We start from the raw sequence: 576,716 nt of genomic DNA on the forward strand, positions 1-576,716 counted from the left end.
ACACAGTCACTTCAAAGGAAAAGCTGCGGGAAGAGCAGGGGACCAGAGGTGGCACCTTGGCTACAACGACCAGGAGAATTGTGCTTTATGACCCAAGGATACCAGATAGTCTCTAACCATGATCCAGAGACTATCAGAAGCTGTTAAAGGAACTATAATTTATGATCAAGGACTGTTAACTGGACTTTGCTTCATGACTTGTATTGGGAACCCTGATGTATAAAGGTCCACACTTCTTGTGTTCAGAGAGAACTTTGACATCCGCTTTCAAGGGGTCAGGTTCTCCCGCAAGCTTGTGAGAATAAAGCCTGACTGTATTTTGACTCATACCAGCCTCAAGAGGTATATTTACCGACTTCAAGCAGGCAAGGTCAAGTTACACATTTCAGAAAAACCATTGAGCATCGATTCCATTTCCAAGGGGAGAATCAGTAATCTGGTCCAACCCAAATATGGCAGCCGACAAAAGATGATGTGAAAATGGTTTAATTTATTGGTCAGTAGAGTAGTGTTTACAGCGGCGTTTCATTAGGTTCTGACTGACATGATTGGCTACAAAAATAGACTCCAGAAGGAGCACCTTTACTGACTAAAACCATTTGAAAGTATGAAAATATTTCCTCAATGTATACTATACTAGGTAAAACAATTACAGCAGCCACCAGGAACTAAATTATACATATATATTAAATATCACTAAATGTTCTGTAATTTAAAAATTATTTCTACATTTTCACTTCCATTCAAAGTTTGAGATCTCCCTTAGAAATATCTAAAACCATATAAAAACCAGACAGTGGTATAAAGTTCCCCTATTAAAACTATTTGCACCCAGGCAGTTATTTAATTAAAATCCATCACATTCAGTGACTGTGCAAAGAGACAGAAAAAAGAAATGAGGAAAATATTCCATGGAAGGATTGAAGCAGGACAATAGTGAGTTAGGCACTAAACAAGCTGGCATCTTCCCAAATCACCGTGTGTCTCATGGAGCTGCCCTCCTCCAACAGTAGGACATGTAGTGTTATGGCACAAAGCACATTGGAGTGCTCCCATTAGCATCTGTCACCGTCAATCTGTGTACAAGAAAGAGCAACACATTCAAAGACAAACACTTTCACAATAAAAATTCCTTCATAATTCAGTTAATGGTAATGCTAATGAGATACAGCAACTGCATTCACCAAACTAACTGAACGGGAAAGAGGTTGGCAGATTCCTGAAATTTGCCCCCTCTCAGACGGGAATGCTCTGGTGGGATTCCTCCTCCCCCAAAATCCTGAGCAGAGTTTGATGGCTCTGGGAGGAGAGAGAGAGGGAGTAACCTCTGTGTGGGTGGACGAGTGGAAATGGAAATTTGGATTACAATTTACAAATGTCCGAGGACCTGACTGAAAAATAAAACCCATTCTGTAAAATGAGATAGTTATTTCATAGCCACAAGTTTGCCAGAAGGTGAGTTACTGCTAATTCCTAAAGGTCTTGGAGAACTGTTTAACCCTGGACTAACATTTTATTTCTTCACAATTACAAGTTTTGTGTCCCAAAGCATGACTTTCTAACTGTACCCACCTCCGTTAATCATCCTTTGCCTTGGAGGCTGTACCCCAGCCACATTCTTCGAATTTCTATCCAAGTGTCCAAAACTCCTGCAACAGAAAGTCATATTGAGTATCAAACTCTGGGTTACCCAACAGTGTGAAAATCAGAAGCCCATCCCCATATAGGAAGCTGCAAATATCACAGGCCTTAATCACACTATGTTCCACCCCAGACCTTCCAGCACCTCTCACCCTCCTTTGCTGCCAACGGTGCAACTTCACTCTCATCTTTCAATTCTACCCCACCTTCTTCTCCCCTACCTCTTTTCCTCCCCTTAGCATTCTCCTCACACCCACGCTTCTCTACTCCCTTCCCCTTATCCCGACACTCCCCCCTCGTCCTCCCCACTTCTCTCCCAGCAGCAATACTTACAATCTGTCAGCTACAGCTGATTCAGACTCAAGTGTGCTTTGAATTTCCAGTAAGACTCCTGAAAAAACAGACATTATGCAGTTAGAATACAAACTCACATACTAACCCTCATTCCATTTCATTCAAGACATGTACACACCTACACAAAGGCACTCATAGACCAGAAACACCAGCAGACATGGAAAACCTCAGTGACTTTACTTACTCTCATCATTAAGCAGTGCATGTTCCATGATCTCCACCACTTTCCTTCCTGTTGAAGAAATTATAGATTAATCTAAGACCTTACTGACAACTGGGTCTATCACCCAATATTTTATATCATATATTTAGTGGTATGGAGGTCTTGTGGCACAGTGATGGCGTACTTACCTCTGAGCCAGAAGCATTGGGTTCAAGTCCCAGTTCAGTACTTGATGGCCATGCCATGTCATGTTCATAAAGTGGCCAAACAGGTCGTTTATCTGCCTGCAAATCCTTCCAATACCACTTGACGGAAGGTGCAAGAGTGAAAGAATATCTGGGCCAGGCATGCTGCAGAAGGCAATGGCAAACCACTGGAGTAGTTTGCCAAGCATAATCGTAAATCAATTCCCAGTGGAAGTCCATGGTCACCACAGTACCAGGAGGCCGAGGATTTAATGATACACATACCCAGTAGTATCCAATGTATGCATTCAAAAGCAACTAAATTATATTCAAATATCAAATTGCTCCCTCTTGATTATTTGTTTTGCAATTTCTCAGAAATCAAACCAAGATAATTGCTGCCCCGGTATCACAGATTCGAGGGAATTAGCAAAGTCAGCGACAGTTAGCAGGAGTTACTTTGAGGCCTGTCCCTTCAATGAAAGTGAGCCTGTGTGAACCACCCAACTTTACGAACATTACAGAAGTCAAAATGCCATATAGCGTGTGGCTTTGAGTGACATTTGATGCCTGTAATAGACACCCAGGTCTGAGACAAGAGTTTATAGGTCAGAATCAGCCCAATCATTGCAATGGCATGGCCTGCATTCAGTGAATGACCCGAGAACCAAAGCTTTGCGATGTCCTGTGCTGAGCAGTTATGGATGTTGAAGTGCATGTTACAAATAGCCAAGACTAGGGAAAAAGATCAGGTCGGATCACTATCCAGGCAGAGCCAGAGGCTGAGCATGCTCAATAGGAAACTTGTGTGAACATGCTAGAAAAAGCAAAGAAGACAGGATTTGAGCAAGAACCAGTAATGTTAGCATTGCAATTTGTGTGGATCAGTCCAATGCCAATGGGGATATCAGGAAGAAATTCTCCCCTGGAATCTGAAGTGTGTTTGCAGACACATTCTCTTTCTAGCATATCAGGGTTTTTGTCCTCTGTCCAGATCCCATTGTTAACAATATTCTCAGTATAGGTTGACTTTATCAGATTGACTTACCATCACCTTCACTCCCGCTCAACCCAGGCGTCAATGAATCCACCGTTTCCCTGTGAATCAACAGTAATCAACAGTGTCTTAAAGGGCAATTGTGTCTCCAAGTAAAGTATTATTGACAGATTCAACAGAAATGGCTCGGAACTCACTAAACAGATCAGCACATAGAAAGGAGTTACTTGGCTGCAGGTAATACAGGTCCTTGGAACAATTCAAACAAACACAATAAAGGTGTAGACCGAAACCAGAATAGCTTGTGCCTTCAGTACATTGCACAGAACTTCAGAGCCAATTATTTTGAAATGTTATCTAGATCAACACAGTAGCTTATTAGAAACATGACTTTCTGCCGAGGTCAGACTTTTGTGCTTTGTCAGTTTTTAGCAATACCAAGTTCCAGGGAGGAGCAAATGGTCCAAGCCCTACTTTCAGCATGAAAACAGATCCAGATGATGCAAACATTTACACTGCCTCAAACACTGACAACAATGACTGCAGTAAATCACTAGACTAGACGTCTCAAGTCAGTAGACAGCAAATAGCACCATTGCAACCACGTGAGAAACCAAGGTACGCTCCATTGGACAAACAACCCTATACATCACCCAACAATCATGCACTCCTGGAGTACGAGCATGACATCCAAGGAATAGGAGGCAGCTATTTAGCTTGTTCTGCCATTCAATGAGATCATGGCTGATTTGCAAACTAATTTCATAGAGCTACCTTTATATCCCTTGGAACCTTTTGATTCATCTCCAATTTAAAATTAATAACTGATCTAGTGTCAATTGCAGTTTGAAGTCCTTCCCCTGGAGACAGGAACATCACTGATTTATTTGATCCCACTGGCCGACATTCAGGAAGTCACTATGACTTTTAGCTCCTGATCCACTCCACTGGAGTGAGTGGCTGGGTTGTGGCTTACCTGGTGTTGGCTTTTGTGACAGCTCCATCTTGCACTGCTCTCTGTTGGGACGTCCTAGTTACGACGCCCTCTTCAATGTCAATGATGCATCTGGGTTCCACCACCCACTTTGATGAAACCGAGAATCTCTCAAACTCAGAGGGAGAAATGAGGTAAAAACCTGAAATTGGAGAAACAGATATTGCAGGATTAGCCAGCGATGTTCCAGTTGACATGAAGGTCCTCCAAGTACTGGCTGCAGGACAGTCTGCCAGACACTTGCAGGCAGTTGGGATGGAACCTGAGGTGGGTGCTCAAAGACACTAGCACTGAACTTTTGTGATAAGAAATACAAATGCTTCTTGGCCACTTCAGGTGGGTGGAATTAGACTTTAAGGGGATAGAAATATTAGTTTTCCCCTTGTTTATTTTCTATTACCATCAAGACTGTGAACCAATACATATGTACAAAATCACCAAAGTGACTTCAGCATTCAGTGCTGCTTGGTTTTATTCTTTCACGGGATGTGGGCATTGCTGGCAAGGCCAGCATGTTTATTGCCCACCCCTACCCACTCGAGGTGGTGGTGGTGAATCGCTGTCTTGAACTCCTGCAGTCCATGTGGTGTAGGTACACCCACAATGCTGTTAGGAAAGGAGTTCCAGGATTTTGACCCAGTGACAGTGAAGGCAGGATGGCTTGGAGAAAACTGGCAGGTGGTGATGTTCCCATGTATTTGCTGCCCTTGTCCTTTTAGATGGTATACGGATCACAGGTTTGGAAGGTGTTGTCAAAGGAGCCTTTGTGAGTTGCTGTAGTGCACTTTGTAAATGGTACACATGGCTGACACTGCATTAATACTGGAGGGAGTGGATGTTTCAGGTGGCAGTGTTCAAGAAGGCTACATAAGAAAATCTGTAGGATTTAGGGCAGAGGTTGGGAGGATACAGACTAAGAATGTTCATTCTAAGGATTAAGATAATACATGACAAATTGGGAACTTTGTTTTAAAATAAGGTGGTTATTGTTGGACAGATTTGTCCTTCCACAGGTGATTCACTTCTGCTCCCTTGAAAAAAAGACCTGCAGTCTGAGCTTGGCTAGGTTCAGTATTCTGATTGTATCAGAAAGCTGATACAAGTTACTTGTTTAGAAATTTTCCAATTAGTGCAGGTTTTGCCAGTGGGTGGATTCCTCTTTTATGGCACAGGGCAGCACCATGAAACCCTTACCTTGCCCAGACTTTGTGAAGACGCAAGATGCAATTCCACTGACATCTTCTTTCCTGATGCACTCATAACGAACTTGAGTTCGAAGCACAGGGAGAGAAATGACCTGGATGTCACCAAGGTTTGTCAGCACCAGAAGCCCATTCTCACTGTAATCCTCCACTCGATTGCTACTGAAACTGGCTGCTGACACTTTCCGCACCCGGGACCCTTCCAGTGCCGTAAGCTTCAGTTTGGTTTTTGTGCTGACTTTTGGTAGCGTAAATATCTGTCAATAGAGTGGAGCATAATCAGAGCACTTCACAGTTGCACCAACCTCAACTGCCCATTGTAGAGGGCAGATTTGTGGGGTGGTTGGACAGCAGCAGACTATAAGGTTTCTGAGTGGCCAGATTTATCAACAAGGTAAACCAAAAATCCAACTGGAAACAGTGTCTGATCTGGAATGTTTTAATTTAATTGAAGATCTCTGACAATTTTTTTTTAAACAATAAGCTTCAAGACTGAAAGCTAGAGTGATGTGTGTTCAGTAACAGTGCAAGATTGAAAGACAGAGGTCAGACAGAGCAATTTTCCCATCCCGTTGTGCTAATTTTTTAGTGCAGTCGGCCGGGAGAATCCCATGGTGGCCGATTTGTGGGGTTTGCATGAGCATTCGTGTCCGCTTGCGTCTCCCAGCGCCGGATTTTTGGCGGCATCTACTCTCAATAAGAAGTCTCACAACACCAGGAGGTTGGACTTTAACCTGGTGTTGTGAGACTTCTTACTGTGATTACCCCAGTCCAACGCCGGCATCTCCACATCATGACTGGCATCTACTCTGCCAGTAATCAAAGAGGAGACGCAAAGACCATTTAAATGTCATTTGAATGTTATTTGAATATGATTAGCAGGCCTGGGACTAAAGTATTAGTAGAGGAAAAGTAGAGGAAAATCGAGGCTGGGCCTGGAAATGGCCAGGGCGGCCACCGATCGAACTGGCCAGCAATCAGGAGGCCATTAGTGCATGTGCAGATCTCAGCACTGACAGATCGGCGCATGCACAGTGACCCATTCAGCGTGCTGATTTCACCCTCTCCAGTGGGAATAGGTCCCGCCTCCTGAAATGTAATGATATTTATGCTGGTGGCCTCTGCAATGCACAGTGTGGGAGATTGTTGTCTGAACTCCCACTTAAAAACCAGCGTTAATTACTTAAGGTTTCACGCAAATTCAACACTTTGAATTTTTTTGGGAGAATTCCGCCCACAGTCTCTGAACCAATTACCTTGAACTGCTCCTCAGATATGACCAGCAGCATGTGGTTCCCATGCATATCTGGACTCTTGGAAAGGTCATGTGCTGCTTCTAGTGGTTCAGGGAGGAGAATCCCTCGGCCATCCAGTATAAAGATACCAACCACAGGGGCTCTGTGCATTAACTGGATTTCCTTTGCTGCAAAGATAATGGAATAACGATGTGTCAGGAAACAATTCCGGAGTTTCATCCACCAATTTCTGCATAGATTTTGCAATGGTCAAACAATTAATTAATAAATACCATTCGAACGAAAGCATTTCTATCTCAAAATTTAAAGGTATGAAGCTGTTATTTTTATATTACATGTAATACAGTAAAAACACATACTGCTCTCCATTGCCTCTCTCTCCTCAGTATTCACTCCCTTGCTTTCAGTCTCTTTCTTCTTTCCCCAAAGTTAGTTTTGTAACGTCTGCCTGACCATGAGATAAGGATTTGTGCTGTGTCCATTAGCAGAAATGATAAGCGAGACACCACAGTCTGGGTGAGGAGCTATGAAATGGATAAACTGGGCCAAACAAATTTTTAAAATTGGTTTACTTCAAAAATGCAGATGAAGGAGCTATACCGCTAAGGTGCTGATCTCCATCACTTATTATACACATGCTGGATAACAATGAATGTATTTGTTTTGTGGCTGGCACCAGGTAGGTTATTCTCTATGTACTGTGACAGGCACAGACTGTGGACAGTATAGGCGTAGCAAATCCTGTACGGTTTCCCTGATGTTCAAAGGGGTTTTAGCTCTTTCATTGAAGTAGGAGGGCTTGTGAGTGACAAAGAACTAGTTCTATTGCAAGTGCTTTGACTGGATGAACTAAAACCCATTTGGCTCACATACAACATTACTTTGCCCTACAGCAGACTGACTTCATCACAAACAAAGGGAGGAGGAATTCTGTGTTTAATTATATTGATGCACAAAGCATTCATTGATTTGTTTACAATTTTATTTGATAAAAGAAAGCAACATCAAAAAGTGAAGGAGAACATTCGAGACACCCACGAGTATTGTTTCTGATAAATTCAGAGGTGTGATGAGAGTTCAGATATAGCGAGGGACAAGCTGGTTTCCTCAGGAAATTTGTATATGGTGGAGAAAGCACATTTCATAATCAATATAAAGATGAATATCACATACTGAAGGTAACTAACCCATTACAGAATGGTATACATTCAGTAATTGGCACTTGCTTGGGTTTTTAGGGTAATTTGTAAATAAAGTGATTTTAAATGGCCACATTTTTAGATCAGTGCAGTGCGATAGACGAGATCTAATTAATATGGGGGCTTTGCAGTATTAATCCAACAGAACCTTGAACTAGCTGTTCCCCTTGGTAAACTCAGACTCTGTGTTAGGTTGACTCACTATTCAGTGCATCACAACAGCCAAGTTCTGTTCTAACATCCACATGCAGTACTGAGTGGACACCACGGGATAGGGATCAGAAACAGGAGCCTTGGGTGATTTTTCTTCACTCACTGGTAGCACTCTATTGCGAGAACAGCCAGTTCAACAAGGAATGAATGAGCTGTGCCCATGACACAGCACCAAAGCACATGACAGGTTCACTGCTTGAGCTGTGCGGTGGGAAAGTTGCACAAACGGACAGTCATCTAAACAACTCAAAAGGAACAGAACAATGGACAAAACACAGAAGGAACCACGGCATGGCCCAAAACACACCCCACCCACTCCCTACAAGGACTGGAAAAAACAAAATCACTCCCCCAGAACCCCAAACGAGGACGGAGGATATCACTGCACAATGGTCTCTCCATGAGGTGGTGGGGAATCACTCACCCTGAGCTGCAGTGACGGGCTCCTCCATCCTCCTCTCCACAGGCGGAATGTGAATAGTGTATGCAAATATGGTCCCACCATTGGTGCCAGCCCACAGTGACGGCCCATGGTAGGATCCTGCAAAGAAACAAATGTTAGTAAAGCAGCTTCAAGACACAAAGTCCAGCTTAAAATGGAGTCCAGTACAAACTGAATCTAATCACCCTCCCACATTATCTCAATCTATCTCCAGAAGGCATCTAATAAGGTTCGGCGCAAGTAATAAAAAAAAACTAAGTGCACAGAATTGGGGGTAATCTTGTGACATAGGCTGGAAACTGGTTGGGAGATAAGATGTGGAGATGCCGGCGTTGGACTGGGGTAAACACAGTAAGGAGTCTAACAACACCAGGTTAAAGTCCAACAGGTTTATTTGGTAGCAAACGCCACCAGCTTTCGGAGTGCTGCTCCTTAGTCAGGTAAGTGGGAGTTCTGTTCACAAACAGGGCATATAAAGACACAAACTCAATTTACAGAATAATGAATTATTCTGTAAATTGAGTTTGTGTCTTCATATGCCCCATTTGTGAACAGAACTCCCACTTACCTGACGAAGGAGCAGCACTCCGAAAGCTGGTGGCGTTTGCTACCAAATAAACCTGTTGGACTTTAACCTGGTGTTGTTAGACTCCTTACTGGGAGATAAGAGGCAGAGTGTGACAAAACCAATATACTGCAGATGCTGGAAATCGGAAATAAAAAATGTTGGAAATACTCAGCAGATCATTAATATAAAACGTTAACTCTGTTTTTCTCTCTCCACAGAAACTACCAGACCTGCTGAGTTTTTCCAGCGTTTTTGGTTTTTATTTTGGAGAGTATGGAGTTTTCTCCGACTGGCAGTATGTGACAACTGGGTGTGCTCCAGGAATCTGTTCTGGGATTTGGTTAGGACTGTCAACCCTCCAGGATTGGCCTGTCTTGAGGAATTGAAGATTCATCTCCAGTTCATTGTTTTGTGCAGCCTTGGAGAAAAATGATCAGGATTTTTTGTCATTTTATTTGAACGTCTCTTTATCAGGTATCAAAAAGGCTGTTAGTTGACAGTAAATCATCAAATTGGATAATTAATTAGTTTTTGTTATCCTATTGGAATAGGAAGGCAATGCATTGCAAGGGTGAATATTGGCCAACAAATGGCTGGAGTGTGGGAGTAAGTCAGGTGATGAAACCTCTAGGATTACATCAGATCACAGGTGGCCAATTACGTGTGGCCATTACCCTCCCGCAGAAGCATACGTGCTTAAGGTTCACCCTTTGTGCTGAACCTTCAACAGAAACTGGCCTTGCCTGGTTCAGCATGGAGTGTTTTGTTGATGTTTTCTGTGCACTGAAAATTCCTTAGAACAGTGTAATCTGGTATCAGCTGATGGTTAGAAGCGGTTTAAAGGGGGGGGGGGGGGGGGGGGTTGTCTCCCTAAGATGATGACTCATGAGGTATTTGCACTTCATTGAAACACTGAGTAAGATTTAGATTAAACCAGCTCTGCTTGGTCACTAATCACTAGCTCAATCAGTATAATCTCTCACCGTCTTTTACAAAAGAATCTGCAAAATAAAGTGACCGGACAAATCCAGTAAACGAGTCATCGGCAGAACGGGCCTCAATCCTGCGCTGCACAGGTGCTAGCTCCATCTCATTCAATATTTCCCGGTCCATTCTGGCATTGGCCTCTTGCACCTAGAGAGAGAGAGAGAGAGACTGGTGATAGCACACACACTCGATAGACTGCAAACTCATCACACAAAGGTACAAGGGCATAAGAAATAGGAATAGGCCATTCAGCCCATTGAGCCTGCTCTACCATTCAACAAGATTGTGACTGATTGGATTGTGCCCTTAACTCAATTTTCCTGTCTGTTCCCCATAACCCTCAACTCCCTCGTCAATGAAAAATCTGTCTAGCTTGCATTTGAATATATTTAATGCCCAAGCCTCCATTGCTCTCTGTGAAAGAGAATTCCAAAGACTAATGACCCTCTGAGAGGACACTGCTCCCCATCTTAGTCTTAAATAGAGGATCCCTTATTTTTAAATTGTGTCCCCTAATTCTAGTTTCACCCATGAGAGGAAACATCCTCCTAGCATCTACCTTGTCAAGCCCTTGCAGGAATCTAAAATGTTCAATAAAATCACCTCTCACTCTTCCAAATTCCAATGAATATAGGCTCAATCTTTCATCACAAGACATTTCCTTCATCTCAGGAATCAGAACCTCCTCTGAACTGCTTCCAATACAAGTATATCCTTCCCCAAGTAAGGAGACCAAAATTGTACACGGTATTCCAGATGTGGTCTCACCAATACCCTGTACAGTTGCAGCAAGACTTCCCTACTTTTATACTCCATCCCTCTTGCAACAAATGACAAATACCAATTGCCTACCTGATTCCTTGCTGTTACTACATGCTAACTGTTTGCGGTGTGTACAAGGGCATCCAGATCCCTTTGCATCATAGCAGTCTTTCTCCAGTTAAAATATTCTGCTTTTCTATTCTTTGCGCCAAAATGGATAACTTCACATTTTCCCATATCATATGCCATCTGCCAAATTTTGCCCACTCACTCAACCTATTTACAGCCCTTTACAGACATGTTTTATTCTCCCAACTTGCTTTTCTACCTATCTTTGCATCATCAGAAAATTTGGCTACAATACAGTTGGTTCCTTCATTCAAGCCTCCATTTGACCCCCTTGTTGGTGTCTAGATTGTCCAAGGTTGACTAAGGAGGTTTCAGTAACTTCTGGTAATAATGGGAAAAGCACTGAGACTATGTGGGTACTGGGAGTGCAATATACCAATTAACCCAAAATTGAGACAATAACCTTTATTTACCACCAGCCTTTTGACTATTCCATACAGCTTTGCTGGTTTACAAAGAAGCAAGCTTCAAATTCTTATCCAGCAACTGTTGGGCACCATCTGCTGGAGCTTTATACAAATGTTGAACAAGGTGGATATTTTATACACAATATTGGCAGCTTATGAAAACAATGACATTTTCAGACTTTTTAAAAGAACTTTCACCATCTAACTGTTCACATTCTGCTCAAAATAAATCTCAAATTCACAGTACAAAAACACACATCCACCGTTAACCTTTGCTTCCTGTCTCTGGCTACTTTTGGATCCAATTGGTCACCCTTCCTTGGATCCCATGGGCTCTTACCTTTCTGATCAGCCTGCTATACGGGACCATGTTAAAAGCCTTGCTAAAATTCATGTGATCTACTTCAAGTACAATATCCTCATGACCCTCCTTGTTAACTCCCCAAAGGATTTAATCCAGTTAGTAAGATATGATGTTCCAAACACAAATCAAGATTGATCATCCTTGATTAAACCTTTTGCTCTTTATGCATTTATACAACATCTTTGGATTCTCCTTGATTTTACTTGCCAATATTCTTTCATTCCCCCATTTCGTTTAACCAATTTCCTTTTTAAATTTCACCCCTACACTCCTCTAAACTTTGAAGTAGGAATGCCTGGCATTGGACATACGCTTCCCTTTTTTGCTTTATTCTACCCCTCTATACACTTGTGGGAACAGCAAGTTGAATCCACAGCTGGAACAGAATTATCAAATACTCCAAGCACAGATACAGCATGAGGTTACATACAGAGTAAAGCTCCTTATATACTGTCTCCATCAAACACTCCCAGAGTAGGTACATCAGAGGTCAGATATGGAGTGCTAACTTCAATGGGGTAAGAATGGATCTGAGCCAAATAACGTAGAGTCAAAGGTTGGGAGAAAAGTATTAGCTGACCAGTGGACTGCCTTTGGGTACGGTTAAGGTATATTCCCTCCAAAAAGAAAGACTGGGTAAAAGTTCAGAGCTCCCTGATGACAAAAGAGTTAGAAATTAAGATAAAGATGATAAAAGTGTGCTTATGATAAGTTTGGAAGGTTCAGAGGGGAGGTGAGAAAGTAAATAAAAGAAGCAAAGCAGGAGTATGGAGAGAGATTGGCAGCTATATAGGCTGTCAGTAGTAAAAGGAGTAGGGCCAATTAGGGACCAAAAGGGGGATTTACACATGAACGCAGAGGGTATAGCTGAGGTTATAAATCAAAACCTTCCATCCGTTTTTACCAAGGAAGATTAAGCTACCTCAGCCCTGGCAAAATAATTCAGCGACTTGAAGGTTTAAAATTGATAAGGAGATGGTATTGGATTGGTTGCTTGTACTTTATAGTTGAAGAGGCACCTGGGCCAGATGAGATGCATCCAAGATACAAAGGGAAGTATGGAAATTGCAGAGGCACTGGCCATAATTTTTCAGTCTTAGACTTAGGGCTGGTGCGAAAGGACTGGAGAATAGCAAACATTACACCCTCGTTCAAAAAAAAAGGATGCAAAGATAAGCCCATCAACTACAGGCCAATTTAACTTTGGTGGAAACTTCAGTAAACAATAGTTTTTTGAAGAGTATCAGCGAAGGTTGATGAGGGTGATGTGACTTCCTCTTGGAAGTCCATGTGGTACACATGGACTTCCAAGAGGAGCTTAATGCAATTCCACACAACAGACTTGTGAACAAAGTTACAGGTCACAGAATAAGAGGGTCAGTAGCAACAAAAGAAGCAAAAAAGTGACACAAGGAAAAACATTTTTCACGCATGAAGTGTTTAAGGTTTGGAATACATGGCCTGAGAACATGATGGAGGCAGTTTCAATGATGCATTCAGAAGGGAATTAAATAGTTATCTAAAAAGGAAGAATGTGTAGTGTTAGAGGGAAAAGGCAGGAGAATTACACTAAAGGAATTTGATTACTGCTGGAAATAGTCTTTTTTGTTGAGGTTTTTCATCTTGCACTCATCAGGACATTCGCAAGAATACAACATTGATAAGTTGATAGTGCGTGTAGAAACAGGTACAATTCACGCACACACGCACGCACACACCTTGCGCAGACAATGGTCCAAATAACCTCCTGCGCTGTAACATTCCTGTGTTCGAGTAAAGCTGCCTCTGCATGTCGCCATCAAACACTCCTGGGGCAGGTATAGAGTATCAGCTGTCTAAAAGCACCATTTTCCATCTTATCAGAATGCAACATTATCCACTAGCAGGTGAATAAAACAGGACCATGATCATTTCCCCACCAATTTCACTCAAATATTTCTCCACACTCTCCCATATCTTCCTACCCACTCACATGCAATCACTCTTGTCAACTTTCCCCTTCAGATTTGCACTACACCACCCTTCACATTTTACCTTAGCAGCATTGTTTCCAGGTACTGCTCGCTTCCTCCCAGATGCTCTGCTCCCCCGGATCCGACGGAATGAATGTCGCAATGATTTCTTAATCGACTTTACTCTCGAGAGGGGCCCCTCGAGGGCTAGCTGGTCACTGGGGTGCAGTGTACACCTACAGAGGTAGAATAAAACAAGCTCATAAGATTCTCAAATAAACACGCTTTAGCCAAATGCACATCAGTTACAGAGGGAAGACCAAGCAAGCGTCTCCCAGTACTGTTCCAGAGTATTTAATGGGACAGTGTCAAGGGAGCTTTATTCCGCATCTAAACCTGCCATGGGAATGTTTGATGGGACAGTGTAAAGGGAACTTGACTTGCCATCTAACTCCATGATGCATCTGCCCACGAATGTTTACTGGTGATACTGCATTCTGGTCCCTGTAGTAATCTATTCCAAATGCATATCCGTCTAAAACTCTGTCTGTAGATAATTTCTTCAGAGTATTGAACAACAATTGACATTTCCTCTCGATGCAGGATGTGTTTGCATCTTGTAGGGTGGTGGTCCCTCCTGATCAGAAATATTACTCTACTTGGCTCGGTCATAGAAGACAGAGGGTAGCAGTGGAAGGGTGCATTTCTGAATGGAGGGCTGTGACAAGTGGCGTTCCTCAGGGATCAGTGCTGGGACCTTTGCTGTTTGTAATATATATATATTAGTAAGTTTGCGGACGACACAAAGGTTGGTGGATTTGCGGATAGCGATGAGGACCATCAGAGGATACAGCAGGATATAGATCGGTTGGAGGCTTGGGCGGAGAGATGGCAGATGGAGTTTAATCCGGACAAATGTGAAGTAATGCATTCTGGAAGGTCTAATACTGATAGGAAATATACAGTAAATAGCAGAACCGTTAAGAGTATTGATAGGCAGAAGGATCTGGGTGTAAGGTACACAGGTCACTGGAAGTGGCAACCCAGGTGGAGAAGGTAGTCAAGAAGGCATACAGCATGCTTGCTTTCATCGGCCGGGGCATCACGCTTAAAAATTGTCAAGTCATGTTGCAGCTTTACGGAACCTTAGGCCGCACTTGGAATATGGTGTTCAATTCTGGTCACCACACTACCAGAAAGATGGAGACTTTGGAGAGGGTACAGAAAGGATTTACCAGGATGTTGCCTGGTATGGAGGGCATTAGCTATGAGGAGAGGTTGGAGAAATTTGGCTTGTTCTCACTGGAATGATGGAGGTTGAGGGGCAACCTGAAAGAAGTCTACAAGATTATGAAGGGCATGGACAGAGTGGATTGTCAGAAGCTTTTTCCCAGGGTGGAAGAGTCAATTACTAGTGGGCACAGGTTTAAAGGAGATGTACGAGCCAAGTATTTTACACAGAGGATGGTGGGTGCCTGGAGCTCGTTGCCAGGGGAGGTAGTGGAAGCAGATACGAGTGAGTTTTAAGGGGCGTCAGGACAAATACATGAATAGGATGGGAATAGAGGGATATGGTTCCCAGAAGGTTTTAGTTCAGTCGGACAACATAGTCAGTGCAGGCTTGGAGGGCCAAAGGGTCTGTTCCTGTGCTGTAACTTTCTTTGTCTATTTCAACCTCAGTCTGGTGTCCAAAGCCAAAATCAGTCCAAAGATGTGCGGGTTAGGTTGATAGGCCATGTTAAATTGATCCTAGTGTCGGGGGATTAGCAGGGTTAAATGAGGGTTACGGGAATAGGGCCTGTGTGGGATCGTGGTCAGTACAGACTTGATGGGCCGAACAGCCTCTTTTGTATTGTAGGAATTCTATGATAATGACAGTGGGTAATGATGTCCTCAAATGGTCCAAAAGATAAATGAGCCATGGAGAGGAGATGGTCTCAGGATGACAGCCTGCTCAATATAAGTGCTCGAAGATAAAAACAAATCTTCACAGTACTAGATTCCTTTTTTTTTATACGGAAGGTGTATTATGTTAGAATTTCCCTGCCGGTGGTTTGAGAGAGTCCTTTGTTATGGAATTCTAAAATGTGGGACAGAGGCCCAGAGAGACCCTGTCCCACTTTCCAGTCCCTCTTGGATTCCATGTCCCATTTTCGACAAGTTTGAGAGAAATTATAGAATAAGTGGATAAAACTCACCAATTCTGCCCACAGAAATCGTTAGCAGAGTTCCAATGATTAGATTATGAGGAGAGATTACAGGAATTAGGCATGCTTTCCCTTGAGTAAAGAAGGTTAAGGAGTTACTTGACAGAAGTTTTGAGGATTTTGAAAGGAGCGTATAGGATAAATAGAGTGAATTATTTACCCATTGGCAGGGAGCATGGGAGACAGAAACAATATCTTAAAAATCAGAGCCAGGCCATTCAGCAGAGAAGTTAGAAAACACTTCATTAAAAGGTGGCAGAAGTGTGGAACTCTCTCCCACGGCAAAAAAAAATTAAGATGTTTTAAATTTATTTACGATTTACATAGATGATTTGGAGTTGGGGACCAAGTGTAGTGTGTCAAAATTCGCAGATGACACTAAGATGAGTGGCAGAGCGAAGTATGCAGAGGACGCTGAAAGTCTGCAAAGGGACATAGATAATCTAAGTGAGTGGGCGAGGGTCTGGCAGATGGAGTACAATGTTGGCAAATGTGAGGTCATCCATTTTGGTAGGAACAACAGCAAAATGGACTACTATTTAAATGGTAAAACATTGCAGCATGCTGCTGTGCAGAGGGACCTGGGTGTCCTTGTGCAGGAATCTCAAGGAGTTGGTTTGCAGATGCAGCAGGTAATTAAGGCGGCAAATGAAATTTTGTCCTTCATTGCTAGAGGGATGGAGTTTAAAAACAGCAAGGTTATGTTGCAGCTGTATAAGGTGCTGGTGAGGCCACACCTGGAGTACTGTGTAGAGTTTTGGTCTCCTTACTTGAGAAAGGATATACTGGCACTGGAGGGGGTGCAGAGAAGATCCACTAGGTTGATTCTGGAGTTGAGAGGGTTGGCTTATGAAGAGAGGCGGAATAGACTGGGGCTTTACTCATTGGAATTCAGAAGAATGAGGGGAAATCTTATCGAAACATATAAGATTATGAAGAGAATAGATAAGATAGAAGCAGGGAAGTTGTTTCCACTGGCGGGTGAAACTAGAACTAGGGGGCATAATCTCAAAATAAGGGGAAGCAGATATAGGACTGAGTTGAGGAGGAACTTCTTCACACAAAGGGTTGTGAATCTGTAGAATTCTCTGCCCAGTGAAGCAGTTGAGGTTACCTCATTGAATGTTTTTAAGGCAAGGATAGATAAATTTTTGAACAGTAAAGGAATTAAGGGTTATGGTGAGCGGGCGGGTAAGTGGAGCTGAGTCCACAAAAAGATCAGCCATGATCTTATCGAATGGTGGAGCAGGCTCGAGGGGCCAGATGGCCTACTCCTGCTCCTAGTTCTTATGTTCTTAAATATTGGGTCGCTACAGTTGTGTTAGACAGGGATATAAAAAGATGTGGAACCAAGAACGGTGGATTGAGTCAAGATATAGATCAGCCTCACTGAATGGCTGCCTCCTGCATATTTTCCCAAATACCATGCTCAACTTTCTATGGTGAGTTTAATAGGCAGTCAAGGCACAGGTTAGACGTGGAGACATTCCATTTATGGTGAGACCAAACTCGGGGTCATAAAAAAAAAGGCAATCACAAACAAATCCAATTGGGAGTTCAGGAGCAACTTCTTTACCCAGATGGCAGTGAGAATGTGGAACTCACTATCATAGCAAGTGACTGAAGTGAATAGCATAGAACATTTAAGGAAAAGTTAGATATGAACAAAGGAGAAAAGAATATAAATATTTATTGATGGGTGAGACAAGGCTTGTGTAGAGGTATGGATCAGTTTAGTAGAATGACCTCTTTCTGAGCTGTGGACAATGAAACTGTAATCTTAGAGTGTATCTCAGAGTGCAACACAGAGAAGCTCATGTGGGGAAATTGCTGCAGATGCCTAGAACTGGCTTGAAAAACTCTGACCGAGAATCTGAACTTGCACACATCAGAAGTTAGACTGAATGAACAATCCCTGAACTGACAAGACTGGACCTGACCACAACCAATTGGACAATCTCTTAACTGACCTCACCACGACAGTGCGTTTTTGCTGGTAGTCATAGAGCCCGAAGCCGTGACTTGTGCCAAAAGTCACCAGTTTCCACTCCGAATGCAAGGCAAGTGATGTGACGACAGCAGGGGGCTGACACTGCACCAGGACAAAGGGCTGGAAGCCTGCGGGGAAATGGACGGGCTCCTCACGCGGATTCAGACGCTCATGGCCTTTCCACTTAAACGTATCCTGATCCTGCAAGATGTCAACCAGCGTGCAGGCCACTTCCTGGTCAGCAGGCTCATCATTCAGCTCCAGCACCAAAACCTGCCATGGAGAGACAAGCGATCAATAACACAGACACAGGGAGCTCAGTGGACAAACAAGGGAACCACTTTCCCAAAACCTGATCTAACGCCACAAACAGGATATTGACTGATGCGACATTCCTGCTGCTATGCCTGAATAGTAAGATACTCTTCCTAGATTCACTGGGCAAATGGAGCAGGTCCCAGTATTGTACAAAATCATTAGAATTTTATAACAACCTCTTAACAGTGTTTGTTAAATTACATAATTCACTTTTTCTGTTAGAGCATGGTTTCTCTTTGTCTAATACAGTACTATCAAAACATAGCTGTCCCTGGGGAGGGTACTTGTAATTCACAGGGGACCCTAATAGGGGCCTTTATGTTCAGGGCTCCTCACCGAAAGGTTTCAAAGCACAATGTTCCAGAACTTACCTGTCCTGCAGTGCCAGCCACTGTCAAATGACTGCTATATTTGCACAAGTGAATCTTCTGAATTCCTAACCTGGGGTCATCACTGTACGGATCAAAAGAGCCCACCTGTAGGAATACAATGTGAAAAGGAAAGCATTTTATAAAAGTCCCATTGCAGAGTGGAACCAGTACAAACCCTCCATTGATCGGCTGTGGACCAGTCTTGGTTTAGACTCCCAGTGAGAGCCCTCTCTCTCAGTGCAGGTACCATTCAGTCTGAAATACTGCCATTTAATTGGGGGAAAGAAATTTAATTTGCCATTTCATAGAATCCTGCAGTGCAGAAGGAGGCCATTCGGCCCATCGAGTCTGCACCAACCACAATTCCACCCAGGCTCTATCCCCATACATTTACCCCAGCTGTCCCCCTGACACTAAGGGGCAATTTAGCCAATTGGCCAATCCACCTAACCCACACATCTTTGGACCATCACAAGAACTGGAAACTGTTGACTAGAACTCTGGGTCTAACATTAAAATTAGAAGTATAGATTGAACTTTAAAAATATTTCAGTGACCAGTGATAGCAGATTTAATTGAAATGCTGACCGTAAAACTAATGCACAGTAATTGGAAACTTGTTGACACTCAAATCATCAGATTACAGATGTGTGAAACATCCTCCATCCAGGTCTGCTAACAATGGCATTTACTCCCAAAACAAACTGGACAAATATCTTGTTAAGAATTCAATCGAAGATCATGCATCCTTAAACTTGGTGGAGCGAATTTGTTGGTTAAGACACTGGGAGAATGCTGTTTTTACAATAATGGCAGGAGTGGGCAGATTGGGCTTTGAATTAACACCCCATTCAAATATAGCAGTTCAGACACTACAGCATTTCCTCAGCACTGCACTGGTGGCACTTGCCTGAATTACATGTTTTAAGAGTGAGGCACGAAAGCTCAACCTCTGACAGGACTGTTCAAAAGACTTCACAATTTTTAAAAACAGAATTGAGTGGGTGAGAATTTCTGCATCGCCACTATTTCCTTATTCACCTCGTCTTCCCGCTTTCTCGTCAAGCTTCTGAATCTTGCCTCCCAGATGCAGACAGCACCATGCTCGACAAAATACCTGATATTTGCTACAGATACACACAAAACAAATGGGACAGTACAAATACACTCCAGTCCCAGGGGTATAGCGAATTTCAGATTGCCAGGTTGTGTTCTGGGTCTCCTCTCTGCGACATCCCCAGCCCCCGCACAAGTAGAACATAGAACATAGAACATTACAGCGCAGAACAGGCCCTTCGGCCCACGATGTTGCACCGACCAGTTAAAAAAAAACTGTGACCCTCCAACCTAAACCAATTTCTTTTCGTCCATGAACCTATCTACGGATCTCTTAAACGCCCCCAAACTAGGCGCATTTACTACTGATGCTGGCAGGGCATTCCAATCCCTCACCACCCTCTGGGTAAAGAACCTACCCCTGACATCGGTTCTATAACTACCCCCCCTCAATTTAAAGCCATGCCCCCTCGTGCTGGATTTCTCCATCAGAGGAAAAAGGCTATCACTATCCACCCTATCTAAACCTCTAATCATCTTATATGTTTCAATAAGATCCCCTCTTAGCCGCCGCCTTTCCAGCGAAAACAATCCCAAATCCCTCAGCCTCTCCTCATAGGATCTCCCCTCCATACCAGGCAACATCCTGGTAAACCTCCTCTGCACCCTCTCCAAAGCCTCCACATCCTTCCTGTAATGTGGGGACCAGAACTGCACACAGTACTCCAAGTGCGGCCGCACCAGAGTTGTGTACAGTTGCAACATAACGCTACGACTCCTAAATTCAATCCCCCTACCAATAAACGCCAAGACACCATATGCCTTCTTAACAACCTTATCTACTTGATTCCCAACTTTCAGGGATCTATGCACACATACACCTAGATCCCTCTGCTCCTCCACACTATTCAAAGTCCTCCCGTTAGCCCTATACTCAACACATCTGTTATTCCTACCAAAGTGAATTACCTCACACTTCTCCGCATTAAACTCCATCCGCCACCTCTCGGCCCAACTTTGCAACCTGTCTAAGTCTTCCTGCAAACTACGACACCCTTCCTCACTGTCTACCACACCACCGACTTTGGTGTCATCAGCAAATTTGCTAATCCACCCAACTATACCCTCATCCAGATCATTAATAAATATTACAAACAGCAGTGGCCCCAAAACAGATCCCTGAGGTACACCACTTGTAACCGCACTCCATGATGAATATTTACTATCAACCACCACCCTCTGTTTCCTATCCGCTAGCCAATTCCTGATCCAATTTCCTAGATCACCCCCAATCCCATACATCTGCATTTTCTGCAGAAGCCTACCATGGTGAACCTTATCAAACGCCTTACTAAAATCCATATATACCACGTCCACTGCCTTGCCCCCATCCACCTCCTTGGTCACTTTCTCAAAAAACTCAATAAGGTTAGTAAGGCACGACCTACCTGCCACAAAACCATGCTGACTATCACCTATCAATTCATTACTCTCCAAATAACTATAAATCCTATCCCTTATAATTTTTTCCAACATCTTGCCGACAACAGAAGTGAGACTCACCGGTCTATAATTCCCGGGGAAGTCTCTGTTCCCCTTCTTAAACAATGGGACAACATTCGCTAACCTCCAATCTTCTGGTACTATACCAGAGGCCAACGACGACCTGAAGATCAGAGCCAGAGGCTCTGCAATCACTTCTCTTGCCTCCCAGAGAATCCTTGGATAAATCCCATCCGGACCAGGGGATTTATCTATTTTCAGACCCTCCAGAATATCCTGCACATCCTCCTTATCAACTGTAATACTGTCTATTCTACTCCCTTGCAACCCAGTGTCCTCCTCAGCTATATTCATGTCCCCTTGCGTGAACACCGAAGAGAAATATTGGTTCAATGCTTCACCAATCTCCTCCGGTTCCACACATAACTTCCCTCTGCCATCTATAACTGGCCCTAAACTTGCCCTAACCAACCTTCTGTTCTTGACATACCTATAGAACGCCTTAGGATTCTCTTTAACCCTATCCGCCAAAGTCTTCTCATGTCCCCTTTTAGCCCTTCTAAGCTCGCTCTTCAACTCCCTCTTAGCCAATCTAAAGCTTTCTAGTGCACTACCCGAGTGCTCACGTCTCATCCGAACATAAGCCTCCTTTTTCTTTTTAACCAACAAAGAAACTTTTTTGGTGCACCACGGTTCCCTAGCCCTACCAATTCCTCCTTGCCTGACAGGGACATACCTATCACAGACTCGCAGTAGCTGCTCCTTGAAAAAACTCCACATGTCGGACGTTCCCAGTCCCTGTAATCTCCTAGTCCAACCTATGTTTCCTAATTCTCTCCTAATAGCCTCATAATTACCCTTCCCCCAGCTAAAACCACTGGCCCGAGGTTCATGCCTATCCCTTTCCATCACTAAGGTGAACGTAACCGAATTGTGGTCACTATCACCAAAATGCACACCAACTTAGGTCTTTGCAGCAGTGCTGCCAATCACCACTTATGCAAACTGTGCGTTCGTGTTGTCGTGTTACAGCTTCTTACCTTTCGCAGGGGAGGCCACTCATCCTCCCCAGACTGATTCAGATTGTCATTGTGATCGGCATCTGTGACAAACACATTGACTGTGCTTAGTTTGTAAAGAGGCTTCAGACACACTCCAGATGCATCCCAGAAACGGACTGTCCCATCTTCATGCCTGCCCAGAAGAGACAGAAAGGAAGTCAGAAGCTGTGAGCTGAGATCACTGAGGGAAACCCACACTGCTCTTTGCTGTGGAACTGGAAACGCATTGAAAAGGTTACAACTCGAACTCAAACCCATCAGCTGTCACCATCAGCAAGATTTGTGCCATCCATCTCAGGGCCATCTCCAGAGCAGAGTTTCAGATCTCTACTCCTCTAGCTAGTAGAACCAAGGCTATCTTAGCATCTATAGAGCTAGTGACAACAGTAGGAGTTGGGAATCTCTCTTCATATGCTCGCAAATACAAGTGCCTTCACTCAGTAATTGTGCAGGAGGTCATTGTGTTGTGTAGTGAGTGCGGGCATACCCAATTACCAAAACCTCTCATCCCACCCAATCTCCTCCACCCCCTGCTCCCACCCAAATGCATGTACGTACCAGTCAGCCCTCTCTCCCAGTGTCACTCTCCTGCAATTTCAGTCTCAGCATTACCTCTGTCTCACTTTTGGTTTCGTACCCTCTTCCCTTAAGGTGGGATTTGAGTCAGCGTTTAGTGATAATGCTGGATTGAAACCTGTATGCCCCTCCCTGCAGACTCTGGACCCCATTCTCTCCTCTGCGGCTCACAAAAAAAAAAATTGAAGTTTCAAATGTCAGTTTCTCATTCCTCTCTCATCCAGTCACTCCCCTCACTTGCTCTTTGGGATCTTGCTGTGCATATGCTGGCTGTTGTGTTTGTTTACACGACAATCACGGAGCTTTGGAGTAATTCACTACGCACAGCTGTCCAATTTCACCAGTGTCTACCACAGTCTTGATTATAAATGGAGTACCTGTCACCAGGCTGAAGCTGTGATTTGTAAAGACTGAGTGTCCTTACCCAGTGAGGAGCAGATCTCTCTGTAGGGGCTCAGGGGCGGTGCTGTACCCTCCATCGATAGGCCACGGCTGTGGAGATAACATATTTCCGGTCACTTCAAAACACAAATTATAAGCAATTGTCTAATTCAAAGCTGCTAGTACCAGGCTGTATGTAGAGACAAAGAACTGTGCCTTTCACCCGTATGCAGTGCCTTCCCTTACCAGCAGAGGCCTCTTTGCTTGGGTTTACTGGCAACTAAATCTTCTCTTCTGCACCTGCTAATGTCCTGAAGCGGTTTGGGGACGGGCAGGACAGGGCGTTCAGTGCCAGACAGTCCTTCAGGATCCAACAGATTAGAATCAGCCATGGAACGATGGCAGCTGAACACACTCCTGCACCCCCCCCCTTCTCCCCACTCCACCAGGATCCTCTGCAGAGAGTTCAGCATCAGCAATATTGCCGATTCTTTCTAAACACCACAATGACATCCCCCCCCAACCCCTGCCCACCCTCCTCCATAACTAAACCCCACCTGCATCCGCACATGTCCAAGGAACACAACTCGCTGAGTTATGACAGCTGTCAGATTTTTCCTTGCATGTTTATTAACTTTTGGGAAATCCCATCCATACTACTGCTCGAGGTTACAACACTCACCACAAAACTAAAGAATGCTGAGTGAGGAGGCAGGTTACAGACACCACAATGGTGTAAAGAAGGAGGCATTACACTGTAACACTCCAGCATCTGTTGCCTTTGCCCACATATTCACCCAAATTCTGGCCTCTTGTGCAACCCAATCTTTTGAAATTCTCTCCCTAAACCGCTCTCCCTCTCTCTCCTCATTTAAGAAGCTCTCTCTGAGTAAACTGTCGGACATATGTAAATATCCAATACTTCCTCATGTGGGTGGATGTCAAATGTCTGACTATACACCTGTGAAATGCCTTGCTATGAAATGAGCTGCTGCTCCGGATTGTGAAACATGACCAAGTGTTAGAGACTGGATAAAACCAAATTACTGCGGATGCTAGAATCTGAAACCAAAAGAGAAAACGCTGGAAAATCTCAGCAGGTCTGGCAGCATCTGTAAGGAGAGAAAAGAACTGATGTTTCGAGTCCGACGACCCTTTGTCAAAGCTAAAAGGCACAGAAAGTGGGTGAGGGAATGAAAGATGAGTCATAGCCATTGAAACCAGGGAAAAAGACTGCTAATGACTGTCCACAGAGAGAATAAAGGGTGTGAATGGCCAAACGGCAGAGAAGCTGGAAGCTGTGACAGATGAAGATGTTGGGGGTGGGGGGATGGGGAAAGAAAAGGGAAGGGAAGAGTGGGGGTGGAGGGGAAAGCGAAAAATGAAGACCGACCATAAAGAAATAAAAAGGTAGAGAACAATAAAAAAAATTAAATAAAACAGAATGTAAACAAAGGGGACCGAGGTGGGGTAGAGCAAATCATCTGAAGTTGTTGAATTCTATGTTGAGACCGGAAGGCTGTAGAGTGCCGAGCAGGAAGACGAGATACTGTTCCTCAGTTTGCGTTGGGCTTCACTGGAATTACCTGCCCTGTATCTTTTCATTGGGAAATGAAAATGTCGTTGGGACATTGGCCGTCTCAATTTTTCCACCCCCTCACCCATTCCAACCTCTCTCCTTCCTAACTTTCCACCCTTTGCTCCCTCAGGTCCAACCCTGACAGTGTCATCAAACCTGCCGACAAAGGGGGTGCTGTTGTCATCTGGCGTATTGACCTCTACCTCGCAGAGGCTGAGCGCCAACTCTCAGATACTTCCTCTTGGACCATGACCACACCACTGAACATCAAGCCATTATCTCCAACACTGTCACCGACCTCATTTCCTCTGGATGCCCTCCCCCCACAGCTTCCAACCTCAGTCTCCCAAACCTGGACAGTCCGCTTCTACCTACTTCCCAAAATCCACAAAAAGGACTGTCCTGGTAGGCCCATTGTGTCAGCATGCACCTGCCCCACTGAACTTATTTCCTCTTACCTTGACTCCATCCTCACTGCCCTCTTCCATTCCCTCCCCACCTACATCCGGGATTCCTCTGATGCCCTGCGTCATATTGACAGCTTCCAATTCGCAGGCCCGAACCGCCTCCTGTTCACCATGGATGTGCAATCTCTCTACACCTCCATCCCACACCAGGACGGCCCTAGAGCTCTTCGCTTCTTTCTTGAAAAGAGGCCTGAACAATTCCCATCCACCACCACCCACCTCCACCTGGCTGAACTCATTCTCGCTCAACAACTTCTCCTTTAACTCAGCCCACTTTCTCCAAATCAAAGGAGTAGCAATGGGTACCTGTGTGGGTCCTAGCTATGGGGTATGGGTCCTAGCTATGGGGTATGCGGAACATTCCTTGTTCCAGGCCTACCCGGGTCCTTTCCCACAACTCCTTTACCAGTACATCGATGACTATTTTGGTGCCACTTCGTGCACTCGTCCAAACCTCGAAAAATTCATCAACTTTGCTTTCAGTTTCCATTCCTCCATCGCCTTCACCTGGTCCATCTCAGACACTTCCCTTCCCTTCCTTGACCTTTCTGTCTCCATTTCCGGCAATAGACTATTTACCAATATCCAGTACAAGCCCACTGACTCCCACAGCTATCTGGGCTACAGCTCTTCACACCCCATATCCTGCAAGGACTCCATCCCTTTCTCTCAACTCCTTCTCCTCCGTCACATTTGTTCCGATGATGCCACTTTCCAAAGGAATGCTTCTAATATGTGCCCCTTTTTCCTCAACTGTGGATTCCCATCTACAGTTGTTGACAGGGCCCTCAAAAGCGTGCAGTCCATCTCCCGCACCACAGCCTTCACCCCCTTCCAGAACAGGGACAGAGTCCCCCTTGTTCTCACATTTCACCCCGCCAGCCTCCGCATGCAAAGCATAATCCTTCGCCATTTTCACCAACTCCAGTGTGATGCCACCACCAAACACATCTTCCCTTCACTCCCTCTGTCAGCATTCCGCAGAGACCGTTCCCTCCGGGATAACCTAGTCCACTCCTCCACTCTACCCAACACCTCTCCCGTCACTCATGGCACCTTCCCATGCAATCGCAGAAGGTGTAACACCTGTCCCTGTACTTCTTCTATGCTCACCATCCAAGGTCTAAAACATTCATTCCAGGTTAAGCAGCGTTTCACTTGCACCTCTTTCAATTTGGTCTATTGCATTCGCTGCTCCCAATGTGGTCTCCTCTATAGCGGAGAGACGAAGCGTAGACTGGGTGATCGCTTTGCTGAGCACCTTTGGTCTATGCGCAATCAGGACCCTGACCTTCCGGTTGCTTGCCATTTTAACACACGATCCTGCTCCCATGCCCACATGTCTGTCCTTGGCCTGCTGCAATGTTCCAGTGAAGCCCAACGCAAACTGGAGGAACAGCATCTCATCTTCTGGCTAGGCACTTTACAATCCTCTGGTCTTGACATAGAATTCAAAAACTTCAGATGATTTGCTCTATCCCACCTCAGCCCCCTTTGTTTTCATTCTATTTAATTTTACTGTTCTCTACCTTTTATTTCTTTATGGTCTTTCTTCATTTTTCTTCCCCCCCCACTCTTTCCTTCTCCCTATTTCATCTCCCTTCCCTTTTCTCCATTCTACCTCTATGCCATTTCCCCCTTCTCCGACATCTCCATCTGTCACAGCTTACAGCTTCTCTGTCGTTTGGCCATTCATACCCTTTATTCGCTCTGTGGACAGCCATTAGCAGTCTTTTCCCCTGGTTTCTATGGCTATGTCTCATCTTTCATTCCCTCCCCCTGCAGTATAAATATCTCCCACTTTCTATGCCTTTTAGCTTTGACAAAGGGATTTCTGGACTCAAAACGTCAGCTCTTTTCTCTCCCTACAGATGCTGCCAGACCTACTGAGATTTTCTAGCGTTTTCTCTTTTGGGGACCAAAAGTTAGAGACTGCCTATAACACCCATTCAAAGCATCTTGTAATTTTAGCTAGGGTCTTCACTTAAATAGTTTGTATTGTTCTTTACTTAAGTGCAATCGTCCACTCCCCAGAGACTGTTTTGGAGCTGTACCTTGGTGGAGTAGTGAGTGGTCTGCTTGTTACCAGCAGCAATGATTCTCTCCCATAGTTTGATGGGGATGTTGGAGACATGGTGGGAGCAGGTGATTGCAGAGCAATGGAGAGGTATCAGATATGGAGACTGGATCACTGGCCACAAAGGGGACTTCAAATCTATGGCTACCAGCTCCTCCTCTGCTAGAACCAGCAGTGCACTTGGCTCATTGCAATCTAGGAAAAACAAAAGGAAAGTCATTCAGGAGAGTGCAAGTGCAGAACATTACTCCAAAAATAGCATTGCGACCAAAGAAGCATCACTTCCTTCATGTTGAATGCCCTGACATTCAATGGCATTATCATCATTAACTCCTATGGGGTGGCACAGTAGCACAGTGGTAGCACTGCTGCTTCACAGCTCCAGGGTCCCGGGTTCGATTCCCGCCTTGGGTCACTGTCTGTGTGGAGTTTGCACATTCTCCTCGTGTCTGCGTGGGTTTCCTCCGGGTGCTCCGGTTTCCTCCCACAGTCCAAAGATGTGCGGGTTAGGTTGATTGGCCATGCTAAAGTTGCCCCTTAGTGTCCTGCGATGCGTAGGTTAGAGGGATTAGCGGGTAAATATGTAGGGATAAGGGGGTAGGGCCTGGGTGGGATTGTGGTCGGTGCAGACTCGATGGGCCAAATGGCCTCTTTCTGCACTGTAGGGTTTCTATGATTCCTCCCACTATCAACATCCTAGGGTTACCATTGACCAGAAACTGAATTAGATGAGCCATACAAATACTGTGGCTGCAAAGGCTGGGAATTTTGCAGAGAACAATTCACCTCCTGACTTTTTTTCTATTCATTCGTGGGACATGGGCGTTGCTGGCTGGCCAGCATTTATTGCCCATCCCTAGTTGCCTTCGAGAAGGTGGTGGTGAGCTGCCTTCTTGAATTGTTGCAGTCCATGTTCTGTGGGTTGACCCACAATGCCATTAGGGAGGGAACTCCAGGATTGTGACCCAGTGACTGGGAAGGAACGGTGACATCTTTCCAAGTTGGGATGGTGAGTGGCTTGGAGGGGAACTTGCAGGTGGTGTGGTTCCCATTTATCTGCTGCCCTTGTCCTTCTAGATGGAAGTGGTCGTGGGGTTTGGAAGGTGCTGTCTAATGATCTTTGGTGAATTGTTGCAGTGCATCTTGTAGATGGTACACACTGCTGCTACTGAGCGTCAATGGTGGAGGGATTGAATGTTTGTAGATATAGTGTCAATCAAGCGGGCTGCTTTGTCCTTTATGGAGTCAAGCTTCTTGAGTGTTGTTGGAGCTGCACCCATCCAGGCAAGTGGGGAGTATTCCATCACACTCCTGACTTGTGTCTTGTAGATGGTGGATAGGCTTTGGGGAGTCAGGAGGTGAGTTACTCACTGCAGTATTCCTAGCCTCTGACCTGCTCTTGTAGCCATTGTGTTTATGAGGCGAGTCCAGTTGAGTTTCTGGTCACTGGTAACCCCAAGGATGTTACAGTGGGGGATGCAGTGATGGTTACACCATTGAATGTCAAGGGGCAGTGGTTAGATTATGTCTTATCCTGATTCCCCAAAGCCTGTACAAGGCACATGGCAGCAGTGTGATAGAATTCTCTCCACTTGCCTGGATGAGTGCAGCTCCAACTACACTCGAGAAGTTCATCATCACCCAGGACAGAGCAGTTTACTGGATTAACAATCCATTCGCCATCTTAAACATTCACTCCCTCTGCCACTGATACACAGTGTGTGTCATCCACGAGATGCATTGCGGTAACTTGCCAAGACTCCTTCAATAGTACCTTCCAAAACCACAACCTCAACCAAGTAGAAGTGCAAGGGCAGCAGATGTATGGGAACACCATTACCTAATCTGCAAGTTCCCCTCCAGACTACATATCACCCTGACTTGGAACTACATCAAAGTTCTTTCACTGTGGTTGGGTCAAAATCTTGGAACTCCCTTCACAACAGCACTTTGGGTGTACCTACACCACATACAGACTGTGTAACAGTTCACAAAGGTGGCTTGGCACAACCTTCTCAAGGGTAATTAGGGATGGGCATTATACCTTACTCTGCATTGCTGAATTATTATATATTTGGTCCGCAGGGATTAATTGCCCGCACGACATCTGGATGGGGGTTTATTTCGCTGAAATTATCTGGCACCGAGCCATCAAACCACCTCCTTAAATTCCAAACATCAGTGACTGACATGAAAGAGCAGTGATTTTAAATAATATCTGTCTTAGAGATAAAGGCACAAAACCTGGCCCTTGTACCTGGTTCTTGGTGGCCTTTCTGATTTCCTTATATGAACTGCAGCGTCCCATTAGATTTACACAATATCCTCCGTCTCAGTTTTGTTAATGAAATCATTCATCCCAGCGTTATGAAGAAACCACTGCTCTTATCATCATGAATATCCTTGCACAGGATTACTTACAGCCCCTTTGACTCAGACTCAACCCAAAACATTATACATGACAAATCAATAATTAACTAGCCAAACGGAACATGTACGGTGAATTTTAAATCGCAGGAAGTATGAGGGTTAACTACAGGGCGATAAGAGTAAACAATTTCCTGTGAGGAAGTGCTAATAGCACAAATGTCAAACTAATTTTAGGCTTTTGAGTATTATAAAAGTAGGAACATTTATGACAACACAAACTGCCAACATTTGGTTGTGAGGCTTATAATTAGTTGAGCACGTACTTAGTTTAATCTTAAAGCCAATTATACCAATGTCATCAAATGGCAACATCAAACATTCCCAAGGCAGGCACAGACAACATGGGTTAGATACAGAGTAAAACTCCCTCTACACTGTCCCCATCAAACACTCCCAGGTACAGGAACACAGTTATGAAGATTTGAGTTCTTGTTGGAAATTGTGTAGGGAGCCTGATCCTTATGATTCAGTTACTCAAATACTGTCTATTCATAGGCTGCTGTTGAGAAACCATTTAATAAACAGGAATAAGCAGCAAACCAACGACAGTGCAAAGACAGATTAATCACATTATGGACTAATTTAGTGGACAAACATCACCCCCCCAAAGTGCATGTATAAAAAGGGACAGAGAACACCGTTTACCTGACTCAGAATCGTCCTCATCAACAACAAAGAAATCAATCACTCGGGAGGTGAAGTCAAACGCAATCTGCTTGGAGCCATGTAGGACAGAGATACAATGCCGGTCACCATAGCTGGCACGAGGCATTCCTCCTTTGAAGATAATGAACGGAGTCCTGCAAAAAGAGCATTCCCACACCTGGTGTGAATACAGTCTGATTCCACAAACACAGTTTGAAGACACCAAGGCAGTCCCAAAGATCAGTTTCACGGCAAAACCCAACACACAAAACCACCAAACTAGCTCTTCACCCTCCCCATCCCTTCTCTTTGCATTCTGTCCCATGACCAATTTTGTACCCAAACTACTAATGTCCCTTTAGTCTGGGCTTCAATTTTGCTAACAAGTCTATTAAGTGCTACTTTGCCAAATACCTTTTGAAAGTCTACATACACAATATTAAATTTAAATGCCCTTTGTATTTTTTTATATTCAGCTTAGTTCTCTGCTGTATTCTGTGCCTAACAATGGTCTTAGCCCCCTTTTTGTCTCATGTTGATTTCCAAATCTTTCACCTGCCTAGGAATGTGTATAATTTTTACCAGAACTCTCTTTTAAGGCCTTCCATAGTTCAGTTACTGTTTTGTTAACCAATATTTGATTCTAATCCATCTGGAATAAATGCCTCTTCAGCTCAATGAAGTTAGCCCTTCTCCAATGAAATGCTTTCGGGCTACACTGTCCCTTGTCCTTTTCCATAATTATTCTGAATATTGTGATTACTGTTCCCCAAATGCTCCCCACTGAAACATGAACCAGATCCAACACAGTTTCCTTCCAGTGAGGCTGGAAACACTGATCGAGAAAGTTCTCTTGCATACATTCAGGAATTCCTCCCCTCTATCTTTTACCATTACTATCCCATTGTCTATAGAATAAGTGAAGACCCCATTATCATCATTTCAGTTCTTGTAACTTTGTAATTTGCTCCTTCATCTCTTTCCCCCATTTGGTGGCCCAAAGTAAATACCCAGCCAGTATTCCTAGATTATTCCTTAATTTTAGCCAAAGAGATTCTGTCTTTGATCCTTCACATGTCACCCAATCCAATCTTACAACAATTTGACTAATATTGTCAACTCCCATTTTTTTTCTGGAATATCTTGCAGTCAGGAATATGACGTTTACAATCTTCCCTTTCTTGGATGCAGATCTCTACTGCCACAATATCACAGCCCCATGTGTCTGCAACTTACTTATTTAATGACACTCTTGCCATACGTTAATGCATTAATGTACACGCACACCAAACTGTCCTAGATAGTCTTGTATTCCTGCCCCTCACTTCAACCCCCCCAGCTGATCCTTCCTATTCTAAACTATTGGCCTTTCCCAGTCATCTGCGCACACGCACGCACACACAGTTATTCACTGCAAGAAGGCTGATCAACAGCAGCAGAGTGACCTACCTTTGCTTGGTTGTGAGCCAAAGAATCTTTGGAATTGCTTTGCATGGGAAGGGACCTGTGGATAAGGAGGTAGAAAGGAGCTTAGTAACAGAGATCTGAAGTCCAGAGATCACATGGAGCTCAATATCATTTTCTGCTCCTGTACATCCGAAAGCCAGATACTGTTTATGAAATTAGTTCTAATGTCTTATTCATGCTCATTTCCAGCAGTGACAAAGCAATTCTTCTAGTTGTTTGTGCTTCCTCCGTGTCTCATCCTCTAGCATCTGCCCCAGTCTGTGCTTAGTCAGCAGATTGAAGCCAGCTGGTCATGATTTAGACAAGTTATTCCTTAAAAAGTGAGGTTCAAAGTGCCCAGAGCATGCAGCAAGTTTGTTCACCTTCAGGGATCCTGCACGTTAAGCTTTCCAATTCACATTTTTAGAAACAGTCTCCCTGTCGGCCTTTCAGTGCAAGTGACATTGTTTTGCAGGATCATACTGACCATAAGGCACTTTGTTTTCTAGAGGCTGTGGCAATCGGTCATCATTTGATACAGGCCATTGGCAGTAACTGCCATCACTGTGAGAGCTGATGATCTGCCGCCCATCCCTCTGCCAGGTCACACTCTCCAATTGCTATAAACAAAAACAGACATGGCTTAACAATGCGTTTAAAGGGCTCCCCAGTGACATCCACATCCCACCGAATGGATTAAAAAGACTGTACCAGATCTCCCAGAAAGTGGTGTGTTGCTTGGTTGGCCTGCAAATCCCACAATATGATAAGGCCTCTGCTATATCCAATCAGAATCTGATGGGGGTTTCTTGGGTTCTCCTGCAGGGCCTCCACAGATCCCAGTGAGCGTCGACTTCTATAATCATCAGGCACTCTGAGGGAAGAATAGAAATACTCATTCCAAATTTGCTCTCGCTTCTCACCACACCCCATTCAATTTATCCCTGGACTGTAATCACAGTTTGTCAATGAAAAGAAGGAAGGTGGAGGCAAAGACAGACAAACCAAGAGGGAACTGAAGGGAGAACTGGAAGAGGACCTATAAAGAATGGTGGGGCATATGTGAGACATCTAAACTACTCAAAGGATTCTGGGCAGGTACATCACTGACTATTAGGGAAGACTCTACAACCAGCATGTGCAACAAGGTGGTAATTAACATCTCTTCCAATGCTATCAATTCATCAAACTTCTGTGTTCTGATGCTAAAAACATGTCGAGGTTCAGTCCAGATACAACTACTCAGTAACCTCAACAACCTTCAATACCAGGGTGCTGACAGTTATCAATACAACTTCCCAACTGATCCAGTGGAAACCCATTTGAAAATAGATTTATCCCACTTATCACAGATGATGTTAAACCAAGCTGGGGACGGGGGGGACGGAGTAAAGGTCACCACAGATTTAGAAGGTGACAGCATGTTCAAAACCCCGAGAAGAAAGGGATGTTGTAGATGGGGTGTAGTTTGCAAGGGCAGAGGCATTAAGGGTGAGGTTTTTTAAAAAACAAAGTTGGTGATGATTGCAAACTCGAGGCGGAGGGGGGGGGGGGGTGGAGAAACGGGGTCAATAATTTAATGGGAATAGGGTTGAGGAAGCTGGTGACGACTCAAGGACTTAATGAGGTCAGAGACTTATGGGGAAATAGGAGAGAAATGAGAGAATGACGAGAGTTGAGATAGATTGGAGTAGCTGGGGTTTTTCTCCTTTAAACAGTGTTAATGTTGAAAATGCTGTGACATTTGAGGTCATGCTCTGGTTATGATCAAGAGGAACTGATACTAATTGGGGAAAGGTTAGGGCACATGTAGAAGAGCCAGTTTCCATCTGTGGGAGGGGTGGTGAGAGGAGAAACTATGTAGAAGAGGAAAATAGCATGCACTTTGGTTTATTTACAAAAATCAGCACAACATATGATAAAGACAGACTACCTCCAGTTTCCTCCTTTGTCAGAGAAACACAGAGAAGGACAGTGGAGATTTCATAGAGGTATTTGTTATAAAGGATTTAGATAAGGGTAACTAGAGAGAAGCTTGGTTTCCTGTGGCTGGAAGGATCAATAACAGATTTAAAGATGATTGGCAAAAGAATCAGAGGCTCCCTGAGGAAAACGTGGTTTGGATTTGGAAAGCATTGATAGAGAGGTGAATACAGATTGAAAACAAATATTGGATAAATACTTGAAAAGGGGAAAAACTGAAGCACAGATGTGAGATAAGGAAAGAGAAAGATTGGAAACCTCAAATTATATCTTGGCAAAAATCACGTGGCAGACACTGGGATCAAACTTCACCCCAGCATCAACATCCTTCAATTATTCATAAAGAAAAGCAGTAGCAATAAATAAGGAAGTGCAGTAATGAATACCAGCTGTTCCTGTCCTATACCATCTCTATAAAGATCATTTATAGAAATAGTAAAGCAGGTGGGAGTGACAGGCTCAGGTGATGATCAGAACCCTTACTTCTGTAGAACAGCTTCCTGGCTGATGGTTTTCTCTTCCTGCTCTCTGAAGGTTGGCTGTTCCACCACAAACACACAGCCACCTTCTGTCCCCAGAAACAACACATCACCAGGCGACTGAGGGAGGACCACAGTTATAGTCGTGACACTTGGAGGAGCACTGTAAACAGGAAACAGACAGGTCACAGAGGGCATCAGCTGAATCAAGAAACCAGAACTCAGTAAATTCAGTGCATGGTGCAGAGTTAAATAAATCACAATTATACAATGCACAGTCGCCCTGCTTAGGTAGCTCTACACGGCCTCCTGAGCATACGCATAGTAGGGGATTTTCACAGTAACTTCAGTGCAGTGTTAATGTAAGCCTACTTGTGACACTAATAACAATAAACTTTAAACTATCCCCTGTTGGGATGCAGAATCAACATCGGCCCCCTGCTCCTGACAACCAAGGGTATTCAGTGTCGACAGCAAGACCAGTTGCTTTGCACTTGATAGCAGAGTCTATAACGGATTCCACTTTGTACTGTATGACTTCACGAGATCGGACAACAGTGGGATGCCAACTTGTTCATTCTCAATCTGAACTTTGCTGGATTGCAACATTCTGAAACCTATTAAACTCGCTGGGCCATCAACCAGAGTCACAGCAATTTTTAACAATCTCAACATTTGATGTTGTTCAGTGCCCTGTGAACCCTTATGACTGAAATGCTCTATAGTCCAATGTTCTACTATTCTATTTAGTTATAGTTGTAATCTGCCCTGGTTGGATAGTGAATAAACACTGACCATGTGGCAGCCTGCAAATCAAAGGAAAAACAAACTTCGGTGGTCAGTATGGCACACTTTGTTTATTTCCAGAAAAAAATCTCAAAGGCTCACTCACTCACTAAACCTAAACCACCATATAGTGCACAGCGCACACTCACTCAGGTGGAATCGGTAGAGGGTTAAATGCCCCTGTCTACATCAATGGGGATGAAGTGGAAATGGTCCAGAGCTTCAAGTTTCTAGATGTCTAGATCACCAAGAAACTGTCCTGATCCCTCCATGCTGATGCTATAAGATAAGAAAGCCCACCAACGCCTCTACTTTCTCAGGAGGCTAAGGAAATTCACTGTGACTCTCACCAGTTTTTACAGATGCACTACAGAAAGCATCCTTTCTGGATGCTTCACAGCTTGGTATGCCTCCTGCTCGGACCAAGACAAGAAACTACAAAGGGTTGTAAATGTAGCCCAGACCATCACACAAACCAACCTCCCATCCATTGACTCGGTCTATACTTCCCGCTGCCTCAGAAAATCAGCCAGCATAATTAAGGACCCCATGTACCCCCGGACATACTCTCTTCTACCTTCTTCCATCGGGAAGATGATACAAAAGTCTGAGAACACATACCAACCGATTCAAGAACAGCTTCTTCCCGTCTGCCATCAGATCAGATTTTTGAATGGACCTACGTTGATCTGAGTTGATCTTTCTCTGCACCCTAGCTACGAGTGTAACACTATATTCTGCACCCTCTCCTTTCCTTTTTTCCTATGTACTCTATGAACTGTAAGCTGGTCTGTATAGTGCAATAAACAATGCTTTTCACTGTATCCTAATGCAAGTGATAATAATAAATCAAAATCAGTTTAAACTCTTACCCGGGCTGCCCACGTAGATCGAAGCGAGACTCCTCCTTGAGGAGGCTCAGTCCATCTGGGCTTTTCTTCAGCTTCCATAAATGCAGACTGTTGTCATCCAAGAGCGTCACCAGTTGACCCTGCAGAGATACCCCACATTCCAGTTCATTAGAACATGTTCATACAGAATCAACCAGCTCAAACAGTAAGTGCAATCTGCTGCTTTCCTTCCACCAGACTCCTGAGCCACCGAAGCTCAGCAGAAGCACGAGGACCAGCACAATTTTCAGTTAAACACTTTACAACCTCAAATTCAATCATTTTAGATCACAGCGTTTGCTCGAATTTTTATCTCCAGATTATTAGGAAAAGCAGAATTCGTGCTATTCACATTGCCTCTTTACTATCTTCTACTATCACCTCACACCTGATCAAAGACCTTCATATTTATTCTTTTCTTGCCCTTTCACTACCTCTATGCCTGCTTAAAACTTGCTACATCGCTAACTCCTCCAATTCCCCAGCCTAAAATGTGAACTTTGTTTCTCTCTCCAACAACTCTGCCTGATCAGGGTATTTCTAGCATTTTGTTTTTATTCCCGAGTTTTCAAGGCCTGTTCCACTTTGCCAGATTTGTCTTAAAGTAAGCCAACTTAACCAGGCTCGAGTTAGTGAGTTTATTACTAAATTACTTAACCAGGCTTTCGAGTTAAATAGTAAGCTTATTACTAAATGCATGCGTCAGAGGGTCTACAGCACAGAAACGGCCTTACAACCCATTGTGTAAACAGAGGTCAAAAACAAACACCCAAACTATTCTAATCCCATTTTCCAGCACTTAACCCATAGCCTTTTATGCCTTGGCATCACAAGTGCACATCTAATTACTTAAATGTTACGAGAGTCTCTATCTCCATCACCTTTTCAGGCAGTGAGTTCCAGAACCCCGCCCCCCCCACCATTTGGCTGAAAAGAATTTTTCTCACATCCCCTCTAAACCTCCTGCCCCCTTATCTTAAATCTATGCCCCCTAGACATTGACCTTTCCACCAAGGGGAAAAGTTTCTTCCTGTCTACTCTATGTGCTTCATAATTTCATATATCTCAATCATACATCACCCTCAGTCTCCTCTGCTCCAATGAAAACAACCCCAGTCTATCCAATCTTCATAAATTCTCCAGCTCAGGTAACATCCTGGTAAATCGCCTCTGCACCCTTTCCAATTCTATCAAATCCTTCGATAATGTGGATTGCAGAACTGTACACAATGCTCTAGTTGCTCTTAAAACTTTATGGACGGAATTTTCCCGTCCTGCCCACCATGGGAATTGTAGTGGGTGAGACACGGACCATACAAAAGTCTGTTGACCTTGGGCAGGATTTTCTGACCTTGGGGTGAGCGCGGCTGGAAAATCCTGCTCTATGCCTCAGCTAATATAGGGAAGTATATCACATGGCTTCTTAACCACTTTAGACATCTGTCCTGCCACCTTAAGAGACCGGTGTACATGCACACAAAGATCCCTCTGATCCTCGGTGCTTCCCAGGGTTCTGCCTTTCATCAGGTATTCACTTGTCCTGTTTGTTCTGCCCAAGTGCAATACCTCACACTTATCCAGATTGAAAACCTTTGCCACTGATCAGCCTCTGTCCAGCCTGTCTATATTCTCCATTAACCTAAGGTTATCCTCCTTACCATGTTCCACCCTACCAATTTTCCTATAATCCGCCAATTTACTGATCAACCCTCCTACATTCAAGTCCAAATCATTTATATAAGCCATAAATAGCAAGGACCTCAACACTGATCCCTGCAGGACCCCACGGGACACAGTCTTCCTATCAGAAAAACACCCTTTGACCATTACCATGTGCTTCCTGCCAGTCAGCCAATTCTGGATCCAATTTGTCAAATTTCCTTGGATTCCGTTGGCTCTTACCTTCACTATTGGTTTCCCATGTGGGACTTTGTCCGAGTAAACTACATCAAATGCATTGCCTTCATCTGCACACCTGGTCACCTCTTTGAAAAATTGAATCAAGCTGGTCAGACATGACCTCCCCTTAGCAAAACCACGCCGACTGGTCTTAATCCCTGCCTCTGCAAATGCAGATTAATTCTGTTTTTCAGAATAGTTTCCCCAACACTGAGGTTAGACTGACTGGCCTGTAGTTTCCTGGTTTATCCCTTCCTCCCTTCTTTTGAATAATGGTATCACATTGGCTGTCCTCCAGCATCTCCCTGTGGCCAGAGAGGAATTGAAAATTATTGCGAGTGCCCCTGTTATTTTCTCCCTTACCTCACTCAACAGCCTGGGATACATTTCATCTGGTCCTGGATATTTATCTACTTTTAAGCCTGCCAGACCACTCAAAACCTCCTCACTGTCTATGTTAATTTCTTTAATTATATCACAGTCCTCCCCGATTTCTATCCTCGCATTGTCTCTCATTAGTGAGCACCGACAAAGTATTTGTTTAGAACTCTACCTATGTCCTCTGGCTCCACACACAAATTACCATTGTGGTCATGAATGGGTCCTACTCTTTCCTCAGCTATCCTTTTCATCCTTAATGCACTTTAAAGGAAAATCCTTTCATGTCTCCTTTTGCTCTCCCAATTTCCTTTTTAAGTTCCCTCTTGTACATCCTATACTCCTCCACAGCTTCTGCTGTTTTGAGCTCTTGATGTCAGCCATAAACTTCCCTTTTTCTCTTTATCCAATACTGTACATCCCTCAATATCCAGGGTTCACTGGATTTGTCGGTGCCACTCTTTCTTTATTGGAACATGGCTGGCCCTGTATTCTCCCTACTTCCCTCTTGAATGCATCCCACTGTTCTGTCACAGATTTACCCAAATGTCTGCTCTTAGTCCAGTCTGGCCAAATCATATCTGATCTAATTAAAATCGGCCCTCCCCAGTTTGGAATTTGGATTTCTGGCCCATTCTGGTTCTTTTCCATAACCATCTTGAATCTATCAGAGTTATGATCACCGTCTGCAAAATGCTCCTCCGCTGATATTTCAAACATTTGCCTGCTTTGTTATCTAAAATTAAATCCAGGACCGCCCCCTTTCTTGTAGGACCTTCTACATACTGGCTTAAAATGTTCTCCTGGACACATTCGAAAAGTTCCGCTCCCTCTAAATCTTTCACACAATGACCTCTCCAATTAATATTGGGGAAGTTGAAATCCCCCGATATCAGTACTCTATTACTTTTACTCTTCTGAAATTTGCCTACATGTCTGCTCTTCTATTTCATCCGGACTGTTAGGGGGCCTACAGAACACTGAACAATGAGATTGCTCCTTTTTAAGTTCTAACGATATGGCTTCATTACAAGTGCCTTCTAAGATGTCGCCCGTCCTTACTGCTGTCATTGATTCCCTGATCAAAATTGCAACACCCCTTCCATTTTTATTTTCTTCCCTGTCTCACCTGAACATCCTGGAATATTGAGCTGCCAATCCTGCCTCTCTCTCAACCACGTCTCAGAGGTAGCAATGACATCATATGTGTTTTGTGCCCTCGACTCATCTACCTTGTTTGTCAGACTCCTTACATTAAAATAAATACCATCCAATCTTGCCAAATTCCTTTGTGCTTTAACTGGCCAACAACTTCTATGCCTCCCTGACTCATTTCGTGTCTCTTCTAATTTTGGTAGGGCATCTCCCCCTACTGAACCTTCTCTCAGGACCCCACACCCCTGCCAAGTTAGTTTGGTTTAAACCCTCCTCAACAGCACTAGCACTCCCTGCAAGGATGCCATCCCATTTTGGTTTAGGTGTGACCAGTCTGCCTTGTACAGGTCCTACCGTTCCCAAAAATGGTCCCAATGTCCCAGAAATCGAATCCTCTGTCCTTTCCCCATTGCCCACCAGGTTCAAAAACTTCAGACCATAATCTCGGCCCCCACTTTGTTTCCTCCATCTTTGCAGGATTTGATTTTACTAATTTTTGCTTTCTATCTAACACTATCAGCATAACCTTGCATTCCTACACCCTCATCTACTCCTTGTGGTAGCAAGTATCACATTCTCAGCAGTGTCTGGGTTCTGCATGGATTAACCAAGGTTCTTTAACATCTGCTTTTCAATTCTATCCCTCCAGAAATAAACCTTGGTTTGCTCACATTTTATGGCCTTGTTAATCTTGTGATGTATGTATCTGTATCCAGAGATCTCTCTGCCCCTCTACTCTGTTTAGACTGTTATTTTTCAAAAGAGTTTGTGACCTCCTTATTCATCCTATTAACATGTAATACCTCACCCTTGACTATATTGATGTTAATTTACTTTTCGCATGCCTGCTCTTCAAATTTATTAACTTCTTGCATATCGTCACAAGTCTTCTTCAATATTTACTCTTTTCTCCCAAATTGGTGTCACCCACAAATTTTGAAATACTTCCAATCCCAGAGTCTATTTATGTAACTGGGCAATAGTAGCACCAGCACCAATCCTTGTGGAACATCACTTCCTATCATTTGTCAGTCTGAGTAAACTCCTTTATCTACTACTTTGTTTTGTTGCCAGTTTGCTATTTCTATTACTATCCGTTTCAGGACTCCACAATTATTGACCTTGGTTGTGAACTTTTGAAAATCCAAGATTATATTCACTGCATTTACTCCCACCAAAAATGTATTTTCAATTCAAACAATCAAATCCATAATTTTGACAGTAAATCCATGTGTCCATTACGGTTAGTAAAAGTACAATTAAAAATTGACAAAACCTGATGATACATTTGAGAAATGTCGATTTAATGTGACCATGAAAGCGGCTAATTCCTGCATCACTCACAGCTGTTTATTACTTCATTCACTAGGTGCCAAATGTGTGCAGGCCATGCTGAGAATTCAAGTGTTGCAGAATGTGATGACATACAAGCATTGTGAATGTACAACATAAATGAACAAAGACCCTAGGTTTCTGTCACAGAGTGGGCGCTATGAAATTTATTGTTCATTGTCACATTGTGTTGATGGGAAGGACAAAATTTAGAAAATCCCAGAAAGCACGCAGGGGTTACAACAAATTATATTTATATGACATCTTTAACGCCATGAAACATCCCAAGGTACTTTACAGGAGCATTATAAAACAAAGCACGATACTGAGCCACACAAGTTGAGATTTGATCAGACGGCCAAAAGCTTTGCCAAGAGGTAAGTTTAAAGGAGTGTCTTAAAGGAGGAAAGCAAGGCAGAGATACACAGAGGTGTAGGGAGGGAACTCTAAAGGTTGGGGCCTAGGCAATTGAAGGCATGGCCACCTATGCTGCAGCAATTATAATTTCCATAGTAGTCGGGCCTGTTCCCTGCTGCAACTTCAGCCCAAGTGTGGGGTCATTTTTCTGGTCAAGTTATGATGATTAGGGTTGCCAATTCAGGCTGGACGTATTCCAGCAAATATCAACAGAAGTAACATCATTGGTCCACTCCGCTTGCCATGGCCGTTCTCCCAATCTGTTTTCTTTACATTTATTTGTCTGTTTCTCCTTTCCCTCCCCCACAACCACCACTTTGGAGATGTTTAAAGTTTAATTGTGTTCATGCCCCAAGATTAATTAGAGCAACACATTCACTATTAACTCAGTCACGCAGTTAAAGAATCCCCTAAAGTGCAGAAGGAGGCTATTTGACCCATCAAGTCTGCACCGACTCTCCGATAGAACATCTTACCCAGGCCCTATCCCCATAACTCCACACTTATCTCCCTAACCTATACATCTTAAGACACTAAGAGGCAATTTAGCACGGCCAATCCACCTAACCTGCACATCTTTGGAATGTGGAAGGAAATTGGAGCACCTGGAGGAAACCCACACAGACACAGGGAGAATGCGCAAACTCCACACAGCCTGTCACCATGGCCAGAATTGAACCCTGGTCCCTGGCGCTGTGAGGCAGCACTGTGCCACCGTGTTACAGTGTATCAAATTTGGTTACAACTGCAACTGACCAGAGACCATAGTCAAAATTAGAGCCAGACCTTACAGGAGTGAAATTAGAAAACACTTCCATGTACAAAAGCATAGAGACATTTGAAACTCTTCCATAAATGGCAATGAATGCTAGTTCAATTGTTAACTTTAAAACTGAAATTGATAAGTCTTTATTATCCACAAGTATTAAAAAATATGGAACAGAGGTGGTATATGAAGTTAGATTGCAGATCAACCATGTGCTCATTAATGGCAGAACAAGCTAGAGGGGGCGAATGGCTGATTCCCGTCCCCATTACTGGCTTGTTGCACTTGTCACTTCCTCTACCCCTTCAAATTACAATTATACAATGAATTGCAAACTGAAAGGTTTGCGATTTCCAGTGAGCTCTGGTTTAAAGTGTACACCACAGAGTGGAGCAGAATGCCAGTTAATTCTTGCCTGTAATGTCCTGTAAAACTGTTCCACTTGGACCCGAGTTGAAATGGATGCCATTTCAATTCTACTAAGCCTTGGAATTAGTGCAATCAGGAAAGAGCGGAGACAAGAAATAACAACATGTGAAAATGAAGTGACAAAAAAAGAGAGAATAACACATTACCTGTTCTGGTAGGAAGTGAATCTGGGTAACAGCTGCATTCTCATCATGCAAGCCCATGACCTCCACCTCTGGTGCTCCATAGCTACAGCCACAGGTTAAGAACCTCAACATACATTGTATAATATTTAAACTCAAGTCCACAAGTATTTCATTACTTTCTTCAGACCTGGCTTAAGTTGACTCCACATTTCTGAAACCATGGGGTCAATTGGAAAATGACATCACTGGAACATTGCTAATAAATACAGCTCATTGTTCATTCCTGGATAATGCCCAGGAAGCTGATGTCAAGCCTCAGTCCCACTGGACTACAGAGATGATGGGGCTCAGGTGCAAAGTGTCTGAACAGTGTTGTTAAATTGTCCCGAAGCCTTAGAGATTATGTCTCCATAATGTGTCCAAATGGAATTTTAGCTTAAAACCACACTTTACAAAATGAGCACCATAAGGTTATGCTGACAGTATTAAAAGGAAGTGGAGTTTGAGGAGTGTCTTGTAGGTATTTATGCTCCACATGAACCTGCTAGACCAAATAGCCCATTTCTGTGCTGTGAACCGAACGTTACGACAACACACAAAGATCAATACAATTCATTATGCAGGGTGATCGTGGAAGTTCCCAGGCAAACAAACAGCAGTAACCACAGCAAATTCAGTCCTCACCATTAGACCTTTTCTACTCCAACACGGGGCAGTGAGGCTGCCACACAAGTGCAGTCAGATTTAATACTAGTGACAGCCAAATATTTTCCCCAAATTTGAAAGTACTTAAGTAATTCCTCAGGGAAACCGCCAAAATAGGAAGCGAGGGATTCACTGTTCATCCCAGCTCAGTGGACTAGGGCTAAAGGGCCTAGTTAATTTGTCACAGATTTACTGGAACAATCAATTTTCAGAGTCTCTGAAGCCTGCAACTAGGCCAAGATACAAAGCTAATGACAATAGTGAAAAATCAAAGTTATAAGTTGTTTCAGCAGACTGTGTGACGCTTTCATAACAAGATAGACAAATTAATGGCACAATAAGACATAAATGTGATTTATCTATGCGACTGCATGATGACTAAGACTAGGAACTAAATATTCCAGGGTACTCCTGTATCGAGAAGACAGACAAAATGGAGAAGATGGGCGTAGCCCTGATAACAAAAAGTTTAACATATGGACAGGAGTGAGGAATGATCTTGGCTTAGAAGAGCAGGAAGTATAATCAGTCAAGGTGGAAACAAGAAATAACAAGGGTCAAAGAACACGGGTGCGTTCATTTCATGAACCCCCGACCGATAATATTTTGTCTAACAGTATAGCTAATGAAGAAATTGGAGAAGCTGGAACAAACAATAGTGGGGGGGCCGGGGGGTTACATCCTCAAACAATTTGAGCAAATTTGTCAAACATGATTTACCTTTCATAAAAACATGTTGACTAGATTTGCGGAATCTAGCGAGTTATGAAAAATTTCAACCAATGGGTTAACTATCTCTGCAGCCACTTCCAATAAAACCCAAGCATGCAGTTCACCAGGTTCTGGCAACTTGCCCGCCTTTAGCCCATTGAGTTTTTCTAATACAAAAATCCCAATCACATGGGATAGGGTAAGTTCTACCATGTTGTTATTTGAAATCAGCCCATCCAATACCTTCAGGATATTTGCAATGTCTTCCATGGTGAAGACTGATGCAAAATAAGTTACTTAGCATATCCGCTATTTCTTTGTTTGCTGTTACCAATTCACCAGCCCCGTTCAGTAGAGGTTCCACATTTACCTTATCCGCCTACTTCTTATTTATATATTCATAGAAACTCTTACTGTTTGCTTTTAATGCTGGATGCAAGTTCTCTCTCAAAATTCATTTTCTCCCTTCTGAGCTTTTTAGTCTTTTGCTGCTGGATCCTAAAATCTTCCCAGTCCTTTGGTCTGCCACTATCCCTTGCTACTTGGATATCTTGCTTTTCAATTTAACATTATCTTAGACCTCTTTTGATAACCATGGATTTTGCCTCTTTCTCATGGAATCCCTCTTTTTGATTGGGATAAACTCCAGCTGAGCATTTTGGATCAGTTGTTTGAATATCTGCCACTGTGTATCTACTGACCTGTATCTTAGCTCGTTTACCCAGTTCACCCAGGGTCAGTTAATGTAATGCACAGGGAAGAGGCTCAGAAGATGGTTTTATTAGTAGAGCTGAAGTTGGACAGTGTCAGGGTAGGAAGGGGCTAGGAGAAGAAGAAGAGCGATGGATGTTTGGGGAAAGGTCGAGTGACCTTCAAGTAGGCCAATGACTAGACAAGGAAGAAAGAGTGACAGTTGGTCAGAAACGAGAGCCAATCCTAGTGCAGCTCACCAGATACCAACATATCTCCCACTCACTCTGCTCCCTCAAACATCAGGAAGCGATTATAGCCTCCACGTTTCACATCACCCATGATGGTACAGACCAGGAACTGAAGTTGGGGGATCCTTGTTGGTCTGTGGAGCTCAGTGCTACATTGGACTGCACTGTGTATAAAGGCAATATGCACGCTTTTTTAAACAATCATAAAACGTACAGGAAATTCCAATCAAGTTAATTGAAAAAAAATACTAAACAGGCCCTGCGATGTGCAAAGTGGAGTACAATAATAATGGTTATGGGATTGTGAAACAAATAACCACAAGATAATTTTAAACAACAAACAAACAAAAGTGCACACACCCACTCATCCCTAACAATGAGCCTTCTTGAGCATAGACTGCAGATTCCATCAATTCTCAGCAATTAATAAACACATCCTTATTACTATGGCTCACTCACCTTGCATAACATTCCTACATCGGGTAAAATCAGCAGAGTAGACAAGGAACCAAGAGCTTGGAGATTATGGGTATTAATGACTAGGTAACAATAGAGAAAATAATTAATGTTGAAGGCATTGGGTGGAATTTTCTGCCCCCGCGGCACATTTTCCAGCAGCTGAGGTGGCTTGCCATTGGCTGCCGGTAGGATCTCTTGCCCTGCTGATATTTATGGCATTTTGCGTGGTTTGCCCATCTCACCACCAGGGAACTCGACGTGGGAGGCTGCCTTCCGTGGGACCAGAAGATCTTGCTGGCAGGAGGGGCCAGAACATCCAAGCTATTATATGTGAATGCAAGAAGCAATTGTATCCAAATAGATAATTCAATATTACACACAGAAATGAGCAAGTTTTATCTAATGGTCATTAGAGATGAGATTCCAGTGTGATCAAAGGTTGAAAATGAAATATTTCTGGATAATTAGTCTTTAGAAAAGAAATGGGAAAAATGGAAGAGGGGCCAGCCTGGATAGGATCTAGTTCATATGGGGGGGGGGGGGGGGGGGGGGGGGAGAGAGAGAGAGAGAGAGAGAGAGAGAGGGAGAGAGAGAGAAAAGAGAGAGAGAGAGAGAGAGAGATGTAGAATCTCTTCGGGTAGACCTAAAAAGTACACAAAAAGGGCAATAAAATTTGCACTCAGAGTGGAGATAAAAGCTTTCAAAGTAGTTTTCTTTTTGTTGATTCCTTTAGATACCAATCTAAGTTATAAGTTTAGATCTAAGTTAGTGCAATGAGACGGGATAACTTTGAAACTTGTTATGAAGGAGTCACTGGGCAAGTGATCACAGAGTCAAAATTGATTTTTTATTAAGTCCAAAACTAGGACTTTAAATCAGAGCAAAGTAAACATGAGTATGAGATGCACAGATTGGGAAGCTAGAGATATGACAGTAGCCAGCCAATGGCAAACTTTTTTTTAAAAAAGGGTAATTTGCAACGATTACGCATTCCCTCCTCTGGAAACCTCCTTCTCCAAAGTGAATGCATTGGTTAACATTCTGACAGACCTTCCTGTTGTCTTCCTATCGTTATCCTCAGGTCTATTGCACTTGCTAGAAAGATTCAGTTTCTGTGCATTTTCATTATATGGCTTTTCCTTATTCTATACATTATTAGTCTCTTTACCAATCCTGTTCTGATCCTGCATCTCTCACCCGAGTGTGACACTGCAACTGATGGAGTCAATGTAGTAGTATATTTGAAATTTCAGTAACTATTAAATAAGATGGTACCCTAGAGGTTATGGCACAAAATTAGGCATCACGGGATTGGGCTCATTTCAAATAGAATGGGTCATTCAGATACAAATCCACTAGCTGTCTCAAACTCTCAAGGTGTGAAATCCACTGCACACGATGCATAATTGACCTAACCACCCACTTATTTGGAAAATGACTTTGGACTTGGGAAAAAGTCACATGATGAGACAGCCATATTTTGCTGGTTTTTAAAACCAGCCATAAGTTGTTCTACAGTGACAGAGTTGCATCCAAAAGTCAAACTAGCTGCAAGTCATTATTAACGATACCTTGAAAGTCGAAGGTATTTTTGTATCAACAACAAATTTAGAAACATAGAAACTAAAGCAGGAGAAGGCCATTGGGCCCTTCATGCCTGCTCCGCCATTCATCTTGATCATCGAATTCAATATCCTGATCCCCCCTGCCTCCCCTATCGCTTGATCCCTTTAATCCCAAGAGTTATATCAAATTTCTTCTTGAATTCAGACAACGTTTTGGCCTCAGCTATATCCGACTATTTGGTCCCTTCAAAGTCATTAATACAGACTGCAAATAGCTGAGGCCCTAATATTGATCCTCCATGACAGTGTTTACACTCTGCCAACTTGAAAATGCCACTTATCCCTACTCTTTGCTTCCTGTCCATCAACCAATCCTTCATCCGTGCTAATATATCACCCATAACTCAATCAAACCATTTGTGTGGCAACTTAGAGTGCGCTTTGGAAATCCATCAACAATTGCTGCTTGTAATGGAGTGTTTGTGTAATTTGTGCATAGTATGGGGCTAGTAGAGTCTCCAGCTGCAGACCATAAGCATATGTTCCAGTTCCTGGAATCCACCTGGGCAAACTTCAGTGGAAACTTCCAAGTGAAGTGGACTTTGTGACAAAGATCCGAGACAAATTGTGGTTCAATGCAGAGCAGTAAAACCTCAAGAGGGAAGGTACATTGGCCCCGATCAATATCAAGTTGCATATCCCCACTTCTGTTTTCAGCTTTTTTAGTAGAGTATCGAGAGTTATAAAGAGCTCAAAGTCATGTGTTGTACAAATGTCTCAGTGATTCCTAGGGTTACACTGCAACATCAGGTGGGAAGAAAAAAAAAGGAAAGAAAATGGAGCTTAAGGCAGTTAATAAAAAGAAGCGGTCACCACTAAGACTCACCATTTTATAGTATAGGAAACCAATTTAGCCCATGAGACCCATGTTGTTTTCTCCGAAAAGGCTATCCGCTTAATCCCATTTCCCCAAAACTCATCTAAATATTTATTTTTCAAGACTATTTGACTTTTGCTTGTTTTGGTCAGAGATTCCATACACTAACAAAATTCTCTGAAACTCTCCCTCCAATGTGTGTTGCCCAGGACTCAACTGCTTCAGAATGTGAGCAGATGGCCAAAGATCTTGATGGCTTACACTCTTAACATATCAAATAAGGATAAGCAGAGGATGGTGAGGCTTCACTTCATCATTACTCCCACAGCACCAACACACTTGGAAGACCATGTGCATCTTCTTGCTGATTTCAGTCAAGGGTAAAACAAAATATCTACTCCCTCGTGACTGCGACGACTCAGTGAAAATGTTCCTGTGCTTGGAGTAACAACGTTTTTAAAAAGAATTTGTTCAAGTACTGTCCCTCTTGTTCTTCACCACATGTAGTTCAACTCTCAGGGTAGCACAGAGACAAAGTGACTACCAATAAGTTTAATATTGTTGGGCTTGAAGAAATGGGCGGCACGGTAGCACAGTGGTTAGCACGGCTGCCTCACAGCACCAGGGACCCGGGTTCGATTCCTGGCTTGAGTCACTGTCTGTGTGGAGTTTGTACATTCTCCCCATGTCTGCGTGGGTTTCCTCCGGGTGCTCCAGTTTCCTCCCACATTCTGAAAGACATTCTGGTTAGGTGCATTGACTTGAACAGGCACCGGACAGTGGCAACTAGGGAAATTTCACAGTAACTTCATTGTAGTGTTAATATAAGTGTTAATATGTGACTAATAAATAAACAAAGCTTTAGAAATCGTGCTCAAGTGTGGAAACTTGTGGCCTTGGAGCCTTGTTATTCACTGTTACATTTAGTATCTATTGGGTCAATCAGAAGTAACCCCATGAGTATCTGTGGCTGCTTGGAGTCCAGGACCTGCAGTAATGAGATTCACCTCCTTTACATACAATGCATCATTAACAGATAGCAGCGCTTAGTCTGGTAACAGCCCATGATCATGGGAGGAATTAACTGAAGCAACTGGAATTGAAGGTTTGGCAGTTCTTCCCATGTTATAATGGTGGGGAAAAAAATATCCAACTACATCACCATCCAGCAAGCTGGAGGTCAATGAAATCCCAAAGCAAACATATTTAAATTGCATGTGAAAAGATACATCTTGAAGGCTCCTGATCGACTTCCAATGGCCATGAGCTGAAGACTCGAACAGTATGCCAACGCACTAGGCTGATGCGGAAATCCATGTTCCACAGTCTGTGGGAAGGAAAGGAAAACCACTTTGTAATAACTACACAGTCAGCATAGAATGTTTGAGAACCTTGTCTATACAACTTTGGTGAGTGACAACCTGAGCAAATGTCAGCCCCTGCACAAGTCAAATATCAGTATTCAATTCAACATGTTACCATTCACACAGTTGACATGGTACCGTGCAAAAAGATTGTCCAATTTAAGAAATCTGTATTTTTGTGGAATTGAAAAACAAGAAACTTCCATTTCACCTACTGATATCCAATTGAAACACTGCTTCTTGGATCATGTACAAATTCCACTACTAGGATTCCAACATGAACATACATATAAACATATCAATTAGGAGGAGTAGGCCACTCGGCCCCTCAAGCCTGCTCCATCATTCAATAAGATCATAGTTGATCACATTGGAACCTCAACCCCACATTCATGACTATGACTGATTCGTTCATCAAGAATCTTGGCATGATTGGAAGACTCAACCCTCAGAAAAAAAATTCTCCTCATCTCAATCTTAAATGGGCAACACATTTTTTAATTAGTGACCCTTAGTTTTAGATGCACTCACAAGGGAAAACATCCATCCTGTCAAGGCCCCTCAGGATCTTATATAGTTCAATCAAGTCAAGGCAACCTGCCCATTCCAGGTATTAGTCTAGTAAACCTTCTCTAAACTGCTTCCAACGCACATATAATTTTCCTTAAATAAGGAGACCAAAACTATACACAGTACTCTAGATGTGGTTGCACTACACAACTGAAGCATAACCTCCCTACTTTTGGATTCTGTTCCCCTCACGATAAACAATAATTTCCTAATTATTGCTGTACTTGCATGGCAATCTTTTGCAATTTGTGCTTTAAGCCTGGACTTGTAAGAAATATACTGTAATAATTGGGGGTGATTTTAATCTTCGTATAGATTGGATGAACCAAATTGGCAAAAGCAGCCTTAAATGTTCACAGAATGTATTAGGGACAGCTTCTTAGAACAATACATTCTGGAATGAACGAGGGTGTGTAATGACACAGGATTCATTAATGATCTCACAGTAAAGTATTATTTAGGTAAGGGTGATCATAACACGAAAGAAATTCACATTCAGTTTGAGGGTGAGAAATTTGAGCTTAAAACTAGTGTCTTAAACTTAAATTAAGGTAATTAGAAGGATATGAAGACAGAGTTGGCAAGTCAAATGATAAATGATATAGGGCGGCACAGTAGCACAGTGGTTAGCACTGTTGCTTCACAGCGCCCGGGCCCCAAGTTCGATTTCTGGCTTGGGTCACTGTCTGTGTGGAGTTTGCACATTCTCCCAGTGTCTGCATGGGTTTTCTCTGGGTGCTCCGGTTTACTCCCACATTCTGAAAGACATGCTGGTTAGGTGGATTGACCTGAACAGGCGCCGGATTCTGGTGACTAGGGGAATTTCACAGTAACTTCATTGCAGTGTTAATGTAAGCCTTACTTGTGATTAATAAACAAAACTTTAGTAGAGAAGCAGTGGCAGATGTTTAAGCAGATATTTCAGTCTCAACTAAGAGGTATCCCACTTTGGAAGATACTATGAAAAAGATACACCGTCTACGATTAACTAAAGGAACTTAAGGATGGTATCTAATTGAGAACAAAAATGTACCATAAAGAAAAGATTAGCGGTAGGCCAAAAAATTGGAAACATTTCAGAAACTGGCAAAGGATGACAAAAACATAAAAATGGAAAATTAGAGCAGGAGATAAAACTAGCAGGAAATATAAAAGTAGATGGTAAAGCTTCAAGTATAAAAAAAGAGAATAGCTAAAGTAAGTGTTGGTCCCTTAGAGGGCAAGACTGGGGAATTAATAACATGCAACAAGGAAATAGCAGGGACTTTGAACAAATATTTTGCAGCTATCTTCACAATAGAAGACAGAAAGCATCTCAAGAAAAATGGAAAAGCAAAAAGAAAAAAAGTGGGGGGGGGGGAAGAGAACCTTAGTGATTTTTCCTCTCATGATTGTTTTAAGAAAACTAATGGCACTAAAGGCTGACAAGTCCTCTGGTCCCAAATGCCTGAATCCTTCTTAAAACAAATGGCTGCAGATATAGAAGAGACATTTGCTGTAATCTTCCAAAATTCCCATGATTCTGGAAAGGTCTCAGTGGGCAGCATGGTGGCCCAGTGGTTGGCACTGTTGCCTCACAGCACCGAGGACCATGGGTTCAATTCCAGCTTTGGGTGACTGTGTGGAGTTTGAATATTCTTCTGTGTCTGCGTGGGTTTCCTCTGGGTGCTCCGGTTTCCTCCCACAGTCCAACGATATGCAGGTTAAGTGGTTTGGCCATGCTAAATTGCCCCTTAATGCCCCAAGATGTGTAGGTTACAGGGATGGGATGGGCCTGGGTAAGATGCCCTGTCAATGAGTCCGTGCAGTCTCTATAGGCCGAATGGCCTCCTGCACTATGATTCTATGATTGGAAAGCCGCAAATTTGACATCACTATTTAAGAAAAGGATGGAAATAGAAAGCAGGAAACTATGGGCCAGTTTGACCAACAGCAGTCATTAGAAATAAAAATCGATTAATAAGGAGGCAGTAGCAGGACATTTAGGAATCATAATACAATCAGGCAGAGTCAAATGGGTTTGTAAAAAGAGAAATGTGTCGGACAGTTTTTTGAGGATGTAGCAAGCTTGTTGAATAAAAGGGGAACCAATGGATGTAGCATATTTGAATTTCCAAAGGCATTCGGTAAAATGCCACTTTCTATTTCCACTGACAGGACATCTTAACCAAGCCCATCCCATCCCATCCCAAGTAACCCCACTAATCCCCCTAACCTACACATCTTGGGGACACTAAGAGGCAATTTACTGCACAAAGTAAGAGCTCATGGTGTTGGGGGTGATAGATTAGCATGAATAGGGGATAGAGTCACCAACAGAATTGGGATAAATGGGTCATTTTCAACTCGGCAAATAGTAACTAGATGAGTACTCCAGGAATCATTGCTGGGGCCTCAACTATTTGCAATCTATATTAAGGACTTGGATAAGGGATTGAGTTCAAGTTTATTTATTAGTCACAAGTAGGCTTACATTAACACTGCAATGAAGTTACTGTGAAAATCCCCTAGTCGCCACACTCCAGCGTCTGTTTGGGTACACTGAGGGAGAATTTAGCATGGCCAATGCACCTAACCAGCACATCTTTGGACTGTGGGAGGAAACCGGAGCACCCGGAGGAAACCAATGCACACAGGGAGAACGTGCAAACACCACACAGACAGTGTCTTCAAGCCAGGAATCGAACCCGGATCTCTGGTGCTGCGAGGCAGCAGTGCTAACCACTGCCACTATGCCACAAGTGTATTGTAACTAAATTTGCTGATGAAATAAAGAAAGGTAGGAAATGGAGTTGTGAGGATACAAAGAGTCTGCAAAGATATATAGATCAGTTAAGTGAGTGGACAAAAAGTTGGCAGATAAGAGTATAATGTGGGAAAATGTGAGGCACATTAGTAAGAAGAATCAAAATGCTGAATATTATAACTTAAATAAAGAGAGACAGCAGAATGCTGCAGTAGAGGGATCTGGGTATTCTTGCACATCACAAAAAGTGAGCATGCAAGCAAATGGAATGTTGGTCTTCACTAAGAAGGATGCTGTCTAAAAGTAGGGAATTCTTGCTACAGCTGCATTAGTGAGACTTCACCTCGAGTACTTGTACAACTTTGTTCTTCCTACTTAAAAAAATAATATACTTGCATTCGAATCTGTTCAAAGAACGTTCATTAGGCTGATTTCTGGGTTGAAGGAGTTTGCTTTATGAGGAACTGTCGAGCCTATACCTATTGGAGTTTAGAAGACTGAATGAACTTTATTGAAACATATAAGATTCCAATGGAGCTTGACAGGGTAGATGCTGGGAGGCGGTTTCATCTCCTGGGGGAATCTAGAACTAAGGGACACAGTTTCAAAATAAAGGATCTCCCATTTAAGGTGGAGATGAAAACAATTATCAAGGGTTCTTCATCTTTGCTCTCTGTGGAAGAGAGTTGCAGTGGAGGTTTGGTCACTGAATATATTCAAGGCTGATCAGATAGATTTTTGATTGACACGGGAGTCAAAGTGGAGATAAGGTCACAATCAGATCGGCCATATTATCAAATAACAGACCAGGTTTGATGGACTAAATGGTCTACTCCTGTTCTTATTTGTTATGACCGAGCTCATGCTGTGGTATACAAAATTTATTAAACATATCCAGTTTGCTTTCCTCATCATGTGCACCTGCCTGACTGCCTTTATTCAAAAGACTCCAGACAATGTGAAATAAACAATTCAGTTTGTAAATACTATAACTCAATAAAAAGTGACTCAAGACCAAATAGATTCTAAATCTTGATCAAACGTATTCCATAAGATGTTTGTATTTGAAATCAAGCATCTTTGAGGGAGAGATGGTGGTGTAGTGATAACGCCATTGAACTAGTAATCCAGAGGGCCAGGCTAGTGTAGGGACATGGGTTGAAATCTATCATTGCAGGTGATCAGATTTAATTTCAATTAATAATTCTGGAATATTAGAAGTTAATTGCAGTAACTGTGATGTGGCGATGCCGACTTTAGACTGGAATGGGCACAGTAAGAAGTCTCACAACACCAGGTTAAAGTCCAACAGGTTTATTTGGAAACACGAGCTTTCGGAGCGCTGCTTCTTCATCAGGCGAGTAGAGGTTAGTTCATAAACACAGCATATATAGTCAGAGACACAATTGCAAGATAATTACAGATTGGAATGTGAAAAGACTGGAGAGAGGGATAATGACTGGTTAAAGAGGTGTGAATTGTCTCAAGCCAGGACAGTTGAGACCTGGATCTTGGGTTCATGTCACACTACTTGTAACTCCCACCATACTGCCTGGGCTTGCAAAATCCTATTAAATGTCCTGGCTTGAGATAATTCACACCTCTTTAACCTATTATCCCCTTTACTGTTTATACAGTAAAGACTTGATTACCTGTAAAGACTTGCATTCCAACCATTCTTCACATTCCAATCTGTAATTATCTAGCAGTTGTGTCTTCGCCTACATATGCTGTGTTTGTGAACTAACCTGATGAAGGAGCAGTGCTCCAAAAGCTCGTGATTCCAAATAAACCTGTTGCACTTTAACCTGTTGTTGAGAGACTTCTTACTGTGCAGTAACTGTGACCATGAAACTATCATGAACCCATCTGATTCACTATCATCCTTGAGGGAAGGAAATCTATCATCCTTATCCAGTTTGGTCTACATGCGACTCCAGGCCCACAACAATCTAGTTGATTCATAACCACCCGCTGAAATGTTCAGTTCAAGGGCAATTAGGGAAGACAACAATTGCGGGCTTAAGGCAGTGACACTCATCCCATGAAAAAAATAAAGAAAAGGTCTTGGCCTCCGTCTTGGTGTCAGGCATTAGCAACTATTACAAGTGGGAAAACGATTGAAGTGAAACTGTTTTAACGCCTTCTGCCACAGTAAAGAATGACGGGAGCAGATATTAGATCAAATCTGACACTGAAAGGGTCCACAGAACATTCTAGTATTGTGGAATCCAACCATCTACCCAGACGTGGAAGGGGATCTATGCCACACCTTTGAACAAGAGAAGTCATGGTTAGTTGTGTGGTAGGAAACTTCCATGGGTTGGGGAAAAAAAAAAAGAGGAAGATCACTTCAGTCTGTGCTAGCAGTCAACCTGCAACAGTCAACAGGACTCAATTGGAGTGCAACAACAACAGCTCAAGAAGCTCTGTCCTAACTAATTTTTAAAAAAATCCTTTCTGGTTCATGGAAAGTTACTTGGACTCATGCCACAGATTTCCGTTCTAGCCCTAGATTTGAACACCATCTCAGATGACTCTTCAGTGCCATACTGAGCACAAAGAAATGTATCTTTTGAATGCAATGTTGAATCCATTCAAGTGGATCCTAAAAAATTTCAAGGCATTATCTGAAAGCAGCAAGCGCTCCAGGTGTCTTGATCAATATTTCTCTCTCAACCAGCACCAAAACAGAAAATCTGGCCATTCACCTCACAGCTGTTTGTGGGACTTTGTTCTCCAGAAGAAGGCTGTTCCATTTCCCCATCTATAGACAGCCACTAGAATGTGTTTACAGGACACCAGAAATGGGTTTAGCTCTGATATCTGAGAATTATAGCCTGCTAACAGGCTAGGCTGAAAGAAATAACAGTTGGTTAGGCAGGATAACAGCAAAATGCCAGAATCAACAGAACTGTACTCAGCGAGATCAGTTCATTCAGGGGAGGTGGGGAAGCTGACTGACCTTGTTAAACTGGAACAAGTCCTGTTTGATGCGTTCTCGGTGTAGCTCATGTCCGTGTCTTCGGAATCTCTTCATTGTTCCAGTTTAGTGGAGCTTCAGCACAACTATCAATTGTTTAGTTCCTATAGAAAAAAAATTATATGGATGGTTAGTTAGTTCACAGTCAGAGATACCTTTCTCTCTAGTTCTCGGTGCCCCTAGTGACAGGTACTCTCATCTGCACCAAGCCCTGCCCAGATGCCGATCATCCAACAACACGCTCTTTGTAAAGCTCAGGCTACTGAGGTGACATCATTCCCAGCTGGCTGGCACTCGGAGTCAGCAATAATTAACCCAACTCAATGTTTACAGAAGCACATTTCAAACACAGCACTCCTACTACCCTCCGCTCGTGTCTAACATCTGATGTTCAAATATAGATCATTAGCAACATTTCCTTATTTACCAAATTGTTTTTCCAGATGTGCTGTTCCCCTCTCTTACGAGCCCCCCCGCCCCCCCCCCCCTCTCCTGAAGGTGCTGAGTCTGGGTGGGCTCAGGGTCCAGGCACTAGTGCTGACCCAAAGATTATTTTTTAAATGTTAACCTCAGCCACAGTGAGGACTGGACCCTGGTCGGTGTAGTTCAGCCATAATCAGTAGAACTTCACAAAAACGTATTACATGCAGAGTTAGGGCTAATTCCTCAAACTCTACCGAATTACTGCTCTCCTTTCCTGGAGCGAAACTGCTGCATATGGGTTTTAGCTCCACATGCAACAGTTTCCTTCCAGCGGATCATCCAAACAATCTTTCTTCACATAGCTGTAGCCTGAAAGACAATATGAGCAGAATCCTGGGCAATCTGGGGCATCGAAATCCAGCACCAATTCATTCACGCTAAATAACTACATACCCGCTTTCCAGCAGTGTCACAAACAGAATGAGAAATGAAAATACAGATTTCCTCCCAAGAACGTCCAGGGGCAAGGCCTGTTGCAAGGGTCCATTCCCTATCCCAACAGAGAACTACTCACTCAATCCAGGAAGCAAGCATGGCGCTCTGCTGGCCTGTGTTATTCAATAATTCACTGTCTTACATCTTAGCTGACCTACCTCAGAGACCTTTCAAACCCCAAACACCCAGCAAATTGATTGCCACCCAGAAAAATAAAGAAAGCATTTAGCAAGGGAGGGGAGAATAGCAGAATGACACACACACAAAACAAGATGAATTGGAGTCATCATCAACTCATGCAGTGCTGCTGGGAATGTGAGTATTCAGCCAGGAATGAGGCCACAAATGCACCTTCGATAAGGTGAACAAGTCCTGAAACCACCAATTCCTGCCACCATCCACAAATGTGGCACAAACAGTTGCAAATGTGCACTTGACCCACACTGCCTCTGTCAGTGCATGTCCAATTGTTCCCGACACTGGTGGTAGGAGCGAACTTCTCTAAATCCAAATTACCATACAAAATCCGATTTTGTAAAGCTGCCCATTTATATCATTGAATGCATGTTGGGGCTGTGATTGGCAGTGGATGTATTATTAAAACTCTGCAATGATAAATGTAGAGAAATGGCTGCATCTACAGAGGAACCTTATTCCCCACACTGATCGTCAATTAACTTGCCATAATAAATAAGACCATGGAAGTAAACAAAATAAATAATTTAAATGCTATTTTTTCACCTAGTGTGTGAAGGCTTTATGTATATAGACCTTCATAACCCAGATGCCTCAGTTGGATGATAATCAGATTCCTAATCTCAGGGGCATTGTTTCAACTCCTACATGTGGCCATTAAAGTTAAGCGTTTTAAATAAAACGCTTTTTATTGATTAAGAAAACAATTGCAATCAATTCTCCATTGTCAGAGCTCTTTGCAAGTTAGGAATCTTGTATATGGAAATGTTCTGATAATTGTACAGAGATAACAGACTAATGATGTAAAGCTTTGTGTCCCTTTGCATATAATTTAAAGGGACACAAGAACTTTCATAGAATCCCTACAGTGCAGAAGGAGGCCATTCAGCCCATCGAGTCTGCATCAACCACAATCCTATTCCCGTTACCCTACATATTTACCCTGCTAATCCCCCTGACACTAGGGTGAATTTAGCATGGCCAAACCTAACCTGCACATATTTGGACTGTGGGAGGAAACTGGAGCATCCTGAGGAAACCTACACAGACATGGGGAGAATGTGCAAACTCCACACAGTGACCCAAGGCCGGAATTGAACCTGGATCCCTGGCGCTGTGAGGTAGCAGTGCTAACCACTGTGCCACCGTGCTGCCCAACTTTATATCGTTAGTCTGTGTCAAGCCAGCATTTGTTTTAATGCAGCAACTGAGGCCGTCATGCTCACTGTCTCATGTTGTACACAAAGAAACTCAGCCTGGGAAATACAGGCACTAGTAGTAACTCCTTTTGAGATACATCATCACAGGTGAATGAACCATTGAAATAGTCCATGACCTCAACACAATGGAAGATTTTGTGATCATTTTACAGAGTATACAGGAACACTAAATAATTCACAATAAAACAAAAGCCTTGACCCCTTTTGTTCGTGATGGCAGTGAGCTGTGTGTAGGATAACCCACACTGCCTGTTTTATATAACATACTGTACACTTTGACGCATGATGGTTTGCTTTTGTTAAGCTGGAAGCAACAGCCTCACATTCTGACATATCAACACAAAAGCAACAACCCGACCAACTGTTGGAAGCCAGTGGAAAGCAGAAGCTCCCATTCATTACAAGAATAGGAACCATTCAAACTCTGGGAGGAAGAGGAGACAAGTACTTGCAGGTCAGAGCAGAGCTTTGACTATATCGGTACCCCATCCCAATCAATATGCCTTGGATCATGAGTTTTTAAACTGGACAGCAGGTGGCCTCAGAGGTCAATGTCTAAACATGTAGCACCAGCACAACTCTTCCTGCTTTAGGCCAGTGGCACCACCATTTCTCTTTAGGAAAGACAGGTGTGGGGCTCTTCAGTAGCGAGCTGATGTTTGCACCCAGCACCAAGAACTCCAAAGAGAGCCTGCAAAGATGGCTCTGAAACCCAGAGCCCAAGATCAGACTTTAACCCCTCTTGTAGGAAGTATTTATTTATTGATTGATGTAACTTTTCAGTTCATTGGCTCAGTCATACACACAGGTTAAAGGTCTAAGGAGTGGCAGGAGGCAGTACCATATTAGAAGTAGCCCTGTTACCCTCACCACCAGGGATCAATGGGAGATGGTAACAGAGCTCTAATTATGGGTGACGTGAATAGATATATTGGGGTAGGACAAACACATGCTGTTGGAAATGGGGAGGAATTACAAAGAAATACAAAATATAAAACAGATATTTCAACCCTCCCACACAAGTAATATCCCTAACATAGGAGTTGTAATCTCTGGGTCCTTTGTATTTGTATTCACTCAAACCAGGTAGCATTGTACTGAATCAGTGCTATACGCTTCTGAGTCTCCACATCTTCAGCCAAGATCAGTGGGATAAAAGATCAAAATCATTGGTTGGAAAAATACACAAGGATGTGTTGATTCTGATGCAGGTTGTGTACATTTTAGTTGGGATCAAAAATGTTGGAAGGTATCCATGGTCAAGATTAGTGCAAAAATTAAATTTATGAAATGCATTTGATAAAGAAGAAAACAGAAATAGGGGGACTTGAAGAAAAGGCAGATGAGGAGTGGTAAGGGGGAAGGTGGGATGGGGAATGAAGGAAAAATCTAGCCTTGACTGAACTTAGCACCAAACAAAGTCCTACAAAGAGTAAATTAATGAATAATGGCCAGTTAATCTGTTACTACTGGTGTTGGTTGGGAAAAGGGGTGAGGATAGCAGTATTCCCTTCCCCTCTTCAAAGGGTGCCATGGAATCTTTTACATCTGCCATAGCACTGTTCAATACTGCATAATGTGAGCCTACCATGTGTGAAGATACGAGATCTGAACCCATAATGTTCAAAAGTACAGCCACTGACAAAATAAGGAGAGATTTAAATCAGAGAGTCTGTTCCACTGGTTATGAAGCTTTAACAGTCAGGTATTAACTAAATGTTGGGTTCCATCAACATGGAACAGAAATCCAACATTACTTATTTTTCAAAACTTTAACCTTATTGCTATTTCTCATTTTTAAACTGGACCGCCTTGCTGAACAAAGACAATTAAGATGGTGACCTTCTGTCTGCGAGTTATCCTCAGCAAACTCCAGAACAAAGAATTATCCTCTCAGTTTCAGGAGTATCACATCTCATTATGCCCAAAGAGCAACTAACAGACAACCTGGGATTGGTCAGACCAATTTCAAGGGAGCTACAGGAAGGCAATTTGCATTTCATAAGCCAATTTTGCTCGCAGAGTCAGTCCACTGAAGACAATGGCTTCCAAATGCCAGAGCCTCAATATAAAATAGCACCCTTTCAACCCGTAACATCAGTCCTGAAAACAAAGCTGTTGTCAGACATTGGATAAACATCTCCTTTTAAATCACTGAGAAGGAAGGTCGCATGACCCACGACTCTGGCTTTTTGATGAGTTAAATATTACCTTTGAGCTGCACCAGTTTGCCAATTTAGCATCCAAATGGCAAGTCACAAAAAAGCTCGTTCTATCCAGACAGGCCAACTTGACCATCTAACTAGATAAAATAAACCTGTTGGACTTTAACCTGGTGTTGTTAAAACTCTTACTGCAAGATTTCACACCATCGCCTGCAGAACCAATCTAGTTCACCTTGTGACATTGACACTACCTGAAAAGCAAATCTTATGACCTCAGTCACTAGCCAACCAAACTCAAAATGCCTACATGAAAGAATTTCTCATTGGATTCGGACTTCGGGACTCTGGAACTTGCATAAACCACTTCAGTTTTTCAGTGGTCCACGTACTGTAAAGCTCCTTTTCTTTACCTTCCCTTTTACAGTGCGAATGTGGATGTTGCGGACATTCCTGAATGTGAGAAATAAACTAATCTTCTGTGTTTGCTTTGAACTATTAGTAAAGTTGGAACACACAAAAATCGAAGGACTGGGAAATCTGCCACTGCTTAAGTAAACTAATTCAAAACAACATCTGTTTACAGATAGATGGTAAGAGGAAAATCAGTGCTGTCCAGCCCACCTTCTGTCCGTAACAGAAAGAACGTTGGAATGTGTACATACAGAGGGTTATGAAAAGGTGACATGCTTTATTATAAGTGGCTACTGAGGCAGAGACGTGATCATTTAAAAAAAAGTTAATATATATTTGAAAAATAAAGAATATGGGGAAAGAATAGGGACATGTGATGGCAGTATATAGTTCTAGTTGAAAAGCAAACATCAGCACAGGTGCAAGGGGCTGAAGGGGTCTCCTCTTCTGTTCTAACTTCTTAGGTCTATTTCAAGGAGACCTTTGACTTAGGTGCATATTCCAGGTTCACAGGAAGACAATATCATTTCCCCATAAATCGCTGTCTTGTATTAAATATTTGCAGAATCATACTGCCCTCAAGCATAGCCCACAAATGCCCAGCAAGAAAATAAATCACTGATCGTTTGGAAAAATAAAAGGCTGCGTTTATTTGTGCTGCAACACTAGGGGAGCACCTCCTGCACAGGCTCTGGAGGTGCTGTCAATCACAGTGATACTTTTCAGTGCATCTGGTGCTGTATAACTCAACTGATCATTTACAAATGGACAGACAAAAAGTTGAGATGCAAATTGAAACTAGTTATGGGGTAAATGAAAACAGAATCATTTTAGGATTGTCAGTCATTATTAAAATTCTCAAACAACTTGTGGCATTGCATTAATAGAACTTTTCGTCAATGGTCACAGGAAAAGATTCAAACGTATGAGCTTACTCCATTTTGCATTATTTAAATAACATTTACATTCATTTGTGGAAAATAGTACTCCCAGTAGCTGGGGTCTCCAGAGAAGCCTCTATTTACTCTAATTCCTGTACCTGAGACAAGGGCCTTTTATTAAACACAACTCTTTCTTTACGTTACAAAATTTTAAAAAGCATATGAAAATGTTTAATTTTCAAAATCTTCATTAAATGTGGGGCTTAGACTGTGCAGGAGTTGGGATTTGCAAATAAAAAGTTCACCCAGGACTTCTGCTGCTGCTTGCTGCACAGTGACTCACTCACACAGGAGAATACATCCGATGTGGAAGCCTTGATGTATGACCTCATGACAATATATTTAGCAGTTAACAGACACAATCACAGCTTATCAGTAAGAACCAGGTATTAAAAAGGTATTGAGTTTCAGGTGCCTGTATAACTGGGTTACCTGGAGAGCTGATTCCCCGTTCTCTTTGTGGAGATGTACAATGATGGGAGGTCAAGGCTGATGTTAAGCAAAGTTCAATGGCACAGTAGAAATGATTGGATACACTAGTCAGTCAGAACCGGAGGACAGATGGAGAATACTCAAGTACAGTGGAACTCCATGCTCTTACTCACCCAGCATGTTTCTATCTTTTTAGGTTTGTTTTTTCTTCAGGCTTTGATGTTCTGCTTTTTTTAAAAAAAAGCAAGGCAGTGTTCAGGGAGGTACTAGTTGCTGAGCAGTTAGTTAAAACCGCATGGCAGAGTGGTTCCCACAAATAGAGACCAAAACACAACAGTAAACAGCGACCACTAGAGCTACAACACTGGCATCTATCCAGCAATGTGGAAAACTGCCCAGCTATGTCCTGTACACAACAAACAGTATATATCCAAACCGGTCAGTTAGCACCCTATCAGCCTACTCTTGATCATGGGTAACATGGAAGGAGTCATCAACAGTGCTATCAAGCAACATTTGCTCAGCAATTACCTGCTCAAGGATGCTGAGTTTGAGTTCCGCCAGGATCACTCAGCTGCTGACCTCATTACAACCTTGGTTGAGACATGGAAAAAAAGAGCTGAAGGCCAGAGGTGAGGGTGACTGCTCTTGACACCCAAGGAAACATTTGAGCAAGTATAGTATCAAGGAACCCTAACAAAACTAGAATCAACCGGAATCAGGGGAAACCCTCCACTGGTTGGAGTCATATCTGGCACAAAGAAAGATGGTTGTGGTGATTGGAGGTCAATCATCTCAGTTCCTGGACATTAGTGAAATCAGTGAAGGAATTCCTCGGGGCAGTGTCCAAGGCCCAACCATTTTCAGCTGCTGTATTAAGGACCTTCCTCCGTAAGGTTGGAAGTGAGGATGTTTGCTAATGACTGCACAACGATCACCACTATTTACGACTCCTCAGATACTGAAGCAGTCCATGTCTAAATGCAGCAAGACCTGAACAATATTCAGGTTTAAACTGACAAGTTGCAAGTAACATTCGCACCACACAAGTGCCAGGCAATGACCACTTTCAACAAGAGAGGATCTAATCATCGCCCCATGACATTCATTAGCATTACCATCACTGAATCCCCAACCATCAACATCCAAGGAGTTACCATTGACCAGAAACTGAACTGGACTGGTCATACAAATACCATAGCTACCAGAACAGGTCAAAGGCTAGGAATCCTGTGGTGAGTAGCTTGTCTCCTGATTCCCCAAAGCTTGTCCACCATCCACAAGGCACAATCAGGAGTGTAATGGAATACTCTTCACTTGCCTGGATGAGTGCAGCTCCAACAACGCTCAAGAAGTTTGACACCATCCAGGACAAAGCAGCCACTTGATTACTGTCCCTTCCATAAACATTCAATCCTTCCACCACCGACAAAGAGTGGCAGCCATGTGTACCATCGACAAGATGCACTGCAGGAACTCACCAATGTTCCTTAGGCAGCATCTTCCTAAATCCATGACCACTACCATCTAGAAGGACAAGAGCAGCAGATCCCTGGGAACACTACCACTTGGAGGTTCCCCTCCAAGTCACTCATCATCCCAAACTTGGAAATATATCACCGTTCCTTCACTATTGCTGGGTCAGAATCCTGGGACTCCCTCTCAAACAGTTGTGTACCTACACCTCAGGAACAGCAGTGGTCCAAGAAGGCAGCTCACCACCACCTTCTCAAGGACAACTAGAAATGGGCAATAAATGCTAGTCTAACCAGTGACACCCACATCCCAATGATTTTTTTTTTTAAAAATCAATATATTTACATAGAACAAATCCTAATTCAGGTCTTTGAGATTGTCAATTAGCTGTTCACATACTTTGCCAAGTTCTACCTGCTTGTTTTGTATACGTTCTACTGTAAGCTATCTTGTATTCAGATAGAAGCAGTGACTAACCTGGTTTCCATACTCAGCAATTCTGGGATGGCAAAGGGCAGACGATGATTAATGAACAATTCTCACACTAGTGTATCACTCCTAACCAGGTCCTTCCCCACAGAACAGCATTTTATACTCATGTGCCAGATTTTCTTTTTGCAATTCCCCAGAACAGAGAGGAGGAAGCCATACAGCCTCTTCTGCCAAAGATCATAAGATAACAAACAAGAGTAGACCATTCAACCACTTGAGCCTACTCCACTGCAAGACGATCATGGCTGATCGGATTGTGGCCACAACTTCACTTTCCTGCTTGTGCCCGAGAGCAGGAGCGTGGTGGAAGGTGTGAAAAACAGTGCTGGAGGAACAGAGTGAGCAAGAGGAAGGAGAAAGTCATCAAGGAATGGTGGGAGAAGGCCATGGGGAAATCTGAAGTAAACACACAGCTAGTTGACACACCATGACAGCAGATCTCCCGGTAGAAGTAGCTATAGGCAGCAGCATAACTGGCTAAATGGAGCTCGAATAGGGAGCAGTGGGGGAGAGGCAAGGACATAGATTGCTGTGTTTTGGATGAACTGACCAGTTAATAGGAGGAGACTACCTTGGATAGAGTTAGGCAAAATCAGCAGGAACTAGACTTTAAACAGCGGAAAGGGAAAAAAGGGGCAGAGACTGATAACACTGCAGGGATGAAAGAAAGCAAATTTTATCAACAGAGCAGGTATAGGGAAGGAAGCCAAGATCTAGTGATTATTTTGGTTTTTCTGATATTAGAAGATTTGATTCACCCAGTTCTCCATCAGAAAACAAATTTTAAGAGATCAGCAACAAGCTTTGGGTTACTCTCTGGCTTCAGGCTGAACGGCTATTTTCACCCAGTCAGCAATATCAGTCAATGTTTTTCAAATAAATTAGATATAATGTTTACAGCAAGTTCTCTTCACGGCCACCTTCAGCCCACAGCCAAATATGCCTCAATCCAGACTAAAGCTAATGAAACAATTATACACCAAAAACTCAGAGTCCCTACCATGCAGAAGGAGGCCATACAGCCCATTGACTCTGCACTGACTTGCCAACAGCGCATCTTACCCAGGCCCAAACCCACGCTTTTACCCCACTAATCCCCCTGATCTACATATCTTGGGACACCAAGGGGCAACTTAACATGCCCAATCCACCTAACCTGCACATCTTTGGACTGTCGGAGGAAACCGGAGCACCTGGAGGAAACCCGTGCAGACATGGGGAGAACGGGCAAACTCCACATAGACAGTGACCCGAGACCGGAATTGAATCAGGTCTCTGGTGCTGTGAGGCAGCAGAGCTAACTACTGTGCCACCTTGATAAATAATTTCCAGATCAGCCAAATATACTCAACATCAGGCAGTATTTAAAAAACAAACAAACCTAGAAGCAAAAGAAAATTCATAATATCCATGCATGCCTAGGTTCACTATAGTCCCACAGGGTTTGGCCTGGTTGAATGCAAAAGGCACATTGCACTGAACAATCAATAATTTAAAAAGAAAATTGGATGGTCATTTGAAGGAAATACCTGCAGGACTATGGGGATAGAGCAGGCGAGGAGACTGACTCTCCTCAGGAACTGGTATGGACTCAATGGGCCAAATGATCTCCTCCTGTGCTGTAAATGTCTGGGACACTAAACCATAGCCAGTTCCCTCATGAGCACATTTGCTGCTTTCAAGTCAGACTGGACAGAAAATGAATTAAATGGAAGCTAATTAATTGGGCAGGACTTTGAGAAGCAGATTACTTGTTTTCAGCGCAAGGAGATTTGCTGGAGTCACCTTTTTGAAAGAGATCCTCAACCTCCTTGTGGCACTAAGTATTGGTATTTTGAGTTAACAACTGTTCTGTATCCTAGAAATTTGACAGACATTAATGTCTTCAGTGAAGACAGCTGATAAACCATCAGCCACTCCAGCTAAACACAAAATCGTACCCCCCTAGTGACAAACACCTTGCTCCCAGAGACTATTGTCTTTGTAGGAAACTTGAGCTTTATCATACTCTTGATTTTCTCTGTAAATTCACTGCTACAGTTTGGAAGTACAATTCCCACAAAACTAGAGGCACAACCCAATGTTCCACGTTCCTCTATTTTGTATTTCATTCCAGCTTTTCAAATTTTTGTAGGGTTTACCACAGCAAATATGGACAGTCCCATGAAGCACCATCCTAACCTGCAGCTAAAACAGTGCCTCCAATGAACAAAGTGTATACATACAAAGGTAGGAGTCAGAAATCCTCAAATACCATGATATTTGAGTGACCCAGTTTGAAATGTATGCATAACACAACAAGCTGAACAAATGCATGGAATGCCACTTCAAGACAGGGACTGGCAGCTCAAGACCATCTTAGTTGCTTGAGCAATACAGCCAAATACTTGGCATTCTTTTTAGAAAAGGCTACTGAAGATAAATAGAGAGATTTAGGGAGAGAATCCCAGGGCTTAGGGCCCAGGCAGCTGAAGACACAGTCACAGTGTGGCTATGTAAGGAATTGGAAAAGCACAGATAGCTTAAAGGGTTGTCGGCTTTTAGAGATTACAGAGATGGGAAGGGGCAAAGCAATGGAGGGATTTGAAAACAAGTATTTTAAAATCAATACGTTTCTTAAGTGGAGCCAATGTAGGTCAATGAGTGCAGGGTTGATGGGTGAATGGGACTTGCTGCGAATTAAGACATGAGCAGCAAGGTTTTAGAGTTATATTTACAGAGGGTGGAAGATTGATGGTCTATCCTCCTCATTATCAACAACGCCACCAATTTTCATCTCACCTACAAACTTACTAATTATATCTTCTACATTCACATCCAAGTCATTAATGTATATAACAAACAACAAGGTCCCATCAAGGTACACCGATGATCGCAAAAGCAACCCTCCACCGTCACCCTTTGCCTTCTATTAACAAGCTAATTTGCTTTGCATCCCATGGGCTCTAACCTTTTGGACTAGCCTTCCGAGTGGAACCTTGTCAAAGGCCTTACTGAAGTTCATGTAAACCACGTCAACTGCACTAACCTGATCAATATATTTAGTTACTTTAAAAAAAACTCAATTAAATTAGTTAGAGACAGGATCTCCCACCAACAATTCTGTGCTGACTATCCCTGCCTTTCCAAGTATTGATTAATCCTGTCCCTCAGAGGTTTTTCCAATAATTTCCCCACCAACTGACTTGTAATTACCTGGCTTATCCCTGCCGCCCTTCTTGAATAGGGGTACATTAGCTATCCTCCAGTCACTTCACCAGTGGCCAGCGAAGATTTAAATATCTCTGTTAGGGCGCCTGCAGTCTCCTCCCTTGCCTCCCATTGCCTGGGATACGTCTGATCAGTCCCTGGGATTTATGCATCTTTATGCCCACTAAAACATCTAATATTTCCTCCTTATTAATCTTAGCATGCTCTAGAACTTCACTGTCCCACCTGGAAGCTGAAATGTCTTTCTCCTTAATGAATACAGATGAAAAATATTAATTTAAGACTTCGCCCACATCCTCTTTGATCTCTAATGGGCCTCACTCTTTCTCTGGTCATCCTCTTGCTCTTAAAATACCTTGGGGTTTTTCCTTAGTCATATCTGTCAATGATATTTTGTTGTTCCTCTTTGCCTTTTTGAGCACCCTCCTACACATACTCCTGAAGGGCCTCTCCCATTTTCAGTGCTCTACACCTATGTTTTCTTTTTAAAAATAAAATCAAACTCTCAATATCCCTTGACATCCAGGGTTCCCTGGACTTGCTACCCTTGCATTCACTCAGAGTAACACGTCAGCCCTGAACTCTCACTATTTCACTTCAACTCCCACTTTCCAAATGTAGGTTTACCTGCAAGAAGCTACTCCCAGTTTACATTTGCTAGATCTTGAAATCGGTTTTCCTTCAATTCAGATACAATATCTGTACCATCCTTATCCCTTTCCATAACGACTTTCAAACTTAGAATTCTGGTCACTGAGCCCAAAATGCTCACCTACTGACACTATTTGCCCGGCCTTATTCCCTAGGATTAGGCCCAACACTGCCCCATCCCTCATAGGCCTATCTACGTACTGGCACACAAAGCTCCCCTCAATACACTTTAAAAATTCCACCCAGTTTAATCATTTTACACTAAGGTAATTCCACTTAACATTGGTGAAGTTGAAATCTCTTACTACTAGAACCATATTCTTCTTGCACCTCTGATTTGCCTACATATCTGCTCCTATATCTCCTGAGGCCTGGAGCATAATTCCAGCAGAATGATCACCCCTTTAATTCTAAGCTCCACCCGTATGGCCTCATTTGAAGAACCTAAGACATCCTCTCTAATGAGTGCAGTGATGGTCTATTTTATCAATAATGTAATGCCCCCTCCTCACCAAAAACCTCTTTACCCTGGAATGTTGAGTTGCCAGTCCTGCCTTTCTTTCAACCACGTCTCAGTGATTGCAACAATATCATATTTCCACGTGCTGATCAATGCTCCAAGTTCATCTGCCTTACCAGAAAGGCTCCTTGCATTAACATAGATGCCATTTAGCCTTGAAATCCCCCCCCCCCCCCCCATGTACCTGATCATGCCCATGTCTTCTCTGCCTGCACTTCCAGGTAACAAATTCCAGACCCGAACCACTTGTTCATTTCTCATTCTTGGTACAATTCTTGTAAACATCTTCCCCCAACGTATTCAAATCCTTCCTATATAGTGAGGCACCCAGCACTGCACCCAATACTTTAGCTGAAGTCTAACTACTGTCTTATACAAGTTCAGCATAACCTCCTTATTCTTGTACTTAAATAAAGCCAAGGATATGGTAGGTATGCTTTATTAATTGCTCTTGCCACCTGCCCTGCCACCTTCAGTGATCTTTGCACATACACACTCAGATCCCTCTGCTCCTGCACTAAGAATTGTTCCCCTCATTTTTAATTGTCTCTCGATTTTCTTCGTAGCAATATGTATCACCTCACTTCTTCACATTGAATTACGTCTGCCACCTATCTATCCACTTCACCAACTTGCCTCCGTCCTCTTAAAAGTTCCTTTCACAGTTTACAATGGTTTCAAGTTCTGCGTCATCTGCAGACTTTGAAATTGTCCCCTGTACACCAAAACCAAGATCACTCACATACGTCAGGAAAACCAATATCAACTCCTGGGGAACTTCACTACAAACCTTCCTCCAGCCTAGAAAATATTGCATATCTAGGCTTGTCACAAACTCAGTACTGTCTGATTTTACACAGTCAAATTCACTAGACCTTAATTTTAATGGAAGCCTGTGGGCAGTATTTGGACTGGAGCTGCAGTCAGCTGCATTGTTCACTGCTTCTGATGAAGGTCTTTCCTCTTCTTAAAGTGCTGCTTGTAATTAATATTTGTGGTTCAACTATGTTTTCTGACTTAGACTTAAAAATGTGTCAAGTGCAAATTAAGTAGAGTTAGGAATGTGCATAGTTAAGATGAATAGGTGGCGAGCTGTGGAAATCTAATGAGGATCTGGAGAAAAGGCTGTGTCCCCTCAGTGATACGTCATTTATGTAGCCAGGGAAAGCAATGTCTAGCAGACCAGACTTGGCACCCATACCTCCAAATACTTTGATTCCATTTGGATAAGGTATTATTTGCCCAAAGGACAGTATTTTCTTGGTTGAACTGGTGCCACGAGTGTTTGGGTCGGAAGAAAAAGCTCACAGCAGCTGGGCTTGATCATCCACATTGCCCTTATTTAGCCGATTTCTGATCTAACTAAATTTTATTTAAAATCCTCATTTTCCAACATGTGACAATTTTCTCATTTTTCACTGCTTTCCTCCCTCAGCCTCTGCCACGAGGAGTGATTTCTCGTAATTCGTTGCCCTCTCGGAACGTTCCTTACAAATGAACCCCCCCACACTGTATTAACAGTCACCGACTTAACTTTGCCATTCACAAGGTCTCCCAAGTCCCATCCTATCGATCACAGCTAAGGCCATCCCTGATCACTTCCTTGTTTCACTTTCCAGCCCAACTCCACTGCTTTCTGTGTCTGGTCCCTGGGAAAAAAAAAGTTCTTCTAATTCACTTAACAGCTGTACTCTCAAAATCCAAACCGTCCATCCTTCAACCCTCCCTTCACAGCAACATTTGTGCAGTTATCAATCTGCTCAAATCACACCTTCATCTTTAATGCTTTGGCCCCAATTACTTTCCATCATCCTAATCATTCACCAGGATGGCCTTCATCTCCACTCCCTCCAGTCCAAGGATGCAGAGTTGAATATTTATGACAGATGGTTAGTTTAGCCATTCATCACTCTATGCTCAGTCCAGCTAGATTTCAACCCAGGAGTCACCATTTCAGAAATTGCACTCCACTTACTTTGCAAATGTCACGTTGGCATGAAATACTCTTCATTTTAATGGTGCTTCAGTTACTATACAGTTGATTTATTTATTATTGTCACATGTAGGCTTACAACAACACGGCGCTGAAGGTACCGCGAAAATCCCCTAGTCACCACACTCCGGCACCTGTTCGGGTACACTGCGGGAGAATTTAACAAGGCCAATGCACCTAACCAGCACATCTTTTGGACTGTGGGAGGAAACCCACGCAGACACGGGGAGAACATGCAAACGCCACACAGAGTAGCCCAAGCTAGGAATCGAGCCCGGATCCCTGGCACTGAGGCAGCAGTGCTAGCCACTGTGCCACCGTACAGAGCTCTGGGCTTACTGAGTAGCACCCCTGTCAGTCTCAGAAGTTTATAGGTTCAGTACTCGCTTCAGAGATCTCAGTACATAGACTGACACTTGAAGTGCAGTACTGAGGGAGTGCTGCATTTTCAGAGCTGTGGTCATTCAGACAAGACATTTAAACCAGGTCTGGCACTCAGCTTGATGTTAATGACACAATTTCAAAGCAGGAGCTGGGGGAAAACCTGCTCCATATCACATCCTTGAACACAGAATAACTGGTCGTTTGCTGCTGCACTTCCCTACGTTGCAACATTCTACTTCGCACGCTGGCTGTGAAGCATGCCGGGACACCCCAAGGGAATGGAAGACCTTATAGAAACTGGAGCTCTCTCGACATGCAACAACTCGTGTTTATATTTAAAAACATCCCAAGGCGCTTCTCAGGAGCGTTATCAGACAAAAGCCTGAAACTGTGCATCAGGGTGGGACTGGACACTCAATTGAACCAAGAGGAGAATTTCACACTGCTTACAAAATTGTACTCTGCACACAATTCATATTCCAAGTTTATCACCAATGCAAAGTGATTTCCACTTCATTCTAGTGCTAAACCCAAAGCATGACTGGGCTATCAGAAACACTAGAACAGGAGTCGATAGTTCAGAGAGAATTACACCCAGAAATGAGGTTGCTGCTCAGGCAGATACACGCAGCACTCAAACTGAAACAAATCTCAATAGTCAGACTCACCCCAGTTCAAACATCAAGGTCGATAAGTGTATCCAAATCAGTCAGAGGATATGAAAAGCAATTTCTTTTGGTGTATATACTTAAGGGGTTTTGATAAGAATTGGCAGGAAGATCAGTAACTAGGACACACAGATTTAAGATAACTGGCAAAATAACTTGAGGGGTACAGCGGAGAGGTTTTGTTTTTGCCTGTGTGTTATGATAATCTGGAATGCGCCATTTAAAAGTGTTAAGATTCAATAATCACTTTCAAAAGGGAATTGGATTTATATTTGAAAAAGGAAGAAATTGCAGGTTATGGGGAACAAGAAGAGAATGAAACTAATTAGAAAGCTCTTTCAGAATGCCAATATAGAAAACAGAGGTTAAATAGTCTCCTTTCTGCAATGAGATTATAGAATTTCTCCTTCAGCGAACTAAACACTGTCACCTCATGGTTTAATGGTTGCCCTAATAGCTTGAATATATTAATATAATCAGCGAAAGCCAGTTGAGATACAGAGCTTCCTTCTTTCGCTGGTTTCTTTTCTGGGCAGGGGTCCAAATATTTTCTCCTTTGTTACCCTGTTATTGATTTTTTCGTGGGTTGTTGTTTTTTTTTAAAAAAGGAGCTTGAGGGGGCGGGAAAAAAGTGTCGGCTGCCTCCTGTACTTTGAACCCGCTTCTGGGAATCTCAGGTTTCCGTGATTTCTAAGAAACCATTTTAAAAGGAAGTCATAAAATGCTGGTCAGAAGTGCTTGTGGAGATTAATACTGGTAAAATAATGATACAAATAATTTGTGATCATAGAATAAAACAACTGGAGGGGTACAGTGGAGATGAGAAATTTTGTTTTTGTCTGTGTGTTATGATACTCTGGAATGCGCCATTTGAAAAAGTGTTAAGATTCAATAATCACTTTCAAAAAGGGAATTGGATTTATATTTGAAAAGGAAGAAATTGCAGGTTTCGTGGAACAAACAGAGAAGTGAAACTAATTAGAAAGCTCTTTCAGAACGCTGGTATAGAAAACGGAGGCTAAATAGTCTCCTTTCTGCAATGAGATTATAGAATTTCTCCGTCTATTATCAGACACACACATTTAGAGCTGGAACAGTTTCTGGCAAGATACCAATGAATCCCCACGAGAGAATATGCACAGTTAAATCAGTGCTTGACCCAGCTAAACCAAATTACAGGGCCTGTGCATGTCACTTTTCAGTTGTAACCTAGAGTTGATTTGCAGCACTTGCTTTGAAATTAGAATGACATCAGTTACCTGACTGGAAAGTCGGTCAGGGATCAGATCAGGATTTTCAGCAGCAGCAAAAGTTAACTTTAGTCTGAGCTACTTTTATCAAAAAAATCCCAGGCCATCAACAGGGCAGTTCCTTCTCCGCAAACCACTCACACTGGGATATCAAGTCAGATCTCAGTTCATTGTGAACAGGTCCCACGAGCTAACAAGTGTTCAACCACCATGTGTTAGGCAGTGAGCCCTGAACGAACCTCATCTGGTGTTTTATACATTGAACACACTTTCTAGTCAAGTAAAAGGCAGGGAAGAAAAGGTGTAATTTAATAGAAATCAGGGGAGGAAACCTGAACTGATAGTCCCATGCCCTGAGCACCACGATTACCACTGTGGAATTAGAATCCAGACTGATGTCTGTTATCTCTATTGATTGCAAACCTGTCTCTTCAACAAGCTTAGACCTCTTGTTAGTGTAAAGATTACCGCACTGTTCACAATGCAAAATATGCATGGGATAAGTATAGAGGTCTGATAACAACCAGACAGAATTGCAGCAAAAGAACAACTGGTCCACATGAAACACAGCAAGTGAAAGAGGCTTGGGAGGAACAAGTGATTTTTGTCCCAAACACTCCACCATTGGGGCTTTTCTCATCTTGTCCTGGTCTGCAATAGACAAACTATAGAGCATAGGAAGCCAGTCAGTCCATCATGTCTGCCAGCTCTTGAAAATTGATGACTATGATTAGACAACAACTCCATCACTGTTGTATCATGTGACTAACCAGGATGGTAGAAAGTGAACCCAAGTCTTTTTACGTTAACAATTCTGGTGTCCCTATTAAATGTCCATTGTGTTCTGTTTTTATCAATTAACAGGAGGAAGAACAATGGAACTCTCACCATCTTGACTCCCTTTTTTGCCAACCCCCTGCTACCAGGGCCATCTGCCACTTAATCTTAAATTTTGTTTTCAGGGTTGGCTAACTTTTGTTCTGTTATCTTACCTTTACACAAGTATCAGCAACTTATTTAGCCTTCAACACTATCATGAACACTCTTTGTCTTGTGCCCATAACATCTGTCAAATGTCTCCTAGTTCCCATCTATCCCTCACCTCTGACTCTGTTCTGCCGCCTATTAAAACAACACAAAACCCATCAGTTTGCTCCCTCTCTTTATCATACAGACTTAAAATGTTAACTCTGTTTCTCTCTCCACAGACACTGCCAGACCTGCTGAGTTTTTCTCGCACTTTGTAACAGAGAAAGTTTATTCTGTCTCCCCTACACCTGGACCAACACATTTCCATAGGGAAGTTAGGTCAGTAGCCCTGAAAAAAGGTTGACGACCATAAAATAACGTGCCCAATAAGTGCTTTCACTCGATTAATGTTTGACTAAAAAAACTGATTCAAAATAACTGAAGATCTGATCCTTCAAATTTCAACTGTTCTTTAAAAAAAGTTTTCAAATGTTGTTGCCAATAATTGTAATAAAGCCTTAAAAGTGCTGCAAGTCTGTTTAATGCTCAAATAATTGGGAACATTTTGCTGTCTACAGAGAAAGGAAACAGCTGGCAGGGGTGAAACCGTGATCAGGCAGGGGTCAAGGCTAGCCCATTACACTGGGGGGGTGCTGACTTCTGCAATTGTGGTTTGCCTGAGCTAAAGTAGAGTGAAGAATCAGGGTAATCAATGAGGTTAAACTGAGGCTTTATCTGGTGCAATTTTTCAAAGCCATCTCGGCCTTTTGGCTAAGGTGAAATATTAAATCAAGCCAGGGACTGGGTGCAATGCTTCATCCTGTTAGCTTGGATCTTGTTTCATTGAGTTTATAATGGGATGCAATGTCTTGTCAGCCTGGATTTTGTTTGTCCCTTACTTGGGGACCATGGTTGGATTTAATTTGATTGATTTGGCTTTTATTTTGGAATAAAAGTACCGAAAAGGTACCAAAAATAAAATGAACATAAATGGCTCCAAGTCGAAGTGGCATAAACCGAAGAGCAGGGCTGAAAAACTTGAGCAGATTCCCAAATATGGAGATGTTACAATTTCAGGCTACAGAACCGAACCCAAGGACTAGGCCAGTGGTTCCCAAAGGGTGCGGCGCGCCACACTGGTGCGGCGAGAGAGGATGGCAAGTGTGGCGGGAAGATTCAAGGACAATCAAAGAAACATTTATACATGGATAGATATTTTTCCAAAGTGAGAGCAAGAGCATCAAGTGATGCATTGTTTTATACTTTCCGGGTGTCCCATGATCATATTATAAAGTAGTTGCGTTCTATGTTATGAATCAAGCACTGCTAGGAGTTTTTTTTTGTTTTTGAGTGTATTTCTTATCAATAAAAAATTTGGTGTGGCGCGAGCAAATTTTTATTCCGAAAGTGCGGCCCAGTGAAAAAAGTTTGGGAACCACTGGACTAGGCAATAGAATTTCTATCATCAGTCTGGCTACATCAGCACCAGCTGTGCTATTCAATAAGTGTTGGATACACTTCACCTAGCACCTGCAATTCACTAAAGGACATGACTTAAAAGAAACCCACATCTCAAAACCATCCAGACCAAAACATCAAAAAGATTCAACTTCTCTGGCCTGGCTGTAATTTCCCTCGTCCCAACATGGGTCAAGGAGGGAGAAATGGTTCCTTGATGGAGAGTACATGACTGTGCTGACAAGTTGATAGAATCAAGCTGACAGGCTCACATTGTGTACCCCATGCAGCTCTACACAAACTGTATTAGAGGGCTGATTTGGTGCCTACCTGCCCACCTCCACCACAGAATACTGGAGATGCCAGACCCTACGTCTGCATCCCTACACGATGCAGAATCTTCTGGGCAGGAGGGAGGAAAGTGGTGTAGGTGCTTATGGTTTCTCACAACCAAAGAAAGACACTTCTCACATTGCTGCGTTTTATTGTCTCTGTGCTGAATCAGCTTCTATCAAACGCAACAAAGATAAACTATCCCTCCTTGTCCCTCTCAACCTGCCTGCAGCCTTAGTTCTGGTTGTTCACACTACCCTCCTCCAACACCTCGCCACTGTAGCCCAGCTTGGTGGGAATGCATTTGCCTGGTTCCATTTTTACTTATCTAAACGTAGCAGGTCTATCATCTGCAATGGTTTTCCTTCCCACACTTACCTCTGGTGTCCCTGAAGGAGCCACCTTTGGACCCTTCCTATTCCTCATCTATATGCTGCCTCTCAGCGACATCATCTGAAAGCAAAGTGTCAGTTTCCACATGTACGAAGATGATACTCAGCTCCACACCTCTCTCAACTTCCCCCATTCTCCAAAGTCTAAACCATCAACCTGCCTATCCAAGGCCCAGTACTGGATGAGCAGAAAATTTCTTCAGAAAAAATCAAAGCCATTGTCATCAGTGCCTGCCACAAACTCTGTTCCTTACTCTATCCCTCTCCCTGGCAAGAGGTTGAAACAAACTGTAACCTTGATGTTATGTTTGCCAGAGATAAGTTTCAGATCACATATCGCTACAACTGCCTATGCCTATTTCTACCACCGTCAGATCATCTGACTCTACTCCATCTGCTGTTGGAATCTGTTAAGAAATGGGAATTTACCTGGTCCTGGGTGGAGGCCAAGGACTCCATCTCACAGCAAGCCTAGGAGCCCCAAGGCATGAGTGGAGCACAGCAGGAGGGAGACAGGCTGTGCATGCTCCATTCCGGTTTTTGCTTTTTTTAAAAATAAAACCAGTTAAAGGTTTTGGACATCCCGGACATGAGAACTGCACCAGTGTGCACAAAAACAATGGTCACGAGATCCAGGGGTTGGTACCATAACAAGGGGACTCTCAGAAAAGAGAAAAAGAACTTGGGAAAGTGGAAAGTCAACGACTCTTGTATTGGAGACCTTTGGAGCAAAGGTAGTCCTTTGGAGTTTTGCTCAGCGTGGCTGAAGAGCTGGTGTTGTGTCTGAGAGTCAGTGCTGGAGTACAGCCACAGGGAGCCAGTGGAATGTATTCTCAGAAGAGATTAAACCATCAAGAGGTGAGCAGTTGTTGAAACAGTCCCCAGTCGGAGTGACATTTGGAGAGAATTCAGAGTCTATACCTTCGAAAAGGAAGGTGTAAAATGCCTCATGAAGGAGACATAGTTTTAACGAGATTGTGGAATCCAGTGGACACTGAAGATTAGGTGAGTTGCTAAGGAATCAGTGAATCTGCTTGTCATTTGGTGTAGAGCGTAATGTGTTCAAACAGTTTGCTTGTTCATTCACATGTACCTCGTGTTACGTCTGACTGTTAGAGTAAAACAATTTACAAGTCTACCTTGTACAATACAAAGTCAGAAAAGTACATTATATTTTGGTTGGTTTAAAACCAAGGAATCTGGCTGTGTGTTGGTACTTACATTGGATCTCATACTTTGTCTAATTAAAAGTTACTGTTCCCTAACGAGATCATAATAAACCTCATCATCAACTACAGCTCAGCCTCCAACACCACTATTCCTACAAAAGTCATCTCCAAACTCCGCAGTCTAGTGCTTGGTTCCTCCCTCTGCGACTGGATCCTAGACTTCCTAAATCAGTAAGGATAGGCAACGACAACGCCTCCATGATTATCCTCAACAGCAGTGCCCCACAAGGCTGTGTCCTCAGCCCCTTACACACCAATGACTGTGTGGCCAAATTCCCCGCCAACTCAATTTTTAAGTTTGCTGATGACACCACTGTAGTGGGTCAGATCTCAAACATTGATGAGACAGAGTACAAGAAAAAGAATCAGGTGAATTGGTGCGATGACAATAATCTCTCCCTCAATGTCAACAAAACAAAGGAGATAGTCATCGACTTCAGGAAGCATAGTGGAAGACATGCCTGTCTACATCAATGGGGACAAAGTGGAAATGGTCAAGAGCTTCAAGTTTCTAGATATCCAGATCACCGACAAACTGTCCTGGTCCCTCCACACCAACACTATATTTAAAGAAAGCCCATCTACGTGTCTACTTTCTCAGGAGGATAAGAAAATTCAGCATGTCTGCTAGGACTCTAACTTTTACAGATGCACCATAGAAAGCATCCTTTCTGAATGTATCACAGCTTGGTATGGCTCCTGCCGTGACCAAGACTGCAAGAAACTGCAAAAGGTTGTGAACATAGCCCAGTCCATTATGCAAACCAGCCTTCTATTCATTGACTCCGTCTACACTTCCTGATGCCTCGGAAAAGCAGCCAGCATAATTACAGACCCCACGCATCCCGGACATACTCTCTTCCACCTTCTTCCATCGGGAAAAAAGATACAAAAAAGTCTGAGATCACGTATCAAATGACTCAAGAACAGCTTCTTCCCATCTGCCGTCAGACTTTTGAACGGTCCTACCTCGCATTAAGTTGAACCTTCTCTACACCCACGTTCTGCCTGTAACACTACATTCTGCACCCGCTACATTCCTTCTCCCCTATGTACTTTATGAACGGTATGTTTTGTCTGTATAGCATGCAAGGAACAATGCTTTTCACTGTATACCAATACATGTGACAATAATAAATCAAATCAAAGCCTTTGTTATCTCTGGTAGTGACTATTATAACACTTCCCTGGCCAGCCTCCCGTGTTCTACCCTCTGAACTGGAGGGCTTCCAAATCTCTAGTGCCCACATCCTAATTTGCAAAAGCCCCATCCACCTGGTTTCACAACACCAAAATTTTAAAACTGATTTTCAAATCCCTTCATGGCATTGCCTCTCCCCATTTGTAAACTTCTCCAACTCAGATATCTAAGTTTCTCTAATTTGACTTGAGCATCCTTGATTTTAATTGCTCCACAATCAACAGTCATACCGTAGGTTTCTAAGGGTCTGAGTTTTGGAATTTTCTCCCTAAACCTCTCTTTCCTCCTTTAAGATGCTCCTTAAAATCTACCTCATTGACCACGCATTTGGTCACCTGCCAAATATTCTCTTTTGGCTTAGTGCCAAAATGTGTTTTATAATGCTCATGTGAAACACCTTGTGATAAAGGACCTAAATAAATACAAATTGTCGTTGTTATTCTGGTAAAGTAAAGAAATTGTCGACTGACTGTGATATACAATAAAGAGCTGCATGTACAAGAAAGGGCAAAAGCGACAGCTTGAAAAAAGCAAAATACTGCAGATGTTGGAAATCTGAAAAACAGAAAATGCTGGGAAACCTCAGCGGGTCTGGCAGCAGCTGCAGAGAGAGAAACAAGAGTAAATTGTACAATTTGTATGACTCTTGATCAGAGAAAAACTAAACTCGATTTATAACGTGCCTTGAATATCAAAATGCTCCCTAACCTAGCAGGCAATTAAATACTTGTGACGTATAATCATTGTAATGTGGGGAAACACAGCAGCCAATTTGCACATAGTAAGAACAAAGAACAAAGAACAGTACAGCACAGGAAACAGGCCCTTCGGCCCTCCAAGCCTGTGCCGCTCCTTGGTCCAACTAGACCAATCGTTTGTATCCCTCCATTCCCAGGCTGCTCATGTGACTATCCAGGTAAGTCTTAAACTATGTCAGCGTGCCTGCCTCCACCACCCCACTTGGCAGCGCATTCCAGGCCCCCACCACCCACTGTGTAAAAAACATCCCTCTGATATCTGAGTTATACCTCGCCCCTCTCACCTTGAGCCCGTGAACCCTTGTGATCGTCACCTCCGACCTGGGAAAAAGCTTCTCACTGTTCACCCTATCTATCCCCTTCATAATCTTGTACACCTCTATTAGATCTCCCCTCATTCTCCGTCTTTCCAGGGAGAACAACCCCAGTTTACCCAATCTCTCCTCATAGCTAAGACCCTCCATACCAGGCAACATCCTGGTAAACCTTCTCTGCACTCTCTCTAACGCCTCCACGTCCTTCTGGTAGTGCGGCGACCAGAACTGGACGCAGTACTCCAAATGTGGCCTAACCAGCATTCTATACAGCTGCATCATCAGACTCCAGCTTTTATACTCTATACCCCATCCTATAAAGGCAAGCATACCATATGCCTTCTTCACCACCTTCTCCACCTGTGTTGCCACCTTCAAGGATTTGTGGACTTGCACACCTCGGTCCCTGTGTTTCTATACTCCTGATGACTCTGCCATTTATTGTATAACTCCTCCCTACATTATTTCTTCCAAAATGCATCACTTCGCATTTATCCGGATTAAACTCCATCTGCCACCTCTCCGCCCAATTTTCCAGCCTATCTATATCCTGCTGTATTGCCCGACAATGCTCTTCGCTATCCGCAAGTCCAGCCATCTTCGTGTCATCCGCAAACTTGCTGATTACACCAGTTACACCTTCTTCCAAATCATTTATATATATCACAAATAGCAGAGGTCCCAGTACAGAGCCCTGCGGAACACCACTGGTCACAGACCTCCAGCCAGAAAAAGACCCTTCGACCACTAACCTCTGTCTCCTATGGCCAAGCCAGTTCTCCACCCATCTAGCCACTTCTCCTTGTATCCCATGAGCCTTAACCTTCTTAACCAACCTGCCATGTGGGACTTTGTCAAATGCCTTACTGAAATCCATATAGACGACATCCACGGCCCTTCCTTCATCAACCGTTTTTGTCACTTCCTCAAAAAACTCCACCAAATTTGTAAGGCACGACCTCCCTCTTACAAAACCATGCTGTCTGTCACTAATGAGATTGTTCCACAAGGTTCCACAAACTGAGCTAACAACTAGATACAATCATCTATTTCAAAGAGGTTTGTCTGGAATTCTCTCCCCAGTACTGTTCTACAACACTCAATGCTTTTCTCTTTTAGAAGGCATGCCCTATAACCTGCCATCATAACAAAGCTATTGGTCACCTGACCCAGTGTCAGAAAGTGGTGGCCCGCAGGAATTAGACTTCAATGTGAGTTTATTGGTTCATGAAAACTCCGAAGGCTGAAGCTGCTTGGGGCCTGAATTGAACGAGTCCCCACAGCCGCCAGTGCAGTCCAGCTCTGGTGTAGGAAGCCACAGACCCTTTTTTACAACACCAGCTGCCATAAGCGGCTAAGTTTATAGGGCCCAGTGAAATCTACAGGCCAGGTAAGGTAAGCATCCGAGGTAAGTGGATGGAATTTGCAGGGGGGGGGGCACTGACAGTTAGGGAGTCCTGTGCAGGGTTTAGTTAGGGTCCTTACAATAGGGTTAGCCAGAAGTTTCACTTCTGACATTATTGGAGTAAACTACTAGTGTAACCTTATTGGAACCGTTCAAAGTTAACGATTTAAATTTTCAGCTGGTTCCCAGTGCAGCACAATTGTCCAAAGAAAGTTAGCACTTTGGGGCAATTGCTGCCCCAGAGTTCCCAGAGGGATCCCCCAGCATATCTTTGGTGTATTCCCCAAATCTGACAACTGGGAGCTCAGGAATAGGTGTCTTACTTGGCTTCCAAAGACACCTGTGACGCATTTGGGACTGTTTTGCAAATGTTAAAGTTGTTACATAATACATAATCGTTGATGTTTGCTGCAGGATCAATGCTCGTCTGGACTGGAAGAAGATGCCAGTATTATATCCGCTGAACAAAATAAAGATTGATTATACAATCCCTTCAGCACAGGAGGAGGCCATCTGGCCCATCGAGTCTGCACCGACCGCAATCCCACCCAGGCCCTATTCCTGTAACCCCACTCATTTACCCTGCTAATCCCCCTGACTCTAGGGTCAATTTAGCATGACCAATCCACCTAGGCCACACAACTTTGGATTGATGTGGCTTTCAGTCTAGGGTAGGAATATACAGTTTGACATATTGGAGGAGGGGCGGTAGAGAGAACAAAGAACACACAGTGAAAATTGAAACGACAGTCTCAAGGGCGAGCTGCTCATGGGAGAGAGGAATAAGCAGATGGGACAACAATGGTGAAGCAGGAAAGGCAGAGAGTCCTTTGTTAGAGGGATGAATGCCTGAGACATCTCAGATGCTCCCAAGTGGGGATGAATGAAAAAGTAATAGAGGGCAGCAGGGATAGAGGCAGTGATCAGCTGTGGCATGGGGTGGGACAAATCGGGGAGAAGAGGGATGTACGATATGGCCAGGATATAGTTGCCAAAGTCTTAGGTGAATCACTGATGGATGGATAGGTTAGTATGCAGCAGTTCACAATAAACGAAACTCTACTACCCCAACAGTATAGCTCACTAAACCAGTTCTGGAAACTGAACTGTTGCCAAAGTACATAGAGGGTCATGTTACAGAAAGAACGAATGCTTCACTTCCCCGCCCACCATCCTCAACTGGCAAATATTCAGCCGTAAGGATTTAGCCCAAAGAGACCAGTCCTGTACAACACACAGATGGAGTACTGCTTGGGACAGGTTGGTCACTATTCAGTACTGGTGGGTACACATCTGTCACTGCATAACACTGGGGTACAGGTCTATAATTTCAAGTGTGTTACAAATTGACTTTGCATTTTTCTCCCCATAATGGAACATTACCAATAAATATACTAAATAAACCGAGTGTACTAGAGAGAAGAAACCATTGGGATTCTGTTCCATTAGTTTGTTTAAACTGCAAACACGTTCAGAGAGCTCTCATGAACATCACTCATTACAACAGACAAAAATAAAAGGGAGGGTTCGAGGCTGGCACAGTACAACGTTACATTTAAACAGAGATCACACTCCCCTTGCTTTGTATAAACATGGACAGTGAAACTCCCCAAACAAACACAGGTTCAAATAACCTTTATACCAAAAAAAAGTGCTTTAATGTTGCTTGTGCCATTGACTCAGTATGTTCACCAGCAGACCCACCCTTCAACCACAGCCTCCCTCCACCATTCCCTTCGATTAATACTCTGTCAGAGGGTTCTTTATTCTATATTTAACTTGGGCGATTCCTGCCTCCAGATTGTTTGATGGGACATCACAGGGTGACCTTTACTCTGTGTCCAACCCTTGCTGTCACTGCCTCAAGAGGGTTTAGTGGTGCTGCAGGATCCTGGAAATGGTAACTCTTCCATTCCAAGCGAGAACATCCCTCACTTATGACTGCAGGAAGCCCGAGCAAAATAAAACCCAGTTTTCAGCAATTTAACACAACCATACAGGCCCCAGAAAAGTAAAACCGCTGGCACATGGAACTTCCAAATTGAAATAACAGAGAAGATTGAACTGACCAACAGGTAGCAGGATAACAGTTTAGTGAGAAGAAACAAAATGTAGAGGATGCAGAGAGAGGTCAAGAATTCAAACATAGGAGGGATCAGTCAGGCAGCAAAACGTGAAACCGTCCTTGTAATGAACTTGTGGTAAATAAGGTAGTTGAGCTGCAGGCACAAGGAGCCACTTGGGACTATGATAGACTGATGACAACAGGGGCCTGGCTCAAAGGTAGGAAGGCTTGGGAACTGAATGCCTTTGTAGTCAAAAGGAATATTAAAAAAGATGTGGAAGACAAAAAGGGTTAGCAATATTGATCAAAGAAACTATTACAGTATCATAGAATCATACAGTGCAGAAGGAAGCCATTTGGCCCATCGAGTCTGCACCAAACACAATCCCATCCAGGTCCTATCCCCATAACCCTACTTACTTCCCCTACCAATCCCCTGACACCAAGGGGCAATTTAGCATGGTCAATCAACCTAACCCACATCTTTGGACCGTGGGAGGAAACCGGAGCACCTGGAAGAAACCCACGCAGACATGGGGAAAATATGCAAACTCCACACAGACAGTCACCCAAGCTGGGATTCGAACCCAGGTCTCTGGCGCTGTGAGGCAGCAATGCCAACCACTGTGCCGACCCTGGAGGAAGACAATGCAGTTGAAGAGCCAAAGACAGTCTATGGTTAAAATTAGGGTATGATACTGAAGCTATTATAATGACTAAGTGTACATGGGCCAGCAAAAAAGTGGGAGGAGGTAGAAAGTCTGCAGGTAAATTACAGAGAGAAGAATGTTAATGGGGGATTTCAATCATAATATAGAATGGAATCAGTGTAAAAGAAAAAAAAAAGAGGGGGAGGAATTTCTTAAGTGTATAAAAGAGAACTTTCTTGATCAGCAAATGCTTTTGGAGATAAATAAAAATTCATCCATGGAATGTGGGCATCACTAACTGGCACAGCATTTACTGCCCATCCCTAAATACCCTTGAGAAATGGTGGTAAGCCATCTTGAATCACTGCAGCCTGCGTGGCTTAGGTACACCCAGAGTTATGGTTTTGAGGCAAAACTTGAAACGCCCCAGTGATGAAGGAACAACATATTTCCAAGTCAAGATGTTGTGTGATGGGGCGAACTGGGGACAGACTTGGAGTTCGTAGTGTTCCTACACCCTTGCGCTTTTAATAGAGGTCATGAGTTTGCAAAGTGCTTTCGTCAGACCCTTGGCAAGTTGCTACTGTGCATCTTGCAGATCGCACACACTGCTGTCACTGTACATCAATGGAAGAACTCACCAAGGTCCCTCAGACAGCATTTGGCGAACCCACACCATCGAGAAGAAAAAGGGCAGCAGACACACAGGAACAGCACCACCTGGAATTTCCCCTCCAATCACTCATCATCCTGATTTGGAACTATATCACCATTCATTCACTGTCACTGGGTCAAAATCCTGTACCTAGATCACATGGACTGCAGCAGTTTAAGAAAGCAGCTTGCCACAATCTTGCTGAGCACAATTAGACATGGGCAATAAATGTCGGCCTGGTCAGTGATGCTCACATCTTGTGAATGAATAAAAAACATTTGGACTTGAGTATACAGAGTGAATTTCAGGAGTTTGGAGATGATACAAAACTCAGAACTGTAGTAAATAACGAGGATAAAAGACTGGCAAAAATCGGCAGACACATGGCAGATGAATTTTAACAGAAGTCTGAAGTGGTGTGCTTTGGTGGAAAAGAGCAGGAGGAGCTAAAGAACCTAATGGTACAATTTTGAAGGAATGGCAGGAGCAGAGAGACATGTGGGTGCATATACATAAATTTTAAAAGATGGCAGAAGTGGAGAAATGGGATCTTCGGCTTTATTAGTACAGACATTCTAAGATGTTATCATGATCTTGGAGAGGCTGCAGCAGAGATGTATTAGAATGAATTCCCTCATTCCAGAGACCTGTTTCCTGGATTGACTGAAGAAACAGAGAGAAGGTTAACAGGAGAAATTATTAATCCGAGCACACAGATTTAAAGTGATTAGCAAAAGAATCAGATGACACAAAGAAATTTTTTTTTAAAAAAAAGCACAAGTTTACTGTGATCTGGAATGCACTACTTGGCAAAGGTAATGAAAGCAGATTCAATAGCAACATAAATTTTTAAAAATTGAATGGTATGACAAAAAAAGGGAGGGGGGGAAAAGAGAGAAAGAGAGTGGAATTAAACTCCACATAAGAGCCAGCACAAGCATAATGGGTCAAATGGCCTTCTATGTCGTTTGATTGTATGACAGCGATGGTAGACTCATATCCAACCTACAAGTAAGCGTCTTTGGCGGGTCATCTCAAAGAGTCCATTGCAGGATCAGCATGGATGTCCACAGAACTGGTAGTTCATGTCATCATTGTTGGTGCTTGGGGAAGCCATGAAACTGCACCACTGGCTTTCCTCAAGGCACATCAAATATTGCCAGTTTGACATAGACGATCCTTGAAGCATGCCAAAGCAAATTTCATCGCTTGCCTCCACATTGTCTAGATGACTTTAGTGTTTTCCCAAGAGAGGTGGTCAGCCAGGCAGAAGTTTGCAAGTTTCTTAAGGGTGGCTTTATGTAGATTGTACTAACCTGGATACCATTTGGAATGCAAGGAAAGTAGAAAGAAACTTCAGCAAGGAGTAAGGAGGGCTAAAAGGGGTCACAAAAAATCATTGGCCAGCAGGATTAAGGAAAACCCCACGGCTTTTTATACATATATAAAGAGCAAGAGGGTAGCCAGGGAGAGGGTTGGCCCACTCGAGGGCAGGGGAGGGAATCTATGCGTGGAGCCAGAGGAAATGGGTGAGGTATTAAATGAGTACTTTGCGTCAGTATTCACCAAAAAGAAGGACTTGGTGGATGATGAATCTGGGAAAGGGTGTGTAGATAGTTTGAGTCATGTTGAGATCAAAAAGGAGGTGGTATTGGGGTTCTTGAGAAACATCAAGGTAGACAAGTCCCCAGGGCCTGAAAGGATATATCCCAAAATACTGAGAGAGGCAAGGGAGGAAATTGCTGGGGCCTTGAAAGAAATCTTTGTATCCTCACTGGCTACAGGGGAGGTCCCAGAGGATTGGAGAATAGCCAATATTGTTCCTTTGTTTAAGAAGGGTAGTAAGAATAATCCAATTAATTACAGGGCGTGAACCTTGTGTCAGTGGTAGGGAAATTATTGGAGAGGATTCTTCGAGACAGGATTTACTCCCACTTGGAAATAAGTGGACGTATTAACGAGAGGCAACATGGTTTTGTGAAGTGGAGGACATGTCTCACTAACTTGATCGAGTTTTTCGAGGAAGTGACGAAGATGATTGATGAGGGTAGGGCAGTGGATGTTGTCTACATGGACTTCAGTAAGGCCTTTGACAAGGTCCCTCATGGCAGACTGGTGTAAAAGATGAAGTCGCATGGGATCAGATGTGAGCTGGCAAGGTGCATACAGAACTGGCTCGGTCATAGAAGACAGAAGATAGCAGTGAAAGGGTGTGTTTCTGAATGGAGAGCTGTGACAAGTGGTGTTCCTCAGGGATTAGTGCTGGGACCTTTGCTGTTTGTAATATATATATATAAATGATTGGGAGGATAATGTAACTGGTTTGATTAGTAAGTTTGTGGATGACACAAAGGTTGGTGGATTTGCAGATAGTGATGAGGACCAGAGGATACAGCAGGATATAGATCGGTTGGAGGCTTGGGCAGAGAGATAGCAGATTAAACTCCATCTGGACAAATGTGATGTAATGCATTTTGGAAGGTCTAATAAAGATAGAAAATATACAGTAAATGGCAGAACCCTCAAGAGTATTGATAGGCAGAGGGATCTGGGTGTACAGGTACACAAGTCACTGAAAGTGGCAACGCAGGTGAAGAAGGCATACGGCATGCTTGCCTTCATCGGCCGGGGTATTGAGTTTTAAAATTGTCAAGTCATGTTGCAGCTTTATAGAACTTTAGTTAGGCTGCACTAGGAATATAGTGTTCAATTCTGGTCGCCACACTACCACAACGATGTGGAGGCTTTGGAGAGGGCACAGAAAAGATTTACCAGGATGTTGCCTGGCATGGAGGGCATTAGCTATGAGGAGAGGTTGGAGAAACTTGGTTTGTTCTCACTGGAACGACGGAGGTTAAGGAACGACCTCATAGAAGTCTACAAGATTATGAGGGGCATGGACAGAGTGGATAGTCAGGAGCTTTTTCCCCAGGGTGGAAGAGTCAATTACTAGAGGGCATAGATTTAAAGTGCGAGGGGCAAGGTTTAAAGGAGATGTACGTGGCAAGTTTTTTTTTTACACAGAGGGTGGTGGGTGCCTGGAACTCGCTGCTGGGGGAGGTAGTGGAAGCAGATACGATAGTGAGTTTTAAGGGGTGTCTAAACAAATACATGAATAGAATGGGAATAGAGGGATATGGTTCCCGGAAGGTTAGGGAGTTTTAGTTCAGGTCGGAAAACATGGTCGGTGCAGGCTTGGAGGGCCGAAGGGCCTGTTCCTGTGCTGTAATTTTCTTTGTTCTTATTTGCATTACAATGGCTCCCCACAGAAGATCTGCCTGGGAATCCAGTGTTTATCCATGGAAGAGACATGACCCGCCTATCAAAATTGGATTTTCTGGAGGGTTGCATGCACACTGTTGAGCCCAGTAACATGAGAAAAACAAGGTAATCGGGAAGAGTCAGCATAGTTTTGTGAAAGGGAAATGATGTTTAACCAATTATTGGCGTTCTTTGAAGAAATAACATGCACTGTGAATCAAGAGGAACCTATAGAAATACTGTACTTGGCTTTCTGGAATCTATTTGATAAAGGTACGTAAAAGCTCAAGGTGTAGGGAGAACCACATTAACATGGATAGAAGTTTAGCTGGCTGGCAGACAGAAAACAGAGTATAGACAAATGGGTATTTTCTGAATGACAGGATTTGACAGGAGTCCAGTGCTAGGGTCTCAATTTATATCAACTTAGATGAGGGGAGCTGAAGGCATGGTGGCTACATTTGCAGATAATAAATAGGTAGGTAAGAAAGGATGCTATGAAGAGGACATAAGGAGATTACAGATGGATATACTTTGAGCGAGTGGACAAAACTTTGGCAGATGGAACAGCTCCAGAATTCAGAGGGATCTAGCCGTGCTTGTGCATGAGTCACAAAATACTAGTGTGCAGGCACAGTGAGTAAAGAAACAAAGAACAATACAGCACAGGAACAGGCCCTTCGGCCCTCCAAGCCCGCGCCGATCATGTGTTCCTAACTAGACCATCCGTTTGTATCCCTCTATTCCCAGTCTGTTCATGTGGCTATCTAGATAAGTCTTAAATGATCCTAGCGTGTCTGCCTCAACCACCTTGCTTGGTAGTGCATTCCAGGCCCCCACCACCTTCTGTGTAAAATACGTCCCCTGCATACGTCTCATTTACCTTGAACATGTGACCCCTTGTGTTTGTCATTTCTAACCTGGGGAAAAGCTTCCAACTGTTCACCCTATCTATGTCCTTCATAATTTTATAAACTTCTATTAGGTCGCCCCTCAAGCTCCGTCTTTCCAGGGAGAACAATCCTAGTTTACTCAATCTCTCCTCATAGCTAATACCCACCATACCAGGCAACATCCTGGCATACCTTTTCTGCACGCTCTCCAAAGCCTCCACGTCCTTCTGGTAGTGTGGCGACCAGAACTGGACGCAGTACTCCAAATGTTGCCTAACCAACGTTCTATATAACTGCAACATCATATGCCAACTTTTATACTCTAGGCCCCGTCCAATAAAGGCAAGCATGCCATATGCCTTCTTCACCACCTTTTCCACCTGTGCTGCCAGCTTTAAGGATCTGTGGACTTGCACACCCAGACCCTCCATGTGTCTATACTCCTGATGGTTCTGCCATTTATTGTATAGCTCCCCCCTGCATTAGATCTACCAAAATGCATCACTTCGCATTTATCTGGATTAAATTCCATCTGCCATTTGTCCACCCAATTTTCCAACCTATCTATATCCTGCTGTATTCTCTGACAATGTTCATCACTATCCGCAACTCCAGCAATCTTTGTGTCGTCCGCAAACTTACTAATCAGACCAGCTACATCTACTTCCAAATCATTTATATCACAAACAGCAGAGGTCCCAGTAGAGCCCTGCGGAACACCACCAGTCACAGTCCTCCAATCAGAAAAAGACCCCTCCACTGCTACCCTCTGTCTTCTATAGCCAAGCCAGTTCTGTACCCATCTAGCTAGTTCACCTTTGATCCCGTGAGTTTTAACCTTTTGCACCAGCCTGCCATGAGGGACCTTGTCAAATGCTTTACTAAAATTCATGCACACGACATCCACAGCCCTTCCCTCAATCATTTTTGTCACCTCCTCAAAAAACTCAACCAAATTTGTGAGGCATGACCTCCCTTGTACAAAACCATGTTGTCTATCGCAAATGAGATTATTCAGTTTTAAATGTCTATCTCCAAGAACCTTCTCCAACAATTTCCCTACCACGGACATCAAGCTCACCGGCCTATAATTACCCGGGTTATCCTTGTTACCCTTCTTAAATAATGGGACCACATTTGCTATCCTCCAATCCTCTGGGACCTCACCTGTGTCCAATGAAGAAACAAAGATTTCTGTTAGAGGCCCAGCAATTTTATCTCTTGTCTCTCTGTAATCGAGGACAGATGCCATCTGGCCCTAGGGATTTGTCTACCTTAATGCTTCCTAAAACACCCAACACTTCCTCCCTTGTAATTGCGATTTGTTCCAACAGGTCTACATATCCCTCTGAGACACTACCAATCAACGTGTCCCTCTCCTTTGTGAATACTGATGCAAAGTATTCATTTAGGATCTCACCTACTTCCTTGGGTTCCAAGCATAATTCCCCTCCTTTGTTCTTGAGAGGTCCGACTCTCTCTCTGACAACCCTCTTGTTCCTAACGCATGTATAAAATGCCTTGGGATTCTCCTTAATCCTGTCTGCCAAGGACATTTCGTGACCTCTTTTTGCCCTTCTAACTCCCTGTTTGAGTTCTCTTCTACTTTCTATGTATTCCTCCAGTGCTTCATCTGTTTTTAGCTGCCTGGACCTTATGTATGCCTCTTTTTTTCTTTGACCCACAATTTCTCTGGTTATCCAGGTAATTAAGAATGCTAACTGAATGCCATTCTTTATTACAACAAGAATTGAACACAAGAGTAAGGATGTTATGCTTCAGCTATACAGGGCATTGGCGAGACCACATTGAATTCTATATGCAGTTTTGGTCTTGTTATTTGAGAATGTAAATGCATTGAAAGCAGTTCACTAGATTGATACCTGGAATGAACGGGTTGTCTTATGAGAAAGGTAAGATAGACTGGGTTTGTTTCTACTGGAGTTTAGAAGAGTGAGGGGGTAACTTAATTGAAACATACAAGTTCAGAGTGGTCTGAATAAGATGGAAGTGGGAAAGATATTTTCTCTTGTGGTCAGGACTGGGAAGCGGGGGGGGGGGTTTGCTCTTTTAAGATGGAGATGGGGACAAATTTCTTCTGAAGGTTGTGCGATTTTGGAACTCACTGCCTCAGAAGGCGGTGGAGACAGGGTACTTGAATATTTAAAAGGTGGAGGTAGGTATATTCTTTTTCAGCAAGGGAATCAAAATGTTAATCGGGGGTGGGTAGGTGGAAAATGTAGAACTTGAACACAAAAACAGATCAGCCATGATCTTATTTAATGGTGGAGCAGGATTGAAGGACCAAATTGCCTATTTCTGCTTCCATTTCATAAGTGTGTTCATATGAAGGGCCACACTGTTTGTGATCTTTTCTCCTGCCATTAAATTTTCATGATAGGCCACAGTCTTTGGTGGAAGAGCTTGGATGTGAAACCTATAGCAGATCAGGATTTTGCACCATATAGCAGGATGGCAAGGACAAAGCCTAGTAGAGCTTGATTTTAGTCCTCAGCCCAATGCCTTACTGCTTCCAGACATGATCATGCAGTCAGTCATAGGCAGAACTTGCATTCTGGTTGAGTGCATGGCTATCTTCATCATAGACGCATCATCAGAGAGCACACAATTAAAGTATCAGACATTTTCTACAACCTTGAGATGGTTGCCATTACTGATTATATCTGGTGTTCCTGGATGAAACATAACCTTGGTCTTGGGAGACACTCAATTGGAGATAAACGGTTTTTGGCAGCACTCAACATTTTTTTTGCCATAATCTGGATGTCTTCCTTGTTGTGCACAGCCAGGGAACAGTCAGCTGCATACTGAAGCTCTCTGATTACTGCCTATGAGACTATGTTGGAGTCACACATTCAGGAAAGATTGAAGACCTTCGCTGAATCAAACCCAATGTTGATCCCTGCAGGTATGTCGCTGATGGCTTTCTTTTTTCCTGCAGCAAAGAGGAGACTGAAGAGCTGAACTTGCTCTCCAAGCTAGGATGTTTGAACAAGTGCCATAGACTAGATCGACTCCCTGTCAAAAGCTTTAGTTAGGTCTATGAACAGCAAATATAGTCCCAGTGTACTGTTTTTAGTTGGCTTACTGCAAACACAACAATCAGCTGTCCAACAGTTAGCCCCAAACCAGTGATTCTAGGGGACATTCTGGGTTAATAGAATCCTTGTGAGAATCTTTTCTGCAACCTATTCTTTGATCCTTGCTGCATACATTTTATTCCTCAAAATTGTTACTATCCAATTAGCAGTAAACAAAAAGCAATCAGACTCACTGCAAACAGCCCTGGTGTGTGACTAGACTCCTTCCCCATTCTTGTACATAAATATGCACATAACATTAATCTCAGAACTTCTGCAACACTTCACCATGTGGAACATCAAGACATTGTTATGCTGTGACACTGCAGAAAGGCATCACTGAGCTAGTGTATAAAGGTAATTAGGTGTGTTAACTGAGAATTGCATAATAGAACCAAATCTCAGATCATGCCTGGGCAAGCCTGTTAAATTTACACAGATCACATTAATTATTTATACAACAGGAACACAACAGGCCGCACTAATACAAGACTCTGAACGTCATAACCCAGGTTGCAACTCCCCTTGTCCACTGCTTTTAGTTTGCCAGGACAATTGAATTGATACAGCTGCATTGATTAAAAGGGCAGGGAACTTGCTCCGAAATCTACTGTACTTCATTATCTCGAGGGTCATAGATACAGTCAGGAATCGTAGAGATACTCAACTTTAGAGAAAAGTATGAATGTGTGACAGTTTCCTGTGGACCAGGGTTCCAGCGTCCAGTCAGTTCCCCAGGAGAGGAAAGTGCATCTATAGCAGATGCTTTCCAACGACAAATTTCATAGACTCTGCGAGACGAGCGACTTGAATCAGCTTACAGGGGCTTAGCGTTTTTTCTACTAGATTACCAAATCTATCACACACCCAGTCATGACCCCCATTGTATTTCCTTCTTAAATATATTCAGTGACATGGACTCCACAAGCTTTAGTGGTCGAGAATTTCAAAGGTTCCTCGCCCTCTTAGGTGAAGAAATTACTCCTCGTCTCGGTCCCAAATGGCCGACCTCATATCCAAGACTGAGACCTATTGTTTTGACACACACACGACCCACAAGAAACATCACCCCTGCACCCAGTCTGTCCAGCCCATCAAAACATCATGGGAGCGATTCTCCCAAAAACATTCTATGGGTTGAATTTGCAGTAAATCGCACTGGTTGTTTCGGTGGAGTTCAGAGAAGAATCTCCCACACTGCACTGCTGAGTGCACCAGAGTGAATCACGTTTAAAAAAAGACAGTGGGTGGGGCCTATCCCCATGGAAGAGACCGGCAGCATAGCGCCGAACGGGCCACTGCGCTTGCACCAGTCAGTGCCGAGATCGGCGCATGCATAGTGGCCTGCACTGCCAGCCTCCAGATTGCTGGTCAGCCCGATCGCTGGCCCCAAGCTTCCCCGGGCCCAGCATCGATCCCCCCCAAATCAGCCACCCCGCCCAACACCCTGGGGGCCCTGATTGTGTTCCCCCCCCCCCCCCTTCACTCCAGCAGAGTCGGGCCACCAGCTCCCCGCAAATGGGAGTGCTATTAGTGGGCCCGGAGACTTCAGCCCTGGGCCCACTAATAGCATTTAAAGTATATGGAAAATTACCATGTGCATACATGAAGCAGCTCCACGCCCATTTCTGGCACGGAGCTGATGGCGCCAGAAAATGTGCTCGGGGCCAGACACCCAGCGCGGATCCGCTGGAGCTGGAATCTCCCAACCCACTGTGCTAATAAAATCCCCCTTTGTGTTTCAATGAGATCCCCTCTCCTTTTAAATTCCAGCAAATACAGGACTGGTCCACCCAATCGCTCCTCATACAGCAACCCTGCCATTCCAAGGATCAGTTTGGTGAACCTTCACTGCATCCCCTCCTTGGCAAGCATATTCACTCAGGCAAGGGGACCAAAACTGCACACATTGCTCCAGATGGGGTCTCACCAAGGCCCTGTACAGATGCATAAAGACACCCTTGCCCCAGTGCAAGCCGCCTTGCAACGAAAGCCAACATACAATTTGCCTTCTGAACTGCTATTATGCTTGCCTTCAGTGACTGATGTAAGAAGACCCCAGGTCCCTTTGCACATCAACATTTCAATAATACACTACCATTCTGCTTTTCCAACGAACTGGCTAACTTCACACTTATCCCTGTTTTACTGCATCTGCCATGTATTTGCCCACTCACTCATCTGGCCCCAATCACCTCAAAGCTACATTTGGTTCCCTCATCCAAATCTTTGATGTATATTGTGAATACCGGGGGCCCCAAGCACCAACACCTTCCGTAACCCCCCTAGTCACCATTTCAATAAAGACCTATTTATTTCTACTCCTGTCTGCTAACCAGTTCTCATCCATGTCAATAAATTACCACCAATCCCATGTTCTTTAATTCTACACACTAACCTCTGTGGGATTTTATCAAAAGCTGAAAATCCAAATGGACCACATCTACTCGTTCTCCTTTATTTATTCTGTTAGTTATGTCCTCAAAGAAAAACCCAGGAGGCTTACCAAACATGATTTCCCTTTCATAAATCCATGTGGACTTTGTCTAATCCTATTAAGGGCAGCACAGTAGTTAGCCCTGCTGCTTCACAGCTCCAGGGAGCTCGGTTCGATTCCTGGCTTGGGTCACTGTCTGTGTGGAGTTTGCACATTCATAGAAATCATAGAAACCCTACAGTACAGAAAGAGGCCATTCGGCCCATCAAGTCTGCACCGACCACAATCCCACCCAGGCCCTACCCCCATATCCCTACATATTTTACCCACTAATCTACACATCCCAGGACACTAGGGGCAATTTTAGCATGGCCAATCAACCTAACCTGCACATCTTTGGACTGTGGGGGGAAACCGGAGCACCCGGAGGAAACCCACGCAGACACGAGGAGAATGTGCAAACTCCACACAGACAGTGACCCAAGCCGGGAATTGAACCCAGGTCCCTGGAGCTGTGAAGCAGCAGTGCTAATCACTGTGCTACCATGCCGCCCTCTCCTCGTGTCTGCGTGGGTTTCCTCCAGATGCTCCGGTTTCCTCCCACAGTCCAAAGATGTGCGGGTTAGGTTGATTGGCTGTGCTAAAAATTGCCCTTAGTGTCCTGAGATGCGTAGGTTAGAGGGATTAGTGGGTAAATATGTAGGGATATGGGGGTAGGGCCTGGATGGGATTGTGGTCAGTGCAGACTCGATGGGCCGAATGGCCTCTTTGTGCTGTAGGGTTTCTATGATTCTATTGATATTTTCTAAGTGTCCTATTATCACATCCTTTATAATAGACTATAGTTTTCCCTATTACTGATATTAGACTAACCGATCCATAATTCTCCGTTTCTTCCCTCCCTTTTAAATAGTGGGGTTACGTTTGCCACCCTCCAATCTGCCAGGATCTACAGAATTTTAGAAGATGACAATCAATGCATCCACTATTTCCCAGGGCCACGTCCTTTCGTACCCTGGGATGTAGATCAGCAGGGCCTGTGGATTTATCGGCCTTCAGTCCCATTAGTTTCTCCAGCACTTTTCTTTAAGCCAATACCAATTTCCTTAAATTCCTCCTTCCCACTAGATATTTGATTCCCTAGCATTTCTGGGAAGTTACTTGCATCTTCCTCTGCAATTTTCTTATTCTCCAACTTATCCTGTTTCAAACTGCAAAGGAACTACATTTGTCTTTACCAATCTTTTTTCTTTTTACATACTTAGAAGCTTTTACGGTCTATGTTTATGTTCCTTGCAAGTTTACTCTCGCACTCTACTTTTCCCTCTCAATTAAATTTCTCAGTCCTCCTTTGCCGAATTCAAAACTGCTCCCAATCCTCGGGCTTGCTACTTTTTCAAGCAACCTTACATGATAGCAGCCAGTCTACACACAGCGAGATTCCATAATTAGTATTGACATCGAAGAGCAGATGGAGGATATGATACCAGACATTTCAGGAAAACAAATAAATGAATCAGGCCATTAAAGTTAGCATAAACAAGAACACAGTATAAAAACAAATAGGGAGGGCACTCAGTAAAGTGTATACCTCTCCCATGCAATGTTCACTCAACATTATAATTGCACAGCTCTTCCTTGAAGCTTTGTCATGCAATACAAAGCATAGATTTTTGTTAAAAGCTTCCATTTCGCCAAGGAGGCAGACGACCAATCTGCATCCAACAGCCTGCTCTGAAAACTCTGCTCACGTTATGACAGCTGTGACAAGTTCAGCACAGCAGCTGACATAAGATTCTATAAAAAATGCAAATTTGCCTTATCTTGCAATTTTAACAGATCCTTACAAAAAAAAAATCCAGGATCCAGAACTATATCTTCAGCAAAAGCACACCAGTTCTTCCTTGGGCCATATCTAATGTATCAGCTTTTACAGAAATCCATCCATTAGCTTTTGAGATATATTGGTTACAGCCAGAATAATTAACAAAAGTATTACTTTTGCCCACCTTCAGTGATTGAGAATACATTAATGACACTAAAGACTGACAGATTTCCAGGGTCTCATGCGCTTCTCCACAAGTGAAAACCCTCTCTCTATCCATTCTATCAAACTCTTTCCTAATTTATCAAATTATTTTCTAATTTTCAAGACTCTCATTAAGTCATTCCTTAGCCTTCTTTTTTCAAGAGACAAGAGATCCAGTACATCCATCTTTCATTGATGAATATGACCTCAGTTCTGGTGTTAGTCAGACATTTGCGCCGTCTCCAATGCCTCTACATCCTGTTTATAATATAGCAACCAGAACTCCATAATGATTTGTCTATTTAAAATCATAAATCCTGTTCCTCCTCTTGTTCAGTTAAATTCTTGTTTTCCCATGTGAAGTTAGATTTTCTTACTAAAATATATAACTTAACCTCATTTGTATTGGAATTCATTTGCCAATTATATGCAAAGTTTTGCATGTTTATTAATGCTTCTTATAGTTTGTTGCACTCTTCGTCAGCAGTATTGTTCATCAACCCCAACACCCCCTCACATTTTGATGTTGCATGCCAAAGGAGAATTATGCTCTTGATTGCAAATTTTATTTTAAATACAGCTATATCATTTTTACTGTCTTCTGATTTTGTGTCCTGATCTGTCTCCTTGGCAAAGACTGAATCAAAAGAATATTTCTGCCATTTTGTTATCACAATCCTGACCATAATTCCCTCCCAATTTTCCTTTTAGTGCCTGTGGAATATTTTACCCAATGAATGGTAGAAAAGTGAATGGCCTCCTCCTGTTCTAACCCATCCTTGGGGGTGCTGGTCAAGAGAAGCAATAATCAAATCAAGGAACCAGGGGAGCTACTTGTTTTTCTACCAGGGGAGCTACTTGTTTTTCTACCAAGTGTGCCACCGGTTTCGCCAGCTCAGCACGAAGTTGGGAACTCTCTTTAATGTAGGGTTCAAAAATTAGGTAGGCACTGAATCCAGTTTACCCTTCTCTCACAGCATACCAGTAAGTGTCCCCCTCTCCGCCATCACTATCTAAACTCTTCTGCCAAAACAAAGTTTGGAACAAGAAGTGGACAAATGGTCCATCAAGTTCCACCCCTTTCACCGCCCATACATTACTAACTCAACCATCAATTCCCCACCCTCTCTCACCAAGAGCAACACTGCTGTTAGATTCCTGCCAAGTGAGAATAAATTTGTTCTGGGCATGGGAAAACAGCCATGGATTGCATAGTGGAAAATTCCTAACATAGTAACATGACTTGCTCAGGTAGAAGAATGCATTGCAATGAAATGATTAGCCAACTGGGATTAGAATTGAATTACAGGAAAATACTCACTCAAAGCCAACCGTTGATCAATTTTCAGAGTTAAATTGAATCAGTCTGCACCATGGTCACTGCAGATGAAAAAACAAAGATTAATAATTTACCTGATTTCTCAATGAGTAGTTCACAAGCTTAGGGAGCAGTCAGACATTGGGAAGTGCACTTCCTGCACAGAAAATAGTAATAACGTCTAGGCTTCTCATGAACTATGGCGCATACAGAAAAGGGAGCAGTGTTTTTGATTGGTACAACAACACCCCAATCGTGTGTGTTATGAGACTATCTCCCCAACAGAGCAATGAATTTCAGATTATGTCAACATGAAACAAAAACTAAAACGAAAACGACATCAGGTTAAACAGCATCTGGCAATATTACAGGACTGCGCCCCACACCATCAGCCAGTGCTCGCTACAGGGGCTATAAGCCATTTTCTCCTTCCCCAACACTGACAAATACAGCAGAGTCCAGATGACCAAGTCAATTTATGCCTTTAAGTCCAAGGAGTATCAAGGCCAATTGTAGCTGCTAACCAACAGAAGTTACCTTATACCAAACTCATCCACCCAACATCCACACAGACTATTCCCTGAAGGAATGTCCCCATCACTGACTATTTGTCACAAAGTTCAGCAACTAAGCCAGCCTCTTCCTGGGAACTTCAAATCAATTCAAACCCCGGCTGGGATATAAAATACCTTTGGCATGTGTCATGATTTGTCCAGGAGGTGGATTTCTCATGTCCCACATGGAGGAACACAGCAGCAGCAGTTAGCAGTCCTGGACATTGCAGGTACACATCTCAAAAACTGAACTCTGCAACAACTGCATGCATAATATTGCTCACACAGAGTCTCTGGAGTAACTTCATTCAAAAATAAAATTCCCCTTCAGCTTGTATTCAACTCACCATATTTTTAAGACAATTCTATTGGGCTTGTGAGTGAAGCTAAAGAGAAGTAGAAGTTGTTGTTTGAGCGTTCCAAATTACACAGTTCCCAAGAATAACTGGCAGATCAATTCCCAAAGTTAAAGCAGGTACTTTCCAAAGCTCTCGATACCAGTAAGTCAGACTCAAATATCTCACCAACCATACTGCACAGGTCCAAACATGCCTTAATGACAAGGTACCAGCATTTCACATGTGGATGGTTAGGCAACGCTTACAGGTACTAAACAGTGAGAGAGGCTCATTGACCCCCACATACCCAGATATTCTCAGTGAATTTACACCCATGTCAACTGAACAAGGGCACTTGGACCTCAAGGAATATGTATGGTGGGCAGATGAAATAGTTATATTGCATCTGCTTAAATACTACAAACCATCAAGCAGAACCATAACTGGGTGTGGGAATAAATTTAAAAAGGTGAAAAAAGATTACACAGCAGGGCTAGAGCATAACTAAAAAGCTGACACTTCAAACCAATACTGAGGGAGTGTTGCACTGAGAGAAAAGTGTTGCCTTTTAGACAAGATGTCCACTCAAATGCAGAGAAAAACAGGTTGACTTAAAGACCCTTTGGCACTATTTCAAAAAAAAGAGCAAAAAGGAGTTGTCGTCAGTGCCTGGCCAGTTTTGAATCTTTCACTTAAAACAGATTATCTGGTCATAATATATGATGTTTGAGTGAGGTTGCCCGAGCACAAATTAGTTGCTATGTTTCTTACATTATAACAGTAACTACACTCCAAAAATACTTGCAGACATCCCGAGTAGGTGAAAGGCACTGTATAAGTACAAGTTTTATTTTTAAATGGGCTTCTGGCCTAGTGTCCTTGTGATCACAGAAAAGTCGACTCTGGGAGTTCAGCTGCTTGCACTCCCAACCCTATCCATTGCCAGAACATTTAAACTACATTTTTTTGTTCCCTCCACATTCAACTTCTCCAATAAACTCCAGGCCAACTTCCTATCTTGCACCTCATGCATTGCGATTCATCCAAATCTCTGCTGCCCCTCATCACATCCTGTTTTGTCATCAATCGTAATTTTGATCCAAAAGTATAATGTCTCAAATTAAAATCATCCGAGTCTTCAAATCCCTCTCCCAATCAATTTTTAGTTATTTCATGGGGTGTGGTGGTGAGGTTCCCATTTATGTGCTGCTCGTCGTTCTAGGTGGGAGTGGTCTTGGGCTTGGAAGGTGCTTTCCAAGAAGCCTTGGCGAGTTCCAGCAGTGCATCTTGTAGATTGCTACCACTGTGCATCGGTGGTGGAGAAAATGAATGTTTGTGGATGGGGTGCCAATCAAGCTGGTTGCTTTATCCTGAATAGTGCTGAGCTTCGAGTGTTATTGGAGTTGCACTCATTTCGGGCAAATGGGGTGTATTCTATCATACTCCTGACTTGTGCCTTGTAGATAGTGTACTGTCTTTGGGGTGTCAGGAGGTGAGTTACTCGTCACAAGATTCCTAGCCTCAGACCTGGTCTTGCAGCCAAAATATTTTAATGGTTAGTCCAGTTTAGTTTCTAGTCAAATGGAACACCCAGATGTTGAGAGTGGGGAATTCAGCAACAATAATGTCAAGAGGCGATGGTTAGATTCTCTCTGGTTGGAGATGGTCATTGCCTGGCTCGTGGCATGAACGTTACTTGCCATTGTCAGCCCAAATCTGGATATAGTACTGGTCTTGCTGCATTTGAACGTGCTTCAGTATCTAAGGAGTCATGCATAGTAAAAATTGTGCAATCCGCAGCAAACATCCCCACTTCTGACCTTATGTTGGAAATAAGGTCATTAATGAAAACAGCTGGAGATGGTTGGGCCTAGATCACTACCCTGAGGAAATCATGCAGTGATATCCTGGAACTGAGATGGTTGACCTCCAATCACACAACCATCTTCCTTTATGCTAGCTATGACTCAAATTAATAGACAGTCCTCCCCCCCTCGTTTGATCAAATGCTGCCTGGATGTCAAGGACAGTCACTCTCATCTCCGAAGTTCAGCTGTCTATGCTTGAACCAAGGCTACAATGAGATCAGGAACTTCGTGATCCTGGCAGAACCGAAACTGTCAGTAAGCAGGTTATTTTTAAGTGCCACCTTATATCGCTGATGATCATGACTAGACTGATGGGGCTGAGTTGGATTCGTCATACAGGACATAGCATGTCAACTTTTCCACATTACTGCATAGATGTGTTTGCCGGGGCCCATAGCATTTGCAGCATCTGGTGCCTTCAGCCACTTCTTGATATCACATGGAGTGAGTCAAATTGGCTGAAGACTGGCATCTATGATGCTGGGACCTCAGGAGGAGGCAGGGATGGATCAACCATCCAACACTTCTGTTTGAAGATGGTTACAAATGCTTCAGCCTTAGCTTTTGCACTGATGTTCTGGGCTCCAAAATGAGGTTGGGAATATATCACTGAGCTCTGTCTATTACTTGCTGTTTATACTATTTGACATGCAAGTGATCCTGTGTTGTAGCTTCACCAGGTTGACATCTCATTTTTAGGTATGACTGGTGCTGCTTCTGGCATACCCTCTTCATAGTAATGGTGGAGTGGAAGATCTGCCAAGCTATGAGGTTACAGATTGCAGTCGAGTAGAATTCTGCTGCTGTCAATGGTCCAGGGTGCCTGATGGATGCCCATTCTGGAATTGCTAGATCAATTTGAAATTTATCCCATTTCGCATATTGGTAGCACCACACAATACAATGGATGATATTGTAGAATCCCTACAGTGCAGAAGGAGGCCATTTGGCCCATTGAGCTTGCACCGACAACAATCCCAGGCACGCCACATATTTATCCTGCTAGTCCTCCTGACACTAAGCGTTATTTTACCATGGCCAATCCACCTAACCTACACATCTTTGGACTGTGGGAGGAAACACACACAGACAATCACCCAAAGCCAGAATTGAAACCAGGTCTTTGGCTCTGTGAGAAAGCAGTGCTAACCACTGTGCCACCCCGTATCCTCAATGTAAAGTGGAGACTTCATCTCCACAAGGACTGTGCGGTGGTCACTTCTACCAGTACTGTCATGAACAGATGCACTTGTGACAGGTAGATTGGGGAGGACGAGGTGAAATGTTGGTTCCTTCACCACCTGCCACAAGCCCAGCGGCTATGTCTTTTAGTGCTCAGTCTGTAATGGTGATACAGAGTTACTTTTGGTGATGGACATTGAAGACTCCAAAGTTCATTCTGTGCCTTTGCCGTGCTTGGTGCTTCCTCCAAGTGGTTTTCAACATGGAGTACTGTTTCATCAGCATGAGGTTTTCTTGTCCATGTTTGACCTGATATCATGAGACTTCATGGGGTTCAAAGTTGATGTTGAGGACTCCATGCCATCTGTATACCAGCGTGCCGTCACTCTGCTGGGTCTGTTCTGCCAGTGGGACAGGACACAGAGGAATGACGATGTTGGTGTCTGGGACATTATCTGTAAGCATAACTATGTCAGGCTGGACTTGTCCTACTTTTTATGTATAGGACATATCCAAGCAAATTTCCATATTGCTGGATGAATGCCGGTATTTATAATCCTGTGTCCTTCTCCAACCCTCTTCCATCTCTCCATTCCTGGACTCCAGCCTCTTGTGCAATCTTCACTCCACCTTTGGCAGCCACACCTTCAGTTGTCCAGGCCCCACTTTCGAGAACTTTCTGTTGAAACCCCTTCATCTTCTTCAAATCCACATACTTAGCAAAGTTTCCTTTGCAATCCCATTTAGCTGGAGCTCCTCAGGACATTCTCTAACACTGAAGATGCTAAATAAATGCAAGTTGCTGTACATACTGCTAACTGACAATACTAAGGAACTGGAATCATTGATATCACTCAAATTTATAGCCAGCAACCAACAGCAAATTGATAATGCAGCTTCAAGCAAAGACTGAAGAACTTCGTATCTGATCATGCTGACAAGACAGCCAAAAACCCTTCATATCCAACAAATTGAGCGGCATGGTGGCAGTGGTTAGCACTGCTGCCTCACAGTGCCAGGGACCCGGATTCAATTCCAGCCTCAGGTCACTGTCTGTGTGGAGTTTGCACGTTCTCCCTGTGTCTGCGTGGGTTTCCTCCGAGTGCTCCAGTGTCCTCCCACAGTCTGAAAGACGTGATGGTTAAGTGCATTGACCTGAACAGGTGCATAAGTGTGGCGACTGGGGGAATTTCACAGTAATTTCATTGCAGTGTTAATGTAAGCCTTACTTGCGACTAATAGGTAAATAAACATTTTTACTTTTAAGTGCAATCACTTAAGGTAGACAATGTGATACTCAGTTTTGCACAGCAAGATCCCATAAACAGTTAATTTGTGCAGCTGATGGTGTTACTTGAAGGGTGAACATTGGAAGGGCATGGTGAAAACACCCTACTTTCTTTGAATGGTACTGTGGGGTGGGGATGGAGATTGGGAGGTCTTGCCTGTCCTCTCCACAGCCTACATGACTCCTTCAATGATGCACTGCATAGTGTCAGACTAGATTCTGTGCTCAGGTCCTGGCATGGGACATGAACATACAACCTCCTGATCCTTACCACTGATTTAAACTGTTTCTAAGGTTAATTCAACAATATCTTTGTGAGCTCCTGCTCCCCAATGTCCCCTCATAAGCTTCTGAAGCTGTGAAGCCCAGAGCTACACGCATCAAGTTTGATCCACGATATGGGCTGGGAACTAATCTCTCATCAGGATGGCAGTGGGGTCATTGCAGTTGGCTCCGGGATGTTGAGAACATTCCCAAGCCTCTAACTCCAGAATATTTACTGATATCTGGGCCTCACTTCCGAGCCTGCCAGGACCCAATCTAGCGATATAGACTAGGCTGCACTACAGCACAGTTGCAACATGATGAAGCTACTGTCAAGTTCTAGCCAGAGGTCAGGTGCACAATTACTGCTCAAACAAATTCCAGACATGTCAGCAATTATAAGCTGCAATATTTTCTTCTCATGCTTGGATCAAAAAAAAAAGCATCTGCCCCCGTCTAAAACCTCCAAATGCCTCCTGAATCTGGAGTGTTTGGTACAGACTGCTCTCCAAATTTGAAACAGTATGTAATTGTGTTAGCACTTTGGAGAAGGTTCACATCTCATTCCTGGGATGAAGGGTTTATTTAGAAGATTGACAGGTGATCTTATTAAAAGATACAAGATCCTGAGGGGACTTAACAGGGTGGATGCTGGAGGATGTTTTGACTGGCCGGGAGGAAGGGGGGGGGGGGAAGAAGAGAGACGACGACAAAGTTTTGAGTCTCCCTTTTAAGACAGAGATGAGGATTTTTTTTTCCTCTCAGAAGTTCATGAGTATGTAGAATTCTCTTCCTGAGAGAGCAGTGGAGGCTGGGTCATTGAATTTATTCAACACCAAGTCGGATATATTTTTGATAGACAAGTACGTACAAAGTTATGGGGAATGGGGAAGCAGACAGGAGAGTGGAGTTGAGGTCACCACCAAATCAGTCATGATCTTATTGAATGGTGGAGCAGGCTCAAAGGGCCGAATGGCCTACTCCCAAGTCCTATGTTCCTATATACCCTTCACCAAAACTTCCAAATACCATCCTAAATCCCTCAGGGATAACCAATTGGTTTCACATTTTGGCTACAAGAAGAATGGAACACATGACAAGGAGTCTACGGTCCTTTCTCTGCAGATCTTGTCTCAGAAAATCATTCTTTCCCTCGTTTCTCTTAAACAACACAATCTGATTGATCTGCACAAAGTAATGTTGGGAAAGATGTGTTGTTTAAAACCCTCATCAGACACCATATGTAGATATAAATGCAAGTTCTGATGAAAGGTCACAAACTGAAACATCAACTGTTTCTCTCTCCACAGATGCTCCCCGACTTGCCGAGTATTCCCTGTTTCCCTTTCCTCAGATGCTGCCTGACCTGCTGAGTATTCCCTGTTTTTATTATATTTATGAATATGTAAAGTTATTGCTGTTTGAAGCCATTTCCATGAGTTCAGGGCGCTTCCGCATACTTTCCCGCTCACACTCTTCATATAAGCCTGGGCATGTGCAAATATAAATATATCTCAATCACACATGGCTGGGTGTTGTCATTTAACAATGAGTAGTTTTACAAATCTGTACATGATGCTGTGTGCGTACAGGATCCAACTTTAGCAGCAGATTTATGGAGGAAAGGATCAACCAGATCCCTCCTGGGGGACTGCCATTATCCCTATCCACAGTTCCGCATCACCACCAGTGGTGACAAGACAAACCCAAACCATTTGCAGTGGCAACAAATCCAATTGCTACAGAAACGGACAACTCTTACTCTTGGGTCACTCATCTCCTCAGGCAAAAACAAATTTCAATTACATTTCACATACATCTGCCAGATGGTTGTAAGGGTAACAGATTTCATCACTTGCAAACTTACATCACTACAAACCAGTCGAGCGCAGCACACTACATTTCACGATCTGTGTGTTTATCCTGTCAAACCTCTTCAGAATCTAATATCTTTCAATGAAATCATCTAATTCTTCAAAGCTCCAGATAGCAGAGATCCAATTTATTCAACTTCTCATTATAGGACATCCCTCTCATCCCAGGAACTGATCTATTGAACATTTACTGTACCACCTCCAAAACAAGTACACTGCTTAAATATGGAGACCAATATTGGACACAGTCTTCCAGGCCTGGTCTCACCAAAGCCCAGTACAATTGCAGCAATACTTTCTTACTCTTGTATTGCGCTCCCCTTGCAATAAAAGGCCAACATACCATTTGTTTTCCTAATGCTGTAATTACACACTAACTTTCAGTGTTACTTACATAAGCACACCCAAGTTTCTTTGAACATTGGTTGCAAGAATAGAAAATCTTGTCAGTGTCAATAAACTCCCACTTCCCCACATTGTAGTCCATCTATCTCATTAAAAGCAAATTACTGCAGATGCTGGAATCTGAAACCAAAAGAGAAAATGCTGGAAAATCTCAGCAGGTCTGGCAGCATCTGTAAGGAGAGAAAAGAGCTGACGTTTCGAATCCAGACGACCCTTTGTCAAAGCTTTTTTTCCAGCATTTTCTCTTTTGGTTGCCATCTATCTCCTTGTTGCCCACTCACTTAATCTGTCTATATCTCTTTGATGCCGCTCTGTGCCCTCCTCACAGACACATATTCCCACCCATGATCAGCAAACTTTGATACATTCCTCTCAAGTTTGTCTTTCCAATAATTAGAGGAAACCTTTGCTCATCCAATACTGGATGTCAGATGAACATTCTAATAATTTAAAAAGAGACAGCGGAGTGGTGGTGAGGTAGAGCTGAGCATCAGCATCATACATAAGGAAAGTGATGCTGTGTTTTTGAATGACATCAGCAAGGGGCAGCATGTAGAGGAGGAATAGGAAGGAAGCCCAAGGTTAGATCATTGGGGACACCAGAGGTAATGGTGCAGGAGTGGATAGAGAAGTAAATCAGTATCTGGTTATAAATGGATAGATGAGAAGGTAACCAGGAGAAAGCAGTCCCCCACACCTCTACCTGGATGACAGTAGAGCAGCACTGGAGCAGAATTAAATGGTCAGCTTTTTCCAAAGAGATTCAGGCAGGTTAAAACAGGACAATTTATCTTGTCATACAGGTTGCGACTCTAAATTTCCATTCCAGAATGGAGGCGGGGGCAGAAACTTGTTTGGAGCTATTTGAACATGAAGTTCTGGGAAAGATGGGCACAGATTTGGGGTTACAGTCAGATTGCAAACATGTTAGCTCTTTGGTAACTAGCTGGTTATCAATGTTATCCAGCTGATCCCTTGCCTGGTTTATAACTCCATCGTCCAACAAATTATCTTTTACTAAACTCGCTATCAACAATTAGCAGTCTGGTCAGCACTATAACCCAGCAGATTATCTGTTACCAGATTGATGAGCAACAAGTTACCAACTGGTTAGCGGCAGTAACCCGCCTGGTTAGCAGCCATCTCCCGGTGACTGCATTAAGTTTGCCTCATTTTCCGCTCCTTGCTGTATAACTGAGCCCAAGGCCGGGCCTCTCCTCCCGGGCCAGGCCCCTTTTCCCGGGCCGAGCCGGGGCCCCCTCTCCCGGGCTGGGCCGCCAGCCTCAGGATGTCCCGGCTAGGGGGAGGGTGTGGTTGTTCCAAGATCCCCCAGCTCTCCCGATCTTACCTGGGTTCCTGGCGCGGTCTACCTGTCTGCTTCCCGAACCACTTCTCCCCAAATCCCCGCCGGATCCCAGCGCCAGGTGTGGCCGCCAGGTAAACCTCTTAAAGGGGCCGCGACGCCCTTGCACCGCGCAGCCGCGGGGCTCAGCAAACAGCGCCCCCAGCGCACCTCCCCTTTAATACAGCTCTTAAAGGCTGAGTGCCAGGATTATTCGCTGGGGCAAGCAGCAATACTGGGATCTGCCAAGATCCACATTGGAAGTAGAGTTTAGGCTGGCTATGGAAAAAGAAAAGAAACAATCCAGAGTAAAAATAAATAAGTTTAAGTTTATTTATTAGTGTTACAAGTAGGCTTATAAAGTTACTGTGAAAATTTCCTAGTCACCACACTCCGGTACCTGTTCGGGTACACCACACTCCGGTACCTGTTCGGGTACACCACACTCCGGTACCTGTTCGGGTACACTGAGTGAGAATTTAGCATGGCCAATCCATGGAGAATCTAAAAGTCTTCTGTAGTAATATAATTAGTAAAAGGGTTGTAAAGGAGGATTAGGGCCGATTAGGGACCAAAAAGAGGATTTATGCATGGAGAAAAGGGCATAGTTGAAGTATTAACTGAATACTTTGCATCTATATTTACCATGGGAGAAGATGCTGTGGAGGTTATCCCTAATTGCTGCTTTCTTAAACTGATGTACTCAATTTGATGCAAAAGACTCATAGTGCCGTTAGGGAGATAGTTCCAGGATTTTGATTCAGTTACAGTGATTTGAATTGATTTTTTTGTTGTCACATGTATTGGAATACAGTGAAAAGTATTGTTTCTTGTGTGCTGTATAGACAAACTGTACTGTTCATAGAGTATATTGGGGAGAGGAAAGGATAGAGTGTAGAATATAAAGTTGCAGTTACAAATAGGGTGAAGAGAAAGACCAGCTTAATAGATGATAGGTCCATTCAAGAATCTGATGGCAGCAGGGAAGAAGCTGTTCTTGAGTGAGGAAATGGCAATATGTTTCTAAGTCAGGATTGTGTGTGACTGGGAGGGAAACATGTAGGTGGTGTTCTTGTGTGTCTACTGCCCTTGTCTTTTAGGTATTAAAGGTCCCAGATTGGGAAAGTGCCGTCAAAGAAAGCTTGCTGAGTTGTTGCCATGCATGTTGTAGATGGTACACACTGCTGCCACTGTGCACTGATGGTAGAGGGAATTAATGTTTAAGGGGGTGGATGGGATGCCATTCAATTGGGCTTCTTTGTCTTGCTGGTGTTGAGTTTCTTCAGTGTTGTTGGAGCTGCACTCATCCAGGCAAGTGGAGAGTATTCCAACACACTCCTGGCTTGTGCCTTGTAGTTGATGGACAGGCTCTGGGAGGTCAGGAGCAAAGTCAATGACATCTTCCATCATTTTGCTGATGACTGAGAATAATTGATGGTGTGGAAATTGACTGGATTGGATTTATCCTAGTTTTTTTGAACAGGACATAACAGAGTTACTTTCCACATATTCGGGTGGATGCCAGTATTGGAGCTGTTTGGAACAGCTTGGGTAGGGGTACGCCAATTTCTGGAGCACATTCTTAGTACTGCTGCCAAAATATTGTCAGGGCTCATAGCCATTGCAGTATCCAATGTCTTCAGCCATTCCTTGAAGTCACATGGAGTGAACTGAATTGGTTGAAAGCCGGGAACTTCATGAGGAACCTGTATTTAAGGAGACTGCCCCTCAATCTCTGGCTTCAATTCACAACCAAACTACTGATCTGCAACTCATGAATATTTTGGGGGTGTGGCCAACTTGGAGGACCATCTCACGGGTCTGATTCTGGGCCTGGGCGAAATGGTTATCTCTAGGCCCACAATGTCTGACTGAGGCTGGCCTAAAAGGGTCATTGGCTGCCTGTCTTTCTTCACAATCTTTCTGTGCCTGGGTGACCACGGAGAAGGAGTGTGCTGTGCTTGCCAGGACAATCAAGACCTTCCCTGACCAGTGGCACCTATGAATGGGAATCCATGGAGGGGAAAGAAGTTTGCACTGTAATTTAGTCTGTAATGCCACCTTTATTGTTCTAATTCAATTGAACATTGCTGACACGGTATAGGGACAGCTGAGAGCTGTAGTTGGAAAGCTGCGTTTGCTGTCAACACCTTGCATGTGTGATCCAAAGATGTGCGAGTTAGGTTGATTGGCCATGGTAAATTGCCCCTTAGTGTCAGGGGGACTAGCAGGGTAAATATGTGGGTCTACGGGGATAGAGATGGGTGGGATTGTGGTCAGTGCAGACTCGATGGACCTGAATGCCTTCCTTCTGCACTGTAAGGATCCTATGAGTCTAGTGCTTCGAGCACTACATAGTTTTAAAAACTTCACTCTCTAACAACTGATGTTAAACATTTTTTATTTTATCATGACAGCATCTCCAACAAAAGTGAATGGATTCCTACTTCTACTATCATTTTACCTACTTTCACAGACATCCTAACACACATCCAGTCTGTATGCTAAAATGAAAGTACTGTAGATGCTGAGAATCTGAAATAACAGAAGATGCTGGTAAAACTCAGCAGGTCTGCAGAGACGCTGCCAGGCCTACTGAGTTTTTCCAGCATTTTCTGTATATCAGTCTGTGTGCTATATGGGTTGTATAAGGAAACCAAGCAGTATGTGTTCATTGTGAATCTCAAACATACTCTACATGAAATGTGCTGCCAGCAGCAGAACAGGGTGATGAGAGATGTTAGTGGTTCTGAGAAGAGTCTTTGGGTTGGGGTGTTTGTCACTTCGTTCTCTTACACAGTTTCTTAGTCTTTGCTGTTTTCACTTTGTGTTTGGGCTTCAAATTTAAAAAGTTCAGGGTGACGTCAGCGCGGGCCGGCGCGCATGCTCAGGCGGCCATTTTGCGTTGGCAGCAGACTGTCGGAAATGCTGAGGGCCCTTTAATGCCCTCCCCTTTAAGCCTGGGCCCTGCCCTCCCCTTTAAGCCTGGGCCCTGCCCTCCCCTTTAAGTTTAATGTGTCGGCCCAGCAGCGCCCACAATACTGTGTGGCCGGGAGTTGAGTGGGATCTGTGTGTTCCCTATGAGTTTCCCTGGAAACGGCGGCGGCCCGGGGCTGCTCCTGCTCCTCAGTGGCCTCTCCGCCGTCTACCTGCGGACTCTGTACCGCTCGGTGCCCGGGGGGGACTCGGGTCAGTGCCGGCCGTGGGGTGTGGAAGTGGTTTAGGGTGGAGGCAGTGAGTGGGCAGTGAGAGGTTGGGTTTAGGCGGGGAGTGTCATAGAATAGAATCCCTACAGTGCAGAAGGAGGCCATTCAGCCCATCGAGTCTGCACCGGCCACAATCCCACCCAGGCCCTATTCCTGTAACCCCACATATTTATCCCACTAACCCCCTGACACTAAGGGGCAATTTAGCATAGCCAGTGCACCTAACCGCACATCTTCAGACTGTGGGAGGAAACCGGGGCATCCGGAGGAAACCCATGCAGACACAGGAAGAACGTGCAAACTCCGCACAGACAGTGACCCAAGCCGGGAATCGAACCTGGGTCCCTGGAGCTGTGAGGCAGCAGTGCTAACCACTGTGCCACCGTGCTGGTTGGGGAGGGTGTGGGGAAGGTCAGGGGCAGAGTCAAAAAGAGAGGGGGAAGAAAAGGGTGTGGGGGAGATCAGGGGAGGGAGGTAAAGGGGTATGGGGAGGTTGGAGGGGGGAAGGATGGAGAGGAGGGTGTGGCTTGGGTTGAGGTTTAGTTGGGGGGGGGGAAGGCAAAGTGTGTGGGGTGAGGTTTAAGGTTGGGGGTGTGTGGGACAGAGCAGGGGGTGCAATGCTGTTTTTTCTGCTTGTTCTGCCAGTCACTGCAATGTTGTTGTTTCCACAGGGGAGCTTGTGACTGCTGCCTGCGAGCTGGGGGTGAGTGAATGGCTGCAGCTTTTGTGTTGATGAGAGATGGTGACGAGCTGGGGACTTTCCTGGCGTGCCCCAGTGGAGATCAGGATACCGAGTCAGGGGGCATGAGCGAGGGATAGGATCATGGTTTGAATAGACTAGCAAGATTTTACCAACTGGTTCAATCTGAGAAAATAGCAAGGGAGAAGAATTGGAAATGTGGAATGTCCAAAAATGTGGAATTTGACAGATTCCAGGAGTAAGAGAGGATCCCATTAGTGGTGATGCATTTTCAGTGTTTGAATGTGATTTTAAACTACTGAGAGGCAGCCCAGTAGTACTGGACACATAATGAGTGGTGACTAGGAGCGGAATGGATTAAGCTGTGGCCCAGATGTGGGGGGGGTGGGGGGGTGGGGGGGTGGGGGGGGGGGGGTGGTGGTGGTGGTGGGTAAACTATAAAGGCATTGAAGAATAGAAGGAGCACCGGAAAACCAAGAGTTTTCAACAGATGGCTTTGGAAGAGATGAGTACAGAGTTGGGAAGGTTGAGGTGACTTGTTTGATGGAGGGAAACAGTTGGTGCCTGATCAAAAGAGCCATGTAGAGAGTTGGCTGTTGTGTGAAATGGGTGAGTCTTCAGAATTTGAAGTGGGGGCTTGGGAAGTCAAGGGAGCATTAGATGGATCTCATGGAAGAGTTGTGGTAAAGAAAAGAAACTACAGAATGACAGGAGCTAGTAGCTGGGGGACTGGGGAGAGGCCAAGGTGGGGTGTAGAGGGCTGGGGCTGGGATGGAGGGAGGCTGTGGTGGTACTATTCCCTCTGCCAGCGCATTCAATAATTCACCAGATAAGTCCTTTTTTTTAAAAAAGAGTGAGTACTGTCTGGTGTGCTGGTTTCTGTAAATGAGGGGTAGTTGGGAATGTGTGGTCTATTGCATTATGGATGATGTGGGTAGTTTCATGGCCTCTTGTTTCCCTGTTTTTCAGGTGGCACATCCTCCGGGGTACCCATTGTTCACTCTTCTGGCTAGGCTGGCAATGACCATTATTCCATTGGGCTCTCCAGTTTTCAGAGTCAATGTATTGAATGCATTACTGGGGGTAACCACAGCCTCCCTGCTCTTTGAAACAGTTTGCAGGTGAGTCCAAGAGCAGGACACCGCTCTCTGCGCAGACACTCCTTGCAGACGCACAATATCTGACAACTGTAGGCCATTCAGCCCCTCTCACCTGTTCCATTATTCCATTAAATCATAGCTGATCTGTATCTTAATTACCTGTGCCTGCCTTGGTTCCATTACCCTTACCTAACAAATCCTGTCAATCTCAATTTTAAACTTTTAGTTGATTCCAGCTTCAGCGGCCTTTTTGGGGAAAGAGTCCCGCTCTCCCTTTGTATGAAGAAGTGTTTCTTGGTATCACCCCTGAGTAGTCCAGCTCGAGTTTGAAGATTGTGCCCCCTTGTTCTGGACTCCACCAACAGAGAAAATAATTCTTCCCAACCCATTAAACTCCTTTTAATCATTATGTCCAAGACTTAACCTCCCATATTTAAGCAAATATAAACTGAGTTTATATATGTGTCATGATTTAACCCTTTTATCCTTTGCGTGGTTTTGTTTGAGGTGCTTTGGATGATCTGCTTTGTTAAATCTCCTGTAAAATACAAGTGGCTGTTGCAACCCCTCCAAGGCCAATAATTTGTTCCTGAAATGGGGTGCCCAGAACTGACTGCAGTAATCCAGGCAGTGTGACCGTTTGTCCTGGATGTTCCTGTATTTGAGCCCTGTGTGTCTCTGACCAGGGTGCTGTTTGTCTTGCAATCTCTTATTTGGATTTTTTTTTGCAGATGCATGGCATGTCCCTGCGCATGCAGGTAGTCTGATCTTTCAGTCTCCAAATTGTTTGTTTTTGGAATTTGTGGAGGTACTGACTATAATCTTTCAATACTCCTTGGATTCAGGGTTAGGGTTAGAGGACTGGAGAATAGTTCCTCCGGTCTCTGTCTGTGTGGAATCTGCACCTTCACCCCGTGTCTGTGGGTTTCCTCCGGTTTCCTCCCACACTTCAAAGGTGTGCAGGTTAGGTTGATTGGCCATGCTAAATTGTCCCTTGGTGTCAGGGGGACTAGCAGCGTTAAAACCATGGGGTTACGGGGATCGGGGCTGGGTGGGATTGGGTGGTGCAGACTCAATGGCCAAATGGCCGCCTCCTGCACTGTAAGGATTCTATGAATTGTTAATTCATTCAGAATCACTACCCATCACTAAATATACTATGGCCTGTTCTCTTGCTGGGCCTCAGTAAACATTAGCCTTTGGTCCCCTTTTGAATTTAGCTAGACATTCAGCCAGAATTTCTGTTCTGGATTCATTATCCAGTGAACAGTGGCTATTCAGACAGGTTCTGAGGGTGTCTCACTTTGGGATTATATCTCGCATTGATGTCCCTTCAAGGGAAGGTGAGAAAATCAGACTGTGTTTAGTGAGTCACATAAGGGAACACATTCAAAGAGTGTACACATTGAATGAGGACAGGACTCCATTTTCTATGTCTTTTCAAAAAGTATTCCTGAAAGTCTAACTGTTACTTAGGGTGTTGTCAGGCACTGAGCGTTTCCTGCCCCACTCTCTTTCAACACTCTTTTCCCCCATCTCCCCACCCCATACCTCACCAGCCAACCAGCAAAGAATTCTTTTTAGTGGTCAAACAACGTTAATCAAACTGGACCATTATCCATGGTGTCAGGTAGTTTGGGGGGTGGACAGAGGATGGGCAGTTATCCCTAGTGCGGGGATTGGGCAGAGCGGGGTGGTTGTGTTGGATTTATGAAATTGGGTTGTTTCAACTCTCTCACTGCTGGGTGATCGATGGGTGTTAGCGATGCCTAGTTAATTTTCTTTTGCTGCAATTGAATTTTGTTAAGGTAGAGTTATAGAAAATGTAGCAAAGGAGGGATGAATAGAGTTGCAATACCAATCAGCCATTATTTACTAAAATGTTGGGACAGGTTAGATGGGCTGAGTGGCCGACCCGTGTTCCTATGCCTCTATGTCTGACGTCCCATTCCTGTGTTTCAGGTTGTCAAACTCGTACTCTGGGGGGATTCTTGCCGCTGGGCTCTTTGCTTTCTCCCGGCTGGCATGGCAGTGGTCTGTTGCAGCTGAGGTTTTCACCTTGAACAATTTCTTTGTGAGTCTCCTCATGGTCCTGACGGTTCGATTCAGCACAGCGCCAACAGCACAGGAAAGGTCAAAGGTAAAATCTGAGTGTATCCTTCCCCCAGCAACAGCAGACTGTCAGTTGAGGATGGGCAAAGACTTCCCACTGCTGAAAGGATTATGAACGCGAGGGCAAAGACTTAAAGTAATCAAAAGAAGTAAATGCGAATGAAGGAAGAGCTATTTGACACAGCAAGTAGTTAAGGCCTGGAATACACTGCCTGACAGTGTGGTGGAGGCAGGTCAATCAAGGCATTCAAAAGGAAATTTGGACTGTTTGAAGAAGAGGGATGTGTAAGAACATAGAACATACAGCACAGAACAGGCCCTTCGGCCCACGATGTTGTGCCGAGCTTTATCCGAAACCAAGATCAAGCTATCCCACTCCCTATCATCCTGGTGTGCTCCATGTGCCTATCCAATAACCGCTTAAATGTTCCTAAAGTGTCTGACTCCACGATCACTGCAGGCAGTCCATTCCACACCCCAACCACTCTGAGTAAAGAACCTACCTCGGACATCCTTCCTATATCTCCCACCATGAACCCTATAGTTATGCCCCCTTGTAATAGCTCCATCTACCCGAGGAAATAGTCTCTGAACGTTCACTCTATCTATCCCCTTCATCATTTTATAAACCTCTATTAAGTCTCCCCTCAACCTCCTGTAAGGGTTATGGACAGAAGACAGGACAGTGACATTAAGTGAATTGCTCATTCAAAGACTGAGTGTAGACATGATGGGCCGAATGGTCTCTTCCTGCACTGTATTGATTGTGATCCCATTCCAGGCTTGGCTTCGCATCCCAAACGCTGAAGCATCATTTACTGTGAAGCCCCTCAGTACATGAGGGATTGGTTGTAGTCCAGCAATGGGCTGCATTATGCAATACTGGTAGTAGTGGCCTTTGCAATGATGGCGCATCCAATGATTCACTAAAGCAAATGTAACTTTTAAGTATTCCCCTGAGCTTTATTTATATTGGTGAGATACTACAGTTATCAGTCCTAATTATGCATGATCTCATCAGTTAGATCATGTCATACTGTAGTACTTCAACTCAAACCAAGTGGTTTAGTGCAGAAGTCTGCTGTCAACAAAAGAAGATTTGTACAATAGAACAATGTCACTTCTCTTGACAATTTTAAATATACAAAAATATCATAATCTGGTCCTCATTCCATCTATCATTGCTCAATAATGAATTATCTTGAGGTTGATCAAACAAACCAGACAAATCTCAACATTAAAAACAACTGGTGATAGATAGCAAACCTACAGGTTACTAGAGGGAGATGGACTGCAGATCTATTCATCAACAGAAGACAGATTGCAGACTTATTGCACACAAGTCTCACATTGATTTGGACAGTTTCCAACGGCTGTTTGTTGGTCCACAGCAGTGAATTTCCTCATTAGCTGTCTGGGATTTGCTCATCTCACTGTCCTTTTGGTCCCAGAACTCCAATCCAGAGAAGTATAGGATGCTGATCTGCCAGGTATCAGCAATTGCCCCCCAACATAAGCTGGGCATGAATTATGTTCCTCGGTTTAAATATAAGGATTGAAAGAACGCATAATACAAACTTGTGGAAGCACTTTACACTGAAAGTTACCAGCCAACAATTTACTTTGAGAATGGCATCCTTCTTTAAGGATTGTGCATCTGTGGGCCTGGCTGGTAACCCTGAACTTCACACCCATAGATTTGGCATGTCACCCAAAGCCAGCTCCCCAAACTTCTCTTTGGCAGGAACCACCATTAGTTCAGTGAAAGTCTTTCTGAAGATGCCCACAGTTTTGCCTTGGAGAGCTCTGATGCCCATGCTGGTACTGTGATTCTTTACCCTCAAAGAAACTACCATCTCGTGAATGCTGTTCACTGTCAACTTGATGCGTCTTTCCCACATGAATATGATGTTACCTGTTGCAAACACTGTTTTTCACATCCCAGATACAAGTGAATCCTGTAGATTTCCCCCTCGTGGCAAATGTTGCTTGCAGAGATTTAAAATCATAGAATCCTTTGATTGGAAGGATAATTTGGAAGGATTCATTCATTTGAAAGTCTTGTGCTGCAATAATCTTCACTGCTATGAGATGAGCTAACACCCAGTTGTTTTCTGTGGGCCATCTTGTGACAGATAAAAGTAATGTATGCAGTTGAAGTGGAGGGAGTGAAGACAACTCCGCTGACATGTCCCAGTATGTGTGTGAGGTATATATGTATTAATTAATCCAGATCAAAAGAGTCTGATCGGTCACTAGCTGTATTTTTTTTTTTGGCCCCTCAAATTCCTCCACCATTTCAACTGAAACTTGTTGGTAACTGCGCACCTCCCTAACCCCCCCCCCCCCCCCCCCCCCCCAAACATCTAATGCCAAAGACAGCAACAAGCAGAAATAATGAACAACAAGTTGTATTACTAAAGTGGCTTTAACCTACAATTCCATGGCCGTGCACTTGGGAGGAAGAAACTGGAACATCTAGTAGTGACTGGACAAATTCAAGGGTCAAGAGCAAGAGGGAGACAAAAAATATACACTCAGTTTGAGCAGCAGAAAACATATGAAGACAATGAAAGTTGGAGAGCCATGATTGCTGACATTGCAAAACATGGCATCTGAAAAAGGGGACTGTAATAAGACATCTCAAGGCACTTCACAGGAGCGTTATAGAACAAGTCACATAAGGAGATATTGGGTCAAATGACCAAAGGATTGTCAAAAAGGGAAAGACTGTCTTTTTAAAAAAAAAAGGAAAGTGAAGTGGAGAGGCACAGGGAGGGAATTCCAGAACTTGGGATAGCACAGTGGTTAGCACTGCTGCCTCACAGCACCAGGGACTCGGGTTCGATTCCTGGCTTGGGTCACTGTCTGTGCGGAGTCTGCACATTCTCCCTGTGTCTGCGTGGGTTTCCTCCGGGTGCTCCAGTTTCCTCCCATGGTCCGAAAGATGTGTTAGTTATATGCATTAGCTATGCTATTTTCTCCCTCAGTGTACCCGAACAGGCGCTGGAGTGTGGCGACTAGGGGATTTTCAAAGTAACTTCATTTCAGTGTCAATGTAAGCCTACTTGTGACACTAATAAATAAACTTTAAACTGAAGGTGTGGCCACCAATGGTGGAGGAATTAAAATCAGGGGTTGAACAGAAGACCAGAATTAGTTGAGCATAGACACTTGGAAAGGTTGTGGACTAGAGCAGATTACAGCGATAGGGAGGAGCGAGGTTGTGGAGGGATTTGAAAGCAAGGACGAGGATTTTATAATTGACATTACTTGATCAGGAGCTGATGAAGGTCAGCGAACACCAAAATGATAAGTGAATGGGTTTTGGATGATGTTGAGGGAAATCAAGAGGACTACCCTGAGGTGAGTGTGACTGCCGTTGATTTCAAAGCAGCATTTGCCCAAAAGTGGTATCAAAGAGCCTTAGCAAAACTGCTGTCGATAGGAATCGGGGAATAAACTTTCTGTTGGTTGGAGTCAAACCTGGCACAAAGAAAGATGGTTGTGGTTGTTGGAGATTAATCTGCTCAGTTCCAGGACATCACTGCAGGAGTTCCTAAGCCCAATCAGCTTCAGCTGCTTTATCAATGACCTTCCTTCCATCATGGGGTCAGCAGTGGGGATGTTTGCTAATGACTGAACAATGTTCAGTACCATTCATAACGACTCAGATACAGAAGCAGTCTATGTCCAAATGCAGCAATACCTGGATAATATCCAGACTTGAACTGACAAGTAACATTAGCGCCACACTAGTGCTAGGCAATGAGCACTTCCAATAAGAGAATTTCACCATCGCCCCATGACATTCAATGTCATTACCATCACTGAATTCCCCCACTATCAACGTGCTGGGGTTACCATTGACCAGAAACTGAACTGGACTAGCCATATAAATACTGTGGCTAAAAGAGCAGGCTAGAAGCTAGGAATCCTGCCCACCATCTACAAGGTTGCTTCACTTCCTTTGTCCCAGCAACTCTTAGCATGTTCACCGGTGTGTTTGCTGCTGCTCCAGTCAACACTTTTTCACTCCTTCATTTGCTGCTGATGGACTCACTCGTCTGTCTATCAGAAGCGGAAGTGACCCATGATTGGAGGAACAACTCCAAGATTAATTTTCCATTGAAACTCACTTGATTGACCAGGGTCAATGGTAATCAGAGGTTGCCTAGAGATTATTCACAGGCCATATCCGCCCCCCGGCTATACATTGGACAAACTACTTGGCTCATGTTGAAGTCTCTGAACTCTGATAAAATGTTCTTTTTATTTGTAGCTTTCTCTGCTGGGTGCATTCTGCTGTGGCCTGAGTCTCTGTAACCAGCACACCATTATTCTCTACGTGATGTACATTGTGCCCTGGGTGATGCTTAGATTACACAGAGCGAAGGTAAAATATTACCCGTGTTTTAATTTCTAATGTTCACCATTTGTTGCTCATTCTCATTGTCTGTCTCCCTGATTGCTACTCTTGTCTGACTTTCCTTCTGTCTCTTCCTCCCCATTTTCATACTTCTTCCTCTCCTGTTCCCTACACACAATTTTCTCTTCTATTTCTTTCCTTCACATTTTCTTTTCCCTCCCTCTCCCTTCGTTTTTGTGTCTCTCTCCTTTTCCACTACTCTTTAACCTCTGCTCTCTTTCCCTCTAACCTTCTCCTACACACTCCTCTAACCCCCTTGCCATCTCTCTCACTCTTTCAGTGTATTTTCTCCTCTCTAACTTCTCCCACTTTCTTTATTTCTTTTCTCCGCTCTTTTCCTCGCGCTTTTATTTCTGTCTCCCTCGCCAGACTATGTAGGCATCTCTCTCCCATGTATGGCCTGTGTTTCTATCTCTGCGCTAACTCAGCTGCGGAATCACTGTGTACCATTCTGCTTTGTTGTGCCCTAAATGTCCAGGAATTGTCCGTAAGGGTCATGCTGAGGTTAGGCCTGTGTTTCGGAGCTGGCCTCCTGCCTTATGTCTATCTGCCCATCTCATCCTACCTCAACCGAGCAAGATGGAGCTGGGGAGACCAGACCACCTTGAGAGGCTTCATCACTCACCTGCTGCGGGAGGAGTACGGCACATTCAATCTGGTAAAGTCTGACACCTTGTCACTTTTCACACTGCTTTAAGAATTGGGCTATTGAGTATTGAAACTTGGAGATATTCAGCACAGCGGATGTTTGTTCAGGAGTGCTATAAATTTTCATCTGTTCTCCCAATCTCCAGATATCCCATTTCATACATTCTTCCTCATCCCTGTATCCGACAGACTTCCCACACCACCTTCAGCTCTGATTCATTATTCCTCAAAATACAACAATGTTCACCCGACAACTGCCTTCTACGTTCTCGCTTGTTCACTCACTCGTTCACTGAGTTCCCCCAGCTTTAATATCCAAGCCACCACCTAATTTCCTTTGCCTTTTCTCAAAAACATCTCAGCCTTACTGGTACAAATGCAAAACATTGAGGATGCTGGAGATGTGAAATGAAAACATTGCTGGAAAGCTCCGAAGAGTCACGTTGGACTAGAAACGTTTACTCTGTTTCGCTCTCCACAGATGATGTCAGATCTACTGAATTTTTCCGTTTTTAAATTTCAGCCCTCCTTACATCTTGTGCCATTGCCCATTACCAGGGTAATGCCACCCGCACACAATTCGACAGGCTGTTACGACAGTTAATTAGGGGGTTAGGAGACCTAATAGAGGTATATAAGATGTTGAGAGGCATAGATCGGCTGGACTCTCAGAGGCTTTTTCCCAGGGTGGAAATGGCTGCTACGAGAGGACACAGGTTTAAGGTGCTGGGGGGTAGGTACAGGGGAAATGTTAGGGGGAAGTTTTTCACACAGAGGGTGGTGGGCGAGTGGAATCGGCTGCCGTCAGTGGTGGTGGAGGCAAACTCAATCGGGTCTTTTAAGAGACTCCTGGATGAGTACATGGGACTTAATAGGATGGAGGGTTATAGGTAGGCCTAAAAGGTAGGGGTATGTTCGGCACAACTTGTGGGGCCGAAGGGCCTGTTTTGTGCTGTAGTTTTTCTATGTTTCTTAATCAGTGGACTCGCTGTATCCAGAGATTCTCCAAGAACAGAATAATTTTTAATGTTTTTATGTTCAGACAAGTTGAAGATGTTTCCTGATCTGTTTTCTTCTAGGCCAAGTCTGAGTCTGGTTCAGGGCTGCTGCAGGTATGGAGGTGAGTGACAGCTGATACTGCCCAGTACCCTCCAAACAAAAGCTGTTATATGATTTGCTCTGTTCGTGTCCCCAGTCTCCATGCAGAGGCCTTGTTGTATCACGCTGCTCAGGTTAAAAACAGTTAAACTTATTCAGATTCTTTATAATAATAACATGAAAGAAAAAAATCACTCCAGCAAGAGTAACCAGTACCATGCTGGACTCGAATAGGTCTACAAAATAATAGTGCATTTAAAATAATTCCAAACACACAGTCAAAAACTCCCCTCTTTTTTTAAACAGAATACACTGGGAGGAAGGGATTAGACAGGGTAACACCACCCAGTGGTGTGTTGACCTTTTAAATTCAAAAACAAAGATAAATTCTATACTAATAGCAGGTGGCTTGTATTCTGACGGAGGCGGTATGGAGTGCATTCTGCTGATGATTGCCAGACAACGTATTTACATTAAAGGAGCTGTCTGAATTTAGGGAGCACATTGTGTATTGATTTACTGAGCGTATTAACTGGAGAGGAGGGGAAGGAATCTCAATGAGTTAATCATTTGCGGAGCTAATTGCTTTGCCTTTTTGTTCTCCGCAGTTTTCAGATGGCACAAATAAAGACTGAACTGTCAACAATCGGGGCAACCCTGGCACTTGCAGCCATCCCGCTGCAGGGTTTTAAAAGGTATAAACTAGAGCTCCCAACACATGCAGGTAATAAACTCTCTCTTGCCCAGCCCCCATGCCGCAAATGCATTCTCTCTCCCTCCAAATCCCCTTGCAACAAATGTACTCCACTCTAACGGGTAGATGATAGTTGCAGCTTAATTTCTTACCACCTGCATTTTGTGGTGGGATAGAATGGAAATCAGTTGGTGTGGGTGATAAATTGATCATTCTTTTTCTGCATTTTCAGGCCCTCCTATTCGTTCCCCATCTCCACCTGGCTTACTGGCTCTTTTGATGAAGATTCCAGCAAATGTGGCTGGTGGGGAGGGGCTGAGTCAGTTGAAACATGCATTACCTCTTCCCAGTCCTACAAACAACTGTAGCGCAGGCCCCTGAATTCTCACAGAGCACCAGTGATTAATACAACATGGTGCATGTTTACACTGCTGCAAGGGGCATACACAAAGGTGCCTGTGGATCCCAGAGCATGTCACTCCTAGCCTCCTGGCCTGTCAATTGGCTCTCTATATAAGGCTTCCTGTGCAACTCATACATTGGGTCGCACTGAACAACTAACAATCCGGTAAAGCTCAAAAGCAAAATACTGGAAATCTGAAATAAACATAAAATGCTGGAAATACTCCAAGTCTCTCACAGGGAGAAACAGGATTAATGTTTTCAGGTTCATAACCTTTTGTCAGAATTGGGAAATATGAGTGATATAACGAGTTTTTAAATAAATAAAGGAGGGGAGGGAGGTCTCTATAGATTGCAGGAGTGGTTAATTTACAAAAGGAATGGTGGTTTAGGAAAAGATAGATGGTAATGAGAAGATGGAATTAGAGAAAGTGTAAATAGTAATAGCAGAATCATTACCAGATGTTGCTGTCTGGAAAAAATGGCAGCAGAGGTTATGAGAGACTTCTGTTGAATCTTGAAAGCTGCAAAATGCTGAATTGAAAGATTGGGTACTCTTTCTCAAGCTTCCATTAAGTTTTGTTGAAGCACTGTAGAAGACAGAGGTCAGAGGAGGAGTGGAGCAGAGAATTAAAATGAAGGGTGACTGTAAGCTCTGGGTTATTCTTGTGGACTGAACAATAGTATTCCAAGTTGCATTTGGTCTCCCCAGTGTATGGGAGATCACATTGTGAGCAGCGAATACAGTATATCTAATTGAAAGAAGTGCAAATCAAATTGTTGTTTCACCTGGAAGGAGTATTTGGAACCTAAAACAGTGGGAATGGAAGAAGTAAAAGGGCAGGTGTTGGATCTTCTGTGCTTGAATGTGTGGGGAGTGAACAGGGCTGTCACTGAGGGAACAGCCCCTTCACAATGCTGAAGGTTGAAGGGTCGATGTGTTTGGTGGTGGTGTCTGAAGAACAGCAGTACTGTACACCTGGGAAATGGCAAGAGTGGGTTTGATTCCCTTGTCCCATAGGATCTCAGCAATCTGCAGTGCCTATGCCACTTTTTCCTCCCCACTCTGGGAAATGTAGCCTAAAAATGTAGTTGTGTCAGTAGGTTTGTGGCTGTTGCTATTGAAAGGGGGGTTATGTTGATGATTCTGTTTAATGTATATTTGCAGCAACTCCTCCCAGCGTTCGGTCTTGTGGCTCTTCATTGTGATGGTCTGCTCCTACTCCATGTTCTTCTCCTGGAGAGCAAACCTAGATCTCGGCAAACCCCTCTTTATTGGAGTGGTGAGTGTCCCATGAATTAATTGTTCTGATTTGATGATTATCAGTTTTTTTTTTATTCTTTCAATGAGCAATTCAATCCAATGAGCAGACATCTCCAGTAAATTACTGGGTTAAAGCATTATATTTTTGCACTTTGGCTTCACCCTTGGAACAGATGCAGCGATGACCCAATAAACGATCCGATGAACTGGAGAGTGTGACAGATATGCTTGTGGGAAGACAGCTGTGCTGCAGATCAGTCACAGGTCTGTCAATCAAAATGTGTGGATTCTAGCCCAGACTGAGGGAATGTAACTGTGACGCCCATGTGGGTTTTCCTTTATGGCACTGATATGTGCTGAAATTGCCTTGAGGTGATTACAAAGATTTGCACAGATGAGGAAGGCCACCATTCCTCTTGAAACCCGATTATGCTCCCTTTACTGTGTCCAACTGCTTCTTAAATAATTGTACTCCCCTACTCAGGTTGGAGGTATTTTCTCTGTGAAGAGGTTTCTGCTATTGCTAGTTTGTACTGGGTTCCCATGTCTTGCACAAGTGCTTGAAGTACTATTGTAACTCAGGATTAATCACAGTATGATGGAGATATGTTCCTTAGGCTCTCATGCCCTGCCAATATCATCTTTCAAAGCTGAAGGATCTGCATTTATCAAATGTTTCATCATAATTCAGCAATAGAAACTAGAAACAGGAGTAGGCCATTCAGCCCTTCGAGCCTACTCTGCCATTCATTTTGATCATGGCTGATCATCAAATTCAGTATCCTGATCCCCCCCACCTCCCCCCATATCCCTTGATCCTTTTAGCCCCGAGAGCTCCATCTAATTTCTTCTTGAAATCAGACAGCATTTTGGCCTCTTCTACTTTCTGTGGTAGCAGATTCCACACATTCAGCGCACTCTGGATGAAAAAAATTCTCCTCGCCTCACTCCCAAAATGTTTTCCCTTTACCCTCAAATTATGAACACTAGTTCCGGACTCCTCCACCATTGGGACATTCTTTCTAAATCTACCCTGTCTAACCCTGTTAGAATTTTATAAGTTTCTATGAGATCCCCCCTCAATCTTCTAAACTCCAGTGAATATAATCCTAACTGACTTAGTCTCTCCTCATATGACAGATCTGCCATCCCAGCAATCAGGCTGGTAAACCTTTGCTGCACTCCCTCCACAGCAGGGACAACCTTCCTCAGATAAGGACACCAAAACTGCACACAATACGCGAGATGTGGCTTCACCAACACCCTATAGTTGGTAAAGGATTGAACTAGAGCCAACCTTTACTTAAATAACTAACAGAAAATGCTGGAAAGACTCCGCGGGTCTGGTGGCAGCTGTGGAGGGATAAATAGAGTTAATGTTTTGAGTAAGTGTAACTCTTCAGTTGTTACTTAGTCTTACATTTATTTCAAGTTAAGTATTGCAAGCCTACGAGTCTGAACTTAAACACATTACAGTTTCAGTAAGTGTGTCTTTATATGTGCTAAAGTGAAACCCTAATTAATACCCTCCACCTGCATTTAATAAAAAAATTAATACTGCTCACGCTAAGAGTCATTCTCCGGATGCTTCGCTGCATCAGTCCCAGGACTCGGATGTTTACTTTAGTGACCAGACATGAATGTATTATCCAGTATTGCCTGCCTCAGGATAAATATGGACTCGCACAGATGGACAATAGAGCACAGCATTCAGCATTCTTTAATGACTGTGACGTAGAAAGTGTTGTAAAAATGTTTTGCTCCTGCCACAGTAGGCACTGTACTGATGAATAAAGTTAAGCCACAATTTTTGGGTCCGAGTTGAGAACACAGCATGTAACCAGTGCTGTTCCAAGCTGGCAGTGAAATATTGGCGCATAGTGCTAAGTTCTGTTCTCTGCCCTGTGGAATTATCTTGAGGATCTGGGTTACAAAAAAACACCGTTATGCCTACATGCTCTGGAGGAAAGGGAGGGGGATGTTGGGAATATCCAACAAAGTCTGCAAGTTTCTTTGAAGAGACTGTGCCGTTGTGTCACTGGCCTCTAATAGTGCATTTGATTATTAAGCATTTTGGGTGGGATTCTCCGGCCGCACTCGTCCCAAAACTGGAGAATCCTGCCCGAGGTCAATGGACCTGTGCGTGGTCCCCCCTGCCCACTACGATTCCTGTGGCGGGCAGGAGAATTTCCCCCCTCTATATTAAACTTCCTAGAAGAAACAGCAATACTTAATGATCACCTTCTGCGCTGTAACCTTTCTGATTCCTTTTGTGTTGCTGGACAAGGCTCTTTAACATCTACACAAACTCCAGCCACAGCAATGTGCAAATTGTTTAATTTAACAACAGTGGAAACTTGCATTTATATAGTACCTTCAATATCCCAGAAAAAATGGGTGCCCAGCCAATGATGATGTTTGGAGGGGTGATTTAAGAGCTTGATCCAAGAAGGGGATTTCTGGGACCTAGATAAAACACACCCACCATTGGGTGGGTACAGGAAGGGTAGGGCTGAACATAAGGTCAGAATCAGAGGGGGAGAATTCAGGATTGGTTTCGAGCAGATAGGGAGGTAGGGACCATTATCACAGTCACGTGGGATGCCAATTGTGACTGAGGTCTGGTTCAATGCCATAACAAGGGTGGAAACCCGATTGAAAGGATTCATACGTGGGATTGCATGAAAGAAGGGCATGGATTTGAGGGGCAATAATATGTTAATTTGGAGAGTAAAGGGAGATTGAAGTTGGGGTGATAATTCAATAGAACCTATCACTCCTCACTCTTAGAAACTTCTGGGTCTTGGCAACATTCCTCTCCACCCCTAGATTCATCACAATTGTGTTTCTGAGGACAGCTTCTGAATCATTTCATCAGACGACTGCACCAAATTAGACCTGATTTCAGCACTGCATCAACAGTGTTGATTGGTAACCAAGATTGAGATATCATTTACTTTTATTTCTATTCATTTTATTTCTGCAGGTTGAAAGGTTCTGGCTACAGAGTAATTTGGTAGTTTGCGTTCTGGCAGGCTGCGGTCTAGCTTCAGTCTGCTCTATTTTACGGAGAATAACGGGCAATAATGCACTGTGGGATTGGGCAGAGTGGCTCTCTGCCATCATCCTCATCGCTTTCCAAATCCATCAGAACTACAAGTAAGCAATAATTTTCAAATATCTGCCAATAGATGATGATGATTAATATCAGCTTGGTTCAATAGTAGCATTCTCACCTCTGGGTCAGAGTTTGTGGGTTTGAATCAACTCCAGAGACTAGAGCGCAAAATGCTGCTGAGTGCTGCAGTGTTGGAGGTGCCCTTCTTTCAGTTGAGATATTAAACTGAGGCCCTGTCTGCCCTTTCATACCCTCAGAAAAAAATGGCCCAGCAAAAGATCCTACAGCCACCATTTGAAGAAATTCTGCCGGTTTCTGCTCCCAACATTCATCTCTCAACTAACGCCACCAGAACTAATTGTTGCCATTATCTCATTGTTGTTTATGGGATCCTGCTGTGTGCAATATTCCTGCCAGGTTTTCAGATGAAAGAGGTGACTACACACTTATTTTGGGAGCACACGAAAGAATCAAATAATGCAATATGAATGCAAGTTTTTTCTTGTTTCTTTATTTTTTAGTGAGGAACCAGCACAGAGTCTAAGCTCATAGTAAAACACCAAGACAAGAATGGAGATAGTTGCAAGAGAAGATGGACAAACCAAGGTGCAGTTGTGACAGGCTGAAGTTTTAGTTTCAAAAGCCTATAGATTGTTGGAGGAGGGATAGATAGACTGAAAGAGAAGAGGTCAACCCACAGAAAGGAGTTAGGAGATGTTGAGAAGACTGGAGAGAGTTACCATGGAGAGGGATATTAGGTTGCGCATTACTATTTGCACTGAGCAAATACTTGTACCTTGGGAAGAATGTGTGTGAAGTTCAGGAAATTGTACCCAATTCCTGGGCTTTCAGTAATGTTGTATTTCATAAAATAAACCATTTCTTTATCAGAAAGAGATGTCATTTTAAAAACACATCCATCTGAAGAGCTGGCAGAGGCATAGTCATAGAATCCCTACAGTGCAGGAAGAGGCCATTCGGCCCATCAAGTCTACACTGATTCTTCATCAGAGCATCTTACTCACCCTACCCCATCCCATCCCCCGAACCTACATGCCTTGGGACACTAAGGCAATTTAGCATGGCCAATCCACTTAATGTGCACATCTTTGGACTGAGAGGAAAACGGAGCACCCGGTGGAAACCCATGTAGACATGGGGAGAATGTGCAAACTCCACACAGACAGTGACTCAAGGCTGGAATTGAACCCAGATCCCTGCCATCCCAAGTCTTGAGAAATTTATCAAAAACTAGGTACGTAACACTGATACTGGAGTGCTTAATCCTGAATGTCGGAACAGGAGATCATGGCAACAGTGCCAGTGTCTCTCACTCACTCATTCCGATAACTTTTTTGACTGGTGACTCTTGATTCTTCTGACTTGGAATTTGGACTTAACCTGTAACAAGGGGGAAAATCTTGAAACAATGAATAATAAACAGGTAAGTCTCATTGTGAAACAATATTCTGTTCATTTGTGTATTTCATATAATTGTTAGTTATCTTTGACTCACTAAATTAATATATTTCACCTTCTGAAGTAGGAGAACATGCATAGCAGTGTGTTGTAATGAATCTCGGGTCAAGTTAACATTTGATTATCTGCCATACAATAAAAGTTTTCAGATCACTGAATGCAAGCTGTGTTGAACCTGAAATTTGTAACTGGTTATTCATTGTCACGCTGTCAATGCCCTTTGCTTATTGCTGCACCATTTTACTGTCCACGTGCGCTCACTAAAGATTAATACAAAACAAGGCTGGGTCTGATTCCATTTGTAGAAATTCTTTGTGCAGCTGTTTATCAAGAGATAAACTTAATACAAACTAAAATATATTAGCCTGTGTCTAAAGTAGATTATTTTAAATCTTGTTACTGGTAAGTAAACACGAGCTAAGTTAACAGTTCAGTTTATCAACTGTGTAGGCATCTGGTCCTTGTGTTTTTGGAAAGTTCTTTATTTCTTTTATACTTTAAAGTTGGGTATTGGAAGTTGAATGTGAGACTTGTGATGTATAGAAAATACATACTGGATTTTCTGTTCTTAAACATGAACTAATTATTTCCAACTATTCAGGATCTGTGACCAGAGCAATAACAATGTTGTGGACAAGTTTGCCAGAAATATCTTGGGCAGCATGCCCTCTAATGCAACAATCCTGGTTCGAGGAGACCTCCCAGGAAACTCCCTGCGATACCTCCATTACTGTGAGGGAGAAAGGCCTGACCTCAGTCTAGTGGATCAGGAGGTAACGTAGGATATATGGCCATTCAGCCAATCTATGATTGTATTGATGTTCCTCCGTTCAACCTTCACCCATCTTTTCCAATCTAAATCTATCATCGGTGGATGCTTTTTGAGCTTCTCAATTTCTATACTATAATATTATATCATAATACTATCCCAGAGCCACAGCCTAGTGTGGAAGAGGAACAAAGGGGCTAGGCAGAGGGGTCTGAGGGGATAAGAAACATGATCGAGATCAAAAACAAAAAATGCTAGAAAGTCTCAGTAGGTCTGACGGCATCTGTGGAGAGAGAACAGAGCTAACATTTCAAGTCTGGGTGACTCTTCGTCAGAGCTCTGACAAAGCATCGTCCACACTTGAAACGTTGGCTCCATTCTTTCTCCATAGATGCTGTCAGACCTGCTGAGATTTTCCAACATTTTCTGTTTTTGTTTGAGATTCTAACTTCTGCTTACCATAGCATGGTGGCAGAGTGGTTAGCACTGCTGCCTCAGTACCAGAGGTCCGGGTTCAATTCCCAGCTTAGGTCACTGTCTGTGCGGAGTCTGCACGTTCTCCCCACATCTGCATGGTTTCCTCCCGGGTGCTCCGGTTTCCTCCCATAATCTGAAAGAGGTGCTGGTTAGGTGCCTTGGTCATACTAAATGCTCCCTCAGTGTACCCAAACAGGCGCTAGAGTGTGGCGACTCGGGGATTTTCACAGTAACTTCATTGCAGCATTAATGCAAGTCTCTTCCTGAGTAATAAATAAACTTTAACTTTTTCTGTAGTACTTTGCTTTTATGATCTAGATCAATCCTCCCAAACCAGCGGGGAGAACTGGGTGACCTATTCAGAAGCTTAAATAATTTCTAATCACATTTCCAAGTGTCTTCAGAAAGATATTATAAATTTAAATGTTAATCAGATCATTTCAGATTCAGTTTTTAACATCAGAGTTATTTGTGAGTCAGCAGTGACACACTATTTGTACTGTAACAGAACAAGGTGATATTCCTCTGGGCTCAATGAGGGCAGAATCATTGAGCTATAAACTGTTTGAATTCTTGACAAAACATTCATATAACTTACCGTAACGAGAAATTTAACTTCTTCAAATGTCTGGATTTAACAACTGGATATCAGGGGGATAAAAGATGTTTTAGTAAAATTGTCCAGACGTCGCCCTGCCTGCCTCCTCGATCTCTTGAATCCCTCTGCCCTTCCTCCTCTGACTCTTTGGGTGGGATGATCTGGAACTCAAGTCGGCCATGGGGAAGTAGGATGGGAAGAGCTAGGGTCATGGGAGGAGGGATGGAGAGAGCACGAATGTCTCTGAACTCTGTCCTCCGGAGGTGATTTGCTTCTATTGGGTGGATGTTTGATGTGGATCAGAGCTTGTGCTCATTGTATCATATCAAATATACAGGGGGCGGGGGCTGAATGATGAGAGTAAGCAGCGCGTGCCTTCCCTGGGATAAGGAAACCAAAGGCAATTAATGGTGTTTTCTGATTTTGTTTTAATTAAAAGCTGTTTCACAACTGGAGGGATCTCCGTAAAGAATGTAACCCAATGTCACTTCCTCTGCAGATGATGACATATGATTGGTATTTGCCAAAACTGGCCAAGCACTTGTCACATGTCCATTTCCCAGGACATCAGTGGAATCCCATCAACCAAGTGGATCGTGCTGGGGCTGTGACATTCAACCTACATGATTTACTCATTGCAAACAAAGAGTGAGTTTCCATACGATAACCCCAATTATTCAATGAAAGCAGAGTGAATTTTTATCTAATAACCCCAATATTGAGTTAGAACAAAGAGTGAGTTTCTAATAGACTCAGTTACTGTGTGAGAACAGTGCGAGTTTCCATATGATATCCCCAGTTAGTGCGAACAGAGAATGAGTTTTTATCTAATAGCTCCACTTGTTGAGTGGGAACAGTGAGTTTTTATATAACTCCTCCAATTAGTCGATACAAACAGATTGACTTGGTCATATCTTTGCAGGATTTGAAGACTGTGTGCTCCATAGAGTTCAAGTATCCAACTGAACTGGTTTATGTACATCTGCAAATGGCAACAAGAGTGTGTTAGTTTTACACTCACTTCTGTTCGACTTCCATATAACTTCTTGTTTTTAATGAATTTACAAATCAAACTTAACCACTGGTTTTCTATTCCTAAGAAGATACCTTCTTGACCTAAACTTCTTTAACTTGGGAAAGGACCTTGACCCATCTAGGCCTAAGTTTGCGGAAATGTTTTCTCCATCAAAGACTGATTTTAACCCTGACCTTCAATTGAATTTTCCATTTCCTCCAATTGGACTCTCAACTGGTTTCAGGCATGAATTGTACTGGAGTAACTATTGGTACTCTACTCATATCCTAAGTATCCGATTCATCAGACTTGTTTGATTCTTTCCAACTTTCTCCTCCTTTAGTGAATCTGAAGGTAAAACATGAAGCTTAACCTTTCTACTACCAAATACCTTAACTAAATATGTGTGAGGATCACACTTTCGCAACTTGTTCTGGTAGCCACTTCAGCCACTTATGATGATAATCTTTCGCCGCCTTCTAGTTCAACTTCAAACATCTTTCTCTGACTATACCTAGAACAGTTACATTTGGCCCACCCTGTCAGTACACTCTCCAAATGAGCTATTCACCTAGTTCCATTCTTCTGCCTTCTCCAGATAATCCTGCACATTCTTCTCTTCAGACAACAGTCTAATTCCCTTTCGAATGCCTAGATTGAACCTGCGTCCACCACGTTCTCCATGCAGTGAATTTAGACTTTAACCACTTGCTGCATGAAGGAGCTTTTTTTCCTATCACTTCTGCTTTCTTTGCAAATTACTTGAAATTTGTTACCTCTCATTCTTGAACCTTTCTGACGGCTTTCAGCAATCTCCAACAGCTTGGGATTGTAGTGCTGCTTAAGTTTACACAAAATGTTGTACACAATGGTTTATACAAATGGTCCAAAGATGTGCAGGTTAGGTGAATTGGCTATACTAAATACGTGGGGTTACGGGAATCGGGTGCCAGGGGTGGGGTGGTGCTACATGAAATGCTCTTTGAGAGTTGGTGCAGACTCGATGGGCCAAATGGCCTCCCTCTGCACTGTAGGGGTTCTATGTTTGACTCTGGCATGTCTTGACTTGCCAGGGCTGAGCAAATTCTTGTTTCATACACTCCTGATTCTGCATCAATAAGAAATATCACTCTTTTCCCTTTCCCCACTGCCTGATTAACAGCTAGATCATCATAATCTCTGATTTGATTAGCAGTGAAAAACATCTCTAGTCACTCCACATATGCACCAAAGGACATTCGGTCAGGGCTGTAATCTCCCAGTCACTCAATAATACCTGTTGACACATTTATCTTCAAAGGTCAGTCCACCCACATGTACAAAGATCCTTTTCTCTAAGACTGGACTTGTAAGCCTATTTCTCACCAAATAAAAAACCCTTCTGCTAGTTTGCTGGAAGCTTCTCCAACTCAGATTTGTTTGGCTTGAGAATTTGTAATTCTATCCTCATCCCCAGACTAGGTATCTTTACATGACAAAAAGAGACTATCACATGAAGTTCAAGTAGCCAACTGAATTGGTTTATTCTAGTTTTGGTTGATATACACAAATGGCCACAAGAGTGGTACTTATACTTTCTAGTGAATTTGACCAGTTCAGGCTGTCAATCCATTCCTTCAGATACATCTTTATCTGTCCAAACCCTGTCTCTTAGGAACTGTGCTTCAGTGAGATTTCATGAAATTAATTTCTCTGGTCATCGAGAGTAAAATTTGGGAGATGACCTGAGATGCATCTAGTTAATACTTTAGTCCCAAAGGTGAGAGAGCTCTGTGTACATGGTTCAACTCAGGGCCTTTCTAGTATTAAACGTAGACACTGGCTAGCATAACACCTCCTGAGACCAAAGTAAAAATCAGTTCAGATTGAGATGGAAATTTGCTGATCATAGAATCCCTACACTGCAGGAGGCGGCCATTTGGTCCATCGCATCAGCACTGACTCTCCAAAAGTGTGTCTTACCCCCTGCCCTATTCCCATAACTCCCACACGTTTATCCCACTAATCCCCCTAACCTACACACCTTTGGATTGTGGGAGGAAACCAGAATCTGCTCTGATCTTGAGAGTAGTGACACCAATGATTGGAAGAACATACAGAAACAGAGCTCCATAAAACTGCCCTTTACTCTAGATTTAAATAGAACTGAATGTGTGTGTTGAAGTGGTACCTTTTGAAGGACTGGAATGTTCTGGTTACTGAAACATGTGTTTTACAGTAGGGAGATCTTTGTGTGTATAGGACTGCATGAAGGCGACCCAAGCTGGATGCACAGTTACTCTCTCTGGCCATGGGGTGTGTGTGAGAAGCTGGTCCATTCTACCAGTCAATTCAACCCAGAAAGCTGGATCCACCATACCAAGAACATGTACAACTGGACAGAAGAGTATGGCAGGTGGGTAACAAATGCAGGGGGCTGGGAGGATGGGTGTCATGATGCTCAGGACTGGGACAGAGTTGGACATCATGATGTGGGCGGCTGGAAACAGGGTTTGTTCTATATATTGCTACTTCAATAACATAAGCAAGATTTTCAACCCAAGGTTTAGACAAATAACTTTGTTTTAGAGGGTATTTGAAGTAAAATAAAACACAAGTAAAACAGATTACATAAATTCTTGCCACATCTTTTGCTGCAAGATTCCTCAGTGTTTCTACTATTAATCAGGTTACAGTGCATCTCCTTGTCTCACTGTAACTATTGATTTGAACTATCAGGTTTATATTTGACTGTTCAGGGATTTATCAGCGCAACAGCTTTCTCAAGAATTCTCTTCATGAATGCTGTTGAACAACCTTTGCACCACAGGACATCCTCCCAACATTCTGCAGTGACATTATTCATACTAGGAGACAGTCACCTTCAAACAAATAAACATCTTTATACAAAAGCATGATACTGCAGGAAAACCTGAAACAATACAAAATGCTGGAAATACTCAGCAGATCTGGCAGCATTGCTGCAAAGAATAGCAAAGTTAACATTACAGATTATAGATGGGGATTTCCTCTCGAGGCTATGTATTTGCTCAGACTTGAGCAAAATACAAAGACTCAAAATAGTGTACTGATGTTGAAGATGTGACTTTACTTAACCAAATGATCGAATGGGAGAATGATATGAGGAAGCCTTGCACGCAAGGTATAGAATGCAGGCAGCCGGATATCAGTCTGAAGAACAATGCTCGTGAAGGCAATTATACATTCCTAAAATCATATTGCCCACCTTTCCGGTGGGCATTATCCATTAATACAAATCAGTCAATAATCATCCTGTCACCAACTCAAGCCAATAACAATACATATCATGACCTAACGGGATTTCATTTGTTATTAAATGACAGATGTTACCTCCCTTCTGTTGCCCAGCAATATGGGACGCTGGACAATGAAATGGGAGAATGATTCCCACCGAGTTGAACCCATGACTCTCGTCCAACCCCGAGAAATTCTTTGTCTGCTCACCACCTGTGTTATCTCGGAGTCGTATGACCCTATTCATAAGGCTAGCATTGGTAGCCACCTTGTTCCCAACCACTGCTGATAGTATTACTGCTTTCAATAGATTTATTGTCTCTTACCTCTCCAACCAGGGCCTGCTGTATTTTGTCACAACTGAAGTTTCACAAAATGTAACCAAAAGCAAAACACATCCATCTTGTAAATTCAAAATACATGTTTTAAATGAGAAATATTTGTTAATCATACAGAGCTGACTTCTATGGCAACAGCCTGGCTGGCTTGTTCCCATAGTACAAGATCCTTCATTCTAAAGTTAGTGTTGTGTTAAGTGTTCCTAAATGTATGGTTGTGTGTTAATTAGCCCCCCTACATCACAGATCAACAATCTTTTGTCAGACATTGGTTCTGAAGAAAAGGTCACTCAGATTCTTTCAATTTGTCCAGGGCCCAGATTTTTGTTTTCAAGTGCTTTTCCAGTAGTGCTCATTCTCAACTTCAGCAGGGTCTCAAAGCGAGCTTATGGTCAAAGCCATCATTGGCTACTGTCCAACAGAACACCAGGTCTGTATCTTTTATATACAACTCAGAAGAAAAGCCACTGAGCCCATCAAGTCTGTATCAGCTCTTCCAAAAAGCAACCCAGTTAGTCCCACTCCCTGCTATTTACACACTTCCCTGCAATATTTTCTCCTTATATTTATCCAATTAATCAAGGGCAATTAGGGATGGGCAATAAATGTTAGCCTAGCCAGCAATGCTCTCATATGGGCATTTATTTATGTAAATAACTTTTAAAATTCACAGATATCCAGAATGTGATCATACTACTTGTCTTCCCATCAGATGACAAGTTTATTTTTTGGCTTTCTTTGACAGAACAACTTCATCGTCTATAGATTGTTTTTTAAGAAGGTGGAACATATCCATTGCCCTCACCAAATATAAATGTTCGTCACTCCATCCTGCATGTTCCAGTTCGATCACTTTCACATTGGTCTCTTGTTATAAACAATATATCTTAGAGCTGTTTCTGTTATCATTTGGAGATCCTAATCTGTTTCTCTATCAGGCATTGCTGGTGTTAAGGTGAGGGGCTGGAGTTTGAACAGATGTTTCTCTCTCACAGGTTTGATCAAGCTTCTTGGGAAGCTGTAGCAAATGAAGAAATGTGGCAAGCAAGGTAACTCAGCACCTCCCAGAACTATTGTCAATGCTGTCTTCATCTTCAGTTTCACAAAGGAATGTTAATAGATGTTAATAGTTGCCCTCACCTTCTCTGCCTCTCTCATCCCTTTGTCTCTCTCCATACTTCTTACATCCCTCCCGTGTTTTCTGCTCTTACGCTCTGTCTTCCTCTCTTCTTCCCACTACATCCATCCCTTCCATGTCCCTCCTTGCTCTGTGCTCTCCTCTCGCACCCTGCTTGTTCCCCTCTGTCTCCCTTGGATTAGGAAGACAAACGGTAATGTCTTAATTAAATGGGAGTATAAGAATATGAAAGTGCTGCTGCAGTTATAAGGAGTTTTTGCATACCATGTGGTATCCTTGTTGATGGATATATTTGCCTTTAGAGGGAATGTGGCAGAAGTTCACCAATTGAAAAGCAGGACCTCTAGGGTTGTAATCTCAGGATTACTCCCTGTGCCACATGCTGGTGAGGCTAGGAATGGGAAGATAGTAGTTAAATATGTGGCTAAAGAGCTGGTATAGGAGGGAGGGCTTCAGATACGTAGGTCATTGGGATGTCTTCCAGGGCAGGTAGGACCAGTACAAGGATGGGTTGCATCTAAATTGGAGGGGCACTAATATCTTGGCAGGGAGGTTTTAGTGTCACTTGGCAGGGTTTAAAATAGTGTGACGGGATGGGAACCAGAGCAGGAGGTCAACAAATGAAATGTCTGAGGAGGAATTAGAGACTACAGCCAGTAAGGCTAAGAGAAAGACATGTGGAGATGCTGGTGTTGGACTGGGGTAAACACAGTAAGAAGTCTCACAACACCAGGTTAAAGTCCAACAGGTTTATTTGGTGGCAAAAGCCACTAGCTTTCAGAATGCTGCTCCTTCGTCAGGTAAGTGGGAGTTCTGTTCACAAACGCGGCATATAAAGACACAAACTCAATTTACAGAATAATGGTTGGAATGTGAGTCTTTACGGCTAATCAAGTCTTAAAGGTACAGACAATGTGAGGTGGAGAGAGGGTTAAGCACAAGTTAGAGATGTGTATTGTCTCCAGCCAGGACAGTTAGTGAGATTTTGCAAGCCCAGGCAAGTCATGGGGGGTTACAATTCTCCAGAATCGGTTGCATTCTTGGACACACTCATCTCCATCAAGGACAGTCACTTCAACACTTCACTGCACCGCAAGCCCACGGATAACCTCACGATGCTCCACTTCTCCAGCTTCCACCCTAAACACGTTAAAGAAGCCATCCCCTACGGACAAGCCCTCTGTATACACAGGATCTGCTCAGATGAGGAGGATCGCAACAGACACCTCCAGACGCTGAAAGATGCCCTCATAAGAACAGGATATGGCGCTCGACTCATCGATCGACAATTCCGACGCACCACAGCGAAAAACCGCACCGACCTCCTTAGAAGACAAACACGGGACACAGCGGACAGAGTACCCTTCGTCGTCCAGTACTTCCCCGGAGCGGAGAAGCTACAGCATCTCCTCCGGAGCCTTCAACATGTCATTGATGAAGACAAACATCTCCAAGGCCATCTCCACACCCCACTTCTTGCCTTCAAACAACCGCACAACCTCAAACAGACCATTGTCTGCAGCAAACTACCCAGCCTTCAGGAGAACAGTGACCACGACACCACACAACCCTGCCACAGCAACCTCTGCAAGACATGCCAGATCATCGACACGGATGCCAGCATCTCGCATGAGAACACCATCCACCAGGTACACTGTACATACTCTTGCAACTCGGCCAACGTTGTCTACCTGATACTGCAGGAAAAGATGTCCCAAGGCATGGTACATTGGGGAGACCATGCAGACGCTACGACAATGGATGAATGAACACTGCTTGACAATCACCAGGCAAGAGTGTTCTCTTCCTGTTGGGGAGCACTTCAGCGGTCACGGGCATTCGGCCTCTGATCTTCGGGTAAGCATTCTCCAAGGCAGCCTTCACAACGCAGAGTCGCTGAGCAGAGACTGATAGCCAAGTTCCGCACGTGAGGATGACCTCAACCGGGATCTTGGGTTCATGTCACACTATCTGTAACCCCCACGACTTGCCTGGACTTGCAAAATCTCACTAACTGTCCTGTCTGGAGACAATACACATCTCTTTTAACCTGTGCTTAACCGTCTCCACTCATTGTCTGTACCTTTGAGACTTGATTTCCTGTAAAGACTCGCATTCCAACCATTATTTTGTAAATTGAGTTTATGTCTTTATATGCCCTGCTTGTGAACAGAACTGCCACTTGCCTGACGAAGGAGCAGCGCTTCGAAAGCTAGTGGCTTTTGCTACCAAATAAACCTGTTGGACTTTAACCTGGTGTTGTGAGACTTCTTACTAAGAGAAAGACAGACAGGGAGAGGTTACTGAACACGGCAGGACTGGCAATCTGAAGTGTATTTGTTTTAGCGCAAAGAGTATGGCAGGTAAGGCAGATGAACTTAAGAGCTTGAATTAGTACATATAACTATGATGTAGCTATTACAAAGATTTAGTTGAGAGGGGGACAAGACTGACCGCTTAATGTTCTGGGGTTTAGATGTTTCCAGCGTGATTGAAAGGGATGGAAAAGAGTTGGGGGAGTTGGGCTACTGATTAGGGAGAATGTCACTGGGGGAGGACACCTTGGAGGGCTCATCCAGCAAGCCATATGGGTAGAGTTCAGGAATAGGAAGGGTGCAATCACTGAGGTTGTTCATTTGGAAAAACATGGACTTATTTGTGATGGGAGGCATGTCTCAAACTTGAGTTTTTTGAGGGAGTGACAAACATTGAGGACAGGGCAGTGGATGTTGTCTACGTGAACTTTAGCAAAGCCTTTGACAAGGTCCTTCATGGTCGGCTAATACAGGTGAAGTCACATGGGATCCACGGTGAGCTGGATACAGAACTGACGCGGTCATAGACAGAGGAGCAGTGGAAGAGTGTTTCTATGACTGGAGATCTGTGATCAGTGGAGGTCAGTGCTGGGACCCCTGTTTTGTTTTATATATTATAAATGATTTGGAGGAGAATGTAGATGGTCTGATTAGTAAGTTTATGGATAGAGTATAAAAATTGGTAAGTCAGGTTGCCGCTATACGGAACTTTAGTTAAGCCATATTTGGAATACTGCATACAGTTCTGATTGCCACACTACCAGAAGGCTTTGGAGAGGGATCAGAAAAGGTTTATCAGAATGTTGCTTGGTTTGGAGGGTATTAACTATGAGGAGAGATTGGACAAACTGGATTTGTTTTGACTTGAACGTCGGAGGCTGAAAGTCAACCCGATAGAAGTTTACAAAATTGAGAGGCATGGATAAAGTCTTTTTTCCCAGGGTAAAAATGTCAATTACTTGGGGACATAGGTTTGAGGTAAAAGTGGGACAGTTTAAAGGAGATGGGAGAGGCAAGTATTTTACAAAGGGTGGTAAGTGCCTGGAATGCGTGGCCAGAGGAGGTAGACACAGAAAGAAAAGCAATGCATGAGAGGCATCTTGACAGATACATGAATATGTAGAGGATATGGATCACATAGAAGTAATGTCTTTAATTTGGAAAGGCATCATGTGTTAGCACAGGTGTTGTGGGCCAAAGGGCCTGTTCCTGTGCTGTACTGTTCTTTGAAACAACGGTTTTCTTTTCAATAGAGATGGAGAGCAATGGGCTAACGTTTTACCTAGGTTAGAATGAGAGGTAATCTCAATGGAACATAAAATTCTCGGAGGTCTTGAAAGGTTGGATATTGAGTGGCTGTTCAGTTTGCAGCATCAGTCTGAGGAGAGATTTCTTCACTCAGCTGAGAGTACTCAGTTGTTGAAATATGTTCAAGGCTGAGGGCGGGATGATTTTTGGACACTAAAATAATGCAGGGGTATGGGTAAGGCAGGGAAGTGGAGTTGGTATAGAAGATTAATATGATCTTGTTGGCTGATGCCTCTCCCCATATTCCCTGAAATATAGAATTGTTGAAGTGTTTAAGGAATTTGAAAGAAACTGATGAATAGATTTAAACAAGAGGACTACACCTTAAAATCAGCCATGTCATTTAACAGCAGTTAGAATTTTGGAACTCCCTCCCACAAAAAGCTGTAAATATCACTGTTTAAAATCAAAATGGTCATGAAACCTCAGGCTTTCAGCTGGGGTTTGTCTGATTTATTTTGACGTTTTACAGGATGAAAACTCCTTTCTTCGTCTTTGAGCTGGCAGAAAATCCAGGCCAGGCAGAGGCAGTCAAAGTGCAGCTCTATACTTTTGCCTACCAAGTGAGTTCCCTGTTTTACCCATTACTGGTGTTTGATTTGTAGGCATCCAAGTGATGCCTATAAATCCATTTGCTGTGTTTAGACTAATCCTAATCTTTTTTCAGATATATAAGGAGCTGGTCACTGCAGAGAAACATCCAATCAATTGGCACAAAAACTATGCCATAGTGTGTGAGAGGATGCTATGGCCCCCTGCACATATTGCTGCTGGTGTGGACCCAGAGTCTCTTCTATCAGAAGCCATCAAACATTTCTCACTCTACGTGGCCAAAGTACCAGATGACCCTCAGAAAAGTGCCATTATCCAGGTCATTGGACATCTGAAAGGGGAGCGAGAGAGAGCAAGAGCTCAGTAGAGGAGTGAAGCTTTCAGATATTGGACTAATGGGACCGTGCTCATAAGTGACGAAGTACAAATTTGATCCAGCCAAAGAATCAACTAGTGCTGCAGGGTCACTTGGTTAATGAGTCCAGTCTGGTTAACAGTTGTCATGGAGTGGCATCTAGACTCGTGGGGTTTGGAATGGATGGCTGATCTCCTGATTCAGCTGTGGTTTAATATCCTTGGAAGCAGAATCTCACATGCATTCATGCAGTACAGGCTGGTCCTCAAGTCCAAAGGCAATGTAATGTGCATCTTTTGTACTCATTTTTGGTTATTTCTGTACTTGAAACATGAGTTGTCAAATGTTTTCATGGGTCCACAGGACGAAGTTTTTAAATTCTGGAGAAAGATGTTTTTCTGATGGAAAAGTAGATGACTAGTTTGAGGTCAATGAATATGATCTGGTTTGTAACATATTACCAAATTCAATTTGGATGATTATTCAAGGACTCCGGTCACAATTTTCCAATCCTTAAAGGCAAGTTTGGACTGAAATGGGCAAAATAGCCAAAGGGAAAAGCAGGAAACCTGAACAGCTTTGGTGCTCCAAAGCAATATCAAGATGCTTTGTCAGGATAAATATTACAGAGCATTTCCTACAACAAACTAACTGACTAGCACTTCAGAGCAGAACAGTACTTGGGGGCCAGAGGATAAAATTTCCAGTTGACTACTAATGCTCACTAGTTATCAGCCAAATACTGTTTGCTCTGACCTTTTGTTGGAAGGAAGGTCATTGATGAAGCGGCTTGGGACAAGACCCTATCCTGAGAATCCTGCAGTTGAGATGGTCAATTTCCACAATCTTCCTTTGTGCTAGTTATGATTCATCTTGAGAATTTTCCCACACCCAAGCCTTCCATTTGAGAGAATTCACTCTCACCTCAGGAATTCCATTTTTGTTCATGTTTGGATCAAAACAGATCACAGGTCAAATGGTCCTGGCAGAACCCAAACCGAGCATCCGTGCACTTGACAGTACTGGTTACTTTGCTGAAGATAGATTAATGGGGCAGTAATTGATGGGAGTAGATTCATTGTGTTTTGTGGATTAATGATGCATTCATCAAATACCAGCTGTAATTTTGAATAAAACCTTTTGCTACACTAATCTTATAGTCTCATTGGCAGCAACTGAGTTAAATATATTTTAAAATTCAAATAACCAGATACTGAAGGCTGTATCCAAATTGCACAATTCAGCTAGTGAATAATATGACCAAAATCAATACCAATTTAGATGAAGGATCGAGAGTTGATATATTGACATACTTAAGCACAACACATGGATTGAGAGAGGATAGTGTTAATATTGCTGGACAAGAACTAGCTGTTGGAATTTAAATCATAAAATCTGGAATCATTAATACTATCAATTGTATGTCCTTAAGTGAAAAGGCTGAGAGACTGATCTGGCCTGACTCCAGATGTTTTTACCGAATTCAAATTTCACCATCTGCCAATGTGTTCAAACAGAGCTTTATCCTGGATAACTAGTCCAGTGAAAATACCACTACATGAAACATCCCATTTAACCCACACCACAACTATGTGCCTTATTCTTAACTGCTATCTAAAATGGCCGAGCATGCCATCCTGTTCAAGGGCAATTTGTGATGTGCAACAAATGCTAACTTTGCTAACAGTGCCTACGTGACAAAGGAATAAATTTGAAAATTCTCGACACCTCAATAACCAATGTAAACCAATGCACACTATAACCCAGAATTAAATATATTTCTTGCATTTTTGTAAGGTTGCAACATAATCCTGGCCAGGAATTATTTTGAGCTGCCCTCGCCCACTCAGTGTGGCAGTGTTACCTGAGTAACGTTTGAACTAAGTTTCCAGTTTCTGGCCATAATAAAGCTGATTTCACAATTGTTATTGTGCAAAAGGAAGCCATTTGGTCTATCATATCTGCACCAGCTCTCCCAATGAGCAGCATGGCTGCCATTCTCCTGTACCCTCAGTATTTCTTTTCAAATAATGATAGAATGCCTCCATCGCACTTCTTGGCAGTACATCCCAGACCATTTGAGTTTTTTTCACCCTCAAGGCATTTGCTTCATTTTCAAACCACTTTAAATCTGTTCCCTCTTTCTTGGACGAACCACGAGGGAGAAGATTCGCCCTAACTACTCTGATCAGCCCTCATGATTTTGAACCCATCAAATCTCTTAACCACCTCCCCTCCCAGGGGAACAGTCCCAGCTTCTCCAATATATCAAGTTTCTGATCCCCGGAATCATTGTTGTTAACTTCTTCTGTAATCTCCCCAATGCATTCACATCTTTCCTATAGTGTGAGACCTATGAACAGCACAGTGGTTAGCACTGCTGCCTCACAGCACCAACTCAATTCCCACCTTGAGTTACTGTCTGTGCAAAGTCTGCATGTTCTCCCAGTGTCTGTGTGGGTTTCCTCCAGGAGCTCGTTTCCTCCCAGTCTGAAAGACATGCTGGTTAGGTGTATTGGCCATGCTAAATTCTCCGTCGGTGTACCCGAACAGACGCCAGAGTGTGGCAACTTGGGGATTTTCACTAACTTCATTGCAGCGTAAGCCTACTTGTGACACTACATAAACTTGAAAATAATTGTACACGATACTCCAGCTGAAGTCTAACTAGTGTAAGTTCTGCAGAACCTCCTTGCATGGAAAGTCCACGTAAACATCAACATTATCACTGACCCCTTTGCTAGCCCCTCAAAAAACCCCTAAACACTTTTCCCATCAGAAATCCATGCTGATTCTTCCTAATCTATCAACATCTTTCCACATGACTTATTAATTCTATGCTGAATAATTGTTTCTAGAAACTTCCTCACTAAAGTTAAACTGGTCTATAGCTGCTGGGCTTATCCTTACAACCGTTTTTGAACAAATGCATCATGTCTGCAATTCTCCAATCCTCTGGCACCTCCCAAGTCGAAGGAAGATTGAAAGATTATGGCCAATGCCCCTGCAAATTCCAGTTTCACTTCCTTCAAGATCCTTGAATGCATCTTCATCCAGCCCCAGTGCCTTGTCAACATTAAGTACCGACAGTTTATCCAATACTAACACCATCAATTTTGATCACTATGGTGACAAGTTTTCTTCTGTCACTACGGCATAGATAGCATCTACTTCCATGGTAGACAAATGTAAAGTATTTAATACATCAGTCATGACCGTTGCCTTCATGTGCAATTCCTTTTCGGGTTTCTCATTGGCCCTACTCCTTTTACCATCCTTTTGCTATTTACATGCCTCTAGAAGACTTTGGGATTCCACTTTATGTTGGCTAGTCTTTTCTCATAATTCTCAATTGATGTGCTTTTTCACCTGCCCTCTGAACCTTCTGTATTTCTCTTGGTTGTCAATTGTATTTTCAACCCAACACTTGTCAAAAGCACTTTTTCTTTCCTTACTTTAATTTCGATCTCCTTTTTTATCCACAGAACTCTGGATTTCCCTCAAAAAGCTCAGCCTTTTGAGGGAAAATACTTTGACTGTGCTGTAACCATTTTTTTTAAAGGTTGCCCATTGTTAAGGAAACGTTTTGTTTCAGTCTATCTGACCCAGCTCCATTCTTGCCCCATTGAAATCAGCTCTCCCCCAGTTAATTTTTACTCTGGATTGCCCATTGTCCTTTTCTACCATCATCCTAAATGTTACGATACAATGGTCACTGTCTCCTAAATCTTCCATGACACCGATCAACTTAGTCCACATTTCCAAGAACTAAGTCCTTTCTGTTGGACTGGACACACAAAATTCCATGAACACAATCTGAAAATGTTTGCAGCTCACACTAGCATTGTCCCAGTCTACATTTGGGTAATTATGCAAGTCTCCCATTATAACTACACTACAATGTTTTCATTTTGCTGTAATGTCCGTGAAGATTGGTTCCTCTATTTGCTTCCCACTAGTTGGCAGCCTATAGACCACACTTTTTCTTCCTTGGCTCTAGCCAAACTGATTCGTATGCTTAGGAACATTCTTTCCCCAGCACTACAATGCTCTCCTTAACCAATACCCCTCATCCCCTTTCATCTTTTCTGAACACTGAATACACATAGCAATATTCACCTCTAACTCCACAATATTATTCACTATATTCCATGCATTCACATACATGCAGTAACCAATTTAGGTGGCATTTCTCCTTTGCTCTAAACTTGCTATTCTGAATACTAGTGCAATATTTCTGAGTATTGTGCACCCTGATATTCCTCGAATTTTCCCTGCTGGTTCTCTGCAGTTGGCTTAAAGCCCTCCCAGTAGCACTAGCAAAACTCATATCCAGCTCAAATGTAACCCCTCCAGCTTTTCCAGGTGCCATCTTCCGCAGAGCCGGTCCCACGAATACAAAGCCCCTCACGCCTACACCATCTTTCGAGCCATATTCATCTATCTGCCTTACACTCCCATTTCTGTACTCAGTTGCTTTTTACACAAAGGGTTGTTGGTGCCTTGAACTCACTGCCAGGGCCAGCACAGTGTAGCACTGCTGCCTCAACGCCAGGGACCTGGGTTCGATTCCCAGCTTGGGTCACTGTCTGTGTGGAGTTTGCATATTCTCCCTGCGTCTGCGTGGGTTTCCTCCAGGTGCTCCGGTTTCCTCCCACAGTCCAAAGATGTGTGGATTAGGTTGATTGACCATGCTAAATTGTCCCTTAGTGTCCCAAGATGTGTAGGTTAGGGGGATTAGCATCTTAAATACAAGGGGTTGCAAGGATAGGGGCTGGGTGAGATTGTTGCTAGTGCAGGCTCAATGGGCCGAATGGCCTCCTTCTGCACTGTAGGGATTCTAGTGGAAACAGATACAATAGTGACTTTTAAGGGGTGTCTTGACAAATACATGAATAGGATGGGAATAAAGGGATGCAGTTTTTAGTTCAGTCAAGCAGCATGATTGGTGCAGGCTTGGAAGACCGAAGGGCCAGTCCCTGTGCTGCAATTTTCTTTGCACCCGACACTGGTAGTAGTCAGGAAATAACTACTCAAGATCCCTTCTTACTAATTTTCTACCTAGCTCCCTCAATTCTGACTACAGGGCCGGATCTCCATTTCAACCCAAGTCATTGGAACAATATGGACCATGATCTCTGGCTGTTCACACACTCCAGAAGAATGTCCTGCAGCATCCTTGACATTGGCACCAGACAGGCAACATACCATCCCGGAGTCACGTCTACACCCCTTGGGAGGAACCAGCACCTTCACCAGCATCCAAAATGGAAAACTGATTTGAGATCGTGGTCCCAGGAGACTCCTGCATTTCCTGCCTGGTTCTCTGAAGACTACCAAATGGTCACCCATTCCCTTTCTACCCTCAGGCTCTGAAGCTGAAGGATGACAATCTCTCTGAACGTGTTCTCCATGTAGCATTCAGCCTCGTGGTTGCACCAGTGACTCCAGCTACTTGAGCTCTGAAACCTGGTGCTCAAGGTTCTGTAGCTGGCCCTATTTTCTGCACTTATGGTCATCTAGGCATCTGTAGTGTCCATGACTTCTCACTTATTACTGGGCATGCATTCCACTCGACCAAGCTGCCCTGCTATATCTTAACTTCCCGTATGTTTTTATTTTACACAAGATTACTTATTACTTTATTATACTGGCCCAGACTTTCCCTTGTTGATGGTGTTCCACACAAATTCAAATATTGCCATTTCTTTAAAAATATTTTGTCTGCTACAAAAGTCCAATGATGTGTGGGTTAGGTGGATTGGCTATGCTAAATTGTCCCTTAGTGTAAGGGGGACTAGCTAGGGTAAATGAATGGGGTTATGGAAATAGGGCCTGGGTGGGACTATGGTGAGTGCAGACTTGATGGGCTGAATGGCCTCCTTCTGCACTGTAGGATTCTATGAAATGTCAAATAAACGGTCAGTGACCAGTTTGGCTCCCAAGTCTACCAAGAACAGTGGGACAGTCCTGAACTGTGATATCCTGGAGTCCAAATCAACTGCACTTTCACCACAGCTTCCAAACTGTTACACAAATAGCTAATAGCCCAAAAATATTTAGTAAACACTCTACATGTCTGAAATTAGCACTTTTTAAACAATATGGAGGATGAAAATAATCACACTGACAAGGCACAAAAATAATTTTGCATTATGCAAACAGATTGAAAGGGATTTGCAAAAGAAGCAAATGTGATGAGAAAAAACCGCTTTCACACAAGCAGCTCGGGTCTGGAATACACTGCCTGAAAGTGTGGTGGAGGTAGATTCAATTGAAGCATTCAGGAGGGCATTAGATGATTACAATGTGCAGGGGCACAGGGAATGGCACTCAGGCACAATGCTGGTTTGGAGAGCCAGTGCAGACGCCATGGACCAAACGGCCGCCTCCTGTGCCATAACAATTCTGTAAAACAGGCTGTGGAAACAAAAAAACCCCGGAAAATATTGGATAAACTCAGCAACTCCGGCAGCATCTGTGGAGAGAGCAAAATAGGGTTAACAGTTCGAGTCCATGGGAGCTTCGGAACGGGATATAAATGGAGCTTTCACTGAACTGCCCCGGGGAAGCTCAGAGACACTCAATGGGCCTCAAAAGGCAGAGTAATGAATCCAGATTGCTGTACAGCAAGGCACAGATACACCCTGCCCCCCCTCCCCCAGGTGGTGGATGCGGATCAGAATCGCCTCGATACTCAGTGGCGGGGCTTTGCGGCCGCCGCCTCGTCTATCTGATCCGTTCATCATCTCCGCTCCTTTCGCCCGGGACCTTTCTCGCCGCCTCCGCGCATCGCCAGCAGCTCGCGAGCGGATTCTCATCACTTCGCACCGGGGCCCGGGCCTCCCGGCCGATCAAATAAGATCAGTGTGTAGGAGGGAGCGGCCCGGTGGCACACCCGCTTCACTCGCAGCCTCTTCTCACACACAAACACTCTCACACACACTCTCTCTCTCACACATATTCTCGCGCTCTCTCTCTCTCACACACACATTCACTCTCTCTTCCTCTCCCGCCGCCGCCGCTCCCAATGGCCGCGCTGCCCGCTCACCCTCCTTTTATAGGCTCTCCGAACAACGAGCCGCCAGCAGCGGAAAGAGACGCCCATTTAGCCGCTTGACTAGTCCTCCCACGACGTGCCCCATCGCCTCCTGCGGTGTCTCGGAGGACCAGCCTCAAACATGGCTGCCCTCAAAGATTTATTGCAATAGTTAAATATGCGGATAGAAAATTCTGGAAATGCTCAGCAGGAAGCTGGATAAGAAGGGAGGGAATAGATGGTGACAAGAGTAGATTTAAATGAGTGAAGGTAGGAGGACGCAGGGGGAGCATATACACCAACATAGGTTGGTTGGGCTAAATGGCCTGTTTCTGTGCTGTAGCTTTTTCGGCACCAATCAAGTAAACGAACTCAAATTAACTTAGGGACAAAGTAAAAGGGGCGGCTCCCCAAAAGGAAGGGGGGAACAGCCCGAACCAAAATCAAAGTCGAAAGGAAACTTAAAACGTCAAACCAAAAGGTGATTATCGGGGTCGATAATACACCCCAGCCCCTGCGGCGCCCAGCGGTCGCGGAAGGCGTCAACCGCGCCCGTGGACACCGCATGCTCCCTCTCCAGAGACACCTGGCCGCGAATGTAGCCGCGGTAGAGGGGCAGACAGTCGGGATGGACGGCCCCGTCGATCGCCCGCTGCCTGGACCTATTGATGGCGCGTCTCGCCAGGCCCAGGAGCAGGTTCACGAGGAGGTCGGCATCCCGACCCGCCCCTCTCCGCACCAGGTGCCCGTAGATCAGGAGCGTGGGACTGAAGTGCAAACAAAACATCAGTAAAAGGTGTTTGAGGAAACCAAAAAGGGTGTGCAGCCTAAAACACAGAACGTAGACATGGTCCACGGACTCCACGAGGCCACAGAAAGGGCAGTCTCGGGAGCCCGTGTACCGGAAAAACCTACGGTTGTACGGCACTGCTGCGTGCAGCACCCTCCACCCCAGGTCCCCGAGATAATTGGGGGAGATCCCTCCGTAGAGGGACCTCCACTGGGGACCTCCGCCGCCCGGCGGCAACAAGGCCCGCCAAGGTGTATCCGGGCGACGGGCGAGGACGCGGTAGTGAAAGGTGTGCAGCAGCAGCCCGTACAGGAAACGCCTCCGCGCGGTGGAAAAGGGCACGCAGTGGGGCACCTGACCCGGGGGGGGAGGTCTAGGCTTCGGGCCAATGTGAAATTCCGTCCGAGCAGGGGAACGCTCGGGCGGGATCCCACCGCACGCCTGCGCCGCCTCTAGACCGCGTGCGCACTCGGGGCCGAGCACGACCGTCCTAAGGTCTTGGATGGCTTTGGCCGCGCGCCGGACGGTCACCCCCGCGCGCTCAGCCAGCACGCCGGGGCTCATCCAGCCCGCTCCTCCGCCATCCAGCACGTCCCCGATCCTGGTCACCCCGGCGTCCACGGCTCTCCTCTCCGCCAGCCACCTGAAGTCGTAAGGCTGGAGGTGCGGATTCCTGAGCAGCGGCTCTCGCACGAGAGCCGCTACTCCTGACGGGGGAGAGCTGCGTCGCGAGGCGACCGTGTTCCAGACCGTGAGGAGGTCCTCTGTGCTGTATGTCCTATGTAATCTAAGTGAATCAGGAAAGTGATTCATATTAAGCTTTAGTTAATGGGGAAAGTATGTACAGCTCACGCTCGGGAAAATATAAGTTACAGCCAGTGAAAGTGTCAGTAATCTTGCTTCAGCTGACTGAAAATTCAGGAATAGTGGTTTGTTGAACCATCACTTGCCACATATTGGGTACATACACTTGTGTGCCAAAGGATGTTTGCACCTGCACAGCTATCTACTATAGGCTATATATATATATAGGTCATGCTGACCCTGCATCCATGGGCAAAAAATCAGAATTATGGCAAAGGCTTCTATTGGTATCACTTTGCCAATACATTCTTTGATGTTCACCATACTGACTGTTGCCTCATTTTTGGTATCAATAGTTTGGCCATCCCTCAACATTCGTGCAGCTTGGTTAGACATTTCATGGATCTTGTCTTGACAATATTTGGTTGGAATACTGTACCTGTCCAGCTGTTGTTTGTAGTTTCTCATCATGTTGAACCCCTTGTTTTTGCCTTTTGCTTTCTGCATTGGCACTTCCAATGTTTTCTGTTGCCATATGCCTTGTTTACAGTGTTAAAAGCTGGGCAATTTCTTGGTACATGTATGAGACTGCGCTGCCTGCATTGCTTACCAGACTTGCCTGTACAGGCTACCATGCCAATGATGGATGAATTGCGCATTGCCTGTAGTCTCTATCTACCTTGACTGGGATTTTCCTGCCCCCCTGTGGCAGGACCTGCCACGGGGAATACGGTGGAACAGTTAAAATATTTCATTTTCAACGGAACCGAAAGATCCCAGTGGCAGGCAGGGCCGCACATTTGGCTCTAGTGGTATTGCTTTGTACTTGCATTAGCTTTGCAGTAGTGCTTCTATGGTGTAACCTTTGGGTTGGGGTAAGAGGACTTTTCAAAATGCTTTCATTGGGGTAGATGTTATCATGAGCTTGATTATTCTGTTGGCCAGCTCTGCCACCATAAAGTTGTAACAAACCTCATGTTTCTGCAACTACTTATGAATTGGTCAATGATCTCTATCGGTTGTTGCCTAAAGAGCATGAACTCCAGACATTGTATTCAGAAGCTGAACTTTACTCATAAATGATCTGCCAGTGTTGACCGTATTTTATCTGGATATTTAAAATGGTTGTCAAGCAGACCTGATGTGTTCAGCCAGTGGGAGCCTTCATTGCCTACAACAGTTTTAATTTTTATGTCTTGTTTATCTGCTTTGGAAATAATGAGGTCCAGAAAATACACGTTGTGGGAACAAAGTAAATTCAGATAGGAGATCTGGTGCTTTCCAGTTGGGTGTGGGAAATTTTGTGGCCATTTTGTAGCTTTTTGTAAGCTTATTAGGACCTCATCTGAAACAAGATAGCTATCTGGGTTTTCTTTTACAGCTCTACTAAGCATAATTCAGCTCTGGGTTGAAGTACCTTCAATGGCCAATGCCTTTGCTGATCATAGATTACCACTGGGCTGTGCTGTTGAGCTCTTTCTGCTTTTTCACGGGTTTACTGATGTTCCTTCCCTGCACAAAACAGTGTACAAATTTGTACTGCAGACTTCAAAAGTAAAATAGAACAGTGAAAAAAAGCTTTTTTTACAGGCTTATTCTGGATTTTATGAATTCTTATTGGTTGGATTCTTCTTTCCAACTCTGTCTACAGTATTTAACTTGCCCTGAAGAGACAGTAAGTAGCAGTAATGGAGTCTCTCCATGGACAGAAAAGGCTGAATGGCTTCCTTCTGCGCTGTAACAATTCTATGATTCAAAGAGTAGTGGAAATCTAGGATTCTTCCCCAAAAAGTTGTTGAGGTTGGGTTGGGGACAGGGAGTGTCACTTGGAAATCTCAAAACTGAGATTGTTAGATCTTTGTTAGCTAAGGGTACTTGGTAAGGGTTATGAAACCAAGGTGGGTGGATTGAGTTAATAACCAGATCAGCAGCTATGATCCAATTGATGATGGAAGAATAGGTTAGAAGGGCTGAATAGTCTCTCCCTGTTGTAAACAGTTTGATTCCAACAACCAGTATGGTTTACAACATACTCTGTTTATTGCATTTGATCAAGTCCAGACACACACAATGTCTTTGATCAGTAGACATACAGAGAAATTAACAATATTACTGCATTCCCTAGATTGAAATGAAACTTTACTGAACCCTACAAAAGCTTCTCATCATGCTGATTCATTTTGGTATGACAAGTGCTATTGTTCACCAAGACCCCCAGAAATGGAATCTTCTTCAAAACAAAAGATGGCAATTTGTTTATCATCTGGGATGTATTTAATCATCCTGGGTTCCATTGCCCCACTTCCTACCTCAGGGCAACTTCAGCTATCTCATTTTACAAACATAAGTAAAAACGAGAATTTTAGCAAAACTAACAGCACAGTCACTTAAATTGCATCCTGTCTCATCAAATCTGAAAGCATCCTAGCAATTAGCTTAACTATTCTACTGGTTCTAGCTATGGTATAAATCTACAAGCTATCAGCTAAAAAAAACAAAAGTTTTAATCACATGACACTTAAACCTAATCCTATGTTAATACATAAACATAACAGATATCTTACACTACTGACTGCTAATACTCACTGTTAACACTAACACAAGAATGGTCACAGATGAGGGACAGGAACAGTTACAGCATCCATGGACGTCAACCCCATTGAGAGTCATCATCGACAGGAGAGGAAGGGGTCCTGTATCCCAGTGAGAGTCAATAGCTTCAGGAGAGGGAGCGACCTGTACCCCAGTGAGAATCAATACCATAAGGGAAGGAGGGTCCTGTACCCCAGTGAGAGTCAATAGCTTCAGGAGAGGGAGCGACCTGTACCCCAGTGAGAATCAATACCATAAGGGAAGGAGGGTCCTGTACCCCAGTGAGAGTCAATAGCTTCAGGAGAGGGAGCGACCTGTACCCCACTGGGAGTCAGCACCTTAAGGAGAAGAGGCAACCTGTACCCCAGTGGGAGTCAATACCTTAAGAAGAAAGGGGGGGGAGGGGGTGCAGGGCATAATTTGTACCAGTGAGAGTCAGTTCCTACCAGAGAAAGGCAGACCTATACTTCGGCGGGAGTCACCATGTTTAGAGGAGGAGGATTTTTCTGTTGAATTTTAAGAAACTAAGCAGTGATATTTAAGAATCAGGAGAAAGTTTGCTTTTGAAAGTGTGACTGTTTATTCTTCAATTTTTAAAAATTAATTTGCCAGAAATGTTAGTTCTAACTGAAGAGTAATTAACAAAACATGTCAAAAATGCCTTGATAACATGCATCGACTCACCAAAGCCACAACATTGAAAGCAGACACCGTCACACAGTTTAGAAGTTGGGTTAAAAAAAAGTTTACTGTCATTTGGTTACTCTGGGCCTGTTCTGTTCACTTTGAGGGTATCTGCCCATCCAGGCCTGACACTCAATTCTGCTCAGCATCCTCATATTATCTAAAGCAGCCACAATCCACTCCTGCCCGATCTGATAGTCAACAATTCCTCAGATGGTTCTGACTATCAATGGGAGTCCTTTTTGCCCACTATCCTCACCCATTGCTCCTCTCCCCCACCACTCCATACCCCCATTGATACTCTTACATCTCTCTCCCCCTCCCTCATGCTGTTTTCTCTCCCTCAAGGACGGTTTTGGTGGCATGGTGGTATTGTCACTGGACTTGTAATCCAGAGACCCAGGGTAATGCTCTGGGGACCCAGGTTCCAATCCCATCACGACAGATGATGACATTTGAATTCAATACAAATTTGAAACTAAAAAGCCCATGAAACCATCGCCCATTGTTGATTGTCATAAAAACCCACCTGGTTCATTAATGCCCTATGGGGAAGAAAATCAGCTGTCCTACATGTGACTCTAGACCCACAGCAATGTAGTTGACTCTTAAATGGCCTAGCAAGCCACTCAATTGTATTAAACCGCTAAAATATCTAAGAGGAATTAAAACAGGCGGACCACCTATGACACCCGAAATGACAATTGCAGACTCAACCTTGTCAACCAAGCAAAGTCCTCCTTACTAATCTCTGGAGGCTTTTGTCAAAATTGGGATATCTGTCACACAGACTAGTCAGCCTAAGATAGTCACACTCATGGAATCATCCCCAACAGACAATGTCCCAGACACCATAATCATCATTCCTGGGTACGACCTGACCCACCGGCAGGACAGACCCAGCAGAGGTGGAGGAACAGCAGTATACAGTCAGGTAGAAGTTGCCCTGGGATCCACAACATTGACTCTATACCACGCCCCCCCTCAGCTAATGAATCAGTACTGCTTAATGTTGAACACCACGGGGGGAGCAGAATGTACTCTGGATGGGGGACGTTAATGTCCATCACCAAGAGTGGCTCAATAGAATGACTACAAACCGAGGTGGCTGGGTCCTAAAGGACATGTCTGCTAGACTGGGTCTGCAACAGGTGGGGAGGGAACAAAGAAGAGGGAAAAATATATTTGGCCTCATTCTCACCAACCTGTTTGCCACAGATGCATCTATCCATGACAGTATCAGTAAGAGTGACCACTGCATAGTCCTTGTGGAGCTGAAGTCCCATGTTCGCATAGAGGATACCACACATTGTGTTGTGTGGCACTACCAATATGCAAAATGGGATATATTTCAAATTGATCTAGCGACTCAAGAATGGGCATCCATCAGGCACTCTGGGCCATTGGCAGCAGTAGCATTGTACTCGACCACAATCTGTAACCTCATGGCCTGGCAGATCCCCCATTCTACCATCACCAAACCCTGGGATCAAATCTGGTTCAATTAAGAGTGCAGGAGGGCATGCCAAAGGCAACACCTAAAAATGAGGTGTCAACCTGGTGAAGCTACAACACAGGACTACTTGCATGTCAAACAGTATAAGCAGCAAGTAATAGACAGAGTTCAGTGATTCCACAACTAATGGATCAGATCTAAGCTCTGCAATCCTGCCTCATCTAGTCATGAATGGCAGTGGACAATTAAACAACTCACTTGAAGAGGAGCCTCCACAAATACCCCATTCTCAATTATGTGAAAAGTTGCCCAGGTATGTCCCATACATAAAAAGCAGAACAAATCCAATCCAGATAACTACCACCCCATCAGCCTACTTAGACTACATCAGGAAAGGGGTTGGAGTTATCCACAATGCTAGCAAGTGGCACTTGCTCAGCAATAAATTTGAGTTCTGCCAGGGTCACTGAGCTCCTGACCTCATTACAGCCCTGGTTCAAAGAAAAACAAAAGAGCTGACCTCCAAAGGTAAATTGAGAGTGACTGCCTTTAACGTCAAGGCAGCATTTGACCGAGTGTAGCATTAAGGAACCCGAGCAAAACTGGAGTCAGTGGGAATCAGGGAAAACCCCCTGGTTGGAGTGATATCTAGCACGAAAGAAGGTGATTGTTGTTGCTGGAGGTCTATCATATCAATTCCAGGACATCACTGCAGGAGTTCCTCAGCATAGTGTCCATGGCCCAATCATTTTCACCTGATTCATCAGTGACCTTCCTCCCATTAAAAGATCAGATGTGGGGATGTCTGCTAATGATCGCGCAATGATCAGCACCATTCTGACTCTTAAGATACTGAAGCAATCCCTGTGCAATGCAGCAAGACCTGGACAATATCCAAGCTTGCGCTAATAAATGGCAAGTAACATTCACCCCACAAGTGCCAGTCAATGACCACCTCCAACCAGAGATAATCTAACTATTGCCCCATAACATTCAATGGCATTACCATTAATGAATACTGTCAAAATCCTGGAAAAGACCATTGACCAAAAACTGAACTAGACCAGCCATATAAATACCATGGCTACAAAAGCAGGTCAGAGACCAGGAATCCTGTGTGGATTCACTCACCTCCTGACTCCCCAAAGCCATCTGTAAGGTACAAGCCAGGAGTGTGATGGAATACTTTGCATTTGCCTGGATAAGTGCAGCTCCAACAATACTCAAGAAACTTGACACCATCCAGGATAAAGCAGCCCACTTGAAAGGCACACCATTCACAAGCATTCACTGCCTCCATCGTTGACGCGCAATGGCAGCAGTGTGTACCATTTACAAGATGTCCTTCAAGAATTTACCAAGGCTCCTTAACAGCATCTTCCAAACCCATGACCACTACCATTGAGAAGAACAAGGTCAGCAGAAACATAGGAACATCATCACTTGCAAGATCCCTTCCAAGCCACCCACCATCCTGACTTGGAAATACACTGCTGGGTCAATATCCTGGAACTCTCTCCTGGGGAGAGTTCTGTGGGTGTTCCTACATCACATGGACTACAGCAGTTCAAGATGGCAGCTCTTCACAACCTTCTCAAGGGTAATTAGGGATGGGCAATAAAAGCTGGCTTAGCAGTGAGGTCTACACACCAAGAATAAATGTTTTAAAAAGCCTATGTGAACATTTAATAAAAATTACATAATTAAAATCATTTAAAATTATTATATAATTGCCTTTATCCCATGGAGAGGTGACAGAGGAGGGGGAGAGGTGGCTGGGGTAGAGAGAGGTGATGGGGGAGATGAATGAGAACAGCTAATTACAGGGGAGAAGGGGAGGGACAGGTGACATGGAGAGGTGATGGGGGAGATGTGATGGCAGGGAGGGGGAGAGGTGACCAGGGAGAGGGAGAGATGACCAGGGGCAAGGTAGTGGAGAAGGGGGAGAGGTGACGGGGAGGAAGGGAGACGACAGAAGAGGGAGAGAGGTGACAGGAGATATTGAGAGCTGATAGGGAGAGGTGATGGGGAGGAGGAGTGGTAATGGGGGAGAGATGACTGAGGAAACAGAGGTGACAGAGGAGGGAGAGAGGTGACAGGGAATGGGGAAAGGTGATGGGTAGGGGGAGTGGTCATGGGGATGAAGTGGCTGAGGAGAAAGAGAGGTGACAGAGGTTGGAGAAAGGTGACAAGAGAGGAGATGCGGTGACGGGGTGGGAGAAAGGTGACGGGGGAGGGGAAGAGATGACGGGGCAGGGGATGAGGTAACAGGGAGGGAGTGAGGTGACAGTGGAGGGAGAGAGGTGATGGGGAGAGAGTTAATGCAGAAAAGGGAGAATGCAATGGGAATTCTTACATCTTCCATGAAGTTGTCTCTTCTCCAGGATTTACAACCCTAGGCTCCAAGCAAGTCTTCACTGTCTTGATGCCCTTGGGATGAGTATATATGCAGACAGTATCTCCCTAACTGTATACCCTAGGCTGGACATTGCCATCATTCTTCTGTCATTCACTATCCTGTTGGTTTCGATGAGTTCATGTCACACACTTTTTAAGCTATTTTGGTCATTTCCAGTTTGCAGCCATGGTTTCCTTCATGAACCTTCTTGGTGTAAAAGAAGGAAAAGGTGGAAAAGTCCGGCTGTGGGGTAAGCTTGGTCCCTTTTCACCGTCAAATGAATCTTCCAGAGGGCATATCACTTCTGGGAACCCTGTTTAAAGAGGGAACATCACTGAAGGTGATTTTCTTTTTATTCAGTGAGGCTGTCCTTCCCTCCCTTCATCCCTTGCTCCCTCCCTCATTTCCTCTCCCATCCCTCCCGTCCCACCTCCCCTCCTCCATCCCTCGCTCCCTCCCTCCCTTCCTCTGTGAGATGAATTTAGTGTCTCTTTCTCAGCTGTGGATGATTCCCTTTGGTTGATATGTTTATCGTTAGTGCAGAACACAGAGTGGTGCAGACGATGATACTGATGAATATTGATTGGGGTTTTGAGGATTGGTTATCAGTTGTCAGTCTTGATGGAGTATTCCTGTCAGCTCTCTGAAATTCCCTGTCACCAGATTTTCCCGGATTGTCAGTTATTCATTTCCAGCGATTTCCAGCTGAATGCGACGTGTGATACAAAAATCCTTTTAGACTCTGGGTGGTGATTAGCTGGTGCCCGGAGCTCCAATCCTGTCTGTGTGAACTGAGTTTAGGAGGTCTTAAGCTTCCCTTTCTCCTGTTCAGTCTCAGTCTTTGTGTCTCCCCCGGCCTGCCCCTCCCTCAGCGCGGCTCTCAGAGCCATCTCCTTGTCATCCCCCTGCCTGATGATCAGCAGCCGGCAGGTGAGCAGTATCCCAAAGACCAGTGCGTGGGCGTAGCGTTTGAGTGGGTCACCCACCAGCTGGTGGAAGAAGAGCACAGCCAGCATGACTATGAGTAGCGTGAAGTTGGCCACATCCTTGGGCCTCCCGGGTACCAGTGTCATCACGATGCCACACACCAGCTCGAGCGTGCCAATCAGCTTCCGCAGCAGGACTGACGTGATGCCCATTTTCTTTAACACCGGGAGAGCCTTGGCATATTCCTTATAAGCTCTTTTCTGCAATTAAAATGATTGAAAGAAAAATGGCATTAATTGCTCAGAAAAAGCTCTGCAGTTTCATGGGAGGTTTGGTGGAACGTTACAGGCCCAGAAGGAGACAATTCAGCTCATCATGTCTGTGGTGTCTCTTTAAAAGATTGATCTAACTAGAAACCCTACAGTGCAGAAGGAGGCCATTTGGCCCATCGAGTCGGCACCGACCACAATCCCACCCAGGCCCTAGCCCCACATATTTACCCACTAATCCCTCTAACCTACGCATCTCAGGACTCTAAGGGGCAATTTTTAACCTGGCCAATCAACCTAACCCGCACATCTTTGGACTCCCCCCACAGTCCTACAGTTTTTTACTGTTTAAAATATTTATCCAATTCCCTTTGTAAATTACTATTGAATCTGCTTCCACCCCCTTTCAGGCAGCTTGTTCCAGATCACAACAACTCGCTGTGAAAAAAACTCTCCCTCATCTCTCCTTCTGGTTCTTTTGCCCCAATCCACTCTGAAAGTGCGATGGCGGGAGCCACTCATTCAAGGCTAACTAGGGATTGTCACTCTGTCTAGACCCTACACAGTGAGACAGGATGATCAGCAGTTTAGTGGGATCAGGAATTAAGGGAACAAGATAAGCTCAGAGTGGGCATGAGGGTAGATAGGAGAGAAACTAGAGAAGGACATGAGATAAGAGCTAGGATGGGGGGAACTTTGATCCTGTAGGCGAGTGGAAGAGGGGATGTGGGAGAGACAGCTGATTGGATTGTCTCAGTATTAGGAACAAAAGAATTCATGAACCATTCCAGAAGGCAGCTCGTTACTTTCTCAAGGACAATTAAGGATGGGCAACAAATTATTGCCTATCCAGTGACACCCACATCATGTGAAAGAGGTTAGTAAATATTGTTAATGATTATGTTTATTGTTATTATTGTTTTATTTCTACCCATATTAGCCCGTTCTCCTTCAAATCAGTCGTCATCACCCCTTCCCTGAAATAACTCGCCCTTGGCCATTCCTTCCTGGCAAACTACCATCTCTAACCTCCCTTTCCTCTCCAACTTCCGTAAGTTGTCACCTCCCAAATCTGTTCCCATCTTTCTCAGTATTCCATATTTGAATCCCTCTAATTGGATTTCTGACCTGCCACAGTAATGAAACAACTCTTATCAAAGTCACAGATAGCATCCTATGTGATTATGACGAAGCTAAACTTTCCCTCCTTGTCCTGTCTGCAGATTTTGACATGGTTGACCACACCATCCTCTTCCAACACCTCTCCATTGTTGTCCGGCTGGTTTGGACTGCTCCCACCTATTCCATTCTTATCTATCTAAATGCAGCCAGAGAATCACTTGCAATGGTTTCCCTTCCCTTCCTGCACCATTACCTCTGGTCCCACAGGGATCTGTCCCTTTGCTCCTCCTATTTCTGATCTACACACTGCCTCTTGGTGACATCATCTGAAAACATGACATTAGTTTCCACGTGTATGTTGATGACACACAGCTCTACCTCATCACCACCTCACGACTCCTCCACTGTTGCTAAATTATCAGACTGCTTGTCTAACATCCATTACTGGGTGAGCAGAAATTTCCTCCACTTAAATATTGGACAGGCTGAAGTTATTGTCTTTATTCCCGCCACTGATTCCATCCCTCTCCCTGGCAATTGTCTGAGGCTGAACCAGGTCGTTTGTGACCTCAATGTTATTTTGACTCTGAGATGAGCTTCCGATCACATATTTGGGCTAAGATGATCTATTTCCACCTTTGTAACATCAGCCAACCCCTTCCCTTCCTCAGCTCATTTGCTGAAATCCTCATTCAAGCCCTTGTTACCTCCAGGCCTGACTATTCCAACACACTCCAGGCTGCTCCCCCACATTCAACAGTCCATAAACTTGAGATCATCCATAACTCTGCTGTCTCCGTATCCTAACCCACAGCAAGCCCCATATCCCCCGCGGGTCCCCTAATCCCCCCCCCCCTCCCACCGCGTTCGCTGACCTACATTGGCTCCAGGTTAAGAAATTCTTCAATTTTAAAATTCTCTTCCTCGTTTTCAGATTCCTCCATGGTTTCACCCCTGTCGACCTCTGTAATCTCCTTCAGCCCCACAGCCCTCCAAGATATCAGTGCTCATCTCATTCTGGACTCTTTGTGCATCGCTGATTGTAATTGCTTCCTTCGGCTGCCTGGGCCCTAAGCTTGGGAATTCCCTCACTAAACCACCCTGTCTCTCTACCTTTAGCTCATTAAAACCTAATTCTTGGACTTCTGACCTGATATGTGCCTCAGTGTCGAAATATTCCTTAAAATGCTCCTGTGAAGCACCAATTGGGAGCTTTTATTGTGTGTAAGAAGCTGTATGAATGCAAGATGCTGTTATTAATATGTGTATTTTTGGTGAGTGAGTGTTCATTGTGTGTTCCCTGCCTATCGGAAATGAATAGTTCCTTTTGTAAAATGACCAGACTTATTGTGAGGCACTGATGTGTGACAGCTCCCATTTCTAATCTCTTGCCTGCTTTCTGAAGCTGTCTGATCCAGGCCCTGTGTCTCATTCAGATGCTGTTGTTCTGTGTGTTCAGTGTTCATTGCTGCTGTGTGTGTGTCTGTTAAGGCACTTGCCCACCCACTGCTGCTTACCATCTCGCTGTAGGCTTCTCTGCTCAGCCTCGGTGTCAGTTTGATGGTTCCCATGAAGACAAAGAATAAACCCAAGGCCACAGATAGAGTTACGATTGTGACTGTCCTGGACGACACCATCATCAGTTGAGGCCGGTCTCTTACACACACAGCACGGCACACACAGCACAGTACTGCCCAGAGACCGAGAGAATTCAGACAGCAGCTGGCACTGCCCTGTCACTCACTGCTGCAGGGTCCTAAAGACTGCCTGTTACAAGAGGCGATCACTCCAACAGACTCCCCCTCCCGCTGACAGAGACTCACACCTCCCCCTCTCCAACAAGAGACTCCCCTTCCCCAATAGTGACTCCGCCCGACAGACTCCCCCTTCCCTGACAGAGACTCCACCTGACAGACACCCCCTTCCCTGCCCGACTTCCCCTCCCCCAGGTAGCAATTCCAACCAATAGACTCCTCCCCCTCCCCCTGACAAAGCCTCCATTCCCTCTTCCAACAGAGACTACCCTTTCACCCGTCAAAGCCTCCTCCATTGCTCAACAGAGATCCCTCCCCCTGAATCTCTTCCCTCCCCCGACCAGCCATTTAAGTACTGTGGCTACAAGAGCAGGTCAGACACTGGGAATTCTGCGGTGAGTAACTCACCTCCTGAATCTCCAAAGTTAGTTGACCATCTACAAGTCGCAAGTCAGGAATGTGATGGAATATTCTCCACTGGCCTGCATGAGTGCAACTCCAACATCATTCAAGAAGCTCTACACTATCCAGGTCAAAGCAACCTGCTTGGTTGGCACCCCATCCATCGCCTTAAACTTTCACTCCCTTCACCACCAATGCACAATAGCAGCAATGTGTACTACGTACAAGATGCACTGCAGCAACTCACCAAGGCTCCTCTGACAGCAGCTTCCAAACCTGTGTTCTCTATCACCTAGAAGGACAAGGGCAGCAGACACATAGGAACAACACCGCTTGGAAGTTACCCTCCAAGCTACACACTATCCTCACTTTGACCTACATCATCGTTCCTTCACTGTTCCTGGGTCAAAATCCTGGAATACTCTCTACCAGCATTGTGGGTGTACCTACACCACATGGACTGCAGTGTTCAAGAAGGCAGCTCACCACTACCTTCTAAAGGGCAGTTGGGATGGGTAATAAATATTGGCCTAGCCATCGAAGCCCACTTCCCATGAATGATTAACGAACCACACAGTATACTGCTTACAAGTCCTAGTCCCCATAATTATAAAAAGGATATTGAGGCATTTTAGAAGCTGCAGAAAGACTTCTAAAGATGACAGGAGAACAGGAAGTTTATAGCAGCGGAATGATTGAACTGACCGGGGCTCTTTTATCTAGAAACTGGAAGGTGACTGCAGTGAAAATCTATCTAATGAACTGTAGCCTGACACAAAATCAGTTTCAGTGTGTCTGAAGGAAAAAGATTTTCAAAGATTATTTGAAAACATGCTGACTTGTTTACACAATGGATATGTTGTGAAAGACGTTTAATGCTAGATAGATCAACATAGCAACAATGGTGAGTCCAGACTGGCTCCAGGTTATTTTGAACATCTATATGTGTGAGGTTTTGGACACTGAGAAAAAAACAATCTGAATCATATTATGAATTGGATTTCTGTAGCTCTCGGTTAACAAGATTTTGAAAGCATGTTCAGCATGGAAAGAGACTTAGCTTCACGATAACTCTTCTAACCTTACCGTTTACTTGCCATTCCTCCCAGCCACCTATCCCTTCTGATCTCCTACCTCCACATCCTTTTCCACACCCATCTCACTCGCTCCCACCCATCAGACTGGGCACTTGCTCCGACCCCTCAACCACTTGCCCCGTCCCATCCCCTTACCCCACCCCGACCACACCCATCCCCCTACCCCACCCCGACCACACCCATCCCCCTACCCCACCCCGACCACACCCATCCCCCTACCCCACCCATCCCCCTACCCCACCCCGACTACACCCATCCCCCTACCCCACTCCGACCACACCCATCCCCTACCCCACCCCGACCACACCCATCCCCCTACCCCACCCCGACCACACCCATCCCCCTACCCCACCCCGACCACACCCATCCCCCTACCCCACCCCACCCCGACCACACCCATCCCCCTACCCCACCCCGACCACACCCATCCCCCTACCCCACCCCGACCACACCCATCCCCCTACCCCACCCCGACCACACCCATCCCCCTGAAACCACCTCCCCCCCGAAATCTGCTCCCTCAGTGGCATCCTCGCTTTTACTGATTTTGACACCTCAGTGTAAATTTTTACTTTGTCTGTGAAGCAGTTAATTTGGTTGCAAGAGAAACTCAGTCTGCACTATAAAACGCCTGAAATTCTCTTAGAATCATAGAAACCCTACAGTGCAGAAAGAGGCCATTTGGCCCATCGAGTCTGCACCGACCACAATCCCACTCAGGCCCTTCCCCCATATCCCTACATATTTACCCGCTAATCCCTCTAACCTACATATCTCAGGACACTAGGGGGAATTTTTTTAGCATGGCCAATCAACCTAACCCGTACATCTTTGGACTGTGGGAGGAAACCAGAGCACCCGGAGGAAAACCACACAGGCACGAGGAGAATGTGCAAACTTTACACGGATAGTGACCCAAGCCGGGAATCGAACCCAGGTCCCTGGAGCTGTGAAGCAGCAGTGCTAACCCACTGTGCTAACCACTCTTGACCAGGCCGAGCTCAACATATGATCAACATTTCACTTAGGGGAATGTCTAAGGGAAACACCGATTTCCAAAAGGTTTTGCATGTTGGGAACTCAGCTTTTGTTACATTGTTAAGTTAAATCTAAATCATATATAATCCCAAAATGTTCTAACCTCAATTTTCTATGTGTCAATAATAAATGTTTTTTTAATGAAGCCATGGTTTTGTGCCTGAGATCTCTTCAAGAAAAAGAGCCCATAAAAAAATTAAATCAGGTGTGATGGCAATGAACACATTTGGAATTAAAAGCTAATCTCAGTCATGGTGTATGACAACTATCATTGACTATTGTAAAAACCCATCTGGTTCACTAATGTGAAGATAATCTGCCATCCTTACCTAGTCTGGCCTATGTGAGACTCCAGACCCACAGCAACGTGATTGATTCTTAATTGCCCTCTGTGACCGTCCTAGCAAACTACTCAGTTCAAGGACATTTAGGCATGGGCAATAAATGTTGACCTTGCTGACGACACCCACATCCTCATGAAATAAAGAAAAAAAAATCCTATGTAATTCTGTACGTATCTCTCATCAACTGAAATCAATTGGATCAAACACAAATGTGTACTTTCCACCTTAAGATCAGAGAATTCAAACAGGAAATCATTGTTTCAGCTCTGTTCACTGTTGTGTGATACTGGAGCAAATTTTGAACTCAAGGAACACATTGTCAAAGTCACGGCTAATGCTGGAGCTTGGAATAAATAACCTCCTACAAAATCTGGTCACTCCAAGTGGGATGCTGATCTAAAAAGCCCTGGTTTCTATTTTCCACTGCTGAAAATGTTTGCCTGTTTAGGGGACACCCTGCCAATACCAAGAAATTGAATGTCCCTCTAAATGCAGCTCCTATTGTATTACTGCCTAGTTGAAACCTGTTGAGATAGATTATCTATAGTTATGGTAAAGTGATGCATCATGCTCTAAACATGTAGATTCAGTGTGAATGGAGCCCAGATTATCGGATGTTTCTCAAAGGACAACCTGAGACACTCTGCTTACCTTTGCTCTGCCATTTACACATTCTGATCTCTTAATGGGTTCCAATCAGCACTCTTCTTAGCCATCATCACTACCACTTACATTCCCTTTGTCTTGTTGTCTATGACATCTTTATCAACCCCTCCACTCTAACAATATATCATCCGATTTTCTTCAGCTCTGATGAAGGGTCAGCCAGACTCGAAACATTTGCTCTATTCTCTCTCCACTTATGTTGTCAGACCTGCTGAGATTGTCTGTTTTTGCTTTAGAATCTGGCATCCGCAGTGTTTTGCTTTTAAGAACATAAGAAATAGGAGCAGGAGTAAGCCATCTAGCCCCTCGAGCCTGCCCCGCCATTCAATAAGATCATGGCTGACCTGAAATGGATCAGTTCCACTTACCTGCCTGATCCCTATAACCCCTAATTCCCTTACCGATCAGGAATCCATCTATCCGTGATTTAAACATATTCAACGAGGTAGCCTCCACCACTTCAGTGGGCAGAGAAGTGGTATTATACTGTGTTTTTGCATGTTACTTAAGGGCAGAATTTAGATGAGGATCAGGAAGGGGCAAGGAAAGACCACTGGAGTCCCAGAGATGGGGGTCCTTGGGTCCTGGGACACCAGAGGTTACAGTGTCGGGGTGGAAAGAAAAGCCATTGCAAGAGATTCTCTGTGTAAGAGTAGATGAGAATATGGTCAGGCAGTCCACCTAACTGGACGACAGTGGAAAGGAGTTGGAGGAGGATGATGTGGTCAAACATGTCAAAGAAAGGTCGAGCAGGATGAGAAGAAGTAGTTTATCTTGATCAAATTGGATGTAACTTGTGACTTTGCTCGGATTATTTTCAATCAAAGGAAAATTATTTCCTTCTCATTCCACAATTCATTCTTCCCATCTGACACTTTTGAAATGTATTCCCTATAACCCCAAATGCTGAGCCATTTCTGGTTCCTGGGCGCTCACAACTCGATCCTGCCGCCTGTTGTCCTGGGTCAAAGTCCAGGCCTGCGTCCTTACCCGGGGCCCAGGCCTTTCTCCAGGAAACAACCACCCGGAATCATTGATCGAACTGGAAAAGGCGCCCGGAGTAGGCAGACGGACGGGCCGGAAGCGCTGCCGCCCGGAGTAGGCAGGCGGACGGACCGGAAGTACTGTGCCCGACAATAATGGAGCCTCAGAGTGGAGAGAGGGAGTGCGGAACCGCGAAGGTAAAAACCCGAGAGCGGCTCCGGACCCCGGGCCCCGGAGAGAGACTACATTTCCATTGCGCCTTTCACCACCTCAGGGTCTCTCCAAGCGCTTCACAGCCAGTGAAGTGTTTCTGAAATGAAGGAAACGCGACACTTAGTGCAGGCAAAAATCCCACAAACAACAATATAACCTGTCATCTATAATGTTTGTTGAGGGGCAAATATTGGCGAGAACACGAGCGAGAACTTTCCTGCTCGACACAAACTGTGACGGTGAGGGGACAGAGAGCCTTAGTTTAAAAGCAAAATACTGCAGATCCTGGAATCTGAAACAAAAAGACTGAATGCTGGAAAATTTCAGCAGGTCTGACAGCATCTGTGGGGAGAGAATAGACCCAGCAGCTCTGAGGAAGGGTCATCTAGACTTGAAACATTGGCTCTATTCACTCCCCACAGATGCTGTCAGACCTGCTGAAATTTTCCAGCATTTTCTGTTTTTGTTGGACAGCCACGTTGGATAGTGCGGCAATCCCTCAGTACTGACCCTCTGACTGTGCGGCACTCGCTCGGTACTGACCCTCTGACTGTGCGGGACTCGCTCGGTACTGACCCTCTGACTGTGTGGCACTCGCTCGGTACTGACCCTCTGACAGTGCAGCACTCGCTCGGTACTGACCCTCTGACTGTGCGGCACTCGCTCGGTACTGACCCTCTGACTGTGCGGCACTCGCTCAGTACTGACCCTCTGACAGTGCAGCACTCGCTCAGTACTGACCCTCTGACTGTGCGGCACTCGCTCGGTACTGACCCTCTGACTGTGCGGCACTCGCTCGGTACTGACCCTCTGACTGTGCGGCACTCGCTCGGTACTGACCCTCTGACTGTGCGGCACTCGCTCGGTACTGACCCTCTGACTGTGCGGCACTCGCTCGGTACTGACCCTCTGACTGTGCGGCACTCGCTCAGTACCGACCCTCTGACTGTGCGGCACTCGCTCAGTACTGACCCTCTGACTGTGCGGTGCTTCCTTGGTATTCACCTAGAGTTTCAGTCTATATATTGTATTCCAAACTGTAGAACAGGACCTGGATCAGTGGCTTTCTTATTCAGTAGCAAGATTACTCTTCGCTGAATGACAACTGACATTTAATACATATATATAATTTAGTTCAATGTTACCTATGGAAAGCAAATGACAAATGTTATATATTGTTTGTGGGAACTTGCTGTGGATCTAGAACAGAAGGAGGCCAGTCAGCCCATTGCATCATTGGTATTCAATGAGGTCATAACTGATCCTTCCATCACATTTCAAGGAAATCCTTGGTCCCATAATCTTCTCTTTATCTGTCAATATGCTATTAGTCTCAGCCTTGAAATATTTCCTTGACCACCAATCTCAAAAGTTTTTGTGACACTTTGGAGCAAAGAGACTGCAGATATTTTGTTTGTGTGAAGTGAGGAGCAGTGAGGTTCAAGAGTCCCTTTTCTCATCAATGTTCTTCCCCTTAGCAATATCATTCAAAAATATATCAGGTTCCATATGTACATTGACAACACCCAGTGGTACCTCATCACTCCCTTTCTTGACCCCCCTCCATAGCTTCTGATTTGTCAGGCTCATGACTGACATCTAACGTGGCTGAGCAGAAATTTCTTCCAACTAAATAAGAGGAAGACTGATGCTCTATTGTCTTTGATTCTCACCACAAACTCCCAGGCCACTGAGGCAGAACCGCTAGATGGAGAAAAACTATTTCATCTGGTAGTTGCGGGGAGGGGGGAGGCGGGCAGTGCAGAACAAAGTGGCATAACCTTAAAATTAGAATAGGCTATTCAAGAGGAATGCGGACACACTTTTTTACCCAAAGGCTATTGTACTGTGGAAAAGTCTTTGTAGGTGCAGTTGGAGTTTTCAAAATTGATGTTGGTCACTTTTTTGTCAGGAAAGGTATGAAGGGATATGGAGAGGGAGCCGGTAAATTGAGTTGATCATAATGTTCTAATGGAGTGGTGGAACAGACTTGAGGAGCTGAATGGTTGAATCCTGGTCCTTTGAGCTTACTCTTCAGATTGCTGGAAGCACAAGTGAGGTCTCTTAAGTGCCTCTGACAGTGCTGCATCCTGATGTTATTCAGCTCCAAAACCGTCACCATGTACAGTCCAAGTTGAGATGGCCATTGTGTTGAATGTCCCTCACAACTCAGCTGGAAAGAAGTAATAGATTTATCCCACCCTTCACGAGATTTCATTGGTGCCATTCCCTGGTGCAGTAGTAACTGTGTGCTACATACAATAAAGTGCTACCTTGTATTACAGCGAACACGCTCAGATGATGAGGAGGAAGAGGAGGAATACATTCCATATGTTCCTGTTAAAGAGAGGAAGCAACAGCTGGTGAGTGTTGACTGAATTTGTGTTTGTTGAGTTTGAGCAGAATGTTTTCACTAAGTTTGACTCTGCTACTGTCACGTGGTTCTGGTTGCTCTGATACTTTTTTTGGTACAGTAAGTAGTCTCACAACACCAGGTTAAATTCCAACAGGTTTATTTGGTAGCATGAGCTTTCGAAGTGCCGCTCCTTCATCAGGTGAGTGCATTTTTTTGGTGGTAGTGAGGAGATAGCAAGTTTCTATTGAAATTGGAGCATTTTGATTTGATCTTAATCATTCTGGTGAAGTGGTAGTCAATCTCAGTTTATTCTAACCTTGTTACCATTTTCAGTGTCATGTGGCTGAGAATAAGAAATAGCCAAACAGATTTAAGGGCATGTTGCAACACTCTGGAAACTTCCAGCAGAGACAGCAAGAGAGATCGCAGAATAGTTAAGGACAGAAGTAGCCCATTGCGTCCATGCCAGCTCTCCGCAAGAGGAATTCAGTTGGTTTCACGCTCCTAGCCTTTCCCTCTAGCCCTGCCAATTTTTCCTCTTCAAATAATTCAATTCTCTTCTAAAAGCTATGATTGAATCTGCCTCCATCACACTTCCAGGTCTAAACCACTCATTTCATAGAATCACAGAGCAGACCCATCACGGGTCACTGTCTGTGTGGAGTTTGCACATTCTCCTCATGTCTGCGTGGGTTTCCTCCGGGCGCTCCAGTTTCCTCCCACAGTCCAAAGATGTGCGGGTTAGGTTGATTGGCCAGGTTAAAAATTGTCCCTTAGAGTCCTGGGATGCGTAGGTTAGAGGGATTAGCGGGTAAAATATGTGGGGGTTGGGCGGCACGGTAGCACAGTGGTTAGCACTGCTGCTTCACAGCTCCAGGGTCCCGGGTTCGATTCCCGGCTCGGGTCACTGTCTGTGTGGAGTTTGCACATTCTCCTCGTGTCTGCGTGGGTTTCCTCCGGGTGCTCCGGTTTCCTCCCAAGGTCCAAAGATGTGCGGGTTAGGTTGATTGGCCAGGTTAAAAAAAATTGCCCCTTAGAGTCCTGAGATGCATAGGTTAGAGGGATTAGTGGGTAAATATGTGGGGGTAGGGCCTGGGTGGGATTGTGGTCGGTGCAGACTCGATGGGCCGAATGGCCTCCTTCTACACTGTAGGGTTTCTATGATTTCTATGAGAAGGAGGCCATTTGGCCCAATAGGGCGGCACGGTAGCACAGTGGTTAGCACTGCTGCTTCACAGCTCCAGGGTCCCGGTTCGATTCCCGGCTCGGGTCACTGTCTGTGTGGAGTTTGCACATTCTCCTCGTGTCTGCGTGGGTTTCCTCCGGGCGCTCCGGTTTCCTCCCACAGTCCAAAGATGTGCGGGTTAGGTTGATTGGCCAGGTTAAAAATTGTCCCTTAGAGTCCTGGGATGCGTAGGTTAGAGGGATTAGCGGGTAAAATATGTGGGGGTAGGGCCTGGGTGGGATTGTGGTCGGTGCAGACTCGATGGGCCGAATGGCCTCCTTCTGCACTGTAGGGTTTCTATGTTTCTGTTTCTATGAGTCTGCACCGGCCACAATCCCACCCAGGCCCTATCCAGTAATCTCTGCTAGTCCCCTGACATTAAGGGACAATTTAGCATGGTCTATCAACCTAACCCGCACATCTTTGGACTGTGGGAGGAAACCGGAGCACCCGGAGGAAACCCATGCAGGCACGGGGAGAATGTGCACACTCCACAGACAGTCACCCAAGGCCGGAATTGAACCCGGATCCCTGGTGCTGTGAGGCAGCAGTGTTAACCACTGTGCCACCTGGTCTCGTGCATAAAAAAAGTATTTTCTCATGTTGACTTTGATTCTTTGCCGCCATTTTGAATCTGTGCTCTCTGGATTTTGACCCCATATCAATGGGAACAGGTTTGCTCTCACTACTCTGCCTCAACCCCTTGTGGTTTTGAACACCTCTGTTAAATCTCCTCTCAACCCTCTCGAGGGACAAAAGCCTCAGCTTCTCCAGTGCATCCACGTGACTGAAGTTCCTCACCCTGGAACCATTCTCGTGAATCTTTTTTACATCCTCTCTGAAGCCTTCACAATCTTCCTGAAATGTGGGACTCAGAACTGGACACAATACTCCAGTTGAGGCCGAAACAGTGTACTATAAAGGTTCATCATTACTCCTTGCTTTTGAATTCTCTGCCTCTATTTATAAAAGCCCCACAATCCTGTATGTCATCTTAACCATTTTCTCAATATACCTTGTCACGTTTCAACAAAAGATGCTGAGTAAATTGGGCCTATATGGTCTGCAGTCTAAAAGAATGAGAGGTGATCTCATTGAAACATACAATATTATGAAGGGGCTCGACCGGGTAAACACGGAGGTTGTTTCCCCCTGGCCAGGGAATCTGGAAAATGAGGGCACAGTGTCAGGATAAGGAGAACAATCATTTAGGATTGAGATGAGGAGAAATGTCTTCCCTCAAAGGAGTGTGAACCTTTGGAATTCTCTACTCCAGAAGGTTTTGGATGTTCAGTTGTTGAATACATTCAAAGCTGCAGGGACCATATGATCTCTACTCATGCTGCTATTTCTTACTTTGTTGTGTTCTTGGGTTTGGTTCAGAGTGTGCAGTGTATGGAGCGAGACTTTTGTTTCTTAAAGAGCCAGTGCTGGGACTCTCAATGCCTATTGATCAATGAGTTTTTTTTTCAGACTGGGTTTTGAAGGCCGTGGTGAGGGCCTAATAATGTATAGACCTGAAATGAATGGTGCAAAAAGCTTTTGGGGAAGACAACCTCAATAACAAGAAGTTTGTGTGATTGTTTAACCCCGAGCCTTTGCTGCTGCTTGGAAACTGATTGTTTTTCTTTGTGTGGCCAGATGGAGAAGCTGGTGCGGATACGCAGGAAAGTTGCCTTGGACGATGATCAGGACAGTGACATTGACCTCAGAGAGGATGATGGAGATGGCCCACTGGGGCCACGGTCCAATATCAGCCTGCTAGACCAACACCAGCAGCTGAAGGAGAAGGCAGAAGGTGCAGCATTTCTGTCCCAGTAACCATGTCAGGCAGAGTTGGGGAACTGGCTATTCTGTTGGAGGGAGGGGCTAATGCTGTTTCAGTAAGTGACTCAACATTGAGGACTGTCCAGTCGCAGTAGTCCTTTGACAAACTGTGATGCAGAACTGTGTAATTATCCACTCCATGTGGAATATAAGGCAGTCTGATGTTCAGTGTGGGACATGGACCAATCTGATGTTCAGTGTGGGATATGCAACAGTCTGACAATCAGTGTGGAATATGGAGCGGTCTGACAGTCACTGTGGGATGTAGGCCACTCAAACCAGTACTCAACAATTCAACACTCAGTGTGGAATATTGGGCAGCCTGACACTGGGATATTGGGAAGTCTGAAACAGTTTGGGATGTGTGATATTCAGACCAACACTCACCATAGGACATTGAGCCTCGATGTGAGGTACAGGTAATTTGAAATTGTCTATGTAATATAGGACACTCTGACAATTGCTGTGGCGGAGTGGGGGCTTTGATCTGGAGCTCAGGCTGGCTGTTCAATTCAGTGTTTATTATCATGTTCCCTGCCTTTGAATCTGGATTTGTCACTGGGTCGCTCACACTTTGGTTTGTGTTTTGCAGCACGTAAAGAATCTGCTAAAGAGAAACGTCTGAAAGAAGAGGAGAAAATTCTGGAAAGTGTTGCTGAAGGCAGAGGTCAGTTTAACTGTTGTAACTATTGGACTGAGAATATTGCATTGAATCCACGGCATCGCAGGTTTGTGCTGGGGTTTATAATACACACCACCCTTCTTCCATTCTAAATATCCATTCCCAGCCTGCCCCCTCTACTCCCACCTTACCCTCCATATCTCTCTATTCAAACCCTAACCTCCATACCACTTTGTTTCAACAAAAATAGAAATCTGAATATCTTTGGGGTCCGTCAAAGCTCACGTGGTGCCCAGGTTTTCTGGTTTGAAAAAGCAATGCTCAAATGCAGTGAGGCCAAATTGCATGTGACTCACAGATCATCAGTTAGAAGAATGGAGACCTCGGGGGGGTGTTCATTTTCTCTGGTGTGAATCACATAAATTTCTGCAGGAGGATCATTTAGATCCCAAACGTTAACTCGGATCCTCTCCACAGATGTTGCCGGATCTGCTGAGTTTATTCAGTTTTTACTTTAAATCTGTGCGCTCTATTTCTCGATTCTTTTACAAGGAGGAACAATTTCTCCCTGTTTACTTCGTCCATCCCCCTCATGATTTTGAACACCTCCATCAAATCTCCTCTTCGTTTTCTCCTCTTCAAGGAAAATGGTCCTAACTTCCTCATATCTGAAGTTTCTCATTCCTGGAACCGTTCTTGTAAACCTCTTCTGCACCTCCTCCAATGTGTTCACATCCTTCCTAAAGTGTCATGCCCAGAACTGTACATAATATTCCTGCTGAGGTCTAACAAGTGTTTTATGTAAGTACAATATAACCTGCTCTGGTACTCTATGCCACTGTTAATAAAGCCCAGGATACTGAATGCTTTAATAACTGCTCCACCTTCAATGATCAATGCACATCGATGCCCAGGTCCCTTTGCTCCTTGAAAATTGCACCCCTATTTTGTAATGTCTTTCCATGTTCTTCCTACCAGTGATGTGGAGATGCCGGTGTTGGACTGGGGTAAGCACAGTAAGAAGTTTCACAACACCAGGTTAAAGTCCAACAGGTTTATTTGGTAGCACAAGCTTTCGGAGTCTCGCTCCTTCTTCAGATGAGTGAGGAGTTGTGTTCACAAACAGGGCATATACAGACTCAAACTCAATTTACAAGATAATGGTTGGAATGCGAGTCTTTACAGGTAATCAAGTCTTAAAGGTACAGACAATGTGAGTGGAGAGAGGGCCAAGCACAGGTTAAAGAGATGTGTATCATCTCCAGCCAGGACAGTTAGTGAGATTTTGCAAGCCCAGGCAAGTTGTGGGGTTTACAGATATTGTGACATGAACCCAAGATCCCGTTTGAGGCCGTCCCCACGCGTGCGGAACTTGGCTATCAGTTTCTGCTCAGCGATTCTGCGTTGTCATGTGTCGTGAATTTCGCCTTGGATCTTACCCGAAGATCAGAGGCTGAATGCCCGTGACTGCTGAAATGTTCCCCGACTGGAAGGGAACACTCCTGCCTGCTGATTGCAATCACCTGGATTGGGTCACTGTCTGTGTGGAGTTTGCACATTCTCCCCGTGTCTGCGTGGGTTTCCTCCGGGTGCTCCGGTTTCATCCCACAGTCCAAAGATGTGCGGGTTAGGTTGATTGGCCATGCTAAACTGACCCTAGTGTCAGGGGATTAGCAGGGTAAATATGTGAGATTACAGGAAAAGGGCCTTGGTGGGATTGTGGTCGGTGCAGACTCGATGGGCCGAATGGCCTCCTTCTGCTCTGTAGGGGTTCTATGATTCCATGAATTCTTGTTATCCAGAGCAAATTGTGGGCTGATATTGCTGAAAGCGAGACATTGGCAAGTTCTGGTCAAACAAATCTTTCATTTCTTTTGTAGCTCTAATGTCTGTGAAGGAGATGGCGAAGGGCATAACCTATGATGACCCAATCAAAACCAGGTCAGCTTCCTGATTTAACTATTCTGGTATTTTCTGTGTTGTAAAAGATTTGAAAAATTGGTGAAAACGTTGAAGTAACGGTGCAAATGTCTGTTTAAATTATAAATAGAATTGGTGTAAATCAGATTAATGTGATTATAATCTATGAGGAAAATGTGCCAATAAATAAAGAGTGGAGACAAATCCTAATTGTCAACATTAGAAGAGGAAGTTGAGCAAAAATTAGTTAAAGAAAAAGTGAGTTTGACAAATTTAATGGGGGTGTAGCCAATGTGTACATGGATTTTCAGAAAGCGCTGCTCATATGAATCAGTAAGTAGTCTCACAACATCAGGTTAAAGTCCAACAGGTTTATTTGGTAGCACAATTTGGTGCTACCAAATAAACCTGTTGGACTTTAGCCTGGTGTTGTGAGACTACTTACTGTGCCTACCCCAGTCCAATGTCGGCGACTCCACATCAAATGTCTCAGAGGATGATTGTCACAAACTGCCTTTGCTGCTTCGCCCCATCCCAGTTGGTCCCTCAGCCACCATCCTATTCAGCAGGTCCACTCTCCCAACCATACCCCAGCCTGCTCAACCCCTGCAGAACTGACCACAACCCCAGCCCTTGCTGCCCCTTTGGGTTTGTTCCCACTCCATTGGTTTGGCCAATGCCTGAGTGGGTATGCCCTTGCCCTATCAACTACACCCCATCCCAATGGGTATCCCCACTCCACCCTTTTACAGGCAGTATTCAGCTGCCCCAATTACAACACTTCGCTGTCAAGCCAAGGACAGGACTTTACACAATTGCTGCAGTCCATCCATTCTAACCATTTTAACACAGATGTTTTCCCTGTGTTGTTAGGATACTGAAATTATAACCAGGTGACACTGTTCACATGGAGTAATATGCAGGGGTTGAGCAGTGAAGCGTGTAGACCTGAGCATGGAGACAGCTCCTAACTTGTACCCTTTATTGTACATATGAAAATAGTTCTAATAGTTAATAAAGAGTGACAACACCAAAATTCCTCCCTTGATTCAGCATCTGTTAATGAAATGCCTTGAGATGCTTTTCTTTGCTGAAGGCATTATAGAAATTTAAGTTGTTACTGCAACCCTAAAAGGAAAATTGGAATCACACTTAAAGGAGAATATATCGAGAATTTGGTGCGTAAGTTTTATTTTGCTCTAACAGAGAGCCATACAGACAAGGGTGCCCTTTTATGCTGTAAAAGTTTGTCGTTATATTGTTCTATACAGCACATTATTGTCCTCAGAGCTTTAAATAGGTTGTGAATGTTTCAAACTGTCTGTTCCTGGTAAACTGCCTGAATTGCATATTTGTATATGAACATACGAATTAGGAGCAGGAGTAGGCCATTCAGCTCCTCGAGTGCACTCTGCCATTTAATAAGATCATGACTGATCTGATTGTCACCTCAACTCGACATTCTTGCCCATCCCTGATAATCTTTGAATCCCTTGTTAGTTAAGAATCTATATAACTCAGCCGTAAAAAATAGTCAATGACTCTGCCCCCCCCCCCCCCCCCCCAGGTATCAGTCAAGTGAAGCTTTGAAGGCATTTATATCCTTTCTTAAATAATGCTATGCATTGTACTGCAGATGTGATCTCACCAATCACACGTGGTAAAACATTCCTACTTATATACTCCATTCCCCTTGCAAGAAATGTCAACATTCCATTTGCCTTTGTAACCACTTGCTGTACCCGCGTACAAATGTTTTGTGATTCATGTACTTGGATACTCAGATCCCTCTGCACCTCAGAGTGCTATAACTTTCTCTATTTACGTAATATGCGGCTTTTCTATTCTTCTTGCCAAAGTGGACAAGTTCACATTTTCACACATACTCCATCTTTCAGATTTTTGTCCACTCACTTAACCTATCTATATCCTTTTGCAGACTCCTATGGTCTCTTCACAGTTTGCTTTCCTATCTATCTTTGCAAATTTAGCAACCATTCAATTGGTCCCTTATCCCAAGTCATTGATATAATTTGTAAATAGTTGAATTCCCAGCACTGTTTTTGTGGCACTCCACTCATAACATCTTGTCAACCAGTAAGTGGTTAATTTTGCTACTCTCTGTTTCCTGTTAATTAACAATCCTGTATCCATACTAATATGTTACCCATGGACCATGAGCTCTTAATTTGCGTAGTAACCTTTAACATGGCACCTTATCAAATACCTTCTGATAATTTAAGTGCATTACGTCCACAGATTCACCTTTATCCATATTACTTGTTACTTTTGCAAAGAATTCCAATAAATTAATTAACCATGATTTCCCTTTCACAAAATTGTGTTGACTCTATCTGATTGCATTGAAACTTTCTAAGTATTCCACTATAACCTTCTTAATAATAGATTTCAGTAATTTCCCAATGACAGATGCTAAGCTAACTAACCTGTTTCCCATTTTCTAACTTCCTCTTCTTGAATAGAGGAGCCATATTCACTCTTTCAGTCTGATGGGGCCTTTTCAGAATCGCAGGAATTTCGGAAAATTAAAACAGATGCATCTACTATCTCAGCAGCCACTTCTTTTAGGACTCTAAGATGAAGTTCATCAGGATCTAGGGTCTTGTCAGCTTTTGGTTTTAAGAATTGTCTTTGTACCCATTCCCTGATGATTGTAAGTGTTTTAAGTTCCTCCCTCCCTTTCACCCTCGATTCACAATTATTTCTGGGATGTTTTTGTATCCTCTAACATGAAGACAGACACACAACCGTGCATTTTTGTGAGGGGGTAAGGGTTTGGATGATTAAACTGTCCAACTGAAACTGTGTAACCACAAATGTGGGTGTTTCCTTGCAGTTGGCACCCACCCCGATATATACGCAACATGCCTGAAGCTCGCAATGAGCGTGTGCGGAGGAAATACCACATTCTCGTGGAGGGAGAGGGTTTGCCATGTCCTGTAAAACATTTCAAGGAAATGAAGTTTCCGGCAGGTAAGAGTGATTGAAACATGTGGGATGGAGCATAGGGCTTGGATCCTGGCAGGTGGATGGGTGGAATACACGGGTGGGGTGGGGCAAAGAGGCCAAGCCCTTGCTGCAGGCAAACAGCGGTCAAGTGGGGTTGGGGGGTGAACTCTAGTTGGGGCATTGAATAGGGGCCAAGCCTGAGGCGGGAACAGGGACTGAGCACCTCTTACGGTCAGATGCAGCAAATTAAGTACTATTGTAGTGCAGTCACTTTTGTGATGCAGGCCATGTACATAAGAACATAAAACATAAACACGTATCTGGAATATTACAATATTGAAGTTTATAACTTGTTATGTTTTATAACTGTATTTAATTTAGGATGAAAGGAAGGTATTATGTGACCTGCTCTGAAATCTGCCTGTTTAGAGATTAGTGGAGGACCAGATTGTTTTACGGAAAGAAGTTGCAAGACGTTTACATTTGGCAATAATGGCAGCAGTTTGTGTGCTGACAGTAACATAGAAACATAGAAAAAGTACAGCACAAACAGGCCCTTCAGCCCACAAGTTGTGCCGAACACATCCCTACCTTCTAGACCTACCTATAACCCTCCATCCTATTTGGTAGACTGTAGGTAGGTAGGTAGACTGTGAGTCTCCAAAGTCCCAGAAAAGTGTTGAGAATGTTGGGTTGTAAGCGGATGTGCTTTAAACTGTCCATTTAGTTCCAAGATGAAAGGGAATTACACTCTTAAGAATAGTTTATTCACCGTCTCTACCAAGATACAAGACCTATGTGATTCATGTTGCCCTGGTGATGGGCTCTGAGATGGGAAGGGTATGGAGGTTACTCGGCCAGGGTCCAGGGAGGAGAGAGAGCGAGAGAGAGCAGCTGGAGACTGAGAGTCTTTATGGTTCATCGTGCTAGAATGTGGGTGGAAACTCAACCTCGGATTAAAAAGACCAATTTAGTAAGGAATTAGAACATAGAACATAGAACATTACAGCGCAGTACAGGCCCTTCGGCCCTCGATGTTGCGCCGACCAGTGGTACCAATCTAAAGCCCCTCTAATCTACACTATTCCAATATCATCCATAAATTAATATGAAGCTGGAAGATTTGTTTAGCTTGCACTAAAGAGAGGGTCTCTCACCATGAAAGACAGTCCTTGGGCTAGAAGTTACTGCATTGGGAAAGGAAAATAACAGAAGTAGACCTTCAGGATCTAAGCATTTTTTACTGATTCCATGAAAACTGAATGTTTACTTAAAGGACAATGAATTGTATACCTATAGTGAGTTTTTAGTTCTGTTAGGTTTTTCCCATGCTTCAAAGTATAAATTACTTAGAAAGATAGTATTTATTGAATAGTACTTTTCATCTTTTGTTACACTAGACATCTTAAAACTTAAAATCTTGTCATGTTATCCTTTCAGCTATTAACTGGAAGCTCACTTTTTAAGTTATCAGTCTCTACGGGGTACAGGGATCATAACAATGAGAAAGTGCACCAAAATGTGCACAATACCCCAGATGTGCTCTCACCGATGCCCTATACAGCTGTAAATAGACTTCTCTAGGGACCCGGGTTCAAATCTCGCCCTGGCAGATGATGAAATTTGAACCTGGAAAAATCTGGGATTATAAATGTAATGATGACAATGAATTGTTGTAGAAACCCAACTGGTTCACTAATGTCCTTTAGGAAAGGAAATCTGCCATCCTTACAAGTCTGGCATATATGTGACTCCAGACTCACAGCAAAATGCCCTCTGAAATGGCCTAACAAGCCATTCAGTTCACGTGCAATTAGGGTTGGGCAATAAATGCTAGCCTAGCCAGCGATGTCCTCTTTCCATGAATGAATAAAAAGAAAAATGATACTGCTCTAGTTTGAAAAGTTTTGAGGTTTTCAGGCTGCAAATTAAATCTTGAAAAGGTTAGCTTTTTTTGATCAGTTCTTCTGCATTAGGCCGATCCTCCATCATAAGGTCAGAAATGGGAATGTTCGCCGATGATTGCACAACGTTCAGCACTATTCGCAACTCCTCAGATACTGAACAGTCCATGTTCAAATGCAACAAGATCTGGACAATATCCAGGCTTGGGCTGACAAGTAGCAAGTAACATTCGCGCCGCACAAATGCCAGGCAATGACCATCACCAGTAAGAGACACTCTAACCACCGCCCCTTGACATTCCGTGGTGTAACCATCACTGAATCCCCCACTGTCAACATTCTTGGGGTTACCATTGACCGGAAACTCAACTGGACTCACCACATAAACACAGTGGCTGCTAGAGCAGGTAAGAGGCTAGGAATACTGTGGTGAGTAACTCACCTCCTGACTCCCCACAGCCTATCCACCATCTACAAGGCACAAGTCAGGAGTTTGATGGAATACTCCCCACTTGCCTGGATGGGTGCAGCTCCCACAGCACTCAAGAAGCTTGACACCATACAGGACAAAGCAGCCCACTTGATTGGCACCACATCTACAAACATTCAATCCCTCCACCACCAATGCTCAGTAACAGCAGTGTGTACTAGCTACAAGATGTACTGCAGCAATTCACCAAAAATCCTTATGCAGCACCTTCCAAACCCACGACCACTTCCATCCAGAAGGGCAAGGGCAGTTCCTCTCCAAGCCACTCACCGTCCTAACCAGGAAATATATCGCCGTTCCTTTGCAGTCGCTGGGTCAAAATCCTGGAATTCACTCCCCAACAGCATTGTGGGTCAACCCACAGAACATGGACTGCAACAATTCAAGAAGGCAGCTCACCACCACCTTCTCAAGGGCAACTAGGGATGGGCAATAAATGCTGGCCAGCCAGCGACGCCCATGTCCCATGAATGAATTTTTTAAAAAACCCTTTGACTTATTCTACCTTTTGGTTTCCAATAGTTTTACTTAGGAATATCTGTGACATGCGACTTGAACAATCTTTTAAATGATAACTTCTGACTTTTGTTAGAACACACAAAGGAAGACTTTGTCTGTGGGACTGTTCTGTCCCTGTATCATACTGTTCGTATGAATTCTATCAAAATTGTGATGTTGCCTTTCTTTTGACTCTTGATCCTTCTGACAATGGGTACAGTTTCTCTCTCAATTTACTCTGTCTACACCCCTCGCAGACACCTCTATTAAATCTCATCTTAACCTTCTTTAAAGAGAAAATCTCCTGCTTCTCCAATCTATCCATGTAACTGAAGTATATCATCACTGAAACCAATCTTTTCTGAACCCTGTCTAAAGCCTTTATATCATCCCTAAAGTGCCCAGAATTGGACACACTGTTCCAGTTGAGGCTGCATCAGTGTATTATAAAGATTCAAAATAACTTCCTTCCTCCACGTCTTTCTTTATAAAGCACAGAACCCTGTATGCCTTTTTAACTTCACTGTGCCCTGAGGTTAAAACATCCAATCATTTGTGCACATATACTCCCAGGTCCCTCTGTTTCTGCAGCCGTTTGGAATTTTATCCTTTAGTTTATATTGCAACAAAAATGTTCTTCCAACCAAAACTTACAATTTCATCCATCTCTGCATCAAATTTCATTTGCAATGATGCACAGACTCTCCTATAGCTATGATGTGGAGATGCCGGCATTGGACTGGGGTAAACACAGTAAGAAGTCTCACAGCACCAGGTTAAAGTCCAACAGATTTATTTGGTAGCACAAGCCACTAGCTTTCGGAGCGCTGCTCCTTCATCAGGTGAGCTCCTATAGCTCACAGCTATGCATAAGAGAACGTGGACTCTAAACTGTACATTTCATGTGTGCAAACTATATATTCCTGGTAAAATTTTCACCACTTTCTTTCCAGCCATTTTGAAAGGCTTGAAGAAGAAGGGGATATTGCATCCAACGCCCATTCAGATCCAGGGAATTCCAACCGTGTGAGTACTGGAATTTTACATTGCACACCCATTTAGATCCAAGGGATTCCAGCAGAGGGAGCATTGAAACCCCTGCTGTCTGTAGATATTATTGCTGGTCATTTGTTGGTGCAAATGTTGTTGGCTGACTGAAGATACTGGTATGGAAATTCAAATTTATGCTGTTAACTTGCTTCTAAGTGTGTAAACCTCAGCAGAGGGAACCTTATACTGGGAACCTGTTCAATGATGAAATGAGCTCTCTTGGTAAATGTTTTAACTGTTAATGCTCCCACAGTCTTGGGATAGGTCCTGAAAAATAAGACAGATCCTGAGTTTCCTCCAGCAGCTCCCGTCAGGAAGGAAATGTAAATATTGGCAGCAGAGGGCATTAAGCAATGCCTCATTTTAGTACGTCATATGTAAATTAAAAGGCAAGAATTAGTCTTTGAAGATATATAATTCTGCACATTTAGAAATTGTTCTATCAACATATAATCTCATTCATAATCTTTGCGTACTGTGCGAGTCCAACCCTCTTGTTTGTATACTGGGTAGGCATGTAACAAAACCTCACCTTGCCTTCTGTACTTTGTTAGCCTTTGTGTTTAATGCTTATGGTGGTAACTGGTTCTCTGAGGTGCTCATCCATGTTTACTGTCTGATGAACAATACTCGGTATAGGGTGTTATTTGTGATTGGTAAAGGTCATATTGCAGGGGTATTTCCATGATATTGGCTGGCATAATGAATGCTGCAATTGTGCTGGAGTTTCCTTGCTCTGCAGTGTTGGATGTTCTCATATTTCCCTCTCTGTTTCAGTTTGGCCGGCAGGGATATGATCGGGATTGCATTCACTGGCTCTGGCAAGACACTGGTATTCACTTTGCCAATGATCATGTTCTGTCAGGAGCAGGAGAAAAGGCTCCCATTTTCTAAAAGAGAAGGTCCCTATGGCCTCATCATCTGCCCATCTGTAAGTACTGCTCCGCTACTCCTGAGAGCACCTTAACTCCTCTACTGGGAATCGTTTTTAGAGGATTATCAAGTGGAAGTTAGTTCACGATGGGATATATTTAACATGGTCACCAGGAGCATATGGCCATAAATTAAATGAGATTGGAATTAACTTCTCAGTGCAAAGAACGGTGATTTTGTGCAAGGAGTCAGGACTGACTGTATAGAATTATATAGAATATGAGGATCATTAAGTGGAGGTTAGTTCAGAATGGGATATATTTAACATCATCACCAGGAGGGTATAACCATAAATTAGATGAATTTGGAAGTAACTTCTCTGTGCGAAGGACGGTAAATGTGTGGAAGAAATCGGGGCTGACTGCACAGAATTAGAATATACAGCACAGAAATAGGCCATTCAGCCTAACTAATCTGTGCTAGTATTTATAACACAATGAGGGTCTCCTCCCTGTCTGTCTCCCTCAGAATCTGTTCAGAATCTGAACTCCCTCCCTGTGTCTCGCTCCGAAAGCTAGTGGCTTTTGCTACCAAATAGACCTGTTGGACTTTAACCTGGTGTTGTGGGACTTCTTACTGTGTCTCCCTCAGCTCAGTCTATCAGCATATCTTTCTATCCTCTTTTTTCTCATGTACTCGAACCTAATTGCCTCAACCTTTTCCTTTCGCAGCAAGTTCTATTTTCTAACCGCTCTCTATATAAAGAAATTACTCCTTAATTCCCTATTGGATTTATTAGTAATTATTTATTACTATCTTGTAATTATGCTCCTTGTTTTGGATTATCCATAAGTGGAAACATTCTCTCCCTATTTACCCTATCCAACCCATTCATATAAGACAGAGATTAGGAGAAACTTTTTCTCCAAAGGGTTGTTGGTGTGTGGAATTTTTTTTCTCCAGAAACCAGTGGAGACTGGCTCTTTGAATTTATTTAAGACAGAATTAGACATTTTTGTTAGTCAAGGGAATGGTTATGGGCGACAGACAGGAAAGTGGGACTGAGGCCACTAGATTCGCCATGGAAGCAATGGAACAGGCTCGAAGGGCTAAATGGCCTCTTCCTGCTCCTATGTTCATATGTCTCTTCTCAGTCTTGCCTTCTCCAAAGGCATGTTCAATCTCTGTTGATAGCTGTAATCTTTTCCGTTCCATTATCATACTAGTAAATCCCTTTAGTACTTTCTCCAGTGCTTTTACTTTATAAATATAATGATCAAAACTGCACCTACGAAGTTATGAATCAGGAGCAGGAGTGGACTACTTTGCCCCTTGAGACTGCTCTGCCATTCAATACGATCATGGCTGCTATGATTGTAACCTCAACTTCATATTCCCACCTATCCCTGATAATCTTTCACCCCCTTGGTTATCAGTAGTAGGGAAAATGCTACAGTTCATTATAAAGGATGTGACAATGGGACACTTGAAACATATTACTGGGATTAGGTAAAGTCGACATGGATTTATGAAAGGAAATCATGCTTGACAAATTTGCTGGTGTTTTTTGAGAACGTAACTAGCAGAATAGGTACGGGAGAACCAGTGGATTTGATGTATTTGATAGTAAAACAAGACCCATCGCCACCAAGAACGGAATGAGGACTGAAAGAAGAGACTTCTCTCTCCATTAGGAGCAGCTTGAATTCAAATCAAAGCCGAAACCTATTGACGTCACAGGCTGTTGCCAATGACACCATCTCATGTCTGTACCTTCCTTCCCACAGGAGCCTGGGCTGTGAAGATCAGTACATATGATTTTAATTTAGTGTTGCTCATTAGTGTTTATGCTGACATTACTGATGTGGAATTGCTGTGTTTTTTGTGCCTAGAGATGTGGTGATATAGATTTTAGGTGTGTGCAAAAAGGCTGAAGAAAATGTTGTCTTCCTTGCCATGCAGAGAGAATTAGCGAGGCAGACCCATGGGATTATTGATTATTACTGCCGCCTGCTAGAAGAGGATGGCTTTCCCCAGCTTCGCTGTGCACTCTGCATTGGTGGCATGTCCATCAAGGAGCAAATGGAGGTTGTCAAACGGTACGTGCAATATTTTAATTGCCTTCTGTTCCTGCCTTTCCCAGAAAGACAACATCAGAAGATCACTGCCTTCTGTCCCATGGTCATTCTCCACTGTGAATTGGTAGGATAAGGTAGACTGATAGATCCCTGTGAAAGAGTTCCAGAGTGGAACTCAGCTCTGCATTTTGTAGACAGCCTCTGAAGGAAACCTGGCAGCTGTTTTGCACACGGCAAGATCCCGTAAACACTAGTTAGAAAATGGCCGGATAATGTGTTTCAGTTATGTTGGTTGAGGGATGAATATTGGCCAGAAAATTGGGTGATCTGACCTCTTATTCAGAAATGTTGAATCACATTTTAAGGAGAATATATTTATTTCTTTGTCCTTTCCTTAGAGAACACTTGTGTATATTGTGAATTTTTCTTAATTCTTAAGGCCACAAATGAGAGTATAAGCATATTGCAAACAATGCAGGAGTGTTTGGAAAAGTATTTTCTGGAAGGGAAAAATGAATAATGGGTGTATAGATTGAATGTAAAGAGACTGAAAATTGTGGAGGATTGGGGACATCTCGGACAAAAAATACCTCTCAGAATAATAGCATATCAAACCATTAAAATGGAAGTAGAATTTTGGAGCTTTTACTACAGTAATTGGGTGCCAGAGTAAAAATATGTTGATCACGTTGTAGAAAGGCTTGATGAGGTCCCATTGAGAGCATTATGCATGATTTTGAGTGCCCTATTATAAATATGACAAATTCAGAGAGAGTGTACGTTCTTTAGGATAGTGCAAGGGCTAGGAACTGACAGTTGTGTGGAAATACTTAAGATATCGGGACTGTTTCCATTTGAGCAGTAATGGATAAGAGTCAATTTAGATAAAGGAGGTTTTTAAAATGATGAAGGGTGTTGATGGAGTGAATAGTGCTACGATCCCAGTTGATGTTATAAGTACGCAGGAAGATCCCAGAATTACTTTTTTTTGAGAAAATGAGGAGGAACAGAGTCAGTCAGACTGCCAATCAGCTTTTAACAGCAAGAAAAAATTCTTTATTCAACGTGAAAAGTTTGATTACAATGCAGTGCTCCTTCATTCCCGCCTAGCTTCTCAATTGTACACAGATTTCAGTGATAATACAGGTTACACAATATACCTTATGCTGTAATGTTCTCAATAAACATACAATCCCTGTAACCGAACAGGCTAACTGTGGTCAGACAACACTCCACTCTGAAACCCAGTGGCAGATACCACGCAATTGATCTTCTGTGGGTTTCTCCTCAAACACCCCCCAGATGATTGTCATGCGAGTGTTTCCAAACTCCACTCTCAAAAAGGCAGGCTTTAAGATCTTCTTTCCCTCAGCTGTTTTCATTAAGAATCCACTGCCAGATTTTCCAAATATCCTTTTAAACAAGGCTTTTTCTCAGCTGTTTTAGCAAGGATCTACCTCCAGGTTTTCCAACTCTCCTGTCAGTGTTCCTTTGTTTTGAATTCCCAAAAACATCCAAATGCCTACACAAAACACCAATACCCAGTCCCCAACCGAGTACTATTGTTCCAAAGGCTGAGAATAAGGACACCAAACTTCAGGTGTCTTACCTTACCCTAGACAATTTCACCCAGGTCTGCACTTCCAGCTTTGTCTTTATCAATGGCAGTTCCTCTTTGTTCCTTTAACTTTAAACTTCCAGGAAACTACTAGTTTCTTGAACTAACTGCCTTTTAGTTTCTCTGGAGCTTGCGTTCATGCCTATTACTCCTACTATAACTTTTCTACTTCTTGCAGAGTTGAGAGCTGTGCCCTCTCTAGCTTCCATTTCCAACAGCCAGAATGCAGTTAAACACTAAAACTCAAAAGGTCCTCTCCCACAGTTTGAAATGAAACCAAAACCTCCATACATGCAAACATCTTTGTTTAACATGAATCTAACGAGAGTTGTGCCCTTGCTTACACAAAAACACTAATTTAAACCGATTTAAATTTATACCCCGTTTCTAATATCTAACAATACAAATATAGATCACTTTATACAACCTCAGTTTCTTGCCAATAGAGAAGGATAATTTCCTTTGTTTGCAGGGTCAGTGATGAAGAATTGTCCATTTAAAGTTGTCACCACTGGAGTTGAGAGAGAGGTCTTTAAATGGCGGGTTGTTTTGATTGGAATGATTTGTCGTGGAACAGGTGAACCAGGACAATTACATCAGGATAAATATGACTAGCATTTGAAACAGACAAAAATAGCACAATGTGCTGAATGGCCTCCTGGACTATAACTTGGCATGATCCTTACTGTAAGCTGCCTCTTTTAATTCAATTGCAAAGGAGACTGGAGTTCAAATCTGTGTCTTCATCACAGCTGCTGCCTAGATGTTGGGTGGGGTAGGAGGGTAAGGGATCCTCAGTCTTAGCTAGTGATTATGGGCAAGGGTGAAATTGACTGCGTCGGGGATATCACCTATCTCAAGTGTAGAGCCAAATAGTCACTGCTGGATCACACTTCCTGCAGTGATAGTTGCAGGAAACTGACTTGTATTTTGTCCAGGGGAAGAACAAATGTCTCATTGCAAATGCCTACGGATATGATGTTTTAAAGCCAACTAACTCCCTGTCATTCTGCAGAGGTGTGCACATGATGGTCGCCACTCCTGGTCGTTTGATGGATCTTCTGCAGAAAAAGATGGTTGGTTTGGACATCTGTCGGTACCTGGCATTGGACGAAGCAGATAGGATGATTGACATGGGTTTTGAGGAGGATATTCGCACCATTTTCTCCTATTTTAAGGTGAATGTCGACTGCAGCACTTCCTCTAACTATCTTTGGGAAAAAGTGTTGTCGTACAGAGATTAGTTCAGGTTGCTTGTTGCTCACCTAGCTTCATGAAGTGAACTGGGAAAAGCCTGCAAAAATTGTAATTGAATTAAAATAGGTGCAGTGAGTTATATCTCCCCTCCCCTCCCTAGTCCTTTCCTCACTGAAATCTGGTGGTGTCAGTGAAGTATGTCCAGACTACACGCTATCCCTTCTGTCCCCAGCACCATTTCCCTCTATTTGCTTTCCCCTTCTTCCTCTCTACACCGACTGATGTTAGTTACAGTTTTCTGGACACCTTTGGACAGCCTTGGTGGATGGTGTAGGCCGAATACTTGACTGGGTGAGTGAACCACAGCAGTATTTGACCCTTCTCTCACTTAATGCTCATTAGTCATCAGGAATGGCATTTCTGATTATTACCCCTTTCGGTTATTATGTCCTCCATTACCCAGGGCCCTGGGACAGGTCCTGCTCCCCCCCTACACCCCCGCAATTGCTTGGTAGTATTGCTTTTAGTCCTGACCTCTGTGCACTCCGGACTGGGATGGATATGTGAGTGAGTTTAATTATCTAGTCTAGGGTAGCTGCCTTTTCCCCTGGGAGAGGGGAAATTAAAGGAAAAGACTCTCCACTGTCTTCCTAAAACGGACCTTATGGACATAGCAGTCATGAATATGGGCCAGGAGTGTGTCTTGAATTACAAGGCACACTCCTGAAAGGAGAAGTTGATGTTCAGTTGGAATGGGATGGGCGTTTTGATCTGTGGCCAGAAATGCAAAGCTTTGACTTTCCATTTGTCTCTGTAGTTTGATGCTTTTTTTATAGCTCATATTCACCTCATTTTACACCTTCCCACAGGGCCAACGTCAGACTCTGCTTTTCAGTGCCACCATGCCGAAAAAGATTCAGAACTTTGCCAAGAGTGCCCTCGTGAAGCCCATCACCATCAATGTGGGCCGGGCAGGAGCTGCCAGCTTAGATGTGATCCAGGTGAGATGGAAAGAGTAAATTCATCTAGATACTGTGTGATATAGTGAACCCGTGTAAAAACAAGGGTTTTAAAGGAACTCTTCAACCTAGGATTAGAAAATAGTTTCACTCTGAGCTCCATCTGATAATTTTTGATTTAACGAACATCAACAGAGTCCTTTATTCTTTTTGTACAACTCCAAATTGTATGTGTACTAGTCAAAGAAGGTTCCAGGCATTCCTGAAGCAGAATACTACACATGCTGCAAATCCGAAATAAAAACAGAAGTACTGGAACAATTCAGCAAGTCAGCAGAGGATAATCTGATGAAAGTTCCTTGACCCGAAACGTTAACTCTGTTTCTTCTCCTGATTGCTGTATGTTTTCAGTATTTTCTGTTTTAGTTCCAGAAAGTCCTCTTGTTTTGTCCTGTAATTTGAAAAAAATATTTGTTGGTTATTTGTGGCTTGGTGGAGAAGGTGTGAATGCACAACCTTTTATACTCTCTCTTGAGTCAGAAGGTCATGGGATCAAACTTCATTCCAGAGACTTAAACACAAATGTCGGAATTCTACCGGCCCACCCGCCACAGAATCGAGCAGGCAAGGGGCGGATAACGGAAATGTTCGTTGACCTCGAGCGAGAATTTCCAGTCTCGCTTGAGCGAGGTTGTAAAATCCTGCCCAAAGTCTAGACTGCCAATCTCGGTATTGTGCAGTGCTGCACTCTCCAGAGTGCTGACATATGGATAATGTATTAAACCAAGCGCAGTCTTCTCTCGGGTGATCACGAAAGATCCAATGGAAATATTCCAAAGAAGAGTCGAGGCCAAACTTTATTCCACAATCAACATAAGGATTTATAGTATTGTGTGTGAGTTCTTTGAGCAACCTGTGGTTCTGAAATATTTTACACAGTACAGGTCAGTGTTAAATAGTCCTCTTTTTAAGTTGATGGTGAGACTCAAAGATTGTTGGTGAGTTGGATGGTTTGGTGTTCATGCTGAAAACGTTAAGCAATTCTGACATCTCACCCGTTCCTTAGAGAATCTTTTAGAGTGCTGATCAACACGAATGAAATGTGAATGTCCTCTTGTGTTTAGGAGGTGGAATACGTGAAGGAAGAAGCTAAGATGGTGTACTTGCTGGAATGTCTGCAGAAGACTCCACCTCCGGTAAATGACTTCACTTCAGTCTAGTCCAGTTTTACTGTTTGGCCACTTTGTGTAATCAGACATTCATCCAGTAATTGATGGACACAATGCACAAAGTTTTCTTTTGTGCATAGTGTGAGAACTGTTGGTCATCTCTGAGGCACGTGAAGAGTATGTTGCACATACAGTATCCAACCTGTGCTTTACCTGTCCTGGGAGTAATAGAATCATAGAATCCTACAGTGCAGGAGGAGGCCATTCGGCCCATCGAGTCTGCACCAACCACGATCCCACCCGGGCCCCATCCCCATAACCCCATGCATTTACCTTAGCTAGTCTCCCTGACACTAAGGGGCAATTTAGCATGGCTAATCTACCTAACCTGCACATCTTTGGACTGTGGGAAGAAACCGGAGCACTTGGAGGAAACACACGCAGACACAGGGAGAACATGCAAACTCCACACAGACAGTGACTCAAGTCGGGAATAGAACCCAGTCCCTGGCGCTGTGGGGCAGTAGCGCTAAACACTGTGTCACCGTGCATCTCTCCTGTATTGTGCCTATCTTTGGATTGTTTGATGGGACTGTGTAGAGGAAGCTTTACTCTGTACTTAACATGTACTTCTGCACCTGCTTAAGGAGTGTTACTGACTGTTAGGAAACCCTTTGAAGGCACCAGGACATTTTGAGAGAGTGGTTAGCAAAGCACATGGTGTCTTGGACTTTATAAATAGAGGTATTGGTACAAAGTTATGCCAAATCTTTGCAAAGCTCTGTTAGGCTACATCTAGAGTCTTGCATCCAGTTTTGGTCACCAAGATGTGAAGGTTCTTGAGGGAGTGCAGAGGAGATTTATCAGAATGGTTCCAGGGATGGGGGATTTTAACTACAAGAAGCTCGAGAAGCTGGGGTTGCTCTCCTTGGAACAAAGGAAGTTGAGGGGAGATTTGGTAGAGGTATAGGAGATTGAGACTGGTTTAAATAAGGTAGACAAAGAAATGCTGTTCCCATTTGCTGATGGTACAAGGGCAGGGGACCCAGATTAAAAGTTTTGGGCAAGAGATGCTGGAGTGGGTGGAAGATTTATTTTCTTACCCAGTGAGTGGTAATAATCTGGAACTCAATGGAAGTAGAGTCAAACAATTATGTCAAAAGGAAATTGGTTGGATGCTTGAAGGAAAGAAACCTGCAGAACCATGGGGTTATAGTTGGGGAATGGGACTGACTGCTCTACAGAAACCTGGCATGGACTCAATGAGCTGCAATGCCTTTTGTTATGACTCTCTGACTCCACCCTATCAAATCCTTCGATCATCTTAAAACCATTAATTAAACACCTTAACTTAGTCTTTATTCGAGGCAATGTAAGCCTAGTCTGAATAACCTGTTCTCATAACTTAACCCTTTTAGCTTTAGCATCATTCTAGTGACTTTACTCTGCAGCTCCTCAAAATCCAGTATTCCTTCCTGAGGCACAGTGGCCAGAATTGAGCGCAGATTTCTAAATGGGTCTAACCAAAGCTTTATACAATTGCAATTATATACTGTAGGGCGTATTTCAATATAAGTAAAGTTTATTTATTAGGTACAAATGAGGCACAAAGAAGTTACTGTGAAATTCCCCTAGTCGCCACACTCCGGTGCCAGTTCGGGTCAATGCACCTAACCAGCACGTCTTTCAGAATGTGGGAGGAAACCGGAGTACCCGGAGGAAACCCACGCAGACACGGGAAGAACGTGCAAACTCCACACAGACAGTGACCCAAGCCGGAAATCGAACCCGGGTCCCTGGCGGTGTGAAGCAGCAGTGCTGACCACTGTGCTACCGTGCTGCCCTGGAGTAAGTTTTCAATGAAAATAAATAAATAGTATTTTTAGGTTTGTAGAGTGCTTCCTGTGCTTTGTGTAACCTGTGTTTAGTAGGAAAGAGTCCCTGGCCCGCAATTTGCACACATGAATGAGGTAACCATCCTGCTCTGAAACCTGCCACCTGAGGGCCACTGAGAGCAGGGGGAAGTATTTATCTCTACCCAGCCCCTCTATGCTGATCAGCCTGTGACCAGTAATTGTGCGCACGTTTGTGTTGTGCCTTCGGTTGCATGGACCAAGAGCTCTGGAATTCCCTCCCTAACCTCTCCATCTCTGTTCTTTAAGGCACTTCTTAAAACCTTTTTAAAACTCAGGTTTTTTAAAAAAAATCTCCATATATGGCTTAGTGCTAAACTTTGTTTGATAACACACCTGTGAAGCATCTTGTGATGTTCTACAATGGAAAAGGTGCTATGAAATGTCATGCATGCATGTCGGTGTATGTGTTTGTGTATATATGCGTGTTGGTTCGGTCTGTGTGCATTTCTATGTGTACACGTTGATGCATACAAGCTTATACATGCACGCATGTTTGTATTCACACTAATGCATTTGTTTATTTCTTTGTTTGTGTACCTGCATTTGTGCATACATTTTAAAAATTCATTCATTGGATGTGGGTGTTGCCTGGCTAGGCCAGCATTTATTATCAATCCCTAATTGTCCATGAGAAGATGGTGATGAGCTGCCTTCTTTTATTGCTGTAGGCCATGTGGTGTACATATATGATGCTGTTAGGGAGGGGAGTTCCAGAATTTTCACCCAGCGATGATATTTAACTCGGAGTGGAACTTGCTGGTTGGCCGTGTTCCCATGCACAAGCTGCCCTTGTCCTTCAAGGCTATAGAGGTCACAGGTTTGAAAGGTCCTAGAAGGAGGCTTAGCACGTTCTTTCAGTTCACCTTGTAGATGTGTGTATATGTATTTGTGTGCAGTTGGATGTGCATATACATGTTTCTTCTGTGTGTGCACATGAGTTTGTTTGTGTGTCCCATGTATGTGTGTTTTGCAAGGATGTTTGGATAGATGTGTGTATGTGTGCGTGGTTCTAACACCATATGAGATGTGACCATTGCCTTCTGGGACTGGAGTCAACAAGGTTTCAGATAGTGAGCGGTTCATGTATCCTAAACAGTACTCTGAGATTTTTTTTCAAAATGACAGAGGGAATATAAGAAGCCTGTTTCTGGTTAGGAAATATCTCTTTTGTTTTTAGCTGAGAATTCCAAAGAAACAGTGCCAAATGAAGGGATTTTTGTAATCTGAAAAACACCTGCAAGGTTGGTACAGATAGCAGGAGTTTAATTTAAACGCACATACAGTAGCAAAGATTTCTCCTCTCACCTTCTGTCCGTGAACAAAGATGTTTTGATTTTGATACCCTTTATAAACAGTGGTGTATTTCTCATGTCTTCAGTTTCGGTGTGATCCAATTTCTGTTAACCCCATAGCAAATTCAAGATAGTGTAAACTCAGGGGGGTAGTTTATTCGCGCACACTCATAGACGAGAGGAGGGTCGCCACGTCGCCTCCTTTTTCACTCATACAATAAAAGAGGGGGATAGAGAAAGGCAAAGACCACAGAATAAGGAATTATTGTTTCACATGCGTCCTGACTCGAAGTCCAACGGTGTATTCCTTCACAGAGATCGGCAGGTTGAATACTGATGCTGGATGATTCGCTTTTCCAAGAGCAATGACTTCCACAAAATTATATGCACATAAACATTAATTAATCTTGTAGGTGCTGCTACAAAAGTTCTAGTGGAAATAGCCAAGATTGGGGGGATGGGTGTGTTCAGGCGCTCACCTGGACTGAGTCCTTGTTTTGAGTTGCTGCTTGCTAGATTGAAGATGGCAAACTGGTAGTACAACATGACATTGCTATAGGTTCCTCCAGCTAGAGAGTCATGTTATATGCCTCCCAATACTTGGCTTTGACAAAGGATTTCTCTTTCTTCGTCTCGTTTCTGGAGATTGTTAATGGTCCAGTCATTAAAAATTTCAAAGGAGATTGCAGGGTCTTTTGTCCTAGCAGACTGGTAGACTCTGGAAGTTTATAAAACCCATGTAAATGACCTTTGTAGAATTTCCTTTGATCTTTGCAGCCAAGGGTCATTAGCGTATCAATAGAGATAACGAAGTACCAACTTCTTTGATGTTGCCAGAAAACTCCTTTTGTTCAGAATTGCAGATGTGTCTTCAGCTTTTAATAGAATCACAGAATCCCACAGTGCAGAAGGAGGCCATTTGGCCCGTCGAGTCTGCACCGACCACACTCCCACCCAGGCCGTATCCCCATAACCCCATGCATTTACCCTAGCTGGTCCCCCGACACTAAAGGACAACTTAGCATGGCCAATCCACCTAACCTGCACATCTTTGGACTGTGGGAAGAAACGTGAACACTCGGAGGAAACCCACGCAGACACGGGGAGAATGTGCAAACTCCACACAGACAGTGACCCAAGCCGGGAATTGAACCCGGGTCCCTGGTGCTGTGAGGCAGCAGTGCTAACCACTGTGCCACCGTGCTGCCTCTAAAAATAATTTATAAAATCTTTGTCCAGTTTTTAAAATTTGATGAAGTACTCATATTGATATTATATCTATGTATATTATATATATGTATAAAATATATATATATCATAAAAGTATATTGTGATGTGTTAACTCCGTGACAAATGACCAGCTTTGATATACATTTCAGGTGTTAATATTTGCAGAGAAGAAAGCTGATGTGGATGCCATCCATGAATACCTGCTCTTGAAGGGTGTGGAGGCCGTTGCCATTCACGGGGGGAAAGGTAAGTTTCAACTCAAATTATCTGTCCTCAAATTTGTACCCTGGCACCTGTCATCACCTTTGGGAGAGGAGCAGAAAGATGAATGAGGAGGTTCAGCTTATACTTCCAAATAGGAAAACAATTGACCAAGAGTGTAACATCTTGCTTAAGTAAGAGATTTCCGTCTCTGAAGTACTCGTGTGTGTGTGTGTGTGTGTGTATGCTATACAAGGATGCAAAGTTTTCATCATGTGGCAAAAATCTGACTTTTGGATAATGCAGGTGTGCCCTTTTACTATTTTTTCCAACCTCCGCCAATGTCTCCAATGGGACCTAATTACTAATGACCTCAGAGTAAAGGCACCCTGAGGTAGCAGCGCCCACAACATGATTGAACTTTGCATCCAGTTTAAACGGGTGAAGAGTGGGTCCAAACATAAATAAGGGAAACTATGTGAGCATGAAAGCTGAGCTCACTGAAGTGAACTGGAATACCAAGGTTAATCAGAAGAAAGAAATTGGAGAATGAGGGGAAGCGAGCTAGAAATGTAAAAACAGATAGCACAAGTTTCTACTGATATTTAAAAAGGAAAAGCACAAGTAAAATGAGTGTTGGTCCTCTAGAGAGTATAGTGGATAATAAGAAAATGGTGGTGAAACGAACACACATCTTGCTTCTGTTTTCACTATAGAAGATACAAAAACATTCCAGTAATAGCTGTAAATAAGGAGGTGAAAGGGAGGGAGGAACTTGGTGAAATTACAATCACTAGGGAAGTGGTACTGATCATACTGATGGAACTGCTGTCTGATACGTCTTTGAATCTTGATGGACTTGCTCCTAGGGTCTTAAAAGAGATGGTTAATGAGATACTAGATGCGTTGGTGTTAATTTTCCTGAATTTCCTTGATTCTGGAAAGGTTCCATCAGACTAGAATGTAACTAATGTAACTCCCTATTCAAGAAGGGAGAGTGGGAGAAAACAGAAAGCTACAGTCCAATTAGCTTGACATCTGTCGTGGGAAAGGTATTTGAACCAATAATTAAGGAGGTTATAGCTGGGCACTTAGAAAAAAGTCAAGGAAATCGGGAAGAGTCAGCATGGTTTTGTGACAGGGAAATCATGTTTAACCCAATTTATTCAAGTTCTGCGAAGGACTAACATGAGCTTTGGATAAAAGGAGAGCCTGCTGTACTTAGATTTCCAGAAGGTATTTGGTATGATGTTATATCAAAGATTATTGTAGAAAATAAAAGCTTATGGTGTAGGGGGTAACATATTAGCTTGGAAAAAAGATTGGCTGACTGTCAGAAAACAGAGAGCATGCATAACTGGGTCTTTTCCTGATTATCCTGATGTGACAAGTAGAGTCCCACAGGTGTTCGTGCTGAGGCCAAAACTTTTTACAATGTATATCAATGACTTAGGTGAGGGGTTCAAAGACGTGGTAATAACTGCAGTTGATACAAAAATAGGTAGGAAAGTATGCTGTGAAGAGGACATAAGGAGGTTGCAGATGGATGTACATAGGTTTAGTGCGTGGGCAGAAATCTGGCAGATGGAGTATAATGTGGGTAAATGTGAACATGTTTAATTTTGTAGGAAGAATAAAAAGCAAATTATTACTTAAAAGGAGAGTGGCTTCAGAATTCCAAGGTGCAGAGGGTTCTAGGTGTTCTGGTGTATGATTCACAAAACGTCAGTATGCAGATACAACAAATAATTAAGAAGGCTAATGAAATGCTCTCCTTTATTACCAGACAAATTGAACATAATAATTGTTATGTTTCCGTTATGTAGAGTATTGGTGAGATCACATCTTGAAGATTGTGTATGGTTTTGAACTCCTTATTTAAGGAAGGATCTGAATGTGTTGGAGGTGGTTCAAAGGAGGTTCACAAGATTGAAACCTGGAATGACTGGGTTCTCTTATGACAAAAACTTGGACAGAATGGGCTTGTTCCCACCGAAGTTTAAAAGAGTGAGAAGTGAATTGATTGAAATATATAAGATTCTGAGTGGTCTTGACAAGTTGGACATGGAAAGGATGTTTCCTCCTGTGGGTGAGTCCAGAACTAGCTGGCACTGTTTTAGAATTAGAGCTCACCCTTTTAGGGAAGAGTTGAGGAGAATTTTTTTCCCTCAGAACATTGTGCAACTCTGGATCTCTCTGCCTTAGAAAGCAGTGGAGGCGAAGTCATTGAATATTTTTAAGCCGGAGTAGATTCTTGTTAGGCAAGGAAATCAAAAGTTATCAATGGGAATGTGGAACTCGAAACACAAACAGATCATTCATGATCTTATTGAATGGCGGAGCAGACTGGAGGGGCTGAATGACCTACTTCTGATCCTATTTCGTTTGTTCGTAACAAAGATTTTTCAGAACTTTTTGTCTTCGGCTAGCCTTATCCCTGGTTATAGATATTGTACAGTTATGTTAAATTATATGGTTATATATTATAAATGTATCATCATATTATAAACAATGTATATTTATATTATAAATGTTGTAGTTATGCTATCCGCAATAGTTGTAACTTCAGAGGAAGATTGTTGGAAATTCCATTCGGACATCTATCTGGGGTTTGGTGGAAAACATTTTGTTATGCCACAGTGTTTAAAATAATGACGATGTATGGATTTTATCGATGTAGACATAAGTGGTGTGTTTGGTGTGAAGACTGAACCTATTGTTTTCTATCTCTGCCTCAAGGCGCCATTCTTTTTTTTGCTCCCTGGTCGCTATCCCGAGTCTGAACCATCCTGTTTACAATCTTGGCATTTTATTTAACCTGAGTTTAACTCCTGTAGGAGTTTTTCAGAGACCTATGTATTTTGCTGGCTTAATACAGCTCAACAAATACAAAGAACTCCCCAGAGACAGTAATTCTGGTTTGAAAACGTACTTTATTGCCCAGGCTTGGTTCTACCATGAAGGGAGAGCATTTTGAGTCAGCTCAAATTACTCTAATTATATTATCAAGATGTTCTGTAATTATACTTTTTCATAAATCATCTGCCTTCCTACTCTGTCCATCTTAATAGGATGGACCAATCATGTTAATATGGATTATTTACCATGGCCAATTACATCCTACTGTCTGGCAGCAAGAGAATTCATTGGTCCGTAGAATCCAGAAGCTCCCGCCCACTTGTCTCTTAGCAACTTTAATTACATGGGTTATAGAATTCAAAGGTACCTTTCCCACTGTCTCTCAATCACATAGGTCATAGAGTTCAAAAGTTCTCGTTCTCACTGTCTGCTGAGCATTTTTTGTCAGTAGAAATTGAATTGCTCCATTCATGTTAGTGTCTGGGAACTTGTAACCTATGCTGATACAAACTGTGCTCTGTGGCTGTATTGTTCCTAAAGAAGGTGGTTCATCTCACTTAGCTTTCATCCCATTATGCCTTATTTATTTGGCCAAGGTGTACAGACTATTTCAAAAATAGATATTTAAAATCTCTAACAGTGGTTATATGTGTTTCTATGCAACTGTACCTCCTGTATTTTCAGATACTTTATACTTTTTCTGTACTATATTTATTTCTAAATGAGTCTACCCTGATTTATTAGTCTTTTAGTATCAGGTTATCCTAATTTCCTCTTACAATCTTTGGCATTCTCTTTAAATGTGAGCTGTGTTTAACCCCATATTCCCTCAATCTCCAAGGCTCCTTACTTCCACTTATGTATTATCACCTATCTCCACTCCTGGCTCAGATTTCTGCTGCTGCAACCCTCATCCATGGCTTTGTACCTCTAGACTTGATTATTTAGATGTTTTTCTGGTCAGACTCCCATCTTCCACCCTTTGTAAACTTGTGTTAAAAAGAATCCTGCTACCCTTAACCTAACTTGCAAAGCATCCTGTTCACCCATCACTCCTGTGCTTTCTTAATTACGTTGGCTCCCATTTAAGCAACACAGATTTAACATTTTCATCTTTGTTTCAAATTCCCCCTTGACCTTGCCCATCCTTCTCTCTGTAATCTTCTACAGGTCCACAGCTCTCCGAGGTATCTGCACCCCTCTATTTCTGGACACTTGAGCATTCCCAATTTTAATTGCTCCTCCATTGGTGGCTGTCCCTCCAGCTACCGAGGCCGTTAGCTCTGCAATTCCCTCTTTAAGTTTCTTCCCTTCTCTATCCCTTTCTCCTCCTTTAATTCACTGCTTAAAAATATACCTCTTTGACCAAGCATTTGTGACTCAGTGTTCGATCTTGTTTGATAATACATCTTGGGATTTTTAAAAAAATCATTCATGGATTGTGGGTATCTCTGGCTGGACAGCATTTATTGTCCATTCCTAATGTTTTAAGTGTTACAAAAGCAAGTTGTTGTTTCTGAGTGTGAAAGCTCAGTAGAGTTCAGGGTTTGATTTATTTTTTAAAGGAAGTTTGGCTTTTGTAGGATTAAATGTATAGGTGCTTAGTGTGAGTTGATCCTAACATCACAGCTTTATACCAGCTGATTGAAGAGTTTGATTTGATTTGTTCATGTTCTTGGTTCTTTGCAGACCAGGAAGAACGGACCAAAGCCATTGAGGCTTTCCGAGAGGGAAACAAGGATGTACTTGTGGCAACTGATGTAGCGTCAAAAGGCTTGGACTTCCCAAATATTCAGCATGTTATTAACTATGATATGCCTGAGGAGATTGAGAATTATGGTAAGAAAAGCTCCTTAATCTGTAGGTGCATCAGTGAACATGAGTTACAGGCTCCTTTGAATCTGATGTTGTTTGAGTTGATTGCACCAATGTATTGTCTACAGTATCACTTGCATCTTAGGAAAAGGAAGAGGCAATTTTCCTGCCATTGCTCCATATCTCTCGATAGCCTTACCAAACAAAATCTAGTGAGCTCAGTCGGAACACTTCAATCATCCCAGTGAGAAATCGACAGAGGAAGAAAATGGAATATGAGAGTAAACTAGCTAGAAATATAAAAACAGCCTGTAAGAATCCTGCTACTCTTAACCTAACTTGCAAAGTACCCTGTTCACCCACCACTCCTGTGCTTTCTTAATTACGTTGGCTCCCATTTAAACAACAACACAGATTTAACATTTTCATCTTTATTTCAAATTCCCCCTTGACCTCGCCCATCCTTCTCTCTGTAATCTTCTACAGGTCCACAGCTCTCCGAGGTATCTGCACCCCTCTATTTCTGGACACTTGAGCATTCCCAATTTTAATTGCTCCTCCATTGGTGGCTGTCCCTCCAGCTACCGAGGCCGTTAGCTCTGCAATTCCCTCTTTAAGTTTCTTCCCTTCTCTGAAAAGGAAGAGCTTAGGAAGAGAAAATGTGAATCCTTTAAAGTCGGAGGCAGGAGAAACTAATGGGGAGCAAGAAAATGGCAGGACAATAAACAAATATTTTGCACCTGTCCGCACAATGCAGGAGACACAAATAGTGGGGGAATCAAGGGATTAATGAATGCAAGGAACTTAAATCAGTGAATATTACTGAAGAAAACGTGCTCAGTGAATATTACTGAAGAAAACGTGCTCAGTGAATATTACTGAAGAAAAGGTACTGGAGAAGTTACTGGAACTAAAAGCCGACCAATTCCTTGGACTTTTTATAAAGACTTGAGCAAAATTTCCAGGCTGACACAGTGCAGTACTCAAGGAGTGCTGTGCTATTGGAGCAGCCGCCTTTCAGATGAGACTTTATAACAAGACCTGTCTGTTCTCTCAGGTAGGCATAAAAATTCCATTGCACTGTTTCAAAGAGGTGCAGAGAGGTTTTTCCGGTGTCCTGGCCAGTCAACATCACTGAAAAAGAGATGCTCTAATCCTATTACATTGCTGTCTGTGGGAGCAAGTTAGCTGCCCTCTTTCCTATATCCAATGAACATACTTCAAAAAACATCGGCTGTGAAGTGTTTTGGGCATTATGAAGTCATAAAAGGTGTGAAGTAAATGCAAGTCTTTTTTGAGTTTAAAAGAAGTAGCTGGAGAGATGTATTGAATTTAATTGTCCAGAACTGCCCCTGTGATTCTAGAAAGGCCCTATATGGATTGGAAGGTAGCAAGCGTAAGCCCACTCTTCAAGAAAGGAGGGAGAGTGAAAACAGGGAATTATAGACCAGTTAGCTTGATATCAGTAGTAGGGAAAAAATGACAGAATCGGTTATTTGATTTGATTTGATTTATTATTGTCACATGTATTAACATACAGTGAAAAGTATTGTTTCTTGCGCGTTATACAGACAAAACATACCGTTCATAGAGAAGGAAATGAGAGAGTGCAGAATGTAGTGTTACAGTTATAGTTAGGGTGTAGAGAAAGATCAACTTAAATGCAAGATAAGTCCATTCAAAAGTCTTGATAGCAGCAAGGAAGAAGCTGTTCTTGAGTCTGTTGGTACGTGACCTCAGACTTGTATCTTTTTCCCGACGGAAGAAGGTGGAAGAGAGAATGTCTGGGGTGCGTGGGGTCTTTAATTATGCTGGCTGCTTTGCCGAGGCAGCGGGAAGTGTAGACAGAGTCAATGGATGGGAGGCTGGTTTGCGTGATGGATTGGGCTACATTCATGGCCTTGGACAGAGCAGGAGCCATACCAAGCTGTGATACAACCAGAAAGAATGCTCTCTATGGTGCATCTGTAAAAGTTGGCGAGAGTCATAGCTGACATGCCAAATTTCCTTAGTCTTCTGAGAAAGTAGAGGCGTTGGTGGGCTTTCTTAACTATAGTGTCGGCAAGGGGGGACCAGGACAGGTTGTTGGTGATCTGGACACCTAAAAACCTGAAGCTCTCGACCCTTTCTACTTCGTCCCCGTTGATGTAGAAGCTGTTCTTGAGTCGGTTGGTGCGTGTCCTCAGACTTTTGTATCTTTTTCTCGACGGAAGAAGGTGGAAGAGAGAATGTCCGGGGTGCATGGAAATAAAGGGAAACCAGTGGATTTTGTATATTTGGACATTCAGAAGGTAGTCAGTAAGTTACCACATGAGGTTTGTCATACTAATGGGATTGAGGATAATATTTAGGCATGAATTAAAGATTTGCTTAATGTCGGAAAACGAGTAGAAATTAACAAGTAATTTTCAATAAGGTAGGGTGCAATTAGTGGAGTGCCACAGGCTTGATCCTCAACAATTTGCAGTCTATAACAATGATTTAGTTGGGGGGAACCAAGTGTGATATATCCAAGTTTACTGACAATATAAAGATAGAAAGCGATGAGGAGGACACCAATAGTATCAAAGGTTAAGTGAGAGGACAAGAAGGTAACAGATGGAATATAAAGTGAAGTGTGAGTATTTCGTATAAATAAAAGCAAAACAATGTTTATGCTGGACATCTGCAGTTAGAACAGAAAGTGCTGGAAAATTCAGATCTGGCAACCTCTGTTGAGTTAAAACAGAGTTGATGTTTTGCGGTGAACATGACTCTTCTTTGGACTGTTCCAAGAGTAAGGATGTCTTGCTGCAATTACATCGGGCTTTGGTGAGACCACCCTTGGAGTAGCTTATACAGTTTGGGCTCTGTACCTTAGGAAGGGTATACTTGCCTGAGAGGAGTTGCAATGAAGGTTCGCCAGGTTGACTCCTCTGCCTAGAGAACTGTCAATGAGGGAAAGTTGAGTGGAATGGACATATTGGGGTGACTTTCTCAGAAAGAACTAAGTGCCCAATGGACGGGAAAACAGGAGATCTTCCTGCCTGTTTTTTGGGATGAATTTCCGGCATGCTGTGCTTCACAGAGTCCGCCGGGGGATTCATGCCAGTAAGGTGGGGTGGGGCCTAATCTCACCTGAGAGGTTGGCATCAGCACGCTGAGTGGGCCACAGCGCATGCACCAATCTGAAGGGAGATTGTCGTATGCACACTGCCCACCCCCCCCCAATTGCCCTCCTCCCCAATGGTCTAGGAAATTCACCACCAGCGTCCCCTGCTACAGCAGCACCCCCCCCCCCCCCCCCCCCCCAAAATACACACACACCCTGCTGACAGTTCACAGCTCGTTGCACTACTCGAGCAGTGCAGCGGATCTAGAAAATCGCATCCACAGGTTTTGGAGTTCAGGAGATTGAGTGCTGATTTCATTGAAAGATGTAAGATTCTTGGAATGGCTTGACAAGGTAGTCATGAGACTGTTTTCCCTGGCTGGGAAATCTGTAATGTGGAGTCACAATCTCAGGAAAAGGGGTCAACCATTTAGGATTAAGATGAAAGATTTCTTCTTGTGGACTTTGGAATTCTCTATCCTGGAGAATTATGGGTGATCAGTCATTGAGTATATTCATGGCTGAGAAAGAGTTTTAGACGAAAGGAATCAAGGGCTATGGTGATTGGATGGGAAAGTGGATTTGAGGTTGAAAATCAGCCACAATCCTTTTTAATACTGCTCCAAATTACCTATATTCTGAGGTCCTGGGTTTTGACTAACTTAAGTCCCATTATTTTCTACATTAATGTTTTTAAAACTTGTATTAAAATCAATAAGTTCTTCCCTTGACTTAACTTTAGATTCTCTTTTACAATCTATTTTTTTCTTAATATTTATAAAAACTTTAATGTTAGCTTTGATATCTCTTTCTTTACATTCACTTTCTGCAGTTCTTATTACTTTATTTTCTATCCCTTTTTTGTATTTTATAACTCTTTCAATCTCCTTGTTGTGAGAAAAGTCACCACTCGGAGATCAGACTTGAGATTCAACATGTAGTTTATTAAATCGAAGCTTCGGGAGGATCTCTAGGCAGAGTTCCTCAATCTGGCTTGGCGGCAGGCGCATTTATATACGTTAAAACAACGCAAACTTCGGCAGTTTCGCATCAAGCCGTAGGCGGTTACATACTTTGGCCAATTGGGCCCCTTGAAAATAGTTAGTTATCAATAACTCCCAATCACATGTACTAGTTCCCCTTTCAGGCCATCTGCCCCTGAGCTACCTAACTATTCTTGTCCTTTGCTATCTGACTATTCCTGCTTGCTTTGCACTTTTACACTAAAATGAGACATAGCTCACCCCAGCTTGTCACTAGTCAGCGCTCGAGTGTTTGTGGTTAACCACAGAGTGCAAAAGTTACATACACAACTTTTCTTGTCTTAAAAAGTTTTACATTCACAATAATGGCTTGAACAGTTTTGATTTTAAGTTTACTCCCAACATCCTAAATTTCAGTTTTTGCTTGTATCAGTGTAAACTGTCTCCTACGGTTGTTTAATCACATGCGTCAGTTTGATATTATGTCACTCACTTCCTCAAATATTTTCCAACGTCTGTATTACACGTTAACAGCTCAGCCCAGTTTACTGTTAGCAATTCATTTCGCGTGTCGCAAAGTTTGCCTCGCTTAAACTTAAGTCTTTGTTTTCTTGCTTCTCTGACACAAACTTAATGTCAACTTCAGCTGCCTCTGCTTTTTGTTCAGGAAAGTGGAAAATTGGGCAGCAGGAGATGGGTGCGTTTAATGGTGTAGGTGGAGCTTGATGCACATCTGTATGGGGTACAGCTAAACCAATCCCTCGACTAATGGACACAGATTCTATATATAATGCTCTAAATTCCAGTCTGTGAGAGACCAAATCCATGTAAATCCTTTCCTTTGCTCAGTTCACTTTCCCTGTATGATGGCTAGTCTTTGTGTCGCTGATGAATTCAGCTACTGTCAGTGTGGCTGTGTTTCTGAAAATCCCTTTAATCTGAGCACTCTCTCTATGTTCAGTTCACAGAATTGGACGTACTGGTCGATCAGGGAAAACAGGGATAGCCACAACATTCATCAACAAAGCTTGTGGTAAGTTTTTTTTTTCAATCTTCCATGGAATGTGGGCATCTCTGGCAAGGCCAGCATTTGTTGCCCATCTCTAATTTTCCTTGAGGTGGTGGTGATGAGCTGCTGCCTTGAACTGCTGAATTGCGTGTGTTGCAGGTGCACCCACAGTGTTGTTACGGAATAAATTGCAAAATTTTGATCCTGCGACAGTGAAGGAAGAGCGATACAGTTCCAAGTCAGGATGATGTGTGGCTTGGAGGGGAATTTGCAGGTGGTGGTGTTCCCTTGCATCTATTGCCCTTGTCCTTCCGTATAGTTGAGGTTGTGGTGTTGGAAGGTGCTGTTGAAGGAGCTTTGATTAGTTCTAGTAGTGTATCATGTAGATGGAGCACCTTGCTGCCACTTGCAGCATAGGAACATAAGACTTGGGAGCATGCCATTTGGCCCTTCAAACTGCTCTGCCATTCAATAACATCATGGCTGATCTGGTTGTGGTCTTGATTCCACCTTCTTGTCTCCACCCATAATCCTTGACTCCCCTGTCAATCAAAAATCTGTCTAACTCTGCCTTGAATAAATTGACCCACCCAGCTTTCACCTCTCTCTGGGGAAGAGAATTCCACAGCCTGATGACTGTCTCTACATGTACATCTTAAAAGGGCGAACTCTTATTCATAAACTGTCTCTCCCAGGTTTAGACTCCGCCACAGGTGGAAACATCCTCTTGGTATCTATCCTGTCAAATCCTCTGAGAATCTTCTATGTTTCAATAGAATAACCTTCCGTTCTTCTAAACTCCAATGGGTTCAACCTTTCTGCCTGGATAAGGATTAGTCCTTCATCCCAGGAATGAGTCAAGTGAGCCTCCTTCGTACTGCTTCTAATGCAATTGTATATTTTTTTCAAGTAAAGAGACCAAAACTATACACAGTATTCCAGATGATTCACCGAGGCCTTGTAGAGCTGCAGCAAAACTTGCCTTCTTTTATATTCCTTTGCAATAAACACCAACATTTCATTTGCCTTCCTAATCCCTGCTGTACCTGCATACTAAGTTTTTGTGATTCATGTACCAAGATACCTAGATCCCTTTGTATCACTGGGTTCTGCAATCTCTACATTTAATAATATCCTGCTTTTCTATTCTTCCTGCCTAAGTGGGCAAGTTCACATTTTCCTACATTATACTCCATCTGCCAAATTGTTGCCCAATCATTTAGCTTGTCCATTTTCCTTTGCAGACTCACCGCCTCCTCTTGACAACTTGCTTTTCTACCTATCTTGGTGTCATCAACAAACTTAGCTACTCTGCATTCCGTCCCTTCATTCAAATCATTGATATAGATTGTAAATAGTTGTGGAATCAGTGGTGCAGAAGACTGAATGTTTAAGTTGGTGGTTGGGGTGCTGATCAAGTCGACTGCTTTGTCCTGGATAGTGTTGAGCCTCTTGAATGTCTTTGAATGTTGTTGGGACTGCAGTTATCCAAACAATTGGAAACAATTCCACTACTCTCCTGACTTGTGTCTGGTAGGTAGTGGACAGGCTTTGGGGAATCAGAAGGTGGGGTACTCGCCTCAGAATTCTCAGCCTGTGACCTACTCTTGTAGCCACCATATTTATGTGGCCGTTCAGTTCAGTTTCTGATCAGTGGTAACTCCAGGAGGATAGTGGTGGATTCAGCAATGGTAATGCCATTGAATATCAAGGGGAGATGGTTAGAATTTTTGTTGTTGGATGTGGTCATTGCCTGGTACTTGTGTGACGTAAATGTTACTTGCCACTTATTAGCTCAACCTGAATACTGTCCAAGTCTTGCTGCATTTCACTGGAAGACTGTGGTCTGCCTTTGACCAATTGCTTATGGATTTACGCAATATTATAGTGACTGCGCCTTTTAGTTCCTAATTGAAACAGGGTTAGAGGAACTGTATTTGACAACAGCTACAAATCAAGATGTTGTTAATAGGGAGTTTCCTTTCTCCTTTTCCCCAGTTCTATTTCTGTGACTATCTGGGGCTGAGTTTCAGATTTACTCTGGACAATGAACACACACACTGCTGCACATGGCTCTTGGAAACCACTGAACATATTTAACTTGGCTCTCATGAAATGTTGAAGTGTGTATTTTGTCCTTCTCTCCTTTAATTGCGGTCTTCATCAGTGAATTTTCACTCTGAGCTGAGTTATCTGACCTCGATCTGGCTTGTAATTTCTATTAGGTGCAATGTCTGCAGGCTTGGGAGGGCAAAGGTTTCTACTCTGGCTCTCTGTGTCGTGCCTCACGTTGTGATGCCAGTCAGAAACATGTGGCCTGCTGGCAGTCGTATCCAGATTGATGGGAAGAATGATCAGTTGTGAAAAATGCACATTGCTGGATGATGGCCAGTTTCTGTGGAGCTGTACCGTGGCCAAGGATAACCGACTTCAGGAGTGGGTGTGAAAATAGTAAAAATGTGTGGGTAGTATGTACTAAGGCTGTACTCCATCTCTGTGAGGCTTGTTGCGTTGGACAGACTTGTATCTGTATTTGATGCTCTAAATGTAAACTATGAGAAATAAATTGCTGCACTGTTTGTGAGATTCGCTAATGCATGTTTCCTTACAGATGAGTCGGTGTTGATGGATCTGAAGGCTCTGTTACTGGAAGCTAAGCAGAAAGTCCCACCTGTTCTACAGGTCCTTCAGACAGGAGATGAGACTATGCTAGATATTGGAGGTACGTTGGCCTTTTGGTTGCAAATGGCTGTCAGCTTAACCCTTCTATTTTCAGACGTCCAACTTTGGAAAGCTGAATAAGAAGTTTGCACCGTGCCACAGCTCACATCTGTCAAAGTGTAGGGAAATACAGCAATCATTCTGTGCGTAGAAAGATTCCAAGAGGGCTGGGCTTTGGATGGTGCTCTTTTGGGCTGAAATTAAACCAGCTTATTTCCGGATGATATGTAACAATTTTGTTTTGCTGTTCAGAAGGTCTGAGTTTTTCAAAATTAAATTTCTCCCTGGCATCTGCACTTACTCCACACACCTGATAATGAGGTGTACAGGTGACTGATTGCCTAGTTTGTGTTATTGTCAGTGAAACCAGCTATGAAATGTTGCCTGTTACTTTTGTTTTCCTCTCTCCCTCCTGCAGAAATCACTTGGGCCTCTGCTCTAAGGATTTTCCTGCACCCCTCACCTAAATCCAGGCTGGGAACAATATTGTAGGGCTTCATAAATGCAGGCACGGTTTGAAACAGTGCACTGTTTATATAGAGCTTGGGTTTGATGCAATCCTCTCTACCTGTATGTTTGAAGAGTTCAATATACTCTGTCTGTACAAGGAAATTCACAGACATATCTGCTGTATAATGTTCGTTTTACTTGCTCCTATTTCTTGACCTGGTGGTCAGGAAACAAATCTGATGAAGTATTCCATAGATTTGATTTCATAAAAGTATGTTTCAACTGTGCATTTTCCCCCTGTTTGTATGATCATGTCTGCTGGATGCGCAGGAGTCTGAATTGTAGCAAGCTTTGCATCAATGAGGAACCAATGAGGATTGGCCATGCTAAATTAACCCTAGTGTCAGGGAATTAGCAGAGTAAATATGAGGGGTTACAGGAATAGGACCTGGGTAGGATTGAGGTCGGTGCAGGCTTGATGGGCCAAATGGCTTCCTTCTGCACTGTAGGGATTCTAACCTGCTTTATACACAAGGTGCAATAAATCCCTCCCACACAACCCCACCCCTCCACCTTATGTCCTCTCCAATGCCAACCCTTGCACATACTCCCAATTTCTGTACTCCCTCTTAACCGTATGCTTCAGCTCCGCTCAGGCCCACTGAACTACCCTGGGTGTTCTTCTCACACACCCACTCCCTCCCTGCGTCCTCCCCACTGCCCATCCCACCGCACACTCTGCCCCTCATCTCAGCCTAGCTGTTCATTTTGCTCGGAGCCTCAGACAGCTCAAGTGTGTTGAATAAATGCCAGCATTGCTCATTGGTGGAATTATTCAGCAAAGTGAGTAAAAGGCCTGATGGTTTAATGTAAATTTGGATTAGTTATGTTGCTAATGTCAAATATCCCTGCGAAGCAGATGTTACTGTGAAGGGTTTTGTGGTGTCGGCACCGCATAAATTTGAGGCTGCATGAACCCTGGTGGAAATGTTTGCTATTTTGTTTAATTCTGGTTCTTTGTGCAGGTGAAAGAGGCTGCACCTTTTGTGGTGGTTTGGGCCATCGTATCACAGACTGTCCGAAACTGGAGGCCATGCAGACGAAGCAGGTCAGCAACATTGGGCGCAAGGACTATCTGGCTCACAGCTCAATGGACTTCTAACCTGATACATCTCCAGTGCAACCAGCAGCTCCGGGAACAAATCTGTGCAGCACAGAGAGAGAGAGAAAGCAGGTGTGTGATTCTGTGATCAGCTCCACACATTTCCCAAAGTTCATGTTTTCTTGGCCAGTGGAAAGCAGTTACCTGCAATTTTAAAAGGCAACATTTCGTTGTTGCAGAACCCTTCAGTTTGTTGAACAGCTTGCTGCCTTCTTTGGATGTTAAGACTTCGATGAATGGCTTTTGTCAACCTGCACCTTAACAATGGACTTCAGTAAATGGGATATATCCTTTCATAATCCTCTAATTTGATGGATGTTCTTGGTTTTGTGATCTTCATTGATTTGTGAGACACTCAACTGACCAAGAATGTAACCGTATTTGTTGAAAATAAAGTCTATTATTTCTGAAATAATATATTCAGGTATTCAGTGCCCCTCTCTACCTTCTCCACTTATTAAACTACTCCCTACATCAAGATTGTCCTGGAATGCAAAGGTAAACTCAACTTCTGTACTAGCATCCATTGCACATCTATTCACATGCAGGAATCTGTCCGTTGCAGGCAAAAGGAACTTGTCCAGGCATTGTGCCATTTTTGAAATTAAAAAAACATGGGGCGAAACAATACTTCTCTGCTGCACTCTCCATGGCAGTATCTTGACCAATCAAAGTCAACTTGCCAACCAATCAGCACTCTTTCCTCATGTAGTATCAATTGTGTTTTTGAAATTTGGCATTTTTGTATCTGTTCTCATGCATGCCAGGTAAAATCTTCAACAACAACCTTTTTTCCCAGCAAGTATCATAGAGTTTAATGTAGAAAATCATTAAACTCTATGATTTTCTACATTAAACACTATGATATTTATCCAAATTCTTATCCAAATCATTTATACTAATGATTTGGATGAGAATTTAGGAGGCATGATTAGTAAATTTGCAGATGACACCAAGATTGTGGTACAGTGAAGAAGGTTATCTAGGATTGCAATGGGATCTTGATCAATTGGGCCAGTGGGCTGATGAGTGGCAGATGAGTTTAATTTAGATAAATGTGAGGTGATGCATTTTGATTGATCGAACCAGGGCAGGACTTGCTCAGTTAATGGTAGGGCGTTGGGGAGAGTTATAGAACAAAGAGATCTAAGGGTACAGGTTCATAGCTCCTTGAAAGTGGAGCTACAGGTGGACAGAGTGGTGAAGAAGGCATTCAACATGCTTGGTTTCATTGGTCAGAACATTGAATATAGGAGTCGGGACGTCTTGTTGAAGTTGTACAAGACGTTGGTAAGGCCACACTTGGAATACTGTTCTGGTCACCCTATTATAGAAAGGATATTACTAAACTAGAAAGAGTGCAGAAAGGATTTACAAGGATGCTACTGGGACTTGATTGTTTGAGTTATAAAGAGAGGCTGGATAGACTGGGACTTTTTTCTCTGGAGCATAGGAGGCTTAGGGGTGATCTTATAGAGGTCTATAAAATAATGAGGGGCATAGATCAGCTGGATAGTCAATATCTTTTCCCAAAGGTAAGGGAGTCTAAAACTGCAGGGCATAGGTTTAAGGTGAGAGGGGAGAGATACAAAAGGGTCCAGAGAGGCAATTTTTTTACAGAGGATGATGAGTGTCCGGAACAAGCTGCCAGAGGTAGTAGTAGAAGTGGTACAATTCTGTACCCACGTTTTTAAAAAACGTTTAGATAGTTCCATGGTTGAGATGGGTATCGAGGGATACGGGCCAAACGCGGGCAATTGGGATTAGCTTAGGGGTTAAAAAATGGGGTGGCATGGGCAAGTTGGGCCGAAGGGCCTGTTTCCTTGCTGTAAACTTCTATGATTCTAAGTATCAGAATTACAAAAGCAAATTAAACAGCCTGATTTGAAATCCTTGATTATTCTGTGGCGTCTTTTTTGATGAATGTCTAATTTACAGGCTGAGGATATTGATAAAATCAGAAAGCTGATACAGTATAAGGCAGAGTTGGGAGAATGGGACTGGTGTATGAAACAGTACTAAAGCAAATCTGATGAACTGGATGTTGCCCAAGAGGTTTTCTTGAGCAATAAGTGGAGGATCAGAAAAGTGTTGAAAGGGAAGCAATCATGAGATGTCGCAAAACTAGATTCAGGAACTGAAACAAATGCAAATGGATGCTGGAAACATGAAATAAAAACAGAAAATGCTGGAACTACTCTGCAGGTCTGGCAACATCTATGGAAAGAGAAGCAGAATTAACGCATCAGATCTGTGACCTTTTATCAGGACTGTGTAAAGTTAAAAATGTAATGTTCTGAGCAAGTGAAAGGAAGTGGGTGGGAAGAAGGACACAAGGGAAAGTGTATGGTAGTGTGGAGCGCAGGAGCAAAAGATTTTATGGGGCAAAAGCCAAAAGTAGAGGGAATGAGATAAGTAAAGACACAAAACATATGTCTAAAGGTGTCCAAAGCAAAGTAAAGGAAATAGAAGCAGTAAAGAAACATGAAACAAAATGGGGACAGAGGTCACAATCTAAAACTGTGAAAGTTGTAAAGTGTCTAATTGAAAGACAAGATACTGTTCCTCGAGTTTGTGTTGATCTTCAATGGAAGATTATAGGAAGGTGAGGACAGAAAAGTCAGAGTTGGGAGCAAGGACAAGAATTGAAGTGGCAGGCAACTCGAAGCTTGGGGGTTATGCTTGCGGACTGAATGGAGGCGTTTAGTGAAGCAGTCACACAGTCTCCGTTTGGTCTCCCCACACCATAAGAGAAAACTACATCATAAGCAGTGAGCACATTATAAATGCTAAATTGAATTAAGTACAAGTAAATCACTGGTCCATCTGGAAGGAGTGGACAAGAAGGGAGGTAAACAGATTGAAAGATCATTTGGAATTAATTTGGGAATAATCTTAGAATTTGTTTTGAGTTCCATCAAAGTTAATCTCAGATTAACAGAAGGATTTGTGCCAACATCAGATGTTAGCTGGAACAATGGAGTATCCTCACGGCCAGTCAGTCATTACACTATCCTAATGGGATGCCCAGGACATCTGTACCTTTTTTTATTCTTGGGAAATGGGCTTCACTGACGATGCCTAATTTCCCTTGAAAAGGTGGTAATGAGTTACCTTGCTGAACCGCTGCAATCCATGTAGTGTAGGTCGACCCACAGTGCTATAAGAGAGTTCAGGATTTTGACCCAATGATAGTGAAATAACAGTGATATACTTCCAGCTCAGGATAGTGTGTGTCTTGGAGGGGAATTTGTAGGTGGTGGTGTTCCCTTGTGATAAGCCCACTTGCAGCCAGGCCTGGACAACATTGAGGTTTGGACTGATAAGTGACATTCGTGTCACATAACTGCCAGACAATGATCATCTCCAACAAGAGAGAATCTATCTATTCTGGACAGTCAATGGTATTACTATTGTTCAAGACCCCATTATCAACATCCTGAGGGTTACCATTGACCAGAAATTGAACTGCATTAGCCATGCAAATACAGTGACTGGTTCAGTAACTGATGTTGTGAATGGTACTAACATGTGCAATCATCAGTGAACATCCCCATTTCTGATCTTCTGAAGAGTGGAAAGGGATTAATTAAGTTTGAGAAATCATAGGCAAGGATTTAAGGCAAGTGGCAAAAGAAGCAAAGGAGACATGAGGAACTTCATGCAGGTTGAGACCTGGAACATGCTGCTGGAAAGTGTGATGGAGGCAGGTTCAATCGAGGCATTAAAGAGGGAAATGATTATCTCAAAATGAAGAATGTGCAATGTTGTGGGGAGCAGAAGTCTCACAACACCAGGTTAAAGTCCAACAGATTTATTTGGAATCACGATTTGGAATCCACTCACCTGATGAAGGAACAGCGCTCCGAAAGCTCGTGATTCCAAATAAACCTGTTGGACTTTGACCTGGTGTTGTGAGACTTCTTACTGTGCCCACCCCAGTCCAATGCCGGCATCTCCACATTATGGGGAGATAGCAGAGGAATGGAACAAGGTGAGTTGTTCAGAGAGCTGGTGCAGACATGATGGGCTGAATGGCCTCCTTCTATGCTGTAATAATTCTGTGATTCTGATGGAGGTATGGTCATTGATGAAGCAGCTGAAGATGGTTAGACCGAAAAGAGACTACGCTGAGGATTGTCTGGGACTGACATGATTGGCCTCCAACAATCACAGCCATTTTGCTTTGTGCTACGTCTGACTGCAAGAGTGCAGAGATTTCCTTCTGCAGATTCCCCCAACAGTGGGAACCACCATCATTGTACCTGACACTGGGGTAGGGGTTGCTGGAGGGACATCTGCTTCCAAGGAATCCTGATTTAGAGTCTGGAATGCACAGATCTGATCAGATTAACAGCAGTGATAGTTGTATTAGCTTGTGCAAAATAAAAGGTTTCTGATGCTGGGCGGTTTTTGTGAATTAAGCTCCGGGATTGCTGCTGTGTACACAGTGTATGTTCCTCACAGCGCGTCTGAGCATGCGCGCCCATTCTGCTGATAGAATACAGTGCTTTCATTGGCGCGGTGCATTATGGGTACCCGGAGGCACCATTTCCCCTGTCACTCTTTTTGGTATAGATGGAGATTCATCGACATGGAGGAAGTTTAGTCCAACGTTCGTGGTCAACCTTGACGCAGTGGATACCACTCTCATTTCTGAATCAGGAGGGTGCGGGTTTAAATCCTACTCCATGAATTTAAGCACAAAAATTGAGGTGAACAGCCTTGTGTCGTACTTAGGGAGAGCAGTATTATCTAGGTACGCTCTTTTCAAGGAGAGGTCAAACCGAGGTCCTGTCTGCCCTCGCAGATATTATGAATTGAAGAAGAGCAGATTAATTTTCCAAATGTCCCGTCAATATTTATCCCTCAGCCATCAACACTAAAGCAGATTATCTGGAATTGACTGACTGGTTCTTTCTCCTGTTGACATCCTCTCTATGCTGAGAACTGGCCTTTTACTGCAATTCTCACTCCATCTTAATTCTATCATTACTGTGATTTGGCCGTGCACACTTTCTTCATTGGCATTGTAGCTTTCAGAATTTCTCATACGATAACTGCTGGTAAACAACAGCAGGAAGATACTAAGCCACAGGAGATCCAATCTTCAAATAACATTTACCAAGAGTGGGAAGAATAATCTGAGTGGACACCATATTATTAAATCTCAGAAACATGATCCCAAGTGAATGGATATCATTGGTCTTATGTAAATGAAAAATATTGTGTAGACAGTGAGAAGAATTGCTTGAGGCCAGGTTCAAGGAAGAAATTTACTACAAGGAGATCTGTAGGCACTGTTGAGCTGGAAAAGAAAAGTGGCAGATCTACATCTCCGTAAGTTGAGGCAATTGAATTTTAGGGCAAGAACCAGGGTACAAAAAGAAAAATTAAGAAGTCATTAAATGATAAAAAATAATCTGCTGATATCCTCACAGATAGAGGCAAAACATCGTGTCTTAGATTTTGCGGCATGGAGCCAAGTGCCACTCGCCACTGACCTTGAAGCAACAAAGATCAAGCAATCTGGGTGATGCGGAATTCACCTTTCCTGATGTAATTTTCATTCTGATGCCATGTCAAGAGGATCTCCAGCTGCCCAACAATAGTGATTTCTCAAGCAGGATAAGTAACCAATGGCATTGAAATATTCACATAGACAGCAAATAAAGAAGTAAAATGCACTAGAAACATATATAGAAAATAGAAACAGGAGTAGGCCATTGAGACCTTCGAACCTGCTCTGCCATTCATTATGATCACAGCTGATCATCAAATTTAATACCGTAATCCCGCCTCCCCCCTCCCCATCCCTTGATCCCTTTTAGCCCCAAGAGCTATATCTAATTTCTTCTTGAAATCATACAACATTTTGGCCTCAGCTACTTTATTTTGGTAGTGAATTCCACAGATTCACCACTCTCTGGGTGAAGAAATTTCTCCTCACCTCAATCCATAAACTTTTACCCTTATTCTCAAACTATTTACTCCAAGTTCTGGACTCCCCCATCATTGAGAATGTTATTTCTAAATCTACCCTGTCTAATCATGTTAGAATGGTATATGTTTTTATGAGAGCCCCTCTCACTCTTCTAAACTCCAATGAATGTAATCCAAACCAAGTCTTTGCCCATATGACAGAATTGCTATCCCAGGAATCAGCCTGGTAAACCTTTGCTACACTCCCTTTATAGCAAGAACATCATTCCTCAGATAAGGACACCAAAACTGCACACAATACTCGAGGTGTGGCCTCACTGACACCCTATACAATTGCAGTAAAACCTTCCTGTTCCAATACTCAAATTCTGGCCTTCACTTTTTACAAATTTTACAGAAAGCAAAATTAATGATTGAGACATACAAATTAGAAGCTGAAAAGCATAAACGTTAAAAATATATTAAAAATCTTAAAGTTTATATCAGCATGGAAAGAAAATGACGTTACACAAATATAAAATACATTTTCCAGGGCTGGAGAGATCATTCAGCAGGATTATAAATTAATATGCTGTCAAATAATCAATTCACATCATTACAAAGTTGCAACTTTTGGGGATTTTAACATAAGTTTTTCAATGATTGATTGAAGTCTGGTGTAACCTAAAGTTTATTTATTAGTCACAAGTAAGGCTTACATTAACATTCCAATGAAGTCACTGTGAAATTCCCCTAGTCGCCACAGTCCGGCGCCTGTTCGAGTCAATGCACCTAACCAGCACATCTTTCAGAATGTGGGAGGAAACCCACACAGACACAGGGAGAACGTGCAGACTCCATACAGACAGTGACCCAAGCCAGGAATTGAACCCGGGTCTCTGGCGCTGTGAAGCAGCAGTGCTAACCACTGTGCCACCTCAATATTGCTTTATGACAGGTGTATGATCACTAACATTAACTTCTGGATTTCCACATTTAACTGCACATATGTGGATTTCAGAGGTTGCTGACAGTGAATGCTGGCAGTATAATCGTCACTATTGCCACAAAGTCCATGTTATCATCTACAGGAAAACTCAGATCTATTATAATAAAGAAGTCTCACAACACCAGGTTAAAGTCCAACAGGTTTATTTGGAATCACGAGCTTTCGGATCGCTGCTACTTCGTTGAATACAAAATAAAATCACCTGATGAAGGAGCAGCGCTCCGAAAGCTCGTGATTCCAAATAAAACTGTTGGACTCTAACCTGGTGTTGTGAGACGTCTTACTGTGCCCACCCCAGTCCAACACCGGCATCTCCATACTATAATACATATTTATGCACAAATAATGTGATGGTATGTATTTCTGTGTCCATGCTGATACTATATCTGTACATTGTCCCTGATTTTGAAATCTCTGCCCAGCGCCTTGGGTACGTCATGTGCTCCTGCCGGCATCTGGTGACGTCGTTGCGCCGGGAACTGGTATGGCGCCTGCGCAAGACCCTTGCAGCTGCGCGCGCGTTTAAAATCCGGGTCCCGTGACCGGTAGCGCGAGCAGCAACGTCAGCAAGAACAGAGGGTGCGAGCGGGAGCGCGACACAACCGCCACCCGCCCCCTCACAACAACAACCAACACCCCCTGACTGAGAGACAGGTGAGGGGGAGCGGGGGTGAGGCGGGGGGAGCGGGGGTGAGGCGGGGGGGAGCGGGGGTGAGGCGGGGGGAGCGGGGGTGAGGCGGGGGGAGCGGGGTGAGGCGGGGGGGAGCGGGGGTGAGGCGGGGGGGGCGGGGGGGAGCGGGGGTGAGGCGGGGGGGAGCGGGGGTGAGGCGGGGGGGGCGGGGGGGAGCGGGGGTGAGGCGGGGGGGGGCGGGGGGGAGCGGGGGTGAGGCGGGGGTGAGGCGGGGGGGAGCGGGGGTGAGGCGGGGGGGGGCGGGGGGGAGCGGGGGTGAGGCGGGGGGGGGCGGGGGGGAGCGGGGGTGAGGCGGGGGGAGCGGGGGTGAGGCGGGGGGGGGCGGGGGGGAGCGGGGGGGGGGCGGGGGGGAGCGGGGGGGGGCGGGGGGGGGGCGGGGGGGAGCGGGGGTGGGGGGGAGCGGGGGTGAGGCGGGGGGGGGCGGGCGGGGGGAGCGGGGGTGAGGCGGGGGGGGCGGGGGGGGGCGGGGGGGAGCGGGGGTTGAGGCGGGGGGGGCGGGGGGGAGCGGGGGTGAGGCGGGGGGGGGCGGGGGGGAGCGGGGGTGAGGCGGGGGGGGGCGGGGGGGGAGCGGGGGTGAGGCGGGGGTGAGGCGGGGGTGAGGCGGGGGGGGGCGGGGGTGAGGCGGGGGGGGGCGGGGGTGAGGCGGGGGGGGGCGGGGGTGAGGCGGGGGGGGGCGGGGGTGAGGCGGGGGGGGCGGGGGGGAGCGGGGGGGAGCGAGAGGCCGGGGGGGTGAGGGGGGAGAGAGAGGGAGGCCGGGGGGTGAGGGGGGGGAGAGAGGGAGGCCGGGGGGGGAGAGAGAGAGAGGCCGGGGGGGTGAGGGGGGAGAGAGAGAGAGGCCGGGGGGGTGAGGGGGGAGAGAGAGAGAGGCCGGGGGGGGTGAGGGGGGAGAGAGAGAGAGGCCGGGGGGGTGAGGGGGGAGAGAGAGAGAGGCCGGGGGGGGTGAGGGGGGAGAGAGAGAGAGGCCGGGGGGGGGTGAGGGGGGAGAGAGAGAGAGGCCGGGGGGGGTGAGGGGGGAGAGAGAGAGAGGCCGGGGGGGGTGAGGGGGGAGAGAGAGAGAGGCCGGGGGGGGTGAGGGGGGAGAGAGAGAGAGGCCGGGGGGGGGTGAGGGGGGAGAGAGAGAGAGGCCGGGGGGGGTGAGGGGGGAGAGAGAGAGAGGCCGGGGGGGGTGAGGGGGGAGAGAGAGAGAGGCCGGGGGGGGTGAGGGGGGAGAGAGAGAGAGGCCGGGGGGGGTGAGGGGGGAGAGAGAGAGAGGCCGGGGGGGGTGAGGGGGGAGAGAGAGAGAGGCCGGGGGGGGTGAGGGGGGAGAGAGAGAGAGGCCGGGGGGGTGAGGGGGGAGAGAGAGAGAGGCCGGGGGGGTGAGGGGGGAGAGAGAGAGAGGCCGGGGGGGGTGAGGGGGGAGAGAGAGAGAGGCCGGGGGGGGTGAGGGGGGAGAGAGAGAGAGGCCGGGGGGGGTGAGGGGGGAGAGAGAGAGGCCGGGGGGGGTGAGGGGGAGAGAGAGAGAGGCCGGGGGGGTGAGGGGGGAGAGAGAGAGAGGCCGGGGGGGGTGAGGGGGGAGAGAGAGAGAGGCCGGGGGGGGTGAGGGGGGAGAGAGAGAGAGGCCGGGGGGGGTGAGGGGGGAGAGAGAGAGGCCGGGGGGGGTGAGGGGGGAGAGAGAGAGAGGCCGGGGGGGGTGAGGGGGGGAGAGAGAGAGAGGCCGGGGGGGGTGAGGGGGGGGGGAGAGAGAGAGAGAGGCCGGGGGGGGTGAGGAGAGAGAGAGGGGGGGGAGAGAGAGAGAGAGAGGCCGGGGGGTGAGGGGGGGGGGAGAGAGAGAGAGAGAGAGGCCGGGGGGTGAGGGGGGGGGGAGAGAGAGAGAGGCCGGGGGGTGAGGGGGGGGGGAGAGAGAGAGAGGCCGGGGGGTGAGGGGGGGGGAGAGAGAGAGAGAGAGGCCGGGGGGTGAGGGGGGGGGGAGAGAGAGAGAGAGAGAGGCCGGGGGGTGAGGGGGGGGGGAGAGAGAGAGAGAGAGAGGCCGGGGGGTGAGGGGGGGGGGAGAGAGAGAGAGAGAGAGGCCGGGGGGTGAGGGGGGGGGAGAGAGAGAGAGGCCGGGGGGTGAGGGGGGGAGAGAGAGAGAGAGAGAGAGGCCGGGGGGGGTGAGGGGGGAGAGAGAGAGAGGCCGGGGGGGTGAGGGGGGAGAGAGAGAGAGGCCGGGGGGTGAGGGGGGGGAGAGAGAGAGAGAGAGGCCGGGGGGTGAGGGGGGGGGGAGAGAGAGAGAGAGAGGCCGGGGGGTGAGGGGGGGAGAGAGAGAGAGAGAGAGGCCGGGGGGTGAGGGGGGGGAGAGAGAGAGAGGCCGGGGGGTGAGGGGGGAGAGAGAGAGAGAGAGAGAGAGAGAGGCCGGGGGGTGAGGGGGGAGAGAGAGAGAGGCCGGGGGGTGAGGGGGGAGAGAGAGAGAGAGAGAGAGGCCGGGGGGTGAGGGGGGAGAGAGAGAGAGGCCGGGGGTGAGGGGGGAGAGAGAGAGAGGCCGGGGGGTGAGGGGGGAGAGAGAGAGAGAGAGAGAGAGAGAGGCCGGGGGGGGTGAGGGGGGAGAGAGAGAGAGGCCGGGGGGGGTGAGGGGGGAGAGAGAGAGAGGCCGGGGGGGGTGAGGGGGGAGAGAGAGAGAGGCCGGGGGGGGTGAGGGGGGGAGAGAGAGAGAGGCCGGGGGGTGAGGGGGGAGAGAGAGAGAGAGAGAGGCCGGGGGGTGAGGGGGGAGAGAGAGAGAGAGAGAGGCCGGGGGGTGAGGGGGGAGAGAGAGAGAGAGAGACCGGGGGGTGAGGGGGGAGAGAGAGAGAGAGAGAGAGAGACCGGGGGGTGAGGGGGGAGAGAGAGAGAGAGAGACCGGGGGGTGAGGGGGGAGAGAGAGAGAGACCGGGGGGTGAGGGGGGAGAGAGAGAGAGAGAGAGAGAGAGAGACCGGGGGGTGAGGGGGAGAGAGAGAGAGACCGGGGGTGAGGGGGGAGAGAGAGAGAGACCGGGGGGTGAGGGGGGAGAGAGAGAGAGAGAGAGAGAGACCGGGGGGTGAGGGGGGAGAGAGAGAGAGAGAGAGAGAGAGACCGGGGGGTGAGGGGGAGAGAGAGAGAGAGAGAGAGAGACCGGGGGGTGAGGGGGAGAGAGAGAGAGAGAGAGAGAGAGACCGGGGGGTGAGGGGGGAGAGAGAGAGAGAGAGAGGGGGGTGAGGGGGGGGAGAGAGAGAGGGGGGTGAGGGGGGGGAGAGAGAGAGAGAGAGAGAGAGACCGGGGGGTGAGGGGGGGAGAGAGAGAGAGAGAGAGACCGGGGGGTGAGGGGAAGAGAGAGAGAGAGAGAGAGAGACCGGGGGGGTGAGGGGAGAGAGAGAGAGAGAGACCGGGGGGTGAGGGGGGAGAGAGAGAGAGAGAGAGAGACCGGGGGGTGAGGGGGGAGAGAGAGAGAGAGACCGGGGGGTGAGGGGGGAGAGAGAGAGAGAGAGAGACCGGGGGGTGAGGGGGGAGAGAGAGAGACCGGGGGGTGAGGGGGGAGAGAGAGAGACCGGGGGGTGAGGGGGGGAGAGAGAGAGAGAGAGACCTGGGGGTGAGGGGGGAGAGAGAGAGAGAGAGAGAGAGACCGGGGGGTGAGGGGGGAGAGAGAGAGAGAGACAGAGACCGGGGGGTGAGGGGGGAGAGAGAGAGAGAGAGAGAGACCGGGGGGTTAGGGGGGAGAGAGAGAGAGAGAGACCGGGGGGTGAGGGGGGGGAGAGAGAGAGAGAGAGAGACCGGGGGGTGAGGGGGAGAGAGAGAGAGATGCCGGGGGGTGAGGGGGGAGAGAGAGAGAGATGCCGGGGGGTGAGGGGGGAGAGAGAGAGAGAGAGAGAGGCCGGGGGGTGAGGGGGGAGAGAGAGAGAGATGCCGGGGGGTGAGGGGGGAGAGAGAGAGAGAGAGAGGCCGGGGGGGGGAGAGAGAGAGAGAGAGGCCGGGGGGGGGAGAGAGAGAGAGAGAGGCCGGGGGGGGGGAGAGAGAGAGAGAGAGAGGCCGGGGGGGGGGGGAGAGAGAGAGAGAGGCCGGGGGGAGAGAGAGAGAGAGAGAGACCGGGGGGTGAGGGGAGAGAGAGAGAGAGAGAGAGACCGGGGGGTGAGGGAGAGAGAGAGAGAGAGACCGGGGGTGAGGGGGAGAGAGAGAGAGAGAGAGAGACCGGGGGGTGAGGGGGGAGAGAGAGAGAGAGAGAGAGAGAGAGACCGGGGGGTGAGGGGGGAGAGAGAGAGAGAGAGAGGGGGTGAGGGGGGAGAGAGAGAGAGAGAGAGACCGGGGGGTGAGGGGGGGGAGAGAGAGAGAGAGAGAGACCGGGGGGTGAGGGGAGAGAGAGAGAGAGAGAGAGAGAGAGAGAGACCGGGGGGGTGAGGGGGGAGAGAGAGAGAGAGAGAGACCGGGGGGTGAGGGGGGAGAGAGAGAGAGAGACCGGGGGGTGAGGGGGGAGAGAGAGAGAGAGAGAGAGAGACCGGGGGGGTGAGGGGGGAGAGAGAGAGACCGGGGGTGAGGGGGGAGAGAGAGAGAGAGACCGGGGGGTGAGGGGGGGAGAGAGAGAGAGAGAGACCTGGGGGTGAGGGGGAGAGAGAGAGAGAGAGACCGGGGGGTGAGGGGGGAGAGAGAGAGAGAGAGAGAGAGAGACCGGGGGGTGAGGGGGGAGAGAGAGAGAGAGACCGGGGGGTGAGGGGGGGGAGAGAGAGAGAGAGAGAGAGACCGGGGGGTGAGGGGGGAGAGAGAGAGAGATGCCGGGGGGTGAGGGGGGAGAGAGAGAGAGATGCCGGGGGGTGAGGGGGGAGAGAGAGAGAGAGAGGCCGGGGGGTGAGGGGGGAGAGAGAGAGAGAGATGCCGAGGGGTGAGGGGGGAGAGAGAGAGAGAGAGAGAGGCCGGGGGGGGAGAGAGAGAGAGAGAGAGAGGCCGGGGGGGGGGAGAGAGAGAGAGAGAGGCCGGGGGGTGGGGGAGAGAGAGAGAGAGGCCGGGGGGGGGAGAGAGAGAGAGAGAGAGGCCGGGGGGAGAGAGAGAGGCCGGGGGGAGAGAGAGAGAGAGAGGCCGGGGGGAGAGAGAGAGAGAGAGAGAGAGAGGGGCCGGGGGTGAGGGGGGAGAGAGAGGGAGGGGCCGGGGGGTGAGGGGGAGAGAGAGAGGGGCCGGGGGGTGAGGGGGGAGAGAGAGAGAGAGAGGGGCCGGGGGGTGAGGGGGGTGAGAGAGAGAGGGGCCGGGGGGTGAGGGGGAGAGAGAGAGAGAGGCCGGGGGTGAGGGGAGAGAGAGAGAGGCCGTGGGGAGAGAGAGAGAGAGAGAGGCCGGGGGGTGAGGGGGGGGGGAAGAGAGAGAGAGAGAGAGGCCGGGGGGTGAGGGGGGAGAGAGAGAGAGGCCGGGGGTGAGGGGGGGGAGAGAGAGGCCGGGGGTTGAGGGGGGAGAGAGAGAGAGAGAGAGAGGCCGGGGGGTGAGGGGGGAGAGAGAGAGAGAGGCCGAGGGGTGAGGGGGGAGAGAGAGAGAGAGAGAGGCCGGGGGGTGAGGGGGGAGAGAGAGAGAGAGAGAGAGAGGCCGGGGGGTGAGGGGGGAGAGAGAGAGAGAGAGGCCAGGGGGTGAGGGGGGAGAGAGAGAGAGCGGCCGGGGGGTGAGGGGGGAGAGAGAGAGAGGCCGGGGGGTGAGGGGGGGGGAGAGAGAGAGAGAGAGAGAGAGGCCGGGGGGTGAGGGGGAAGAGAGAGAGAGAGAGGCCGGGGGGAGAGAGAGAGAGAGAGAGAAGCCGGGGGGTGAGGGGGGAGAGAGAGAGTGAGGCCGGGGGGTGCGGGGGGAGAGGCCGGTGGGTGAGGGGGGAGAGAGAGAGAGGCCGGGGGGAGAGAGAAGAGAGAGAGGCCGGAGGTGAGGGGGGAGAGAAGAGAGAGAGGCCGGGCGTGAGGGGGGGGGAAGAGAAGAGAGAGAGGCCGGGGGTGAGGGGGGGGAGAGAAGAGAGAGAGGCCGGGGTGAGGGGGGGGGGGGGGGGGGGAGAGAGAAGAGAGAGAGGCTGGGGGTGAGGGGGGGGTGGAGAGAAGAGAGAGAGGCCGGGGGTGAGGGGGGAGAGAGAGAGAGAGAGGCCGGGGGTGAGGGGGGAGAGAGAGAGAGAGGCCGGGGGTGAGGGGGGAGAGAGAGAGAGAGAGGCCGGGGGGGAGAGAGAGAGAGAGAGAGAGAGAGAGAGAGAGGCCGGGGGTGAGGGGGGAGAGAGAGAGAGAGAGGCCGGGGGGTGAGGGCGGAAGAGAGAGAGAGAGAGGCCGGGGGGGTGAGGGGGGAGAGAGAGAGAGAGAGGCCGGGGGGAGAGCGAGAGATAGAGGCCGGGGGGTGAGGGGGGAGAGAGAGAGAGAGGCCGGGGGTGAGGGGGGGGGAGAGAGAGAGAGGCCGGGGGTGAGGAGGAGAGAGAGAGAGAGGCCGGGGGTGAGAGAGAGAGAGAGAGAGAGAGAGAGGCCGGGGGTGAGGGGGGAGAGAGAGAGAGAGAGGCCGGGAGTGAGGGGGGAGAGAGAGAGAGAGAGGCCGGGGGTGAGGGGGGAGAGAGGGGGTGAGGGGGGGGAGAGAGAGAGAGGCCGGGGGTGAGGGGGGAGAGAGAGAGAGAGAGAGGCCGGGGGTGAGGGGGGGAGAGAGAGAGAGGCCGGGGGTGAGGGGGGAGAGAGAGAGAGAGGCCGGGGGTGAGGGGGGAGAGAGAGAGAGAGAGGCCGGGGGTGAGGGGGGGGAGAGAGAGAGAGAGGCCGGGGGTGAGGGGGGGGGAGAGAGAGAGAGAGAGGCCGGGGGTGAGGGGGGGGAGAGAGAGAGAGAGGCCGGGGGTGAGGGGGGGGAGAGAGAGAGAGAGGCCGGGGGTGAGGGGGGGGGGGGGGAGAGAGAGAGAGAGAGAGAGAGAGAGAGGCCGGGGGTGAGGGGGGAGAGAGAGAGGGGGGCCGGGGGTGAGGGGGGGGAGAGAGAGAGAGAGGCCGGGGGTGAGGGGGGTGAGAGAGAGGAGGGGGGGGGGGGGGCTGGGGGTGAGGGGGGGGGAGAGAGAGAGAGGCCGGGGGTGAGGGGGGGGGGGGGGAGGGAGAGAGAGAGGCCGGGGGTGAGGGGGGGGGGGGAGGGGGGAGGGAGAGAGAGAGAGAGAGAGGCCGGGGGTGAGGAGGGAGGGAGTGTGAGTGTGTGTGAGAGAGAGAGAGAGAGAGAGGCCGGGGATGAGGGGGGAGAGAGAGAGCGAGGGGGAGGGGGAGAGAGGTGAGGGGGGAGGGGGAGAGAGAGGCGAGGAGGGAGGGAGGGAGAGAGAGGGGGGGGGGTGGCAGAGGCCGGGGGTGCTATATTGTGAAATCATTGTTCCTTTGCTCAATTCAAAGATTCACTCTTGAATTGGTCAATTTTTTTCCCTTTCGCCTCTATCAGAATGTAGCACATGATGGTTCAACATTGGGCTATATTTAATTCGGACAGACCTGATCACCTTTCCCTCTCCTCGTGTTTCATATGCTCGTGGCTTCAAATACTTCTCTGAATCCGTTTTACATGCAATGGTTTCTGTTTCAACTATCATCCCGTTCTTTTCCAACACCTGACCTGGTTGATGCAAGAATAATCTGACTCAGTAAGGTTTTCCTGTTATTTATTTGTGGGATGTGGGCACACTGGATAAGCCAACATTTATTTTAGTGCCCATCCCTCATTGATTGAAGTGATACTGAGTTGCCTCCTTGAAATGTACAATCCATGTGAGGTAGGTACACCCACAATTTAGGATAGGCCTAATGGTCTTAGCACGCAACTGATAATCCAGTGTAAACCTACATGATTCAAAGACCTGAAGACAACCAATGCAACTTGAACAATGGTTGCTGTCCCTTGCTTCACACCACCAATGAGTCTCCAGAGCTATATATTGACCACTGCATCCCCCACCCCTTCCTGCTCATCTTTCCATTCTTACAATCACAACCATCTTCATTATGTAAATCTTCAATACAGTATTGCCTCCAGAAATTGAGCAAATCTTGGAAGTTATTTATGGTCAAATGTTCAATTTCTACTACATAACTCAACAGTTGGATTGGCTGAGATTCATATGAACAAGTGAATTAGGAGCAGGAGTAGGCCATCTTTAACCTTTCAAGCCTGCTTTGCCATTCAATAAGATCATGGTTTCGGATTGTAACCTCTGAGATGATTTGCCATTGGTTTCTTAAATCTGCTGTATTATGACATTTACAAGAGTCGCAAGAAATATGTATGGAAAAACTGATCCAAGTTTTCTATTCAACAGTATAGTTATCAAGATCATTGTAATTTTTAATGATGTACAAATTATTACATTTTCTTTTGGAAATGTTTGCAAATTTACTGTGATCTTTTGTTTTTTAATTAGGATACTCTCTTTTAATCCAGATTCATCATCAGATTGTTGCAAACTGCTGCTATAGGAGCTAAAAATGCCAGATGGGATTACGGAAACGGGGGAGTTGTACTCCCCATATGTGAGTATTTTTGCTAAGTTACTGGTGGTGGGGTGGGGCAAATGCAGAAATTAGTTTTGACAAAGCAGAGTTTGAACTTGGGTCCCCAGAACATTAGATGAGTTTCTGGATTAATAGTTGAGTGCTAATATCACTAGGCCTACCCTAAATTGTGGATGTACCTAGCTCACGTGGACTGTAGCAATTCAAGAAGGCAACATCGCCTCGATCAATTAGGGATGGGCACTAATATAAATGTTGGCTTATCCAGTGTGCTCACATCCCATGAATGAATAATAGGAAAACCTTCATTGAGTAAGGCGTTTGATAAGGTCCACCATGGTCGGCTTATGATGAAAGTAAGGAGGTGTGGGATAGAGGGAAAGTTGGCCGATTGGATAGGTAAGTGGCTATCTGATCGAAGACAGAGGGTGGTGGTGGATGGAAAATTTTCGGACTGGAGGCAGGTTGCTAGCGGAGTGCCACAGCGATCAGTGCTTGGTCCTCTGCTCTTTGTGATTTTTATTAATGACTTGGAGGAGGGGGCTGAAGGGTGGAACAGTAAATTTGCTGATGACACCAAGATTGGTGGAGTAGTGGATGAGGTGGAGGGCTGTTGTAGGCTGCAAAGAGACATAGATAGGATGCAAAGCTGGGCTGAAAAATGGCAAATGGAGTTTAACTCTGATAAATGTGAGGTGATTCATTTTTGGTAGGACTAATTTAAATGTGGATTACAGGGTCAAAGGTAGGGTTCTGAAGACTGTGGAGGAACAGAGAGATCTTGGGGTCCATATCCACAGATCTCTAAAGGTTGCCACTCAAGTGGATAGAGCTGTGAAGAAGGCCTATAGTGTGTTAGCTTTTGTTAACAGGGGGTTGGAGTTTAAGAGCCGTGGGGTTATGCTGCAACTGTACAGGCCCTTGGTGAGACCACATTTGGAATATTGTGTGCAGTTCTGGTCACCTCACTATAAGAAGGATATGGAAGCGCTGGAAAGAGTGCAGAGGAGATTTACCAGGATGCTGCCTGGTTTGGAGGGTAGGTCTTATGAGGAAAAGTTGAGGGAGCTAGGGCTGTTCTCTCTGGAGCGGAGGAGGCTGAGGGGAGACTTAATAGAGGTGTATAAAATGATGAAGGGGATAGATAGAGTGAACGTTCAAAGACTATTTCCTTGGGTGGATGGAGCTATTACAAGGGGGCATAACTATAGGGTTCGTGGTGGGAGATACAGGAAGGACATCAGAGGTAGGTTCTTTACGCAGAGTGGTTGGGGTGTGGAATGGACTGCCTGCAGTGATAGTGGAGTCAGACACTTTAGAAACATTTAAGCGGTTATTGGATAGGCACATGGAGCACACCAGGATGATAGGGAGTGGGATAGCTTGATCTTGGTTTCAGATAAAGCTCGGCACAACATTGTGGGCCAAAGGGCCTGTTCTGTGCTGTACTGTTCTATGAGTCAGATTATTCTTGCATTAAACAGTTCACACTTCATGTTGAAAGTACTTCATTGGCTGTGAAGATCTGAGTGAAAGGCTCCATTTGGAAAGATGGAAGAACCCCGCTGCTGTTAAATGCAAGAGATCCCAAAACCCAGAAGGGTAACTAGGAACACTAGGTCTTAGTATTGTATAATGTGAGAAAGATGTACAAACCAGAGATCAACAGTGTGATCAATTAATAAAGAATAAAAGAAAATACACGATTATAAATCTATTTACAATCCAAATGATCAAATCGAGTGTGATGGAATACTTCCCACTTGCCTGGACGGGTGCAGATCCAACAACACTCTCTAAGCTTGACACCATCCAGGACAAAGCAGCCCACTTGATTGGCACCACATCCACTCCCTCCACCACTGATGCTCAGTAGCAGCATTGTGTACTATCTACAAGAGGCACTGCAGCAATTCATCAAAGAGACAGCATCTTCCAAACCCACGGCCACGTCCATCTAGAAGGACAAGGCAGCAGATACATGGGAACACCATCACTTGCAAGTTCCCCTCCAAACCCACTCGCCATCCTGACTAGGAAATATATCGCTGTTCCTTCACAGTTGCTGGGTCAAAATCCTGGAATTCCCTCCCTAACAGTGTGGGTCAACCCACAGCGATTCAAGGCAGCAGCTCACTGCCACCTTAAGGGCAACTAGGGATGGGCAATAAATGCTGGCCAGCCAGTGATGCCCATGTCCCACAAATGAAAACAAAAATAAATACACTACAGCAGTACACCTAACTGCACTAATGACTGTACACATGCAGTATCTCATGAAGTTGCTCCTTGTTCCCAACTACCTATGTTTCCTGAACTCTATGTTCCCCAGGCAACATCCAATATAATACCAGCCCATGGGCTAAATCCAGCATGTAGTTACCATCTCGACAGGTTGTTTTGCAGGTTTGGGAAAGCTGCCTTCAGTGTTCATCGTAGAAATTCTTCTCTGCTCAAGTTGTGATTTTAAACAGCAGCCTTTCAGCAACAACTTGGTTTTGGGAGAGCCTGCTTTCTACAGCTAGGTGTGGCTTTGCTGGCAGCTGCTTCTCTACCATTTTCTCCAGTTACCTTGCCATGGATATAAAATAATTAGCAGGGGAATTTAAGATGCACATTGAACTAGAAGACAGTGGAGGTCTAGAACTCATTGTCTGAAAAAGTGATAGATGAAGAAACCCTCATCACATTTTAAAAAAATAACTTGGATATATGCTTGATGTGCTGTAACCTCCAGGCCTGCAGGAGCTTCAAGTGGCATTAGGCTGAATAACCTGTGCCTAACATGGGCTTGATAGGTCAAATGCTAATTTTCTGTGCTGTACATTTGCTGGGATTAATGAGGCTATGGATTTGCTTCCTGATGCTAATGAAATGATCCTTTGCCTTGGAATACTGCAGATTTGTCTTGGATCATTAGAGTTTATGGAATGAAAGACATTGAATTGTGATTGAATCTAATATGCTTCGCTATTGAGCTACCAGGAAATATTAAGTTGCAAATAGAATATAATGGCTCTCTAATATGTGATGTTCTTTCTGCTTCATTTGTAGGTGGGTCTTGTGTATATGTTTAATTTGATCGTTGGCACTGGTGCACTGACGATGCCACAAGCCTTTGCCGTTGCTGGCTGGGGAGTGAGCCTTGCTCTCATTATCTTCCTTGCATTTATGAGGTATTGTACACAACAGCTTAGAGGATGTTAATCTGCTCTCTTTACCTAAATAATAAAACGGAGATTATATGTTAGAAGATTTTTGAATTCTCATCTCAATTTTAGGAAAAAGTTGTGTCCAGGAATGATTTGAGCTTGTGTTCTTTGGTGTACAGGTCTTGTGCCCTTTTTTAAACAAATTAAAAGTTGCAAGGTATAACAGTAACAGATACCCTGTTTAGTCTAGTGTTTATCATCACTTTATTTCTCTTCCCCACTCTAAATAATCAGGTGGGGCATTCACATCAGTACTTAGAATGTGTTGCATGTGGAAAGTGCAATATGACTGAATCTTTGACAGTGAACTGGATTTGGGAGAAAAGAAGGCATTTAACAAAGTGAATGTTCTCTTGCATGAGGTAGGGGATCAATTGCCATTTTTTGAGTTTAGTATCCTTTCCTAAAGATGGTTGTTTGACTAAGGTGAATAAGAAAACCATGGATTTCTTATTCACCTCTGTACAACATTGCAATGACGGATTTAAAAAAGCTATAGTTAGCTTCGCCAAAATACAGATTTAGAGAGGGCGTTTGGTTTGTCTAATTGATCTCTTCATGCATCCTTCATTCTGTATGAAGTAATACTTCCCATCTCTCATTCCAAATTTATGTCCATGCAGTATTGAATGAAATCGAGAGATAAAGACATTTATCAATTGTCTCCTGCCTAAAAAGAGGGGGAGAAAACCGCATGATGATTAGCTTGTTGGTGGTGGGGAAGATGAGTCTTTAATCAAAGATATAATGCAAAACCATCTAGAAACTGATAATATAATGGTCAGCGATTATTTTAAAAATAATTTGCTTGATAACCGTCAAGTTCTTTGGCATAGTAATGGAAGGGGTAGAAGAGGAGAAAGATGTAGATGTAAAATATTTGAATCATCTGCAACAGGCACTGCATAGTAGATTAATTAACAAACCCAGAGCATGTGCAATCAAGGGCCAAGTAGCTGTTATGATATGGCAAGTGGTATTGCCAGGCTGCCCAATTCTCAAAGGGAAGCTTGTCCAAGCTTTCACAACAATTAGCATTTTATTACAAGGTGGTATGTGCACTGAAGCCAGAAGTAAAGATTTCAATGCCACTTTGAGATTTTTAATAAATCAAAACATTTATTAGCAAAGGAAAAATTACTTGCATACAAGATTGCATTTGCACAGTTAAAATTAATCTTGTAAACATTTTCCAAAAGATTTCAATTAGACTCTCTCATAAGCACTCCTTTCCAAGCAACAGTCCGTTTGGATTCTTCATCTATAAAAATTCCAGTAATGCTGCAAGACAGTGTTGCTTGAGGGGAGGTATTTCATGGAGCTCTCCTCTGCCTCGACAATGGAGATCCAACAAAGTTATAACAAAGTCCAAATCATTAATATAAACCACTAACAGTAAGGGCCCCAACACCTATCCTTACGGGATCCCACTGGACGCATACACAGATTATAAATAAGAAGTCAGTCCAAAAATAAGTATTAAAAAAAGTGCAAATCAGACTTTGACTTGTTCATGAGTAGATAGTGAAACATTGACCGTTGATTCATGATTCTGGTAACATTGACTTTAGCATTTGAATAGTTGGTTTCAGGATTCAGCATCCTGCAGTTTAGCTGGGAAGTTGTCCGGCTTCCTTTTCAGCTATAGCTTTGCTGACTTGGCTTGCTTCAGCATGTGTGTGTTACCTGCAAACCTGACCAAGTTTTGCAGCACATTCCAGGAAGGTGCAAATCCATAAACTGGTCTGGGACATTGCTTGCGTCAGCTTCTGTTATCTCCACAGGAGATGACAATTAATTTCTGTATGGCTTTTGGTCTATCTCTCTGGCAACAGTAACTTCCATTGTCTCTCTTGGTATCACCCACTGGAGCAATTCAGACAATGACAGAATTTACATCCTTCGCTATCTTTGGGATTGGAGGCCCATTTTAAAAAAACACATGTCTTTTTAAAAGTTTGACATTCTCGTACGCAATTTGGGGATTTTCTCCATCACAGAAGGTTAAACGTGTATCGATCACACTTGACAGTACTGTGATCAGTTTTTTGAATAAAAGTATAATAAACCGGAGCAGGAACAGGCCAGTCAGCCTTTCTAGCCTGCTCAGCCATTCAAGATTATCATGCCTGATCTACTTCGATTCCACCTTTCTGTCCTATTTCCACATCCCTTATTTCCCTCTGTATCCAAAATTCTGTCTCATGTCTTGGGTATACTCAACAACTGAACACCCACAGTTCTCTGGGGTTATAGAATTTAGATTCATAATCCTTTGCATGAAGACATTTTCCCTCATCTCAATCTTAAATGGAGTGGGGGGCATCCTCACAGCACCTCTCTCATTAAGCCTCTTAAGAATTTTGTTTCAAGGAGATCACCCATACTTCTAAACTCTCATTAGGCCTAGTTTACTCCGTCTCTCCAGGACAATCTCCTCATCACACGAACCAGTCTAGTTAACCTTTGGGCTACTCTGAAGGCAAGTGTATCCTTCCTTTGGTAAGTGGACAAAACTGTATCCAGTTTGCCAGGTATGGTCTTGCCACAGCCTGATACAATTACAGTAAGACTTTTTACCTCTTACACTCCTATCCCTTTGCAATAAAGATTAAGGTACTACTTGCTGTACCTGCATGGTAACTGTGTGTGCTAAGACACCTAGATTCCTCATAACATCAATCTTTTACAGTCTTTTAAAAAAAAATTGACTTGATGCAGTTGCTAACTGCCCTTGGTTATTGCATTCAATCTTATGGGCCATCATATTCTGTTTTCTTAGTGTATGGCACCTGACCTAATATTTTTAGAAAATATAAATGTACTACATCCATGGTTTTCTTTTTCACCTCATTTGTTACATTTTCAAAATGTTTAATAGCACTTGTTGAGCGATCTTGTGTGCCCAGAATTACAAAAACCACCAGTTAAGATCCAGTGAGGCTAATGAGGTCCTGATCTCTGCATTCAAAACAGATTTATCCAGGCATTAGGCCTTTTAATTGAACAAATATTTTGGGCATTGTTCCCTGCTGCATTCCCCATGGCAATTGTAGGATTATACAACCCCTGCTGATAGATAAACAAGCCCACAATTCATAAGAACATAAGAACTAGAAGCAGGAGTAGACCACCTGGCCCCTCGAGCCTGCTTTGCCATTCAATAAGATCATAGCTGATCTTTTTGTGGACTCAGCTCCACTTACCTGCCTGCTCACCATAACCCTTAATTGCTTTACTGTTCAAAAATTTATCTATCCTTGCCTTAAAAACATTCAATGAGGTAGCCTCAACTGCTTCACTGGGCAGGGAATTCCACAGATTCACAACCCTGTGTGTGAAGAAGTTCCTCCTCGACTCAGTCCTAAATCTGCTTCTCCTTATTTTGAGGCTATGCCCCCTAGTTCCAGTTTCACCTGCCAGTGGAAACAACTTCCCTGCTTCTATCTTATCTATTCCCTTCATAATGTATGTTTCTATAAGATCTCCCCTCATTCTTCTGAATTCCAATGAGCATAGCCCCAGTCTACTCGGTCTCTCCTTGTAAGCCAATCCTCTCAACTCTGGAATCAACCTAGTGAATCTCCTCTGCACCCCCTCCAGTGCCAGTGTATCCTTTCTCAAGTAAGGAGACCAAAACTGTACACAGAACTCCAGGTGTGGCCTCACCAGCACCTTATACAGCTGCAACATAACCTCCCTATTTTTAAACTCCATCCCTCTAGCAATGAAGGACAAAATTACATTTGCTGCCTTAATTATCTGCTACACCTGCAAGCCAACTCCTTGAGATTCCTGCACAAGGACACCCAGGTCTCTCTGCACAGCAGCATGTTGCAATTTTTTACCATTTAAATAATAGTCCATTTTGCTGTTATTCCTACCAAAATGGATGACCTCACATTTACCAACATTGTACTCCATCTGCCAGACCCTCGCCCACTCACTTAGATTATCTATTTTCCTTTGCAGACTTTCAGCGTCCTCTGCACACTGCTCTGTCACTCATCTTAGTGTCATCTGTGAATTTTGACACACTACACTTGGTCCCCAACTCCAAATCATCTATGTAAATCGTAAACAATTGCGGTCCCAACACTGATCCCTGAGGCACATCACTAGTCACTGATCGCCAACCAGAAAAACACCCATTTACCCCCACTCTTTGCTTTCTGTTAGTTAACCAATCCTCTATCCATGCTAATACATTACCCGTAACACTGTGCACTTTTATCTTATGTAGCAGTCTTTGGTGCGGCACCTTGTCAAATGCCTTCTGGAAATCCAGATACACCACATCCACAGGTTCCCCATTGTCCACTGCACATGTAATGTTCTCAAAGAATTCCACCAAATTAGTCAAATGTGACCTGCGCTTTATGAACCCATGCTGCGTCTTACCAATGGGACAATTTATATCCAGATGTCTCACTATTTCTTCCTTGATGATCGATTCAAGCATTTTCCCGACTACAGAAGTTAAGCTAACCGGCCTTTTGTCTACCTCCTTTTTAAAACAGTGGCGTCACATTTGCTATTTTCCAATCTGCGGGAACCATCCCAGAGTCCAGCGAATTTTGGCAAATTACCACTAGTGCATTTGCTATTTCTTCCGCCATCTCTTTTAGTACCCTGGAATGCATTCCATCAGGACCAGGAGACTTGTCTATTGTTACCCCATTAACTTGCCCAACAGTACCTCTTTCTTGATGATAGTTTCTAGGTTCTCACCTCATGTTATTTGTCTTCCACTGTGAAGACCGACACAAAATACCTGTTCAATGCCTCAGCCATTTTCTCATTTCCAGTTATTACATCCCCCTTCTCGTCCTCTAATGGACCAATGTTTACTTTTGCCACTTATTTTCATTTTATATATTTGTAGACACTTTTGCTATCTGTTTTTATATTCTGAGCTAGTTTACTCTCATAATCCATCTTGCCTTTCTTCATAGCTTTTTTTCGTGGCTTTCTGCTGACCTTTAAAGATTTCCCAATCCTCTAAGTTCCCACGAATCTTTGCCACTTTGTATGCATTTTCTTTTAATTTGATACCCTCCTTTATTTCCTTAGATATTCATGGCTGATTATCTCTTTTTCTACAGTCCTTCCTTATCACTGGGATATACTTTTGCTGAGCACTGTGAAAGATCGCTTTGAAAGTCCTCCACTGTTCCTCAATTGTCCCACCACAAAGTTTTTGCTCCCAGTCTACCTTAGCCAACTCCTCCCTCATCCCTTTGTAGTCTCCTTTGTTTAGACACTGGTATTGGGTTTTACTTTCTCACGCTCCATCTGTATTTTAAATTCAACCATACTGTGATCGCTTCTTCCAAGAGGATCCCTAACTGCAAGATCATTAATTATTCCTGTCTCATTACACAGGACCAGATCTAGGATAGCTTGCTGCTCGTAGGTTCCATTACATACTGTTCAAGGAAGCTATCGGGGATACATTCTATAAACTCCTCCTCAAGGCTGCCTTGACTGATCTGGTTTGACCAATTGATATGTAGATTAAAATCCTCCATGATGATTGCTGTACCATTTTTACATCAGTTATTTCTTTGTTTATTTCTCGCCCCACCATGATGTCATTATTTGGTGGCTTATAGACTACGCCGATCAGTGACTTTTTCTCCTTACTATTTCTAATTTCCACCCAAATGGATTGAACCTTTTTTTCCATAGAACCTATATCATCTCTCACTACCGCCCTGATATCATCCTTAAATATCAGAGCTACACCATCTCCCTTACCTTCCTGTCGGTCCCTCCGAACAGTCTGATACCCCTGGATATTTAACTCTCAGTTGTGACCATCCTGCAACCATGTCTCTGTTATGGCCACCAAATCATACTCGTTCACAATGATTTGTGCTGTCAACTCATTTACCTTGTTTTGAATGCTACAAGCATTCAGATAAAGTGCCCTTATGCTAGTTTTTGTACCTTTTTTTGAACTCTAACACTTCCATTAATAACATCTCCTGAGTTCTCCTTCCTTTTAACTTTTTTTCCTGATTTTTGATGTAGTTGGAACCTCCTCCCCACATTGTCTTTGCTCCCTCCTTCTCGGACTCCTTACATAGGTTCCCATCCCCCTTGCATATTAGTTTAAACCCTCCCCAACCGCTCTAGCAAACACTCCCCCTAGGACATCAGTCCCAGTCCTGCTCAGGTGTAACCCGTCCAATTTGTACAGGTCCCACCTCCCCCAGAACCGGTCCCAAAGCCCCAGGAATCTGAAACCCTCCCCCTGACACCATCTCTTCAGCCACGTATTTATCCGTTATATCCTCTCATTTTTACTCTGACTAGCATGTGGCACCGGTACTAATCCTGAGATCACTACCATTTGGGGTCTGATTTCTTAACTTTCTTCCTAGCTCTCTGTATTCTGCTTTTAGACCTCATCCCTTTTTTTTAAACCTATGTCGTTTGTACCAATGTGTACTATGACCACTGGCTGTTCGCCCTCCCCCTTCAGAATGTCCTGCAGCCACTCCGAGACATCCTTGACCCGAGCACCAGGGAGGCAACATACCATCCTGAAGTCACGTTTGCAGCCACAAAAACGCCTGTCTATTCCCCTTGCAATTGAATCCCCTATAACTATTGCACTGGCATACTTTTTACCCCTCCCCTCTGCAGCAGAACCAACTGTGGTGCAACAAGTTTGGCTGCTGCTGCTTTCCCTAGAGAGGTCATTCCCCTCAACAGTATCCAAAGCCATATATCTGTTCTGCAGGGGAATGATCACAGGGGATTCCTGCACTATCTGCCTATCTCTCTTGCTCTGTTTGGTGGTCACCCATTCTCTTCCTGCCTGCAGAGTCTGAGCCTGCGGTGTGACCAACTCTCTATACGTGCTATCCACGATACTCTCTGACCTGCGGATGCTCCATAGTGTCTCCAGCCGCCGCTCCAGCTCTGAAACTCGAGCTTCCAGGAGCTGCAGCTGGAGACACTTCCCGCATACATGCTGACTCAGGAGACTGGAACTGTCCCCAGCCTGCCACATGGAGCAAGAGGAACAAACCACGGCTTGGAGCTCTCCTGTCATGTCTTACCTCTTTAAATTAAACTTTTGAAAGATGCTTTGTTTCAGATATATACAATTTTCTAGGGCCCTTCTTTCCTGCTCCTTGTTACTACCGAGTATAACCTTTTCAAACTATAAACCACAGAAATTACACACACACACTATAATAGTGTACGACAACTACCATGCCAAGAGCAAAAAGAAAAAACACTTACCAATCAGCACTCTCGCTTGTAGCCTCTGCTGCCTGTTTCACCTAACTCCGTGTTCATCCAACTCCAAAAGCACTCCTCTCAGTCAGGCAGCACTCACCATGCAGGCTGAGCAGCAGTCTGTTCCTTGTTTTGCCCTTTTTTATTCTTGAATAGTGGGGTTGCACCTTGCTATATTCTAATTCATGGGAACTGTTCTCTAGTCTAGGGAATTCTAGAAGCAAAAAAATTTATTAGTTCAAGATATATAACCTTGGAAATGATGAACAGGCCAGGGCTGTTTTGAAAAGAAATGGTTGACAGCTGACCTGATGCAGATTATGAAAGATTCCACCTGTGGAGACCAAAGCCAGGGGCCGTAAGTATAAAAGTCACCAATAACTGCAATAGGGAGTTCAGGAGAAACTACATCATGGTCAGTGTGTTGCAGGTGATTTTGCCCCTCGAGTTTGGAGACTCTAATTCCGTCACCTTTAGGAGAATTTTAAACACAACCCTTTCAATTAAATTAAAGTTACTCTTCGGGAGGTCAATCGAAGGTGACCAGGTCACTTGGATGTTATTTTTGAAATCTGTCTGCTTGCTTCATTGGGACTCTTCTTGTCGACATCTATAAGACACAAGGGAGCAGAAGTAGGCCATTCAGCCCATCGATTCTGCCTTGCCGTTCAGTGAGATCATGACTGATGTAGCTGTGGTCTCAACTGCACTTTGCCATTTGTCCTCCATAACTGTCCGTCAAAATTCTGTTTAACTTGCCTTGAATGAATTCAATCACCCAGCCTCTGCTGCTCTCTGGAAAAGAGAATTCCATGTACTAGCCACCCAATAAGGAGAAATTTTCTCCTCTTCATCTTGAGCAGTGTTCCCAGATTCTAGTATCTCCCACAGGTGGAAGCAGTGCCCTTGTATCTACCTCATCAAATCCCCTCAGGATCTTCAGCATTTCAATAAGATCACTTCTCATTGTTCTAAACTTCAATGAGTATTGGTTCAACCTGTTCAAACTTTCTTCATAAGATGAGCCCCTTGTTCCAGGAATGGCTTGAATGAACTGTCTAATGCAATTGTATCTTTTTTCAAATAAGGAGACCCTTCCAGTAAGTACCAGAATTAATGTTACCCCCTTACCAAACTTAATACATTATTCCCTTACATCATACAATTTCATCTTGTATAATAACCGTTGACACCTTTTCAATTGCCTTCTGAAATCCAAGTACACCACTTACAGGTTGGCCTTTAAGGTTTATCAACCTTGCATAGAATCATACAATCATAGAAACCTTACAGTACAGAAAGAGGCCATTCGGCCCATCGAGTCTGCACCGACCACAATCCCACCCAGGCTCTACCCCCCCCATATCCCTGCAGATTTACCCACTAATCCCTCTAACCTACGCATCTCAGGACACTAAGGGCAATTTTTTTTAGCATGGCCAATCAACCTAACCCGCACATCTTTGATTTGTTTACTTCCTCAAAAAACTCTAATAAATTAGTTCAATACTGTTTCCCTTTCAAATTGACTCTGATCGTATATGATTTTCTAAGTATCCCGCTATAGCCTTCCCAGCAATTTCCCTATGACATATGTTAGACTAACAAGTTTCCTGCTTTCTGTCTCCCTCCTTTCTTGATTAAAGGTGTTACATTAGCTGTTTTCCAATCCTGGGACCATTTATCCTAGTGAGAAAGAATGAACCTTTGAAAAGGATGCAACATCCACGGCTGAATGATGCAGTTAAGGATTGTTTCTTTCTGAAAGGAACACTGTACGAATCTACAAAGATTTGCTAGGTCAGAAGATTGGTCAAATTTTAGGATCTAGCGAAGAATGGCAAAACGAAAGAGGGAGAAAGAAGAGCATGACAGAAAGCTAGCTAGTACAAACGCAATAGCAAGAGTTGACAAATATTTAAATAGGAATTTTGGAAGAGGAAACAATTCATGTACTTTCTCTGCAGCCATTACTTTTAAGACCCTAGGCATGAAGACCATCTGGTTCTCGAGATTTCTTCGTTTTTTCAGAACCTTTTTCCTGATGGTAATTAAGTTGCTCCCTCCTTTTCACCCCTTGATTTTCAAGGCAGCCACAAACTAGCTGTTCAACACCTGCGGTTTTTTTATTTTCCACTTAAATTCCCCAGGCCCACTCCAGTGGACCAGCACTAGCTTGAGTTACTCTTTTCCTATTTAAATATTTGTCAACTCTTGCTATTGCGTTTGTACTAGCTAGCTTTCTGTCATGCTCTTCTTTCTCCCTCTTTCGTTTTGCCATTCTTCGCTAGTTCCTAAAATTTGACCAATCTTCTGACCTAGCAAATCATTGTAGATTCGTACAGTGTTCCTTTCAGAAAGAAACAATCCTTAACTGCATCATTCAGCCGTGGATGTTGCATCCTTTTCAAAGATTCATTCTTTCTCACTAGGATAAATGCGATTTATTTAAATTCATCCTCAAATGTCTGCCAGTGCATCTCTAATGTACTACTTTTGAATCCACTTTTTCAGCTAGTCCTGCCACTATATCCTTGAGTTACCCTTATTCGGGAAGATTAAAGTCTCCCTTAATTATTGTGGTACCTTCCTTACATGCCCACTTATTTCTTCCTGTATATCCTATCCTACCATGCAATTACTCTAAGGTGTGTATACACTACTCCCACAAATGCCCTCTTTTTCCTTTCCTATTTCAAATCTCTACCCAAACTGATTCAATATCTTGCTCTTTTGAGCCAAAGTTATCATTTATTACAGTAGTAATGGTGACTTTATGTTGCTCCACTATCTTTTCCTAGCTTCCTTTCTCTTAAAAATGTCATACCCTGCGATATTTAAGGTCACAGCCTTGGTCACCCTGTATGTGGTCAGGAGAATGGGAAATATCCTTTGTTTCTTCTCCAAGGCATTTCCATCCTTTCTAAAGTGTGACCCCAGAATTGGATGCTACTCTAATTAGTGATCTATTAATATTTATATTGTGTTTTAATTCCTTAATTTACAGTTCTTGTGTGTTTATAAGCTTGTGCTTCAAAGCTTTTATAGCACAGCAACAACTTTTTAACCAGGAGATGGCAGTATGGTAATGAATTCTTCTGTAAAAGTACGTGTGGAGTTGGATTGTGTGTGATTTAAAGATGAGCCTTTATTTTAACTTTCTACATCTCTCTTCATGTCAAGTTAACAGAGTAGTCCCTAATTTATCTTCCAATTTGTAATCCAGTGCTTCTGGTACTGGACTAGCAGCTGAGGTCAAGAATTCCAATCCTATTTTAGCAATTTGTGAAACTCCATTCATTTAAGCAATTGGAAGTTGCTGGTTCTCATAACCCAACTGATTTTTTTTTTAGGGAAGGGAAACATTCCCTATATCTGGTCTTATCCGTGAAACATCTGTCCCACATTCCAGACAACTAGGAATGGGTGATGAGTTGTATTTGTGCCTTTAAAGTGCTTCATAGTAGCATTATAAAACAAAATGATACTGAGCCACATAAGGAGATATTGGGACAGATGACTAGCAGTTTAGTAAAGAGTTAGGTTTTTAGTTAGTGTCTTAACTGAAGAAAGTGAGGCAGAGGTTTAGAGAGGCATTCCAGAGCTTGGGGCCGAGGCAGCTGAAAGCACAACCACTAATGGTGCAGAAATGGGCTTTGGTGCCACTTAGGATAAGGGCCTTGGAGTCTTGGATGGAAATTTTTGCCAATACTGAAATACTATCTTCCTGTATTGAAAAAGTGTGTTGAATTTAATTGCCCATAACTCTGCTCGATTGCAATTATCATCCACATCTTTATGTAGTGCCTTAAGTATTACTACTTCTAGTTTAGCATCATCTGGCCAACTCTTGATGTACTTCTGAGTCCGGCTGTTTATGCAGAATTGAAAGGAGTCCGTGAACTTTGTATATTTTTATCTTCTTTCTCCCTTCCCCTTACTCTCCTCCAGTCTCAAACTGGAGTGCCGCTTTGGGGCGCATTAGAGTTCTTAAGTTGGAGTTTGACTTGAGGGACTTCGGTGCAGAGAGAACAAGGTAATCCTTTCATTTTCTACCTTCCTCAAAAAGCAGCAGCCATGTTAAGTAGGCCCTGATTATTCTACTGTTCTTAATGTTCTCTAAGCTAGAAGCAGAGGGACTTATTTAAGGGTAAGTCATGGCAGGGCAGCTATGCCTCGTGAAATGCTCCTCCTGTGATATGGGAAGACAGGATCATTTCCAATGGTCTAGGGTGATCACATGCAGGAAATGTGTCCAGCTGCAGCTACTTAAACTGTTTGAGCTGGAGTTGCAGCCACTCTGGAGCATCTGCAAGGGTGAGATTTTTATGGATAGCATGTACAGTGAGGAGTCATATAGAGGGTAGAGTGCATAGGCAAAAGGGAATGGATGAATGCCTGAGTAAAAGCCTCTGCCTGCCTTTATGCAGACTGAGAAAAAAACATTAGTTCGAGTGCCCTGGGTGCATCTTTCTCTAACAAATTTTCAATTTTGGGTACTGCAGGGGAGATGGTTTCTCAGGCGAATGCAGCCAGAACCAAGTCTGTGGCACCACAATTAATTCTGCTGCATGTGTAAAGAGAAACAAGAGTGGGAGAACAATAGTGATGGGAGTTTTCTTTCTAAGGGGAGCAGATTATAGTTTCTGTGGCTTCAGACGTGACACCAGGATAGTATGTTGCCTCCCTGCTGCCGGGATCAATGAGTGGCAGCAGGACATTCTGAAGAGGGGGGGGGAAGCTATGAAACACATTAAAAAGCAGGACCTCCAACATTGTAATCTCTGGATTACTCCCAGTGCCATGTGCTAGCGAGATCAGGAATGGGGGAGCAGACCAAGTGAATGTGTGGCTGGAGAGGTGGTGTCGGAGAATGGGATTTAGGTTCCTGAGGCATTGGGACTGATTCTGCGCAAGACGGAACCTGTACAAGCTAGATGTGCTGCATGTCAGCAGGATTGGGGTATTTGCTATTACTGTTGGGGAGTGTTTGAATGAGCGTGGCAGGGGGATGCGAACCTGAGAGACGTGCAAGAGAGAGGGAAACAAAAATATAAGTGAAAGATAAAGTAGAACGCAAAAGTGAAAGGCAGAGGAAACCAGGGTTTAGCAGCAAATAGGGTCATCGTACAAAAGTGTAAAATTGTTAAATAGACAGCTCTAAAGGCACTGCATCTGAATGCACAGACCATTTACAGTAAGGTGCACTAATAATGCAAATAGCTGTAAATGAGTACTATATGATTGTGCTTGGAGAAACATGGCTATAAGGTGACCAAAGCTGGGAACTGAATATCTAAGGGTATTTGATATTTAGAAAGAACAGGCAAAAAGGAAAAGGAGGTTGAATGGGATTGTTGGTTAAAGATAAAATCATTGCAGTAGTGAAAGGATACTGGCTCAGTTTGGGTGGAGTTAAGAAGCAACAAAGAGTGGAAACCTTTCGTGTGAGTTGTTTCTAGGCCTCCAAACAATGGTAAAGCATGGGATGGCATTAGATAGGAAATTAAAGATGCATGTAACAAGGGTGCTACAGTAATCCTGGGTGACTACAATCTACGTATAGACTAAGCAAACCAAATTAGCAATAATACTGTGGCAGATGAATTCCTGGAGTGTGCAAAGATTTAATTTTTTAGACCAGTAATTTGTGGAACCAACTAGGGACTAGTCTATTCTAAATTTGGTATTGTACACTGACAAGGGGTTAATTAATATTGTGCAGGGTCCTTCAGGGAACAGTGACCACAGTATGATTGAATTCTTCATTAGGATGGAAAATGAAGAAATCCAATCTGAAACTAAGTTCCTAAATCTAAATAAAAGAAATGTACAAAGATGAGGTGCGAGTTGGCTAAGGAAGAGTGGGAAACTTCATCAAAAGGTGTAATGGTGGATAAGCAATGGCTAATATTTTAAGGAATAAATGTATATATTGGAATAGTTATACATTCCTTTCTAGTTTAATATGGAGGAATTGAAAGAAATTAGTGTTTAAAATATATATAGTTCTGGAGAAAATAATGGGATTGAAAGCCCCAGGACCTGATCTACATTCCAGGGTACTAACTGAAGTGGCCATGGAATAGTGGAAGGGTTTGTTGCCATCTTTCAAAATTCTATAAATTTTGGTATGGTCCCGGCAGATTGGAGCCTGGTATTTAAAGGAGGGAGAAAACTAAAGTAGATGGGATCAGTACTTGATTCCCAGCATATTCACAATATGCATCAATCATTTGGATGAGGGAACCAAGGTTTGCTGATATAAAACTTGGTGGGAATATGAGGACTGAGAGGATGTTAACTTCAAGATGACATAGAAAAGAGTGGGTGGGCAAATATATAGCAGATGCAGCATAAAGTGGATAAGTGTGAAAAACTGAATGCAGAGTATTTAAACGGTGAATGATTGCAAAATGTTGATGTATGAAGGGACCTGGGTGTTCCTGAGCACCAGTTACAGAAGGCAAATGCTATGTTTGCCTTCATTGCAAGGGAGATCGAGTAAAGGAGCAAGAATGTCGGTCTTCAGCTGTACAAGGCCTTGGTGACACCTGGAGTTGTGTGCAGTTTTAGCCTCCTTAGCTGAGAGGGGATACACTTGATATTGAGGAGTGTACAAAGGTTTGCAAGATTGATTTATGGGATGGCAGGATTGTTATATGAAGGGAAATTGGGTCGACTAGGTGACCTGTATTGGAGTTTAGAAGAAAAGAGAATCACATTGAAATGCATAAAGTTTCGATGGGCTGGACAGACTGGATGCAGGGATGATGTTTCCTCTCGGTGGGGGAGGGTCATCAAGAACAAGGGGTCATTGTCTCAGGATACAAAGTAGGCCATTTAGGATCAAGATGAAGGGGACACTTCTACATTCAAGGATGGTGAACCTGTGGAATTCTCTACCACTAGGCTGTGGAGGCCAAGTTATTGAATGCATTTGAGAAGGAAATAGGTTTCTAGACTCCATAAAGGTGTCAGTGTATGTGGAGAATGTGGGAGTATGGTGTTGAGATAGAGGATCAGCTATGATCTTATTCCAAGGTGGAGCAGGCCTGAGGGGCCGAATGAGCAGCTCCTGTTTAAATTCGATATAACACAGATGGGAGTTGGCTGTGGTTTGAACACTAAAAGCTCATTTATGCTTAATGTCACTTGCGTTCTTAGTTTAACTTCCAGAACTCACCAGGGAACAGTCAATCGCTTTGCCCTTGGTAGAAAACTAAAAGTTGTAATCTATTTGGGGGAGATTTATTCAGTTTGACTGCATCTTAATTATAATTCAGTTTTTTTTATAGCTGCTTGGGTAAATTTAGTGTAGCAGTAGGTTTGTACCAGTAGATGGCATCATGATCATGGATTTTTCCTGTAGCCAGCATTTATCACATTGGGTGAGTGCAGTTAAAGACTGACCTTCATTTAACTTGCGATCATTTGTACACTGCTATATTTCATACTAAATGGTAGGTTATACGTTGCATCTGGTTCATATTTTTAAAAAATCAATGAAAGATCATATCCAATTAAAAAAGTTATGCCAGCCAGCTGTTATTTACCCAAGTTCGTGTAGCGCCCACACTTAAACTATAAAAGCACTACATTGAATTGAATAGCTGTTACAACAGAGTACAACTAGGTCTCCAAATTAGAATTCTACAAGATCTTGACCTCATGTGGCCCCACTATGCTACTGCAGTGGTATTGTCACTGGACTGATACTCAGGGTAATTCTCTGCAGATTTGGATACAAATCCTGCCATGGCAGATGATGGAATCTGAATTCAATAAAAATGATCAGCATGAAACCATTGTCGATTGTTGTAAAACCCACCCCTGGTCCTTTCGGGAAGAAAATTTGCCGTTCTAACCCAGTCTGGCCTACATGTGACTCCAGACCCACAGTAATGTGGTTGACTCTTAACTGCCCTCTGAAATGGCCAAGCGAGCCATGGGCGATAAATCCTGGCTCAGCCAGCGACGCCTACATCCCACGAATGAATAAAAAAATACTGAGGGTTTGAGCAGGCCCTATAACAAGTTTGATGTCAGATGGTAATGAAACCATTGAAATTTACAACACAGGAGAATATTCAATTCATTCTGTCCTCATAGTTTGTTAGAGCAATCAAAAATTCATCTGATTTACATTTTTTTCTCTGCATGCTCTTATGTTTCCAATACTGATTTCATCCTTTTTCAAGGCATCTGTCTCTGCTTCAATCCTTTCTGCCAACGTTCTTTTAGGCTCCACCAAGTCTCTAATTCTACTATTCCCTCAACCCTTGATTGTTTCCTCTTGGGTCCAGGGTCTGGATGAAGTTTCTTTAATTTGTCCATTACCCTAAGAATGCTGCCATTTTAGAGGCAATAAGGTTATAAAGAGTGCTTCATATTTATTAGAAAGACATCAGAAATGAGACACTGGCTCTGAAAAAAGGGCTGGTGATATTGGGACTACTTACAGTAGAGTTGAAAAGATTAACAGATTTAATGTTTAGGAATTTTTTACAATTTTGTTGAAGTGTTTTGACACAGTTGATCAGAGAAAGACTAGTTCCTTTGGTTGACAGTCAATGATGGGAACTGAAAATGATGCAGAGTAACCGGCTAAAATCGGGAGCATTTGATACTGAAGTAACTGCAACGCAATGTCATATGACTAAGAGCCAGAGATTTGATGAGAAATGAAGCTCTGTGGAATACAGGAGGGAAGATTCCTGAAATGAAAGGCTGGACATATGGGGAGTGTTTGAGGACTCTGTTAGTCATAAAAAATATTCTTGTTTATTTACAGATCTATATACACATATAAGGCTATAAGAAATAGGAGCAGAATTAGGCCATTCGGCCCATTGTCTGCTCCACCATTCGATCATAGCTGATACTTTTCTCAACCCCAGTCTCCCACATTTGCTCCATAACATTTTGATCCCCTTACCAATCAAAAACTTGTCTATTTCTGTCTTAAGTACACTCAACGAACTGGCCTCCACAGCCTTCTGTGGCAGTGAATTCCACTGATTCACCACCCTCTGGCTGAAGAAATTCCTCCTCATCTCTGTTCTAAAGAGTCATCTCTTTACTCTGAAGCTGGGCCCTTAGAACATAGAACATAGAACATTACAGCGCAGAACAGGCCCTTCGGCCCACGATGTTGCACCGACCAGTTAAAAAAAAAACTGTGACCCTCCAACCTAAACCAATTTCTTTTCGTCCATGAACCTATCTACGGATCTCTTAAACGCCCCCAAACTAGGCGCATTTACTACTGATGCTGGCAGGGCATTCCAATCCCTCACCACCCTCTGGGTAAAGAACCTACCCCTGACATCGGTTCTATAACTACCCCCCCTCAATTTAAAGCCATGCCCCCTCGTGCTGGATTTCTCCATCAGAGGAAAAAGGCTACCCCCCCCCCCCCCCATCCTTCTAAATTTCATTGACTACAGACAGAGTCCTCAAACACTCCTCATACGTCAAGCCTTTCATTTCAGGAATCTTCCATCAGTATTCCAGACAGTTTTATTTCTCATCAAATCTCTGGCTCTTAGTTATATGACATTGCGTTGCAGTTACCTCAGTATCAAATGCTCCTGATTTTAGCCGGTTACTCTGCATCACTTTCAGTTCCCATAATTGACTGTCAACCAAAGGAACTAGTCTTTCTCTGATCAACTGTGTCAAAACACTTCAACAAAATTGTAAAAAATTCCTAAACATTAAATCTGTTAATCTTTTCAGCTCCACTGTAAGTAGTCCTAATATCACCAGCCCTTTTTTCAGAGCCAGTGTCTCATTTCTGATGTCGTTCTGGTAAATATGAAGCACTCTTTATAACCTTATTGCCTCTAAAATAGGGTGTCCAGAATTGCACATTGTCTTTTTACTGTAGTTGAACCATTAGCTTGGATAAATTATCGCTTCTGTGATATTGTATTCCCTGCTTCTAGTTATACAATCCAAAAATTGCATTTTCCTTTTTAAATAATTCTTAATGTCTGATTGGTTCTGATCCTCCAAACCCTTTGGAACCTTTCTGTGGAGTTTGCACTTGCAATTCTTGATTTTCCTCCCAAAAACAACTTGCGCTTTTCCACATTAAGTTACCTCAGTCTCTTGCCTACCCATTCCACTGACCTGTTTACCAATTACAACACTCATTGTTTGCTACACACTCTAATTTTGTGCTGTCTGTAGATTTAAACATTTGAATGTTGGCTGAGAAGACAAAGCAATATCAATATTTAGTAAAAAACTGTAACCTTTTGTGGTATAGACAGAGTGCCTTCAGGTGAAGGAGAAGGATTGTAGAGGATCAGGATGACTGGACTAGGGCAAGTCAATGCAGTCATCTCCCATTGTAAAATTTGGCCTATTTTATACAACATTTTAAATGCGCAGAGGTTCAACTGCAGTGCAACCTGAGGAACTGAGATGCAAAACAGCTGCTACAGCGCTACCATTGGCAGGAGGTGTACTTGCAGCATAACCTGCTCACATGCAACTTCGCTTTGAACTGTGGACATGGCAATTTTCTGATTGTATGTTTCTGAATGCAGAAAAAGGACAGGAAGTTTTGTAAGTTGGAAACTCGTGGATATAATATTTACATTTTAAATTGAAATATCTAAATGATACTCGAGTGGACAACAGTAATGCCACCTTCCCCCCTCTAATCCAAGCAACTCCCATTTGCCCTAATTTGTTTTCTGTCCGTGCCACCTTTCTCTATTCTACTGTAATTTTTTTATTAAATGCATTAGTTTTTCTAACCAGCTGCCTTCAAAAAAATGTAACCAATAATCTTGGTTCTTCATTTTATGGAATTGGACACTTCTTCCAAATGCTCTGATAAGAGAATTGTTGCAGCTGGGTTGCCTTTAACAAGTTGTGCTGATTGTCCTTGATTTTATCCTATGCCTTTTTTCTGCATGTTTTGGGCATACGTGCACAACTGATGGACCAACTTTGTCCTCCTCCCTTCATTTCATTTACTGGACTGCCTTGTAACTGGTTAGAGAAGGAAAGTGAAAATCTCACCACTGCAAATATGAGCCTTAATTTTCCACATGAATGCTGATGTCTTTAGTTCTACCGGTCCTCCACCTCATTTGAATGCCTTTGAGTAATGCTTGAATTACAACTTTTTCCAACATTGTCTTGAACCCCCATGACAAATTTTGCTTCCTTACTCATCTCAACCCTGTCTTAAGCTGGGCCAGATGCTTGCCCATATCCTCTTCCTTTGTCCAGTGATTTGCAATGTAAATAATGCATTAAATTTAATTATGGTAATTATCTGACCTGTTCCAACCATATCTATAATACAATTGTCCAGCTGCACTACCTTGTCGCTGTGACAGTTGAGTCCTACTCTTTGGAATATCTGACCTGAACTTTTCTGCTTTCCAAATGTCCAATTTAAAGAAAAGCTGTTCCAAGCATCTCTCTTCAGCCAAGACTTTTGTCATTTCTCAAATCCTTCTTTCCATGTCTGTATGGTTTCCTTTATATACTTGGAAGCATCTTTGATTTTCTTTTTGTATATACATATTAAAGATGCTGTACAAATGGTTGGCTGCTCTTGTTTACCAATCTTAGATTGTTGAAGTATTTCAATGCACTTAATACTACAGAATTTTAGGATTGAAACCACCTTGCACAGCTTTTAGTTAAAACTTTCCAAATGCTTTTAACTTTATATTAAAGTTTTCTTTCACATTTTTGAAAGCAGTGTGCATTGTCTATCTTTTCGAGATAATCATTAGAAGTAGATGGTTGATATTGATATAGAATTTTTGTTGAGGAAGCTTGTTCTCTTTGCTTGATCATGCCTTTCCTGATTGTGCTCTCTTTATCTTGCTTTGCTTTCTCTTGTGGCTTTCCTGAGTAGCTTACTCTATTCCTTTGTGCCCTTTTCTGATTTTTGTCTTTTGTGCCAATTATATTTGTTTGTATCAATAGTCTGTTTTGATTTGTTAGCAATCCTCTACATTTCGAAGACCTTGCCTGGATCGCCATCAAATGAGAACACTTCCAACTTCCTTGTTTTGCATTGTCCAGTCATTTTGTCAACTTCAGGGATGGTGGGATTTACACAATTTTAAATTGGCCTAAGGTGTGTTCTCTGCTTTTAACTCTTGCAGGATATTGTGACCCATCCCATCATTTCCTAAGCCTCAATTATACGAAGTCTAAAGTACAATTGCAATCCCTTAAAATATAAGCAACCAGCTCATTGCGCCTATGTCGGCATTCGATGTGCTTTAAATTGAATTAATCTTGTTGTTCTCCTCTACAATCATTCCAAAGCCTCAATTCCTTCTGCCATATGAGCAGACCAAAATTGTGTGCATTACTTTAACTGGGGCCTAATCAGTATTTTAAACCAAAATAAAAGTAAAATACTGCAGATGTTGGAATCTGAAATAAACAGAAAATGCTGGAAAATCTCAGCAGGTCTGACAGCACCTGTGAAGACAAAATAAAGCCAATGTTTTGAATCAGGATGACCCGTAAACAAGGATATTTTGTCATGAATTGTTCTGCGGATATGCCCTACATCTATTTGCTTTGGTTGCAACTGTTTCAATCTGGTTGTAGACCTTTTGTAGATCTTATACTTGGGGTGTTTTCTTTGTTTGTCTTTCTGCACCATTTCTGTATTGATCTCTTATGATTCAGTCTACCCATACCCGGATGAACATAATGAGAACCAGGTACTGAACAGACACACCTATTCCACATGTGTTAATCCAGTTAACTGGAATATGATCAATGTCACCCCGTCATTTCATCTCTAAGGTGACTAATGACAATCCTATTTATTTAACACTAAATAGGCAAAAAGGAACAGTGCTCAGTGCAAGCATGATATTTTTAATAATGGCTAAAACTTATCTACTGGATGTCAAAAAAGACACCTCGTGTCTCACTGATGTTTAAATGTAGTACTGACCTTGAAATATGTTCACTTTTTTCATGGCTTTGTTTTACAATTGAGCTCTCTAACTTAGACTGACAGCTTTGCACTGATTAGGGGACTAAGCAAAGACAGCCAGCTACAGAGCTGTCTACTAGATGACAGATTATTGTGCCCCTTTCAAGCCTGACTTAAAACAACTGTATATGTCAATCACTACTAGCTGTCAGTGAATTAAACCTATCATTTTCCCAGTGTGTTTGAATTGAATGGAATGGCTTGACCAATAATCTGCTCCAGATTTGTGATTGCAGGTTAGTGCTTAGCCTGATGATTGTCAAGGTGCTGAATTATGTTAAATCTCTGCATTTAATTCCTTTTGCATTATGGACCATAACTACATATTCTCTACAGCTTGAATCTGCTATCATCATCATTTTAACTGCACACGGTGCTTGGTCATAAAATGTCCAGTAAATGATTGAACGCGCCCATTTTGAAATCCAATCAGGGTTCTGTGAAAGCCTTTGAATTATCTATATTTTGTATATGAGGTAAACTGTCAGCAGTATTTGAGTTTAGACGAATTCCTCAAAGAACAATTGATCTACTCCAGCTTGCAAGCAGCGTTTGATTTTTGTCTACAATTTTCCATCCTTTAGCCTGAGTCTAATTGAGGAGCTACCAATATAGTTTCTAATTGACTGGTAGGAATTATTGGATGAATTACTGAGAAATAAGTGTTTAGTTTTGGGTAATTTGTTCAGGCGGTTAAGCTCTAGTCTGGTGGCTTGTTTAGAATATGAACTGCAGCCAATTTGCTTTGACCCTGACATTTTTTTCCCCCTACAGTTATATGACTACAACGTTTGTCATTGAGGCCATGGCAGCAGCCAATGCACACATGCGCTGGAAAAGGAGGGAGAGGCAAAGAATAGTAAGTACTTGATTTGGCACATAAATAGTGACTGGCATTCAGGGGCAACATTAATAGGAAATGCACAATATCAAGTTGGAAAGCTTGCTTTACACTATCTGGTATCACTATTGAAATTTTAAGATGAGTGAAGTTGTTGGGCAGAGTGAAGTTCCACTCGATTCCATGTGTTTCCCAGCTGAGCAGTCCCCTGCAAGTGTTACAATACTGTTACTGGGAATTCTGTATGTTATCTGGAGTCTCTGCATCTCAGTTATGAAGCTGGGGGCTGTGTATCTTGATTCTCCTTTCTCCATGAGTGAGCACTAACTGTATCATCTCAACAGTTGAATTCTAACCATTGGACGATACATGTACATTCTAGTCATTATTAAGATCTGCTTTATTTTGTTGCAAGAAATTATTTTGTTTGTTTTTTAAATCTTGTAATAGTGATGTGTTAATGGAATAGGAGTTGCTTTCTGTGCTTGTATTCTATTCCTTCCAAAAATGGTACCATATACATCTCAATACTCAAATACATTTCACTGATCTAATATTTAAACCACTGACCATTCAAAAACCTGCAACTCCCTTCCTACAACACTGTGGGTGGTCATACAATGCATGGACTGCAGCAGTTCAAGAAGGCAGTTCACCACCCCCTTCTCGAGGGCAGTTAGGGATGGCAATAGACTCTGGCCCATCCAGCAATGCCCGTAACCCATGCATAGGGAAAAAAAATTCTGGAATTTGCTGTCTATCCACAATGAACAGGATGAACTTTAGTGAATCATGAACAAGAACACTGCTGGTCCCTTTGGACACCTGCATTTCCAACCCCTCTCCATTTTAAGAAATATTCTGCATTTCTATTTTTTCTACCAAAGCGAATTGTTGTGGAAGGAAAGGTCAGCTGGATTTTCCGTAATGCCTCCTGCGAGATGTTGATTTCTTGTCTGCTGCAGATAGTTGTTTCAAGTTAAGCCTATACATAAGCACCTAACTCCATTGGTTTTATTACAGAAACTATCTTTGAACTCCCCTTCATGTTAGTTGTCAATCTCTTGATGTAGCCCTATCTCTGATTTTCTTTTTCACTTCCTGAACTTTCCATATTCAGGCTTTTTCTCACATGCAAAATAAGCTGAACACCTGTCCCTTTTTCTGCTTTACCTTGCTCTCTTCCTCTTTTCATATGGGGAGCTTTGGCTTTGCTTCTCCTACTTTGCCAGTTTTGGGAACATACCTTGATTGGATCCAAATGATCTTTTTAAAGGCAACCCTATTATTCGGTCGCAGTTTTATCTGATTCCAGTTTACCTGGGCCAGATCTGTTTGCATCCCTGAAATTGGCTTGTGTTTGTATTACTGTCCATTGCGCCTTGTCCTTTTCCAGAATTAACCTATACCTTTTCTATGATCACTGAGTCTTAAATATTCTCCCACTGAAACTTAATAGACTTGAGCCACTTCATTCCCAGATCCAGCAATGTTTCATTCATTAGGCTGGAAATGTACTGATGTAGGAACATTTTCCTGAATACATGTCAGAAACTCATCCCCTCTCTGTCCTTTGCACTATTCACCATTGCAGTCTAATATTAAAATAATTGAAGACCCCCATTCTAATTATTGTACAGTATCTGCATCTCATCTTTGAATTTCCTTTTATATTTGCTTCTCTCTATCTTTACCACAATTTGGTGGCCTGAATCTTCTCCCACTAGTATAATTTATTTTTAAAAAAACTTTAACCAAATAGATACTTTTCTTGATTCTTCCATGATGCTCTTCCTCCGTCTCCACTCAATATTGTTACCCTTCCCCTCTTTCCTTATTTGTCCTGAACACATACGAGTATACAAGGTAAGATCAGAAATAATTCGGGCCCTTCAGCCTGCTCCACCATTCAATAACATAATGGCTAATCTGTTTTTACCAATTCCACATTCTCATCCACACCCAATGACTCTTGCCTAACCAGAATCTATCTACCTCCGCCTTAAAATATATTCAAATACTTTACAATACAAATAATTAAAAAATACTCTGGCTCCACCACCTGAGTGAGATTTCCAAAGTAGCACAACCCTCAGAAATTTTCCTCATCACTGTCCCATAACTACAACCTAATTTTAAAAGTGCTCCCTAGTTCTGAACTCACCCACAAGAGGAAACATCCTTTCCATGTCTGCCTTGTCAATACCACTCAGGATCTTGTATACTTCACGTCACCCCTCACTCTTCTAGCCTCCAATGGAAACGAGCCCAGCCTGCTCAATCTTTCGTCATAAGACAGCCCACTCATTACAAGTATCAATCTCGTCAACCACCTTAAACACATTTACATCCATCCTTAAACAAGGAGACCAAAACTGTGCACAGTATTAGAAATGTGGTCTCACTAATGCTATGTTCAGTTAAAGCATTACATCAAGTTCTTTTGTTATAAAGGTTAGTATTCTATTTGCCCTAATTATTTGTTGTACCTGCATACTAACTTTTTGTGACTTGTGTACGAGAGCACCTAGATCCCTCTGCTCCGTGGCATTTTGCAGTCAATCTCCATTTAAGTAACACTTTGCTCTTTTCTCTTCCTGCAAAAGTGAACAACTTCTCAATTGCCCACATCATACTCCATTTGCCAGATTTTTGCCCACTTGCTCGCCCTATTTGTCTCGGTCTCCAGTTTCATTGTCCTCTTCGTAACATACTTTCCTACTTTGTGCCATCTGCAAATTTACCACCATGCCGTCGCTACCCTTGCCTCAGTCACTGATGTAAAATGTTGAGGTTCCAGCATAGACCCCTGAGGGGCTAAACTTGTGACAGTTTTAACAACACCAGGTTAAAGTCCAACAGGTTTATTTGGTATTTGCTCCCAAATAAACCTGTTGGACTTTAACCTGGTGTTGTTAAAACTGTTACTGTGTTTACCCCAGTCCAACGCCGGCATCTCCACATCAGGGCTAAACTTGTCACATGCTGCTGATCAGAACAAACCCATTAATGCATACTGTTTTCTGACAGCCAACTAATCTATTGATGCTAATTTATTACCCCCTACAAGATGAACTTTTATTTTCTGCAATAACCTTTACTGTGGCACCTTATCAAATGTCTTCTGGAAATCCAAGCATGTTTTATGGGCTCCCCTTTATCCACAGCACCTGTTGGATGGCACAATGTTTCCTCCAGGTGCTCTGGTTTTCTCCCACAGTCCAAAGATGTGCAGATTAGGTTGATTGGCCATGCAAACTTGCCCCTCAGTGTCCCAGGATGCGTAGGTTTGAGGCATTCGCGGGGTAAATATGTGGAGTTGCAGGGATAGAGCCTGGGTGGGATTGTCTGTGCAGACTCGATGGGTCGAATGGCCTCCTTCTGCACTTTCGGGATTCTATGTTACTCCTTCAAGAAACTACAATACTTTGGTTAAACATGGTTTCCTTTCACAAAACCATGCTGACTCTTCCCAATTACCTTGAGTGCCCATCAGCTCTTCAATAATTGATTCTAACATCTCCTCATGACAGATGTCAAGTTAACTGGCTTATAGTTTCGTTTCCCACCCTTCTGGTGGGAGAGCCCAAAACTGTGTAAATTGAGAGAGGAAGATACTCAGTGAGACCTTGGTGCCCTCGTGCATCAATCACTGAAAGTAAGCACCCGGTTACAGCAGGCAGTAAAGAAGGCAAATGGTATGTTGGCCTTGATAATGCGAGGATTTCAGTATAGGGATAGGGATGTTTTGCTGTAATTGTGTAGGGCGTTAGTGAGGCCACACCAGAGTATTGTGTTTTTGATGTCCTTATCTGAGGAAGGATGTCCTTGCTATAGAGGGAGTACAGCGAAGGTTTACCAGGCTGATTCCTGGGATGGCAGGTCTGTCATATGAGGAGAGACTAAGTCGGTTAGAGTTATATTCATTGGAGTTTAGAAGAGTGAGAGGGGATCTCATAGAAACTTACAAAATTCTAAACCGGGTTAGACGGGTGTTATGGTTCAGGTTAGAAACTCCAAAGTGTTTTATGAAGCCCGCCTGAATCTCTCATTCTGCATCGTGAATTTGGCTAGGATAAGCATGATATGTTCCACTTCAGGTGTGATTCAAAAGACCCAATAGAGAGCTTTTATCAAACATTTTATTTAAGAACATAGTTAACATGTATAGTAAAAAAATTAGTAAGAACTTTTATCAATTACAGACAAACAAAATAACACTACAATCTATAACCCTTAAAGAAACCTAATGTGTTCCAATCCAACCAAGACCTTTGCTATAGGCAAACCCTTTAAACAGGTTCAATACAACGAAGTCTACTGCTGACGTGATAATGGAAATGGAGTCCTTTGGTTGAAGTCTGCAGTTCTCTGGATTCACTCTGAACAGTTTGAAGACAAGGCAGCTTCCCAAAGCACCAGATTCTGGTTCAGTCTCCAACAACAGCACGTTTTCGCCCTTCAAGAAAACAAAATTTTGTTTTCAGCTAACCAGAATTTTCAAAACAACAAGGAGAGAGGGAAAATACTTTTTAGCTTGCTGTCCCTTCTAAAACTCAAACTCAAACCTGCAGCTTCAAACTGAAGATGAAAAAAATCTGTCCAAAAACACACTACCTTCCTCCTAACAATGCAGTATTCTAAAGCTAATCCCAGAGTAAACACAACCCCATTTAAGACCATAGGAGCAGAATTAGGCCACTCGGCCCATCAAGCCTGTTCTGCCATTCAATCATGGCTGATATTTTCCTCATCCCAATTCTCCCATAACCTCTGATCCCGTTTATTAATCAAGAACCTATCTTTATCTGTCTTAAAGACACTCAATGACCTTGCCTCCGCAGCCTTCTGCAGCACAGATTCACCACTCTGGCTGAAGAAATTTCCCCTCATCTCTGTTTTAAAGGATCGTCCTTTTTATTCTGAGGTTGTGCCCTCTGGTTCTAGTTTTTTCAACTGGTGGAAACATCCTCTCCATGTCCACTCAATTCAGGCCTAGCAGTATCCTGTAAGTTTCAATAACCTTCATCCTTCTAAACTCCAAGTACAGACCCAGAGTCCTCGACCGTTCCTCATACGACAAGCACTTCATTCTTGTGATCCTCCTCTGGACCCTTTCCATGTCCTTCCTTCGATACGGGGTCCAAAACTGCTCACAATACTCCATATGGGGTCTGACCAGAGCCTTATACAGTTTCAGAAGTACATCCCTGCTCTTGTATTCTAGCCTTCTCGACATGAATGCTAAGGCTTAATTTAAGCCACTTGAGTAGTGATAAAAGGACATTTCCAGTCAAGCTGGCAACAATGACACCACTGAAGCTGTGAGCTGCAGAAATCATGTTTTTTAAAAAAACTTAAAGGTACACTAACATCACACAGGGTTGATTCAGAAAGAATGTTCCCAATGGTGGAGGTATTCCAGAACTAGGGGTCATAGTTTGAGGATAAGGGGTAAACTTTTTAGAACTGAGGTAAGAAGAAATTTCTTCACCTAGAGGGTGGTGAATGTGTAGAGTTCACTATCACAGATTGTAGTTGAGACCAAATTTGTCTGATTTCAAGAAGAAATTAGATATAGCTCTTGGGGCCTGACTTGGGGAGAGGGGGGAAATCGGTGGGGGGGGGGATCAGGATATTGAATTTGATGATCAGCCATACCAAAATGAATGGTGGAGCAGGCTCGAAGGGCTGACTGGTCTACTCCTGCTTCTAATTTCTATGTTTCTTGAATAGTGGTTATATTTGCTACTTTTCAGTCTGATAGAAAACTTTGTATGCAGAAATGTTTAGTACCTATTCCCTCCCTTTCCAGGTCTCTTATTGGCACAACACTTTCCCATGCACCTGTTCATACTTGCAGCACCAACCTTATTACCATATGGATTTACACATGCAACTATAAAACTAATTTTGGCATTATTGTATTCCTATTAGTCTGACCCCCATCTAATACTTTATTGTTTCATGCGCTCTACTTTTGTCTCCCAGGCTGTAGTTGGTAGGGATCCCATCAATGTGGTCGTAAGTCAATCTCAAAGATAAAGGTGATGCTGATCGCCATTGGTGCATAGAACATGTTCATCCATGAACAATGCCACAGCTGGCAGACCTGAGGAGAGCTGGCAAGCTGCAACATTCAGATTGCTGCTCTCTACCTGAGGGCCTGCATGAGGAAATCAGTGCAGGTTATACATTATTTTGCAGTGCCTGTGGAAAAGAACTGTGTGAAGGTGGAAAAGAACTGTGAAGGTGGTAAAGGCTTTGTTGTCATGAACCATCTCGTCAGTAAGTTGATTTGCCTTCCAAAGGATGTTATTGTTTGCTTAATGGTGCTTAAACTGGCAACAGGTGTGTATGGCTCTACCCTGACCAATCCTGTTGAAGTTGAGGCTAAATTCTATGTTGGCCTCCACTCTGGACTTGCAATGCTGCATGGGCTTCTATGGCAACAGCTTTCCAACTCAAAATTGAAATGTTGCAGACTGCTCCAGGAAAAGCCCCATCTTGAGCCTAATGTTCCAGACTATGACGCGGACCTGTCAGTAGTGGATAAGTTCACTTGTTGCTCTCTTGTACTCTCTCTCTAACTGTCTATATTGATGAATTATCAAAGCAAGTGTAGTCTTTGGAAGACTTCAAACATCAGTTTGAGAATGAAGAGGAGTAAGTTTATCTAACTGAATACATAGAGCAATAATCCTGCTCACTTCTCTCTACATGAGAGACTTGGATAGCGTCATGATTTTGATTTGGTTTATTATTGTCACATATATTGAGATACAGTGACAAGTATTGTTTCTTGTGTGCTATACAGACAAAGCATACAGTTCATAGAGTACATAGGGGAGGAGGAAAGGAGAGGGTGTATAATGTAGTATTATAGTCATAGCTAGGGTGCAGAGAAAGATCAACTTAATATAAGGTAGGTCAGTTCCAAAGTCTGATGGCAGCAGGGAAGAAGCTGTTCTTGAGACGATTCTAAAGTGCTCAATTCACTCCACTTTTGAGATGCTTTGGAAACTTCTGAAGATCAGATGCAGGATAGAACATAGAACAGTACAGCACAGAACAGGCCCTTCGGCCCACGATGTTGTGCCGAGCTTTATCTGAAACCAAGATCAAGCTATCCCACTCCCTATCATCCTGGTGTGCTCCATGTGCCTATCCAATAACCGCTTAAATGTTTCTAAAGTGTCTGACTCCACTATCACTGCAGGCAGTCCATTCCACACCCCAACCACTCTCTGCGTAAAGAACCTACCTCTGATATCCGTCCTGTATCTCCCACCACGAACCCTATAGTTATGCCCCCTTGTAATAGCTCCATCCACCCGAGGAAGTAGTCTTTGAACGTTCACTCTATCTATCCCCTTCATCAATTTATACACCTCTATTAAGTCTCCCCTCAGCCTCCTCCGCTCCAGAGAGAACAGCCCTAGCTCCCTCAACCTTTCCTCATATGACCTACCCTCCAAACCAGGCAGCATCCTGGTAAATCTCCTCTGCACTCTTTCCAGCGCTTCCACATCCTTCTTATAGTGAGGTGACCAGAACTGCACACAATATTCCAAATGTGGTCTCACCAAGGTCCTGTACAGTTGCAGCATAACCCCATGGCTCTTAAACTCCAACCCCCTGTTAATAAAAGCTAACACACTATAGGCCTTCTTCACAGCTTTATCCACTTGAGTGGCAACCTTTAGAGATCTGTGGATATGGACCCCAAGATCTCTCTGTTCCTCCACAGTCTTCAGAACCCTACCTTTGACCCTGTAATCCACATTTAAATTTGTCCTACCAAAATGAATCACCTCACATTTATAGGATGTAATACCAAACACTTGAGGTGCTCACCTGAGCTGCCAATATCCATACCATGTTGACACAATTACAACTGAGTTTGGCTGGTCATGTAGCCAGCATACCTGATACTTGCATACCAAAGCAGATCTTCTGTGGTAAGCTTGACTCTGAGATGCATGGTGGTTAAAAGAAGTACTACAAGGGCACTGAAGATTTCAGAAGAGTTTTATATTAACTTGGTTGCCTGCGAGAAGTTTGTGCAAGGTAGCTGTTCCTGGTGCAACCATTAAATTATGTCATCTCCAAAAGCAAGTGCAAATCAGAGGCAAAGAGAACCAACAAGGAGAAGAACTCCCATGCCAGCAGCTCATCGTCTGCAGTATCCTGTTCTGTTTGCAGTGGAATCTTCTGGGTGCAGATTGGCCTTAATCACCAAGGTACTCACTGGAGCTCTACTAAATGGCACAGATGAAGAACATGGACATTGCTGTTTGAGGTAAATGTGATCAAGAGAAGAATGTTTTTACAAACCAAAAGATTTTAGTTTACATGCCTCAAGTGCAGTTGCGGAGAGCCAGCAGCAGATTGATCTTGACTCGCCTGGAATATTTGTTGGATGTTGAGCAGTGAAAAGCTGTCTTGTTATGGTGACATTTCTGTTGAATATTTTCTGACTACCTTCATGTGCTCAACGCATTGTCTATACAACCTTAAATAAAGATTTCTAAAAATACTTTTAAATTCGAGTGCTTCAACCTCGAGGGTACTGATACAGAAATAATTGTCTGAATTGAGTATTTGATGGGAGCTGAGTGACTTTGGTCACAATGGAGATGGAGGAATCAGAGCACTTTGGTATGCATTACTTTGTGCTGCCACAAGTTTGGCCTGGATTGATTGATTGCATCTTTGAAAAGAGAGCTAGTTCTATGTACGAACTATGTACTTGGTGCATAAGGGATGGTGTTGCACAATATGAATGAATGGTTTGTTTTCCTGCAGTCCTTGCTTCATTTCTCCTGATCTATCAGCTTCTGGATCTGAAGGTAAATCCTCAAGCTGTTTGACCATTCAGTCAGAAGTGCCGTTGCGTTTTTCAATAGAGAATTTTTTTGCTGCAAAGATTTCAATGTTATGTTTAGAATCTTAAAACAAAGAATGGATAATGTTTTCATGGGAAAAATACTAGATCACTTAATAGTTTGAATGCTGAAAGTTATGCTAAAGGAAAGGAATGCTGAAATAAGGGCAGCACGGTGGCACAGTGGTTAGCACTGCTGCCTCAGTGCCAGGGACCCGGGTTCAATTCCGAGCTTGGGTTACTGTCTGTGTGGAGTTTGCACATTCTCCCCATGTCTGCGTGGGTTTCCTCCGGGTGCTCCAGTTTCCTCCCATAGTCAAATGATGTGCTGGTTAGGGTGATTGGCCATTCTAAATTGCCCCTTAGCATCAGGGGAGTTAGCTAGGGTAAATGGGGATCAGGCTTGGGTGGGATTGTGATTGGTGCAGACTTGAGGGGCCAAATGGCCTCTTGCACTGTAGGGATTCTATGAAATGGGGTGGAGAGTCCAAAGTTAGGCCACAAAGATATAAAATATTCGCAAGAAATTCAGGAAGAAGCTTATGTGATTAGAACATGCAACGTGCTACCATGTGGAGCAGTGCAGGCAAGTAGCATTGTCATTTGAATTTCTCCTGAAATGTCTTTTGTTGACCCTCATGATGTAACTGGGGTGATCAGTAAGTTTGCGGACGACACAAAATTGGCAGGACTTGCAGATAGTGAGGAGCATTGTCAGAAGGATATAGATAGGCTGGAAATTTGGGCAAAGGAATGGCAGATGGAGTTCAATCCTGATAAATGCGAAGTGATGCATTTTGGTAGAAATAATGTAGGGAGGAGCTATATGATAAATGGCAGAACCATAAAGGGTGTAGATACGCAGAGGGACCTGGGTGTGCAAGTCCACAGATCCTTGAAAGTGACGTCACAGGTGGAGAAGGCGGTGAAGGCATATGGCATGCTTGCCTTTATAGGACGGGGCATAGAGTATAAAAGTTGGGGTCTGATGTTGCAGATGTATAGAACGTTGGTTCGGCCGCATCTGGAATACTGCGTCCAGTTCTGGTCGCCACACTACCAGAAGGACGTGGAGGCTTTGGAGAGAGTACAGAGGAGGTTTACCAGGATGTTACCTGGTATGGAGGGGCTTAGTTATGAGGAGAGATTGGGTAAACTGGGGTTGTTCTCCCTGGAAAGACGGAGGATGAGGGGAGACTTAATAGAGGTGTATAAAATTATGAAAGGCATAGATAGGGTGAACGGTGCAAAGCTTTTCCCCAGGTCGGTGGTGACGTTCACGAGGGGTCATAGGTTCAAGGTGAAGGGGGGGAGGTTTAACACAGATATCAGAAGGACATATTTTACACAGAGGGTGGTGGGGGCCTGGAATGCGCTGCCAGGCAAGGTGGTGGAGGCGGACACACTGGGAACGTTTAAGATTTATCTAGACAGCCATATGAACAGAGTGGGAATGGAGGGATACAAAAGAATGGTCTAGTTTGGACCAGGGAGCGGCGCGGGCTTGGAGGGCCGAAGGGCCTGTTCCTGTGCTGTATTGTTGTTTGTTCTTTGTATACCCCTCTGCAATGGATCGCTCTGTCCTTTTTTTCCACCCCCCCCCCCCCCCCCCCCGCCCGCCCCACTTGACTGAAGGACAATGATGACCCCAATACAGCCCCATTACATCTGTAATTGCTGAGCCTGCCTAAACTACCAAACTGAAAACTAGATTGGCCTCCTCTCAATAATTTGCCTTAAATTCTGTATTCTTCTGACTTCCTATTTCTAAGTCCATCTAGTTTCATCATCATAACATCACCCACCTTTGTCCCAGCTTATGTCTCCGCTTATCTGCTGAAATCCTCATCCATGCCTGTTACCTCTCGACTCAGCTATTTCAGTCCACTCCTGCCTGGTCTTGTGCATTCCACTTGTGTAAACCTGAGGTCATCCAAAACTTTGCCTGTGTCTTAACACACTTGCCCAGTCTCATTGCCATATCACCCCAGTGCTCAATGACCTACACTTACTCCTAGTCAAGCGATGTCTTGATTTTAAAAATTCTCTTCCTTGTTTTTAAATCTCAGCTGCCCCCTTTTTTGATTCTGGCCCTCTGTGCATTCCCAATTATTTCACCACCATTGGTGTCCATGCCTCGGCCCCAGGCTGTGGGATTTCCTTCCTGCACCTCTCAGCCTGTCTAATGTCCGTTCTTCCTTTAAGGTACTACAAGCCTACCTTTTTGACCAAGCCTTTGATCATCTAACCTAAAATCTTCTTTTGTGGCTTGGTGTTGTACTTTCTTTTATAATGCTCCTCATTTCATTATGTTCAAGGCATTTTATAAATATGGTATCAATGACGCACTTCTCAAAGTCTGTTATCTGAATTGGAACTTCTGACACCAACTTGTTGCCTTGTTCGTTGCAGCCTCCTCTTATTTCCAATCACTGATGGACTTTTTCCACGTACTACATGGTGCATTAAATTTGTCTTGCAAGCCAGAGCTACCAATGCTGCTTTTCATGATTAGGATTAGTGATCTTCAGCTATTGGTTGTTAATTAAGGATGCATTTTCAGATGGATTGTTTCTTTGCCAGTGATATCCCAATTTTTATTTAAACTGGGAAACATTTTTAATGTTTCTTTCATTCTAAAATAGTCAGATTAGTTTTGAATTGTTCAAGTAAAGAGTTGGCATTCAAATGATGAGCTTAATGACTTTATCTCGTACTGTAAACCTCTCTAGTTCTACGTTGAACATTTCTGCTGTGTTCCTACTTTTAGAACTCTGCTGATTATTTCCCCTCCCAGTTTTGATGTAAATGGGTGTCCACTATAGCACAGAATTCAGTACAACATGGGTCCATCATGGACCCAAAAAATTGATCTAAATTTATCGTTTCAATGACCCATATGTTCCTGGTTCCTCTCAGTTGCATTTAGGGATTATCCCAGTGAGGTGCTGGCAAATCCCTCTAGGATGTTACCACATAAGGGTTTACCTGGCAAAGGTCCAGAAGGGCTAACTTTCCCTGGACAATTGCACTGGGCTGGGAAACATCTGACAAAGCAATTTAAATTGCTAACTTCAGATGGTTCTGCCAGTTTTACCCTGACAATTACTCTGGAAGAGTTCAAAGGGAAAAAAGCACTAGGGCTGTAAAGTGGGTGTGTCTTTCTTTGCGCTCCAGTTGCTCTGTGCCAGTGAAGCTGGTGGTGTGCTCTGCTGCTCCTGTCTCACCCAGCCTGAGGGAAAAGGTTGGGTGAGATGGGAACTTAGGAATTTCAATGAAGGTAAGTCCAACTGGAGTGGCAATCTGCTGGTGATCGCCACTCCAAGGACGTTATGGACGTATTCCAGAACATTGGCTGGTTCCGAATCATAGAATCGCTACAGTGCAGAAGGAGGCCATTTAGTCCATCAAACTTGCACCAACAAAATTCTCATCTAGGCCCTAACTCAACCCCATGTATTTACCTTGCTAGTCCCCTTGACACTAAGGGGTAATTTAGCATGGCTAATCAACCTAACCTGCGCAGCTTTGGAATGTGGGAGGAAACTGGAGCACCTGGTGGAAACCCACACAGACACGGGGAGAATATGTAAACTCCATAGACAATCGCCCAAGGCTGGAATTGAACCTGGGTCCCTATTGCTTTGAGACAGCAGTGTTAACCACTGTGCCACCATGCAGCCCACGGTTTTTCGATTATTATTTGTTTTGCTGAGGCAGTGGGAAGTATAGACAATGGATGGGAGGCTGGTTTGCATGATGAATTGGGCTATATTTATGACCTTTTTGGAGTTTCTTGCGGTCTTGGGCAGAGCAGGAGCCATACCAAGCTGTGATACAACCAGAAAGAATGCTTTCTATGGTGTATCTGTAAAAGTTAGAGAGTTGGAGCAGACATGCCAAATTTTCTTAGCCTTCTGAGAAAGTAGAGGCATTGGTGGGCTTTCTTAACTATAGTGTCGGCATGGGGGGACCAGGACAGGTTGTTGGTGATCTGGACATCTAAAAACTTGAAGCTCTCGTCCCTTTTTATTTCGTCCCCGTTGATGTAGACAGGGGCATGTTCTCCTTTACGCTTTCTGAAGTCAATGGCAATCTCCTTGGTTTTGTTGACATTGAGGGAGAGATTATTGTTGTCGCACCAGTTCACCAGATTCTCCCCCTCATTCCTGTACTCTGCATGGGTTAACAAGAGTATTTCGCAAGTTACTATCAGAGGAGAACAGTGATCTGTGGCCAAACTACAGACAACATAACATCACAGCACAGTGGTTAGCACTGCTCCTCACAGCGCCAGGGATCAGAGTGAGGTAGCTAAATGGATACAAAATTGGCTTGATGACAGAAGCCAGAGGGTGGTTGTAGAGGGATGTTTTTCAAACTGGAGGCCTGTGACCAGTGGTGTGCCTCGGGGATCAGTGTTGGGTCGACTGTTATTTGTCATTTATATTAATGATTTGGATGAGAATATAGGAGGCATGGTTAGTAAGTTTGCAGATGACGCCAAGATTGGTGGCATAGCGAACAGTGAAGGTTATCTCTGATTGTAATGGGATCTTGATCAATTGGGTCAGTGGGCTGACGAATGGCAAATGGAGTTTAATTTTGATAAATGTGAGGTGATGCATTTTGGTAGATTGAACCAGGGCAGGACTTACTCAGTTAATGGTAGGGTGTTGGGGAGAGTTGCAGAACAGAGATCTAGGGGTACAGGTTCATAGGTCCTTGAAAGTGGAGTCACAGATGGACAGAGTGATGAAGAAGGCATTCAACATGCTTGGTTTCATTGGTCAAAACATTGAATACAGGAGTTGGGACATCTTGTTGAAGTTGTACCAGACATTGGTAAGGCCACACTTGGAATACTATGTACAGTTCTGGTCACCCTATTATAGAAAGGATATTATTAAACTAGAAAGAGTGCAGAAGAGATTTACTAGGATGCTACCGGGACTTGATGGTTTGAATTATAAGGACAGGCTGAATAGACTGGGACTTTTCTCTGAAGCGTAGAAGGCTGAGGGGTGATCTTATACAAGTCTATAAAATAATGAGGGGCACAGATCAGCTAGATAGTCAATATCTTTTCCCAAAGGTAGGAGAGTCTAAAACTGGAGAGCATCGGTTTAACTCTGACAAACCTGTTAGAGTTCTTTGAAGAGATAACAAATAGGTTAGACCAAGGAGAGCCAATGGATGTTATCTATCTTGACTTCCAAAAGGCCTTTGACAAGGTGCCTCACGGGAGACTGCTGAGTAAAATAAGGGCCCATGGTATTCGAGGCAAGGTACTAACATGGATTGACGATTGGCTGTCAGACAGAAGGCAGAGAGTTGGGATAAAAGGTTCTTTCTCAGAATGGCAACCGGTGACAAGTGGTGTCCCGCAGGGTTCAGTGTTGGGGCCACAGCTGTTCTCTTTATATATTAACGATCTAGATGACGGGACTGGGAGCATTCTGGCCAAGTTTGCCGATGATACAAAGATAGGTGGAGGGGCAGGTAGTATTGAGGAGGTGGGGAGGCTGCAGAAAGATTTAGACAGTTTAGGAGAGTGGTCCAAGAAGTGGCTGATGAAATTCAACGTGGGCAAGTGCGAGGTCGTACACTTTGGAAAAAAGAATAGAGGCATGGACTATTTTCTAAACGGTGACAAAATTCATAATGCTAAAGTGCAAAGGGACTTGGGAGTCCTAGTCCAGGATTCTCTAAAGGTAAACTTGCAGGTTGAGTCCGTAATTAAGAAAGCAAATGTAATGTTGTCATTTATCTCAAGAGGCTTGGAATACAAAAGCAGGGATGTACTTCTGAGGCTTTATAAAGCACTGGTTAGGCCTCATTTGAAGTACTGTGAGCAATTTTGGGCCCCACACCTCAGGAAGGACATACTGGCACTGGAGCGGGTCCAGCGGAGATTCACACGGATGATCCCAGGAATGGTAGGCCTGACATACGATGAACGTCTGAGGATCGTGGGATTATATTCATTGGAGTTTAGGAGGTTGAGGGGAGATCTGATAGAAACTTACAAGATAATGAACGGCTTAGATAGGATGGACGTAGGGAAGTTGTTTCCATTAACAGGGGAGACTAGGACACGGGGGCACAGCCTTAGAATAAAAGGGAGTCACTTTAGAACAGAGATGAGGAGAAATTTCTTCAGCCAGAGAGTGGTGGGTCTGTGGAATTCATTGCCACAGAGGGCTGTGGAGGCCGAGACGTTGAGCGTCTTCAAGACAGAAATTGATAAATTCTTGATTTCTCAAGGAATTAAGGGCTATGGGGAGAGAGCGGGTAAATGGAGTTGAAATCAACCATGATTGAATGGTGGAGTGGACTCGATGGGCCGAATGGCCTTACTTCCGCTCCTATGTCTTATGGTCTTATGGTCTTAAGGTGAGAGGGGAGAGATACAGAAGTGTCCAGAGGAGCAATTGTTTCACACACATGGTGGTGAGTGTCTGGAACAAGCTGCCAGAGGTAGTAGCAGAGGTGGGTACAATTTTGCCTTTTAAAAAGCATTTAGACAGTTACATGGGTAAGATGGGTATAGAGGGATATGGGCCAAATGCGGGCAATTGGGACTAGCTTCAGGATTTTAAAAAAGGTCGGTATTGACAAGTTGGGCCGAAGGGCCTGTTTCCATGCTGTAAACCTCTGACTCTATGACCTGGATTAGGTTCCCGGCTTGGGTCAGTGTCTGTGTGGAATTTGCACGTTCTCCCTGTGTCTGCATGGGTTTCCTCCAGGCGCTCTGGTTTCCTCCCACAGTCCAAAGATGTGCGGTTAGGTGGATTGGTCATGCTAAATTGCCCCTTAGTATCAGGGGGACTAGCTAGGGTAAATGTATGGGGTTATGGGGATAGGGCGAGGGTGGGATTGTGGTCGGTGCAGACTCAATGGGCCAAATGGCAGCTTCCTGCACTGTATGATTCTTTGATCAATTCGCAGATGACACTAAGCAAAGTGTGCAGAGGACGCTGAAAGTCTGCAAAGGGATATGATTTAAGTGAGTGGGTGAGAGTCTGGCAGATGGAGTACAATGTTGGTAAATGTGAGGTCATCCAGTTTGGTAGGAATAACAGCAAAATGGACTACTTAAATGGTTAAAAAATTGCAGCACGCTGCTGTGCAGAGGGACCTGGGTGTCCTTGTGCAAGAATCTCAAGGAGTTGGTTTGCAGATGCAGCAGGTAATTAAGAAGGCAAATGGAATTTTGTCCTTCATTGCTAGAGGGATGGAGTTTAAAAACAGCGAGGTTATGTTGCAGCTGTATAAGATTCTGGTGAGGCCACACCTGGAGTACTGTGTACAGTTTTGGTCTCCTTACTTGAGAGGATATATTGGCACTGGAGGGGGTGCAGAGGAGATTCACTAGGTTGATTCCGGAGTTGAGGGGGTTGGCTTATGAGGATAGACTGAGTAGACTGGGGCTATACTCATTGGAACTCAGAAGAATGAGGGGAGATCTTATAGAAACATATAAGATTATGAAGGGAATAGATAAGATAGAAGCAGGGAAGTTGTTTCCACTGGCAGGTGAAACTAGAACTTGGGGGCATGGCCTCAAAATAAGGGGAAGCAGATTTAGGACTGAGTTGAGGAGGAACTTTTTCACAAAGGGTTGTGAATCTGTGGAATTCCCTGCCCAGTGAAGCAGTTGAGGCTACCTCATTGAATGTTTTTAGGGCAAGGATAGATACATTTTTGAACAGTAAAGCAATTAAAGGGCTATGGTGAGCGGAGTGGAGCTGAGTCCATGAAAAGATCAGCCATGATCTTATTGAATGGTGGAGCAGGCTTGAGGGGCCAGATGGCCTACTCCTACTTCTAGTTCTTATGTTCTTATGATACTCTAGGAAATAGGAGCAGGCATTAATGGGGGTAGGGATAGGCCATTTGGCTTATTTTAAGCCTGTTCCAGAAAACCATAGCTGATTTTTGTAGCCTTCTGCCCTCCACCCCCATAACCATCTAACTTGGCCTTGAATATGTTCAACTCAACCTCCACTGTTATCTGGGGTAGAGAATTCTGAATTATCATGATGCCTGATTATTTGTTGTCTATGTATATTAACATTTCTGTAACCAGAAAAGATAATGTAATCGCTTTTGATTTGATTGCCTTCATTATGTTCTTCCTACTGGCTTGGAGCTTTCAAGACCTTGTTGTAAAAGTGACTCACCTATAACATAGTCTCATCAATCAAGTTTAGTGGTGTCCCAATGTACAAATGTTCAGTTAAATATGTTGTCAAATACATCTGATGTGAACACTTCGGCAAGTTTCAATATACATTCTTAGGTGACTTTGAAGTAATCTGCACTTTTGCAAATACTATTGCTTAGCTTTAGCAGCCAAGAAGGACTCTTCATTTGCATCAAAAACAGAAAATAGTGAAAAAAAATCTCAGCAGGTCTGGCAGCATTTATGGAGAGAGAAAATAGAGTTAACTTTTCAAGTCCATATGACTGTTCAGAGCGAAAGAGGGAAAAGTGTTGAATTCTATACTGTGAAGGGGTGGAGCAGCTGAAACAAAATACAAGGTCAATGATTGGTGGGAGCTAGGAGAGATTGCAAAAAGATATGTAGGTCATGAGACAGGAAGCATGAATGGCTGAAACTTGCTCTGTCACTCAACAATTTCTCCTTTAACTTGTCTCACTTCCTACAAATAAAGGTGTGGCCATGGGTACCTGCATGGGCTCCAGTTATGCCCACCCCCACAACTCTCTTTTTTTCCACATCACATCAATTATTTATCGGTGCCATTTCGCGGTGCATTAACCATGGCAAATCCACTTAACCTGCACATCTTTGGGAGGAAACCAGAACACCTGGAGGAAATCTGCACAAACACGGGGAGAACTTGCAGACTCCACAAGATGCTCATGGCTGGAATTGAACCTGGGTCCCTGGTGCTGAGGCAGCAGTGCTAACCACTGTGCCACCATGCTGACCTCTTCCTCACTTTTCACCCTACTAGCCTTAGCATTCAGAAGATCATTCTCCACCATTTCTGTCAACTCCAGCATGACTGCACCGTGGAACACACATCACCCCTCCCGGTCAGCATTCTGCATGGGCTGCTACCTCCATGACACCTGGTCCACTCCTTCATTTCACCCCCGGCCCCCTCAAGGCCCCAAACACTCCTTTCATGTGAGGCAACATTTCACTTGCACTCCTTTCAATTTGGTCTACTGTATTCACTACTCCATGTGGTTGTCTGTATATTGGGGAGACTGACCAATTTGCAGAACACATCTACTCATTCCGCAAACATGATCCCAACCTACCTGTTGCCTGGCATTTCGACTCAGCTTCGTGATCTCATGCCTACAAATCCATTCTTGGCCTGCTGCAATGCTCCAGTGAAGTCCAACACAAACTCAAGGAGCATTTTGGAGCTCAGTGAAGAGTCACATTGCTGTGGGTCTGGAGTCGCGTGTAGGCCAGACTGGTAAGAATGGCTGATTTCCTTCCCTAAAGGACATTAGTGGAACCAGAACAGTTTTTACGACAATCGATAATAGTTTCATGGTCGTCATTTGACCTTTTAATTCCAGATTTTTATTGGACTCAAATTTCACCATCTATGGTGGGATTCGGACCTGGGTCTCTGGATTAGTAGTCGAGTGACAATACCACTATCTTCCCGTACATTTCCATGCAGCAGGAATCCAGTGAAAAAGTTCAGTCCTTAATAATACCACATTTTTTTCATTAGAAATTCTAATCACCCTATAATGTTGCAGCTGTCATTAGGTGTATGAATGGAAAAATCATTCAACTGTTTTGTATATAAGTATCATTGCAGACATTAAATGTTCAGAATGATATTTTGAAATTTAGAATTTTCAATATAGAAACATGAGGTTCTGAATGAGAATTGACTCTTGTCCCTAATATAACTTTTATTGATCTATTGTTCCATCAATATTTTATCAAGAGTCAATTTAAGATGGAATAAAGAATTCTAGAAGGTTTGATGGGATGAGCAGTCCCATCAAACCTGTTGCACCATTCAATAAGATCTTAGCTGATCCACCAAACTGCCCTCCCCCCACACCCCTTGATTCCCTTAATGTGCAAAAAAATCTATCAATCTGTCTTGAATATAGTTAGCTAAGCATCCCCAGCCCTCTGGGGAGAAAATTTAAAAGATTTACAACCATGAGTCAAGATATTTTCTCTTCCCCCTTGACCCTATATAGTCAGCCCCTAAACCGAGTCCATGCTCTTCTAGTTCTAGACTCGCCAGGCTGGGGGAACTGCCTCTGAGCATCCATCTTGCCAAACCTCTTAAGATTTTACATGTTGTGATGCAATAACTCTTATTCTTCTAAACTATGGTGAATATAGGTCTGTTCTACTCAGGTCCTCCTCTCTGGATCTCTCCAATACCCCAGGAATCAATTGAGTGAAACTTTGCTGCACTCCTTTAAGGCAAATATGCCCTTGAGTAAGAAAACTAAACCTGTACAGTTGGTGTATTCTCACCAAAGCCCAATTTGTGGCAAGACTCTTACCCTTTACACCAACTTGCTTGCAATAAATACCAGCATGCCATTTGCTATCCTAATATTTGTTCTACTCAAGTGAACTTTGTGATTAATGTACAGGCACACTTAAATTCCACTGCGTAACATTCATTTCCCACATTCTGCTCATCTATCAATTGTCTAAATCTTTTTGATGCCTCTTTGTGTCCCCCTCATCACTTACTTCCCCAGTTAACTTTGTGTCTTCAGCAAATTTGGATATATATTGCATTTGTTTCTCCCCCCCCCCCCCCCCCCTCTAAATCATTGATATAGATGGTAAATAACTAAGACCCAAGCACTGATCCTTGCGGCCCTCCAATAGTTGCAGTCTGCCAACCCGAAAATTACATAATGCATGAAAGCGTTCTGGCAATTACTATATAATTTTGGAAAAGTGATAGTGGAAAGTAGACTCTACACTGAGTAATACTGCAACAAATTGTAGAAGGCATTGATAAACTTGCAGAATTGGTTTATAATTAGCCTATGAATGAGAGGTGAATTTTGGGAGGAAGAATGAGGCCATATGGAATACAATGTAGGGGAATGGAGGGATTGAGAGGCACAAATTCATAAATCAGTTAATAACTTATAAAGGTCATTAAAGCAACCAAGACAAGTTTAAAGAGAGGAACAACATTACCAGTGAAATTGTTAAGCTTAAATAGGACATTGGTTCAATCGTGCATGAAGTACCATGCATAATTCTGATCTCCATTTTATATCAAAAGTTGAAGAACTTCAGGTGCCGTTTACAAGAATGGTACCAAAACTGGGGGAGGTTTTGGTCTTGATTATTCCAGTGTTCTACTGGTTTCCTAGCTTTCATCCTTGATAAATGTGTGCCTAGACCCTAAGCTTTGGAATTCCACACACCCCCACCCCCCCGCCCCATCTCTTTATCTTGCATCCATCCTTTAAAATACTTAGAACCTGTCCCTCACCAAGCTTTGTCATTTCACCTATTTTTTCCTTTTGCTTTATAATGCCTCTGAGCCTCTATGGGATCCTAAACTTCAGTGAAGGACTTGAGGACTTCACTGAGTTGGCTGCAACGATGGAGGTTAGATGTGCAGAGAGAGTGAGACTGGACTTCACTCCCAGGAGTCAGTGAGAATGCAGGGGCTAAAAGTGGAGATGGAGGGACTTCACTCAGTTGGTGAGAACAGCGGGCTTCAGTTAGAATCTGCGTTCTAAAAGAAAGCTTGACGTGCAACATCGTGAAGCTGGTAGGTCGGTGCTTGGTGAGCATCCACTGGCTTTGTTTATCTTGCAATTACCAATAAGTTAGTAGTTTTGAAAAGTTTTGTTACCTGGATACCTAACTCAAGGAAGCGCGGATACCTAACTCAAGGAGGCGCTGACAGCCCTTGGGGTAAGGTCTTCTGACTTGGTCAGTGGTCAGGGACAGGAGGGTGTGACTGAGTTAGAATGGTAAGGGGATAATGAAGGTAGAAGTGAAGGAGCCTTGGTCTTTGCAACTGTCCAAAGGGTTTGAGATTTGAGAACGGGGGCTGCAAGGTGGGTAAGTGAACTGACCGTGGTACAGGAAGCCATTCAAACAGGGAAAGTTAATAGGATGTAGGATATAGTAATAATAGGGGGCAGTATAGTTAGGGGAATTGACGCAATTCACTGCAGCCAAGAATGGGAGTACAGATGGCTGTATTGCCAGGGTTCAGGACATTTGCACTAGGTTGGAGAGAAACTTGCAATGAGAGGGGAAGAATCCGGTTGTCATGGTGCACATTGGTACCAACAACATGGGTAGAACTCGGAAGGAGGTTCTGCTGATGGTGTGGGAGCATCTAGGGGTTAAATTAAGCAGAACCTTAAAAGGTGGCAATCTCTGGATTACTACTTGTGCCATGAACAAATTGGCCTAAGGTAAAATTAGTGTTAAATGCATCTCAAAGATTGGTGTGGGAGAAATGAGTTTTTGATTCACGGGACCCTGGCACCGATATTGGCAAGTGGAAGCTGTACCACTGGGATGGTCTTCGCCTGAACCATGCGAGGGCCATTGCTCATGAATCGTTTAACTGGACTGATAGTTTTAAACTAAGTAGTGGGAGTGAGGGATAAAGTTTGAGAAAATTCTGGGAATTTGTAATGGAAAATAAAACGGTAGACAAAAAAAAACTGTTTAGGTTGTCCAAAGCAGAATCTCCCACAGAATTTTGTTCTCTTTCAACAGATGAGGAAGGGTGCGCAATATAAACAAGCTCTGAAAATGCAATATAAACAAGCTCTGAAATGGATGAGTGGCTGGAGGGAAGTTGACCTCTGACAAATGTATTCTCTAGTACTATTGAAGTTGAAACTAAAATCCAACTGTGCCCAGGGTGGAAAGCTGCTGTGGTCCTATTTTAAGGCCTCTTTCTTTTAAAGAAAAATGCACCTCATCCAGTAATGCGCAAAATACATTCACTCGATATGGTGAATAGAATTTCTGCCTCATTTATTGAAGTAGCAATTTATAAATGAAATGCATAATATTATTGATATGTACCACCATTACTCTTTTCACATTAACAGTGCAGGAAGATCAAATAATCTCATTCCCCCTCAGTTGAAATGAGTGTAATCAGTATAAATTGAATAAGCCATTTCAATCAAATCATGTGTTGAATTGTTTTCAAACTTTTCAGTAAAAATTAAATGTGACTGGGTGGAGTTTATTTTTTTGTTGGCTGATGGTAACTTGTGGTTAGTGAACATATTCTGGGATGAATTAAAGGGTGAGTGAGTGATGAGAAATTCTTAACCATGCAACTGAAGAAGCTTAATGCACAGAACAAAGATTGACTGACTCTATGCTCGAGCAACTCAGAGCCAACCTCACTGCCCCAATCTTAGTCCAATATCTTTTGCTTCCAATATTTATCCAATCTTCCCGTAATGGTTGCAATGGTTTCTCAATCGTGTCCAGTCGCAGGTGCACCTAACTCTTAGGAAATTTCTTCTCAACAATAAAAAAATTGACCTCTGTCATTGATTTCCCCAGTAAGAGTTTTAACAACACCAGGTTAAAGTCCAACAGGTTTATTTGGTAGCAAATACCAAATGTCCACTCCATCTGACGAAGGAGCAGCGCTCTGAAAGCTAATGGTATTTTCTACCAAATAAACCTGTTGGACTTTAACCTGGTGTTGTTAAAACTCTTACTGTGTTCACCCCAGTCCAATGCCGGCATCTCCACATCATTGATTTCCCCAGTCAGAGAAAATAAACTCGCATAACTTGGCTTCTAAAGCACTTGATTTAAAAAATCCATTGTGATCTCTTTGCTTTCTCTGTTCAAGGGAAACTATAGCAATATTTCCAGTTTGTGTTACATCTGTGCATGCATGTGCTCTTTTAGCAGTCTTCCCAGGTTGCCTGCCCACCCCTTAACTGTGTGTATCTTGTTGCTAGGAAAAACCTAGGACTTGGGGTGCTATGCAAGTGTGAAATTCTTCAGTAAACATTGCAGAGAATTAGCTTTGATTGAGATGCAAATGTACTAATGACATCAAACAATATTTTAAAGTTTATTTGTTAGTGTCACAATAGCTAACTAATCGGAAATATTGAGGGGGGCTTGGCCTAACTCCACATCTGCAAAATGGCAGATGCATCTTCATGTGGATAAACTGAGAATAATTATGGGTGAGTATCCAGCGGTAGATATTAAAAATGATTTGGGAGAGTTTATTGGAAAGCATTGCCTTGGAAAGCATGGTCACCATGTGGAAGCATTATCAATTGGGCAAACTGAAGGACTTTAGAGCTTAGTGGTCCACTGACAATGTGTAAATCAATAGTGTCCTGTTCTGCAGCATGACACATGGTTTTGATAAATTATATCTCAAAGAATAGTAGAATTGTTAGAGCACTGAAGTCTATTTGGCCCATTGCATCTGTGCCATTGCTCTGCAAGAGCGGTTCAGCTATTCCTGCCCCTCCACCCATTCACTGCAGTTACCTGCAAGTTAAAACTGGTTTTAATCTCAGGAGGGCTCCAGACACAAGTTGCCCATTGGAAACCCAAACTTCCCAGGCAATTACTATGCAGTGTAATTGCAATGTTGGGGGTGTCTGTTGGTGAATGTTTGGAGGAAGGATTAGGTGTCTTGGGGTACGACCTTCCAGAGATCAGAGGTTCTGAGCCTGAGTTACAAGATGGAGATGGCGATGTGATCAAAGTCAATAAAATAAAGCTACAGATAAGGTTGAAGTAAGCAAACTTAACTTGGGCACTGAAAGCAAGACTAGAGTTCACAAGTTCAGAATTTACCAACCTTGTTCAAGGACAGAAGGATTAGAAACATCACTCTCTCTTGTCTCATTAAAGATAATTGGCATGTGGAACAGACTGAGTCAACACTTCAACATTTTGACAAAAGAGCTGTAGTGATTGTATTAATGGGAGTTGATAGTTTTGTTTTCCCAGTACCATTCTTATGTAGCCAGATAGACTCTATCTGTAGAGAAAATGCTGGAAATTCTCAGCAGGTCTGGCAGCATCTGTAAGGAGATTTAAAAAAAGAGCTGACGTTTTGAGTCCAAATGACCCTTTATCAAAGCTGATGGACTTTGACAAAGGGTCATTTGGACTCAACGTCAGCTCTTTCTTTCTCTCCTTACAGATGCTGCCAGACCTGAAATTTTCCAGCATTTTCTTTCAGATTCCAGCATCCGCAGTCATTTGTTTCTATAGACTATATAAGGGGAGGCAATGGCCTAGTGGTATTATTGCTAGAATATTAATCCAGAAACTCAGCTACTGTTCTGGGGACCCAGGTTGGAATCCCACCACGGCAGATGGTGGAATTTAAATTCAATTTTTAAAAAAATCTGGAATTAAGAATCTACTAATGACCATGAAACCATTGTCGGAAAAATCCATCTGGTTCACCAATGTCCTTTAGGGAAGGAAATCTGCCGTCCTTACCTGGTCTGGTCTACATGTGACTGCAGAGCCACAGTAATTTGGTTCACTCTCAACTGCCCTTGGGGTAATTAGGGAAAGGCAATAAATGCTGGCCAGCCAGCGATGCCCATGTCGCATGAATGAATTAAAAATAAACCTATATCTGTAAACTGACCATTGGTTATTGTCCTGAGCCTAGCTAGGGTCATACAATTAACTATGGCATGAGTTCCACAACAGCCACCAGGTTTTTATGTCTCAGGAATTCAGGATGCTGTTGGGATTCAACACTGGTAGAAGGGCACCGTTTCTCTTGAACTATTTGCCTGCATAGAAACTAGAGAGCTCCTGTGTTTGGGTTGACCCTTAAGTTGCTGTGTGTGAGGCCTTGCAAAATAGTTTCGAAAGTCTATGCACTGCAAAATAAAAAGTATACATTGATCATGGGGTGCACTTCCCCTGACGTTTGGACCAACCTGAGAGTGGGTAGATGCAGGTTATCCACTTTGGTAGCAAAACAGGAAGATTATCATCTGGCTATAAATTAAGAGGGGAATGTGCAATGAGATCTGTGTTCCTTGTACACTGGTCGTTGAAGGTGCAGCATGTGGTAAAGAAGGCAAATGTTACGTTGGCCTAGATCGCGGGAGGATTTGAGTATGACAGCAGGGATGTCTTGCTATAATTATATAGGGCCTTGGAATATCGTGTGCAGGTTTGGTCTCTATCCGAGGAAGAATGCTCTTGCTATAGAGGGAGCTCAGAGCAGGTTTACCAGACTGATTCCTGGGATGGTGGGACTAAAGTATGAGGAGAGATTGAGTTGGTTAGGATTATGTTTGCTGGAGTTTAGAAGAATGAGGGGTTAATCTCATAGAAACCTACAAAATTCTAACTGGACTAGACAGGATCGATGCTGGAAGGATGTTCTGAAGGGTAGGGGTGTCCAGAGCCAGGGGTCGTAGTCTAAGGGTACAGGGTAAAACTTTTAGGACTGGGATGAGAAGAAATTTCTTCACCCAAACCCTGTGGAATTTGCTATCTCAAAGCAGTTGAGACCAAAACATTGTATGTTTTCTGTTTTCAAGGAGTTAGTTAAAGCTCTTGAGGCGAAGGGGATCATATATTATGGTGGGGGAGGGAGGGCACAGTCAGGCTATTGAATTGGCTGATTACACATAATGAATGATGGAGCAGGCTCGAATGGCTGAATGGCCTACTCCTGCACCTATTTTCTGTTTCAAATCCAAGTTTCTTTCACCCCAGTGGTAACAGTTGGACTTCCTTTCATGGAACTTGGTATTTAACCAATTTAAGAAATTGCTGGGAGACAAGTTGCTCTAAACCCAAATATAAAATTTGGAAGTTATTTAAAACTGTACCAGTGTACATGGATTGAGTCCTGCAGAAGGTTCATGTGATTCATTTGCTCCTGTTGAGCCATTGTGGGAATTGTGCTGGGGCTAATGATTTGAAAGCAGTCCCATTTTACCAGTGTGCAAATATTAACTTTGTAGAATATGGAAAGGAAGGAGTGAGTGGATTTCTGGTTAGATCCAGAATTTTCAGCTTCTCGGCCACAAATTTCCGATCATTAAGCAATGGCTGAAGGCTCTAGTTCAGAAGTAGCAAATCTCAGCCATTATATGTTTCAAAACCACGAGGGGTGCTCATCAGGCTTTTTTGCTGTTTCCAGGTGGATGATAGTGATCCCTCTTCAGATTCCTATGATGATGAAGACGATGACAAGAATACAATTGCAATACGGGATGGTTACGATCGGTCAGAGACACGACCCATTCTTTCAGTGCGTGAGTATTGGGGCAAGCTGCTTTTGTGAGCTGAATTATCTTTCAGTACTAAGCAAATTACTGAAATCTGGAAATTGTTTTTACTGGCTAATTCTTGTGGAAGCCATTTTGTCCAAAATATATAAGGATTAAGAAATTTGGGTTGCTTGAACCTGAATTCCTCCTTGGGAAAGATGAGTTGAGAGGATGCTGCACTTTCAGGGGTGATGCCTTTTGGATAAGACTTAAGCCAAGGTTTGGGTTATCAGTTAGACATAAGGATCCTGTGGCACTATTTGAAGAGCAGAGCAGTTCCTTCAGTGTTGAGACCAATATTCCTCAACCAATGCCACTAAAACATTATCTGGTTATATATCTCATTGCTACGAGTGGGAGGTTGCCTGCCACAGTACAACAGTTGATTGCAAAGCACTTGTGAAAGGTATTGTACAAATGAAGTTCTTGCGTTCTTTATGTCAGTTGGTGTGGGGGTCAGGAAGGAAAGGTCAGCTAATCAGCAGTCTAGTGCAAATTGGTTTAATGTAGCATGAGCTGGATTTCAAAGAAAATTACAGCACAGGAACAGGCCCTTCAGCTCTCCAAGCCAGCACCGATCATGCTGCCCGACTGAACTAAAACCCCCTACCCTTCCGGGGATCATATCCCTCTATTCCCATCCTATTCTTGTATTTGTCAAGACGCCCCTTAAAAATCACTACCTCCCCTGGCAACGAGTTCCAGGCGCCCACTATTGTGTAAAAAAAAAATCTGCCTCGTACATTTCCTTTAAACCTTGCCCCTTGCACCTTAAACCTGTGCCCCCTAGTAATTGACTCTTCCACCCTGGGAAAAAACTTCTGACTATCCACTTTGTCCATGACCTTCATTATCTTGTAGACTTCTTTCAGGTTGCCCCTCAACCTCCGTCATTCCAGTGAGAACAAGCCAAGTTTCTCCAACCTCTCCTCATAGCTAATGCCCTCCATACCAGGCAACATCCTGGTAAATCCTTTCTGTACCCTCTCCAAAGTCTCCATCTTTCTGGTAGTGTGGTGACCAGAATTGAACACTATATTCCAAGTGCGGCCTAAGGTTCTATAAAGCTGCAACATGACTTGACAATTTTTAAACGTGATGCTCCGGCCGAAACTCAATTTCACGGACAAGATTGAGTTTGAAGAGGGCGTGGGGCAGATAGGAGGGTGGCTCAACTCGGTAAGAAAAGGAAGAAGCGACTGGTATGAACCTCAATAGTTTACCCACCTAAGTTCTGATAAAAGTTCGCAGACCTGAAAAGTTTGCTGTTTCTCTCTTCACAGATGTCAGACCTGTGGACCATTTCCAGTGCTTTGTTTCTATTAGATTTATGTCTGCAGCATTTTGCTTCTGTGCATAATTTTTAAATATAGGCCCATGGGTATTAATTCAGGCTGAACTGCCACATCCTAGTATATTATCAGTTGCAAATTGCATCAGTATGCATTGAACTTCTGACTCCCAAGATGTTGGAAGCCATAATAGACCCATCATTGATTTTTGGAATTGTACTCTGCACAATACCTGAATTCCAGAATATTTAACTGCTGTTTTCAATGCTTCAGCTAGTTTTCTCCATTCTCTGGTTAGCTTTTGGATTTTTCACTCTAAGCATGGGTCTAGACAAACCATGTTTACAGTATACTTCAGATTTTGGAGCATTGATGAAGCTTCTAGTTTTTACAGGTTTTGTTCAGTGGTTTCAATATGCAGACCAGTTAGCTTAAACATGAGAATTTGACCATATTTTGTGATTTGACTGTTAATTCACAAGATGTTAAACTGCTCAAGATTACAACTGCCTAACCCAGTCCTTTTCCACTTATAAAAGTAAAGTGGTGGGAATGCAGCAGGTCAGGCAACTTCTATGGAGAGAGGAGCAAAGTAAGCATTTCAATTCTGACCTTTCATCTGAACAAGGAAAAGTTTCAGATATAAATTAAATATAGATTAAATTAATAGAGGCATGGAAAGTGCAAGGAAGGAAGAACAAAAGAGGAAGCCCTGTGCTAAGGCAGAAAACAGGATAACTCCAATATTGAGGGAAGATGATGGAAAGGAAAAGGGAGTGGTAATGGGACAAGTAAAGAAACAAAATGGATCTACAGGGGTAAATAGGATTAGCAGAGTCCTGTCTGAGGCAGAGAAAGGGGAGCAGAGACGATTGATGTCTTTGATGTTTGAATTTGATGTCCTTTCCACTATTTTTGAGTCTGTGCACTAACAAACGTATCGCCTGTTTTTGTGCCCAGAAAGAGCTCGTACCTACGATGCATTTGATATTGTGGAACGAATGGAAATGGGTCAGATGGCTTCTATGTTTTTCAATAAAGGTGAGCCTTTCACCATAATGCCTTCAATTTTATAAATAGTTCTTTTTTAATACATATTAAAATGATGGAACAGTTTGTACTGCATTAGCTAATGGTGGTAGTGGGCATCCTACAATTCACCTCTGCATCCAAGCCCTGAGAAGGGGAGAAATTGGCTTGTGTTGTCTCTGATCACATACTACTGACTCTCTCCATAAGTGTTTTGATTGCTATTGTTTTTTGGAATGACTCACATCTGGCTAGTATTTTGAAGGTGAGGCTCATGTGGCGAGCTGCTGATGATCATTTTCTCTTTTAATTTGTCAATAGGATTTGGGTAGTGCTGTCTAGATCAGCATTAATTGCCCTTGCAAAAGTGGTGGTGAGCATCCTTCTTGAACCACTGTAGTCCATGTGTAGGTACATCCACAGTGCTGTTGGGAGAGTTCCAGGAATTTTGCCCAGTGACAGTAAAGGAATGGTGATGTATTTCCAAGTCAGGACGGTGTTTGGCGTGGAAGGGAACTTGAGCTGGTGGTGTTCCCATACATCTGCTGCCATTGTCCTTCTAGATGGTAGTGGTTGTGGGTTTAGAAGGTGCTGTCAAAGCAGCCTTGGTGAGTTCCTGCTGTGCATCTTGTAGATGGTATACACTGCTACCACTGTGCATTAGTAATAGAGGGAGTGAATGTTAGAGGATGGGATACCAATCAAGTGAGCTGCTTTGTCCAGCATGTTGTTGGAGCTGCACTCATTCAGACAAGTAGGGAGTATTCCATCACACTCCTGACCTGTACTTTGTAGATGGTGGACAGGCTTCAGAGAGTTGGGGTGAGTTACTTGCTGCAGGATTCCGAGCCTCTTTTATAGCCAGAGCAATTGTATGGCCTGTTCAGCTCAGTTTCTGGCCGATGGTAACCCTCAGTATGTTATTGGTAAAGTGATGGTAATGCCATTGAATGTCATGGGGCAATGGTTAGATTCACTCTTGGAGATGGTGATCTTTTGTAGCCTGGCACTTGTGTGGCATGAATGTTACTTGCCACTTGTCAGCCCAAACCTGGATATTGTCCAGGTCTTGTTGCATTTAGACATGATTCCTGAGGAGTCACGAATGGTCCTGATCATTGTACAACATTCAGTGAATCCCATTTTTGATCTTGTGGTGGAAGGAAGGTCATTGATGAAGCAGCTGAAGAAGGTTGGGCCTCAGGCACTACCTTCAGAAACTACTGCAGTAATGTGCCAGAGCTGAGATTGATCCAGCAACCACCACAATTTTCCTTTGTGCTAGGTGTGACTCCAGTCAGCAGTTTTTTTTCCCCCGATTGCCATTGACTTCAGATCTGCTAAGGCTCCTTGATGCCACACACTCTTCTGCCTTGATGTCTAGGGCAGTTACCGTCGCTGCATTCAGCTCTTTTTCATTCCATGTTATAACCAAGTTTGTAATGAGGTCTGAGTAACCCTTGCAGAACTCAAACTGAGATTGTGAGCAGGTTATTGCTACACAAGTGCCACTTGATAGCACGGTTGGACTTTTTCCATCACTTGACTGCTGTAGCCTACTGAGTAGACTGGGGTGGTAATTGGCTGGTTGGATTTTTCTTGCCTTTTTGTGTACAGGACCTACATGAGCAATTTCCACATTGCTGGGTAGATGCCACTGTTGTAGCTGTACTGGAACAACTTGGCTGGGGGCATGGCAGGCTTCAGTGCTGTTGCTGGAATATTGTTAGAGCCCATAGCCTCTGCCTTATCTGTACCCCAACAGAAGCTGATGCCTTTAGGAGAAGATGAGGTGAGTGCTTACAGTGGTGGATAAAATGGATTCTGCTCTCAAACTTTTATACACCAGCTGACTCTATGACTAGGGGTGACTGGTCACTTGGCTATGACAAGCCTATGGCTACTTTGCACTTAAGGAACTTCTCCAAACAGCCCCTTTTTCATCTGCAGTTGCAAGTCAGGCACATGCTCTATGATAAAAATCATCATGCATGTGCAGAAAACTAGTCATTCAATTTGGACCCAACACACACATTGCAGAGACAATCTTTAAAACGATCATGTTTTGTAATGGTAATGATGTGGATTATTGTTTGCTGTTTGTCGCTGGGGTGATATCTCTCTGGGCAATGTCACTGCTGTGGGAACTGTTGCTGCTAATGTGTTGCCTTTGGGGAATGGTTGGCCTCTGGGGCTGATGGTTGTCCAGTTCCTTGTAGAATTGGTGCAATCCCATCTACCTCATTTGCTATATGCTGTGATGCAGCAAGTCCTCCAGTTGTGCAAGTATGTCTGGTGTGACTACGATATGGCCTGGTTGTTTGTTTTCATGGTGTGCGATCATGATGACAACTTCCCTACATGGTTCCCATAGAACCATAGAAAGCTTGGAGCACAGAAGCAATTCAGCCTGCACTGGCTGGGGGTGGGAGGGGGGAAAATAAATCTCGCTGTCTATTCTCATCTCACTTTTTAGCACTCAGTCTGCAGCCTTGCAGTTTGCAGCAATTCCGGTGCAGATTCAGATACCTTTAAGTGAGTTGAGGGTTTCTGCCTCAGCACCAATTCAGGCAGTGAACCCCACCCAGACCCCTGTCTCCAAATGGGTGAAAACATTTATTCGGATTCTCCCTTCGCATCCTTCTACCAATGCCCTAAAATCTGTGTTCCCTGGTAATTGGCATCTCTGCTAGGGTAAACAGGCCTTTTATCTAAGCTGCTTCTGTCCTAAGGAAATCAACCCCAGCCTACCCAATCTTTCCTCATAGCTGCAATTTTCAAGCCCTGGCCACATTCTCTTGTAAATCTTCCCTGTACACGCCACAGCAATTAAGCCCTACCTGTAATTTGATGACAAATTCCAGTTATGGCCTAACCAATATTTTATACAGTTCCAGCATTACATTCCTGCTTTTCTATTCAATACTTTGCCAGGTAAAACATTCCATATGCTTTCTTTACCATCTTGTCCACCTTCAGAGTGTGGTGGTCATTCACTCCAAAGGCACTCGCTTATGCTTTCATGGTGGGATCTCTTGTTCAATTCCAGATCATCTTTCAGTTGTTCAAACTCCGTGTTCAGCTGGACATCTCGATACAGTCGCATGCTGATTAAAGTTATATCCCCTCTTTCTGAGCTGTGGTGTTGAACACTTTAGTGGAGGGCTCAAAGTGGCTTCAGGATTCGCAAGTCTAGTTTTTCTGCTCAGTGAGGTTTAGGATGCTATATTGCTTGCAGCATTCTTTCTCCTCTTAAGAGTTCCTACTCTTTATTCAGGTTCAGGTTTCAATATCCTGTACAAAGTTGCAGACTGAAATTTTAATAATCTGTGTTTTTTACAACTGTGCCTATCTTGCAGTAATCAAAATTCGCTCCATTTCAGCTGCATACTCCTGACATGTTCCAAGTGGTGGATGAAATGGTTTCTGTGCTCGAGCCTTTATACACCAAGGATGAATATAGCAAGCCTATGGCCACATTGCACAAAAGGCACTTCTCCAAGCTGACAGTCATGACATATTAGAGGTGGCTATTTCCTAACCACCTTTGATTCATTTTGGCACTTGTACCTTTGATCAATCTTCATGGCTATACTTGAGGTTTAGCTGAACTTTCAGTAAAGTTCAGAAACAATCAACAAACCTTGGCTGGTAATCGATTGTCTGGACATGTAGCAAAAGGGCAATGGAATAGTAAACACACAAACATAGAAGATAGGAGCAGGAGGAGGCCATTTGGCCTTTCAAGCTGCTGTGCCATTCATTACGATCATGGCTAATTGTCTAACTCAATAGGCTAATCCTGCTTCCCCCCCCATTACCTTTGTTCTCATTCGCCCCAAGTGCTATATCTCGCTGCCTCTTGAATACATTCAATGTTTTGGCATCAACTACTACCTGTGGTAATGAATTCCACAGGCTCACCACTCTTTGGAATGTCTCCTCGCCTCCGTCCTAAATGGCCAACCCTGAATCCTCAGACTGTGACCCCTGGTTCTGGACTCCCCCACCATTGGGAACATCCTCCCTGCATCTACCCTGTCTAGTCATGTTAGAATTTTATAAGTCTTTCCGAGATCCCCTCTCATTCGTCCAAACTCCAGCGAAAACAATCCTAACCTAGTCAATCTCTCCTACATCAGTTCCGCCATCCCTGGAATCAGCCTGGTAGACCTTTGCTGCATTCCCTTGAGCAAGAACATCCTTCCTCAGAAAAGGAGATCAAAACTGCACACAATATTCTAGGTGTGGCCTTACCAAGGCCCTGTATAATTGCAAGAACAAGTAGCTGTCCAAGAGCTGGTGCTGGCTGATTGTCCTGTAAACCACTGAAGGAAATAGAACATAGATTTAAAAAACAAATTTGAGTATAGAGCTAACTTATAGCTAGTGTAAGGCTTTATTTTGGAGGTCTGATCAGATACAATGCTAAGTATCACTGCAAAACTGTTTCTCATTAATGGAAGTTATTGGGTCAGATTTTGTGGTCAGTGGTGAAGCAAGTAAGTCTTGCTGAGAGATCCAGCGATTTCTTTAGCAGAAGTTTGTTTTAATTGTTGTTCAGTGGTAATGTTCTTTCTGGAGCTGGAGTGATATCATCAGTCCAAGTATGCCAATCATATTAGAGGATTTCACAGTCCCACTGTTATTATGTCAAAATCCTGGAACTCCCTCCCTAACAGTACTGTGGGTGTTTCTACAACGCATGGACTGCAATGGTTCAAGAAGGTTGCTCGCTGCCACCACCTTGAGGGCAATAAATGCTGGCCTAGTCAGTGGCGTCAGCAGCCCATGAATGAATACAAAAACCCAGTAGCCAAAATGTTGTAAAATAAAATCATGAAAAATGTTTTGTATCATTCAAATTGAAGATTCAAACATACATGAGATGGTGTTAAGACCCAGGCCAGAAACTTCAAGGTGTATAATGAAATTAGCCTAGATTCTAAATTTTACATTTGATTTGGCATTCACTCCAGGTATGATTCGAGTGACCCACTAGGAAGCTTTTATCAAACAAAGTTTATTTAAGAACACAATTAGAATATAACAAAAACAATTAGCATAACTTTTACCAATTACAAGACTTGAATGTGACACAGTATAACACTTAACAGCTAGCTATCTTTTTTTTCCCCCCAAGGTAAAGCAACATCGCGCAGCCATACACCCTTCAGACATAGCACAAAAACAAGTAAAATGTTTTAGTCACAAGTAGGCTTACATTCACACTGCAATGAAGTTACGTGATGCTGGATTTTCAGCTTTCAAACACTTCTGCATAGAGTTCCAGGCAGTAATTTTCAGAGAAGGATATATCCTCAACCTTCGAGATAAACTTCATCTCTGGCAGCTTCCAGACTTCAGAGAGGGATAAATCCTCTCTTTTTACTCAAAAGCAACATCTAAGCTTGAATATTCTGTGAAAAAGCCCAGCTTCCCTGTCACGTGACTATACCTGTCAATCATCCCAATGAAACCTCACTCTGCAAAATCCCAGGGGAAAACAGCAGAACAGTGTGTGTTCAGATTAAAACCATATTCTAACCATTAGGAACGATTAGGCAGTTGCAGTAACAATACAACATGCCGGTGGACACTGGCTCTTGAGTGCTAAAAAAGCTTCTGCAGCAGGTCCTGCACAAGAACATGGCTCAAATACATTTCTTAAATGCACAGTATCATCAAGGTAGAAACTAAAAATTAAAATTTTACTGAAATCTCAATTTAACAGCAGATGGGTGTTGTGGTGATGACAAAGCTGATAGCTAGCATTGGAGGATGTCCACATTACAACCTGTGACAGAGCATTGCATTACAGAACACAGCTTCAGAATTTCTGTACTAATCTGCAGATGCCAAACATCCTGAAGTTGCAGTTTGTTTGAGGGGTAATGATAACATAAGCCAATGCTCTGTTCTCCACCGCCGCAAAGTGTGGGCTGTTGTCTTTTCTGTAAGTTTTAATAATGTGCAAGCACCTTCAGAGTACTTTGTGATGCCATTTGTCCTAAGGGTTGTGATGCATGAACTCATAAGTGAACTACAGATGCAGTTAAATCAATATATCACACACCAACTGGTGGTTCAAACATGAAGACAAAGGAGCCAGCAATAATAAGCCTTTGCAATTTCAAAATTCATGCAGGTGTTTTGCATATCACATCCCAATGTACTTCTATCCAGAACAGTTCCAGAAGTGATGAATGCAGGCTGACTATAGCAGACTGTGACCCAGTTTATATTCTTGTTAGAAATGTATTCCCTATTGATCAGTTTATAATGTGCTTTGTAAATTAATTTGTGCATTGCTGAACTGTTGGTATGCAACGTGGCTGAATATTTGAAACCTCCAAGCTAATTATCATTATCTAAACCGTCTAATGACACTTGCAGGGGGCCTAAAATGGCATTTTGGGTGTTTGAGACTATTTATGGAATTATTCAGGAAAATGTGTTCCAGTGAGCATTGCTTATCTGATATCCAAACCTGGATGACAGCATTTTCCAACAGTTAAAAATGGGCAGACTTGAGCTTGATGTCAAGCCTGTCCCTTGATCCACTTATCAGGGTGAACTAAACCATAGCCTTAATGTTCTATGACTCTGAGCAGTGAAAGCCAGCCATATCCTCGCTACCATCAAGACAGTGTGCTTCATTTCTATCATCGGCTGTTTCTGACTCTGCTCATCTGCTGAAAACCTCATCCATGCTTATTTTTGTTAGCTCAGACTTGACTCTTCCAGTGCTTTTCTAGCTTAACTCCCATTTTGCACCCTTGTTAAATGAGCTCATTCTAAAATCTGTATTCTGACTTGCACTGAGTCCTGGTCTTGCACCTTTCTTGTGTTGTCTGATTTGGTTCCTGATCCAACGACGCAATTTTTAAAATTCTTGTCTTTGTTCTGTTCCCTCCATGGGCCTTGCCTGTCCTTTCATCTGTAAGCTAAAGTCCTTCAAGTTCCTTACACTCCAACTCTGGTCTATTCTGTGTGCCTTTTTGTCCCCGCTATCATGCTTCAGCACAAGACTTCCTTTCCTAATCCTGTTCCCCTTGCTCCTGCTAAAACCTACCTATTGAAACTGGAAACTTGGTCAAAATCTCTTCCTAACTTAGTGCTGATTTTTGTTTGGTTACACTATGGTTTGCATGTATGCATACATAGGAGTGGTGATCTAGTGTAGAAGATAATTGGCAAAAATGGTGCAGACAACCCATAAATATGATTAAAATATTAAGGTCAGCCTAAAGTGATGTGATGAATTGGACTGGGCAACATAGGTGGCCAATCAGGTCTAATGTATCTGCAATATTATCTATATTTTCACAAAGGCTTTGTTACAGCACCACCTTGTAGTTGTGCAAGCTCAGTTGAGGAGTTGGTGAACTTATGGCAGACAATTCCATTGCTTGAGGAAGCTGCCAGCAGTCTTTACTTTTGCAAAGGAATTGTCTGGAGCATGGCTGCAGCTGTCACAGGCTGGTGAAAGACATGCTAGCCTCAAGCATCCTCATCATTCATAAATGTCACACGTCCTGTCAACAATTTCTATTCCAGCATACTCTGTCCACAATTTTAATAGAAACTGCCTATGTATGTGTGTCATGCTGTAATTGCTGCGTTTCCCCCTTCCTTTTCCACTCCCAGTGAGAGTGTGCAAGGATATCTTAAGTTTGCACAGGCAGTTTCCAGTAGACAAGGGAGTTTACAATGGAAGTACAGAAAAGACAATTTAAAATGGGGGCTAAAGTATTATCGTTTGTTATTTATCCACTAACCTCACTTCATTTGAAGGAACAACTTGTTTGTAGCCCCATTTGAGACTACATAAGGAGTCTTGGGATCACCCCCTGGAGCATTTCAAGGTTATCATCTTGATTTCTTTAATTTATTACTTGGAGTTGGGTTTGAAGTTACAGCTATGGTCCTTTAAGTTTTTTGGAAGTTAGGTGTTTCCTTGGTTCTGTGATGACATTTAAACAAAAAAAAGTGGAACTGGAGGAAAGATGACCATAGCTTTAATTCCTACTACTGTATTGGAATACAAATGTAGAAACATACTTAGCCCAACAATGATTGCTTAAATTTTCTGCAGAACAAGCTTGAGCTATTGGCCTGCTTTGATCAGGTTATGATTCCAGTTGATATCACTGAACAGGAAGATCCCAGAATGGGATCCTGGCAGAAAAGACCATAACTTTTTTTCAGAAAATGTGGAGGAACAGTCACAGGACTGCTAATTTGTTCTTAACCAAAATGTGACGAGGTTGATACGATGATACAATACTCCTTTATGACCCCTTGGCAAATATACATAGATATTAAGGTTAACGTGGGTTACAAAGTATATCTTTGGCTACAATGGTCTCAGTACTGCACAGTTCTTTTAAAAACTCAAGCTGGTTGTGTTAAGCCACACTCCACTCAACCCAAGTTAATGGCTGTAGATTTCTCCTCAAAATTCCCCCAGATTCTACTTCAACACGAATGATTTCAAATTCTGCTTTCAAAAAGACACATTCAAATCTTTTAAGGAATGCTTTCTCTCAACTGCTCCCATCAAAGTTTAGCTTTCAGGTTTCATATTTCCCTCTGGTGCCTCAGCCTTTTTCTCAGCTCTGCCTGTTCTTTACAGCCATGATCACCAGGCAGGAGTGTTCTCTTCCTGTTGGGGAACACTTCAGCAGTCACGGGCATTCAGCCGCTGATCTTTGGGTAAGCGTTCTCCAAGGCGGCCTTCACGACACATGACGATGCAGAATTGCTGAGCAGAAACTGATAGCCAAGTTCCGCACACATGAGGACGGCCTCAACCGGGATCTTGGGTTTATGTCACACTATCTGTAACCCCTACGATTTGCCTGGGCTTGCAAAATCTCACTAACTGTCCTGGCTGGAGACAATACACATCTCTTTAACCTGTGCTTAACCCTCTCTGCACTCACATTGTCTGTACCTTTAAGACTTGATTACCTGTAAAGACTCACATTCCAACCATTATCTTGTAAATTGAGTTTGTCTATGTATGCCCTGTTTGTGAACACAACTCCCACTCACCTGATGAAGGGGCAGTGCTCCGAAAGCTTGTGGCTTGTGCTTCCAAATAAACCTGTTGGACTTTAACTTGGTGTTGTGAGACTTCTTGCTGTTCTTTACAGAACACTTCCCTGTTAAAATATCCCCAGGCTGTTGCTTCATTTCTCTAGTTTCTTTAGCTAGCTGGACTTTAAATCTCTACATTTGTTTTCATAGAATCATAGAATTCCTGGAGTGCAGAAAGAGGCCATTGGGCTCATTGAGCCTGCACTGACAACAATCCCACCCAGGCCCTAAATCCATAGCCCCATGTATTTACCATGCTAAATCTCCCTGACACGAAGGGGCAACTTAGTATGGTCAATCAACCTAATCCGCACATCTTTGGACTGAGAGGAAACTGAAGCACCCAGAGGAAACCCACGCAAACACAGGGAGAATGTGCAAACTCCACACAGTCAGCTCAGGCTGGAATTAAACTCAGGTGCCTGGCACTGAGGCAGCAGAGCTTAACCACTGCCACCATGCTATCCTTTCTTAACCATTACTCCATGACATGGCTTTTCTTGTAGCAAGGATGAGAGATGTTCCCCTTCTAGCCTTCTAAACCAACTGCTAATGAATTCAGCTAAAATTAAAACTAAAAAAAAACTTTCTACGGAGCGGCACAGTGGTTAACACTGCTGCCTCACAGCGTCAGGGACCTGGGTTTGATTCCCAGCGTGGGTCACTGTCTGTGCGGAATCAGCACGTTCTCCCCATGCCTGCGTGAGTTTCCTCCCACAGTCTGAAAGACGTGCCATGCTAAATTCTCTGTGTACCCGAACAGGTGTTGGAGTGTGATGACTAGGGGATTTTCACAGTAACTTCATTGCAATATTAATGTAAGCCTACTTGTGACACTAAAAAATAAACTTTAACTTTAAACCTTAAAAGTGCCCCTAAACAACAATCTTGTGCTTCTGCCAGCTTTTATTTGCTCTTCGCTCCATAACCCCTCTCAGCACAGTTTGAATTAAAACCAAAACCGCTGCACATACAAACATCTTTATCCAGCATTAATCTAACTGTAGGTTTACCTTCCCTACACAAACACTGAATTAAACCCACTTAAAACTATATCCTATTTACCAAAACTCTCATAAATCCCTTAAAACTACCTTCGTTTTGCTAACAAAGTTGATAAATGCATTTCAAGAAAATGATTTTAATTTGAAGGAGCAAACTAATTTCCTTCCCACATTTTGCCCTAATAAAGGAATCTAGCTGGACTTAACTGATTCCTTGCCACTGCCCAAATTTACACTAACGCAGGAACCTATAGGTATATAGGAATTAGGAGCACAAGTATGCAAATTCAGTCCTTCGAGCCTGCTCTGCCATTCAATCAGATCAAGGCCAATCTCTCCCTGGACTCTAATCCACCTCCCCACCTGTTCCCCAATATCCCTCTTTCCCTTTATTTTATTAGAAATATATCTATCTCCCTCTTGAAACCATTGAATGATTCAGATTCTACCGTGCTATGAGGTAACGAGTTCTACAGACTTGCCACCCTCTGCGAGAAGTAGTTCCTCCTCATCTCAGTTTTAAATCTACTGCCCCTCAACCTATACCTGTGACCTCTTGTTCTAGATTGCCCCATTAGAGGAAACATTTGGTCTACATTTACTTTATCAATCCCTTCTAAAATTTTATATACCTCGATCAGATCCCCCCCCCCTCATCCTTCTAAACTCCAGCAAGTACAAGCCCAAACTATTTAATCTCTCCCCGTATGTCAACCCTTTCATCCTTGGAATCAATCTGGTGAACCTCCCCTGAACTGCCTCAATGCCACCACATCTTTCGTCAAATAAGGAGACCAAAACTGGACACTCTACTCCAGATATGGTCTCACTATCTTGCAACAACAATTCTCTACTTTTATACTCCAATCCCTTTGCAATAAATGTCAACATCTCATTTGCCTTTTTTTTATTGCTTGCTGCACTTGCATACTGACTTTCTGTGGTTCATGAACAGAGACCCCCAGATCTTTTCTTGGACACATTTTGAATCTGCTTTCCATTTAGATAATTTGCCTTTCTATTTTATCTGTCAAAACAGATGACCTCACACTTATCCACATTAAACTCCATCAGCCAAATTTTGGCCCATTCTCCGAACATATCTATATCCATCTGTAAAATCTTTATATCCTCTTCACTGCCTGCTTTTCCACCTATTTTAGTATCCTCTGCAAATTTTGCAATATTACACTGTCCCTGCTTGTAGATCATTTTATATAGATTGTAAACAGTTGAGGTCCGAGGGCTGACCCCTGTGACACCCCGCGAGTTGCATTTTGCCAGCCAGGGAAGGACCCATTTATCCTGACTGTCTGCTTTGTCAGTCAGCCAGTCCTCAATCCAATCAACTACTCTATCCCCAATCCCCTGTAATCTCCTTCTGGATCAGTCTTTTATGCATTCTGGAAGTCTAGATCTACCACATCCATAGGTTCCCCACTATCCACCTTGCTGGTTATGTCATCAAAGAACTCGAGCAAGTTTGTCAAGCATAACTTGCCCTTCATAAAACCATGCTGACAATGGTGGATTGAGCTTTGTCTTTCCAAATGCTCATTCATCTCCTCAATGATTGATTCCAGCAACTTTCCCATCAGAGGTCAAGCTAACCAACCTATAATTTCCTACTTTTTGTCCCTTGCCTTTTTGAATAAGGACATTGCATTAGCATGTTTCCAATCTACCAGGACCATACTGGAATCCAAGGACTTTTGAAATATCACAACCAACGCATCCACTATCTCTGCTGCCACCTCCTTTAATGCTGTAAGGTGCAGGCCATCAGATCCCGGAGGCTTATCTGCCTTTAATGCCATTAGTTTATTCAATACCTTCTCCCTAGTGATGATGCACCAAGTTGCTCTGCATTACCGACAGTTTTTGGAAAATCTTCATTATTCTCTACCGTGAAGACGGGCAAAATATTGGTTTAGTGCCTCTGCCATCTGTTCCCCATTACCTCCCTGGTATTGTCCTCAAAAGGGCCAACACTGACTAAACTATTCTCTTCCTCTATATGCCACGGAAGCTTTTGGTACCTTTGTTTTCTGCTGGTTTCCTTTCATAGTTCATCTTGGCTCTTTTGATTCTTCTATTTTTAGTAGCCTTTTGCTGAACCTTAAAGTTCTCCCAATCCTCCAGCTTAACACGGGCTTTTGCAGTTTGGTATATCCTGGTTTTTGCCTTAATGACCTCTTTGACTTCCTTATCTAGCCATGGAACTTTTTTTTCCTTTTACAATTTCTCTTCCTCTCAGGGATATGCTTCAATTGAGAGGTATTCAATATCTCCCTGAACACCTGCCGTTCTTCCTCAACTGTCCTGCCCTCAATTATTTGTACCCAGTTTTCTTGGGCCAACTCTTTCCTTAGGCCTGTATGATTACCTCTGCCCAATGCTAAAACTCTAGTATGGCACTCCGTCTTCACTCGCTCAATCTGAATCTGAAATTCTTGCACATGGTAATCATTATTTTTAACATAACTATTCATTTAGCAATATTTATTTGTATAGACCAATATTTTTAAGTTACTGGAGTTATTGCTTTTGGATTGAACTAGTGTTCACCTTGTTTTAATATACTGAATAATGAGCATGTGGAGAACAAGGAGAGATGATACTCCAGCGGAGTGCCTGTATCCTGAGGGCTGCTCGTCTGTTTCATAACATTAGCAGATTGCTAGATTTAGCACACTGTTTTGAATTGCTGTGCAGAGGTCTCTGCCTGTTGGGGTCTAATACTGATAATGGAGTTATTACCAATCCAGGTTTGTTATAAATGCCACCTTATGGTGAATGGTGACTCTTATTACTGTCTGATCTTTTCGTGGGTGTTAAATTTTCTCCATTTCTACCTGTGCAATAGTGAAAGTGGATTTGATTTATTGTTGTCACGTATTGGGAGACAGTGAAAAGTATTGTTTCTTTGGGCTATAAAGACAAAGCATACCATTCATAGAGTACATTGGGGAGAAGGAAAGAATGTAGTATTGCAGTTGCAGATGGGGTGAAGAGAAAAATCAGCCTAATACATGATGGGTCCATTCAAAAGTCTGGCAGCAGGAGGGAAGAAGCTGTTCTTAAGTCGATTGGTATGTATTCTCAGACTTTAGTTAGATGGCCTTTCATTGATCAGATCATGGATACTAATGTTACAATAGAGGTAATGGGCAACTGCCACTTATGTAATTAGTACAACGGAACTTCACTATAATCATACCCCATTTGACACATTACCTCTGCTAGCTCTTTAAAAGGACTACCTAATTATTTCTATTTCCATTTCCCTGCTCATGCCCTATAGCATTCATTTTTTTTCCCCTTTGGGTATTAATCCAATTCTCTTGAAGTTGCTATTAAATCTGCTTCAGATCATAACTCAATGTGGGGGAGGGTGGAGAATTCTCCCCCTGTTTTTTGCCAATTATTTTTAATCTCTCTCCTGATTATTGACTCTTGTTGGTTTCTCTAACTTTATCAGGACCCTCATGATTTTGAAGTCTATTCAATAAGTTTTAACCTCTGGAAAAACTGCATACCTGGATGATGGCACTGTACATTTCCCTTTAGTCTGAAACTGTTCACTGCTAGTTCTAATTAAAAATCAGATTTGAAGCATTAACTCTGTTTCTCTCTACATGGATGCTGCCAGACCTGAGTTTCCAGCATTTTCTTTAATTGATTTCTAGCATCCACGTTATTTTGCTTCGAAAGTGTTAATTACTCATTTTCTATCTCCTGATATGTTTTTTAGTACAAATGATTAGAGCAACTTGGGATCAGTTGTATGACATGTGAGCCCAGGTTCAGGCACTTGCAACTGGATAGAAGATTTTGAGTTGCAGTCCCATTCTAGGACTTGAGCACAAAGTCTAGGGCTCCAGTGCAATACTGAGGGACTGCTGCATTGTCAGTGGCATTGTCCTTCAGACAAAGCATTAAACTGAGGCATATGCTTTCCCCTTCGATGGATGCAAAACATCTCATAACATTTTTTCAAAAAAGAGCAAGTGGTTTATCCCCTGGTTAAATTATATCCCTCAATTAACATAGTTAAATCAAGGTTTTTGATCATTATCACAGTGCTGGTTGTGTGAGTTTGCTGTGTATAAATTAGCTGCTGGCTTTCCTACATTTCAGCAGTGACGACAGTTCAAAAATATTTAATTAGCTGTTAAGTGCTTTGAGACACCTGGTTATGAAGGGTGCTATATAAATGCAAGCCTATCTTTTTATCTTGGAAAATATTGACTACAAATAACGAACAGCATAGCTTTTGACTGAACAGCATTGGATTTGCTGCTAATGCTACCTGCTATTCCATCTCCCAGTTGCAAAATGGCTGGAAGTCTCTGGTAAAACACAATTCTGATTTTGTTTTTGTTGATGGGACGTTTGACCACTTGTACCTATTGGTGCAGCTTTAAAACTCCGTGCAAGAACAATTTCTCTTTCCAACACTTAAATCACTTAGCTCATAGTTCACTCTTGTTGAATGGAAGTTACTTGGATAGCAGGCAAGGAAGTGCTGAATTAGGGGAAACTTTGAAGATCTGGTCCCCATGCTTTTTGTATGCCATTTCAGCTCATCTCTGCTCAATGCTATCTCTTCCTACCTCCTGTCCAAATTTTCCTTTTGGTATTTTCATGCTCTAGTGAGAGCGATTCTTGCTCCGCTACCCTTGCATTTATACTCCTAGTTTCTCAAAGTTGCTGCTCACTTGTTATCCATCATGTTAAGTGAGCATCATTTTAGCATGGCTGTTCCACTGGAGGTGATGTGGCATTATTACTCCCCTCAGGAACCCAGTTGTGAAACATTTTGTTAATTGAGTTGGCATTGCTGTTGTTTGTTACATGGACTAGCTCTGGTTCTTTTGCATTTCAAATAAATTACTATCGAATGGTTTCCCATAGTTAAATTTCTGGCTATTCAGCTTCCTTTCCAACTATGATGCAGTTACTCTAATCTCCAGCTTCCCTCAGTGATGCTTTGCTTTCTCTTCACAGGGCCTGTGTGCCTTTCCAGTGAGATTCATCCACTTGTGTGAAAAGAAACAACTCTGGCTTTTTCCCTCCACCTTGTAACTCGTGTATTTTCGAATCATTGATAGTGGAGAAATCTGTCCTTGTAGTACACAAATGAGGAAATTTCTGTTTTAAATGAAGTGAGCTCAGAGCTTTGTAAATTGTCCTTGCACTTTGTTTTGAATTTGTCCTTTGTTGTGCAGTGCTTGTCAATGCATTCATGTTGAGACCACTGTTAAAAGGAGTAGAGAGAATTCCATGGCTTGAACTAAAAAGATTAATCAACTCTAAGGCTAAGCAATGACCTCCTTTCTCCAATGACCTTCCTGGTATTTGTTTCATTTCCATGCATCGTCCAGTATGAATCAACCCATGAAGATCTAAAAGGATGATTGAAAGTCTCATGCCTGCTATCTATCTTTTGGAACAATTGGTTTACTGGATGCCTTAGAAGTGGAACATAAATTGCAAAGATGATAGCTTGGTAATTAGTAGATCTAAAATACAACCAGCAGAAGGAGAGGTAGTTCTGTAGGACAGCAGTTAAATTAACTACTCATCTAGATAACTGTGAAGCAAGCTGTTCTGTACCAAAGTGGAGACGCTGATCAATGAAGACAGTAAAACAAGTTTACCATTCTTAATGTGGTAATTGAGGTCCAGCAGGGTTGGTTTGACATTGCTGAAACCTATAGTTGTTCATGCCACTGGGCAAAATTCATTCCTAAGAGATTTTGTTGCAATGTGCCAAAATTCTGTTGTTTACTTTACAATTAAGAAGTAATATTATATTCTATGTTCGCTGAAGTGTTGTAATTTCTCAGGCTTCAAAACACTCACTGCTAAACTCATTCTTGGTTAGTCATTCGATATACTTTTGTATAGCATTTTGGCTGGCAGTGAATCTTCTGCAGAATGACTGCTGCATAGATGTCAGCTGGCATTTTTAAATGGGAATAATGAGGCTATAAGCTCTGTTATTATGGAATAAGTTGGACAACGACTCCTGCCTGTGCGGTTGAATGCAGGAATTGGGAAGATAATGTCTGATTTCTCCTGTTCCTCAATCTTGTGTTGGTACCTCACCAAGCGATTGAACATTCACATCTGCAATAGCATGAAGTTGCAGTACTTGTCCACTGATATCCAGTAAGCATGCCAGAAAACATTAGGTCAGGTGCGTTCAGGAGTAAGTCATGGTTAAAAAATTTAAAATTACTGCCAAACAACCTCTTTGTCCCTGAAAGTTTAATTGTACAAGTGTGGAGTCTTATTCTTTCAGAACTTTAAACTTCTCTTTCCTTTGCATTATTTTTCTGTACATGATTTTACATTGAATTAAGTATTTGAATTTCATACTTCCATAATCTTGCTGTCAAGATTCTTTATTCTGTTTGAGGACACACTTTCTTGTCCTGGTTTTGTGCCACAGATCCCCAATAGAGGACATAGTTAAGTTGCCATGCAAAAGCCCACAAAATTTATGTGGGCAGCTGTAAGCATAATGGACAGCAAGCATCATTCCTTCACCGGTGACAGCAGCATTCTGATTTTGGTTTTCACTGTGTCCCCTTGTACCCTGTTTTCTCCTCTTCCTCCTCCACTTTCCCAGACTCCTTGCACCATAAGACTTACTGAAGGATGGCACATTTGACTGTACATGGGAACAAAAGTAGACCATTCAACCCTGCAAACCTGATTATTAGATCATGGCTGGATCAGTACTTGAACTCCATTTATCCATCTTTTGATCCATATCCCTTGATGCCTTTAATAAAAATGCTTAAAGTCAAAGAATTGCTCCCTGCTCCGGATTATTATTGACATCTGCAGTTACAAACTTTGATCTGCATGCCTTTAATGAATTATCCATAATTAGTCCCTGAAATATAATCAAATACTTGAGGGACAACTAATATTGACAAAGCATGCCTGTAAATGGGTAACAGGATTTTTTTTGACTCGATTGCAAAGTGCAGTTACCTATGCCCTGCCCAAGTGTGCACATGAGCTTCAACTGCAGAAGCTTACCCCTAGTCCAGATGTCTGAGTAGAAGGGGACATGAGTCAAGGCGCTGCAATGATGGTAGGCCAAAAATGTTGGCGTGTTCCGGTCTACAAAGTGGACGAGCAGGCTGGCTTTGACACCATGGTACAGGAAGTTGTGCAAGTGGGGGAACAAACAGGAATGTAGCGGTAGTCAGAGACAGTATAGCGAGGGCAATAGACACTTCTCTGTAGCAAAGAGTGAGTGCAGAAAGCTGTGGGGTTTGCCTGGTGCCAGGCTTTGGAACATCTGCTCAGGCTGGAGAGGGACCTGCAGTGGGAAGGGGTGGATCCAGTTGTGATCCAGCTACAAAGGAGGTACAAGGAAAGAGGTTTGGCATAGTCAAGAGAAGAGGCTAGGTACCAAGTTAAGCAGAACCTCAAAGATGTGAATCTCTGGATTATTATCTGAACCATATGCAAATTGGCATAGGACAAACGAGATGAACGTGTGGCTCAAAGACTGGTGAGGGAGAAGGGCGTTCTGGTTCGTGGAGGTCTTGCCCCAGTGTTGGGGTAAGTGGCATCTGTGCCATTGCAACAGTCTACACCCAAACTGTGCTCGGGCTGAGTGTTCCTGTGAAGTAGAGAGTGTTTTAAACTAAACAAAGTGAGTGAGGAATCAAACTTCAGTAGATATAACAAACCAAAGAGGAGATTCGAGGCAAGAAACCATAATAAAATGGGAAATCAGTGTCCTAGAATAGCAGGAAAGGGACAGATATAAAACCTAAGAATAACAAAGACAAAATTCAAGGTTCTGTATCTGAATGCAGTAGGATTCATAAGAAGTAAATTACTTGATAGTGCATTTTGAAGTAAACAAACAATCTGATGGCCATTTCTTTTTCCCAGGGTGGAAGAGTCAATTACTAGGGGGCATAGGTTTAAGGTTCGAGGGGCCAGGTTTAAAGATGTATGAGGCAAGTCTTTCTCTCTCGGTGGTGGGTGCCTGGAACTCGCTGCTGGGGGAGGTAGTGGACGCAGATACAATAGTGACTTTTAAGGGGTGTCTTGATAAATACATGAATAACATGGGAATAGAGGGATATAGTCCCCAGAAGGGTAAGGGGTTTTAGTTCAGACGGGTTCTGAATATTGAGGGATATTCAAGAGGAATTGTAAGTTAGATAAAGGCGGAGGGTCGTCACTGTTGATCAAGGATGGCATTGGGGCAATAGTTGATCTTGGCTCAGGAGATCGGGATGTAGGATCGATAGGAATAAGAGGTAATGAGAGTGGTCTACAGTCCCCCTTAATAGTAACCACAGCGTAAGACAAAGTATAAAAAGAAATATTAGGTGCTATTAATGGATGGCAATAGTCACAGGTGATTTAAATCTCTATATAAAGGAATAATCAGATTGTTAGTAGAAGTTTGGATGTGCAGTTCATAGAGTGCTTTTGAGACAGTTTCTTAGAGTAGCACGTTCTGAAACACATGCAAGTTATGTTAGACTTGGTATTGTGTAATGTGACAGGATTAATTAATCTCCATGAAGGCACCCTAAGGTAGTAGTGACCACAGGATGCTTAAATTTTACATTCGGTTTGATAGGGAAAAGAGTGGATTTAAAACTAGCATTTTAAAGTTTGGGAATTGTGTGGGCATTAAAGTTGAGCTAGCTGCAGTGAACTGGAACACGATGCATCAATAGAGAAGCATTGGCAGATGTTTCAGGGAATATTTCAGAAACGTCCAAGTATATTGCTACTATAAAAGAATCTAAGCAGCAAACCCACTATCCTTGGTTAACTAAGGAAGTTAAGGAAAGCATCAAACTTGCCGAAAAAGCATTTAACTGTGTAAAGGTGAGCGGTGGGTCAGATGATTGGTCAGAATATAAGGAATGGCAGAGAATGACCAAAAGGTTAATCAAGAAAAAGAAATTGGAGTACTAGAGGAAGCTGGCTAGAAATGTAAAGTAAGAAGCACCTCCTGATGGCTTGGGCATACATGTCAAGTCGAGGGCAGCGGCCTTCCGGAGGAGTCCAATTCGACTCTTTCCTCTTCGGTTGCACTGCAGATCTCTCTGTCTGCTGTTCCGGTTCATTAGCTGTCTCATTGTGTTCGCTGTTGGCCTCTTGGGGTTTGTGGAAGAACTCCCGCAGCCTCATTCGCCTGATGAATTCCTCTGTGTCCGCTGCGAGACTGATGGGGTCTATTTTGGTAGTGGGGCAAAAGTTGAGCCCTCGGCTGAGAACTTCCATTTCATCTGGCTGAAGTGTGTAGTCCGATAAGTTGACAATGGACTTTCCTGCAGTGGTACTGTTTTCTACTGTGGTACCGGGGGAGGCTTGGTTGCTGCTGGTGGTGATGCCGAGTTTCTCAAGTTTCCTGTTCTTGGTGTGCATGTAGATGGTGTAGTTCCTTGTCTCGTCTGCTTGGCAGAGTTTCGCAGTTGGTCTGCGTCCTGAGCGCAAGTTGAGAATATGGATTCGATCTTGGTTTCCAGGCAGCGGCGTCTCAATACACATCTCTTTAACCTGTGTTGAATGCTCCCTCCACCCACATTGTACCTTTAAGACCTGGCTGGCTGTAGAGATTCGCATTCTAATTAGTATTCTGTAACTTGATTTTTGTGTCTGTGCACTGTTTGAGAGCAGATATCCACTCCATCTGACGAAGGAGCAGTGCTCCGAAAGCTTATGGTATTTGCTACCAAATAAACCTGTTGGACTTTAACCTGGTGTTGTGAGACTTCTTACTGTGCTTACCCCAGTCCAACGCCGGCATCTCCACATCATGACTAGAAATGTAAAACATAGAGTTTCTACAGGTATTTAAAAAGCAAGAGTAAATAAACTAAGTATTGGCCCTCTAGACAGTGACAGTCTGGGAAAATGTGAAGTTGTTCACTTTGGCAGGAAGAATAAAAAAGCAAAATATTAAATGGACAACAGTTGCAGAATTCTGAGGGGCAGAGGGATCTTGTGCACGAGTCAAAGTTAAGATGCAGGTACAGCAAGTAATTAAGCTATTGGAATACTATCCTTAGAGGAATCAAACGCAAGGATGTTATGCTTCAGTTAGAGTTTTAACAACACCAGGTTAAAGTTCAACAGGTTTATTTGGTAGCAAATACCATTAGCTTTCGGAGCGCTGCTCCTTCGTCAGATGGAGTGGAAATGTGCTCTCAAACAGGGCACAGAGACACAATCGAGTTACAGAATACTGATTAGAATGCGAATCCCTACGGCCAACCAGATCTTTAAGAGCACATGTTTGAGAGCACATTTCCACTCCATCTGACGAAGGAGCAGCGCTCCGAAAGCTAATGGTATTTGCTACCAAATAAACCTGTTGGACTTTAACCTGGTGTTGTTAAAACTCTTACTGTGTTCACCCCAGTCCAACGCCGGCATCTCCACATCATGCTTCAGTTATACAGGGTATTTGTGAGACCACATCTCGCATATGTGTGCAGTTTTGGTTTTATTTAAGAAAGAATGTAAATGCATTGGAGGTGTTCCAGAGAAAGTTTACTAGATTGATACCTAGAATGAGTGGATTGTCTTGTGAGAAAAGGTTAGCGATAGTGGGTTTGTTTCCACTGAAGTTTAGAAGAGCAAGGAGTGACTTGATTGAAGTATATAACATTCTAAATGGTCTTGGCAAGATGGATGTGGAAAGAATGTTTGCTCTTGAGTAAGTCCAGAACTCGGGCATTATTTCAAAATTAGGGGTCACCCTCTACCAGCAGAGAAGAGGAGAAATGTTTTGAGTTTTGTGCGACTTTGGAACACTCTACCTCAAGGCTGTGGAGGGTGGGGGTCATTGGATATTTTTAACATGGAGATAGATTCTTGTTAGGCAAGGGAATCAAAGGTTATTGGGGTAGATGGAAGTGTAGAACCAAAAACATAGGTCAGTGATATTGAATGGTTAGCTTGAGAGGCAGAATGGCTGCCTCCTATTTTCTATGTTCATGATTGGTTGAGAATTAGTACTGGCAGCAGCTTTGAAATGCAAGTTTCCGTCTTCAGCTTTTCTAATGTTCTCTCCTTTAGACATCGACATGATAGAGGCCCATTCTGAGGATTCTGGCAGTCTTTTGCCACTTAGAACATAGAACATAGAAAGCCACAGCACAAACAGGCCCTTCGGCCCACAAGTTGCGCTGATCATATCCCTGCCTCTAGGCCTATCTATAGCCCTCAATCCCATTAAATCCCATGTACTCATCCAGAAGTCTCTTAAAAGACCCCAACGAGTTTGCCTCCACCACCACCGACGTCAGCCGATTCCACTCACCCACCACCCTCTGAGTGAAAAACTTACCCCTGACATCTCCTCTGTACCTACCCCCCAGCACCTTAAACCTGTGTCCTCTCGTAGCAACCATTTCAGCCCTTGGAAATAGCCTCTGAGAGTCTACCCTATCCAGACCTCTCAACATCTTGTAAACCTCTATCAGGTCACCTCTCATCCTTCGTCTCTCCAGGGAGAAGAGACCAAACTCCCTCAACCTATCCTCATAAGGCATGCCCCCCAATCCAGGCAACATCCTTGTAAATCTCCTCTGCACCCTTTCAATGGCTTCAACATCTTTCCTGTAATGAGGTGACTAGAACTGCGCGCAGTACTCCAAGTGGGGTCTAACCAGGGTCCTATAAAGCTGCAGCATTATCTCCCGACTCCTAAACTCAATCCCTCGATTAATGAAGGCTAGTACGCCGTACGCCTTCTTGACCGCATCCTCCACCTGCGAGGCCGATTTAAGAGTCCTATGGACCCGGACCCCAAGGTCCTTCTGATCCTCTACACTGCTAAGAATGGCACCCTTCATATTATACTGCTGCTTCATCCCATTGGATCTGCCAAAATGGATCACTACACACTTATCCGGGTTGAAGTCCATCTGCCACTTCTCCGCCCAGTCTTGCATTCTATCTATGTCTCGCTGCAACTTCTGACATCCCTCCAAACTATCCACAACACCACCTACCTTGGTGTCGTCAGCAAACTAACCAACCCATCCCTCCACTTCCTCATCCAGGTCATTTATGAAAATGACAAACAGCAAGGGTCCCAGAACAGATCCCTGGGGCACTCCACTGGTCACTGACCGCCATGCAGAGAAAGACCCCTCCACAGCCACTCTCTGCCTTCTGCAGGCAAGCCAGTTCTGGATCCACAAGGCAACAGCCCCTTGGATCCCATGCCCTCTCACTTTCTCAAGAAGTTCTCACTTCATTCAAATAGCATTCATTCTCTAAGATTGGTATTTGGGGGGATAATTGTAGCTCGACACCCAGATCCAACATGCAGATGGGTGCATTTTCAAGGAGTCCATCTGGAAGTTTTCCTTCAGGCCACTCTGCATTCTGACTCTCCATTCCTTTGCTGTCATTGGGCCAAAATCCTGGAACTGATTGTGCCTCCTGAACAACACTGGGTGTACCTACAGCACGTGGACTGCAGCGGTTGAAGAAGGCAGCTCACTTCCACCTTCTCGAGGGCATTTGGGAATGGGAAATAAATGCTAGCCTAGCCGATGAAGCCCATGTCCCTTGAATTAATTTTTTAAATGTCTCTTGATGAGCAGATGTGAACAGGAACACTGGTTGGCGTTTTCTTTCTGCCCTGTAGTGTTGAAGACCTGTAGTGGTCAACCGTTGTGCCTGAGATCAATTATTTCAGTTCAGATGACCAAATTTTGGACGCTTAGCTGCTGTTAATTAGACAGCACTGCTTATTCGCTTGAGGACCCCATTACCTGTGTGTGGTATACAGTGTTTTACATCCTGAAAATTCTTCATAAATGGTGTGTTTTAGTAATTCACTGAAAATATGTAGCACTGAAGGAAAGTTACCCATTTCACTTTTGACAGTTCCCATGGAGAATAATCTCTTAAATAAGTACAAAGACAAAAAGGACAGATTGCTGCACAGGTCATTCTTGGCAGCACTCGCTTCAGTATCAAATGCCAATAACTGAAAATAAAGTTGGTGGCAGAGAAGAGCATCTGTCTTTGTACAAAGGTTTGAGAACACATATGGGTTGCCGCATCTTTAATTTGTTTTGTTTGTTTCCCCCACAGTGGGAGTCAACATGTTCTACATCTGCATCATAATCTACCTCTATGGGGATCTGGCTATCTACGCAGCTGCTGTCCCATATTCCCTCACTGAAGTCGTCTGGTAAGTGCTCGATTGATGCTCTTGCCCTTCATTTAGCTGCAATGTCAGAGAGATTGCTGCTGACCTCTTGAATCTTAATTTTTTTCCAATTTTCTGATGAATGGTCATACAGTTAGTTTAAAACAAAGAAATAAGAAAGGACAAAAAAATTGATTGAGGATAAAGCAGAATATCCATTAGTATTTCATCTTATTAGTTTCCATGTGATCCCTCTAGCAGCAAAGATACTCATTTCCAGTTTGCTGGCAGCTGCTAAATTGAGATTCTAATAGTTAACTACGCTTTGGCCTCGGTGTTGTTAATTATGTCGCGAATTACAAAGAAAGGTTAAAAGTGTGCAGCTGTCATTAACCCTTGCGTTCGTAGTATTGGAAATAACGTGATCAGGTCAGGCAGACGCTCCTGTGGTGTCAGTCGACAGTCCTTGTCCCCAGTGGTTCAAAACTTACACCTTCATTCCAGCAGTGAGAGTCATGTCACAGGCCAGTGGCATTTTCTGGCCATATTCATTTCTATTTGAGAATTTTAATTACACTGCATACAGCAACAGCAGGATATCAGCAGGCAGTGTTACATTATAACCTAAATGTGGACTAATTTTTAATGGAAAAAGTATCCCATGATATTTTGGGGGGGGAAAAAAAGAATAAAATAGAAGGAAGGTAAAACACACATTCAGTCCTAGCTGGACATTTGAGGAAGGGCTTGAAGCCTTTGCAGAGAGTGGTTATAGGATAAGGGATTGTGATTGCATGTGTGGACTGGAGAAGCTAGACTTGTTCTCAGAGCAAAGAGGACCAAGAGGTGATGGAGATGTTTAAAATCGAGTTGAGATAAAGCACGTAGAGCAAAACTGTTTGTGATGGCTGAAGTGTCAATGACCACAGGGTAGAGATTAAAGGTGATTTGGGAAAAGAACCAGAAGCGCCATGATGAGCTTATTTTTATACACCAGATTGTGAATATTTGGAATGCACTGCCTGATGGAGTGTTTTGATGGATTTTTTTGGCAGTTCTCAGAAAGGAATCACATAGTTACAGCATAGGCAGAGCTTACTCGGCCTGTCGTGCCCCTGCTGACTGTCTGCAAGAGCAAATCGGCTCATCCCATTCCGCGTCACAATTTAATCTGTCTTCACCAACCCCCTCGATCAGTGAAATCATAGAAACCCTATAGTGCAGAAGGAGACCATTCGGTCCATCGAATCTGCACTGACAACAATCCCACCCAGTCCCTATCCCTGCAACCCCAAAGGTTTACTACGCATCCCAGGATACTAAGGAGCAATTTAGCATGGCCAATGCATCTTACCAGTGGATTCCCGATCTGAAGCTCTGCTCGTTGCAAAGAAAAGTTTCTCCTTGTGTCACCTTTGGTTTTTCATCCCTTCACCCTAAAGTAGTGTCCTCTGGTTCTTGATCCTTTCAATGGGAGCAGATCCTACTGTCTAAATATATTTCTATATGAGGGTGCCTTCACTGAGGTAATTAATTAACCTTATCTCATTGTGAATAACAGGTCTAGTTCAGCCTGTTCCCATAGGTTTGCCATTGGCAGGACTAGAAGGTCATGCTGGTGAGAACAACCTGATAATTCTGGCCTATGAATTTGTCAACTACGCTATCATTGGCCATCTGATTTTTTTTTTACAGTTGATCACTATATAAGATCTGGAGTTTGCTTTAATTTGTAAGACCAAGTTGGCGAGCTGATCAGAGATTTGTCAGTTAAGACTAGCTACAGACCGCACTGGGTGTCTTCACAAAGTTCACAGAATTTAAGTTTATCACAAGTATGCATTGTTACTTGGCAAAAGGCAGTGATAAGGAATTGCATTCACTATGTAATACCATTCTGGTTGACTGCAGCACTTGTCTCTTGATTGAAGTCATCTTCTCTTCTTGATGATTAATACTTTGGGGTCTTAATCAGGACTCCAAATCCTGATTTTTCAAGTGCTGGCTGTGTTCCATATTAAGTAAAATTCATTCCGTAAGTCATTCAGTTGATAATTACCTCATTGTTCTCCCAGTGCCTTATCTTTGAACTTCTTACTGTGACTTCTTACTGTGCTTACCCCAGTCCAACGCTGGCATCTCCACATCATATCTTTGAGCTGCCATGTGTTTAAAGACCATCATGGCTGATATGATTAGTGTCTGCCGGGTCTTCAGTCTCTCATTTCTTTGATACTGTTGATTTCATGCAACTCGTGCCTTTTGTCTTTCACAGCTTTTCAACCAAAATGTTTTGCACCTCTTCCTACTGCTATGGCTCCTTGGTCACTTGCCAAAAAGTAGCACTTTAAAAGGGTCAATATGTGCCGAGTCTATTTTTGCAGATCTTTACTGGAAAGGGTATATTTACAATCTTTTAGAAAGTTTCCCTGAGGCTGTTCATAGTTTAAAGCATTTCCCGTGAAGTTTTACATTAACTGAATTAACCATTTTTACATTCCTTCTTGGCATTTCATACCACTGGTACAAAGGTTTGGCTAATATTCAACTGAATTTATCCGTCATAGTTTAGCAGTTACATTATGCACAGAATACAATGTTAATAGGTATACTTGAGAGTATGACAACTAAATTCCAACAGTGCTATAATTGAACAAAAAGGAAGGTTTGTCTCACTCCAGAGACCCTTCCCTGGACACACATGCATAAAATGTAGTTCTATTTTAAATGTAACAAATGGATTTATTAAAGATTTCCCACAATGGTGTGAATTCAGCTTGAAGGAAGACATTGTGTTTTTTTGGAAATTAATCTCTTTGTTTTTGGTTTACAGAAATCTGGTTTGTCGTATTGTAGTATTAAATACCCGAGTTGGGTAGCGCAGATACTGATGTATTTATGGTGAAATCATGCAATAATGTACTAATTAAAAGGCACTGAATGATTATCTTTAATTGATCCTATCCTGTAGTATGTTAATTACTCAGTTATATAGTTCCAGACTAGCAACTCTCGGGTCTAAAGTTTAAATCTCACCATAAGGTGTGGAATTAATTTCAGTTTGCAATCTATGGCATAATCTCAGCAAACAAAAAGTAACTATGAAGCTGTCTAAGTTTTTGTGAAACCCAAATTCTGACCTGCCGCTCCTATCTGTAATGGCCTCTGTCACTGGACGATTGACTCTGAAGACAGGTCAATCATCCGTTAGCAACCACAAGCATTTATTAAGACCTGGTGTGAACTGTTCACAAGAAATGAGATACGGCAAAGAGAAGGCTCACTAATGCAGCCTTTGAGCAGGATCCGAAACTAGCTGATTATTGCCTATTAACAGTCTATAGAATCATAGAAATCTTAGTGCAGGCAAAGACCATTTGGCCCATTGAGTCTGCAATGACTGAGTATCTTACTCGGGCCTTCTCCCCTGCCCTACCCCTGTAACCCAACACATTTAGCATGGCCAATCCACTTAATCAGCAGCTCTTTGGACTGTGGGAGGAAACTGGAGCACCTGGAGGGAAAGACATGCAGACACAGGGAGAACATGCAAACTCCACACAGGTTCTATCATAGCTATTCTCTTTGGACCAGCATCACTGATCTAGCATGTGAAACTTGAGCCCCTTATGATCCAAGGAAGTGTTTTACAGCTCATTGAATTAAGCAATAGCGCCCTGGCAATTATTAACAAAGAACCCATTTAGTATATGGGACCTTGTGGAGTGATTTCTGCCAAGGCAAGATGATTAAAAAACTGGTGGGCAGGGCCAAACACTGGGACTCCCATTTCATTTTCTAATCATTTTCGCTGTCAGTTTGCCCCATATTCAAAGCATCCCCAGCTTTGGCTTCATTGTAAGGGTGGACAGATCAAATCTCTGTGCAATCTGTGGATTTTGTCCTATCTTTAAGTTGATGTGATTCACAGCCTCTGAGGCATGAGCCATGGGGAATGCTGGTTTCATGGGGGGGAACCAAAAGAAAACATTCACTGGCCCCTGGAATTAATTGATTAACAGGCTTTGAAGTATAATATTCTTTCAGTTTCAATAGTTAGATGCTGTATTGTAAAGTAGATACTTTTTTTACTGCAGTAACTGATTATAGGGCTATGACTTGCAATGGTAAGTTGACCATTTCATTCACCATTACATTCACCAGCATTATGTAAGCTTAGAGATTGTTTTTTTTATTGGAGAAAAATGTTCTTATGCATTCAAAACTGAATTTTAAAAACTGCTTGGGAGTGCGAGTGTAATGATATGAAGTGAATTAAATACCGAGAGCACATCAAAAGTGGGAAAAAAAACTTATGTCAATTAGAGAACATCATAGAATCCCAACAGTGCAGAAGGAGGCTATTCAGCCCATCAAATTTGACCCACTCTCTGACATGGCATATTGCCCATCCTGCGTATTTACTCTGCTAATACCCCTAACTTACGCATTGAGCCACTTAAGGGGCAATTTATCAATTCGCCTAACCTGCATATCTTTGGACTGTTGGGAGGTAACCGGAGCACCCAGAGGAAAACCATGCAGGCACAGGGAGAATGTGCAAACTACACCCAGACAGTCACCCAAGGCTGGAATTGAACCCAGGTCCCTGGTGCTGAGAGGAAATGGTGCTAACCACTGCTACCATGCTGTCATTGGGTGCTGCTGGAGTGCATTGATTGACAGGCCATCTGGTGTGGCTTAGAAAACCTACCCATCTGTTCTACAATTTTACTAAGCCCCAAGTTCTGGGAGCTGTAATGGATTCTTGTGACAGCTGAGCCCATTATATAAGCTCAGCTGAGTTTTGGAAGGTCCAGAACTATGTATCCCAGCAGGGGACTGTATAGACATTTTGATAATTTTAACAGGTTATTAAAGAACCAACTATCTTTGTGGTTAGTGAAATAGATGTTTGTTTCTGTAACTAATGGACCACTTAAAAGATTTTAATCTTTTGAGAATTAAGGAAAGTTTGAGTGAAACCCGGTTGTTAGTTTTTTTGTCCTGATGTCTGATCATGGATTCTGGGTGAGTGCCTATGGAAGAGGGGGGGGTTGTGGATGAGAAGGCGATGAGGGTTTAAGGGCCTGACATGGGGCCAATGTCCCAGCAGTTTCATCCTGTAGGCTGGCCATTTTTATGCCTGTACCATCTCAGGTCTGCCTCTGGAGGTGGCAGGCCCAACTCTGTCCTGACTCTGCCTCCACAGAATAAAAAACTCTGGGCAGTGGCCCTTTTATAAGAGGTGGGCTGCCAAATTTGGAAGTTCCACATTTGATGTTTCTGCTGTCTCCATGGAAACATTTTTGCGTACAGTTTTCACTGACATCTACTCATTCTATTAGTGCTCGCTCTGTATGGATTAAACTCAAATTAGCAGCCTTGTACTAACAGGCACTGTAGAAGGATCATTTAGATCCGAAGCATTAACTGAGTTTATCCAGCATTCTCTATTTTAATTTCAGTTTTTCAGCATCCGCAGTATTTTGCTTTCATGTGGCACTGAACCTTGTCTGGTTGTATATATTCAGGCCTTGACCTATAAACAGTTATGATAGGGAGATGCCAGCGTTGAACTTGGGTGGGCATAGTAAGAAGTCTCACAACAAGTTAAAGTCCAGCAAGTTTATTTGGAATCACGTGCTTTTGGAGCACTGCTCCTTCATCAGGTGAGTGGAGAGGTGGGTTCACAAACATGGCATATATAGACAGGGACCACAGTTGCAAGATACTGGTTGAAATGTGAGTATTTTCAGGTGATCAAGTCTTTACAGGCACAGACAATGTGGGAAGAGGGATAATCACAGGTTAAAGAGGGGTGAATTGTCTCAAGCCAGGACAGTTGGTGTATATGCCATGTTTGTGAACCCACCTCTCCACTCACCTGATGAAGGAGCAGCGCTCTGAAAGCCCGTGATTCCAAATAAACCTGTTCAACTTTTAAAATGGTGTTAATGACAGGAAAGCAGGACCTCTGTTTCAAAGCCTATTTCAGGCGCTCACTGTTGTCGGCAGACTTCAGGATCCACAGGGTGTTGAGGATCGATTTACTGAACGGACGACCTGAAACTGGTCCCTTCTCAAACTGGTTGTATCTAACTTGCACAGCATTAATTGAAATTTTTACCTATCTAACTTGGAAAAGAATTTGGCTATGATGTTAGATTGAGTTTTGAAAGGGTTGTCTTTCAGACAGTTAGGTGGCACATACAATCAATGATCAAACTTGCAAGTTTTCATACAACACATTCGATTTGAAGTAATGGAAAGGCATTGAAATGCTTCCACAGCAGTTTATACCCTGGGGTTACAACTGAATTTCATTTCAATCACAGTTAAAATCTTAAATGAGAAAGCATTTGGAAAAGATGTCCTTTTTTTTTATTTCAGCATATTTCAATTTTACTTGTATATTTCTGAGGATGCAGTGGCAAAGCTACACTATGTTCCCAGAATCCTCCACAATTGGTGGTAGTAAACTATTCCAACAGACTGGCATATGGAAGCACCTTCTCTGAGGAATGCTGTAAGGGAAGGCTCTTATGTGTGCTCCCTCCTGAGATGCGTACTCCATACCATCAGATTTAATCAAGACCATTCTGAATTGCTTTTGGTCTGTCACCTGACATGACAGTGATGTCAGACCTGGAGAAAATGCTCATGTTTGTCAGAGTAGCTGTGTATTTCCCACATGGAAGGGATGTCGGGATGGAATTATTCACATGAAAGGCGCTTGGGATTTTGAACACACCTTCCCCAAAAAGCTGTTGATGCTGGGAGTGAAATGAAAATGTCAAACCTGAAAGGTAGATTTTTGCGTGACAAAGTTAGTAGTGGATGAGGAACCAAGTTGGGTAGATGGAGTTAAGATGCAGGACAACTCCGATCTGGTCTGACTGAAGGCAGAACAGGCTCGAGGGAATGAATGGCTTCCTCTGTTCTATCCCCAGCTACATACAAAGGATCTGACTGGGTTTCTGTTTTGTAGGCTTGTAGATTCTGTTGAACAGGTGGCTTCTAGTTTGTTTCAGAAAGCTCACACCTCGGACCCAGATTGCCACAGTCTGCATGAGTGCCAGTGCCTTGTCCTTCCCAGTTACTGTCCTTAACACACTCAATGATGCAGTTAGGACTGGAAACATTCCAATTTTTGCAAATTCTTGGATAAATCATTGCAGCAACATAGACTAATAGAATAATGTCAGTCGGCGTGCAAGCTGAATTGACTGTAATTTTAAACTGATTCGTTTGTAATTAAATCAATAAAGTTGCATTGTTTAAAAGGTTCAATAGTCTTATTAGAATGCTTTGTGGGAAGCTGCAATGTGACACTGAATACAGTGACCTTCAGTATAAATTTCAGGCAGTGGGACCGTTTCACAACTCATGTGGATAATATTGTTTTTGAATGTTACTCTTGTGTATTGGATAAAAAACAAAATGGTTCTGACAAAGTAGAATCTGTTTTTTGCCCCAAACTATATTTTATGCTAATTATGGGACAAAAATTCACCGTCTCCCTTTTCTCATAGTGGGAATCAGTCATGCAGTGCCGACAGCAAAGTAAAGCACAATGATACAGACCCGTGCTGGGGATCAGTTAGACGCATCGATGCCTACAGGATCTTTCTGGTGAGTGGGCAAACTACAACACTGGCAGCAACTTTTAAATCAAACAAGTGATCTCTCAGATTTCATCCTATGCCTCTTGTCACATTAACTCTTTAATGACAACAGTGAAATGTGTGCCAAAACTGAGAGCAGCAGGGCTAGAATAATGGTTAGTGGGAAAGGCACTGGTGAAATGCCAGGAATGAGGAAAAAGCTTTTTTTGGGGGGGGTCTGGGGGCGTGGCTGTGGGGAGTGGGAAAGGCCAAGGGGGAGGAATGATGAAGGGGACTGGAGGGGGGGAATGGGGAGAGGGGGGTAGGTAATTAAAAATGAGTGTAAATATTGAAGGTGACTTAGGAAATGATATATGTTGGGAAAATGGCTGTTTGATGAAAGGAGGTAATGGGAGAGTTGAAATTGGGGAATGTGAAGGAAAAGTAAGGAATACAAGGAGAGAAACATGATTATGAAGGAAATTGAAAATGTGATTCAGAAAAATGGAATGAGCTGAAAGGATGGGAGTTGAGGACAAAATAAGTAATGAGTGAACTAGGATTCTGTTTGAAAAGCTGGAATGTGGAAATAGGAAATCTGCATAAAAATAACAAGTGGAAGCTCGAAGATGGAAGAAAATAGTGAATCAGGAAAATCATTAGGCAGTGAAGGCAAAGCAGGAAATATGAAGAAAAATACAGCAAATCTGTGGCAAAGATGAGCATGCTGGGGGAAAAAAAAGGGGTAAATGAGAATTTGTTCTATTTTCGGATGTGGATGCAAAGGCCCCATTTTAATGCCCATTGTAAGCTTCCCTGAGAGGCTGGCCATGGACCTTCCCTCAGCATCAGCCTGATCCTCAAGCTGATGGTGTTCAGGGTGGAATTGCAGGATGTAGCACCAATGACCACATCCATCTCAGTCAAGATAGTGTGTAACCTGAAGGAAATGTGGAATTGATAAGATTTCCGTGAGATTGCAACTCACCTTTTGGGGTGGGAAGTGGATAGAGATGAAACTATATTCAATTTCAGCTTTGTTCCTGCATACTATCACCACCTGATTCTATGATTCTGAATGAAGTTTATCTCAGTTCCTTGTGCATTTGGAGACTTGCATTATAATGTAAGAACCAGAGGAGGCTCTTTTTACCCAGAGTCCAATCCTCTATTGTATCAGATCGTAGCGGATTGGTAACAACTCCATTTACCCATCTTACTCCATGTGCCTTGATACATTTAACCTAATAAAAAAATCTGCTGGTCTCCAAATCTTGAATATTTCAACTGAGCCTGTGCTCCAGATTTCCATTATCCTTTATGTGGGTAAAGTTCCTCCTGGGATCAATATTAAATGGTCTGGCTCTAATTTTATTATGCTCTGCCAATGGTTTTACTTAATCTACCTTACTGAATTCCTCCATTTAAATGGCCTTGATTAGATCACCCCTCGTATGGAAAGTCAAGGGAATTGAAAGCCAAGTTTATGCAACCTGATCTCAATTTTACCCTTAATGCTCTGGTATCCTTTGGTGAATTAGTATTGTATTGCCTCTTAAGGCCAATAGATCTTCCTCAGTTGTTAGGAACAACTCAATGTGGCAATCTAGACTGTGTCTGACCAAGACTCTGGATAACTGAAGCATCACTTACTTTTGTATTTTATTACCAGTGAGAGAATGGTTAATATTTGGCAAAGCATTTTTGTACCAGGACACTAGCCTTTAGCCATTTGTTCATGTGAATACCTGAACCTCTTTGCTTTTTCACAGCTCCTGACTCACCATTAAGAAAATATTCCAGTTTGCAATTCTCCGATCCAAAGAACTATTTTTAATCAGCCTATTGATTTTTATGTATTGTCAGCGTTGTAGCCTTTGGTTACTAATCAGGGAGCTATGGTTCAGTTATATAGTATTTATCACTGAGCCTGACACTAAAGTAGCACTCAACTTTATCATAAAGTAACCCATTGCATAATTGAGAGACTGTAACAAAAGACCTGCCATTGCATTTAGACTCCTGAATGTCAGAAAACTAACCACTGTTATGGAGGCAAGAGTGGTCCCATAAAGAAAAACACCCAAGTAAACTTAGCTTGTTAACTGGGATTTATTTCAAAGGAGCAAACTTGGATAGTACTGAATGATACAGCATCACATCCTGATTTCTAATGACAGGTTTTGTTTTGTTGGAAGCACTTGCATGTACACGCAAAATTAGCGAGATGATGAAGTACGGGAGTTGTACTAATCCTCAGTCTGACATGAAATAGCCTGTTCAGAAAGGAAACCAGTTAACTGGCAATAATGACCGAACGAACCTCGCCCCGTTCATCGGGGGGGGGGAGTCCGATTGTGGTGAGAATGCAGAACACGGTAGTAGTTGAGGTGAATAATATGGATTTAAGATGAAGCAATTTAAGTAAATAAGGGTCAAAAGAATAGAAGGATATGCAGTTAGAGTTTGATGCAGTTGTGTGGGAAGATTCTTGTATTGAACAAAACACCAGCATAGACATGTTAGACTGACAGCTCTGTCTCCGGGCTGTAAATTTCTATGACAGAATCATAGAATAAGGCAGAAGCCAATCGCCCTTAGTGAATTTTATGAGGCGGTAAACAGAACACTAGATGTAATTTATCTGGATTTTCAAAAGATCTTTGAGATGCCCCATGTAGACTATTGAATAAGGTCAGAGAATGTGGAGTTGAGACAGGTGGCAGAATGATTGCTTGCTGGCTTCAAGACGAATCAGAGTGGGAGTGTATTCACTAAGTTAGCCTATAAAAATATGATTGAAAAAGGATTCACTGAAAGTTGCTGTGAGGACAAGCGTAAAGTCCCTAAACGAACTGACAGAAAACAGTGCTAGATTTATCTGAAAATATTTTGGCAACTGCAGCTTATTCATTCGCAGGCCAGTGTTTATTACACTTTTTCAAGATGGTGGTGATGAACTGTCTTGATAACTGGCTTGCTGGATCATTTTGAAGGGCATTTAAGAGTCTGTCATGTAACTATGGGCTGGAATCACCCCAAGGGCCAGACTGTGTGAGGACAGCAGATTTCTATCCTTAAAGGTCATTCATGAACAGATGGTTATTTACGACAAGCTGGTAATTACATCCTCACTGTTGCTGAATCTAGCTTTTAATTCCAGATTTATTTCATTAACTTAATTTAAATTCCCCAGCTGTCATTGTGGGATTTAAGCTCATGTTTTCAGATCATCAGTCCTGGTTTGTGGATTACTAGTCCAGTGACATAACCTCTACCCTACTGTTCATGCAGCACCTTTAACACACAAAAGGACTTCACAGGAGTGTTGTCCAACAAAACTTGGCACAGAACCATATAGCATATTAGGGCAGATGACCAAAAGCTTGGACAAAGGTAGCTTTTAAGGAGCCTCTTGGAGGAAGAAAAGTTTGGGAAGGAAGGAATTAGAGAGCTTGACAGCTGATGGTACAGTTGCCAATGGTGGAGTATTTAGAACAGCTAACTGTACTGAACATACTTTTGTAGATACCCAGGGAACTTTCAAATTGTACTGAGGGAAATACCTTCTATTGAGTTGAAAGAGAGCAGTATTTCATCATGTGGATTTATACTAAAACATCCCCTAGAGCCATTCCTTTTGAAAGCTGCTGAAAAGTATTATTGTGTAAGTATACAATTCTGTCATTGGCACATATGCAATTCTGAACTTCACATGGATGGACACTACTCTGAAGTGCAACCCTAGATATGTCTGAGGTTGCAGATATTGTACCTTATTTATCTTTAGTCATATTCATTAAAATAAAGTTGGGATTTTTTTATGCAGAGGATGTGGGCATTTCTGGCTAGGCCAACATTTATCGCCCATCCCTAACTGCTCTTGAGAAGGTGGTGGTGGTGAGCTGCCACCTTGAACTGCTGCAGTCCATGTTGTATAGATGTACCCACAATGAACAAAGAACAATACAGCACAGGAACAGGCCCTTCGGCCCTCCAAGCCTGCGCCGGTCCCTGGTCCCAACTAGACCATTCTTTTCTAGCCCTCCATTCCCACTGTTCATGTGGCTATCTAGATAAGTCTTAAACGTTCCCAGTGTGTCTGCCTCCACCACCTTGCCCGGCAGCGCATTCCAGGCCTCCACCACCCTCTGTGTAAAATACGTCCTTCTGATATTGTGTTTAAACCCCCCCCCCCCACACCCCATACCTTGAACCTATGACCCCTCGTGAACGTCACCACCGACCTGGGAAAAAGCTTCCCACCGTTCACCCTATCTATGCCTTTCATAATTTTATACACCTCTATTAGGTCACCCCTCATCCTCCATCTTTCCAGTGAGAACAACCCCAGTTTACCCAATCTCTCCTCATAACTAAGCCCTTCATACCAGGCAACATCCTGGTAAACCTCCTCTGCACTCTCTCTAAAGCCTCCACGTCCTTCTGGTAGTGTGACGACCAGAACTGGGCGCAGTATTCCAAATGCGGCCGAACCAACGTTCTATACAACTGCAACATTAGACCCCAACTTTTATACTCTATGCCCCGTCCTATAAAGGCAAGCATGCCATATGCCTTCTTCACTACCTTCTCCACCTGTGACGTCACCTTCAAGGATCTGTGGACTTGCACACCCAGGTCCCTCTGCGTCTCTACACCCTTTATGGTTCTGCCATTTATCGTATAGCTCCCCCCTACGTTAGTTCTACCAAAATGCATCACTTCGCATTGATCTGGATTGAACTCCATCTGCCATTTCTTTGCCCAAATTTCCAGCCTATCTATATCCTTCTGTAGCCTCTGACAATGTTCCTCACTATCTGCAAGTCCAGCCATTTTTGTGTCGTCTGCAAACTTACTGATCACCCCAGTTACACCTTCTTCCAGATCATTGGAAGAGATGCTGTTAGGAAGAGTCCTAGGATTTTGTCCCAGTGAAGTAACAGCAATATATTTCCAAGTTAGGATGGTGGGTGGCTTGGATGGGAACCTGCAGATGATGTTCCCATGTCTCTTCTGCCCTTGTTTTTCTAGGTGGTAATGGTCATGAGTTTGAAAGGTGCTGTTTAAGAAGCCTTGCATTGTTGCAATGAATCTTGTAAATGATACACATTGTTGCCACTGTGCTTGGTGGCGGAGGGAGTGAATGTTTGTGCATGTGGTGCCAATCAAGCGGGCTGCTATATCCTGAACGGTGTCAAACCTCTCGAGTGTGTTGGAGCTGCACTCATCCATCCAAGCAAGTGGAGTATTCCATCACACTCGTGATTTGTGCTTTGTGGATGGCAGGTAGGATTTGAGGAGTCAGGTGAATTACTCACCACAGGATTTCTAGCTTCTGATATGCTCTTGCAACCATAGTATTTCTATGGCTAGTCCACTTCAGTTTCCAGTGAACATCATTCTGACCTTGTGATGGAAGAAATGTCAGTGATGAAGCAACTGAAGATGGTTGGGCTAAGGACACTACACTGAGGAGCTCCAGCAGTGATGTTCTGAAACTGAGATGATTGATCTCTAACAACCACAACCATCTTCCTTTGTGCTAGGTTTGATCCCAACCAGTGGAGAGTTTTCCTCCTGATTCCCATTGACTCCAGTTTTGCTAGGGCTCTTTGATGCCACACTCTGTCAGATATTACCTTGATGTCAAGGGCAGTACTCTGACCTCACCTCCTGAGTTGCAGTGAAGGTTTACCGGACTAATTCCTGGAATGGCAGGACTGACTGGGGAGAGATTTGAGTCAGTTACGATTATATTCACGAGTTTAGAAGAGGGGGTATGGGGTGAGGGGGAGATCCCGTAGAAGAAACTATATAATTCTAGCAGTACTAGACAGGGTAAATGCAGGAAGGATGTTTTCGATGGTGGGAACCAGGCTCGCAGTCTAAGGTCGTGAGGTACACCATTTCTTCGCCGAGAGTATTGAGCCTGTGAAATTCTCTGACAGAAAGCAGTTGAAACCAAAACATTGAATGTTTTCAAAGAGGATTTAGATATGGGGCTAAAAGGATTAAAAGATATGTGGGGGTGGGGAAGTGGGAACAGGTTACTGATTTGGGCTGATCAGTCATGATGATGAATTTCTGAGCAGGCTCAAAAGGCCGAATGGTCTACTCCTGTTTATATTTTCTATGTTCCTACTCGTTCCAGAGTTCCAGCTATCAATTTTCAGGACCAAAAGTGAAATTTACATCCATTATAATTTGCTAATACCAATGGATCTCTGACTAAAAGGTCATTGACTGGATGTGTATTCTTCCTGCTGGCCTATAGATTTCCAGCATTTTTTGGTTTTATATTCAACTTCCAGCATTTATTTTGTGGATTATATTGCTTGGAATTTAGAAGGTAAAGGGTTAATTTGATTAAGGATATTAAGTTGGACAGATGGAGTAGGTAGAGAATTATTTCCACTAGTTAGAAAGCCTAAGAACAAGAGAACAGTTTAAAAATTAGAGCAAGACCTTCCTGAAGTAAAATTAGGAAACACTCCCATACTCAAAGGGTGGCAAAGTTTGGAACTCTCGTCTGTGATTGACAATTGATGCTCAGTCAAATCAAATTTGTAATCTGAAATTAACTGGTACGGGACAAAATTGGTCATATGGAGTTAGATCGCAGATTGGTCATGACCTTATTGAATGATGCAACAAGATTGAGACTAAATAGTTGCGACTGGAATAGTTCTTACAGATTGGAGGGTAACTAATGTAAGCCCGCTATTCAGAAAGGGAGGTAGAGAGAAAACAGGAAACTATCGACCGATGAGGCTAATGTCGTTACTGGGGAAGTTGCTAGAGTTTATCAAGAATTTCATAACTAGGCATTTGGAAGGCAGTGGTATAATCAGACAGTCAGCATGGATTTACAAAAGGGAAATAATGCTTGACAAATCTATTGGAATTTTTTGAGGATGTAACTAGTAGAGTTGACCGAGGAGAACCAGTGGATGTGGTTTATTTAGACTTTCAGAAGGCTTTTGACAAGGTCTCACTATGTAAAGTTAAAGCTTATGGGATTACAGGTAATGTCTTGAGATGGATAGGAAGCAATGAGTTGGCATAAATGGGTACTTTTCTGATTCAGTCAGTGACTAGTGGGATTCCGCAAGGATCTGTGCTAGGACTCCAACTGTTCCTGTTATATATTAATGATTTGGAAGAGGGAACTGAATGTATAATCTCCAAATTTGCAGATGATACAAAGTTGGGTGGGAGGGTGAACTGTGAGGAGGATGCAGAGATGCTTCAGCATGGTTTGGACAGGCTGTGTGTGGCATCTGCATGACAGATGCAGTATGATGTGGATGAATATGAGGTTATCCACTTTGCTAGGAAAACAGATTATTACTTGAATGGGTGTAAATTGAGAGGTGGATACTCAACGAGACCTTTCAGTCCTCATGCATCAGTCGCTGAAAGTAAGCACGCAGGTACAGCAGGTAGTAAAGAAGGCAAATGGTATGATGGCCTTCATAGCGAGAGGATTTGAATATAGGGACAAGGATGTTTTGTTACAATTGTATAGGGCGTTGGTGAGGCCACATCTGGAGTATTGTGTGCAGTTTTGGTGTCATTCTCTGAGGAAGGATGTCCTTGCTATAGAGGGAGTACAGCTAAGGTTTACCAGGCTGATTCCTGGGAAGGTAGGTAGTCATAGGAGGAGAGACTAAGTCGATGAGGATTATATTCACTGGAGTTTAGAAGTGAGAGGGGATCTCATAGAAACTTTTAAAATTCTAGCAGGGTTAGATAGGGTAGATCATAGAATCATAGATACCCTACAGTGCAGAAAGAGGCCATATGGCCCAACGAGTCTGCACCGACTACAATCCCACCCAGGCCCTACCCCCATATCCCTACACATTTACCCGCTAATCCCTCTAACCTACACATCCCAGGACACTAAGGGGCAATTTTAGCATGGCCAATCAACCTAACCTGCACGTTTTTGGACTGTGGGAGGAAACCGGAGCACCTGGAGGGAACCCACGCTGAAACGAGGAGAATGTGCAAACTCCACACACAGTGACCTAAGCCGGGAATTGAATCCTGGTCCCTGGAGCTGTGAAGCAGCAGTGCTAACCACTGTGCTACCGTGCTGCCTAGATTCAAAGAATGTTCCCAATGGTGGGGGGTCCAAACCTAGGGGTCATCAAGAACAAAGAACAATACAGCACAGGAACAGGCCCTTCGGCCCTCCAAGCCCGCGCCGCTCCCCGGTCCAGGATTGAATCCTGAATCCAGGATCCCCGCCCAATTTTCCAGCCTATCTACATCCTAATATCCTATCCACCGAGCTGTCCCTCACAGCTACGATGCTTTGTTCATCACAACCTATTAACTCACCCCCACCCCCCCATTCCAGACCATGTGATCTCCAGGGAGAGGCAAAAACCCAGAGTGAAAACCCCAGGGCCAATATGGGGAAAGAAAATCTGGGAAATTCCTCTCCGACCCCCTGAGGCGATCGAAACGAGTCCAGGAGATCACACTGGCCCTGATCAGAAAATGCTTCCCAACCCTATTCATTTCCACTTCTGCTTTACGAACACCATCTGAATTCCCTGCCCCCGAGACGGGTTCCCAACTGTAAAAACAATAGTTTGAGGATAAGGGGTAAATCTTTTAGAACTGAGGTGAGGAGAAATTTCTTCACCCAGAGGGATGTCAATGTGTGGAATTCGCTACCACAAAGTAGTTGAGGCCAATTCGTTGTGATTTCAAGACAAAATTAGACCTAGTTCTTGGGGCTGAAGGGATCAAGGGATATTTGGGGGGGAGGGGGTGGGTGGGATCAGGATATGGAATTTGATGATCAGCCATGATCAAAATGAATGGCGGAGCAGGCTTAAGGGGCTGAATCGCTTACTTCTGTTTCTAGTTTATGTTTTTAAATGGCCTAAAGTGTTTTGGGGCATCCTGATGTTGAAAGGTGCCATGCAAGTGGATAGATGACTGAGGAATGTAGCTGAGTGACCCTTCTAAAATCTCCTGAAAATTAAAGACGCTTAAAGGACCACCTTCAATAGATTTTTAGATATTTAGGGAATTAGGAGAATGAAGTGGTATGGGAATAATGCTTCTGTGCTCTAATCCCCTCACTATGAAGGCCAACATATACATTTGCTGCCTTCACTGCCTGTTGAACCTGCGTACTTAGTTTCAGCAACTGGTGTACAAGGACATATGGGTCTTGTCGCACATTCTCCCCTTTCAATCTATAGCCATTCAGAAAATCTGCCTTCCTGTTTTTGCTATCAAAGTGGATAACTTCACATTTGTCCACATTATACTGCATCTGTCATGCATTTGCCCACTCAACCTGTCCAAATCACACTGCCGCATTTCTGCATCCTCCTCACAGCTCACCCCCCACCCAACTTTGTATCATCTGCAAATTTGGCACAACATCGAGGGCTGAAGGGCCTGTACTGTACTGTTCTATGTTCTATATACATGTTCTATATTTAGTTCCCTCATCTAAATCACTAATGTGCATTGTGAATAGCTGGGGTCCTAGCTTGGACGTCTGTGGTATCCCACTAGTCACTGCCTGCAACTTGAAAAAAGATACATTTATTCCTCCTCTTTGTTTCCTGTCTGCCAACCAGTTTTCTATCCATCTCAATACACTACCCCAAATCATGCATTTAATTTTATGCGCTAATCTCTTGCGTGTCTCTTTTTTAAACTTTCTGAAAGTCCAAATAAACCACATCTATTGGTTTGTCAAGCATGATTTCCCTTTTGTAAATCCATGCTGACTCAGTCTAATCCTGCCACTGTTTTCCAAGTGCTCTGCTATTAAATCTTTTTTAACAGTCTTGAGCATTTTCTCCACTACTGACGTCAGGCTGACTGGTCTATAATTCCCTGTTTCCTTTCTACCTCCCTTTTTAGACAGTAGGGTTAAATTAGCTACACTCTAAACTGTTCAAGTCTATAGAATCATGGAAGGTGAACGCCAATGGGCATGTTGAAGCTGCTGCTGATCTGCTGTAGGGGTATCTCTCCTTCAAGGGTGGTGAGGCATGTACCTTCCTGGAAAATATAGTCTAAAGCAAAATATTATGACCTCTGAATTTCCATTTGTATTCTGTGCCATCTGAGAAGAGCTACAGAGTTATTTGGGATGGTCTGAGCTGGACTCCACTTTATACAGTTTATTATTCCGTGTAGATAGCTTTCAGATAGTGCTGGAAGACATGCTGAGGTGGTTTGTGAGTTGTGCTCTATGCCTAGCAAGGCTTCTTCATCATGTCTTTTATTTCAGTGTCCAAGTGCAGCCACTTTTGAATTTCCTAAATATTTTTCTACCTGACGGAAAATAGTTTTGCATTCAAACATTTTTTTGTTAATCTCCTTTAGTGACATGTTTAAAGGCAGTCATTCCCTGAGAGGCAACATTAGATTTCATATGGAGTAATGGGGAGAAGGTATCCTTGCTTTGTGATGAAATATCAGAAGATTGGATTTTTCGCATCTGCCCATGAACCAGTTCTGTTACAAGTATTGTTTCAGAAATGACTATCAAGTGCCACTAATTTACACTTTCTGCTAGAAGGAGAATAGTGCCATTTTTTTGAAATTTATTCTTTTACGGGTCTGATCATCATCTGATAGCCATGATGTGGAGATGCCGGCATTGGACTGGGGTAAACACAGTAACAAGTCTCAACACCAGGTTAAAGTCCAACAGGTTTATTTGGTAGCACAAGCCACAAGCTTTCGGAGCACTGCCCCTTCATCAGGTGAGTGTGATCACCTGATAGGCCAGTATTTATTGTTCATCTGGAATTGCCCTTAAAAAGGTTGGTGAACTTCCTCCTTGAACCACTGCAGTCCATGTAGTGTCGGTAATTGCACAGTGCTATTAGGGAGTTCCAGAATTTTGACCCAGAGACAGTGAAATAATGGCGATCTAGTTCCAAGTCAGGATACTGTGTGAATTGGAGGTGATGTTTGCATCTGCTGCCCTTGTCCTAGGTGGTAGATGTCACGGGTGTAAAGTGCTGTAGAAGGAGCCTTAGTGAGATGCTGCATTGCATCTTGTAATGGTAATCCACCTTTTTTCCCTTTTATTTTATCTGCGAAACATTGAGACAGAAAAGAACCAGAGAATCTTCATAGACCAGTTACAAATCTGACAGGTTGAAAAGATTTTTTTATTTCTCTGCTTTTTTTTTACTGTTGAGAGGCCATGTTGAATGTGTTCATTCATTGCACTCTGAAATTCCAGGGTATCAAACATTTCTGAGGAAGGGAAAAATGAAAGGAATTTGCATGGGATGGAAATGCAAATCAGCATCTTCAAACTGAAAAATAAAACAGCAGAGCTCCTGACTCCCAACTGAAGTGAAATATACAGCACGCACCGGAAGTGAAAAGGTAGCTTAATATTTTGGGTGTGATTCCAACATCTAGGAATGCAGAGTCTGAACCAAAATATTAACCCATCTCTTAGCTTTACAGATGCTGACTAAGCTGTACATTTCCCACAGTAGCTTTCTGATTTTCCAAAACCTACATTGCATTTTTTATTCATTCACAGAATATGGATGTGTCTCTCAAATCAGAATTTACTGTCTTTTCCCAAATGCCCTCTGAAATGGTGAGCCACTAGCCACCTTAAAATGTCACTGTCCAGATGATGGAGGTCCTTCCATGGTGTGCTTTGGTAGGGAATTTCAGAATTTTGACCCAGTGGTGTATTTCTAATTAGGATGGTGTGTGACTTGGAGAACTTGCAGTTAATGTTACCATCTGTCTGTTGCCCTTGTTCTTCCAGGTGGAAGAGATAAAGGGTTTTTTGTCCTTTATGCTCCCATTCCTTACCTACTACGTACCATAAATATCAGCACTCATTGAAAATCATTTGCCTATTTGACCTTGTATTTGTCTGTTTTGAAATTAATTTGCCATAGTTTTGCTGATCCACTTAATCTGTCTTTCTCTGTAATTTTACACTGCCATCTGCACTGCTTACAATACACCAGCACACTGGTCCACCACACCAGCAAATTTAGGCATGGGGCTTTCTATCCCATTATTTAAATTGGTTAATAGTGAATAGTTGAGACCCTAGTACATGCCTGCTGGACACCACTAATGGCATCCTGCCAATAGAGTGTCTGCACATTATCCCTAGCTTTCTGCTCAGTTAATTTCCTGACCTGGTCAATAATTTGCCATCAAATCTGCAGATTTCACCTTTGACTATCAGTCTCTTCTGAGAACTTTGTGGACTTCCAGGAGGCATTTGATATAAGTAAGACCCACAGACATTTCCATGTCTAATTCAGTAACCTCTATAAAAATAATCAATCATGTTCATCAGCCATGATGTGCCCTTTATGAATCTGCCTGGTTCTCTCTGATCAGCTAAAATCTTAAGGTCTTCAGACACACTATCCTTTTAATTATAGACTGTAGGAATTTTTCAATTACAGATGTTTGGCTAGCTGGTCTGTAATCCTGGTTTCTGCCTTTAATCTTTTTTAATTAGCAGAAACCATGTGCAATTCTCCAGTCCAAAGGAATGGTTCGCATGTTAGGAAATTTTTGGAAGATTATAAATAATTACAACAGAAAATGCTGGAAGTATTCAGCATGCTATGGTACCATCTGCGGTAAGAAAGAGTTGATGTTTTAGGTGTGACGTTTTTTCAGAACTGGGAACAGTTAGAAATGTGCTTTTGAGCAAGGTGTGGATGGGACAGGACAAAAGGGATGGTGTGAGATAGAGTGCAAGACTAGAGAGATTGAATATTAGAAGTGTTGATCTTCCAGGGGCAAAGGGAATGGTTTTGGGGCAGGAAAAGAAACAAAAACTAGAACAGTTGTGCTGCCAAATGCAAGCAAAAAAAAAACTAGCATGCAAAAACAAAAGGAAATAAAATGGGCTTTGAGCTTATGGTCTGGAATTTTTTAACTCCGCGTTGAGTCCTGAAGGCTGTAAAGTGCTTGAACGAAAGATGCGATGCTGTTTCTGAAGCTTGTGTTGAGCTTCACTGGTTTGGTGCAGTAGGCCAAGGGCAGAAATGTCAACGTGAGAGCAAAGTGGAGAATTAAAACGACAAGCCACCAGGAGCTTGGGGTCATGCTTGCGGACTGTGGCATTCTGCAAGATGGTCACCCATTCTGCATTTTGATCTCAACAATGTAGAGGAGACCACACTGTACTTACTGGTCAAAAGAATACACGTAATTCAGAGTCTTTGTGGCCTTGGACAGTGAGGAGAGAGTGGGGGAAAAGGGCGGGTGTTACATCTGTGTATGCATGAGAAGTGGTCCGGATGTTTAGTGGGGGAATGGAGGAGGACTGAGGTGTGAACCACTGAGAATCACGGAGGAGACGGTCCCTTTTGGAATGCTGAAATGGGAAGAGAAGATGTGTTAGGGCATCTGTAATATTGTTGTCTACTTTAAAAATTCTGGCATGAAACCCCTGGTTCTCTTGCACTTTAATTTCTCCATTACCATTATCTATCTTGTGATAATTTGATGAATGCCTGTCTTCGAATGAGGTTAATTAGGATATTCAGATCTCTTCCTCTACTGTAAATACTAAGTATTTTTTCAGTCTGTCTGCCTTTTCTTGTATTCATTGTTAACAGTTTTCCATGGGCCCATACTGCTTCTGACTGCACTCTTTCCTAATGTGCAATGGTTTAAAAAATATTGTTTTGACTTGAAGTTTGTGCTATTTAAAACTGTTAGGGCATCTTGCTTGGTTGATTGTTGCAACGTTGCAATCCAATATACAGGGCTTCTGGATTGAGTATGCAAATTGTTGAGGACTGAGGAAAGGTCCTTTTTTTTAATCAGAAAGGAGATGATAACTGGGAAACTATAGACCAGATTATCTAACGTGAGTTGTGGGAAAAATTTCTTTAGAATCCATAACTCCTGATCAAATTAGTTAGCAGTTTGAAATATTCGACTTAATCAAGGACAGCCAGCTGGGATTTGTTAAAGACAAGTTTATATTGGGTCAAACCCTCACTTTCAAAGTGGCTGATTGATAGGGTGCAGTCAATAGTTTTTTTGAAATGTCTTCAGTAAGAAGACATCAAAGCACTTTGATAAACATACAGGTAAGTATGGAATGGCTGGAGATCGGGGAACAGGGAAATGGAATTGATACTTCAGTATAATATTGTAATGTGTATTGGAATTCCTACATGAGGCGAACATAGAATTTCTTGAATTCAGACAGTAATTTTGCTCCACTTATTTTTTAAAAAGGTCAAAACGCTTAGTTTCTGAAAATGCTGGCATTGAATCTGAGAATATTGCGATTGATGTATAATTGAATAGTTAGGTCATAACCAGAGTAGGATTCTGAAGCATCAACCCACCTTATTGTCAGGATTTGTTTAATATCGCCGCTGTTTTTTATTCCCCATTCAGCCTTTAAAGGGACCATTATTTTCTTGTAGAATTTCTTGCAATCTTTTTGCTGCTTTCTTGCTTTAGTTTGTGCACATTGATTTTCTCCCTCTGGATTATTTAGTTATCCTTCACAGATTTCTCCAATCCTCAGATTTATACACTTCGCAATATCATAAGCCTCTTTTAGTCCAATACTATCCTTAGTCTCGTTTTAGTTGGCCACAGGTTGGTGACTTTTCCCATGGTATTTTTATTTCTCTGAAATATGTATTGAGAATTATGATTTTTTTTTTAAATGTTCACCACTGCTTATCTACTGTCTTAACTTTTAATTTCCCGATCTATCTCGATCCTTCATTCTTATGCACCTGCCCTTCATAGCCATGTATTTGGCGTGAAGTTTATTGCTGTAGTCTCTGATTTGAGGCTCACTTTTGAACTCAAATATGCAATTCTATTATCATCACTCTTCCACAAAAGATCCCTTACTGAGAGATTATTAATTCACTGTGTCTTATTGCATTAAGACCAGATCTAAAATACCTGATTGTGCAACATATTGTTCTAGGAAATTATCTCAAATGCATTACATGACCTTGGCGCCTCCACTAGTTTTGCTAATTTAATTTGTCCAATCTGTATGAAGATTGAAACCGTCCCCCCCCCCCTTCAACTTCTTGGCTTTTGTTACAAGTTTCAATTCTCAATCTTTCCTAAAGTATAGCTATTTTTAGGCTTAAACTACACCCACCAATGTTTTCTGCCCCTTGTCAGTTCATATCTTCACCTGTGTTGATTCTACTTCCTGGTCGTCCAAGTGAAGAACCTTTCCTGTGCTTATCCTTGGACCGTCCTTTATTATCAGTACTATTACCCTGCTCCAATTCCATTTTGTCTGTCTCGTTGATGCATTGAATACTCTGGAATCTTTAGTTTTGAACCTTGGTCACGACGCAGCCATGTCTCTAAGAACTATTAAATAAACCCATTTATCTCCATTGGTTTGCCTATCGCGGTACGATTGCTTGATGTATTCAGATAAATCACCTTCACTTTTTAACCATTATTCCTTGCTTTGACCTTACTATTAGTGAATTTACATTGTTTGATGTAGTCTATAAACTACCAACTAGTGGGGAGGATGCAAGTCCACAGGGAAATTGCTGACTGAGGCAAACATTATAGTGTATTTATAATGGGGGACTTAAATTATCCATATATATATATATATATATATATATATATATATACCATAAGAGGTAGTGTAAAGGGCAGAGTGGGGAAGCATTCCTAGATTGTGTTCAAGAGAACTTTCTACATCATATCTGTACCCAGTCCACAGAAAGCAGGCACGACTGGACCTTTTCTTGGAAATGATAGGTCAGGTAGATCAAGTGTCAATGGGAGGACATTTAGGAGACGGTGATCATTGCATCATAAGGATTAAGATGATGGTAGAAAAAGACAATGGACAATCCAGAATAAGAATAATTAATTGGGGGAGAGCTGACTTCAATAGTACAAGAATGGAGCTAGGCTTGATAGACTGTAATCATAGGTTAACATGGAAAATCTGTAGCGGAGTAATGGGTTAACTTCAAAAAGAAAATGGCTTGGGCGTGATCAAGATGATTCCCTCAAGAGCAAAAGCTTGGGCAAAAAAATCCAGAGCTCCTTGGATGAAAAAGAAGATAGAAATTAAGATTAAAAAGTTTGCTTATTATAGAAGACAGGTAGAAAATTGAGAACAAGGCTGAATCCAGAAGGTTGAGGGGAGCTGCAAAAGCACATCAGCGAAGAGGGATTATGAGAAAAGACTGGCAGCCAACATAAAGGGGAATCCCAAAGTCATCTATAGGCATAGAAATCATAGAGGTGGTAAAAGGAGGAATGGGGCCAATTAGGGTATTTACGCAAGAAGGCTGAGGTGTTAATACTTTGCATCTGTCTTTACCAAGGAAGCAGATGCCACCAAAGCCATGGTGACAGAGGAGAACATTATGCCCTTGTTCAATTAAGGTTGTAAAGATAAGCCTAGCAATTACAGACCAGTCAGTTTAACTTTGGTGGTGGGGGAAGCAGTTATTCGGGATAGAATAAATAATCGCGTGGAAAAATGTGGGTTAATAAAGATGAGCCAGCATGGATTTCTTGAGGGAAAATCATGTTCAAGTAACTTGCTGGAGTTTTTTGAGGAGGTAACAGGGTTCATGAGGATAATGCTGTTAATGTAATGTATATGGACTTCCAAAAAGCATTTGATACAGTGCCATACCACAGGTTTGAGAAGTTATAGCTCATGGAATAAAAAGGACAGCAGCAATGTAGATACAGAATTGGCTGAATAATACCAAACAGCAAATAATGGTTAATAGTTATTTTCTGGGAGCAAGGCTTGTAGTGATGTTCCCCAAGGGTCAGCATTAGATTCCTTGCTTTTCCTAACGTATATTAATGATCTAGATCTGGTTTGCAGGTACACTTTCAAAGTTTGTGGGTGATACAAAACATGGAAGCATTGTAAACTGAGGACGACAGTGTCGAACTTCTAAAGACAGTAGGAAGTCTCAACACCAGGTTAAAGTCCAGCAGGTTTATTTGGTAGCAAAAGCCACTAGCTTTCGGAGCACTGCCCCTTCGTCAGGTGAGTGGGATTTTAGTTCACACAGGGCATATAAAGACACAAACTCAATTTACAAAATAATGGTTGGAATGCGAGTCTTTATAGGTAATCAAGTCTTAAAGGTACAGACAATGTGAGTGGAGAGAGCATTAAGCACAAGTTAAAGAAATGTGTATTGTCTCCAGACAGGACAGTTAGTGAGATTTTGCAAGCCCAGGCAAGTCGTGGGCAAAACTCTGCCAAGCAGACGAGACGAAGGTACTACACCATCTACATGCACACCAAAAACAGGAAACTTGAGAAACTCGGCATCACCACCAGCAGCAACCAAGCCTCCCCTGGTACCACAGTAGAAAACAGTACCACTGCAGGGAAGTCCATTGTCAACTTGTCGGACTACACACTTCAACCAGGTGAAATCGAAGTTCTCAGTCGAGGGCTCAATTTCTGCCCCACCACCAAAATAGACCCCATCAGTCTCGCAGCAGATACAGAGGAATTCATCAGGCGAGTGAGGCTGTGGGAATTCTTCCAAAAATGCCAAGAGGCCCACAGCAAACACAATGAGACAGCCAATGAACCAGAACAACCGACAGAGATCTGCAGTGCAGCAACCGAAGAGGAAAGAGTCAAATTGGACTCCTCCGAAAGGCTGCTGCCCTCGACTTGACATGTATGCCCAAGCCGTCAGGAGATGTGTCAACACCAGATTCATCAGCCGCACTCGCAAGACAGCCCCGAACATCACCCAAGCACAACGCAACGCCATCCGCGCTCTCAAGACCAACCGCAACATTGTCATCAAACCAGCAGACAAAGGTGGGGCCATCATCATACTGAACAGAACGGATTACTGTCAAGAAGCGTACCGGCAACTGAACAACGAGGAACACTACAGACAGTTACCCACAGATCTGACCAAAGAATACACCCGTCAACTCAACAGACTGATGAAGACTTTTGATCTGGACCTTCAGAGCACCCTCCGTGCTCTCATCCCCGCGTTGAAGATCTCTACTGCCTCCCGAAGATACACAAGGCAAACACACCCGGCCGTCCCATCGTATCGGGCAAGGGGACCTGTGCAAGAACCTCCGGCGATGTCGAGGGCATCCTGAAACCCATTGTACAAAGAACCCCCAGCTTTTGTCGCAACCCTATGGACTTCCTACAGAAACTCAGCACACATGGTGCAGTTGAACCAGGAGCACTCCTCGTCACAATGGATGTCTCGGCACTCTACACCAGCATCCCCCACGATGATGGCATTGCTGCGACTGCCTCAGTATTCAACGCCGACAACTGCCAGTTTCCAGATGCAATTTTACAACTCATCCGCTTCATCCTGGACCACAATGCCTTCGAAAACCAGTTCTTCATCCAGACACACGGAACAGCCATGGGGACCAAATTCACACCTCAATATGCCAACATCTTCATGCACAGGTTCAAACAAGACCTCTTCACCGCACAGGACCTTCAACCGATGCTATACGCTAGATACATAGATGACGTTTTCTTCCTTTGGACTCATGGTGAACAATCACTGAAACAACTATATGATGACATCAACAAGTTCCATCCCACCATCAGACTCACCATGGATTACTCCGGAATCGGTTGCATTCTTGGGCACATGCATCTCCATCAAGGACGGTCACCTCAGCACTTCACTGTACCGCAAGCCCATGGATAACCTCACGATGCTCCACTTCTCCAGATTCCACCCTAAACACGTTAAAGAAGCCATCCCCTACGGACAAGCCCTCAGTATACACAGGAGCTGCTCCGATGAGGAGGATCGCAACAGACACCTCCAGACGCTGAAAGATGCCCTCATAAGAACAGGATATGGCGCTCGACTGATCGACAGTTCTGTCGCGCCACAGCGAAAAACCGCACCAACCTCAGAAGACAAACACACAGGACAAGGCGGACAGAGTACCCTTCGTCGTCCAGTACTTCCCTGGAGCGGAGAAGCTACAACATCTCCGGAGCCTTCAACATGTCATTGATGCAGATGAACATCTCGTCAAGGCTATCCCCACACCCCCACTTCTTGCCTTCAAACAACCGCACAACCCTCAAACAGACCATTGTCCGCAGCAAACTACCCAGCCTTCAGGAGAACAGTGACCACGACACCACACAAACCTGCCACAGCAACCTGTGCAAGACGTGCCGGATCATCGACACGGATGCCGTCATCTCACGTGAGAACACCATCCACCAGGTACACGGTGCATACTCTTGCAACTCGGCCAACATTGTCTACCTGATACGCTGCAGGAAAGGATGTCCCGAGGCATGCTACATTGGGGAGACCATGCAGACACGACAACGGATGAATGAACACTGCTCGACAATCACCAGGCAAGACTGTCCTCTTCCTGTTGGGGAGCACTTCAGCGGTCATGGGCATTCGGCCTCTGATCTTTGGGTAAGCGTTCTCCAAGGCGGCCTACACGACAACGTAGAGTCGCTGAGCAGAGACTGATAGCCAAGTTCCCCGCACATGAGGACGGCCTCAACCGGGATCTTGGGTTCATGTCACACTATTGGTAACCCCCACGACTTGCCTGGGCTTGCAAAATCTCACTAACTGTCCTGTCTGGAGACAATACACATCTCTTTAATCCGTGCTTAACGCTCTCTCCACTCGCATTATCTATACCTTTAAGACTTGATTACCTGTAAAGACTCTCATTCCAACCATTATTTTGTAAATTGAGTTTGTGTCTTTATATGCCCTGTTTGTGAACTGAAATCCCACTCGCCTGACGAAGGGGCAGCGCTCCGAAAGCGAGTGGCTTTTGCTACCAAATAAGCCTGTTGGACTTTAATCTGGTGTTGTGAGACTTCTTACTGTGTTTACCCCAGTCCAACGCCAGCATCTCCACATCAGAACTTCTAAAGGACATGGATATGTTCGTGGAGTGGGCATATAGGTGGGAGATGAAGTTAAATAAGAAGTTTGCAGTGTTATATTTTGGTTGGAAAAACATGGAGAGATAATATAAAATCAGGGATACAGCACTAAAGAGGGTGTAGGAGCAGAGGGATCTGGGTGTATGCGCATAGATCCTTGAAGGTGGTGGGGCAGGTGAAGAGAACAATTAATACAGTATCCTGGGTTTTACTCATAGTGGCATAGAGTAAGGGGGTTATGCTGAACTTGTACAAGATACTAGTTAGACCTCAGCTGGAGTATTGTGTTCCGTTCCGGGTGCCACAGTTTAGGAAGGATGTGAATGCATTGGAGAGATTTGCAATAATATTTTACAAGAATAGGCAGCACAGTGACACTGGTTAGCACTGCTACCTTAGTGCCAGGGACCTGGGTTTGATTCCAACCTTGGGTGACTGTGTGGAGTTTGCACATTGTCAGTGTCTGTGTGGTTTGCCTCTGGATGCTCCAGTTTCCCCCCCTCAGTCCAAAGATGTGTAGGTTCGATGGAACACCCAAGGTATATGTGTAGGGTTATAGGGATCAGCCGAAGAGGAGGACCTGAGTGAGAGATTTTGGAGAGGCCGAATGGCCTGTTTCTGCACTGTAGGTATTCTATGGTTTCCAGGGATGAGAAACGTCAGTTATGAGGGGAGGTTGGGACTTTTCCCCTTTGAGAGGGGATTTGATAGAGGTGTTAAAAATCATGAGGGAGCTGGACAGAAGAGATGGCGGCACGGTAGCACAGTGGTTAGCACTGCTGCTTCACAGCTCCAGGGATCTGGGTTCAATTCCCGGCTTGGTCACTGTCTGTGTGGAGTTTGCACATTCTCCTCGTGTCTGCGTGGGTTTCCTCCGGGTGCTCCGATTTCCTCCCACAGTCCAAAGATGTGCGGGTTAGGTTGATTGGCCATGCTGAAATTACCCCTTAGTGTTCTGAGATGCATAGGTTAGAGGGATTAGTGGGTAAAATATGTAGGGATTTGGGGGTAGGGCCTGGGTGGGATTGTGGTCGGTACAGACTCGATGGGCCGAATGGCCTCTTTCTGTACTGTAGGGTTTCTATGATTTCAAAACTGTTCCTGCTCTCAAGAATCAAGAATGAGGGGTCACAAATTTAAAGTGATTTGCAAAAGAAGTAAATGTGATATGGGGAAAAAAGTGTTAGTGTCTGGAATGCACTGCCTGGAAATGTGGTGGAGGAAGGTTCAATCAAGGCATTCAATAGGACATGATGATTTCAATGGAAACCATATTCAGAGTTACATGGAGAATGGCACTTAGTCATAATGCTTGTTTGGAGAGCCAGTGCAGACACAATGGGCTGAATAGCCTTCTGCATCCTAATTCTATGATTCTGTGATGGTGTTAAAATCTCTGTTCCTTCCTGTCGCACCCTGCTTATTTTTACCCAAATTGCTACACTGTTCTATGGTTTGGTCATTTATAAATTTCCCCTCACTTGAGTCATCCACCCCCTCTTTTCCCCAGTTTGAAGTTCTATTTACAGTTTGAGCTATTTGCTTTGCCAGTATAGTGCTTGTTATAAGCGGAGTCCGAATGGAACATTTCCCCCTGCAATTAGTTGCTGGTATCAGTGCCCCCTAATTCTAGCACCATTCTTACAACCACTTATTTAGCTGTCTGATCTGTTTGACCCTGCCACACTGGGCAGGAAATGCAACCCCTGGAACAGCTAGTCATGGTTACAGTAAATAGCACTTCCCTGACCATTCTACCACTTCCGGGACTTGAATGGCTCCTTGTACTGTGCTGTTGTCAGTTTACTCCTCTGCTTTGTAGACTTTGCCTTCATCCAAACTAGCAGCAAGAACATTATTTCTGTCGAATAAGGATGAAGGCTGAGGCTCCTTCAGCACTATCTTGAACTGGATTCACAATTGCCATTCCCGATCCCTGATCATTAACATGAACTGTACCAGTGGTTAACCCAAGGAGTGTGCCTACCTCCTGGATCAACATGTCCAGATAACTCTGCCACCCACTTCCAATAATGTGCAATTTCTGCACCTTGGATACCAGCTCAACAGCTTGGAGCTGACTGAATTATTGACAGTCACTGCAGTTATGATTGACCGGGATCGTGATCCTCTCCACAGACTCCCACATGCTGCAGTTATAGCAGACCATCTGCACTACCAATTCTATTTAACCTTGTTTTATTAATTAAGGTTTATGTCTTTAATCAACTCTGCTTAAATATTTCATAGTTTTTTTAGCTAATTGCTTGATCTAAGTTAAGTCACATGACATCAAAGGTTATTGTAGAGAATATGGCGTAGGGGAAAATATTACAATAGAAGATCGGCTGGCAGAAAACAGTATGCATGAATCGGCCTTTTTCTGATTGTCAGGTTGTGATGGGTGGAGTCTTACAGGGGTCTGCGCGAGGGCCTCAACAATTTACATCAGTGACTTAGATGGGGGGAATGAAGGCACCAAATTTGCAAGATAGATCAGTAGGAAAGTATGTTAAGAGAGCATATGGAGATTGCAGATAGATATAGGTTGAGTGAGTGGGCAAAAATCTGGCAGATTAAGTTTATTGTGGGAAAATGTGAAGTTGTTCATTTTGGCAGGAAAGGCAGCTAGAATAAAAAATACAGACTAAAAATAGAACAACTGCTGAGGTGCAGAGGGATCTAGGTGTAATAGTGCATGTGTCACAAAGTTTGTATGCAGGTATTGCAAGTAGTTAAGGCTAATGAAATGCTATTCTTTATTACAACAGATTTTGAACATAAACGTTGTTATGCTTGTTATACAGGGCATTGGTGAGACTACATTTCGAATATTGTGTTCAATTTTGGTCTCATTTAAGGAAAAATGTAAAAACATTAGAGACAGTTCAGAGGAGTTTTACTGGATTGATACCTAGAATGAGCATGTCCTCTAATGAGGAAAGATTAGACATACTGGGCTTGTTTCCACGAGTTTAAAAGAGTGAGGGGTGACTTCATTGAAGTCTATAAGATCCTGAATGGCCTTGACAAGGTGGATATGGAAAGGCCGTTTCCTCTTGGGTTAGACCAGAACTCGGGGGCACTGATTTAAAATTAAGAGTCGCCCTTTTAGGACAGAGATGAGAAGAAATTATTTTGAGGGTTGTACGACTTTGGGACACTGCCTTAGATGGCAGTGGAGGCAAGGTCATTCAATGAGTGGAGGTAGATTCTTGGGCAAGGAAATCAAATGTTTTCGGGGGTAGATAGGAATGTAGAACTTCAAATGCAAATGCATCAACTGGTGGAGCAGGTTCAAGGGGCTGGTATTTACCAGTAACTTCGCATCACTGTTTCTTACCTCTTTTCCCCCCCCCCCCACCCCTTGTTCTGTGATGCTACTTTATGATTTTCCACCCATGCTGATTGGCCTTCCCTTTTTTTTATGGGTCTGTTTGTTACCTGAAGTATGCCATACTCTTAATATTTTTAGAAATGATAAATTAAACACTTGTCTCTTCCTAAACTACTACCACTCCTTACTCTATACTTGTACTGAGTTTCCCTGTGTATCTTTGCTGTGTATTATTGCTTTTAAATACCTGGTATGTAAACCAAAGTAGCTTGCTGGTCATTCTATGTCTCTTTCTGTATGAAAGATTATTGATTTTGCCTAATTTCCCTCTTTAAATGCTGACCATCTGTAATATTTTCCATCTCTAAGAAGGATTGTACCTGAAATTTCAATGAACTTGTGATTTTATGGGATACTGCCTAATCTGCTGTGTGCTGCATTTTCTGGTTTTGTAGTAATCCTGTGGGATTGTGGTCCGAACGTAAAGCAGTTGCATCTAAGTGCAGCGGTTGATTCTGTGAAGTCCAGTTGATTTTTAGGTATTCTGTTTTGATTGTCATGTCTTGTGGCTGTAGCTCGTGACTTGGGTGAATCCTGATTCTCAGGTACTTCAGGATCATTTTACCAGGTTAGTGGAGCACTGATGCTTCTGAGTGATGTTGATTTGGCCTATAAAGCTGAACAATAGTGGGACTAGGTAGAATATGGTATGCACATGAAAATTTTCAGCCTTTCAAAAGCACTACATGATTGAGTTGTACCTTTCGCTTAAAGCAGTAAATTTGGCAATGTTAGTGCAATTGACAAGGAACCTTCACATTAATTGACCAATCTGTGAAATGTTTGTATTTACTACTTGGTTGTACGATGGATCCAGTGAACCTATTGTTAATTCTGTTCAGTCTCAGTTTTCATCAACTCCCCCATCCCCCAACTTGATGGTGACCCAAGTACAATGCCTCAATGACAATGATATTACAGTTTCAGCCTTAACTATCAGCCCTGTTGTGCAAGTGTGCCTCAGGGATCAGTGTTGGGTCCATTGTTATTTGTTGTTTATGTTAATTTTGGATGAGAATTTAGGAGGCATGGTTAGTATGTTTGCAGATGACACCAAGATTGATGGCATAGTGGACAGTGAAGAAGGTTATCTAGGATTGCAACAGGATCTTGATCAATTGGGCCGGTGGACCGATGGATGGCAGATGGAGTTTAATTTAGATAAATGTGAGGTGATGCATTTTTGTAGATCGAATTGGGGCAGGACCTACTCAGTTAATAGTGTTGGGGAGACTTATAGAGCAGAGATTTGGAGTACAGGTTCATAGCTCCTTGAAAGTGGAGGCACAAGTGGACAGGGTAGTGAAGAAAGCATTCGGCACTCTTGGTTTCATTGGTCAGAACATTGAATACAGGAGTTGGGAAGTCTTGTTGAAACTGTACAAGACATAAAGGCCAAGGCCACACTTGGAATATTGTGTTCGGTTTGGTCACCCTATTATAGAAAGGATATTATTAAACTAGAAAGAGTGCAGAAAAGATTTACTAGGATGCTACCAGGACTTGATGGTTTGAGTTATAAGGAGAGGTTGGATAGACTGGGACTTATTTCTCTGGAGCGTAGGAGGCTGAGGGGTGGTCTTAGAGGTCTATAAAATAATGAGGGCAGCTAGATAATATCTTTTCCCAAAGGTAGGGAGTCTAAAACTAGAGGGCGTAGGTTTAAGGTGAAAGGGAAGAGATACAAAAGGGTCCAGAGGGACTATTTTTTCACAGGGTGGTGAGTGTCTGGAATGAGCTGCCAGAGGTGGTGGTAGAGGGGGAGTACAATTTTGTCTTTTAAAAAGCATTTGGACAGTTACATGGGTAAGATGGGTATAGAGGGATATGGGCCAAATGTGGGCAGTTAGGACTAGCTTAGTGGTTAAAAAAACTGGGTGGCATGGACAATTTGGGCTGAAGGGCCTGTTCCATGCTATAGACCTCTGACTGAAGTGTCTCTGTTCACCCCAGTCCAACGCCGGCATCTCCACATCATGAAGTGTCTCTGACGGTGTTCCTCCCATATCTGGCTGAATCTGGTGATACCTCTATGCTAGGTGTAAAACCTGCAAATGGAATATGGCAGATGTACTCTCCCTTCTGTAAACAATGCCTATCAGCCTGTAAAACCCTGATGGTGCAGTTGGATCTGTATTCTAAGTGATACCTGATGTTTTCCTGCTGGGATTGTATGACTCTTAGTGCCCCTGAACTTCTCAAGAATTTTCTCCATATGAGGCATTGAGTAAGAGTCCGCCTGCAAGTATATTTAGATTATGGTTGTGCACTGTTTAGTGTGTGACTTTTATTCTCCTTTGGAATGCTATTAGTGTCTTCTACTGTGAAGGTTGACACAAAGTATTTAACTTCTCTGCGATTTCTTGGTTCACCATTATCATTTCCCCATTCTGATTTTCTAAGGGGCTTGTGTTCACTTAGCCTCTCTTCCTTTTTATTTATTTAAAGAAGTTCTTTCTGTTATGTTGCTTGCTAATTTACCCTCAATTTATCATCTTCCTCTATTATTGTTTTGGTCATCTTTTGTTGGATTTAAAAAATTTTTCCCAGTCCTGTGGCTTACCACTAACCTTTGCTACATTGTTTTTTTCTTTCAGTTTAATGCTATCCTTGACTTCCTTGGTTAACCATGGTTGAGTTATCCCTCCTAGATTACTTCTTTCTCACTGGGATATATCTTTGTTGCGAGTCATGAGTTATTTTCATAAATGTCTGCCATTGTTGATCAACCATCCTTTCTGTTAAACTCCTTTGCTAGTCCATTCCAGCCAACTCTGTCCTCATTCCTTTGAATTACCCTTATTGAAGTTTAGCATAGTCGTTCTGACCCAAGTTTTTCACCCTCAAACTGAATGCTAAATTCTACTTTTCATGGTCACTGTTTCCGAGGAGATCTTTCAGTGAGATTGTTTATTAAACCTGCTTCATGATACATTACCAGATCTAAAATAGCCTGATCCACAACATGCGGTTCTAGGAAACTGTCCTGAATACACGCAGTGAAATCTTCCTCATGGCTATCTTGGCCAATTTGATTTTCCCATCCCGCATGAAGGTTGATTACCCGTGATGTGCTACCTTTTTTACATGCCCTTCTTATCTCCTTATTTCTGTCCTACAACATAGGTCCTATTAATTGGTCTATGGATTACTCCCTCCAGTGTTATCTTCCCCTTGTTATTTCTTACTTCCACCCATATGGATTCTTCATCTTTTGATCCAAGATCATTCCTAGCTATCGTACTTATTCCATTTCACACTATTAAAGACCCTTTCTTTACAGTCTGCCCTTTTGGAAAGTCATGTACTCTGAACGTTTAATTCCCACCTTTATGAAGACCAGTTCGGGATTGTTATAAATAGTGACCTTGTCAATGACGCTTGCATCCCATGAATGTTTTTTTTAAAAAAGGCTCCTGTAAAGTGCCTTATTATGATTTATTATGTTGAAGATGCTAAAGAAATAAAGTTGTTTATAAATCACAGCTTGGGCATCAGTTGGAATATTATTCTCAATTGTGGGGCACCACATTTTAGAATGGATGTCGAGACCTTGCAGAGGGAACAGGAAAGATTTGAAATGGTACCAGACATGAGGGACTTCAATTATGTGGTGAGATGAAAGAAACATGAGAATGTTCTCCTTGAAGCAGAGAATGTTTGTGGTGAGTGAATGGACACGTTAAAAATCATTAGGGGCTTTCAAAGGAGGATACAGCAAAACTTTCCAGTTGAGGGAGGATCAGTAACTTAAGATAATTGACAAAGGAACCAGAGGCGGCAATTTTTTTTAATATTGAATTGTTGGGATCTTGAATGTATTGTGTGGAAGGAGATTCAACAGTATGTACTGAGTGGGATCAAGATGAGGCTGAAGTGTTTGCAACTATCTTCAGCCAGAAGTGTAGAGTGGGTGATCCATCTTGTCGACCTCCTGAGATCCCCAGCAACATGGATGCTAATCTTCAGGCAATTCCCTTCACTCCGAGATATCAAGAAAAATCTGAATGCCCTGTATAGTGCAAAGGCTGTTTGCCATGACAACATTTTGGCAGTGGCACTGAAGACTTGTGCCGTTACCCAGTCGAGCCTATTTCAGAGTGAATGTTGAAGATGGTGGATGGGGTGGCAGTCAAGTGGGCTGCTTTGTCCTGAATGGCCTCAACTTCTTGTGTTGTCACAGTTGAAAGCTAGACTCATCCAGGCAACTGCAGAGCATTCCATCACACTGCTGACTTTTGCCCCGACTTTGGTGGGTCGGGAAGTGAGTTACTTGTCACAAATCCCCACTCTTTGACCTGCTCTTGTAGCCATTGCATTTGCATGCTGGACCAGTTCAGTTTCCGATTGATGGCAACCATCTGCCTGCCATGCCCCCCAGGATGTTAATTTGGATGGGGTGGAAATTCAGTGATTGCAATGCCATTGAATGTAATGGGTACATTCTCTCTTGTTGGAGATAGTCATTGTCTGGCATTTGTGTGGCATAATGTTACTTGTCACATCTCAGCCCAAGTCACAATGTTGTCCTAATTTTGCTGCAAGTGAGCATGGACTGCTTTGTTATGAGGAGTTATGAATGGTACTGAATACTTTGTGATCATCAATGGGCATCCCCAGTTCTGACCTTATAATGGATGGTAGGTCATTGAAGTAGCCACACAGTCATCAGGAGATACAAATTAAGATGAAGAAAAACATGTGCTTATAACTGGTGTCAGGTAGGAAATACAATTGAGAGCCAAGAGAAATAGAGAAGGTTGAGGGGAGGAGAAAAAGCACATTGGAGAAGTGAAGTGGAATTATAAGAAAAAACAGGCAGCCAACATAAAAGGGAACCCAAGTCCTCTTTAGGTATATAGATAGCAAAAGGATGATAAAAGGAGTAAGGTCGATTCTGGACCAAAAAGGGAATTTGCACATCTGAGGTTTTAAATTAATACTTAGCATCTACTTCCTTGGTAAACACAGATGCAATCAGGCCGTTGTGACAGAGGAGCAAAGTCTGTCACGAACGGTTCAAAATTGATGAAGTGTAGGATAGACCATCGGTACTTAAAGTTGTCAATGCACCAGGAACAGATGAGATGCATCCAAGGATCCTGAAGGAAGTGAGAATGGAAATTGCAGGGGTGCTGGCTATAATCTTCCAGTCTTCCCTAGACTTGGGAGGTGCCAGAGGAGGTGCAATTGTTACATGCTTGTTCAAAAAAGGTTGCAAGGATAGCCTCAGCAATATCAGGCCAGTCAGTTTAAATCAGTGACAGTTTTATTAGGAAGAACCAGCATGGATTTCAAAAGGGGACATAGTGTCTAACAAACCTGCTGGAGTTTTTTTGAAGAGGTAATATAAAGGGTTGACACCACACAACAAATTTGAGAAAAATTACAGCTCATGGAATAAAGGAGACAGAAATAGTGTTCCCAGGTGTCTGTATAGGACCCTTGCTTTTCCTGAAATACATTAATGATCTCGCTCTTGGTGTACAGGGAACAATTTCAAAGTTTGTGGATGACACAAAACTTAAAGTTAAAGCAAAGTTTATTTATTAGTCGTGAATAAGGCTTGCATTAACGCTGCAATGAAGTTACTGTGAAATTCACCTCGTCACCACACTCCAGCATCTGTTCAGGTCAATGCACCTAGCCAGCATGTCTTTCAGACTGTGGGAGGAAACCGGAGCACCGGAGGAAATCCATGCAGACATGGGGAGAATGTGCAAACTCCACCCAGACAGTGACCCGAGCCAGGAATCGAACATGGTCCCTGGCGCTATGAGACAGCCGTGCTAATCACTGTGCCACCGTACCGCCCACAACTTGAAAGCATTGTAAACTGAGGAAGACAATCTAGAACTTCAAAAGGACATTGACAAGTTGGAGTGGGCAGATGTGTGTCAAATGAAGTTCAATGCAGAGAAGCATGAGGTGATACATTTTGACAGAAGGAACATAGACTATCAATACAAAATAAGGTATACAGTTCTTCAGAGAGTACAGGAGCAGAGAGACTGGATGTATATATGCATAGATAATTGAAGGTGGAGGGAGCAATGAATAAAGCATACAGAACCTGGGCTTTAATAATAGGGACATAGAGTACTAGAGCAAGGAGGTTATGTTGAACTTGTACAAGACTAATTAGACCTCAGCTGGATTATTGTATGCAGTTCAACGCACCACACATTAGGAATGATGTGTGTGCATTGGAGAGAACAGAAAAAGCTTAAAAGAATGGTTCCAGGAATGATAAACTTCAATTATGAGGATAGATTGAGAAGTTTGGACTGATTTCCTTCGATTTGATTGAAATTGTCAAAATTATGAGGGGACTGGATAGAGTAGATGGGGAGAAACTCTGCTCATAAAAGAATCGAGAACAAGTGGGCACAGATTTAGTGATTTGCAAAAAAAGCTAATGAGATGTGAGAAAAAAAATATTTCCATGAGTTGTTTGAATCTGGAATGCTCTGCGTGGAAATGCTGTGGAGGCGGGCTCAATCAAGGCATTCAGGAGGGCATAAGATGCTTACTTGAAACAAACAACATGAAGAGGTACAGGGAGAAGGCATAATGCTCATTTGGAAAGCTGGTGCACACATGATGGACTGAATGGTGTCTCATGTGCCATAACAATTCTGTGATCATCAGTTATGCATGATCCTTGCCACCAATGAAAATTGAATTCTGACCTTTAAGTCCTCACTGCCATTCCAAGAGAAAAGAATCATCCTTCTGGGAGACTTTAATGGCAGGGTTGGCCGTGACTCCAATATCTGGAATGAAATCATTGGGAAAAACAAAGTTCGAAGCACCAATGCAAATGGTGTCCTCCCAACCAAGTGTGTTCAGCATAGCCTCATAACGCTCTTCTGCCAAAAAGGCAAATACAAAACCACATGGAGGCATCCTAGATCAAAACATTGGCACTTCCTGGATAATGTCATTGTTCTTGTCAAATATCTAAGTGATGTCTGTTACACACTGTCTAGGGGACTGATCCCTGCAATAGATCATAGACTTGTTTGATCGGAGGTGAATATCCACCAAGCACCAGGCCTTGCAAGGCCCTAAAGTCCAAGTGGAGGAAGATCAATGTGTCAGCCCCAAAAACAGCCCAATGAAAGGGAAAAATTTCAAGTGCAGCTCATGACCAATCTGGAAAATTTCTACACATCCAACTCAAATTCAGAACAGTAGAATATCTCAGTCAATTGTGCAAGACTGCAGTACCCAGACCATTGGGTTCGAGCATTGTCATCACCACAATTGGTTCAACAAAATCAATGCTGAAGTATAGGACTTCCTAGAACAAAGAACAGAACAGCCTTCATTGCCTGGCAGAACAACCCAGCAAGTCAAGAATGTAACATTCCAACAGCTTGAGACTGATACCCAAAGACAAAACTGGATAAAGGATCTGGTGGGAAGAGAGAGCCCAAGGAAATCCAGAAATATGCTGCATGTGAGTTCGAAAGCTTTTCTGAAGCCACCTGACCAAGGTCAAATAGACAAAAGTCCTCATCGCACTTCGTGGTGCTTTTCCTCATGAGGACGAAAATGTCAGATACCAATGCTGGAAAGAACACTTTTTTTGAACACCTCCTCAACTATGAATCCACAGTGACAGCTGACAGGCTAATTCCTGGTTTCCTGTGGTAGAATCCGTTGGTAAGCCACTGTGGATGGGAGAGCTGCAACAACAATCAAATACCTGAAGAACAAGTATCTAGTCCCCTAGGCACCCCAGCTGAGGTCTTCAAAACTGGTGGACTTTTGCTGGCATCCAAGATTCTGTGCACTTATCCTATGGATTTGAGAAGAAAAAGAACACACCCCACCTCCTGAACCCAACTTCAGGAGTGTAATCATTGTACCATAAGGGAGGTAAATCATGCTATGGAAACTATCAAGGTATTTGCCCATTGAAGGGACAATCCTGCACCTTTTCCTAAATTGCCTACTTCGTGTGGCTGAGGAAATACTTCCATAGACAAGTGAAGGCCTTTCATGCATGCTTAAGTACAGTAGTGTGGTGACGGCAACTGCTCTTTACACTAGGACTTTTGTTGACCTGGGAGGTTTATCAAACATTCACTGCCAAAGTTTGTAGAAGGCTGAGTTGGTGCAGTCCACCTGTTATTGAATGTAGTCAGTGATGACTTTTTGAGAGATGTGGTTGAAAAGGTAAGAGAAATGCTCAACATATTCCAGAGCATCTCTCAACATACATGGGAGGTAAATATTTGACTGACTAAGTATGAGTTAATGAGTTCTGTTTTGGCAAGATTCATTTATGGGGATCGAGTGGCTTGCAAATCTGCTGCAGTGTGGGCAACTGAAACTGAATAAATAGACTATCCATTTAAATATTATGGCTGGGAATTCTGCGGCAAGTAATTCACCACCTGACTCCCAAAGCTTGCCCACCATCTACAAAGTACGAGTCAGGAGTGTGATGGAATACTGTCCACTTGCCTCTGAGTGCAGCTCCAACAATACTTGAACTCAACACCAGCAAGACAAAGCAGTTCGCTTGATTGGCACCCTATCCACCCCTTAAACATTCCCTCCCTCCACTGATGTACTGGCAGTATTGTGTATCATCTATCAGATGCACTGCAACAACTCACCAGGGCTCCTTTGGCACATTCCAAACCTGCAAACTCTTGCTGCCTAGAAGGACAAGGGCAGCAGATACATCGAAACACCACTACCTGCAGGTTTCCCTCCAAGCCACTCACCATCTTGACTTGGAACTGTTTCACTATTCCTTCATTGTTGCTGTTTCAAAATCCTGGAACTCGCTAACAGCACTGAGTATGCCTACACCACTTACACTGCAGTGGTTGAATAAAGCAACACACCCCCACCTCGAGGGCAATTGGGGATGGGCAGTAAATGCTAGCCTAGCCAGCGATGCCCACATCCCATGAACTGACATGTTATATATAGCATGTGTTTATGGCTTGCAAAAGAATTGCATTTCCATTTCCCACAACAAACTGCTCATGAGATGACTGAATTATGGTTGGTTTTGTACAGTGGGCAAGTGGGTTGAGATGGGCCTTGGCTTATTTAACTTGAGTGCAGAGAAGGTCGTCTTCTCATCTGTTTAGCCTTTACTTTTAAAGTCAATGAATTAATCAGTTCCTTAAATATAAAAAACATTCTATCTAATGTTTGAGCATAAATGAGGATTGCTTTTCTCTCTTTAACTATTTATACAGATCATTCAAGAGGTAATTGAGTAACAAATTCTCTTCCTTGCTTCGAGCATAGTTTGTTTATATGTAAACAGCAGTATATTCAGAAATTTTAGAAGCAAGACTGCATTTAAATCACATTCATTTGCATTCACATTGCAAATGGAGAGAGTTTCTGGTTTGAAACCAATTGCATCACACAGTTGAGGTTTGGGTGTTCTGGTTGTGATGTGTGCATCATGCTTTACCCAAATATATCTCTTTGACCATTCTGCAACAGGCGTTGATCATTTTAACCAAACCCGCGCACATCAACTGTGGCACACTTGCTGTTGGCTGTGTGAATGCTATTGTAAGAAGTGCTCCTGATTTTAAAAAGGTAGACTGAGACCAGTAACTTGTTTGAGATCCAGAGTTGGAGTCTATGTTCAGATGCTAAATCCCCTTTCTACTGGAGCCAATCTGAGTCAGGAGTGAACAAGGCCTCATTAATCATGGCCTTGCCCTTCGCTGCATGTAGGGATAGGCTGTTATGGGGGTGTGTGGAGGCTGGGATGTATGGCCTTGGGGGTGGGGGGGGGGGGGGCAGCCAGCTGCCTCCTCTGGATGGAGGGGATCCCAGCTGTGCCTTTTGTCCTGGCCATTTCACTTCATATTTCTAGTGGTCTTCATTTTACGAATTGTTTTGTCTCTTACAGCAGACAGTATAAATAAATTCAAAATGTTTGCGAATTAAAAAATAAGATACTGTTAAGTTTGAGAACTGTTTTATGGAGGAGATGTGCAGCAAATTGGGCACAAATGTTAAATTCCAAAGGAAATTAGTTTGAGTTTTAAGCAGTTGGAGGTGGAATCTAATTTTAATTTCTGAAGGACACTTGTGTAATTGAAATCTAACTGAAGGCCCCTTGGTAGTAAAGTTTTCACAGTTGGTGTTTGGTTTTAGGTAAAATGCAGATGGTTGAAGAGGATTATCACAGTTAGAGCTGTACTTGTGTACTGAATTATGAGACTAGTGAGTGTTGTAAACCTCATTAGGGAAAGGACTGCTGTCCTGCTAGATATCCTGATTAGAATATTGAATGATCCCAGTGTGCGCTGTCTGAAGCTGTGAAATAGTATATCACTGCTAAATGACAAAAAAAAAGAAAGCTTCTCACCAGCAAATAGGACACTTGGTGCTGGCTGTGTGAATACTACCGTAAGAATTGCTCCTGATTTTAAAAATATAGACTAAGACCAGTAACTGTTTGAGATCCAGAGTTGGAGTCTACGTTCAGATTCTAAGCCCCCTTTCTGCTCCCAATTTTACGCTTAAATAGTGCTCCTGAAAAGAGCAATACTTGAACACAGTGAGCAGCTGTTGAAGGGACAATCCACAAGTTTGGAATCTCCACTATCTCACTGGAGAGAGCCACTTGATAAGGTGTTCACATGCAGAGTGGAAGAGATGATGAGCTGAAATCAACATGAATGAATTAATGTGACTGGTGGGGTACTGTAGGGTTCAATGCTTGGGCTCTGGTTATTCACAATATCAATGATTTGGATGAGAACCAAATGTAATATCTTCAAATTTATGAAGAGACAAAACTAGGTGGAATGTGAATGAGGATGTTGAGGCTTCAAGACAATTTAGACAAATTGAGTGGGTAAATACATGGCAGATGCACAAATTATCCATCAGTCGAATGTTTTTTAATTGTTGGAAATGTTGATGTACAGTGGAACCTGGGTGTCCTTGTACATCAGCCACTGAAAGCAAACATGATGGTTCAGCAGGCAAGTTAGGGAGGTAAATGGTATGTTTGACCTTTGTTGCAAGAGGATTTGGAACAAGGATGCACTACTGCAGCTGTACAGGGCCTTCATGAAACTACACCGGAGTATCGTGTGAAGTTTTGGTCTCCTTTCTATGAAAGGGTATGCTTGGTCTCCTTTCTAAGAAAGAATATACTTGACATTGAGGAAGTGCAGCGATGGTTCACTAGACTGTTTTCTGGGATGGCAGGATTGTCATATGAGGAGAAATTGGGTCGACTAGGCCTATATTTACTGGAGTTTTGGAAAAATGAGATGGAATCATTCTGACATGGCTGGACAAACTAGATGCAGGGATGATGTTTCCTTGGGCAGGGGCAGCAGTGGGGTGGTGGTTCTAGATCAAGGAGCCATAGTCTTGGGATATGAGATGGGCCATTTAGGACTGAGCTGAGGAGAAAATTCTTCAGAGGGTTTTGAACCTGTGGAATTCTCTATCACAGAAGGCTGTGGAGGCCAAGGCACTTAACATATTTAAGAAGGAAACCGATCTCTCGACACTGAAGGGATATGGGGAGAGAGCGAGAGTATGGCATTGATGTAGATCAGCCATGATAATATTGATTGACAGAGCAGGCTTGATGGGCCAAATCGCCTACTCCTGTTTTCTATGCTTCTATTAGTAAAATTTATATGTGGATTCTGTATTTCAAGTTGAATGTCAAGTTTAATGGATCCATTCAGATTTTATTGTAGACTTTGTTTTGCCTTCAGCCACAATGGGTAAGTGGCCCATAGGGAACTTGGTAGATTTGCTGAATTTGTCTCATTAACCTTTTGGACCTTTTTGTTCCTTTTTGCCAGTCAGTTTTCTCCCCTCACTCCTTGTCCAGTTTTGCAGGCATCAGCCTTCCTCAGAACTTGAGTGTGTTTAACATTTAACCAGTGTGTGCTTCAGTGACTGCAGAGACACCTTGTAAATGGTGCTGGACAATTAAACAACTAACAGGAGGAGGAGACTCTACAAATATCCTCAGACGGGGGAACCAATGCATGCAGAAGAGAAGACTGAAGCATTTGCAAGCAACTTCAGCCAGAAGTGCTAAGTGGATGATCCATTTCCACCTCCTCCTGAAGTCCCCAACATCAGAGGCCATTTTTCAGCCAAGTCAATTAATTCCACATGATATCAATAAATGGCTGAAGGCACTGGATATTACCAAGGCAATGGGCCCTGGTACTATTCCGGCAATGGTACTGAAGACTTGTGCTCCTGAACTAACTGCCCCGCCTCCAAATAGCCAAGCTGTTCCAGTACAGCTACAGCACTGGCATCTACCTTGCAACTTGGAAAATAGTCCAGGTGTATCCTGTACGCCAAAAGGAGTGCAAATCCAGCCTGACTAGTTACTGCTTCATCAGTCTACTCTCGATCAGCAAAGTATGGAAGGGGCTGAGGACCATGTTATCAAGTGGTACTTGGTCAGCAATAACCTGCCATTTCATTCCTGACCTCAACAGCCTTGGTCCAAACATCCCACCTTCAAGACTTGATGGATTGAGTTATAAGGAGAGGCTGGATAGACTGGGACTTTTTTCTCTGGAGCGTAGGAGGCTGAGGGGTGAACTTATAGAGGTCTATAAAATAATGAGGGGCACAGATCAGCTAGATAGTCAATATCTTTTCCCAAAGGTAGGGGAGTCTAAAACTAGAGGGCATAGGTTTAAGGTGAGAGGGGAGAGATACAAAAGGGTCCAGAGGGGCAATTTTTTCAGAGGGTGGTGAGTATCTGGAACAAGCTGCCAGAGGTAGTAGAGGCGGGTACAATTTTGTCTTTTAAAAAGCATTTAGATAGTTACATGGGTACGATGGGTATAGAGGGATATGGGCCAAATGCAGGCAATTTGGATTAGCTTAGGGTTTAAAAAAAAAGGGCGGCATGGACAAGTTGGGCCGAAGGGCCTGTTTCCATGCTGTAAATCTCTATGACTCTATGGACAAAAGAGCTGAGAGTGAGAGTGACTGCCCTTGACATTGAGGCAGCATTTGACAAAATGAGATATCAAGGAGCCCTAGCAAAACTGGAGTCAATGGGAATCTGGGAAATCTCTCCACTGGTTGGAGTCATGCCTAGCACACAGGAAGGTGGTTGTGGGTGTTGGAGGTCAATCATCTCCTCAGGGCATCACGGGAGTTTCTCAGGGTAATGGCTTCTCCATCTTCAGCTGTTTCAACAACCTTCCTTCAATCACATGGTTAGAATTGGAGATGATCGTACAGTGTTTACCATTTGCGACTCCTTTGATACTAGAGCAGTCCGTATTCCATGTGCAACAAGGCGTTGGCAATATTTGGGCTTGAATGATAAATGGCAAGTAACACTAGCATCACAAGTGCTGGACAACGACCATCTTCCAACGAGAGGATCAAACCATCTCCCCTTGATATTACCATTGCTAAATCCATTACCATCAACATCCTTCGGGTTACTATGGACTAGAAACTGAACTGGACCATTTATTACTGTGGCTATGAGAGCTGGTCAGAGGTTGGGAATTCTGTGGTGAGTAGTTTAGGTCCTGACTCCCCAAAGCCTGACCACTACCTACCAGGCACAAGTTAAGAGTGTGATGGAATAATTTCCGCTTGCCTTGATGAGTGTAGCTCTAACAAACTGAAGAAGCTGAACACCATCCAGGACAAAGCACCTGAATATTGACATCCTATCCACCACCTCCAACATTCACTCCGCTCACCACCGACAGTGTATAATCTACAAGCTGCACTGCAGCAACTTACCAAGATTCTTTCAACAGCACTTTTCCAAACCCATATCCTCTGCCATCTAGAAGGACAAGGGCAGTAGATGCATGGGACCACCACTATCTGCAAGTTCCCCTCTATTCTAACTTGACTATATTACTGTTCCCATACTGTCGCTGGGTCAAAATCCTGGAACTCTTGTCCTAACTGCACTGTGGGTGTATGTACACTAGGAGGACTGCAATGACCATAAGATGTAGGAGCAGAAGAGTCCATAGTCTGCTCTGTCATTCAATGAAATCATGACTAATGTATGATGATCCTCTACTCCACTTTCCTGCCTTATCCCTCTCGCACTTAATTCCCTTACTGATTAAAAATCTATCCATCTCAGCCCTACTTATTGACCTGACCTCTACAGCCCTCTGTGATAAAGAATTCCAGTTTCACTATGCTCAGAAAATTCCTCCTCATCTCTGTCCTAAATGGGTGATTGCTTGCTCTGAGATTATGCAATTTGATCCTAGACTCTTCCACAAGGAGGAAACAACCTCTTAGCATTTACCCTGTCAAGTCCCAAGAATCCTACATGTCTCCATAAGGTTGTCTCTCATTCTTCTAAACTCCAATGAGTTCAGGCCCAACCTCTTCCCATTAGAAAATCCCTCGCACTGAAATCAATCTAGTGAACTTTTTGTGGACTGCCTCTAATGCCAGTTTATCTCTCCTTGGATAAGGGGACCAAAACTGTTCACATCTTGGGAGATTATTGCAGTGCATCCACTATCTTTGTAGCTACTTACTTCAATATCCTAGAATGCAGCCTATGAGGTCCAGGGGATGTATTGGCCTTTAGCCCCATTAGTTTCCCCAGTACTTTTTCTCCAGTAATAATTATTGTATTTATTGCCTTCCCTCTTTACCACTTGATTATTTAGTATTTTTGGTATGTTATTAGTATCATCTACCATGAAGAATTACACACAGTATTCATTTAATTCCTCTATTTCCCCATTATTTTTTCCCCATCTTTCTCTAAGGGGCCTATGTTCACTTTGGTGTCTCTTCCTTTCTTATATATTTGAAGAAGCTTTTATTTTCCATTTTTATATTACTTGCTAGTTTACCCTCAGTTTATCTTTTCCCTCTATTATCTTGGTCATCTTTTGTTTTAAAACTTTACCAACAATCTTTGCCACATTGTATGTTTTCTCTCAGTTTAATACTATATTTAACTTCCTTGGTTGACTATGGTTGATTTATCCCCTCTCCAGAATCCTCCTTTCTCACTGGGCAATCTTAGAATCCCTACAATGCAGGAGGCCAATCAGCCCATCGAGTCTACACTGACAACCCTCTGAGAAAGTCGTCCCTTCTCATTTCAGTCTTAAATTGGCACACCTTTATTCTGAGACGATGCCTCTGATCCTGGACTCTCCCATGAGAGGAAACATCCTGTTAGCATTTACCCTGTCAAGCCCCTTAAGAATCCTATATGTTTCAATGCGATCACCCCTCATTCTTCTAAATTCCAATGAGTAGAGTCCCAACCTGTTTAACCTTTCCTCATAAGACAGTCCCTCCATACTGTGGATCATCCTACTGAACCTTCAATAAACAACTGCCTCTAATTAAATAATACATTTCCTTAAGGGGATCGAAAATGGTCACAGTACTCCAGGTGTAGTCCCACCAGTACCTTGTACAGTTGTAGCAAGGCTTCCCTACTCTTACACTCCAACTTCCTTGAAATAAGGGCCAAAATTCCATTAGCCTTCCTGATTACCTGCTGCACCTCTGTGCTGGCTGTGTTTCGTGCACAAGTACCCCGAAGTCTCCTGTGTTGCAGCTTTTTGCAGTTTTTTTCAATTAAATAATACTCTTCTTTTGATCTACCTTCCAAAATGAACAATTCACAATCTCCCCCATTATACTCCATTTGCCAACTTTTTATCCTCTTAACCAGTCAATATCTCTTTGTAAACTGTTTGTATCCCCTTGCAACTTGCCTTTCCACCTTTTTGTGTTGTCTGCAAATTTGGGTGAAGTGCATTTGTTTCCTTCTTCCAAGTCAATATATTTTGTAAACAGTTGTGTTCTCAGCATTAATCCCTGTGGAGCCCCACTGGTTATAAGTCGCCAACCTGAAAAAGAACTCCTCGTCTGCACTGGCTGTTTTCTGCCCATTAGTCAATTGTCTACCCACTACCTGCAACACCATGGGCTCTTATGACTTGACCTTTTGCGAGGTACCTTGTTGGACACCCTTTGGAAATCCCAATACAACACATCTACCGATTCCCCTCTATCCGCTCTGGTTAAGACTTTCTCAAAAAAACTCAATAAATTAGTCAGACACGATTTCCCTTTCATGAAGCCATGCTGACTGTTGTTTAATTTAGTGCCTAGCTCCTCAAACTCTGTGCAGAGCCCTTTTCCTCATTCTACCTATGTTGCTGATAATGACATGGACTACAACAACGGAACTCTCTCCCTTCCACTGCAAGTTTTCCAGCCCTGAGCAGATGTCTGAACCCTAGCAATGGGCAAGCAACACAGATGTCTGGACTCTCACTCCTTGCTACAGAGAGCAGTGTCAAGCCCTTCACTACACTGTCCCCTTCTACCACTACATTCCTATGTGTACCCCTCCCCCCCTTGAATGGCATCCTGTACCACTGTCAATCAGCCGATCCACCCTGCAGCTCCCACTGTTATCCAAAAAAGCTGAAAGAATCTCAAACCTGTTGGACAATTGAAGTGGCTGACGCCCCCCTCCCCCCCCCCCCCCCCCATGTGTTGCAGTGCCGCAGCTCAGCTTCTAGGTCAGTGACTCAGAGCCAAAGCTTCTCAAGCCACAGGTACTTGCTGCAGACATGCTTGCCCTGGATAACACCAATATCCATGAGCTCCCAAATGCTGCAACCTTGACACACCACCTGTCCTGCCATACTTATGACATTTAATTAGTTTCTTAATTATTTTATTAAGTTGTTTGTTTTCTTTTAGATATTTAATCTTATGACAAACTCCAATACTATTTTAAATCTTTGGACAATAGACATTGGCAACTTATTGACTGATGACCTCCCCTGTAGTAAGGATAAACTAATTCCTGCAGGGTGAAAAAGTTAAAGCAAAAGAGTACCATTTGCTCTTCCCACCAAACTTTTACACTGAAGTCGTACTTAATGCTGGTCCCAAAGAGTGTCTGAATTTGTGTTCTGAACAAAGGACCTAACTGAGCCCAAGTACAGCAGAGATCAGTTCAACCTGCCAGTTTGCTTAATTAACTCTTTCAGCTGCTGCCAGTAGATACCTTCTATAACCCTACTTGGGGCCCTTGGATGAGACCTAGAAGTTAAACAATACTTGCAGTTCGAGCAGATGGCTTACCACCACCTTCTCGAGGGTAATTAAGGATGGGCAATAAATGCTGATCTTGCCACAGTCACTGAAAAATTTTTAAGCAACTTCTGACTTCAGAAAAGGTTTTTTAAGAGGCTTACATGTCTTGGTACTCATTTTTCAACATGAGCTATTTACTCTAATCCTCTTTCAGTATATTGTTTTTTTAAATTTTCCTTTCTTAATATTTATCCAATTTTCTTTTAAATATAATTTCTATCCAATAGTCACTTGTGTACAGAATTCAATATTAGAATTGTTTCTTCAATATTCTCTCAAGTCTTCTGATGATTGAAGTTGTGGTCCCTTGCAATTAATTTGCCAACCAGCGGCAACAGTCGTCCACTATTTAAAATCCTATTAATTTTGAGAACTACTCCACATCCTTGTAACTTTTTTTCTCTTGAAAATCCCTGCAATGTTTTGGGCCTGCCTTAATGAAGATCCTAGTATTCTGGTGAACCTTTGCTATACTTTTCCAGGGCTCCGTTATTCTTCCTGTAATTGGCTGCCCAGAACTGTGGACTAACCACTAAGGTCTTGAACAATTTCAGGATAACATCCTTCCTTTTATATACTACAGCCTGCATGTTAAACACAAGAACGAATCTATTTTTAATAACTTTTTCCTCCATTGTACCACAGATCATAGTTCCTCCCCTCAAATGAATTTTACTGCTATCTAACCAATAGGCAGCACCTTATGATAATTCTCCAGTGAGAGCAGTTTTGTTGCCTTTGTGGGTGATGGATGATTTGCAGTAACTCAGCTATGTTAGTGGTGAGCTCGGCTGTTTCTACTATGATCTATCATACTTAAAGATTCTGACTGGGACACTTTTTTTCAGACGAAACAAGCAGCCTTTCAAATATTTGACACGTTCATCCCTACAAGCCAGTTTATAAGGGTTGTGGGTTCTCCAAGTGTCAGGGATGAATAATTTGGCTCATAATGTTGCATCAATATTTTGTAATTTACTGACTTTTGGTGGTGTAGAAATAGTTTCAAGTTTCACCTCCAACCGTTTGTCATCTTCAGGATTAAACCAAAAAGATTTGTGTTTAGATCACACCCTTCACAGCCTCAGGATGCCCAAAGCTCTTCGTAGCCAATGAAATACTTGTTGAAATATTGTCACTTGTAACAGCCAATTTGAAGCTCCCACAAGCAGGAACAGATTTGATTTTAGTCTGACTCCTCGTGCTGCTGGGTGGTTGAAGAATAAATGTTGGCCAAGGCACTGGAGAGAACTCCCCTCATTTGGAAAGGACCTTTTACATCCACCAGAATGGTTTTGGCTTCGCATCTCATCAAGGCAGCTTGTTGGTGAGAGCCTGTGGTTCTTTGAGCAATTAATACAGCCCTGGAAGAGCCAGTCAAATGACACTGCTGCTACCATACGTTTTTACATCTTCCATGTGAAATTCAAGTGAGTTTGTTGTCCCCTCCATTGTGGATGAACTACAGATACAAATACAACTAGAAATGTGAGAAGGCTAATAATGGAAACCTTGTCAGGCAACACGTGTGGGCGAAACAGTTTTGATCCATCATTTTGGGCAGGAGGGTCAGGGAGTGTTAAACTTTCAAAAATTTGGAACCTTAACCCCCTTGAATTTGCCAGCCCTCCAGTTTAAAAACAGAGACGGACGAGAAGTTGTGCAGCTAACCAGTTATTTAAATATGTTGATGAAGTTGGTTGTCTCTGATTTTAGCAGCCATTTGGAGTTATGGCTTTGGGCCGAGTTTCCAGCACTGAAGGCCGGATCGCTCAGATCAGTATCTTTCCAACATTGCTTGTGGACTAAGAAGAGCAAGATTGCTCCAAACCCTCCTGCAGGATCCCCCACAATGAAGGGAGGAGGAAGATGGTTCTAGGCATTTTAAAGAAGTTAAGGTTCATTCCCACTACAAACCCACATTCTCCGTGATTCTGGCTCGCAGAGCCTTGATGGGATTCTTGTCATGCCTCTGACTATTTTTAAAAGATTGATTTGCAATCCTTTTAGATGCTCCTTTTATCATCGGCAGGCTATATTGATAATCTACAGGGATGTACTTGGGCTTTTGCGTTTGGCAGGTGGAGTTGTGTTTCTGACATATCAGTTATGTGCTCTACATTGTATCTTCCAAATTCCATTTGGTAAATAAATCTGAACAAATATGTTAGGTAGTTGGAAATACTGAATCCATGCTGTCTCTGCAACATCAATGCTCAGTGTGGTTTTTAGCTCATGCTAAGATTTGCTAATACGCAGTGCCGGTTTCGTGTTTCTTATCCGTGTTACCAATAAGCTGTCTGTGCACGCATGGCTGCAAAACAGCCTGAAAGTTTTTGTGTAGGCTTTGTTCACAAATACTGTGCATGAGACCGTGCAAAAACGAATTGAATCAAAATTATAAGAGGTCTGGACTGAGTAGACAGGGGAAAACTCTTCCCATTGGCAGAAGGGTCGAGAAAAGAGGACATTGATTTAAGTGATTGGCAAAGAGAACCAAAAGTGACATGAGGAAAAACTGTTATTATGCAGCAGGTGGTTAGGATCTAGAATACACTGCTGGCAAAAGCAGATTCAGTCGCAGCTTTCAAAAGGGAATTGGGAAAATGGCTGAAAATAAAACTTGAAGGGCTGCAGGGAACAGGTGGGTGAGTGGGACGAGCTTAATTTCTCAGAGCGCCGGCATGGGCACAATAGGCTGAATGTCGTCCTCCTGTACCTGCAACCATTCTATGATTCTCTGATAGCTGATTCTATTTGAAAGTGAGTGATGGCATGGGTTAGCCAAGGATTCTTGGTTATGTATTTTGAGTGAGTTAAAACTGAATTATGCAACTTGCCTCGCTAGAATTGTGCCCAGTCACAGCAGTGTGGAAGATCAGGAGTTGGTGCGCTACACCTATGGTTGGATTGATCCTGTGATACTCTGAGGAAAGACTGGAGAGACTAAAATCTTAAAAACCCTGATAGTTTTGTATTCCTTAGCTCTATCCCCAGAGTTTTAATCTGATTGGAAAGCTAATGTCTTAAAGGTATTTTATCCTCACTAAATCAAAAGTTGCCTTGAAAGTAATTATTCTGATTAGAACTGACAGCTTGTATACTGTAAAGGCCCCACAAGTGAGATGCGAAAGGTTACAGCTCGGTGCTCATTTCGTCTGGTCTAATAAATCATTCCAGTTTTTGTTGCTGTTCATGTATTTGAGAGATTGCTTTTTAGAAGTGTAGTTTATGACTGGGTGCAAACATTCTACAGCTTGACAGGTTTACACAGCAGCCAGAGGCTCCCTGAATAAATCTTTAGAATTTAATGATAATATACAACACATGAGATTTCTGCTGTTTTGTTGGTGTGATAAGGAAAGAAAGCAATAAACTGGGGAGGGCCATGAAGGTCGTCATGTAGCCTGCCAGGTAGCATTTTTCAGTGAAAACTGTCTCCCTCACAACCAAAATAAGTCAGTTGTTGAAGGTAACTAGCTGTTGAAATAAGGAAGCTATATTTATACTGACACCTTATCCCTTGAGCACAAGTAGAACAGCCATTTTAAACCAAGGTCATAGGATAATCAATGAGGGCATCCTAGCAAATTAGAAACTTGACTTTATATTGGCGGTGGGGGGCAGGCCTGATTTGCAAATAAAAGGGTTGATTGTATTGAATATCCTCTTAACTTACTGAATCCAAGGCTGTATATAGTAAAAACTTTTTTATGATGCTGCTTGAATATAGTAAAACTAGCAATAGTTTTAGTCGATCGTCAGGCAAATTTTAAAGGAATTAAGCCCTAACGGATGAATCTCTCTCTCTCTCTCATACCTCCTTTTGATTTCATTCTGTCGTGCATCTACTTCGGCACACATGAGGACAGCCTCAACCAGGATATTGGGTTCATTGTCACACTATCTGTAACCCCCACAACTTGCCTGGATGTGCAAAATCTCACTAGCTGTCCTGTCTGGAGACAATACACATCTCTTTAACCTGTGCTTAATGCTCCCTCCTCACATTGTCTGTACCTTTTAAGACTTGATTAGCTGTAAAGACTCGCATTCCAATCATTATTCATGTAAATTGAGTTTGTCTTTGTGCCCTGTTTGTGATCAGAACTCCCACCCACCTGACGAAGGAAGCTAGTGGCTTTTGTTACCAAATAAACCTGTTGGACTTTAACCTGGTGTTGTCAGACTTCTTACTGTGCATCTACTTCTCCAGTCCTTTGCCATATCACTGGGTGTGCCATCACCCACCTGGGCCACATTCTCTGGGGTTCTCCAACCATTCCACTTCCTCTTCCTAAAACCCACCTGTGGGTTTTTTGCTCCTGTCAAGTGCATCGGGGTGTTTTATTATACTCTACACCTCTAGCTATAAACCAAGGGACCCTATAAGCCACCTTAACTATTTTAACTTGCCAGGCCACCTTCAGAAAATTATGCATTTGAACCCTGAGGTCTCTCTGCTCCTGTCCTCCCCTCAAAGTTGTACCATTGAGCCTGTATTGTCTCCCCATGTTTCTTCTACCAAGATGCATTACTTCCCATTTCGCTGCATTAAAGTTAATTTGCCAGGTGTCTGCCCATTTGGCCAACTTATCAATGTCCCTCTATAGTCACTCAGCAGCATCATCGCAATTCACTGTTCTCCCCAGTTTAGTATCATCTGCAAATTTAGAATTTTTTTTACCCTCAACACCCATCTCTAAACCGTTTATATAAATAATTTGTATCCAAAAAAGCAGGGGTCCCAACACTAACCCCTGGGCAACGCCACTTTCAACTCGTCTCCAGTCTGAGAAAAGCCCATCTATACCTACCCTCTGTTTCCTATCTCTTGGCCAGCTTCTAATCCATGCTGCCAAGGACCCATCAATCCTAAACTTTTCTAATTTGTTAACCAACCTGCCATGTGGCACTGTATCAAATGCTTTTTGAAAGTCCAAATACACAACATCCACAGCATTACCCTCACCTTGTGTCACCTTATCAAGGAACTCTATTAAATTTGTCAGACATGACCTACCCTTGACAAAGCCATATTGACTGTATAGTAACTTATTTTTGAGTGTATATTTATTTCATCCTGTATAATGGCCTCCATCAGTTTTCTCACTATTGATGTCAAGTGATCACAATATGGTCGAATTTCTGAAACAAATGGAAGAGGAGAAAGTAGGGTCCCATACCACTGTCCTCTGTTTGAACAGAGGGAAGTACGATAGGATGAGGGCTGAATTGGCTAAGGTGGACTGGGAGAGCAGACTGGTAGGTAGGACAGCTGAGGAACAGTGGAGGATTTTTAAGGAGATCCTTTTCAGTACTCAGCAACAATATATTCCGGTGATAAAGAAGGGCTGTAAGAAAAGGGATAACCAGCCGTGGATAACAAAGGAAATTAAGGAGAGTATTAAATTAAAGACCGATGCGTACAGAGTGGCCAAAAATAGTGGAGAATCGGAAGATTGGGAAAACTTTAAGAAACAACAAAGAACGACTGAGAAAGCAATAAAGAAAGGAAAGATAGGTTATGAAGCTAGGCTAGCTCTAAATATAAAAATTGATAGTAAAAGCTTTTACAAATATATAAAAAGGAATAGAGTGGCAAGAGTGAATGTTGGACCCTTGGAGGACGAGAGGGGGGATTTAATAGTGGGGAAATGAGGAAATGGCTGAAACTTTAAATAAGTTTTTTGTGTCGGTCTTCACGGTGGAAGACACAAATAGTTTACCGAATATTAACGATAGAGGGTTGGTAGGAGGAGAGGTACTCAATACAATTAATGTTACCAGGGAGGCAGTGCTTGGTAGACTAACGGGACTGAAGGCGGACAAGTCCCCGGGCCCGGTTGGAGTGCATCCCAGGGTACTGAAAGAAATGTCAGAGGTAATAGCGGATGCGTTAGTGGTTATTTATCAAAATTCATTGGATTCTGGGGTAGTACCGGCGGATTGGAAAACGGCTAATGTTACGCCGCTGTTTAAAAAAGGAAATAGACAAAAGGCGGGGAACTACAGGCTGGTTAGCTTAACGTCTGTAGTTGGGAAAATGCTGGAATCCATCATTAAAGAAGAAATAGCAGGCCATCTGGATAAGAATGGTTCGATTAAGCAGACGCAGCATGGATTCATGAGGGGAAAGTCGTGCTTGACGAACTTGTTGGATTTTTATGAAGATGTGACTAGTGCGGTTGACGGAGGGGAAGCGGTGGATGCGGTGTTTTTGGATTTCCAAAAGGCGTTTGATAAGGTGCCTCACAAAAGGTTGCTGAAGAAGATTGGGGGTCACGGAGTTGGGGGTAGGGTGTTAGCGTGGATTGGGGATTGGCTATCCGACAGGAAACAGAGAGTCGGAATAAATGGGTGCTTTTCTGGTTGGCAGATGGTAACTAGTGGCGTGCCGCAGGGATCGGTACTGGGGCTTCAACTATTTACCATTTATATAGACGATCTGGAGGAGGGGACTGAGTGTAGGGTAACAAAGTTTGCAGATGACAGAAAGATAAGTGGGAAAGTGAATTGCGTGGAGGAAGCAGAAGGTCTGCAGAGAGATTTGGACAGGCTGAATGAGTGGGTGAGGATCTGGCAGATGGAGTATAACGTTAACAAATGAGGTTATTCACTTTGGAAGAAATAATAGCAAATTGGATTATTATCTAAATGGAAAGAAATTACAAAATGCTGCTGTGCAGAGGGACCTGGGGGTCCTTGTGCATGAGACGCAAAAACCCAGTCTGCAGGTGCAACAGGTGGTCAAGAAGGCAAATGGGATGTTGGCCTATATCGCAAGGGGGATAGAATATAAAAGCAGAGATGTCTTGCTGCATCTGTACAGGGCATTGGTGAGGCCGCAGCTGGAATACTGTGTACAGTATTGGTCCCCTTATTTGCGGAAGGATATATTGGCCTTGGAGGGAGTGCAGAGAAGGTTCACCAGGTTGATACCAGAGATGAGGGGTGTTGATTATGAGGAGAGACTGAGCAGATTGGGTTTGTATTCGTTAGAATTTAGAAGGCTGAGGGGGGATCTTATAGAGACCTATAAGATAATGAAGGGGCTGGATAGGGTAGAGATGGAGAGATTCTTTCCACTGAGAAAGGAAGCTAGAACTAGAGGGCGCAGCCTCAAAATAAAGGGGGTTCAGTTTAGGACAGAGTTGAGGAGGAACTTCTCTCGGAGGGTGGTGAATCTCTGGAATTCTCTGCCCACTGAAGTGGTGGGGGCTACCTCGTTGAATATGTTTAAATCACGGATAGATGGATTCCTGATCGGTAAAGGAATTAGGGGTTATAGGGATCAGGCGGGTAAGTGGAACTGATCCACTTCAGATCAGCCATGATCTTATTGAATGGCGGGGCAGGCTTGAGGGGCTAGATGGCCTACTCCTGCTCCTACTATGTTCTTACGTCAAGCTAACCGGTCTGTAGTTTCCTGGGTTATCCTGTGCCCTTTCTGAACAGCGGCATTACATTTACAATCCTTCATTCCACCAGAGTTAATCCTGTGTTCAGAGGGGCTTGGAAAATTTCTGCCAATGGCTCTGCAATTTGTTCCCTTACTGCTCTCAGCAATTTAGGATGCATCTCATGGGCCTGGCGACTTCTCTACCTGGAAGCAAATTCTTGTATATTTATAGTTTTGCACATCTCTAAACTCGCCATTGACAATGAAGGGAAATTTCGCTGGTGCTCCCACTCCAGTTCCTGTCTGTTTCCCATGATTTTATTTGTAGCCACTTTTATTTTTACTGTGTATTACAGTAGAAAGACTAAAATCTGGTTGCCCAGTAAAATGCATGATAATGTCGCATTTTTCACTAATCTGTGTTTGTGTACTCCTCCCCAACCACCTTTTGTGTCCTTTAGCGAGATTTTAAATCTGACAAGAAGAATGAACAAATAGCTGATGTAACTTTAAGATAATTTGCGATTTTTCTCAATTTCTACCACCTGATACCATTAACAGTTATTTAACATTCTGATTTGAGATGCTAGGTTTTCTTAGAGACCTAATGCTCTGATTGGCTCAATCACTATTTCTTGCCCATACAAGATGGAGGCTGAATCTGTTCACACCTTCAGAAAGCCAATGACATCATGGCCAGCAAGAATGAGCTGGCAAAACCCATCTTTTTAAAAAAAATTCTGTGATACAAGGAAGGGGATTATTAAAACAAGGAGAGAAACTTTGTTTTCCCTTGCCAATTACATGAGCAAGGAGTTTTAAATAAACCCTGAATGACATGGACTGCAGTAACTGCTGTGCCAAGCCTGTTGGGTTCAATTGAGTTGGAGATCAAGGGGAATGTGGTACATGTGACTACTTTCTTTTTAATTTTCTATGTCAAGGATTTCTTTGGAAGCTAATTTCTGTTAAATTGCATGTTTTTTTTTATTTTGGAAAGTTGATGTAACTTTTTGGGTTTGATTCAAATCTAGTGACTTGCAATGATTTTTATCCCAGAGATGGATGGTTCAAATTTGAATGGCTTGGCTTGCCTTGCCCTGTGCCTTTTAAAAGGAATAAAATAATTTAAAAGACAGCTGAAATAAAGTTTACAAAACTTTTCTTGGAAGCACTTCCAGTTAGAGAGGATGTATGTTTCTGGGGATTATGAGCTCCTGTAAATTGTTGCTAGATGTGATGTACCAACAGCAATCCGTCTGCGAAACCACCTTGAACTAAGCTCTGTCCTTATTCTCTCAGTAGACCTACCCAAAATATTCCTAATGACCATCATTAAAAAGCCACCAAAGTGACTTCTTGGAGGTGTCATAAACAACTTGTCCAGTGATGAGAAAGTATTTAATTAGTACATGCATCTCAGTGCATGAGACAAATTATGGTAATAAATTTGTTTGATAGCGTGTGAAAGATTATTATATAGGATGTTAACTGCTGAACAGCAACAAATTAATTATCTTGAGTCTGTAAGGTTTTGCAATCCTGCCAGCCTGAAAATGGTGCCTTGAAGCCGACTATATTTTACTGCTAGCACTATTGAAGACAGTTGAGTTGGGAGATAATTTTCCGCTCTAAATGTGGGTAACTTATTAAGAGCTTTAAAATTCCATGCCCTCCATAACACTAGACACTTGTTTGTTTTGTTGTACTTAAGTTAAATCATAGACTTAAAACAAACTGCATTGATGCTATAAGAGACCAATGCAACCCAAGTTATCGCCTAGTTAACTAGTGTAATGTAATATAAAAATATTAAATATTTAATTTTGTTTTGTTTTCTTGGAAATTATTGCAAACGTTCATCAACCTCAACACCACACTCATTATGGGGATGGGTATGCCAGCTGTAATTTGATTGGTCATTTCTGCAGCAAAACTCCTGATAAGCTTTTGCCCTCACATAATTTCCTTTTAAAAAGGGAACAAAAATTATCTTTGATAGATGTTTAATATTTTAGCTTTTGGTTGGGTACTTGAAGCAGGATGTTATAACCGGAGAAATGTGAACCATATCATACACAATACATAAATCGTTAGAGGGGAAACCACTGCTCACAACCCTTAAAGAAGGAATTTCAAAATATATCTACTGTGCTCACCCCATCACAAGTCTGTGGTGTGCATGTTAGGTTGATTGGCCAGGTTAAAAATTGCCCCTTAGAGTCCTGAGATGTGTAGGTTAGAGGGATTAGTGGGTAAATATGTGGGGGTAGGGCCTGGGTGGGATTGTGGTCGGTGCAGACTCGATGGGCCGAATGGCCTCCTTCTGCACTGTAGGGTTTCTATGATTTCTATGTGTGCACATGTAATGGGATGGCTGTGGTGCTCTATCCTGAATAGGGTTTGTGTGGGTGGGACTGTATATTGTACCTTGAGGGATTTGTGTGGAGGGGGTGAGAGACCGTGTGCTGTACTCTGAGTGGGATAGTATAGGATCTGTTTGACCAAGGGGCTGTGAACTCTTCCTATTCTATCTCATGTTAATATTTGTTTGAGTATTTCTTTATTTCCATTTAAGCACTTTTGGATTCCATGATTGTATTATCCTGCAACAAGTGCTACAAATATAAAAGAACAGAAAGTGACGTGAGTTTTGAGTGTAAAAGAGCAAGTTTATTAGGTAGCTCTTTACTCCACGGTGGCTGACTCTAGGCTGAATAAAGTCTGCAAAGTAGCCAATTACATTACGGAGCAACTACATCACCAAACCCTTAAATGGACGATGCAACACAAAATAATTTGATGTAACATCTCTTCACCCTTTACTTCTCATGTCCCAAAAGAATGAATAACTAAGAGATCCTTGCATAGCCATCAGAAAACATGTTGGTAGGCAAGTTATCATTACACAGTAATTACAATACCGCTAATAGGAAAGACACACTGGAGGGTGTCTATTCCGCACTGGATGCCTGAGCACTTCAGGAATCTGATTGTCTTTGACCTTAGTAGGTACTCTGTGCTTTAGTAGGCGTTTCCACTATGCAAGGTGCAACAGTCCCTTCAGCAGACAGTAGATTAGTAGCAATAGATTCATCAGCGATCTCACAGTTGGCTGAGTGATCTGAAGTCACAGCTTGTGTGGTATTGCCACCATATGTCACCAAGAAACTGTTTAGTGTGTGATTTAATGAACCTGGGTCCTTGGAGGTATTCAGTGCATGAACAAAGAACAAAGAACAATACAGCACAGGAACAGGCCCTTCGGCCCTCCAAGCCCGCGCCGCTCCCCGGTCCAGGATTGAATCCTGAATCCAGGATCCCCGCCCAATTTTCCAGCCTATCTACATACCAATATCCTATCCACCGAGCTGTCCCCCACAGCTACGATGCTTTGTTCATTACAACCTATTAACTCACCCCCACCCCCCCATTCCAGACCATGTGATCTCCAGGGAGAGGCGAAAACCCAGAGTGAAAAACCCCAGGGCCAATATGGGGGGAAAAAAATCTGGGAAATTCCTCTCCGACCCCCTGAGGCGATCGAAACGAGTCCAGGAGATCACAATGGCCCTGATCGGAAAATGCTTCCCAACCCTAGTCATTTCCACTTCCACGAGAAACAAGGAACAATTAGCCCGCGCCGCTCCCTGGTCCAAACTAGACCACTCTTTTGTATCCCTCCATTCCCACTCCGTTCATATAGCTGTCTAGATAAGTCTTAAACGTTCCCAGTGTGTCCGCCTCCACCACCTTGCCCGGCAACACATTCCAGGTCCCCACGACCCTCTGTGTGAAATATGTCCTTCTGATATCTGTGTTAAACCTCCCCCCCTTCACCTTGAACCTATGACCCCTCGTGAACGTCACCCCCGACCCGGGGAAAAGCTTCCCACCGTTCACCCTATCTATGCCTTTCATAATTTTATACACCTCTATTAAGTCTCCCCTCATCCTCCGTCTTTCCAAGGAGAACAACCCCAGTTTCCCCAATCTCTCCTCATAACCAAGCCCCTCCATACCAGGCAACATCCTGGTAAACCTCCTCTGTACTCTCTCCAAAGCCTCCACGTCCTTCTGGTAGTGTGGCGACCAGAACTGGACGCAGTATTCCAAATGCGGCCGAACCAACGTTCTATACATCTGCAACATCAGACCCCAACTTTTATACTCTATGCCCCGTCCTATAAAGGCAAGCATGCCATATGCCTTCTTCACCACCTTCTCCACCTGTGACGTCACCTTCAAAGATCTGTGGACTTGCACACCCAGGTCCCTCTGCGTCTCTACACCCTTTATGGTTCTTCCATTTATCGTGTAGCTCCTCCTTACATTATTCCCACCAAAATGCATCACTTCGCATTTATCAGGATTGAACTCCATCTGCCATTTCCTTGCCCAAATTTCCAGCCTATCTATATCCTTCTGTAGCCTCTGACAATGTTCCTCACTATCTGCAAGTCCTGCCAGTTTTGTGTCGTCCGCAAACTTACTGATCACCCCAGTTACTCCTCCTTCCAGATCATTTATATAAATCACAAACAGCAGAGGACATGCTTCAAGGACTGGACGAATCTTTTGGCTGAAACATTTGTCGAAGGGTACTAAGGTGTTGGATACCAGTCTTTAGTCTTCGAACTCTGAGCCATTAAGTGTGGTCCATTATCACTTGCAATTTGTTCTGGTTTCCCAGATCAGGTGAAAATTTTATCGAGCTTCTTGGTGGTTTGTTATGCGGTGATGGATTTCATCATGGCACTTTGGGCATCAATGATGACCAATAACATGTGCCCTTTGTATGGACCTGCGAAGCCCAAGTGTACATGTTGCCATGGTATTTTAGGCCAGTCCCATGAATGTAATGGGGATAACGGCAGTGTGTTCCTGACCTGCACACATGACTAACACTGTCCAGCTGTTTCCTCAATTTGGGTATCAACTGCAGGCCACCTGAAGTAGCTTCTCACCAGTTCTTGCATTCTGACTATACCTGGGTGCCCTTCATGTAATTGTTCCAAAACTCTGTTGCATATTTGGAGGAATTATCACTCCTGTTCCCCCCACCAGGCACCTGCCTTTTACTGGCAACACAAATTTCCTGGAAGCATATAGCTTTAAATCGGGATGTGTTCCCGCTATATTCCCCTTAAACACCATTTCCAGAACGTTCCCCATCTCGGGATCATTTCTCGTATGTCGTTGGACTTGGACAGCAGCCACTGGGACATTGTCTATCTGCAAAAAATTAAAGATATTGGAAACACTACTTTGTGGTTTGTGTCCAGCAGGTAAAGGTAAATGTGACAATGCATCTGCATTGCCATAGTTTTCAGATTGACGATATTTGATTTTGTACAAATGTGCTGACAGTATTGATGACCATTACTGAAGTCTGCTTGCAGCGAGTGATGGAATACCTTTGTATGGCCCGAAGATTGTTGTTAAGGGTTTGTAGTCTGTCAACCATATGAAGTGACTATCATAAAGGTATTGGTGGAACTTTTAGCCAAAAAATAATGCTCAGTGCTTTTTCCAACTATTAGTAGTTTGATTCAGCACTTTAGAGTACATGACGCAATTGTTATTGGACTGTCTTCTCCAGACGGTAGTGTGAGACACCACTGCTCCAACTCCATATAGCAATGCATCACAGGCAAGTTGTATTGGCATCTTTGGGTTGAAATGTACCAACACTTCTGACTTTTTCTGAACTTCTATGGCTGCATTGTAAGCTTTTTCACAATTCAGTATCCATTGCTATGCTTATTTAGTGCATAACAAGTTGTATATTGGTTTAAGTAGGATTGCTAAGTTTGAGACTAACTTGTCATAATAGTTCATTAACCTAGTAATCCTAGTACCAGACAGATCAGACAGAAGCAAGACAGAGAGCAAGGGAAGTCCAGATTAAACTGCATTTATTTCAATGCAAGAGGCCTGACAGGCAAGGCAGATGAACTCGGCATTAATGGGTATGTGGGACTGGGATATTATAGCAATTACTGAAACATGGCTAAGGGAGGGACAGGACTGGCAGCTCAATGTTCCAGGATACAGATGCTATAGGAAAGATAGAACAGGAGATAAGAGAGGAGGGGGAGTTGCACTTTTGATTAGGGAAAGCATCACGGCCGTACTGAGGGGGGATATATCCGAGGGTTTGGCCACTGAGTCTATATGGATAGAACTGAGAAATAAGAAGGGGGAAATCACTTTGATAGGGTTGTACTATAGGCCCCCAAATAGTCAGCGGGAAATTGAGGAGCAAATATGTAAGGAGATTACAGATAGCTCCAAGAAAAATAGGGTGGTAATAGTCAGATTTTAATTTTCCCAATATTGACTGGGATTGCCATAGTATTGGAGGGTTGGATGGAGAGAAATTTGTTGAGTGTATACAGGGGAAATTTCTCAATCAGTATGTGGATGGCCCAACTAGAGAGGGGGCAAAACTTGACGACCTCTTGGGAAATAAGGAAGGGCAGGTGACAGAAGTGTTAGTGAGGGATCACTTTGGGACCAGTGACCATAATGCTATTAGTTTTAAGATAGCTATGGAGAATGATAGGTCTGTCCCAAAAGTTAATATTCTAAATTGGGGCAAGGCTAATTTTGATGGTATCAGGCAGGAACTTTCAAAGGTTAATTGGGGGAGTCTGTGGGAAGGAAAAGGGACATCTGGTAAGTGGCATGCTTTCAAAAGTGTTAACCAGGGTTCAGGGTAAACACATTCCTCTTGGAGTGAAGGGCAAGGCTGGCAGAAGTCGGGTACCCTGGATGACTCGGGATATTGAGGCCCTGGTCAAGAAGAAGAAAGAGGCACATGACGTGTATAGGCAGCTGGGATCAAGTGAATCCCTTGAAGAGTATAGGGAGTGTAGGAGTAGAGTTAAGAGAGAAATCAGGAGGGCAAAAAGGGGACATGAAATTGTTTTGGCAGATAAGGCAAAGGCGATCCAAAGAGCTTCTACAAATACATAAAGGGCAAAAGAGTAACAAGGGAGAGAGTAGGGCCTCTTAAGGATCAACAAGGTCATCTATGTGCGGATCCACAAGAGATGGGTGAGATCCTGAATGAATATTTCTCATCATTTACTATTGAGAAAAGCATGGATGTTAGGGAACTTGGGGAATTAAATATTGATGTCTTGAGGAGTGTACATATTACAGAGAAGGAGGTGCTGGAAGTCTTAAAGCGCATCAAGGTAGATAAATCCCTGGGACCTGATGAAATGTATCCCAGGACGTTGTGGGAGGCTAGGGAGGAAATTGCGGTTCCCCTAGCTGAGATATTTGAATCATCGATAGTCACGGGTGAGGTGCCTGAAGATTGGAGAGTGGCAAATGTTGTGCCTTTGTTTAAAAAGGGCTGCAGGGAAAAGCCTGGGAACTACAGGCCAGTGAGCCTCACATCTGTGGTGGGTAAATTGTTGGAAGGTATTTTGAGAGACAGGATCTACAGGCATTTAGAGATGCAAGGACTGATTAGGGACAGTCAGCATGGCTTTGAGTGGAAAATCATGTCTCACAAATTTGATTGAGTTTTTTGAAGGGGTAACCAAGAAGGTAGATGAGGGCAGTGCAGTTGATGTTGTCTACATGGACTTTAGCAAGGCTTTTGACAAGGTGCCGCATGGTAGGTTGTTGCATAAAGTTAAATCTCACGGGATCCAGGGTGAGGTATCTAAATGGATACAAAATTGGCTTCTTGACAGAAGCCAGAGGGTGGTTGTAGAGAGTTGTTTTTCAAACTGGAGGCCTGTGACCAGCGGTGTGCCTCAGGGATCAGTGCTGGGTCCACTGTTATTTGTCATTTTATATTAATGATTTGGATGAGAATATAGGAGGCATGGTTAGTAAGTTTGCAGATGACACCAAGATTGGTGGCATAGTGGACAGTGAGGAAGGTTATCTCCAATTGCAGCGGGATCTTGATCAATTGGGCCAGTGGGCTGACTAATGTCAGATGGAGTTTAATTTAGACAAATGCGAGGTAAAGCATTTTGGTAGATTGAACCAGGGCAGGACTTACTCAGTTAATGGTAGGGCGTTGGGGAGGGTTACAGAACAAAGATCTAGTGGTACATGTTCATAGCTCCTTGAAAGTGGAGTCACAGGTGGACAGAGTGGTGAAGAAGGCATTCGGCATGCTTGGTTTCATTGGTCAGAACATTGAATACAGGAGTTGGGACGTCTTGTTGAAGTTGTACAAGACATTGGTAAGGCCACACTTGGAATACTGTGTGCAATTCTGGTCACCCTATTATAGAAAGGATATTATTAAACTAGAAAGAGTGCAGAAAAGATTTACTAGGATGCTACCGGGAATTGATGGATTGAGTTATAAGGAGAGGCTGAATAGACTGGGACTTTTTTCTCTGGTGCGTAGGAGGCTGAGGGGTGACCTTATAGAGGTCTATAAAATAATGAGGGACATAGACAAAGTAGATAGTCAATATCTTTTCCCAAAGGTAGGGGAGTCTAAAACTGGAGGGCATAGGTTTAAGGTGAGAGGGGAGAGATACAAAAGTATCCAGACGGTCGTGTGTCTGGAACAAGCTGCCAGAGGTAGTAGTAGAGGCGGGTACAATTTTGTCTTTTAAAAAGCATTTAGATAATTCCATGGGTACAATGGCTTTGGAGGGATATGGGCCAAATGCGGGCAATTGGGGTTAGCTTAGTGGTTTTTTAAAAAAAAATAAGGGTAGCATGGACAAGTTGGGCCGAAGGGCCTGTTTCCATACTGTAAACCTCTATGACCCTGACTCTAACCCTAGGAATGATCTCAGTTGTGTTAAATTCGTTGGTCATGCAGATTCCATGATAGCCTCCACCTTATTAGGTGCTTTATGTAAACCTTTGCTGTCAATGACATGGCCTAGATATTGGAAAGATGTCTGGAATAAATCGCATTTATCATTCCTGACACCAAGACCATGCATCTGACGACATTGTAAGGTTGTTTCAAGATTACGTAAATGTTCTTGTTCATTTGAGCTTGTAATTAAGATGTCATCAAGATAACATTGTACCTCCTTGTACGTTAAGATCTGGTCCATTGATTGTTGAAATAGTGAGTGCTGATTTAATTCTAAATGTAATAATTTGTAGCGGAAAAGGCCTTGGAATGATGATGGTAAGCGGGTGTTGAGATTCGGCTGCAACATTCATTTGCAGGTAGGACTTCGACAAATTGATTTTGCTGAACCTCTTGTCTTCCTGCTAGGCCCACAAACAAGTTCTCAAATGCTGGTAATGGGTACTCATCCCACAGAGAACTGGATTGGTTGTTGTCTTGAAATCTTCACAAATATGTATAGTGTCATCCGGTTTCATTACAGGCACAATAGGGTTGCCCAGTCACTGATAATGATGGGTTCTAAGATTCCCTGTGTTTACAAGTCTATTCAGTTCCGATTCTACCTTCGGACCTGTAGCATAAGGTACTGCTCTGATCTTGAGACTCTTAAGTTGGCTGTTTGGTTTAGTCTTGAGTGACACTTGATCCCGTGGTATCTTCGAATACACTACTGTATTTCTCTCGGATGCTTTGTAAGTTTGTCTTAGAATTCATCAATCTGTTCACAGTATTCCAATTCAACTTTATCTTCTCTAGCCAAAAATAACCAAAGAGAGCTGAAGAATTTCCTTCGATAACATGGAGTGACAGCTCCGTGGTTTGTCCACCTAACTCTACTTTGACAGTGATGTATGCTCTTGGAGGCACTATTCTTCTATGTAGGTCTTTAGGATAGCATCTGCTAACTTTAAGAGTAGGTGCTTCAGGTGTCATTTGTAGCTGGTCTCAGGAATTAGGAAAACAGCCTCTGTGTTGACCTTCATTCTGATTTTCCTACTCAATTTTGGAATTACCCAAAATCTGTCTGATTTGCCTTGAATAGATAATACATTCAGCTTTAATTCTTCATCAGACTCGTGTGTTCAATCTTCGTCTATCTTTTATTCTATATTATAAATTGCCCCTTAGATGTGTAAGTTAGGGGGATTAGAAGGGTACCTATATGGGATAACGGGGATAGGGCCTGGGTAAGATGCTCTGCTGGAGAGTTGGTGCAGACTCGATGGCCTGAATGGCCTCTTCTGCACTGTAGGGATTCTATGAAATACTTTTTTGTGAAATTTGTTTTATTTTTGGTATATCCAGGTTGTTTTTAGAGACTATCTCTTCTGCAGAAGTTGTTTTCTTCCAGTAAACCCTGACTATGTGACCAATCTTGTCACAATTTTTGCTTTGGCTGTTCTTGCTCCAGCACTCGGCCTGTGACTGGCCTGTTTTTGCATTGTGATGACACACCTGTTACTGGATAGGCATGTTCTGGATGGCACCTAATGTTATGGATCCTCATGCCTGCTCCTAGCTGTAAACCTGTTTTGCAGCAAGCTCCATTGTAATGGCGATATCCAAAAGTGTTTTTAACTCTAATTCTGTTTCCTGTCCAATTTCATTTGTAAGGCCACAAATGAGTGTGTCTCAGATAGTAACCTCTAAAGAGTCACCAAATTCACAATGCTCTGAGGTGTTTCAGGGTCGCAACGAGCTGCATGATGTTTTCTCCATCTAACTGATACTTTTTATGAAAATGAATATGCTCCACTTTAATCAATGGTCTTGGGGCATAATCTTCAAAAATTTTGGTTAGTTCTTGAGTTTTACTAGCAGGTTTCTCGGGTTGAATCAAGCTTCTTAGTAGATTAAAAGTTTTACTGTCAATATTGCTGAGGAAAACAGGGCTACAATCTCCAAGTATTTTATTGATTTGAATATAATCTGTATAAGGCTTCCAATTCTCAGATTCTTCCTCGAATGTCCCAAAGGCACCAAAATTTCCCACCATTTTTCACCAGCTTTGTAAATTTTGCACTTGATGGAAAATGGTCCAGATTCTATGACCGAGAGAGCCAACTGTAGCAGCTATCACGATTTACTGCAGTGTAAAAGTCTTTTCTCTCCCTCCATGCCTATTTTAATGGTACTTGTGGCGCGCTCGACAGCCTGAACTCCTCGGGGTTCTGATTTAATGGGGGACCACCTTTTATGTCCACAACCTTACTGGTCCAATGTCAAGTGCTGTTGTCTAACTTGTCGATTTTGTCCGATATCAGGATTTCCCATTGTCTTCCAATGGTAGGTGCTATTTCGATTTTTCTTGTCTTTTTTTTTTAATTGTGCAAGTAAAATCTGCTTCTCGTTGCCAGTTTTCTTTTGATCCTGTTGTATTTTGTAACATTAAAGAATAAAAAGCGATAGTATGTGGGTTTTGAGTGCAACAACAGAACAGGTTTATTAGATAACTCTTCCACAGTGGTTGGACCTAAACTGAATAAAACCCGCAACGTAGCCAATGACGTCACGGACTGAACACTTCCCCAAACCTTAATGGGACCATGCAACACACAATAGCTCAACAACGCTGGATGCTTTTACTGTTTAAGTTTTTGCAACATTTCCACGTCTAGTACAAACTATTGTCACTTGTACTCTTACATTTTAGCATCAACCTTGTAGCATCAGATCATCAGCAAGGGATGTTCAGCAAATTGAGGAAATAGAAAGTGGTTTGAAGTAGAATCTTTTTTGTGCAACAGGCTGATGTAAATAATGTATCATGCTTACTGCTCTGTTGAAGTTCCATTGCAAGATCGGGAATTCCAACTCTTGCCCTTGATGGCACCTTTCATCTCCTGTCACAATAGATGTTTAAATATTTCTAAATTGAGAATTGTGTCTGCTTGAAGTGGGTCTGTGTTCCTGAGACAAGTGGTTAAGTGGCATTAATCTACCTTGTGCAGATTGAGCTGGAGACGACTGCTCTAATGATACCAGTTTAAAGTGACCTTGCGTCATCTCCTTATCTCTCTCCTAATTGCCTTTGCTATATTCTTGGTTACAGTGGCTGTGTTAACTGAGCATTAGTCCAGAGAAATAAATGTTGTACTGTTGTTCAATTGAACTATTTATTTGAAAGCCTTGATACCTAGCATCTTACCTGATAAATAATTTGTCATTTCTGGCATGAACCTCTCTGCTAATATTTGTATAGTACATTTATTAATTTTCAGTTGTGCTAGATTTTCCAGGTAGACTGTTTTTCAGATTTAAGGAGAATATAACCCTTGGTTACTGAGCGGTTGCTTTATACGCAGTCAGAATCTGACAGCTGTTTGTTTCGTATTGTGCTCGCTCTCTTGCTCTCCATTGAAGCTGAAGGAAGGTAAATTCTGGAGGGGTGTAAATCAGCAGCTGACCTGATCCTGTCTATTTCCCACAGGATATCTTAGATTTAAATTACTCCCTTGGTTCTTGTGTTCCATCGTGCAGGGTCAATGCTTGCTGCATGAGTTTTAAGGGCAGTGTAATTACTTAAAGATTATCTTTAGTACAGATACAGCTACTGATGCAGTATCACTGCATTAGAAACTGCCTATAGTTTACTGAAATATAATGAAAGATGTGATGTGACATAAAGTTAACGTTCAGATAATAGAGTCAGCCAACACAGTTAATAGTGTCAATTTCTGTTCTGATGCACTGCTGTTGCTCATCAGGATGCTATAGTCAGCTTCATGGATCTTGCAGGTTAGAGTATCTGCAGAAAGCTATATGGAATTTTTAGCTCGTGTATTCACTGTGGGCCTGTTCCTTTTCAGGCACTGTGTTCAAACCCTGCTGCTCCACCAGTTGGCTCAGGCTGCTGCTAAATTGCAAAACACACCTGTTTCTTAATAGCTAAATACCTTTGCTGTCTCCTTGTGTCGAAGCCTTCAATCTGATGCATGAGGTAGTCAGCTTGGGCAGACACCTGTTAAACGTGTTTGATACACTAACCATTAATCCATGTCTCGAAGGAGCAGCTCCCTATTATTTTAGCCTTCACTGTTTCACTGTGCACACAAATGCATTTGACTAGCGATGCTTGAAAGATAGGGCCAGGAAGGACTGATGTTGGCTGTAGTACTTCATTAAACCATTATCTTGTGCCAATTTAACAGTAGTCTGACTATGTCCAGGCATGTTGGGCAATTAGGTTATACTTGCAGGAGCAGAATCTAATTTGAACATTTCAAAATGTGCATTTTGACCAAATGGAAGTAAACAGATGCAGTGAAAGCTGTCTATAGCTTCCTCTCTCCCTGAATCAAATAATTGCTCACCCAGCTGGTATTGGCTGTGCTCAAACATTGTAGAGGTGCTATCATGCAGGTCACAACAACAACTTGTATAGTGTCTTCAACATAAAGTGACCCAAGAGTGTCATGAAGCAACATTAGACACCGAGCGACCTCAGGTGACATTGAGGCAGGTGACCAAAAGTTTGGTCATTTTTAAGGAGTACCTTAAAGGTCGAAAGGGAGGTTTAGTGAGCAAGTTTCTGATTTTAAGAACTAGGCAGCTGAAAACCAGATGGTGAGTAGTGAAGCAATTAAAGCTCAAGAGGCATATTAGATGAGCACAGGTATATTGAAGGATTGTTAGGCTGGAGGAGATCACAGAAAAAGGGAGCAGCAAGGCCATGGGAATATTTGAAAATGGGTGAGAATTTTAAAATTTAGGCATTGCTTGACCAGGAGGCATTTTGGTTCAGTCACTAGAGTAATGGGTGCAAGGGACTTGGTGTGAGCAAGGACATGGGCACTGGATTTCTGGATGATGGAATTTTAGATTACCAACTTTATGGAGGGTAGAACTTGGGAAGCTAGTGCATTAGAATGACCAAGTTTAGAAGTAACGAAGACCATGGATGAAAGTTTCAGCAGATGGTTAGCTGAGGCAGGGACAGAGTTGGTCGATGCTACGGAGATGGAAATAGGTGACCTTAATAATGCTATATGTGGTCTGAAGTTCATTTTGGGGTCAATGTGATTTCAATGTTGTCAAGTTTGGACTTCGACAGTTGCAGAGAGAGGGATGGTTGGAGTAGGGACTGAAGACAATGGTTTCAATCTTCAAAATATTGAATGGGAGGAAATTTCTGCTCACCCTGTACTGGCTATCGGATGAGCAGAGTAACAGTTCAGACAGTGGAGGGATTGAAAGAGAGAGTGCTGAAGTAAAGTTGGTTATTGTCAGTATACACAAGGAAGCTGTGTTTTCAGATGATGCCAGATCTTGCGCAGATGATTAAACTCGCGATTCAAAAAGGAAGCTAGAGAAAAAACAGGGAACTATAGAGCAGTGAACCTAATGTTGGTAGTAAGGAAGTTGTTAGAGTCCATTATCAGGGATTTCATAGCCCAGTATTTGGGAAGCAGTGGTATAATCAGTCAACATAGATTTATGAAAGGGAAATCATGCCTGACAAATCTGCTGGAATTCTTTGAGAATGTAATTAATAGAGTTGGCCAGGGAGAACCGGTGGATGTGGTTTATTTAGACTTTCGGAAGACTTATGACAAGGTCTCACATAGCATATCACTATGTAAAGTTAAAGCACATGGGATAGTGGATAGTGTCTTGAGATGGATAGAAAGCTGGTTAGCAAACAGTAAGCCAAGAGTTGGAATAAATGAGTCTTTTTCTGATTAGCAGGCACTGACTAGTGGAGTACCGCAGGGATCTGTGCTAGGACCCCAAGTGTTTTCACTGTATACTAATAATTTGGACCAGGAACTGAGTATTATTTAGAAATTTGCAAATATACGAAATTGGGTGGGAAGGTGAGCTGTGAGGAGGATGCAGAGGTGCTTCAGCATGATTTTGGACAGGGTGAGTGGGCTTATGCATGGCAGATGCAGTATTATGTGGAAAAATGTGAGATTATCCACTTCGGTAGCCTATCGAGGAAGGTATATGATTATTTGATTGGGTATAAATTGAGAGGTGGATGCTCAGCGAGACCTTGGTGTCCTTGTGCAATAAGGACGTATGGTATGTTGACATTCATAGAGGATTTGACTATAGGAATAGGGCATTGGTGAGGCCTCACCTGCAGCATTGTGTGCTGTTTTAGTGTTCGTATCTGAGGAAGGATGCTCTTGCTATAGAGTAAATGCAGCAAAGGTTTACCATGCTGATTCCTGGGATGGTAGGACTGTCGTATGAGAAGAGACCCAAGTCAGTTAGGATTATATTCATTGGAGTTCAGTAGAGCGAGGGGTGGGAGGGGGGAGGGGGGGGGGGGGGGAAATCTCACGGAAACTTTTAAATTCTGATAGGATTAGTCAGGGTAGATTCAGAAAGAATGTTCCCGATGGTGGGGGAGTCCAGAACTAGGGGTCGTAGTTTAAGGATAGGGGGTGAGCCTTTTTGGATGGAGGTGAAGAGAAATTTCTTCACCCAGAAAGTGGTGAAACTACTACAAAGAAGGCCAAGATGTTGTATAATTTCAAGAAATTAGATATACCTCCTTGGGGCTAAAGGGGGTCAAGGAATATGGGGGGGAAGGTGGGATCAGTGTTGAATTTTATGATCAGCCATGATAATGAATGGTGGAGCAGGCTCAAAGGGCTGATTGGCCTACCTCCTATTTTGTATGTATGTTTCTATGTATACCAAGGGGCGGTATGTAGATGATACATAGGAGGTCTAGGATAGATACTGGCAAGCCATAAGAGGCAATGGTAATTACAGGTGATTCTCTGGCTACAATTAGGTAATCTTGGAACCAGCTAAGTGCAGTTCCTAGCTAGGTCCACAATGCAGACATTTGAGTAGGATGGTATGATCTACTGTCAAAGGCTGCAGACAGACCAAGAAGGATGAAGAGGGATAGTTTGCCTTTGACAGTAAACTAGGATGTTGTTTGGTGCTGTGGCAGGGTTCGAAACCCAACTGGAAGAATTCAAATTTTCTGGTGTTCCAGAAAAGATTGTGACAATACTGTGCCTTTAAGAAATGTATTTGTCATTTTTCTTGTACAAGATTTGTTTCAGCAGTTTGGTTTATTATCGGTGCTGCTTTCTCTGTACCTGGCAACCCCTGTTGTCACTGCAGCAGCATAATTGATTTTAATTGTTAAAATGTTTGTTTTTAACCTGGACTAACGCAGTGTTATTTTAGTGTTTTCTCTTAGGGTTTTTCAGATTGGGGCTTTGACAAGGCAGGGCTAGGCTCTCGGAGAAACCCAGTTCAGTTGCTGTTTGTGATCTGTAGAGAGATAAAATAGCGTTCTGCCTGTGTATCTCTGGTTTTGGAGACTGGGATCCAGAAAATAGGTCTCTTTCTATGAAGTTCTGCTGCTTGAAGGTAGATCTTTTCTCTGGAAACTGCTGTATGGGAGTCAGAAGGTAGAGGTCTTTCTGTATCCGTCCAGAGGCATTAAAAGGGCTGAAAATCTTGCATCCATATGAGCATATCTGTTGGTGCTAATTGGTTCTGAAGTATGATTTAGGTCTATGGGGAACCATAGAGATATTAAGAATGATACTTTATCATGTTTAAATATTTTGGTAAAAGTTTTTTGCTAATTGTTTTATTATATTCTAACTGTGATCTTTTTTTATTGATTCAAAAACTACCTACTGGGTCAATAGAATTGCACCTGGAATGAAACACCTTATGCTTTCTCTAATGCCAAAATCAAATAAAGTTGGGATCTAGGTTAACTTTATAATATACCTTGGAGTTTCTGATCTGGTCCCTAACAATTAGCTTAAATTTGGGAGATGGCAGCACATTCAAGGAATTTGGTGAGGAAAGAGAAGTTGAAAGTAGTTTGTAGTTTAAAGAGTGGTCAAGTTTTTTTTGAGTTGAATGATGAATTTGAAGGAAGGTGCTATACCTGAGAAGAGAGAACGATTAATGATATCAGCTGCTGTGGAAGCTAGGAAGGGAAATTGGCTGGTCAGCAGTTTGGCAAAAGCGGTCAAGAGCAGAAGGGAGGTTCATGGACAAGATGACTTGAAAGGCATGAGGTGAGATGGGGAAGAAACTGGGAAAAAGATGCAAATTAGGTGCAAGAGCATGATAGTTTTTAGGGTAGTTTGGCCAGTGGGCTAAGGGAAGAGGAGAGAGGTAGCAGAGACAGCTGATTAGATGGGCATAAGACTTTTCACAAACTGTAGATACGCCATCTAAACAGCTGAAAATACTACAAAAATGCAGTGCTTTTGGGTAAGTGTCGGTTTAACGCCAGGTTTACTTTTTGAAGTGGATGGCTTTCTTTTTCTGCCTAAGCTACTTTAATTTTGCGTATCTTTGTTAATCGTTTATTCATTTACTGTTTAATTAATTAATGTGGCAACACAAGCCTGAAAATCAGTTTGGATGAAGCTGTATTTAGGAGGTTTGAGATTATCTAGTGTTCAATCTGACAGATTTGCTAGTTTTTTTAAACTGATGGTGAGAAGTGAGCTAACATGTGGCAGTAAGAAGAGAAGCTGAAAAATGCTTAACAGATCCAATAAATTATAGACTGGTGGTAGGACAGAAGAAAACCATTCTGTTCATTGTGTCATCTCTCTGCCGAAGCAACTCAGCTAGCCTCAGACTGTCACCCTAACCTTCCTTCCACCACCCCCCGCCGCCATACCATTTCTTTTCACCTTCATGTTTTGTTAAATTCCCCTTTAGAAAGCTGTGATTGAATCTGCCTCCACCAAATTCTCAAGCAGTGCATTCCAGATAATAATTACTTGCTGCTCCTTCATCAATGCTCCAAAAGCTTGTGATACCAAATAAACCTGTTGAACTTTAACCTGGTATGGTGAGACTTCTTACTGTGCCCACCCCAGTCCAATGCCGGCATCTCCACATTGTGTGTTTTTTTTAAAGAGGGGTTTTTCTTCTTGTCGCAGTTCGCCCTTTTGCCATTCACAAATCGGTGTCCCATGGTTCTTCACCCTGCTGCTAATGGGAACAGTTTTTCTCTCTCTCTACTCTAGCCCTCTCATGGTTTAGACGCTTCTATCAAATCTCCTCTCTAACTTCGATCTGGAGAACAATTCTGCAATTTATTCATTTAAATGAAGTCCCTCATCCTTGGAACCATTTTCAAATCTTTCTTGCACCCTCACCAAAGCCTTCACATTTTTCCTAACATTTGTTGCACACTACTCCAGTTGAGACCAATTCAGTGTTTTATGAGGACTCATCATAACTTTGCTTATGTACTATATATCTCTATTTATAAACTGCAGGATCCCATTTGTCTTTTTAACCCTGCCCAACTCTTCAATGATTTGTGCATATAAACCCGAAAATCAATCTGCTCCTGCACCCTCTTTGGAATTGTACCTTTTGTTATATTGCGCATCCTTGTTCTTCCTACCAAATGCATCACTTTATACCTCTGCATTAAATTTCATCTGTAATGTCCTTTTTCACCAGTGTCTCTGTCCTCTTGAAGTCTATCACTAACTTTTCTACTGTTCACATTACTTCAAGTCTTCTGCAAATCTTGAAATTGTGTCCTGTTGTGTCTAAGTTATTAACACATGAAAAAGTGGTTCTAATACTGACCCCTGGGAAATGCCAACGTATACTTTTCTCCAGTCTGAAAAATAGCAATTCAGCATTATCCTTGTTTTCCTGTCACTCAGTCAACTTTCTGTCCATGCTGGCTGTCCTCTTGGGCTTCAACTTCACAAGCAAGCCTGCTGTGTGGTACTTGATCAAATACAAAAAGCCCATGTACACCTCGTCAACATTTACTGTTACCTTCCAAAAGATTTGTCCAAGTGACTAGTCCAAGTAAACGTACGCCAAATGTTCCCCCTTGCGAGGCAATCTAGAACATGAGGTCACAGGTATAGGTTGAGAGGCGGTAGATTAAAAACTAAGGTGAAGAGGAACAACCTCTTGGAGGAGGTGGTGAATTTGTGGAACCTGCTGCCCCATAGTGCAGTGGAGTCTGAATCATTAAATGGTTTCAAGAAGGAGATATATTTCTGATAAACTGGTTAAAGGGGTATGGGAACAGGTAGAGAGGTGGATTTGAGACCAGGAAGAGATCAGCCACGGTCTGATTGATGGAGCTGGCTGGGAGGGCTGAATTGCCTCCTCCTAATTCCTATGTTTCTGTGACTAATTTGATTACCATTGTTCTGAAAGCTTTCCTACCACCAAGGTTAAATTGCACTGGCCAAACCTTTGCTGGGTTTATCCTTGCATGCTTTTCTGCAATTCATCCTGTCCCCTGGCACCATCCCTGTATCTTAAGGAGGGCTGGAAATTTATGACCACTGCCTCTGCAAGTTCCTCCCTTTCCTCCCTTAACCTCTGCGTCCCATCCAGTCCTCATGACTTATCAACTTAAGTAGAATCAGCCTTTTGAATACCTTCTTCATTAATTTTTAACCATCCAGTATTGCAACTACATCCTCTTTCACTGTGACTTTGATAGCATAGAATCATACAGTGCAGAAGGAGGCCCATTTGGCCCATCACGTCTGCACCAGCCATAATCCCACCCAGGCCCTATTCTCATAACCCCATGCATTTACCCTAGCTAGTCCCCTTAACACGAAAGGTCAATTTAGCCAAACCACCTAACCTGCACATCTTTGGACTGTGGGAGGAAACCGGGGCACCCGGAGGAAACCCACACAGACAGCGGGAAAACATGCAAACTCCACACAGACAGTGACCCAAGCCGAGAATCGAACCCGGGTTCCTGGTGCTGTGCGGCAGCAGTGCTAACCACTGTGCCACCGTGCTGCCCATCTGCCTTGATAAATAGACTTGCAAAGTATTTATTTAATACCACTATCATGCCCACTGCCTTCATGTATAGTTGCCCTTGTTGGTCCCCAATCCTCTTATTATCCTTTTACTATTTATATTCCTATAGAAGACATGGATTCATTGTTACTTCACTGCCACTGAATTAAAATAGGAACAGGGCTTGGGGTCAAACTTACTAATCCTATCCCCCATGTCATCTATGTCATTTATATAAATGACAAATAATAGGGGACACATTACAGATCCCTGTGGTACATCACTGGAAACTGGCTTCCAGTCACTGAAGCAGCCTTCTGTCATCACACTCTGAGCCACAATTGAGCCAATTTTGAATCCACTTTATCAAATCATCCTGTATTCCATGTGCATCTGCTTTCTTTACAAGTCCCAAACCCTGGAACTCCCTTCTGAACAAAGAGGCTGCTCATCACCTCAAGGGAAGTTGGGGTGGATGATAAATGATGGCTGAGCCTGTGACATCCAAATCCTAAAAGAAACATTTTTAAAAATCTTTTTAACATTAAGCTGCCCATCCGATTTTCTTTTTTGTTTCCCCTTTGAATTTCAGCCCGGTTCGTTCTTGTATTGTCAACCTGACATCTGTCATGTGTTCCCTTTATCTACTTCATCTTTCCCTGTGGAATTCTCTTGATTTGCTATCACTTATACCTGTAAATATAGAATAATTGGTTGCACCTCTTTGCTGTTTCATGTGCCACTCTGTCATAGAACCATGTGGATTTCTGACTTAAATCGTGCATATTTGTGTCTAAGTAACTCTCTTTTTCATTGTACAGACTGTATTTTCTCTGCTGCTTGGACCATTCACCTTTTTCAATGTTCAGAAGACCAAATACCTTCAAATCGTCACTTCGCTGATGAGATGGATTGGTAAGAATTTTACTTAAACTGTTGCATTTTAAATAACTTGCTTATACGGGGAGACAGGTGTGTAGTATGCAGGAAAGGTAGGGAAGACTTGTGTTCCACTTGGATATGGTTGAGGAAGGCTTGTCTCCTATCTGGGTCAAGGAGTAGGGGTGTGATTGTATCCAGCACACAGCAGGGGCTGCTAGCTGCGGTTGGTGTGAGGACAGACTTGAGCTCCGGATTGCAGAATTTGAGCAGTAGCTGAAGCCACTGTGGTGTATCCAGGAGGCTGAGGATTATCTGGCGGGTATGTTTGGAGAGGTGGTTACACTGCAGTTAAGAGGTATACAGGCAGAGAGGAAATGGATGTCTGCCAAATGGATGTCTCGGAGAAACAAGTAGGTGGTGCTGAGGTTTGAGGCGCTCTAACTGCTTTTCCATTTTGGATACTAGTAAGCAAGATGGTTCCTGCCAGGACTGTAGCATAAGCCATCTTGGTGGCACCACAGGTGGCTCTGCTGCACAGGAGGGGAGGAGGCAGAGTGGAAGTGCTATCGTGGTGGGGGAGCAGACAGGTGTTTATGTGGCTGAAGATGTAATTCCAAAATGGCATGATGCCTCCCTGCTATCAGGGTCAAGAATGTCAGAGTGACTGCAGGACATTCCTTTGGGAGAGGGCAAGCAGCCAGAGCTCATGGTCCACATTGGTACCAATGATGTAGGTCGGAAGAACAAATGAAATAGGCAGGAAAAGGGATGAGAAATTTTAGGGAGTTGAGAAGGAATGGAGAGAGCAGTAATCTCAGGATTACTCCCAGTGCCACATGCTAGTGAGTATAAGAATAGGCATATTGAGCAATTCAATGCATGACTGGAGAAATCAAGCAAGAGATTTGGATCTTTTGAGGCTTTGGTACTATTCTGGAGTAGGTGGGACCTGTACAAGGAGGACTTGGACTAATGTCCTTGATGGAACGTTTGCTAGTGCTGTTTGGAAGAGTTTAAGCTAAACTGGCAGGACTTGAGAACCTGAGGGCAATGTTGATTAAAGATGGTATGACTGTACTGGAGAGGGGATATTCCAGAGGGTCAAGGACAGAATCCCTTTGGCTAGAGGTAAGCAATGAAAAAGGTGCAATAACATTAATCGGTGTAGTACATAGACCAGCAACTGGGAGAAGAGGTGCAAAGAAATAAATTTGCAAAGAAATTACAGAGGTGCAATAATGGAGTAATTATAACTGGAGACTTCAATTGTGCAAATATAGACTGGATAGGAGTTTGCAAAGGGTCAAGAAGAGTGACTGTTCCTGGAATTTGTTCAAGATAATTTTCTGTAGCCGTATGTTCCGGTCCAATGAGAAGGCAGGCACTTTTGGACCTGGCTCTGGGGAATGAGTTGACCCAAGTGGGAGAGCATTTAGGGACAATGATCATTGTATCATAAGATTTAGATTGGCCATGGAAAAGGACAAGGAACAATCCAGAACAGGGATAATTAATTGGAGGAAAGTCAACTTTGCTAGGGTGAGATTGCATCTGAGTTGAGTCAGTTGGAATCAAATGTTCGTGCAAAAGGCAGTAGCTGGAAAATGGGCCACCACCTCCAGAGGTAATATTGTAGGCAATGTCCAGGTATATTCCCTTTAAGGGGAAAGGTAGGAAAAGTAAGTTTATAACCCCCTGGGTAATGAGAGAGATAGAAGATGAAAAGGAAGAAGTACATGTATGACAGATGTCAGGTTGACAATACAGTGGGGAATCTGGCTGTAGATGAGGACCAGAGGGGAAGTGAAAAAACTAATTCGCAAAGCGGGAGTATGAAAGGAGGCTAGCAGCTAACTTAAAAGGGAATCCCAAGGTCTTCTATAAGCATGTAAACAATGGGTGGCACAGTGGTTAGCACTGCTGCCTCAGTGTCAAGGACCTGAATTCAATTCTGGCCTTGGGTGTCTGTGTGTGGTTTGCACGTTCTGCTTGTGTTTCCTCTGGGTGTTCTGGTTTTCTCCCAAAGATGTACAGGTTAGGTTGATTGGCCATGCTGAATTGCTCCTTAGTGTCATAGAAGATGGGGCCTGGGTAGGATTGTTGTTGGTGCAGGCTTGATGGGCCGAATGGCCTCCTTCTGCACTGTAGGCATTCTAACAGAGTGCCAAAAGAGTAGGGCTGATTGTGGAGGCAGGAGAAGTAGTGGAAGTATTAAATGCGTACTTTGCGTCTGTCTTTATGAAGGAAGATGCTGCTACCCAGGCTGAGGTGAGACGAGGCAACTGTTACAGTCAGGAATTTACAATTGAGTAGGCAGAGGTATTAGGCTATCTGTACTTAAAATAAGTCACCAGGTCTGGATGAAATGCATTGAAGGAGGGAGGTGAGAGTAGAAATTTGAGGCACTGGTGATCTTCCAGTCTTCCTTAGACACAGGGGTTACCAGAGAAAGGAAGAATTAGGAATGTTAGACAATTGTTCAAAAAGGGGTACAAGGATAATGGCAGTAACTACTGACAAGTCAGTTTGACTTCAGTGATGGGGAAACTTGTAGAAACTATAGTGCTGGACAGAGTCAATAATCACTTTGACAGGTGCAGGATAATTAAGGAAAGCTAGCATGGATTCATTAATGGTAAAATCATGTTTAACTTGCTGGAGTTGTTTTTGAGAAGGTAACAAAAGATTGAGGGCAACGCTACTGATGTGGTATATATGGATTTTCAAAAGACATTTAATACAGGACCACACAACAGACTAATGAGCAAAATTCTAGCTCATAGAATAAAAGGGAAAGTAAGCACTTGGATAAAAAATTGACTGAGTAACAGGAAATAGTAGTGATAAATAATTGTTTTCAAGATTAGAGGAAGGATTGTAGGGGAGTTCCGCACAGGTCAGTGTTAGGATCCTTGTTCTTCCTGATGTATATTAATGGCTTAGACTGGTAGTGCAGAGCATGATTTCAAAATTTGTGGATATGAAGATTGGAAGCAATGTCAATTAGTCTTGAACTTAAAAAGGACAGACATATTGTTGGATTGGGCAGGCAAGGGAGAAACTCTAAAGGAGGTGCGGGAACAAAAGAACTTCAGTGTATATGTGCATAAGTCATTGAACGTGGTAGGGCATTTTGAGAGAGCAGGTAATGAAGCTTATGGTATTCTAGGTTTTATTAATAGAGGAACTGAGTACAAGAATAAGGAGGTAATGTTGAACTTGTGTCGAACTTATGTTAGACCATGTGGAGTACTGTCTTCAGTTCTGTGCGCCAGACTTGAGGAAGGATGTGCAGACGTTGGAGAAAGTGCAGGGGAGATTCAAGAATGATACTAGAGATTAGCAACTGTAGTTATGAGAATAGATTGGCGAGGTTAGCTGTTTTCTCCTCAGAAAAGAAGATTGAGAGAGACTTGGTTGCAGTATTCAAGATCCTGAGGGCTATGGACAGGGTAAATGAGAAACTGTGCCCTCTCAGACATTTGGCAGAACCCTTAAGAGTATTGATAGGCAGAGGGATCTGGGTGTACAGGTACACAGGTCACAAAGTGGCAACGCAGGTAGAGAAGGTAGTCAAGAAGGCATTCGGCATGCTTGCCTTCATTGGCCGGGGCATTGAGTTTAAAAATTGGCAAGTCGTGTTGCAGCTTTATAGAACCTTAGTTAGGCCGCACTTGGAATATAGTGTTCAATTCTGGTTGCCACACTACCAGAAAGATGTGGTGGCTTTGGAGAAGGTACAGAAAAGATTTACCAGGATATTGTCTGGTATGGAGGGCATTAGCTATGAAGAGAGGTTGGAGAAACTTGATTTGTTCTCACTGGAGCAACGGAGGTTGAGGGGGTGACCTGATAGAGGTCTACAAGATTGAGGGGCATGGACAGTGGATAGTCAGAAGCATTTCCCAGGGTAGAAGAGTCAATTACTAGGGAGCATAGGTTTAAGGTGCGAGGGGCAATGTTTAAAGGAGATGTGCGAGGCAAGTTTTGTTTACAGAGGGTGGTGGTACCTGAAACTTGCTGCCGGGAGAGGTAGTGAGTTTTAAAGGGCAGATACGATAGTGAGTTTTAAGGGGCATCTGGACAAATACATGTATAGGATGGGAATAGAGGGATATGGTCCCTGGAAGGATAGAGGTTTTAGTTCAGTCAGGCAGCATGGTGCAGGTTTGGAAGGCTGAAGGGCCTGTTCCTATGCTGTAATTTTCTTTGTTCACCAGAGGGAACATATTCAAAATAATGGGCCAAAAGGAGTAGAAATTATCATAGAATCCCTACAGTGCAGAAAGAGGCCATTCAGGCCCATTGAGTTTGCAATGACTCTCCGACAGAGCATTGCACCCAGGCCCTATCCCTGCAATCCCATGTATTTACTCCACTAATCGTCCTAACGTATCGCATCTTGAGACACAAAGGGGCAATTTAGCATGGCCGATCCATCTAACCTGCACGTCTTTGGACTGTGGAAGGAAACCCACACAGGTGCTGCACTTTTCCTAGGTCCCTCAGTATTCTGCCATTGTGTATTCCTTTGCCTTGTTTGACCTCCCCAAAGGCATCACGTCACACTTCTCTGGGTTGAGTTCCATTTGCCAGTTTTCTGCTCACCTGACCAGTATTGAGATCTTCCTGCAGCAATCCTCCTCACTGTCAATCACGCAGCCAGCTGTTGTGTCGTCAGCAAACATCTTGATCATTCCCCTGACATTTATGTCCAAATCATTAAGATGTACCACAAAAAGCTGGACACTTAGTACAGAGCCTTGTGGAACCCCACTCGAAACAGCCTCCTAACCACAAAAACACCCCTTCATTAAGTACCATTTCTTTCCTGCCACTGCATCAATTTGGTACAAGACCATAAGACATCGGAGCAGAATTAGGCCCATTGAGTCTGCTCCGCCAATCAATCATGGCTGATTTTTTTTCTCATCCCCATTCTCCAGCCTTTTCCCCATAACTCCTGATTCCTTTATTAATCAAGAACCTATCTATCTCTGTCTTAAACAGTATCCAGTTTACTAAATTTCCTTGGATTCCAACAGCTTTCAGTTTTTTTAACCAATCTACCATGTGGGACCTTGTCAAAATCTTTGCTAAAATCTACGTACACCACAATCAACTGCACTACCAAACCTTAGTTACTGCTTTAAAAAATTCAAGCTATTAGATATGACAGTTCCTTCACAAATCCATGTTGACTGTCCTCAATGCTTTCTAAATGACAGTTAATCTGGCCCCTCAGAATTGATTCCAATGATTTGCCCACCATCGGAGTTAGGTTGACTGGCCTGTAATTATATTGTCTGTCTTTCACTCACTTTTTAAAAAGAAAGGCATAATGTGAGCAGACTTCGAATCATCTGGTGCCACACCTGCATCCACTGCAGACTGAAGAGTGCTGGTCAGGCCTTCCGCTAATTCTTTCCTGCCTTTTAACAGTAAAAAAACAGCCTTTTACATTGTATCTGGCTCTGATTTTTCTTATCCACTTTCAAGGATGTTAATCCCTCAATACACCCTCTCTCCCTATGTTTATCCCATCCAACACTTTGTACTCTTCCTCCTCAATTGCAATAACTGAATTGTCCCCATCTTTTGTGAGGACCGATACAAAGTATTAATTAAGAACCATACCCATATATTCTGATTCCCCACATAGATTGCCTATTTGGTCTTTTATGAGCCCTACTCCTTCCTTAGTTATCCTCTTACACTTGCATTGATCAAACATCTTTGGGTTCTCCTTGATTTTGCTTGCCAATATTCTTTCATGCCCTCTCTTTGCTTTCCTGTTTCCTTTGATTTAATCCCTTTCTATACTCCCCTCAGCTTTCTGCAGTATTGAATTCTTGGTGTCTGACACAAGCTTTGCTTTTCTGTCTCATCTTGCCCTGTAAGTTAGATTTGGCCACCCTTGCCTTTTTTCTTTGTGGGATCATGTTTAATCTAAACCCCCTGAATGCCTCCTTCTGCTCTGATGCTGTTTTATCTATAAGTAACTGCTTCCAACACACTTTAGCAAAATCACATCTGAGCTGAATAAAATTTATCTTACCCTAATGTAGAACATTAACAGCTGTTCTTTGTCCTTTTCCATAATTATGTTGAATTATGATCACTTCCATCAAAATCCTGATGCTCCATTTTCAAATGGCCATGCTGTGGCTTCTTCAATGAGTTAACTAGTTTAAGTTGTAAGCAGATTTTCTAAAACACCCGTCATCTATATCTCTGAAATTCCAGATCTTGCAATATTTGAAACATTAACTTCATTTTCTCTCTCCATTGGTGCTGTCAGACCTGCTGAATTTTTCCAGCATTTTCTGTTTTTGTAAAACCATTAGTTCGATTGCAACTTGATGTTCTGGCCACCTCATTACAGAAATAGGACAACTGCATTAGAGAGGGTACAGAGAAGGTTTATGATGATGTTGCCAGGACTGGAAAGTAGCAGCTATGAGGAAAGATTGGATAGGCTGGGGTTGTTCTCCCTGAAAATTTGATTGAGATATACAAAATTGAGAGGGCTTTGATTGAGTGGATGGGAAGGGCCTATTTACCTTAGCAGAGGGGTCAGTGACTAGGGTGACTAAATTTAAAGTGATTGGTAAAAAGCTTACACTGGAGATTGGGGCGCATTTTTCTCCTTCAGAGTGTTGTGGGGGCTGCCTGAAACGGTGGTAGAGGCAGAAACCCTAATCTCATTTAAAAGGTGCCTGGATGTGCATGCTGGAAAGTGGGGTTAGACTGGGTGGGGTTTTTTTTTCAGTTGGTGCAAACTTGATGGGCCAAGTGGCCTCTTTCTGAACTGTAAATGTTCTATGTTTCTAGTGACCTGTACAGTGACTTGTTGTAAGAAACTGCTACTTTAACAGCATTTGAATGATCAGAATGAGAGGTTTAGCAGGGTTTTATCAATTTTTTTACCTGCAATTATTATTCTATGCAGCCGACAGTAGGCCATTTCTCTTTAAAATAGATTGGTTTAAATTAATTTGATTTATTATTGTCATATGTATTAGTATACAGTGAAAAGCATTGTTTCCTGCATGCTATACAGACAAAACATACCGTTCATAGAGACAGAAAGGAGAGTGTGCAGAATGTAGTGTTACAGTCATAGCTAGGGTGTAGAGAAAGATCAACTTAATGCGAGGTAGGTCCACTCAAAAGTCTGGCAGCAGGGAAGAAGCTGTTCTTGAGGTGGTTGGTACATGACCTCAGACTTTTGTATCTTTGAACTATTATGAATCTAGTTGAAATTTCAAAATTTACATATTTCTTCCACATTATTTATTGCATAATTATGTGATGCAAAGTAATATCATTTTCACCAGTCTGTGTCATCGAACCTTAAATATTTTTGTTTTTCAACTAATCTCTCTCACTCTCCCTGACTGTCTTCTGTTCCTAAGATTTGTTTTTACCCTTCTCTCTCCTTTCCCCTCCAGTCCCCAGTTGATGATTTTTTTACACCCCTTTTCTGGCTTCTATGTTCTTTCACATAGGGAGGCAGTGGCAAGGTGGTATTGTCTCCAGTAATCCAGCGCCTCAGGGTAATGCTCTGGAAACCTGGATTCAAATCCTAATATGGTAGATGGTGAAATTTAAATTCAATAAAAATCTAGAATTAAAAGTCTAATGGTGACCAAGAAACTATTGTCGAATGTCGTAAAAACCCTTCCGGTCTCCAGACCCACAGCAACATGGTTGACTCTTAAATGCCCTCTGAAATGGCATCAGTTGTATCAAACTGGATGGACCAGCCAGCATTGCTCTGGGCACCGGAAACATAGGCACCCTGCTGATCCTGCAAAATCCTTCATAACATCTGGGGCCTTGTGCCAAAATTGAGAGAGCTGTCCCTGAGACCAGCCAAGCAACAGCCTGACATACTCAGAATCATACCTTGCAAACAATGTCCCAGGGACTATCATCACCATCCCTGGATATACTTTGTCCTACTGGCAGGACAAATCTTGCAGAGGTGGTGTCAGCATAGTTGTAGTGAGTTGCCCTCTGAACCCCATGAAGTCTGGTCAAACATGACATGGAAACCACTTGCTGAATACTACATACTTCCCTCCCTACTCCACACCTCCCTGCTGATGATTCCCCCATGGTGAACACCACTTGGAGGAAGCACTGAGCGCGGTAAGAGTGCAGAATATAGCTCAAATGTCCATCACCAGCAATGACTTGGCAGCACCACTTTGTGCTGCTCTCCGTTGGTTGCAGTCATACCTAGCACAAAGGAAAATGATTCTTGTGGTTGGAGGTCAGTCTTCTCAGCTCTAGGACATCTCTACAGGAGACCCTCAGGATAGAGGCCTCGGCACAACCATCTTCAACTGTTTAATCAATTACCCTTTTATCGTGAGGTCAGAAGTGGGAAGTTTGTGCAACGTTCAGAACCATTCACAACTCAGAAACTGAAGCAATCCATGTTAAAATACAGCAAGAGATGGACAATATCCAGGCTTGGGCTGACAAATGGCAAGTGGTATTCATGCCCCACAAATGCCAGGCAATAACCATATCCAATAAAGGAGAATCTAACCATTGCCCCTTGACATTCAATGGCATTACCATTACCAAATCCTCCACTATCAACATCCTGGGAGTAAGCACTGACCAAAAATTTAACTGGCCTAGCCACATAGATACTGAGGTTATAAGAGCAGGTCAGTTGGGAATTTTGTGGTAACTCCCCTAACTCCCTAAAGCCTGTTCGCCATCTACAAGACACAAGCCAGGAATGTGATGGAATACTGCAGCAGTTCAAGAAAACAGCTCACCACCTTCTCGGGGGCAATTAGGGATGGGCAATAATTGCTGCCCTAGCCAGCAAAGCCTGCATCTCTTGAATGAATAAAAAAATGCTTACTCATGTTTCCTTCACTGCCACCACCCCACAACTAGTTTTAGATTAAACTTCTGTGCATAATCAGAGACCAATGGGAATTAAAGCGGGGTTGGTGATTCCAGTGCGTCTGTGGTAATTTTCAGTGTGTTTGCGTCTGAACTTGTCCATGTGGTGTTGCATAAATGTTGCCTACTGCATGATGTTGCATATTGTTTGAGCTATGGGTGTATGGTTCTAGCCACCTTTGTACTGACCTATTTACAGTTCATTCCCAAGAAATGTTACTGGGTGAGCAATTCTTGAAAGGAAAGAGGACCTGTCATCTGAAGACTTTGGAAAGCAGTATTCCCCTGAAGAAGACTAGACATGTCTCCCAAGCTGTCTGATCTTTGGATTAAAATTTCCTCGGGCATAGAAAAAATTCTGTGCTTCGTGAAAGTGTTCAGAAGTCACTGATTTTGGCACAGTGTAACCTTTTCACTTTTACAACCGCTAAAAAGATTAATCAGTGTTAGTACATTTGACTCTGCAGAAGATTGTATTGTAGCATGCAAGGGGGAAGCATCTTTGCTGCTATGGTGTACCTTGGTGGTGGTTTGGCAGGTTCAGGACCACAATTGATTTGATGGAGTCTGATTAGAGATTAGATATTATCTACGCACTATGCTTTGCTATAAGTAACGAAGAAATTATTTTAAACAGTGCTTTTGAGAAAAACATCTCGAGATTCTTCAGCGATACTGTTAGAAGTAAATGGATGCCTAGCAAAGAAGGAAATATTAGGGTGATTAAAGACTTTGTCAAAGAGTTAAGTTTTTAAGAAGGGCCTTCCTTAATGGAGGAGATTGAGGTACCAGTTAGACAGGAAATTCCAGAACTTGGGGTCCGGACAGCTGAAGGCATGACCACGTATGGGATGACAAGGGATGGGAATATGCACAAAAGGCAGTACAAATTGAGTGGTCGTCCATGCCAATGGTTGCACAGTCATAAAGGAAAATCAAATTGTCAGCAGTCACATTTGTGTCTTTGGTTACAGCCAATTTGGGACTGTACCAGGGGCAGAAACCTAAATGGGGGGATTCGAGCAGGAAAGATGGGCACAGATTTGAGGGTTCCTGGACTTGAGGTGGAGGGTAGTTAGGCAATGGGGCAGTCATATGCAAGGATTAAGAGGCCCAGGGTGCATCTTTTCAGAAGGTGATAACAGCTATTTTGAAAGGGAGAGGATGGCAGCTGAGGAGAGGAAACAATTTTCAATATCTTGGTTGGGTTGCCTTTAACTCTAAGTGCTGCAGTAAGCAGCTGGATTAACAAGTATCTAGTGGTGTTATGATTGACGACTCCTTGCACCATTGTGTGGTCATGACATACAGTCAAATCTCACTGGGTACATGAACTGACACAGCTATCAAGCGCTTGCACTCAAGGTTGATAGATTGTACCTGGTCAGGCCAAGACTCCAGTAAATGAACTTCAGCTATAGGTCTGAAATACAGTGGGTTGCTATATTTTTCAAAAGTAGGTGACGTGTCACTAAAGGTAGAAGATTGGCAACCACATTAGGTGAATAGGTTGATAAATAGACTCAGTGTCTGATTCCACAGTTTAAATATTGATTGAGTGATATTCTTTCACTAACATACTGCTAAGAGACATTCCTGAAGAGGCATTTTCAGAAAATTAAACTACTCTGACTGGATGCCAAGGTAACAGCAACCAAAACTTCAGGGAAGTATAGTGACTGTTCTGTACACTTCGGGAAAAAATTATTGATGGTCCAATAAATGATTGAAGATCTCTTAAAGCATCTGTCATAAATGGACCTTGTTGATAGTTTGCTGCAGTGATATTCATCCATTAGTTATATTTTCTGGTCTTCATTCTTCTGTCGGTTGTGTACCAGGATGTTTCCATTTCTACACGCAAAATTGGGACACAGAAATGCAGACCCGTTCTAAGATGTTTCTTGTATTGGGTTCCTATGGTTTACATTCTTATTTAAGCAGCTGTGTAGATGATAGTCCAATGTATCCGTGCTGCTTTTACTTTGGTGTAAAGATGAATTTAAACAAGGCGTACGCCAGACTTAGTTCAGTGAAGTAATCCGATTTGAAACTGGGATCCTAAATCTAAATGAAGAAAACTAAGATGGAATGAGGGTGATGGAGCAAGGGAGATTGGAGAGCTTAATTAAAAGGCATGATGGTGGATAGGCAATGACTAATATTTAAGGCATGAATGCATACATTGCAACAGTTGTACATTCCTTTTGGGTGCAAAAACACAACAGGAAAAGCAGCCAAATCATGGCTAACAATAAATTAAGGATAATATTAGATCCAAAGAGGAGTCCTAAAAAGTTGCTCACCTAAGGATTGGGAGCAGTTTAGAATTCACAGGAGGACCAAGAGGGGGAAAACAATACAAGAGTAAACCTGCAAGAAACATAAAAATGTGTGTAAAAGCTTCTATAAGCATGTAAACAGAAAAAGTTTAGTGAAGACAAATGTAGAGTCCAAAACAGGAGAATTTATAATGGAGAACAAAAAAATGGCAGAGCAATTGAACAACTACTTTAGCCCTGTCTTCACAGAGGAAGACACAAATAACTTCCAGAAATGCCAAGGAACCAAGGGTCTAGTGAGGAGGAGGAATTGAAGGAAATTAGTATTTAAAAAAAAATAGTGCTGGAGGACCTGATGGGGCTGAAAGCCAATAAATTTCCAGTGCTTGATGATCTACATCCCAGGGTACTAAATTAGGTGACTATGGAAAAAGTGGGTGTATTGGTTGTCATTTTCCAAAATTCTATAGACTGTGGAACTGTCCCAGCAGAATGGAGGGTGACAACCTGTTCTTTATAATAAAGGGTGTGATAAAAGGACACTTAGAAAATATCAACGGGATTAGACAAAGTCAGCATGGATCTAGAAGGGGAAATCATGCTTGACGAATGTACAGGGGATTTTTGAGGACATTAGTCGCAGAATAGATTAGGGAGAATCACTGGATGTGGTCGATTTGGATTTTCAGAAAGTTTAAAAAGCCCCACATAGAGGCTAGTGTGCAGAATTAAACCACGTGGGATTGGGGATAATATACTGAGAATTGGATAGCAGACAGGAAGCATATTTCCAATTTTGCAGTTGACACAAAGGTGGCAATGTGAGTGGTGAGGACAATGCAGAGAGGCTTCAAGGTAATTTAGACAAGTTGAGTGGACAAATACATGGCAGATGCCGTATTACATTGATAAATTTGAAGTTATTCATTTCAGTATGAAAAACAATGGCAGAGTGTTATTTGAAGGGTTATCAATTGGGAAATGTTGATGTACAAAGGGACCTGGGTGTCCTTATAACAATCACTGAAAGCAAGCATGCAAGATCAGCAACGAGTTAGGAAGGCAAATGGTACGATGGCCTTATTGCAAGAGGATTTGAGTACAGAAACAAGGATGTATTTCTGCAGCTGCACAGGGCCTTGGTGATGTCACAACTGAGGTATTATGGGCAGTTTTGATCTTGCCTAAGAGAGGATATACTTGTTGTGGAAAGAGTAGCAAAGGTTCACCAGACTGACTCCTGGGATAACAGGTTTGTTGTTCGGGGAGAGATTACGTAGACTGGGCCTGTATCTGCTAGAGTTTAGAAGAATGAGAGGGGATCTCATTTGAAGTATATGGAATTCTAACAGGACTTGACTGACTGTATGCAGGGATGATGTTTCCTCTGGCTGTGGGGGTCTAGAACAAGGGGTTACAGTCTCAGGATATTGGATAGGTTGTTTAGTACTGAGATGAGGTGAAACCGCTTCACTGAGAGGATGGTGAACATGTGGATTTCTCTACCACAAGTCTTTGGAAGTCACAGCACTGAATTTATTTGAGAAGGAAATCAATTTCTTGACTATGGGAGTGTGTGGGAGTATGGCCTTGAGATAGAGGCTTGGCTATGATATTGAATGGTGGAGTAGGCTCGAGGGGCGAATGACCTATCTTACTCCTATTTTCTGTGTTTGTGAAATGTTCATTTTGGGTACAGCAATATTGAAAGGACATTAGAATGCAAAAGTGCAGGTGTCCAGGAAAGGGAAATACAGTTATGATGTGCTTGAGGTTCTGCTGGATCAGAGAAGGCTAAGGGAAATTTAATCAAGGGTTAAACGGTCGGAATGAAAAGACTTTTAGCTGAGGAATGAGTGATGTCTGAATGAATGAGTCTGTTTAATATGCTCCAGTGGAAGGAGAAATTATGAATTTACTTTCTGCAGAGGTTTACTGAAGCATGCTTTCATAAATGGTTTGAACCAGAGGGCCTCTTTTTTTTTAAGGAAAATGCAGATAAACCTTTGAATCAGAGAAAGATACAGGAACATGAGGGATTACCTTTGGATTTCTGGCACAGATGGGATTGTCTGAATGGCTGCCTATGCCATAACTTGGTGTTCAGTTATTTTCCTTTTTGAATGGTTACAGCTCAAAAGAAAGTCATTCAGCCTGTTGTCCATGTTGGCTCTCAGCCAGAGCACTTCAACTAATCCCATTCTCCCTGTCCTTTTCCCTTGCCCTGCAAATGTTTTCTCTTCTGGTGCTTATCTAATTCCCTTCTGACAGCCACGATTGAACGTGCCTCCACTACACCCTCGTGTTACCTTTGGTTCTTTTGCTAGTCACTTGAAATTAATGTCCTATCGTTCTCTAACATTCTGCCAGTGTGGACAGTTTCTCTCCACTCTGTCTTGATCCTTAGTGATTTTGAACATCTCAACCTTATCAAAGGGAACCACCCGAGCTTTTCCAATCCATTGATGTAACTGGAATCCCCCATCATCGAAGCCATTCTTGTAAATCTTTGCTTCTTGTTCTCTAAAATCTGCACATTCTTCCTAAAGCCATTGAAGCACCTTTTACCCATGATGAAGCTATTGTGAAGATTCTGAACGACTAATCTACAGTTGTTAAAAGCAAATTACTGCGGTTCTGGAATCTGAAACCAAAAGAGGGAATGCTGGAAAATCTCAGCAGGTCTGGCAGCATCTGTAAGGAGAGAAAAGAGCTGATGTTTCAAGTCCAGATACCCCTTTGTCAAAGCTTTGATAAAGGGTCGTCTGGATTCGAAATGTCAGCTCTTTTCTCTCCTTACAGATGCTGCCTGACCTGCTGAGATTTTCCAGCATTTTCTCTTTTGGTTAATGTACAATTGTGTTTATTGATCAGTCACCAAGAGTTTGTTGAAAGCCTGAGTGCATGTATCCTATGCTACTGGGGGCCCCTTCTTCAGCAGTTGAGGTCAACTTCTTCAAATTTGCTACGTAGTATCCCCGATGACAGGAGTAATTACATTTGAATTGCTAAATAACCTGTGAATTATGAGCTAATTTGTATCCGAAACAAAATAACAATTGAAGGATTATAAGGAAAAGCATAGGTAAATTACAAAGATTTGGATGTGGAACTGGTTGGGCCGAATGCCTCATTTCTGTATTGTAATGTCTGGCTATTTTTAAATGCATTCTTGCATATGTTACCTGTATAAAAATAGCTGTTTACATAAACTATATAGACTGTGGAATACTTCATCTTACAAACAATAGAAAATCTTTAAGATGATGTATTGATCAATTTAACAAATTATTCTCGCAAACCCTTTCATTTTGAAATAAGTGCCCTTTTGAATAGGCAAAAGACTAAAGGTTGAGTGATGAGTTGTCTGAGAATGATGGGAGCAATGTGACAGTGATGGTCACAGCAAGCACTGCAGGGGTATTTTTATTTACAATTCTCAAGCCTACACAGCGAATTGAAATAGTGTTATGAAAACAACTTTGCCTTCACAATAATGGTGATGCTCATAAATTTTTAAACAAATTTGCAATTATGTGGATCCTCAGTCTCTAATGGTACGCAGCTTTGTCAATAAATTAGGAAAATTAACATTTTAATTTGCATGGAAACTGGAACAATCTCATTTGTGAGACAGAATGGACATTAATGCAAAACAAATAAGTTTAGGCGCAAGGACATTTTTATGAAGTGATGTGCTCAATAAAGTTGAGCACCAATTTGCATGTTTTTTCCTCTTAACACTTAAAATGCTGGTAGCTTCAGGGAGAGTCCTGATTCCCTGAACTGATTGTTTTCTTTTCTGCTGTTGAAACATTAGTTCTGCAAAGGAGTAGCGACAGAACTGACCCTGAACTGTTGCATTTGAAAACAATTTTATATTTAAAATTAAATACAACTGTTTTACCAGTGTGCTTATTCTATTTAACCCCCCCATTTTTAAAACATTCATGGTCAATACATGTATTGCCTCATTGCAAAACATCCCTCTTTTCTTTCCCCCCCCCCCCCCCCCCCCCCCCCCGCCCCATCACACCAAGCCGTCCATCTTTTGTTCTTGGCACGGTAGCACAGTGGTTAGCACTGCTGCTTCACAGCTCCAGGGACCTGGGTTCGATTCCCGGCTTGGATCACTGTCTGTGTGGAGTTTGCACATTCTCCTCGTGTCTGCGTGGGTTTCCTCCGGGTGCTCCGGTTTCCTCCCACAGTCCAAAGATGTGCGGGTTAGGTTGATTGGCCATGCTAAAAAATTGCCCCTCAGTGTCCTGCGATGCGTAGATTCGAGGGATTAGCGGGTAAAATATGTAGGGATATGGGGGTAGGGCCTGGGTGGGATTGTGGTCGGTGCAGACTCGATGGGCCGAATGGCCTCTTTCTGTACTGTAGGGTTTCTATGTTTCTATGTGTAGTTAAAAAGGAAGTGGAGGAGGAGCAGTTTAAAGAGGGAATTAAGACTGTAGGGGTTCAATGACTAAAGGTGTGACTGCTAATGGTTGCGTAAAGAAAGTAGAAAGTACACGAGAACAAAGTTGGAGCAATGCAGAGATTTCCAAAACTGAGTAAGTTGGAGAAATAAGGAAGGAAGAAATTTGAACATGATAAATTCGGGACATGGTCCATTTCAATGTAAGACAGCAAAGATGGAGATGATGGGACAGTGGGACTTGGTATGGAATTTCAGATAACATCTGGTTTATGGGAAGTGACCAGAGTTCAAGTGACAATAACACATGAGGGTTTCATCAGAAGATGGACTACAGTATGGATGGAAGTAGGTATTTTTGTGATGGGAGGATGTGGGGTTAGAAGCTGATCTCAGGATTAGCTAGGATGGCAAGGTTATGAACAGCCCAATTTGACCTCTGACAATAGTGAAGGAGGGTATAGAATTGGTCATTAATGCATGGAGTTTAACGTGGATACTAGTTTTTCAATATTTATTCAGAGATTGTGGCTTATCTACGACTGTATATTGGACAAGTAGTAGCAAAGTATAGAGGTAGAGAAATTGAGAGGGGTGATGGAAAAATAGAGTTGGATGTAGATTGTGTCTATGGAAACTGACCATGTTGGCAGAACATGTTGATGAGGCCAACAATATATTCTTGGGGAAGGTAGTGATGTACATGGAAGATTCATTAGGGGACTGTGTAGCAGTAAGGTTGGTGTTGGGGGCTGTACAGCAGTCAGATTGGTGTAAAGGAGTTTTAGGGGGCTGCACAGTGATAAAGTTAGTGCAGGGGTGTGTTAGGGGCAGTACAGTGAAGTTGGGGTTTGTTGGGGTCTTTTCAATGATAACGTGGTGCGGGCTGTACAGTGGGGTTGGCGGGGGTGTGTCTGCAACATGTCATGCAGATAACTGAGCAGGTGGATCAGCTAACTAACCTGCTTTATGCTTTTGCTTCAGATACCTTCGAAATTGAGTTTCTAATTACCCTCTGCATCTAGTCAGTAATTATGATTTGGAACATGGTGGAACTTTTGAAATTTATCGTAAGGGCTCCTGGCAGTTTGGGCAGGCTATATACTGAGCCATAAAATATATCTCCTGTTTATTAGCTGATCATTTGGATTGCGTCTGATTCTCTAATTAGCGAATCTAACCTCCTGTGTAACACCAATCAGGATATGAGATATCAGACTGGCTGCCAGTTACACCAGATGCAACAACAAAGCCGTAGATTGCACCTTGTCTCATACATTGATACATCTTCTCTTTCAGGCTCCTTGAGCTTGCACAGAGTGTATCCTTGTCTTTTCTGAATATTTAGTTTGAAAAATTTTGAAGTAATTAGTCGAGTAACATTGTATCTATATGCCGGGTAGACCTAACTTTTGAAGCCAGTTGTGTATGTTTGCAGAACTGATGTGTTCCCTCAGCCTTGTGTCTCGATTAGAGCAGTTTCAAAGGTCACATAGACCAAAATCAACAGCCATGTTGCATGTTTAACTTGACTTTGGCGCTGTCACTGAATTAAACTGTCGGTCTAAATTGTTAAACTATTCAAACTGCTTTCCTGACATCCGATACAGGATAGCAGAAATTTCCTCCAATCAAGCCATTGTCTGATATCTCCCACCACATGTTTTGCTCCCTAACCACTGACTCTATGACTCTGACATACAAAATGCTGCAGGTGCTGGGAAGCTGAAATCTAAACAAAATGTCAATGTTCTGCAGGTTTGGCAACATCTGTGGGAGTGGCACAGTTAATGTTTCAGATTGATCTTTCAGTGGAATCAAAGCGCTAACCTCTATTTGCTATCCACAGATGCTGCCAGACCTGCTTTTCTGTTTTTAATTGGATTCCACCCCTTTCCTTGGTTATTGAGGCTGAATCAGTCTCTTTGCAACCTTTGTGTCATATTTGATATTGTTATAGATCAGGTTAGAAACTCCAAAGTACTTTATGGAGACCGCCCGAACCATAACTTTTGCATCTTGAATTTGGCTAGGATGAGCAGGATATGTTTCACTTCAGGTTTGATTCAACAACCCTCCAGAGAGCTTTTATCAAACAAAGTTTATTTAAGAATATAGTTAACATGTATAGAAAGAAAATTAGCAATACCTTTTATCAATTACAAACAAAGAAAACTACCACAATAATGCATTAACCCTTAATTGAATATTAAAGCTGTTCCAACAAACCAAAACCTTTCGTAGACAAAACCCTTTTCACAGGTTTAACACAGCATAGATTAAAACCTCACTTGACTCACTTGAGTCTTTTCGAAGCTTGCACTTAACTTCAGAAAGCAAAACGTTGCCTTGAGATAATTTGGATAAATGTGATTATAATTCGGATAAATGTGAGGTTTTTCACTTTGGAAGCAAAAACAAGAAGGCAGATTACTACCTGAATGGCTGTAAATTGGGAGAGGGGAGTGTGCAGCGGGACTTGGGTGTCTTTGTGCACCAGCCGCACCAGAAGGTAAGCATGCAGGTGCAGCAGGTGGTAAAGAAGGCAAAAGGTATGTTGGCCTTCATTGTGAGAGGTTTCGAGTAGAGGAGCAGGGATATGTTGCAATTATTCAGGGCCTTGGTGAGGCCACACCAAGAATATTGTGTGCAGTTTTGGTCTCCTTTTCTGAGGAAGGATGTTCTTGCTCTCGAGGGATTGCAGTGAAGTTTTACCAGGGATTCCGGGAATGGCAGGACTGATATGAGGAGAGATTGACTAGGTTAAGATTGTTTTCGTTGGGAGTTTGAACGAATGAGAGGGGATCTCATAACCACTTATAAAATTCTAACAGGACTAGACGGTAGATGCAGGAAGGATGTTCCCGATTGGTGGGGGTGTCCAGAACCATGGGTCACAGTCTGAGGATGCAGGGTAGACCATTTAGGACAGAGATGAGACATTTCTTCACCCAAAGAGTGGAATTCAATACCACAGGAAGTAGTTGATGCCAAAACATGAATGTATTCATGTTTTCAAGGGGCGGCACGGTAGTACAGTGGTTAGCATTGCTGCTTCACAGCTCCAGGGACCTGGGTTTGATTCCTGGCTTTGGGTCACTGTCTGTGTGGAGTTTGCACATTCTCTTCGTGTCTGCGTGGGTTTCCTCCAGGTGCTCTGGTTTCCTCCCACAGTCCAAAGATGTGCGGGTTAGGTTGATTGGCCATGCTAAAAATTGCCCCTTAGTGTCCTGAGATGTGTAGGTTAGAGGGATTAGCAGGGAAATATGTAGAGATATAGGGGTAGGGCCTGGGTGGGATTGTGATCGGTGCAGACTCGATGGGCCAAATGGCCTCTTTCTGCACTAGGGTTTCTACGATTCTATGTATTCAAGAGGTGGCTAGATATAGCACTTGGGGTGAATGGGATCAAAAGTTATGGGGAGAAAGCAGGATTAGGCTATTGAGTTGGACGATCAGCCATGATCATGATGAATGGTGGAACAGGCTTGAAGGGCCGAATGGCGGCCTCCTGCTCCTATATTCTGTTTCTATGACCAGCAGAATTTCCAAATAAAACGGAGACAGAGAGACTTCAGCTTTCTTGCTTGATGCCCCTGCTAAAACCAACTGCAGCTCAGAACTGAAAATGAAACCTTAAGCTCACCGGCCGGGGGCGGGGGGGTAAAGAAAGAGAGCCTTGTCCAAAAACATAATGCAGGATCATAAAACTAATCCCAGAGTAAACACAAACAACCCCATTTACCACTTAAGTAGCAATAACAGGACTCCTCATAGTCAGCCCAGCAACAATGACATCACTGAAGTTGAGCTGCAGAAATTGTTTTTTTTAAAAACTTAAAGGGACACTGTCGTCACAATACCAAGGTGAGCATCTAATGACACACGCAACACCACCAAGACCACCTGCCTCTGCCCCTGTCTCAGTTCCTCTGTTGGCTAAAGCCCTCATCCATGCCTTCATTACTTCTACACTCGCAGTAAACCTGAGGTTATCCAAAACTCTGCCCCTGCCTTTACTCGCACACCAAGGCTCATTCAATCATCCACCATATGCTCACTGACTAAATTGCCTCCCCTTTAAACAATATTTTAATTCTACAAATCTCATTCTCATTTCAAATCTGTTCACCACCCCTCCCCTCCCTGTCTCTGGAATTCCATTCAGCTCCATAACCCTCTGAGATCTTTACACACATTTAATTCTGGCCTCTTGATCATCCTGGACTTTCCTGCGTTTTTCCAGTATTAGATTTATCACATTGATTGACAGAGATTGATGTTGGGGCAGGAGCTTTTTTTTTGGAAAGCATTTCCTGGGAAGTGAGGGTCCAGTAAATCACCAGCTTGGATTTGGGGCCTATTGTCTTCAAACCCATGGCAGTTTCATGCTATTTAGCCATACACACAAAGGAACTTTGTGGGGTTGCGGGGGGGACGACGACGACAAAAAAGATTTTAATGCCATGAGTCAGGGATGGTGTAAGGATCAGGATGAAGAGGGAACCCTGAGCACACTAATTGCCTATTGTTTTGAAATGATAAGTTCTTAGTGGAAGATTCTTTCTTTGCTTCAGTTAATTGTGTGCATGTTCACTGCATATTGTGTGAAAATGTTAGCTTGAGGATTTCCAAAGAGACTGCCTCTCAGGTTTACATGGGCAGTGTAACTTCAGCCTTTGTTGAAACATCTGTTGTTGAAACAGCATGCTGATTTTCATTTAAAAAATGCTCATTAACACTCTAACTGTAAAGGTTGGCAGTCTATTCCAAATTATTTCTATTTTTATTCCATAGCTCTCCTCTCTGGCAACAGGCGTACATGTGTCTGTCCTAGATGTTTGTTCATACATGTGGACCCGCAAGTGTAACTAAAAGGCAGAAAATAGTGTGCAATGTTAGCTGCACTGACTTGCAGGGCCCAACTCTGCCATGATAGCTCACCTTGAGATCATATCACTATCTGACCTTTTGTCTAAGATCAAGTGTCAGATCAAGGCCAAGATGGAGTGCAATGTCTTATCTTGTCAGCTTGGATCTTGTTTGTCTCCGTCTGTTGTGAGAACCATGAATTGAATTCAATTGAATTTGGTTTTTGGAGCAAGCAAGGTTTGGGTTTGCCAGGCCCATACTGAGCATTGGCTTTAACTTTAAAGATGGAGTAAATTGTTTTTTTAAAAAGTCACTGTCAGATCAAGGAATGCCAAGAGGTACCACAATGAATTGGCCCTTCAATGGGTTTTGTATTATCCAATGTAGTTTCCACAAAGATATCTCTGAGATGTTGCCACCACCACCTCGAGGGCAATTAGGAGTGGGCAATAAAAGCTGACCTAGCCAGCGACACCTACAGCTTGTGCAATAATTTTTTAAAATCTTTAATGTGAAACAATAGAATGCAGACTTATTCAGCTGAAGACAGGCTCTGCTCCCGGCTTTTTTTCTTTTGTGGCCAGGATATTTAACTAGATTGGCCATTTGAGAACAAATAAGTGAAATGAAATATAGTGCTGCATTTATCTTGCAACATTAGTAACTGGAATCTGTTTATTGATTATGAATACCTCACATCATTACTCACATTAATATCTAGTTATTAGATTTGATCTGTGAAGATGGGCTATAAAATTAATCTAAAAATCACTAATAACTAGGTGGACTTTGACTGCGCTTCATTTGTTCGTAGAAATCCAGTGATTTATGTTTGTGGAATAATGAATTTCTATCAACTTCCAAGTATGAAGAAACCAAAGTAATTCCTTACCTTTTAGGGAGAAGCAAGAAGAAGAAACTAACATAGAAACATATAGATTTGCAGCACTCAAGAAGGCCACTAGACCAGTCATATCTGTGCTGGTCCAACAAATAGCTACTGCACCTTCCAATTTGTGGTTCTTAGGCCTGTGGGTTACGACAGCTCAAGCGCATATCCAAGTGTTTTCTGTCTCTATCCTTGTGGGCAGAGAGTCCCAGCCACCGACTAACCTCCAAGTGAAAATGCTACTAGTGAAAAAAACTTAGTCGTTTGATTGGAGAATTGAAATTCTGACTTCCCAGCTTTGTAACTCCCAGCAGACCTCGAGGCAGAGATAAAGCCACCGCTGGCCTCCTGCCTTTAGCCAGCAAATAACTGCAAGAGACAATCCTTGCCCCTAGTTAGTAGCTAGCAAACCACCGACAGCAGAATTTTCACTTTAGAGAGTGTTTCCAGTCTGCTGTCCAAACAGCTAACTTAAAAACAGCACCCAGCAGCCAAACTGAAAGTACTAGAACTCTTCTCATCTGACCTGTCGTCATTCTCCCTAACAGTTCAAAAGGATCGCAAACTCGTAAAACTCCATGACATTGCATTAGGCCAAGATTAAAAATAAACAACCCCATTCAAGCAGCAATAAAAGGACATCTAATCAAACAGCTCAGTGTCTGCTTATAACTGCAGAGAACATGATTTTAAATTTCTTAAAGGCACAGTACCATCACAGTGTATATGTACATAGATTGTTGTAGGTAGTAGGACAGGTGAAGAGAGCAGTTAATAAAGCATAAAGTATCCTGGGCTTTATTAATCGGTTTGTAGAATACAAGATCAAGGAGATTATGCTAAACTTGTACCAGACACTAGTTAAACCTCAGCTGGAGTATTGTGTATAGTTTTGGGCGCCACACTGGGAAGAATGTGCATGTATTTAAGAGTGTAGAAGAGGTTTACAAGAATGGTTCCAAGGATAAGAAACTTTGAGGCTGGATTGGCAAGGTTAAGACTGTTTTCCTTGGAATTTCTAAATCATGTCCTTTATCTTTAAGTATGTATCGCTGATAGACAGCAAAGGAGCCAGTACTGAGCCCTGCAGATTCCCACTCGAAAAAATACCTGTTGAATGTAACCTTTTGCCGCCTCCTCTGAACCAATTTTGCCATTTTCACTTGGTTCCCATGAGTTTTAAATTTTCTGATCTGTCTGCCATTTGGGACCTTTATCAAAGCCTAGCTAAATATTCATGCCATCTGTATCAAACCTGCTACCCTTATTGATGCATCTTGTTACCTCTTCAAAAAAATCATTGAAGTTAAGCGGGCATAACCTTTTAAATCCATGTTGACTGTCTGCTCACTGTTGTTGATTGATCCATGCCTTTCTAAATGATGTGGACTGTCCCTTAGGAAATGGGTCACCCATGGTACAATGGTCTTGGCTGTGACGATACCGGCTTTGTTCTGCTTGTCTGGAGACCACCCATTCCTTCTCTGCCTACAACCCTTGAGCTGTGGGTTGACTACCTTGGAATGTGCTATCCATGTAGTTCTCAGCCTTGTGGATGCACCACTGTGACACTAGCTACTGCTCAAGCTCCAAAATACAGAACACACTTCCAGTTGACAACACATTATGTAAACCTGGGGGTTGTCTGTGTCATCAGAAGTAGTCCGGAGTTCCCACATGGAGCAAGATGTACATTAAATAGGCTGTGATGCCCTGCCATACTTCCATTTAATGTGCAATCTTAACAGATGAACTGAAGACTTAAAGGCTTAACAAAAAAATGATTTGGATTTCATTCTTGCACTGTCTTGAAGTGTGTATTCTGCAATGTTTCTTGTGTTTGCATTGGGTTGATTTTGCTGTTTACACCAATGTCTTGCACCATTTTGATGACAACCAAGGACCTAAAGGACACAAAAATCAAAAGAAACCTTGTAAACTCTGCTGTTTACAAGTTTGCCACTGAGTGCACAAAAGCTAAAACTTAATACATTGGGTGAATTAGTATTGTGATTAGAGGACCAAAGATCATGTTAATACCTCAGGCTCACTTAAATGAGTAAATGATACTACCTGCAAATGGACATTGGTCTCTTGGATTTGAGATAATAAGCCCAATCCTTTCTCCTGATGTATTATAGGCGTTGTATAACTGAGACAGATTACAGATGTCCTTGGCTTTGTGGAGTTGGAATCAGAGATGGATTGTGTAATTTGGTGTTTTGGGGTTGTTGCTGACACCTATTCCATGGCCTCTATTGGAAAATGGATGTTTGGTGTTAGATGAGATATGGAGCAGTTATGATGCTTCCTGCTTACTAACTTCTTACTAACCTCAAATCTCTGGGCTCCATGCTAAAGATGTCCTGTTTGGCAGTAGAATTTTATGTAGACCTGTGTCAGCACTTGCAGGAGTGAGAGAGGAGTAAGTGGAGATGATGGCAAGTTGCTTCCAGGCACTTGCTGTACTCACAGTCATCAACTGAATAAAAGTTCGTCTTTAGAGCATTCCAGAATAACAGTGCAAGATCATTACAGCCTCTGAAGTGCTACTGAATCATCTCTGGTTTGGCAGTGACGTGAGAATGTGTTTGAAATATGTCTCTGGTGCCTGTACAGCAGACTGATTGATTTCTCATGCCATCTTCCCAGAATAATGAGGCACAAGTTATTAATACTGGAGCGATGGTGAATGGGTTTGTGTCAGGTTAATGCAATTGGTGGCATTGCCTGAACCTCTTGTAAAAATGATGAATTAACTTGGCAGAAAGAAAAAAGATGGTAATATTCCTACAGCTAGACTCTCCTTGACAATCTCTGCTGTGGGAATAACTTGTGGGTTTCTGAAGAGATGATATTACATAGCATCTGAGAATGATACTGCACAGGAGGGATATCATTTTACCCATCGAATCTGTGCCCATTCTTTTGAAAGAGCTTCTCAAATCACCCTGTTACTCTGCTCTTTCCCCAAGGCCCTGCAAAATTTTCCCTTCAAGTAAATACTAAGCACCTTTCAAAAGTTAGTGCAGAATCTGCTTTTACCACTCCTCCAGTCAGTGCATTCCAGATCCTAACTCATTGTATAAACTTCTCTCCATGCTGCCCCAAACTTCTTTTGGCAATCACCTTAAATCTTTGGTGACTGATTATTCTGACACAGGACAGACATTAGAGAGGGTGTTGTTACTTTGTGCTTTGGAGTTGATTCTTTTCTCTTGAGTTAACAAAATAGGTTTTATGCTGGAGATTGGCTGTTGTTTACAGTCCACCCATTTCACTGCTGTGGGCTATCAGCCAAAATTTTGTGCTTGTGTCTCTGGGGTGGGCCTTGAGCTCATAACCTTCTGACTCGGATGAGAATGCTGCCACTGAGCTGTGGATGACCAGTACTGTGCTCCAACCTGTTCTAACACACTAAAGAAATTTGAACTTAGGCTAGAAAGCAAATACTTGAGCAGAGATCTCATTCATTGATGTTAAATGGGATAAAAGCAGAATATAATTTGGCAAGTCAGGAAAGTAGATCTGAAAAATTAAAACTAGAGACAAGTCAGTTTTGAAAATGTAGGAAAACAATTTAAAACATTTTGTTGATGGGCGAGTGCAAATACAGGCAGCAGAAAGCTGCCATTGATCATTCCTCATCAATCTCTTTAGCCACTTTCCTCCTGAACTTATTGATTCCTAGCGGCTTTATAGTCCCCCAACTGCCATCTGGCATATTATTGAAAAGGCCACTATTGCAAAGTAAAATTTGTCAGGTCCCAACAACAAGAAAAACAGCCTGCACTTATGTAGAGACTTTTTCTTAAAGAAATGTTGTGTAGCAGAAATCAAAGTAAAAGGATGTCAAGCCAATGAGGTGGGTTTTTTAAAAGAATCTTCGAGGAAGAGGGTGATGTATTAGATGGATTTAATGAGGGTGTTTCAGGGCATGTTATCGAGATAGCTTAAGACCTGTATCCCAAGACTGGGGAGCGATGCTCAAGATGTCGGCACGGTAGCACAGTGGTTAGCACCGCTGCTTCACAGCTCCAGAGACCTGGGTTCGATTCCCGCCTTGGGTCACTGTCTGTGTGGAGTTTGCACATTCTCCTTGTGTCTGCGTGGGTTTCCTCTGGGTGCTCTGGTTTCCTCCCACAGTCCAAAGATGTGCAGGTTAGGTTGATTGGCCATGCTAAAATTGCCCCTTAATGTCCTGAGATGCGTAGGTTAGAGGGATTAGCGGGTAAATGTATAGGGATATGGGGGTAGGGCCTGGGTGGGATTGTGGTTGGTGCAGACTCGATGGGCCAGATGGCCTCTTTCTGCACTGTAGGGTTTCTGTGTCACAAGTAAGGGGGAGCCGAGAGTTCAGAAAGGGATTTTGGGCTCGTGGATATAAAAGAAAAAGCCATGAATGGATTTAAAATTCTCTAGTTCTATTGCAGCATACGCCTGGTGCAGAATATGTCTTTTATAGCTACAACGACTTGCCTTAGATAGTACCTCTTTTATTTGATCATAGGATGTGGGCATTGCTAACTAAGCCAGCATTTATTGCCTGCCCCTAATTACCCTCTAAGGTGGTGGTGAACTACTGCCTTGAACCACTGTTGAACTGCTGCAGTGGTGTAGGTACACCTAGGGTGCTGTGAGCAAGCCAGTTTTCAGGATTTTGATCCAGTGACAGTGAAGGTCTGACGTTCCAAGTCTGGATTCTGTGGGGAGAGGAACTTCCAAGTGGTGGTGTTTGATGCATCTACTTCACTTCTCCTTCCAGGTGGTAGTGTTTGGGAGGTGCTGTCAAAGGAGCCTTGATGAGTTGCTGCAGAGTATCCATAGATGACACTTACTGCTACCACTGTGAATCAGTGGTGGAGGGCATGAATATTGAACGTGGTGGAAAAGATGCTAATCAAGCTTTGTCCTGGATGGTATCGAGCTTCTTGAATGTTGTTGGTGCCGCATTCATCCAAGCAAATGGAGAGCATTCCATCATATTAATGACTTGTGCATTGTAGATGGTGGATGAATTTAGGAAGTCAGGTGGTGAGTTACTCTTTGCAGAACTTCTTGCCTCTGATCTGCTCTTGTAGCCACAGTATTTATATGGCTAATCCAGTTTAGTTTGGTAATCCCTAGGATATTGATACGGGATTCTGCAATGGTAATGCCATTAAATGCTATGGGGAGATGGCTAGCTTCCCTCTTGATGGAGATGGTCATTGCCTGGCACTTGTGTGGCACAAATGTTGTTTGCAATTTATCAGCCCCAGCCTGAATGTTGTCCAAGTTTACTGCATATGGGCATGGACTTCTCCAGTATCTGAGTCATTGCCAGTGGTTCTGGAGATTGCACGATCATCAGTAAACATTCTCACTTCTGACCTGATGATGGTGGGAAGGTCATTGAAAGTTGTTGGGCCTAGGACATGACTGAGAGAAACTCCTGCAAACATATCCCAGAACTGAGATGAATGACTTCTAATAACTACTGGCATCTTGCTTTATTTTTGGTATGCTTCCAACCAGTGGAAAGTTTTTCTACGATTCCCATTGACTAGAAGTTTGCTAGAAGAATCCCTACAATGCAGAGGAAGGCCATTCAGCCCATCAAGTCTGCAGTGACTCCCCCAATAGAGCATCTCACCCTGGTCCTTTCCCATAACCCCATGTATTTACCTCACTAATCCCCTAATCTACACATCTAGGGATACGAAGGGGCAATTTAGCGTGGCCAATCAACCTAACATGCACATCTTTAGACTGTGGGAGGAAACCACAGCACCCAGAGGAAATCCGTGCAAACTCCACACAGACTGGAATTGAACCCAGGTCCCTCGCGCTGAGGCAGCTGTGCTAATCGTTGTGCCACTGTGCTGCCCTACATAGTAAAATGTTAAGATTGCTATATCCATATCCCTTGAAAGAATATTTTTAAAAATTAGTTGGGAAAATGCCGGAACCCATTATTAGGGTAGCCTTCATTATGCACTTAGAAAGCATAATATGATTAGAACAAGTCAACATGGTTATAATGACAGGAAAACCTGTTCGACAAATTTGGCCAAGTATTTGAGGATGCATCCAATAGATATGAAGGGGAATCAATAGATGTAATAAACCTGGATTTCCAAAAAGCATTTGATAAGGTGCCACACGAGTTTAATCAGCAAGACAATGGCTGTTGGATTTGGGGGTAATATATTGGCATGGATAGAGGATCGGTTAATGGATAGAAAGCAGAGAGCTTTTAATGGGACTTTTTCATTTTGGCAGGCAGTGGAGGGCTGCAAAGATCAGTGCTGGGGCCTCCGCTATGTACAATCTATATTCTTAGCTTGGATGTTCCCACTACAGTCCAGCAAAGGCAGTGCAAGCCCCCCCCCCCCCCCCCGCCTCGTGCACGCAAATGTATTTAAGGCTACGATAAACATACCGTTAACCTTTTGGGGAATTAGGGATATCCAAAGTGGGCAAGAAATTGGGGTTGAAGTCCTAGATCAGCCTTGATTTATTAAATGGGGAGCAGGCATGATGGACTGTGGTCTACTCATTTCCTCACTTGTGTTTTTGCCACTCGCTCAGCCACCCCTGGAACTTTCTACATCGCTAGTATAATGGAATGCTTTAGATAATATACCCTGGGATTATTGGAAGTGAAACTTCTTCTTTTTGTCACATTCACAAGACCAGAGTTTTTAAATGAATTCTTAAATGTATTCATTTTCCTGAGTGAGGCCGGAAGTGGATAAAGACTTGGCAGCTCCTAGATTAATAGACCTGTTACAGTGATGGATTGTAGCTTAGTTTAATATTCAGGATAGTTCGGATGGCTTCAATTGAACAATATTTTTTCGTGGGCCTCTGTTTGTTCTTGGTAATTGTGGGCTTTATATCAACTTTTGTTCTGAGATATATTAAAAAGACTTGGTGTTCTGAAATTACTAATTCATATGCAGCTGGAAAATTGTCTCCGTGTATTATATCAGCTTGATTTACAACCCTTTTACTTTCACTCGTGTATTTTTTGAAAACATGAGAAGTGTGAACTTCTACTTTAAATGATGTATATGAGCATTGGTTGCAAGTAAACCTCAGCTATTATAGATCAGCATTTTCTTAGGTTGTTTTTGAAGAGCTAATAAGTTCAAAATGTTCATATTTGCAAGCCCAGACACAGATTTGAGAGTTCCCTTTTGCTAGTTGTTGTTCTTGGCAGGATAGAAAGTAGGGTCAGAGTCATTCAGATTGGCAGGGGTTCAAAATGTTATACCCCAGGAATCAGTGAGCACAAGAAATAAAAGCAGGAGTGGGCCACCAGGCCCTTCAAGCCTGCTCTGCCATTCAATACAATCATGGCAGATCTATGCTGGCCTCAACTTTTTTTCTGTGCCATTTCACCATAACCCTCTATTCCTTGATCTGTCAAATATTTATCCAATTCCACTTTTAAGTACATCTAATGATCCAGCCTCCACTATCTTTTGGGGCAGAGGATTCCAGAGATTCACCACCTTCTGCAGGAAGAAATTTCTGCTCACCTCAATTTTAAATGACCAGCCCTTTATCTTGTAGCTATGTCCCCTTGTTCAAGATTCTCCCACCAGTGAAAACATCTCGCCATCTACCCTGTCACGCCCCCTCAGGGTCTTATGCTTAAATAAGGTCACCCCTCACTCTTCTAAACTCCAGGGAATGCAGACCGAGATTGTTTAGTCTCTCTTAGACCATAAGACATAGCAGCAGAATTAGGCCACTCGGCCCGCTGAGTCTGCTCCGCCATTCAATGATGGCTGATCATTTTTTTCATCCCCATTCTGTTGCCTTTTCCCCACATCACCTGATCCCCTTATTAATCAAGAACCTAGCTATCTCTGTCTTAAAGACACTCAATGACCTGGCCTCCACAGCCTTCTGTGGCAAAGAGTTCCACAGATTCACCACTCTCTGGCTGAAGAAATTCCTCCTCATCTCAGTTTTAAAGAATCATCCCTTTAGCCTGAGGTTGTGCCTTCTGGTTCTAGGTTTTTCCTAACAGTGGAAACATCCTCTCCACGTCCACTCTATCCAGGCCTCGCAGTATCCTGTAAGTTTCAATAAGATCCCCCCCCTCATCCTTCTAAACTCCAACGAGTACAAACCCAGAGTCCTCAACTGTTCCTCATATGACAAGCTCTTCATTCTTGTGAACCTCCTCTGGTCCCTTTCCAAGGCCAGCACATACTTCCTTAGATAGTGGGTCCAAAACTGCTCACACTACTCCAAATGGGATCTGAACAAAGCCTCAAAAGTACATCCCTGCTCTTGTATTCTAGCCCTCTCGGCAAGAATGCGAGCATTGCATTGCCGTCCTAACTGTCGACTGAACTGGCACATTAACCTTAAGAGAATCTTGAACAAGGACACCCAAGTCCCTTTGTGATTCTGATTTCCTAAGCATTTCCCCATTTAGAAAATAGTCTATGCCTCCATTCCTCCTTCCAAAGTGCATAACCTCACACCTTTCCACATTGTATTCCATCTGCCACTTCTTTGCCCACTCTCGTAACCTGTCCAAGTCCTTCTGCAGACTCCTTGCTTCCTCAATACTACCTGTCCCTCTACATATCTTTGTATCAACCGCAAACTTAGTAACAGTGCCTTCAGTTCCTCCTTCCAAATAGTTAATGTATATTGTGAAAAGTTGTGGTCCCAACACCGACCCCTGAGGCACACCATTAGTCACCGGCTGCCATCTTGAAAAAGACCCCTTTATCCCCACTCTCTGCCTTCTGCCAGTCAGCCAATCCTTGATCCATGCCAGGATCTTACCCTTAACACCATGGGCACTTAACTTATTTAACAGTCTACTATGCGACACCTTGTCAAAGGCCTTCTGGAAATCTAAATAAATCACGTCCACTGGTTCTCCTTTATCTAACTTCCTTGTTACCTCCTCAAAGAACTCTAACAGATTTGTCAGACATGACCTCCCCTTGATGAAGCCGTGCTGACTCAGTCATATTTTATCATGCACTTCCAAGTACTCCGCAATCTCATCTTTAATAATGGACTCTCAAATCTTGCCAATGACTGAAGTCAGACTAACCGGCCTATGATTTCCCGTCTGCTGCCTCCCTCCCTCCCTCAAACAGCAGTGTTGCACTCACTACTTTCCAGTCCCCTGGGACCCTCCCTGCCTCCAGTGATTCCTGAAAGATCACCACCACAATTTCCTCAGCTATCTCTTTTAGAACACTGGGGTGTAGTCCATCTGGTCCGGGTGATTTATCTACCTCCAGATCTTTGTTTCCCCAGACCTTCTCTTTCGTGATGGCCATTACACTCTCCTGTGCCCCCTGATTCTCCTGGAGCTCTGGCATCCCACTGGTGTCTTCCACCGTGAAGACTGATGCAAAATAACTTCAGTTCCTCTGCCATTTCTTTGTTTGCTATTATTACTTTTCCAGCCTCATTTTCCAGTGGTCCAATGTTGATTTTTACCTCTTACCTTTTTTATATTGCAACGGTAAGAGAGAGGCAACCCTCTCATCCCAGTAATTATCCTGGTGAATCTCCTTCGGACTGCCTCCAATATATCCTTTTGTTTTATGGGCAGCATAGTGGCATCGTAGCACAGTGCACAGTGGCACGGTAGCACAGTGGTTAGCACTGCTGCTTCACAGCTCCAGGGTCCTGGATTCGATTCCCGGCTCGGGTCACTGTCTGTGTGGAGTTTGCACATTCTCCTCGTGTCTGCGTGGGTTTCCACCGGGTGCTCCGGTTTCCTCCCACAGTCCAAAGATGTGCGGGTTAGGTTGATTGGCCAGGTTAAAAATTGCCCCTTAGAGTCCTGAGATGTGTAGGTTAGAGGGATTAGCAAGTAAATATGTGGGGATAGGGCCTGGGTGGGATTGTGGTCGGTGCAGACTCGATGGGCCGAATGGCCTCCTTCCGCACTGTAGGGTTTCTATGATTTCTATGATCGTGGTTAGCACTGCTGCCTTATAGCGCCAGGATCTGGGTTCAATTCCTGCCTCTGGTCACTGTCTGCGTGGAGTCTGCACGTTCTTGTGGAGTCTGCACGTTCTCCCTGTGTCTGCGTGGGTTTCTTCCTAGTGCTCCAGTTTCCTCCCACACCAAAGGTGTGCTGGTTAGGTTGATTGACCATGCTAAATTGTCCCTTTAGTGTCAGGGGAGTAGGAGGATAAATATGAGAAGTTACAGGGATAGAATCTGGGTGGGATGTTATCAATGTAGGCTTGATGTGCCGAATGGCCTCCTGCATTGTAGGGATAGAACATAGAACATAGAACAGTACAGCACAGAACAGGCCCTTCGGCCCACGATGTTGTGCCGAGCTTTATCTAAAACCAAGATCAAGCTATCCCACTCCCCATCATCCTGGTGTGCTCCATGTGCCTATCCAATAACCGCTTAAATGTTCCTAAAGTGTCTGACTCCACTATCACTGCAGGCAGTCCATTCCACACCCCAACCACTCTCTGCGTAAAGAACCTACCTCTGATATCCTTCCTATATCTCCCACCATGAACCCTATAGTTATGCCCCCTTGTAATAGCTCCATCCACCCGAGGAAATAGTCTTTGAACGTTCACTCTATCTATCCCCTTCATCATTTTATAAACCTCTATTAAGTCTCCCCTCAGCCTCCTCCGCTCCAGAGAGAACAGCCCTAGCTCCCTCAACCTTTCCTCATAAGACCTACCCTCCAAACCAGGCAGCATTCTGGTAAATCTCCTCTGCACTCTTTCCAGTGCTTCCACATCCTTCTTATAGTGAGGTGACCAGAACTGCACACAATATTCCAAATGTGGTCTCACCAAGGTCCTGTACGGTTGCAGCATAACCCCACGGCTCTTAAACTCCAACCCCCTGTTAATAAAAGCTAACACACTATAGGCCTTCTTCACAGCTCTATCCACTTGAGTGGCAACCTTTAGAGATCTGTGGATATGGACCCCAAAATCTCTCTGTTCCTCCACAGTCTTCAGAACCCTACCTTTGACCCTGTAATCCACATTTAAATTAGTCCTACCAAAATGAATCAAGAAGAGTAGGAGAGTTTTCCCAGTCTCCAAGCCAATATATATACTGCAATTTAACACTAAAAAGATTATCTGGCTATTTCTTAAATCCCTGTTTGAGTAAGCTTTCTGCTCATAGATTGGCTGCCTTGTTTCCTATGTTACATCTGTGACTCCACTGCAAAAGTAAACTGACTGTAAAGCACGAGGTCCCAAAATACTTCTTCATATCTTTAGATAGCTTGACAAAATTCAATTAAATGCAACATTCCCAAGTGTAGCTGGGAATTAGCCCATGTTGTACTTTAGTGATGTACTCTTTGAACTGCACTGCACCATCAAATTATGTTTTAAATAATCTTTGAATATCTATTATTCATTTCTAAAAGTCTCACTTCACGTCACATTTCTCTCGCAGGATCCTGATGTTCTGAAATTCTTTAATTCCCCCCCTTTTTGTTAAATCAGCAAGCTTTTAAAAGCCATACATGGATGTCAGCCAATTGCGATTTCTAAATTTATTTTCCACTTCTCTTTTCACGTTTGTGTTTTATATTGAATCTTAACCCATTACTCAGGTTTCTAAATAAAATGACTTTACTGAGCACCTGAGTATTATAATTCTCCAACTATCTGATGGTCATTAGTTTTATAAACCCACATATTATCATACATTTCACCCAGTAGACCAGGATATAATGCAACAGCTCTGCTTCATCTATTACGTAATCGCTATTATGTGCACTCAAGTGAAAAAGTCTAAATACTTTTTAACATTCTAATGCACAGCCTTTCATCCTGTTCTTTTACATCCCCGTTGAACAATTCTAGTTAATAAATGAAAAGAAAATTGAACAGGGTGCTAAAAACAAAGAAATTGAAGATGCTTACTTGAAGCTGTTTTCAGGTAGCCATCCAGGTGTGGTAAAACGTCTTTGTAATAAGGCTCAATTGTATGCTTGGATATATGAATTGACCAATCCTATGATCTTTCTAAGGTAAGGGGACCAAAACTGTACGCAGTATTCCAGGTGAGGCCTCACCAACAATTGCAGCAAAACCTCCCTGTTTTTAAACTCCAACCCTTTTGCAAGAAGGGCCAAAGTGGCTGCATTTGCACTGAATTTGTATTGTCTTTTTCCCCTTATTCAGCTTTGTTGCTTTCCGTTTGCTTCTCATGTTTGATCCACCAAAACCCACGTTCCCTTGGTGTCTTTATTTATCTATCTTTTGTATCTTTACTTGTCCCCTTATCTTTTCTTCCATTACCCAATATTATTTTTTTCTCATTTAGTCTTTCCTATCTTCCACCCTACCATGGCTTGAGACAATTCACACTTCTAACTTGTACTTAACCCTCTCTGCATGCGCATTGTCTGTTCCTGTAAAGACTTGATTACCTTAATTACCATTATCTTGCAATTGAGTTTGTGTCTATATATGCTGAGTTTGTGTCTATATATGCCCTGTTTGTGAACCCAACTCCCACTCACCTGATGAACAGTAAGAAGTCTCACAACATCAGTTTAAAGTCCAACAGGTTTATTTGGTAGCACGAGCTTTCAGAGTGCTGCTCCTTCATCAGGTGAGTGAGAGTTGGGTTCACAAACAAGGCATATATAAACACAGACTCAATTTACAAGATAATGGTTGGAATGCGAGCCTTAGCAGGTAATCAAGTCTTTACAGGTGCAGACAATGTGAGTGGAGAGAGGGTTAAGCACAAGTTTAAAGAGGTGTGAATTGTCTCAAGCCAGGATGGCTAGTAAGATTTTACAAGCCCAGGCATGTCATGGGAGTTACAGTTAGTGTGACATGAACCTAAGATCCCGGTTGAGGCTGCCCTCATATGTGCGGAACTTGGCGATCCATTTCTGTCGGCGATTCTGCGTTGTGTGTTTTGAAGGCCGCCTTGGAAAACGCTTGCCCGAAGATCGGAGGCTGAATGCCCTTGACTGCTGAAGTGTTGCCCGACAGGAAGGGAACACTCCTGTCTGGTGATTGTTGAGCAGCGTCCATTCATCCGTTGTCGTAGCGTCTGCATGGTCTCCCCAATGTACCATGCCTCGGGACATCCTTTCCTGCAGCGTATCAGGTAGTTGCATGAGTATCTACCGTGTACCTGGTGGATGGTGTTCTCACGTGAGATGATGGCATCTGTGTCGATGATCTGGCAGGTCTTGCAGAGGTTGCTGTGGCAGGGTTGTTCTCCTGAAGGCTGGGTAGTTTGCTGCAAACAATGATCTGTTTGAGGTTGCGCGGTTGTTTGAAGGCAAGTAGTGGAGGTGTAGGGATGGCCTTGGTGAGGTGTTCATCTTCATCACTGCCTGTTGAAGGCGCTGGAGAAGATGTCGTAGCTTCTCTGCTCCAGGGAAGTACTGGACGACGAAGGGTACCTTGTCCGCCGTGTCCGTCTTCTGAGGAAGTCGGTGCGGTTTTTTGCTGTGGCGTGTCAAAACTTCCGATTGATGAGTCGAGCGCCATATTCTGTTCTTATGAGGGCGTCTTTCAGCGTCTGTAGGTGTCTGTTGCGATCCTCTTCATCTGAGCAGATCCTGTGTATACAGAGGGCTTGTCCGTAGGGGATGGCTTCTTTAACGTGTTTAGGGTGGAAGCTTGAGAAGTGGAGCATCGTGAGGTTATCCGTGGGCTTGCGGTACAATGAAGTGCTGAGGTGACCATCCTTGATGGAGATGAGTGTGTCCAAGAATGCAACAGATTCTGGAGAGTAGTCCATGGTGAGTCTGATGGTGGAATGGAACTTGTTGATGTCATCATGTAGTTGTTTTGGTGATTCTGGCGCTCACCACTGTCTGACCACTCCACGAACTTGTCTATTTTCTTTTGAAGTTCTATGCTATCCTCTTCACAGTTTATAGTACTTCCAATTCTTGTTGTCATCCGTAAAGTTTGAATTGTCCCCTGCACAACAAGGTCTAGATCATTGATATCATGAAATACAAAAGCCCCTTGATGGAACCCTTGGGAACACCACTACAAATCTTCCACCAGCCCAAAAAATATTCGTATCCGTTACTTTGCTTCCTGTTATTCAGTCAGTTTTGTATCCAAATTGCTACAGTTCCTTTTATTCAATGAGCTATAACTTTTCTTATTTATCTGTTATGCGGCACTGCATTGAATGTCTTCTGAAAGTCTATGTACACTATATCAGCAGCATTACTCATTGGCTTTTTTTTGTTACCTCAAAAAACTCCGAGTTATTCAAACACTATTTCCCCTTTAGAAATCCATGCTAGCTATTAACCCACATTTTTCCGTGTGACGAGTAATTCTATCCCAGATAATTGTTTCTGGAAGCTGGCCCACCACTGATAAAGTGACTGGCCTGTAATTGCTGGGGCTATTCTTACAACCTTCTTTAAACAAGTCCGTAACATTTGCAATTCTTCAGTCCTCTCGTACCTCCCCTGATTTTAGGGAAGTCTGGAAGATTATGGCCAGTGCCCCTGCAATTTCCATTCTCACTTCTTTCAATATCTTTGGATGCCTCTCACCCAATCCCAGTGTTTTGTCAACTTTCAGTACTGACGGTCTATTCAACACTTCCTCCATATCAATTTTGAACCCTTCTGGGTAGGATTTCCTTGTCTGTCGCCATGGCCTGGGGCGCATCTACCTCCTTGGTGAAGATGGATGCAAAATATTTGATACCTCATTAATATTAAATATTAATTTAATACCTCAGTCATGGTCCAAGACTCCATGTGTAAATTCCTGTTAGGTCCCTAATTGATCCTACTCCTTTTGCCACCATTTTGCTATTTACTATTTATATGCCTATGGAAGACTTTGGAAGTCCCATTTATGTTGGCTGCCAGTCTTTTCTCATAAACCCTAATGTGCTTTCTCACCTCTCTGAATCTTCTGTATTCCTCTTGGTTTTCAATTGTGTTTTCTATCTGATACCTGTGCACTTTCACTGGAGCAGAAAAGATTGATTTAATCATCATGTCTTGAGGAGTGTACATATTAGCGAAGGAGGTGCTGGAAATCTTAAAGCGCATCAAGGTAGATAAATCCCTGGGACCTGATGAAGCGTACCCCAGGACACTCTGGGAGGCTAGGGAGGAAATTGTGGTTCCCCTAGCTGAGATATTTGAATCATCGGTACCTTGTCACAGCCCTTCTATCAGGACCGGTCCGATCACGTGGCCCCCAAAGAATTGCCCCTTTAAGGGGCCACATTATCACAGATATGAAGTTAAAAATTCACTTGACAAGTAAGAAGCTAAGATTCAGAGCAGTCTGGTTCAGCTTCAGACAATGGTTCGGGAGGCAGATGGAATTGATGAGAATGAAGACTTTATGGCTTCAGACTTCCTGATATTTATCTGGAAGAAATTGTGGACCAGCAATGGATGTCTGACGAACAGTCTGCTGTCATGAGTAGAGATATTGGGAGAGGTGGTGTAGAGGTGGAACTTGTTGTCATCTCTGTACTTTTGGAAGTTGACTGATACAGCATGCAGTGGAGGGGCTGGGGGGAAAATCCTTGGGGGAGCTCTAGAGTTTATGTTGGACTTGGAGAAACCATTCCTAGAGATATTGTGGGTACAATTTGATAGTTAATGGAACCAAGCAAGGGCAGTTCCACTGAGTTGGATAATAGGAGGTTGGATTACTCTTGGTAAGAGCTGGTGAAGATAAAATTGTGATTTACTAAGTGTGAACTTCAGTTTCTGTGGCCAAGTAGGTTGTCTTTTGTAATTACTAAAGGTCTTTTATAATTAAGAAAAAAAGTGTCTTGTGACATGGCAATATAAAACAAAAGGTACAATTCTAACAGGATGCAGGAGAAGTGGACCTGGGTTTAAATTGGCACAAATCGAGAAAGTGTGGTTAATAAAACATTCAGGATCCTGGGGTTTATAAATACAGTCAGAGTACAAAAGCATGGAAGTTATGACCAAACACTGGTTCAGGCTAAAGAGGAGAATTTTGTCCTGTTCTGGGCACTGCACTTTCAGAAGTACAGAAAAGATTCATGTGAGTGGCTCCAGGGATGAAGAACTTCAGTTATGTAGAGAAAAACTCAGGTTGTTGTTCTTGGAGAAGACAGTGAAATGAGATTTGATAGAGGCATTCAAAGTCATGAGTACAAAGGGAGAAACTATTCCCATCGGCAGGGTTAAGAATCAGAGAGCACAGATTTTAGGTGGTTAGCAAAATAAGTGATGACATGAGCAAAAACTTAGTTACCCATTGAGTGCTTTGGATGTGGGATGTATTGCCCGAGTCTGGTGGACGTAGATTGAATTTTGGCTTTCCAAAGGGAATTGGGCAATTAAGATAAAATAAATCATTTGCAGGGCTATTGGGAAAAGGCAGGTGAGTGGAACCTGCTCTTGCAGAAAACTAGCACAGATACGATGGACCAAATGGCCTCCTGTGCTGTAACCATTCTGAGATGAAAGGGAGGGGATTACACTGCAATTTAATTTATCCAATGTTGTGCTTATGTAGTTTCAAAATAGAATGTCTATTCTAAACCATACATTCAGTTTGTATTCAGTGGTTCACTCCTGATGAGAGGTCGGTCTGTATTAATGTCAAGCATATTGCTACATTATTTGTGCATCACTGACTTGATGACACCAGTTACCTCTGGAGATTTACTCTGCATTCCTGTGCGATTAATGTTGCATTGCATTGAAACTTTTAAAATCTTATTTCGCTTGTGGGCTTGAGCTGTTAACTGAAAGGAGTGATGTTCACTGAGTTCTTCTGGGTTGGAATTCAACAAGGCCTGAGTCAACAGCCTAAAGAATTGTATTCTGGACCACTGGGGAGCTGGGATTTGAAGCTCAGACTCGCTGTTTAAATTCTTTTCGTAATGGCTGATTTCTGCCAGGTTTTGGATGCACCACTGTATTGATTACATGGCAGAAGAAGCATAATCCATCCCAGACAGCTAGAAAGAGGTATGAGTGATTGTAAATGAACAACAAGAAAAGACTATCTGGCCCATTGCGCCTGTTCTATATGCATATGAAGGAATAAATGTCAAATAATATGGAATTAATACATGGGTATTAGGTTAAAAGTTACTTTGGGTGAACTTACAGTAAAACATTTTAACAAGGGTCAAAACAAGCATGTAAGAACAGCAAGTTAACTCACTACATGACAACACTCACACCTGGAAACAAAAACAATATTTTAAGGATCCTTGCTGTGACACTAGCGCACAAATTATGATTCTAACTCTAAGTAAAACCAGAAACCGATAAAATGAAATATTAGGTCCCGAGTTTTATTAACTACTTGGAGGTAGTATTGTGACTGAGCAACACTGACCAACATGACTGCCACAAAGTTCAGTTTTAGGAAACAATTCAAAATGGAATTCTGAGAAATTGAGCGGGCACCTCATTGTAACAGGTGTCCCTTTCACCACATATAGCATACTAATTAGAGGTGGACTATTATTGATCAAATCAATATCTCCTACATAATTATACAACCCTAAAATTCATTATAAAGATCAACCCAAACTCAAATCTTAGTTTGAGTTTCGTAGATTTACTGCAGACCTGTTGTGAACTTAGCAAATTTCTCATCCTCTGGGAATAAGGCCTTTAATATTTGAGGATATCCTCTCCCTTAGAAATCTTACAGCTATAACAAGTCAAAGTTTGAATTTTGGATTCTCTTATAGAAATAAGAACTAGTTATCTTTTCTTTTCAGGATTCATTAGCTTTGCAATGTGTACTCCCCCGCCCATGGTGGCACAATGGTTTGTACTGCTGCCTCACAGCACCAAGGACCCAGATTTGATCCCCGGCTTGGGTCTCTGTCTGTCTCTCTGTGCGGAGTTTGCACATTCTCCCTTTGTCCGTGTGGGTTTCCTCCAGGTACTCCGGTTTCCTCCCACAGTCAAAGATGTGCGGGTTAGGTGCATTGGCCATGCTAAGTTCTCTGTGTATCCAAAACAGGCGCCGGCATGTAGTGACTAGGGGATTTTCACAGTAACTTAATTGCAGTGTTAATGTAAGCCTACTTGTGACAGTAGGCTTACTGTTCGATGGCAAGTGTGGGGGGAGAATATGACTGGATGCCCAGAAATCAGTTTCCCACTGATGCGCATTTACAGCAGGATCTTCCACTTGTATCTGCCATGGCGGGTCAGGAAACCCACCAGAGGCTGGCGTGAGCCTCATTTGCAACAGCAAGAAACATTCCAGATTCCTGCCCTGCCACAGCGTTTAGTCTCAAAATGGGCGATCTCCACCCTTTGCATAACCACCAGCTTGCATGCTTTATTATAAATTACTTCGTACACTTAAAACTTAAATGTCTCACTTAGTCTTGTGTATCAAACACTGAACCCAACTCCTATTTCCTTGCCGGTGAGTGAATATTTACTGGTGAGTTCGGAGAAATTATAATCTAGCTAAAATATAATTGAAATTTAGTCTGTTAGGAAGGGGATAAAACTCTTGAGGTGCTGAATTGGGGGAAGGCTAACTACAGCCGGATTAGGCAGGATTTGGTGGCTGTTGATTGGGACAGGCTGTTTGAGGGTAAATCCACATCTGGCATGTGGGAATCTTTTAAGGAGCAGTTGATAGGACTGCAGGACAGGCATGTTCCTGTAAAGAGGAAGGATGGGAAAGGTAGGATTTGAGAGCCGTGGATAACCAGTGAAATTGTGCGTCTAATCAAAAAGAAAAAAGAAGCATACATGCGGTCCAGGCAGCTAAAAACAGATGGAGCACTGGAGGAATACAGAGAAAGTAGAAGAGAACTCAAACAGGGAGTTAGAAGGGCAAAAAGGGGTCACGAAATGTCCTCGCAGAAAGGATTAAGGAGAATCCTAAGGCATTTTATACATATGTTAGGAACAAAAGGGTTGTTAGGGAAAGAATTGGACCTCTCGGGGACAAAGGAGGGGAATTATGCTTAGAACCAAAGGAAGTAGGTGAGACCCTAAACGAATACTTTGCATCAGTATTCACAAAGGAGAGGGACATGTTGACTGATAGTGTCTTAGAGAGATGTGTTGACCCGTTAGAAAAAATCTCAATTACAAGGGAGGAAGTGTTAGGTTTTTTAGGAAACATTAAGACAGACAAATCCCCAGGGCCGGATGGCATCTATCCTAGACTCCTCAGGGAGGCAAGAGATGAAATTGCTGGGCCTCTAACAGAAATCTTTGTCTCTTCGCTGGACACAGGTGAGGTCCCAGAGGGTAGCAAGGATAACCCGGGTAATTATAGGCCGGTGAGCCTGACGTCCGTGGTAGGGAAATTGTTGGAGAAGATTCTTAGGATATATGCGCATTTAGAACCGAATAATCTCATTAGCGATAGACAGCATGGTTTTGTATGAGGGAGGTCATGCCTCGCAAATTTGGTTGAGTTTTTTGAGGAGGTGACAAAAACGATTGACGAGGGAAAGGCCATGGATGTCGTCTATATGGATTTTAGTAAAGCGTTTGACAAGGTCCCTCAGGCCCTCGGCAGGCTGGTGCAAAAGGTTAAATCTCTCGGGATAAAAGGTGAGCTTGCTAGATGGGTGAAGAACTGGCTTAGCCATAGAAGACAGAGGGTAACAGTGGAGGGGTCTTTTTCCTGTTGGAGGTCTGTGACTAGTGGTGTCCCACAGGGCTCTGTACTGGGACCTCTGCTGTTTGTGATATATATAAATGATTTGGAGGAAGATGTAGCTGGTGTGATCAATAAGTTTGCAGACGACACAAAGATTGCTGGAGTTGCGGATAGTGATTAACATTGTCAGAGAATACAGCAGGATATAGATGGGCTGGAACATTGGGCGGAGAAATGGCAGATGGAATTTAATCCAGATAAATGCGAAGTGATGGATTTCGGTAGATCTAATGTAAAGGGGAGCTATAAAATAAATGGCAGAACCATCAGGAGTATAGGCACAGAGGGACCTGGGTGTACAAGTCCACAGGTCCTTAAAGGTGGCAGCGCAGGTGGAGAGGGTGGTCAAGAAGGCATATGGCATGCTTGCCTTTATTGGACGGGGCATAGAATATCAAAGTTGTCATATGATGTTGCAGCTGTTTAGAACGTTGGTTCGGCCACATTTGGAATACTGCGTCCAGTTCTGGTCGCCACACTACCAGAAGGACATGGAGGCTTTGGAGAGAGTACAGAATTGCCTGGTATGGAGGGTCTTAGCTATGAGGAGATTGGGTAAACTGGGGTTGTTCTCCCTGGAAAGACTGAGGATGAGGGGCGACCTAATAGAGGTGTATAAAATTATGAAGGGCATAGATAGGGTGAACAGTGGGAAGGTTTTTCCCAGGTCGGAGGTGACGAACACAAGGGGTCACGGGTTCAAGGTGAGGGGGGCAAGGTTCAACACAGATGTTAGGGAGACGTATTTTACACAGGGTGGTGGGGGCCTGGAATGCACTGCCAAGCAAGGTGATTGAGGCGGACACGCTGGGATCGTTTAAGACTTATCTAGATAGCCACATGAACAGACTGGGTATAGAGGGATACAAACAAATGGTCTAGTTGGGCACATGAGCGGCGCAGGCTTGGAGGGCAGAAGGGCCTGTTCCTGTGCTGTATTCTTTGTTCTTGACTGGTTTTCTTCCTTTGGGCGGGGTACAAGTTAGATTAAGTCTAATTATGTGCCTTGAGTATAGTTCCCTCTGGCTGAAGTTGAGGGAAATTAATTGAAGGATGCACCTGATATTTCTAGCTTCAGGTATTGTAAAACACCACACATTCACCACATGTCTTCCCATCCACTACCGACCATCAACGTGATCATCTGGGAAAAGCAAAACTAATAGAAGAATGTGGGCCAATATGGGAAACCCTTTAAAATTTCTCTCTCATCCTGACTCTGGATTGCTGGGAGGGTGTTGATTATATAAGCCTCTTAAAGGCGTCTTCTTAATCTTCAGTAGGTTAGCTGTTGAAGCCTTGTTAACAAGTAGAACTATTTGCACATGTACAATAAAGGTTATAGGCTAGGAGCTGTTCCCATGTTTGGGCCTTAACCCCCCTCTGCTCAACACCACACTGACCCCTGGGTCTGGGTCATGTGCCTTCTCGTATCAATGTGTGGGCAGTACTGTAGTCAGTCCCACAATTAACCTTCTGTGTGCCAAACCCTTGTACTGCTTGGTTAAGCAAACTTCAGGAGCCCATGCGTTAGGGTTAGAGATGGTATCTGGGTCATATTCCTCCCCGCTATATTTTCTTTGTAGTGGTTGACGTTGACCACTCTCTAATGTGTAGCTTTGTTTTGAAAGTTTGCAACAAATCCACTGGCAACTTATTCTGTAGGCTGATGACACTCTGAAAAAAGAAACCTCCTGACATCTAACCTGGTTCTATGGTTATGGTAACTTGTACTCCTGCTCAATGTTCCCTCCATGCTATGCAGCTGTGCTACAATCAGGAAATTTCCCTGAAAGCTATGCAAAGAGCCCACGAACTTAAACAAATTACTGACACACTACAAAAAATAAATTGTGCTTAGCTGTGTCTTCTGTTTCTCCCTTACCTCTTTAACTGGAACAATTATCTGCTTTGGCTAAATTTAATCCTTTATTTTGCAAACTTTTGGTCAGATGTACAAGGGGAATGGGAGACCTGCCCAGAGTAGAATCTGAATCTGGGAGCCAGGAAACATTAACTAATGACATAGCAACACTAGTGAAAATAGAGAGAGGAGAGAGAGATGGGAACGTTGAGAGATGAGTGGAAGCACAGTGACTCACCTGAGGAAGGAGCAGCGCTCCGAAAGCTCGTGATTTCAAATAAACCTGTTGGACTTTAACCTGGTGTTATGAGGCTTCTTACTGTGCCCATCCCAGTCCAATGTCGGCATCTCCACATCAGTGATACACTTTGGAAGGAGTAATTTGACAAGAAAGTACAAAATTAATGATAGGACACTAGGAGGTTCTGTGAAACAAAGGGACCTTGGCATATTTGCCCGCTGAAAGCAGAAGGGCATGTTAGTAGGGTGGCGAAAAAGGCATATGGAACACTTGGATTTATCAATCAAGGCATAGATTACAAAAGCAGGGAAGTCGTGTCGGAGTTGTACCGAACTTTGGTGAGGCCACAGCTAGAGTACTGTGAGCAGTTCTGGTCGCCAAAGTATAGGAAGGATGAGATTGCACTGGAGGAGGTGCAGAGGAGATTCACTGGGATGGAACATTTAAGTTATGAAGAGAGGTTGGGTAGGCTTGGGTTGTTTTCATTGGAGCAGAGAAGACTGAGGGGTGACCTAATCAAGGTGTACAAGATTATAAGAGACATGGATAGGGTCGATAAGGAGCAGCTGTCCCCCTTAGTTGAAGGGTCAGTCACGGGAGGACATAACCTCAAGGTGAGGGGCAGGGGGTTTAGGGGATTGTGAGGGAAAAACGTTTTTACCCAGAGGGTGGTGACGGTCTGGAATGTGCTACCTGGGAGGATGGTAGAGGCGCGTTGCCTCATGTCCTTTAAAAAGTACCTGGATGAGCACTTGGCACATCATAACATTCAAGGCTATGGGCCAACAGCTGGCAGATGGGATTAGGTGGGAATTCGGGTGTTTCTAATGTCAGTGCGTACTCGATGGGCTGAAGGGCCTCTTCTGCGCTGTATGATTCTAAGGTTTCAGTTTTTGTCAAAGTTAGTACAAATTACATGAAATATTGCATTATCTGGACTTTGCTTCCACCTTTTGTGTTAGCTCATCTGTGTTCTTCAACTTTTGATTTAACAAGATTTTAAAGCAATGGTTGCTTACCCATAGTATTTTTCAGAAACTGGTTTCTTTAAGGAGGTCTTTCCTTCAGATATTTTACGATAGAACCTGCAGTATTGTTGAAATTGAAAATTTAGTGCTTTTATACAAGCAGTACTAATTCGGAAGAGGTAATCTGTACCAATGGGCTATAATTGAGCAGGAAGGGAGCAAATGAACTGACAAAGCAAACGTCGAAGAAAATGAACGACTTGGACTAATAAGGAAAGGGATAGAGAAAGTGAATATGATCAAAGAGCACATTCAGAAAGTAGACATAAATGAGGCAGTTATACAAATAAAGAATTTGGCAAAAGGGATGTAAAGGAAGTAGAGGAAAATCACTGGCTATTTATAATTGGGGGAAAAGATATGGAGGAACATGACAAAATAGCTAGTATGAAATATGAGCATAGAATAGAATTCCTACAGTGCAGAAGGAGGCCATTCAGCCCATCGAGCCTGCACCAACAACAATTACATCCAGGCCCTATATATCCCCATATTTTTACCATATTAATCCCCCCGACACTAAGGGGCAATTCAGCATGGCCAATGCACCAACTTGCACATCTTTGGACTGAGAGGAAACCAGAGCACCGGGAGGAAACCCACAAACATGGGGAGAACGTACAAACTCCCCACACAGTCACCCAAGGCCAGAATTGAACCCAGCCCCCTGGCGCTATGAGGCAGCAGTGCTAACCACTGTGCTGCCCATAAAAATGAAGTGTATCTATTGCACTTTGGGCATTAAACTCAGAATATTAGAATGTCATATGAAGGTATCAATGCACTAACAAGAATATAAAATGAACCTAGTCATAATTTTAGGGGCAGCGGAATAGGCAAGGAGACAAGTAGTACTGTTGGTAGAGGGATGGTATGCAAATTCAGACAGAGCAAGCATGGCTAGGGCTCAAAGATAAAATTATTGTTATGTTTGAGACTAGAGAAGCTGTGATTGTGCTTCCTAGAGCAGACAAGGTTTAGGAGAGATCTAATAGAGGATACGCGTTTAGGATAATTGGCAAAAAAGCATGGCTGGAACAGAGAAATGTTTTCACATGGTCAGTTTTTAATGATCTGGAATATATCAGCTGGGCGGAAAAGTTGGATCTGGGGAGATTCTAGAAAGGCCTAATGAGTTAGCTGGTAAAGATAGGGTATTTCCATTGGTAAGGAAGAGCAAAACTAGAGGATATCAATAGAAGATATCACCTAAGAAATGAAATAGGGAATTCAGAAGGAACTTCTTTACTCAAAGTGGTGAGAACGTGGAACTTACTTCCACAGGTAGTAGTTGAAGCAAATAGCATAGATACATTTAAAGGCAGGCTAGGCGAATTTATGCTGACAAAGTTAGATGAAGAAAGATGAGAGGTGGGGACTGAATGGAGCACAAACACTGGCATGGACTAGTTCGGCCAAATAGCCTGCTTCTGTGCCAATATTTGAAGTTCTATATATCTTCTAAAATGATTGTAAAGCTGCAGGATAAATATTTGCAACTAAATAATAAACATTCTAGAATGGATAAAATAGATGAGGTGAAATTGAAGAGACATTGGGGGGGGTGTCAAGATGAAATGAGAAAAGGAGGAATGTGGTTACGAGATGAGGAAAGCAAGGGAGAATATCTGAACAGAATGTAAAATTTACAATGTAATGAGCACTAGATTTCCAGATCATTATTGCACTCCACCTTGGGGGAAGAATAGATGTACTCGGTGCTGCCTGGTTTGGGGAAATAGAAACACAGGTTAAAAAAATTGCAACTGATGGAGTATTTGACAGAAGTCTTTAAAATTATGTAATCATGGGACAGACGAGAGATGAATATTAATGGTTTCTACTGATTCAGAGAACCTGGATATTGCCACAGGGATCAGTGCTGGGGCCTCAACTTTTAACAATTTAGATAAATGACTTGGATGAAGACACAGAAGAATAATTGCTAAATTTGCTGATGACAAAAATATAGGTAAGCAAGTAAGTTGCTAAAAGTATGAAAAGAGGCTACAAAGGCGTATAGGTATTTGTGGGCAAAGATCTGGTAAGTGGAAGAAAATCTTGGAAAATATGAAATTGTCCATTTTGGTAGGAAAAATAAAGAAGCATTTATCAAAACAGTGAGATATTGCAGAGAAATCTGGGTGCCCTAGAACATGAATTGCAAAAGGTCAGTGTGCAGATACAGCAAGTAATTGGGAAAGTTAATGAAATGTTGTTGTTTATTACGAGGGGAATTGAGTACAAAAGTATGAAGGTTATGCTTCAGTTATATGGGACATTGGTGAGGCCACATCTGGAGTACTATGTACGGTACTGGTCCCCTATTTAAGAAATGTGACCTCCCACAGTCCAAAGACGGGCAGGTTAGGTGGATTGGCTATGCTAAATTGTCCCTTAGTGTCCAAGGATGTGTAGGTTAATTGGATCAGCCATGGGAAATGTGGGGATAGGGCAGGGGATTAAATGTGCAAGGCAATGAGGATAGGGAGGAGGGGGTTGTGGTGAGCCTGGGTGAGATGCTCTTTCGGATGGTTGATATAGACTTGATGGACCAAATGGCCTCTTTTGCACTGTAGGGATTCTATAGATTTGTTCAGAGAAGATTTACTAGACTCATACCTGGAATGAGCATGCTGTCGTATGAGGAAAGGTTAGGCTAGGTTTGTATCTGCTACAGTTCAGAAGAGTAAGAAGTGGCTTGATCGAAACGTATAAAATCCTGAGGGGTCTTGACAAGGTGGATGTGAAGAGGTTTTCTGTTGTGTGAGAACCTAGAACTAGGCGTCACCCTTTAAAAACGAGGGTTGCCTTACGATGAGCATTTTTTAAAATAAGGGTTGAGTGTTTTTGGACGTCCTCAAAAGAATGGAAGCAGAGTCTTTGAATATTTTTAAGGTAGATAGATTCTTAATACGCAAAGGGTTGAAAGGTTATGGGGGTAGGTGAGAACATGCAGTTGAGGCCACAACCAAATCTGCCATGATATTAAATGGCGGAACAGGCTTGAGTGGCTCACTCTTGGTCCTAATTTGTATGTTTGAATGACTTAAGACAGTAGGGGAGTGTTTTTATAGAGAATGTTGAATGGTTGTGCAACAAACTACCAGAATTATCAATTGAAACACAGCATGTCAATAGGTTACATTGTAGAAGGAAAACAAGTAAAGGGGTGTGGAAACTGACCAGGCACAATGAATTGGACAAACCTGTGTGGGGGAAGAACACCAATTTGGAGTGGTAAAGCTGACTGACTTGTTTCCAGATTCTTGTGTGCAAAAACGCAGCTGAAATTGGCAAATCAGTGGAGTGCAGACATATTCCAATATTATGATACAGGCTGCACAGGGGAGGCAATAGCGAAGTGGTATTATCCCTGAACTAGTAATCCAGAGATCACAAGGTGATGCTCTGGGGACTCATGTTTGAATCCCAGCATGGCAGATGGTGGAATTTGAATTCAATAAAAAATCTGGAGTTAGAAGTCTAATGACCATGAAACCGTTGTCTGTTGTCATTAAAATCACATCTGGTTCACTAATGTCCTTTAGGGAAGGAAATCTGCTGGTCTTGCCTACAGCACAGCAATGTGGGTTGACTCTTAACTACTATTTGAAATAGCCAAGCAAGCCACTGAGTTCAAGGACAATTGGGGAAACTTGCCAGTGACGTTCACATAAAAAATAAACAAGGTTTAAAACCTGTAACTTCTCTGAAAAGTTCAGGCAACAACAACAGGTGAATTTTGATGTATGATGTTTCTCCTGCTCTGTTGTCAAATTCTGGAGCCCTTTTCATCAAATTACCAATGGAATGTTTGTTAACACTAGTTGAGTACCGGTTGAGATCAGGTGTTTTCTTTCAGATGTGTCTTGTTAAGAAACTCGCTCTTGTGGCCCGTGCAAGCTTGAGTTCGTCATGTGTAGTCAAAATGAATTTTCACTAAATCTAAGTTGTTCAGCAATGAATTCTAATGAAAGACATGCTCTAAGTATTTTCCAGCAGTTGTATGTAGGATGTACACTGGGTGTGAGATGAAAAGTGCTGTTCAAGGCAGTTAGCCAATGTGCTGATTCTGGTAGACCATTCTGTCCATGTTATGTCAGAGTTGGAATGAAATGTCGGCACATTGAAGGTGTTTGAGCTTGCAGACTGAGGATGGCCTGAGTCATTTCTGGTTATTTATGATGCATCTGCAAATTGCAATTTTCACTTGGCGCACAATATCAATCAGATTACTTTGTGTGGAATGTAGGCAGTAAAATGGCTGAAAGGTCATTTGTTATCATTAAAAGCTGGCATATTGATTCTGTGCACAAAACCCTTTTTAGATGTATATAGAAGTGATGACAGATCATTCAGTACATTGTGTCAGAAGTGTTCTTGGATTCTATCACACAGCAGACTGGCTGCTTGACCCATTTTGAAATATCAAATATTTGCGCAAAGTGCTTACTGGGCTGGTATGTCAGTATTTAGCTGAATTTTTCTGATTTGTTCAGACTGACCCACAAATGGTTTTAAACCAAAACACCGGCAGAGGGTTAAGGGAATTCTCTTGCCTTGGACCAGAAAACACCCATCCCTGGCCAAACCAAAACAGAGCCCAAGATGTTCATAGAAGAATTACAGAATCCCTACAGTGCAGATGGAAGCCATTCAGCCCATCAAGCCTGCACCAGCAACAATCCCACCCAAGCCCTATCCCCATAACCCCAACCCCACATATTGACCCTGCATCCTCCTGACTCTAAGGAGTGATTTAACATGAGCAATGCACCTAACCCCCACATCTTTGGACTGTAGGAGGAAACCGGAGCACCCAGAGGAAACCCACGCAGACACGGGAGAGAATGTGTAAACTCCACACAGACAGTCACCCAAGGCCGGAACTGAACCAGGGTCCCTGATGCTGTGAGACGACAGTGCTAACCACGATGCCACCCAAATTCCTTCTGCTTTTGGGAATCTCGGGGAGATTCCCTTTCTACGTTACACTCAAGTCATTCTCTATAACTCTCTACATATTGGTTAATATTTCTCATCTGAATGCTGCCCTTTAGTGGTGACATCAAGTTCATGCTGACAATGCGCAATTCCACCTCATCACCACTCTCTACCCCTCTACTGCCTTTGATCTATCACACTGCTTGTCCAGCATCCAATGTGAGCTGAAATTTTCTTCAAAGCAACAGAAAGACTGAAACTGTTACTTTTCTGTCTTTGCCACAAAGCCCCCTCCCTTGTCAGTGACACACAAACTAACATAAGATTCCATCTCTCTCTGGCTCCTGACAGTCTGAACATGACTATTCACAAATCGTGTCCGATTTGATCCTGAACTGTGCTTCTGACCCCATATCTGTCACCAAAATCACCAATTTACTGCCCGAATCTGCCCCTTTCCTCATCTCCTGTGCCGCTGAAACCCTCAGTACCTTTGTTATCATGAGAATGCCCTATTCCATTGCTTTCCTGGTCAACCTCCCACCCTCCACCATCCATTAGTTTGAGCTCATCGAAGATCCTACAGTCCTGGAGAATATTTGAACTCATTTAATAGGGGGAGAAGGACCAGAAAAGAGTGGGGGGAAAAAAAACATAAAATGAGACCTGCAGATGGAGAGCATAAACAATAACATTAGAGATGGAGCTATTGCAAAACTTTGCTAGTTTTGTGGCAAATAGCAAAACTGATGAAGATGCTGATATCCATTGATATCCAACACTAAGGATTGATGAGCTGCAGTATAAATTACTACATGGGATTGTGATGTGATTGTGTTAAGAGACATGGCTCAATTAAGGTCAACAACGGATTCTTAATAGCCTTGATTCCCAAGCAGTTGGAAATGATTGAGAAAGCAAAAGAGAAGTGAGTGGGACACTGACTAAGCAAGATGCTACAGTTATAAGTAAGATATGTTGATGGTTCTGGGCCTGAATTAATTTGGCTTTGAGTAAAGGGACTGAGGGAGCTATTATATTGGGAGTTTTTTGTAGATCTCTAAGCAGTGAGAATGAGAAAATCTATTAGCAAATTTCAAGGGTGTGTAACAATGAGAAGTAATGTCAGGAAATTTTAATTACCCTCAGGGATAAAACATAGTGAGGATGAGGGACTAATCACAGCTGCCCTTCCAATGAACCAACAAAGGTGCAACAAGCTGATAGAAACTCTATGATTCTAACGCTTTAAGATCTCCACATTCCTCCAACTCTCTTGCCCATCCCTCAGTTTCATCATTCCAACATTGCCAATCATGGTTACAAATGCCATTTAAACCCTGGAATTCTCTCCCTAAACCTCGCTTCTCTATCCTTCTCTGCCTTTAAGATGCTCCTTAAAAACCGCAGCCACTTATCCTAATACCTGCTTGTATGGCTCAATGTCAATATTTGCTAGATAGCGTTCCTTTGAATTGCTTCAAACTTTTACTAAGTTATACATGCCATATAAATGCAATTTTTTTTTTATTGGTTTACTGCTCTGTGCAGCTGGTAGCTACTCCAGAAGTAATTCCCAAATTCATTTTAACTCTGGTGCCTGGATTAATTGTATTTAAAAACAAATTGATCTTAAAGCAGTTGAGTTAGATAGGAACTCTGGACCACTCATCCGCGATCCCGTTCCGCCATTCAATTTAGATCATGGCTGGTCAGTATTATAATTCCATTTCCATAAGTTATTGCTGATTTCATTTTTATGGCGAACTCTAATTTTTAATTTGTATCCCTTTGTACTGGGTTCACCTATCAGAGGAAAACTGTGTTCACACTATGGGCCCCTATTATTTTAAATGGCCTCAATTAGATCACCCCTCATCTTCAATACCCAAGGGAATGCAAGTCAAGACTATGAAACCTGGCCTCATTATTTAACTCTAAGTCCTGGAATAATTCTAGTGAATCTGTGTTGCATACCTCCAAGACCAATAAAGCTTTCCTCAATTGCAATGCCCAGAACTAAATGCAGTATTCTAAATGGGGCCAGACTGGGGCTTTATATAACTGTAATTTCTTTCCCTTTGTATTCCAGCTCCCTTGAGATAAAGAGAAACATTCCATTAGGCTCTTTGCCTTTTGCACATGCCCACTAGCTTTTAATGATGTATGCACAGGAGAACCCAAATCTCTGCTCTTCCACCGGTCCTAGTTCCTCACTTTATCAAATCCCTTCTCAAGGTTGATTTCAATAATATCCATAAACATTCCCTTGTGCATTATCCTCAAAATATTCATCCAGATTATTCCGATGGAACTTGCCCATTAAATATGCATGTTGTCTCTGAGCTCAAATTTGGCAAAGTGTTCAGTCACTGAGTCCCTGATGGCTAATTCCAGTAACTTCCCCACAGCTGGCATTAGATTGACAGGTTTGTTGTGACATGGCTTCACTCTCCCAACCTTTTTTGGAAATTTAAAACAAGAAACCTTCGGAAAATAATGATTAAAACATCTGCGATTCCTCAGTGACTTAGTACCTTTAGGTGAAATCCATCACATGCTAGAATCTGTCTATCTTAAATCCCATCACTTCTTCCATTATCATTTTAAACACACATTAAATATGACACATTCTTCCCATTAGTTTATTTAAGGTTTCCTTGTCCTTTGCTGTAAACAGTTGTACAAAGCAGCACATAAAAAACGCACTAACAAAATTGAGGTTCATGGAATATAAGGGTCTTTGTCAGGTGGTTAAAAATTAATTGGCTTCAAGATAGGGAACAGCAAGCCATGGTAAATGGTTGCTTTTCAGATTGGAGGATAGTAGAATGGTGTTCCTCAATGATCAATGCGAGAACAACTTTTTTAAAGATGTATATAAATGACTTAGATATTGGGATATAGAGTAAAGTTCCAAAATTTGCCAGTGATACCACAATGGAAAGTTGGCATACAGTAGGGACGTTGCCAATCGACTGCAACAGAACATAGGCTAACAGAATGGACAGACAAGTGGTAGACGAGATTTAAAGCAGGGCATGAGAAGTGATGCATTTTGGTAGAGGGATAGAGAGGCAATATGATTTAATAGCACATTACTAAAGTGCGTGTAGGAACGGAATGTTCCTTGCAGTTTATGTGCATAGATCTTTGAAGATGACAAGATATATAGAGAAAAATTAGCAAAGCATATGTGATCTTGAGCTTAACTTTTGTACCCAAGACCTCCATTTGTAGTGAGCCAGTATAAAACTCAAGGCCACAACAAGAATATTGTTCAGTTCTGGTCGCCACAGTTAAGGGAAAATGGAGGCTCTTCAGAGGGTGTAGAAGAGATTACCAGAATTGCTTCCACGCTGAAGGAATGTGGCTTAAAAAATTAGGTTTGAGAAACTAGGATTGGAGCACACGCTGGTTGATAAGTCTGTAATCTGCCTATTATGAATCGCTTAAAGAATGTGCAGTTTGATTCAATCAGCGAATCACTGCATACTGCCTAGATGCTTGGCACATTGCACCAACACTGCAAGTCATATCATATAATCTGAGTTAGCCCAGACCCTTTTTGGAGTCCAAAACAGGCGGTCTTTGTGAATTTGTACGATACACAATGGACAATGATCTGATCAGGATAGCCATTGTCATGCACAATAGCTTTGAGGCATTCTATTTCTGCATCAAACTCACAAGATGCACAAGTGGCTATGACCTTATTTACAAGAATTGAGGCCAATCGTGTAGCAAGTGGAGCTGCACAAATCCCAATGTGTATGTTGACATGTGAAGATAGTCATGTGGTGGAGCATCCATTAGCGGATTTCTCAGCTAGCACATCAAGGAAAGGGAGCATGTTGGACTGTTCCATTTCACAAGTGAATTTGAGTGGGATGGTCAAAAGCTTTCCCATTAGATGATGCTACAAAGACTTGGAGACACAAATTTAAGAGATGCAGGGGGCATGTGAGGAAAAAAAATTAGTGATTTCAAAAATGAATTGGATAAGAAATTGAAGAAAGTAAGCTTGCAGGGCTACAGGAATAGAGTGGGGGGGGGGGGGGGGGACTAACTGCACTTCTTTACAGGGAGATGGCATGGTTGGCCAAGTGGCTTCATTGCTGTAATGACTTTATAAAGTATTAATTTAACAAGTCTACCATCTCCTTATTGTTGATTAGAGATTTTTTAATGGCCCCACATTTCCCACAGCCACTTTATTTCTCTTAATATATTTATAAAATCTTTGTTGGTTTGGTATCCCTGAAGGTTTTTTACATTTCCATCTTTGCAGTTCTAATGCTTTCCTCGTGTCCATTTGTTGCTTTTAATAGCTGTCCCACTCCACTATATTTTTGTGTTCACTTTCATTTTTGTATGCCTCTACTTTTAGCTTGATCATGTCTCTTACCTATTTTATTGACCATGGTTGCAAGACTACAAAGTTGTGCTTGTGCCTTTTAAGGATATTTCATTCCATGTTGTATCAAATCGTTTTTTGAATATTACGTGGATTATAGATATGTTATGTCAATAGTTGTTGAAGACATAGCTCCCACAATAATAATTTGTATTTACATAGTACCTTTCTATAAAATGTCCTAAAGTGCTTCACAGCATTGTAAAGCACAATTCATTTTTGCTATCTCTCTGCATCAGCTATAGTTTTACCCATTAACGGTTCAGCTCAGTTTGCTGCTGTCAGTCTGTATCGTTCCTTTGAACTCAGCCTTCCCTAGATTTAAAATTGGTTTGTGGCTCTCGCACCTCCCTCTCAAACCTGATATTGAATACTATCATATTACAGCCACAGCTAAATAACCAAACCTAAATAACCAACTAAATAACCTTATTGTCAGACTGATGACTCATTTTGGCTCATTATTAATCAAATCTAGCAGAGCCTACTGCCCTTGTTGGTTCTAAACAGGCTGTTCCAGAAAATATCCTGAATATACTTCCTATAAATTTGTTGTTTTTGCAACTTGTATGTTCAGCTTCTCCCTGTTTTTGTAAACGTTATAATCTCCCATTAAAACAACTTTGCTTTTTCTATATGCTGCTTTGATCTTGCTACTACATCAACATTGCCAGACCATCTGTAGCCAACTCCCAACAGATTTTTGCATCCTTTACTGCTTCCTTTAGTTTTGAGTGATTGCACTGTCTGCTCATCCTTACTGATATTCCTTTCCACTGCTGCAATTGCGTCTTAATCAATACCGCTACACTTATTCATTTTCCAATTTTCTTGTCCTCTAAAGACCTTTACAGCCTGGCGTATTTAGATCCTAATTTTACCCAGCTTATGGCCAAGTCTTTTACAGCCATAACATCATACAGTACCTGGGAAGTTGAATATCTGGTTCCAATTAGCTTGTTTGAATCCAGTCCTGCAGTAATTTGGTTGACTTTTAAATGGCCTAGCAAACTACTCCATTGCATCCAACTGCTACCAAGTCCACAAAAAGGATTGAAACAGGACGAACCACCTGGCATTAACCTAGGCACTGGAAACGATAACAACTAATCCAACCCTGCAAAGTCCCCCTTATGAAGATTTGGGAGCATGTGCCAAAATTGAGAGTTATCTCAACAGCCTGATAGTCATAGACATGTCATCATACTTTACAGACAATGTCCCAGATGCATCTGTCCATGCTGATATTGATAGGAGTGACCACCGCAGTGCAAAAGATTAGGCTGAAACATTGACAACAATATTCAGCCAGAAATGCTAAGTGGATTTTCCATCTTGGCTTCTTCTGGGAGCCCCCAGCATCTCTGATTCCAGTCTCAATTCATCATGTGATATCAAGAAATGGCTGCAGGCACTAGATACTGCAAAGGTTATGGACCCTGACAATATTCTGACAATAGTACTGCAGACTAGTGTTCCAGAACTTACTATACCCCTAGTAATCTGTTCCAGTACAGCTGTAGCACTGACATCTACCGGGCAACATGCAAAATTTCTCAGGTATGTGTTCCGTACACAAGAAACAAAACGCATCCAAAATCCAACTTGGCCAATTAACACCCCATCAGTTTACTCTCAATGATAGAAGTGGCTCTTGCTTAGCAATAACCTGCTTACTGATGCTCATTTTGGGTCTGCCAGCGTCACTCAGCTCCTGACCTCATTGCAGGCTTGGTTCAAACATGGACAAAGGAGCTGAACTCGAGGTGAGAGTGAGTGCCCTTGATATCAAGGTTGCGTTTGAGTGAGTGTGACAACAAGGAGCCCAGTAAAACTGGAGTCGATGGGAATCGGGGAAAACTCTCTGCTGGTTGGAGTCATATCTAGCGATTGTGCTTTTTGGATGTCAGTTGTGTCTGCTGCAGACATCACTGCAGGAATTCCTCTGCGGAGTGTCAACCATCTTTAGCTGTTTCATCAATCATCTTCCTTGCAACATAAGATCAGAAGTGGGGATGTTCGCTGATTGCACAATTTGCGACTCCAAGTACTGAATCAGTGCATGCCCAAATGCAACAAGATCTGGATAATGTCCAGGCTTGGGCTGACAAGTAACATTTGCACCACACAAGTACCAGGCAATGACCATCTCCAACAAGAGAGAATCTAACCATAGCCCTTTTCATTCCATGGCATTATTATCGCTGAATCCCCACTATCTACATCCTGGGGTTTACCACTGACCAGAAACAACTGGGCTAGCAATATAAATACTGTGGCTACAAGAGCAGATCAGAGGCTAGGAATCCTGCGACAAGTAATTTACCTCCTGACTTCCCAAAGCCTGTCCATCTCCAAGGCACACATCAGGAGTGCGATGGAATACTCCTTGCCTGGACAAGTGCAGCTCCAACAACGCTCATGGAGCTTAACACCATCCAGGCTAGAGCAGCCTGCTTGATTTGGCATCCCTTCCACAAACATTCACTCCCTCCACCACTGTGCAGTGGCAGCTGTGTATACTATATACAAGATGCACTGCAGGAACTCACCAAGGCTCCTTAGACAGCACCTCCAAACCATGACCCCTTGCATCTAAAAAAAATCTTAGCTACATGCACTAGTAGACATAACTTTGAGTTCTGTAACCATCCCCAACCTTTGCCATATGCCCTGATATTTTTCTCTCTTTAATTTATCCTACTTGCTTTTCAACACCCTTGCCCTAATGTTGCACAAATATTTTAGCGCAGCCTCCTGTGCTTTCTGAATATGGAGTACTTATGTTCTCTATTACATTATGACCTTTAGTCTCCCCTCATTCTCTTATCTTTAAGTGGCTGTTATTCCTACCCCCAGCCCCTGCTTTTGTCCAAAATGTTTTGTCTAATTTGAATCTGCCTTTTACTCATGTTTTTGGTTTGATTTTCCTGAAGTAATATAACTTTATTTTCTACACTTCATTTTTATTCATTCATGGGATATGAGTGTTGCTACTGAGGTCAGCATTTGCTCATCCCTAATTGCCCTGAGAAGGTGATGGTGAGCCCCTGTCCAGAATGGATGCAGTTGTGTGGTGTTGGTACACCGAGTGCTGTTCGCAAGGGAGTTCCAGATTTGTGATTCAGTAGCAGTGAAGGAATAGCGATATGGCTTCAAGTCAGAATTGTGTGTAACATGGAGGGGAACCTGTAGGTGGTATTCCTATGTCATAGAATCATAAAAACTTTACAGTGCAGAAAGCCATTTGGCCCATCGAGTCTGCAATGACAACAATCCCATCCAGGCCCTATCTCTGTAACCCCACATATTTACCCCGCTAATCCCCCTGATACTAAGGGGCAACTTAGCATAGCCAATCAACCTCACCCACACATCTTTGGACTTTGTGAGGAAACCAGAACATCCAGAGCAAACCCACGCAAACACGGTGCATGTGCAAACTCTATACAAAACAGTGATCCAAGTCGGGAATTGATATGAAGGTGTTTCCTGCTGATTGAAACCAATGAGAGGCGGAATGGAGATGGGTCAGATGAAGTGTGGGACTCATTCATACCTCTGTGGCAGCCATCACTGAAGCTGCTGGTTGTCCTGAGGGAGAGGACTGTGGTTTGTGCCAAAGGCTTCTGCTGGATTATAGGGAAGTCAGATGCCACTGGAATCCGAGTTCTGTCACCTGTGAGGGAAGAGGAGGGAGATCCCCTTCCAGGGGTGACAGAAGGAAGCCACCTCACCTTGCAGCAGGGCAACCTCTGTTCAAAACTTATCTCACTGTTTCCAATTCCTCTTCCTCCTCATCCCCTTCTAGGGCCTCACCATCCTCGAGATCCACGCCTCACTGGAGGACTATTGTTATGGAGAGTGCAGCTGGCTGTAACCGAGACCCTTACAGGCGTGTATTTGAAGGGCACCACCTGACCGACCCAGTGCCCTTTGAACCTGCGCTGTCCCATCAGTTGTAAATCCAATGTATTGTCCAATCTTGGCGAAGAGTATACCTGTGAGGTGCTATAGAGGTTCACACTGACGAGGGCACAAATGTCTGTGACCATTTGTCTGGAGAGTCAGTCTTCCACCACATTGGTTCTAGTCATCTCCAGGTATCATTGCCTCTCCCTGTAGATTCTGTGCTCTACACAGCATGGGTAGGTTTGCCGACCTGCATTCCCTCCCACCCTCGCAAAGATTTCTCATGTTAGCAGCATAGGAGGGGCATCAATATGCACAATGCCACCTCCATTTTTTCCAGCAGCCTGCGTGTTTTCTGGCCTGATTCGCACCACAAAAATCCATCCCTGAGTTTTTCTCATCTTCCCCCTCAATTTGGATCATTTAAACAGATTTAGTCTTGCATTTGTTCTATTTCTGTTACATTGGCCTGGTGGCCCTAAATGGCATTTCATCAAATAACAATCCCTGTGCTAAGGTGCTGGTTTCTGGCTGTAATTTCTGTGTCAAACTCTCAATTTTAGTTAAACTCTCTTACACTTTTCATTGCTGTTACTGCTACTCTGTGCATGGCCTTTTTTCAGCCCTTAATACAACTATCAGGTAAATCACTTCACAACCTGGACTGTCGCCCAAGTAGTATTGTCCCACCGGGTATGGTCTGGTAAGAAATCTATCCAATTCAGTGTGATCAATGGTTGCAGCATAGACTGTGGCATTCCAGGGGCTTCATGTACTAAACTAAATTGATGTGCAGCTATCTGACTTCCAAGGATGTGTTCCAGCCTTGTGAGGTACTGGCCTGTTCAAAGGTATTCTGTTTGGACTTGAATCCTCTTGTTTCAGGGTTTTCTATGTTGCTCTGTGTTCATCTGCAGACTTGAGATGGTTTAGGAGAAAACAATATTCCTGGAGTAAAAACAGAAAATGCTGAATAAACTCAGCTGATCTGGCAGCATCTGTGGAGACCATGTTTAAAGTACACGTGACTCTCGTGCAGAATTGAAGAACTCTTCGGTTCTGAAGAAGAGTCCTTTGGACTTAAAACGTTAACACTATTTCTCACTCCACAGGTGCTAGCAGATCTGCTGAGTTTATCCAGCATTTTCTGAGGCTATTTCAGATTTCCAGCGTCAGCAGTATTTTGCTTTTATTTAAATATCCCAAGAGGTTTGGCCCCTGTTATAGCAGTGACAACAGGTTTATCAATGGATATTGCAATTCCATCAATATAACTAGTGTGCACATTTGAACTATTCCCAGATGTATCCTGAGTTTCCATTGCCTTTTAGTTTTCAATAGTCTGTGATCTGAAGCATGCAATTTCAGCAACAACTCTCAAACTGTATAAATCCCAAGAACTGAAAGGGCTTGCTCATTCCCTGAGTACATTAGAGGTCAGAAATTGCTTGTAAATTTTAAGCTTCAGTTCAGATGCCAGGATGACTTGTTCCTATCTGGGGTGTGCTGGAAATGTTCTTGTGTATGATTTATTTAATTATAAATGTATTTGAATTTTCATATTTCATTTTGTTGCTACTTGTGAAGCTGAATCAGCTACAATCCATAAAGTTCAGCAGTGCGTGTACACAGATGGGAACAATGTCACTTTCTGTCATGTGGGTTCAGCTAAACAAAGGGCATGCAGAACTGAATAAACAAGGCAGGTTTGCAATCTGAATCCCTCTTTGGGCAGGTACACAGCTGTTGCCTCTGTCTCTTGCACATTGTGGAGTCAGCTGGGTGTACCTGCTGATCTAGTGCACAGGTTCCACCTGCTAATGGGACAGCTTTGAAACTCATTACTGACTTTTGTTGCCGACCATATTTTGTAACCAATGTGCAGCGTTATTCTGCAGGTGTTAAAAATGAACATGAGCATTTTGTTGCATTGCCTGTAGTGAATTGATTTTGAACCTTCTGGTTTTATGTAAACATTGTATTTTGCACTTGAATATGGTGGAAAAGTAGCCTTTTGAAATGTTGCTTAAAACCAGGTGCAAACTATAAAATGTTTAATGTTATAATTGGAAAAGTTCTAAGACATTTGAAAAATTGTAGCTCAAGCCAAGTCAGCTGACTTTTAAGGAACTATCTGGGAAAATAAATGCTTTGAAACATTTGGAGTTTTCATTTAAATTATTGAGCAGCTTGCACAATTTCTTGAAAGCTTGAGCATGGTGTGAACATTAACCCACACCTTTAAATCTTCTAATTTATAGAGTAGTTTAATTTCTACCAAGGCCAAAGTTTAGTTCCATTAAGACATAAAGTTAATTTCTTTTACAGGAGCTAGTTTCCCTTCATTTTATAAAGAATCCTGAGAATTGAAGGCTCGAGGTACATTCTAGGATAAAAATATGGCAACGGCAATCATGTAAAATGGGAGATGGTGCATTATACACCCTGTTTTATATTCGGGTAAATTGATATTGGTATCACTGAGGCCAATGCGATGCTGTTTCCCTTAATGATTGAGACTAATTTCTGCCCTTATCCTGGGCAGGAATATTATTACATCAGTGAGAGAAACATAACATGTATAATATATTTCAAAATTTTTTGAGCGCAAATGTCTCCAAGGTTTGACTTAATGTGTTATGGGTGACATTGGGAGATTGGAAGATCAAAGGGTCATTGAAGCATGCGATTGATTAAAAAATTGGTAAATATAATTTCATGTTGAACAACTTTGGCTGGTGCAGAACCTGCCAACTGGCAGACCTGTTGCCAATGAGGTTTTGGAGCCTGTCTACAAACTACGTGGCTATGGACATTGACAAGGGTATATCCCTATGCTGAGCAGAGGTCCTACCCTCCAAAGCTTGGAATTACAGAGATTGATGCCTCGTGTAGGTGGAATTGAATACCATTTGCACAATAAAGCAGAAATATTTTGCTTCTATTGTAACATTTTATTTTTCTGGGATATAATGATTTCTCTAGTGCTTGTGGTTGAAATGATGATGAGGAATTGGATCTCTTTCATGGAGATTCTGGTGATGAGATGTTGAATTTCTTTATGGCGATTCCCCGGGAATTATAGACCGGTGAGTCTCACTTCTGTTGTCGGCAAGATGTTGGAAAAAATTATAAGAGATAGGATTTATAGTTATTTGGAGAGTAATGAATTGATAGGTGATAGTCAGCATGGTTTTGTGGCAGGTAGGTCGTGCCTTACTAACCTTATTGAGTTTTTTGAGAAAGTGACCAAGGAGGTGGATGGGGGCAAGGCAGTGGACGTGGTATATATGGATTTTAGTAAGGCGTTTGATAAGGTTCACCATGGTAGGCTTCTGCAGAAAATGCAGATGTATGGGATTGGGGGTGATCTAGGAAATTGGATCAGGAATTGGCTAGCGGATAGGAAACAGAGGGTGGTGGTTGATAGTAAATATTCATCATGGAGTGCGGTTACAAGTGGTGTACCTCAGGGATCTGTTTTGGGGCCACTGCTGTTTGTAATATTTATTAATGATCTGGATGAGGGTATAGTTGGGTGGATTAGCAAATTTGCTGATGACACCAAAGTCGGTGGTGTGGTAGACAGTGAGGAAGGGTGTCGTAGTTTGCAGGAAGACTTAGACAGGTTGCAAAGTTGGGCCGAGAGGTGGCGGATGGAGTTTAATGCGGAGAAGTGTGAGGTAATTCACTTTGGTAGGAATAACAGATGTGTTGAGTATAGGGCTAACGGGAGGACTTTGAATAGTGTGGAGGAGCAGAGGGATCTAGGTGTATGTGTGCATAGATCCCTGAAAGTTGGGAATCAAGTAGATAAGGTTGTTAAGAAGGCATATGGTGTCTTGGCGTTTATTGGTAGGGGGATTGAATTTAGGAGTCGTAGCGTTATGTTGCAACTGTACACAACTCTGGTGCGGCCGCACTTGGAGTACTGTGTGCAGTTCTGGTCCCCACATTACAGGAAGGATGTGGAGGCTTTGGAGAGGGTGCAGAGGAGGTTTACCAGGATGTTGCCTGGTATGGAGGGGAGATCCTATGAGGAGAGGCTGAGGGATTTGGGATTGTTTTCGCTGGAAAGGCGGCGGCTAAGAGGGGATCTTATTGAAACATATAAGATGATTAGAGGTTTAGATAGGGTGGATAGTGATAGCCTTTTTCCTCTGATGGAGAAATCCAGCACGAGGGGGCATGGCTTTAAATTGAGGGGGGGTAGTTATAGAACCGATGTCAGGGGTAGGTTCTTTACCCAGAGGGTGGTGAGGGATTGGAATGCCCTGCCAGCATCAGTTGTAAATGCGCCTAGTTTGGGGGCGTTTAAGAGATCCGTAGATAGGTTCATGGACGAAAAGAAATTGGTTTAGGTTGGAGGGTCACAGTTTTTTTTTTTAACTGGTCGGTGCAACATCGTGGGCCGAAGGGCCTGTTCTGCGCTGTAATGTTCTATGTTCTATGTTCTATGTGTTGAATCTTTTCATAGAGATTCCAGTGATGAGTTTAATTTCTTCATGGAGATTCTGGTGGTGAGAAGTTTGATCTCTGCCTGGTGACTCCGGATGCGAGGAGTTGGATCTCTTTCACCGAGATTCCGGTGTGAGGAGTTGGATCGCTTCATGCAGATTTTGGTGGCGGGCAGTTGGATCACTTCCATGGTGACTCTGGAAGCAAGGAATTGAATCTGTCCTTCGTGATTCTAGAGGTGAAGAGTTGGATCTCTTCACCGAGGTTTGAGTACCGAGGAGTTTGATTACTTCCACGGTGATACTTGCTGTGAGGAGTTGAATTTCTTCATGGAGATTCAGTAGCATGGAGTTTGATCACTTCCATTATGATTCCGGAGACAAGGTGTTGAATATGTTCATGGTGATTCAGGTGGTGAGGAGTTTGATGTCTTGCATTGTACTTCTGGTGGTGAGGAGTTGAATCTCCTGATGATTTTGGTGGCAAGTAGTTGGGTCTGTTACTTTTTCATTGGCAAATAAGGCCTTGAAGTTGACTCTCTTCTGGTAAAAATCTGGTTGATTGTGAAGAGAAAACACCATCACAGTTGTACAGCAGCATTTTCTGTCGCATGTTGCAAGTTGCACAGGATATTTGTGACATAGCATGCTAAATTCTACTTTTAAGACTGTCTTCCACGATCATAAACTGATAGTTTTGCAATCTGTGTAAAATAACCAAAGGATTGTATATGTACATTAGATGGTGAGGGTGTGTCAGAATGTTGCAAGAGGAACTGTTATTTGAGTGATAACGAAGTGTTGTTTTTCACCAACTGACGCAGAGACTGGTCAAAGTAAAATCTCAGGATGCTGGCTGGAGTAGCAGAGACACCCAAAGTTAAATCTCGTGTGCAGATGGGCTGATAAAGCTGAGTTCTGAAGAAGTCATACTGGACTCGAAACATTAGCTATTTTAAGATGCTGCTGGAGTTTTTCCAACACTTTCCGTCTTTGTTACATTTGGTCACTTTTTTTGGAGTTGACAATTGCTGCATGCTTTTTTTCTGAAATTTACCAGCTCTCAGTTGAAGTTGAATCTGCTTTTGGAAATGTTGATGCCCAGTCAAGAGTCCTGAAGGTGACCGTAGGAGCTTGAGGCTGATGATGAAGTGACGTATGAAAGAATTTTATGTTGCTGTCTGTCATTGGTGCAGTTTTTTAAATCTTCTGCAGAGGGATTAGACATGATTTTGAACTTTGCTATCTGTAGAGCTGCTTATCAGCAAATAGAAAAGTGTCCATCTGTGTGATTTGTGACTTTCGTCATATCATGACAGAAGTTTTATGTTCTAATACATTTGACAGTAACATGCATCGACTCGATCCCTGTTGAAATGAAATGTAACACCAATCTAATTTTGTCCCTTAAGTAAAAGTAATTCAGTCAATAAAGGTTCACCGTCACCAAGTGAGCTGCCTTCATTACCTGCCTCTGCTTGTTCTCTCTGCACTATATTTTCACATAGACCCAATAGGTTTATTTCTCTTCAAATCAAATCCTTTCACATAAAGCCTTGCCTATTTTTCAATCATAGCAAAGTAATATATCTCCCTGTTCGTTTGCCTAATGAATCAAGCCTTGAGGTGCTATCGGTATTAGCATAGTTTGCCTTTCCAACCAGCAACACTCGGGTCTGTCTTTTATTCATGGAGTTCCTAGCATTCCTGTACAAAACTGATCATCCATTGCCCCATTCAACCAATATGTTTTAATCATTATTTCTCTGTGTGGTCTTCTTATTATCCACATTTTTTTAAAAAAAGCTTGTTGTGGTGGTGGTGTATCCAGATGGTCCCATAGTGCGCAGCTCCATTTATTAGCCATCCTGAGTTATTCCTAAAAAAAAAATGGTGTTTTCTTACCATGGCAATGTGTGGTAAAGGAGTTCTCACGGTGCTATTAGGTGGAGAATTCCAGAATTCTGACCAGTGATGATGAAGGCATGATTATATGCCTATTACAGAATATTGCATAATTAGGAGAGGAATTTGAAGATTTTTCCCCTTCCGATATGTGGCTATGTACTTCTTGGTAATGGTGTGATATAGGTGATGGGGCTGCTGTCTGAATGGCGCTGGTGAATTGCTGCCATGCATTCTGTAGATTGTATATACTGTAGCTGCAATGCGTTGGTGGTGAGGGGCAGGAGGGGGGGATAGATATTGAGCTAGACATAGACAACAAGGAAGACAGGTTCTCAGTGTGGGAAAACTAGAAGGTTGACAGTCATGCTGTACTAAGGTGGCAATGCTAATGTCACCTCAGTTGGAAGGGTTATTTTAAACGGACTGCCCACCCAAACCCTCCCAGTAACTATGCATTGTCAATCTGACACTATTCAGAACGAATTTACTCTGGATGTTAGTTTTTTTTTCATTTACAGGATGTGGATTTCACTGGCCAGGCCAGCATTCACTGCCCATCCCTAATGGCCCAAAAAGGTGGTGGTGAGCTGCCCTCTCGAACCCCTGTAGTCCATGTGGTGAAAATACACCCACAGTGCTGCTCGGGAGAGAGCTCCACGACTTTGACCCAGTGACAGTGAAACAGCATTGGAACAATTAGGAACAGACAATATAAGCCCTTGAGCCAATTAGATTTTAAAAAAACATATTTGTTCATGGGATGTGGGTGTGGCTGGCAAGGCCAGTATTTGTTACCCATTCCAAATCACCCTTGTGAAGGTGGTAATGAGCTATCTCCTCAAACTGTTGATGTTCATTTGATGCAAGTGTTTCCACATTGCTGGATGGGAAGTTGTACCAGGATTTTGTTTCAGCAACAGCGAAGGAACCCTGATATATTTCCATATTACTATGGTGTGTGTGGTTTGGAGGGGAACTTCCAGGTGATGGTGTTCTCGTGTATCTGCTGCCTTTGTCCTTTGCAATGATGTATCTCACATGTATGGAAGCAGGATCCGTGGTGAGTTGCTGCTGTTCACCTTATAGATGGTACGCACTGCTCCACTGTGCCATTGGTGGAGGGAGTGAATGTTTAGGGTGATGGATGGCATGTCAATCAAGTAGACTGCTATGTCTTGGATGGTGTTCAGCTTCTTCAGGATCTGCAACCCCAATCCACACACCTGCCTTTACTCCAAATAGCTTAATACCTCTGGCTAATAAATTACTAATCTGAGTATTAAAATTAATAATTGATCTAGCATCAGTTGCTGTTTGCAGAAGAGAGATTCAAACTTTGCATGAAGAAATGATTGCTACTTTCACTCCTAAAAGGTATGGCTCTAATATTTTTGACTCTGCTCCCTCATCTTGGACTCCCCACCAATAGAAATAGTTTTTCTCTCAATCTATTGTCTCTGTTCCCCTTGATACCATGAAAACCTCAATAAAATTATCACTTAACCATCTAAATGTCAAGAAATGCAATTTCAAACCCTTCCAAATCCACAACCTCTACCACCTAGAAGGATAACAGCAGCAGATGCATGGGAATACCGCCACATGAAATTCCCTTCCAAGCCACCCACCATCCTGACTTGGAACTGTATCATTCCTTCACTGTTGCTAGGTTAATATCCTAGAACTCTCCTCTTAAGCAGCATTGTGGGTGTACCTTCACCACGTAGACTGCAGCGATTCAAGAAGGCAGTTCGCCACCACCTTCTCGAAGGCAATTAGCAATGGGCAGTAATTGCTGGCCTGGTCAACAATGCCCAAATGCTGTGAATGAATAATAAATTTAATCTGTCCTCCAAGTTTAACCCTTGGAGTCCTGGAATTATTCCAGGGAAACTGCACCAGGGCAGCACGGTGGCACACTGGTTAGCACTGCTCCCTCACAGCGCCAGGGACCCAGGTTCAATTCCCAGCTTGGATCACTGTCTGTGTGGAGTCTGCACGTTCTCAGTGTGTCTGTGTGGGTTTCCTCTAGGTGTGTTTCTTCCCACAGTCCAAAAGACTTGCTGGTTAGGTGCATTGGCCATGCTAAATTCTCCCTCTGTGTACCCGAACAGGCGTCGGAGTGTGGCATCTAGGGGATTTTCACAATAACTTTATTGCAATGTTAATGTAAGCCTACTTGTGACAAATAAACTTTTTAAAAAAAACACACTCCCTCCAAGGCCAACATATCCTTTGTAAGGAGGGGCATGAGTCCCTTTCGGTGTCATACTTGGGTTTGGCGTGTACTCTGGACGTAAAAAGAATGAGTGACCATGATATGTAATGCATTAAAAAAAACAATTTTGAATATTGAGTTACAGTTATAATAGCAATAGTAATGATATATCAATTATTTGATATAAAAAAAGTAAAAAGAAATAACTTTATTGAAAGGAGAAAGCACTGTATATATTTGTATGTGTATATTATACGTATATTTATATATCAGAAGAAAAGCAGATTTTTGTTTAAGTACAAATAACTCCAATTTGACAGCTCCCTAAAATCCATACATATATTACCATACCCTTGGTTCATTCATTACCGAGTAACTTTGTATCTTTACAAGTCAACACCATAGCCAGTCACTCTTCCTTGACCCTTCCTGCTGCCTTCAGATGTGACTATGCAGGAATTCTATGATTCTATTCCACTACAGTTGCAGCGGTTAGTCCTTGAAACAGTGTTTCTTTCAGCCACATTTCTGGCTCCATTCCAGCCTTTCTAGATCCGGTACAGTCTGTTCTTATTGCTTCTCCTCATAGGCACTGCAAGGCCATCAGACTTTGCCATTTTCAGGTTGTTGATGGTTATTTGATGGTGTCTTCCTGGCTACCATCCTTCAAGTGTTATGTCCATCAATCAAACTTCATCTTCTGATGCTTCATTACTCTGCGATCATCCCATTAGGTTAATCATCCCCCAGCCAAGGTGGCACGGTAACACAGTGGTTAGCACTGCTGCTTCACAGCACCAGGGACCTGGGTTCGATTCCTGGCTTAGGTCACTGTCTGTGTGGAGTTTGCATGTTCTCCCCGTGTCTGCATGGGTTTCCTCCGGTTTCCTCCTACATTCTGAAAGACGCGCTGATTAGATGCATTGACCCAAACAGATGCTGGACTGTGGCGACTAGGGGAATTTCACAGTAACTTCATTGCAGTGTTAATGTAAGCCTTACTTGTGACTAATAAATAAACATTAAACTATAGTCCAAGGGTCACTGAATGCAGTGAAAGAAGATTTTTGACAAACAAAAGACAACTTTGATTTGTATTCTAGCTTGAAAAACTGAAAACAAAGATGTAGTCTAAATACCAGCTGAGTATGGCCAGTATTAAAAAAAAAACATAGTTTGGAAAAACAGGTCACTACTGATTATTGATTTGATTAATCGAAGAACAATCATAACTGGATTAAGATCAATGTCTACCAAGTAAGATTTAATACAAAATAACTCCAAATATTCACTCTGACTTAAAATCAAGAGCAAAACAGAAACAAAATGCAAAATTACAAGAATTAGTGACTATAGGCCTCAGGTCTTCACTGTGATGCCCAGAACTGTTTAAATTATGTACTCCAGATATGATTTATCTGTGCCTTTATATCACTGAAGCGTGACTTCTATTCTTTGAGATGTAAAAGGTAGCATCCCATTACCCTTTTTTGTTATTTTCTGTACCTATTCATAACATTTTAATGACCTGTGTAATTTTAATGACCAATGTATTTGGATCCCACCCCACCCAGAATCTCTTTGGGCCTCCACTGTTTTTAGTTTCTCGCTACTTAGAAAATAACCATGTTCTATCCTCTTGAATTCAAAGTGGATCATGTCACGTTTGCCTACATTGAAATCCAGTTTCCATAGTTTGGCCCGTTGCCTAATCTATCAATATCTCTCTTCAATTTTATATTTATCAAAGAGTTGAACAACCCAGATTTCTTCGATTTTGAAAGACGATGTTCAGTGGAAAGAATCCAGATTCTATTGGAGATGAATGAATGGAACCTTGTTGAGAAGGGTAGACACAATCAGAATGCACACCAACTGGGGAATATGCAGAATAGACTGATTATGGAGGGGAATTGTGTGGAAAGCTTCGCAAAACATTTGGAGACAGATTTGACAGAGTGGGTGATTCAATGGCATTAGCTTTTGGGACTATTTAGATAGACAGCCAAATCAATTCTGATCTTTGCTTTCCCATGTTCCTTTACATCCTACGCCCAAGTGAACTACATAAGCTGATGAATATGTGTAGCTAAAAGGGGGAAATTAAGAAACTCCCCTGAACCGCTGGGAACAGTGGACAGTAAATGTAGAGAAAAAAAAAATTGTGCTTCTGTTTAAAATGTGATGGTGAAAAAATGCTGAAGATAACTACTGTTATTGAAGGAATAATGATCATTGGAGTTAGTCTCCAGCTTGACCAATCTGGATTCTAGAATTCAAATCTTATTCTAGCCCTGGGCAATACAGATGAGAAAACAATTGGTTGTTCTGAATATATTCATAACAATGGAGCCCTGATCCTATCTTCTACACAATGGTTTGATTTTCAGTGACATTCTACACTAGACTTCTCAACCGTTATCTTCAAAAAGGTTTAAAGATATACGCCAATGAGGAGGCAAAAGTAGTGGCATCCATTCTCAAATCAGCACAGCCTCAGTGTGCATAGGGTATAGAAAATGGATGGTACCTGGAAGCTATCAGCTGCAGTGCAATGCTTGAAGATGGAATCATTGTAAAGCAGTTACAAGCTAGTGAAGGATGCACTTGGAGGCAGACAGTGGTGCGTGGGGCTTGCAGCTCATCTGGAGACAGTACGGCTGCGATATCTAGAAAAGTCTTGTGTTCTCTCTCTCTCTTCTCCCCCCCACCCATGTCGCGCCACGGTTGGAACATAGAAGCAGGAGCAGGCCATTCAGCCCATCGAGCCTGCTCTGCCATTCAGTATGATCATGGCTGATCAGGGGCCTGGAATGCGCTGCCAGGCAAGGTGGTGGAGGCGGACACACTGGGAACTTATCTAGACAGCCATATGAACGGAGTGGGAATGGAGGGATACAAAAGAATGGTCTAGTTTGGACCAGGGAGCGGCGTGGGCTTGGAGGGCCGAAGGGCCTGTTCCTGTGCTGTTTTGTTCTTTGTTCTTGTTCAATGTCCTTTTCCCACACTGACCCCATATCCCTTTGTCATTGACATTTAGAAATCTGTCAATCTGTACTTTAAACGTAGTCAGTGACTGAGCTTCCACAGCCCTCTGGGGAGAGTGTTCCAAAGATTCTCAATCCTCTGAGGGAAACATTTTCTCCTTGCCTTATTCTTAGGTGGTTCCCTCTTATTTTGCAAATGTCACCTGGTTCCGGATTCCTCAATCGGGGAACACTTTACCTGCATCTCCTGTCTATCCCTTCAGGTATTTTGTATGTTTCAATGAGATCACCCCTCATTCTTCAAAACTCTAGAGAGTACAGGCTCAGTTTCCCCGATCTCTCTCCATAAGACTGTCTCGCTATCCTGGGAACCAGTATGGTGAACCTTTGCTTCTTTCCTGTTTGTTTAAAGAGTTGTCCAGGTCCTTGGAGGATCAGCCTACTGGCTTCCCTCCTCCTGGCTCTGTTGTGCTCTGATTGCTATTCAGTCATCTGCTGATGGCTGTTCCAGTAGCCTTAAGGCAGGAACCATATAGCAACTCATTGGCCAGCATCTCCTTAGAACTGGCAATAATGTTCGTAATATGATTTAGCATAGTATCTTTATAGGGAGGTTAAAAAACAAATTACTGCAACATTACACACAAGAAAACAACAGGACAGTCAACATCTACAGCAAGTATAAGCAACAATTATTCAGAGGGCCTTGGGGTATTCAATGCTTTATTCACCCACTTTGGAGTATCTGATGATAAAAGCAGAGAAAATAGTAATACCTTAAAAGGAGGATAAAAGTGTGGGGAATAAACTGGGGAATGGGAAGCAGATATTTTGCAAGAGATCTGGACTTGCTAGTACTGTACTGACAGAAAGCTGGAAGAAAAGATGAAAAAGTAGATGGGGTGGCAATCTTGATGGGAAAAAATACATGTAGGACTGCGATGGTGATGAGGAAAGGAAGAAAAGGATTCCATTTAGTTGCAATTCAAAGGTAAAAAGAGCTTGCTTTATTAGTAGGGATGTATCACATCTCCAAATTGTGGTGAAGGAATAGTAGAGGAATCTGCAATCAGATTAGAGAGATGATTAGGAATAACGATTGTTCTGGGAAATTTATTATCCACTTGTTGAGTAAATGGGAAAAATGGACAGCAATTCTTGCAATGTTTTAGATTTTTTTCTTGAGCAATCTGTTAGCCTACAGGGCAGAGGTGTTTCTGGAATTAATTCTTGGTCACAAAATAGATCAATTAGATGAGCTAAATGTGGGTGAACACCAATGGTTTGGTGACCAGAATATAAGATTCAAGTACTTCAGTTGCATGGAGAATGCAGAGAAGCTGACATATTCGCCTTACAGCAGATTAGATTAAGGGGATATGTAATAGAGATGTTCAAAATCATCAAGGGTTTTCATAGAGTAAATAGAGAGAAACTGTTTCCAATGCTAAAGGCTCAGTAACCAGAGGAGACTGATTTAAAGTAATTGCTGGAAGAGAAATTAGATTTTTTTTGTATGTGGCGAGTTAAGGTCTGGAGTGCATTGGTGAAAACTGATTCAATAATTTTGAAAAGAGAATTGGATAAATACTCCAAAATAAAATAAAACAGGGCTATGGAGAAAGAGCAAGGGGGTGTTGACTAATTCAATAGCTATTCTGAAGAGCTGGCACAAACATGATGGACTGAGTGTTCTTCCTCTGTGCTGTTATCATAGAATCATAGGTCCCTACTGTACAGAAGAAGGTCATTCGGCCCATCAAGTCTGTACCAACCACAATCCTGCCCAGGCCCTATTCCCGTAACCCCACACATTTACCCTGCTAATCCCCCTGACACTAGGGTCAATTTTAGCATGGTCAATCAACCTAACCCACACATCTTTGGACTGTGGGAGGAAACTGGAGCACCCAGAGGAAACCCACACAGACACCGGGAGAAAGTGCAAACTCCACACAGTGACCTGAGGCCAGAATTGAACCTGTGTCCTGGCGCTGTGAGGCAGCAGTGCTAACCAGTGTGCCACCATGCTGCCCAATCTTCCTAAAATGCCTGTTTGAGCTACTTTCTAGTATGAAAGATTTCCATTTTACAGCCATCCTGTCTCTGACCAGATCATTTTTGTTCGTTTGTGTGCTTATGTTGTCCTGATATGGACTTGAATGAAAACTTTCTGAAATCCAGGAATATATTTGCATTATCTCCTGACCCAGAGATGCCTTGATTTTTAACAGCTAATCCTTGTTTTCAAGTCTACTTTTTGGCTAAAACCTCCTCCAACCCTCCATGATCTTTGCAGACCTCTGATTCTGACTTCTTGCAAGCCTCTGATTTTCATCACTCCACAATTATGACTCTGCTATCAGCTGTCCTGGTCTGGAATTCCCTCCCTAAAACTCTGTCATTCTCATCCTTTAAGATGCTCGTTAATATCTGCAACCTTTACCAAGCTTTTGGTTACCTGTCCTGTTACCTCCTCACAAAAGCAAAATACTGTGGACGCTGGAAATTGGAAGTGAAAACAGATCATGCTGTAAGTACTCAGTAAGTCTAGCAGCATTTTACGAGCGTGTTCTGATGACAGGTCGTCACACTGAAATGTTAGCACTTTCTCTCTCCTCAGATGCTGCTTGATCTGTTGAGTATTTCCAGCATTTTTTAAATTTTGAATGTCCCTTTAAGTGTCTTGATGGCATATTTTGTTTGACCACTCCTGTGAATTGCATTGACTCACTTTTTATTAAAGGTAATTTTACAATAAGCTGTTGAGAGGGAGAAGGGTAAGTCGTGACCCAAGTTTTTCAATTTAGACTTTGCAGGTATAAGGCAGAAATGGACTACAATAGGCAAATTAACAAAAACTCCAGGTGAATGGTGGGATTGCTTTAAGTAGTATTTGGTAGAATGAAAGATTTGGACATAGCTTAAAACACAAGATCTCTCCTGGTTGGTCAACAACAACAGTGGGCTTGTAGGGCGGCACGGTAGCACAGTGGTTAGCACTGCTGCTTCACAGCTCCAGGGTCTCGGGTTCGATTCCCGGCTCGGGTCACTGTCTGTGTGGAGTTTCGCATTCTCCTCGTGTCTGCGTGGGTTTCCTCCGGGTGCTCCGGTTTCCTCCCACAGTCCAAAGATGTGTGGGTTAGGTTGATTGGCCAGGTTAAAAATTGTCCTGGGATGTGTAGGTTAGAGGGATTAGCGGGTAAATTAGTGGGTAAAAAAAAGGGATTAGCGGGTAGGGCCTGGGTGGGATTGTGGTCGGTGCAGACTCGATGGGCCGAATGGCCTCCTTCTGCACTGTAGGGTTTCTATGTTCTATGTTCTATGTTTAAAACTAAAGGAAAGGATTTCTACAACAAAGGCAAAAAATAGTGAAATCCCATTGACTGGGAGAGATTTTTTTAAAAGTAAAAGGATACACAATGTGATAAGAGCAGCAGAAAGGAAATATAAAAAACAGCATGCAAAGGTTGTTGGGGATTGCCCTACAATGAGGCTGAGGAAAAGGGTAGCTAAGGGTAAGATGGATACTGAAACTAGTTGAAAATAAGGGAATGGCAATTGTTTTAAATTGATCCAAAGGATGGAGCACATCAAGGTGTAAGGAAATTTTTGCATGTAAATTGAAATGTAGCAAACATATCATTTATGTATATGGCTGCCACTTTTGGACCTGGAAATTGCCCAGTCTACTTCAAGGTACTTTGGAAGGGTAAAGTATCTCAAAATTTGAGCAACAGGTGAAGCCAGCTGTTACACCCTGCTAATTTGCAATACTCACCTGAAGAATTACTCACCTGAAGAAGGGGCTCAGAGCCTCGAAAGCTTGTGTGGCTTTTGCTACCAAATAAACCTGTTGGACTTTAACCTGGTGTTGTTAAACTTCTTACTGAATTTGCAATAGGAACATGAGTAGTGTTTTCATCAAATAAGATGCTGCTGTCAAGCCACAAAGATGTTCTGCCTAGCACAAATGAGTAATGTGGTATAACAAATCCAGTGTGGTATATAAATTTCAGTGCAGTTGTGGTGATGTTGGTCATAATGACTGGTCATATTAATCAGTACGTCCCTTTGCTTGTTCACAATAGGCAGAGTACTGAACATACTCAATCAGCCCATGTTTGCAAAAGTCAATATAATGTCTAACATGTTATTCCACAGTTTGACAGCACTAGCTGAATAATCCCAAGTGTGCTCATAATAATGTGAACACTAATTTAAGATTATTAGTATGACTCTCAATGTGGCTCACTTATGCTTGCTGGAAGCTACATATATTCATATTGAAGGACCTGTTCTATACAAGAAAAAGGAATATATCCTAGTTATTGCGTCTTTTTTGTAATAAACAAAAGCATGGGGGACAGATGTTCCCTGGGGCATTCTCCATGGAACTGCCTCAACCAGTCAGTCAGCACCTTTTTTCTCGTGCAGTATAATTTGTTGCTCCATGAGAAATTTAGCACTCTTGTGCCTATCCTGATGAGTGAAGGTTGAAAAGCTTTGACACGTCTTTTTTTTTCAGCAATACTTAAATTCTGTACGACCAAGCGAGTGCTTCAGAATGCATTTGAATGCAATGATTTAAATTAAGAAAAAAGGAGTATTTGTATTTGTTTGCTGAAACATTGTCACTGTAGATATATAGTTGCAGAAAGCTGCAAAGGAGCATTGAGCAGACAAAACCGTGGCAAATGGAATTCAATGTGGGGGCTGAGAGATCATCCACCTTACACTCAAGAAAGAAAGATCAGAATATTTTCTCAATGACAGAAAACAAGGAGGAACAGAAAAATTTAGGGGTCCAATTACAGAAATCAGCTAAAAGCTAGTGGACGATAGCAACAACCTATATTTATGTCATGCCTTTACCTTAGGATGTCTTATCATGCTGTTTCACAGGAGCATTATAAAACTGTGCCCTGACCCACATGATGAGATATTAAATCAGATAACCAAAAGCTTGGTCAAAGACATACATTTGGATAAATACCTTAAAGAAAAAAATGGACAGAGATTCAGGGAACTAATTCACAGCCAGCAGTGGAGATTAGAATTGGGGATGGTCAAGAAACCAGAATCAGTACATATTTTGGAGGGCTGTGGGGCTGGCAAAGATTAGAGATAGGAAAGGGACAAGACTGTGGAGGATTTGAAAACTAGGATGAGCATTAAAAAAATATTAAGTTCAACGTTGCCTTTTGTCTTGATGGCTACAAAAGGTACAACTTGATGGCGACAAAAGGTACAACTTATAGTTGTACAAGTCTCTGCTTCAAAGGCATCTGGAGTAACTGTTCAGTTCTGGTCTATGTCTCAAGCAGGAGAAATTGACCTTTTGAATGGGTGCATCACAGATTTACCAGAATAATATGGGAGCTTTAAGAATTAAGTTAAGAGGACAAATTTCATAGACGAGGCTTGTGTTCCCTTTTGAGTATAGAAGATTAAAATGAAATTAACTAAGGTCTAAAAGTTGAAAAAAGAAATTTACTGCAGCTAAAAACACTATTTCCTCTAGTGGGGGCAGAACTTTGAGATTCGAGCGTTCAGGAGGTTATGTCAGAAAATACTTCACACACCGGATAGTGGTAATCTGGAACACTTGTCCCCAAAAAGTTGGGTGTCAATTGAAAATTTTCAAAATTCTTGATCAATTTTTATTAGGTTATGGCATTGAGGGATATGAAATTAAAGTACAGATCTGCCATGCTTTGAGTGGCAGAACATGTGTGAAGGGCTGAATGATCTCATCCTGTTCATATATTCACATGTTCACATTCTCATAGATGAGAATTTTTTTGATTTGAAACGGTCCTTCTCTGAAGAGACCCTTTTTCTGTCTCCAATACTGTTTTGTCTATTTCACCAACCCTGGTAAGTGAACCTTACTCGGGGACAGCTGCTCCCACAGCAGAGAGCACACTGTTTGAACTCCATGTTCTGAGTGCCATCAGTGATTAGAGCAAGAGCAGGTGGAACTGCGCTGAGATCCAGGAAGGGCTGACTGCCCAGTGATGCACATTTCCCAGTTAGTGTAGCTTTTGTAATCAGGGTTCATGGGGCTTAATACTCTGGTTTAATGAGGCGTTTACAGGCAACATGTGGTTCTGTTACAAGACCTTTACAATACTGTGAAAACCACATCAAGTGCACTCTACCCTCTCCTAGTTTCAGTCAAGGATATTTACAATAAGCTAATTATCATTGCAGTTATACAAGTCTAATTCAGTTTGTCACATTGCTATCCTGCTGTCCATCCAATGTGTGCATGCACACATGCGTTTTTAACACACTTCAGTGCTGGATGTGTTTTAACAGTGCTGGATATCCTTCATCTTGATTTATTTAAGTTTTGTGTGATGTAACTGTTTTCTCTGGCACCGCTGAGCTTTGGGGAAGTATTGAGGATTGTGTGGGGGGGGATTGGTGGGAGGGGAGGATATTTTGGAGGTCATATGTGGAATTGTGGAAAATGCCATGGGAAGTAACTTCAAACCTCGACACACCTGTCAGTTCTGGAAGGGAATGCGATGTTAAGAGAGCCAAAATGCTGTTTGTCTGTTCAGTTTGGAACTGAAGGACCTATGTATACTCTTCTTCCCAGACATGTCTGATGTTGAAGAAAGCCAAAACAAAATTAAAATAGTGGCTGGAAGTTGAAAGTTTAGGTTTTAAAAAGCTGGTGATTTTATAGCCAAACACTTCTCAAAATTGCCTTAAATCAGCCAAAAGAAAATGCAAGAGACTTGTATTTACATTGTGCTTTTATATTGCTCTTTGATATCGCAAAACATTTGACTAGTAAATGCTATTTGGCACGGCAAGATTCAACAAACGTACTGAGACAATTGACTAGCTAACCTGATTATACCCATGATTCAGTTAATGGCTATACAGGCTCAAAGGGCTGATTGAGGGAGGAATGTTGTTGATACTCTTTGAGCAATGCCATGGGATTTCTCTGAGAATCCACCTCCGTACAGCACAGATGTCTCCACCTAGATTATGCATTGACTTTGAAGTGTGAAATCAATTAAATCAGACTACAATATTTTTCCTTGAACAGAAGCAAAATGCGGATGCTGGAAATCTGAATTCAAAACAGAAAATGATGGCAATACTCAGGTGCAGAATCTGTGGAGAGAGAAAGGTCTGTGACCTTTCATCGGAACTGGGAAAAGTTTGAAATAGGTTTTGAGCAAAAGAAAGGGGGAGACGTGGTGATGGTGGCAGGAAAAAGAACTGAAGCAAATGGCTGGAGAAGGCAGGAAAGATTAAATGTCAAAGGTTTCATGGTGCAAGGCCAAAGGGTATGGAACCAGGCCTGATGAAGAAACAAAGGATTTGTCCAGAGGTGTAAATGGCAGGCAAAGTATAGGCGATAAGAGAAATGAGAACAATCCAAAGTAGCAAAAGTCCACAAAGCAAGATGGGGGTAAAGATTGTGATCTAAAATTGTTGAACCCAGAGAGCTGTAAATTGCACAGTCGCAAGATGAGGGTAGTAGTCCTTTGAGCTGATGAGCTTCACTGTAGCAAGTAAAGAGCAAAGCTCAGATTAGGAGCAAGATGGAGAATTAAAATGACAGGCATTAGAGATTCAGCAATGTGCTTGAAAATGTTCACAAAATGGTCATCCAGTCTACCCAATGTAGAGGAGACCACATCATAAGCAGCAAAAACAGTAGTGTATTAAACTGAGAAGAGTGAGTAAATTGCTGTTTTGCTTGGAAGGCATGTTTGGGGCCATGGGCAGAGAAGAGGAAGAAAAAGGGCAGTTATATCTCTTGCATTTGCAAAAGGGTCAATTAATATTTTTAAGTGAGGTACATAGATTTTTGACTAACAATAATAATTGACTAACTGTAATAATTGGCTGCAGCCAACTCCAAAGAAGGTTCTGGGAAAGCAACCACTGCTTTGCAGGGTCATTCCTCCACCCTGCTCCCTGATTGGGTCCCTGGGTCATGTGACCTTGCTGTGCAGATTAATCTTTAAAGGGACAATCACTGCAGTCACAAAGGCAATGAAGGTTACCAAAGGTTGGCAGTGTGGAGTTGAGGCCACACTACCCTGCTTTTGAAAAATCCTTTTGTTTCCTCACTTATCCCATTCCCACTCCCTTTGCCTTACGCCATGAAACTTTAATCATTCCTGTTCTCCACCCTATCACAAACCATCCTCTTTCCCATTCTTACATTTCCAACTTCCCCATTCTGATGAAAGGCCATTAACCTGAAATGTTAGCGGTTTCCTTCTCCATAAATGCTGTCAGACCTGCTGAATTTGCAGCATTTAAACTTTTTCTTGTGTCCTACTGAACAGCATGTGGTGTTACAAATTTATGAATTTTGTTAGCCACTTAAATGGACTTTAGTGTTCAGGACTATATTAAAAAAAACAGGCAACTTTAGTGTGAATTTCATTTTAAACTGGAGATGGGCCAAGAGTGGCAGCAGATTAAAGATTTGGAGCACTGATATTAATGGAAGGAATGGGAGTGATTGGTTACTCCTACATGAGCCGTGAAAGAGCTTGTGTTTTTTAAAGAGCATCTGAAAATGAAATTGCTATTGCCACTTGAAAGTGGGAGAGACTTGCATACACCGAGTCTTTCATGCAGCTGAAGAGGAAATAGATGTGAAGCTGAAGAATGTGCAAGCTGCAGCAAGTAGACCAATGTCGAGGGAATGGCCAGGGGAGTCCCTGGGGCTGAGAGAGCTGCTGAGATTCTGAAAGGTATCTTGGGATGAACCAACAGCTGTAATACAAATCAAGGAGCAGGTAGTCTGAAGGATCTGAATTAACTCCAAAGAGGCATGATTTCCCTGAGCAATGGGTCTCGGGGTGGGAAACGGAGAGATCTGTGGGTCAGACCATTCTCCCCATGTCAGCTAAAGCTCTTTAATTGCTCCTTTGAAGATTTTCCACTGACGTTCATCTTCATTAGTACTTTGAATCTGCTGGAGACTGTGACATTGCTTGTCCTTCAGTTTCTCCATTGCAAATGGCCTTTGTGACTTGGTAGTTGTTGCCTTCAGCTTCAGTTGCTTAATAAAATCACAGAATCATACAGTGCAAAAGAGGCCCTTTGACCCATCAAGTCTGCACAGACTAGATCAGATCCTAGACCGCACCACTAAGCATCTGGATATCTTGTGGGATGCTGTTTGTTTGCTGCTGATGCATGTATAGAACATCTCCTTCTGGTGCTGCCATTTGTGCATGTCCATGTTTGAAGAAGGCATCCCAGTGCTGAGTCTATTGCTGTTACAGAAGGCCAGCAGATGTTCACTGTCTGTGTTGTACATGCTTGCTGACCAATAAGGCCCAATTGTACAATTCAGTCTTCACTGGTTGCCATCAAGTGATAGCATTGAGGTCACCGATCAGTAACTTATTCTTGCTGGGTTCCTCATCAGAGTGTCCTACTGTTGGTTGCAGAATTCACCACCGCTGTGTTAATTCATAAACTTGCACAGCAATGACTTTGACGTGCCTTGTGTGGGTGGCACAGTTGTTAGCACTGCTGCCTCCCAGTTCCAGGGACCTAGGTTCAATTCCGGCCTTGGGTGTCTGAGTGTGGAGTTTCCATGGGTTTCCTCCTGGTACTCTGATTTCTTCCTACAGTCCAAAGAAGTGCAGGTTGGCTGGATTGTCCATGCTAAATTGCCCCTCAGTGTCCCAAGAGATATAGGTTAGAGGAGTAATGGGGTAAATACATTGGGTTTTGGGGTAAGCCTGGTTAAGAATTGGTGCAGACTCAATGGGCTTCCTTCTGCACTGTAGGATTCTATGATTGTATGAATCTGGCAACAATATTGCAATGGTTTACTGACTTTCATCCTATCAACAATTGTGCTGAACATTCGAGAATGAGACCAACTCCATGGGTTTGGTACTCTTGCCCTGAGTGCAGATCGTCGTGCCCTTGCTGCTGATTCACCCTTAGCCTGTCCACTGCATCCCATTGATGCCTATGATGTCAAGTCAATAGGTTCTCATTTCTCGCAGCACTTTGGACATAGCAGACAGGAGGAGAGTTCAGATGTCCCAGATGTGCTGTTTCTTGTGATGGTTTTGGCTTTGAAGATTGGCCTTCAGTGTTCTCTTTTATGTTAGCTAATCTATTCTCCTACTCTTTGTCCCTACTTTCTCTATTCTCTTTGATTCTCTACTGTACTATGAACCTGATACCCTGTCCTCCAGGGTGCTCTTTGTGGGAATTTCCTTCTTGAAGACTTCACATTACTCATTTACTATTTTACCTGCCAATCTTTGATACCAGTCCAAATGAGCAAGATCTCTTCAACTTAATGAAATTTGTCTCCTTCAATTGAGTATCTTCACCTTCCAATGTTCCTTGTCCTTTTTCATAACACTTCTAAACCAAGGTTTTGCTAAGCAAAATGAGTGCTGTTTCTTGAATGCTGGTAAATGGAGTTCACTCCCCTGAGCAGAGCACAAATACCTGGCACGGATTTTTGCCTTGGTCTTTCCCAAAATTTGAAATAAGCCATCATTTCCTCCTGCACCTGACTTAGCATCCGATATCAAGAAAAAAACATTATCTGCTCTGCACTTGATGTTTTGGTCTGTAACAGCCAGCATACTTGGTGTTGGCAGGCTCAGTGGGTGAAGTTAGCACCTGATGTGGCATTGAACCAGAAAGATGCCAGGTTTTGTTCCATAACTACATGGAATTCATTCATCCAAATTGGGCACTAGCATTGATAGTGGTGCCCTTGGGCTAGAGGATGGGAAATCAGTGAGGCAACGTTTGCTAGATAGGGCCCATTTGGATTGGTGTGCTTTTATCTCCCTGCAGCTGCATGAGAGTTGAAGGATAGGATCATGCTCAACTGTGATGCCCTTGCGGTCAAATATCCTGTTAACACTTGAACTTCAGACTGACCAGCTGGGTGATATATCAAAGATCAGCTTCAGGAGATGAAATAAAATTAGAAAAAAATCCAAAACTGGCGGTCTGATAATCAAATATAATAACACGGAGAACTCATAACTTCTGTTAAATAACCTGCAGCCTGTGTAATCAATCTTCTGTTTCACTTATAACTCTCGGAATAAAAAACAGATTGTGTTTCTGGCCATCTATTAATTTTTAAAGTCACTCTGAAGATATCCTATTTTGTGCACTTGCACATCTCATTACTCGTGTTAAATTCCAATCACCCAGGGACTCTAATGCAAATGGGATTTTCTTTTGACAGAAGAACTGTTAAGTGTGTATGGCATTTGTCCTAGAAGTGGGAGGGTGTGCTGACTCTCTTTCACTCTTTGAAATAGCTTATAGTTTTAGATAATGAGTGAATAATGCCTTTGAAGTCCTTTGATGATCAGAGCTATAAATCATTTTCCTATCTGTACTTACACCGTTCCATGACACACTTCTACAAGAGACAATGTCAGTACAAGTTATGAACTTCATATCTGGGAGGATTGGTCCAGTGGAAATGGAGTATTTAAATGTCATGACCTGGGGAAAACATGAACCATTCAGTACAGTGTTGGGTGACTAATTTGGAGGGATGATTATTCAAAACTTTTGAGTGCAAAGGGAGTCTTAGAAGGAGTTTCCAATGCAGAATCTTTCTCAGAACTTGGGATTCATTGCACCCCAGACTGTTGAATGGAATTCTTTCCTGTGTCAGATGGGAAGGTTGTTACATAAAATCTCTGTGCGGCATCAATTATCTCTCCAAGGCTACTGTTCTCTATGCAAAGCAACAGTGATGGTTTGCACTTGTATAGTGCCTACAACATAGCAAAGAGCGTATGATGCTTCACAGGAGTGTACTTGGACAAAATTGACACTGAGCCAAAGACGAGATTATGATAGATGAACAAAATCTTGATCAAAGACCAAGGAAAGAGAGGCAGTGTTTCAGGGGGAGCTTTCAGAGCTTCAGCCCAGATGGCTGAAAGCATGATGCCCGGTGGACTGGAAGCAAGAGTTGGAGGAACAGAGTTCTTGGCATTAAGAGCCAGTGGAGATTTTATAGATCAGCAAGGAAGAAACCATAGTGATTTGAAAATGGGGGTGCAAATTTTGAAATGCACGTTGTTGGACTGGGAAACAAATTAGTTCAGCAAGAACATGACTAGTTAACATGCTATGGTGTGAGTTAGGGTACTAACAGCAGAACTTTGGAAGAACTGAAATCTGTGTATGGAAGATGGATGGTTAGCTTGAAAAGCATTGGCATGGTCAAGTCTGGAGGTAAATGAGCATGGATGTGGGTTTTTGCAGTAGATAATCTGAGGCATGGGCAGAGATGGGTGATATCGCAAAGGTGAATGTAGGCAGTCATTAAGACTGAAATGTCAAGACACTGAACAGCCTGGTTCAATTGGAGATCTATTGTAATGTAGAAAATGCAGTGGCTAAACAGCACGCAATAAGATTGCACAGAAAGTGATGAGCTAAATGATGAGTTAATGTTTTTTTGATAGTGTCTGAGGGATAGATAAATTGGTCAGGACGCTGGGGAAATCTCCTCTGCCTTTTGTATAGTGATGTGGAGATGCCAGCGTTGGACTGGGTGGTCACAGTAAGTCTCACAACACCAGGTTAAAGTCCCAACAGGTTTATTTGGTAGCACGAGCTTTCGGAGCACTGCTCCCTCATCAGGTGAGTGGAGAGTTGGGTACACAAACAGGGCATATATAGACACAGACTCAATTGCAAGATAATGGTTGGAATGTGAGTCTTAACAGGTAATCAAGTCTTTACAGGTACAGACAAGGCGAGTGGAGTGAGGGTTAAGCACAGGTTAAAGAGGTGTGAATTGTCTGAAGCCAGGACAGTTAGTAAGATTTTGCATGCCCAGGCAAATCGTGGGGGTTACAGGTATTGTGACATGAACCCAAGATCCCGGTTGAGACCGTTCCCGTGCGGAACTTGGCTATCAGTTTCTGCTCGGCGATTCTGCATTGTCATGTGCCTTGAAGGCCGCCTTGGAGAACGCTTACCTGAAAATCGGAGGCTGAATGTCCTTGACTGCTGAAGTGTTCCCTGACAGGAAGGAAACACTTCTGCCTGGTGATTGTCGAGCGGTGTCCATTCATCCGTTGTCGTAGCGTCTGCATGGTCTTGCCGATGTACCAATTCCTCGGGACATCCTTTCCTGCAGCGTATCAGGTAGACAACGTTGGCCGAGTCGCATGAGTATCTAACATGTACCTGGTGGATGGTGTTCTCCGTGAGATGATGGCATCTGTGTCGATGATCTGGCAGGTCTTGCAGAGGTGGCAGGGTTGTGTGGTGTCGCGGTCGCTGTTTTCCTGAAGGCTGGGTAATTTGCTGCAAACAATGTCTGTTTGAGGTTGTGTGGTTGTTTGAAGGCAAGTAGTGGGGGTGTGGGGATGGCCTTGGCGAGATGTTCGTCTTCATCGATAACCTGTTGAAGGCTCTGAAGAAGATGTTGTAGCTTCTCTGCTCCAGGGAAGTACTGGATGACGACGGGTACTCTGGGCGTGTCCCGTGTTTGTGTTCTGAGGAGGTTGGTGCAGTTCTTCGGTGTGGTGCATTGAAACTGTCGGTCGATGAGTCGAGCGCCATATCCTGTTCTTACGAGGGCATCTTTCAGCGTCTGTAGGTGTCTGTTGCGTTCCTTCTCATCTGAGCAGATCCTGTGTATGCTGAACGCTTGTCCATAAAGGATGGCTTCTTTAACGTGTTTAGGGTGGAAGCTGGAGAAGTGGAGCATCATGAGGTTATCCATGGGCTTGCAGTACAGTCAAGTGCTGAGGTGACCGTCCTCGATGGAGATGCGTGTGTCCAAGAATGCAACTGATTCTGGAGAGTAGTCCATGGTGGAGTCTGGTGGGATGGAACTTGTTGCTGTCATCATGTAGTTGTTTCAGTGATTTTTCGCTGTGAGCCCAAAGGAAGAAAATGTCATTGATGAATCTAGTGTATAACGTCGATTGAAAGTCCTGTGCGGTAAAGAGGTCTTGTTCAAACTGGTGCATGAAGATGTTGGCATTTGGTCCCCATGGCTGTTCCGTGTGTCTGGATGAAGAACTGGTTGTTGAATGTGAAGACGTTGTGGTCCAGGATGAAGCGGATGAGTTGTAGAATTGCATCTGGAGGTTGGCAATTGTGTACGAGTTTTGTATCGTGCCATGGGATCTAACACATCCATCCAAGCAGACAAACTTGATTTAATGGCTTATATGAAAAATGCCACCTTCAACAATGCAGCACTTTTTTTCATATGATCCCTACAATCAACCATGATCAAAATGAATGGTGGTGCAGGCTCGAAGGGCCAAATGGCCTACTGCTTCTAATTTCAATGTTTCTATGTTAATTAGAAGGAGGCCATTCGGCCCATCAAGTCTGCATCGACTTTTCGACAGATCATCCCCATAGCCCCAAGTATTTGCCCCGCTAATCCCCTAACCTACGCATCTTTGGACTTCAATACATTGTGTGGGGAAAGTGAAAATAGGATGGAAGCATAGGCATTGTCAGATTATGAAAGACAGACTCATCTATTTTGAATTTGGTCTTTTGATACAGTAATAAGAATTTTTGACTGTAATTATTGTAGAGAAGAAATAATTCATACCTCCGTGAGTTTGACTTGGCTGAGTTTGGATTTGATCAGTTAGCTTTGACCCAGACTAACTTCTGATTGCCACCTTAGTAGTGCATAAATGAAGATTGTCACTAAACTTCCTGACAAAGAACCTGATGTTTAGTGAGCCGATTTCTACCTTTAAAGGCTGAACACTAATTCTCTGACCCCTATCTCCTACTGGGCCATAATGTCACCAAGGGAAATTGAGCCATTGTTTCCCAAACTGTAATTGACTTCAGCTTTTCTGGAGAACTTCTCTCTGCAGCCCTCAACCTCATAGCTGACCCCCCACCCAGATAAAATTCTGCAATTCCATTTCTACCTCCTTCCAAAGATTGACAACCTGGAGTACACTTATACACCCATTGTTTTGGTCATCTTCCCCATGGAACTTATTTCTTCTAGTCTTGTCTCTAGACCTCTAGGGGACTTTACCAGTAACTTCATTGCAGTGTTAATGTAAGCCTACTTGTGACTAATAAAGAAGTAATAATAGATATTTATCACCCCTTGTTCAATCACTTTCAGCGCCTCAATTCACTCCACAGGTCTGACTGGGTTTCGAGTTTTCACCACTTTAATTCGTCACCCCACTCCTACTCCGATTTAGTTTTGGTCTGTTGTGCTGTTTTAGTGAAAACTGGAGGAACAGCACTTCATCTTTTGATTAGGCACTTTGCAGCTTACCAGACAAAACATTAAGTCTAACAATTTTGGATCTTAACAATTGCTTCCATTTTTTTTGGACAATATCTTCTGGTAACAATTCCATTGCAGCTGAACATTTTGTTAAGAAAAGGTGTAGTACCAAAGGACTGATGGATAGCTAATATAATGCCTTTTATATAAGAAAGGAGATGTGGCATGACCAGAGATGTGTAGACCAGTCAGCTAACATTGGTGGTTGGAAAATAGTGGAATTCTATCTAAAAGAGTGGAGGCAATGGTAATGCAGTAGATTTAATATGTAGATTTCCAAAATGCCTTTGACAAGGTACCATGTGGTAAGTTAATGAATAAGGTAGCAACATGTGGAGTCAGTGGGCCAGTAGAATTTACAGCAAGCTGGTTGTAAGAATGAAGGCAGAGAGCGAGTGTAAAGGGTAGTTTTTCAAAATGACAAGGTAGGAGATAGAGTCCCAAAAGGTTTAATACTGAGACAACTTGTTCATATTGCAAAATCAATGAGTTTTAATATCAATGAAAACAGGCAGAGCAGAGTTATAAATGAATTCCAAGACGAGTATGAGACGGTATGTTTTTGATCTGAAAAATTAGATCATGTTATTACAGCCCATTACAGTTGCTCTTTAGTTCTGGAAGGATAGAATTGAAAGGTATAGAAGTTGTGCTCAACTTGTCGAATCTGCTTTCAGCCTAGATTTGTACACAGTAATCCCTTTTTGAAAAGCTATTTAGAGGCACTCGAGAAGATGTACAAAAGATTTACTAGGCTGTTAATAGAGCTAAGGTTATACACATTAGGAAAGGATGCACGGGCTAGATCCCTTTTCCGCTGAAAATTGAAGGCTAAAGGTGAACTTAATAGAGATCTTGAAAATTATGAAAACTGTTTGTTTCCTCCTTTTGTGGGAAAACTTAACTAAAGGCCATCAATATAAGATGATCACCAAAATATCAAACTGGGAATTTAGAAGAAACTTCTTTACTGAGAGGATGATGAGAATGTGGAACTTGCTACCATGGGGAATAGTTGAAATGAATAAAGTGATGCATTTAAGGGAAGGTAGATGAGCATTTAAGGTGCAGGGGAATAGAGTTGAGATAATTGGATGAAGAATGACCCCATAAACACCAGCATGATCTGGTTGCATTGAATTGTTTATTTCTGTGCTGTATATTCTATAACATTGTGTAATTTAATCTCTTGCCTTTAACCCCATCTCTTTCTCCTTTCCTTTTATTCTTTCCCCCACCCCTTCCTCCTTTCCCTGGCTTTGTCATACTTCAAATTAATTGTGACGCTAACTTTCTTGAATTCTGATAAGTCACCTCCCTGAAACATTAACTGTTTCTCTGTCCACTGGTGCTGCATGACCTGATTGTTTTCAGAATGTTTTATTATGTGGATTATCTGTGGCTTTTTTGTTCTACTGTATAAAATTGCTGTTTATTTTCTGACTACTCTCTCTCCTTGCCTTGCAGCTTTTATAATCATGATCATTTTGGCTTTGATCAGGATCGGTGAGGGTGCAGGAGAGGGCCATCCCCCTGTCGCCAACTTTGCTGGCATCCCCACCTTGTTTGGTGTGTGTGTCTACTCCTTCATGTGTCAACATTCCTTGCCCTCACTCATAACTCCCATCAGTAAGAAGAAGCATATGAACAAGCTGGTCCTGGTCGACTACGTGCTCATCCTAGCCTTCTACAGCCTGCTGTCCTTCACTGCCATCTTCTGCTTCAGTAATCTGAAGGACATGTACACCCTCAACTTCACAAGCAATTGCAATGTCATCAGTGTGCCCTTCATTCGCTACTTCTTGGGACTATTCCCAGTTTTTACAATCAGCACAAATTTCCCAATAATTGCAGTTACGTTACGCAATAACTGGAAAACCGTCTTCCACAGAGAAGGGGGAATGTACCCATGGCTGATAGACCGAATCGTCTTTCCCCTAATCACCGTCATTCCTCCTATATTGGTGGCGTTCTGCACCCATGACCTGGAGACTCTGGTTGGCATCACTGGTTCTTATGCAGGCACTGGTATTCAATACATCATCCCTGCGTGCTTGGTCTATTTCAGCAGGAAAGACATTGGACTTATGTTTGGTAATGATGTTCAGAATAAGCACAGATCTCCCTTCAAGCATAGCTTTTGGGTCCTATTTGTGTTGGTGTGGTCAGTGTCCTGTTTCATTTTTGTAACGACCAACATTGTGCTGACAGAAACCCAACCCTGAGCCTATGCAATGTCCAGGAGGCCTTGCCCTGTTCATTCGACTCAAAACCCTGATTTCCTCCCTTAAACTGACTTTGCTGTGGCAAAATGAAAATTCACAGTCAACTGATTTAAGTATTAATTATATCATGTTTTACGGTAGCAGTTTCCAAAATCTACATATGAATCCTTTTTTAACTCTTATTAAAAATGATGCACTTCACTTTTCTCAGTATGACAAAAAAAAATCAGATTTTTAACTTGTGGTTTATAACTGAAGTGAGCTGTTTCTTGGCATTGTGCAACACCTAGACGCTGAAGTGATTCTTGACCCGTCCTATTTTCCTGACACAACCTTGAATATAAGTCAGGTAAAGGTGACCCATCATTGCTGTCCTCGTGGGATATCCTTGTAGACCAGAAACACTTTTTTTTCCTACAGTTTAAAAAGTATTATTGACAATCAAATAATGAGGTAACTGCAAATTAAGGCTGTAAATCTTTGTATTATAAAAAGCTGCTGGAAGTGACTGAATCTATGAAAGCACCTTGTGGAATTCTGCAGGATGACGCAACTTGTAACTGAATCAATGTCACTGAGCGACGCTACTGGATGCCTCCTGTCACCTGTAAACCTGCTTGTATTTGATTGGGGTGTAATGGGAAAAAGCTTATTTTTCAATGAATGCACAAACTCCTGTAAAGTTGTTGACCAGACAGACTATTCTGGCTACTCCTTTGCTTGGGTGAACTATTACAGGTTCAATTTTAACTCCAGCATGTCACAGCCTGCTGTCCCCATGGAACTGGGCCTAGAGTGTCTCTGGCCCTTCTTCCCCCACTACATACTTTCTCTGCAGTGCCTTGTACTCTTTGTGAGGTGCCTTGCGCTTCATGTTTACTAAGCCCGTGCATCTGTGCCTGTTTTTAAATGCACCTCTTCTCCCTTTAGAGATGTATGTGTAGGGGTGGGATGGTGACCTCCTTGGTTTCTAATCTGCCCAGATTGGGCTGTACAAAGAGCAGTGCAGGCAGTGATGGAATCTCAGTCCAGTCACTGGCGTCTGCTTTTTATCTTGTGCAATATTATCTCAGCTTTCATACATGAAATATCCCACAATGTGTGATGTTTTATGTGGAAAGTGTGCAAGAGGAGCTGTAAATGCTGCAAATGGGTGTGTAAAGGGAAATGGCTTATAGTTTTGGGTGCTGATAGATATGCTGTATATTTCTGCACTCTGTTACAATTGTATAGTAAAGTATTTGAATCCAAGTGTACTGAGTGAACTCCAATCTCTCTCCTGTCCTTTCCATTCATCATTTCGGGCATGACTGGCACTAACTGTCCTGATCTAGCAAACTGGTTATTTGTATTTTGCCTTTACCTCCCCTATGAATGTCCCATGTCAGTGGGAATCATTAATATGATGAGGGCACAGCTGGGAAAAGCATTGAGGGACCTGATCATGGTAACACACACTCATCTGTAGGGTATCAAGCACTAGACTGAACTGATTCCTGGGATAAGGAGCTATCTAATGACAAAGATTGAGCAGGTTTAACATATACCCATTGGAGTTTAGAAGAATGAAAGATGATCTTGTTGAAAAAATGTAAGATTCTGAGAGGACGGGGTGGATGCTCAGGGGGTGTTTCCTCTTGAGGTTGAAACGAACTCGAGCATGCAATTTAAAATTAGGAATCTCCCACTTAAAATGGAGATGAGGAGAAATGATTTGAGGGTTGTTAGTCTGTGGAATTTTTTTCCACAGAAAGCAGTGGAGGCTGGGTCACTTCAATATGTTTGAGGATGAGTTATAGTTTGGATTGACAACGGAGTCCAGGGTTATGGGGGTTAGTAGTCGCAACATGGAGTTGAAGCAATAGTCAGATCCACCATGATGTTGAATAGGAGAACAGGCTTGAGGAGCCAAATGGCCTATTTCTCTGAATTGTGTTCAAATTATTTTCCAAAAATAGTGGTGCAGCAGGTGGGAAAAATGGCAAGGAAGCCACCAGCCCCAGAGGTGGCTTTCCCCACCATGTCATTCGGATCAGAGCGAAATAAAAATAACTGGGCGGGTCCCACAATATCAGTGCTGAACCTGGCCCGCCAATAACTTGGGTTTTAAAAGAAAAGGGGGCCCCAATACAAGAAATTAAAAATAGAAATCTCCCCAACAAGATTCCTCTTCTCTTCCCCACCCAACCTCCCAACAAGGAACACCCCTAGCACTGCCTGGGCAGTGCCAGGGGGCAATACCTGGGTATGGACCCCCCCCCCCTTTTCCCGAGTGATACACTCGCTTGAACTCTGGCAGATTCTGCTTGCCATGGGTACACGGCCTGGGAGACTTGTTGAATATTTTTAAATGTCAAATTACAAACTGGGATCCTGGTGTTGAATGTTGGGATTCCCATTACTTTGTTGATGGGGTACAGGGGCAATTGCAGTGAGGAATCCTGTCAGTGTAAACCCCATATTTGAACTCCTGTGGGATTTCTTGCTCCTGCTGCCGATCCCACCCTCAAAACAGGAGTAGAAAATCCCCCATTGCGTTCTGATGCCTCCAGATCATTCACTTCTGCATCACCCCCCTAAATAATGCAATTTAATTCATATTAACTCTGCTAATATAATACATCACTTCACACCTCTCTGCACTACATTTCATCAGCTATGTATCTGCCCATTTCACTTTCCCGCTCACTGTTTACTACATTTCTAAGTTTTGTAGCATCTGCAGACTTTGAAATTATTCTGTTTCCCCAAGTCCATGTCATTAATAATGTCAAAAAGGGACACTGACACTAATTCTAACCCTGGGGGAAGCCATTGTATATATCACTCCAGTCCGGAAAACAAGTCTTCACCACTGCACATTCCTTTCTGTCCCTCAGCAAATCTTGTACACATGTTGTCGTTATTCACTAACTCTATAAGCTTTAATTTCCACAACCTGCACCGGGCCCCCATTTGCTCCCATGCTCCCTCAACTCCTACCTCCTTCCCCACCTCCCCCCCCCCCCCCCCCACCCCCCTTCCTGACCACAAGAAACTACAAAGAGTCATGAATAAAGCCCAGTCCATCACCTCCCATCCATTGACTCTATCTACACTTCCCACTGCCTCGGAAAAGCATCCAGCATAATCAAGGACCCCATGCACCCCAGATATTCTCTTCCATTTCCTTCCGTCAGGAAAAAGATACAAAAGTCTGAGGTCACGTACCAACCAACTCCAGAACAGCAGCTTCCCTGCTGCCATCAGATTTTTGAATGGACCTACCTTGTATTAAGTTGATCTTTCTCTACACCCTAGTTGTGACTAACAATACATTCTGCACCCTCTCCTTTCCTTCTCTATGAATGGTATGCTTTGCTTGTATAGCATGCCAGGAGCAGTACTTTTCACTGTATGCTAATACATGTGACAATAATAAATCAAAGCAAAGACCTCTGGCTGAACACCACTCCCCCGACTCCAGGCTGGTTCCTTCTCCCCACTCCTGGGTGCTTTCCCAACTCCCCACTCCTGACTCCCAGCTGCTTCGCCCCCCCGCGCCCCCCCCCCCCCCCGATTCCAGAACGCTCACCGCACTCCTGACTCTCAGCCACTCTTTCCCCCTGCCTCCCCCACCACCACCACCTTGTAATTGTTCAGAATTATTGTAAACAAATGATGCTATGATCACTTCCCCAAATGCTCTCCCACTAATATTATCTGGTGTCACACTCTGGTCTCTGTTCACTGCAAGAGTTTTAACAACACCAGGTTAAAGTCCAACAGGTTTATTTGGTAGCAAATGCCATTAGCTTTCAGCGCACTGCTCCTTCGTCAGATGGAGTGGATAGCTGCTGTCAAACAGGGCATACAGAGACACAAAATCAAGTTACAGAATACTGATTAGAATGCGAATCTTTACAGCTACATTTAAAGATACAGACAATGTGAGTGGAGGAAGCATTAGGCACAGGTTAAAGAAATGTGTATTGTCTTCAGACAGGATAGCCAGTGAGATTCTGCAAGTCCAGGAGGCAAGCTGTGGGGGTTACCGATAGTGTGACATGAACCCAAGATCCCGGTTGAGGCCGTCCTCATGTGCGGAACTTGGCTATCAGTTTCTGCTCAGCGACTCTGTGCTGTTGTGTGTCGTGAAGGCCACCTTGGAGAACGCTTACCTGAAGTTCAGAGGCTGAATGTCCGTGACCGCTGAAGTGCTTCCCCCACAGGAAGAGAACAGTCTTGCCTGGTGATTGTCGAGCGGTGTTCATTCATCCGTTGTCATAGTGTCTGCATGGTTTCCCCAATCTACCATGCCTCGGGACATCCTTTCCTGCAGCGTATCAGGTAGACAACGTTGGCAGAGTTGCAAGAGTAGGTACCGTGTACCTGGTAGATGGTGTTCTCACGCGAGATGATGGCATCTGTGTCGATGATCCGGCACGTCTTGCAGAGGTTGCTGTGGCAGGGTACAGCGTAGAGTCGCTGAGCAGAAACTGATAGCCAAGTTCCACACACAGGATGGCCTAAACCAGGATCTTGGGTTCATGTCACACTATCGGTAACCCCACAGCTTGCCTCCTGGACTTGCAGAATCTCACTGGCTGTCCTGTCTGCAGACAATACACATTTCTTTAACCTGTGCCTAATGCTCCCTCCACTCACATTGTCTCTATCTTTAAATGTAGCTGTAAAGATTTGCATTCTAGTCAGTATTCTGTAACTTGATTTTATGTCTCTGTATGCCCTGTTTGAGAGCAGATATCCACTCCATCTGACGAAGGAGCAGTGCTCTGAAAGCTAATGGCATTTGCTACCAAATAAACCTGTTGGACTTTAACCTGGTGTTGTTAAAACTCTTACTGTGTTCACCCCAGTCCAACGCTGGCATCTCCACATCACTCTTCACTGACCAGTGTCCCTGTACTCCTACTATCCAATCTATGCTCACTGACCAGTGCTATTCTCCTGTCTGCTCTGAATTGTTGCAGAATCAGAAAAGCTTTCCCTTCGTTGCAGGAGCTAGTGGAGCAGGTAAAGTCTGTGCTGAGGCTATAGCAGACTGGATAGGAATGAACTGAAGCTGTTATATGGGCTATCTCACTCTGCCAGGCATGATGCAGACCACCCTTTGTCTGGTGTTCAGGATCTGAGAGCTGCCGCTCAACACAGCCGATGTGCTGATGGGATGGCCCAGATCCAGGGTGACAATGCCCTGCCCCCCTCACCCCCACCTTGGCTACTGCAAGTTCCCAGTGTATCCAGGCATAATGACAGCTGTTCTTCCTCCAGTTCGCACACATTTTATATCTAATACAGATCTTTATCCTTCCATCGTCGAGTCTGTTTTTTGTGGATGCTGATTATCTGGACTAACTCTTATTTTGGTTATTTGTACCTTCTACATTCTCCACTGTTCTGTAACCAGCAAGGCACAATCCTTTCCAAACACAAGTGATTCGATGTATTTAGTTGGTGTGCGAGTGATGGGGCTCTTGTTAATTTTAGGAGCTCAGTTTATAGAAATGAAGATTATATGCCAGACAAAGGTCACCGATTAGAACTGGCATTCTGCGATGGTTCTCCTTTATTTCTCACTCTTTATTTTATTGCTACAATTAAAACACAATGTAAACAACAGTCGTCATTTCTCAGTACAGAATACATGGACATGGTCCCATCATACAGAGTGACACATTCTGACAGAGTCATGGTGAGTTGGGCCAGTTGTACACCACAGATTGTGTTGCCATGCATGGAACAGAGTAGTTCATTGACAGCCTGAAAGAAGACTCCCTCTATCTCCCACTTCTCTCTCTCTCTCCCCTTTCTCTGTTTCCTCATCCCTCCCTCTCACTCTCACTCTTTCCCACTTCCCATCCCAAACTTTCACTCCTCCTTTCCCTTCTCTCCCCAACCATTTACTGTCTTCTCCCTCCCTCTCTGGCGTCCCCATCTGCCCTCTCTCCCCTTCCCCCCCCCCCCCCCTCCCATTTTCCTGCCCCACTCTTTTTCTCCCCCCTCCTCATCTCTGCTTCTGTGTAGGTGAGTATGAGTGTTGTGTTAATGTGATTGAGTGAAGGACTATGGCAGTATGAGTGATGCAGGAGTGTGCCAATAGGGTTTGGGTAAACACTATTAGCATAGCTGAATATGTGTGAAACTAAAGTCTACACAAACCACAACACAGGACAGAAAAGAACCCATTTAGACTGGGTCTCTGTTTCCAATAATGTTTTGGATATGGGGCTGATGAGTGCGATATTAATATAGAGGTTAGTATTTGTAATGTGGGAGAGAGGCTGTGTTGCTGTCATTAAATGCCTGACCTGATGCCAACAGAGGTACAATTTACTATAGAAGGAGTTGGATATACAAAGGTTTTGTACTTAGAACACGTACTGACACGTACAGCACATTAAAAAAAATCATGTTCAGGACATTGAAACTCTCAGATTGGAATTGGTATCATCAGTTCAATCTAGGTCCAAGCCCCAGGAGGGGGAGGGGGTCCAGGCACAGGCTAGGGGGCGGGATGGGGGTGGGAGCAGGTCCACGCCCCCGGAGGGGCAGTTCCAGGTCGCCCAGAGGCAGGTCCGGGCCCAGTGGACGATATGCCGTATCAGACTGCCACCGTGGCTTCCTGCAAGGAATAAGCAGAATTGGGGTTATTGTAGAGTCCGGAGCTCCCAGTGGGACTGATCCCACCATCATTACAACACACTCACTTTTCCTGACTGGCTCTTCAACAATCAGTTAAAATATTAGTCTGCTGGCACTGACACACAACTCCAAAAATGGTCTTAAAAACAAAATATTTTCCTCTGATACGCGCATTTAAACAGAAACCTCTGGGATAGTGACGACAAAGAATCTCAGGAAAGAAATGTATTCCTCTGTGTATTGAAGAGTCCTGTTAGAATTTATACGGTGATCTCTGAGGAGAATTCCTTTTCTCTGTGTTATCCAAAGTCGGTTTAAAGCAGTTCAACCTTTCTCCTCAATTAGAGGGGTCGGGGGGGTGAGGGGAGGGGGTCAGGTTTGTATATTAAACCAAAAGAGAAAATGCTGGAAAATTTCAGCAGGGTTGGCAGCATCGGTAAGGAGAGAAAAGAGCTGATGTTTCGAATCCAAATGACCCTTTGTCAAAGCTGGATTTGCCCATTATCCTCGCTCAAGGGGCCGATGAGAAAGCTTCGGAAACGCAAGGTTTGGCAGAACAATAAACTGAATTTCAAACAAAAAGTTGGGATTTTAAGAAAATAAACAATTTCTGAGCAAAAATAAGGCAATGCAAGAACAATAAATTGTTAATTTTCAAAAAGTAGTAAATTACCGAAGTGTGAGGGGTGTCAGTGTTTGTGGGTGGGGGGAGTGTGAATGAGAAACTTGGCACTGGAGGTATGACAGACTCACACTCTACTCCACAATCAGACTCAGTCTCTTCCACTCGCCCCATGCACTCATTCAATGTCTCTACTCCCCACCTTTCTCTCACACTCTGCCCTGTCTCTCACACAAACACTCACTGTCCATCCCCCCAAAAAAACCAAACACTCAACCTCCCCTTTTTCTCTTTTATACACACACACACATCCCCCTCTCTCTCACTCACTCCCCCCCCTCCCTCTCACTCACTCCCCTCCCTCTCACTCATTCCCCTCCCCCTCTCACATTCACTCCCCTCCCTCTCTCACACTCACTCACTCCCCTCCCTCTCACAAACTCCCCTCACACTCATCCCACTCCCTCTCACACTCACTCCCCTCCCTCTCTCACGCTCCCCTCCCTCTCACACACTCCCCTCCCCCTCTCTCACTCACTTCCCTCACTCACTCCCCTCCCTCTCACTCCCCCTCCCTCTCTCACACTCACTCCCCTCCCTCTCTCACACTCACTCACTCCCCTCCCTCTCTCACCCCGCTCCCCTCCCTCTCAGACACTCCCCTCCCTCTCTCTCACTCACTCCCCTCCCTCCTACTCACATACTCCCCTCCCTCTCACACACTCCCTCCATCCTACTCACTCCCCTCCCTCCTACTAACTCACCTCCCTCTCTCACTCTCCCTCCCTCTCACTCTCCTCTCCCTCTCACTCACTCCCTTCCCTCTCACACTCACTCCCCTCCCCTCTCCTCTCTCACACTCACTCACCCCCCTCCCTCTCTCACGCTCCCCTCCCCCTCACACACTCCCCCCTCCCTTCACACACTCCCCTCCCTCTCTCTCACTCACTCCCCTCCCTCTCTCTCACTCACTCCCCTCCCTCTCACTCACTCTCCCCTCCCTCACCCACTCACTCCCCTCCCTCTCACTCACTCACTCCCCTCCCTCTCACTCACCCCTCCCTCACTCACTCACTCCCCTCCCTCTCTCACTCACTCCCCTCCCTCTCACTCACTCTCCCCTCCCTCACTCACTCACTCCCCTCCCTCACTCACTCACTCCCCTCCCTCTCTCTCACTCCCCCCTCCTCTCTCTCACTCACTCGGCTCCCTCCTCTCTCACACTCACTCACTCCCCTCCCTCTCTCACCTCACTCCCCTCCCTCTCCACGCCCCCTCCCTCTCTCACTCACTCCTCCCTCTCCCTCTCTCACACTCACTCGCCTCCCTCTCTCACACTCACTCACTCCCCTCCCTCTCTCACACTCACTCACTCCCCTCCCTCACTCACTCACTCACTCCCCTCCCTCTCTCTCACTCACTCCCCTCCCTCTCACTCACTCTCCCCTCCCTCACTCACTCCCCTCCCTCACTCACTCACTCCCTCCCTCTCTCTCACTCCCCTCCCTCTCTCTCACTCCCCTCCCTCCCTCTCTCTCACTCCCCTCCCTCTCACTCACTCGCCTCCCTCTCACACTCACTCACTCCCTCCCTCTCTCTCACACACTCCCCTCCCTCTCACACACTCCCCTCCCTCTCTCTCACACACTACCCTCCCTCTCTCTCCCCTCCCTCACTCCCCTCCCTCCCACTCGCTCACCTCCCTCACTCACTCCCCTCCCCCTCTCACACTCACTCCCCTCCCCCTCTCACACTCACTCCCCTCCCCCTCTCACACTCACTCACTCCCCTCCCTCTCTCACTCTCCCCTCCCTCCCACTCACTCACTCACTCACCCTCCTCCCTCCCACTCACTCCCCTCCCTCCCACTCACTCCCCTCCCTCCCACTCACTCCCCTCCCTCCCACTCACTCCCCTCCCTCCCACTCACTCCCCTCACTCCCACTCACTCCCCTCACTCCCACTCACTCACCTCCCTCCCACTCACTCACCTCCCTCCCCTACTCACTCACCTCCCTCCCACTCACCTCCCTCCCACTCACTCACTCCCCTCTCTCACTCACTCACCTCCCTCTCACTCACTCACTCCCCTCCCTCACCTCCCTCACTCACTCCCCTCCCTCTCACATACTCACTCCCCTCCCCCTCTCACACTCACTCACTCCCCTCCCTCTCTCACTCTCCCCTCCCTCCCACTCACTTCCCTCCCTCCCACTCCTGTCCCTCCCACTCACTCCCCTCCCTCCCACTCCCCTCCCTCCCACTCCCCTCCCTCCCACTCCCCTCCCTCACTCACTCACTCACCTCCCTCCCACTCAATCACCTCCCTCCCACTCACTCACTCCCCTCCCTCCCACTCACTCACTCCCCTCCCTCACTCACCTCCCTCCCACTCACTCCCCTCCCTCACTCACTCACCTCCCTCCAACTCACTCACTCACCTCCCTCCCACTCACTCACCTCCCTCCCACTCACTCACCTCCCTCCCACTCACTCACTCCCCTCCCACTCTCACACACTCACTCCCCCCTCTCTCACGCACACGCTCACTTCCATCTCTCTCTGTCTCACGCACACACTCACTCCCCCCTCTCTCTCATGCACACACACTCACTCCCCTCTCTGTCTCACGCACACACTCACTCCCCCCTCTCACACACACACACTCACTCCTCTCCCTCTCACACACACACACCCACTCCCCTCTCTCACATGCACACACTCCCCCCTCTCTCACACACACACTCACTCCCCTCCCTCTCACACGCACACACTCACTCCCCCCTCTCTCACACACACACACACTCACTCCTCTCCCTCTCACACGCACACACTCACTCCCCCCTCTCTCACACGCATACACTCACTCCCCCCTCTCTCACACGCACACACTCCCCCCTCTCTCACACGCACACACTCACTCCCCCCTCTCTCACACACACACACTCACTCCCCCCTCTCTCACACGCACACACTCACTCCCCTCCCTCTCACACGCACACACACACTCACTCCCCCCTCTCTCACACGCACACACTCACTCCCCCCTTTCTCACACGCACACACTCACTCCCCTCCCTCACACGCACACACTCACTCCCCTCCCTCTCATATGCACACACTCACTCAACCTCTCTCACACGCACACACTCACTCCCCTCTCTCTCACACGCACACACTCACTCCCCTCTCTCACACGCACACACTCACTCCCCTCTCACACGCACACACTCACTTCCCTCTCACACGCACACACTCACTCCCCCCTCTCTCACACGCACACACTCACTCCCCTCCCTCTCACACACACACACCCACTCCCCTCTCTCACACACACACACTCACTCCCCTTCCTCTCTCACACGCACACACTCACTCCCCTCCCTCTCACACGCACACACTCACTTCCCTCTCACACGCACACACTCACTCCCCTCTCTCTCACACACACACACTCACTCCCCTCTCTCTCACACGCACACACTCACTTCCCTCTCACACGCACACACTCACTTCCCTCTCACACGCACACACTCACTCCCCCCTCTCTCACACGCACACACTCACTCCCCTCCCTCTCACACACACACACCCACTCCCCTCTCTCACACACACACACTCACTCCCCTCCCTCTCTCACACACACACTCACTCCCCCTCTCTCACATGCACACACTCACTCCCCCCTCTCTCACACACACACACTCACTCCCCTCCCTCTCACACGCACACACTCACTCCCCCCTCTCTCACACACACACACACACTCACTCCCCTCCCTCTCACACGCACACACTCACTTCCCCCCTCTCTCACACGCATACACTCACTCCCCCCACTCTCACATGCACACACTCACTCCCCCCTCTCTCACACGCACACACTCACTCCCCCCTCTCTCACACACACACACTCACTCCCCCCTCTCTCACACGCACACACTCACTCCCCTCCCTCTCACACGCACACACTCACTCCCCCCTCTCACACACTCACTCCGCCCTCTCTCACACGCACACACTCACTCCCCTCCCTCTCACACGCACACACTCACTCCCCTCCCTCTCACACGCACACACTCACTCCCCCCTCTCTCACACGCACACACTCACTCCCCCCTTTCTCACACGCACACACTCACTCCCCTCCCTCTCACACGCACACACTCACTCCCCTCCCTCTCACACGCTCACACTCACTCCCCCCTCTCTTGCACACACTCACTCCCCTCTCTGTCTCACGCACACACTCACTCCCCCCTCTCACACACACACTCACTCCCCTCCCTCTCACACACACACACTCACTCCCCCCCTCACACACACACTCCCCCCTCCCTCTCACACACACACCCACTCCCCTCTCTCATGTGCACACACTCACTCCCCCCTCTCACACACACACACACACTCCCCTCCCTCTCACACGCACACACTCACTCCCCCCTCTCTCACACGCATACACTCACTCCCCCCTCTCTCACACCCACACTCCCCCCTCTCTCACATGCACACACTCACTCCTCCCTCTCTCACACACACACACTCACTCCCCCCTCTCTCACACGCACACACTCACTCCCCCCTCTCTCACACGCACACACTCACTCCCCCCTCTCTCACACGCACGCACTCACTCCCCCCTCTGTCACACGCACACACTCACTCCCCCTCTCTCACACACACACACTCACTCCCCCCTCTCTCACACGCACACACTCACTCCCCTCCCTCTCACACGCACACACTCACTCCCCCCTCTCTTGCACACACTCACTCCCCGCTCTGTCTCACGCACACACTCACTCCCCCCTCTCACACACACACTCACTCCCCTCCCTCTCACACACACACCCACTCCCCTCTCTCACGTGCACACACTCACTCCCCCCTCACACGCACACACTCACTCCCCCCTCTCTTGCACACACTCACTCCCCTCTCTGTCTCACGCACACTCACTCCCCCCTCTCACACACACACTCACTCCCCTCCCTCTCACACGCACACACTCACTCCCCCCTTTCTCACACGCACACACTCACTCCCCTCCCTCTCACACGCACACTCACTCCCCCCTCTCAGACGCACACACTCACTCCCCTCTCTGTCTCACGCACACTCACTCCCCCCTGTCACACACACACTCACTCCCCTCCCTCTCACACACACACACTCACTCCCCCCTCTCACACACACACCCACTCCCCTCCCTCTCACACGCACACACTCACTCCCCTCCCTCTCACACGCACACACTCACTCCCCCCTCTCACACGCACACACTCACTCCCCTCCCTCTCACACGCACACTCACTCCCCCCTCTTACACGCACACACTCACTCCCCTCCCTCTCACACGCACACACTCACTCCCCCCTCTCACACGCACACACTCACTCCCCCCTCTCACACGCACACACTCACTCCCCCCTCTCACACGCACACACTCACTCCCCTCCCTCTCACACGCACACACTCACTCCCCTCCCTCTCACACGCACACACTCACTCCCCCCTCTCACACACACACTCACTCCCCTCCCTCTCACACACACACCCACTCCCCTCTCTCACGTGCACACACACTCTCCCCTCTCTCACACACACACACACACACTCACTCCCCTCCCTCTCACACGCACACACTCACCCCCCCCTCTCTCACACACACACACACACTCACTCCCCCCTCTCTCACACGCATACACTCACTCCCCCCTCTCTCACACGCACACACTCCCCCCTCTCTCACACGCACACACTCACTCCCCCCCCTCTCACACGCACACACTCACTCCCCTCCCTCACACGCACACACTCACTCCCCTCTCACACGCACACACTCACTCCCCCCTCTCACACTCACACACTCACTCCCCCCTCTCTCACACGCACACACTCACTCCCCCCTCTCTCACACGCACACACTCACTCCCCTCCCTCACACGCACACACTCACTCCCCTCTCACACGCACACACTCACTCCCCCCTCTCACACGCACACACTCACTCCCCCCTCTCTCACACGCACACACTCACTCCCCCCTCTCTCACACGCACACACTCACTCCCCTCCCTCTCACACTCACTCCCCTCTCTCTCACACGCACACACTCACTCCCCCCTCTCTCACACACACACACACTCACTCCCCTCCCTCTCACATGCACACACTCACTCCCCCCTCTCACACGCATACACTCACTCCCCCCTCTCTCACACGCACACACTCACTCCCCCCTCTCTCACACGCACACACTCACTCCCCCCTCTCTCACACGCACACACTCACTCCCCTCTCTCACATGCACATACTCACTCCCCCCTCTCTCACACGCACACACTCACTCCCCTCCCTCTCACACTCACTCCCCTCTCTCTCACACGCGCACACTCACTCCCCTCTCTCTCACACTCACTCCCCTCTCTCTCACACGCACACACTCACTCCCCTCCCTCTCACACACACACACACTCCCCTCTCACACGCACACACTCACTCCCCCCTCTCTCACACGCACACACTCACTCCCCTCTCTCAGACGCACACACTCACTCCCCTCACTCCCAAACACTCACCCTCTCTCTTTTTAGACACACACATTCACCCATCTCTCTCACACACACACACTCACTCCCCTCCCTCTCACACGCACACACTCACTCCCCCCTCTCTCACACACACACACACACTCACTCCCCTCCCTCTCACACGCACACACTCACTCCCCCCCTCTCTCACACGCATACACTCACTCCCCCCACTCTCACATGCACACACTCACTCCCCCCTCTCTCACACGCACACACTCACTCCCCCCTCTCTCACACGCACACACTCACTCCCCCCTCTCTCACACGCACACACTCACTCCCCTCCCTCTCACACGCACACACTCACTCCCCCCTCTCACACACTCACTCCGCCCTCTCTCACACGCACACACTCACTCCCCTCCCTCTCACACGCACACACTCACTCCCCTCCCTCTCACACGCACACACTCACTCCCCCCTCTCTCACACGCACACACTCACTCCCCCCTTTCTCACACGCACACACTCACTCCCCTCCCTCTCACACGCACACACTCACTCCCCTCCCTCTCACACGCTCACACTCACTCCCCCCTCTCTTGCACACACTCACTCCCCTCTCTGTCTCACGCACACACTCACTCCCCCCTCTCACACACACACTCACTCCCCTCCCTCTCACACACACACACTCACTCCCCCCCTCACACACACACTCCCCCCTCCCTCTCACACACACACCCACTCCCCTCTCTCATGTGCACACACTCACTCCCCCCTCTCACACACACACACACACTCCCCTCCCTCTCACACGCACACACTCACTCCCCCCTCTCTCACACGCATACACTCACTCCCCCCTCTCTCACACCCACACTCCCCCCTCTCTCACATGCACACACTCACTCCTCCCTCTCTCACACACACACACTCACTCCCCCCTCTCTCACACGCACGCACTCACTCCCCCCTCTGTCACACGCACACACTCACTCCCCCTCTCTCACACACACACACTCACTCCCCCCTCTCTCACACGCACACACTCACTCCCCTCCCTCTCACACGCACACACTCACTCCCCCCTCTCTTGCACACACTCACTCCCCGCTCTGTCTCACGCACACACTCACTCCCCCCTCTCACACACACACTCACTCCCCTCCCTCTCACACACACACCCACTCCCCTCTCTCACGTGCACACACTCACTCCCCCCTCACACGCACACACTCACTCCCCCCTCTCTTGCACACACTCACTCCCCTCTCTGTCTCACGCACACTCACTCCCCCCTCTCACACACACACTCACACACTCACTCCCCTCCCTCTCACACGCACACACTCACTCCCCCCTTTCTCACACGCACACACTCACTCCCCTCCCTCTCACACGCACACACTCACTCCCCCCTCTCAGACGCACACACTCACTCCCCTCTCTGTCTCACGCACACTCACTCCCCCCTGTCACACACACACTCACTCCCCTCCCTCCCTCTCACACACACACACTCACTCCCCCCTCTCACACACACACCCACTCCCCTCCCTCTCACACGCACACACTCACTCCCCTCCCTCTCACACGCACACACTCACTCCCCCCTCTCACACGCACACACTCACTCCCCTCCCTCTCACACGCACACTCACTCCCCCCTCTTACACGCACACACTCACTCCCCTCCCTCTCACACGCACACACTCACTCCCCCCTCTCACACGCACACACTCACTCCCCCCTCTCACGCGCACACACTCACTCCCCCCTCTCACACGCACACACTCACTCCCCTCCCTCTCACACGCACACACTCACTCCCCTCCCTCTCACACGCACACACTCACTCCCCCCTCTCACACACACACTCACTCCCCTCCCTCTCACACACACACCCACTCCCCTCTCTCACGTGCACACACACTCTCCCCTCTCTCACACACACACACACACACTCACTCCCCTCCCTCTCACACGCACACACTCACCCCCCCCTCTCTCACACACACACACACACTCACTCCCCCCTCTCTCACACGCATACACTCACTCCCCCCTCTCTCACACGCACACACTCCCCCCTCTCTCACACGCACACACTCACTCCCCCCCCTCTCACACGCACACACTCACTCCCCTCCCTCACACGCACACACTCACTCCCCTCTCACACGCACACACTCACTCCCCCCTCTCACACGCACACACTCACTCCCCCCTCTCTCACACGCACACACTCACTCCCCCCTCTCTCACACGCACACACTCACTCCCCTCCTCTCACACTCACTCCCCTCTCTCTCACACGCACACACTCACTCCCCCCTCTCTCACACACACACACACTCACTCCCCTCCCTCTCACATGCACACACTCACTCCCCCCTCTCACACGCATACACTCACTCCCCCCTCTCTCACACGCACACACTCACTCCCCCCTCTCTCACACGCACACACTCACTCCCCCCTCTCTCACACGCACACACTCACTCCCCTCTCTCACATGCACATACTCACTCCCCCCTCTCTCACACGCACACACTCACTCCCCTCCCTCTCACACTCACTCCCCTCTCTCTCACACGCACACACTCACTCCCCTCTCTCTCACACTCACTCCCCTCTCTCTCACACGCACACACTCACTCCCCTCCCTCTCACACACACACACACTCCCCTCTCACACGCACACACTCACTCCCCCCTCTCTCACACGCACACACTCACTCCCCTCTCTCAGACGCACACACTCACTCCCCTCACTCCCAAACACTCACCCTCTCTCTTTTTAGACACACACATTCACCCATCTCTCTCACACACGCATTCATTCTCCCCCCCCCCCCCCCTCTCTCTCTTTCACACACTCATTCGCTCTCTCTCTCAGACCCACACACACAATAGTCTCCAGCCACAACTCCTCCTCGACCTGCAGCTCCACAACACAGGCCTCGCAGCCAGCGTCCCCTCAAAGTTGTCCCGTTCATGACTTCCCCCAGGCCCCACTCTCTGGTTCGCTGTCTGTCTGACCCCTGTCCCCACCTCACTGTCTGTCTGACCCCTGTCCCCACCTCACTATCTGTCTGACCCCTGTCCCCAGCTCACCGTCTGTCTGACCCCTGTCCCCAGCTCACTGTCTGTCTGACCCCTGTCCCCAGCTCACTGTCTGTCTGACCCCTGTCCCCAGCTCACTGTCTGTCTGACCCCTGTCCCCAGCTCACTGTCTGTCTGACCCTGTCCCCAGCTCACTGTCTGACCCCTGTCCCCACCTCACTGTCTGTCTGACCCCTGTCCCCAGCTCACTGTCTGACCCCTGTCCCAAGCTCACTGTCTGACCCCTCTCCCAGCTCACTGTCTGTCTGGCCCATTGCTCTCAGCTCACTGTCTGTCTGACCCTGTCCCCAGCTCACTGTCTGACCCCTGTCCCCAGCTCACTGTCTGTCTGCCCCTCTCCCAGCTCACTGTCTGTCTGCCCCTCTCCCAGCTCACTGTCTGACCCCTGTCCCAGCTCACTGTCTGTCTGGCCCATTGCTCTCAGCTCACTGTCTGTCTGACCCCTGTCCCAAGCTCACTGTCTGTCTGACCCCTGTCCCAAGCTCACTGTCTGTCTGACCCCAGCTCCCAGCCTGTCTGACCCCTTGCTCTCAGCTCACTGTCTGTCTGACCCCTGTCCCAGCTCACTGTCTGTCTGTCTGACCCCTGTCCCAGCTCACTGTCTGTCTGACCCCAGCTCACTGTCTGTCTGATGTCTGCTCCCAGCTCACTGTCTGTCTGACCCCAGCTCCCAGTCTGATGTCTGATCCCTGCTCCCAGCTCACTGTCTGTCTGACCCCAGCTCCCAGTCTGTCTGATGTCTGCTCCCAGCTCACTGTCTGTCTGACCCCCACTCCCTGACACATACTTTTCCCGGGTCCAAACCCTCTGCTGCTCATGTTTGGTATCCTCCAATCACAGATTGTTTTTCTCCCACATTTGCTGCTGATAGGCTCAGTAATGGGCCTAGCGACAGTAAACAGTTGGGTCAGCCAACCTGTGATTGGTGTAACTTCCCCTTGGACAATCTTCCATTACAACTTACCTGTTTGTCAGGCATTTTCCAAACCCTATCTGAGAGCCACACAAAGGGGCTTCGTGGGCTGGTTGGGTCCAGGAGCCTTACTTAGATCAAGCCGCCTGATTTAAAGTGTGGCCTTTCACAAACTGTGGTGTTAGAATCCATTTACACTGAGATCTCTAACATTATAACAAGAGGCAATTTTTTAAATTTAATTTTTTATTCCATCCAAAAACAAGCAAATTCAAATTGAATCCAATCAATGGACCCCACGAGAGGGACAAACAAGATCCAAACTGACAAGGCATTGCACCCCATCTTGGGCTGAATCTAATGATTCACAATGCAATGTCACTCTAATTACAATTAGTCACAATTCACTGAGATTTCTCCCCAGCTACGAGACGTTCAAACTCAATTTACTCTGAAATATCACTGTGTAATGTTAGAAGGTTGCACTGAGATTGCATTTTAATCGTGTAATTTATTATGCAAAATTAGGGATTGGGTAATATATAAAATTGGTTAAATTAGGGATTGGGTAATCCTGAACTGAGGATTGGTCAGGGGACAGAAAGCATAGTTGAAATAAACAGAACATTTGGCAGGCTGTAACTAGCGTGGTATTTGTAAGGATCAGTTCTTGGCTCTCAGATATTTACAAACTATACGGATGAACAAACCAAGTTTCCTGATGATACAAATTAGATGGGGAAAGTTAGTGCTGCAGGATGATGTGGAAAGGCTACAAAGAGATATAAACAAGTCAGATAAATGAGCAAAAACATGGCAGTTGGATTACCAAGCGATGAAGTGTGAAGTTATCTGCTTTGACAGGAAGGATAAAAAAGTAGACTTTCTTAAACATTGAGAGACTGGCAGTGTCAGTATCTGGAGGAACCTGGGTGTCTTTTTAAACATCACAAAGTTAACATTCAGATACAGCAAGCGATCATGAAAGCAAATGATAGATTAAGCTTTATTGCAATGGAATTATAGAGGGCATTGGTAAAACCACAGCTGGAGTACCGTGTACATTTACTCTTCTCACCCAAGGAAGATGTACTTGTTTTGGAGTGCAGCAAAGGTTCACTGGACTGACTCCTGGGAAGAGAGAGATTGAACAGACTAGGTCTATAGTTTCTAGAGTTTAGAAGGGTGAAAAGTGATCACATTGTCGAACCACTTAAGAGTTTCAGGGTAAATGCTGGAAGGATGTTTATCTTGGCTAGCATGCCTACAACATGGGATTATAGCCTCAGGATAAGAAGTTTGCCATTTAGGACTGAGCTAAGAAATTTCTTGACACAATGGTTGTGGATCTTTGGAATTTTCTACCCAAAAGGACTGTTGATGCTCATTCGATGAGTATATTTAAGTCAGAGATCAATAGGTTTTTGGGCACTAAGGAAATTAAGGAATATGGGGATAGTGTGGGAGGTGGAATTGAGGTATATTAGCCAGGATCTTATTGAATCATGAAGCAGGCTCAAAGGACCAAATGGCCTCTTCCTGATCCCATTTCTTGTGTTTGTAAAATCTTGATTCACACTGAAAACTCTTCAACTATAATGTTAAAATTTGATTCACCAAGATTATTGTGTAATATTAGGGATTGCAAGTCTAAAGTGGCAGGGGAGAGAGAGAGCCTGAGAGTGTAAAGTGGTGGGAGAAGGAGAGACAGACCTCAGGTGTGTAAAGTAGTGCGAGAGAGAGAAGTGAGTATTGAAAAGTATGATCCAAGTCTGTTAAGAGCAGTGGAATGAATTCAGTATACAAGGAACAGCAGTGGGATAAATTGGGAAATATTTAATTTGATCTACCGAGAACTTATATTAGATCACATAAGTCATTTAAAAATAACTAAAAATAAGTTAATTAGAGACATAAACTTTAAATGAAACAAGGTTAGATAGGATTGGCAGTGCAGATGGTGTGCAATAATCACAGTAAGTGGGAGTCTGTGGAGAGCATTAGGATCCTGTTCATTTGCAACTGCAGTCATTCAGTCAGCTTTGAGCTGCTGTCCAAGGTGCTGAAACCGCAGTGTAGCGGGGAGGGGTAGGGGTGGGACAGGGACAGTTACCTGGACACCTTGATCCAGGAGGCAGTGACTATCCTTTGGTTAGGTACTGATACAGGTCTTGTTAGTGGTCAGAGGCAGGAGGATGTGACTGCAAGTCAGCAAGTAAGGGGACCCCCAGATTTGGTGCTGAGGAAGCCTCAACCTTTGCCCTTATCCGAACAAGGTTCTCTTTGCGGGCGTGGATGAGTAAACTGACCACAGCAGCAGAGCCTAGGGAACCATTCGAGTGACTGGAGTGAAGGTAAATCTCATGAGGCACATTCAGACCAACATCTTCTTATGAAGGGAGAGAAAGAGAAGATGGCAGTGATAGGGGATGGGGTATTTAGGAAGATAGATATACAGATCTTTCTGAGGTTTTATGCATTACATCCTGCAATTATTTTTTTGGCACGAGTCAGGGATTTGTTTCGCATTCACGCACTCATTGTAACCTATTTGGGGACTTTTGGTAGTTTAGAGGGAAAAGTTGTAATTATCAGAGTAGATAAAGGGAATCAGTGGGTGTAGTATACTTGGATTTGCAAATCAAAACAGATGTCACACAGGTTATTACCCAAAACTAGGTCTCATAGGATTGGGGGAAATACATTGGTGGAATGAGGATTGGCTAATGGACATAAAATAGAGAGTAGGAATAAATGATACTTTTTGGGATGACAGGGTGTAACTGATGGAGTGCTGCAAGGATCAGCTCTTGGGACTCAGTTACTTCAAATCAGTATCAATGACTTATATAAATGTACCAGTGCAATGCATCCAAGTTGGCTGAAGTTATAAAGTTAGTTGGGAATGTAAGCTGTGAGGAGGATGCAAAGTGGTAGCAAAGGGAAATAGACAGGTTGAATGAGTGGGCAAGAAGATGGCAGATGTGGTGAAATGTGAAGTTATCGAGTTTGGTAGGAAAAATTAAAAATAATGTTTTTAACATGGTAAGACTGGGAAATGCTTGTATGAAGAGGAACCTGGGTGCCCTTGTATTACCATGTGGATACAGTAAGCAATAAGACGACAAATGTTATGTTAGCAAAGGAATTGAAGTACAAGAGTAAAGACTTACTACAATTATACAAGGCTTTGGTAAGACCATATTTGGAGCATCATGTTTAGATTTGGTCTGTTATACCTAAGGAAGAATGCACTTGCCCAAGAGGAAATGCAATAAACATTCACTGGATTAATGCATTGGATACTAGCGTCATCCTATGAGACACGATTGAGTAGAATGGGGCTATATAGCTTACTGTTTCGAAGAGTGAGAGGTGATCTCAGAGAAACATCTAAAATTCTTCAGGGGTTTGACAGGACAGATGTTGAGAGACCGTTTCCCCTGGCTGGGGAATCTAGAACATGTGGTCACAGAATAAAGAGTTAGCCAATTAAGACTGAAATGAGAAATGTGAATCTTTAGAATTCTTTACCTCAGAGCTATAAATGCTTAGTCATTGAAAATATTCAAGATATTTTGATCAAAGATCAATGAAAGTTTGGATTTTGAGGAAACTAAGACATATAGGTATAGTGCACAAAGAGGGAGTTGAGACATGGCCAGGGACCAGTGTCTGTGTGGAGTTTGCACTTTCTCCCCGTGTCTGTGTGGGTTTCCTCCAGGGCTCTGGTTTCCTCCCACAGTCCAAAGATATGTGGGTTAGATTGATTGTCCGTGTTAAATTGACCCCCAGTGTCAGGGGGACTAGCAGGGTAAATGAGGGTCATGGGAATAGGGCCAGGGTGGGATTGTGGTCGGTACAGACTCAATGGGCCGAATGGCCTCCTTCTGTACTGTAGGGATTATATATCAGCCAAGATTGTATTGAATGGCAGAGCAGTCGCAAAGGGTCAAATGGCTTATTGCAGTTCCTATTTCTCATGTTCTTAGTCGTGTCCCATCCAGAAGACAGGAAGAAAAATGTCAGCCTGGCTACTTCATTAAATTATTTTATTTTTAAAATGGATAAAGGCTTTACTTTGATTTGTCTGACTAACCATGACTTACACCAGTAGAATTTCTAATCTTCAGAAAATCAGCAGGGACCTCATTATCTTTAAAAAGCCGCTAATGCCTCCAGTGACTGCAAAAGATCAAATTCCAAAGAAATGCATCAACACCCTTTATATTTCTAACACAAAGCTGGCCAAGGCGATGGTATGCCTGCAATGGCAAAGGGAACCCTGACTCCTCTATTAAACCTCTCAAGATTCCAAACCCGGACAAATACATCCTTTGTCCAAAACTCCATGAGCGGATATGGGAGGTATGTCACATGAACTCCCTCAAGCTGCTAGAACCTGTAATATAGCTGTGTGATATTGAACCCAGGCAGTCTACCATTTTATCCAACAGGTAGCAATAGAAAGAACTCTGTCCAGGTAGTGTGAGAGGAGAAAGCAGGGCTGTTTAAATTAAACTCCCTCCTGTCCATAACAGTTCTCTCTCATTGTGTAATGTTAGAACTCAATTCACTCAGAGATCTGTGCAACTGAGTGATGTTGGATCTGTGCTCAGGAGTCCCTGAGATTGGATATTATCATGTCAGAGAACGATCCCCCAGTCATCCCAAACTACTCCCAGGATGAATATATGTTTGAGCCTGAGTGTTAGGGGTACTGACAGCACCAAGAGACACAACATAATACCTCATGCCAGCCCCACTTCATGTTTGACCATAGGTAACAGACTGTGTTTGTGCTTTCCCATCAGCAAATAGTCTATGGTGTTAATGATCTCATGGACAAGTGTACAGTTCCAGGTACTTCTGACTGCACTGGCAACATCCCGGTGTCAACTCAGTGACATTGACCTTAGTGATGACTCAGCACTTGAATCCCCTCAGAGGGACTCAGTGGGGCAGCTCGGTTCTGCAATAGTCCGTTCTATGGAAACAGTTTGAAATATTTTGCTGTGTATAAATGTAAGGATTATATTTGTTTGGAAATGTTGCCACAGCTCGAGGTACAGGCAGTCCTTGGCCAAGCTTTGCAGCTGCGACAACTCAATTGATATCAGGAGAAGCTGAATACATGTGACAAACACTGGAAATTTTAGCAGATTTGAAAACCCCCAAAATGGATGTTTCATTTTGACAGAAATAGATCTCATCTCCCAAGAGAGCTCTGAATTCAGTGCTTTTCTTCGTTCTATTCTCGATTTAATTCACATTCTTTTGCCCCTAGCACTTTCTGCTCACTCACCTGAGACCCGCTTGGTTGTCATGACATCTTTTTCCCATGTAGGATTATGGCTGAATAGCCCAGATGTTGGGGACTGGAAGAGTGAGATTGGGAAAAAATGTCATTTCAACCCAGATGGCTATCAGTAATCAAGATGTACTCTGATCGGAGAGAGAGAGAGAGGGAAAAGACTGAAAAGTAATTGAACGGATATGGGGATCACTGAATGAAAGAAAGGTTTTCACTCCTGGAGTTTAATTCTTTAAATTTTACTGAATCTATACCTCAGATTCGAGGCTGGAAAACCTTGCGCACGATTTTCTCAAATGAGAGCAACTGATTCCTGCTCTTGCTGCCTCCAGCTCCTGGCTTCCCCTGGCTGTCATCCCATGGTGGGTCACTCTACTCCTGCCAGCTCTGGGTTCCCTCACAGGACTACCTAGGGGTGGAGTCCTTTTTTCCAAGTACTTCATCACAATGTCTCTCTCGCAGGATTGGTGCCCGGACCCAATCAACCAATTGAAGCGCTGGGAGCCCACTCGACGATGCCAGACGTACATGGAGGGACCAGGACAAGGATGTAACCATGAGTGTTGGTGCAGCTCTTTGGAGGCATGTCTCAGAGCAGCTGAGTTTTGTAGGCACGCCTCTTTGTACGAGGGAAGCCTAGTGGATTGAGAATACTTGCGCCCACTTGGTGAGTTGGAGTACAAGTGCATCTTGTTGTGGCCAAGGAATCCTTCTCTTTGATTGCAGGACTGCCTGACAGTCTCCCCTGTTGGTTCCAGGATCTCACTGTTTAGACTGGAGAATAAGTCAGCAATTTCTCCTCGTGGTCTCAGCTTTTCCAAGTTTCCTGATCTGTCTTCGAACCTCGAGTGTTCCTCCAGTTCTCTAGTAGCTTTGACGTATGAAGATCGTCTGCTCACTGAAGTTAATTCCTCTGGTTGTGGCCCAGAGTAAAGTCTGATACAGGAACTGCAGTTGGTCTGGTAGGGATATGACACTGGAGAAAACAGATTTCCAACTGGCCACTTCTCATTCAATCCAGTGCTAGATTTCACTACAGGCACTGTCCTTGTCCCACTCCGAGGACCAACATTTCCTGTAGAGCAATTGGCCAGTTTCCTACAAGGCAGGGACAGTCTTCTTGCAAAATATTTTCTGTTGTATATATCCTGGTAATGTAATGCATTATTGTTGATAAATGGAATATAAGGAGATTTTAAATCATTCCGCACATCATTTCCCCTGGTCTGTCTGGAATGTAGAGGGAACTCAGTTGGTGGAAAGGGATGAGGGTTTTGCATCACAGTTACAGGTTTTGAAGCCAGGTATTTGCCATCTGGTCTGCCCTTGTATTTAATTATTGGCCGATCTGGCCAACCCATCTCATGTTCTGAAGCCAGGGATGGAGATAAGGTTGCTGGAAGGCAGCGAAGCTGGTGTCTGCTAGGGATATAGGGAACAGGGAGCTGTTTGCTGTCCATGGCCTGTGATCCGTCAAGCTGCTGAGGAGGTGTTTTGGGGAATCTGTTTGAGAGGTTTTCGCCCGTGCGTGTCCAGTGCTCTATTGTCTTTGTTGCGTTCTCCAAGGAAGTTTCCACGTTTGTGGATGAGACCAAATCTTTGGCTGCCTGCAACATCTTCAACATGTTGGCTTGAGAAAAGCTCGAGGAGACAATGGGAGAGGCCACGTGAAGTGGGCTGGAGACTTCCTGTACACCGCTGAAACAACTGTATATTCCCTGAAAAAGGAGGGAGTAAAACAGATAGCCGTGTTAGAATTCTTTACACCTTTGAATGACTCGACAATTGAAACCCTTTCACCCCAACCAACCATTCAACTGAAAGATCATTTCTCCAAGCACAATTTGATTTACTTTTGCATGCAAGGATCAGAAACTTTGAATTTGTCAAAGTGAGATATTTCAGTTCTGGAGAATCTTTATACCTAACACCTGCTCCCCTGGCAGTAAATCTCCATCTCCACTATCCCCATCAAATATTCCCAGGAAAGGTACAGCGCGGGGTTAGATAGAGTAAAGCTCCCTCTACACTGTCCCCATCAAGCATTCCCAGAGCAGGTACAGCACGGGGTTAGATAGAGTAAAGCTCCCTCTACACTGTCCCCATTAGATACTCCTAAGACAGGTACAGCATGGATTAGATACAGACTAAAGCTCCCTCTACACTGTCCTCATCAAACAACACCCAGGGCAGGTACAGCATGGGGTTAGATACAACGTAAGCTCCCTCTAAACTGTCCCAAACATTCTGATGGCAACAAAATCATGATTCTTTTTTCAAGGGATGTGGGTTTCGCTGGCTAGGCCAGCATTCATTTCCCATCCCTAACTGCCCTAAGAAGGTGGTGATGAGTGGCCTTTTTGAACTGCTGCAGTCCATGTGGTGTAGGCCAATGCTGTTATGGAGAAGTGCCAGGATTTTGACCTGGTGACAGTGAAGGAATGGCGATATATTTGTACGTCACGATGGTGAATACCTTGGAGGGTAAATTCGGGGTGGTATTCCCATGTGTCTGCTGACCTTGTACTTCTAGGTGGTAGTGGTCAAGAGTTTGGAAGGAACTGTCTAAGGAACCTTGCTGAGCTCTTGCAGTGCATCTTGTAGATTATACACGCTGCTGCCACTGTGCATTGGTGATGGAAACAGTGAATGATTGTGGATGGGGTGTCATTCAAGTGGGTTGCTTTGTCCTAGATGGTGTTGAGCTTCTTGACTGCTGCTGGAGCTGCACTCATCGAGGCAAGTGGAGAGTATTCCATCACATCCTAACTTGTGCCTTGCAGTCTCTCTAAGACTTGAAGGGATACAACGTCCTAAAACTCTCAACTCATCTTTAATTCACAGGATTAAACCTGACCATGCACCCCTTACTGACTGTGCAGTTTGAAAGACTTGCCTCTATAAATGATATGGATGGGGTCCAATTGCAATATTTACAAATTTGCTGATGTCACCAAACTGAATGGGAACATAAGTTGTAAAGGGATGCAAGGAGGCTTTGAGAAGACTTGACAAGCTAAGTGAATGAGCTAGAACATGGCGCCAACATGCAGTTAGGAAAGCAAATGTAATGTTGGCCTTCATCACGAGGGAATTTGAATCCGGGGATAAGGATGTTTTGTTGCAGTTATATAGAGCTTTGGTGAGACCTCACCTAGAATATTGTACAGTTTTTGTCCCTTTATCTAAGAGGGGATATACTTGTCATAGAACCTCTGCAACAGAGGTTCATCAGACTAATCTCTGGGATGGCAGGTCTGTTTTACTTACAGAGAGATTGAGTAGACTGGATCTGTATTCCCTAGAGTTTCAAAGAGTAACCTCATTGATACCTTTGAAATTCTAACAGGGCGTGACAGGCTGGATGTCAATAAGATGTTTCCGCTGACTGGTGAGATTAGAATCATGGAACATAATCTCAGGATAAGGGGTAAGCCATTTAAGACTGAGATGAGGAGGAATTTCTTCATTCAGAGGGTGGTGAATCTTTTAGAATTCTCTACCCCAGAGGGCTGTGGAAGCTTAATCATTGAGCATGTTGAACAGAAATCGATAGACACTGATAACACCAAGGGATGTGGAAATAAGTGTGGGAAATGGCATTGATGTGGATGATAAACCATGATTGAATTCAATGGCGGAGTAGGTTAAGTGGGTTGAAAGGCCTACTCCTGTTCCTATATTCCTGGAATGTAACAATGTAGGAGGTTTTGCAGTCCCTCAAGCTCTCATTGCAACTCAAAAGCAGTGAATTCAACTCTACTGACAAGCCCCCTGATGTGCTGGGGGTTCCTAGTAATTCCCTCATCAGATTAAAGCAAAGGCGACATAAGTAGGCTTTAGGACCCAGCAGTCAGCGTTGCAGCTGCACTTCATTTCCTGCTTTATTACGCAGCCCCAGGACCCACCAGGAATGGAGGGAGGGGGTTCCCAAACCGGGGCAGGTCCCGCACTGTGGAGGTCCTCCACTGGGGTGGCCTGTATTTGGAGGCTATTTGGTGTCCTTCATTGGGGGTGCTCATTGTGGGGAGAATCTTGTATTTGAGGATCCTTTACTGGGAGAGGTGGTCCTATATTTTGGGGACATTTGGAGGGTCCCGATAGAGGATTGGCCTGTATTGGGAGTGCCCTGCATTTCCAGGGTTTTACTGTTTTGTTTTGTAAACTGGATCCCTAGAGTTTAATACAGAATCAAATTGCTGGGCATTTAGAAAATTATGAACAATTAGGGTGAATAGAGGTTTCTAAAGGACCTGCTGTGCTCAACTAGCCTTCTAGCATTATTTAAAAAAAAGCCCAGGGTGATAGCAAATATGTGTTTCTGGTCACCACACTACCAGAGGGAGGTGGAGGCTTTGGAGAGGGTACAGAAAAAGTTTACCAGGATGGTGTCTGGTTCAGAGGGTACTAGCTATGAGAAGAGATTGGACAAGCTTGGTTTGTTTTCAGTTGAACATCAGGGGCTGAGTGATGACCTGATAGAAGTTTACAAAATTATGAGGGGCATGGATAGAATGGATAGGCAGAGTTTTTTTCCCAGGGTGGAAATGTCAATTACTAGGGGACATAGGTTTAAAGTAAAAGATGTGAGAGGCACGTTTTTTTTACACAAAGGGAGTTTTTAGGTTTTCAAGTTGGTGTCCAGATCACCAACAACTTGTCCTGGTCCCCCCCATGCCGATACTATAGTTAAGAAAGCCCACCAACGCCTCTACTCCCTCAGAAGATAAAGGAAATTTGGCATGTCAGCTACGACTGTCACCAATTTTTACAGATGCACCATAGAAAGCATTCTTTCTGGTTGTATCACAGCTTGGTATGGCTCCCGCTCTGCCCAAGACCGCAAGGAACTACAAAAGGTCGTGAATGTAGCCCAATCCATCACACAAACAAAATCCATTGACTCTGTCTATATTTCCCGCTGCCTCGGCAAAGCAGCCAGCATAATTAAGGACCCCACGCACCCCGGACATTCTCTCTTTCACCTTCTTCCATCGGGAAAAAGATACAAAAGTTTGAGGTCACGTACCAACCGACTCAAGAACAGCTTCTTCCCTGCTGCTGTCAGACTTTTGAATGGACCTACGTTGCATTAAGTTGATCTTTCTCTACACCCCAGCTATAATTGTAACACTACATTCTGCACTCTCTTGTTTCTTTCTCTATGAATGGTATGTTTTGTCTGTATAGCGCACAAGGAACAATACTTTTCACTGTATGTTAATACATGTGACAATAATAAAACAAATCAAATCAAATTAAGTGCCTGGAATGCATTGCTAGAGGAGGTGGTGAAAGCAGATACAATGGCAACGTTTAAGAGGCATCTTGGCAGATATATGTATCGGTAGGGAATAGAGGGATAGGGCACGCAAAGAGGCAAGAGGTTTTTAGTTTAGAAAGGCATCATGTGTTGCCACAGGCTTGATGGGCCGAAGGGCCTGTTCCTGTGCTGTACTGTTCTTTGTGACTGATTTTGAAAGTATTTGATAAAATCTCACAGAGTTGAGCAGATAATGAAAGGCAAAGTTCAGAGGAGTGAGAGATGGTGGCATCTGGGGGTCAAGTTGAATGCAAGACAGCAAGTTTCTGCTGAGTGGCCATTCACAGAAGTCTGCATTGGGTCTGCATTTATTATTTCACCAACAACAACTTACATTGAGGCACCATCTTTAACATAGGGTAGGCCCTGAGACTTCAACAGAAGCACAGGAAAACACAAAGCTTACTCAGTTGAAGGAGGAGGGGTAGGAACAGGAGTAGGCCATTCAGCCCATCGAGCCTGTCCTGCCATTGTGTGAGATCATGGTTGAGCTGCGGCCTAACTCCACAGATGCCTAACACCTGCCTTTGGCCAATATCCCTTACTACCTTTGCTGAACAAAACATTTATCTATCTCAGATTTAAAGATAGCCACTGATCTAACATCAAGTGCCATTTGTGGAAGAGAGTTCAAAACCTCTACCACCCTTTCTGTGTAGAAGTGCTTCCTAACATCTCTCCTGAACGGTGAATAAAGCTTGGTCAGAAGTGTAGGTGAAAGAGAGGCCGAGTGGTTTAGGGTGGAAATTCCAGAGCTTGGGCCTTAAATGGTTGAAAGCCCTGTCATCAAAGGTGGAGTGAAGGATGAGCTGAACGTTCAAAAAGCCTAAATCAGAGGATTGGGGATTCTAATTACTGTACTGAAGACAGTTCATTTGTCTATTGGTATATAAATGTGATATTGTCCAGTGAGTGGTGAAAGGGAACCTACTGGACCCCTGGCTTCCATTTTCCCAGATTCAGGGTAGGTAGGCAGATTCTGTGCTGTAACTGTGGAAATTCTGCTTCTGGACATGGTCAACAATATGAAACTCAAGGAGACCGTCTGGCAGAAAACTTCACAAACATCGATAAGGGCTTTCGAAATCTAATGAAATCCTATGTTTTGTATTTCAAAGAACAAACAAAAGAACAGTACAGCACAGGAACAGGCCCTTCGGCCCACCAAGCCTGCGCTGATCACATTGTCCTACCCAGACCAATCGTCTGTATCCCTCTATTCCCCGCCTGTTCATGTGTCTATCCAGATAAGTCTTAAATGTCGCTAACGTGTCTGCCTCAACCACCTCACTTGGCAGTGCATTCCAGGCCCCTACCACCCTCTGTGTAAAAAAACTTGCCCCGCACATCTCCACTGAACCTTTCCCCCCTAATCTTGAACTTATGCCCCCTTGTAATTGTCATTTCTACCCTGGGAAAAAGCTTCCAACTGTTCACCCTATCTGTGCCCCTCATAATTTTATAAACTTCTATCAGGTCGCCCCTCAACCTCTCTCTTTCCAGGGAGAACAATCCCAGTTTATTCAATCTCTCCTCATAGCTAATACCCTCCATACCAGGCAACAACCTGGTAAACCTTTTCTGTGCTCCCTCCAAAGCCTTCACATCTCGTGGTATAGAATGCTAAAGTTAAAAAGTTTGTGGCACATGTGCCCCAGTTGGAGATTGAGAATCCTGATAAACTATATTGAAGCTCATGCAAGATGGCACAGTGGCAGAGAGAAAAAATAATAAGATGTTTGGATGCATTAAAAGCCAAAGCTCAGTTGAAATAATGCAGCAATCCTGTTACTTAATAAATCATTGGTTTTTCCTTCACTTGGAATACTGTGCACAATTCTGACCACCACTATACGGGAAGGATACTGCAGTTAAACTGATTTACAAGGGACATCTCCCGATGACCAAAGTAAACTCTTTTGACAGTGGACCTCAGGGTTACGTTGATCACATCGGCTTCAGAATCATTCCAGCAATCCACTAATGAAATCAGCCTGAATGGCTTAAGCATTGAGTGGAGCAGTAACACACTGGGAGACTGGTTAATGTGAGTCCGCGAGCAGTGATCCATCCTCCCATTAATTGTATATCTTATCTACTCGTACTCTGCCCCTTACCCACTCTACACCCACCCCTTACCCACTCTACACCCACCCCTTACCCACTCTGCCCCCCGACGCACTCACCCATTCCGCCCCATGTACCTTACCCACTCTGCACTCGTCTCTTACCCAGTCTTCCCTGCCCCACTCTGCCCCCTGATCCACTTACCCATTCTGTCCCTTACCCACTTTGCCCCATGTATCTTACCCACCCACCCCATGTACTTTACCCACTCCGCCTCATGCACCTTACCCACTCAGCCCCATGTATCTTACCCTGCTGATTGCCAGTAGAAAATCTGTTTTGCTGGATTTCTTTACGTGATGTCTCAGCTTCCAGTACACCAAATGCTCCCAGGCGAAGACCAGCAGACTGAGGCCCATGGCCACCAGGAGCATGTAGAAGACACCAGCCATGTTATCAATATCCAGTTTACTGCTCATCGCCTCATTCTTCTCATTCTCACAGATTCCTGTCAGCCAGACAGTGTGGAGCTTGTGTGTGTCTCCTGCAGAAAAAGGAATAGAGGAAAGGTTTTACCGATTAGTCTGGGTGGAATATTAAAGGGTATGGGGTGTGAGGTGGGGGGGGGGGGGGGGGGGGTGGTGGTAGTGGGATTCGACTGGGTGGAATATTAAAGGGTATGGGGTGTGAGGGGGGGGTAGTGGGATTCGACTGGGTGGAATATTAAAGGGTATGGGGTGTGAGGGGGAGAGTGGGATTAGAATATAAGACATACGTACATGAGAACTGGGAACAGGAGTAAGCTATTCAGCTCCTCAAGCCTGCTCCGCCATTCAATACGATCATGGCTGATCTTATCTCTGCCTCATCTCCACCTTCCTGCCCGCTCTCCATTACCTTTTATCCTGCTAATTAAAAACCTATTTATCTCCTTCTTAAATTTGTTTAGTGTTCCAACATCTACTGCACTGTGGGGTAGAGAATTCTATAGATTCACGACCCTTTGAGCGATGTAATTCCTCCTCATTTCTGTTTTAAATCTGCCACCCCTTAGCCTAAAACTATGGCATCTTGTTCTAGAATATCCAACAAGGGAAAACATACAATCAACATCTACCCTGTCAATCCCCTTTAGCACCTTATATACCTCAATTAGATTTCCTCTCATTCTTCTAAACTCCAGTGAGTATAGGCCCAAACTACTCAATCTCTCCTCATAAGATAAGTCCTTCATATCTGGAAACAACCTAGAAATCTGCTCTGAATCACTTCTAATGCATTTACACTCTTCCTCAAGTAAGGAGAGCAAAATTATGCACAGAGCTCCAGCTGTTGTCTCGCCAATGCCCTGTACAGTTGCAACAGCACTTCCCTGCTTTTATACTCTAGTCCATTATCAATGAATGCCAAAATTCCATTTGCCTTCCTTATTACCTGCTGCACCTGCACACTAACATCCTGTGATTCAAGGACAAGGACACCCAGATCCCTCTGCATTGAAGCATTTCAAAGTTTCTCTCCATTTAGATAATAAGTTGTCTTTTTATTCTTTTGAGCAAAAAGGATAACCTCACACGTATCCGCATCAAATTCCATCTGCCAAATTTTGGCCCACTCACCTAACCTATCTACATCTATTTGTAAATTTCTTATTTCCTCATCGCAACTTGATTTCACACCTACTTGAGTATCATCTGCAAATTTGGCTACAGTACATTCTATCCCTGGATCCAAGTTATTAATACAGATTGCAAATGGGGCCTGAGGACTGAACCCTCTGGTACACCACTAGTACAGCTTGCCAAAGACACATTTATCCCCATTCTCTGCTTTCTGTTGCTTAGCCAATTCTCTATCCAAATTAATATATTACCCCAACCCTGTGGGATCTTACCTCGTGTCTTAACCTTTTGTGCGGCACCTTATCAAATGCATTCTGAAAGTCCAGATACACTGCGGCTACAGGACCCCCATTATGCATCTTGCTTGTTACAGCTTCAAAGCAAATTAGTCAAACAGGATTTACCTTTCATAAAACCATGCTGACACTGATGGATTGTGTTTTGACTTTCCAAATGTCCCATTATCACTTTCTTAGTGACAGATTATTCCAACAATTTTCCAATGACAGACGTTAAACTAACTGGTCTATAGTTTCCTACTTTTTGTCTTTCCTCCTTTTTGAACAGGGATGTTACAATAGTCTTTTTCCAATTCACTGGAACCTCTCCAGAATCCAGGGAATTTTAAAATATTATAACCAATGGATCCACTATCTCAGCTGCCACTTCCTTTAAGACCCTAGGATGTAGGCCATCAGGTCCTGGGGACTTGTCTGCCTTTAATCCCAATAGCTTGCTTAGTACCTTTCCCCTAGTGATGGTGATTGTTTCAAGTTCCTCCTTTTCAACAACCTCTATCACTATTGGGATGGTTCTCGTGTCCTCTGCCGTGAAAACCCAGGCAAACTATTGATTGTGTCTCTGCCATTTCTGTGTTCCCTATTATTAACTCGCCAATCTTGTCCTCTAAGGGACTAATGTTGACCTTGGCTTCTCCCTTCTTTTTTATATGCTTATCAAAACCTTTGCTATCTGTTTTTATATTTTACACTAGATTTCTTTCATAATTTCTCATTGCTCTTTTTATTACTTTTTTAGTAACCCCTCGTTGATCTTTAAATGTTTCCCAATCTTCCAGCCTGCCATTGACCTTTGCAACACGGTATGCCTTCGTTATTGCCTTTATGTTATCTTTAACCTCCTTACTTAGCCATGGATGCATTTCCCTCTTTTACAATCTTCCTTCCTTTCTGGAATATATTGTTATTGGGAGGAATTTAATATCTCCTTAAATGTCTACCACTGTTCATCAACTGTCTTATCTTTTAAACTTCTTGCCCAGCCCACGAGGGCCAATGTAATTTCCTTGATTTAACTAATGTGGGACTCAAGTTTATTGCCCTCAAACTGAATTTGAAATTCAAGTTGCAATGATCACCCTTCCCTAGAGGATCCGTTACTACAAGATCATTCATTAATACCATGTCACTACACAATACTAAATCCAAAATAGCTGGCTCCCTGCTTAGTTCAACAACATATTGTTCCAAGAAACAATCTGTAATACACTCAATGAATTCTCCCTCGAGGCTAACCGTGCCAATTTAATTAATCCAGTCCACATGCATTTAAAATCACCCATAATTATTGTTGTACCTTTCTTACAAGTCCCCAGTATTTCCTGGTTGATACAGTGTCCTACTATGGAACTACCATTAGGGACCCATAGATTAATCCCACCAGGGACTTCTTTCCTTTGAAAAAAAATCTTTTAAAAGACTTCTTCTTATTCCTACCCAGACTGATCTTATATCTTGATCCCCAGTGCCAAATCATTCCTCATTACAGCAATGATCCCTTCATTTACTAACAAAGCTACGCCACCTCTATTTCCTTTCTGTCTATCCTTCAGAAATACTGAGTACCCTCAGATATTCAGCACCCAGACCTGGTCTCCTTATAATCATGTCTCAGTAATTGTCACCAAATCATACCCCTTTGTCTCTATTTGTGCTGTCAACGCATTAATTTTATTGGTGACTATTGTATAATCATGGACCCTAGTTTAGAACTCCTTCCAAGTGGATACATATTCTTTAGGTCTACCCCATCAAACCTTGTCATAATCTTAAAGACATCTATCAGGTTTCCCCTCAATATTCTCTTTTCTAAGAAGACAAAGCCCATTCAATCATTGCTGCTAGGTATAACCTTTCAGTTTTGATATAATTCCAGTAAAATCTTTTTGCACCTTCTCCTCTGCCTCTATCCATTTTATAGTATGGAGACTGGAACGGTCCACACCAAGGTTCATTTTTTTTTAATAGAAACCCTACAGTGCAGAAGGAGGCCATTCGGCCCATCGAGTCTGCACCGACCACAATCCCACCCAGGCCCTATCCCCACATATTTTACCCGCTGATCCCTCTAACCTACACATCTCAGGACTCTAAGGGGCAATTTTTAACCTGGCCAATCAACCTAACCCCACATCTTTGGACTGTGGGAGGAAACCGGAGCACCCGGAGGAAACCCACGCAGACATGAGGAGAATGTGCAAACTCCACACAGACAGTGACCCGAGCCGGGAATTGAACCCGGGACCCTGGAGCTGTGAAGCAGCAGTGCTAACCACTGTGCTACCATGCTACCGTGCCGCCCTTCAGTACAACTTCAGTACAAGTTTAACATAATTTCCCTGCTTTTCAATTCAAATCACTACTGGAATGAATCCCAGTGCTTTGTTTACTATTTTATGATCTTACTTGACTACTTTTAATAATTTGTGTGTTTTTACCCACAGGTCCCTCCCTCTATTTCCATATCACCATTTAGACACTTTGGGGCTGGATCTTTGCAGCAGGGTGAAAAGCTCAAAGTTCCTGACTCACCTCTGTTTAAGGACCCCAATAACCCCAGTTTTTGCTCCAGAAAGCTGGCGGTGGGATTGAATCAGCCACCCCACCCCTCCCTCCCCCAACCCCTGATCTTGGAAGCAAATTCTAGGCAGCCATGGGGCAGGGGCTGGGCACAGGAGCAGAGTTCAGCTGGTTAGAGGGCCGGCCTTGGTTCTCTAGGACTTTGTCCCAGTTGTATTAGAAGCCCCTACTTGCACACCCCCTCACCCCATCCCACATGAACCCTCTTTGCCAACCCATGCCCCTACCCACTCCCCATGTCCCATTATACCCCCCAAGGTCCTTCAATGCCTATTCATGCCCCCTACCTACCCCATGTATTCTTATACCTACATTATTTCCTTAGCCACTCATCCAGTAACCACTATGGGCAGAACTCAGAAGCCATGTTATGATGAAAAAATAAAGTTTAAACAATTTAATACAGCTCTCTCTCACACACACACACACACTTGATAATGAAAATACTGGTTCATGAAACTCATTCAAAGCTTTTAAATCTGAAGTGTTCACTCTTATAAAAACAGATTTTTATTCAGCTCTCACATTAAAGTCAGCTAATTTTGTAATAGCCACTTTAAACTGTCAAACTGTGAACTTAGAACTCCTGCTGATATGATTGTAGCTTTTGAAACTCAGCTAAGCATTCATAATGACATCATACTAGTCTTTAGGGAATGTCAATAAATAACTCCGTTTTTTCTAATCTACCCCAGATGGCCTATTAATTAAAGTAGTCCAACAGATGATATCTGTTTAACTTTCACTGACAGCTTTTTGTTTCAAACTTAAAATTCAGGGAATTTAAAAAGCTTTGGATCATAACACTTAAACAGACTTTAGCTGCTTCCCAAGAGTGTTTACATTTACTCCAGCAATTAGTGACACACGCACTAATGTAATTGGACCTGTTCAAATGGGGTCAGTTTGACCTCAGGACAAAGTTGATATGGCCCTGCTGAAGTCAGCTCTCCCACCTATCTGAATCATGCCCCACTCCCTTCCCTCTGCCAGCTAAAACCGATCTATTGGAAATGGCGACATGACTTCAGCTTCTGGGTCCCACACACCTTTTGTAACGGTTCGTGCAGTCTAAATACAGTCCTTATTTTCTATGGAGTATGTGGCCTCCTTATTCTTCCAACTCCAATGTACCACCTTATCTACATCATTTATCAATTACACCCCTATTCTATACGTTTATCAGTGTATTCCTATAATTTGTTGCATTCCTCCACTCATTTAGCCACATCCCCAAGGTTTTGATACTTGTCTTATGATCCAGAGTCCAAATTGTTTACACGATTAGTGAAAGTACTGATCATCGCTTCCCAGTCCGAGTAACTACTCTCCCTACTCTCTGAGTTCTGTTCTGTAGCCAGCTTTCTATCCATTCCATTCAGACTTCACATCTTTTGACCTTGACATGGTCCACCTTCGCAAATGGCCTTAAACTTTAAGGCTGAAGGAATATTAAAGTGTAGCAGAAGTGAGCTGGGATGTCAAGGCACGTTTGGAGAGAGTGGGGCGAAACTGATTGGGGTAGTCCACTATTTCCTTATTTGGCTTAGCATTAATTTTTGTCTAATTTCAGCTTGGTACTGTGCCTTAACTGGGATATTTTTAGTAGCATTATGGGTTTGATTATGGATCGACTGTGGTCTGCACTTTGCTCCTGATTAAATTAGGGTGAAAACTGCAAAATGTTCATCTCTCTTACATAAAGTGGATTGAAAGCCTAACTTACCATCACCCAGGAACTGTAACAGGGCCAAGTCAATGGCTCTCTTCCACTTGGAGCTTTTCTGCAGAGCTATCCCATAGCCAGTCGTTGCAAACACTTTGCCACTTCCGATTGTAACGAGTTTACAGCCCTCATCTTTCCCAGCCATGTAATTGAGAACAGCTGCATCATAAATAAATGCATCAAGCTTCCTGCAAGAGGGAAAATGTATCAACTGGAAATATTGGTGTTAGGAACATTGGAACAGGAGGCCATTCAGCCCTTCAATTCTGTTCCACCATTCAATTAGATCATGGCTGATCTGGAATTCTGTCAACTTGCCTTGGTTTTGTAAATCTCATATCCTTTCCCAGCAAAATTCTGTTTGTGTCAGTTTGACATTTCCAATTGGCCTCCAGCCTCAACAGTTTTTGTTTTGGATTTCCACCACCCTTCTTGTAACAAAGTGTTTCCAAACATCACCCGTGAACCCATGGCTCTAATGTTAAAGTTATGTTCCCTTCTTGTGAATCACTGCACTCGAGGTAATAGTTTCTACTGACTCCATCATCTCCTTTAATCATTTCGACACCTCTTTTAACCGGGGGAGCAGAGATACTTTCTCTCAGGTGCCCCTGAGCTACTTCCAGCCACCAGACTCTCTCACCATCCATAGACCACCTTCCCTGCGGTGGTCAGAGTTAGTATCCCAGAGCATGAAGGGGCTGGCTGGAGCCAAAATTCTTCCCACACCCCTGCAATCGCTAACCAAATTTATCCCATCATACTGGGGCCAGTCTTTCATGAGAAGCCTAGCCAAGGTCTTGTGCAAGGACAAAAAAGTACACCTCGTATCATAAGCAATTATCCCATGAAAACACCCCACCACCCTATTTAGTCTAGCTATTTCATCTGTATACAATGCTCATGCATCTTTAGAGGTAGGTGAACTGGAATATTCCGATCCCTTTCTTTTCCAGTGTCTTTGATAATTTTCCCTGAAGTATTTTTCTTGTCCGGAAGCAGAACATAACAATCTTCCAAATTAAACATTATTTGCCTGTCATGAACCCAATTCCCCAACATATTAAGATCAGCCTAAAAGAGTCGAGCATTGTATACAGTCCGGAGACTCTCACGGATCTCAGTATCATCTAGAAATTCACAGAGATTGCTGAAAAACAGAGACATGCTGTCGTAGCTTTTTGCCACGTACCCCCAAGACAGATACAAAAATGCCAAACTTCCAAACAGAGCAACATTTAATGCTACAAGAGTAAAGAGTGTTGACTGGTTGGCAGGTCAACTCAGATTTGTTGAGGCATTGCCATGGAGAATGCACCAGGGCACTGTAGCTCTCCACACTTTTGTTTAATTCAAGGTGCAATGCCTGGACATGTTCCTTTTGCCTGCAGAGGACAAGCCTCTGCCTGGGAATTTATGTGGCTTTAGCAAGTGGAAGTGAGCCACACTGTGAGCCCATCTGATGATCTTAAATTGATTGCCAGTGAAGGATTTAGAGAGAATTCAGAAATGATTTAGAAGCATGGTTCCAGGGATGACAGGCATCAGTGAAGTGCATTGATATGAGAAGCTGAGGTTATTTTCCTTAGAGAAGAGATTGTTGACAGGGGTTTTGATATAGGTGTTTGGAATCATGAGGGTGGCACAGTGGCTGCCTCACAGTGCCAGGGATCCAGGTTCGATTCTCGTTTTGGGTCATTGTCTGTGTGAAGTTTGCAAGTTCTCCCCGTGTCTGTGTGGGTTTTCTCCAGGTGCTCCGGTTTCCTCCCACAGTCTAAAGATGTGCAGGTTGGATGGATTGGCCAGGTCAAGTTGCCACTTAGTGTCCCAAGATATGTAGGTTAGGGGGATTAGCAGGGTAAATATGTGGGGTTACTGGAAAGGGCCTGGGTGGGATGCTCTGTCGGAGAATCGATGCAGACTTGATGGGCCGAATGGCCTCCTTCTGCACTGTAGGGACTCTATGATTCTGTTCTATGATTCTATGATTCTAAATCAATCTAGACAGAGTAGATTGGGAGAAATTAGGTCCATTAGCAGGAGGGTTGAGAACCAGAGGACACTGATTTAAGAGCTTTGGCAAAAGAAGCAACGGTGATGTAAGGAAACCTATTTTTTGTGCAGCAAGTGGTTAGGATTTGCAATGCATTGCCTGAGAGCGTTGTGGAGGCAGATTCAATCGTGGCTTTCAATAGGGAATTGAATAAGCTCCCAAAGAGAAGATAATTGCAGGCCTATGGGGAAAGGATGGGGGATTTGGGATTAGCTGATTTGCTCTTGTTGAGATCCAGTGTGGACACAACTGGCTGAATACTCTCTTTCTGTGCTGCAACTATTCTGTGATTCTATACAGTTGAGATCCGACAGCTTACCCTGATTTTAAGCTGGCAAGAGCATCTGCCACTGAACGCTGGTTATATTTGGTCATGTGGGAATGCATGTCTGGATAGTTGTTCTTGATATTCCGTTCGGTGCTGCCGTTGGGAACTGTACCAAATCTGAACGGCGGATAGTGGTCCTGGGGCTTCTGAAACTGTTCACAACAAAACACATTAGAATCTCATCATCAATGAAGAAATCCCCAAGACGCACCTCACCCTTTGTTCAACCTCCTGTTAAGAATCCGGGGTGAGAGGGAGGAACAGCAGTAAGATTTTCACTGACTCTCCCCTCACTGATTGATATAAAATAACAGCTCTCAGCTTTGGAACCGATTGTTCCAACAGGTGACAGTAAACAAGATACTTCCAGGTGAGGGGAACCATTTGGCTCACGAAGGTCACCCACCACAAACACCTCAAGACTCCCTTTGACACCCAAGATTTCTCAAGACTCTCTTTAACAGCCCAAGACTCCACCATTGCTCCATTTCTAAACACTTAGTGTTTCTGTTCCATTCTGCTGCCCAAAGTCTGCTCACTCACCCCAAAATAGAATTTCCTTGCCTCAGTCCTAAAGTTACCATTTACTCATTTGAACTTGTGTTCCCTTGACCTTTCACCATTGTTTAACTGAAAGTCATATTTTAGATTAACTTTTGATTCTCTTCTGAAATCATCAGAATATTAGGGACGGAGGAGACGGTTTAGCACCACAAACTTGCTCTGCCATTCCGTTAGATTACTGTTGATCTGTACCTGATCCTTCATCTAAATATCCTTGCTTAACAAATACCTACCCATCCCAGTCTTGAAAATTACAATTGGTCTCCTACATTAACAATGTTTTGAGGGAGAGAGTTCCAGATTTCCCTTTTGTAATGGCTTTTGAAGAGACGTCACATAAAAGATTAATTTGCAAAGGTAATAGCTTTGGAAATAATACATTAGCATAGGTGAAGGATTGGCTCACAGGGCATTTTAAAGTGGTGATTAAAGTGGAGTGCTGCAAGAATTAGTGTTAGGGCCTCAGCTATTTCCAATCTATATAAATGAGTGAAACAAAGTGACCGAGGGTAATGTATCCAGGTGTGCTGCTGACTAGCTGAGACAGTGAGCTGTGAGGCTGCAAAGAGTTATAGATATGTTGAGTGGGCAACATGGTGGCAAATGAAGGATAATGTTGGGAGTTGTGAGATTATTAACCTTGGGTGGAAAGAGACCAGAATATTTTTTAAATGGAGGGCAACTTTTAAATGTTGATGTTCAGTTGAACTTGGGTATACTTGTACAAGGATCACAGCGTACAGCAAGCATTTAGGAAGGCAAGTGGCATGGTGGTCTTTGTTGCAAGAAAATAGGAGTACAAGAGTGAGCAAATTTTTCTCTATTTGTACAGGGCCTTGGTAAAGATTACACTTCGAGTACTGTGCACAGTTTTGGTCTCCAGATTTAAGGAAGAATATACTTGCCTTGAAGACCACGCAGTGAAGGCAAGACTAGTTCCTGGGATGAGCGGACTGTCCTACGATGACAGGTAGAGTAGATTGGGCCTATAATCCTATAAACTTATCAGATTTTGAGTGAGCACGATAGCGTAAATGCTAAGAGGCTGTTTCCCCTGGCTGGAGTAAGGGGACAGTGTCAGGATAAGGGAATGCTTGTTTGAGACTGAGATAAGAGTTGTGAATGTTCAGAATTCTCTACTCCAGAGAGCTTTGGATGCTCAGTCATTGAATATTTTAAAGATAGAGATTGATAAGAGTATTACAGTCTAAGGGAATCAAGGGGGCATGGGGTTGGAAAGTGGAGACCAGCATGATCTTATTGATTGGCACAGCAAGCACATGGGACCTTATGGCCTACTCCTACTCTTGTTTGTTATGTTCTTAAATCATTTTAATAACCTCAAATCAGATCACCCCTTATTATTCTGTACACAAAGGAATGTGAGCCTATTCCATACAAACTTCCTTCATAATTTAATCCACTAAGCCCCTGTGTCATTCTGATGAATCGGCGATACATCCCCATGGAGGCCAATTTATCCTTCCTTAGCACAGTGCCCAGATCTAAGCACACTGCTTCAGATACTCTGGAGATTCGGATTTGAACAGGCAATAAGGAGGACACCATGTTAACAACCTCCTTCCGTCAATCACAACAATATGTTGTGAGCAATACTCCCTGCAATAGTTTGTTGCTGTCTGTGTCTAGTTTTATCAATGGTTCTTCTTCCCATGGCTTCAGTATTTAACATATGACCTGTAAAGGTGCCTCCCAGGTTGCTGCATGGCTGCGCATGTGCCAATCTTAGCAAAAGTTAACGGTTTCAAGACACTTGATGGGGGCGTCCTAACCATGTTTCGGCACATGTAGCTCCTGTTTAATTCGCAAATGATTAAATTCAAAAATAACCAGCATCAAAGCTTTAGTCTTAAACAGGATAGAGGTTAGTTTATTAAAAAAGCAGTGCTGTAAGTTACTTAAGTAAAAGTGATGACGTTATTGACTAAAATACGGGTACAAAGATTACAATACAGATAAAGGAAAAAAAAGATACTTAAAGATGGAGATTTCAAATCAGTATCTGTGAGATACCTTTGTGGGCCCATTTCTTGAATTGCAGCACAGTGGTTAGCACTATTGCTTCACAGCGCCAGGGATCCGGGTTCAATTCCAGCCTCAGTTCACTGTCTGTGTGGAGTTTGCACGTTCTTCCCTATCTGCGTGGGTTTCCTCCGGGTGTTCCGGTTTCCTCTCACAGTCCAAAGATGTCCAGGATAGGTTGATTGGACATGCTAAATTGTCCCATAGTGTCAGGGGGATTAGCAGAGTAAATATGTGGTGTTACGGGGGATAAGGCCTGGGTGGGATTGTTGTTGGTGCAGGCTTGATGGGCCAAATGGCCTCCTTCTGCACTATGGGGATTCAATGATTCTATGAATTCCTTTGTTCCAAAAGTGAAGGGGTTGAGTCGCTGTGATGACTGCTATAGCTAACTGTTGAGGTTTGCCTTTTCAGGTGGTTCAGCAGGTTTTTGGGATGGAGAAAAGGTTTCCTATTCCTCACTCATTCTGCAGTTATGGCACTTGTAGAATGTCTGGACTCTTTTGGTAGGACTGCAGTTGATTTTTTCAATACCTTCCTCCTTGTCCTCCATTGGCTCAGAACGTTGTTAACTCTCAGATGGCTTTCGCCTTTATCACAACCTAAACAAAATGGCTGCTCGGTTAATTCTGATGAAGCATTTGTTTGACGAGGCACAGAAGTTAATTGTGTCGAGGTCCTTGGAAGTGCCTTCCTATCTCCTGTTCTCTCAGAAGCCAAGAGGTTTTCACACATTTTTGAGGATACAATGGAGATCCCTGGAGGAATTCTGGATTTAATGACTCTTTGTAGCCAACTCTAGAGATAACCAAGTCTGAGGAAGATTGAACAAACAGAGAAAGTGTCTTGTTGTCTGTCCATACTTCCTTTTTGAAAAAGGCTCAATGGAAAGGTTTGAAAATAGAAATGGCAGCGGTGATGGTTTCTATAGTTAACACAATTGTCCTTAAAATATGTAATATCATAATTACAGGTTCATAACGGTGGAGCATGTAGAACGGACTTTATCGATATGCAGCACAGCAATGAGTCTAACCAGAAGAGAGAAAGCAGCTTTAACTTTTCTGCATCCTTCAATCTCTCTCAAGACCTATTGTGCTCCATTATATTTGCTACATCAAAGATACATGTTACAGATAAGACCTCATGATGTATCTGTTCTTGTTTTATTAACTCCTCTCTTTATATTGGATCCTTCAACCTGTGTTTATTAGCCACTAAAGCTGCATCTCAGCCTCTCTTGGCTGATATCATTACTGTCACTTATTTCCTCACACAAGCATTTTTCATATATAACATTAAAAGTAGTAGACATGCCAATTGCAGTGATAAAACTGGCTACGTAAAGCAACAAAATATCTCAGAGTATCGCTCGCAACGTGTTGTGAATCATAAAAGGAAGGAGGTTGACTGTTAACATGGTGTCCTTGTTGCCTGTTTGAATTCAGAATCTCTCAGACTATAATGGCACCACCCAGAGTATGGAGTTCAGATCTGGGCACCACGTTCAGGAAGGATATACCGACCTTGGAAAGCCTGTTCTTGCAAGGTGCAAGTTAAGTTTTATTTTTAGCCCCTAACTTTCTAGAATGCCCAACACACCCAACAAGTGGGACCCTTTCTAACATATACATGTTAGGTTCAGATGACATCAAGATGCCAGACCTGGATTCTAATACACGCTGCTACTCCCCCAATCAAGATGGTGCTGGAGTTCCAATGAAGATCTAAATTATTGATGCAAGTGAGAGACTGCAGTGGCCAAGGGGTTGGTCATGTGCTGCACATGACATCACATGACCTTCAACCATCCCATACTCCCAGCCTTGGTCACCTAACATGTCCATACTGCAAGAATACAGGCTTGATATAACTTGATCAGCATCCCAAGTAAGACTTTTTGATGTAAGGCAAGGCCTACTAGTAGCAGCTGTTTTCTGTGAAAATGAGCACACTTTCAAATCCATGGACTGTTTGGACAGAGGCCCAGGGTTATAAAATTAGAGCTAAGCACAATAGACAATCGTGTGATAACAGTGAAACTTTATGCTTCAATAAGCTTCATTTTGAATGTGCTTCAATCAAGATGAGAAAAATATGTCCCATGAACAGTTCTGTGAAGTCTCTGCGCAATTCTAACCATGGCCAAACCAGCCCTCCAGTGGATGCCTATTTGTGGGTGGCAACAATGACTGCTGGGCTTCACAACTTAGGCTCTGGCTTATCCTCTTCGAATAAACCCAATAACAGCTTATGAACTGATACTATGGTGAAATGTCTACCATATGGGTGGCACAGTGGTTAGCACTGCTGCCTCACAGCTCCAGGGACCCGGGTTCGATTCCCGGCTTGGGTCACTGTCTGTATGGAGTCTGCATGTTCTCCCCGTGTCTGCATGCGTTTCCTCCAGGTGCTCCAGTTTCCTTCCACAGTCCTAAAGATGTGCTGGTTAGGTGCATTGGCCATGCTAAATTCTCCCTCAGTGTACCCGAACAGGTGCTGGAGTGTGGCAACTCTGGAATTTTCACAGTAACTTCATTGCAGTGTTAATGTAAGCCTACTTGTGGCACTAATAAATAAACTTAAAAAAGAAATTAACATGACTGGACTCGGTCAGGCAAATAGAAGCAACAGCCTCGTGCTGATCAATTACTATCTGGGGAGGTTTTCTCTTTGTCGGATTTCCAGGGGTGTAACGGGGGATTGAGAGTTGGGGAAGGGGAGGAAGTGGAGGAGATAGAGGAGGAAGGAGGCAATGATTTTGATAATTGATGGAGGTGTGGATGGAAGAGTTGTTTCAAAGTCAACAGGCATGGGTTCTGCATTTACTGCGGTGGGATCAGTTCCAGATGCTGATGGCGTGAGTTCTGGATTCAGTTGCAGTGGGATCAGTTCTAGATGCTGATGCGGTGAGGTCTGGATTCAGGTGCAGTGGGATCTGTTCTAGATGCTGATGCGGTGAGGTCTGGATTCAGTTGCAGTGGGATCTGTTCTAGATGCAGCACCAATGATGTGGACTCTATATTCAGTATTGTTGGGTTTTTGCCTTACCTTTTTGTCACTGAGACCGGAGACAGTGTCAATGAACTGTTCTTGAATCATAAATGCCGCCAGGTTTGCTGTGTAACTTGCCAGGAAGATGACAGCAAAAAAGGCCCAGATTAAGACCATGATTTTGCTAGTTGTTCCTTTGGGATTTTCAATGGGAACAGAGTTGTTGAAGACCAGTGCCCAGAGAAGCCACACCGATTTCCCTATTGTAAATGTCGGACCTCCTGTAACTGTGAAGAGACAGATACAAACAGTAATTACACTGCAAGTCCAATTCTTCATCCATTTTCTATCTTACTGATGTCAGCATCAGGATGTTCTTAGTGCTGTGCTTTCACCTCTACTTGATCCCTTCACCACAGACCATTTACTTCAAATTCCCTTCATAATCTTCAAAATTTTAATGGAAAACTAAAAATTACTTGGTGACCCTCAAGTAGTTGAACCCTTTAGCAGTCTGAAAGCAAAAACGTGAAAACAAGGTACAGCCCACCCCCAACAGTATAAAATCCAGCATATTGCTAACTCCCTTTAGATCTGAAGAAGAGTTTTGTGAGCCCAGCTATACATGGGCGGCACGGTGGCACAGTGGTTAGCACTGCTGCTTCACAGCTCCAGTGACCTGGGTTCTATTCCCGGCTTGGGTCACTGTCTGTGTGGAGTTTGCACATTCTCCTCGTGTCTGCGTGGGTTTCCTCCGGGTGCTCTGGTTTCCTCCCACACTCCAAAGATGTGCGGGTTAGGTTGATTGGCCATGCTAAAATTGCCCTTAGTGTCCTGGGATGCGTAGGTTAGAGGGATTAGTGGGTAAATATGTAGGGATATGGGGGTAGGGCCTGGGTGGGATTGTGGTCGGTGCAGACATAATGGGCCGAATGGCCTCTTTCTGTGCTGTAGGGTTTCTAAGATTTCTAAGATTCTATAATAGCAGGCAAGCCTAAGTTAGGATCTGGCTGGATAGACCATAATCATTTAAGGAAAATTTAAGGGCGGCACGGTAGCACAGTGGTTAGCACTGCTGCTTCACAGCTCCAGTGACCCGGGTTCGATTCCCGGCTCGGGTCACTGTCTGTGTGGAGTTTGCACATTCTCCTCGTGTCTGCGTGGGTTTCCTCCGGGTGCTCCGGTTTCCTCCCACAGTCCAAAGATGTGCGGGTTAGGTTGATTGGCCAGGTTAAAAAATTGCCCCTTAGAGTCCTGGGATGTGTAAGTTAGAGGGATTAGCGGGTAAAATATGTGGGGGTAGGGCCTGGGTGGGATTGTGGTCGGTGCAGACTCGATGGGCCGAATGGCCTCCTTCTGCACTGTAGGGTTTCTATGATTTCTATGTGGAAGGACCAAAGGCATGAATGTGACAGGACACCCAAGATTAAATTGAAACACAAAATTAATCTTTATTGCACAAACTCGAACAAAGCAAACACAAACAATAATGACTAATTAGGTATATTAAGCCAAAAAGGTAATGATTCTAACCAACATGACCATCTACCTTAATCTTACTCCAACAGATTAGCCCAGTTTAACCTTTTTACTGTGGTGTTCACTCTGATAAGCTTATACACATACTCATACGCTGGGTGGCAGTTTCTATGGGTGGGATTTTACGGCCTCGCTCATCCCAAAACCGTAAAATCCCGCCTGAGGTCAATGCACCTTCCCATGGTCCACCCCTCGCCAGCTCTGATTCTCGTGGCAGGCGGGGCGGACAAATTCCGGCTTATTGGGCAGGATTTTACGGCCTGGCCCGAGCGAGACCGGAAATTCCCGCCCGAGGTCAACGGGCATTTCCATTGTCCGCCCCTTGCCCGCTCCGATTCTATGGTGAGCTGGGCGATAGAATTCCGGCGTATATGTCTGGAACTGGCTGCACAGGTCTGAGTTCAGATCTATGGTATATTCCTATCAATATGACCTCCTGATCCAAGTCTAAGCATTGCTTACGGTCACCCTGCATGACCCATAAGACACATGTAGACACATCCTTGACAACTATTCTGTAGCTGGACTTCTCTCTTTACAGGACCACTTGGTCTACTAAAACTCCCTCTGTTCCTCTCTAAAAACATAGAACTCAGTTCTCTCGTTCACACAACAGACTTGATGTCTGCAGCCTCCAGGTCAGCTTATATTCCACTTTTTCTCCCCAAGCAGAAACAAACGACACCAGTTTCCCTTTTAAAGCACATTTCCACCCTCAGCTATTTTCCCCATAGCAACCCCAGGCTTCCTTGCTTCTAAAAGTTTCTCAGCTGGGTCAAAAGTTCAAGAATTATTTGTAACACACCCAGGCATACTAAATCAAACTGAAATTAACAACCCTCAATTCACCTTAAACTGAAACTAAAACTTCACATTCTTAACCCTTATAATCTACAATAGAAACAATTATAACGAGTCATATTTGACTTGCAAATCAACTCTCTCCACAGATGCTGCAGGACCTGCTGAGTTTTTCCAGCACTTTGTTTTTAGCTCAGATTTTGCAACAGCATTTTCTCTTATTTCACTAACAGTTCTGTTGTGACAACTTTGTCAATCTAAGAGAGCTGTGCTTGAATCTTGTTGAGGGGGCCCTCGCTCAGAGGCTACACAAAGAGAACTTCTAAAGGTGGCAAGTGGTTAGCGCTGCTGCCTCACAGCGCCAAGGTCGCAGGTTCAACTCCGGCCGTGGGTTTTGCACTTTCTCCCCGTGTCTGCGTGGGTTTCCTCCGGGTGCTCCGGTTTCCTCCCACAGTCCAAAAATGTGCGGGTTAGGTTGACTGGCCATGCTAAATTGACCTTAGTGTCAACGGGATTAGCAGGGTAAATGCATGGGGTTACAGGAATAGGGCCTGGGTGGGATTGTGTTTGGTACAGACTCAATGGGCAAAATGTCCTCCTTCTGTACAATGGGGATTTTGAGATTCTAATTCCTCAGCAACCACTGCAAGGGAAACCAGAACAAGTCTCCTCACTGAAATCTTTTCATCTGTGCCTCTCTATCTTTGACATCAGACCATTCATCCCCTCAACCTCCAGGTTAAAGGAACATTTCCTCACTCGGTGTCAATTCTACCCTGCTTTAGTAGGTGAACCGGAGAGCAGGTGCTGCAGTAAACTATGCTCTACAAGAGGTTAAGATGTGTCTCCTCTCACTGCAGTTCACTCCAGGCCAGGGGATGCAACTGGCAGCACCTCTGGATCTTGCCCTTGTGTAGTCTGGAGCTGCTTTACAAGGTCCACCTGCTTAATGTTGTGAGATAGAAGGTTGGAGGCCAGCATGTGCTGCAATTCTGAGAGAATTGCATAAACTATAGAGTAGTGATAACTGGTGACTTAAATTATCCTAATCTAGGCTGAGCTAATAGTGCAACTGGCAGAGAGGAAGAAGAGTTTCTGAAGTGTGTTTGGCAGGGTTTTCCTGACCAGAATGGGGAGGGTGAAGGGCTCGCGCTCCCATCCCTCTGGAAAAAAAGTTGGCGTGGACCTGACCTGTTCCTCGCTGACCCGCTGCACAACCAGAAAGCTAAACAGGGACAGCGAATGGTTAGGATCTGGAATGCACTGCCTGAGAATGTTGTGGAAACAGATTCAATGGTGGCTTTCAAAAGGAAATTGGATAACCAGCTGAAGAGAATTTTTTTTTACGGATATGGGGAAAAGGTAGGGGAGTGGGACTAGCTTAGTAGCTCTGGCATATTGCTGGTACGGATCTAATGGGCCAAATGGTTACAGCTTTTGTGTTGTAATCATTCTATAATTCTATGACTTCGGATGTCACCAACCTCTGGGCCTCGGATCTGTGCCCCCCTGGACAATGGGATAACTGGATAAATGAAGCCCTCTGATCCTGAAACCACAGAAGACTGGAGTCTATATTGTGCACTCAGGGTCAGTATATAGGGGTTCTGTCATGGACCCAAGATGTGGAGACAATATAAATTAAATGGTACAATATAAGAGGAGGGTACATGATCAGCGGATCATTCTATAATTTAATGATTCAATAATAATCCAACAAATGCATAATTCCAGTCACTACAATTCACTGACAACTTACTTTTGCCATTCATGAGGTTTCGGTTGTAACCAACAGGGCTATAGTATTCGAATATACAGACTGTGAGTGCCACCACCGTCAGACACATTACAAACATCATCATCCACACTGCGGGACTGTAGGGCTCTGCAGAGAGAGAAATCACAGCTGAGTAAATTCAACACAGCAATTAGAACCCTCCAAATATTTAAACCAGCAAGCATTCACCTCCTGCAAGGCTCAAGCTGCAAAATGGAATGTCTCAAAGCATTAATTCAGAAAATACTCCCTCTGCGAACTCATTCCTTATCAGAATCTCAACTACATCCAATCATTAAGACTGTAAACCTCAAAAAGTGATTGGTAGTCAGACCCATCACACCAGCATTGATCCTTGGCTCAATCACTGACCCCAGTCTCTGGTCATTGATTGCAATCTTGATCTAGATCCCAGATCACATCGTAGATCCATTCAAACTTAGTTCAGATCGCACTTCAACATTGAGTCCTTACCTCTTCACTGAGTTCAAACCCAAATTGACCTCAGCTCCTTCTTTGATCCTTTATACACCATTGACTTCCCAATCAATTGCTTGTATTATAGAGGTCAGCCTCATCATTAATCCCAGCTCAAATTGTTCAGTTTAGTGGAAATCATTGACCTCAACCTGGCAGGGGTGATACAATGATCAGGCAGGGGATGAGGCTAGCCCATTGCCACACCCGTGGGGGTGTGCTAACGCCTGCGATCGTGGTTTCCCTAAGCTAGTAAAGGATCAGGATAGACAATGAGGTTAAACCGAGGCTTTACCTGATGCAATTTTTCAAAGCCATCTCGGCCTTTTGGATAAGATGAAGCGTTAGACCAAGCCCGGGAGGGGGTGCAATGCTTCATCCTGTCAGCTTGGATCTTGTTTGATCGAGCCCAAAATGGGACGCAAAGTCTTGTCTTGGCAGCTTGGATCTGGTTTGTCCCCCATGTGGGGACCATGATTGAACTTAATTTGAATTGGGTTTTTTGATTAGAAAGAAAGTACCGAAAGCTCCCCCCCCATACCCTCATGTTATACTGACCAGCCACGAATATTTAATGAAACAAAGTTACAGCAACCAATTAGGAGAACTGTTCAGGAAATTCCTGACAAATGAGTTGAAACAGGGGGCTAAGGTTTTCTCTACAAGGATTCTTCCAATCATGTGTAAACTAAGTGACGGTGTTGCGCAGGAAAGTTGACAGTGTTAGTTTTTAAAAATCATTGCTAGCTTCTTTTGCAGTTGCTGACCTGAATGAACCCATTCTCTACATGGTTTGCTTTTTGATCATTAACAAATGCGACCCCTTCACAACATGTCCCTGCTCACCAAGAAAGGCCGAAGGAGAGACAGTCCCGTTGCTCCTGGCCACCATCACACTGATCCCAGTCTCCACGAAGGGGACTGAGAAACTTACAATCTCAGAGCGCTCTTCATTGATGGTGAGAGATCCAATGGCCATGTCTGCTCTCTGATAGAAAACCTGCAGAGGGAGGAAAAGAAGCGGCAGACAGGGTTAATATTGAGGACCAGACTGCCCTGTACTTATTTAATGCGAATGGTTTTACACTCCTGGTTTCATGTGAGTGGATGGTCTTTAGTGAGTGTGAAGTTTGTATTTATTGAGTGTGAAGGGGTTTGTGTTCATCTGTGCCAGTAGTCGGCATTTATTTAGTCAGTAAATTGTGGTTTTCCAGCTGATCTTGCCTGTGCTGGATTTTTGAAAGAACACTGTGTTTATTTCCACATCCTCATTTGCTTGTTTATAATTCTGTAATTTCCGCATCCCAAGCTGCCGTTCCGACTCTCTTTCAAAATTATTTTGTTACCATCTTTTCAGGTGGAGAATTCCAGATCCTAATGTCTGAGTGGGAACAATTCTCTATATCCCAAACTAGACCATTTTTTCCAGTGACGAATCTATAGTCTTCCACTCTACTAAAATCTTACATCGCTATTGGATCCCATCTTCAGCAGTTCTTTTCTAAGGGGAACATTCCTAACTCTGCTCATAATTGAATCGTTCATCCCAGGTAACTTCCTGGTGAACCTCCTCTGTACCCTTTCTAAAATCTTTTCAGTCCTGTTGGAAAGTGGTGCCCAGAGTTGTCCACAATATTCCATCTGAGATCTAACCAGTACTTTCTAATGTCCTGGCATGAAATTTGTTTTCCTATTCCATTCATCTATTTATAAACCCAACTGGCTGATATGCTTCTTATCCAGCTCAATCACTTGTTCTGCCACCATTAAGTGTTTTCGTAAACAGACAGACACCAAGATTTCTCTGTTCATCTACACCTTTAGTTTTTAGTTTATTTATTAGTGTCACAAGTAGGCTTACATTAACATTGCAATGAAGTTATTGTGAAAATCCCCGAGTCATCACACTCCGGCGCCTGTTCAGGTACACTGAGGGAAAATTTAGCATGGCCAATGCACCTAACCAGCATGTCTTTCGGACTGTGGTAGGAAACTGGAGCACCCGGAGGAAACCCACGCAGACATGGGGAGAATGTGCAGGCTTCACACAGACACTGACCCAAGCCGGGAATTGAACCCATATCCCTGGCGTTGTGAGGCAGCAGTGCTAACCACTGTTCTGTTTTCAATATCGTGCTATTTAGAGTTTATTGTCTTTCCATTTAATCTTTACAAAGTGCATATTTTACATTCTCTACATTGAACTCCATCTGCCATGCTCTGCCAGTTCACCATTCTGTCTATGTCATCCTGAAGCCTACATTACTAAGTTTTCCATTATCAGCATACTTTGTAACATTGCTTCCTACACATAAATCTAAGTCATTTATAGCCATTGTAAAGAATAATGGACCTAAATCTGACTCTTGGGGAACACCTCCAAATCTGAAGCAGATTCATATACCACCATGCTCTGCTTGCTGTCACTGAGCAAACTTTGTATTCTTGACTCGATAGACCTAGCAATCTTCCTCTGTGAGACTTTTAAAAATGCCTTCTGAAAGTCCATATATACAACATCTACTGCACTACCTCTTCCGTTTGTTCTGTTACAAAGAATTCAATCAGGTTACTCAGACATCATTTTTTTAAATAACAAACTGGTATTCCACCCTTTCAAAATGAAAATTAATATTGGCTTCCAATAAATGTCGCCAGCTGAATGTTAGGCTGATTGGCCTGGAGTTTTCTGCTTTATTCCTGTTGCCTTTTATGAATAGAATGGGTCAATTAAACGTGAGTGGTTTACAGTTAGTTTGTGGGTATGGCTTGTATTAACAGTGCAAGTTGATTTTATTTATTGACTGAGTATTATCTACATTTGAAGTTCAGGTGGTTCAAATTTAATCTGTGGATGTTTTGGATCAGATAAAGTTGGAGTGTGAATAGTTATATTTATTTACTGTGAATAGTATTAATTGTGAATACTGCATTGAGTGGTTTGTTTTTACTATGTGTGAAGGCTGCAAATTTATATGAAGTTTAAAAAGTATTTTTTGGTGTATATTCACACACACACTTCTTTCCCCGATGGGAAATAATGGGGAAGTGGTAGAAGGATTTCTAAGCTGATTATAAATCTATTGAACCGCATTATGAATGCCTCTTCTGTGGCCAACAAGTTCTGGATTTGGACTCAACCCAGAGCTTCTGGCCCAGAGATAGGACACAAGACATCCTATCTCTCATATCAAGTGAATAATATTATTAAGTGAGCGTAATCTATATTTTTTGGGTTTTATTTGTTTTTCTGTACTGAATGAATGACATTTATTTTGAATGATTTGCAGTGATTGTGAGTGTTATTGAATGTCATGGTCTATATTTGTTTTTTGAGAGTGTTTTGGATTATTAACCATCAGTGACCTATCCATATATGTAGTGTGACTACAGAGGATGCTGGAAAAACTCAACAGGTCTGGCAGCATCTGTAGGAAGAGTATTTTCTCTCTTTGTAGATGCTGCCAGACCTGCGGCGTTTTCCCAGCATCCATTCCAGCATCCGCAGTATTTTGCTTATTTTATGTAGTGTAAATAATTCCTTTTTGTTCCTGAGTGCAGTGTATTTATTTGGTTTGATTTGTCTGCGTTCATTTAATGTGACTGTTTAGAATTTGTTAAGTTAGAATGCTCTGTATTTATTTATTGGGTGGTTTGTTCTCCTTGAACGTGTTTCAATTATTGGGTGCACGGTCTCTGTTGAGCACTCCCAATGCCACCTTGACCCTTAACCCCACACTTGCTATCCTGTGATGCTCAATCATGGGCGGCATGGTGGCACAGTGGTTAGCACTGCTGCCTCCCAGCGCCAGGGGCCAGGGTTCAATTCCCGGCTTGGGTCAGTGTCTGTGTGGAGTCTGCAAAATTCTCCCCGTGTGTGCGTGGGTTTCTCCTGGGTGCTCCGGTTTCCACCCACAGTCTGAAAGATGTGCTGGTTAGATGCATTGGCCATGCTAAATTCTCCCCCAGTGTATCCGAACAGGCTTCAGAGTGTGGCGACTAGGGGATTTTCACAGTAACTTCACTGCAGTGTTAATATAAGCAAACTTGTCATTAATAAATAAACTTTAACTTTCCCCCACACCTGCAGAAACGGTGTCATCCTGGCCCCATTAGTTGCTGTTTCTATTGCCTTGTTTCTTATTAATCTCTGATTGGTTAATGACACTGACAGAGAGAACATGAAATTTGTACCTCTCCAATCATTCCGTTCCAGGTGCCCCGAACCTTCTTGCCGTGTTTTCCATTGGTCACGAGGTAAAGGTCATAGGAAAACTTGACAGTTTTTGCGAGTTTTTTCAGAATGTCGATGCAGAATCCTTTACAACAGAGCTTGGTGTACGCCTCAGCAATACTGAAACACATGTGGGATAAGACAGCACGTCACAGTGGATCAGAGGTTGGCATAGATTTTTTGGGAGCGTCACAATAAGTTACATGCAAAGTAATCCAGAGGCCTGGGCGAATGATCAGAGGTATAAACTCAAACCCCAGATGGCCACCGGGGAAGTTAAATTTAGTTAATTAAATAAATCTGGAATAAAAATCTTCTTTCAGTAACAATGATCAAGAAACTACAGGAATATAGTAAAACCAAACTGGTTCACTAATTTCCTTTAGAATCATAGAATGCTACAGTGCAGGAGGAGGCCATTCAGCCCATCGAGTCTGCCCTGACCACAATCCCACCCAGGCCCTATCCCCATAACCCCATGCATTTACCCTAGCTTTAGGGAAGGAAGCCTACTGTCCTTCCCTGGTCTGGTCTGTTTGTGACTCCAGACTCACTTTGACAAAGCATCATCTGGACTTGAAACATCATCTCTTTTCTCTCCTTACAAATGCTGCCAGATCTGCTGAGATTTTCCAGCATTTTCTCTTTTGGTTTCGGATCCAAGCATCCGCAGTAATTTGCTTTTATGGTTGACTCTTAACTGCTCTCCAAAATGGCCCAGCAAGACAGCCAGATGTACAGTTAGGAATGAGCAACAAATACTGAGTTTGCCACCAATATCCACATCCTGTGGATACATACTTGAAAAAAGAACAGCTTCCAGACTCCTCCATACCATCCCTGGGTATGTCCTGTCCCACCAGCCAAACAGACTCATCAGAGTGGCAGCACAGTGATATACAGTCAGGAGGGAGTGGTGCTGGGAATCCTCAACATTCACTCTGGATCTCATGAAGTCTCAAGGCACCATGTCAAACATGGGCAAGGAAATCTCCTGCTAATTACCATCTCCCGCCCTCCATCATTCGATGCTTCACCATCCTAAAAAAATCCTGCAAGAGGCGTTAAGGGCAGCAAGGACTGAACGTATTCTGAGTGGGCAACTTCAAATGTCCATCACCAAGAGTAGCTCGGTAGCACCACAACTGACCAAGCTGGCTGCGTCTTGAAGGACGTATCTGCTAGACTGGGCCTGTGGTAGGTGGTGAGAGAACCAACAAAAAAGGAAAAAACTACTCGATCTTAACTTCAACAATCTATCTGTTACTGTCACATCTGTCCATGACTGTATTGGTAGGAGTGATCACCACATGGTCCTTGAGATGAAGTCCTGTCTGCACATTGAAGGCACTCCATTGTATTGTGTGGCATTATTACTGTGCTGAATGGAATAGATTCAGAACAGATCTAGCAGCTCAAAACTGGGCACCTCCATGAGGTGCTGCGGGCCAGTGTGTAACTGTTCTGCTGTTGGGAATGAAAAATGTCACTGGGAAAATCCCTCTTTGGCTTGGTAACAGGTTCCATCAGCTTCCTGCTGCTGATAGGGTTGCACCCAACCCTAGAGAAAGCAGGGGTGGTGGGAAGTCATTGGAAAACCCGTTTGCCAGCACCCTGGGAAAACTCCCCACATGTAGATGAATTTGCACTGAGTCACAAACCTGATCTTCAGAGCCATGTGGCAAAGAAAGCAACCAGCAGCTAGCTTGGAAATATTGACAAAGTAATCAGAACAGGTGAAACCACAATCAAGAGATGGTAAATTAAAGTTTTATCTCTGAGAATACTTGGAGCTGATGAGAATTGAAGTAGTCTCCAGCGAACTGGGCATACTTACGGGTGGCTCTTCGAGAAGTAAATAACTCTAAATAGACATGTACCTTACAAGAGAATCCTTGGGGAAAGTAAGTAGTAAACCTGAGTGCAAAACAAGTCATAAACCGATGTTGTTAAGCTAATTGCACTTGCGTTGTTTAAGTCTTTTAAACACAATAAAGTTTGCATTTTTGTTTAAAACATAAAATCTTGTGCATGGTTCTATTGGTTAAAAGAAGGTGTTTGGATTTCTCTTTAAATGTTAATGGTCCCCAAATGGATTGTAACCTTTTGATGTTTCCTTTCTCTCTCAATACAGGTCCCCACAATTTATGCTGAAACCTGGTGCCAGCGTGAAAGCAATGACTCCCTTAAAGGACAATGTTACTGCTGGCTGGAGTGGGAAGAGGTGGTTAATGAACCAGGAACTGGAGAGCCCAAAAGGGGAGTAAACTTAAAATTCGAGCCAGCCCGTTCAGGGGGCAATGTTAGGAAGCACTCACAGAAAGAATGGTGGAAATCTGAAGCCCTTTTTCTTGAACAGTCTCTAACCATGTAATAATCTGTCATCTATTCTCATTAGTGCATCGCACTGGGAGTAATTGAGAAATAGCTACCTTTTGATGTCCTACTTTTGTCTTCCTTAAACTCTGACTGCTGGTCCTCAACCCTTTCCCTCCCTGTCTCATACAGCTAAATGATTAATTGGTGAGCTTTCAGTTTTCTCCCCTCTAAACTGGGGTAATACTTTAAACTGGCACCACGGAGATATAAATTTTGTACTTCAGTTATATTATAACTATTTAAACTCCATAATATCACTCAACCAGTACTTTAGTTATATTTCTTAGTTAGATTTTAGAACTTTGAATAGAATCCCTACAGGACAGAAGGAGGCCATTTGGCTCATTGAGTCTACACCAACTCTCCGACAGAGGTTCCCACCCCCTGCCCTATCCCCATAACCCTGCACATTTACCCCGCTAATCCCCCTAACCTATACATTTGGGACACTAAGGGGCAATTTAGCATGGCCAATCCACCCAACCTGCACATCTTTGGACTTGTATGAAATACTAGCTCCATCCCAGTTGGAATATTGTATTGTATCCTGGGCTCTACACTTTAGGAAAGATACGGAGGCTTTGGACCAGGTACAGAAGAGATTTAATAGAAGGTTCAAGGGATAAAGGTTTACAATTACTTGGACAGACTGGAGAAGCTTATATTGTTGTCATTCGAGTTGAGAAGGCTAAGGAGATTTGATGGAGGTATTTAAAAAGAAGTTGGATACATCAGCTCAGGAATTAAGAGCCACTAAGCTGTATTTCCTGTAGCCATTGTGACAGCTCATTATTTGCAACACCAGATGTAGCTCCTTACCTTTCACTCAGGTTTGCTTGCTTCCTGCAGGGCACAGTATTCCGTACACAAGCTCCATTTTCAGGATCTGCTTCCTCCACAATTACAAACGGCCTCTCTTCCAGCGTGGCGACAGTTAGATGCGCACTGTCGGAAACAGGTTGCTGGAATTTCCCATATCTCGGCCACACTGGATATTTCATTCTTATCAAACCATTTTCCCATCGTCCAACCTGTAAAAAGTGAGGAGAGATGTGTCTGCAGTTCATTCCCAGCTTCTTTAACTAACAGAGACAGTCACCTTGAGCTGTGGGACCTCTCTCCCATTTTTATAAAGAGTGAATAGAGAGGGGTACACGGGAGAGTGAGAATAGCAGGGAGGCACTCTCACTGGAAAATGAATTCTTCGTGGGAAGAGGAATCTGGGGAATAGAATCATAGAATCCTACAGTGCAGAAGGAGGCCATTCGGCCCATCGAGTCTACACTGAACACAATCCCACCCAGGCCCTATCCCCATATATTTACCCTAGCTACGTTGGTGTGATTTCATTCAAGAGTATGAGAAATTGATTGCAATTGCCAAAGGTTTAATGATGATTGTGTGTGATGGTATCCAGTGTAATTTTAATTTAACATGTACTGTGGAACAATCTTGCTCTGGTGACGTTGAAATTCATTGGTTAAACAAATCTATAACTGTGGATTGGGGTGCTCTCGATTGTGTGTCCATAATTTGATTCCTTATAATGGTGTTGTTTTTGCTAATCACCAGATACCGATTATGCCTGGAAGCTGGATCTCATTGTTCTAATGTATCTTTTCCAATCATGGAGTATGATACTTTGCAATTCTGGCAACACAAGTGATCGGAGATCAGTGAACTTTAAAATACAATCTTGAGAATAGAATCCTGAGTAACTGCATTTGCATTAACGCTATCTGATCCTAATGGCTATTTGGTGGCAGGAGATGCAGAAATGGAGTACAAAATTTCAACAGCTTCAGCTTCTGAATCAAGTGATTGTTGTGGACATTAACCAGCACAGCTGGGTTTGAGAATGATGTGGAGATGCCAGCGTTGGACTGGGGTGGGCACAGTAAGAAGTCTCACAACACCAGGTTAAAATCCAACAGGTTTATTTGGAATCACGAGCTTTCGGAGTGCTGCTCCTTGCTCAGATTTACCTGATGAAGGAGCAGCGCTACGAAAGCTTATGTTGGACTTTTACCTGATGTTGTAGGACTTCTTACTGGGGTTTGAGAATGTTCACACAACTTCAAACCAGCTTGGACATGGGAACTGGTGGCAGCCATTGTTTGGAACAACCCAACATCTACAGATGTAATGAACACAATGGTACATCTAGCTGGTATGGTGGTCTATTACAGTTAATTGTGCTGGTAATTTTAGTTTACTATGGATTCAAGAACAAGGTTTACAATTGGACAATTGTATTGAGTGGACTAAAATGACTTTACACATTACCCAGATGGAACTGGACACAGTAGATAGGGAGAAACTGTTCTCCTCAGAAATGGATCAAGAACCAGAGGGCACAAATATGAGGTGAGAAAAATCCTTTTCACACAGCAAGTGGTTTGGGTCTGGAATGCACTGCCTGGAATTCTCGTAGAGGCAGGTTCAATTAAGGCATTCAAGAGAACATTAGATGATAACTTGGACAGAAATAATATGCAGGGCTACAGAGAAAAGGCAGGGGATTGGCCATTATCCTCATCATGATGGGCCAAATGACCTCCTTCTGCGCTGTAACAATTCTGTGAGGAGCAGGAGTAGGCCATTCAGCCTTTGGGCCTACTACACCATTCAATAAGATCATGACTGATCTGGTTGTAGTCTTAACTTCACCTTCCTGTCTGTTCCTCACAAGTCTCGACTCCCTTGGCTATCAAAAATCTAGCTCAGCCTTGAACAAATTCACTGACCAGCCTCCACTGCTTTCTGCGGAAGAGAATGCCATAGACAAGCAACTAAACAAAATCCTTCTCATGTGTCTTAAAAGGGAGATCTCTTATTTTTAAACAGTCTCCCCTAGTTCTAGTTTCCTGCAAAAGTGGAAAGATCCTCCCGGCACTCCATTAGCATGTTCCATGTTTCAGTGAAATCACCTCTCATTCTTCTAAACTCCAATGGATATAGGCCTAGCTTGTTCATCTTTTCTTCATAAGATAAGCCCTTCATCCCAGGAATGAGTCGAGTGTACATTCTATGAAATGCTTCTAATACAATTATACCCTCTTTCAAGCAAGCAGACTGAAATAGTAAACTCAAGATATGGACCAGGGTAGTTTGGAAGGCATGTTTTATGCTCAAATTGGTGAGGCTTTAAGGTGGGACTTCAGCCCCTCACTTGGAAGGAAGTCCCACCTTAAAGTGCTGCTGGCCAATCTGATATAGTGCCCCCCTTGAATAGCTTCCTGTACCATGCTACCATGGCTCATCCATCCTGCAGCCTCCACTCTCATCCATACAAGCTCAAACCTCAAAGCTGTTGGACAAATGCAACGGCTGAGGGTCTTCCACTTCTACCTTCTCAATCCCCGTACCGGTCTCATTCACAGTCACACCTCCTGTCTCTAAATACTGATCAAATCGGGTGACCCTATCATAAAGGGTGTGACTGCCTTGTGAAACAAAGTGTCCAGGGAAATCTTCCCCCTCTCTCCTGCATCAATGTATGCTGTCAGCCTCCAGCTCACTGACGCTCCTCAAGCCGCAGACACTTACTGCGGATGTGGTTGCCGTGGATCACACTGGTGATCATAAAGTGCCCACATACTGCAAACGCAACACATCACCTGCTCTGCCATCGTTATTCTGAGTTAACTAATTTATTATAATTAATAAACACCAATACTCCTAATTGATATTCTCAGAATGTGGTTGGTCCACAGGCTGAGTGACATCCGTGCTGTTTAACATGAAGTCTTGCCTCTCTCTGTGCTGGTTTAAAATCTGGCAGCCAGGGAATGTGTGTGTGTGTGTGTGAGTGTGTGTGTCTGTGTGTGTGTGTGTGCGTGTGTGTGTGTGCGTGTCTGTGTGTGAGTGTGTGTGTCTGTGTCTGTGTGTGCGTGTGTGTGTGTGTGTGTGTGTGTGTGTGTGTGCGTGTGTGTGTGCGTGTGTGCGAGTGTGTGTGTGTGCGTGTATGTGTGTGAGTGTGAGTGTGTCTGTGTCGGTGTCTGTGTGTGTGTGTGTGTGTGCGTGTCTGTGTGCGTGTCTGTGTGCGAGTGTGTGTGCGAGTGTGTGTCTGTGTGCGTGTCTGTGTGTGAGTGTGTGTGTGTGCGTGTCTGTGTGCGAGTGTGTGTGTGCGTGTCTGTGTGCGAGTGTGTGTGCGTGTCTGTGTGTGTGTGTGCGAGAGTGTGTGTGTGTGTGTGTCTGTGTGCGAGTGTGTGTGTGCGTGTCTGTGTGCGAGTGTGTGTGTGTGTGTGCGTGTCTGTGTGTGAGTGTGTGTGTCTGTGTGTGTGTGAATGAAGTTTCACACTACCTGGGCAACCCGTAGGACCAGCAGAGGAGGAGTTAAAACAGCTCGCTGTTGTGTTGGACAGTTCAAGGCAAATGTAAATATACAGACATAGTGATGGAATGTGCTCCACCACGTCTGTAATGGCCTAGAACATAACTGTCTAGTCACGTATGGGGAATGGGAATGTAAGCTTCACCACGATTTATTGGTAATATCCATGGAGTGTAGTGATAGAATGTAAATTGAGTGCTGCTACAGACTAAATTGATTCTATGGAAACTATACGGTGTTTCAAAGACCTGATTCTGAGTGGTTGCGGTGTATGTGTGTTATCTGTTGTTTAATGTAATACAAGATGAATTTCAATGAGCAACAAAACACTGATGAATGTGGATGATATGGTGGCAGAATGATGCTGGGGGGATGAGAAGTGATGAGAGAAGTACAATGGAGAATGAAACTAATAATGGAGAGAGATTCACACTGCGGAATGTGTATAATAAAGTGGAGAGGCTGTCACTGCATTATGGGCAAATGACATTGATAAATGGAAATGATAGCAGGGAGAGACACCCCCACTGTTAAATATTTATGTTAACACGGAAAGACTGCACTGACAATTGACAATGATGTTGACGAGTGAGGTGTGCTGGGAAATTGGAATGACCATGCGATTGAAATTTTTTTATTCATTCATGGGGTGTGGGCATCACTGGCTGTGTCAGCTTTCATTGCCTATCCCGTGTTGTCCTCAAGAAAGTGGTGGTGAACTGTTTAGTGCTGCCGTCCACGTGGTGCAGGTACACCCACAGTGCTGGGGGAGGGGGGGGGGTGGGGCGGGGGAGTGATGGTCAGAGTTGGGGTGCCAGGATTTTGACGCAGCACCAGTGAAGGAATGGCGATACATTTCCAAGTCAGGATGGTGAATGGCTTGGAGGGGAATTTGTAGGTGGTGGTGTTAGAGTCATAGAGGTTTACAGCATGGAAACAGGCCCTTCGGCTAATCCCAGTTGCCCGCATTTGGCCCATATCCCTCTATACCCATCTTACCCATGTAACTATCTAAATGCTTTTTAAAAGACAAAATTGTACTCGCCTCTACTACTACCTTTGGCAGCTTGTTCCAGACACTCACCACCCTGTGTGTGAAAACATTGCCCCTCTGGACACTTTTGTATCTCTCCCCTCTCACCTTAAACCTATGCCCTCTAGTTTTAGACTCCCCTACCCTTGGGAAAAGATATTGACTATCTAGCTCATTTGTGCCCCTCATTATTTTATAGACCTCTATAAGATCACCCCTCAGCCTTCTACACTCCAGCCTCTCCTTATGACTCAAACCATCAAGTCCCGGTAGCATCCTAGTAAATCTTTTCTGCACTCTTTCTAGTTTAATAATATCTTTTCTATCAAAAGATTCTCTTGTCCCTATTTTATGCAGTACCTGCAGCACAGCAACAGGCTCGATGCAGATGTTTATGTTCTATAGAAACCTATTTTGACATGACTTTATCTAACCACCTCAAAGATCCTTACATTCCTTTCTTCCTCAAGTGTTTATCTTGCATCCCCTAATAGAATCAAAACCAATTGTCTCAAGTATTCCTTATTGTAGAAAGTTCCACATTCTAGCCTCCCCCGGATGAAGACGCCTTTTCATGAATTCCCGATTGGATTTATTTCTTTGCTATCTCATATTGAAAGCTGTTAATTGTGGTTTTCCCAGAAGTGGAAACACCATCTCTATCTTATCAAAACCTTTCAGAAATTTAAAGATGTTTATCAGGCCACCCTCCTCAGTCTTTTTTCTAGAGAAAAGGATCCCAGCCTGTTAAATCTTTTTTACTAGAACTCCTCAGCTCTGCTTTCATTCCAAAAAGTTTTTTGTACATTTTCCAGTCCCTCTAGAAATATACACAGTTGTATGAAAGATGGTATATACACAAGGTTCTATAGAAGTTTAACTAAAGTTCTGCTTTTCAATTTTATCCATCTAGAAATGAGCTTTTATTTGCTTAGACAGTGTCTAAAACAATGGGGACAAAGTCCCAGAGAACCAAGGTGGACTTTCTAACTAGCCCACCTTGATACTTGCCCACACCCATGGCCATCTAGTATCTGCTTCTGGGGTCTGCTTAAAAAAATGTCCTTATAATTTAGCATCAGATTTATCTGTTGGTTTTCCTAGATCCATTACTCTGGCCCCATTTAGACACTTAGGGCTGTTTTTGCACTACAAGGTGGATATTAGAACATAGAACATAGAAAGCCACAGCACAAACAGGCCCTTCGGCCCACAAGTTGCGCTGATCATATCCCTACCTCTAGGCCTATCTATAGCCCTCAATCCCATTAAATCCCATGTACTCATCCAGAAGTCTCTTAAAAGACCCCAACGAGTTTGCCTCCACCACCACCGACGTCAGCCGATTCCACTCACCCACCACCCTCTGAGTGAAAAACTTACCCCTGACATCTCCTCTGTACCTACCCCCCAGCACCTTAAACCTGTGTCCTCTCGTAGCAACCATTTCAGCCCTTGGAAATAGCCTCTGAGAGTCTACCCTATCCAGACCTCTCAACATCTTGTAAACCTCTATCAGGTCACCTCTCATCCTTCGTCTCTCCAGGGAGAAGAGACCAAGCTCCCTCAACCTATCCTCATAAGGCATGCCCCCCAATCCAGGCAACATCCTTGTAAATCTCCTCTGCACCCTTTCAATGGCTTCAACATCTTTCCTGTAATGAGATGACTAGAACTGCGCGCAGTACTCCAAGTGGGGTCTAACCAGGGTCCTATAAAGCTGCAGCATTATCTCCCGACTCCTAAACTCAATCCCTCGATTAATGAAGGCTAGTACGCCGTACGCCTTCTTGACCGCATCCTCCACCTGCGAGGCCGATTTAAGAGTCCTATGGACCCGGACCCCAAGGTCCTTCTGATCCTCTACACTGCTAAGAATGGTACCCTTCATATTATACTGCTGCTTCATCCCATTGGATCTGCCAAAATGGATCACTACACACTTATCCGGGTTGAAGTCCATCTGCCACTTCTCCGCCCAGTCTTGCATTCTATCTATGTCTCGCTGCAACTTCTGACATCCCTCCAAACTATCCACAACACCACCTACCTTGGTGTCGTCAGCAAACTTACCAACCCATCCCTCCACTTCCTCATCCAGGTCATTTATGAAAATGACAAACAGCAAGGATCCCAGAACAGATCCCTGGGGCACTCCACTGGTCACTGACCTCCATGCAGAGAAAGACCCCTCCACAGCCACTCTCTGCCTTCTGCAGGCAAGCCAGTTCTGGATCCACAAGGCAACAGCCCCTTGGATCCCATGCCCTCTCACTTTCTCAAGAAGTCTTGCATGGGGGACCTTATCGAACGCCTTGCTGAAGTCCATATAGACCACATCCACCGCTCTTCCTTCGTCAATGTGTTTGGTCACATTTTCAAAGAACTCAACCAGGCTCGTAAGGCACGACCTGCCCTTGACAAAGCCGTGCTGACTACTTTTGATCATACTAAACTTCTCTAGATGATCATAAATCCTGTCTCTCAGGATCCTCTCCATCAACTTACCAACTACTGAGGTTAGACTCACCGGTCGGTAATTTCCCGGGCTGTCCCTGTTCCCTTTCTTGAATATAGGGACCACATCTGCAATCCTCCAATCCTCCGGAACCTCTCCCGTCTCCATCGACGATGCACAGATCATCGCCAAAGGCTCCGCAATCTCCTCCCTCGCCTCCCACAGTAACCTGGGGTACATCCCATCCGGTCCCGGCAACTTACCAACCTTGATGCCATTCAATAGTTCCAACACATCCTCTTTCTTTATGTCCACATGCTCGATCCTTTCTGTCCACCGCAAACCAGCAGTACAACCACCCAGATCCCTTTCCACCGTGAATACCGAGGTAGAGTATTCATTAAGCACCTCCGCCATTTCTAACGGTTCCGCACAAACTTTTCCCCCTTCACCTTTTAAGGGTCCTATGCCTTCACATCTCATCCTTTTACTCTTGACATATTTGTAGAAAGCCTTGGGATTCTCCTTAATCTTACCCGCCAAGGTCTTCTCATGACCCCTTCTCGCTCTCCTAATTTCCTTCTTAAGCTCCTTCCTACATCCCGTATACTCCTCTAAATCCTTAACACCTCCTAGCTCTCTGAACCTTCTGTACGCCTCTCTTTTCTTATTCACCAGGTTCATCACAACCTTCGTGCACCACGGTTCCCGTACCCTACCAACACCCCCCTGTCTCATCGGAACGTTGTCATGCAGAGCTCCAGACAAACATTCCTTGAAAATCCTCCACTTTCCTTCGGTACTTTTCCCCAAGAATGCCTCCTTCCAATTTACCCATCTAATTTCCTCCCTGATGACACTGTATTTCCCTTTACTCCAGAGAAACACTTTCCTAGCCTGCCTGATCCTATCTCTTTCCAATGCTATCGTGAAGGAGATAGAATTATGATCGCTATCCCCAAGATGCTCACCCACCGAGAGATCTCCACCTGTCCAGGTTCATTAGCCAGCACCAGATCAAGTACAGCCTCTCCTCTAGTAGGCTTATCCACATACTGTGTCAGGAAACTCTCCTGGACACACCTAACAAACTCCTCTCCATCCAAACCCCTAGCCCTAGGGATATTCCAATCTATGTTTGGGAAATTAAAATCTCCCATCACGACAACTCTGTTATTCCTACATCTCTCCAGGATCTGTTTCCCCATCTGCTCCTCAACATCTCTGTTACTATTGGGCGGCCTCTAGAAAACACCCAGCAAAGTTACCGACCCCTTCCTGTTCCTAACCTCCACCCACAGAGACTCCGTAGTCAATCCCTCCACGGCGTCCACCTTCTCTACAGCCGTGACACTATCCCTGATCAACAGTGCCACTCCCCCCCCTCTCTTGCCTCCCTCCCTGTCCTTCCTGAAACATCTAAAACCCGGCACCTGAAGCACCCAGTCCTGTCCCTGAGACATCCAAGTCTCCGTAATGGCCACCACATCACAATTCGAAGCAGCAATCCACGCTCTAAGCTCATCCACTTTATTCACTACACTCCTGGCATTAAAATAGACACATCTCAGACCTTCAGCCTGAGCACTTCCCTTCTCCATCACTCGTCTAACCTCCCTCTTACCCTGTCTACATTCCTTATCTATTTGCGAGCTAACCTCCTCGCTCTCAGTCCCCTCATTTCGATTCCCTCCCCCCAACCTTTCTAGTTTAAAGTCTCTCCAGTAGCCTTAGCCAACCTTCCCGCCAGGATATTGGTCCCCCTGGGATTCAAGTGCCACCCGTCTTTTTTAAACAGGTCACACCTGCCCCTAAAGAGGTCCCAATGATCCAAGTACCCAAATCCTTGTCCCTTGCTCCAGTCCCTCAGCCACGCATTCATTCTCCACCGATTCCTGTTCTCACTCTCCCGCGGCACAGGCAGCAATCCCGAGATTACTACCTTTGCATTCCTCTTTCTCAGCTGTCTACCTAACTCCCTATATTCTCTTTTCATGACCCCTTCCCTCTTCCTACCTATGTCAGCAGTACCTATATGCATCACGACCTTCGGCTCCTCTCCCTCCCCCTTCAGGATTTCTGGGACTCGACCAGAGACATCCCGGACCCCTGCACCAGGGAGGCAAACCACCATCCGAGAGTCCCGTCTGTGTCCGCAAAAACGCCTATCTGACCCCCTCACCGTAGAGTCCCCAATTAGCACTACCCTCCTTTCCTTACCCTTTTGCACTACTGGGCCAGGCTCAGCTCCAGAGACACTGCCACCGCTGCTTCCCCCAGGTGGGCTGTCCTCCCCAGTAGTACTCAGACAGGAGTACTTATTATTAAGGGGCACATCCACCGGGGTGCTCACCATCAACCGAGCTTTCTCCTTCCTCACTGTTACCCAGTTACCCTCCTCCCGTGGTCCCGGTGTGACCACCTGCCGATAGCTCCTGTCAATGACCTCCTCACTATCCCTAACCCGGCGAAGGTCCTCGAGCTGCAATTCCAGTTCCCTAACATGGTCCCTTAGGAACCGCAGCTCAACACACCCAGCACAGATATGGTCGTCCGGGAGGCTAGGAGCCTCCAGGACCTCCCACATCCTACATTGGGAACAACATACTGGCCTCACACTCATAATTGCCCTTTTAAACACACAGGGGAAAAAAAAGTGAATGAAAATTTTAAACTTACCTTTCCTCCTCCTGTTTTCTCCAAAGCCCTGCTCTCACTGGGTCTTTTTTTTTAGGTTAGAGGAGGAGGGAGGGTGGGATACTCTACAAGTGTTGTAGTGTATCCCAAGATAGTTCGAGTCAGGAATTTTACAGACTTGGCAGATCTGCCTCAATTTAATTTTTACTTTGAGTAGACAAGGGTAGGATAGAGTTGGGTCTGCCATCTCCAGAAACAAATCCTAGATGGCCACGGATGTGGGCAGCTGCCAAGGTGGGCCAGTGAGAAGGTCCACCTTCATTCTCTGGGAATTTGTCCCCATTGTTTTAGACACTGTTGGGTCCTTTGGCCCTCATTCCCCACCAGCTGTGCTCTCCTCATAACCCCATATCACTTTCATAACCCCACCCTCCACCACCCATGCCTCCTCATTCTGCACCAACAACTCCCCCACCCATGCTACCGCATACCCAGTGTTTATCATCGGCAGACTTCAAGAGCTATGTGGAGATGAAAAATGAACTTAATGATCTAATGCAGTCCTCTCATACATGTTGACAGTGAAAAATAAAACTAATATTGAAGAAACCCATCCAAAGTTCTTAAATTTCAAGTGGCTAATTTATTATAAAACCAAACAAACTTCTAGTCAGACAACAAAGGCAACTAATCCTTTAATAGCCTCTTTAAACTGTCAATCAATCAAACTATGAAATCAATCCCTACTGAGATGAATTATAGATTTTAAAATTTAGCCAAATATTCATAATGACACGATTGCCCTTGGTGAAATGTCAAAGATGTCTCATTGGAATTACATGACAAGATGGCAGTTCTGTTTTAACCAACATCAGAAGGCTTATCAAACAAATCAGTGCAGCAAAGGGTATTTTTAAAACCTCACTTCTAGCTTAGCCTGGTCTTTTAATGTTTGAAGATTGGGGGATTAAAATGATTTCGAATCAGGATGCTTAAACAGACCGTATCCACGGTTTGTGTCAACTCCATTAATTTGTGAGTCCCACATTGCAGGTTAAGGGACTTGCAACAGCCAATTTGGAGTTGGTTTGAACTTGGCACTAAGTTCAAGTGGCTCTGGTGAGTTCCAATTTCCTTCCTGAGAGATTTATGCACTGACTACTTCCCCATCTGGCAGAAATGGGAGCAAGAATTCTGCATCTGGATCTTGCCCATTTTCAAACGGTCTGTGGGGTCTTCTTTATTTCATGAAAATCCGACACTTTGTCTCCCCCCTCCAACAGTGCGTGGCCTCCTGACTCTTCCTACCAAAATGCACTATATCATACTTACTGACAAGCTAACCTCAATATAAATTACATGCCCATTCTTCAAGTTTATGAATGACTTTCTGTATTTTGTTTGTTTAGCCTACAACCTCCCCCACCCCATCCCACCCCATCCCACCCCACCCCCTCCCCATTTGATGTCGCTTTTTTGTAAATTTTGGAATTTGTACTTCCGGTTCCAGAATCCAAATAATTTTAAAGCAGACAATGATTCCACCATTGATCCTTGTGGAACGTCACTTCCCATCATTTGCCAATCTGAGGAACTACCTTTAACTCTTTCTCTATTGTGTTTTGTAGTCAGCCTGCTATCCATTCTGTCACTCAATTTCTGACTCCACACTTTGACTTTCATTTTAAGCACTTTAAGTACCTATTGCCCTGAAACATAGTACATGTTGACCAATTTGAACCAGTGTTGTGCAATGAATGTGCAGAAGGCATAGTTAAGCCTCAGCTTCACCAGGTCTCTAGTTTAGGAACATTCATCAAATACTCACCATCTCCCAAAATCTGCTTCTGTTTAACGTCATCACAACCATTGATGGTCTCACCAAATAGCCATCCTCGTTGAAAGAGAAATCTTTACCTTCCCAGCTAATGTTCAACATGTGCCTGTGAAATATATATCAGGATCATTGTTAGGGCAATGAGACAGAATATATAGGATACATATTTAACTCAATCTTGCGCCACTCACCATACAGGGAGTTTTACTCCCTATCTAATCCATGTTGATGTGGCTCTGCTTTTAAAAAGTGACACCTTCTGGTCATAAACTTGCCGACCGGTGGAAAAAAGGTTTATCCCTATTTATGTTATCACTTCCTTTCTAAATCATAAAATCCTCAATCAAGTCACCCATTAATTTGATACATTTCAGTGTTTAAAAAGTCTTATTTATGCATAATTTAACCATAAGGGGCCTTGCAACAAAATTGGTTGAATCTTTGTGACATTCCTTCCAAGGCCAATAAAACCCCCATAAGGTGCAGTGCCAAGAACTATACCCAGAATCCAGATGTGGGGTTAGATTTTGTCTAGTTTGTTGTGGCAGCAATGGTGGTTGGGTCCACTGAATCAGCGGTGAAACCCTGTGCCAGTTTCCTGGCAGTGAAAAAACATCCCCTAATTAAGTCAGAGGGCAGAAGGGACTGATGCAGGATTCCTAGCTGCCGGGATATCAATTAAGCTAATTAATGAGGCAATTGGCATCCATTTTCTTTGCGTATCCCACAATTTAGTGGTGGATGAGGGTTTAAATGGAGGCCACACAGCTCAAGGGTGCCAGCACTGAAAGGCAGCCCTCGACCCTTACCTCCAACTCCCCCCCCCCCCCCAATCTCCTGTAATCTCTACCCAATCCTCACGCAACTGTGGCCTTGTGTCCCTCTACCATCCTGGGCCTTGGGTGGATGCAGTGGCACCAGCAGTCACTGCAACTGCTCCCTCTGGTGACAATGACCAACTGCTAGGCTCTGATTGGCTGGCAGCTAGTTCTCGGGGGGAGGGGAGCTGCCAGGGATTCAATTGTGGGGAAGGTCTGACAGCAACAAATTAAACACTTAATTCTGTTGTGACCCCAACAACAGAACTCTTGGCGTCTTTCTGCTAGTTATCCAGCCGGTGGGTGAGCCCCAGTCAATCCAACAAAATCCTGGCCATGGTCTTACTAGGGCTTTGTGTAGCTGAAATGTACTCGCTCCCCTTTAGAATACTCACAGAGCAGAAAGAGGCCATTTGGCCCATCAAACCTGCACCAACAACTATCCCACCCAGGCTTTATCCCAGTAACCCCATGTATTTATCCTGCTAATCTCCCTGACACTAAGGGGAAATTGAGCATGGCCAACCAACCTAACAATCACAACATAGTAAGATTTAAGTTTGAGAAGGCCATTAACCAAACACCTACATTGGATTAAAATCATAGAATCCTACAGTGCAGAAGGAGGCCATTCGGCCCATCGAGTCTGCACTGACCACAATCCCACCAAGGCCCTATCCCCATAACCCCATGCATTTATCCTAGCTGGTCCACTGACATTAAGGGGAAATTTAGCATGGGCAGTCCACCTAACCCGCACATCTTTGGACTTAACTTAAAATCCAATTTTTAAAAAGTGATGCGAATAAAATTGGGAAGATTGAGTGAAAACAATATTGTGAAATCAACAAAATAGAGCATGGGATATATAGAAAATGGTGGTTAGAGTCTAGGAGAAATTTATTAGCCAGCCAATAATTAGCCCTGGAATTAGCCATGGATAATTAATGAAATGAGGGCAACTTTGAATTCCACTCAGCACATTGACCAGACAGGGGAGGTTAAGAAGTAACAGAAAAAGGTAGATAAGGGTAACCAGTCGACCAGTATTTGGATTTTCAAAGGCCTTCAATAAAGATACCATATACCAGACTCATGGATTAAGGTCAGAGAATGTGGAGTAAGCAAAATGGAAAGCAAGCTGGCCACAGAGCAGAAAACAAGGGCATTAAAAGGTAGAGACTCAGAGTGGGCATTCCACAGGGATCAGCACTGGGATCGCTGCTGATATTAGTGATATAGATACAGAGCATGGGAGCACAATTTCAAAATTTGTGACAACATCAAATTGGGTGTTGGAGGTAGGGGCTGCAGCTAATGCAGAGGAGAACCTGTTTGTGATTCTTTTCATTCCTCTTGTCACCTGTTCTTGTTCTTTGTATCTCTCCCAGTCACCTGGATCTGTTTTCTTTACTTGCCTTTTCTTTAGTTTTGCATGTTCCTTGCATAGCTGTTTTGTTTTAGCAAATAGAACTCTTTCCTCCTCAGGATATAAGCTGGCCATCTATAACATTAAATTCTTTTTTGAACACCTCTCACTGATCTTCGAATGTTTTCTCCATCAACAGATTTGCTCAGTTTACATCCGTCTTCATCCCACTGAAGTTAGCCATACATAAATCTATAATTTGGGTAGCCGTTTGGTGTTTCTTCCTTTCAAATAGAACTTTAAACTGTTAGATAAATGCTCACACACCCATTAGGCTGTTAACTAAATCTGGCTAATTATTCATTATTAAATGTAATATGGTTTGCCTCTTTGTTCGTTCTTGGTTATTTGCTGCAGAAGACTGCCATGGACTCTGAAGAAATTTGCGACCTTTCAGACAGCAACTTGCTTTTCCCAGTTGATCATGGATTCGTAGAATCAGAAATTTATGGGACAGAAAGAGCTTTGACGAAGGGTCATCTGGACTCGAAACGTCAGCTCTTTTCTCTCCTTACAGATGCTGCCAGACCTGCTGAGATTTTCCAGCGTTTTCTCGTTTGGTTTCAATTCTATCGAATCTCACTTTTTTAACTTTCTGAAAATGGAACTAATTGGAGTTCCTTCCAGGGTAGGGGAACAATCACACAGCCCAAAGCCAATTTGGGATTTCTCCCAAGATCAATTGGTAGTGACTGTACTCACCCATAGTCTGAAGCAAGTTCTTTGCATGGACCACCCATGCTAGCACAATTGTCAACTCATAGTTTGGTTAATCAGCTAAACTCTTATTGAACATCTCATTGTAGAGTCCATTGCTGAAAGGACCTTTAACTGCAGTGTACCTGACCTCAATGTTCATAGTTTCACACGTCTTTCATCAGTGGCAAATTCCACCCCATTGTCAGTCAGAAATTTAGCTGGTTCTCCAAGTTTATTTCTTTATAATCACCCTTTTATCCTTACCATGTATTACTGGAGAAAGACTGAATCTGACTGCCATGTCTATAAAGCGCAAAATAAACATTTTACCACAGCTTTAAATCCATGGCCACTACTTCATTAAAATCTCATACCAATGGAAGGCGTAGAATTGGGCGGTGGTGGTCTCCCTAATACTTCTTACTTATATGTCACAATTTGCACTAATCTCTTCAATGAGACTTGTATGTTCATAATAAAAAAAGTACATCCTTTAGTAGGACCTTTAATCTGCAACAAGGGTGAGCAAATTGTCTGCAACTTTAAGACAATTTGCATTTTTGCCCTCTGATTCTTATCACCTGATGCCATTAACACTTTAACATTCTGATTAGAAATGTTAGGTTTTAAGGGGTTGCAATACTGTCCTGATGGATAAACTGCAGATCCACTGACTTGCCAAAAAAACAATTGCTTTATCAGGTTCCCTATCCATTTCAATTTCATTTGTGCCTTTTTCAGCGAAGGCTTGCTCAACACCAAGGACACCTCACTTGAGATACCTAAAACCGATAGAGCTTTAATGCCCCCTGACCTTACTACAATCTTTACTACTGAATGAACCTAAATAATATTTTATCCAATCTGTTCCACACACAGTTGAGCTGCAACCACTATCTAACACAGCATAATTAAATGAAACTGCAACTAATATGCCCCTTACTAGACTGAAGCTTCTTGTGGCTATGACAGTTCCCTCAGACTAACCATTGGATCATCTTCAACTTCTGAATTCTTGGTGTCATGCATTTCTTCAAAAACCCTGCCATTCTGCTTTGGGAATTGATTGCAGAATGATATTTTCTGAAGCACTTGTTAACTGTTGGCCTAGCATTCCTGGGGTCCATTCATCTATCATTGCTACTTCAATCCTATTATTTGCTGCGGCCTCTAAAAAGCGCCTTAATCCTCCTGTCTGCAACTCTTTCGTACTGATGCCTGTGCCCCATATCTGAACAATCTTGAATGGCCACAATCATCGAGCTCCCCATCCATATTGATACCACAGACTATCCTGCGTGGGCCATAAAAATTGCTGGAATTTGCTGCCTTCAAGAACTTCATTTTAAAAACAGCATACATTTGACTGTGTCCTTTTCCTGAGAACCAAACACCAGCTAAGAGTAACAGCCGATTCAAACCGTGATACCTTAACACAATTTAAAGCACTGAATACAAGTTCTCCAAATTGAATTTTTGCAATGTTTTTATGCAGTCTGATGAAATCCATGGCATGAATGATCATCCATCTTTTGAAATCTATCAATGTCTCACCATATCTCACAGGCATCCAATAAATCATCTTTCTTGTAGCTTTCATCAAGAAACTTAATAGAATATCCAAGCCTTCATCACTATCCAACTGGCAGGCGTCCAGCTCACACAAATACTTTGCTTTGGATTTTACTTTTATTAGGAAGTGACAATGCCAAGGCGAGACTTTGTTTTCTCTTTGATAAGGGCATAACCCACGCCCATTTAATTTTTCCACTGGTCAGAAGGTTCAGATTCAGAGAACGTTAGTGGGTAACCATACCCTGGCTATTTACAAAAACAGAAAATGCTGGAAAATCTCAGCAGGTCTGACAGCATGTGTGGAGACAGAACAGAGCCAACATTTCGGGACTCAAAATGTTAAGTCTGTTTCTCTCTCCACGGATGTTGCCAGACCTGCTGAGATTTTCCAGCATTTTTCTGTTTCTGATTCAGACTCCAGTATCCGCAGTATTTTGCTTTTACCCTGACCCTTTACCCCTGCTTTCTTCACAAAAGTAGCTCAGATTACAATCTTCTGTCTAAAATAATTTTTAACCTTCACCTTTAGGTAGCCACCCTTTGCTACCAATTTAATTCATTCTGAAGCCATCTGGTAAAGTAGGAAACGAGACAACAGAGAGGAGTCACGTGGACTCAAAACATTAACTCTGTCTCTCTCTCTCCATGGATGCTGCCAGACCTGCTGTGCCTTTCCAGCATTTTCTCTTTTTGTTTAATATTTTACTTACTACTAGAATTATTTACAGAATACAACATTATAAATACCCATCTCCTCCTTAACCAACATCCTGTTTACCAGATGCTTCTTTTTATCCAAACTCAAGGTACTTAATTAATCAATGTCCTCTACCTGTTATATCCCAACTGTAATAATGCAATTAACATACCATTAACACCCAGGACTGATCTGCCGTGCCATGCTTCTATGCATTAGACTATTAAACTTACTAATTACAAAACAACGATTCACCAGCTACTCATCAATCAGCTGCTTTTCTTGTGCTGATATCACTTTATCTTATGGAGAGGGAACCAAAACGTTTTCCTTAATCCTTTTACTAAATGGCTTTAAATTTATGCCCACTAAATATTAACCTCTTTGCTATGGGAAATAAACCCTTCCTATCCACTCTATCTAAAAGTAAAGTCACTGCAGTCCCAGATGACCATAGATTGACTGGTGCTGATTTAACCTGAGGATCACCACATCACAGGTGAGGGGGAAGCTTGGGAAGGCAGGTCTTCATGAATAACCTCAGCAGGTATGGGAATTCAACCCATGCTGTTAGAGTTATTCTGCATCACAAACCAACTGTCCAGCCAACAGAGCTAACCGACACCCACTCTATCTTGGCCCTCACAATCTTATACAGCTCAACTAAATCTCCCATCAGTCTAAACTACTCCAAAGAAAAAGTATTAGCCTATCCCATCTTTCCTGATAGTTAAAATTCTGTGTTCCTGGCCCCTATCTAATGCAATCATATCCTTCCTGTAACATGGTAACCAGAACAGTATACAGTATCCTAGCTGTGGCTTGTTGAGTGCTCACCAAGATATCATTATTGCCTTCTTTTCCTGTCCCACCTGCTGGGTGGGACATCTCCCATCTGCTTATTATTCTGATTACCATTCTTATTTAATTGCAGCCAGTGAATCATCAGCAATGACGTTATTGTGATGAAATCTGTAGTTGGCACAGCTGTTGTACGCACTGACTGTGGTTACAAAGTCTGTTTTTTTTGAAACAGTGCCTAATTGAAAAGGAGACAAAGACTCCTGGTTTCTGAGAGGGTGGTTGTAAACTGGAATTCCTAGCTGTGACATCAGACTTCTGAGAAATCAGCACGTGACTTAGGTTGCTAGGGAAACAGAAGCTGATTGGGAAAAATAAACCAAAAAGCTGAGGGGTCAAATTTTAGCCAAAGGTGGAGATTCTTGGAGTTCTTTTTGCCTTCAGGAGGGGAGAATAGTACAATAACTGCGGGGAAGGCAGCTATGGTAGAAAGTTATTCCGCAACCAGAAACAAAGACTAAAAAAGTTGGTTCTATGAGTAGAACTGAGAAGAATCAGGAAAGGTATATCTTTGGTTCCACAGGTATATGTGGAACTCAGGTGAAACAAAAACGGCTGCTGGATGGGGATTTGTGCCTAACTCCTGTGTGAATAAAGGAACTGAACTCTACCTGGGAAACACTGAGTTTTCAGGAATCCTGTCGCTGAGATGAAATGCATGTATGCTAAATGGACTGTGAAGAAATCTGAGAGGTCTATCTTTATTGCATCAGCCATTTAGAGTGCAATATATGGTTTCTATTGAATACAATTTCCTTGTTAATGTCTAATTTATGTTGAATTTTGGCTTGAATGTTAAAATATAATTTATACAAAGTGAAATCTCATACACTGGTTTTATCTGTTGGGATCACTTGGAAAATTTCTTTTTAGGTTATTGTTCTCCAAGAGGATCATAACACAGTCACATTTTCCTTGATAGTGCCTTTGTGAAGCAATTGGGATGTTTTCAATGTTAAAGGTGTTATATGAATGCAAGATTTTGTTAAAGGGGTCTCTGTCTAACAGATCATTCTCTACACTGTCTGTAAAGGATCATTTTCTGTGAAGTATCCCTTTCTTCAAAAGATCTTTATCTGTAAAGTTCCATTGTTTGTAATAGAACACCTCCTGTAGCATTCATAATAGATCATTGCCTACAAAACATGACTACCTGGATTATTATCTTTAAAAAGATCCTATTCATAATGGGTCACTACATGTATAGATCACTGTCTACAATGAACCATTCACTGTAAAATGTTTATGATCATAATGAATGACTACTCATAAATGGTCAAAGTTTATTAAGGCTCCTTGCATGCAAAACATAACTGTCCATAATGGATCATTATTCGCAATGAGTTACTGTCTTTAATGGGTCATTACTTTGAAAAGGTCACTATCCATAATATATTGTTAACTGAAAAGGATCTCGGTCTATCATGGATAATTACCTGTAAACCTTAACTCTCTATAATGGGTCATTACAGGTAAAGGGTCATTGGTTTTAATAGATAATTATCTTTAAAAATGTCACTCTCTGTGATGGATCATTAACTCTACAGGGTCAGTGTTCATAATGTACTGTTATGTGTCAAATTTCACTGTCTATAATGGATCAGAAATTGAATAATCATCATACCCTGTATTGGATCTTTTCCTATAAAGCCTCACTATCCCTGAAGAATGTTACTTTTAAATACATTTACCTGGAAAGGGTCATCACTTTTGTATCCTTACCAGCACAGGGTCACAGTCCTTCATTAGTCTGCACATTTGATGGGTTATGTTGCATTAACTTTAAATGTTCATTGTCTTTAATGATTCGTGAACTGAAGCGTGTCACTGTCTATATTTAATCATTATTTCTAAATGGTCACTGCCTCTTAAAGATTATAATCTGAAAATGGTCATGATCTATAATAGATCATTACCAAGAAAGGTTTACAATCTATGAGGGATCTTGTTTTATGTGCAAAAGATAATGATCACTGTCACTAATAGATTATTAGTTGCAAATGATCATTATCTATGAATTAATAATAACTGAAAACCACTGTCTATCATTACCTGTAAAAGTTACTGTATGTAATAGGGTTATAGAATCATAGAACCCCCACAGTAGAGAGGAGGCCATTCAGCCCATCTAACCTGCACCGATAATAATCCCACCCTATCCCTGTAACCACATATTTACCCTGCTAATTCCCCCCCCCGAAACTAGGGTCAATTTAGCATGGCCAATCAACCTAACGTGCACATCTTTGGACTGTGGAAGAAAACCAGAGCATCCGGAATAAACCCAGGCAGACACGGGGAGAACGTGCAGCCTCCACACAGACAGTGACCCAAGCCGGGAATTGAACTCGGGTCCCTGGCACTTGAGGCAGCAGTGCTAACCACTGTGTCACCATGCACTTTTAAAAGTTATGAACAATAATTTGGAGTATTGTGAGCAGTTTTGGACCCCATATCTGGGGAAGCATGTGCTGGCCTTGGAAAGGGGCCAGAAGAAGTTCACAAGAATGATCCCTGGAATGAAGAGCTTGTCATATGAGGAACGGTTCAGGACTCCGGGTCTGTACTCATTGGAGTTTAGAAGGATGAGGGGGGATTTTTCTTTTCTTTCTACTACAGCACAAAACAGGCCCTTCGGCCCCACAAGTTGTGCCGAACATATCCCTACCTTTTAGGCCTACCTATAACCCTCCATCCTATTAAGTCCCATGTACTCATCCAGGAGTCTCTTAAAAGACCCTATTGAGTTTGCCTCCACCACCACTGACGGCAGCTGATTCCACTCGCCCACCACCCTCTGTGTGAAAAACTTCCCTCTAACATTTCCCCTGTACTTACCCCCCAGCACCTTAAACCTGTGTCCTCTCGTAGCAGCCATTTCCACCCTGGGAAAAAGCCTCTGAGAGTCCACCCGATCTATGCCTCTCAACATCTTATATACCTCTATTAGGTCTCCTCTCATCCTACGATCTTATTGAAACTTACAGGATACTGCGAGGCCTGGATAGAGTGGACGTGGAGAGGATGTTTCCACTAGTAGGAAAAACTAGAACCAGTGGGCACAACCCCAGGCTGAAGGGACAATCCTTTAAAACAGAGATGAGGAGGAATTTCTTCAGCCAGAGAGTGGTGAATCTGTGGAACTCTTTGCCGCAGAAGGCTGTGGAGGCCAGGTCATTGAGTGTATTTAAGACAGAGATAAATAGATTCTTGATTGATAAGGGGATCAGGGGTTAAGGGGAAAAGGCAGGAAAATAGGGATGAGAAAAATAATCAGCCATGATTGAATAGCGGAGTAGACTCGACGGGCCGAGTGGCCTAATTCTGCACCATATGTCTTATGGTCTTATGATCTATAATCAAACAGTAAAGTTGAAACATAGAAACATAGAAAATAGAAGCAGGAGTAGACCATTCGACTCCTCAAGCCTGCTCTGCCATTCATTTGATCATGGTTGATCATCAAAATCAATATCCTGATCCCCCCTTCCCCCCATATCTCTTGATCCCTTTAGCCCAAGATCTATATCTAATTTTTTCTTGAAATCACACAATGTTTTGGCCGCAACTACTTTCTGTGGTAGTGAATTCCACAGATTCAGCACTCTCTGGGTGAAGAAATTTCTCCTCACCTCAGTTCTAAAAGGTACATACAATTGTGCAGAGGAATTTGTCTGAAGTTGTGGAACCTTTTTTGATATTGCATCCACGCCCTTCGGGGTTTGAGTCCTAGCATTGACCTCCACAGTAATCTGATCCCACTGTCATCTAATTTAGGGGTGGCACGGTAGCACAGTGGTTAGCACTGCTGCTTCACAGCTCCAGGGACCTGGGTTCGATTCCCGGCTTGGGTCACTGTCTGTGTGGAGTTTGCACATTCTCCTCAAGTCTGCGTGGGTTTCCTCCGGGTGCTCCGGTTTCCTCCCATAGTCCAAAGATGTATGGGTTAAGTTGATTGGCCATGCTAAAATTGCCCCTTAGTGTCCTGAGATGCATAGGTTAGAGGGATTAGCGGGTAAATATGTAGGGATATGGGGGTATGGCCTGGGTGGGATTGTGGTCGGTGCAGACTCGATGGGCCAAATGGCCTCTTTCTGCACTGTAGGGTTTCTATGATTTCTAATCATGTGTATGGAGATCCATCTGACTCCTTGTGGATGGAGTGAGCTCCTCTGCAATTCCTTGACCAAGACTTTCAGTAAAATATTGGAACCCGCAGTGTTGTGCCAATTTTATGTATTTCCCAGATTAGAATCAGCTGTGGAGTGACTTCCATGATCTCTACAGCACAATGTGCATCACCTTTAAGAGGTGCAGGCTGGCTTTAAATATTGTGGCCTTGCTTTAACTGGTGCTAGCCTGCTGAGTTGTGCAGCTGCTAAACAGCATGGCTAGCACTGGCTCCATGCTGAAAACATGTTATTTAGCAGATAATACGGAGCTGCTGTGTTGCCTGCACCAGGAACAACAAGTGCTTGGTCCTCTGTTATCATTATCCCCACACCCGTTTTCAGAGGCTGTCAAATTTTGCTCCTTCTATTTAAAGCATCAATGTCTAAAATGGATTATTACCTGCAATGAATCATTGTCTAATGAACTAGTGCGTGTAAATATTCCTGGTAATAAATTATATTTACTAATTAAATGCCAATAATTATAGTCGGAACTATAAACTTGTGAACTAGAAAGTTCATTGCATAATAGATCATTGAGTGTAAACAGTCAAAGTTTATAATGGATCATTACCTGTAAGGATCTATTGTCTATGTTGTAATAGTAACTAAATTGGGTCTTTGTCTATAGTAAGTCATTACTTCTGAAAAGTTGCTGTCCAAAATGGATCATTACTTATAAATATTTTCAGTTTATCGTGGGTTATTTCTTATTTTAAGTCATTCTCTATGATGGATTAGTACATGTAAAGGTTCATGATCTATAATTATCAATCTGTAAAGTGCCAATTGTTAAAGTTATGTATGCAGATTTATTCCTACTGGTTCACGCAGAGTTCTGCTGTATTAATGCATACGCCAGAAGTGATGTAGTGGACCTAGCACAGGAAACAGCAAATAAGCAGCCGTGGAAGCGATCACACATTAATAAAGCTTCATTTGTTCTTGAACTAAAGTGTGTCCCATAATGAACCATTTCCTGTCAAGGTTCATGCTCCACTAACTGCAAAGAGTCACTGTTGGTCGCCGGCAACTGAATGAAAATGCTCACTGTCTGTAATGAAACAGTAAACAGTCACGGTGGAACAACTCACCACAGACGTGCTGCGTGTTTTCAGCATTTTCTGTTTTTATTTTAGTAAAGTATGAGGAGTGGGAGGACTTAAAAGCCAGAAAAGGATGACCAAGAAATAGATGAAGAGGTAAAAATGGAATCTTGGAGCAAATTAGCCAGCGGTGTGTAAAAAAAATGATTGTAAGAGCTTCTATAGGGATGCAAAAAGGAAGAGATTAGCAAAAGAAAATGTGGCTCTCTTAACGACAGAGACAGGAGAAATTGTAATGGAGAATAAGAAAATGAATAAAATGTTCAACAAATACTTTACGATAGAAGACACAAGGGAACATGTTGAAAACTGTGGGGAACCAAAGATGTAATTAGTTTTCTGAAGGGTCTAATGAGAGTGAAGAACTTAAAGTAATTAATATGAGCAATGAAAAAGTGCTGGAGAAATGAAAAGGACTAAAAGTCAATAAATTTCCTGGACCAGATGTTGCGTCTAGACTTTTCTATTCCAATGCACTCCCATGTTTTCCATCATAGACTAGAGGTGATCCAAAATTCCTAACTCATACCAACTCCTGCTTACCCATCACCTCTGATTTCTGATCTACATTGATTTCCAGTTAAACAACATCTCAATTTTAAAATTCTCATCCTTTCCCTATTCAAATCCCTTCATGGAATTATCCCTCCCTTTTACTGTAATCCCTTTCAGCCTGAGAACCCAGACCTATGTTTCAACAAATCTTGCCTCTGCAACATCCCCAATTTTAATCATTGCACCATTGGCAGCCCTGTCTTCAGATGCCTGGGTGGCACAGTGCTTAGCCTCACAGCGCTAGATACCCGAGTTCAATTCTGGCTTAGGGTGACTGTGTGGAGTTTGCATGTTCTCCCCGTGTCTGCGTGAGCTTCCTCCGGGTGCTGCAGTTTCCTCCCACATTCCAAAGATGTGCCGGTTAGGTGGATTGGCCATGCTAAATTGCCTCTTAGCATCCGAAGGTATGTAGGTTAGGGAGATTAGCAGGATAGGTGTGTGGGGTTACCGGGATAGGCCTGGGTAACATGCTCTGTCGAGGGTTGGTGTACACTCAATGGGCCAGATGGTCTCCTTCTGCACTGTAGGGATTCTCTGATTCTAAGTTTTAGATTTCCGTCACTAAACCTGTCCACTCTCAATCTCCTTCCTCCTTTCAGACACTTCTTAAAACCTGCCTCTTGTCATCTGTCCTAATCTCCTTCTGAGGTTCAGTGTCAAATTTTGTTTTATAATCATCCCTTTGAAGAGCCTTGGGATGTTTTATTACATTCATTGTAGGAAGTTAAGGAGAGTATCAAATTGAAAGAAGATACCTACAATACTGTGAAAATTGGTTGTAGGTCAGAAGATTTGGCAGATTTTAGAAACCAGCAAAGAATCTCTGAAAAAGAGAAATTAGAGCACAAGAGAAAGCTAGCTAAAAATATAAAAACAGCAAGCAAGTTTTTACAAGCATTCAGAAAGGAAAAGAGTAATGAAAGAGAGCATTGGTTCTTTGGAACCGTGGTTACCAACCGGGAAGCTTGTGAGTGCCACGGCATGCTGTTCATTTTAAATAGTGCGCACCGCAGGAGCCTGAGAAATCCCACAACTGGTACTGAGGAGAGCAGGGGGAGGAGGAACTGGAAACATGGCAGACCCAGGGCGGGAGTGTGGGGGGGACCCAGGGCGGGAGTGTGGGGGGGACCCAGGGCGGGAGTGTGGGGGGGGACCCAGGGCGGGAGTGTGGGGGGGGACCCAGGGCGGGAGTGTGGGGGGGGGACCCAGGACGGGAGTGTGGGAGGGACCCAGGACGGGAGTGTTGTGGGGACCCAGGGCGGGAGTGTGGGGGGGACCCAGAGCGAGAGTGTGGGGGACCCAGAGCAGGAATGTGGGGGGACTCAGAGCGAGAGTGTGGGTGGGGGGACTCAGAGTGGGAATGTGGGGGGACTCAGAGCGAGAGTGTGGGTGGGGGGACTCAGAGTGGGAATGTGGGGGGACTCAGAGCGAGAGTGTGGGGGACCCAGAGGGAGTGTGGGGGGGGGACCCAGGGCGGGAGTGTGGGGGGACCCAGGGCGGGAGTGTGGGGGGCAACCAAGGCGGGAGTGTGGGGGGGACCCAGGGCAGGAGTGAGGGGGGGGGCCCAGGGCGGGAGTGAGGGGGGGGGCGAGAGGCGGAAAGGCATTGGCACAGGCCATTCATAAAAACATAAGAACTAGGAGCAGGAGTAGGCCATCTGGCCCCTTGAGCTTGCTCTGCCATTCAATAAGATTATGGCTGATCTTTTTGTGGACTCAGCTCCACTTACCCACCCGCTCACCATAACCCTTCATTCCTTTACTGTTCAAAAATTTATCTATCCTTGCCTTAAAAACATTCAATGAGGTAGCCTCAACTGCTTCACTGGGCAGGGAATTCCACAGATTCACAACCCTGTGTGTGAAGAAGTTCCTCCTCAACTCAGTCCTAAATCTGCTTCCCCTTATTTTGAGGCTATTCCCCCTTAGTTGTTTCCTAGTGGAAACAACTTCCCTGCTTTTATCTATTCCCTTCACAATCTTATATGTTTCTATAAGATCTCCCCTCATTCTTCTGAGTTCCAATGAGTATAGCCTCAGTCTCTCCTCATAAGCCAACCCTCTCAACTCCGGAATCAACCTAGTGAATCTCCTCTGCACCCCCTCCAGTGCCAGTATATCCTTTTTCAAGTAAGGAGACCAAAACTGTACACAGTACTCCAGGTGTAGCCTCACCAGCACCTTATACAGCTGCAACATAATCTCGCAGGTTTTAAACTCCATCCCTCTAGCAATGAAGGACAAAATTCCATTTGCCTTCTTAATTACCTGCTGCATCTGCAAACCAACTCCTTGAGATTCCTGCACAAAGACACCCAGGTCCCTCTGCACAGCAGCATGCTGCAATTTTGTACCATTTAAATAATAGTCCATTTTGCAGTTATTCCTACCAAAATGGATGACCTCACATTTACCAACATTGTACTCCATCTGCCAGACCCTCGCCCACTCACTTAGATTATCTATATCCCTTTGCAGACTTTCAGCGTCATCTGCACACTTTGCTCTTCCACCCATCTTAGTGTCATCTGTGAATTTTGACACACTACACTTGGTCCCAACTCCAAATCATTTATGTAAATCGTAAACAATTGCGGTCCCAACACTGATCCCTGAGGCACATCACTAGTCACTGATCGCCAAGCAGAAAAACACCCATTTACCCCCACTCTTTGCTTTCTGTTAGTTAACCAATCCTCTATCCATGCTAATACATTACCCGTAACACTGTGCACCTTTATCTGATGTAGCAGTCTTTGGTGCAGCACCTTGTCAAATGCCTTCTGGAAATCCAGATACACCACATCCACAGGTTCCCCATAGCCCACTGCACATGTAACGTTCTCAAAGAATTCCACAAAATTAGTCAAACATGACCTGCCCTTCATGAACCCATGCTATGTCTTACCAATGGGACAATTCATAGAACCATAGAACATTACAGCACAGAAATAGGCCTTTTGACTCTTCTTGCCCGTGCCGAACCATTTTTGTGCCTAGTCCCACTGACCTGCACCTGGGCCATATCCCTCCACACCCCTCTCATCCATGTACCTGTCCAAGTTTTTCTTAAATGTTAAAAGTGAGCCCGCATTCATCACCACATCTGGCAGCTCATTCCAAACTCCCACCATTCTCTGTGTGAAGAAGCCCCCCCTAATATTCCCTTTAAACTTTTCCCCCCTCACCCTTAACCCATGTCCTCTAGTTATTTTCTCCCCTAGCCTCAGTGGAAAAAGCCTGCTTGCATTCACTCTATCTATACCCATCATAATTTTATACACCTCTATCAAATCTCCCCTCATTCTTCTACGCTCCAGGGAATAAAGTCCTAAGCTATTCAACCTTTCTCTGTAGCTCAGTTTCTCAAGTCCCGGCAACATCCTTGTAAAGCTTCTCTGCACTCTTTCAACCTTATTCATATCCTTCCTGTAATTAGGTGACTAAAACCGCACACAATACTCTAAATTCGGCCTCACCAATGTCTTATACAACCTCACCATAACATTCCAACTCCTATACTCAATACTTTGATCTATAAAGGCCAATGTACCAAAAGCACTCTTTACGACCCTATCTACCTGGTGAGGTCGTCTTGGCTTTCCTTTGATTTTGCAGAATGGGTAGAAATAGTGTGTTGGAGGAGTTCTGATAAAGTGTTGGAGTCAAAGTATGCAGAGCACTTTGAAGACCTATCAGCAGAAAACCTGTTCACTGTACAAGGGACTTTATTGCAGTCCTTATTCAGCTGCAGTGTGGCAGGGAGATGGAGCTCAGACAAAAAGAAGGGAAGCTGTTTGCAGAGGGAGGAGGAGGAGAAGGGCCTATCAATTTAGGCTTGTCAGAGAACACTTCTTCTCCTGCCACCTCAGCCAGGAGCTGTGTCTGAGGTGGTTAAGATTCACCCAGGAGCTGAGCACTGAATTCCACCACCTTAATTGTTTACTGCATCCCAGTCATAAACATATGACGACCCAAGTATTAACCTCTGAGGTGAGCTGGCAAGGTGGATTCAAAACTGACTCGGTCAAAGAAGACAGAGGATAGCTGTGGAAGGGTGCATTTCTGAATGGAGGGCTGTGACAAGTGGTGTTCCTCAGGGATCAGTACTAGGACCTTTGCTGCTTGTAATATGTATAAATGATTTGGAGGAAAATGTAACTGGATTTATTAGTAAGTTTGCGGACGACACAAAGGTTGGTGGATTTGCGGTTACGTTGAGGACCATCAGAGGATACAGCAGGATATAGATCAGTTGGAGACTTGGGCGGAGAGATGGCTGATGGAGTTTAATCCGGACAAATGTGAGGTAATGTCTTTTGGAAGGTCTAATACAGATAGGAAATATACAGTAACTGGCAGAACCCTTAAAAGTATTGATAGGCAAAGGGATCTGGGTGTACAGGTACACAGGTCACTGAAAGTGGCAATGCAGGTGGAGAAGGTAGTCAAGGCGGCATACGGCATGCTTGCCTTCATCGGCCGGGGTATTGAGTCTAAAAATTGGCAAGTCATGTTGCAGCTTTATAGAACCTTAGTTACACTGCACTTGGAATATAGTGTTCAATTCTGGTCGCCACACTACCAGAAGGATGTGGAGGCTTTGGAGGGGGCACAGAAAAGATTTACCAGGATGTTGCCTGGTATAGAGGGCATTAGCTATGAGGAGAGGTTGGAGAAACTTGTTTTGTTCTCACTGGAGCGACGGAGGTTGAGGGGAGACCTGATAGAAGTCTACAAGATTATGAGAGGCATGGACAGAGTGGATAGTCAGAAGCTTTTTCCCCAGTGTGGAAGAGTCAATTACTAGGGGGCATAGGTTTAAGGTATGAGGGGCAAGGTTTAAAGGAGATGTACGAGGCTGATTTTTTACACAGAGGGTAGTGGGTACCTGGAACCCGTTGCCAGGGGAGGTATGTGTGAGCGGATACAGTAGTGACTTTTAAGGGGCGTCTTGACAAGTACATGAATAGGATGGGAATAGAGGGATATGGTCCCCGGAAGAGTAGGGGATTTTAGTTAAGTCGGGCAGCATGGTCGGTGCAGGCTTGGAGGGGCGAAGGGCCTGTTCCTGTGCTGTAATTTTCTTTGTTCTTTGTTCTGTGCAATACACCACTCAACACATCCACCTCACCTGACACCATCGCTTTCACAATCATTCTCTGCTATCTTTGATCAAGGTTTTGAACTGGATCTTTATCCAGGAGCACAGTCCACCATGGATTTCCATGTTTACATATATTTCCCCTGGAAACCTCTCAGATTTCTGCTGATAGGTTTTCAAAATGCTCTGCGTTCTTCGGAAAAGTCCAGCAACACTTCCTGCTGGCTCCAGCACCTTATCAATTTCATTTGCAAAATATACTTTATTAATTCAGCACCAATTTAAAACTGAATTCTACTTCAAAAATAACTCTGCAGATGTTGCCAAAGGCTGTGCATTCTCAACTACTGGATGATGGCAGTAACACAGGCTTCATCATGATGCACGGATCTCAAAACAATTAAATATTTGACTAACATCACAATTCTCTGTCCTCAAGACCAGCACAAAACATTTTCATTTCTATATGGCAAGCAATGAGTTAACTGAAAAGCGCATTACATGAAGCAAGAAAAATTAAACCTAAAGACAATGGAGTATGAAGGAACGTCAGGCAGACTTCTCCTGGGGGGGCGGCGGGGGGGGGGGGGGGGGGGGGGGGGGTGAGCTGGCAGGTTGGGAGTCGTGCAAGGCCATGGGCAACTTTCCGGTGCCTAGCCATCCACCTGCTGTATGGTTAGGGAGGTGTTGGGCAGCACACTCGCCCGTAGGCCAACTGGGGGGCCCTCAATATAAGGGTCTATTCCCGCCCCCCGCTGCAGTTTTTCCATGTTGGGCAGATGCCAGTGTTGAGTGGGAGGTCCAACAGCTTCCACTGCTTGGACTGTTGGCAGATAAGTGTGAGGGAGATCTCCTTCATGGGACCCTGGGTCCATCTGAGGACCCCCCCCCAACCTCCCCCCCCCCCCAACCTCCCCCCCCAACCTCCCTCCCCCCCAACCTCCCCCCCCCCACCTCCCCCCCCCCCCCCCCCCAAACCTCCTCCCCCCCCCCCCCCCCACCACTTCCCGCCCCCTTCCAATCCCAGGTTTCTCCTCCTGATCCTTGTCCCGGCCTCCCAACCCATACCCTCCTTGCCAGGGTTTGATGGCCTGGCCTGGTCAAACTACCCCCTAATCCTCACTTAACTGCCCCTCCATCTCCAGTAATGATTGCTGTTGGGGGGTGAATGCTGTCCCAGTGGTGGCCCCCTCATCAATTCCTCCCCAGATCAAAAGGGGAGGAATTGCCCTCTGGCAGCCCCAGGTTTCCCGCTAACCCAGTCAATCGCTATTTACTAAACATAGTGTTTTGCCCTGCTCTGTTAAATATCAACTGTATGTTGCAAACCTCACGAGTAAGACTGTAAATAAATGTGACATTTATGAGCAGTCGATTCAGCTGAAAAAAATGAGTGTGCCGTGGAATTATTTGCCTCATTGAAGTGTGCCGTCCTACTGAAAAAGTTGGGAACCACTTCCCTAACGTGGTGAGACAGTGGGAGGAAACCGGAGCACCCAAAGGAAACCCATGCAGACATAGTGAGAACGTGCAGACTCCGCACACACAGTCACCCGAGGCCAGAATTGAACCCAGGTCCCTTGCACTGTGAGGCAGCAGTGCTAACCACTGCGCCACCGTGCCGCCTTATGAAGATAGATTGTAGAAGTTGGGACTGTTTTTCTGGGAGAAGAGAAGGCTGAAAAGAGATTTGCTTGAGGTATTCAAATTCAAGAAGGATGTGGACAGAGTAGATAAGGAGAGACTGTTGCCGTTGGTAGAATGATCGAGAACCGGGGGCATAGATTTAAGATCATTGAAAAACAAAGCAACAGTGACATGAGGAAAAACGTTTTCACACAAAGAGTGGTTAGGATCTGGAATGCACTGCCTCAGAATAGGTTTAATCAGGACACTTAAAAGAGGATTGGATTATTATCTGAACAGTAAGAATGTACAGTGCTACAGGGAGAAAGCAGGGGAATGATGCAAGGTAAGTTACTTCTATGGAGAGAGGTGCAGATATGATGGGCTGAATGGCCTCCTTCGGTACTGTAACATTTCAGTGATTCTGTGCAGAGTGTGTGGGCTACACCAGTGGCGGCCAGTGGCACACTGAGCCCCAGAAAACGCTGGGAGGGCTCCAGAGCTTAAAGCCACACTTTGCAAACCAATCCCTAATCCACTGTCTATTGTTTATGAGTCACTTCATACAATGGGTCATTACCTGTAACATGCCTCTGCCAATAATGGATATTTGCTCAGAAAGAGATATTCTCCATAAAGGATGATTACCTGTATAATTTCACTCTATTATGGATCATCACCTGCCAATGACTAAAATGGATCATTACCTGTAAACACTCACTGACTATTATTGAATATATTTATAACCATTGCTTGTAAAGTGTCACTGTCTATAACAGATTACTAACTGCAATTGGATGATAGATTTTAATGCGTCAATATACCTGTACAGTATGTTTCTCCTGCCCCCTCGAGCTGCATGCCTGCAGTCGGCACTTGGTCCAGGCATGTATCCGTACGCTTTGTAAAAACTTTCTGCACCTTTTGCAATGATTGCCACTCCATCCCTCACCCTCTGCTGCAAGCTCATCTTCCATCGCTCTGTCATGATGCTGATTAGCCCAACAGGAAATTGTTTTGCCACCCGTTCTGTGTTGCCCACTGTGATGCTGGGCAGTATCCAGATATAGCCTGGGCCAAGCAGATTAACTTGCTCAGCCAGTTCAAACAGGTATTCGGCCTCCTCCCTTGAGCAGTACAGAATCAGAACCTGTGCGTCGATCTGCTGCAGAAGTCTCTTTGTTTTCGAGTTGTCCTCATGTCGCGTCATTTCAAGTGTAAGAGTCTGTTCAACCTCCCAACCGTAATAGCTGGTTTCAATAAAAAGCTGAATGTGGCTTATGAACTCCTGATACCCGGGGAAGAAGCTGGTAATGATAGCAAAGCTCCCCCAGTCGTACTCTTCCATTACTTTGAAAATGACCTTGATCTGTTGTTCCATGGAAGCCCCCAGCTGCAGAAATGTGGAGTGCTGTTCCTGGAAAGGGAAAGGAGAGATAAACAGTTTCAGCGGAATGGCAGGGCCATAACCACAACCTCTCCTGTGAGATACTGTCTAATGACCCAAGATTCACTGGAGCTGGTGTTCTTCCTCCCTCCAACATCTTAATAAAAATCTGGAATTAAAAAAATTAAATTAAATGATGACCATGAAACCATTGTCGATTATCAGAAAAACCCATCTGGTTCACTAATTTCCTTAATGGAAGGAAATCTGCCATCCTTACCAGGTCTGGCCTACATGTGACTCCAGAGCCACAGCAATGTGGTTGACTCTTAACTGCCCCTAGGGCGGCACGGTGGCACAGTGGTTAGCATTGCTGCCTCACAGCGCCAAGGACCCGGGTTCAATTCCGGTCTTGGGTCACTGTCTGTGTGGAGTCTGTGCGCTCTCCCCATGTCTGCGTGTGTTTCCTCCGGGTGCTCCGGTTTCCTCCCACAGTCCGAAAGATGTGCTGGTTAGGTGCATTGGCCAGGCTAAATTCCCCCTCAGTGTACCCGAACAGGCGCTGGAGTGTGGTGACGAGGGGATTTTCACAATAACTTCATTGCAGTGTTAATGTAAGCCTACTTGTGATACTAATAAATAAACTTCAAAACTTTAAACCTCCTGAAATGGCCCAGTGAGCCATTCAGTTCAAGGGGCAATTAGTGATGGGCAACAAATGCTTGCCCAGCCAGCCACGCCCACATCCCGCGAATGAATAAAAAAAAATTGAAACCTGTGCAAATGAAGTGGGCTGAATTTCCAGAGGACACTTGTTAACATGTTGCAATTCATGGACAGGTTTACTGCCTGGGATTGGAAGAATGAGCAAACTCGTATTGGACCTTACAAACAAAATCAACTCTTGGAGCAGTAGTAGCAGACAAAAAGGACTGTAACTGAATATACAGCAGGATGTGTAGACACTGACAGGACAGAGTCGGATTTCAGGTCAACGTAGACCCTGAACTGAGGTCTATACACGTTTTAATATCAAGCCTACACAGTGCTTGACTTCAGCCCTAAACAGAGTCTGACGTAGTATTTGTCATGGGAAATACTGAAAATCAAAGATCAGGTATGAAAAGAATCTGACAACAGTTCTACAGAGAGTCTGACATCTGATTGACATAGAATCTCATATCCAAACTATACATGGTCTCACAGAGGGCTTACATTTACATCAGGCCCAAGCAGATTCTGACTCCAGTTGCCCTTCTGTAAACCTTGCTCCTGAGCTCTGCAGGTTTATTATTCTTTTACTTGAGATTTATGAGAAATTACACATGACTTGCAAGTTGTCTACAAAGTCTTATAGCTCAAACTAGATTCAAAACCGCCACTACCACAGAATATTCATAGAGTCATTGAGTTTTACAGCACAAAAAGAGGCCCTTTGGCCCATCATATCTTCATGAACCATCAAGCATCTATTCTAATCCCATTTTCCAGCACTTGCTCCATAGCCTTGGATTTTATGGTGTTTCAAATGTTCATCTAAATGCTTCTTAAATGTTGTGAGTGTTTCTGCCTCTCAGACCCTTTCAGGCAGCGAGTTCCAGATTTCTACCACCCTCTGGGTGAAAATGTTTTTCCTCAGATCCCCTCTAAATCTCCTGCCCCTTACATTAAATCTATGACCCCTGATTATTGACCCCTCTACTAAGGGGGAAAGTTTCTTCTTATACACCCTATCTATATCCCTCATAATTTTAGACACCTCAATCAAGTCCCCCCTCAGCCTTCTCTGCTCCAAGGAGAACAATCCCAGCCTAACCAGCCTTTCTTCATAGCTGAAACACTCCAGCCCTGGTAGCATCCTGGTGAATCTTCCCTGCACGCTTGCTAGTGCAATCACATCCTTCCTATAGTGTGACGACCAGGACCACACACAGTACTCTAGCTGTGGCCTAATGAGCATTTTATACAACTCCATCATAACCTCCCTGCTCTTATGTTCTATGCCTCTGTGGAAATTAAGTTACAACTATGACAGACAGCTCTGTCAAGTTGACGACACCTCAGCTAATAAAGTATTCCATATGCCTTCTTAACCAATTTATCTACCTTTCCTGCTTCCTTCATGGATCTTTGGACATGTTCCCTAAGGTTCCTCTGGTCCTCTGTACTTCCGAGCGTCCTACCATTCATTGTGTATTCTCTTGCCATGTTAGTCCTCCTAATATAGGAAGGAAGCGATTGCACTAGAGAAGGTGCAGGGGAGATTCACCAGGATGTTGTCTGGGCTGGAGCGTTTCAGCTATGAAGAGAGGCTGGGGTTGTTTTTCAGAGAAGGCTGAGGGGGGACCAGATTGAAGCGCATAAAATTATGAGCGGCATAGATAGAGTGTATAGGAAGGAACTTTTCCCCTTAGCAAAGGGGTCAATAGCAAGGGGGCATAGATTTAAGGTAAGGGTCAGGGATTTAGAGGGGATTTGAGGAAACACATTTTCAGCCAGAGGGTGGTGAGAATCTGGATTTCAGTGCCTGAAAGGGTGGGAGAGGTAGGAATCCTCGCAGCATTTAAGAAGTATTTAGCCAATGCTTAAAATGCCATAGCATACAAGGCTACGGGCCAAATGATGGAAATGGGATTAGAATAGATAGGTGCTTGATGGCTAGGATGAACATGATGGGCTGAAGGGCCTCTTTCTATGCTGTAAAACCCTATGACTCTATAGGTAGGATTGTACGGGTCTCGCTCGTCCCGAAATCGTAAAATCCTGCCCGAGGTTAACGGACCTTTCCTCACCCACTCCGATTCCCATGGTGGGACAGTAAAATTCCAGCCTATGACTCTAAAATGCATCACCTCACAGTTTTCAAGGTTAAACTTCATTTGCCACTGTTCTGCCATCTAACTAGCCTGTCTACATCGTCCTGTAATCTTAGGCTTTCCACCTCACTATTTACCACACCAGCAACTTTCATTTTCATTTCACCTGCGAACTTACTGATCATATCTCCAGCTTCCACATCCAGATCATTAATGTACACTACAAACAATAAGGGACCCAGCATTAATTCCTGTGATACACCACTGGACACAGGTGTCAGTCACAAAAACAACCTTTGACCATTACCATCTGCCTCCTGCCACTAAGCCAATCTTAGATCCAATTTACCCTGGATCCCCATGGACTCTTACCTTCTTGATCAGTCTCCCATGTGAGGCCTTGTCAAAAGCCTTACTGAAGTCCAGCAACAGCACCACCCTCATCTATACACCGAGTCACCTCCTCCAAAAATTCAATCAAATTTGTTGGACATGATCTCCCCTGACAAAGCCATGCTGACTATCCTTGATTAACCCTTGCCTCTCCACGTAGAGATTAATTCTGTCAGAATTTTTTCCAATAATTTTCTGACCACTGATGTTAGATTCACTGGCCTGTAATTACCTGATTTAGCCCAACTTCCCTTCTTGAATAATGGTACCACATTAGTTGTCCTCCTAGTCCTCTGGCATTTCTCCTGTGAACATTAGCATCAGAACCCCTGCAATCTCCTCCTCCCTTGCCTCCCACAGCATCCTGGGATGCATCTCGTATGATCCTGGGGATTAATCCACTGTTAAGCCCACTAAAGCCTCCTCCCTCCCGATGCTAATTTATCCAATTATATCACAGCCCCCCTCCCTGATTTCTATACCGACATCATCCTTCTCCATAGTGAACACAAATGCAAAATACTCATTTAATACCTCACCTCCACCTTTTGGCTCCACACAGAGATTGCCACTTTGGTCCCTAAAGAGTGTTACTCTTACCCTGGTTACCCTCTTATCCTTAATATATTTATAAAACACCTTGGGATTTTCTTGTATTTTTTCCAACCAGTGTATTTTCATTCTTCCTCTTTGCTTTCCTAATTTCTATTTTAAGTACCTTCTTGCACTTTCTGTACTCTTCTAAGGATTTGAGCCCCTTGTATCTGCCATAAGTCTCCTTTTTTTCCGAATCCAATCCCGTATCCCTTGACATCCAGGGTTCTCTGGACTTGTTGGTCCCACCCTTTACAGGAACTTGTTGGTCATGTGCTCTCTACGTTTCCTTTTTGAATGACTCCCAATGTTCTGATGTGGATTTTCCGATGTGTAGCAGCTCCCAACCTGCTTTGGCCAGATCCTATCTTACCCTATTAAAATCAACCAGGTCTCTGTGATAGCAATAATATTATACTCCCATGTGTTAACCAACACCCTCAATTCATCTGCCGGACCCAAAAGACTCTTGCATTAAAATAAATGCCATCCAGCCTTGCCTATTCCCTTGTGCCTCAACATGTCTCTCTTTGCTCTGTATTCCAGACTGAGTTAGTTTTTCTTCTGTATTTGGCTGTGCATCACCCCCTACTGTACCTCCATCCCCTGCAAAATTAGTTTAACCATCCCCCAACTGCACCAGTGTACCTGAACAGGTGCCAGAGTCTGACAACTAGGGAATTTTCACAGTAACTTCATTGCAGTGTTAATGTAAACCTACTTGTGACACTAATAAATAAACTAGAATCAAAGAATGCAAGAAAAAGGAGCAGTTATAGACTGTTTGGTCCTTTGCAACTGTTCCACCAAATAATATGGTCACAGCTGATCTTTTGCCTCAAGTCCACTTTCCCATTCTCCATATCTTTTGATTCCCTGACTGATCAAAAATCTCTCTATTCCAGTCTTAAATATGTCCAACAATGGTGCATCCTTAACCCAGTGGGGTAGAAAATTCCAAATATTCACAACATGCTAAAGGTATGTCTTGTCTTCTCAGTCCTAAATTATCAACCACTTTTCCTGAGACTGTGCCCTTTATTTATAAATCCCCCAGCCAGGGGAAACAACCTCTCAGTGTCTACACTGTCTGTTGTGATGTACATGTGCCTTTAATGATGTGTATTTTAAACTGCTGTTAATCACTTCCCACCTCGAGACACGACGTGATACATAACCCCCATGACTCTGAGACAGAACAGAGCAGCAGTTGTAGAGGTCAGACATGCCTACATAACCTCCCAGTTAGTATTGTAAATACACTCAATGACCCGGCCTCCACAGCCTTCTGTGGCAAAGAGTTCCACAGATTCACCACTCTCTGGCTGAAGAAATTCCTCCTCATCTCGGTTTTAAAGGATCATCCCTTTAGCCTGAGGTTGTGCCCTCTGGTTCTAGTTTTTCCTACCAGTGGAAACATCCTCTCCATGTCCACTCTATCTAGGCCTTGCAGTATTCTGTACGTTTCAATAAGATCCCCCCTCATCCTTCTAAACTTCAACGAGTACAGACCCAGAGTCCTGAGCCGTTCCTCATATGACAAGCTCTTCATTCCAGGGATCATTCTTGTGAACCTCCTCTGGACCCTTTCCAAGGCCAGCACATCCTTCCTTAGATACGAGGCCCAAAACTGCTCGCAATACTCCAAATGGGGTCTGACCAGAGCCTTATACAGCCTCAGAAGTACATCCCTGCTCTTGTATTCGAGCCCTCTCGACAAGAATGTTAATGTTGCATTTGCCTTCCTGACTGCCGACTGAACCTGCACATTAACCTTGGGAGAATCTTGAACAAGGACTCCCAAGTCCCTTTGTGTTTCTGATTTCCTAAGCATTTCCCCATTTAGAAAATTGTTTATGCCTCCATTCCTTCTTCCAAAGTGCATAACCTCACACTTTTCCACATTGTATTCCATCTGCCACTTCTTTGTCCACTCTCCTGTCCAAGTCCTTCTGCAGCTCCCCTGCTTCCTCAATAATACCTGTCCCTCTACATATCTTTGTATCATCTGTAAACTTAGCAACAGTGCCTTCAGTTCCTTCCTCCAAATCATTAATGTATATTGTGAAAAGTTGTGGTCCCAGCACCGACCCCTGAGGCACACCACTAATCACCGGCTGCCATCCTGAAAAAGACCCCTTTATCCCCACTTTCTGCCTTCTGCCAGTCAACCAATCCTCTATCCATGCCAGGATCTTACCCTTAACACCATGGGCTCTTAACTTATTTAACAGTCTCCTATGCGGCACCTTGTCAAAGGCCTTTTGGAAATCTAAATAAATCACATCCACTGGTCTCCTTTATCTAACTTCCTTGTTACCTCCTCAAAGAACTCTAACAGATTTGTCAGACATGACCTCCCCTTGATGAAGCTGTGCTGACTCAGTCCTATTTTATCATGCACTTCCAAGTACTCCACGGTCTCATCTTTAATAATGGACTCTAAAGTCTTGCCAATGACCGAAGTTAGGCTAACCGGCCTATCATAGCCCGTCTGCTGCCTCCCTCCCTTCTTAAATAGCGATGTTACATTAGTTACTTTCCAGTCCTCTGGGACCCTCCCTGCCTCCAGTGATTCCTGAAAGATCACCACCAATGCCTCCACAATTTCCTCAGCTATCTCTTTTAGAACCCTGGCGTGTAGTCCATCTGGTCCGGGTGATTTATCCGCCTTCAGATCTTTCTGTTTCTCCAGAACCTTCTCCTTAGTGATGGCCACTACACTCACCTGTGCCCCCTGATTCTCCTGGAGCTCTGGCATCCCACTGGTGTCTTCCACCGTGAAGACTGATGCAAAGTAACTATTCAGTTCCTCTGCCATTGCTTGGTTTCCTATTATTACTTCTCCAGCCTCATTTTCCAGTGGTCCAATGGCAATTTTTGCCTCTCTCTTACCTTTTATATATTGAAAAAAACTCTTCCTATCTTCTTTTATATTACTAGCTAGCTTACACTCATATTTCATCTTCTCCCCCCTTATTGCTTTTTTAGTTGTCCTCTGCTCGCTTTTAAAGGCTTCCCAATCCTCTGGTTTCCCACTAATCCTCGCCACTTTGTATGCTTTTTCTTTTGCTTTTATGCTGACCTTGACTTCCCTCATCAGCCATGGATGCCTCGTCCTCCCTTAGCATGTTTCCTCCTTCTTAGGATGAATTTCTGTTGTGCCTCCCGAATAACCCCCAAAAACTCCTGCCATTGCTGTTCCACTGTCTTCTCTGCTGGGCTCCCTTTCCAATCAACTCTGGCCAGCTCCTCCCTCATGTCTTTGTCGTTACCTTTATTTAATTGGAAAACCATTACATCTGATTCCAGCTTCTCCCTCTCAAACTGCAGGGTAAATTCTATCATATTGTGGTCACTGCTCCCTAAGGGTTCCTTCACCTTAAGTTCCCTAATCAAGTCTGCCTCATTACACATCACCAAATCCAGGGTTGCCTGTTCCCTAGTAGGCTCTGTCACAAGCTGCTCCAAAAACCATCTCTTAGACATTCCACAAATTCCTTTTCTTGGGATCCACTACCTACCTGATTTTCCCAGTCCACCTGCATTTTGAAGTCCCCCATGATTGTTGTAATATTGTCTTTTTTATTTGCCTTTTTTATCTCCTGATTTATTTTCTGCCCCACATTCTGACTATTGCTAGGAGCCTGTACAGAACTCTCATCAGAGTCTTTTTAACTTTGCAATTCCTCAACTCTACCCACAGAGATTCTATGCCTTCTGATCCTATATCACTTCTTGCTATCGATTTAACTTCATTCCTTACTAACAATGCAACCCCGCTCCCTTTGTCCATCTGCCTGTCCTTTCGATAGAACACATATCCTTGGATATTTAGATCCCAGCCCTGATCCCCTTGCAGCCACGGCTCTGTGATGCCCACAACATCGTACCGGCCAATTTCAATGTGTGCAACAAGCTCATTTACCTTGTTCCGTATACTGTGCGCATTTAGGTACAACATCCTCAGTCCTGCATTGACCACCTCCCTTCTCATACTTGTCACCTTTTTTGCTCTGCCTGAGGTTAGATTCCTGCCACCTTCTATGCTCTCTGTTCTATTACATGGTCTTGAAACTTTATTAACCTCTCCTGAGCCCTCGGCTCCTTTAACTAGTTGGAAGTCCTCAACATTGACCTGCACGTCTACCCTCTCCTTTAACTTTGATTTTCTAATTCCCCATACAACTGAACCCTCCCCCCCCCACTATTTAGTTTAAAGCCCTATCTACAGCCCTAGTTATATGATTCGCCAGGTCTCTGGTCCCAGTATGATTCAGATGAAGACCATCCCATTGGAACAGGTCCCCTCTTCCCCAATACTGTTGCCAATGTCCCATGAATCCAAACCCATTCCTCCCACACCAATCTTTGAGCCACACATTTACCTCCTTAATCTTACTGACCCTGTGCCAATTAGCTCGTGGTTCAGGTAGTAATCCAGAGATTATTACCTTTTTGGTTCTGCTTTTTAATTTAGCTCCTAGCTGTTCATACTCCCTTACCAGAACCTTTGTTCCTGTTCTACCTATGTCATTGGTACCTACGTGGACCACAACAACTGGATCTTTACCCTCCCATTCCAAGTTCCTCTGCAGCCCAGATGAGATATCCCATACCTGAACACCAGTCAGGCAACAAAACCTTCGGGATTCTCGATCCTGGTCGCAGAGAACAGTGTCAATGCCCCTAACTATACTATCCCCAATTACGATTACATTTCTTTTTTCTCCTCCCACTTGAACGTCTCCCTGTACCACAGTAGAATGTTCTCCGTAAACTGGAAAATCAATTGTTGCCATAGACCAAAAATAGTCATTTTCTTTTCTGTCATGTAAGGGGATGTTATGTTGTGGTGTACTTGTATCTTTAAGGAATTTATCTTAAACTACTGTCAATCACTACCCACCCTGAGCAGGATGTGATGTGTAACTCTGAGATAGAGTCACAGTTCTTCCTTCCATCATAAGGGAAGAAGTGGGGATGTTTGCTTATGATTGCACAATGTTCAGCATCATTTATGATTCACCAGCTACCAAGGTAGTCCATGTTCATATGCAGCAAGACCTGGACAACATTCAGACTTGGGCTGATAAATGGCATCTCCTGTTAACATTCAAAGGCATTACCATTGCTGAGTCCCATACTCTCAACTGGGGGTCGGTATTGATCAGAACTGGACCAGCCATACAAATAATGTGGCAGGTCAAAGGCTGGGAATTTTGTGGTGAGTAACAAATCATCTGACTCCACAACAGCCTGTCCACCATCTACAAGGCACAAGTCAGGAGTGTGATGGAATACTCTCCACTTGCCTAGATGAATACAATTCCAACAACATTCAAGAAGCTTGACACCATCTGGGACAAATTTGATCAGCACCCTATCCACCAGCTTAAAATCTTTCGCTCCCTCCATCACTGACGCAACTCACCAAGAGGGTTGCTGGGTCAAAACCCTGGAACTCCTTTCCCAACAGCACTGTGGGTGTACCTACACTAGATGGACTAAGCAGATGAAGAAGGTGGCTCACCGCTGCCTTCTCAACAGCAATTAGGGAGGGGCATTAAATGCTGGTCTAGCCAGAGATGCCCATATCTTGTGAAAGAATACATTTTTAAAAGTTGGACATTAGACAAGTCTACATAGTCTATCAGTTAACGTTGTATGTACATATAGGGGGGAAATTTCCCGTCCTGCCCGCCATGGGAATCGTAGCGGGCAGAGGGCGTACCATGCATAGGTCCGTTGGCCTCGGGCGGGATTTTCCGGTTTTGGGGTGAGTGCAGCTGGGAAATCCCGCCCATAGTCCTGCCTTCAATTAAAGAACCCGCATAATTGTCTCACAAATCATTGTATGATTGGTATGTTTGTAACAAATAGAAGAACACCACACTGTCAAACCCCTTCAAAATCTTGTATGTTTCTTCTAAACTCCAGAGAGAAAGGAACCAATTTATTCAGCCTCTCATCATAGGACAACGCTCTTAACCCAGGAACTAATCCAGTGAATCTTTACAGTACCACCTCCAAGGAAAATATATCTTTCCTTTGATTTGGAAACCAAAACTGCACACAATACTCCCGGTGTGGTCTCCCCGTAGCCCTGCAGAACATCGAATCACTGTTCATGAGACTGTAACTGGAACTAACCTTTGGAGTGAGCACAACGGTGGAACCTCCACTCATTCCTATGATTGGAGCTGATACTTGTGCAGAGATAAAGTCCAGAATTTGTGCCACAGCATCAGATTCAATGTCATCCTCAAATATAACAGCATGGATTCTGGATCTGGTCAGCACATCACAGATGTGAGTGATCAGGCTCCTGGGATTAGTGTTGTTCACTATCACTGTGATGGCGTTGATTTGTATAGGCATGTCCTGGTAGGTCTCTCGATTAAAGCTGCTCCTGATTTCCATATGGTACCAAGAGCCTCCGAGTACAACAGCGACGTTGACAGTAGGTTGGCTGGCTTCCCTGGCGAAAGCAGATTCTACCGCAGAGAGGAAGAGAACGGTCTGTAGTATTTGCTCCATGGTGTGGCCCAGTCCCAAAGGCTCACTAAAGAAAAAACAAGGGTCATCCAGTTAAGATAAATCCACAACTATTTGCATTCACACCAGTCACTCGTCTGTTATTATAAACAAGGAGACAAAGACTAATGCTCCCAGTTGGGGTGGTGGGGGATGCAGAGATTAAGAGGAATGGGATTAGAAGTAATGTAGAAAATTGGATACAAAGCTGCTTAGAACTGTGGAAATAGAAAGTAGGGGCCAAGGGCAGTTTTTCAACGAGGTTGGAAGTAGGTTGTGGAGTCCCACAGGATTCCGCTCTGGGGCCAGTTCTGTTCACAGTGTCTATGAATGATCTGTACATAAGCCTAAAGGAATTGGTGTTCGGACAATAGGAAGCATGATGAAGAATTCTGAAGGTCAGAGGGAGTTGCTGGGGATATTGATAAGATAGCTGGCAGGATAATAAAATGTGCACTGCAGTTCAATGCCAGTTAAAGTCAGGTGTTACATTTTGGTTTAAAGTGTAATCATATTTTGAAAGCTGGGTCACGGGGAAGAACATAGTGATTTTGGGGCTCAGGTTTGCAAGGCGTTAAATGCAGCGTCTGAAATGGATAAGGCCATAAAAAAAACAAATTAAATCTTCGGTTTTATGACATTTTAACATTGGATTTTTAAGAGTAACATTTAAAAAGTCAGTTGTGAATAATTTAAGTAAAACTTTGCAAGACCACAATTATGATGATGGGCTCCACACTATAGGACGATACTAAAGATTATTGAGGTTCACAAGGATGTTGCCTGTGATTCACTAAGATGTTGCCTGGTATGGAAAGATAAAAATACAAGAAGACTTGGAAGTTGGAGCTATTTTCATTTCAATAGAGGAAATTAAGTGATGGTTTGATATTAGTAATTAAAACAGTGACATTCATAGAATCCTACAGTACAGAAGGAGGCCATTTGGCCCATCGAGCCTGCACTGACAACAGTCCCACCCAGGCCCTATCCCCATAACCCCATGTATTTACCCTAGCTAGTCTCCCTGACACTAAGGGACAATTTAGCATGACCAATCAATCTAACCTGCACATCTTTGGTCTGTGGGAAGAAACCAGAGCACCCGGAGGAAACCCAGGCAGACACGGTGAATGCACAAACTCGACACAGTTACCCGAGGCTGGAATTGAACCCGGGTCCCTGGTGCTGCGAGGCAGCAGTGCCAGCCGCTGTGCCACCATGCCGTGAAAATGGAGGGCATGTAGAATAATTACTTTGTGTCAGTTTTTACAGCGAGGAGGTCGTCAACATGCTAGAAATCCCAAGAAAACTAATATGGAATCAGGGATAGGATCTCACTAAAATTAATGTAAGCACAATAACAGTATTGAAGAAAATAATGATGTTAATGGCTAACAGAACCAGATGATTTCCATCCCAGAGTTTTAAAGGAAATAGGCAAAAAACATTGAAGATGCTCAATTATAATCTTCCAATAATCTCAGTTCGGCAACCATTCCTTTAGTCTTGAAAATTATGTACATCACTCTGCTACACAAGGTGGGTGAGGGAAAGTAGGGATTTATAAACCAGTTAGCCTAACATCTGCTATCAAGAAATTGCTAGAATCTACATTTAGAATCATCAAATCCCTACAGTGCAGAAGGAGGCCATTCAGCCCATCAAGTCTGCACCGACCACAAATCCCATCCAGGCCCTATCCCCATAACCCCACCTATTTACCCTAGCTAGTCCCCCTGACACTAAGGGGCAATTTAGCATGGCCTATCAACCTAACCTGCACATCTTTGGACTGTGGGAGGAAACTGGAGCACCCGGTGGAAACCCACGCAGACACGGGGAGAACGTGCAAACTCCACACAGACAGTCACCCCAGGCTGGAATTGAACCTGGATCTCTGGCGCTGTGAGGCAGCAGTGCTAACCACTGTGCCACCCATATTTAATGATAGAAGTGACTGAACACTTAAAAAAAATTTCAGCTGATCAGAGAGAGCCAGCATGGATTTGTAAAGGACAACTCATGCCTGATGAACCTGATATTAATTATTTGAAGTGCTGACTAAATTAGTGGCTATTATTTATGTGGACTTCAGAAGGTATGCGATTAAATCCCTCAGATTGTTAGCTACAAGTTGAAGCTCATGAAATTGGAAGAAAATTATCGACCTGTTTAGGAAATTGATTGAGTGGGCAGAAGACACAGAGTAGTGATAATGGCCAAATAATCTATTTGGCAGGAAATGGCAAATAGTGTCCTAGCAGAATTTATGTTGGGGCTTCAACTATACATCATATCTACTAATGACTTACAAGACAGGGAAAACCACAGGGCCAAATTCATCGACAACATTGAACAAAAAGTGAACTGGGGAGGAGCGTAGCTAAAGTTAAAGTTAGTCCATCACAGGCAGAGACAGGAGAAATTATCCTGGGTAATGAGGAAACAGCAGAGGCAGTGAACAAATATTTTGTATCTGTCTTCACAGTACAAAAAAAATACACACCAGGAATGGTGTATATCTAAGGGGCATGTAAAGGTGAAAAACTTAAAATAATTAAGATGAAAGCAAAATACTGCGGATGCTGGACTCTACTGTGGGGGAGCACTTCATCAGTCACGGGCATTCAGCCTCTGATCTTCGGGTAAGCGTTCTCCAAGGCGGCCTTCACGACACACGACAGCGCAGAGTCGCTGAGCAGAGACTGATAGCCAAGTTCCGCACACATGAGGACAGCCTCAACCAGGATCTTGGGTTCATGTGACACTATCTGTAACCCCCACAACTTGCCTGGACTTGCAAAATCTCACTAACTGTTCTGTCTGGAGACAATACACATCTCTTTAACCTGTGCTTAATGCTCCCTCCACCCACATTGTCTGTATCTTTAAGATCTGGTTGGTTGGAGGGATTCGCATTCTAATCAGTATTCTGTAACTTGATTTTTGTGTCTCTGTGCCCTGTTTGAGAGCACATTTCCACTCCATCTGACGAAGGGGCAGCGCTCCGAAAGCTAATGGTATTTGCTACCAAATAAACCTGTTGGACTTTAACCTGGTGTTGTTAAAACTCTTACTCTAAAACAAAAACAGAAAATGCTGGCAATACTCAGCAGGTCTGACAGCATCTGTGGAGGGACAATAGAACCAATGTTTCAAGTCTGGATGACCCTTCATCCAGCTCTGATGAAGAGTCATCTAGACTCGAAACGTTGGCTCTGTTCTCTCTCCACAGATGCTATCAGACCTGTTGAGTATTACCAGCATTTTCTGTTTTTGTTAAAACAATTAAAGCAGAGAAAAAGTATTGGGGAAGCTTAAAGGGACTAAAAGCTACCAAATTTCAATGACGGTATTACGGCGGCATGGTGGCACAGTGGTTAGCATTGCAGCCTCACAGTGCCAGGAACCCGAATTCAATTCCTGGCTCGGGGCACTGTCTGTGTGGCGTTTGCACATTCTCCCCGTGTCTGCGTGGGTTTCCTCCGGATGCTCTGGTTTCCTCCCATAGCCCAAAGATGTGCAGGTTAGGTTGATTGGCCATGCTAAATTGACCATTAGTTTCAGGGGGACCAGCAGGGTAAATGGGGTTACGGGGATAAGACCTGGATGGGATTGTGGTCGGTGCAGACCCGATGGGCCAAATGGCCTCCTTCTGCACTGTATAGATTCTATGAAAGCAACCTGAAGGCCTACACCGCAGGGTTCTACAAGAGGCAGCTGCAGAGATAATGAATGTACTGATTATGATTTTTCCAAATTACCTACATTCTAGAACAATCCGGGCAGATTGCAAGTTAGCAAACATAACATCCCTATTCATGGAGAGGGGGAGGGAGAGAGGGTTAGACAGACATCAGCTATCTAAAAAATGCATTAACTCAGATTAAAACAAACACATCCCTAGCTAAAATCAACCGTTTGCCTGCAGTCTCAGCGTGTGGACTGCCTGTTTTGCAGACAAATTGGCAACTCGTAAAATAGAACCGAATTCCAACCATACCCCTTATAAGAAACATGATATGAATACATTTCTTAAAGGCACAGTATCATCACAATGGTAATCCCCAGGATGATGGTAGTGGGGGATAATTCAGTGATGATGTCATTGAATTTCATGGGCGATAGTTGGATTCTCTGTTGTTGGAGATAGTCATTGTCTGGTATTGGGTGAGGTGAATGTTACTTGCCACTTGTCAGCCCAAGCCTGGATATTGCCCAGGTCCTGCTACATTTGGAGATGGACTGCTTCAGTACCTGAGGAGTCACAAAGAGTGCTGAACATCATGCATTCATCAGTGAACACCCCCACCTCTGACCTTATGGTGGATGGAAGGTCATTGATGAAGCTGCTGAAGAGGCCTCAGACACCAGTCTGAGGAACTCCTGCAGTGATATCCTGGAACTGAGATGATTGACCTTCAACAACCACAACCATCTTCCTTTGTGCTAGATATGAATCCATGATGTGGAGATGCCAGTGTTGGACTGGGGTAAACACTGGGGTAAGAAGTCTAGGGCGGCACGGTAGCACAGTGGTTAGCACTGCTGCTTCACAGCTCCAGGGTCCTGGGTTCAATTCCCGGCTCGGGTCACTGTCTGTGTGGAGTTTGCACATTCTCCTCGTGTCTGCGTGGGTTTCCTCCGGGTGCTCCGGTTTCCTCCCACAGTCCAAAGATGTGCGGGTTAGGTTGATTGGCTAGGTTAAAAAAAAAAAAATTGCCCCTTAGAGTCCTGAGATGTGTAGGTTAGAGGGATTAGCGGGTAAATATGTGGGGATAGGGCCTGGGTGGGATTGTGGTCAGTGCAGACTCGATGGGCCGAATGGTCTCCTTCTGCACTGTAGGGTTTCTATATTCTAACACCAGGTTAAAGTCCAACAGGTTTATTTGGTAGCAAAATCCACTAGCTTTCGGAGCGCTGCTCCTTCGTCAGGTGAGTGGGAGATCTGTTCACAAACAGCAAACAGGGCATATAAAGACACAAACTCAATTTACAGAATAACGATTGGAATGCGAGTCTGTACAGCTAATCAAGTCTTAAAGGTACAGACAATGTGAGTGGAGAGAGCATTAAGCACAGGTTAAAGAGATGTGTATTGTCTTCAGACAGGACAGTTAGTGAGATTTTGCAAGTCCAGGCAAGTCATGGGGGTTACAGATAGTGTGACATGAACCCAAGATCCCGGTTGAGGCCGTCCTCATGTGTGCGGAACTTGGCTATCAGTCTCTGCTCAGCGACTCTGTGCTGTCGTGTGTCGTGAAGGCCGCCTTGGAGAACACTTACCCGAAGAGCAGAGGCCGAATGCCTATGACCGCTGAAGTGTTCCCCAACAAGAAGAGAACAGTCTTGCCTGGTGATTGTCGAGCAGTGTTCATTCACCCGTTGTCGTAGCGTCTGCATGGTTTCCCCAATGTACCATGCCTGGGACATCCTTTCCTGCAGCGTATCAGGTAGACAACATTGGCCGAGTTGCAAGAGTATGTACCGTGTACCTGGTGGATGGTGTTCTCATGTGAGATAATTCAAAATATATCACCATCCCTTCACTGTCCATTGGGTCAAAATTCTGGAACTCTCTCCCTAACAGCACAATTTGTGTACCTACATTACAGATTGCAGCAGGTCAGGAAGGCAGATCACCATCACTTTTAGCATGACAATTAGCAATGGGTAATAAATGCTGGCCTAGTCAGCAGTGCTCACAACCCAGGAATGAATATTTAAAATAATGTAAGCACGGATAAAGGATTGGTTAACTGACAGGAAGCAAGGAGTGTGGACAAACAGGGCATTTTTAAGTTGGCAGGCTGTCACTAGTGAAGTGTTGCAAGGATTAGTGCTGGAGCCTCAGCTATTTACAATCTATATTAATGACTTAGACAAGCAGACAAAGGGAGACAAAAGACCAAGGTATTCAAGTTTGTTGATGATACACAACTGGATGGGAATGTAAGCTGTTAGGAGGACACGGGAGCAGCAAAGAGATGTAGACAGATTAAGTAAGTAAGCTGTTCCCACTGACTGATTGTCTCGGGACAATGGGACACAGATTTAAAGTTTGGGGAATGTGATGAAGAATTGTTTTGACACTGTAGGTGGCAATCACTTGGAACTTACTGCCTATGGAGACGGTCGAAGTGGAGATGATATCAAAGGAAATTGAATGGGTCCTTGAAGAAAATAAACTTTGAGGTGGGGGTTCAAGAGGGAATGAGACTGACTGGATTAATCAACCAAGAACTAATATTATCTTGAAGGGCTGAATAGCCTCCTTCTGTGGCTTAAATGACTCATGTTTCTTAATATCACATATGGTGAATTGAATTGGCTAAAGAGCAACATCTGTGAAGTTGGGGACTTCAGGAGGAGGCAGAGATGAATTATCCACTCAGCACTCCTCGCCAAAGATAGTTGCAAATGCTTCAGCCTTGTTTTTTGCACTCAGATGCTAGGCTCTCTTATTGATGAGGATACTTGTGGAGCCTCATTTTCCAGTTGGTTGTTTAATTGTCCACCATTATTCACAACTTGATGTGGTGGGAATGCAGAACTCAGATCTAACCCATTGGTTGCCGAATCACTTAGCTCCATCTCTTACTGCTGCTCCTGCTGTTTAACACGCATGTAGTCCTGTGTTGTGGCTTCAACGGGCTTATGCCTTCTTTTAGGGATGCCTGGTGCTTCTTTTGGCAGGCCCTCCAATCTGCTCATTCAACCAGGCTTAATGGTAATGGTAGAATGAGGATATACTGGGTCATGATATTATAGATTGCGGTGGAATACAATGTTGTTGCTGCTGATGGCCACAGCACATCATGAATGCCAAGTGTGAACGGCTATCCCATTTAGCACATTGGTCGTACCACACAACACAATGGAAGGTATCCTCAGTGTGAACATGGGACTGTGTCTCCACAAGGACTGTACGGTGATAAATTGGGGGGGATATTACTTAGCAGGTTTTCTCCTATTGTTGGTTCCCTCATCATCTGCCACAGGACCAATCTGATAGATATATCAAGGACTTGGCCAGCTCTGTCAGTAGTGAGACCATTGGGCCACACTTGGTGATGGACATTGAAGTTCGTCAACCAGAGAACATTCTGTGCCTTTGCCACCCTCAGTGCTTTTTCCAAGTAGTGGTTCATCATGAGGAGTAATGATTCATCAGCTGAGGGGTATGATAGGTCAACGTCATAGACCTATGATTTCAGGAGATTTCCTTGCTCATGTGTGATCCAACGTCACGAGTCAATGTTGACAACTCCCAGGGCCTTAACCTCCCAACCGTATACATTCTGCTGCCATGCCAGTTGGTCTATCCTGCCGGTGAGACATGGCATACCCAAGGATAGTGAAGAAAGAGTCTGAAAAATATTCATACTCTTCAGAATCATACCTTACAGACAAGGTCAGGCTGTTGCTTAGCTAGTCTGTGGGACAGCTCTCCCAATTTTGGCGCAAGTCTTAGTTTGTCAGTGAGATTTTACAGGGTCAATCTAACTGGGTGTGCCTTTGTTGTATCTGAATTGGAAGCTTGGGTCAAATTTGAACTTTCTGTATGGTTTTATTCTTATTGTGCTTTGCTCTTGTAGCAGGTTGGTACAATGAGTGGCGTTCTTAGTCATTACAGGGGTCCAGAGTCACATATAGAACAGACTGGGTAGGGAAGCAGATTTCCTTCCCTAAATAACATGAGTGAAATAGATTGACATTTTCTCTGTACCCTTTCTATGGCCTTAAATCTTTCTTGAAGTGTGGAGTCTAGAATTGTCCACAATATAACAGTTGAGGCCTAACTTGTGATATATAGAGTGCTGACATGATGGCTTTGCTTCTATATTCTATCACTCTGTGCTTTAAACCCAAATAACCCTCATACTTATTTAACCATCTCATCAACTTGTGTCACCTTTAAGGGTTTGTGTATATGGACACCAAGGTCCCTACATTGGTCAAAATCATGCTTTTCACATTATACTGTATTTCCCCTGTAGTCCTTCCAAAGTGCCTTACAACATATTTCTCTGCATTGAATTCTATTTCTGCCCATTTCACCATTCCATCTAATGTCATCTTGAAGCCTATGACTGTCCTCATCACTATGGCACTACTCTGCTGAGTTTTGTATCATCTGCAAACTTTATTGTGCTGCTCCCACATCCCAGAAAAAGCAAAATGCTGCAGATGCTGGTAATCTGAACTATAAACAGGAATTGTTGGTAACAGTCCACAGAAGTCAACGACCTGAAACATTAACTGTTTCCCTTTTCACACATCTGCTGAGTGATTCCAACATTTTTTGCTTTTATTCTCTACACCCAGATTTAGGTTGCTTATGAAATTTGGAAACAGTTATGGACCTAAAATTGATCCCTGGGGAATATCACAGCAAACCACCTCCTAGCATGAAAAACAACCATTCACCACCCGATGGTTTCTGTCACTGATTTAATTTTGAATCACTTTCCTCTTTATTCTATGGATTTCTAACTTCCTAACAAGCCTTTTGTGTGACATTTGTCAAAAGCCTTCCTAAAGTTCATTTATACATCTATTGCATCACCTTGATCAACCTTTTTGATTTGATTTGATTTATTATTGTCACATGTATTAGTATACAATGAAAAGTATTGTTTCTTGCATGCTATGCAGACAAAGCATACCGTTCATAGAGAAGGAAAGGAGAGAGAGTGGAGAATGTAGTGTTACAGTGATAGCTAGAGTGTAGGGAACAATCAACTTAATGTGAGGTAGGTCCATTCAAAACTCTGATGGCAGCAGGGAAGAAGCTGTTTTTGAGTTGGTTGGTACGTGACCTCAGACTTTTGTATTTTTTTCCTGATGGAAAGGGATGGACAATTTTTTGTTATCTTAAACAATTAATCAAGATGAACACAAGTTGCCTTTAACAAATCCACACTGGCGCTCTATGAGTGCTATGCCATGAAACCCATGCCTTTCCAAATTAAACTTCATTTAGTCTCTGACAGTGGTTTCCAATAACTTCACCGTCACTGATCTTAGGCCTATAGTTTCCTGGTTTGATCCTTTCCCAGTTCTTGACTAGTGGTCTATTTAAAAATTGCTCCAGTCCTCAGGCACTACTCCTGTATCCAATGAGCATTGGGAGCTTGTGACTCGTATCTCTGCTATTTTTACTTTAGCTTCTTTCAGGAGCATGGGATGTACTTCATCTGGATTTACCAACTTGCAGCAATGCTGATCCTTTTAGTATTTCTTCTTTATTATTATCCTACCCATCCCTTTTAGTGTAAACTTCACATTATTTACTTCTATTGATTGTAAAGACAGATGCAAACGGATGGGAAGTTTTCATTTCAATCTTCAGCCATGTCTTCTATCTTTAAATGAAGATTGCTTTCCTTTGAATCCTTAATAGGGCCAACATTTTGCTCAGTTTATGCATCTTATACACTATAAAATTGTTTAGGGTTCAATTTAATTCTACCTGTTAATCTTTTCTCATGATCTCTTTGTTTCTCATATTAGCGTTATCCATTCCCTCCTGAACTTTCCATAATCTTCCTGAATATTAACTGAATCTTGTTCCTGACATTATCCTGGGCCTCTTTTTTCTATCCGGTTTTATCTTCATCATTCAGAGCACATTAACTTTGATGCTCTACCTTTTCCCTTCAAAAAAAACGATCTAGTTTATACCTAAACAATGCATGGTGTATACTAAACTGTCTGCAATTGTCTTTTCCCTGTACTTGTCCCACTTCTTTTCTAAACCCAAATCCATACATACATACCTACAAATTAGAAACAAGAGTAGGCCATTCAGCCCCTTGAGCCTGTTCCAACATTCATTTAGATAATGGCTACAAATCAACATTCCCACTTAACCTCAATAACCTTCGACTCCCTTGTTAGACCAAAATCTATCCACTTCTGCTTGAAAATATTCAAGACCCTGCCTCCACCACTCTTCTGGGGAAGAGTTTCAAAGACTCACAACCCTTAGAGAAAAAGTCTCTCCTTATCTCCAATTTAAATGGGATTATTTTAAAAATATATGCCTGAGTTTAAGTCTCTCCCACAAGGTGATGCATCCTTTTCAGCATCCACCCTGTCAAATTCCTTCAGGATTTTACATGTTACATAGAAACATAAACAATAGGAACAGGTCATTTGGCTCTTTCAGCTTGCTCCGCCATTCATTATGAAAAACTTATTTTTCAAAAGATCAACTCTCATTCTTCCAAACCCCATTGGAAACAGATTCAGCCTGTCCAACCTTTCCTCATAAGATAACATCACTCCCATCCCCTTAGTCAAATGAGCCTTCTCTGAGCTTCTTCGAACACATTTATATCCTTTCTTAAATAAGGAGACCAAAACGGTACACAGTGCCCCAGATGTGGTCTCACCAACACCCTCCACAACTGTAGCAAAATTTCCCTATTTTACATCCCTTGCAATAATTGCCAACATTCAAGTTACCTTCCTAATCATTTGCTGTACCTGCATACTGTGTGATTCAGGGACCAGGACACCAAGATCCCTCTGTGCCTCAAGAGTTCTGCAAACTCTCACCATTTCAACAGTATATTGCTTTCCTATTCTTCCTGCCAAAGTGGACAAGTTCACAATTTCTCATTTATACTCCATCTGCCCACTCACTTCACCCACCTATATTTGTTTGCAGGCTCCTTATATCCAGCACTGCTTTGTTTCTTGTTGGGTTAAATAGACACTGATAAAAGTTCTCCTGCACACATTTCAGGAATTCCTTCCTTGCTTTGCCTTTTACATTATTATTTTCACAATCTCTATTAGAATAATTACGTCTCTTTTCAACTTACTCTAGATCGTACAGAGTTTGAGTATTGCTGAAAAATGAGACATGCTGTTGAAGCTTTTCATCTTGTACTCACCAGGACAGATTCACAAGAATACCAAATCTCAAAAGGAATTGCAATTTATACTACATGAAATGAGGTTGTTGATTGGTTGGCAAGTGGGCCTTAATTGGTAGTGGCATTGCCATGGAGAATACACCAAGAAACAGTTAACTACCAAGCTTTTGTTCAAATTTAAACTAGGCAAGTTGACTGATTGGTCAACGCATTTCCATGGAGAATGAACCAGTAAATGGCTGCTCCCAGGCTTTTGTTTAGTTAAAAAGGTGCAATGTATGGAAATGTCCTTTCTGTTTCCAAAGGAAAGGGCCGTGTGTGTGAATACCACACGTAATTTATGCCACACGTAAGTGAGCCACACTTGTGATCCTGACTAATAATCCTAAATTGGTTTTTGGTGTAATTCTTAGCACAGTCGGGATTGTTTAGTAAATGTTGTCCAATCACAGAATCATATCTAACGTTGGACACTATGAAGTCAGTTTTTCAAGCTAGTTGCGTATGATCAGTACTTTGCCTGTTGTGACAGCCGAAGGGATGTACAGTTAGATATGATCCACCAGTAATTGGGACATACAGCCTACAGTATCTAGCATGACACCAATTCATATCCACATTATTCATTTGTGTGATGAGCAGAACATCTTTTTGGCTTGATGGCAGCATCCTGTTAGTGGAGAGTGCCACTCGAGTGGCTACTGCATAGTAAGAGCGAGCTTCACAATTTGCTCAAATTTTTGAGGCACTCTTCCCTTACAGGGGACCAAAGGTAGACTGGACGCTTTTCAGGGCTAATCATGGTGGCCTTAGGTCCATTCATGAGTTTGTGTGATATACAGAGAGCAATGATCTGATTGGAGTAGCCTGCAGGATAGGTGTGATGCACCGTTTTTGGCATCAAGCTTGCAGAGTAAGCAAATGGCTCAGGCTCCATTTACAAATTATTGGCATTCCTGTGAATCTGTCCTGATGAATGCAAGACAAAAAGCTTCAACAACAAGTCTCTTTTTTCAGCAATAACTTGTTCTATTTCTCTCCATTTTGTCTGTAAATTGGCTCCTTTCTCGTATCTGGTGGCCTATTGTCTATATTCAGCAATGTCATAATTCCTCTATTGTTTCTTACTTCTAAGCAAATGGATTCTGTTTTTAACTCAAATGCATATCCCTCTCCGGTGCTGTGATAATTTATTTGGAAGGGTTGGCAATACGAACAACCCGTCCCTTCTTTTCCTTTCCTATCCACCCTAAATACTTACCATTACTTATTATTATATTATTTATTAGTGAATGCCCATTCCTCTCCCTTGTTTGAACGACATTTCTGTTGTTGCAACAATTTTGTCATCATATGTGGCTCTTTGCACTTTCAGTTCACCACTTATCTGCCATGCTTCAGTTATTTATGCCAATGCACTCTGAACCCATCTTAGTCAGCCTCGCATTTCCCCCTATCTGATTCCTCCTTTTCTGAGCTGTGCTTTATTCTTATGCTGTTTGCCCAGTCTCAGGCATCTGCACAACTTGCATTCCTTCAAATCTTCATATAATTGCAAGTTATGGTTGTTGAGTGTGCTACAAAGTGTGGGAAAATATGGCAACAGATATTTTAATATATTGGAAAATCATTTGAGCAACAACAGCAACATAGCTCTCCCTGGGATATAAAAAATGTGCCGAAAGAACAGAGGCTATTGCAACACTTCTAACTGGAAAGGAGAAATAAATTATAAACACGGTATCTATAGATCAATCACCCTGACATCGGAAAGCTTCCCATGGTCACAATGTAGGATAAATTACTTTTGTCATAACCTGGGATAATTAAAGACAGTCAGCATTGATTTATAGAAGGGACATCGGGTCTGACAATTCTAAGTGTACCTCGAGGAAAAAAACAGTGTATTAATGAAGGAAATGCAGTGGATATAGTGAATTTCAGAGGCATTCAACATGATGCCACCTGGGAAGCTTGTTGATCAAGTCATTAATATATTAAAGGGAATGTCACCACATGATAGGAGGTGAACCAAAAGAATAGAAAGTGTTTGCATTGAATGGGTGGTTTTAAGATTGGAGGGATGTAAGTGAAAACTTCACCATAAATCAGGGTTGTGATCATTGTGAAATATAAAAATAGTCTAGTTAAAGTGAGCACAATATCAACATTTTAGACAATGCAACAATAGACAGCAGTCTTTCTATGAAGTTGACTAAGTGACTTCGGGAGCACTGAGTATAGTAATGCCAAAGGCAATTTAATGAAGAGAAATGTGAAGTGATATATTGCAGGAGGAAGAATAAGGAAAGAAAATACATACTGAATAGTAAAAAGTAAAAGGGCTAAAAAAAAGCCTTAGGCAGTCAAATGCACAAATCTTAAATGCACAAGGATGAATCGTTCAAATACAATTTCAAAATTTGCAGATGACAATAAATCTGGGAGTACGGTGGGTACTGAGGAAACATGCAGAAATTGGTCAATTAATTCCAATAACTGCATTCGCATTTGTGAGGCTACAATTTGAAAAATATGCATCCAAAAAAGCTAAAGAAACAAAGGGGTTGGCTGTGCAAGTACACCGATCACTAATGGCACTGAGGCAGCCTAATAAAGCCATTGACAAAACAAAGAAAGCAGTAAAGAATAGAATTGAAAACAGAGAGGTTATGCCAAACTTTTAGATCAACTTGGTGAAAACACATTTAAGAGTATTATGCATAGTTCGGGTCTCTTTCTGTACACCCTGATATATCCACTCTCTGTACCCACAAGAACACAATAACAGGAACAGTGGACCTTCAGGCCCATTGAGCCTGGTCCACCATTCAATATGACCATGGCCGATCCTGGCTTCAAATCCACTTCCCCACCTGTTCCCTTCATTCACCGAGAGACACAAAATCTCTCTATCCCCGTCTTAAACGTATTCAGTGTTGGAGCTTCCACAACCCTCTGTGGTTGAGAATTCCGAACATTCATAACCCTTTGAGTGAAGTAATTTCTTCTCATCCCAGTCCTGCACGATCGGCCCCCTGACCCTGAGACTGTGCCCTCATATTTTAGACCCACCAACCAGCAGAAGCAATCTTTCAAGCAGCCCCTTCAGAATGTTATATGTTTCAATGAGATTGTCTCTCATTCTTCTAAACTTCCCAGCACATAGGCCCAATTCAATCAGCCTCTCCTTATAGGATAATCCAGGGACCAGTTTAATGAACTTCCACTGGTACCACCTCCAGTGCAAGTACATCCCTCCTCAAATATAGGGACCAAAATTGCAGTGTTCCAGATGTGGTTTCACCAAACCCAATACGATCGTAACGAGACTTCTTAATTCCCTTATTCTTATCCCTTTGCAATAAAGTCCAAAACGTCCATTTGCCTTTCCTGTTTGCCGTGCCTGCATGCTAACTTTCAGCTTTCGTTGCGGGAGCGCACCCAAATCTCTCTGAAACAAGGAACATTTACAAGTTTCCCAAGTTTCAACAAATATTCTGCTGTTCTATTCTTACACTCAGAGTGAATAACTTCATATTTTACCCCGTCTGCCATCTCCATTACCTCAATAGAGCCTCCACAAGCGCTTTACTAATCATCCCCCACTCCCCTAATAACCTTCCATTCCTCCATACCCCCACCCCCAACACACACACACACAGCCAGCCCTGTGCACATCCTGGAGGGTCATTATGTGATGGGCTAGGTTGTTACAGGGCTGGCATTTCAAGAGTTAACGAATGAAAGCTCTGAACTAAGACAAGCAGCACTCAGTCTGAGTGGGAGAATTGGGTGGGAGAATATAACGAACTCACCCTGTAGTCCGGTGCCGCTCAGTCGGAGCCCGAGTCCGTGCGGGCATTCAAATCCAGCCTGCCCTCCTCTTCGCTGCCAGTTACCGTGCAGTTTGGGAATGCCGAAGAGCCTGGGCTGACGACGATTAACACAAAGTTCTGACCCCAGCACCCATTCCCCAGTCTCCAGACCCTACTCTCCAAGCCCCACTTCTCCAGTTCCCAGCCCCGAATTCCCCACCTCCAGCCCCCCTGGTCACAGTCTCCAGCTCCGGCTCCCCAGACTCAAGTCTCCAGTCCCCGTCCCCCAGCATCGAGCTCCGGTCACCAAATCCCTCCCTCCACCGCCCCCCCACCCCCAGTTATTCAGAGAGTGAGCCCCCCTCAATCACAAGCCCAAAAGTGATAACAGCACACTTTGGGACTCACAGGAACGGGCTCTCAAACACTGTCCTCTTCCAAGAATATATATATCTGTATAAACCCACCAGATTAATAGAAAAAGCTTCCGAGAAGGCAGCGCCAACAGAAGATACGCGTCAGGAGACGCCAAACATTCCAAGTGCAAGGAAGATAGCGAGAGGTTCAGCACTCTGGACAGCTCCCTTCACCGCCCGGCATCTCCCATTTTACACAGCAAGAGGCACAACCCCGAGCAAGACACGGGAAAGAGCCCTTCAAGTTCAACAATTAACCCTTCGAAGGAGAACTGAGAAGTAGAATTAGGTCAATCACTTCACTCTCCTTCTCGTAGTGGTTTGCCTTCCTCTCTCAATCTTACTCCTCGCATTATCCGACGGCGCCCTACATCCACCTCTACCCTCCCTGTACTAATCCTCCATCTCCCATTTACACACCTTCTCTCCACCCACCTTCTCCATACCCCCGTCTGGATACCCTTGTACCCATCCTCTCCCCACACCCAGTACTCACTCTCTATACCTCTCTCATTAAATCTCTGCAACCTTTGCACGCACCTTTTAGGATTCCCATAAATCAACCTCTAGAATCATAGAATCCCTACAGTGCAGGAGGAGGCTATTCGGCCCATCGAGCCTGCACTAACAACAATCCCACCCGGACCCTATCCCTGTAACCCCAGGTATTTACCCTGCTAATTCCCCTAACCTACACATCTTGGGACACTAAGGGGAAATTTAGCATGGCCAATCAACCTGACCCACACATCTTTGGAGTGTGGGAGGAAACCGGAGCACCCGGAGGAAACCCAAGCAGACACGGGGAGAATGTGCAAACTCCACATAGTCGCCCGGGTCCCTGGCATTGTGTGGCAGCAGTGCTAACCACTGTGCCACGGTGCTGCCCTAATTTAATCCTCTGCACCCACTCCCTATGTAAGAACACTAGAATAGAAATAGGCCATTTTGCCCCTTGATGCTGTTGCAATGCTTGATGAGATTGTGTTTGATTTGTGGCCCAACTTCAGTGTACCCACCATTGACCCATTCTCTTAACATCAGTCACAAAAATCTATCAATCCCAGATTTAAAATACACAATTAAAATAGCATCAATTGGCATTTGGAGAAGTGATTTTGAAAACTGAATCACCCTTTGGGTCTATAAATATTTTATATTTTCTCCCCTGAAAGTTCTGGCTCAGATTTTTAAACTCTTACCTCTAGACCTAAACTCCCAAACCAAGTCAAATAGCTACTCTCTATCTGTTCCCATTAACATCTTGAAACCATGGGCCAAATCACACTTAACCCTTCCAAATTCCAGGGAATACAACCCTGATTTGTGGAATCTCGCCTCGTCATTTAACTCTTGCAGTCCCAGTCTCATTCTGGTAAATCTAGGCTGCAATCCCTCCAAGGGCAAGATATGCTTCCTAAGGTGTGTTGCTCAAAACGGCTCAAAAAGATTAATATTCTAATTATTTTCTGGACCCGTTCATAACATATTAATTATCCATACAACTGGAACCTCAGGTGTCTTTGAATCTCCACCATTTCTAACTTTTCACATTACTCTCTACAAGGTATCCTTTTTGATATCCAAAGTGGGTGACCTCACATTTGCCAACATTGCCTTTTGATGGAAGTGACCATAAATAATATCAACATTATCCTGTCCCCTGCTTCAATATAAATCAATCAGTTTTGTCAGGCCTGATGCCCTCTTTAGCTGTCTCATTAGCTGAACCATTTCAAGGAGTAAAAACACTTAATTCTTGACTCTAGTAATTTCCCAATGCTAAATATTAAACTAACTGGTCTTCAGTCCTCTGGCTTTGCTTCCCACCTTTCTTCAATGCCATTATTTTCTTCATTATGTTACAATCCTGTTAAGGGCCATTTAACATTTAAAGAAGAAACCTGAACAGCAATTATGGACAGAACTGTGTGTTAGTTAAAACAAAAACAAACTTTATTGTATATATAATGAGAAATTAACCAAAGCAAGCACCACAAACCCAGCACTATACTTTTTAAAGACTTGTACTATAACTCAGTTTTACTTTTTACTTCTCCAAGAGTTCCTTTGTCTTACAAAATCCTGAAGGTTCTTTCACTTTTTCTGGGATCAACCCAAATTAAAAGATATGCCACAGCCTTCAATAACTCACTTTAACTCCACATAATATTCCAGCTATTCCTCTTATTCCTCAAATTACAAATTGCATTCAAATCCTTCCATTAGCTTTTGACAAAGTGATCCGACAAGTTTCTATAAAGACTTTATGACTGTGGACTCTTCAGTTCTTTGCTCTGGCTTTAGGCATACGTAGACTGTTTTTTCCCCAGTTTATTCCCATAGCTTCTGTACACCGTTTTCTAAGGTAAATGTGCAATCCGACTGCTTTCTGCTACAAGGATCTGTGAGGACCACTGTAGATTTCTTCCACTAGTTGCAAGCTAAAGCAAATCTTCAGTTGCTTTCCCCTCATGAAACCAAATTGAACTGCCTGCTCCTGTCAGCAAAAACACAGATGTATTCAACAAAAGAACCTTCTAACCAAGGCTCCGCCCTGAATCACAATCTCTACGGCAACCTGACACACTGAGCTGATTCAAACAGAAATGCTAAACAAATTACTTTGCTTTCAACTCAACTCAACGGGCAGGATCGTGAGCCATCAGTGGGAATAGCAGTTTGGGCTCAAAATGCAGAGAGTTCGGAAAGGCATGATTCTTGCCAGCGAGATCGCCTTTTCCGATTTTGAGCTAATCTTGCCAGCGGAGTGATGTGGAATGCACTGGAAAAGGGTGAAAACCTAATTTGAACGCATTAGCATATCATTAGCGAGCACTTACGTTGGATATTGGGCCCACACCAAATATTCATAGAAACTGATAAAATTCTAACAGGATTAGACAGAGTAGATTCAGAAAGAATGTTCCTGATGGTGGGGGAGTCCAGAACTAGGGGCCGTAGTTTGAGGTTAAGCGATAAACCTTTTAGAACTGAGGTGAGGAGAAATTTCTTCACCCAGAGGGTGTGAATGTGTGGAATTCACTACCACAGAAAGTAGTTGAGGCCAGAACGTAGTGTGATTTCAAGAAGAAATTAGATATAGCTCTTGGGGCTAAAGGGATCAAGAGATATAGGGGGAAGGGGGGATCAAGATATTGATTTTGATGATCAGCCATGATCAAAATGAATGGCGGAGCAGACTCGAAGGGCTGAATGGCCTACTCCTGCTTCTAGTTTCTATGTTTCTATTCAGCTGGCGTCTGCGTGACATCACATTGGTGCCATTTACAACAGTTCTACAAAAGTGCGAACCTGATATCAGAGGTGACTGCTCAGGCAGCCATTACCTCCCAGAAAGTCCAACACTCAAGGGGCACAAAAGACAATGCTGGGAACACACACAAGTGCAGATCGGGGCCATGGGTGAGGGTCACTGTCACCATCGGGGGATGTGGGGGGCGTGGTGAAAGTGTGTTTACCTTCCTTTTATATGGGGTTGCCCCTTACTCCGAGGAGATGTGCTGGCTTCCAAACAGGCAGTGCTTCCGGTTTCTCCATGCTGGGTTACTCAAACAGTAGCTGCGTGGGTGCCCTATCGAGCTGCAAACTGGGTGGGAGGCGGCCACAACAGAGGGACATTACCGGGGGTAATGACTTTGAGGTCCTGGAGTCCTGCTTTGGGAAAGTCCAGGCTGCAAGGGCAGTGTTAGGGTATTGGTGATGGGAAACTACCCTGTCTCATGAGGCATAAAGACCCTCAGTTGAGGGAGGGAAAATGCAGCGAAACATACAACCCTCAGTCTGTCAATGGCGTGAGGCCAGAGAGGATTACTGGACAGGA

General features: G+C 43.6%; 6 protein-coding genes and 1 non-coding gene across 13 annotated transcripts; 3 read left to right on the plus strand and 4 right to left on the minus strand.

Annotated features, from left to right (window-relative positions):
* Positions 1 to 471: 471 nt before the first annotated feature.
* llgl2 (LLGL scribble cell polarity complex component 2) lies at positions 472 to 106,176 on the minus strand. 2 transcript variants are annotated; one of them, XM_078225453.1, is made up of 28 exons: positions 105,998 to 106,176; positions 96,880 to 96,938; positions 55,465 to 55,586; positions 55,211 to 55,355; positions 49,049 to 49,146; positions 42,583 to 42,664; positions 36,043 to 36,161; positions 34,389 to 34,547; positions 32,634 to 32,796; positions 32,410 to 32,542; positions 31,926 to 31,980; positions 30,477 to 30,631; positions 27,379 to 27,596; positions 23,322 to 23,389; positions 22,301 to 22,454; positions 18,702 to 18,806; positions 17,993 to 18,285; positions 13,898 to 14,051; positions 10,198 to 10,348; positions 8,629 to 8,745; positions 6,793 to 6,959; positions 5,529 to 5,793; positions 4,317 to 4,476; positions 3,392 to 3,441; positions 2,180 to 2,227; positions 1,975 to 2,032; positions 1,573 to 1,649; positions 472 to 1,076 (listed from the first exon to the last, which is right to left on the minus strand). In XM_078225453.1, the coding sequence occupies exons 4-28, from the start codon at positions 55,256 to 55,258 to the stop codon at positions 1,072 to 1,074; spliced, it is 3,102 nt and encodes a 1,033-aa protein (XP_078081579.1). In that variant the 5' UTR covers positions 55,259 to 55,355; positions 55,465 to 55,586; positions 96,880 to 96,938; positions 105,998 to 106,176; the 3' UTR covers positions 472 to 1,071. The 2 variants fall into 2 exon arrangements, with proteins under 2 accessions (XP_078081579.1, XP_078081578.1); XM_078225452.1 differs by lacking the exon at positions 55,211 to 55,355 and having other exon boundaries at positions 105,998 to 106,160.
* Positions 106,177 to 108,967: 2,791 nt separating this feature from the next.
* tmem260 (transmembrane protein 260) lies at positions 108,968 to 139,511 on the plus strand. Of its 3 annotated transcripts, XM_078225454.1 has the most exons (16): positions 109,018 to 109,180; positions 109,869 to 109,900; positions 110,867 to 111,018; positions 112,960 to 113,137; positions 117,392 to 117,505; positions 118,017 to 118,196; positions 119,266 to 119,306; positions 119,893 to 119,979; positions 121,549 to 121,663; positions 124,631 to 124,803; positions 126,843 to 127,014; positions 128,585 to 128,733; positions 131,319 to 131,495; positions 133,689 to 133,742; positions 137,927 to 138,017; positions 138,122 to 139,511. In XM_078225454.1, the coding sequence occupies exons 1-16, from the start codon at positions 109,072 to 109,074 to the stop codon at positions 138,371 to 138,373; spliced, it is 2,076 nt and encodes a 691-aa protein (XP_078081580.1). In that variant the 5' UTR covers positions 109,018 to 109,071; the 3' UTR covers positions 138,374 to 139,511. The 3 variants fall into 3 exon arrangements, with proteins under 3 accessions (XP_078081581.1, XP_078081580.1, XP_078081582.1); XM_078225455.1 differs by lacking the exon at positions 131,319 to 131,495 and having other exon boundaries at positions 108,968 to 109,180; XM_078225456.1 differs by lacking the exon at positions 109,869 to 109,900 and having other exon boundaries at positions 109,069 to 109,180.
* A 5,524-nt stretch (positions 139,512 to 145,035) lies between these two features.
* LOC144502168 (small Cajal body-specific RNA 2) lies at positions 145,036 to 145,385 on the minus strand. Its single transcript, XR_013499304.1, has one exon.
* A 9,414-nt stretch (positions 145,386 to 154,799) lies between these two features.
* tmem35 (transmembrane protein 35) lies at positions 154,800 to 158,091 on the minus strand. Its single transcript, XM_078225458.1, has 2 exons — positions 157,960 to 158,091; positions 154,800 to 155,311 (listed from the first exon to the last, which is right to left on the minus strand). Exons 1-2 carry the CDS (start codon positions 158,080 to 158,082, stop codon positions 154,922 to 154,924), a joined length of 513 nt encoding a protein of 170 aa, XP_078081584.1. The 5' UTR covers positions 158,083 to 158,091; the 3' UTR covers positions 154,800 to 154,921.
* Positions 158,092 to 162,370: 4,279 nt separating this feature from the next.
* Positions 162,371 to 206,320, plus strand: ddx41 (DEAD (Asp-Glu-Ala-Asp) box polypeptide 41). The gene is made up of 17 exons (XM_078225457.1): positions 162,371 to 162,924; positions 165,226 to 165,303; positions 168,163 to 168,319; positions 168,941 to 169,015; positions 170,851 to 170,911; positions 173,748 to 173,884; positions 177,706 to 177,778; positions 178,580 to 178,733; positions 180,638 to 180,774; positions 183,387 to 183,549; positions 184,438 to 184,569; positions 185,652 to 185,723; positions 190,284 to 190,380; positions 194,884 to 195,033; positions 200,045 to 200,116; positions 202,704 to 202,814; positions 204,289 to 206,320. The coding sequence occupies exons 1-17, from the start codon at positions 162,883 to 162,885 to the stop codon at positions 204,423 to 204,425; spliced, it is 1,848 nt and encodes a 615-aa protein (XP_078081583.1). The 5' UTR covers positions 162,371 to 162,882; the 3' UTR covers positions 204,426 to 206,320.
* Positions 206,321 to 211,887: 5,567 nt separating this feature from the next.
* Positions 211,888 to 460,360, plus strand: slc38a12 (solute carrier family 38 member 12). Of its 4 annotated transcripts, XM_078225462.1 has the most exons (11): positions 211,904 to 212,010; positions 219,390 to 219,588; positions 220,383 to 220,471; positions 223,508 to 223,629; positions 244,697 to 244,781; positions 270,810 to 270,924; positions 273,192 to 273,272; positions 296,489 to 296,588; positions 304,082 to 304,181; positions 372,485 to 372,578; positions 458,354 to 460,360. In XM_078225462.1, exons 3-11 carry the CDS (start codon positions 220,427 to 220,429, stop codon positions 459,109 to 459,111), a joined length of 1,500 nt encoding a protein of 499 aa, XP_078081588.1. In that variant the 5' UTR covers positions 211,904 to 212,010; positions 219,390 to 219,588; positions 220,383 to 220,426; the 3' UTR covers positions 459,112 to 460,360. The 4 variants fall into 4 exon arrangements, with proteins under 4 accessions (XP_078081585.1, XP_078081587.1, XP_078081588.1 ...); XM_078225459.1 differs by lacking the exon at positions 219,390 to 219,588 and having other exon boundaries at positions 211,888 to 212,010; XM_078225461.1 differs by lacking the exon at positions 219,390 to 219,588 and having other exon boundaries at positions 211,897 to 212,010; positions 220,363 to 220,471.
* A 17,342-nt stretch (positions 460,361 to 477,702) lies between these two features.
* Positions 477,703 to 557,749, minus strand: LOC144502044 (glutamate receptor ionotropic, NMDA 2C-like). The gene is made up of 13 exons (XM_078226055.1): positions 557,363 to 557,749; positions 546,844 to 547,436; positions 527,370 to 527,484; positions 515,897 to 516,108; positions 512,659 to 512,818; positions 509,311 to 509,464; positions 507,970 to 508,095; positions 503,928 to 504,157; positions 498,261 to 498,421; positions 495,889 to 496,076; positions 489,973 to 490,205; positions 482,526 to 483,989; positions 477,703 to 477,729 (listed from the first exon to the last, which is right to left on the minus strand). The coding sequence occupies exons 1-13, from the start codon at positions 557,747 to 557,749 to the stop codon at positions 477,703 to 477,705; spliced, it is 4,050 nt and encodes a 1,349-aa protein (XP_078082181.1).
* Between the last annotated feature and the right edge of the window lie 18,967 nt (positions 557,750 to 576,716).

Source organism: Mustelus asterias, chromosome 12 (genome assembly GCF_964213995.1).
Source record: "Mustelus asterias chromosome 12, sMusAst1.hap1.1, whole genome shotgun sequence".
Lineage (NCBI taxonomy): Eukaryota > Metazoa > Chordata > Chondrichthyes > Carcharhiniformes > Triakidae > Mustelus > Mustelus asterias.

Excerpts from the sequence above, each read along its gene's own strand:
- llgl2 (XM_078225452.1), bottom strand. The coding sequence starts at position 55,539 with ATGAAGAGATTCCGAAGACACGGACATGAGCTACACCGAGAACGCATC. Across the intron at positions 30,632-31,925 it reads TGGCTCACAACCAAGCAAAG|GACTCCGTTCATTATCTTCA; the intron begins GTAGGTCACTCT and ends CTCTTTTTGCAG. Across the intron at positions 1,650-1,974 it reads TCAGCTGTAGCTGACAGATT|GAGTTTTGGACACTTGGATA; the intron begins GTAAGTATTGCT and ends TTTCTGTTGCAG.
- tmem260 (XM_078225454.1), top strand. The coding sequence starts at position 109,072 with ATGAGTTTCCCTGGAAACGGCGGCGGCCCGGGGCTGCTCCTGCTCCTC. Across the intron at positions 119,980-121,548 it reads CCGCTGCAGGGTTTTAAAAG|CAACTCCTCCCAGCGTTCGG; the intron begins GTATAAACTAGA and ends GTATATTTGCAG. Across the intron at positions 128,734-131,318 it reads TTACTCATTGCAAACAAAGA|TAGGGAGATCTTTGTGTGTA; the intron begins GTGAGTTTCCAT and ends TGTGTTTTACAG.
- tmem35 (XM_078225458.1), bottom strand. The coding sequence starts at position 158,082 with ATGATGGTGTCGTCCAGGACAGTCACAATCGTAACTCTATCTGTGGCC. Across the intron at positions 155,312-157,959 it reads GAGAAGCCTACAGCGAGATG|AAAAGAGCTTATAAGGAATA; the intron begins GTAAGCAGCAGT and ends TTTTAATTGCAG.
- ddx41 (XM_078225457.1), top strand. The coding sequence starts at position 162,883 with ATGGAGCCTCAGAGTGGAGAGAGGGAGTGCGGAACCGCGAAG. Across the intron at positions 177,779-178,579 it reads ATCCAGGGAATTCCAACCGT|TTTGGCCGGCAGGGATATGA; the intron begins GTGAGTACTGGA and ends TCTCTGTTTCAG. Across the intron at positions 200,117-202,703 it reads ATTCATCAACAAAGCTTGTG|ATGAGTCGGTGTTGATGGAT; the intron begins GTAAGTTTTTTT and ends GTTTCCTTACAG.
- slc38a12 (XM_078225459.1), top strand. The coding sequence starts at position 220,427 with ATGCCAGATGGGATTACGGAAACGGGGGAGTTGTACTCCCCATAT. Across the intron at positions 220,472-223,507 it reads GGGAGTTGTACTCCCCATAT|GTGGGTCTTGTGTATATGTT; the intron begins GTGAGTATTTTT and ends CTTCATTTGTAG. Across the intron at positions 273,273-296,488 it reads TTCTATGTTTTTCAATAAAG|TGGGAGTCAACATGTTCTAC; the intron begins GTGAGCCTTTCA and ends TTTCCCCCACAG.
- LOC144502044 (XM_078226055.1), bottom strand. The coding sequence starts at position 557,749 with ATGGAGCAAATACTACAGACCGTTCTCTTCCTCTCTGCGGTAGAATCT. Across the intron at positions 527,485-546,843 it reads AGGAGAAACATACTGTACAG|GCACATGTTGAACATTAGCT; the intron begins GTATATTGACGC and ends TATATTTCACAG. Across the intron at positions 496,077-498,260 it reads CTTGCCAGCTTAAAATCAGG|GAAGCTTGATGCATTTATTT; the intron begins GTAAGCTGTCGG and ends TCCCTCTTGCAG.